The sequence below is a fragment of the Homo sapiens genome, chromosome 22, assembly GCF_000001405.40.
Source record: "Homo sapiens chromosome 22, GRCh38.p14 Primary Assembly".
In the NCBI taxonomy this organism is placed as follows: Eukaryota; Metazoa; Chordata; class Mammalia; order Primates; family Hominidae; genus Homo; species Homo sapiens.
Window position 1 is genome coordinate 35,624,271 of NC_000022.11, and position 561,962 is coordinate 36,186,232.

The 561,962-nt window shown below is 42.5% G+C and overlaps 4 protein-coding genes, 1 long non-coding RNA gene and 9 pseudogenes across 100 annotated transcripts, besides 26 other annotated features; 9 read left to right on the forward strand and 5 right to left on the reverse strand.

Moving 5' to 3' along the window:
- LOC284912 (uncharacterized) lies at positions 3,306-13,664 on the reverse strand. 6 transcript variants are annotated; one of them, XR_938216.2, is made up of 6 exons: positions 13,107-13,580; positions 12,836-12,938; positions 10,917-11,099; positions 10,685-10,811; positions 7,144-7,223; positions 3,306-3,389 (listed from the first exon to the last, which is right to left on the reverse strand). It is a non-coding gene; the product is annotated as an uncharacterized LOC284912 (long non-coding RNA). The 6 variants fall into 6 exon arrangements; XR_001755513.1 differs by lacking the exon at positions 10,917-11,099; XR_938218.2 differs by lacking the exons at positions 3,306-3,389; positions 7,144-7,223 and adding an exon at positions 9,636-9,711.
- Positions 9,888-10,017: an enhancer, noted in NCBI's record as "active region_18911". NCBI's record gives its function as "activates an Ori minimal core promoter by ATAC-STARR-seq in GM12878 lymphoblastoid cells {active_cell/tissue: GM12878}" and the evidence as "EXISTENCE:reporter gene assay evidence [ECO:0000049][PMID:35858748]".
- Positions 13,832-14,333: an enhancer, noted in NCBI's record as "H3K4me1 hESC enhancer chr22:36034149-36034650 (GRCh37/hg19 assembly coordinates)". NCBI's record gives its function as "activates a minimal SCP1, AML or CMV promoter by ChIP-STARR-seq in naive H9 embryonic stem cells {active_cell/tissue: H9 hESC(naive)}" and the evidence as "EXISTENCE:reporter gene assay evidence [ECO:0000049][PMID:30033119]".
- Positions 14,334-14,833: an enhancer, noted in NCBI's record as "H3K4me1 hESC enhancer chr22:36034651-36035150 (GRCh37/hg19 assembly coordinates)". NCBI's record gives its function as "activates a minimal SCP1, AML or CMV promoter by ChIP-STARR-seq in naive H9 embryonic stem cells {active_cell/tissue: H9 hESC(naive)}" and the evidence as "EXISTENCE:reporter gene assay evidence [ECO:0000049][PMID:30033119]".
- Positions 23,881-24,180: an enhancer, noted in NCBI's record as "active region_18912". NCBI's record gives its function as "activates an Ori minimal core promoter by ATAC-STARR-seq in GM12878 lymphoblastoid cells {active_cell/tissue: GM12878}" and the evidence as "EXISTENCE:reporter gene assay evidence [ECO:0000049][PMID:35858748]".
- Positions 24,176-44,134, forward strand: APOL6 (apolipoprotein L6). 2 transcript variants are annotated; one of them, XM_011530392.4, is made up of 4 exons: positions 24,176-24,353; positions 29,334-29,450; positions 32,109-32,205; positions 34,345-44,134. In XM_011530392.4, the coding sequence occupies exons 3-4, from the start codon at positions 32,156-32,158 to the stop codon at positions 35,324-35,326; spliced, it is 1,032 nt and encodes a 343-aa protein (XP_011528694.1). In that variant the 5' UTR covers positions 24,176-24,353; positions 29,334-29,450; positions 32,109-32,155; the 3' UTR covers positions 35,327-44,134. The 2 variants fall into 2 exon arrangements, with proteins under 2 accessions (XP_011528694.1, NP_085144.1); NM_030641.4 differs by lacking the exon at positions 29,334-29,450.
- Positions 36,579-36,688: an enhancer, noted in NCBI's record as "active region_18913". NCBI's record gives its function as "activates an Ori minimal core promoter by ATAC-STARR-seq in GM12878 lymphoblastoid cells {active_cell/tissue: GM12878}" and the evidence as "EXISTENCE:reporter gene assay evidence [ECO:0000049][PMID:35858748]".
- Positions 55,253-55,542: an enhancer, noted in NCBI's record as "active region_18914". NCBI's record gives its function as "activates an Ori minimal core promoter by ATAC-STARR-seq in GM12878 lymphoblastoid cells {active_cell/tissue: GM12878}" and the evidence as "EXISTENCE:reporter gene assay evidence [ECO:0000049][PMID:35858748]".
- On the forward strand, positions 79,495-79,904 carry MRPS16P3 (mitochondrial ribosomal protein S16 pseudogene 3; annotated as a pseudogene).
- On the forward strand, positions 84,154-105,213 carry APOL5 (apolipoprotein L5). Of its 3 annotated transcripts, XM_006724321.5 has the most exons (6): positions 84,154-84,662; positions 89,357-89,468; positions 96,212-96,335; positions 102,002-102,924; positions 104,453-104,634; positions 105,084-105,213. In XM_006724321.5, the coding sequence occupies exons 2-5, from the start codon at positions 89,438-89,440 to the stop codon at positions 104,626-104,628; spliced, it is 1,254 nt and encodes a 417-aa protein (XP_006724384.1). In that variant the 5' UTR covers positions 84,154-84,662; positions 89,357-89,437; the 3' UTR covers positions 104,629-104,634; positions 105,084-105,213. The 3 variants fall into 3 exon arrangements, with proteins under 3 accessions (XP_006724384.1, XP_016884434.1, NP_085145.1); XM_017028945.3 differs by lacking the exon at positions 96,212-96,335; NM_030642.1 differs by lacking the exons at positions 84,154-84,662; positions 89,357-89,468 and adding an exon at positions 93,602-93,656 and having other exon boundaries at positions 96,298-96,384; positions 101,941-102,924.
- RBFOX2 (RNA binding fox-1 homolog 2) lies at positions 114,466-404,554 on the reverse strand. Of its 57 annotated transcripts, none has more exons than XM_005261429.3 (15): positions 403,970-404,554; positions 314,577-314,627; positions 185,510-185,734; positions 157,330-157,473; positions 153,755-153,808; positions 143,987-144,079; positions 141,153-141,213; positions 137,145-137,198; positions 136,932-137,024; positions 135,618-135,750; positions 131,835-131,874; positions 126,156-126,187; positions 122,203-122,291; positions 121,653-121,725; positions 114,466-119,979 (listed from the first exon to the last, which is right to left on the reverse strand). In XM_005261429.3, exons 1-15 carry the CDS (start codon positions 404,153-404,155, stop codon positions 119,925-119,927), a joined length of 1,383 nt encoding a protein of 460 aa, XP_005261486.1. In that variant the 5' UTR covers positions 404,156-404,554; the 3' UTR covers positions 114,466-119,924. The 57 variants fall into 57 exon arrangements, with proteins under 57 accessions (XP_005261486.1, XP_006724249.1, XP_005261485.1 ...); XM_006724186.3 differs by having other exon boundaries at positions 135,618-135,762; XM_005261428.3 differs by having other exon boundaries at positions 157,330-157,476.
- On the reverse strand, positions 214,005-214,427 carry RPL41P3 (ribosomal protein L41 pseudogene 3; annotated as a pseudogene).
- Positions 258,628-259,129: an enhancer, noted in NCBI's record as "H3K27ac hESC enhancer chr22:36278945-36279446 (GRCh37/hg19 assembly coordinates)". NCBI's record gives its function as "activates a minimal SCP1, AML or CMV promoter by ChIP-STARR-seq in primed H9 embryonic stem cells {active_cell/tissue: H9 hESC(primed)}" and the evidence as "EXISTENCE:reporter gene assay evidence [ECO:0000049][PMID:30033119]".
- NDUFA9P1 (NADH:ubiquinone oxidoreductase subunit A9 pseudogene 1) lies at positions 272,862-274,147 on the reverse strand (annotated as a pseudogene).
- Positions 292,107-292,786: an enhancer, noted in NCBI's record as "H3K27ac-H3K4me1 hESC enhancer chr22:36312425-36313104 (GRCh37/hg19 assembly coordinates)". NCBI's record gives its function as "activates a minimal SCP1, AML or CMV promoter by ChIP-STARR-seq in primed H9 embryonic stem cells {active_cell/tissue: H9 hESC(primed)}" and the evidence as "EXISTENCE:reporter gene assay evidence [ECO:0000049][PMID:30033119]".
- Positions 404,720-404,789: a silencer, noted in NCBI's record as "silent region_13660". NCBI's record gives its function as "represses an Ori minimal core promoter by ATAC-STARR-seq in GM12878 lymphoblastoid cells {active_cell/tissue: GM12878}" and the evidence as "EXISTENCE:reporter gene assay evidence [ECO:0000049][PMID:35858748]".
- Positions 410,957-411,700: an enhancer, noted in NCBI's record as "NANOG-H3K4me1 hESC enhancer chr22:36431275-36432018 (GRCh37/hg19 assembly coordinates)". NCBI's record gives its function as "activates a minimal SCP1, AML or CMV promoter by ChIP-STARR-seq in naive H9 embryonic stem cells {active_cell/tissue: H9 hESC(naive)}" and the evidence as "EXISTENCE:reporter gene assay evidence [ECO:0000049][PMID:30033119]".
- Positions 427,756-428,955: an enhancer, noted in NCBI's record as "MED14-independent group 3 enhancer chr22:36448074-36449273 (GRCh37/hg19 assembly coordinates)". NCBI's record gives its function as "activates an origin of replication core promoter dependent on BRD2, BRD4, P300/CBP and CDK7 cofactors, and independent of MED14, by STARR-seq in HCT116 cells {active_cell/tissue: HCT116}" and the evidence as "EXISTENCE:reporter gene assay evidence [ECO:0000049][PMID:35650434]".
- Positions 461,130-461,856: an enhancer, noted in NCBI's record as "H3K27ac-H3K4me1 hESC enhancer chr22:36481448-36482174 (GRCh37/hg19 assembly coordinates)". NCBI's record gives its function as "activates a minimal SCP1, AML or CMV promoter by ChIP-STARR-seq in primed H9 embryonic stem cells {active_cell/tissue: H9 hESC(primed)}" and the evidence as "EXISTENCE:reporter gene assay evidence [ECO:0000049][PMID:30033119]".
- Positions 492,338-492,838: an enhancer, noted in NCBI's record as "H3K4me1 hESC enhancer chr22:36512656-36513156 (GRCh37/hg19 assembly coordinates)". NCBI's record gives its function as "activates a minimal SCP1, AML or CMV promoter by ChIP-STARR-seq in primed H9 embryonic stem cells {active_cell/tissue: H9 hESC(primed)}" and the evidence as "EXISTENCE:reporter gene assay evidence [ECO:0000049][PMID:30033119]".
- Positions 492,839-493,339: an enhancer, noted in NCBI's record as "H3K4me1 hESC enhancer chr22:36513157-36513657 (GRCh37/hg19 assembly coordinates)". NCBI's record gives its function as "activates a minimal SCP1, AML or CMV promoter by ChIP-STARR-seq in naive and primed H9 embryonic stem cells {active_cell/tissue: H9 hESC(naive and primed)}" and the evidence as "EXISTENCE:reporter gene assay evidence [ECO:0000049][PMID:30033119]".
- Positions 499,731-500,025: an enhancer, noted in NCBI's record as "tiled region #8708; K562 Activating DNase unmatched - State 5:Enh". NCBI's record gives its function as "activates a minimal TATA promoter and a strong SV40 promoter by Sharpr-MPRA in K562 cells {active_cell/tissue: K562}" and the evidence as "EXISTENCE:reporter gene assay evidence [ECO:0000049][PMID:27701403]".
- Positions 499,731-500,035: a biological region, named in NCBI's record as "Sharpr-MPRA regulatory region 8708".
- Positions 499,966-500,035: a silencer, noted in NCBI's record as "silent region_13661". NCBI's record gives its function as "represses an Ori minimal core promoter by ATAC-STARR-seq in GM12878 lymphoblastoid cells {active_cell/tissue: GM12878}" and the evidence as "EXISTENCE:reporter gene assay evidence [ECO:0000049][PMID:35858748]".
- Positions 507,706-508,206: an enhancer, noted in NCBI's record as "H3K4me1 hESC enhancer chr22:36528024-36528524 (GRCh37/hg19 assembly coordinates)". NCBI's record gives its function as "activates a minimal SCP1, AML or CMV promoter by ChIP-STARR-seq in naive H9 embryonic stem cells {active_cell/tissue: H9 hESC(naive)}" and the evidence as "EXISTENCE:reporter gene assay evidence [ECO:0000049][PMID:30033119]".
- Positions 509,933-511,132: an enhancer, noted in NCBI's record as "MED14-independent group 3 enhancer chr22:36530251-36531450 (GRCh37/hg19 assembly coordinates)". NCBI's record gives its function as "activates an origin of replication core promoter dependent on BRD2, BRD4, P300/CBP and CDK7 cofactors, and independent of MED14, by STARR-seq in HCT116 cells {active_cell/tissue: HCT116}" and the evidence as "EXISTENCE:reporter gene assay evidence [ECO:0000049][PMID:35650434]".
- APOL3 (apolipoprotein L3) lies at positions 516,053-541,907 on the reverse strand. Of its 32 annotated transcripts, none has more exons than XM_017028949.2 (6): positions 536,399-536,519; positions 525,501-525,694; positions 524,989-525,101; positions 524,776-524,872; positions 521,203-521,332; positions 516,059-517,788 (listed from the first exon to the last, which is right to left on the reverse strand). In XM_017028949.2, exons 4-6 carry the CDS (start codon positions 524,783-524,785, stop codon positions 516,930-516,932), a joined length of 999 nt encoding a protein of 332 aa, XP_016884438.1. In that variant the 5' UTR covers positions 524,786-524,872; positions 524,989-525,101; positions 525,501-525,694; positions 536,399-536,519; the 3' UTR covers positions 516,059-516,929. The 32 variants fall into 32 exon arrangements, with proteins under 32 accessions (NP_663615.1, XP_016884438.1, NP_001380530.1 ...); NM_001393601.1 differs by having other exon boundaries at positions 521,203-521,329; positions 536,399-536,485; NM_001393604.1 differs by lacking the exon at positions 525,501-525,694 and adding an exon at positions 529,015-529,153 and having other exon boundaries at positions 521,203-521,329; positions 536,399-536,485.
- Positions 516,683-517,184: an enhancer, noted in NCBI's record as "H3K4me1 hESC enhancer chr22:36537001-36537502 (GRCh37/hg19 assembly coordinates)". NCBI's record gives its function as "activates a minimal SCP1, AML or CMV promoter by ChIP-STARR-seq in naive H9 embryonic stem cells {active_cell/tissue: H9 hESC(naive)}" and the evidence as "EXISTENCE:reporter gene assay evidence [ECO:0000049][PMID:30033119]".
- Positions 517,185-517,684: an enhancer, noted in NCBI's record as "H3K4me1 hESC enhancer chr22:36537503-36538002 (GRCh37/hg19 assembly coordinates)". NCBI's record gives its function as "activates a minimal SCP1, AML or CMV promoter by ChIP-STARR-seq in naive H9 embryonic stem cells {active_cell/tissue: H9 hESC(naive)}" and the evidence as "EXISTENCE:reporter gene assay evidence [ECO:0000049][PMID:30033119]".
- Positions 532,387-532,506: an enhancer, noted in NCBI's record as "active region_18915". NCBI's record gives its function as "activates an Ori minimal core promoter by ATAC-STARR-seq in GM12878 lymphoblastoid cells {active_cell/tissue: GM12878}" and the evidence as "EXISTENCE:reporter gene assay evidence [ECO:0000049][PMID:35858748]".
- Positions 532,387-533,084: a biological region, named in NCBI's record as "H3K27ac-H3K4me1 hESC enhancer GRCh37_chr22:36552799-36553402".
- Positions 532,481-533,084: an enhancer, noted in NCBI's record as "H3K27ac-H3K4me1 hESC enhancer chr22:36552799-36553402 (GRCh37/hg19 assembly coordinates)". NCBI's record gives its function as "activates a minimal SCP1, AML or CMV promoter by ChIP-STARR-seq in primed H9 embryonic stem cells {active_cell/tissue: H9 hESC(primed)}" and the evidence as "EXISTENCE:reporter gene assay evidence [ECO:0000049][PMID:30033119]".
- Positions 537,404-537,977: an enhancer, noted in NCBI's record as "NANOG hESC enhancer chr22:36557722-36558295 (GRCh37/hg19 assembly coordinates)". NCBI's record gives its function as "activates a minimal SCP1, AML or CMV promoter by ChIP-STARR-seq in naive and primed H9 embryonic stem cells {active_cell/tissue: H9 hESC(naive and primed)}" and the evidence as "EXISTENCE:reporter gene assay evidence [ECO:0000049][PMID:30033119]".
- Positions 537,929-538,088: an enhancer, noted in NCBI's record as "active region_18916". NCBI's record gives its function as "activates an Ori minimal core promoter by ATAC-STARR-seq in GM12878 lymphoblastoid cells {active_cell/tissue: GM12878}" and the evidence as "EXISTENCE:reporter gene assay evidence [ECO:0000049][PMID:35858748]".
- On the forward strand, positions 548,152-548,509 carry MTCO1P20 (MT-CO1 pseudogene 20; annotated as a pseudogene).
- On the forward strand, positions 548,664-549,678 carry MTCO2P20 (MT-CO2 pseudogene 20; annotated as a pseudogene).
- MTATP6P20 (MT-ATP6 pseudogene 20) lies at positions 549,991-550,552 on the forward strand (annotated as a pseudogene).
- On the forward strand, positions 550,897-551,584 carry MTCO3P20 (MT-CO3 pseudogene 20; annotated as a pseudogene).
- On the forward strand, positions 551,587-552,256 carry MTCYBP34 (MT-CYB pseudogene 34; annotated as a pseudogene).
- On the forward strand, positions 554,286-554,488 carry MTND1P10 (MT-ND1 pseudogene 10; annotated as a pseudogene).

A 561,962-nucleotide genomic window follows, 5' to 3' on the forward strand; every position in this document is an offset into this window, starting at 1 on the left:
AAGATTTATGGACAGAAAAAGGAAAGTGACATACAGAAAACAGAAATGAGGTACAGAAACAGCTGGATTGGTTACAGGTTGGCATCTGGTTTATCTGAACATGGTTCGAACAGTTGGCTGCATTTGATTGGCCAAAATGCGGTGATTGGCACAGTGTAGGCTATAGTCTGTCTATACCTCCACTTGTTATAGTTCATGATGTACAGAAAAACTTTTAGGCCCAACTTAAAATATGTAAGGAGGCGGCTAGAGGTTAAACTTTTTTAACAACAGTAAGTGCTCAATAGTTGCTCACGGTGATATAAGGTATCCATGGTCCTTGCTCTCAAGGGACTCAAAGTCCAGTGGAGGAGATACCTCAGTGGGATCTGGAACGCAGCAGACATTTCAGCAAAGGCTTTGGAAGGGTGAGAAGGCAGTGCCTAGGCCTGGGAGGTGAAGGCCTTTGAGGGATCAATAGGAGTTTGTTCAGAGGTGATGGCTGGCCTGGATGTGAACGTATGAGGGAGCGTTCTGCAGAGTGTTCTAAGCAGAGGTACCAAACAGTGCTGCAAAAGCCTGCCAGAGACGTGTGGGGCAAGTGGGGCTGTGGGAGGTGACACCTACTGGGAAGAACTTTATGTGCCAGGCTCAGGTGATGCCTGAGCAGCGTTTTGAAGGATCAATAGGAGCTTGTTAGGAGCAAAGTGAGGAAGGGATATTCCAAGCACAAGGACCAAGACAAGGACTTGGGGGCTCAGAACGGATAGTCACGTTCCACAGCACTCATGCTCACCTGGTGTGTGCCAGGCTCCGTGCTGGGCTCTGGGGGGACTAAGGTGACACCGGCTGGCCTCCGAGCATTGAGAGGTGGTAGGAGGGAGGGATGTGTGACCTAATGTTGTCAGTACTTTCTGATAAGGGCAATAATCGAGGTCATTCAGCATAGGGCTAAAGGCTTTGGAATGAGACTCCTGGACTCGGCCCTACCATGCACTACTTTTGTGATCCATGAAAAGTATCATAACTTTCCAAGGTCTATGCTTTTGTTATCTATAAAGTGGAGATTTTGAAAAGAATAACCTATCTTAAATATCATTGTAAGGATTAAAAGAGGGAGCACCCAGCATGGTGCCTGATACATAGTAAGTGCTCAATAATTGCACACTGTGATATAAGGTAGAGAGAAATCATGGAGTAGGGAAACATTAATTCCACCAAGGAATTAACATGTAACTGAGAAGGTGATGTCCGAGCAAGGTTTTGAAGGATCAATGGGAGTTTGTTAGGAGCAAAGTGAGGAAAAGACATTCCAAGTACAAGGATCAAAACATTCAAGGACATAGAAGTTGGTGTGTTAGGACTAGGTTTGGTTGTTGGTAACAGAAAACTCAAAATAACATGGCTTCAGCAAGAGAGTATTAATTTCTCTTTCATATAGAAGTCTAGAGGCAGGGGATTCAGAGCTGACATGGCACACCACAGTCTCGGGGACCCAGCTTCAATCTACCTTAGTGCTCTGTCATGTTACACATATGGCCTTCACCTCCTCATCCAAGATGGCTGCTTGAGCTCCAGCCATCGTGCCCTCATTCCAACCAGCAGGAAGGAGAAAGGGGTGAAGAAGGTTGTGCCCCTATCTTAAAGAACACTTTCCAGAAGTTGTAATTAATACTTTATCTTGCTGCGCATCCAATGGCCGTACCTCACTGCAGAGGAGGCTGGGATATGTAGTCTTTATTTCTACATGGCCACATCACCAGATAAAAATTGGAGTTTCTACTACTTAGAAAGAAGTGGGGAAGGTATATTAGATGAAAATGAGCGATTTCTATCATAGGAGACATAAAATAGCATGCTATGCAGGACGCATAAATATTTTGGTGTTTCCGTGGTGGAAAAAGTGAAGGGGAGAGTGATGATTACAGAAATAAACAGAGGCCAGGCATGGACAGCCTTGGGAGCCACAGACGTGGGGGCGTGTCCCCAGGGAGAGCCACAGAAGGGTTTCCGAGCAAGGGAGAGCCATGGTCTGATTTGCTGTCCTAGAAACATCACACTAATTGCAGATGTGATTAACATAATGGAGGGGACACGTCTGGAGCCAGGAGGCATTTCTCCCTAACATTTTATTATAAAAATTTTCATACATGCAGCAAAGTGGGAAGAATCTCACACTGAAAACCACCTAAACTCTACCACTGGCATTTTACTAAATGAATTTAATCATGCTTCTCTCTCCCTCTACGCACCCATCCATTCTTCTTGTTTTGTGGCATTTTAAATTGCAGACATCTATCTGATTCCCTGCAGAAACTCCACAATACATGACATGAACAAGAGTTCAAAATTTCTTTGCATTTTCTGTTTTGCTGTAAGATGTAAAATTTACATTTAATTGCACATGTCTTAAATATACATTTGCTGAGATTTGACAACTACACTCACTTGTGTAGCTCAAACTGTATTAAGTTAGAGAACATTGTCATCACCCAAAGTTCCTGCACGCCCCTCCCCAGTCAATCCTGGCCCCCTCACCTGCCAGAGACAACCACTGTCCTGATTTTTTTTTTTTGAGGCGGAGTCTCAATCTGTCACCCAGGCTGGAGTACAGTGGTGTGATCTTGGCTCACTGCAACCTCTGCCTCCCGGGTTCAAGCAATTCTCCTACCTCAGCCTCCGGAGTAGCTGGGACTACAGACACATACCGCCACACCCAGGCTAATTTTTTATTTTTATTTTTAGTAGAGACGGGGTTTCGCCATGTTGGCCAGACTGGTCTCAAACTCCTGACCTCAGGTGATCCGCCTGCCTCGGCCTCCCAAAGTGCTGGGATTACAGGCATGAGCTACTGTACCTGACCTTACTTCTTTTAAAACCACAGATTGGTTTGGGGAAGGCAGACATTTGAAAGCCTGTTGGGGGGCCATGTACTGAGTGGGGTGGGGTTCGGAGCTGAAGGAGAGGCAGGGCAGAGGGAGACAGGATTTCCAGGGCTTCCCTGCAGGTTGAACTTGGAGGCTGGAGAGAGTCATTTAACCAGAGTGCCCGTCATCTGCTGCCAGGAGTTGAGTTTCTCGCTGAGTGACCGGGCAGATGGTGGCGCCATTTACTAAGGTGGGGTACCCAGGACGAGGACGGGCCGGGGGTGGGTGGAGACCAGTTTCCTTTGGGACACGTAGCATCGGGTGTTCAAGGGGCATGTGCCTGGCAGTTGTAGGGATACACAGCCATCCCCAGGGCAGCTCCTTTCTTCTGACCCCTGTGGAGGTGTGAGCTGTCCTCTGGTGAGGTGGTGCCAGGGAGCGGTCGCCAGGTTTGTCCACCTCCTTCTTGGCCAGCCGGCACCAGCGTGTATCGGGCTCCCTTCACCAGGAAGGGGAGGTGCTCTCCTCGGTCTACCCTGAAGGCTGCACAAGGGGCGTAGAGAGGGCATGGGTGTGGTTACTTCTGGGTGGCAGGACATGGGAAAGGAGACCTTACTCCTTAGGGGAAGCTGGGGAGCTCAGGCGCCCGTCTGGGCAGTCTCCAGGCCAGGTCCTCTCCTTCCTTGTTCCCTCCCCAGCATTCTGCAGCCACACACATTCTCTCTCCCCAGGCACCGCCCATCCCTGTCCCAACACCTCCCACCATTCCCTTGAAAAACAATCAAACCCCAGCTCCCCCAGGAAGGAGGCGTCAGAGTCAGCTCTGCTCCAGGGAGGGCCCCCCAGGGAGGGGGCAGGAGAAGCAGAGAGGGAAAATGAAACCACGGTCACCCTGGGCTGCAATTAGGTTTTCTCTGGTCTCTCTCAAATCAAACACAACCCACAGCAGAGCCATTTCTTCCTTAAAAGCCCATTTGTGGTTCATGCCTGTAATCCCAGCACTTTGGGAGGCCGAGGCGGGTGGATCACGAGGTCAGGAGATTGAAACCATCCTGGCTAACACAGTGAAAACCCATCTCTACTAAAAATACAAAAAAAAAAAAAAAAAAAATTAGCCGGGTGTGGTGGCGGGTGCCTGTAGTCTCAGCTACTTGGGAGGCTGAGGCAGGAGAATTGCTTGAACCTGGAAGGCGGAGGTTGCAGTGAGCCAAGATCACACCACTGCACTCCAGCCTGGGCAAGAAAGCAAGACTCTGTCTCAAAAAAAAAAAAAAAAAAAAAAAAAAGAAAGAAAAAAGAAAAAAAAAAGCCCATTTGGTCCTCAGGAGATATTGCTATTCTTCCCATTAGCGTGAGTTGGACTCATTTCTTGGGAATCAATGCCCCATCCTTATTCTGCTAACACAGGATTGGGTTCCCCTTCCAGAGTTGCATCACAAAACATCCTGAATTTATCTGGCAATTTGGAGAAGCCTCAGTTTACCCCATCGGGCTGAGGGTTACAGTCTAAGCTATAGGAAGTGCCAGCGTAGAGGAGGCAGCAGACGTCACCTGGGGAGGATGTGAGGGAGGAAGAGAAGGACCCTTGCGGGGGTCAGCAGCATTTCAGAATTGGGAAGAAGAAGAGGAGGTGGGGAAGAAAACTTCCTAGAGGGGACGACAGGGTCAGGCCTGCATTTGAAGGGTGGATGAGAAGAAAGCCTCATGGGAGATGAGGAGGACTACTAAGGGCTTCTTATGTACCAGGCTTGGGTGAGGGCAGAAATACAAATATGGCTGCCTACACTGGTGTGTTAGCATACTAGCTGCTGTAACAAACAGCCCCCAAATCTCATGATGTGTCCTTAGCCATGGCTCAAAAGATTTCGTTCTCATTTATCTCCCAGTCCAATGTAAGCTGAGAAGAGGGCTCTCCTGCACCCAGTGATTCAGGCACTCAGGCTCCCTCCCCAAGGACTTCCAAAACCCCCATCCCTCTGCATCCAGCAGGCAAACCGCTGGAGAAAGAAATGAGGGTGGGCTGGGCAAGGTGGCTCACGCCTGAAATCTCAGCACTTTGGGAGGCAGAGGTGGGTGGATCACTGGAAGCCAGGAGTTCGAGACCAACCTGGCCAACATGGTGAAATCCTGTCTCTACTACAAATACAAAAATAAGCCTGACATCATGGTGGGCGCCTGTAATCCCAGCTACTCGGGAGGCTGAGGCAGGAGAATCACCTGAACTCGGGAGGCGGAGGTTGCAGTGAGCCGAGGTCACGCCGCTGTACTCCAGCCTGGGCAACAAGAGTGAAACTCCATCTCCCAAAAAAAAAAAAAAAAAAAGGGTGGAGGATCTTGTAAGGGGTTTTAGGGGGTATGCCTGAAAGTGGTGCTCATTGCTTCTGCCCAAATTCCATCAGCCAGATCACAGCCACAGGCACCGCTTACTTGGAGGGAGTTGTGGGAATGAGGTCTCTCTGTGTGCCCAGGAGGAAATGAAACAGGGTTTGGTGACTGTACGGCATTGCCTGCCCAGTCATGGCCCAAGATAATAATAATAATCTAGTGGAAAGATGAGAAAGGGAAGCTGGGAATAAAATATTTATATAAAGAATGCACCCTAATATTCCACACAGCACATAATAGGTGCTCAATACTTTTTCAAGTGAGTGCTGTATCACCACTGATCAAATACACAGGCGCTGGGGCAGGTTCCAGGGGCTGGGGAGAGGGTTGATGGCACAATAGAGGCATGAAAGGTGGTAAGAGCAAAGTTAGAGAAGCAGGAATGCACGTGGAATGTTCAGAAAACCCAGAGAAGACCAGTTTGGCTGGGTCAGAAGTTTTGTGAAGAGGATGGGTCACGGAGGCAGTTGGAATGTAGGCTTGGAGGGCATGGGGAATGATTTTGAACTTGAAGAATGTTGGCGGCTCTCAGCAGGCCCTGAGGAGTGGCTGTGGTTGTGGGGTGGGGTGGGGGTTCCCAGGCATCCTGGATGAATCATCAGGGTCAGTTAAAATTAGTCACCACGACCCCGCAGGGGAAGCCAAAAGACAGTTGTGTGGCTTATGTGGTAGCTGGGATTTGCCTCGCTGGGGGATCTTTGGCCTTCTTAGTTTGGAGATGGGGGAGCAGAGGAGGGAGAGGAGAGGAGGAGGAAGAGGGGAGGAGGAGGAGGAAGAGGGGAGAAGGAGGAACAGGGGAGGAGGGAAGGAGGCGGAGGGGAAGGAGAAGAGGAGGGGGGGAGGAGGAGGAGGGGAGGAGGAGGGGAGGAGGAGGAGGAGGAGAAGGAGTCCCACTCCACCCTGCCCCCATGATGTGCGAGCACTAAGATGGCCTGGGACAGAACTGGATACGACACAGTTTGGGGAGCTCTTCTGAAGGCTAATAATGGTAAGTTCAAGTACACATAAATGTCTTTCTCTCTCAAGGAACAGTCCCAGGCTTAAAAGCCTTGTGGGGCTGCTCCACCAAGCAGCCCTGGTTCTTCCTGTGGCATTGCTCAGCCCCGACCCACACATCCACATTCCAGCCCCAGCCAGCAAGGAGGACTGGGAAGGGAGGGCACATCCCCTCCTAAGGGAAGGCCCACACTCAGCTCAGTCCTCACTGGCTGGAATGTGGTCACATGGTAAAGCCGGCTGCAAGGGAGGCTGGGAAGCCTCTTTAACTATGTGGCCATGGCACAGCTAAAACTTGGGGATCCTATCATTAAGGGAAGAAAGAGAGAAGGGAGACAGTGTATCTAAGCAGAGAAGCCTGAGCTTTTCCTGCTGGTTCCCCGTGGATTGAGGGTATCGTGCAGGGTCTGACATTCCCGGGTGCTCCGCTGAGGGGAGGTGGAGTTGTGGAGGTGGCTGGTGGTCCCTGGAAAACTGGGAATTGAGACAAAAGAGCTCTGAGCCCAAAGATTCAGCACGTAGACGCAAAAGGTCCTGGCCATGAACTTGACAGCACAAGACCACAGAAGGCCCGGTGGACCAGGTACACCTCAGCAGGCGTCCAGGTCCCCAGAACAAAACAGTCATCCTGGAGCAGAGAGCAGGGACCTGGGGACGCCCCAGCATCTGCACACCTGTCCAAGGGCCCATCTTCCCGCCTTTGCTCTCCTCCCATCTATCCAGCACCATGTTGGAGAGGAGTAGGTGTGGAGGTAGCCAAAGGAGGAAACTGAAATACTGAGTATATACCAGGAAGACTAAGATGCCATTGTTGGCTCATCTAAGTTGCCCCCTGACACGCTGCAGTGAGAGAAGCTTAAAAACAAGAGGCAGTGTCTTACAGTGGTCAAGGGTGTGGATTCCGGAGCTAGACTACCTGCATTTGAATCCTGGTTTCACTGCTTGCTGTGTGACCTTGAGAAAGTTACTTAATCCCTCCGTTCCTCCTTTCTCCATCTGTCAAATAGCAGTAATTAGAACCTGCCTCAGAGGGTGTTGTGAAATCTGAACTACTTATAATACTTAAAACTATACCTCGTACGGAGTAAGCACTCAATACACATGGGCTATTGGTCTCAATTATAGATAATAAAGAAAACACATTTTTAAAACATCTGCGTTGAAATGATTTAAAATTTTACCTGTTACATGATGAGTGAATAAGAGCTGTGAGGCCGGCGAGGGCAGGTACTGTATCTATCTTGCGTTGCCATTGCTCAGTTCAGGGCCAAGTTCATGACAATGCCAGCCTCACCACCACCACTTGGGGCGCCACACCCTAAGCACATACCACTGGCCTGTCTGGGTCCAGTAGCTTTGAGTCCTTTATAAGCAGTGGCTCATTTAGTCCTCATGACCATCTTAACTAGGAGGTACTTGGTAATAATTGCTGAATAAAGGAAATGCCTTCCACCCAGGACAGGTGAATAATGGATGGAAAAGTGCTTTGTAAACTGTAAAGCAGGCTACTTGTGAGGATGCAAACACTTAGGACCCCTTCCCCAAGGGCCTAGGATTCTGTTCTACTTTCGGCTTGGCTGTTACCTTGGGAGGAATGCACCCTGTGTTCTAGAATTTTCCCTCCACATGTCCCTCTTTCAAAATGTAGCTGTCTTGGTGTTCGAGACCAGCCTGGCCAACATGATGAAACCCTGTCTCTACTAAAAATATAAAAATTAGTTGGGGGTGGGCCAGTCACGGTGGCTCATACCGTTAATCCCAGCACTTTGGGAAGCCAAGGCGGGTGGATCACCTGAGGTCAGGAGTTCGAGACCAGCCCAGCCAACTAAAGTAGAGACAGCCCGTCTCTACTAAAAATACAAAAAATTAACTGGGCGTGGTGGCGGCACCTGTAGTCCCAGCCACTCAGGAGGGTGAGGCAGGAGAATCACTTGAACCCAGGAGACAGAGGTTGCAGTGAGCTGAGATGGCGCCATTGCACTCCAGGCTGGGTGACAAGAGTGAAATCCATCTCAAAAAAAAAAAAAAAAAAAAAAATTAGCCAGCCTTGGTGATGCACACCTGTAATCCCAGCACTTTGGGAGGCCGAGGTGGGCGGATCACCTGAGGTCAGGAGTTTGAGACCAGCCTGGCCAACATAATGAAACCCTGTCTCTACTAAAAATACAAAAATTAGCCAGGCGTGGTGGTGCCCACCTGTAGTCTCATCTACTCGGGAGGCTGAGGCAAGAGAATCGTGGAGGCGGAGGTTTCGGTGAGCTGAGATTGTGCCACTGCACTCTAGTCAGGACAACAGAGTGAGACTCGGTCTCAAAAAAAAAAAGTAACTGTCTTGTGTATCATTTTTCCTCACAGTTTGTCTTAGTAGTAACTGAGGGAAATTCACCCTTCTCCCGCCCCTGACCTGAGGAATTTTCTTTCAACAAAGGCCAGGAAAGGCTTGATATTCAGCCCCAGAGGAAGGACCCTTTACTCCTATTCTGCTGTAGACTGGACTCCCTGACACTCTGGCATTATGCCCTGTGGACTCATCTGCTTCCACCCTCCCCAGCTGTGCAAAGCCCATGCACTGAGGGCCTCCCCACGGGGCACCTTCTCCAAGGAGGCTCCCCAAGATCCCCAGCTCCAAGTAGACGTCTCCCTGCAGGCCCCATCCCCTTCTTCCTGGCAGGATACTAACTATGGCCCTTGTCATAGCTCTGTGGGAGGAAACACTGTCTTTATTCATTGATTGATGGATGCAGTAATTCATTCATGAATTCACTCAGCGATACCTATTGAGTACCTCTTCTGTATCAGGCATGACAGCCACAGTGCAAACATAGTGGCCAGCACATAGTAGGGGAACAAACACTGACTGAATTTCAGGTGCCAAAGCCAACATGTGGGGGAGATATTTGGAGACTAGGGGTCTCTTTCTACTCTGCTAATATACACACTGCCTGGGTGGGTGAAAGGCAGTGTTGCTTTTCAGTTTATAATGAAGGAAGGAAGGGAGAAATGAGAGGAGAGGGAGAGAGAGAGAGCGCATGTGTGTGTGTGGGGGGGTGCGTGTGTGCGTGTGTGTGCGTGCATGTGTCTGTGCATGTTTGTGTGCGTGTGTGCATGTGTAAGTGTGTGTGCGTGTGTCCATGTATGTGAGTGTGTGCGTGTGTCAGTGTGTGCGTGTGTCCATGTATGTGAGTGCGTGTGTCAGTGTGTGTGCGTGTGTGAGTGTGTGTGCGTGTGTAAGTGCGTGTGTGCGTGTGTGTTAGTGTGTGTGCATGTGTGCTTGTGTTCACACGTGTGTGCATGTGAGCCCGTGTGTGCAAGAGTGTGTGCGTGTGTGTGTGCGTATGTGTGAGAGTGTGTGTGTGTGCAGTGTGCCTGGACGTGCTTATGTAAGCATGTGCCTGGGATCATGGATGTGTCTCTCTAAGGGTGTGGCGCCCAGATCTTCAAGGATGTGGAGAATCACTCCGTTTGCTGAAGAAGGGAGTACTAGCTACGGGGAAGAAGACAAATACATACACAGCAGGGTGAAAACTTGAACAGGGTTCAGGGCAGGGAGTGGCTGAATCATAGGGTGCAGAGCGGTAAGAGATGGATGGTGATGCTAGACAGGTGGGCAGGATCCAGTTGTAGAAAGCTCTGACATCATGGCCAAATCCTAACCACCCTCTAAGCCCTGACACAAAGGACACGCCCTCCAGGAAGCCCTCTGTTGTTGTCTTTTGTTGTGTCTGTTTCACCAGCACCCTCCCCTTCTTCCCTATTAGGAACTTGCTGCATTTGGCTCGCCCTGCCTCTTGACCACAGTGACTTTGCTTCTGAACTGAAGTTCAGAGATGGACACATGGTCAAGCCAGACAAAGCCGAATCTTCCCTGAGACTTTTCTGATAGAGTTCTTGGAAGGACGTTGCCATGTAGCAAGGATGTGAGTTTGGGATTGCAGGTGGCCCCTGGCCTGAAGAACCAAATCAAACAGAGACAGGGGACAGCCAAGAGGTTCAGCAAGATGGAGCCCTGATGATTTTTTCTAAATCACAGGACCCAGCTCTACCTAAAGCCAACTGCACTCTGGACCTTCCTGCTAAATCATTCGTTCATTCAACAAATAGCTATTGAAGCCAGGCGCAGTGGCTCACACCTGCAATCCTAGCACTTTGGAACGGCGAGGTGGGTGGATCACTTGAGGTCAGGAGTTCGAGAGCAGCCTGGCCAACATGGTGAAACCCCGTCTCTACTAAAAATACAAAAATTAGCTGGAAATCGCTTAAACCCGGGAGGCAGAGGTTGCAGTGAGCCGAGATCATGCCATTGCACTCCAGCCTGGGCAACAGAGCGAGACTCCATCTCAAAAAGACAAACCAAAACAAATAGCTATTGAATGACTACTACATTCATCAGAAATCTCTGGAGAAACAGAACCAATAGGAGAGTTAGGTAGATCGATTTATTATAAGGAATGGCTCACGTGATTGTGGGCTGAGAAGTTCCATAGCCTGCCATTTGCAAGCTGGAGACCCAGGAAAGTCAGTGTTATAATTCAGCCAGAGTCTGAAGGTCTGAGTATCCTGGGAGTAGATGGGGTAAAGCCCAGTCTGAGGACAGAAGACAAATGTTCCAGCTCAGGCAGTGAGGCAGAGAGCAAATTCCCCTTCCTCCACCCTTTTGTGTGATTCAGGTCCTCAGTGATTGGATGATACCTGCTCACGTGGTGGAGACCATCTGCTTTACTCAGTCTACTAATGCAAATGCTAATCTCTTCCAGAAACCTCCTCACAGACACAGCCAGAAATAATGTCCAACAAAATATGTGGGCATCCCAAAGCCCAGTCAAGTTGACACATAAAGTTAAATACCACACCTACTGTGTGCAAGGCACAGTCCTAAATAGTAAAAATACAGCAGTTAAAAAAAAAGTCAAAGATCCAACCAAATGGAGCTTACACAATAGTACGAGGGGATGGATAGAAACACAATAAATAAGATAAATAATAAAAATAGAAAGCATGTTAGATGATAAATCCTATGGAGAAAAATAAAGCAATAAAGTAGAGAAGAAGCATAGAGAATGTTGAGCAGAGAGTGGGAGATTCTTTTTTTTGAGACAGAGTGAAACTCTGTCTCAAAAATGGAATCTCACTCTGTCGCCCAGGCGGGGGTGCAGTGGCATGATCTCGGCTCGCTGCAACCTCTGCATCCTGGGTTCAAGCAATTCTCCTGCCTCAGCCTCCTGATTAGCTAGGACTACAGGCATGCACCACCCCACCTAATTTTTGTATTTTTAGTAGAGATGGGGTTTTGCCATGTTCCCAGGCTGGTCTCAAACTCCTGGCCTCACGTAATCCACCTGCCTTGACCTCCCAAAGTGCTGGGATTACAGGCGTGAGCCCCCACACCCGGCCCTTACTTTTTATTTATTTATTGGAGACAGAATCTCACTCTGTCACCCAGGCTGAATTGTTCAGCAGCACAATCTCTGCTCACTGCAGCCTCAGCCTCCTGGGCTTCAGCAATTTTCCCACCCCAGCCTCCCAAGTAGCTGGGACCACAGGCACATGCCACCATGCCCAGCTAATTTTTGTATTTTTTATAGAGACAGGGTTTCACCATGTTGCCCAGGCTGATTTTTAATTCCTGTGTTCAAGTAATCCAGCTGCCTCAGACTTCTCAAAGCGCTAAGATTACAGGAGTGAGCCACTGCGTCTGGCTTAAAATGTACTTTAAAATTTAATTTAAATGTATTTGATAAAGATTTGATAAAGATTCAGTGAGATAAAGGAAATATTTGATAAAGATTCAAAGAGATAAAGGAGAGAACTACAGAAATACCTTGCGGGGTGGGGGGAAAGCATTTCAACAGAGGGAATAGCAAATATAAAGAAAGGCCCTGACGTAAAAGTATGTCTTACTTATTCAAGGTACAGTCACATTCCATGAGCCAAAAGTGATTTCTGTCACTTGCAATCAAAACATTCCTACCAGCCGGGCATGGTGGCTCATGCCTGTAATCCCAGCACTTTGAGAGGCTGAGGCCGGCAGATGTCCTGAGGTTGGGAGTTCGAGACCAGCCTGACCAACATGGAGAAACCTCATCGCTACTAAAAATACAAAATTAGCCAGGTGTGTGGCGCATGCCTGTAATCCCACCTACTCAGGAAGCTGAGGCAGGAGAATTGCTTGAACCCAGGAGGCAGAGGTTGCAGCGAGCCGAGATCGCACCATTGCACTCCAGCCTGGGCAACAAGAGCGAAACTCCATCTCAAAAAAACACAAAACAACAAAAACAACAAAAACATTCCTACTAATATAGTTTCCCTGATCACCCCTCAAGAAGCAGACCCTCTTCCCTCCCTCCCAGCTGCCTGCTATCTGTGCCCCTGGCCACATTTACTATCAGTGCTTCACACAGCTGCCTTTATTTCAAATCATTTGTTATTGAGAAACATCATTAAACACCTACTATGTGCAGCATGCATGCTCACAGCCTGACATCGATACTGTCTCCCATTTATGAGTGCCATCAGGAAAGTTCAGAAAGGCTCATTTTTCCCAGGGCCACAGTCCCAGCAAAGGGCAGAGTTGGGATGCAAACCCAGGCTTGTCCAAGCCCAAAACCCACATTTGCAGACTTGGCATCCCAGCTCCATCTCAAGTTGAAGACACTGGGCATATGTTCTGGAAGAATGTCAACTTCTCCTTTGGAACTCAGGTGCAATTCAAGCCTGTAAGGAAAGCAATGCTTTCAATAACAAAGCTTCGGCCAAACAGTACAGCAATCGCTTTACACACAGCAGCTCATTTCATTTCATAAAGCCCTTGTAAGGCAAGGTTTGCTATGTGCATTTTCAGGTGAAGAAACGGAGGCTCTGATGACCCTGCTGCAACCTCACCTGACTGGTCTGTGCGGCTCCTTGTTCCCACGGGTTCTTAATCCCCTCCTCTGAGTCCTGCAAAGCACTTTGCATGGGGCTAGGCTTTGCTCTCAGCAGCCCTTGCTCTCACCAGAGCACCCCCCGAGCTGAAATCCCTGAAGCCCAGAAGCCCCTCTGCAGAGCCAATGCAGTCCCTAGAAAAGATGCTGGCTCAGATGGAATCTTAACCCTGGCTCCCTGTCCCAGTGGGAGATCTGAGCTTCCTGGGGGTGGCCCTGTCAGAGCTGACATCCCACCCACCCTGCTCTGTCCCCTGCAGTTCCTGAGGGGCTCATCCTTCCCTATGTTTGAGTTTCCATCCTCCCACCCCACCCTAAGGCAGCCAGGCCACTCCCCGAGACTGGGAGCCCACTCCAGCCTGGGAAGCCTGGGTTTAGGTGCAGAAGGTGCGTCAAGCTGGAGCTGGAAATGCAGTGATCTTGTGCAGGCTTTGGCTTCTCCACTCACTTGTGAGCCTCAGGGTGGGGGCCAAGTTCAGTCTCTTAGTTGCTCCTCTACCCAACAGGAGGCTTCCTGACCTCATCAATGCTCTCAGAGACAGTGCATTAGTTTACCAGGGCCGCTGTAACAAACGACCACAGCTTCGTGACTTAGAACAATAGAGATTTATTCTCTCATAAGTGTGGTGGCCGAAAGCCTGAAATCAAGGTATAGCAGGGTTGGCCCTGCTGGAGGCTCTGAGACAGAATGTGCTCCATTCCTCCTTTAGTGTTTGGTGGCTGCTGACAATTCTTGGCTTGCAGCTGCGTCATTTCAGGCTCTGCCCCCATCTTCACATGGCCCTCCTCCCTGTGTGTCTCTGTGTGCTCTCCTTTTCTGTCTCTTTTAAGGACATTTTCATTGGATTTGTTCTTAAATCAGGGATGATTCCATCTCAAGATCCTTAATTACATCGGCAAAGACCCTGTTTCCAAGTAAACTCACATTCACAGGTGAAGGGGATTAGGACTTGGACATCACGTTTTGGGGTCACTCTTCAACCCACTGTAAATGGGAAAACGCAGGCTCAGAGCAGAATGGATTTGCTCAGGAGCCACGGTACATTTGGGCAGCCGAAGGACTGCCCTGCTCTCCCGACGCTGGACCAGTGCTCTGCCTCCAGCCCCGCACTGCCCCGGGTTTCCAAGACTCTCTGGGAATGTGTTCAGTGAAAAAAACATCTGGAGACTGTCTGTGCTCAAGAGTAACTGGGAATGTCATCATGGGAGGGAGTTTCCTTTCCCGGATGGCTCGGTGCCTGGGGCCCTGGCTGGCGTGCAGGCCTCACTCTGGTGAATAGGCCATGTCACACCCTGATCACAGAGTCGCTGCTCTCGTCCACTGCTCTGCAGAGGCCAGAGTCAGCCCCAGACGCAATGAGAATGGTGAGAGGACTGAGGTCCCCCTGCTCTCTGGGTCACTTTCTTCTCGGGAGATGCTTCCTGCTCTCTTTGGTGAGAACAAGAGAACACTGCACAAAATTTAAACTGATTAATTCTGACTCTAAATCCTTGGCTCTTAGAGACTTCACGGCAGTATGGTTAGGATTCTGGCCTCGGAACCCAGTCTGCCTGGGCTCAGGCCCCAGCTCCGACATTTGCTGAACATTTAGTCTTGGGCACAGTTTTCTTCTCCAAGCCTCACTCCTCTCATCGGTAAAACAGGACAATGGCAGACTGACCTTTTAGAGTTATTAAAAGGATTAACCAGCTGGGCACAGTGGCTCACACCTGTAATCCCAGCACTTTGGGAGGCTGAAGTGGGCAGATCACCTGAGGTTGGGAGTTCAAGACCAGCCTGACCAACATGGAGAAACGCCGTCTCTACTAAAAATACAAAATTAGCCAGGAGTGGTGGTGCATGCCTGTAATCCCAGCTACTGGGGAGGCTGAGGCCAGAGAATCGCTTGAACCCGGGAGGCGGAGGTTGCGGTGAGCCAAGATTGCACCATTGCACTCCAGCCTGGGCAATAAGAGCTAAACTCTGTCTCAAAAAATAAATAAATAAAATACATTTTTTAAAAAAATGATTAACCTGAGCACATATAGCAATGATCGCAGAGCCCATAGTAAGACCAGCAAAGATGGCTACTGCTATTGCACCATTCATTATGAGCCTGAGGTATAAATAAAGGCAAGCATCTCTGTAATCAAGTTCATAGGACTCCCAGCCCTCAGCTTATCCTTGCTAGAAGATTCTCTCTTCTCCCCAGCCATCACGCCAGCGCCATTCAGTCCCAGGGCTTTGCTTTTCTGTGCAAATCAGAATTCATGTCCACACCTTAGGGAATGACTACAGACCATGTCAATATTGGTTTGAAGAACTTCTAAGAGGTGGGGAGGGATAGCATTAGGAGATATACCTAATGTTAAATGATGAGTCAATGGGTGCAGCATACCAACATGGCACATGTATACATATGTAACAAACCTGCACATTGTGCACCTGTACCCTAAAACTTAAAGTATAATAATAATAAAAAAAAAAAGAACTTCTAAGAGAAAGAGGTGGAGAGATCAGCTCATCTGATGTCGTCATCTGCATTCAGTGCTGGTCCGCAATGGGAAACAAAAGAGGTATGTTCTTGCCCTAATAAAATAACCTAAGATTAGCCCATAACACCTATCGCCAAGGACAGATGCCTGTTAGGCCCCTTCTTGTCATGTGTGCTCCCCTCTCCATGGCGCTCTGAGCACAGGTCAGTGGTACAGATCTTTGGGGGACAAGCTGCTTGTAGGGGCTATAGGAGCCTTGTCCATCTCAGCATCGATGCAAGACTCCTGCTCTGGTCATCTACAGGGAAGGAGCGAGGGGACTTATTCCCTCTTTTTTTTTTGTCTTTTCTTTTTTTTTTTTTTTGGAGACGGAGTCTCACTCTGTCGCCCAGGCTGGAGTACAGTGGCACGATCTCAGCTCACTGCAACCTCCGCCTCTCGGGTTCAAGCAATTCTCCTGCCTCAGACTCCTGAGTAGCTGGGATTACAGGTGCCCACCACCACCCCCGGCTAATTTTTGTATTTTTAGTAGAGACGGGGTTTCGCGATGTCGGCCAGGCTGGTCTCGAACTCCTGACCTCAGGTGATCTGCCCTCCTTGGCCTCCCAAAGTGCTGGGATTACAGGTGTGACCCACCGCACCCAGCCGACTTCTTCCCCCTTAATTCAGAAGACTTCCTGGCCTCTCTGCAAATTTGCCTTGTCCTTAGACAGTAACCCTTGAGCTCTGCACAGCACAAGATAAGATAGGAATTTGAGTAGTTCTGTGTCAAGTCAAATACTTGCCTTCTTTCCCATGGGATTTTGGAATCTAAGCTTTAAGAATTTTAGAGACTTAAAGAAAAATAATCTTCACCTTAAATGCAGAAACGTGTGGGACCTCCTGGCAGCCCAGATGTGGCTGTCACCAGGCACTGCCTTGAGCCTAACCCTAACCAGCCCTTCTTCAGGGCCACAGTAGAGTATCCAGGCCCACAGTCAGAAGGAGCTGGCAGCATCCCAGGGCCATAGGGAGACCATCCTGACTGGATGCCAGGCAGCAACAACCAAATAAAACCCCATTTGCTTTGTGGCTTCTGCCCTGGTCCCACAACTTGCCAGTGCTTTCTGGCCCATTTGGCCTCTTCCCGGCTCCACACCTCCTCCATTGTCAGATGCTATGGTTTGCCCTCTTGCCCCAAAAACTGCTTCTCCTAAGGACTGGAGCTTGTGTTCTGTCCTACCTGCTTTGCTCATGGAGGACTGCTCAGTTTAGCTGCCAAGCCCCACCCCTCCACAGGCCCCCACCCTCTCTGGGATTCTGGTGCATGCGATTTTCTCCAACTCATTATATTTGAACCAGACCTACTATGAGCTGTGAAATTTAGGTCCCTCGGAGTCAACAAAGGTTCACTGTGCTAGGTGCTAACTGCCAAGGAGAAAAGATGTAGGTCCTGCTCTGATGTCACCTAGCAATGGGTAGAGAGGTGGGAGAGCTTAAGCTCATTGCCACTGAAGCTAAGTCCCTTAGATAAGGCAGGGGGCCAGGATGAGAGTGAGGGAAGACACTGAGAGCAACAGGAGGCAGCCAAAGGACCAGGCAGATGGGGCAGGTCCTTGGTGAAACCCTACCTTCAAGCCAAAACACAGCCTGAAGGCTGAAAGACCAGACTTCTGGTCCTGGATGAAACCCTCAACCCAGAGTGAGAACATCTGTTCCTGTTTGCCCACCCTTTCCCGATTGATTCTTTCTGAATAATGCTTTGTAGCAGTGGAATGTTGCCTTTTCTAATACTACCTACAGCCTGCCCCTCCCCCATTCTAAGCCTATAAAAGACCAGACTCAGCCACAGTGGAGGAACTTTCCTGCCTTTGGATAGGGGGGCCACCCACGTGTCACCTCTCCACTGAAAGCTGTTTCATCACTCAATAAAACTCCCCACCTTGCTCACTCTTCAATTGTCAGTGTATCCTCACTCTTCTTGGGTGCAGGACAAGAACTCGGGAACTGGTACACAAGCCAGACTCAACCACGGTGGGCCGACTGAGCAGGCCATCTCATGCAGCAGGTAGCATGGCCAAGAGAGGCCCAGGTGGGGCATTGCCGGCCAGAGGTCCCCGGCTTGCAAAGTGACCAAGAAAAAATCCTGTGTCAAAACCAATGTATATTTTTTGTGATTGGCCTTCTTGGGATGCAAGGGGCAGTCTGAAAAAACAATCCACAGGGCTGGGGAGCAAATAAGACTTGGATACAAAGCGACAGAGATGCAAAATACTCTTTGAATCATAGCATCTCAGCAAGAATCACAGAATGGTAGATTCTAAGGGTCATAGGATCACAGCCAAGAAAAGGACCTTGACTTATCCAGGGAGATCCCCTTGTTTTGCAGATGTGAAAATGGAGGCTTAGAGAGGGAGGGGCCCTGGTGTTTCAAGGGGAGCCTGCCCTGTCCCACACTCATTCCTGAAGGCTGAGGCTCCTCCTGCTGGAAGACACTCCCTTCTGGAGCATCATGAGGTCACAGGGGATCCCTGGCTAGCCAGCCAGAGCCCAGCTGCCCACACTTGCAGGGGAAACAGCATGTCCATAGCCACAGTGGGAGCAGAACTAGGTCTGCTGCTCCTCAGTGGCCTGGTGGACTTTCATCCCTGGCCACAGCAAGGCTTCCTGGAGCCACAGATTCAGATGGCCTGTGGACTTTCATCCTTGGCCACAGTGAGGCTTCCTGGAGCATGTCCAGCAGTTCCCTATGTACAGACACAAAGCCTCTGGGGGAGATAACACCATCTTCAGCCCAGCAAAGAGGGAGTCCCGATGGTCGTGGAGGGCAATTGCCAGAGGGGCCCATTCTCTGTGATGCATGTGGAGTGATGGGAAGCCCAAGCCTAGAGAGGTTATAGGAAATCCTAACATGGATTCTTCTAGCTGGAGCAGAGTGGCTGCTAAGCCAGGGTACTCAGGGCACCCAGAGGCTCCCACCTTGGAAGACCAGCTGCCAGGAACATGCCACTTCACAAAACGCTATCGGGGGTCTCTGGGCCACATCAGAGGTAGCCAGCCCTTTAATACCTGACACCCCCTCCCCCAGAGAGGGCATTCGCCAGCTGACTCCTACAGAAGAGCACCCCTTTTATTGGGTACCCTTTTTACCTCCCTCCAACCTCATGGCTCAGTGAGGACTTTCTGGATACTAGAATACTGCTTTTGTTATCGGAGAGGTAATGTAACCTGGACTGAGGGATCAGAGAACCAAATAACCCCAGCCACAGAGACCAGTGGGATATGGAACACAGGTTAACCTAGAGAGACCTTTCCAAAGAATTTTCTTACTGGATCTGGTGGGGAAAATGCTCTTGCATCTCCAATCCAGGAACTAGAAGGACATGAATTGTAATAGACTTGAAATTCTCTTCTTTCTGTTATGGAAAAAGCCCACCTGTAGTGGGACAGAATGAGGCTGGAAGAGAGAGAGAGAAAGAGAGAGAGAGACAGCGAGAGAGCTACAGTGGGGCTCCTGGTCCCTGAACCTGGAGCTGCCTGAAACCTTCTGGGTTTTCCTTTGATTCTGTGAACAGGTCAGTAGCTCTCGAGCATTCTATCTGTGACCCATTTCACAGTGCAATCCATAACACACACACACACACACACACACACGTAAGTGTGTGCATCATCACTATATGGACATAATTTCCATGAAACACTACTTATACCCTTATTATGTATGATATACTCTGATATTTTTTACTTTATCTCATTTCATTTTCTTTCTTTCTGTCTGTCTTTTTTTTTTTTTTTGAGATGGTCTGTCTCCCAGGCTGGAGTGCAGTGGCACAATCTCGATCACAGCTCACTGCAGGCTCAACCTCCTGGGCTCAAGTGATCCTCCCACCTCAGCACCCCCCATCCCCCATCCCCTCAACACACACACCAGTCTCTAGGACCATAGGCGCACCACCACACCCGGCTAATTTTTGCATTTTTTTGTGGAGACAAGGTTTCACCATGTTACCCAAACTGGTCTGACTCCTAGGCTCAGGCAATCCTCCAGCCTCAGCCTCCTAAAATGCTGGGATTACAGGCATGAGCCACCATGTCCAACCTCATTTCCCTTTATTATTTCTTGAGACCCACTAAGCTGATTTCATGACACTGTAAATTGTGACTTGCAGTATAAGAACAACCAAGCTGGATAAATGGCTTCCTTGTTTTTGCTTACACTGCTCCAAGATGATGTGTCACTTGCAACCTGCTAACCAAAATGCCAACTAACCTTGCCTCTTGCACAACCTGTACCTCCTGTTCCAGCCCCTGCCCACCTCCACCCCACCCCTGGCCAGGCTACCACAAGGAGAGCAGTTTGCAAACTCACTGATCATTCAGCCACAGAGCAGAGATGTGGACTTCTGTGATGTGTTTTAGTGCAAAGAACTGGAGGTAGACACATTTGGGTTCTACGCCTAACCCTAGTCATGTCAGACACTGTGATCTTGGATGAGGTCCTTGGACCCATGAACATCAGTCTTGGCAGCTATATATTGGGCTTGTGCTCCCTGCTTCATAGAAGGAGCATATGGATAAAATGCGATGATGAGTGAAATATTCCGAGCACGTGCTCCACATGTAACATTCTGCACATGGAAGTTCCCATCCCTCCAACCCAGGATGCCAGACATCTTCATTTTTAATCCAGGGTAGAAAGAAAGAGACATCCCCTCTCTCGCTCTCTCAGATCTCTCATGAAAGATGAATCCTTGGGGCTGGGCGCGGTGACTCATGCCTGTAATCCCAGCACTTTCGGAGGCCGAGGCGGGTGGATCACCTGAGGTCAGAAGTTCAAGACCAGCCTGGTCAACATGGTGAAACCCCGTCTCTACTAAATATACAAAAAAAATAGCCGGGGGTGGTGGTGGGCGCCTGTAATCCCAGCTACTCAGGAGGCTGAGGCAGGAGAATCGCTTGAACCAGGGAGGCGGATGTTGCACTGAGCCGATATCGTGCCATTGCACTCCAGCCTGGGCAACAAGAGTGAAACGTTGTCTCAAAAAAAAAAAAAAAAAAAAAAAGATGAGTCCTGTGTATACAAAAATGGTAATGATGGCCAGAGCACCTGGTGCGTGCATCAACCTTTACCATTGTCAAGATAACTCATTCCGCTGGGCATGATAGCTAACACCTATAATCCCAGAACTTTGGGAGGCCAAGGCGGGTGAATCACCTGAGGTCAGGAGTTCAAGACCAGCCTGGCCAACATGGCAAAACCCCATCTCTACTGAAAATACAAAAATTAGCCAGGCGTATTAGCACATGCCTGTAATCCCAGCTACTTGGAGACTGAGACAGGAGAATTGCTTGAACCTAGGAGGCAGAGGTTGCAGTGAGCCGAGATCGCACCACTGCACTCCAGCCTGGGCGACAGAGCGAGACTGTCTCAAAAAAACAAAACAAAACAAAAAACAAACGAACAAAAACCTTCCTCACAAGAACCCCGGGAAGGAGATGGGATGGAAGTGGGTGAGGGTTAGTTGCTGTACGCCAAGCAACAAGGGTGTGGCCATGCGAGGCCTGGCCCTTTTGGTGGTCCTGGGTTCAAGTTCAGTGCTCCACTCTCCCCTTGTAATGGCTGCTTCCCTGCTTCGCTCTGGCCTGGGCTCCCAGGATCCTGAAACTGCTTCCAGGCAAAGCAATGGAGGCCACGATAGAACTTTTGCTACATTTGGCAAATTGCAGTCTCAGGGCAGCATTTGCTCAAACTCTAGGCAACCTCCGCCTCCTAGGTTCAAACTCTCCCTAAATGCTGTAGCCAGAGAGAAGAAAAGAAATTTCTAGAATCCAAGAATTTCAGGGTCAAAGTGTGCTTCAAGGCCTTTCCCCCATCCCAGGACGGATGGTCCCTGCCTGTGCCAGGGGCCACTGGGCCGAGGCGTGATGAGCTCTCTGGGAGGCAGACAGCCTGAGCCCAGAGTGGGTTGGTTGTGGCTGCAACACAGAAAACCTGCAGCTCCTCAGAGAGGTGCCAAGGCAAACCAGAACCCAGGTGTCCAGGAGCCAGCAATGCCTGCTGGAAGGGTCACAAAGGACCCTCTTTGTGGGCCAGTGGAACCCCAGAGGGCCAGCACAAGCCCCTGCCCCCAGGTGCCATCTCCGAGGCATGCAAATTTCTTTCTTTTTTTTTTTTTTTTTTTTTGAGACAGGGTCTTGCTCTGTCACCCAGACTGGAGTGCAGTGGTGCAATCTCAGCTCACTGCAGCCTCAATGAGAGGCAAACTTTTCAGAAAACATAAAAAGCCCTGATAGAAAATTTGAACTTAAATTGCCTGAACATTCACCCCCAAATGAGAGACTTTACCCAAAGATGTGTGTGTGTGTGTGTGTGTGTGTGTGTTTGTTTGTTTGTTTTTTTGAGACAGAGTCTCGCTCTGTCGCCCAGGCTGGAGTGCAGTGGCACAATCTCGGCTCACTGCAACCTCCACCTCCCAGGTTCAAGCGATTCTCCTGCCTCAGCCTCCCGAGTAGCTGGGATTACAGGTGCCCGCCACCACACATAGCTAATTTTTGTATTTTTAGTAGAGACAGGGTTTCACCATGTTGGTCAGGCTGGCCTCAAACTCCTGACCTCAAGCGATCCACCTGCCTCAGCCTCCCAAAGTGCTGGCATTACAGGCGTGAGCCACCGCGCCCGGTCCGAGAGTGTGTTTTAAATCACAAGAGACTAAGGGGCCTTCAGGCAAGTTTGTTTCTTTTCAGCAGGTCTTGGGTCCCTTGAGGGAAGGGAAGTGGACTCTAGGAAATTAAGCGACTCCCTACTTTTGTTCATCTGAGCTATAGGGTGGATGTTTTCTGTCCCCTTACATAAGCAGCACTTCCTGCATTTGGCTACAGAACATTTTTCTCACATGGCATCTCTTGGGGCGATTGTTTCACAAGAGCCCTGGTGGTAAACACTGCCCCCATCCAATGGCCGGTCTGGCCCCTGAGACTCCCAGGACCGAGCAGTGACCACAACATCTGGGTCCGTTGCCAGGGAAAACAACAGGCAGGCCTGGGATGGCTCAGCGGCCCCAGCCAGGCAGCCAAGTCCTCCTCAAGGTCAGGCTGTGTTTAGCGTGTTCCCCAAGTGTGGGAGGCCAGGAGCAGGGGTGGGTTGTGGAATCCGGGATGCCACGGTTGGAAAGGCCCCTACAAGACCCAACTCAGCAGCCCTTAACCCCTCATTCCTGCTCGTAGGGCCCAGGGACAGGAGGTGGCCTCTATCACAGCAAAGCCAGGACTGGCTAGGTGGGCCGCACCTTCTGCAAAGCAACAGCCTCCAATGTGGTCTCAGCTAGGGGTGGTGACTGGGGACTTCTGGGCATATAAATACAAACAAACCACATGGCTTCTGATCACAATTTGACACAAATGCTAGAGAGACACAGATCTCAGCCCGTAACCTCACTGTGGGCTCATTCTTGTAGACACAGAGCCTAGGACTGGTTCTTAGCTGTGTAATCACAAACAACCCACAACTTCTAGAAGCCTGGGTTTCCTCTTCCTTAAAGTGGGAGACAGAGTATCACAATCCTATATCTCCAATCCTTGAGGCCAGATGCATGTCAGAGTTCCTGATTTGGGGGATTTTTAGAAAGGTAATGGGGTGCAGGTATCGTGTACTATGTAACCCACGCACCCGCAGCAGCCCTCCTCAGTCAAACATATTAATATTTCTGCAGTGACTGTAAATATTCAAATTAAGCAGGAGACATAAAAACCACAGGTGAATTCATGCCAGATCAGGTCAGGTTTTGCCACTAAATGAATAAATTATCATTTTTTTTTAAGTTTTCATTCTGAGGCCAGGTGCGGTGGCTCACGCCTGTAATCCCAGCACTTTGGGAGGCCTAGATGGATGGATCATTTGAGGTCAGCAGTTTGAGACCAGCCTGGCCAACATGGCAAAACCCCATCTCTACTAAAAATACAAAAATCAGCCGGGCGTGGTGGCAGGTGCCTGTAATCTCAGCTACTAGGGAGGCTGAGACAGGGGAATAGCTTGAACGTAGGAGGCGGAGGTTGCAGTGAGCCGAGATCGTGCCATTGCACTCCAGCCTGGGCAACAGAGCGAGACTTCATCTCAAAAAACAATAATAATAATAATAATAAAATAAAGTTTCCATTTTCAGAGGATTCTGCATTCAGAGTTATTAGCCCTTTAATGCTGTGCACCTCATAGGGTTGTTACCCACATCAGCGTCACGTAAGATGCTGTGGAGGAAAGCAGTTTCAGAACAATCAGTGATGACAGCTACTGTGAATCCACTATTCAACAGGCGCCCCATCGCTTGCTCATGGGCTCCTCACCATAGCTCTAAGCCACAGGAGCTATTTTCATACCCCATATAGGTCCATCCTATAACACAGCCAGGACAGAGACGAGAGACTCAGGCCTCCTGACTTGGATTCTGCTCTTTCACCTCCTTGTTCATCCAATTAGAGAAACTGGCAAAAAGGAAACTGAAAGTGACAGCTGGAGCCCATGATTTCCTGGAAGAGCCCTAGAGCTTTGCTTTTTCTCTCCTGCAGCACTTAACCGAAACCAGTTTTGCAATCAATTCCTGTTCAAAGGCCACCCTACTCTTCCTATCCGTCTTTCTCCAGCCCAGACACTCACAGCCCCCTGCCAGACCAGGGGACCTCGGAGAGGCAAGGACAGAGGTTCAGGATCTTCCTCTCCCTCGGGACCCAAGGCCACAAAGGAGAGCTCCGTGGAGAGAAGGTGAGACGGCGGGCAGAAGTCGGGGGAGGAGGGGGCTGCCGCTCTGGTCCCTGAAGGACAGAGCCCCCAAGGGGTTGGCTTTAGGCACCTGACTCAGGGAAAAGAGCTGCTGTGAAAGCAGCGGGGTTCAAATGCCAGCCAGAGCTTGAGGAGAGTCTGAGGATTAACTTCTCCTGTGTTAATCCTGGTAGGTTTCCCTCCCTTACAGCCATTTCAGGGTTAAATTGAAACATGCTAAAGCATGCGATGTGACTAGCCAAGTTGCATTTGTCCCTCCACTGCTGGGGATCCGAGGGCTTAGGCAGAGGGGACCTGGCCCTTAGAAAGCAGATGATTACATCAGCCACAGGCGTTTCCCTAGAAATTCAGTAGAGGAGTGGTTTAGGGGTGTCATCTCACAAGAAAAAAGGTGCTGGGTGAGTTGTCTAGAAACTGCAAAGCCAACCTACAGAGTTTTCTAGATTGTAGATTTATGTGAAGTTGTTTGGGGAAGAGGGTGAGGGAGTTTGTGATAAATATTAGGGCGACTAGGCCAGGCGCAGTGGCTCATGCCTGTAATCCCAGCATTTTGGGAGGCTAAGGCAAGCGGATTGCTTGAGCCCAAGAGTTTGAGACCAGCATGGGCAACATAGTGAGACCCCGTCTCTACAAAAAATCAAAAAATAGCTGGGCGTGATGGTGCACACCTGTAGTCCCAGCTACTTGGGAGGGTGCTGAGGTGGAAGGATCACTTGAACCCAGGAAGTCAAGAATGCAGTGAGCAGTGATCGCACCACTGCACTCCAGCCTGGGCAACAGAGTGAGACCCGGTCTCAAAAAAAAAAAAAAAAATCTAGGGAGGTTATCTTGAAGCTGTGTTTTCAAAGTAAGCAGATTTTTCTTACTTAGATTGTGTATCTGCAGAAGTTGGTTTTGTGGGGGAAGGCAGGTAAGGAAAGACTGTCATAAATATCCTGTAAGCTTTCAAATGAAAGTAAGTTCTCAAATCCTCTTCCAATAAACCTCTCACAAGCAAATCCTCTCGCAACCACCAAGAGCAGGTCAGAGGGGATGGAATGGGACCTGCTTAGATGAGTTTCCTGCTGTTACCTTTGCCCTGCATCCCATAGGACTAATGTAAAAAAATGAGAGAGGTATTGGCGGACGCTGGTAAAAAATGGGGTTCCAGACCAGAGTCTCTTACCCCCAGCAACCTTGTCATGTTCAACCAGGTGATCCCTGGTTGTGGGGGCTGTCCTCTGCATCGTAGGGTGCTTGGCAGCATCCCTGGCCTCTGCCCTCTACATACCAACAGCAGTACCCTCTCCAGCTGAGACCATCAAAAATGTTTCCAGATATTAGCAGTGTCCCTGAGGAGCAAACACGCCCTGTTTGGGACCAACTACTCCAGACTCTGCGTGGCTGGAATTGCACAGGCTTTCCTGCTTACTGTGTGACACTGGCCTCCCTATGTCTCAGTTTGCACCTCTGTAAAATGGGCATCATCTTAGCACCGATCTCACTGGGTCACTGTGTAAAGCAGGTAGATGTATGTCTGGTGAAAGTAAACTCTTAAAGGTGCCAAGCCCCCTAAACCAAACCTAGCTTCACATACCAAAGAGGGGAGAAGGTTTTTATCTTTGAAGCATTCATTCTTTTTCATAGACTACCCCAAAGAAATAACCAAACATGTAGACAGACGTCTATATAAGGATTTTAACCAAAAATTATAAATACAAAATTTTAAAATAACTGAAAACAACCCAAAGGTTCAACAGTGAGAGAGTTATTGAATGTGTAATGATACATTCGTAAAATGAAATGCGACATGGCTTCTATGTATCGCCTGGGGAACTACTAAGATACAATGTTAGGTGACAAGAATTCACACAAACTACATGAACAGCATGCATTTCCATATGGTGAGCGTAAGGTGGATTTTATAATTTATTTCTAAATTTTCAACCTTAAACTTGTATTCATGGCTATAAGTGAATGAATGAATGAATGGCTATAAATGAATGGCTATAAAAATTTGTGTCCTGGGCTGGGCATGGTGGCTCATGCCTGTAATCCCAGCACTTTGGGAGCCCGAGGTGGGTGGATCACCTGAGGTCAGGAGTTCAAGACCAGCCTGGCCAACCTTGTGAAACCCCATCTCTACTAAAAATACAAAAATTAGCCGGGTGTGTTAGTACGTGCCTGTAATCCCAGCTACTTGGTAGGCTGAAGCAGGAGAATCGCTTGAATCTGGGAGGTGGAGGTTGCAGTGAGCCAAGATCATGCCATTGTACTCCAGCCCGGGCAACAAGAGCAAAATTCAGTCTCAAAAAAAAAAAAAAATTTTTTTAAAAATAAAGAATTTGTGTCCCTTCAGAGTGTGTGAGGGAGGATGTTTTTTTCTAACTTTTTAGAAGTGGAAGGGAAGAGGATGAGAGAAGGGAGGATGAGCTGAGGGAGAAGCTATATCTAGGAAACAGCATTTCTGCCGTAAGCGCTGGACCAAGTACCAAATGTAGAGAAGAGATGCAAAGGAATGTATTGGCTTCCCTAGGGCTGCTGTCAGAAAGCACCACAAACCAGGTGGCTTCAAACAACAGACATTTAGTGTCTCACAGTTCTGGAGGCTGGAAGTCAAAAATCCCAGTGCCAGTAGGGCGCACTTCTGCTGCAGGCTCCAGGGAGACCATCTGTGCCTTTTGCAGCCTCGGTGGCTTCTGACAGCACGACTCTAATTTCTGCCTCTGTCTGCGTGCAGCCTTCTTTGCTGTGTCTCTCTCTGTCACCTCCTCTTCTTATAATGACATCAGTGATGGATTTCAGGGCCACCCTGAATCCAGGATAATTTCACCCGGAGAAATGTATACATGTGCCATGTTGGTGTGCTGCACCCATTAACTCATCATTTAACATTAGGTATAACTCCTAATGCTATCCCTCCCCACTCCCCCCACCCCACAACAGGCCCCGGTGTGTGACGTTCCCCTTCCTGTGTCCATGTGTTCTCATTGTTCAATTCCCACCTAGGAGTGAGAACATGCGGTGTTTGGTTTTTTGTCCTTGCGATAGTTTGCTGAGAATGATGGTTTCCAGCTTCATCCATGTCCCTACAAAGGACACGAACTCATCCTTTTTTATGGCTGCATAGTATTCCATGGTGTATATGTGCCACATTTTCTTAATCCAGTCTAGCATTGTTGGACATTTGGCTTGGTTCCAAGTCTTTGCTATTGTGAATAGTGCCGCAATAAACATATGTGTGCATGTGTTTTTATAGAAGCATGTTTTATAATCCTTTGAGTATATACCCAGTAATGGGATGGCTGGGTCAAATGGTATTTCTAGTTCTAGATCCCTGAGGAATCGCCACACTGACTTCCACAATGGTTGAGCTAGTTTACAGTCCAACCAACAGTGTAAAAGTGTTCCTATTTCTCCACATCCTCTCCAGCACCTGTTGTTTGCTGACTTTTTAATGATCGCCATTCTAACTGGTGTGAGATGGTATCTCATTGTGGTTTTGATTTGCATTTCTCTGATGGCCAGTGATGATGAGCATTTTTTCATGTGTCTTTTGGCTGCATAAATGTCTTGTTTTGAGAAGTGTCTGTTCATATCCTTCGCCCACTTTTTGATGGAGTTGTTTGTTTTTTTCTTGTAAATTTGTTTGAGTTCATGTAGATTCTGGATATTAGCCCTTTGTCAGATGAGTAGATTGCAAAAATTTTCTCCCATTCTGTAGGTTGCCTGTTCGCTCTGATGGTAGTTTCTTTTGCTGTGCAGAAACTCTTTAGTTTAATGAGATCCCTTTGTCAATTTTGGCTTTTGTTGCCGTTGCTTTTGGTGTTTTAGACATGAAGTCCTTGCCCATGCCTATGTCCTGAATGATATTGCCTAGGTTTTCTTCTAGGGTTTTTATGGTTTTAGGTCTAACATTTAAGTCTTTAATCCATCTTGAATTAATTTTTGTATAAGGTGTAAGGAAGGGATCCAGTTTCAGCTTTCTGCGTGTGGCTAGCCAGTTTTCCCAGCACCATTTATTAAACAGGGAATCATTTCCCCATTTCTTGTTTTTGTCAGGTTTGTCAAAGATCAGATAGTTGTAGATATGCGGCATTATTTCTGAGGGCTCTGTTCTGTTCCATTGGTCTATATCTCTGTTTTGGTACCAGTACCATGCTGTTTTGGTTACTGTAGCCTTGTAGTATAGTTTGAAGTCAGGTAGCGTGATGTCTCCAGCTTTGTTCTTTTGGCTTAGGATTGACTTGGCAATGTGGGCTCTTTTTTGGTTCCATATGAACTTTAAAGTAGTTTTTTCCAATTCTGTGAAGAAAGTCATTGGTAGCTTGATGGGGATGGCATTGAATCTATAAATTACCTTGGGCAGTATGGCCATTTTCATGATATTGATTCTTCCTACCCATGAGCATGGAATGTTCTTCCATTTGTTTGTATCCTCTTTTGTTTCATTGAGCAGTGGTTTGTAGTTCTCCTTGAAGAAGTCCTTCACATCCCTTGTAAGTTGGATTCCTAGGTATTTTATTCTCTTTGAAGCAATTGTGAATGGGAGTTCACTCATGATTTGGCTCTCTGTTTGTCTGTTATTGGTGTGTAAGAATGCTTGTGATTTTTGCACATTGATTTTGTATCCCGAGACTTTGCTGAAGTTGCCTATCAGCTTAAGGAGATTTTGGGCTGAGACAATGGGGTTTTCTAGATATACAATCATGTCATCTGCAAACAGGGACAATTTGACTTCCTCTTTTCCTAATTGAATGCCCTTTATTTCTTTCTCCTGCCTGATTGCCCTGGCAAGAACTTCCAACGCTATGTTGAATAGGAGTGGTGAGAGAGGGCATCCCTGTCTTGTGCCAGTTTTCAAAGGGAATGCTTCCAGTTTTTGCCCATTCAGTATGATATTGGCTGTGGGTTTGTCATAGATAGCTCTTATTATTTTGAGATACGTGGCAAGGACCTTCTTGCTGTGTTATCCCATGACAGAAGGCAGAAGGCAGAAGGGCAAGAGGGCGTGTGCGAGAGAGGTGAAGGAAGGAGGCTGAACTCTACTACTACCCTCAATACTCACACCAATTTACCTTCTTCTGGTCACCAAAATATGTGAGTTTTTTTCCCTACACCAAGCAATTCTCCACTTCTTTATGAGAACAAACTTGGCATCCTACAGTTTAACTCAATTCTGACACTATCTCCTTGGAGATACTATCAGATCCCCCAGGTTAAGGGCTCAGTCCCATAAGACTGCCCCTACTTCAGACACCAGTTGTAAGTGGTGGGTCCCCAGGTTGCCCACAACTTTTGTCCAACTTGGTGACACATGGAAGGTTTCCACAACTCCCTCCTCAGTTTCAATAATTTGCTAGAACAGCTTGCAAAACTCAGGGAAACACTTATTTACAATGACTAGTTTATTATAAAGGATCCAACTCAAGAATGGCCAGACGGAATTGATGCACAGGGCAAGATATGGGGGAAGAGACATGGAGTTCCCATGCCCTCTCTGGGCACACCACCCTCCAGGTACCTCCATGTGTTCACCAACCCAGAAGCTCTCTGAACCCTGTCCTTTTGGGTTTCTATGGAGGCTTCCTTACACAGGCATGATGGATTAAAGAAACTATGGGCCATTTGTGGTTAACTCAATCTCCCGTCTCTCTCCTCTCCTGGAACTCAAGGGGTAGGGCTGAATATTCCAACCCTCAAATCACATGGTTGTTTCCCCAGACAAGCAGCCCCCCATCCTTGGAGGCTTTCTAAAGTCACCTCATTAACATAAACTCGGGTGTGGCTAAAAGGGGTCGGTTATGGTTAAGAAAAGATGCTCTTTTCACCTTTACTGCTCTCATCGCTCAGGAAATTCCAAGGGTTTTAAGAGCCCTGTGCCAGAAATGGGGATAAGAACTCTCTCTCTCTCTCTCTCTATATATATATATATGTATATATACACACACACACATACACACACATATATATACACACGTATATGTAATTATATATCTATATATAATTATAAATCACAATATCACAACATATTATGTTCTTGGGAATACAATTTGTACAAAGGGGCCTTGTAAATTACTGCTTTGTTTGGTGAAAATGATCCTTTAATCATTACAGTCTATGTGGTCATAATTGTGAGAGAACAGAATAAGCTACCCCCAGATATGCCTCTTTGGCATAGGGATTATTGAGGCGAAGGCAATTAAGAAGCAGCAGATGCAGGAAGGTTCTCTGTCCTCTCTCTATTTGCCTAAAAGCAAGATCTAAATTTACAAAGGTCTTTCTATCAAGGAGAATAAAGGTTAACCACTGAGAACTTTAGACCCTTATAGGCCTGGAGATGGTACCAGAGGAAGCTGCGTAACAAAACTTACTGACTAGTTTCTTTCTATCCTTCATTTCCTATTTATTTGTCTACCCACAATTTGGTGGCCCTCAAGATGCAAAGTCTTTTTTCTTCATCTTGTCCCTTCTCTAAAATTGTATAGTTCTTTGTTGAAGGTGGCTATATAAGCAGGGAGTTCCAAGCCACTCCTTTGAGAATTATTTATTCCCTGGTGTCTCCTACATACACTTAAGAGGTACATATTAATCCACTCCTGTTTGTTTTTCTCTTATGAATCTGTCTTGGGTTACAAGGATCCTAGCTGAGAACTTAGAAGGGCAGAGGGAAAATTATTTTTTCCTCTCTTATAATATCCATCTAAGGAATCACTTACCCAGGTCAAGATGGAGAAAAGGAGATTTCCTTGTACTTCCTCCTCCCAGTCAATAATCGCACTACCCGAGAAGAAACCTCGATTCTGACTTCTACAACCAATTCATTTGCATATTATTGAGTTTCATATAAATGGAGCCATTTGTTTGATTTCTTTCACTCAATAATAATGTCTGTGAAATTATTCCATGTTGTTTGGGTATCAGTAGTTTTCAAAATTGTTATTGCTATGTAATATTTAACTATATAAAAAAACTATAATTTGTTTGTTTATTCTTCTGTTGATTGATGTATTTGAGTTGTTACCAGCCCTTGGCTATGTATGGGAGGAAAAGTAATTTTTTTCTCAACCCTCATAAGTTCTTAGCTGGAACAGACTCCTGTAACCCAAGACACATTAACGAGAGAAAACCAAGCAGAAGCGTATTAACATGTCTATTTCATATGGACATGGGAGAGATCCAGGGATTAAATAATTCTCAAAGAGGTAGCTTTGAATTCCAGCTTCAATACATCTCCAACAATGAACAGTACATTTTTAGAGAAGTAGCAAGACAATGGAAAAGGGTTTTGAGTCTCCAGCAGGAGCAACTTGTGGGAAAGTAAGTCAATGTCATCTTTGGTGATCAAACTTTATCCTTCTTGTTAGTGAGGAGACAAGGGACAGCTTTACCTTTGTCAATTTATGTCTTGCTTTTAGGCAAATAGAGGGAGGGTGGAGAACTTTTCTTGTACCCACTTCTTCTCAATTACATTTGGCTCAAAATAATCCTTATGCCAAAGTGGCATATTTTGGGATGGTGTATACTGCTACCCTCCAATATAGAGGTAAAAATGTATTGAACTGACTATTTCACTGTATGCATTTATTGTATGTAAGCTACACCTCAACATACAATTTTCAAATAATAGTTTGCAAATATTTAGTATGCTATGTGGTTGTTATTTTGATAGTACATAATCCAAAATCCCTCCACACCTGAATTTCATAAGGTTTCATCATATGTGCAGTAACGTTGTTTTTCTACATTCCTGACCAGAAAATCATTTGACTCCTGGGGACACAGATTTGCTGCCACAGAGGCTGATGGACAACCAGGCGGAGAGAGAAAGTGAGGCTGGTGTTGGTTTGCAAAGGTAATCCAAAGGGTGTAGTCCCCAGGGAGAGGGCTGATTCTGTTGAAATGCTGCAGGCATCCTCACGATAAGGAATACATGTGCTCTGATAGGATTAGCTGTTAAGTGGGCCTTATCTTACCGCTGGTCTCCATTATGCATATGAAAATCTGTTCCCCTAGGGAAAAAAATACTTCATGGAGCTAAAGTAAATATTTTGGAGAGCAAGTCAAGATTAAGTCAGGCGCATGGCTTTGGGCAATAGGACTCCAAAGACAAAAATTGCTCCACTCTGGGGCCTCATCTCTGCAACTGTCTTGAAGACAGGAACTCCATTTCTTCAGCTCATATATCACCAAGGAAGGAAGCCATTTGGTGTTAACAAATTAATGAATTTAAGCCCAGTTGTCTGTAAATCAGCAGACGTAGCACCACCGGCCCCCTGCACAATGTGTGCAAGTAACAAATATTTGCTGAGTGAATTAGACGAACTCTATGTGTAATATGTCATGGAACTGGACTGAAATGTTATCCAATGCCAGTAGACATCACCAGCTGATACAGGATTCACTGGAGCAGAGGTGTTCACATGTGAGACGCTTGGTTTAATTAAGAAACACATGAAGTCAAGCTTCTGTTAGTTATCAACCATGCTAAAACCAAAAACTTTACAGTTCATACACAGTGGCGTTGTTGATCTTTGCAGCTACATATCTATTTGCTGTTTCTTTTTGTCTAGCATACCTTGAGGAAACACAGAGATCAGGGTGGGCTAACCTATGGCATCTTTTATGTCTGGGGTTCTTTGTCAGGGCCACCCCGCTTGCCTTCATCCCACCCCTTCCCCATTGCAAGCCCTGGTGACCTTCTGCTCTGTTAACTGATTTACACCTGTGGATTAATAGATAATTGTGCCTAAATTTATTAATTCATTAACACTTAAAACATATGCTCGATGGTATATTTAGTTTCTAATCTTTCCCACTGAGGAATTGTGTGCGTGTGTGTGTGGAAAGAGAGATTTAAAGATAAATACATTTATGGACATACATATACTTCAATGAGGAGGCCCTGACATCAACTGACAGGTGAGAGGAAAGGCAGAAAGCACCAAGTTTAGGACTCAGAGCCCACCCAATGCTCCATCTTTACCTTGCATGTTCCTTTGGGAGTGTCCTCTTTTCTCTCTGGGCTTGAGGCCCCCCACTGAATCATAAAGGAGGTGGCCCAGATCCTCTCCAGGCCTCCCTCCAGCTCTGATGTTCTTCTTTGGGCCAGGGCATCTGTTATCACCAGGCCTCCTCGGCTCACCCTGAAGGAAATGCACAAATGGCACCTTGCATGAGAAAATGCCCCAAGCAGCAGGCTTTGCTCTCACCCTGATGCAGCTCTGCCTTGAAGGTCAAAGCCAACTGGCCTGGCAAAGATCCCTTCGTACTTCATCCTGTAAAATGTTGGAGGAAGAGGGGCCTAGGTCTCTTTGTCCCAAACTTCTTCCATGAAGGACTAATCCCATCTGCTTGAAGGGTCAAGTAAAGCTGACCAAGAGCAAGGAGAGCATTCAGGACATGAATAATAATTTATCTCAACTCTCAATGTGCAACTCCTGATAGAAGCAAAGACACACCCCAGAGTAACCAGATTCGAGGTCATTAGAGTGGAGGATGTATGATGCAATATGGCCCCCTCCACCCTCCTACTCACTTCTACACATCTGGGACGCTCATCCCCTGCCCACCACCTTGTCTTCTCTTTCTCCTACTTTTCCCAGAACTCTCCCGCCATTGTTCCCAAGTTCTTTATCTTGAGTGGGGTTTTAACATTTCCCCACTGCCCCTCCTCTGCAGCAGTGCTGTGCTTTCTCTGAACAAGGCTGAAAACATACCTCAGGACTTAATTTTCCTTCCCCATTCCTTGACCAAGGCTGGGGTGATTCACATTTGTCCTTCCACATGCCCCTCTTATGTGTTTCTTTTTTCCATGGAACCAGTAGTTTTCAGCGAAGGCTGAACTACTCTACAATGCTCTAGGACTTTTCAGGGGATTTTGTAGGGAGGTACAGGGAGGATTCGAAGCTGAGAGTGGCAAGAATATCCAAGAGCCACATGGGTTTTCCCATCTGGGAAGCTGAAGCAAAATCTTTATTTCATTTCTCCTCAGGGATGAGGATGACGCTCCTCTGTGTGAAGACGTGGAGCTACAAGACGGAGATCTGTCCCCCGAAGAAAAAATATTTTTGAGAGAATTTCCCAGATTGAAAGAAGATCTGAAAGGGAACATTGACAAGCTCCGTGCCCTCGCAGACGATATTGACAAAACCCACAAGAAATTCACCAAGGCTAACATGGTGGCCACCTCTACTGCTGTCATCTCTGGAGTGATGAGCCTCCTGGGTTTAGCCCTTGCCCCAGCAACAGGAGGAGGAAGCCTGCTGCTCTCCACCGCTGGTCAAGGTTTGGCAACAGCAGCTGGGGTCACCAGCATCGTGAGTGGTACGTTGGAACGCTCCAAAAATAAAGAAGCCCAAGCACGGGCGGAAGACATACTGCCCACCTACGACCAAGAGGACAGGGAGGATGAGGAAGAGAAGGCAGACTATGTCACAGCTGCTGGAAAGATTATCTATAATCTTAGAAACACCTTGAAGTATGCCAAGAAAAACGTCCGTGCATTTTGGAAACTCAGAGCCAACCCACGCTTGGCCAATGCTACCAAGCGTCTTCTGACCACTGGCCAAGTCTCCTCCCGGAGCCGCGTGCAGGTGCAAAAGGCCTTTGCGGGAACAACACTGGCGATGACCAAAAATGCTCGCGTGCTGGGAGGTGTGATGTCCGCCTTCTCCCTTGGCTATGACTTGGCCACTCTCTCAAAGGAATGGAAGCACCTGAAGGAAGGAGCAAGGACAAAGTTTGCGGAAGAGTTGAGAGCCAAGGCCTTGGAGCTGGAGAGGAAACTCACAGAACTCACCCAGCTCTACAAGAGCTTGCAGCAGAAAGTGAGGTCAAGGGCCAGAGGGGTGGGGAAGGATTTAACTGGGACCTGCGAAACCGAGGCTTACTGGAAGGAGTTAAGGGAGCATGTGTGGATGTGGCTGTGGCTGTGTGTGTGTCTGTGTGTCTGTGTGTATGTACAGTTTACATGAATGTTCCTCAGGACATGGCATACAATGGCCTTGGAGGTCCAAATAATATCAAGTACATCTTGGAGATGAGGGTGCCTGTCCTGGACAGACCTCGGCATGCCTTCTGTTTCTCCTTCAATGCTCCTTAAGGCCTATGTGCTGGGAAAAGGGTCTTCCCTGTTTGTTTGTTTGTTTGTTTGTTTGTTTGTTTTGAGACAGGGTCTCTGTTGCCCAGGCTGGAGTGCAGTGGCGTAATCTCGGCTCACTGCAACCTCTGCCTCCTGAGTGCAAGCAAGTCTCCTGCCTCAGCCTCCCAAGTAGCTGGGATTACAGGCACGCACCACCACGCCCAGCTAATTTTGGTATTTTTTTGTAGAGACAGGGTTTCACCATTTTGGCCAGGCTGGTCTCGAATTCCTGACCTCAAGTGATCCACCCACCTTGGCCTCCCAAAATGCTGGGATTACAAGCGTGAGCTACCCTGCCCAGCCGGGTCTTCCCAGTTTTAACAAAGAGGTCACAGAGCCACAGGCGGAGTTAGGAACTAAATTGTCTCCTCCTCCCAATTCATATGTTGAAGTCCTAAACCAAAATGTGGCTGTATTTAGAGATGGACCCTTTGGGAGGTAATTAGGGTTGACTGAGGCCATAGGGTGAGGTCCTAACCCGATGGAATTGACTTCTTTATAAGAGGAGGAGGAAATACAAGAGGGCCTCCCCACCCCTGCTGCACACCTACACTGAAGGAAGGCTATTTGCAGATGCAGCAAGAAGGCAGCCATCTGCAAGGCAGAAGAAGAGAGCCCTCACCAGGAACTGAATAAGTCAGTCAGTCTGGGACTTCCAGCCTCTAGAACTGTGAAACAATAAATTTCTGTGGTGTAAGCAACTCAATCTATAGTAGTTTGTTACTATTTTGTTATAGCAACCAAAGATGACTAAGCCAGACAGGTTATGTCACTCGCCAAGTGTCTTAGTCTGTTTGTGCTGCTATAACAAAATACCTTAGACTGGGTAATTTACAAACAACAGAGATGTATCCAGAGATCCACAGTTCTGGAGGCTGAGAAGTCTAAAATCAAGGCACCAGCAGATTCCACATCTCGTGAAGGCTCACTCTCTGCTTCACAGATGGCACTGTCTTGCTGTGTTCTCACATGGCAGAAGGGGCAAACAAGCCCCCCTGGGCCTCTTTTATAAAGGCACTAACTCTATGCCTAAAGGCAGGGCCCTCATGACTCTATCACCTACCAAAAGGCTCCACTTCTTTATACTATTGGAGGGGTAGAAGGAACTTCCTTTCTAGACCTTGAAGGTTTAAGAATTTGAATCTATAAAACAAGCTGACAATAGACAGATTAACAGGAGAAAAAGCATATACATTTTTTAATGTGGGCCAGATGGCAGAAGCTTAAATAACACCCCAAGCTACAGGAAGTGAGGCCTCTGATGGGGAGGTAGTGACACAGGCTGTGGGAGGGGGTAGGGGGAGGAAGTCTGTGGTGAGCAAAGTTTGCCTTATTACACTGATAAAGTGTAATTACACTAATAAAGCTGGATCACCTGAGGTTAGGAGTTTGAGAACAGCCTGGCCAACATGGCAAAACCCTGTCTCTACTATAAATACAAAAATTAGCCAGGTGTAGTGGCAGGGCACTTGTAATCCTATCTACTCGGGAGGCTGAGGCAGGAGAATCGCTTGAACCCAGGCTGTAAAGGTTGCAGTGAGCCAAGATCATGCCACTGCACTCCAGTCTGGGTGTCAGAATGAGACCCCATCTCAAAAAAAAAAAAAAAAAAAAAAAAGAAGAAGAATACAGTCATGTATCTCTTGGTGACAGGGACGCATTCTGATAAATGTGTCATTAGGCAATTGCATTGTAGTGTGATTATCACAGATTGTACTTATACAAAACTTAGATGGCATAGCCTACTGCATACCTAGGCTATATGGGAGAGCCTATTGCTCCCAGGCTACGCACCTGTACAGCATGTGACTACTGAATACTATAGGCAATTGCAGCACAATGGGAAATATTTGTGTATCTAAACATATGTAAACAGAGAAAAAGGAAAGTAAAAATATGGCATAAAAGATAAGAATTGGCTCTCCTGTACAGGGCACTTACTACGAATGGAGCTTGCAGGGCTGAGAGTTGCTCCAGATGAGTCAGTGAGTGGTGAATGAATGTGAAGGCCTAGGGCATTACTGTATACTACTGTAGGCTTTATAAACACAGCACACTTAGGGTACACAAAATGCATATTAAAACATTTTCTTCCTTCAGTATATTAGGCAATAGGAATTTTTCAAGTCCACTATAAATCTTATCAAACCATGGTTGTATATGCAGTTGACCGAAACATTGTTATTGGACACATAACTATAGTTGAAAGAATAAGCAAAAAGTCTATCTAGGTGTGCTGTCTTGAGCAACTTTTAATTATTCTCCTGTCCTGCAATATGAGTTAATCTTCTCTGATCGATGTAGATTCCAGGAAGGGGTGTCCAGGACAATTACCTTCCTTCTGGAGAAACTTCCCTTAATCAAATAAGAGAACTTCAAAGAAAATCCCTCCCTGTGCTTTGGAAGGGAAGGGAGGTGGGCAGCAGTGGGTCAGAGATAGACCTTTGTTCTCTTATTTCTGAGGCCCTTCAGTCTCCTTTATTCAAAGCACTCAGCATGCCAAAGCACCCTATTTTAGGGTATCTTTTTCTGAGCCCTAAACACTGTGTTGGGGATGTCAACTGTGACAGGAAAATATCTTGGGGCCCCAGAATCACTAAGGAAAACTCAAGCTTAGGGAAACTTCTTAGGGCAAACCCACCTCCCACTCTATTCAAAGTTATCTCTCTGCTCACTGAGATAGATACATATCTGATTGCCTCCTTTGGAAAGGCTAATCAGAAACTCAAAAGAATGCAACTGTTTGTGTCTCACCTATCTGTGACCTGGAAGCTCCCTCCCCACTGAACCAATGTTCTTCTTACATATATTGATTAATGTCTTATGTCTCCCTAAAATGTATAAAACCAAGGTATGCCCCAACCATCTTGGCCACATGTCATCAGGACTTCCTGAGTCTGTGTCACAGTGTGTCCTCAACCTTGGCAAAATAAACTTTCTAAATTAACTGAGACCTGTCTCGGATTTTCTGGGTTCACATTTTGGAAACCATGAATGGATTCTGGGTGGAGATGCCCCTGACCCTTGACAAATCTATCGGTGCTTGGTACCAGCATGAGCTAACTTTATGGCTCAAACCAATAGGACAATTTGCTGAGGTCTGAGAGGACTCCCTCCAGAAAATCCCTGATCTCTTAAAATTTGGTAGAGATCGGAAGTTTATTTTGCTGTACAACACCTCTTTTTTTGGAGTTTTACTTGCTCCCAACAAGGAAGGCAAGTTTTCCTGCTTTCATGATGATGGAAGGCAGGTGATGTTTTTATGGAGTTTCAGCTTTCTTCCAATGCACTTAGAGCACTCAGAAATTGTATAATTTGTGTGACCATTGTTAGTTTTGCTTAACTGTTTTGTTGTTTGTTTCTGTCTTAGTCAAATCTGAAGGGGAACCCTAAATTACGGGGTCAAGGACTCTGAAGTGGTAGGAAAACAGCCAGCTTAAAAAACTTTTTTTAAATTTTAATTACTATAGGGGCTTTATTTACATAACACAGCCAGCTTTTTGCTAGCCAGACCAAACTCAAAGAGCAATGGCTGTACTTCTGAAATAGCAACACTTTGTCCTAGCTGAGATTTGGTAATAAGATTTTTTTTTTAAGTTTTTAAAGAAGCTCAGTGGTTGAAAGTCTGCTTAACTGAAACAGTAACATCCATGATGTGTGTTTTGTGCATGTTTGTATTTGAAAGGCCTTCATGTTTTTGTTTCTTGTTTGTTTTTCTCTCCTAAGACCTTGTCTTTTTTTTGTAGCAAAAGTTTTTTTTTTTTTTTTCCTTTTACTTCTCAGTTGACTGAATTCTGTTTTCACCGGATTTTTTGACTAAAATAGCTATTGCAACAGAGGCTACTCTTGGGTTAAGGAAGAATGTAGTTTCGTTTTATGTTTAATATCGCTCAAAGAAAAATAAAAGCATCTCCCTCTAACACCACCAGACTTTTCCTCTCTGTACCTTATCATGTAAATTTTGCTATTTGATTTTCACCTGGGTTGTTTCCTTTAATGTGCAAAAATTTAAGGCTATTTAGCTGACAACTGCCTAGGGTTGTAAAACAGGTTATCAAGAATCTGAAAGTCTAAGATAGGAAAAAAAAGTGGGGGGGCATTATAAATCTATAAAATGTACTTCTATTGGCATGCCTAATACGTCTTTATATGTATGTATGTGTTGTGTACACGATGTTTTAGTGCTAAAAATATGTAAAAGAGCTCTACTTGGCTTAAAGAAAAATAAAAGTGCTTAAATCAGATACTAAAAAAGAAAAGGCTAGTCAAATGCTTTTTCAAATTTATGTAACTTAAGTAAAATCTTTAATAAATAAAGTAGCTTTAAAATTATTGGTAAAGTAGTATTAGAAATGTCTTAAGAATTGCCAGCATACATTTTTGTTTGCATTATATTAATCAAACAGTTTTATACTTATCCCTGCCAAATACCAGAAGGTGTCAAAATTTGGCATAGGGGTTATAAAACTATAAACCCAGCCCAAAACAGAATGATCTTTGCTTGTGTAATTTTTAATAAATAAGACATTGATATGGGTTTAATGAAAACAGCTGCATCTTGAATTTAGTAAGATTACCATAACTTCTAATCCTGTGGCTTTAGGCAGTTTAGTCCACAGACAATAAGGAGGTTTGTTTTGGGAAAGGACTGTTATTGTCATTGTTTCGAAGCTGAACTTAAACTAGGTTCCTCCCAAAGTTCATTCGGCCTATGCCCAGGAATGAACAAGGACAGCTTGGAAGTTAAGAGCAAGGTGGAGTCAGTTAGGTCAAATCGTTTTTCACTGTCTCAGTTGTAATTTTGCAATGGAAGTTTCATAACTTTAAATCATGACTATCACAGTTTTTATAAATAATCTAGGTAAACAATTAATAAAATAACTAGGTAAATGTAATGGGATAAATACTTATAGACCAACTGGACATAATTTAGAATATAAAGTCATATTAAATTAAATAATAGATAATTTATTATTTGGGTATTTTCCAATAAATATATCTTGTAGGAAAACATTGTTGCTTAAAAAAAAGTGTGTCCTTTTTTAAAAAAATGGTGAACAAGTTTTGTCTAATTCAAAGCTTATTAAAAGGTTATATATAAAACAAGGTAAAAGGAACCAGAAAAGAAAAAAAATGTAAATAAAGTTATAAAAATAAAGAATTTTTTCAAGGTTAAAAAGCTGAAAAAGAAATAATTTTATATAAGAAAGAATTTTATATGGTAAATTTAGTCCTAAAATAAAATAACTGGTTGTTTAACAAGGAGGGATGTTCAGGACAAACCAGAAAGTCCAAGCATGTCATGAACATTGGTGTAAGTCATGATAAGATTTTATATATATATATACACACACACACACACACCCCAAAAGCTTTTATATAATCAAGTTGTCATATTATTATTAAGTTTTGGTTTGCTTAGGGAAGAAAGAGCTAATTTTTAAAAAATCAAGGTTATTACATCCATGTATCTTCCTGTGTATGCTTTTAAAGTCCTTGTAACATTGAGTTACAGGGCTTTAACTCCTGTGTCTGAAAAATCACAAACACTGATGACAATCAAAGCCTCATCTTAAGGCCCCGTAGAAGATGCCAATCAAAATAAACTGCATTCCTGAGGCACTAGGCAAGAAATTAAAGCTATTCAACTCCTCAAGGCCCAGGGACTATTGCGGAAGAGGTGGGCGCGTAAGATTGTAAGGGCCGATTTTGAAAGATCCAGTAAGTTCAGTTTCTCTATGAACTAATCATTCAAGTCAAAGGCACACTGATGCAAAATCAGTATATGGACCCCTGTGTCTGATTAGCAAGGTTTTCTTGAAGCATTAACCAACTCCTTCATAAAGGTTATAAAAGGCTTATGGAAGTTATATTTTATAATCAAGATTAAATCTTATAGTTTGTTTACAAAATTTTGAAAATCAAATGTGATTGGCTTCAGGCTGTTTTTATTAGGGCTTCTTGTTTAGAAAGTTAAGTCACCTCTCTCAAAGAATGAAGGTTTTTGCTTTTTTTGAAATCCTTGAATTATCACTTGGATTAAATAAATGACTTTACGATGACCTGTAATTTTATTTTGTAATGTCAAGTGTTTTAAACCTTTTGTATTTGACAAGCTTTCCAAAATCAAATTATAAATTATGTATTTTTCTAACCTAATTAATCCTTTAAGATCTTAGTTTCCCTAAAGTCCTAAAATGACATAATTTGGCTTATTTGGTATAAAAATTATATAGGAAGCATTGTCAAATGTGAAATGGTGTTTGGTTTTCTTTGGGCTGTATTTGTATAAATATGTTATTGGTGTATGTTCCAAAATTATGTGAAACTCCTATAATTCTAATATAACTTAGTGTACATTATCAGTAATAATCATAATTGTTATATTAAAATTATTGTGTGCCACAGAGGTAAAAAATTTCCTTGTCAGTTTTGTCTTTTGACTATGGCTGCCTTAAAACTTTTTTCTTCCATGCACAATTGTTGTTTTGGTCCTCTTTTTTAAATATATTTTTATTATTATTTTTGAGATGGGGACTCACTCTGTTGCCCAGGCTGGAGTGCAGCGGCACGATCTTGGCTCACTGCAACTGCCACCTCCCAGGTTCAAGCGGTTCTCCTGCCTCAGCCTCCCGAGTAGCTGGGATTACAGGCATACACCACCATGCCCAGCTAATTTTTTTGTATTTTCAGTAGAGATGGGGTTTCACCATGTTGGCCAGGCTGGTCTTGAACTCCTGACCTCAGGTGATCAGCCCACCTTGGCCTCTCAAAGTGCTGAAATTACAGATGTGAGCCACACACCTGGCCTATTTTGGTCCTCTTTAGAAGGTGGTTTTATAATCAGCTGTAAAACTCCAACAGGTGCTCTTACATGCAGGTTTCTGATAACTTTGGAGATTGTGACATCAGAATAGAGGGAAAAGTTTCAGGACTCATGGAGAGCTAAAATGTTCATGAGTATCAAGCAGAACAGGAATTAACTGCATAGACTGAACCAATCTTTTTGACTTTTTGCTTAAAATGTTTGCTGATCCTTTGTTTTGTGTTTCAGTCTTAAAACTTTTCTTTTGAGCTATTGACAGCTTTTAACAATTTAGTATACTCCTATGACAAAATTTGGAGCATATTTGTTTCTCTCTACCTGATTTCTCCAGAATTCAGAAACTATTTGTAAGTATTCTTAACTTATGGTGATACAGTTATTTGCATAAGTGCAATAAGAATCTGTTCTAATTTGTAACAGGACACGATTGGAGAAATTGGTTGTTTTACTAAGACTTTGACTGGAATGGTGTGCTTTTCTTTAAGGAATCAAACTTGACTTATGGAACCAATAAAGTCCTTGGAAAAACTGGCCCCATATTTTGTGTACACAGTCTCCGTACAAGATTTCTGACCTGTAGTAAGTAAAGAATGTCACTTTCTGACAGGCACATAAGCCCCAGGTTTACCTCAGAACCTCAAGAGGAGAGGAAATTCACCCAATTTATAAGTATTTGATGGCACAAATCCATGGCTGGGCATGGCTTTAAGAAAGTCTTATCTGAGATTCCTCCTGTGGAACAAAGTTAATTGGTTCCAGAGATTCAAAGCCAGAGTTGCTGTCAGTTCATTGGTAGAGATGCCATCACTGGGCAAGTGTTCTGAAAACATCTTATCTGAATAACAGCAGTCCTGGAGAACATCTAGGGATCTAGCAAAGCGAGAGATACATGAAGGACATAAAAACGTTTTTAGAAAGTCCTTGGAAACAGTTCTCATTTCAGACATGTAAGCATGAGCTAGGATGAAAAGTGATTTCATCCTGGTATCTGCAATTTTCACATTCATTAGGTTTCAACATATAAACTTTCAGGGGACACAGACATTCAGACTATAGCACCAAGCTGTAGAAGCTACATAGTTGTAGACCAGGGTCAGCAACCCAAGAAGCCTGACTTCCAAGCTGTGCTTTTAACTTCCCCACCATGTTGCACCTAAAGCTTTGGAGTTTTCCTGTGATTAGTGTTTTTGGTGTTGTTTTATTTTTTTTCTTACAGGAACTCTTGCAAGAAGAAAGGACTATGAGTTCAACTTTAGAGGGAGCCATGGGGACTAAACAAAATTCTGAGGCCCCCTCAACCATCTAAATGGACTTCCTTCTGGGCCAGGACACTCGAAAATTAAACCTGAAAGACTGGTTCAGGCCATGATGGGAAGTGGGAGTCGAACATGCCTCATCATACCCTCCAGCATTAACATCAACACAGACCTTAAGGCTGATAAGAAGCATTTACAATCTATTCTCTCTGAAGTCTTCTACCTGGAGGCTTCATCTGCATGATAAAACTTTGGTCTCCACAACCTCTTACAACCCAGGCATTCCTTTCTATCGATAATTACTCTTTCAACCAATTGCCAATCAGAAAATTGTTATATCTACCTATAATCTAGAAGCCCCCACATCAAGTTGTTTTGCCTTTCTGGACAGGACCAATGTATATCTTAAATGTATTTGATTGATCTCTCATGTCTCCCTAAAATGTATAAAACCACGCTGTTCCCCGACCACCTGGAGCACATGTTCTCAGGGTCTCCTGAGGGCTGTGTCACAGGCCATGTTCACTTACATTTGGCTCAGAATAAATCTCTTCAAATATTTTACAGAGTTTAACTCTTTTTGTCAACACAAAGGTGGGCTTTTAACTACCCCAGGGGCCTCTGAATGGGGTTACAGGGGACCAGGGCAGGGCTGGCAAGGCTGGCAGAGGAGAAACCCAGAGACTTACCAAATGGGAGGTCCAAGTAGGTCCCTTAGACTTGGGAGGGACAAGTCTACCTAAGAGGGCACTAGCAGCCCTCACTAGTGAGTGTTGTAATGGTCCTCCTGCCCCCCATCTCCATCCTCATTCCTTCGCTGTAACTCAGTCTCTCTGCTGTTTCAGTTCCCCGTTTGTCAGAGGCGTTTGAACCAGAGCAACTCCATCTTGAATAGGGGCTGGGTAAAATAAGGCTGAGACCTCCTGGGCTGCATTCCCAGGAGGTTAAGGCGTTCTAAGCCACAGGATGAGATAGGAGGTCAGCAAAATACAGATAATAAAGACCTTACTGATAAAATAGGTTGCAATAAAGAAGCTGGCTAAAACCCACCAAAACTGAGATGACGATAAGAGTGACCTCTGTTTATCCTCACTGCTACACTACCATTAGAGCCATGACAGTTTACGATGCCATGGCAATGTCAAGAAGTCATCCTATATGGTCTCAAAAGGGGAGGCATGAATAATCCACCCCTTGTTTGGCATATAATCAAGAAATAACCATAAAAATGGGCAACCGGTAGCCCTCAGGGATGCTCTATGGAGTAGACATTCTTTTATTCCTCTACTTTCTTAATAAACTTGCTTTTGCTTTACGTACTTGCCCTGAATTCTTTCTTGTGCGAGATCCAAAAACCCTTTCTTGGGGTCTGGATTGGGACCCCTTTCCTGTAACATCTTTCTGGCAACCACAGAAGGGACTACAGTGCAGAAACCCTCAACCCAAAGGCTAACTTTGAGTAAGTGATAGGGTCCTGTAACATCTTTCTGGCAAACCCAAAAGGACAATACTGAAGAAACCTCCCAATGCAAAGGAAATAGACTACATCATTGATAGGCCGACCTTGGGCAAGTGGTGGGGTACCCAGGTAAAAGATGGGATTGGGTTAGAGGCCCAATTTAGGGAAGTTTGGGTCTCTGCTAAGACAGACTGGGTTAAAGGCCCCTCTTAATAAATGGCAAGGATGCTTGACCAAACTTGGTTTAGAGGGCCAACTTAGGAGGGTTAGAGTCCTTCCTAAGATTTAAGGGGTTAGAGGCCCCTCTCAGTAAAGTCCCTCATGGTTAAGAACGGGTTTGGCACTAAGGGATGTTAACTGCCATTCTCTTTGGATTAATCTGTGTTGCACTCTTTGCTGATGGCTATGGGTGACAGGATTAGGCATGTGATCCTGTGATCACGGGACATGAGGAGCTTTTTCTTCCCTAAAAGGGGAAACTTCAGAGCTGCTGGGCCTGCTGGAAAAGATCCCTTCTCAACTGACAAGTGACCGCCTGAACTTTTGATTCAGTGTCTGCTGCAATGGGCAGGTCTTTCTCTGGTCTCCCTGAGCGCCTTGCCTTCCCCACCCTGCCATAAGCAGTGCTTTTCTCCCTTCCCTTTCCTCTCTCTCTCTGTGCAAACTGGTCGAAGGAATGGTAAAAATCACTGTTTATCTCCTATAAACTTTTGATTAATGGGAGAAAGGATTCACGAGGCTAATCTTAAGCTGTAGTGAATCTGGCGTGTTTTGTGTGTCTTTCTATATTGTTCTGTCACCAAGAGGGGTACCTTAGGATAAAACATGGGCTTAGGACACCTGTAAGCCCATTTTCAGATGGCCCAGCAAACTGGAAAGTTACAAACTTTTCTGCAGGTCCCTGAAAAAAATTGAATGAGGTTTCCTTCTTGTCTTGTATGTCCTTGGGAACTTGACCTTATAACCATGTGGCTGTGCTTTCTTTTTTCACAATGGTGACCTGGATTCAGGGTCCAATTCCTGGCTTAGGGGATGAGTCCTTTATCTTCTGTCTGTCTGTGTATTTATATGGGTTGTGTGTGTGATGTTTATATATGAAGGAGGTTTGATTAATTTGGTTTAATAATAATAAGAGCTTAAATCAAATATTTTGTCAGAAAATTAAAAAGTATAATGCCTTTTATTTAGTTCGTGTAACTTTAACCTTTGGGAAACAAAGACAGTTTTGAAGATTATTGGTAACATAAAAATATTTTTAAAAATGTAAACATTTGGTCTAAATTATGCAGGTCAGATATTAGGTTTACTAAATATAGTAAGGTCATAAACTGCTTCTTTGGCTTTTAAAAATTGTTCAATTTATTTTGGAGTATTAGATTCTAGATAAGGCCTGGGACATGCGGCGTTAGCCATGCCCTCTAGTTATGTTGGAAATAGTCAGACCCTCTGGTAGCCTAGTCTCCACACCTGGTACCTAATTAATATCACTTACTAACCAGGTTTTTCACCAAAAGTAAAAGTTCTTAAGAGTTAACATTGTAACATGTAATTAAGACTACTAAAGAAACAGTTCCACAAGTAAGTCCTATAAGGAAAGTGAAATGTGTTTTTGGTTAAAAAAAAATTATAAGAAGTCACGGGAGTGTGAATTTTTTTTTTTTTTTTTTTTTTTGAGACGGAGTCTCACTCTGTTGCCCAGGCTGAAGTGCAGTGGTGCGATCTCGGCTCACTGCAAGCTCCATCTCCTGGGTTCATGCCATTCTCCTGCCTCAGCCTCCCGAGTAGCTGGGACTACAGGCGCCCGCCACCACGCCCAGCTAACTTTTTGTATTTTTTAGTAGAGACGGGGTTTCACCGTGTTAGCCAGGATGGTCTCGATCTCCTGACCTCGTGATCCACCTGCCTCGGCTTCCCAAAGTGCTGGGATTACAGGCATGAGCCATTGTGCCCGGCCATGAGTTTTCTTTACTTTGCCTAAAGGGTTAGAGGATTATTTTAAGTTAGATAGAATAAAGCTGAAGGTTTAAGCAAGTTGTGGAAGGTTTATTTAAAAAATTAATTGTAAGAGATTTTGTGTGTGAATATATTGGCTAAAGTTGAAAAGGCATTATTCAGTTTTTCCATAAATTAAACATTGGAATAAAAGCAAAACAGGTTTTTGTTAGAGCAAAAACCTGCTTATGACCTGCTTTTTAACAAACATTTGTAAAGGATTATAAAAGGTTTATGAGAATGTTACCTTATGGTCAAACATTAAAATTGGGTAGATATGTCTATAAGGTTTTATTAAGAATTGGGTTTGACATCAATAATACACTAATGCAACAGTGACATTTGGCTGATTTAGTATAAAAGTCATAGAGGAAGCATCATCAAATATGAAATGGTGTTTGGCTTTCTTTGGGCTGTATTTGTATAAATGTTACTGGTATGTGTTCCAAAATTATTTTTTTAAAAAACTCCTATAATTATGATATGACTTAGAGTATGTTATTAATAATTACAATTGTTATATAAAATCATTGTATGCCACAGAGGTAACCAAATTTCTTTGTTTATCATGTTTTTGACTGTGGTTGTCCTAAGATGTTTCGTCACCCACAAACAATTGTCTTGTTTTAACCCTCTTTAAAAGGTGGTTTATAATCAACTATAAAACTCTAACAAGTGTTCTTGAGTGCAGGGTTCTGATAACTTTGGAAATTGTGACATCAGAATAGAGGAAAAACTTTCAGAACTCTCATGGAGAGCTGAAATGTTCATAGTTATCAAACAGAACAGGAGTTAACTGCATGGAGTAAACCAGTAGAAGTTTGAAGGAATCTTTTGCTTTTTACTTTGCTTAAAATGTTTCTGATCCTTTGTTTTGTTTTTAGAGACAAGGAAATTTTTCTTTTGAGCTATTTATAGCTTTTAACAGTTGAGTAAAGTATACTCCTGTGAACAAAATTTGGAGCATATTTGTTTCTCTCTACCTGATTTCTCCAGAATTTGAAAACTAGTTGCTAGAATTCTTAACTTATGGCAGTATAGTTATTTGCATAAGTGCAATTAGAATCTGTTTTCTTTTGTAGCAGGGCACAATTGGAAAAACTGGTTATTTTACCAAGACTTTGACGGGAATAGTGTGCTTTCCTTTAAGGAATCAAACTTGACTTGTAGAGCCAATAAAATCCCTTGGGAAAACTGGCCTGATACCTTGCTTCCACAGTCCCTGTATAGGGTTTCTGACCTGTGGTAAGTAAAGAATGTCATTTTCTATCAGGCCCAGGGGTCCCAAGTTATCTTGGAACCTCAAGAGGAGAGGAATTTACTCAATTCATAGATATTTGAGGGTACAAACCCATGGCAAGGCTCGGCTCTAATAAAAGCCTTATCTAAAATTCCTTCTATGGAACAGAGTTCCATCAAAGCCAATTTACAAAGAGCTTATGTAAAAAATAATTATTCTTGCAGCACTTTAGACAAATAATTAGGCCAAGTATAAAAAGGCAAATTGATCTTGCCATAATTTGTCTTTAGTCAAAATGGGAAACTGGAGAGAGAAATACTATGTTTCAAAAACTATGGTACACTTGTTATTAAATTCTAGTCTCATCAGTTGTTTTTAAGTTTGTTTCTGCAATTTAGGCTAACCCTGCTTATTCCTGTAAACCAACCAGTGATCTCTGACTGCTGCTTAAAAGAAACAAGACAGATGGGTAATGTAAAATGTGAATCAATATTCTAATTCTGCCTATCAACCCTGTATCAGCTTGGCTCCAACAGTTGCCCAGTTCATGGAAAGCCTTCTAATTTAGTTTACTTGGAATAATTTTACTTATTTTGCTTTACAGTTGTGGAATATATTGCTATTGAAATCTTGTTGTGTAGGAATAAGGATATGCTTTCTCAATGTTTTCTTAAACACTTATTAATCTTCCAGATATCACCTCTTGTCGAAACTCAGAGTTAGGAATGGCCATTACTATGCTGATGCTTTCTGACTGAGCTCCTCTCTACCCTAATACAAAGGACTCTCACAGTTAGGTTAGGAATATCATCACCCCTATTCAGTATGAAGAAGTTACAGAAGGTGGATCTTAGTCCCTCCGCAACCCTTATGATTAAGGGTTCTCTTATAAAAGGGAGGAGGGAAATGTAAGAGGTGTTTAAACCAGAGCAACTCCATCTTGAACAGAGGCCGGGTAAAATAAGGCTGAGACCTCCTGGGTTGCATTCCCAGACAGTTAGGCATTCTAAGCCACAGGATGAGACAGGAGGTCAGTACAAGATACAGGTCATAAATACCTTGATGATAAAAGAGGTTGCAATAAAGAAGCTGGCTAAAACCCACCAAAACCGAGATGGCGATGAGAATGACCTCTGGTCGTCCTCACTGCTCCACTCTCATTAGAGCCATGACAGTTTACAGATGCCATGGCAATGTCAGGAAGTTACCCTCTATGGTCTAAAAAGGGGAGGCATGAATAATACACCCCTTGTTTAGCATATAATCAAGAAATAACCATAAAAATGGGCAACAAGCAGCCCTCAGGGTTGCTCTGTCTATGGGGTAGCCATTCTTTTTTTTTTTTTTCTGAGATGGAGTCTTGCTCTGTTGCCCAGGATGGAGTGCAGTGGCACCATCTTGGCTCACTGCAATCTCTGCCTCCCAGGTTCAAGTGATTCTCCTGCCTCAGCCTCCCTAGTAGCTGGGGTTATAGGCATGTGTCACCACACCCAGCTAATTTTTGTATTTTTAGTAGAGATGGGGTTTCACCATGTTGGCCAGGCTGCTCTCAAACTCCTGACCTATGATCCACCTGCCTCGGCCTCCCAAAGTGCTGGGATTACAGGCATGAGACACTGCGCCTGGCCCATTCTTTTATTCCTTTACTTTCTTAATAAACTTGCTTTCACTTTACTCTGCATACTTGCCCTGAGTCCTTTCTTGTGCAAGATCCAAGAACCCTCTCTTGAGGTCTGGATGGGGACCTGTTTCCAGTAACACGTTCACTCACCTGCATGCACAGTCAGTCCTCAGTAGGCCTGTATTGTTTTATGCCAGCTTCTATAGTAAGAGCCAATGATAAGACAGGAGGATTCCTGGGAGAAATGTATTTTGTGTTCTCTCTTCCATATCAACTCACCCTCTTGTTGCCTCTCTGTGTTCTCTTCCTCTCCAACCCTGGCAGTCATCCTGGGTGGGATCCTGGGTCTCCACAAAAAAGGATGTCACTGGAACCTGCTCAACCACATTCCAGTGGGAAGGAGAGAGCCCTTCTGCATGCCCCCAAGACTCAAATCCTTGAAGCTCCTTCAGGACTTCAGAACATGTAGGAGTTCTCCTGGCTGCCCAGCTCACCTATCTTAAAAATATATATTTTTTAATTTTATCTGATTTAGCTGCTATTTTGAAAGTAGTGCATAGACATTAAATACATTTTTTTTGAATTCAGGAAACTAAAACATAGGAAGAAATAATGCACTAATTAAAAGTGACAACTGTTGGTATTTTGGCATAGAAATTCCTTCCTGTGCTTTTCTTGCTTTGGGGGCTGAAATGCTGGCTTTAAGTCATTAGACTACCTGCTGGGGACCCTTTCTCAAGGCTGCATTACAAAATATGCATTATAACATATGTTTCTGCAACCCACTGAGTTTTCTTTCTAATTTCCAATTTTCTCATTTGCCTACAGATCTGTAACTTTTTGTCTTGCTGTTCTTACTGTAGTTGAAGAAATAGGCAAAAAGTCTATCTAGGTTGGTGTCTTGAGTGGCTTTTCATTGTTCTCCTCTCCTGCAATATGAGTTAATCTTCTCTAGTTGAGGTAGATTCCAGGGAGGGTGGTCCAAGACAATTGCATTCCTTCTGGACAGAATTTCCCTTAATTAAACAAGAAAACTTCAAAGAAAGCCCTTCTCTCTGCTTTGGAAGGGAAGGGGGCAGTGGCAGAAAGTCAGAGAGAGACCTTTGTAAACCAAAATAAAATTCAAAGCCCCCCCACCCCAACAACCATCTGAATGGACTTCTTCTTCCAGGTCGGAGCCCTCTAAATTTAACCTGAAAGACTGGTTCAGGTCATGACGGGAAGTGGGAGTTCGGAGATGCCTCAGTATGCCCTCCTCTCTTTTGGAATTCAGGAAAAGCCAACCAGCATTTCACATCAACACAGAACTTAAGCCTGCTATCTGGAGACTTCGTCTGCAAGATAAAGCTCTGGTCTCCAAAAACTTTTTTTTTTTTTTTCCAGAGACAGAGTCTCACACTATGCCTAGGCTGGAGTGCAATGGGGTGATCTCAGCTCACTGCAACCTCTGCCTCCCGGGTTCAAGCAATTCTCCCGCCTCAGCCTCCTGAGTAGCTGGGACCACAGGTACCCACTACCACACCCTGTTAATTTTTTTTGCATTTTTAGTAGAGATGGGGTTTCACTATGTTGGTCAGGCTGGTCTCAAACTCCTGACATTGTGATCCGCCCGCCTCAGCCTCCCAAAGTGCTGGGATTACAGGCCTGAGCCACTGGGCCTGGCCCTATTGTTAATAATTCTTTCAACCAATTGCCAATCAGAAAAATTTTTAAATCTACCTATAACCCTATAAACTGGAAACACCCACCTCCCCAACAAGTTGTCCCAATGTTGGAAGTAAACGCTCAGTGCCGCCAAGTGAAAATAGCACTCAGGCAAAAGTTTTCTCAGCAAGGCAATTTACTTCTATAGAAAGGTGCGTCTCGCAGATGGAGCAAAGGCAAGAGCACACTGGACAAGGGAGGGGAAGGGGGTCTTATTCCTAATGCAGCTAGTCCCTACTGCTGTGCCTTTCCCCTATTGGCTAGGGTTGGACCATACAGTCTAAGCTAATTCCAATTGGCTATTTTAAAGAGAGTGGGGGTAAGAGCCAGAGTGGTGGGGTGAGTGTTTTCAGCGGGAAGGATGGTTACAGAGCAGGTGACTAAGGATGACTAGGGACAGAGCAGGTGATAGAGGATAGGAGGGGATTGTTTACTGAAACTAGGGGCAAGGAGACATAAAGAATGAGGAAGTTAAACTTTAAAATAGAGAACAAAGAACAGGGGAGCTGAACATACTGATACATTGGTTTTTTGGAGAGGATCTCAGAACTCATTGTACTTAACAATTTTCTCCCTCTTGAATTTTAAAGGAAGTTAACAGGCTAAAACCTTTGAGGAGGAATTTATTATATCCTGCACCAGCTTTCCAGACTGGACCAATATATATCTTAAATATATTTGACTGATGTCTCATGTCTCCCTAAAATATATAAAACCAAGCTTCACCCTGACCACCTTGGGCATAAGTTCTCAGGATCTCCTGATGGCTATGTCATGGACCATGGTCACTCATATTTGGCCCAGAATAAATTTCTTCAAATATTTTACAGAGTTTGACTATTTTTGAGGCCTCTGCAGTATTTTCTACAGTTCAATGCTTTAGTTTACCACAGGTGTTTTTTTCCTTTTTTTTTTTTTTGAGACAGAGCCTTGCTCTGTCACCCAGGCTGGAGCGCAGTGCCAAAATCTTGGCTCACTGCAACATCCACCTCCCAGATTCAAGTGATCTCCTGTCTCAGCCTCCCGAGTAGCTGCGATTACAGACACCCCCCACCATGCCTGGCTAATTTTTGTATTTTTAGTAGAGATGGGGTTTCACCATGTTGGCCAGGCTGGTCTTGAACTCCTGACCACAAGTGATCCACCTGCCTTGGCCTCCCAAAGTGATGGGATTACAGGTGTGAGCCACTGCACCTGGCTGAGCCCTCCTGTTTTGTTCTTTTTCAATATTGTAATGGCTATTCAGAGTCCCTTAAGAGTCCATATAAATTCTAGGATGAATTTTTCTACTTCTGCGAAAAATGTTGTTGGGATTTTGTTAGAGCTTACAATGAATCTGTTGATCTCTTTGGGTAGTATTAACATCTAAACAATATTGTCTTCCAATCCATGAACACAGTATGTCTTTCCATTTATTGATGTCTTCTTTAGTTTCTTTCAGCAACATTTTGTAGTTTTCAGGATACAAGTCTTTCACCTCCTCGGTTAAGAGGCACTAACAATTTAAAGCTGGTTCTTGTCCACAGTAGTTCCCTACAGCAAATGTGAAACACAACTCATGTTGCAGTTTAAAGGTACCGAGTACAGCCCTGGCTGAGAAACTCTGTAAAAGGAGAAAAAAAAACTTCCCCAGCCCCAGCAACCAATACCTAAAAGATTTGTAAGCAGAAATTTTCATTCCTGTAATTTATTCATTCTCTCAGCTGCACCTGTTTGTTAAGGCCACAGGGGCTGTCATCAACTAAGAGCTATTCCGGTAAAGCAAACAAACAAACAAACAAAAAAACCCTGGCTCTATTTTCAGCAGCTACCCAGCTCTGTGGGTGCCAAGTCCATGACCCCGCATGACTTTTGTAACCCAAAGCCAAAGGCCGGAATTTAGGCTCAGGCAACACAATCTCTGGGTGTTATTTTGCCCCTTAAATTGCACTCTTTGTACAACGTTTCTGGCCCCATGCAATAACCCAGAAATAGACACAAGAATTAGGCAGATGGAGATAGAAATAGCGCCTTAATTACTGATGAAGCTGTTAGAGAATGAGGTTCCTTCTCTCCGAGCCATGTGGGCTTATGAATATTTCACCCCACCACTGGACAGATTATCCATCCCTGGAGCAGGAACCCTGGACAACTGTGTGCCTCTCCAACAGGGCTTGTCTCTCTGACACCTGCAGCTTGAAGGAGCAGAACTAAATACGTGCTCTCCTGTATGTAGGTAGATCCTAAGGAAAGTTGAGAAGAAAGGGCTAAGCTAGGCATGACTCCACTCCTTCAAAGATTAACAGATACATTTCACCCCCTCCCTGCAGGAGGCTGGGAGCTTTGCTCCCATAAAAGTTCCAGCACATAGAAACAAGAAAAAGCAAAATAAGTGTTTCCTCCTATATAAAGCAATTTAAAAGCTTAATTTACACCCATACATTTGCTCCTTACAAGCAAAGAATAAATTTCTTTCAAATGCTTCGGGATCATTTGTAAAAATATATCAAGCACTAATCTACAAAGAAAATCCCAATAAGATTTTTTTAAAGTAATTATAGAAGCTGCCTTCTATGACCATACTGCAATAGAGCTGTAACTTAACAATATAAGGATGATCAATTTTTTGCTCATTTTCTATTTTAAATTAGGTTTTAAAATATGAAGTGTGCAGTTTAATTAATGTTTACTTACTTATCCACCACATAACTACCACTTGATGAAGATACGGAATGTTTCCAGCACTCCAGACAGCTCCCTTTTATTCCCATCCGGTCCATATTCACTGTATATGCTTTCTATGGATGCTGCAATAAATTACCACAAATGTAGTGGCTTAAAACAATACACACTTATTGTCTCACAGTTCTGTAGGTGAGAAGTCTAGGTAAAGCTCAACTGGGTTCCCAATCTTATCTTGGCCTTTTTTTTTTTTTTTTTTTTGAGATGGGGGTCTCGCCACATTACCCAGGCTGGTCTCGAACTCCTGGGCTCAAGCAATCCCTCTGTCTTGGCCTCCCAAAGTGGTGGGATCACAGGAATGAGCCACCATGCCCAACCTTGTCTTAGCATCCAACTACCAAAGTCAAGGTGTTGGATGGCCTGGGCTATTGTCTGGATACTCCAGGGGAGAAACTGCTTCTAGGTGTCTTCATGTCATTGGTAGAACTGACTACTTCTCATGATTTCCAGAACAATGACTCAAGTCCTTGTCACACTTTGAGACTTCTGACTTCCTCTTCTGCCGCATCTCTCTACCTCCAGCCAGGGAATGTTCTCTGCTTCTAAGGGCCCGTATGATTAGATTAGTCCCATCCAGATAATCTCTGTCTTTTAATGTCAACTCATTAGTAACTTTAATTACATCTGCAATGTCCCTCTTGCCAGGTAACATAGCATATTTATAGTTTCTAGGGATTAAGATGGGACATTCTGGGAAACTGTTATTCTGCCTGCGATATCCACTCTTCTGATTTGTCACCATTGATTAGTTTTCCTTGTCCTTGACATTCATATACATAAAATCATACAGTACTCTTTTGTACTCAGAGATATATCTGTGAAATTCATCTGTGTGGTTATGTGTAGCTTTAGTTAATTATTTTTTACTGCAGTGAAATTCCGTTATATACCAAAATGCATTCTTCATTCTAATGATGAACATGCTTGAGGCTATTATAAATAAAGCTGTTATGTATATCCCTGTTAATGTGTGTGATATGGTTTGGCTCTGTGTCCCCACCCAAATCTCACCTTGAACTGTAATAATCCCCAATGTCGTGGGAGGGACCTGGTGGGAGGTAATTGACTCATAGGGGCAGTTTCCCCCATACCGTTCTTGTAGTAGTGAGTAAGTCTCACAAGATCTGATGGCTTTATAAATGGGAATTCCCCTGCACATGCTCTCTTGCCTGCTGCCATGTAAGAAGCCCCTTTGCTCTTTCTTCATCTTCCACCGTGATTGTGAGGCCTCCCCAGCCATGTGGAACTGCGAGTCCATTAAACCTCTTTCCTTTATAAATTACCTAGTCTCAGGTATGTCTTTATTAGCAGCATTAAAACAGATGAATACAGTATGTTTTGGTAGTTTTATACACTCACTTCTCTTGCACATATAGCAAGTAGTAGAATTACAGTTTGTAGAGTGTACATATTTTAGCTTTAATAAACACATCTGAAGTGATTGTATCTATTTTCATTCCCACCAGTAATGGTTAGAGTTCCAGTTGTTCCACATCCTCACCATCATTTGTATCGTCCCTAAAAAATTTTAGCCAGTTTGCTGAGCATGTAGTGATATCTTTGTGATTGTGATTTTAATGTATATTTCTTTGATGACATATGTTTGTTTGTTTGTTTTTGAGACGGAGTTTAGCTCTTGTCATCAAGGTTGGAGTGCAGTGGCACAATATCAGCTCGCTGCAACTTCCGCCTCCTGGGTTCAAGGATTCTCCTGCCTCAGCCTCCCTAGTAGCTGGGACTACAGGTGCATGCCACCACGCCTGGCTAGTTTTTTGTATTTTTAGTAGAGATGGGTTTTCACTGTGTTAGCCAGGATGGTTTCGATATCCTGACCTCGTGATCCGTCTACCTCAGCCTCCCAAAGTGCTGGGATTACAGGCGTGAGCCACAGTGCCCGGCCTCTTTGATGACATATGATACTGGTATCCATGTGCTTATTGGCCCCTTTAATCTCTTTTTTTGTGAGATGCCTGTCCAAGCCTTTTGCCCATTTTTATTCTGTTATTTTTCTTATTGATTGAAGAATTTATTTTTTTTTTACATTGAAGTCTTTTGTCAGATATATTTATCATAAATATCTTCTCTCAGGCTGTGGCTTGAGGCACTAACAATTTCAAGGTGGTCCCTAAACTGATAGTGTCTTACTGATATATACCCTCTTACTGGTATATGTATTTTTAAATTTTTGGTACAATATATATAATATGAAATTTACCATTTTAACCATTACAAAGTGTACAGTTCAGTGGCATTAAGTACATTCACATCGTTGTGCAACCATCCCTACCATCTATCTCCAGAACTTTTTTCATCTTGCAAAACTGAAACTCTCTACCTATTAAACAATAACGCCTCATTCCCCCTTCCCCTATACACTGGCAATCACCATTCTACTTTCTGTTCCTATGAATTTGATTACTCTAAATACCACATATGAGCAAAATTATGCAGTATTTTTTTTGTGACTGATTTCTCTCTCTCTCTTTTTTTTTTTTGAGACAGAGTCTCACCCTGTCGCCCAGGATGGAGTGCAGTGGCATGATCTTGGCTCACTGCAACCTCCGCCTCCTGGGTTCAAGCAATACTCCTCAGCCTCCTGAGTAGCTGGGATTACAGGTCCATGCCACCACACCCAGCTGATTTTTGTATTTTTAGTAGAGATGGGGTTTTGCCATGTTGGCCAGGCTGGTCTCAAACTCCTGACCTCAAGTGATCCACCCGCCTCAGCCTCCCAAAGTATGGGGATTACAGGCGTGACCCACTGCACCTGGCCTGGCTTATTTCACTTAGCATAACGTCTTCAAGGGTAATCCATGTTGTACCATGTGTCAAAATGTCCTTTCTTCTCAAGGCTAACTAATATTGGATATATATATTAGGTTGTTGCCAAGGTCATTATGGTTTTTGCAATTAAAAGTTAAAAATTAAACGAAAACTGCAATTACTTTTGCACCAATCTTTGTTGTACCACAGTTTGTTTATCTATTCATCCATTTGATGCAGGGTTTTTGCTCCTTAGTTCAGCTAAATCCAGGTTTTTGTCTCACGACCAAGAAAAATTAGGCATGCAGACACATTGAAGGGTGAGGTGGGCAGAATTTACTCAGTGAAAGGAAAGCTCTCAGCAAAGAGAGGGGCTCTGCAAGCAGATTTCCATTTCACAAATTGAATACCGGAGCCACTAGACACAAGCTGAAGAGGTCAGGATCCTCCCCTGCATAAAGTGTGAATTTCTGGTAGCTCCACCCCATTCCCCCAGGGCATGTGGGCCTCCAGTCTGCTGTGGGTATGCCCAGGCAAGCTCCCTGTGCAAGTTCCCTTATCTGCATAAAGTGTCTGGTGATTACATCTGGTGATTTCATCTGGTGTAACCTGGGGTGGGTCGGAGTTTCTCCAGGGACCCTTTCCTATCTGCCTCAGCATTTGGCCATCTCCTGCCTCTATCACATTTACACTTGGGTTGCTTCCTCCTTTTAGCTATTGTAAATAGTGTTGCTATAAACACGGGTGTACTCTTACTGGTATATTTTAATGTACAAAATTTCTTAGTGAAGTCCAAGTTATAAATGTTTTCTTCTATCTATCAGTTCTTTTAATGTTGTGTAGAATATTTGCATATCCCTAGATCGTGAACATATCCTCCTCTGATTTTTTCTGTAAGTTTTATTGTTTTATTTTAAGCTTTAAATCTGTCATAATCAGCAATTGATTTTTATGTGTGATGTGAGGAGGGAATCAAGATTCACTTTCTTTGGCTGGGCACAGTGGCTCATGCCTGTAATCCCAACAGTTTGGGAGGCTGAGGTGGGTGGATAACATGAGGCCAGGAGTTCAAGACCAGCCTGGCCAACATGGTGAAATTCCATCTCTATTAAAAATACAAAAATTAGCCAGTCATGGTGGTGCGTGTCTGTAATCCGAGCTACTCAGGTGGCTGAGGCATGAGAATCACTTGAACCTGGGAGGTGGAGGTTACAGTGAGCCAATATTATGCCACTGCACTCCAGCCTGGGAGACAGAGTGAGAACTTATCTCAAAAAAAAATTTCACTTTTTTCCCATATGAATATCTAATTGATCATCACCATTTGTGGCAAAGACCTTCCTTCTCCTACTGCATTGCAGGGTGCCTTTGTTGTAAATGAGGTGGTGGTACAAACACAAGGTTAAACAAATAGACCAACAGAACTTATACAGTTTGTTTCTGGATTCTCTGTTTTGTTCCATTGGTCTATTTGTCTGGCCTTGTGCAATACCATACTCTTAATTACTGTGGATTTACAATGAATCTTTTAGATCTTGTGATGTAAATTTTCCAACTTGTTCTTTATCAAGATTGCTTTTGTTACTCTAGGTCGTTTTTATTTCCATATAAATTTTAGAATCAAATCAACTTGTCAATTTCAATAAAAATATCTGCTAGTGTTTTATTGAATCTATAGATCAATTTGAAAATAATTGAATTCTTGACAAAACTGAATTTTTCAATTCATAGTATCTCTCCAATTATTTAGGTCTTTCACTTATTTTAACAATGCTTTGTAGTTTCAGTGTCATGAAAATTATTTCCTGGATATATTCTTAGGTATTTGATGTGTTCTAATATCATAAATTATTTATTTCATTTTATTATTGTTTGTCTCTTAGTATGAAGAAATACAATGCATTTCTGTATACTGACCTTGTATCCAGGGAGCCCACTAAATTTATTATAATCTAATGGCTTATCCGTAGATTATTTTAGATTTTCTACATGTACAATTACAGTTGAGCCTTGAACAACATGGGTTTGAACTGTATGGGTCCCCTTATATGCAGATTGGAGAAGGGATGAGAGAGAGCGAGAGAGAGAGAAGGAATGAGAGAGAGAGAGAAGTGATGAGAGAGAGAAGGAGAGAAAGAATGAGAGAGAGAGACAGGATGAGAGAGAGAGAGAAGGACAGAAGGAATGAGAGAGACAGGAGAGAAGGAGTGAGAGAGAGAAGGAATGAGAGAAAGAGAAGGAGAGAAGGAATGGGAGAGAAGGAATGAGAGAAAGAGAAGGAATGAGAGAGAGAGAAGGAGAGAAGGAATGACAGAGAGAAAGAGAGAAGGAATGAGAGAGAGAAAGAGAGAAGGAATGAGAGAGAGAAGGACAGAAAGATTGAGGGAGAGAGAAGTAGAGAAGGAATGAGAGAGAGAATGACAGAAAGATTGAGGGAGAGAGAAGTAGATAAGGAATGAGAGTGAGAAGGAGAGAAGGAATGAGAGAAAGAGAATGAATGAGAGAGAGAAGGAGAGAAGAAATGAGAGAGAAGGAGAGAAGGAATGACAGAAAGAGAGAGAAGGAACGAGAAAGAGGAGAAAAGGAATGAGAGAGAGAAGGAATGAGAGACAGAGAGACGGAGAGAAGGAATGACAGAGAGAAAGAGAGAGAAAGAATGAGAGACAGGAGAGAAGGAATGACAGGGAGAGAGAAGGAGAGGAGGAGAGAAACTGACATGGACTCTGGTGGACATTTGTAAAACATCACAGCCACCCAGCACTTGATCGGTAAACTCACTTTCCCAGCCACCAAGAAGCTGGAATGAAGACATAGGTGATCTGCCCTGGGATGGAATTGGAAGCTGACTTGGAGCTGGATGCAGTAACTGATGTGTCCTGATCCCCTTTTGAAAAGAGTATTTTTGTGTGTATGTGGGCTAAAAGGGGTTTATAAATATTATTTTCTGTTACTTTGTTTTGTTTATTTAAGTGTGTGTGTGTGTGTGTGTGTGTGTGTGTGTACTTGCTGATGTTGGGTAGTCAAAGGCTTTGTAGACTTTGGTGATTCTTTTTGCCCAGTAAACACTTTTCCTCCATTTGGGGGCGCTCCCTGCTCTATAGCTCTTGGTGGGATGTGGCAATAGCCTCTGACTACAGAAATCAGATACTCATTCCCAGCCTCTCTTGATGCAGAGATGCAGCCAAACAGATGTACCCATATTAGACTTCAAATCATGAGCTCCCTCCAGAATCTATTCTGGGGATAATGGCAGCAGTTACATCCTGTTTCCAGAGCCAACAGCATAAGAGGCTGTAGTCGTGTATCCAGCATTGGTCACGTTGGTGACAATGGTGCTGAAGTCAGAGCTGTCTGTGCCTACCAGTGCTTCCCACTAAACCACTTTTCAGTGTGATTTTGGGTGCTGTTCCTGAGGGTGTTTCTTCTGGACACAGATTGTATATAGGCCATTTTTCCTTCTCTCCTAGAGAGCTTCTGAGATACCTAATATTTGGTAATACATTGCTTTTCTGATTAAGCTAGTTTGGGTTCACTTTGTTAGCAGCTAGGAATGCTGACTGGTTCAGGAATGAATTAGGTCATAAAATGAAAAGTCCAGCAATGTCCCTGCTTCAGGTAAGGTTGGTTCTAGGTGCTCAACTATATACTAGGACTTTTTTTTTTTTTTGAGACAGAGTCTCACTCTGTTGCCCAGGCTGGAGTGCAATGGTTCAGTCTCAGCTCATTGCAACCTCCACCTCCCAGGTTCAAGTGATTCCTGCCTCAGCCTCCCAAGTAGCTGGGATTACAGGCAAGTGCCACCACACCCCACTAATTTTGTACTTTTAGTAGAGATGGGGTTTCACTATATTGGCCAGACAGGCCTTGAACTCCTGACCTCAAGCGATCCGCCCCCACCTTGGCCTCCCAAAGTGCTAGGATCACAGTCATGAGCCACCGTGCCTGGCCTAGGACTCCTGTCTCTCTCAGGTCTGCTTTCCTCCACGTGGGTTTCTTTCCCAGGAATGACCTTTGTACAACATGGAAAAGATGACCATCAGAGATCTAGATTTGCCTTGTCCTTTAACTAGCAGCCCCAGAGGGAAGGGCGTCCATCTTTCCTACCTATTTCTCCCACAGAAGTCCTGGGAATGGCTCTGCCCAAAGCACCAGCATGGCAGAGGTTCTGCAGTTAGTGTCTGAGAGCCTTAGTGTTTCAGCAATTTTTTTCACAGCTTCCCTAGGTCACAGAAATACTGAACAGTTCAATTACCAAGTGGCTAGGTCCAAATGGTTTGTGAACCTCTGCAATCCACTCATGGGATAGGCCGGCTGAGTCAGGCACCCACCTCTGCAAAGGAGGTGCACCCACACTTCCAGGAAGAAAATTATGATGGGCAAAGTATAAAAGATATCCACCATTCCTCTGTCCTGATGGAACAGCCTTGGCAGGCCTGTGTCTGGTAGATATAAACAGAGTGTGCGCGTGTGATAGGTAGCATATGATCAGCAGAAGAGCTGGCCTGGGTCTGGGGCTCTGTGGAGCGCATCTGGTTTATTTATAGGTTGCTCGTAACCCAACCTGGATCCTATTAAGTAACCTGTAAAAACAAGCCACACCACCGAACATGGAGGTCCAATGCCGATTCATGACCCTGAGAGCTCCATCCTGAGGGGGCGGGCCCGGAACGTGAGTACTGCATTTGGAATGAGGGATGCGGAACCGTGGGAAGGGACAAATCAGTTGCATTTATCTTTCCTTTTTTGCCCAAAAACCCAATAAACACACCTCTTCCTTGTTTAGTTCCTGTGCTCTGAGGGTGAATTGCAGCATGTCTAGAATGAAACTGAGCGGTTGTACTAAACTTGCTGCCTGGCACTGATGTTGCCCAAGGCAGGAAAGCCGGTGAATAGTGTCGCTTTGTAGGCAGGGGGGCAAGGAGGAGTTTGGCGTGGTTTGTACCAACTTGTCAGCATTGTTTATTGATAACAGTAAGACTGATTTTCTCCTGGTGAGACCCCCAGAGAGCTGTGCTGCAGAAGCTAGTTATGTAACAGGAATTTGTGTATGTGACCTGTGAAACATAAAAAACCCCAGCCGAGACTCTCTTTTGGGCCCCTTAGTTCTGTGGTGCTCTGTGCACCTGCCAAGGGTTCTGTATCTGAAAGAGGAAGTGCATTTTGCCATGACCATACAGTAGAGAGGACAATAGAAACCCAAACCGGCCCTGCCAGACCCCTTGCTGTGAGCTGGCCATAGCTGTGATGCACATCTTCTTCTTTTTTTTTTCTTTGGTCTCTGTTGCACAGTGGAGTCCAGTGGCATGATCATATCTCATTGACGCCTCCAACTCTTAGGTTTAAGCGTCCTCCCACCTCAGCCTCCTGGGTAGCTAGGACTACAGGGGTGTGCCACCACACCTAGTTTTTGTTTGTTTGTTTGTTTTGTTTTGTTTTGTTTTTCTTGAGACAGAGTCTTCCTCTGTCACCCAGGCTGGAGTGCAATGGCATGATCTCAGCTCACGGAAACCTCTGCCGCCTGGGTTCAAGCAATTCTCCTGCCTCAGCCTCCCAAGTAGCTGGGATTGCAGGTGTGCACCACCACACCCAGCTAATTTTTTGTATTCTTAGTAGAGATGGGGTTTCATCACGTATGCCAGGCTGGTCTCAAACTCCTGACCTCAGGTGATCCACCTGCCTCAGCCTCCTAAAGTGCTGGGATTACAGGCGTGAGCCACTGCACTCAGCCCAGGCCTAGTTAATTTTTAAATTTTTTGTAGCAATGGGAATCTCATTCTGTTGCTCAGGCTGGTCTCGAACTCCTGGTCTCAAGCAATCCTCCCACCTCAGCTCCCCAAAGTGCTGAGATTACAGGTATGCACCACCATGCCCTGCACACATCCTGACTTTAATGTTAGCTGTAGAGTGCTCCTTTCTCTTCAAGAATCTATAGATTTGTAAGCACTGTCATTTGGAGCCCTATAAATCATTAGCAATAAATCCTGTAACTGGCACTCTTAGTGCAGTCCCTAAGGTTAAAATGACTCGATTCTGTCTAATTGGGCTGAGAAGGACATAGATGTGTTAGTCTCTAGTTTCTCAAGCTAATCCACATGCCATTCTGCTGATAGAGGATTCGCATTCAAAATATCTATAGATATTGCCAGATTCTCATGTCTATCAGTAACGTGTGGACAGGCCTTTTGCACTACACTGTCATCAAAATTCGAGGTGCTCAATCATTTGCATTTTTGCCGTCTGAGAGGTGAAACATTTGATGTCATTGCCTGCACTTGTACTTGGCAAAATCAAGCATGCCAGGAAGGGAGTGTAGCTTGCCTATCTCCCTTGGTTTCCTGAGGAGGTTGCCAGAAGTGTAGTGCTCTCAGCAGCCCCTACGGAGTGAAGAATCCATTATTTCAGAGGAGATCAGAGCAAGCCAGAACTTGTGGTTTTACAATATTTTAGTTTGGGGTCAAGGGTTGATCGGCATTCAAGATTCATTCTTGGGCTGGGTGCAGTGGCTCACACCTGTAATCCCAGCACTTTGGGAGGCTGAGGGGGGTGGATCACTTGAGGTCAAGAGTTCAAGACCAGCCTGACCAACATGGTGAAACCCTATCTCTACCAAAAATATAAAAACATTAGCCGAGTGTGGTGGTGTGTGCCTGTAATCCCAAATACTTGGGAGGCTAAAGCAGGAGAATCACTTGAACCCGGGAGGCGGAGGTTGCAGTGAGCCAAGATCACGCCACTGCACTCCAACCTGAGTGACAGAGCGAGACTCCATCTCAAAAAAAAAAAAAAGATTCGTTCTTGTGACATATAAGGGAATGCTTCTATATCACAGGTACATCCCACCACATCCCACTACTTACTGCACCATCGCACCCACTTGAGGTTTCAGTGCAGCAAGCCTGACCATGCCCTACCACACCTCACACCTTTTCAGATCTGTGGTCCATTTTCTTTCTGTCTGCCTATACTTTTCTTGTTAATTTGTAGACACTCTTTACATATGATGCATATTAACCCACGGTCTGTCACATGTACTGCAAATATATTCTTCAGTCAGTCATTTGCCATTTTACTTTCCTTGTAGTTTTTTTTTTTTTCTATTCAGAGTTTTAAAATGTGACATAGACATTTTCCTTTAGGTACCTGGATTTCATGCCATGCTAAGAAAGGCCTTTATTCATCCAACATTATAAAAATGTCCTACATTTTCTTCTGGTATTTTATACTTTTATGTTTTATGTTATCAAATAAGAAAGGATGCTATTTGTTATATAGTATCATGTTATGTTTGTATAGCTATATGTTATTAATATAAGTGTTCCAGAAATTGTATGAAATTCCTAGAAATCTGATATATCCTGGTATAATGTTATCAGCTTTAATTCCAGTTATCTTAAAATGTCATATACCGCATGAATAACTAAATTTTCTTATGAAAATTCAGATGAACTCTCATGAGATCATTAACCATGGCCATTTTAATTTTTTTTTCATCCACCAAGCAGTTATCATTTACTCTGATGCTTTCCTGAAAGCACTTGCAAATCGCTATGACACAAAACTTCAAGAGATTCATAAAAAAAAGACTCAAGCACAGGTGTCTGATAACTTTTAAATCACACTGTTGAACCCATTAAACTGGGGTTGTTCTTAGCCTTACAGCCCTGTGAATGGGAGCTGGATGACTTCATAGAGACTTCAGAGAAATTGCTACAACAGTTTATACCTGGACAACCTTGGTGCCTGAGGCTGTGTTGGCCACACAGAAAGTTCACCAGAAACCTGATGATATCACCAGAGACATCCAAGCTGCAAGCCGGGAACACCCATCGGATTGAAACTGCCACACCAGAAGAAGAAAAAACAAATGCTATTTCTATATGAATACATCAGGAATAGATGCCCAAATCTGGGATCTTTAGAAATATAAAAGGCCAGGTCCAGGTGCTCCACCAGACGTGGGAAATACCGTCGACTGATCTAGTTAAATCAAGAGATTAAATCTCGGCTCTTGGGGACCCTAGTTTCAGGGTACTTTCCAAACTCTTGGCATTATCCTGTCATTAGTCCTACTGATAACATTTCCTATATGTTGCTTCTCTCAAGAGTCTTAAATGCTTGTGAGCAGCCACTGACTCATCACATGATCTCAGGAGGATGGAGGAACAAAAACTGCTTCAGTTGGAATTGTCAAAAAAAGAAAAAAGCCTACTGAAACTCTGCTTCACAGTCTTCAGACGGCCATGGAGACAAAGACATGTGGAAACCGAGTGTAGCGCTAAGCAGTGGGTCACACTCTGAGTCCGACTGAGAGAATGACCCAAATTGGGCAGTTGTTAAAAAGAAACAGGAAAATAGATGACCAGGTGTGGTGGCTCACACCCGTAATCCCAGCACTTTGGGAGGCCGAGGTAGGTGGATCACTTCGCCAACATGGTGAAACCCCCTCTCTACAAAAAGTACAAAAAAATTAGCCTTGTGTGGTGGTGTACGCCTGTAATCCCAGATACTCCGGAAGCTGAGGCATGAGAATCACTTGAACCCAAGAGGCAGAGGTTGCAGTGAGCTGAGATCGCGCCATTGCACTCCAGCCTGGAGTATAAGACCCTGTCGAAAGAAAGAACAAAGAAAGAAAGAGAAAGAAAGAAAGAGAGAGAGAGAGAGAGAAGGAAGGAAGGAAGGAAGGAAGGAAGGAAGGAAGGAAGGAAGGAAGGAAGGAAGGGAAAGAGGCCCTGAGCCGACTAGCTATGGCCATGTAACTGAAACAGAATTGATCCTGATTTCCCCTCAAATGCTGGTTCTAATCACAAATAAAAATTAAGCTTTTCTTCCTTGCCAACCTGAAAACATTAAGCCAACACAAATAAGCTTGTGCAGCTCTGTTTGCATGATAGAGATGAAGGAGCCTCCTCATTCATGCTTTGTAAGCTGCACTGTAACTGCTGGGCTACCTCTTAACCATGTTCATAAATTATTCTTTTGCATGCACATTCACCTTAAAAATTCTTAAATTTGATCTGATTTTATTTTTGACAAAGTATGATTTTGCTGTTGGCTCCTGAGAGTTGGCTTTGATGTGATAGTTATTGCTTATATTTCTAGCTTAATGGAAGCCTTTATTTGGATTTTGTTAAATGACGTTAAATATTTGTTCTGTAAAGGTTTATGGCTAGAAGGGGAGAGGAGGAGGGAAACGGAACTCTGGAGGAGAAGGGGAGGGAAGAGGGGCTTACGTGTCTAGTTGTGTCTCACAGGGTTTCTGGGTCAGAGAGCTCCCAAGGGTGGCAGCAGCTTGGGGGCCTTAGAATTTCAAGGCTCCAGCTCATCCATAGGTAACACTTGTCCTGTGAGGTTTCACAGGGCATGCAAAGCAGGCAGGCTCTAAATGGCTAACAGTCTAATTGTTGGGACTATTTTTAAAATAACTGGATGTGTACAAATTTGAGTTTGGCAGCAGTGGGCTTTTGAGCTAACAGATGTGAATCTGTAGGGAAGAAATAAAAAACCCCATGGGTCCATACGCCCAGGCCATTGTTGGCTCATTTATAGAACAGCAGCTTAGAGACAGCCCAGGTCCAAAGATTCTAATAAATTAAGGAGGTAAAGGCTCTCTCTTACTACATTGTGCACTGCATTGCAGACAGATGGGTCAAGTGTTTCAGGTGGGAGGAAGTGAAGGTGGAGCCACGTGGCCTACGGTAGCAATGAAGAGTTGATGGTGTGTAGTGGCGCTCATCTGTAGTTCCAACTACTGGGGAAGCTGAGGCAGGAGGATCGCTTGAGCCCAGTAATTTGAGGCTGCGGTGAGCCATGATATCATCACTACATTCTAGCCTGGAAACAGAGTGAGACCCCATCTCTTAAAAATAAAAACGAACTAATAACACAGGAGCAAGTGGTGCCTGAATGCTGAAGGTAGCAAAAGTTCCCATGGTGAGATTTCCTTCTGTGAAACCCCAGTGTACACTTCTTGCGATATTGGGAGTAATATCATCCTCTCCCATCATGGATATCAAGAACAATATTACAAAGGAGGTGTACACCCCCTGCGATATGGAGAGTAATAGTATGCTCTCCCCTTCGGGATATTAGGAACAATATCGCAGAAGGTGTGTACAACCCCTGCGGTATTGGGAGTCATATCATCCTCTCCCCCTGAATATAAGAAACAATACCACAGGAGGATGTACACCCCCTGCGATATTGGGAGTAATATCATCTTCTCCCCCTCGGGATATTCGGAACAATATCACAGTGGGTGTGTACACCCCCTGCGATATTGCCACTAGTATCATCCTCTCCCTGCCAGCATATAAGGAACAGTATCACAAGGGGGTGTACACCCCTGCGATATTGGGGATAATGTCTTCCTCTCCCCCGCTGGCTATTAGGAACAATGTCCCAGAAGGGGTGTACACCCCCTGCTATATTGGGAGTGATATCATCCTCTCCGTCCCTGGATATTAGGAACAATATCACTAGGGAGTGTACACCTCCTGCAATAGTGAGACTAATATCATCCTCTCACCCCCTGGATATTAGGAACAATATCACAGGGGTGGTGTACACCCCCTGCAAAATCAGAAGAAATATCATCCTCTCCAACTTTGGATGTTAGGGACAATATCATGGGGGGAGGTCTCCGCCCCCTGCGATATTGGGGGTCATATCATCCTCTCCCACCTAGGATATTAGGAACAAGATGACCGAAGGGATGTACACCCACTGCGATATTTTCAATAATGTCATCCTCTACCCCCTGGCTATTAGGAAGAACATCATAGAGCGGTGTACACTTTCTGTGATATCGGGAGTAATATCCTCTCCAGATATCAGGAAAAGTTATATTAATTATTAATATTAATATATATAATAAAAATTAATACTAATCATCGATAATAATTACAATGAAGGGAGTAAAAACTAATCCTGGTTAAAAAATTAATGATTAGTATTAATAATTAATAGTAATGTCACTATTAATAATGAAGTAATGATATCAGTAATTAATCTTAATTAAATCAATAAGTGATGTTGCTAATAAAATAACAATTAATATTAAGTTTAATAACCAATATTATTGATAAATGACATTCATATCAATAATTAATTTTAATTGTGCATGATGATATATTTAAAATATCAATTAATAATCTTATACTATTAATTAATATTAACATTGATAATTATTATTAAAATTGATAATTGATGTTTAATAATTGATAATATTATTACTCCTAATCCCGCAGGGGGTGTACACCTACCTGTGATAATGTTCCTAATATCCAGGGATGCAGAGCATGATTTTAGTTTTAATATCGCAGTGGGTGTACACTCACCCCGTGACATCGATCCTAATATACAGGGGGTAGAGTATGACATGACTGCCAACATAGCAATGAATGTACAGCCACCTGGTGATATTGCTCCTAATATTCACGGAAGAAGCGTATGATATTACTCCCAATATCGCAGGGAGTGTACACCTCTTCTGTGATATTGTTCCTAGCATCCCGAGGGGGAGAGGATGATAATAATTCCAGTAGCGCAGGCTGTGTTCACCCACCCTGTGAAATTGTTATTAATATCCTGGAAGGGAGAGGATGATATTATTCCCCATAGAGCGGGAGGTGTTCACCCACCCTGTGATATTGTTATTAATATCCTAGAAGGGAGAGGATGATATAGAGCAGGAGGTGCACACCCACCCTGGGATATTGTTCCTAATCTCCATGGAGGGGAGAGGCAGATATTACTCCCAATATGGCAGGGGCTGTATATCCACCCTGTGATATTGTTCTTAATATTCAAAGGCCGAGAGGTTGATATCACTCCCAATATCGCAGAAAGTGTACAGCCCCGTGTGATACTGTTCCTGATATCCAGAAGGGGAGAAGATGATATTAATCCCCATATCGCAGGAGGTGAACACCCACTCTGTGATATCTTTCCTAATATGCAGGGGGAGAGAGGATAATATTATTCCCAATATTGCAGAAGATGTACACGCCCCCTCCACCCGCCCGTGATACTGTCCTTCATGTCCTTCTCAGTCCAAGGCAGAGAAGATGATATCGCAGAAAGTGTACACCCCCCAGTGATATTGTTCCCATGATCCAGGAGGGAAGAAGATGATATTACTTTCCCATATCGCAGGGGGTGTACACGCCTCCAGTGATACCGTTCCTAATTTCCACGTGGGAGAGGATGATATTACTCCCAATATCGCAGGGGTTATAAACACTCCTTTGATATTGTTTCTAATATCCAGGGGGGAGAGGATGGTATTCCTCCCTATATTGCAGAGGGTGCACACCCGTCTTTGATATTGTTCGTGATTTCTAGAGGTGGAGATGATATTACTCACAAAATCGTAAACACGCTGTGTGTCCACCGTGGATCCTAATATCCAGGGAGGGATATTACTCCCCATATAGGGGGCGGGGGTGCACCCAGCCTGTCATATTGTTTCTTATGTCCGGGGAGGAGAGGATGATATTGCTACCAATATCGAAGAAGTGTACACGCCCCCTGTGATATGGTTCCTAATATCCGCGTTGGGAGAGGATGACATTACTCTCAATATCACAGGGGTTGTAAACCCCGCCTGTGATATTTTTCCTACTATCCAGAATAAGAGAGAATGATATTACTCCCAATAGTGCAGGCGATGTACCACCCCCCCCCATGTGATATTGTTCTCAAGAGCTAAAGGAAGAGAAGAGAATATTATTCTCTGTACTGCAGGGGGTGTACACCCACCTGTGATACTGTTCCTAATATCCAGGGAGGTAGAGCATGAGATTACCCCCAATATCGCCGTGGGTGTACACCCACTATGTGATATTGCTCCTAATATCCAGGGGGTAGAGTAGGACATTACTCCCAATATAACAGTGGGTGTACATCCACCCGGAGATATTCAGGGAAGCCGAAAATGATATTACTCCCAATACCGCAGAGAGTGTACAACCCTTCTGTGATATTGTTCCTAGTATCCGGAGGGGGAGAGGATGATATTACTTTCAATATCGCAGGCTGTGTACACCCATCCTGTGATATTGTCCCTAAAATGCAGGAAGGGAGAGGACCGCATTACTTTCCATAGAGTAGGAGGTGTACACCCACGCTGGGATTTTGTTCCTAATATCAAGGGGGAGACAGCGTAATATTACCCCAATATGGCAGGGGGTGTACATCCCCCCTGAGATATTGTTCTTGCCATTCAGAACAGGAGAGGATGACATTACTCCAGATATGGAAGAAAGTGTAAACCCCCGTGTGATATTGTTTCTAATATCTAGAAAGAAAGAAAAGGATATTAATCCCCATATCGCAGGAGGTGTACACCCACTCTGATATTTATCCAAATATGCAGAGGGGAAAGAGGATAATAATATTCCCAATATCGCAAGGGTTCTACAACCCCATGTGAGATGGTCCTTCATAATATTCCAAGGCAAAGGGGATGATATTACCACATATATCGCAGAAAACGTACACCGCCCAAGGATATTATTCCCATGATCCTGGAGGGAAGAGGATGATATTACTTTAAATATCACAGAAGGTGTACAAGCCGCCACTGATATTGTTTCTAATTTCAACGTGGAAGAGGAGGATGTGACACCCAATATTGCAGGGAGTAGAAACAGTCCTGTGATACTGTTCTTAATATTCAGGGAGGACGAGGACGATGTTACTCCCAATAGAGACGGATGTACAAGGTCTGTGCACCGATGGTGTACACTCGTCTGTGAAATAGATCATAATTTCCAGAGGCGGAGATGATATTACTCACGATATCGTAGACAGGCTGTGAGTCCACTAATGTGGACCGTAATAGCCAGGGCGGGAGGGGGGGTGGCTATTCCTCCCCGCATCGCGGTGGGTGCCTCAACCCCCTGCAATGGGGGTCCTAAGAGCAAGGGGGGGAGAGGGGCTGGCTGTTACTCCCCGCATCGCAGGAGGTGTGTACAACCCCTGCGATATTGAGAGTAATGTCATCCTCTCCCCCGGAATATAAGAAACAATATCACAGGAGGATGTACACCCCCTGCGATATTGGAAGTAGCATGATTTTCTCCCCCTCGGGATATTCGGAAAAATATCACAGTGGGTGTGTACAGCCCCTGCGACATTGCCGCTAGTATCTTCCTCTCCCTCCCAGGATATAAGGGACAAGGTCACCAGGGGGTGTACACCCACTGCGATATTGGCTGTAATATCTTCCCCTCCCCCTCTGCCCTTTAGGAAAAATGTCACAGAAGGGTTGTACACCCCCTGCTATATTGGGAGTGATATCATCCTCTCCGCCCGTGGATATTAGGAACAATATCCCTAGGGAGTGTACACCTCCTGCAATATTCAGACTAATATCATCCTCTCGCAGCCTGGATATTAAGATCAATATCACAGGGGTGGTGTGCACCCCCGGCGAAATTGGAAGAAATATCATGCTCTCCACCTTTGAATGTTAGGGACAGTATCACGGGGGAGGTCTCCGCCCCCTGTGATATTGGGAGTCATATCATCCGCTCCCACCCAGGATATTAGGAACGAGATGACCGAAGGGATGTATGCCCACTGCGATATTTTCAATAATGTCATCCTCTGCCCCCTGACTATTAGGAGTAACATCACAGAGGGGTGTACACTTTCTGCGATATTGGGAGTAATATTCTCTCCTCCACCGATATCGGGAACAGTTATATTAATTATTAATATTAATAAATATAATAGCAATTAATAGTAATCATCGATATTAATAATTACAGTAGAGACAGTAAAACAGTACGGATTAAAAATATTAACGATTACTATTAATAATTAATAGCAATATTATTAATAAAATAATGATATCAGTAATTAATGTTACTTCAATCAATCATAAGTGATGTTGGTAATAAAACAATAATTAATATTAAGATTAATAACTAATATTAAAAGTGACATTAATAATAATTAATTTTAATCATGCACAATCATATCTTGAAAATAATCAATGATTAATAATGTTATACTATTAATTAATATTACCATTGATAATTATTAATAAGACTGATGTTTAATAATTCATAATATTATTATTCCTAATACCGCAGGGGGTGTACGCCTACCTGTGATATTGTTCCTAATATCCAGGGACGGAGAGCATGATATTAGTTTTCATATCGCAGTAGGTGTACACTCACCCGGTGACACCGATCCTAATATCCAGCAGGTAGAGTATGACATGACTGCCAACATAGCAATGAATGTACAGCCACCCGGTGAGATATCTCCTAATATTCACGGAAGAAGCGTATGATATTACTCCCAATATCGCAGGGAGTGTACACCTCTTCTGTGATATTGTTCCTAGTATCCCGAGGGGGAGAGGATGATAATAATTCCAGTAGCGCAGGCTGTGTTCACGCACCCTGTGAAATTGTTATTAATATCCTCAAAGGGAGAGGATATTACTCCCCATAATAGATAGATATTACTCCCCATACTAGAGCAGGAGGTCACACCCTGTGATATTCTTCGTAACATTCAGAGGCCGAGAGGTTGATAATACTCCCAATATCGCAGGAAGGGTACACCCCCGTGTGAGATGGTGCTTAATAATATTCCAAGGCGGAGGGGGTGATATGACAACATATATGGCAGGAAGTGTACACCCCCCAGGGATATTGTTCCCATGATCCTGGAGGGAAGAGGATGATATTACTTTCCATATCACAGAAGGTGGACACGCCCCCACTGATATTGTTTCTAACTGCAACGTGGGACATGAGGATATGACACGCGATATCGCAGGGAGTAGAAACACCCCCGTGATACTGTTCTTAATATTCAGGGATGAAGAGGATGATATTACTCCCAATACAGACGGGTGTACACCCGTCAGTGAAACAGTTCATAATTTCCAGATGGGGAGATGATATTACTCACAATACCGTAAAAACGCTGTGAGTCCACCGCGGGTCCTAAAAACCAGGGGGGCGAGAGGGGCTGGCTCTTACTCCCCGCATCGCGGGGGGTGCCTGGATTTGAAGAACAATATCCCTGATGTTGGGAGGTGGAGTATATGACGAACAATATCACTGGGTGCGTGTACACCCCCTGCTATATTGGGTGTAGTATCATCCTCTCTTCCCTAGGATATTAAATACAATATCACAGGAGGGGTGTACATCCCCTGTGATATTGGGCATAATGTCATCGTCTCCCAACGTGGATATTGGGAATAATGTCACAGGGGGGTGTACACCTCCTTCCATATTGGGAGTAATATCATCCTCTCCCCTCAGGATTGTAGGCAAAATATCGAAGGGGTTTTACAACTCGTGCGATATGGGCAGTAATATCATCCTCTCCCCACCTAGATATTAGGAACTATGTCACAGGAGACTGTACACTTCTTGCGATATTGGGAGTAATATCATCCTCTCCCATCATGGATATTAAGAAGAATATTACAAGGGAGGTGTACACCCCCTGCGATATGGAGAGTAATAGTATGCTCTCCCTTTGGGATATTAGGAACAATATCACAGAAGGTGTGTACAACCCCTGTGGTATTGGGAGTCATATCATCCTCTCCCCCGACTATAAGAAAAAATACCACAGGAGGATGTACACCCCCTGCGATATTGGGAGTAATATCATTTTCTCCCCCTCGGGATATTCGGAACAATATCACAGTGGGTGTGTACACCCCCTGCGATATTGCCACTAGTATCATCGTCTCCCTGCCAGCATATAAGGAACAGTATCACAAGGGGGTGTACACCCCCTGCGATATTGGGGATAATATCTTCCTCTCCCCCGCTGGCTATTAGGAGCAATGTCCCAGAAGGGGTGTGCACCCCCTGCTCTATTGGGAGTGATATCATCCTCTCTGTCCCTGGATATTAGGAACAATATCACTAGGGAGTGTACACCTCCTGCAATAGTGAGACTAATATCATCCTCTTGCCCCCTGGATATTAGGAACAATATCACAGGGGTGGTGTACAACCCCTGCAAAATCAGAAGAACTATCATCCTCTCCAACTTTGGATGTTAGGGACAATATCACGGGGGAGGTCTGCGCCCCCTGCGATATTGGGGGTCATATCATCCTCTCCCACCCAGAATATTAGGAACAAGATGACCGAAGGGATGTACACCCACTGCGATATTTTCAATAATGTCATCCTCTACACCCTGGCTATTTGGAAGAACATCATAGAGGGGTGTACACTTTCTGCGATATTGGGAGTAATATCCTCTCCTCCCCGGATATCAGGAAAAATTATATTAATTATTAATATTAATATATATAATAAAAATTAATACTAATCGCCGATATTAATAATTACAATAAAGGGAGTAAAAACTAATGCTGGTTAAAAATATTAAAGATTGGTATTAATAATTAATAGTAATGTCACTATTAATAATGAAGTAATGATATCAGTAATTAATCTTAATTAAATCAATAAGTGATGTTGCTAATAAAATAATAATTAATATTGTTTAATAACCAATATTATTGATAAATGGCATTCATATCAATAATTAATTTTAATCGTGCATGATGACATATTTAAAATAATTATCAATAATTAATAATCTTATACTATTAATTAATATTAACATTGATAATTATTATTAAAATTGATAATTGATGTTTAATAATTGATAATATTATTACTCCTAATCCCTCAGGGGTGTACACCTACCTGTGATATTGTTCCTAGTATCCAGGGACGGAGAGCATGATTTCAGTTTTAATATCGCAGTGGGTGTACACTCACCCTGTGACATCGATCCTAATATACAGGGGGTAGAGTATGACATGACTGCCAACATAGCAATGAATGTACAGCCACCTGGTGATATTGCTCCAAATATTCACGGAAGAAGCGTATGATATTACTCCCAATATCGCAGGGAGTGTACACCTCTTCTGCGATATTTTTCCTAGCATCCCGAGGGGGAGAGGATGATAATAATTCCAGTAGCGCAGGCTGTGTTCACCCACCCTGTGATATTGTTAGTAATATCCTGGAAGGGAGAGGATGATATAGAGCAGGAGGTGCACACCCACCCTGGGATATTGTTCCTAATCTCCATGGAGGGGAGAGGCAGATATTACTCCCAATATGGCAGGGGCTGTATATCCACCCTGTGATATTGTTCTTAATATCCAAAGGCCGAGAGGTTGATATCACTCCCAATATCGCAGAAAGTGTACAGCCCCGTGTGATACTGTTCCTGATATCCAGAAGGGGAGAAGATGATATTAATCCCCATATCGCAGGAGGTGAACACCCACTCTGTGATATCCTTCCTAATATGCAGGGGGAGAGAGGATAATATTATTCCCAATATTGCAGAAGATGTACACGCCCCCCCCCCCACCCGCCCGTGATATTGTCCTTCATGTCCTTCTCAGTCCAAGGCAGGGAAGATGGTATCGCAGAAAGTGTACACCCCCAGTGATATTGTTCCCATGATCCAGGAGGGAAGAGGATGATATTACTTTCCCATATCGCAGGGGGTGTACATGCCCCCAGTGATACCGTTCCTAATTTCCACGTGGGAGAGGATGATATTACTCTCAATATCACAGGGGTTGTATACCCCGCCTGTGATATTTTTCCTACTATCCAGAATAAGAGAGAATGATATTACTCCCAATAGTGCAGGTGGTGTACCCCCCCACCTTCCACCATGTGATATTGTTCTCAAGAGCTAAAGAAAGAGAAGAGAATATTATTCTCTGTACTGCAGGTGGTGTACACCCACCTGTGATACTGTTCTTAATATCCAGGGAGGGAAGAGCATGAGATTACCCTCAATATCGCCGTGGGTGTACACCCACTATGTGATATTGCTCCTAATATCCAGGGGGTAGAGTAGGACATTACTCCCAATATAACAGTGGGTGTACATCCACCCGGAGATATTGCTCCTAATATTCAGGGAAGCCGAAAATGATGTTACTCCCAATACCGCAGAGAGTGTACAACCCTTCTGTGATACTGTTCCTAGTATCCGGAGGGGGAGAGGATGATATTACTTTCAATATCGCAGGCTGTGTACACCCATCCTGTGATATTGTCCCTAAAATGCAGGAAGGGAGAGGACCGCATTACTTTCCATAGAGTAGGAGGTGTACACCCACGCTGGGATTTTGTTCCTAATATCAAGGGGGAGACAGCGTAATATTACCCCAATATGGCAGGGGGTGTACATCCCCCCTGAGATATTGTTCTTGCCATTCAGAACAGGAGAGGATGACATTACTCCAGATATGGAAGAAAGTGTAAACCCCCGTGTGATATTGTTTCTAATATCCAGAAAGAAAGAAAAGGATATTAATCCCCATATCGCAGGAGGTGTACACCCACTCTGATATTTATCCAAATATGCAGAGGGGAAAGAGGATAATAATATTCCCAATATCGCAAGGGTTCTGCAACCCCATGTGAGATGGTCCTTCATAATATTCCAAGGCAAAGGGGATGATATTACCACATATATCGCAGAAAACGTACACCGCCCAAGGATATTATTCCCATGATCCTGGAGGGAAGAGGATGATATTACTTTAAATATCACAGAAGGTGTACAAGCCGCCACTGATATTGTTTCTAATTTCAACGTGGAAGAGGAGGATGTGACACCCAATATTGCAGGGAGTAGAAACAGTCCTGTGATACTGTTCTTAATATTCAGGGAGGACGAGGACGATGTTACTCCCAATAGAGACGGATGTACAAGGTCTGTGCACCGATGGTGTACACTCGTCTGTGAAATAGATCATAATTTCCAGAGGCGGAGATGATATTACTCACGATATCGTAGACAGGCTGTGAGTCCACTAATGTGGGCCGTAATAGCCAGGGCGGGAGGGGGGGTGGCTATTCCTCCCCGCATCGCGAGGGGCGGCCTCATCCCCCTGCGATGTGTACCGTAATAGCCAGGGGGGCAGGGGGTGGCTATTGCTCCCCATATCATCACCCCCCTGCGATGTATATCCATTATTAGCGGTCTTTTTCCCCGATATTCGGAACAATTTCATGGGGTTTGCCTACATAGCCTGAGATATGAAAACTGATATCATCCTCTGCACCTCCGGATATTAGGAACTATATCACACAATGGGTGTACACTTTTTGTGAGATTTGGGCTAATCTCTTCCTGTGTTTCCCTGAATATTCGGAGAAATATCACAGGGCGGATGTCCTTCCACTACTCTCTTGGGAGGAGCATCGTACTTTACCTACTGGAAATTGGGAGCAATATCGCAGATGGGCTGTCAAGCCACTGTCATATTTGAAATAATATCATGCTCTCCCCCACCAGTTATGAGGAACAATATCACAGGAGTGTATGTACCTTCTCCGGTATTGGGAGTAATATCATCATCTCTTCCTTCAGATGATAGGGACTATATCACAGGGTGGGTGTACACCCCGTGTATTTTTGGAAGCAATGTCATTCTCTGTTCTTCCAGATTTTAAGATTCATCTCACAGGCGGGGTGTACACCCCTTGTTATATCTGATGTAATCTCATCCTCTTTCAACCTGTATATTTAGAACAATATCCCATGGGGGCTGTACATCTCTTCAATATTGGTAGTAATACCATCTTCTCCTTTCCTGGATATAAGAAACAATATCACAGGAGGGGTGTACACCCCTTGCAATATTGGGAGTATTATCACCTCTCCCCATGTGGTTATTAAGGACAAAATCCCAGGGTGGCTGTACAGTTCCTACGTTATTGGGAGTAATATCATCCACTCACCCCCTGGATATCAGGAACCATATCACAGAAGAGGTGTACACCCCCTTCGATATTGTCAGCAATGTCATCCTCTTCCCACTTGGATATTAGGAACACTACCCCGGGGTTGGGGGCGGTGTACACCCACTGCAATATCGAAAGTAATATCAGCCTCTTTCCCGCTGGATATTAGGAACTGTATCACAGGTGTATGTGTGCACCTTCTGGGATATTGGGAGTAATATCAGCCTCTACCCCGCTGCATATTACAAACAATATATGGGGGGCAAGGCGGTTACACCCCCTGCGATATTGAGAGTCATATTATTCTCTTTTCCCTGTACATTAGGAACTATATCAGAGGGGTCTGTACACCTTCTGTGGTATTGGGATGAATGTTATCCTCTCCCCCACTGAATAGCAAAAACAATATCACAGAAGGGTGTACACCCCTTGCGATATAGCCAGTAATATCATCGTCTCTACTTTTGGATACTAGGAACAACATCACAGAGGGTGTGTACATCCCCTGCAATATTGGGCATAATGTTATCCTCTCTTCCCCTGGATATGAGGAACAATATCCCTGGTTGGGGTGGGGGGTGGAGTACATTACGAACAATATCACTGGGTGCGTGTACACCCCCTGCTATATTGGGTGTAGTATCATCCTCTCTTCCCTAGGATATTAAGAACAATATCACAGGAGGGGTGTACATCCCCTGTGATATTGGGCATAATGTCATCGTCTCCCAACGTGGATATTGGGAACAATGTCACAGGGGGGTGTACACCTCCTTCCATATCGGGAGTAATATCATCCTCTCCCCTCAGGATTGTAGGCAAAATATCGAAGGGGTTTTACAACTCGTGCGATATGGGCAGTAATATCATCCTCTCCCCACCTAGACATTAGGAACTATGTCACAGGCGACTGTACACTTCTTGCGATATTGGGAGTAATATCATCCTCTCCCATCATGGATATTAAGAAGAATATTACAAAGGAGGTGTACACCCCCTGCGATATGGAGAGTAATAGTATGCTCTCCCCTTCAGGATATTAGGAACAATATCGCAGGAGGTGTGTAGAACCCCTGCGATATTGGGAGTCATATCATCCTCTCCCCCTGAATATAAGAAACAATATCACAGGAGGATGTACACCCCCTGCGATATTGGGAGTAATATCATTTTCTCCCCCTCGGGATATTCGGAACAATATCACAGTGGGTGTGTATACCCCCTGCGATACTGCCACTAGTATCATCGTCTCCCTCCCAGCATATAAGGAACAGTATCACAAGGGGGTGTACACCCCTGCGATGTTAGGGGTAATATCTTTCTGAGAAAGGCTTAGAATTGGCAATAAAACTACAACCACGACCAAAATAATACTGATGCTATCTCAGAATTACCTTGCATTTTACCTGTGTTAACTTGTTTAGCCCTCCAACAAATTGCTGAGTTGTCCTCCCATTTTAAAGCTGAGCACGAATTAGTGGACCATCCCCTTCCAGAACTGAGGCTTTGTGGCTTGGGTCGCCAGTGGAGCAGCCCAGTGTCTGGCTGCAGCGAGCCTCTGCTTCGATGCTTGGCCCTGCCAAGGCGGTGGAGCCGGTCGGTGAAAATAGCTGCACACTGGCTGCCCAATGTCCACCTCACTCTTCTCCTCTGTGTATATCCTAGGCGTACCGTGGATTCACCTTCACCATCCTCTGAGCCCTGGGTGGCTGCACCAACTGGCCCTTCCACGGCACTGTGTCTGCTCACAGGTGTCCCAGGAACAGCCATTTCATAGAGCAGTTGGGCTCCTATGGTCCACTGCCCAACAGTCATTAAGAGCAACTCGTTCCCCTCAACCTGGAGAGGATCCGGCATTGGGTTGGCTGTGGGGCCCGCCTATGGAAAAGCTTCTCGGTCTTTCTGGCTTTTTTCCCCTGCATTCTATGCTGACCACAACTGCTGAGTGACTGCAAAGAAAACAGGCACATGAAGTTCTCTTAGCTTTTCAGAAAACAGATACAAAGGCTATAGGAACAGAAGTGAGTTCACTTCAGTGAGCAGAGCAGTGGGAACAAGACCAAGGGCTTCTCAAAATGCTTCTGCAGAGATCTTAATTTTGTTAGATTTAGAGGTCAATAAATGGAGTTTTCTGAGTCACTCGTGCTCTTCTGGCCTGGCCTGAGCAGGGCCCAGGGCAAGATTTACTTTTGTCTGACATAGAGCTGGGTCTTGGTACTAATGAGCTTTTTCAGACTTTGACTTGGGAAAGGCAGTGGCTATAAGCAGGATTGGACTTTTGGGTGGGGCCCTGGGTCTCTTGGACGAATTTACAATCTATTGCCTTCCAAGACTTTCTTCTTCAAAGCCCCAGTCAGACTGTTCATGGCCCATCCAAATCTTTCTATAACATTCATGGTCATCCCATAGCCCAAGGAGTTACTTGCTTATTGATTTTGTCATTGGAAACTGTATTGTTTTGCTTAACACATATCCTTAAATTTACAAAGGTAGATTTGTTATGAAAATTGCTTTGGGGCTGTCATAACCTACCTTTCAAGAATGAGAAACTTGGCGAGGTGCAGTGGCTCACACCTGTAAATCCAGCACCTTGGGAGGCCGAATTGAGAGGATTGCTTGAGCCCAGGAGTTTGAGATCAGCCTGGGCAGCATGGCACAAAACCCTGGCTCTACAAAAAAATACAAAAATTAGCTGAGGGTGGTGGCGCACGGCCGTGGTCCCAGCTACCCGGGAGGCTGAGGCAAGAGGATCACTTGAGTTTGGGAGGTTGAGGCTGCAGTGAACCAAGATCACACCACTGCACTCCAGCCTGGGTGATAGAGTGAGACCCTGTCTCAAAAAAAAAACCAGAAGCTGGAAGAAAACTAATATTGCAAAGCACTTACATAGATCCGAGGCCTTTTACATGCAAGGTTATTTGTGAGGATTATAAGGTATCATAAAGGCAGGTAGGGTTAGCTCCATTTTACAGATGGAGAAGCTGAGGCTTAGAGGTGAAAACTTGCCCAGCAATACAGGATTCAGACCCCAATAGGCCTACCTGGAAAGCCCTTCCCAACATATTATGCTGTTCATAGAGGGAAAAGATGAGCAAAGAATGGGGACTTTTCAAGAATTCACTTAGAATGTCAATGATAGAATCATGTGTGGGTATCTTGAGTTTGGCAATATAAATGACTAATTGTGCAGAAGCAAAATATCACATTTCCTGCTCCAGCAGAACTGCAGGATTCTCCAAACACAAGCGTGACTCACATGGTTGGAGTGCACACTCTGGATAATATAGATTTCAAATTCCGGCATATGATGAAGATATGAGAAATTTACTTATTTATTTATTTTGAGACAGGGTCTCGCTCTGTTACCCAGGCTGGGATGCAGTGACATGATCTTGGCTCACTGCAACCTCCACCTCCCGGGTTCAAGTGATCCTCCTGCCTCAGCCTCCCTAGTAACTGGGATTATAGGAGCCCACCACCACGTCTGGCTAATTTTTGTATTTTTAGTAGAGATGAGGTTTCACCATGTTGGCCAGGCTGGTCTCAAACTCCTGACCTCAGGTGATCCAACTATCTCGGCCTCCCAAAGTGTTGGGATTACAGGCGTGAGCCACCGCGCCCAGTCAGATAAGGGAAATTTATACAGGAGGTTATAAAGCCTTAACAATGTTCCAACATATTTTCTGGGTTTCCTGTTCTGAGAACAATTAGCAACCATCTCAAATTATGGGGTCACCAAAGCTCCCCAGTTTTGCTGCTGGTTGGCCTCTGGTTGCTTCGAGACTTTTTTTTTTTTTCCTGTCTCGCTCTGTCGCCCAAGCTGGAGTGCAGTGGTGTGATCTCAGCTCACTGCAAGATCTGCCTCCCAGGTTCACGCCATTCTCCTACCTCAGCCTCCCGAGCAGCTGGGACTACACGCGCCTGCCACCACGCCCAGCTAATTTTTTTTTTTTTTTTTTTTTTTTTTTCTGAGTGAGAGTCTTACTCACTTTGTTGCCCAGTCTGGAGTGCAGTGGTGTGATCTTGGCTCACTGAAACCTCCGCCTCCCAGGTTCAAGTGATTCTCCTGCCTCAGCCTCCTGATTAGCTAGGACTACAGGCGTGCACCACCATGCCCAGCTAATTTTTGTATTTTTGGTAGAAACGGGGTTTCGCCATGTTAGCCAGGCTGGTCTCTAACTCCTGATGTCAAGTGATCTGCCTGTCTCCGTCTCCCAAAGTGCTGGGATTACAGGCGTGACCCACCACACCCAGCCTCTTCAAGGAGACTTTGAAGCCTCTGGAGAGGACCTACAGGGCCCAGTTTGGACATGAGCATCTCCAGCCCAGGGAAGGGCTCAGTGAAGAAACCCCACTGAGCATGGGCCAGTCCCCCAAGGTGGTGCAGCTCTGTGGATTTCTCCTGGGCATCCCCTTTTCCCCTTTCAGACTCCTCCAGGTTGTTTGGCCTGGGAGCTGACGATGTGAGTGCATTTTTCATTGCAATGAGATCTTAGGGCTCTGCAAGACTTTGACAGAAGAGTCAGGCCTGTGAGTGCTGTCAGACCCTGGCCTGGAAGGTCTGGGGTCTCCCTGGTGTGCAGAGGGCAGGTCTTCACCACATGACGGCGCTTCACAGCCTGGGAAGGGCGTGTCTATCGTTGCGTTTTTAATTTGCATTTGCTTACTTATAAATTATATACTATCACACTCGTCTTTAAGCAAAGAAAAAAGAAAAAGAAATACAAATTACAGTCACACACTGCATAATGATGTTTTGGTCAAAGATGGGTAACCCATAAAATTATAACGGGTTTTTTTTGTTTTTTTTTTTTTTGAGATGGAGTCTCACTCTGTCACCCAAGCTGGAGTGCAGTGGTGCGATCTCAGCTCACTGCAACCTCTGCCTCCCAGGTTCAAGTGATTCTGGGCCTCAGTCTCCCAAGTAGCTGGGATTACAGACATGCGCTACCACGCCTGGCTAATTTTTGTATTTTAGTACAGATGGGGTTTCACCATGTTGGCCAGGTTTGTCTCAAACTCCTGACCTCAAGTGATCCGCTGGCCTTGACCTCCCAAAGTCCTGGGATTACAGGTGTAAGCCACGGTGCCCAGCCCATTTTAATCTTTTATATCATATTTTTACTGTCCCTTTTCTATATTTAGAGATGTTTAGATACACAAATACTTACCATTGTGTTACAGTTGCCTGCAATATTCAGTACAAGCACATGCTGTACAGACCTGTAGCCTAGGACCAATGGGCCATACCACGTAGCATAGGCATGGAGTAGGCCAGACCACCTAGGTTTGTGTAAATATACTCTATGATGTTTGTGAAATGATGAAATTGCCTAAGGATGCATTTCTTAGAATGTGTCCCCTTCGTTAGGTGAGGAATGACTGTACTAATGAGGTTGAGCATCTTTTTAAATATTAACTGGCCATTGGATATCTTCGTTTGTGAAGTACCTATTTCAAGTTTCTCATCCACTTTTCTATTGGACTATACATCTTCTTCTTACTAATTATAGGAATTCTTCACATTTGCTGGAAATGGACCTTTTGTGGATCAAGGGACTATTCAGTAACGAGAGTAAAGGAGGAGAGTGGAGAGTGGTGGGGGGCCTCTCATCAGGCCATAGAAACCACAGAAAAAGTCCTCGGCCTTAGCCTGAGAGCCATGGTGCCCTGGAGAAGGGTTTTTCTTACCATCTGACTATTCTGTTCTCTTCAAGACTGACAGCACTGGTGTCATTTGGGAGTTCGGTTAGAAATACAGAATTCCGGCTGGACACGGTGGCTCATGCCTATAATTCCAACACTTTGGGAGGCTGAGGCGGGCGGATCATTTGAGGTCAGGAGTTTGAGGCCAGCCTGACAAACATGGTGAAATCCTGTCTCTACTAAAAATACAAAAAAAAGTAGTCGGGCATGGTGGCACGCACCTGTAGTCCTAGCTACTTGGGAGGCTGAGGCAGGAGAATTGCTTGAACCCAGAAGACAGAGGTTGCAGTGAGCCGAGATCACACCACTGCACTCCAGCCTGGGAGACAGAGCAAGACTCCATCTCAAAAAGAAAAAAAAAAGAGAGAAATCGAGACCATCCTGGCTAACATGGTGAATCCCTGTCTCTACTGAAAATACAAAAATTAGCTGGGCATGGTGGCATGAGCCTGTAATCCCAGCTACTTGGGAGGCTGAGGCAGGAGAATCGCTTGAACCCGAGAGGTGGAGGTTGCAGTGAGCCGAGATCCCACCACTGCACTGCAGCCTGGGCAACAAGAGCAAAACTCTGTCTCAAAAAAAAGAAAAAAAAAAAAGAAAAAAGAAATACGGAATTCCAGGCCCTGTCCTGTCCAAGACCTCCTGAAACACAATCAGCAATTTGATAAGGTCTCCAGGGAATGATTTACACGGTAAAATCTGGGAAGTGCTGGTTTGTCAAGAACCTTCAGGATCACATCTGTGCTCTTCACAAACATCGCTTGGATTAAAAAGGGGGGAAGGGGCAGAGCCGTCCATGGTTACAGTTCTGTTCCAAGATAAATATACGCTTTCCTCTGCGCTGATTTTTTTCTGATGAGAAGACCAGAATATTTATGCAACTCCCTTGAGTAGTTATATATTTATAGGGGCAGGCAGTGGTCAACAGTGGCCCGAACCATTGGACTCCTTGCTCAAAACTGCCTCAGCTCATCTGCCTGAAATTCCAGTTACTGTCATGTTGTGGGGACCCATATAGGAACAAAACGTGGACTACTCGAGAGGTAGCTACCCTGCGCCCACAGACTGTGACAACGGAGGGTGACCCAGGTAAGTACTTCAATCGAATGAACTTTAATTTCCTTGGCTACACAATGCGAGTAACACAAATGCGCTTCCCTTACAATGCTATTTTGAGTGGTACATGAGAAAATGGATGTCAAGTCTTTTTTTCATTAAATGATATGTCAGTCAAAAGATGAGTGTGGATGGTGGTTACCATGGGTGGTGGACTTGAAATGACCTGTGTTCACTTCCTTTTACTTATCGAAGTGTCAACATTTGTTATCAAGAACATGCAAAACGTATGCATATGCAGGTTTTGAATAAAAAGCTAATGCGATATAATCTTTGTCAGTATCTAGATATATTCTAAAAAGCAAAGCTAAGATAGTATTATGAATCAAAATGTCTTTTCTTCTGTGCTCTGAAGAACTAATAGCATGCCAAAAAAATCATACTAAGGTATAAAACACACAAAATTTTCACACACACACACACACACACACACTTCTTCTGAGAGTTTCTATTTTCATGGCTATTGTAGGCGCCAGTCTGTTGTTTCTGTGCTGAATGTTCTAGAAAGTCTGAAGCCAACATACTTGGTCGCTCAAGAAATTCCTTTGTTTTATCTGAAATCTAGTAACTTCATTACATTTTCCCTGCTGCCACCATTCAGCAACCATTTTTCCTGGGACCTAGTGTGCTCTTTTATATCTAGAAATATTTCTTCAATTTTATCTTTAAATATTTGTTCTGTTTACATTTTCCAGTTTTCTTCTTTGGGGATTCCAAGGAGCATATGTTGGCATTAGCAAAATTCCTATTTATTCCATATGTTTTTGCTAAACTTTTTTCAGCACTTTATTTTCACTTCATCCCTGTCTTCTATATCTTTTTTTTTAATAGTGTCTGTTTTCTCTTGTATAAAATCCAATGAGCATTGATTTTTTTGTAATGACTTTATTTTTCTCTTCTCTTCTTTCCTAAGCTCCACCAGCTTCCATGTGCTTTCCTCCTGTTACCTTGCCATGTTTCCTCTGAGCCCTCACATCTCTGTTTTATGCTCTTGCATTGTAGGGGAAATTCCTTCACTAACTTTAACAAAATTAATTACAGAAGAATGATAGTTTCCATCAGCTTGCTGGCAGCATGTTTCTGGTGAGTGTTCTTTATCTGCTCTTTGTTTTTGTTGTTGTTGCTGTCTGCCTTTAGGTCTTTCTTTCTTTCTCTTTTTTTTTTTTTTTTTTTTTTTTTTTGAGACAGAGTCTTGCTCTGTTGCCCTGGCTGGAGTGCAGTGCTGTGATTATGGCTCACTGCAGCCTCAACATCCCAGGCTCTCAAACGATCCTCCTGCCTCAGTCTCCCAAGTAGCTGGACTACAGGTATGCACCACTACACCTGGCTAATTTTTTTTCTTTTTTATTCTTCTTTTTTTTTTGTAGAGACAGGGTCTCACTTTGTTGTCCAGGCTGGTCTTGAACTTCTGGGCTCAAGTGATCCTCCCGCCTTGGCCTCTTGAAGTGTTAGCATTACAGGTGTGAGCCACCTCACCCAACCCCTTTTTGTCTATATACTTAAATGCCTATAAATGTGTATATATATACATATATATGTACACACACACACATATATATATATTCGTTTTAATTGTAGTGAAATATATATAACCTGAAATTTTCTATTTCAAGCATTGTTAAGGGTACAGGTCAGTGGCATTAGGTATATTCACATTGTTGTGCAGCCATGGCCACCAACATCCACAGAACTCTTGTCCTCTTGCAAAACTGAAACTTTGCCCCAAGTAAACAATAACTCCTCATTCCCCTCCCCCAGCCCCTGGCAACCACGACTCTGCTCCCTAGCTTCATGAATTTGACTACCCTAAGAATCCCATATAAGGGGAATCCTACGGCGTGTGTCCTTTTGTGAGTGGCTTATTTCACCTAGCAGAATGTCTTTAAGGTTCATCCATGCTGTAGCATGGGTCAGAACTTCCTTCTGGCCAGGCGCAGTGGCTCACGCCTGTAATCCCAACACTTTGGGAGGCCAACGTGGATGGATTACCTGAGGTCAGAAGTTCAAGGCCAGACTGGCCAACGTGGTGAAACCCCATCTCTATTAAAAATAAAAAAATATTAGCCGGGCATGGTGGCACATGCCCGTAATCCCCAGCTACTTGGGAGGCTGAGGCAGGAGAATCGCTTGAAGCCGGGAGTGGGAGGTTGCAGTAAGCCAAGATCACGCCATTGGCACTCCAGCCTGGGCAACAAGAGTGAAACTCTGTCTCAAACAACAACAACAACAAAAAAAGCAAACAAACAAAAAAGACTTCCTTCTTTCTTGAGGAGGAATAATAGTTCATGATGTGTATATATCACCTTTTGGTCATCCATTCATCCATCAATGGACAGTTGGCTTGTTTCCACATTTTGGCTATTGTGAGTAATTCTGCTATAACCATTGTTATACAAATATCTCTTTGAGACCCTGCTTTCAATTCTCTTGGGTATATATATACCCAGAAGTGGAATTGCTGGATCATATGTTAGTTTTATTTTTAATTTTTTGAGGAACCACCCTGTTGTTTTACACAAGGTGAAAAACGTGTTGTTTTTTATGGACCAGCTATCTTACACAGCAGCTGCATTATTTTCCACTCCCACCGGCAATTCACAAGCATTCCAACTTGTCCACAATATATATTTCACCATGTTTTTCCTTCCTTCCTTCCTTCCTTCCTTCCTTCCTTCCTTCCTTCCTTCCCTCCCTCCCTCCCTCTCTTCCTCCCTTCCTTTCTTCCTTCCTTCCCTCACGGAGTTTTGCTCTTGTCGCCCAGGCTGGAGTGCAGTGGCATGATCTCAGCTCACTGCAACCTTTGTCTCCCAGGTTCAGGTGATTCCCCTGCCTCAGCCTCCCAAGTAGCTGGGATTACAGGTATGCACCACCACACCTGGTTAATTTTTGTATTTTAGTGGAGACGGGGTTTCGCCATGTTGGCCAGGCTGGTTTTGAACTCCTGACCTCAGGTGATCTACCTGCCTCAACCTCCTAAAGTGTTGGGATTACAGGTGTGAGCCACCGCGCCCAGCCTTCTGTTGTTGTTGTGTTTTGTTGTTGTTGTTGCTGTTTGTTTGTTTTTTGAGACAGGGTCTCACTCTGTCACCCAGGCTGGAGTGCAGTGGTGCTATCATGGCTCACTGCAGCTTCAACCTCCTGGGCTCAAGTGATCCTCCCATTTCAGCCTCCTCAGTAGCTGGGACACAGGCATGTGCATCATACCTGGCTAATTATTTTATTTTATTTTTGTGGAGACAGGGTCTCTCTATGTTGCCCAGCCTGATCTCAAACTCCTGGACTCAAATGATCCTCCTGCCCCAACCTCCCAAAGTGCTGGGATTACAGGCATGAGCCACCACACCCGGCTCATTTTTATTTTTCGGTAAGAGTCGTCTGCATAAGTGTGAAGTGGTATTTCATGTGGTTTTCAAAATAATTATTATTTTTTAATTTTTTGTGGAGACAGAGTCTCACTATTGTTGCCCAGGTTGGTCTTGAACTCCTAGCCTCAAGTGATCCTCCCACCTTAGCCTCCCAACATGTTGGGATTACAGGCATAAGCCACCGTACCTAACCTCGTTGTGGTTTTGATTTGCATTTTCCTAATGATTAGAGGTGTTGGGCATCTTTTCACATGCTTATTGGCACATATTGGGAGAAATATCTATTCACATCCTTTGTCCATTTTAAAAATTGGGGGTTTTTTGTTATTAATTTTTTTTGTGTAGACCTTGTGTTGATGGCTTTTCTTCTTTTCATGGACCAGCTATTTATGGAAAATTAAATAGAAAAAAGCCAGGGCTGTGTTCTAGGCTAGCAGAACTGTTCTTTATGACCTGGGCCTTCTACCTGAATTTCTAGTATATATTTCTCCCCAGCAATGGAATTGGCAGTTTTCAGATTGTTCACAAGGTGGAGTCTTTTCCCCTCTCTGCCTCAAAAACAAACTGCTTCCTACAAATATGGCTTGTCTCACTGTGTTTCCTCATTTAGTCCTATCGTCACTGCTTTGTGGAACCAATCCGGATTCACTGCCAACCTGTACACCTTAGTGGATTCACTGCCAACCTGTACACCTTAGTCTTACTATTTTGAACACAGCATTCTATTGTTGCACTTTGGGAACACCCATTGCCTTGAAGAGAGGCTTTTCTTTTCTCTGAAATTTGCAGTTATCAACATCTTCTCTCCTCTTCCTCCCAAAGCCCTGCTCATTCCCATTGCTTTTGGCATCCTTTTAATCTAGTTTATCTATTTTCCCTCGTCTCTAATAGATGGTATTTGCTTCATTTTCCTTGTTGCTTATGGGTAATTTTTGAAAGAAGAGAAATTGAGAATGTGATCCATTCATGTTCAAACCAGAAGTCTTTGCAAGCACTTCTGAGAGTTGCTGTACTATGATGGAGATAGCGAGAGGCTTGACAGCGAAAGAAACAGATGCTGGGGTCCCTCCCTGCACCCTCTCTCTGGGGTAGCTTCCTCTGAGTTATTCCTCAACCCCTCCACCTACCATTGGTGTTTCCCAGCTCCAGCCTCAGTGCTCTTCTCCCCTCTAAGCTCTCCATCCTCCGTGGATTTTATCTGTTTACGAATTCCCATCTCGGAGTCACCAGGCCTCAGCTCCGTATGGCGCCCCGCCACTCATCGCCTCTCTGAATGACTGTGGGGTCGGTTTTCTTCTTTAGGAGGGGAAGCTGCCTCTCTTCCGGCCTAGGATCCATTGTCATCTGCAGAGAGAGAAGTGCCAAGGGATCCTCAGAGATACCATGACTGCAGCACCAACCAAAATCCACCCAGGTAATCCTCTCCTGTTCAGTAAATTCTCTTGACCCCAGCTCACTGTCCCCACCTACAACGGGAGATGCTAGAGATTATGAAGTGACTTGAGGCACTGGATGTGGCTGATCCTGGGTCCGAAAGTGAAGGTGAGGAACTAAAGTCCCTTTCTTGCCCTATCTCCCATGAGATTCTGCTCACACTCCTCCTACAATTAGAGACCTCTCATCCTGGGTTCCTTAGCTGTGGTGACTGTATTTCATGAACCTCAGATCCAGATACATACTCAAGTCAGAATACAACATCTGTGTTGGCCGGGCGCGGTGGCTCAAGCCTGTAATCCCAGCACTTTGGGAGGTCAAGGCAGGTGGATCACTTGAGGTCAGGAGTTTAAGACCAGCTTGGCCAACATGGTGAAACCCCGTCTCTACTAAAAACACAAAAATTAGCCAGGCGTGGTGGTGCGCACCTGTAATCCCAGCTACTTGGAAGGCTAAGGCAGGAGAATCGCTTGAACCTGGGCGGCGGAGGTTGCAGTGAGCTGAGACCATGCCACTGCATTCCAGCCTGGATGACAGAGCAAGATTCTGTCTCAAAAAAATAAAAATAAATAAAAATCTGCGTTATCCCTCTGGGCCCTGCAACTCTTAATGGGTCCAGTTTTGTGGTCAGTCCAGGCACTGTTATCTGGTTGTGTGGTTGAGAATTCCAGAAGTGCCTAGATTTGTTTTTGGCCCAGCCATGCCTTCTCACTATGTGGCCCTCGAGGGAGATATTAGCATGAGGGACAATGGCAAACAGTAGTAGCAGAAAAGGACAATGCCTCGTTTTACCCTTCTGGCTTGGGGCTGACTCTCCAGAGCAGAGCTCTCTGGCAGAATGGACTGAACTACCTGGCTTAGGTCTACGTGAGCCTCTCCCTGCCTCTAAAACCAGACTCCAAGTTCAGGATCGCTGTGTCCTCCAGCAATGAATGCAGGGTGTCCGACTGAGAAGAGTTGAGAAAGCAAGATAAATGAACTGGGGCCAGTGGATCCCTTCTTCCGTGTTGAGAGAGGAGGCAGGAGAGAGGAGCAAGCTCCTTGCATCTGTGTGTGATCCCTGAGCACAGTGGCCACAGCCTCCACTGAAGGTGGCCTCCTGGGTGTCTTGTAATGGAAACCACTCAGAAGAGTCTAACGCCCTGTTTGGGAGACGTGAGTCAAAGCAGGGGGAGAAGGGTAGTTCTTTCTCGCTCTCAGTGTGATATTCTGAGCTTTCTCATGGAAGATGCATTTTTAAATTATCAGAAATTGATCGATTATGAAATATGATGATTCGTGAAACATCTGTGTACATAATCAAACACAAGATGATGTTGTTTGACCTCTCATCCTATGCATAAAGCACAAAAGTTGCATAGGAGATGAATTTAACTGGAAGGGAACTATGAGCCCATTTCATGGACAGACCCAGAACCTGTCCAGTGGTTCTCCCACTCCCGCTATATGATCATCCTCTGCCTTTGCTGGGTCTCAGCCCTGCTCACTCCCTTCTTGCCTCCTCCCCAAAATAAAGTCTAATAGAGTCATCTCCCAAGATCTATTCTAGCCCAGGACAGCAGGGAGAGCTGAGCAAGATTTTAAACATAAAAAACTTAGTGTCAGCTGGGCGTAGTGGCTCAGGACTTTAATCCCAGCACTTTGAGAGGCTGAGGTGGCCAGATGGATCACCTGAGGCCCAGGAGGTTGACAGCCTGGTCAACATGGTGAAACCCCGTCTCTACTAAGAATGCAAAAATTAGCTGGGCGTGGTGGTGCACACCTATAATCCCAGCTACTCGGGAGACTGAGGCAGGAGAATCGCTTGAACAAGGGAGGCAGAGGTTGCAAAGCCGAGATCGTGCCACTGCACTCCAGCCTGAGCCACAGAGCAAGACTGTGTATCAAAAATTAAATAAATATATACATACATACATAAAAAAACAAAACTTAGTGTCATGAATGATGAGGTCTTATTCTAAGTGTTGTTCTGTATCTGTCATTTACTGGGTATACACAGAGTAGGCAGGAAAGCGCAGATAACACACATCTCTGCCTTCAAGGTGAAGCTCCGGGCTGCCACAATAAACCACTCACTGCATCAGCTGAAACCTCTGCACTGTACCTATCTATGTAGAGCATAGGAAGAGAGCAAAGAAATAAAAAGCAGAATGCCTAAAATAATGGGACAAATCAAAGTTGAATAATTATAACAAAAAATAATTAATATGAATATGAATAACATTAAGAAAAGTATCAAATTGGGTCAAAATCAGATCTGAGTAATTTTCTACATCCAAGAGATAACCTGAAATAAATAGGACACAAAAGGCCAAAATAACAAGTTAGAAAAACTTACATAGAACCAACAAAAAAAGAAAACAATATTAACATTTAACAGTATTAATTTGTCAGATTTTGTCTTACCATGTACTTGGCAGCATTCCCTGCACCAAATGCATTACTGTACAAGTGGGAGATTTTATGATAAAATAATGAATAATAAATCTCATTACTAAAATCTTTTTATTCTATTGGCTTTTTGTTGTTGTTGAGACAGAGTCTCGCTCTGTCACCCAGGCTGAAGTGCAGTGGTGCAATCTCAGCTCACTGCAACCTCCGCCTCCCGGGTTCAAGAGATTCTCCTGCCTCAGCCTCCTGAGTAGCTGGGATTACAGGTGCCCACCACCACGCCTGGCTAATTTTTGTATTTTTAGTAGAGACTTGTTGGCCAGGCTGGTCTCGAACTCCTGATCTCAGGTGATCCACCTGCCTCAGCTTCCCAAAGTGCTGGGATTACAGGCGTGAGCCACCGTGCCTGGCTTCTATTGGCTTTTATTATAAAACTAACAAGTTACTTTGGTAACAAAGCTCAATAATATAGATGAGTGAAAAGTGCAAAAGTATTTTGTCACCCTAGCCCTAAATCTCCCTCCCTGAGCTAAGCCTGTTCACATTTGGTGTATCTCCTTCGAGAATATTCCCCTACTCCTACATCACATATATAGTACTTAAAAAAAATAAGAAAAGAATATAAAGAACATATTCTTCAACCTCTTTTCTTTTACTTAATATATCCTGGACCTCTTTCTAGGTCAGTTGTACATAGATTTGCCTCGTTCCTTTTCACATCCATAAACCTTTATTTTGTATTGCTCTATTTTCATGTAAACAGTCCCCGGCATGGATTTTTCAAATTGTTTCCATTTCTTTATACAACTTCAAATAACTGGATGAACATCCATACACGTTTGTCTGTTGTGTTGTGTTGTGCCGTTGTGTTGTGTCCGTGGTGGGTGTATTTCTAGAGGTGGGATGCTGAGTGTCAGGCACATGTACTTCTCATGTTAAGAGACATCCCAAGAAGGCCAGGTGCAGTGGCTCACACCTGTAATCCTAGCACTTTGGGAGGCCAAGGAGGGTGGATTGTTTGAGCTCAGGAGTTAGAGATTAGCCTGGGCAACATGGTGAATCTCCATCTCTACAAAAAAAAAAAAAATATATATATATATATATATTAGCTGGGTGTGGTGGTGCACACCTGTAGTCCCCGCCACTTGGGGGGCTAAGACAGGAGGATCACTTGAGCCCGGGAGGTTACTGCAGTGAGCCGAGATTGTGTCACTGCACTCCAGCCCAGGTGCCAAAATGAGACCATCTCCAAATGAAAGAAAAAAAAAAAAGAAAGATACCCTAAATCATCCTTCCAAAAGCCATAGCAGCTGAGCGCAGTGGCTCACGCCTGTAATCCCAGCATTTTGAGAGGCCAAGGCGGGCGGATCACCTGAGGTCAGGAGTTTGAGACCAGCCTGGCCATCATGGTGAAACCCTGTCTCTACTAAAAATACAAAAATTAGCCAGGCATGGTGGCAGGCACCTGTAATCCCAGCTACTCAGAAGGCTGAGGCAGAAGAGTCAGTTGAACCTGGGAAGTGGAGGTTGCAGTGACTGAGACTGCACCACTGCACTCCAGCCTGGGCAGCAGAGAGAAGCTCCATCGCAAAAAAAAAAAAAAAGAAAGAAAAGAAAAGAAAAAAAAATAGGTGAGGACTGGGAGAGACAGGTTTCAGGCATGGAGAAGGGAGTCATATTTATTAATCATATTATAAGCTTAAATTTTAAAAAATCTAAAGCATGCCATGTGGCAAACAAGGAAATTTGCAAGTTCCCGGTTCCAAGGTGTTACCTGGTAAGTTCTTTTAAGCTTTCAGAAAACAAGCAATTCTCACGTTGTACAAATTGTCCCAGAAATAGAAAAAATACGTTACACTATTTTTTATACCCACCATATGCTATTGCTGGGTGGAGATATAGCAGATCCTTGGTTTTAATGAGGGAGATATCATGAGACCCTCTCAATTGCTCAGGTTTGAAAATACTACATCAAATAACTTCCTTTGTAAAGTTTAACTAAAAATGTAAAGTTTAACTAAAAACATAAGCAGCTCTTTAAGCCCCTGCTTGAAGCAGTGTGGCAGCGGGGAAGGGGTCAATCACTGGTTCCATTTCTGGTTAAAGTAGAGGCAGCAGGCAGGACAAGGTGGCGACATTATCAAAGAACTCATCTGGATATCAAAACTGTTATGACCCCAAAGCACGGTTGGGCGCAGTGGCTCATGCCTGTAATCCCAACACTTTGGGAGGCCAACATGGGCAGATCACTTGAGGCCAGGAGTTCAAGACCAGCCTGGCCAACATGGTGAAACCCTGTCTCTATTAAAAATACAAAAAATTAGCCAGGCTGGTAGTGCACACCTGTAGTCCCGTTACTCGGGAGGGTGAGGCAGGAGAATTGCTTGAACTGGGAGATCGCGCCATTGCACTGCAGCCTGGACAACAGACAGAGACCCCGTCTCAAAAAAAAAAAAAAAAAAAAAAAAGACGCCAAAGTGCCATGATAAGGGAGTGTTTCTATAAACATGACAATACATCTTCTCTTAAGGAAATAGCATAGAGTCATCAAAAATAATAGTTATAACAACTGTATAGCAAGATGGAAAATACTTGTATAACATTACATTTTAAAAACAGGGCACGTGGCCAGGCACAGCGGCTCATGCCTGTAATCCCAGCACTTTGGGAGGCCAAGGCAGATGTATCACCTGAGGTTGGGAGTTTGAGACCAGCCTGGCCAACATGGTGAAACCCCCATCTCTACTACAAATAGAAAACTTATCCAGGCATGGTGGTGCGCACCTATAATTGCAACAACTCGGGAGGCTGAGACAGGAGAATCACTTGAACCCAGGAGGCGCAGGTTGCAGTGAGCCGAGATCGCACCACTGCATTCCAGCCTGGGTGACAGTGAGACCGTCTCAAAAATAATAATAATAATAAATAATAATAATAAATAAAAACAGGACACACCATTATAAGTATAAAAGCCATGCGAAAAATAATACGGATTTGAAAAATAACGGGAAGTAGAGAATGAAATCAATAGTTATGTTGCAGGAGAACTAGGGGTGATTTTTGTCAAATTATATTTTTTGTCAAATTTGACTATCTTTTTGTCAAATTATATTGAAAATACATTTAAAGTGATTTTTGAGCAACAAAAGAAGCTGCAATGTGAGAGAGAGTGTCTGAACAAGGTGGACTCTGCTGTGTTGCCTGCCTGGGTAAAACCAACCACCATCCCGCCCACGAGCCTTGTCATCAGGCAGGTGTCATTCAGCAGGGACTGGACTGTGCCTCTCTCAGGGCTATAGATGATAGGCACTGGACAGAATGAGCGTTCACTTGCTCCCAAGTTAAAAATGTTATCAATTAACATGGCCCCGATTGTCTTGGTGCCTATCATTGTGTTGTTGGATGATTCTCAGAAGACTTTTGTGACTTAACGAAATGGGAAAAGTTCCCTTATCCCCCTTGCACAGTATAAAACGGGGTGTGGCTCACTTCTTCGGTGCCCTGCGGCTCAAACCCCTAGGGGGAGCATGCGGACCGGCAGGTCTTGGGGAGCGTGGGCTCCGACCCCACAGCAGCCCCATCTAGGGTTGAGTGTTTGCAGCTCCCGAGCCCCAGTGAGCTTATCGGAAGGACAAAGCAGAGGGTCTAATTTCTGTACTCCAGGGTTCTAACCCTAGTATGCCAGAAAAATTGGATCACACGTGGGCTTGGAGAGTGAGTGCAAGGTTTTATCGAGTGTAGTTCTCAGCAGATGGATGGGGAGCCAGAAAGGGGATGGAGTGGGAAGGTGGTCTTCCCCTGGATTTGGGCCACTCAGCGGTTCTCCTCCAACTGCCTTTGGCTAAATTCCATGTCATTCAGCCGTGGATGACCTGTCAGCATCCGCCGGTGTATTCTTCTTCCTGTGTGTTCCTCTCGATGTCCAGCTACTTGTGTGTGTCTGCCTGTTAGGTGGGGATATGGCGGGCCAGAGTGGTCTTAGAAAATGCAGCATTTGGGAGCGAAAGCAGAAATGCTTGTCCTCACTTAGATCCATGGGCCCAGGCCCGAGGGTGGAACCCTCACCGGGGACCATGCCTTTATGTAAGCAGCACTTCCCTGCCTGCTCCCATATCATTAACGTATAACGTCAACATTTCAAAAGTGCTTTACCAATCTACTTTGCCACTAGAAGCCTAAGCGATTTCCAGTTTTATTGCATCCTAGTCAACCTTGGGCATTCCCATGGTTTGTTTGTTTAAAATCATTAGACAAAAATCATGTGACATTTCTGAGACATTAAGATTTTTGTTGTATTCTTTTTTTTTTCTAATTCTCCAATATTGTAATTAGACAGCCAACTTTCCCGGAGCACTGTTATGTCTTTTCGGGCTGAGATGACTCAAGAAGAAATGTCCCTGATCCTTGTCCATCTCCAGGCTTGGGAGAAGGTTGTAAAGAAATGTGGCTTCGAAAGGTAATCTACGGAGGTGAGGTCTGGGGGAAGTCCCCAGAACCTGAGTTCCGTGAGGGCAGAGAACAGGCTGTTATGCTTATGGCCACAATCCCAGCATCCAAAACAGTGTCTGTCACAGACCCAGCACTCAATGAGTATTTGGGTTTTGTTTTGTTTTGAGACAGAGTCTCTTCTCTGTTGCCCAGGTTGGAGTGCAGTGGCACGATCTCGGCTCACTGCAACCTCTGCCTCCCAGGTTCAAGTGATTCTCCTGCCTCAGCCTCACGAGTAGCTGGGATTACAGGCGCCCGCCACCACGCCCGGCTAATTTTTATATTTTTTGTAGAGATGGAGTTTCCCCATGTTGGCCAGGCTGGTCTTGAACTCCTGATCTCAAATGCTCCACCCGCCTCGGCCTCCCAATGTGCTGGGATTAGAGGTGTGAGCCACCGTGCCCAGCTGTCAATAAGTATTTGAATGAAGGAATAAAATCTGATTGTTAATATCCAGATCTGTAGCCACCTTCATAGGATGAAACATACAAATGGGTTCCAACCAAGTTGGCTGAAGTGTTGCTCATGTTGTCTCATGTGCAATTGGAGATATGCAAAAAAGATAAAATGTACACATCCGCATAAAAAATATCTTAGTAAAAAAAATGTAAAACCTTTGGTAAGGGCAGGCACGGTGGCTCACGCTTGAAATCCTAGCACTTTGGGAGGCCAAGGTGGGCGGATCGCTTGAGGTCAGGAGTTCAAGGACAGATTGGCCAACATGGTGAAACGTCATTTCCACTAAAAATACAGAAATTAGCTAGGTGTGGTGGAGCATGCCTGTAATCCCAGCTACATGGGAGGCTGAGGCAGGAGAATTGCTTGAACCCGGGAGGCGGAGGTTGCAGTGAGCCAAGATTGCACCACTACTGCACTCTAGCCTGGGCGACAGAGCAGGGCTTCATTTAAAAAAAAAAAATCCTTTGGTAATGGTAAGTACATTGGTATACTGATAGATGCCCAGACACATGGCTTAGAGGGCAATGGAATCCTAGAAGCAGAATTTGCTGGTTTTCTCCCAATCCAGGAATATTCCTTCCTGGGTCTGCCTTCACCCTTTCCCAACCCATGATAATGTCTGAGTCTTGCCTTGAGATCCAAGCTCCTGGGACTTCCCTTTCCGTTGCCTTGGCCTGGGCATTCAGACTCTCCCACAGAGCTCAGCTGCAGCAATAGACTCACAACAAACTCTGCTGCCTAACAGAGGTTGCACTTAACTCTTGCCAAAGTGTCCATAAGGTTCTCTAAAGTGGGTTGCAATGCTCCCGCAATTTATAGCAACCAAATGCCTAAAGATAAAATCTTCATGCGTCATGCAAATGGGTTGCCTGCGCTTTCAGACACAGGTACAGTTATTGACTTCTCTGTGTCCTTGGCCCAGCCTCCCTCTACTGTTCTCTCTCCCACCTCCACTGTCAAGATTTCCCCCCAGTGCTCCCGTTAAGTCTGAGAAAGCTCCCCAAAAAAGGCATTGACTTTTCAGGCACAGGCACAGCCATTTTTCTTATCCGTGTCCTTGACTTTGGCTACTGGCCAATGCATGCTGCATGGACTGGAGTTAACAGGGGCCCTTCCTATGTGCTTGTACAATGTTAACCTCTCCTCCTTTGGTAAAGGGAAAGGGATGATTTTTCCTATCTTGGGGAAAATCAGCCAGTGGTTGAGGCAGACTAGAGGCTTCAGGAAATGGAGTCTCCCTCTGTCGCCCAGGCTGGAGTGCAGTGGCGCGATCTCGGCTCACTGCAACCTCTGCCTCCCAGGTTCACGTGATTCTCCTGCCTCAGCCTTCCGAGTAGCTGGGACTACAGGTGCCCGCCACCACACCTGGATAATTTTTGTATTTTTAGTAGACAGGGTTTCACCACGTTGGCCAGGCTGGTCTCGAACTCCTGACCTCAAGTGATTTGGCTGCCTAGGCCTCCCAAAGTGCTGGGATTACAGGCATGAGCCACTGCGCCCGGCCCTAGGTTCTTACCCTAACTCCACCACTAACTCAATTGTAATCAGGGAATGTCCCTCCTTTTTGGAGCTGGTTTGCTTCTCTATAAATAAGGGACTGGGCTCATTGATGGCAAAAATGTGGCAGAATACTATTTATCTTCTGTGTTGTGCCTAGAGGGCACCCACTAGGTCACAGCAGCACTCTTTCCCAAAGAGCCTAGATGTGTCACCGTGATTCTCCCGTGCTTTAGACACCCTCACTAACAATAGCGGGGAGGTTATGCCTCTTTGCCATCTGTGTACAAGGCGATCTGGAAGGGCCTTCCAGCTCTAACATCTCATAGTTCTAAAACTTAGGTTGGAGAGGGGGCACTGAACTCCTAGGTTTACAGAGATGTTCACCTTAAGCCCTGATGAAGTCTTTTCTTAAAAGAGTGACTTGAAGATGAGGAAGGATGTCAGAAGGCCCCTCCCGCTTCCTCCAGGAGGGAGGAGGGAGGGACCCAGGGCTGGTCCACTTGAGGCTGCTGATGGCCTTGGCTAAGGAGCAGAGGATTCTAAGGCTGTTGTCAACAGTTCCTTTGAGGCCGTGGGGTTCCTTGGTCCAAGTACAGTTTGCCCACAGCCTTGCATCCTTTCCCATAGATCCTCTCTCACTATCCATCAAACCCAAGCCAAGTCTCTTGTAGATGCTCAATTAGGAGACAGGCCAGAACCAGCCTAAGGGATATACAAGTCAAACCCTGTTACGTGCTGTAGAAAGTCACACATACAGTCCATAGTTCAGCAATACACACGCTGGAAACCCCAAATTCCATAAGAAAATGGTACTTAAGAACAGTGATTCTCAAAGGTCTTGCAGAACTCTGAAGTTCCAGATACTGAGCCAAAATGATTCAACAGGAAAATTGAATGGTGATTCTTTTTTCGAACTACAGGAAAAGTTTGAGTGGAGAGGATTTTCCCAGTTGTGCCTTTTTTCCCTTTTCCTCACTTTTTCTTAAGATTTACAAGCTCCCCCCACTTGCCTGTTAACAAGCGGCCAGAGTAGATCTCACTATTTCTAAGTGTGACCACACTTTTGTTAAAAATCTACTTTGGGTTGGGCGTGATGGCTCATGCCAGTAATCCCAAAACTTTGGGAGGCCGAGGGGAGGTGAATCACTTGAGGTCAGGAGTTGGAGAGCAGCCTGGCCAACATGGCAAAACCCTGTCGCTACTAAAAACACAAAAATTAGCCCGACATGGTGGTGCATCATGCCCGGCTACTCGGGAGGCTGAGGCAGAAGAATGGCTTGAACTCTGGAGGCGGAGGTTGCAGTGAGCCGAGATCGCGCCACTGCACTCCAGCCCGGGCAATAGAGTGAGACTCCATCTCAAAACAAACAAAAAAATTCTACTTTGTTTTCAAAATATTCAACACTGTCCCACTGAATGACAGTGAGCCCTCTCCCGTGGAAGGGGGATTTGTGGTTGTCTTCTTGGAGATCCCCAAACTTTTGCTTTGGAAATGTAGACTCTTTTACTAATTTTTAAAAATTATCATACATGCATTTGACACAAAAGTTAAGAGGAACAAAAGGGCAAATAGTAAAAAGTAAGTGTCGCTAGGTGTGGTTGCATGCGCCTGTAGTCCCAGCTGCTGGAGAAGATGACTTGAACCCAGGAGTTCGAGGCCAGCCTGGGCAATATAGTGAAGCCCTGTCTCAAAAAAAAAAAAAAAAATGGGTCTCCTTAAATCCTGTTTCCCGATGTCCCAGGTTCCCTGCCCAGAAGCAACCACAATTTTCAAGCAACCACCTTTTTTTTTTTTTTAAAGAAAAAGAAAGAAGATCAAAGCATCTGCTCCATACACTCTTGGTACTGTTTTTTAATCAAATTGGTGACAACTTGTTATATATGTATACATTATAAATGTATGCATGTATGTATATCTTTATTAGGAAAAGACTTGGTGACCAAAGTCAGTAAAGCTTTTAAGTTACATTTTATTCATCACATCAGTATCCACATACATTTATTTTATTTTTATTTTATTTTATTTTTTTGAGACGGAGTTTCACTCTGTTGCCCAGGCTGGAGTGCTATGGCGCGATCTCGGCTCACTGCAACCTCCCCGCCTCCTAGGTTCAAGTGATTCTCCTGCCTCAGCCTCCTGAGTAGCTGGGACTACAGGCGCCCACTACCGTGCCTGGCTAATTTTTGTATGTTTAGTAGAGACGGGATTTCACCAAGTTGGTCAGGCTGGTCTTGACCTCCTGACCTCAGGTGACCCACCCGCCTCGGTGTCCCAAAGTGCTGAGATTACAGGCGTGAGCCACCGTGCCCGGCCTTGTATCCACATACATTTAGAAGAGAGCTGTTTGTGGATGAATGGAATAGTAAGCCATCAGCCTAGGCCTGCATAGGGGTAGTTTGAACTGTGCTCCTGCTAAAAACACACGGCCACCCCCACCCAGGGCTCCAGGCCAGAGTGGACCTTCTGTCTGTCTGTCTGTCTGCTGCCCACATTGTAATAGCCCAGTGGGTTCATTTTGCCCTCTGCCCAGATAGAGTTGATTTATCAAGACAGGGGAATTGCAATAAAGAGTTTAATTCATGCAGAGCCAGATGAATGGGAGACTGGAGTTTTATTATTACTCAAGTCGGTTTCTCCAAAAATTCGAGGACTGGGTTTTTTGTTTTGTTTTTTTGTTTTGTTTTTTTAGATGAACTCTTGCTCTGTCACCCAGGCCGGAGTGCAGTGGCGCTATTTCGGCTCACTGCAACCTCCACTTCCCTGGTTCAAGCGACTCTCCTGCCTCAGCTTCCCGAGTAGCTTGGACTACACCACACCCGGCTAACTTTTGTATTTTTAGTAGAGATGGGGTTTCACCATATTGGCCAGGCTGGTTTTGAACTCCTGACCCTGTGATCCGCTCGCCTGGGCCTCCCAAAATGCTGGGATTACAGGCGTGAGCCACCGCGCCTGGCCAGGACTGGTTTTTTTTTTTAAAGGATAATTTGGTGGGTAAGGGTCCAGGGAGTGAGGAGTACTGATCGCTGGGGTTGAAGCTGAAATCATAGGATGTCGAAGTCGCCCTCTTGCGCTGAGCGGGTTCCTGGGTAGAGGCCACAAGACCAGATGAGCCAGTTAATCAGTCTGGGTGGCGACAGCTGAGCCATTGAGTGCAGGGTCTGAAAAATATCTCGAGCACTCATGTTAGGTTTTACAATAGTGATGTTATCTCGAGGAGCAATTGGGGAGGTTTAGAATCTTGTGGCCTCTGGCTGAATAACACCTAAACTATAATTTCTAATCTTGTGGCCAGTTTTTTAGTCCTATAAAGGCAGTCTGGTCCCTAGGCAAGAAGGGGGTTTGTTTCTGGGAAAGGGCTGTTATCATCTTTGTTTCAAAGTTAAACTATAAACTAAGTTCTTCCCAAAGTTAGTTCAGCTTATGCCCAGAAGAATGAACGAGAACAGCTTGGAGGTTAGAAGCAAGATGAAGCCGGTTAGGTCAGACCCCTTTCACTGCTGTAATTTCCCCACTGTTAGAATTTTTGCAAAGGTGGTTTCGACATTGTACCTCGATTCTCAGGGCTCTGCCTCCTGCACACATTTTAGTGCTCAGATTGCCTAGATGTCTTTAGCCTCACTCGTGAACCTGTGCCAGAGTTGGAAAATTAACAATTTGATGTCAACTGTCCACAGTGATGAGGCTGGTATGCTGTCCTACTTTCTGTTTGAAGAGCTGATGCGATGTGACAAAGATTCCATGCCAGATGGAAATCTGTCAGAGGAGGAAAAATTGTTTCTCTCATATTTTCCTTTGCACAAGTTTGAGCTAGAACAGAACATCAAAGAACTTAACACCCTTGCGGACCAAGTTGACACCACTCACGAGTTGCTTACCAAGACCAGCCTGGTGGCCAGCTCTTCCGGGGCTGTTTCTGGGGTCATGAACATCCTGGGTTTGGCCCTAGCACCTGTGACAGCAGGAGGCAGTCTCATGCTCTCAGCAACTGGGACAGGGTTGGGGGCAGCAGCTGCCATCACCAACATAGTAACAAATGTCTTAGAAAATAGAAGCAATTCAGCAGCAAGAGACAAAGCCAGCCGACTGGGGCCTCTGACAACATCACATGAGGCTTTCGGAGGAATAAATTGGTCTGAAATCGAGGCTGCTGGCTTTTGTGTTAATAAGTGTGTAAAAGCTATCCAGGGCATCAAGGATCTTCATGCCTACCAGATGGCCAAATCCAACTCTGGCTTCATGGCTATGGTCAAGAATTTTGTGGCCAAGAGACACATCCCTTTCTGGACGGCTAGAGGGGTGCAGAGAGCCTTTGAGGGCACAACTCTGGCCATGACCAATGGTGCCTGGGTGATGGGTGCTGCTGGGGCTGGCTTCTTACTTATGAAAGACATGAGCAGCTTCCTGCAGAGCTGGAAGCACCTGGAGGATGGGGCAAGGACGGAGACAGCAGAGGAACTGAGAGCACTTGCTAAGAAGCTGGAGCAGGAGCTGGACCGGCTCACCCAGCACCACCGGCACCTGCCGCAGAAGGCGAGCCAGACCTGTTCCAGCTCCCGGGGCAGGGCTGTTCGAGGATCCCGTGTGGTTAAACCAGAAGGTAGGAAGGCAGCGAATAACACGGACGTGGTCTTGCTCTTCTAAAAGCTTACCATGAGGGTGGGGGGCGACGAATGCTAAACGGACACATCAGTGCATAACTACAGCTGCCCCTTCTGCAAAGAGAGGACTTGCCGCACACCCCTGACATTAACTAGGCGCCCTCTGTTCTTCCCAGAATTGCGTTCTGTTCTCTCAAAGCCCTGACCATAAATAACCATAAATTCTTGAAATCCCATATTTGTGTGTTTGTGGGGGTGCTCCCTGTCTGCCTCTCCTGTGGTCTGCAGGCTCTGGCAGGGAAGGATAATTTGGCGGATAGGGGTCCAGGGAGTGAGCAGTGCTGGTTGCTGGGACTGGAGATGACATCATAGGAAGTCGAAGTCGCCCTCTTGCGCTGAGCCGGTTCCTGGGTAGAGGCCACAAGATCAGATGAGCCAGTTTATCAGTCTGGGTGGCGACAGCTGAGCCATTGTGTCCCTCTTGTCCATACCAGTATCCCCAGCACCTAGCAGTGCTTGGCACATAGCCAGTGTGCCGGAAATACGTGTTGAATGACGTGAATGTGGCATTGCGTGATAAAAACGGCACTTCAAATGAGTTGGGAAAGGATTTTTATTTGAAAAGTAGTTTACATTTCTAGACTCTCCTATGTAGAGAAATTAAATTCCTAGATATAAAAACTGAAACAAGAAAACTGCTACCAAAAAATAAAGGAGAATTTCGAGATTCATCTTTAATAGAATGACGCGGTAGCAAGGTCACAACCTGAAACCCGGGAAAAGGACACATAAGTGTTTGCCGAAGATGTGAAGGCTCAAATGTTCATTCACTCATTGTCCATTCAACAGATTTTCATTAAGTGGGGCCTGTGATGGGCCGAGGACTTAGGAGGTGGCTCCAAATGTGTCTGCATGTTGGAATTATCTGGAAACTGCAAAAAATACTGATGAGTGGGTGGGTCCCACCCCCAGGGACTGGGCTTTATTTGGTCTGGGATATGACCTGGATTTTAGACCTTTTTTTTGTTTTTTATTTTTTATTTTTTGAGACGGAGTCTCGCTCTGTTGCCCAGGCTGGAGTGCAGTGGCGCCATCTTGGCTCACTGCAAGCTCCGCCTCCCGGGTTCACGCCATTCTCCTGCCTCAATCCCCCGAGTAGCTGGGACTACAGGCGCCCGCCACGACGCCTGGCTAATTTTTTGTATTTTTAGTAGAGACAGGGTTTCACCGTGTTAGCCAGGATGGTCTCGATCTCCTGACCTCGTGATCCACCCGCCTCAGCCTCCCAAAGGGCTGGGATTACAGGCGTGAGCAACCGCGCCCGGCCGACTTTAGACATTTTTAAAGATCTCCAGGTAATTCTGCGGTGCCGCCAAGTTTGGGACCCACTGCCCTGGGGCGGGAGGGGTTTTCTTCTTCTCAAAGCCAATAGAAATTTGCTCTCTGGGGACATATTTGAGCTTCTGAACGTCCAGGGGCAGATCTCTTTCTTGGAAGTTGTAAGACACAGGGACTCATGTTCCACAGGGTCTCGCTCACCTCTCCCCTGGCCTGTTGTGGAGCACCAGCCTAGGCTGGGCCCTGGCGTGGCACTGAGGACACCAAAGAGGACAGTCTCTGCCCCAAGGATGCTTGGCCACCAGCCAGCCCCACCAGCACCAGCAAGAAAGGGGAGACAGGCCCCGGGAAGACACCGACAATGAGAAGAGGTAAGTGGGACGCAAGGAAGCCAGGAGCTGTGGGAACCCCTGACAGTGAAGTAACCCCTCCTTGGGTGGGTGGGCTTCAGGGAAAGAGAGGGAGGGCCTAACGGGGACAGAGGTTGTTGCTACCTTTCCATCCGGCCACCTGCCACGCCACCTGGTGCCTTTGCCAGTCAGTGAGATCACTGAGCTCTCTCTGTACTTCCTGCCAGATGGGCCATTCGTTCATTCATGAAGTTAATCAATGCACAAATCTCAATTGGGCACACCTCTGTGCCGGGCATCATGCCAGACCTAGCAGTGAATAAGACAGAAAAGTACTAGGTGTGCAAAGTGAAGAATGACCTCGCCCAGCCCTGTAATATGTGGGAGCTCAAGTGAACCCACTGTGGGATCCCTAAGATGCTGCAGAAGTGAGTAAACTATTTCCTTTCTTTTTTTTTTTTATACCCTAGTTGGTCACCCTGTCACCACTGAACCTTGATTTAACAGAGGCAAAATGCAAGTCTTCCCTGAAGAATACTGGGGGTAGGGAAACTTCTAGTGGCAATGATAAAACCAGCAGCAATGATAATAGAAGGCAAACTTGCAATGGTCTGTGGTAACCCCTGGGGACTCCAGAAATACCTGGGGTGGAAGATAAATTTGCAAGAGACCAGGCTTTTTTGTGTGTACAGATGGAATTGGAGGCCAAGAAGACCTACGTGTTCATGTTAATTAAGACTGGAGCCGGGACACATTCCAAACTCATGGATTTTCCAAATTGTATGTAACTACATAGTACCTTTATAATGAAAATGAAAAAAGTTTTAAACTATCACCTGCCACTCCTCCCCCTCTTCCCTCCTGTCATCTGTCATGACTCTGCAAGTCAACACCTTTGCATGGAGACTGTTGCTCAAGCTAAGATCCATTCTCCATTTCCAGGGCCCTGCAATGACAAGTTAATGATTTGAGAAAAGCTGTTATTGAGAGAAAACTATCCCTTTACTGTAGCATAATTTATAATCATGAAAAATATGGAGCCATTAAAATGTTCTAACACTAGGGAACTGGTTACATACAAAATATTCATCCACTTGATAAAACACTACATAGCTGTCAGAAATGATGCTCACTCAATGACTGGGTTAACGTGGAAAATGTTGATTGTATTATTAGGTGGAAAAGAGCAAGGACTTTCTTACCTTTTACCTAAGGGGAAACACATCTCTCAAACTTGTGTGTAGGAAAACAAAACCCCTTAAAGGAATACAGCAAGGTCACAATGCAGCTGTTTATTTAGAGGTAAATTTGGTGATTCCTTCCCCTCTTCTTTCTGCCTTTCTGTGTTTTTCAAGTTTTCAGTTATGCACATTACAGTTTTATAAAATAGAAGGAATATAGATAATAAATATTTACATCAAATCTAAAATAAAATGTTTAAAAAGAGGACAAACTCAGCCGGGTGCGGAGGCTCACGTCTGTAATCCCAGCACTTTGGGAAGCCGAGGTGGGCAGATTACGAGATCAGGAGATTGAGACCAGCCTGGCCAACGTGGTGAAACTCCATCTCTACTAAAAAATACAAAAAATTAGCTGGGTGTGGTGGCGGGTGCCTGTAGTCCCAGCTACTCACGAGGCTGAGGCAGGAGAATCGCTTGAACCCAGGAGGTAGAGGTTGCAGTGAGCCGAGATCGTGCCACTGCACTCCAACCTGGCAACAGAGGGAGACTCCATCTCAAAAGAAAAAAAAAAAAGAGGTTGGGCGCGGTGGCTCACGCCTGTAATCCCAGCACTTTGGGAGGCCGAGGCAGGCAGATCACGAGGTCAGGAGATTGAGACCATCCTGGCTAACACGGTGGAACACTGTCTCTACTAAAAATACAAAAAATGAGCTGGGCGTCATGGCGGGCACCTGTAGTCCCAGCTACTCGGGAGGCTGAGGCAGGAGAATCGCTTGAACCCGGGAGGCAGAGGCTGCAGTGAGCTGAGGTCGCGCCACTGCAGTCCAGCCTGGGTGACAGAGCAAGGCTCTGTCTCGAAACAACAACAACAACCAAAAAGGACAACCTCATAGTCAGCGGGTCTTCATTTATTAATAGCTTTGTTAGTTGCTTGAGTGCATGCAGACTCCTTCTCATCACAGAACAAGGCAACAGTGGAAGAATGGGTGTTTCCACAGAAGACCACCCCATGGTTGTTAGCAATGGCTGGAAAGCGTAGGGAGCCTCCAGCCCATCTGTCCATCCACCCATCCATCCATCCAAAACCAAAAAGGCATTGTTCTAGGCACTGGGGAAAAGCAGTAAACAAAATGAATCCTGCCTTCACGAAGTTTTCATTCTCAAGGTGGAGGCAGGGGAACACGGAAAAGAAACACAGTAAATCAGTGTTACGGTGTATTATAAAGTAATGAGTGTTGGGGAGAAAAATAAGTTTGGGAAGGAGTTATACAGAATTGTTGGATGGGGCAGGAGCACAGTTTCAAATAGGATCATCGGGGCATGCCTCTCTGAGAGGCTGATCTTCCAGCAAAGACGTGAAGGAGGTGAGGGTGTCTGGGAGAAGAGCATTCCAGATGGAGGGAGCAGCAAGGGCAAACACCTGCTTGCGACGTTCAGGGGGCCGCAGGTGGGGCGCCGTGCCGGGAACAGAGGGAGGCGGGGGAATGGGAAGGGAGGGTAGGAGAGGAGGCTGGAGAGAGAGCTGGAGGCCAAAAGTGCAGGGTCTTAGAGCTACAGTAAGGATTTGGGCTTGTACTCTGAGTGAGGCGGGGACACATGGGGGATTTCAGGCAGTGGAGTTACCTAATGGCTTAGATTTTAGGAGGATCACTCTGGCTGCTGTGCTGAGAGGAGACCGCAAGACAAGGCGATGCCAGGGATATCTGTTAGCAAATGTTGGAAACAACCCTCTGGAGAGGGGATGGTGACCTGAACCAGTGTGGTGGCAACAGAGGTGGTGAGAAGTGGTCAGATTTTGGATCTGTTCTGAAGGGAGAGCCCACAGGATTTGTTCATGGACTGGACCTGTGGTGTGAGGGAAAGAAGAGCCAGGATAACGGGGGGTTGTGGCCTGAGCAACTGGCGGGATGGAGCTGTTGGCACCTGAAATGGACAGGTGGGAGCCGGAGTGGGGTGAGAGCAAGGTGCTCAGGATGGACGTGTCACGTTTGTGATGCCCAAAGACACATGCAAGGGGAGGTGCTGAGTAGGTGATGAGATCCATGCATCCGATTCAAGATGTGGGGTCTCCAACAACAAATTAGTCGGAGATACAAATTTGTAAATAGATGGTATGTAAAACCGTAAGAGTGGGTAAGATTATCAAAAGAGTGAACACAGGTCCGAGAAATATGTCGAAGGCCAGCCCCTGGGCACCCCAGCTTGAAGAGAATGTGGAGAGCGGGGGAACCCTCAAAGGAGACTGAGAAGGAAGCAGCCACTGAGGGAAGAGGGGCACCAGGAGTGGGTGTCCAGGAAACCAAGTGAGGAAAGCCTGAAAGTGCAGAAGTGATACACCAGACCAGTGCTGCGGACAGGTCAAGGACAGGAGAATCGATCTGATTTAGCAACATGAAGACCACTGATGGCCTCGATGAGAGCAGTTATGGTGAAGTGGCTGACGACAAAAAGCCTGAATGGAGAAGTTTTAAAAGAAGGCAGAAAGAGGCTGGGCGCGGTGGCTCACGCCTGTAATCCCAGCACTTTGGGAGGCCGAGCTGGGCGGATCATTTGAGGTCAGGAGTTCGAGACCAGCCTGGCCAACATGGTGAAACGCTGTTTCTACTAAAAATACAAAATTTAACCAGGTGTGGTGGCAGGCGCCTGTAATCCCAGCTACTTGGGAGGCTGAGGCGGGAGAATCCCTTGAACCCAAGAGGCGGAGGTTGCAGTGAGCCAAGATTGCGCCACTGCACTCCAGCCTGGGCCACAGAGCAAGACTCTGTCTCAAAAAAAAAAAAAAAAAAAGAAAGAAAAAAGAAAAAAAAGCAGAAAGTACAGTGTTTTGGAGGGGTTTTGCTGGAGGAAGAAGTGAGGTCAGAAAAGGGAAAAAAATTAAAGATGGAAGAAATACTAGCATGGTTCTGTGCTGATGGGGATGATCCAATAAGGAAGAGAGGGTGGAGGAAACTCCCGGGGAATGTCCCCCACCCTTTCAGCTCCCAGTGCCCGTGTTGGATGCAGCCTGCACTGGAACCCTGTCTCCAGACCTGACATCCTGGCGGTACCATCCCAGCTCCATCCCACTTCCCAAGCAGCCTCTGCAGCATGGTTTTTAGAGATACATGGCAACGTACCAATAAAATCTGATATATGACATTCTGTAGGTAAGTTCTCCTTTTCACACCAGGAGCTCAGCGTGGATGTGTTAAGAATACCCTCCTAGGGAAACTCCTGCTGTATCCCCGACCAGCCACAAGATTCATTTCAGGCAGGGCGCAGTGGCTCATGCCTATAATCCCAACACTTTGGGAGTCCGAGGCGGAAGGATCGCTTGAGCTCAGGAGTTGCCCAGCTGGTCTCAGACACGGTGAAAGCCCATCTCTTTTAAAAATACAAAAATTAGCCAGGTGTGGTGGTGCATGCCTGTGGTCCCAGCTACTCAGGAGGCTGAGGTAGGAGGATCGCTTGAGCCTAGGAGGTTCAGGCTGCAGTGAGCTGAGATTGCACCACTGCACTCCAGCCTGCCCAGAAACTCCTTGATCCCTGTTCCCCTCCCCGACAAAAAGGGAAGAAGAAATATTCACTGAAAGTTTGCTATGCATTAGGAACTCTGCTAAGTGTTTTCCCAACTTTACCAAATGACAGATGGCAAATAGTTTTGGAAAACTTAGCACTTTCTAGACACTGTGCTGAGTACTTTACACGTCCTGTCTTATCTCATCCTTGCAAAACACTGCTACAGTAGGAACATTTATTGACTGAAGTTTATAGACAAGGACTCTAGGGTGCAGAGCTGTTAAGTATTAATAAGTTGCTCAAGGTCATCCACCTAGCAGGTGGCAAATCTGAGTTAGAACCCTTCAACTCTTGGTTCCTTGCTCTTAACAATTAGCCTGCACTGCCTTGGTTATCCTGAGGTCGCACCACTAAAGCACGGAAGGGCTGAAATTCACACATGCCTGTGCTTGTAGGCCTAAGGGAGAAATTTGAAGTTTGAGCCTGAGCAAGTGTTGCCAATGCTGGCAACACTTACTCTTAAAATGATTTGGAGATTAATATTTTCCACACACACACATCAAAATTAATAGTTACATTCAGTCTGCACTTGGCAGGGATTTTTCACAAGCATTGATCCAAATTCTCCCAGATTTGTGTAAGGCAAGGGTCAGCAGTGCGTGGGCCAAACCAGGCCTACCACCTGTTTCTTAAAGTTTTATTGGAAGATTACCAGGTCCTCCACTGATTGTCTGCAGCTGCTTTTGTGCTACAGTGGCCAAGTTGAGAAGCTGTGACAGAGACCGAAAGGCCTGTGCAACCTAAAATATTTACCATCTGGTGACATTCAGAAACAGCGGGTTGACCCCTGGTCCAAAGCATTCAAGACAAGCAACTTTTGAGTATCTAGAATTCTGGCTTTCAAAATGAGAAATTGCTGTCTGTGAGCCGGGAAACCAATTTCCGAACCTAGAAGGAACCAGGGGGCGATGGTGTTTCTGTGAGAGCACTTTGCACACTTGCCTCCTTTCTGTCACAGGGCCAGGCAGCCCTCAAGCGAGTAAGGTGAAAGGTTGGAGGTAGGTTCAGTGCTGACCTCAAGAGAGGCCTGGCGCTGGGCAGTCTACCCTGTCCCTCCCCACAGAGCTCACTGCCTCACTTTCCACCTGGCCTCTTTCTCCTCCCGCAGACCAGTTCTCTCTGCACTACTCATCGGCTTACCCGTGGATCCAGGCTCAGAAAACATTCCACCTGTGTGAAACTGTGCAAGACCCACGGATCCAGGCTCAGAAAACTTGCCACCTGTGTGAAACTGTGCAAGACCCGTGGATCCAGGCTCAGAAAACATTCCACCTGTGTGAAACTGTGCAAGACCCACGGATCCAGGCTCAGAAAACTTGCCACCTGTGTGAAACTGTGCAAGACCCGTGGATCCAGGCTCAGAAAACATTCCACCTGTGTGAAACTGTGCAAGACCCACGGATCCAGGCTCAGAAAGCATTCCACCTGTGTGAAACTGTGCGAGACCCACGGATCCAGGCTCAGAAAGCATTCCACCTGTCTGAAACTGTGCGAGACCCACGGATCCAGGCTCAGAAAGCATTCCACCTGTCTGAAACTGTGCGAGACCCGCGGATCCAGGCTCAGAAAGCATTCCACCTGTGTGAAACTGTGCGAGACCCGCGGATCCAGGCTCAGAAAGCATTCCACCTGTGTGAAACTGTGCGAGACCCGCGGATCCAGGCTCAGAAAGCATTCCACCATGCCCAGCTAATTTTTGTATTTTTAGTAGAAACAGGGTTTCACTATGTTGGCCAGGCTGGTCTTGAACTCCTGACCTCAGGAGATCCACCCCCACCTCACCTCCCAAAGTGCTGGGATTACAGGCGTGAGCCACTGCGTCTGGCCAGCTTCTGTTATTTAAAAATTACTCAGTTTATGGTATTTTGTTATCAGCTCAAATGGACTAGACAGGAACATAGGTTTTGAGTAGAAAAAGGGTTTATTTCAAGCATATTGAATTTTAGAAGCCTGTGGGGCTGCAGCTGGACGTGAGTCTAGACTCTAGGAAAGCTTTATGAACTCCAGTTTGGATTTAAGAGTCATTAGCTTACAGGCAGAAATGGGTCTCAACAGTGATCTTTTCAGTGGAGTATGGGAAGAAGTTGGCCTACAACTGAGCCCTAGAGGAATAACAAGATTTAAAAGAGAGCTGGAGGAAGAGGAGCCTACAAGAGGCAGAGAGGCAGCCAGAGACAGGAGTGCAGTGCTGGCTCTGATTTCTGTGGGGTTTCCACAAGAGCAGCACTTAGAAACACTAGCAGTCAGAGGTTAAAGGCATACACTTGGGAGCAACTGCCTGGGTTTGGATCCTGGTTCTGCAACTTCCTACTTATGTGACTTTGAGAAAGTTAGTTAATCTCTCTATGCGTCCAGCTTCATCTTTTAACAGAGGAATAACAATACTGTCAGGTATAGGCTTTGATTTCTCCTTCCTTAGAAGCTGATGCATTAGCCTGTTATTGTTTCACGGATATTGGTGGAAGACACACGACTCGGTGAGAGGCAAAGGACTTTATTACTCACAGTGCAGCAGGCAGCATGAGCACCAGCATATGGAACAGTTCCATGAGCCCCCGAGTCCCACAGGCCTGGATAGATGTGGCGCAGGTAGTAGGTTTGCGCTGCAGCTGAGGAGCACTGAGCTTAGGGGATCCACCTCTTTTATAACAGGTAGTAAGCAAGCTTGCTGTTTGTCCTGAGGGGATACAAGTTTTCTTGCTGCAAACACAACCCCCAGAAATGGCCTGGGGAAGGGGCAATCCAGGTTTTGCATGCTTGTCAAACCCAGCAGGAAGGCAGGAGCAGGAGCTGCAGACAGAAGTGCCTCAGGGGGCACCCGCCTCACAGAGCTGCTGGGAAGATGAAAGGAGTGAAAATGGGCAAGTGCCACCAACAGCGCTCCACACTCATGTCCACTGTTGTTACTAGGGGTGGCAATGTGGAGGAAGGCAGGGCTGAAAAGTGCATCATTTACATCCAAAATGGAAAGCAGTAATTCAACAAATAGGTACTGAATGCTTACAATGCACCAGGCAAATGGAGATACAGCAGCCAACAGAACAAAGTCTTTGACCTCCAGGTGCCTGCATTTTAGTACAGAAAGACAGACACCAAATAAACTACCAGGGGAGCACATTGTACAGGGCCTTGTAGACCAAAATAAGGACTTGGAACTGGCTACGGGATGGGAAGCCAAAGAAGTTTGCACAAAAGCACGTCACAATCCGATTGAACAGGCTGTCGAGAGAACAAACTTCGGCGATGGAGAGCTGTCGGAGAAAAGGTGGAGGCAAGGAGACCAGTTTAGGAGATAAGACGAGGCCGGGCAAGGACGTGCCAGCTTGGAGTGGGTGGTGGTGGTGAGGTACTCGCTCACTTTGGCCTGTCACAGTCCAACACACAAGGGAAGCAGCCTTGGGAACACTCAGCAGTCAAGCAGGTGAACAGAGGAGCATCCGTTCACTGTCATCCTCAGGGGCTGCTTCCAGGTACTGGAGGTAGAAGGCAGGCAGCCACAGGGTGAAGATCAAGTAATTGGAGTCAGCCGGTAGAAACTTATTCCAGAAGTTTGCCACAAAAGAAACAACTTAGGGCCAGGTGTGGTGGCTCACACCTATAATTCTAGCACTTTGGGAGGCCGAGGCGGGTGAATCTTTGAGGTCAAGAGTTTGAGACCAGCCTGACCAACATGGTGAAACTCCGTCTCTACCAAAAATACAAAAATTAGCCAGGCTTGGTGGTGCATTCCTATAATCCCGGCTACTCACGAGGCTGACGAAAGAGAATTGCTTGAACCTGGGAGGCAGAGGTTGCAGTGAGTCGAGATAGCACCACTGCACTGCAGCCTGGGCAACAGAGTGAGACCCTGTCTCAAAAAAAAAAAAAAAAAAAAAAAAAAAAAAGAGTACAAGGAATAACTTGAGATTTTCCAATTTTTTTTTTAACTTAAGATCTAAGCACGCTTAAGTGCCAAAGGGACTATTGAGAGGAAGAGGCAAACCAGGCAAGGGAGGAAACTGAAGCAAAGCACCGAGCAGGTGGGAAAGGCTGGGATGCAGAGCACAGGTGTGGGGTTCACGGTGATGTGAAGAATGCCTCTAATAGAACGAGAGAGAAGGGGAAAGACACCCTGTGTGGAATTCAAGTAGGCTTGTAGATCTGGTAGGGAAACTTCATTCAGGGAGACTATGTCTGACAACCTCCATATTCTGTGAAATAGGAAGCATGATGATCTCATATGGTGAAGTGAAGGGAGTTAGAGATTTATGGATTATGGAGAATTTCAGAGATTTGGGAATTATTGGCTGAGAAACGAAACAAATGCAGCAAGGGATGGGTTTCAGCACAGGTAAGAAAGAAAAGAGGCCAGGTGTGCTGGCTCATGCCTGTAATGCCAGCACTTTGGGAGGCTGAGGTGGGAGGATCACTTGAGGCCAGGAGTTCGAGACCAGCCTGGGCAACACAGTGTAGCCCCATCTCTACAAAAAATGTTGCCGGGTGTGGTGGCGTGCACCTGTAGTTCCAGCTTCTCGGGAGGCTGAGGTGGGAGGATCACTTGAGCCCAGGAGTTTGAGGCTACAGTGAGCCTTGATCACACCACTGCACTCCAGCCTGGGCGACACAGTGAGACCCTGTCTCAAGGGGAAAAAAAGAAAAGAAACAGGGAGGAAAGGGCTAGGCAGGACATATTTTCTATGGCTGAACAAAAAGTGAAGGAGCCTGGGTGGCAGCCGGAGAGCCAGGGGCAGCAGGGACAGAGGAGGCAAGGCAGGGAAATAACACTTTGATAAGGTCAAGTGGGGCCACAGCCCCTGGCAAGGACAGTGTCTGTGGTACAGTAAAGGCAGCAGTTGAATCTAGGGGAGGGTGGACGGTGAAGAAGTGAAGCTGAAAGATTTCAGAAGCAGCTTTTGGACAGACTGGAGTTCACAGCTGGGGAAGCTGAGAGCAGCTGACACACGCTTACCTTCTGGCTTCTCATCACCATTTAGAACGTCTCACCTTAGAACGCCTGGCACTTTTCCTTCTTGTCCCCCCCGCCCCCCGCTTAAAAAGTCAAATCCAAGTGGTATCTTTGGAGCCTCAGGCAGAGGCAACAGGGAACGAGGATTAATACACACAGCCCAAAGAATGGTGTTTCTCTCTTTTATTTAAAAACAGTGCTTCATTACCATGTGCAAAGGCTGAGGCAGTGCTCCTCCTTCGCTTAGAGTTTATAAAAGCCAGCAACATGATCAATAATTTATACACATGGAGAGTAATACAAAAAAATAAGGAATAAAAGCTAAAGATCTAACTACTCCGACCTTCACAATTCCAGCTACTTGATAATAATAGGAGTAACCCAATGAATACTGTATGGTCTGAAAGCTACTATACAATATGATTCTTAACGAGAAGGGAAGGGAATTAGAGACTGTCACAAAGCCCTGGGATGCTTCTCTGGAGTTAGCAGGGAAACAGGACCCTGGGCAAGCAGCTCGGGTGTCCTAGGAAGTGATTCTGGGGGAGGACGGGAGGGGAGAGAGAAGGCTAGGTGGTCGATTACACAAGCATCCCATGTAATGCCCCCATGCCCCAAAGGTACCTGTTTTGCCATGGCAATGGGAGGGGCTGGAGGAACAGCATGTTGCATGTAGGGATGGTCCGGTCCCTGCCATGGGGAGTGGGGAGAAGAGGAGAGGTTCTGTGGCATTTTGAGCCTTGCAAAGATTTGGACTGAAAAGCTCAGAGACTCAGGTAGGTCAGCCTGTCAGGGACAAGTACACTCCACCGGCTCTCTTCTCGCTTTGCAGCCCTAGCTTACGCGTGTCAGCCCCAGGTTTGCTCCAGCTATTCACAAGCAGAATATAACACAAGAAAAACAATTCATATCCCTTAGGGAAAAAAGAGGATCAATTCATCACTCAATATATAATACAGCCAAAATGAGCTGCCAAAACAAGCACACACACAAATACTGTGAACAGAAAAATACAAGAAAATGACTAAGCTGGGAGTCTTGACGGGGTATGGACATTGCTTAAAGCACTTATCAGTCCCCAGAAAAACCAAACCAAAAACATTTTTTAAAAATTCAGAAACTCATGTACCCCCTGGGAAACTGGTGTTGGTAACAAAGGGCAGGGGGTGGGGAGAGAAAAGAGAATCACTGCTCCCTTTTTGCTCGCCAGTGTGAGTGGAGTCCTCAGGTCACCGGCATGTACACAAGTACCAGACAAGGAGGACCAAGTCCCTCTGCTGGTGGCCTCCTAAAAGGCAAGGCTTGAGTTTTGGCTGATGAGCAGTTCTCTCCGTTACCAATCCCTGCCAACCAGCACTACCATGGCTGAATTGATCTACCGTTTTCCTGAGTAAACTGTAACTGGCTACAGTTTCGGTAACATGGAAAAGAACTCAGCTACTACAGCCAACTGCAATACTTCAGGAACCCCCTCCATCCCTGGGCTCCTCACTCCTAGTGCATCTGATTGAGGAATCTGATAACTTGCTGCAGTCTGGTCTGTTAGCCTCATTTGCAAAGAAAGGTGCCAGGGACTCTATTACACTCACTAAACCAGAGGGCACACGCTGGCTTAGGACACCCAGAGCCTACTTGGAAAGGGCCCTGTTTCATGCTCTAGCTCTTGGATGGCTATTGCCTGGCTGATCAGTAAAGCAAGTATGAAGGAAGTACATAGGAAAAGGAAAGGGAGGGAAGAGGCTTTTGGACAGTAACATTTCCAAAAAAATATAGTGTTTTATGCAACAGAGAATCAAGTTTCACTGTGTATACTACAAATGGTCAAACATTTTCAAGAGCATGACAAAATAAAAACACACAAATTTACGTCTGATGTTCACCTTGCCCACTATTTTTTTTTCCTATCTTAAAACAGTGCAAACAGGTAACTTATGCTTTTAAAACACCACGACCCCTTCCCCACCCCCCAAAGTCCCTTTCCTCCTAGTATCTGGGGGAAAATCTGCAATTCTGCAAATGTTACTGCGCTAGAGGTTGCAAGCAGCGGAGAACTGGCTGAACTTGGCAAAAGGCAAGGACTGGTCAAAGCTTCCCCTTTCTCCTCCTTAAACATCTAAGTGCTTTCCAGTCTGTCCCTTGGTTGGCCTTGTTCTCCTGCCAGAGGGAAGGGGGTTCATCATGCCCTTCTTGCATATCCTTGGGGTTGCTTCCATCCCTGTTTGATGTCTCCCTCATGTCTGGAAGCTATATAACTAGTTACAGGATGGTAGTGATTAACCCACTTATCTGCTAGATCTCTAGTAAAGCATAATTCTAAGCTAAGAGCAGTTTAGCCCCTGAGGAGTCACACATTTGAGGAAAAGCTGCTATCGATGACTTCTATTGTCTAGATTTCCACTAGCTCCCCTCAGACTAAAAGTTGTGCCCCAGTCCACTTCTTTCTCAAAGAAAAAAAAATGTTGGCTCAATTCAGACTGTGGCTGTTGAAGGATGATGGTGATAGTAGGTTTTGTTAAACCTGAGAGCCTGACAAATGGTGAATCACAATGGCTGATCTGAGTTAATGGAAATTGAACTAGGTGACATGAGGAATTCTGGAAAATGCCTATGGGCAGCTCTCTGGGCTCTAAGAGGGACATGGAGATAAAGGTGTTCACTAGAGGCCTCCTTTAAGGAGCCCAGCTTCCAAGAGTACAGAAAGTCCAGGTCATGAACTATAGTAAAGCTGAAAAAGAATCATGCATGTACTGTGATTTAGCATCAGTAAGTTTTCTGGAATTATCAGCCAGCATCCTCTAACAAACTCACGAAATGCCAGACTCCTCTGACTCTCTTTTTTAATACAGTGAGAACCAGAGTCAGGAACAGACAAGCAGTGCTGCTTCGAGCAACCTGCCTCTGGTGAAGTTGACCGTACGGAGTCTCAAAGTTCAAAAGGTGACGGGGAGGTTGATACTGTGAAATCCAGATGCTTGCAAGAGCCCCAATTCTCAGTGTTGACACTGAAAACCAAAGACCCTTTCATAAAAAGCAGAACTCCATTTATTCTTTCTTAGAAAAGGGAGCTGGAGGAAGCGGTGTTAAACACCATCCCTGGAAATGCAGCAGAAACCACTGGAAAGCACAGAGCTTGCCTTTGGAGGCCTCAGCCAGAACCAGCTGAACTGAGATGCACTCAAGGTGCCTCAAGCTCAAGATTCTGCCTCTCTTAAAAGGTCTGTGGGAGCCGCCTTCTCTACCTTTCCCATTATCCTTACCTCTTTCTAGGAAAAAAGAAGAGAAAAACTCTTAAACTCATTCTCCTATTCTCCCCTGCTATGGATAAAACCATTTAGAATTTGGCCTAGTCTCCACTGAATACGTGGCTTGCCATCTTTTGGGAATGGCCCCTTTGTGATCATGACCCCAAACTTCTGTTTTTTTAGTCAGCTAAAGTTCTCCCTCAAAGCAAAAGCAAAAGCAAAATCCTCCCTGCCCCCATTCCCTAGAACTGTGAAAGCCCGCATCCCATTCCCCGCTCCTCTAACTAAAATATTTATATACATACAACAAAAATTGTCTTAACAGCAACAAACCAAACTTTGGCTTGGGGTGGGGGGACCCTTAAAAATGGCCAGTGGACTGGGCAGTTGGTGTCCCCTTATTCTCTGTCTTCCTCCCCAGAGTCAGTAATAATTGCATCGAGGCCTCTAGCTTCCTTGACATCGCCCCTAGTTTCAGGCACAGCCTCTCTCCCAGTTACGAGGCGAGACAGGATTCTGAAGGGGGAAAGGATATGTATTCTACACAACAGGTCAACGCCCTCTCAGATATATCACTCTGCTTACAAAGAATGCTTGATGCTGTCATAGGTCAGTCATTTTAATTCAGGGACATGAGTCAGTTATCAGTCAAGAACATGTGTGGAGGCAGGAGTTAAAAACAAACCCAAAACAAACCCATAACCAGAAGCTCCATGTCTCTGAATTACTCCCTTTAGCAGCTGTCCCTTGGGTGAAAGGTCACCCTAGTACCAATGTGACTAGACCAGGGAGCCAAAAAGACCGTGCTTTTCTATTTCCTAATGCCTTCATTTGGGAAATGCTGTAGGACACTTGCTTTTATCAGTTCTATCTAACAGCTAGAAGAGAAACACTCCCTCCTACCTTGATAACATAGAAAATTACAGCCAGATGGCAACGGCAGTGACTCACTGCGCGACTCTTTCTGGTGATATAGAAGACCCTTGCCATCGCAGACCCTCCTTCCAATATGGGAGGGCAGCAATCTCAGGGCCTCTGCATTTTATGTCCTGTAGTGTTAATGTGTACAAAGTGGTCCGGGTGCTCAGCGGGGTGTTTTTGGAGGACAGTGAGAAGCTCAGCGGGATAGCCACAGGCTCAAGACTGTGGATAGAGAAGTGACTCATAAAGGCTCTGGAAGATGAAAATTCCTATGGCTTTGGAGCAAGTACAAAGTGCCTCTGCCTGCCCTTCCATGTCCTCATCACCAAAACTTCCAGGGACTACTGACCTAGGACCTGGTACTCTATCTTTCCCCAGCAGATTCTTTATTCTATTTTTTAAACTTTGTACTTTCTGAGGCAAGAAAAAAGTAAGAAATACCAGATCTTCTAATATTCCTTTTCCCTTCCTCACCCTCTTTAATGGCTGTCAACAATTTGTACTTCTAATCCTCAAGACATCTGGGGGAAATCTGGTCACTGGCTTATTCACTTTTCTGTCCCTGGGTCCTAAATTCCTGAATCTTATGGACATGAGAGCAGGGTGTTAATAAAAGAATACATGAGCTAAGCTGTGGTTCAATTAAAGGAGAAGAAGCCTAGAAGGAATGCTAGGTTACAGGAACAAAAAGAAATGATCTTTTTCATACTCCAGAGTTCATTCTGAGATCGGTTTCCTAATGAGGTGTTTATTATCCACTGTCTGAGAGCACGTTTGGAAATATCAATACTATAATTCCAAAAACTATGCCAGCTGTCTCAGGCTGTGCGTGTAAGATGATTGTAAAAAGAACGGAGAAGACAGGAGGGAAGAGGAGAGGAAAGCGTCTTTTTAATTCTCCTGCTTTGTAAGCACAAATTCCTATCTATCAGCATGTGGATTCCAGCCACAGCCAACCAGAATTGCCTGTCAAAGACCAGAAACTCAGAAGACTAGAAGAATATCCTGTTGCAGAAAGATCTCTTCCACTTCTGCTTGTCCCCCAGTCATTCAGCACCAGATACACTTTGGTAATTCTGTCTGCTGATTTCTGATCAGATGCATTTATCGGCTCCTAATGTCTCTCCTTCCTCCTTGACTGCCTCTTCCGTGATTGATAGAATAAGCTAAGCACGGACATACAGACATGGAAATGCATTATTTTTTTTTTTTTTACCACAGTTTAAAAAAAAAAAGAAAAAAATGCACAATCTTTGGAACAAAAGAATTAAAGGCAGAAATTTAAAGGAAAAATACATATTCAAAGAACATAGTGAGGTATAAAAAAGTATTCTTTCTTTTTTTGTGTTTTTTTTTGTTTGTTTGTTTGTTTTTCCTCTTCATCTTGCTATAGAGTTCCTCTACTAGTAAATATTGCAATAGCCAGGCCTCATGAACTGGGGGGCTGTCCCATTTGCAGGGGTCTCACGTCACTTCAGTAGGGGGCAAATCGGCTGTAGCCACCTCGGTATAAACTCGCCTGCAGTAATTAAAGAGATAAAAATAATTAAAAGGTTGATGAGAGAAGCATTAACAGTGAAGAAAAATGTCCAGAGAGGGATCTAGAAACAGCCTGCTTCGAAGCCTCAAAGCAACTGATCAAGCATTGCCTTGTGCAGTGAAGTCAGGAAACCAACTTCTGCTTCTAAGGTGCTCAGACCAGAGCCCAACACATTTATTGCTGACCTGATATTCTCAAGGAGAGTATGACGACATTTTATTTCATTATTTACATGAATTAGCACAGAAGGGAAACAATACACAGTTGAAAACAAGTTCCGCAAAGAGTTTGATTTTTAAAAGCACAGGTTTTTGTTTACCTTGATACAGCCTTATAATCCTGGTGGAAAACAGATCACCAGTTTCTCCTTCTCACATATGACCCATCGGCAGTGCACGTTACTTCTGACACGATCCCTGCCATGTGTGGTCACAGCCCATGTTTGAGATGGTGCCACATCTAAACCTGAGCCAGTCTTTAATAAAGTCTGTTTCCTCTATCATCTACGAAGCACACCAACTAGGCTGTTTCTTGACATATTCACATTTACATATCTAGCTGGGGTTTTAACTAGGCTTTATTCCTTTATGTTTATCAAATGACTTTATCTAATGGCTTATCTCTTTCAATTAGAAGTTTCCCAGGAATGCATCTTTCTCAGGTCATTCTTTTAGCATAGGACTTATATCATTTTAGGACGAAATACAACCTCAGGCACTTCTACCACTGCCGTTATATTGTAATGCTCTACTTCATTTATAAACATATATTCCCTCAGGGCCCCCTATTACTTCCTTCCACAAATCTTCATCAGTAGAAATTTGGTGTGAGAAGTAGCTTTCTCATATTCCTTTAGGTCTTACATTTTACATTTCATTCTGTCTCCTTTTCAAACAACTCTACCCATGTCCAGAGGTAGTTGCCCAGTTGCATTTTGGATTAGAGAGAAAGCCCTGGCAGAGGTGTCACTGTGGAATGGCCTGTCTTTGTTGCAGCCTGTGAGTCCTAATCACTGAAACTGGAGGCATCCAAGCCAACACAATAATACTGCAGTGAGGTGGTTGGTCAGAAGAAATTATGCTAGTTCTATGGACTTCTTCGATACTTCTATCAACAACACCATATTTTGCCACAATTGTTATCAATAATCAATAATAAAATATCCTATAAAGCATTCACTTAGGAATTTCTAGTACTATCTACCAGAAGGCTTAGGAAGAGCAGAGACATCCTTTAGATTTGCATTTGAAACTTAAGTTTTTGAAAAGCTTACTGTGAATACTACAGCCTTATGCTCCATGCTCCTTTGCCAACACCTATCAATGAAACTATGCCACAGGTATGCACTCAACATTTGAACCAATAGAAAACATTCACCAGTTCCCCTATTTCTCTCGCAAATCATGCCACTACTCGGGGCATATTATCAATGATCATTCCTTTCTGCTGCCCTTAACTAGGCCATGTGGCTCACATTATAATAACACACAAATAAAGAGGGTGACATGAAACTTCCAGGTAGATCTATGTGGCTTTAATACCTTGATGGTGGATGAAAGGCTGAATTTACTACCTCCCTAGATCTTCTGTAGTCTACGGGTAAAAGAAGGAATGAAATGGTTTTATAAAGCAATGGTATATTATATACTTACCACAGCGCCAACTCCATAGCTAGCGGCAGGGGCAAGGGCATGGTAGGGGTCGGCTGTGTACACCCTGCCATAACTGGAAAGAAGAAACACAATCAGACAGATAAAGAAAAGTGTATGATCTAAAAAAATTAAAGGGATTACTGTGCTTTAAGACTTGTGAGTCACTTGGTCTTGGATTATCATAAGGAAACTGGAATTACAAGGAATAGGAAAAAACCTTTCTATTTCTACTCCCAAATGCAATAACTGAAAAAAATCTGAAGTACTTCCATAAAATGGAAAAGAAAGGAGTTGGAGATGAGGAAGAGAGGGACTGGAGTCAAAGTCAAAGAAGAGATGAGAACAAGAAAGAGGGAGTGGAGGACAGAGTCGGTGCCTTGTGCTTTAGGCATGACAGAGGCCATCAAGAGGTCTGCAGAAAGCCCAGGCTGGCAAGATGCCCGATGTGCTAAGAGCTGCTGTGGAAATGGTGAAGGGAGGAAAATGGGTGACATTTTGGGATGGAACAGCTCTCATGCATCCCAAAGCTCACCACTGTCTCTGTACATACCCGTCACTGTAAGCGGCTGCAGCGGCTGCAGCAGCGGTGGCTGCGGTTGCAGTAGCAGGCTGTGCATATCTGTAGGCTGCATATCCACCCTACAGGAGAGAAGAGAACTGACTTTACAGATACCTCTCCCCCCAGGTGTACAGAAAAACACACACCCGCCCACACACAGACGTACACACATGTAGACACAGGGACTGACACAAACATAGACACACACATGGGAAGAAAATGTTTCAAACTGCATCAGTCTGCATGTTATTATTCCTCCAATAAAAAATTAAGCCCTACGATATGCAAGGATTTGCTTTCCAATTTGTGATAGTATTAAAAGTAAAGTTTGGTAGTACCTGTTAAATACAAGGAATGAAGATATGATTTTGAATCTGTCTTACTTCACAGTCTTTGTTGGAACTTTCAAAAGCGAAAATATTTACAGCAAGTTGGGAGCACTCTGACAAGAAATATAAATTATAAAGTTAAAATATATGAAATCTGTATGTGTTGACTTCAGATTCTCTAACGTGTTCTTGGATTGATTCATTAATAAGAGACTACAGCATGTAACAGAAACCTCTGCTCCATCCGGCCTAGCATGTTTGCCAAGAAGCTAAGATAATCAGGTAATATTTAGAAGGAAAAACAATGTAGATCAGGGGTCAGCAAACTCTGGCCTGTGAGCCAATGCAGCTTGCCACCTGTTTTTGAAAGTACTTGTGACAGAGACCAATGTCCTACAAAGCCAAAAATATTTACCACTTGGCCCTTTACGGAAAGTTTGCCAACTCAGATCTACATTTCATACTTGAGCAAATCAATTACAAATTTCTGAGGATTCTTTGGCTGGATTCAAATAGATCAGGAACCCTGCTTCTAGCACTTAACTGCATTTTCCTTCCCTAAAAGGTTTTGAGATTCTTACATATTAATCTTACAGTAGACTCTGAGCTTTTCTTCCAATAGTCCAAATATCCTCTCAGTCCTAAAGAATTTCAAACCATCACATCCTTCTATTTCAACTCAGTTTAGATAACTCAAATATACAAAAGGTTTTCACTATCAGGGTGAATCATGCACTCTTTCAGAAAGCATTTCAAGAGACAATCACAACAACAAATGCTTGCCACATGAGACAGGATATTTTTAAAAGTGGCAAACTCTACTTTTTATTATTTATGAAATAGAATTCATCTATTTTACCTAAACGTAATTCAGATGCAAATTTTTATTATTGGCCTTTCACTATCAAAAACAACTATGTTCAACTGGCCCAACTGAACATCATTTCAGTAGTGAACAATAGCATAAACATTTTATTTCTGTGGATAAAATGTGCTCATTTCTCATGGATATCTGAAGGTTTCTGCCCTGTGCTTTCTACTTCCTATTTTTTCAAATGTTCGATTTTTCTAAATCTACAAAAGAAATTTCAAATTTACTTCTGTATCATTTCTTGGGATTGAGAACAACTATTTTCTAAGGGGACCCCTGTTCTTCTTAACCATCTTGCATGGCAAGTCCTAGCTTGCTTCTTTTATTTGTTACCCCTTATTTTAGAAATACCTATAATTTCTTATGAGCTTCTAAAGCCTTTTGCTTCTTCCTTATATAATTTATGCTTTCTCTAAATGAAGAAACTGCATTGTGAGGGAAATTTATTCCTGCTCTTCAAGTTTATGCTGCTTGAAGTCAGGGTAGTTTCAAATGTACTTAAAAAAATCCCTGACTGGCTTTCAGTGGTTATACATTATTCCTCCTTTGTTTTTCAAATGAGTGACTTAGAAAGTAAACATTTCCTTCTTAATTACGAATTCTTCCAGAGATATATGAAGACTCTAATTAATATTACCAAACACTGACAATGAAATGGTAATGAATGGGAACATGGCAGGAAGCACCCTTGGGGGCCGTTTCTGATCAACATGGTTCCTTGGAATTCTAGCCAGGATCTGGGCAAAGCTGTAAATCCTGGCCACAACATAATTAAACTAACTAAAGTATTTCTTTACCTTTTTTTTTTTTAAGCATTTGTTAAACAAAGCAAATGTTAATTACAGTTGGAATTTTAACACTAAAATGAACCCTAGTAATTTTTCATTATAACTAGAGATGGTTCCATTAGTTTAGAATTTGTTTGCTAGTGTAAAGTTACAGCAGGGCTATTTAGTAAAACTTCTTTGCAAACAAGGGTAATTCAGCATTTTACTCTTTAGTATTACTCCAACCATCAAAGTAACATTAAAAAAATTTTAAAGTTAAGGCAACAAAAGCAGTTAAAGCCCAATTCATGTTTACCTAGGTAAAAAAATTAAAAACTGAAGTCTTATGCCATACGGCAGAGGTATAAATTCTTGCAAAGGGATACTGAGGTTCAAAAGTACTCAACCAAGGGTAGGTTTCACACCTGACTCTCAGGAAGACTGAGTGAGGTACTGGAGGTACGATCTCTGAGTATTCTATCAAATCATGGCTTTAAGCTGTATTCTTAAAAAACAGGTTCTAAGTGAGGTTGCTGACAGAACCAATTTCCCCTCATTTTCCTAGGCCTACAGGAAGCCATAGGAACCTTGGTGGTTTAGGAGTAATGTTACTGCTAATCAAAACAATTCAAATGGATCAGACTATGGAAAAGAATCTTCCTTCCAATCCAGAAGGAGATGGAGAGAATCTATCTGTAGCGGTTTCCTTCTTTGATAAGTCAAGTCTGACTTTGAAGTTTAAACATGATGAAGTTCTCTGCTTTTCAAGTGGAAGAAAACAGAACAGGGTTGGCAAATACTTTACTGAAAACAAAAGGCTCAAGAATATCAGCACTAAGAAAAAACACATGAAGAGTTTTTTTTAAAGCAGATGACTTTAACATGATTATTCTCCTGATTACTTTATAATAATGGCATTACAGAGAAACCTTTAAAAGATGAACTATTTTAGGATAGATAGGCAATATCCTACTAAACTAACTTGGTAATTCACTAATGACTACTCCAAAAGTAGAAAAATTAATTGTGTATCATGGATGTATTCCTCTCTCTCTCTCTTACACACACACACGCACACACACACATACACTTACTCGAAAGTATTTTTGCTGCTTTATTCAACAAAACATATCACAAAATGTGAGAAAAAGAAAATTCAGATATATTTATTTCTATTCCAGATTTCAAAGTGCATAGAAATTTCAGGCTGAGAAACCGTTTTTTCAGCTTTCACTCTTACTAGCAAATCTAAAGGCTTTTATAAAACATGAGAACAAAGTGCAGTTTGAAACACCAAGGTTTTCATTACTGTTTCTTAAGTTTTTCAAAAAGAACAAGGGTGGGAAGGAGGTAGAAGAGACAGGGTTCAGGCGTGGGGAGGGATATGGCGCCACATTTATTAATCACATTAAAAACTAAGCATGCCAACATCTGGAGCTAAACAACCAGCAAAATCACCACGTTCAGACTCGTATTGGCTAACTCTATCTATCCCAGCATTCTCTTGGGACAGCGGTTTGCCCTAGGCTCTACCACAAGCTCGGTGAAGTACACAGCCTCAATTACTAGAGCGTGCAGCCACAACGACCTGGTATTACGGAAACAGTCAGTCACCACTTGAGTTAACATTCCATACCCTAACGACTGGCCCCTCCCCAGCCCAAAGAAATAGTCAATCTTGCCCACCCTAGCCCTGGCCCACACCACAATGTTAATAATTATAACAAGCAGTAACCCATCTGTTATATCAGAGAAGGGAACAGAGACTCCACTGAGAGATTTAGAGTGAGATGTTAACATTTCTTCAGCTGACTGCACAAACAAACAAACAAAAAAAGAGGAGAAATAATTCATTTGGAGATATGAAGTCATGAAATAGCTGATGTGTATTGCTTTTAACCATGCACTGATGCAAAACTGAAGCAACCATTAATAATAAAAATTAAAAAGGACATATGTATTTACACACAATCAGACCTGTTTGATCTGAAGCAGTTTGCAGATTCTATCTGTGTGTGATTTGAAATAAAACAAAAAATGGGGATTAGCATGGCCACAGCACACCCTAATGTAGGAGGGCACACACGGACGGCTTTTTGGAACTCTGATAGCTGGATAAATTTGGCTTGGCTAAGCTTGATTCAGATACACACATGCCCCTTTAAAAAGAATTATTCTTATTCCTTTGCAATTCATTCTGAATGATACCTGGTGTCCCCAGTGGGGCTGCCCAGTGCTTCATCGCTCCCCTATTCAACCTGCCTGACACTGGCAATATAATTCAGTCCTGACCCACAGCACTCACATGTATGCTCGCCCTCTGTCAACAACCGTATATTCTAATCCACAGCATTCTGCTAAAATATTTCCTGTGTTTAGGAATTTTACTTTTTCACATATCTGTAACCTATCTCTGACTTCAAGTTCCAGCTTCTTCAAAGGAAAATGCCTTTGAAAAGTTGGCTTTAAGATCCTTTCCAGTGTTTTCTGCAGTTGTTAAAGTCTCAGTTTTTCATGGCTCAATGTCATCTCCTAGGGCTTTTCTACTCTGCTCTGAGCCAATTTTATCATCAAATTAACTTTATGATGTTGCCACGTTGACCACATGATCTTTCGGCACAGTTCTGTAGCTGGGTTTTAAACTAGAGCAAAATACAATAGAATATAATCCCTCCTATATCTGACCTTTATCTGCATATTTATTAGTTTAATCTCACACTGGCAGACTTTTGCCTTGTCTTGATTTTAACCTAGCTTTTAATTTTATTATATTTTTGTTTTAGGTTTACATTAAAACAGGACTTTGGTGAGCATGTGATGTCAAGACACCTTCTTTCTACCCGGAAGACAATGACATTATGTGACACTGAGGAGGAGAGTGTGTATTTCAAGACCAGCAGACAAAATGAAAGCTTGTTACCTACATGTAGTGTATAGATCAATAGAGCAGAGGGTTGGGGGATGGCGGCAGGGGGTGGGTAAGGAATGGCAGGTGTGATGCTGAAAATCACTACAGCAGAGCAGAGATCTATTCCAACTAGCGTGGGTTTAATGCTGGGCCTCCAGGAATCACTTTATTTATCCTTGGATGAATCTAACTCCCTCTTTTTCCTCACCACCTCCCCACCCCTGCTAAGAACCATGGTTCTAGGAGATATTATAGAGTTCTTTTGTGGCAAAATGGCATCACTGATTAAATGTGAGTAACACACAAACTTACAATAATGGTGATACCGTCACTGCTTTTGATTGAGCTCTGTCTCCTTTGAAAAGTACTTATGAAAAAAATTTTAAAGTATTTAAATTTTATCTTATTATTGTTTAAAATTGGGGTTAAGGGAAAAAATTGCTATGATCAACCTGATGTCTTCCACCTATTATTTCTATGGTAGATGAGAGACGATTTTCAATAATCAAACCTTTCAAACATTATTATTCCACATCTCCCCAAATTAGTTCATTTCCAAAATCTTGCTGGGTAGCCACATAAATAAACTGGATTGTGAAAAGCCATCGACTATTTTCTTTCTCCTAGCATCCAGCTATCAGCAATCCTTCTAACAAGTATGCTATTATCCAAATGAACTCACTGATCTTCTTAGGTGAAAGGAGAAGAGGCCAAGGGAAATGCATGTCTCAATGTTTGAGTCCCATATGTCTAGATTTTTAAGGCAACTTCAAACTTATGTAGCAGCACAGTCCAATTACAACTGGTATCTCACTACAGGGCCCAATGTGGGATTCAGAAATCCTATTTGTACAGTTCTACTTCCTCTTTTTTCTCTTTTCTAAATTTATAGTAGTAAGAAAATGTCCCCAACTGCTAAGATCTAAATATAAAAAAACAGTTTAAATACCACAGGTACATGTGACTGACAGATTAAAAGAGGTGGCAGTGATGGGACAGTGCATATTACACACCTGGCTGGGATATGTGTCAAGAGGACAGGAGCACTTAATTTTAGAGGAAGTGCCATTATGTACGGAATGTGACTGTGGGCACTGCTGAGGTAGCAGGGCTTAGATCACACGCTCACAAGTCTTGATTGTCCAAAAAAGCCTCTGTTCCCATCTCTAACGTGGAGCTGGAATGGTTAGTATAATTCAATTTTTTCACTGCAATCCACAATCTGATTGATTGGCAGGTCACACTGGCACTCCTACCTGAGGTATTTTAGCGCTAATGATTGGTTCCTGTAAGACTATTCTATAACAGAACACAGGAAGAGCAGTTCAAAAAACACAGCTGTGGAAGGAAAACAATCATACAAAAAGCCCACTAAGGGGCCCACCAGCCTTTTCTTTCCTTTGGATGCAAGCATGCTTTTCACAGGAGGTGATTTAGGAGCAGTTTGTTAACCCATTTAAAAAGTGAATTAGGGCGAACTATGCCTTTTCTACTGGCCAAAAAAGAAGAGGGAGGGCTGGATACATAATCTAGCTGCCACACTCCCAAATCCTATCACGGTAGGTCTTTTTACAAACTAGGAACAGAATTGCTAGATCAGTTCTCCAGAGAGGAATGTGCCATAAAAGAAACAGAAAGTAAATGGCTAGCAGGAATCACTGTCTAAGAATGGGACTGTGAAAGGGATTACAAAAACCTTGCACAATTAATAGCCTAAATTCATTTAACTTAAGCATAACCAGCAATTTAAAATCTTTTCCCTTGTGTCTTCTCTTCAAGCTCCGATTCGGTGCACTTTTCATACTAAACTCTCTATTCCTTCTATTTCTAATATGCCTTTCGGAGGAAATAAGAACTAAATGTATGCTGACAGATTTCCACAGATGGGAAATGTATGGAGAGAAGCAGAACAAACTCAAGGCAAAAATGATAGTGTTTTGTTGTCTGTGTGTTTTTGAAGAAGTATCCTTTGCTCCCTCACATGTGGAATACAGAACACACAGTTTTAAAAGCAACAGTTGTATTAGGCCTAACTCAGTAGTTACCTCATAAAGTATTCTTGCTTTTCATGTAGGGGCATGGATATTATTTCAGCACTAGTGACCAACCTTTTTTTCTCTAAGTAACTCTGCTTTAAGATAAGAACTAAGAAATAATAACATTACTATTAATTACTTTCATTAACAAGGGGCCACTGGTCAAAAAAAATTATTTCAGCAAGATCACTGAATTACTTGTGTTTAGCTCAGCAAGGTAATCCAGTTAGTAGATTAAAAAAAAAAAACCAAGAGTATTTTATTAACAGGAACAGAAAAATCATCTGTCTCAATAAAATCTTACATTGTAAAGTAAGGAAGTAAGATAACTATTAAAAAATTGGGTTGGTTGACTTAACAAGTTTGAAGTAGACAAGTCTTTTTTTTTTTTTTTTTTTTTTTTTTTTTGAGACGAAGTCTAGCTCTGTCAGCCAGGCTGGAGTGCAGTGGTGCAATCTCGGCTCACTGCAACCTCTGCCTCCAGGGTTCAAGTGATTCTCCTGCCTTGGCCTCCCAAGTAGCTGAAACTACAAGCGTGTGCCACCACGCCTGGCTAATTTTTGTATTTTTAGTAGAGATGGGGTTTCGCCATCTTGGCCAGGCTGGTCTCGTACTCCTGACTTCAAGTGATCCCCCTGCCTCGGCCTCCCAAAGTGCTGCGATTACACACGTGAGCGATGATGCCTGGCCAAAGTAGGCAAGTCTTTTTTTTTTTTTGAGACGGAGTCTCACTCTGTCACCCAGGCTGGACTGTAGTGGCACGATCTCAGCTCACTGTAAGCTCTGCCTCCCAGGTTCATGCCATTCTCCTACATCAGCCTCCCGAGTAGCTGGGACTACAGGCGCCCGCCACCACGCCTGGCTAATTTTTTGTATTTTTAGTAGAGACAGGGTTTCACCATGTTAGCCAGGATGGTCTCCATCTCCTGACCTCATGATCTGCCCGCCTCGGCCTCCCAAAGTGCTGGGATTACAGGCCTGAGCCACTGTGCCCGGCCCAAAGTAGGCAAGTCTTAATAAGACATAAATAGGTTGTATTTAAGAAAAATAAATCCTCAAATAAGAAACACATTAGAGAAAAAAACTTGATTTAAGAAATAACTCAAATGGAAAATCTTGTTCTAATAGATCAGATTTCAAGAAAACAAGTTAAATAACAAAGATGAGTTTCATGAGAATATGGACACTAATGTATATGGGAGAATGTACATGCTAACATCATATGTAAGTCTGTGTATTTAGAAATATGTAATCTGGTGTAAAAGTAGGAGATTCCCCAGTTCTCAAGCTTCACTGTGAACATAGGAAAAAAGATATCTTTCATTACTTGTTGAAAATATTTTGAGGAAAGAGGTGGATTTTAATTAAAGTACAAAGAGAGGTAATGAAATATGGATTGGTTGGGTTTTATGCCTGACTATTAATAATTTATGTAGTTCTGGGTAAGTCTCTGAGAAATATATCTGTAAGTTAGGAGGTTGGACCAAATCATAGCTGAGGTTCCTTCAAGTAGTTATTAAATTAAGGCATACCTTACAGGCCTATGCTAAGTAGTACAGGTGAGTCACCTGTATTTCGAAGAACTGTATCATCCCATCTCTACTTCCTGCAAAACGCAAAACCTCTGAGTGCATTCTGAAAGTGCATTAACTTTTTTAGGTTGCTTGTGAATCTCTGGTAGACTGTGGAAACAGTTCACTAAAAAGGACCTCTTATTGATTTTGGAAAGTAAGGGTGGAGAAAGTATTTCTAGACAATTTTAACCTATCCCCACAGAATCATTTCATGCTGACAAGTTTTTCTTATAAAAATTTTCCCTTGATGACTTGAGCGACTAAATCAAGCTTGCATTCAGAAAAAGTCCATCTGGAGAGGTCATGATAAAAGACTTCAAAACTCAAAAACTTGTACTTTGTCAATTATATCACTTTGTCCACATTTTAAATAATATGTGACAAACCAATCATGGAACTTTAGTGATAGCTAGACAGTTTAAATAATGGAGTCCATATTACTATGGCTAGTAGAGTCAGCAAATCTATGATAGTCAAATAGCTGTAAGAAGAGTCTGGGTTGCTGATTATGCTACTCATTTCCTCCAATGGCTTTTAAGAACTAAATATCTGGCGTTTTCTCATTACTACACACTCTTTGCTGGCATCGGTTCCTTATTTGGCTATCACAAGGTCATGTTCTCTCAAAGTAGGTAAAATAGGAAAATGTACAGTTCAGAAAGCTTATTAACCTCTAAATCACAGCTCTAATGATCTAAAGAGGGATGTGAAATGAGAAGAAAAGCAGAAAAGGGAAAGAGCTGGTTTAAGGTTAAGCTAGTCCTGTTATTTATGTATGCAAATGACACGACAATAATAAAAGACTTTAAACCTGCTGATCATCTCACAAGTAAATTAATGATCCACAGAACATCTGTGGGTATAGGGAAGGGAAAAGAATATGTCCAGTAGACTGACCCTTGCAATGATCAGGAAACCCAAAGGCTTAGTTTTTGCACCCAGGGGCAAGCGCAGTGGCAGAGAAGCATGCTTGCATTCTTAAATATATAAATATATATATATATATATCCACAAGGAAAAAGAAAATAAAAATTAAATAAATTAAAAGGAAAAAAACCAAACCAAACCAAAGAAACAGAAAAAAAAAGGCTGGCTTGTCAGGGGATGGGGTCGAGAAGGCCCCAGTGTGTGTACTTACATAGAGGTCAGCACCGTAAAATCCGTCCTGGTAAACCACACTGCAGAAAATCCACACAAAAACAAAAACAAAAAAAACAAAAGAACAGAAACACATTCCGGTTATTGAGGACGGCAGCATGCACATGCGCTCTACACAGGCAGGTGATGTATGAATACATAACCTGGGCTTGGGGCCTCGGCAAGTTGGTGAGAAAATGTGAAAGTGCACACGAAGGTTACACAGCTCCAGGACATGCGAGGAGAGGGAAAGGTGTGCAAAACTAGAATGCGCAACCTGGATATTTGGTAATTAAAGTAGGATTCACACAATAAAAAGCACTCCTAGAAGAGCCTATTATATCTATCCAAAATCTGCTGGCTTGGAAATAACTTTTTGTATATGGAGTATTTTTAAAAATAAGCTTGCCCTAGGAGGAAGTTTCTTTTTAAAGAGCTTACAAAGTAGGGTAGGGGTGAAGAGGAGTTTAACATGAAAAACTGAACCCAAAGAATTCCACTAGGGCAGGGCCTGTATGCAAAGTATGTTTTTACATTACGTTTAAGTATTTTGTTTTCAGTATTGTAATAATATGTAAATGTTTTTCTGATATCCATACATCACCTGCTTTTTACCCTGCACATTAGACATGCGATAAGATTTGGCTGATCACACAAGCATGCAAAGTATTATTATTCAGCATTTTAAGAACCAATGCAACACCTCAGAAAAACAAGTCAATCAATTCTGACCAAAGTAAACAGAGAAATGTAATTAAAAAAAAAACACAACCAAAAATACCCACAATGCATTGCTTTCACAAGCAGAGATAATGAGCTAAAGGTTAAGGTGATTGGTCCAAGGTCCAAGAATTGAAAGGTGCAGTGGGGATCCCAGATAGTAACAATATAATCCAGAGTGGGAAGGAGTAACTGGAAGATTTTAAGGGTTCTTTTTTGACTATAAGAGTATTCATGGAATTCTGAAAAATACAATTGATAACTGAAGTTCTGGGCTTGACCAAAGATCACCCTGTCTTATTTAAAAGAATACATCTGAGAAGGTAGCTGGTTAAGAATAGAAGGGTTTATTTTCCTGTTTAGATAATGAATTTGTAGCAAACAGACAATGCATGACTTTAAAAAAAAAAAAAAAACAAAACCTAAGCAACACTATATTCTTAAGTATAGATTTCCAACCTTCTGAGGTACCTTTGTGCATACAGACTTATACAGACTTTCCCCAAAACATTATTTTGGGACCAAAGGACATGGAATAGCAGTAGAGATAAAAGATAAAACTTTCTTCTTCATCTCTGTGAAGTCAAGATCAGATTGTTTTAATTTAGATGATCTGTTTATTGGTTATTCAACTAAACAAGCTGGAAATTTTCACCACTACCTTCTCTGTTACAATAAACAAGCTGACAAGTAAAGTCATCAAATCATATTTTTAACTTGAATATGAAATAACTTATTTCTTATAGGTAGGTGGAATGTTTCTTAATTCTATTTCCAATGACATTTGGTTGTATTTACAGGATAGCATGGTCACATTTTGGAATGCCCCAAATATGCTATGCCCTTGTATCACACAAAAGGCAAATCAAACTCATCTCTGATGTTCATTTAGCTAAGTCCCATTCATTTTCATAGTCTCCAGTTGCAGTTAAAGTCTGATATTAGAAAGTAATCTGCCTCTCAGCTGCATTTTAAGGAAAAAAACAACTTGTTCAAAATGAGAAGGCTGATAAAATGGAAAGCACTGAGACCAAGTGGTGATTAATTAAACTTCAAAGATCTTAGTAAGGGGATATAGGCAAAGATTTACAAATAAGCCTTCTATAAAGAAGGGTTGGCATTAAAAACACGAATACATTTTACCCTAAGTCAAATAACTTATTGGGAATATTCATCTACGTTCTAGAAGAATCCCAATATTCCCTGTATCAAATGCCACAAGGAGGCTAGAAACGTAATGATTAATGATGAAATTAGTTTACTAAGCTGAAAAGCAATTCTAGGCCATTCCCATGAAATACTGGACTTATTCCTTGCCATCTTCCATGTAAACAGGTGGTTTAGTTAATAAAAAGAAAACATGGGAAATCAGTGTTCAATGTAATGCACAGAAATTGATATGATTAGACATAAAGATAAAATATCTTTGAGCAAATATATACCTGACACAGACTTGGTAGAGAATGGGTTCTCAAGTTTGGTCAATATACTGAAACGACTACATTGAACAGGACTAAATTCAACCACTTTATAAAGTAATTCAGCAATGTTACAAAATAAGGAAGTCCCATGTTTCTGGTGAGTAGTCTCTCTTTGCAAATATGACAGTAAATTCTCTTGGATTACAACGGAAGACATTTCACAAACAATTTTCCTAGTGTGTAAAACTTCCAAAAGGTTCCTTTTAATGTTTCATTTGAGTATTTCTTGATGAAATAATACTGCATATTCACTTCTTTAAAGAGATGTCAGAGGTTGAAGGTCAAAGGTCAAGTTGAGAGAAAAAAGGATTAAAATAAAAGTAAGTAATGGCATAAGATGGAGATGATGGAATGCATGTGATTTAAATGTCTACAAACTCCAAACAAAAGTTAATTTCTGAAGCAGTTCCCTTCCAGTGTCTTTTGGAGCCTGCCCACTTCAACATACCTTGTCTAATAAAAATGTTTTAACTCTGTGGAATGGAGAACTTCTAATGGTACATCCATTTGGTCTATGAATGAATGAATGAATGAATGCTAAATTAGTACACCTCAAGGCTAAGCCAATTTTGCTGTCAGAAAAGGACATACAAAGGAGGTTCCTTCCCTTTATATTTTAACTAAGTAGCAGCCAACAAGCTTCTCTGCTGCTACTTATTCCTCCGTAAGAATACAAAAAAAAATATGTCATATTGACATTATCTGGCAGAGAAAAGGTGAAGAGAAATGTCACATCTTTGATGAGGAAGTCCTTGGTACAACTGACTCATGAAAGACCACTCTATAAAAATTTGCATTTTAGGCTGACACTGAGAAACCCCTAAAAACAAAACCTGCCATCTTCACTCCTTTTCCCCATTCAGTAGCAAAGGATTTATTTGTTGCTATGGAATCATTCCACTGCATGAGACACCCTCCATAAAAAAATCAAACGGTGAAGGATGCTCAGCTACAGTCGCTGTTTTACCATCATTCAGAAGCCAACTGCAGTTTAATTCTTCCTACTTCTCCCTTTCTCCCTTGATTCAATTGGACTTGGTTCATCTTAGAATTAACCTCTTTTAATCCGTTTCCTACAAAGAAAGCAAATCCATTGTGGGTAACTAGCTCTGCTGCTCACCACCCAGGCAGTGAAACCAAAGGGGAGGACACATGTGACAGCCTCTGCCCCAACACGGGGTGGTGATAAGGAGGTGAACACAGCAGATGCAGGCTTGTACTACAATCTTGAGCTCCTCTTTTGGTTCTCTGCAGTAATGTTAATCCATATTCGTGCGCTTCTGAGTGAACTTCATGCCAACACACTGCTAGTAAACACAAGACGGTTCTGGCTACTGTCTTAAGCCATTACCATGAGGGCTTAAGGTGGCCAAAATGAAGACTTATAATGAATTGACAGTTTGTCACATTCTGATGATGGTATATTTTGTTTTTTGTCATCTAATCTGTTAATTTGCAAATATTCACTGAATGCCTACTCTGTGACACGGCAACATCCCAGAAGTTATGAAAGGGCCATGGTATTCTTTTTTGGTCCAACTGCTTATTTTAGAAACATACTGATTTTGGAATCTAACGCTTACCCTGGATAGGCGGGGATGGCTGTTGGAGGTACCGCTCGGACTGCACCATATACTGTCCGCCCTCTGCCCCTCAAATGGGCTCCTCTGAAAGCGGCTGCCGTGGTGGCTGCAGTAGGGTAAGGGAAGCCAGGAACTAAAGGGAGACCCAAAATATGACAGAAATTTCAACTTGCATTCAATAGAAGGTGCACAGTCACAACTTGCTATGAACCAATTATAGAAAAGATGGAAAGATACGAACCACACCTTTTTGGAAAAGGTGGCATGCATTCAATAAACGTTCTACCCTGGGTCTCTCAGTGGGGAAGAAATGGAAAGAGAGACCCAACATGCAAAAGCAAAAGATTCCATGCCTCATTCATCACAAATCTTGAGTGAGCTTCTCTGTTCCTTCTCAATTTCAGCTTTACAATGCAAGCTGCTGAGAAACAGGTCAAGAAGCTCTGAGAATGACTGCCATAATAAGAGACAGACTTTTAATTACTGTGGGCAGTCTAAATCAGATTGACACAAACTCTTCAACCGGTCAGTTATTAACCTTGCTTCCCAATGTTACTATGTCCACATAATAATTATTACTCAAAAGAACATTCTTTTTATATTTTTACATGGTACCAACCTCTAAGGCACATAATAGTCTTTAGACATTTCATTTCATTAGTCAATTTCATTCTTTTATTTAAAACATTTTAATCCACAAATGTAAGGTGAGGGAAACAACTCCTACCCTGTCCTTTAAAGAGGCAGACAATTTCTAGGGGCCTCATATCCTTTAAAGAGGCAGACAATTTCTAAGAGCCTATTTTAAGTGTGCTGTCCTCTGGAAAGCATGCAGAGACATTGATTCCATGTCCACTGAATCCTGTTTAATTATACCTCTTGCTGGAGTAAAATGGCTCAGGTCAAAATGACTTAGAGAGATCAAGAGAGCTGGGAATAATCAATAATACTGGAAGTACTTCTAAGTGATCCTCTGCTGGAGAACCTGTGGCTGACTCGCAGAGGAAATGTATAATATGCTCTACACATACTTGCTTCTTTTGTTTTCTTTATCGTCAAGTACAGACTAAAATATTCTTCATATGCCCTTACCCCCTCTACCTTTTCCAACTATTTCTGCTTTGTGCAATCTTAATATTTGGTCAGGAAAATTCTAGCACAGGTTAAGCAGGACAGGGCACTGGGATAGTATTTAATATCCCTCTCAAGAAATTTCCATTTCAGTTATGTACTGTACTAGGAAAAAAAAAAACAGTACATGATAGTTCACTCACAACAGTCAAAATCCATGCCAGGCCAACATAGGCTACTTACTGATTAAAGGAATGTAAGTGTTGATACCCCCTCTTCCTGATAGGGGCACTGCTGCATCATTGCCTAGGGACACATCTGCTTGAAAGCTGGATGCTGATTGGATTTTTAAAAAATTTAAAAATGCAAGAAGATTAAAAAGGAGTCACAAATTGAAAAACAGCAGATGCTATTACAATTAAATAGCACAAGTGGAAACATTTACTTAAATACTACCTGCATATAACTCCGGACCATATACAGCTCCAACTACTGGGCTTAATTTCCAACCTGAAACACACAAAATGGAAGGTAAGCATTTAAGACTGTTTGAGGAAAGGGATGATCAGTGCATGTCAAGTTGGCTTCAGCCATCTCTGGGGCTATTTTTGCCTATTATCAACTTCTCTTTGGAATTCCAGCTTGGGGTTTATATGAGAGAGTAACAGTAGTAGAACTAGGACACAGTGAAGAGATAATGAGGGGCTGGGGCTGGGGGGCTTGGCAGGTGTCATGATGTTGGGAGGAGGAAGATGGAGAGGGAATGAGAGGAGAAAAAATAAATAGAAATAAATCCTAGAGTTTGGTAAAGTGTTCTCACAGAATTACCCTGGATGACCTATCCTTCATTTAAAAAAAGAAGGCCGACTATATGTCACTCTGAACCATGCTGTGATGCATTTTCTCAACCCTGTTTATTACTCTAGTTGTTTTAATAAAGGTATCCATGGGCTGAACTCAAATTCAACCTAGATCTTTGACTCCATGTTTGGCTATACAATGCTGGTATTCCAGGTAAACTGAAATCCACTTTTACTCGGATTTACCATTGGGATTTTACTGGGGTTCACCAACTAAAAAAGGAAAGACATGAAATAGTAAAATTCAAGGTACATTCCCAACTTCAGTGCATGTTTTCTGAGGCTTTAATGTGTAATAATCACCTTTAAGTTAATCAGACTTCTTAGCTAAAGAACACCAGAATACTGTGGAACATTAGCTTAAATATTTATAAATATTAAGAGTTTCCAAATAACATTATGTTTAATGTCAACTTTATTTCTTCTTTCCCTTTTTTATATTTATAGGAATATGGCAAGTATTTTTTAAAAAGGAATAATATACGATTGCTCACTGCGAGTGAATAAAAGTAGAATTCCACATGAAAACTTTAATCAATATTAACTGAATTTTACATATAAGCAAAAATACTCTATATTATATATTTTCTGACTCATTTGTCTTTTTATATTAAGACCCTAGCATTGTGCCACACTATTCTATAAATATACGAATGAAAAGAAAAAGGCCAGAATTGGCCTCCTCTTTTTTTTTTTTTTTTTTTTTGAGACAGAGTCTTGCTCTGTCACCCAGGCTGGAGTGCAGTGGCGCAGTTTCGGCTCACCACAACCTCGGCTCCTGGGTTCAAGTGATTCTCATGCCTCAGCCTCCCAAGTAGCTGGGACTACAGGCACGTGCCACCATGCCTGGCTAGTTTTATACTTTTAGTAGAGATGGGGTTTCACCATGTTGGCCAGGCTGGTCTTGAACTCCTAACCTCAGGTGATCCACCCGCCTCAGCCTCCCAGAGTGCTGGGGATTACAGGCTTGAGCCACTGCGTCCAGCCACAATTGGCCTTTTCAAAAGAATTATTGAAATTACCAGATTTAAATGACTGTAAGCAAGACATTATTCAAGTGAAAACCTATTCACTCTGATTCAATCCAATCTCTTATTCATCATTTTATGTGCTCATAAAATGCAATGTCTCTTCAATATTCCACATAAAATTCTGGCAAAATCTAGGTTCAAATCCTACTTGAATTGTAAGAACACAAATATTCTGCAACATCAAATTACACAAATACTGTGCAACATTTCTGCACAAATTAAGAGATTCCAACCAACCTAAATGAGAATGCTGACTGAGAATTCATTAGGAGGAACCCAACAAATTCTTCTTAGGACCTTTAACACAATAGCAGAAGGTTTCTTGCCTACTAAACCTGAATATTAATTTAGAATAATATTTTAAAAAATAACCTTTTTCTTTCCTACCAATGCCACTATTGCCTGAGCATTCCCTTTAAATCCACATAATGGGCAGGCACCGTAGCTCAAGCCTGTAATCCCAGCACTTTGGGAGGCTGAGGCGGAGGGATCACCTGAGTCTAGGAGCTCGAGACCAGCCTGGCCAACATGGCAAAACCTCGTCTCTACTAAAAATACAAAAATTAGCCGGATGTGGTGGCACACACCTGTAATCCCAGCTACTCTGGAGGCTGAGGCACGAGTATCGCTTGAACCCGGGAAGTGGAGGTTGCAGTGAGCTGAGATCGCACCACTGTACTCCAGCCTAGGTGACAGAGAGACTCTGCCTCAAAACAAAAACAAAAATCAATATAATGGATGTATATTGACATGTTGTTAGTAATACTTTGAATATATTTAGTTTTAGAAAATTTACAATGTATTTTCACAGATGCCCTTTGACCTTCACAAAACCCAAAGAGGAAGGTAAAATAGATACCACATCTGCAATCTGAGGTCAATACTATACTTTTCTGGGTCTCATTTCCTAATAATAAGCTGGGAGGGTTGAGTTTCAATAATTTCTTAAAAAATCCTGGTGCCAAAAATCTGTGGTCTCAATTTATAAATATGAAAACAGAATTAGGTTAAAAAACTGGTCCACTGTCACGGAGTAAATAAAGAGTCAAACCTAGAAGGAGAACGTCTGTTTTCTGAATTCCAGTCAGAGGCTCTTTCTGTCACAATATTTCCCTTAGATGTAAAGAAAATTTGACATTCTTTGCCTCTCCTTTCTATTTTGTTTACTTTGAGTTTTTATCAAAATTGTAGAGACTTGTTTTTGTAAGAGCAGTGAAAAGAAAATAAGAGGTAAAGTGGGAGGCAGTGGTATCATACCGATAAAAGGAGTAAGGAAAAATGCAAATTATGCTGATAAATTTGTATCATCTATGTGAAAAGCTGGGCTAAATATATTTATTGAAGACTTTATGGGATATAGTCAATACGGATACATTTCTCCTTGATTTAAGACATTATTAGCACATACAGCCATACTCTAGCAGTGGGTTCAAACTTTTTAAAAAAACAGCAGAGCCAGGCATGGTGGCTCACGCCTGTAATCCCAGCACTTTGGGAGGCCACGGTGGGCGGATCACGAGGTCAGGAGGTTGAGACCATCCTGGCTAACACGGTGAAACCCCATCTCTACTAAAAATACAAAAAATTAGCCAGGTGTGGTGGCGGGCGCCTGTAGTCCCAGCTACTCGGGAGGCTGAGGGCAGGAGAATGGCGTGAACCTGGGAAGCAGAGCTTGCAGTGAGCCTTGATTGCGCCAGTGCACTCCAGCCTGGGTGACAAAGCGAGACTCCGTCTCAAAAAAAAAAAAAAAAAAACTCCAGCAGAAACTCCCCCCTTTATTCTAGATATTAGTAAAAGCTTATGCAGAACCCTAATTGCTCAGACTAAAGTACAGCTGAGACCTCAGAATTCAATCCATTTGGTTTCCTTTTTCTCTCCCAAACTGGCTCTGCAGAACAGTCTGCAAAACCACCACTGGGCTACAGATTAAATTTATATTCCATCTCATTCAGAGACCATGAGTCTAGATTAAATTTGGTAACTGATGTAACAAATTATTCATAGAAAATTTCCTTCTCAATGAGAAAAACTTATAAACCTTACTATATAATATGTAATCATGAAACAGAAAATGATACACACACAACCATACCCATGGCTGTTATCTCTAGGGCTAAGGAGAGCAACAGGTCCAGAATTATAAAAGTGATTAAAATATCCTCCTAATTTATTCCACTTATGCTCAGATGAATGAAAGTCAGAACTAAAAGTAAGAGTCAGTGGGCATCCAGGGGTATTACGGACAAGTCTAACATATTAGAAAGAGCTACAGCAGCTGAAAAAGAAGGTGCTCAGGTGGGATCCAATTTGGGTTAATAGGCAACTAGATAGCATGTTTGCACTGTGTAAAAGATGAACATTACTTAGAACATAACACCTTAATAACTAAAAACTTAGCTCAATTGTAATGACAAAGTTATTCTGTAAAAATAAAATACTCTCCCAGGTAAAGAGACTACTTCAACACAAATCAAACTGTCTTAAGACGGAAATAAAGACATTCTTAGAAGTTTATAAAAACTTCATATATTTACACAAGAATAAACACTCTTTCGAAGATTATAATTTCTTACCATTTGCATATGGTGTGACCATCTTCTTATTGGTCATTACACGTGCTGTAGCATTATTCACCTAAAAATAACAAGGAGAAAAAAGGGCAGGGAAGAAGTGGACCACATTAGGGAACATAAAGTTGCACATCCAATAACAGAGTATTTAGTTTAAAATGTAAATTTCTGAGAGCAGTGATTTAAATAATTAACACAGCAATATAAAATATTAATATATAGTATTTTAATTAAAGTTCTTATCAAATGAGGATAACAAGAGTAAAGTGAGTTTCTTGGTTTCCAAATATCAGTACTCCAAAGAAAATACATTTGCAAGATCTTTGGACATCTTTTTAACAGAGAAATCTCTGCACTAAGGAAAACACAGAAAAAAGTAAATAGGAAACTATATTAGCAATTCACTTTGAAGTCTGTTAATAAAACAGAGGCTTGCCACATGGGTTATGAAATAGATTGATGGAAAGGTGATAAAATAAATCTGATTTCACCTGTCCTAATGTTCAGCATTTTAAATATGTCTGTCAGAGATTTTTACTGTCTGAGGTAAGTAAACAAATATAGAAACCTAAGATTCCCCTGCTGACAGCCTTCAGGACCATTCTGAATTTTCTAGACTACATGGTCTATCAATTTAAGAACAAAGCTTTTAAGAAAGCCTTTAAAGTAGGCACTTAAAAGAATTGAGAAAATAAAGTGTTTATTTATTTTGTTTTATGGTACTCTCCACCCTCATTACAGAACTGCATATTTTAAAGCATTCTCAGTGCTAGAGTAAGTAGGTGTTACAAAGATGCTGCTGCTGAAGAAAAGATGAATGGAACTAAGATGTCAGCATACTGCAGCCCAGTGACAGAACCAGTCTCAAAGCTCTTGCAAGGAGGGTAAAGCTCCACCATAGAACTTGACTTATACTGTGTTGTCAGGTCATAAAACATGCCAATTGAAAAAAGAAGCATAAAATATAAATGTCTTATTTTTGCCTCTTCAAATTTACATTGTGTTCAATTTGTATGGTAATAAATTTTTGTTATGAAAAGACCAATTTTAGGTAGAATTAGAACTAAAAAAAAAACCTCTTCCTATGTCTTTTAAGATTTGTACAGTGATAATCCCCCATATGAGGAAAGAGCTTGAAACTCCATTTACTCTAGCTTCGCCCACCAAATAATATAAACGTTTCACATTTAAAAAGAAAGAATGGGATACAACAATGATGAGACTGAGAGCATGCAGTTAAAAAACACACACACACAAATAAAAGAAAGAAAAAACAATCAATTTTGGAAAGAGGGGAGAAACTGAAAAGCAAGGTTCTCACAGACAAGGATTAGAATGGAGCAAGAGCTGAAACCAGCTGCTGGAGCAGAAAGCAACCAAGCACTTAAAAGGAAAAATGGCCAGAACCAATCAGAAACCACCAGTCAGCAAAAGAGACCAACAGCTGCGTGTAACTGAAGGGATGGGAAAGGAAGAATAGGGAAAGGGACAGGAACAAGGATCCGGAAAAAGAGAGTAAGGTAGGGAAAAAGAAAAGAGAAAGTCAGGAAGGGTGTAACGGGCAAAGAAAGAACAGTCAGAGCTACAAACGGGGGTTTGGGAAACAGGAAAAGTAGGGAAGGATGTAGGGGCAGGAAGTGCATTAATAAAACCAGCCAAACTGGAGTTCAGTAACTCTGAGTAAGATGTGCAAGGGGAAAAAAATCACCATGAAGTCAGTAATCAAACAGCTCAGACCGCTACAAAACAATATGTACATCCAAAATCCAGGCGGCATTACTCAACAGCATTGAAAATAAAAGGGGGAAAGGAAAAGGAAGAGGAACAACAAGTCAAATCACATTTTGTAGTGTTAATGTGAGATGGCAGATGGACTTTTTCTTTCTTATTTAATTGTTTTGTAATTACATTTTTAAAAGCTTCTTCTCTAGTGCTTTTGTTCACTTACCGCCAACGGGCACCATCGCCAGCATTGTGTATAGTTACCATGGAAAGAGTGAGTCAAGTGAAGGGCCCTAAATGCTAAACCATTGGAAAGGAGGGGAAAAAAAGCAAAATATGCAGACATCTTACTCAAAATGGTGGCTTTTACATTTAATACTTTAAAAAATTGGGAAAGGGGAAAGGAGCCAGTTAACCTTCGATGTGTTATCAAAAAGGGCTGGTGAATACCAGGCGGTAGACTTGGTCATAATCACAGTACATTCGCCAGCCAGCCATCATACCCTCTGTTTAAGAATTTTATCCATAAAAATTTAGATACCAAAATTCTTGGTATTAGATATATTTAAAAACTACACGAGTTTTGGATTATTTCCTCCCTCCCCACAATCTCTAGAATCTTCTATTTCGTGCTTATCATGTGCACAAAGAGGCGAACTGGCCTCCCAAGAGAGAGGATATTGGCTGGCCCCTTGATTCATTATAGAACACAGTGTTATAAACTGGATAGTTTTTAGACAATTTAACATTAGTTTTGCTTAGGCCTGATCACAGGAATTCAGAGTATTGCAAACTGAAGCAAAGGAAAAAAATCAAGAGAGCAGAAAGATCAACATTTTGAAGGAAAAACATAAATGAAAAACAAACACACACACACGCACACACACACAGTCAAAATTAAAACCCCCAAACAACCAATAAATGAGGAGGGAGGCAGATAGAAGTGTTACTTTTATACATTTTAGTGCAAGAAGGTGAAGAAGACAGAGATACAAACACACATACATGTGCACACGCACACATAAGACAGGGTTCCAAATGTGAACTAAGTGAGGCAACACGAAAAAAGAGAAATAAAAATATAAACCAGAAATTGAATTATTAAAGACATGCACCTCGATTTTACGGCCCTCTACCACGGTGCCGTGTAATTTCTCCCTGGCCCTGTCTGCATCAGCACTATTCTCGAAAGTTACGAACCCGAATCCCTGCATGCAGCGGGAGAAGGGGGGAAAACATGCACATCGTTATATTGAAATACTGATCTCTTGGTAAATAGAGAAAAAATATCATAGTATGAAACTGACATCAGCAACAACTCAGCAATAATCTCCCAAAGTCACATTTTTGGTCCATGCATATTTGTAAAGGGAAATTAAATCCAATAAAAGAATAAAGAACTGTAATAATAATAATAATTAACAGCAATGTAACAATAATAAAATAAAACATAAAGCATATGAGGCCAGACCAAAATTAAGGTACAGAGTTACTCGGGTCAAACTATTCAACCAAAAATCTGAAGATTTTTTAATGCCCTACCTTTCTCTCTCAATTCATGTTATTAATTTAATATACATGCCCCTTTATGTAATACTAAAAAAGACTTAATTAAATTGACTCTCTGACATCCCAAATCTATTATTTTCCAGTAACTGCTACATGAAATCTGACATTCAGGTTCAACATTGCATAATGAGATTTTTTTTAAAGTAGGTCTAATCATTTTAGCCCCACGTTGCCTGTTGCTTTTATCACTATTAATTCCTTTGGGAACAGGATAACTTAGGGCATAGTCGGTGTACAATTTTCTATGTACTGGGTGTGGGAGAGGAGAGCATTCATGCTCTTCTAAGCAAATAAAAATATCACTAAGCAGTGGTCAATTATAACTTTTCTTCAATGCCCTTTTTAAATGACCAGATTGACACTTAGAGTAAAAATATGTTCAACTGAATTTCAGAAAACTGCTAACCCAAATTTGCCTAAATTATTCATTTATTGATGTTTATACCTGCTATTAAAGGTAGTAGTAACTTTCTATATATAGAGAAAAAAGGAACAGTCAACAGGCAATGGGAATGAGATCTACATTAGTGACATCAGTTGTACACTATTCAGTAGAAAAAGGATATCAGAAAACAGCAATGCAGCTGGTATAATGACTTAGGATTAATTTGTTTGTTCCTTGCAAGATACTATAAAAATGGAGTGGAGCTTTAACTCATTAAGTAGACAAATCAGGAGACCAGGGAGTTGACTACCTTCACTCCGATGTTCACGTACTACCAATTTTAACACCAGGAGCATTTACTATATACTTATATGACTTTCCTAAAACATCATATTCACTTCATTCTAGGTGCTCTGTCCTTATCGTTCTACTCTGCAGCTATAATTTTACAAATAATTTCCATGCTGCTTATATCTGCAAAGTGGTAAAGTCTTAGGATTTTCTACAAAGTCTTCATTTGCCAATAACTTCATTGTCCTGCTAGCGTTTTTTGAATATTCCACTGTAGGATAACCCAGAACCCTTTAATTTTAACTGAAGTTCTGCCTAGCTGCTTAATAACATGAGCACAATTCTCTCTATATAAAACATGTTCTTAACTGACACGGTAAACAATGCGCGTTGCTTAATAAAATTTTATAAAAGCAACTCCATTGTTTTGAAGGATCTGATAACTCAGCATTCTAAGTGATTATGTGGGTGGGTGGTGTTTTGGAGAATTCCAATGGATGATCTCTACCCACAATTTGGACATCACAAATACCCTTGAAAGCAAAATGCTAAGCTGATAGAGATTTTAAAACGTATGTTGCTTGGAATGAAATACTACTGGTAATTTCAGTTAATACTCTCCTAAAGAATGTGTAAGTTTGTTGAAAATATCAACAGGAACATATTTTTATAAATGAAATTTTGATATCAACATTTATAGCCACTTTGACACCACAAGGTATAAAAGGGCACATTAATAATTAGTTATACCATTTGTCATCTACACTAGCACCTGCTGAAGACAAGCTGCCAGTTCTCTAATCCTAGTGAGTCCTCCAATAGGAAAGTCAAACTTTTAAAGAAAGGTCACAGAGTGATGAGTTTTAATATCACACTTTAAGGGCATTTTGGCTGTATTTCAACTGGTCCTTACAGTCATATATTTTATGACTTAGGTTAAATTAATACATTGTAAATTAATAGTTGGATTACTATTAAGTTATATGAAAACTAAGACCTAGGTTTTTGATATTAGCATTATGACTATATCTACACACCCACATACAAATATACATACTAGTTTTTCTTCTTAAATATAACCATGAAGTAAAAAGAATAGACATATTGGTTTCATTTTGAAGGTAAAGAAACTGAGTCGAACTGAGATTAAGTACCCAAGGATATCCAGCTAATGGTGAGAAAATTCTAAGCCTTTTCAAATCTCAGTTCAGTATTCTATTTACTAAACTATATTAGTCCTAAAATCCTTCTATCTTTTTTCAAATCTAATTGCTAAGTATCTTCCATAACCTTCTTTTCTGAAATGTGTTGAAAGAACATTAGTGATACAATAACTGCATCCAAAAGAATGGAAGGTGGTATGATGAGCACTGCAATTTCACAGTCAGCAAATGTCAAAGTTTAACATTCATGTCTGCTTGGATAAGATTTTCTCAATAATGACTAACATTCTGGAACAAAATTTCACTTTCAAATGTTTTAAAAGTGTTTTATAAAGAAAGATGCTTATACACCAAAGGAAATGCGAATCAAGATACCAAAAACATAAAAATAAAGCAATCTTTATAAGCATCTTTTCCCTGGGGTGATAGGAGGAAGAAAGCCTTGTTGATGTTTTGGGACTCTTTAATATGAAACATAAAGGTAAGAAGATTTCTTTCTTTGCTTTGAAGATAAACAGACTTTGCAATAGGCCAAATAATGGCTTCCCAAAGTTGTCCACATCCTAATCCCCAGAGCCAGTGAATATGTTACCTTACACGGCAAAAGGGATTTTGCAGATGCGATTAAGTTAATGATCTTGAGATAGAGAGATTATCCTGGATTATCCAGTTGGGCCCAATGTAATACAGTGTTCCAACGTGGCCACTGTACTGTGCTTATAAGTGAAAAGCGGACACAGGAGAGTCCGAATCAGAGTAAAGCAGCCTGAGAAAGACTTGACTGGCCATTGCTGGCTCTGAAGACAGAAGGGAGCTATAGTCCAAGAAATGTGGGCAGCCTCTAGAAGATAGAAAAGGGGAGAAAACAGATGATCCCTTAGAGCCTCCTGAAGAACCCAACACGTTGATTTTAGCCTTGTGAGAGCCATTTTGGACTTCTGACCTCCAGAGCTGTAAGATAATAAATGTGTGGTTTTAAGCCACCCGACTTGTGGTAATCTGTTCAGAAGTCATAGGGAATTAATACATACCTCTTAGAATTAAAGTCCATGATTAGGAAAGTGAGAGGTATGACTAGAATTTTTGAAGTACTGTTCTTAAATACTTTTCTCTCATGTTTAAACTTTAAACAGGTGATTTTCCATCAACCCAAACATGCTTCCTTATCTATCACATTCACAATTTAGTTTCAGTAACATGAACTCAGATCTTAAAATATTTTTAGAATATACTATTTCTTCAATAAAATTTAGCATTTTAGAAAAGGTGCCAGAAACAGTGCTAAAGATGTTCACAGATTATCCAGGTTTAAAAGTTATCAGTAGAAAAGTCTGCTTACATGAACTCATGTTTTGTCACTTCACTCTTAGAAATTGAATTGACATTAAGTTGGTCATTCTGATCTCTTGCTTTGGAAAAAAAAGTCAGTAAAATTATGTCTAAATCTAAAGTATTTTCCTTAGAACAGCTTCCAAATGATCATACAACCTATCAAACACTGAACCAGTCTACACCGGTATAATATATGTAACAAATAGATTATATAATCTGTAACAAACAGATTTAATCTCAAATTCTGAACAAGAGGAAATATTTCAGCTATGTAAACAGATGGAGAATTTTTGTTATCTAAACTTCTATTCATAAAATCAGATTTTAAAAAAGTAAACTTTAATTTTTAATTAAAAAATGATTTTGACATGTTTGTCTACACTAGCACTGCAGACAGAAATATAATACAAACCACATATATAATTTAAAATTTTCTAATAACCACATTTAAAAAGTAGAAACAGGTGAGATTAATTTTAACAATGTATTTTATTTAACCCAATATAAACACATATTATTAACATTTCAATATGGTATTAATATTAAAACATTATTAGTGAGATGCTTAACATTCTTTTTTTGTGCTAATTCTGAAATCTGGTGTCCATTTTACCCTTACAGGCACACCTCCGTTTAAACTCTCCAAATTTCAAGTGCTAAATGTGACCACTGTGCTGGGCAATGCAGGTCTCTACACTTTATACTCCTCTAAGTTTGCAGTCCTCAGAGCCCTTCTATATTAAACATTTAAACACACCAGTGTTACATTAGTGATTTACCAGGTATCTTAGCTGACTTCTGGAAATTGAAGAATGGTGTATTTATTAGGTGTATGGTTGTAGTTAAAACTTCTACAAAGTGTGACAGCAATTTCACAGCCTGCCTTTACATCATCGAGGACATATAGGAGCCAAGTAACTGTCACCTTTTTAGTCTGGCCTCAGACTGCAATAAATAACTAGCAATAGAATGAACATTGTAAAAATATTATTAAAATTTGTATAATTTTTGAATTTTTCGATCTCAGAAGAATGAGAAAGAAAATTTACCATGTAACTTTTAAGGGAGAAATCAAAAGCAGACAGATCTCCTGGGTATGGCCAGAACACAGAAATTTAAAAATAAATAAAAAAAATATAAAACTAAAGCCCATAATGGTAACAAAAGAAAAAAAAAAAACAAACTAAGCCCTTCAGAAACACATGCACTGTTAATTCTGTTTTAAATATAATAAAAACCATTTCACTTTGACATTACCTATTAAGTTTTACTGAAAGTCAAAAGGCCTACTTACTGTGACTTCCAAAAAAGTATTTTGATAATATTTTGAAAGAAATAAATAATTTCCCTTTGCATGAAATTAAAAGCCATGATAATAGGGAAAACATTACAGCAAATTACTTGTGTCTAAGGAATGGGAATAGAAGTTTTATCTCCCCTAACTACAGCCTAAACTTAAGCCCAACCTAAACCTAGATCCCCATTATTCCAGAAATCTACCTGAGAGAAGTAATGAGAACACATTAAGTAAACATTTGCTAGAATAATTAGAATGTTCCTAGCATAAAGAAAAGATAAATATTTAAGGTGATGGCTATCCCAATTACTCTGATTTGATTATATGAATGTATCAGATTATCACATATACCCTGAAAATATGTACATCTAATATCTATCAATTTTTAAAAAAGAAAAAAAATTGCTAGAAATCTAAATAATTATTGCTGGGCTGTATAATATTTGTAGTCCTTTAGTAGACTTAATAATGAGCACTATCTGAAGAGCTGAACAACTTCAGCATATTCAATATTTTAATACATATCCATTCAATAGAGGATATACCAAAGTATTTTGGCAAAAACTTATAGAAAATGTAAATGTTACAATCTGTGTATTTCTTTATTTAATAAGCTTGATAATTATCACCAAAAATTGTTATGTGGTTGGATGATGGTGAGTAAGATGGTAGAAAGTCTGACCCACAATGGAATAACTTTTGAATAAAACAAGTTCTTAATCACTAAAAGTTTCTAGCAGAGAATGCAAGGTCAAGAATACAGGGGGCTGAACTAGGTGACCATTTTGGGTTATGTTTTAAGGTTCTATATGAGAAAATAAGACTAGAAGGATACATGAGAATATCACTAGTGCACATTTCTCTTTAATAAACTATGTATTTTTTTCTTTATACTTTTCATTAAGCATCATGTTTTCCTTTTCAAAGACTGCTTTTTTAAGATGTTACCCAAAGCATATATAAGGAGAGTAAATAGTTTATCATTCAAACTGGGACATTCTGAGAGAGAAAGGGGTCATTTATTAATAATTATGCTAAGATAACAGGTGTAAATTGAGGCTAGCCTGGATAAGCCAGGAAATATGGTCACTCTAGGCATTATCTTATTATTTGTGTTAATAATCTGTCATTACTGGTGAAATCTGGAGAATTAACAAAGCTACATAAACTCATATAATAATTTTCTAGGTTCTATATGAATAAATTAGTTAATTTTTTGGCAGGAATACCACTTTCCATCATATATCTTAATAGTACATTTTTAAAAGCCTAGTCTATCTCTGTTTCAGTTAATCAAAGAAACTTAGATACAGGTGATTCTATGTTTTTATAAAGGATTAGGGAGTAAAAAGACTAAAATTCACATGAAATAATTTAAATATATATGTATGCACGTGTGTGCACAAATATGATATATATTCATTCTATAATCTAAGTAAGCCAAATCTAGAATATGAAGGCAAAAGAAGGAAAAAAGGAAAAAACTAGTCAACAACTAAGAAAAAACTACTATAGAGTAATTCTACTTTAAAGGCAAGCTGGAAAAAGAAGAATACTGGCAGACAAGGAGGGCATGAGCATGGCAGTGGAACACCGTTTACTTATGTTTTCAAATGGGTATATCCTAAAACCCTGGGTGATGGTCTTATTATACAAAATAAGATATGGTATGGAGTTGCTTTTTGCTTTGGAACAATTTGATTAAACCCTGTTTTACATTAAGTATTGCTATCTTAGAGTTATTTTGTGACTAGTTTTTCCATTACTGCTCTAAAAAAATTCAATAAAGCTAATTTCTGTACAGAAAAGCACTCTGTTTAAAAGTTAGAGGAACTCTTAGCTAAACAATAGGACTATATAAAGCCTCCTTTTCTCTGGTTATTTTCAAAATACGCTGTAATTTTACAGTCAACCCCAAACATATAAAAGGATTAAGAAACTAAACTTAATTCACAAAACAAAAAGTGCTCATTAATTTCTCTTAGGTGGATCCCAGAGGAGGCATCCATGGGTTTGATTCCAAAATAAATCTCTATTAGGAGCCTCAGAACAGTTCCAAGGGCACCCATTCCAGCAAATAACTTTAGGTAGCAGTTAAGAAAGCTTCAAAGGACAAAAACAAGGTTTTGTATCAGTCCTTGAAGGCAGATTCAGGGCAATTCTGAATTCTATGCTTTGTTTTTAAAACATTTACCAATTAGTACACAGTCTGTGCACCCTTTAGCAGCCCAAAGAAAAATGGGGCAGTGAGGACACAGCATCAAGCTGACAGAAGCAGCCTATGCTTTTAGATTTCTCAAAGAGAAAGCTCATGTCATTACTTTCAAATGAGTTACATGAGAGAAGTAATTGGATCAGGTAAATTTAAAAAAATGTGGGGCCAGGATGCAGTGGCTCACACCTGTAATCCCAGCACTGTGGGAAGCCAAGGCAGGCAGATCACTTGAGACCAGGAGTTTGAGACCAGCCTGGCCAACATGGTGAAACTCTGTCTGTACTAAAAATACCAAAAATTAGCTAGGGGTGGTAGTGTGCGCCTGTTATCCCAGCTACTCGGGAAGCTGAGGCACAAGAATTGCTTGAACCCAGGAGGCGGAGGTTGCAGTGAGTCAAGACTGTGCCAATGCAACTTTAGCCTGGGCAACAGAGCGAGAATCTGCCTCAAAAAAAAAAAAAAAAAAAAGAAAAGAAAAGAAAAGAAAAAGAATTGGTAGCAGGCAAATCCTTAAAGTCAATGAAAGAAGCCTTAAGAAAGATCAATTTCCTTTGCTTCACAATAATTCAAACAAATTATTTTCTTGGTAAGGAGTAAGTCCTCAATGCCTGATGAAACTACATTGGCCTTCTAGTTGTTAGATTCTAGTTAAGAATATTTTAAGTACATACACTTAACAACTAAAAATATTTAAAACTACTTCAGATAGTAGTTTACAGAGTGGCCAAAAATCTCCACATATTTATTTTACATTCATGTGCTTCTTATCTCTAAACCACTGTCATTTTCCCACCTTGTAGCTAAAAAAGATCACATAAAATAAACACAAACAATGCAACAAAGGAACAGAAATCCATCGTGAGAAAAATTATAAGCATAAATAGTTTACTGGTTGCAGTCTGAATAGACTTCACTTTAAAAAATACTTACCAAGTGCTGGAGAAAGTTCTGTATAGGCATATTAATCATTTTTGTTTTAACTGAAAACTGGAAGCTTAGAGTATAATTACCCCTTTAATAGTTAACAAATAATTGTTATAGTCAGGATTAAACACTTTTAGTGTTGATACATTCTACAAAGGAAGGGAATAATAATAAGTAGCATTAGAACAGCACATACATTTTTAAGTGTACAGATGGGGACAGGAGGTATATAAACTCTGTTATCAATTCCCAAAGTATGGTGAATTTGGAGTATGAAATTGGAGAGGTAAATATTAGCTCATTTATTGGCTTTATTTAGCTTTCCCTCAAATTACATGTTTAAGAGATTTAACCATAGCCAAAAGCTATTTTCAAAGTTCAGCAGAGATGACCAAATGAAAATTAACTAAAAAATTGCTCTAACCTAACAAATGAAAGTAGCAACAGCAAGGTAAATATTTATAGGCTTGGCTATGGCTGATGGTTTCAGTAGGATGTATTTCATTTAATAAGCAGTGAGAAAACTCTCAAGTAACATGTGCAAATATTCAGTTCATCAAATACTTTTTTTTTTTTTCACAACACCACTGTAAGTCTTTGCCATTCCCTTGTTCTTAAAAACATTGCTGTTTCTTTTAATGCATGGAAATTCTAAATCATACAGATTGGGAATTTAAAATAGTAAATAGGGGAAATAATTTTTTTTTTTTTTTTGAGACAGTCTTGCTCTGTCACCCAGGCTGGAGTGCAGTGGCGCAATCTCGGCTCACTGTAACCTCTGCCTCCTGGGTTCAAGTGATTCTCCTGCCTCAGCCTCCCGAGTAGCTGGGATTACAGGCGTGTGCCACCAGGCCTGGCTAATTTTTGTATTTTTAGCAGAGACAGAGTTTCACCATGTTGGCCAGGCTGGTCTCGAACTCCTGACCTCAGGTGATCCGCCCGCCTCAGCCTCCCAAAGTGCTGGGATTACAGGCGTGAGCCACTGCGCCCAGCCTAATAGGGGAAATAAATTTTAATTAAAAATTTCAGTTCTTATATAGAACACATTTAGAGGAAAATACACACGTAAAAGTACACACTTACTACTTTCATTCTTATGCAAAAAAAACTAACTCACTGTATTTGTGATTTAGGTGACTCTACATCCTGAGGATTGCCTATGTGGGTAGAACTTAAGGAAATCAGTTCATACTGAATTCCTCAGTTATTGCTCACTCTGTTTAAGTCTTGTCACAATTTTCAAAAGAGACTGCAAGTTAACTGAATAATCAAAACATTAAATTTGTTCTAAGTATGCTGTTTTGAAGTTGGATTTTGGTTGAATTGTTCTGATAGAATTCAGAATAGAATTCTCATAGAATTTCACTTTATTTAGTCTTTGCACTTTTCCTTTAAACGGAGAAAGCTGAGGCCGAATTTAAGGCTCATAAAGCACTGTCATCTCCTACATCCTGTGTTCTTTACGTCCCACTCTTCCCTCAACCTTCTCTGCTTCTTACTTCATCACCCTTCCACCCCCATATAAGTATCAGAATAAAGTTTGGCCATGTGGTAGCTTATTTTTAGAGATAATCTAAACCAAGGTGGATAATTAGGATACTTTTATGCAGGCTTGAAAACAGCTTATGTTTTCTGAATACTTGCTATTTAAAATAACATAAAACTCAAAAAGAAATCAAGCACACTTGACACTGAAATGGAGCTTACCTTAGAGCCACGTTCATTAAAGATTATTTCTACATCTAGGATTTTGCCAAACTGCTGCAGAGATAAAAATAAAAACGTTTACTTATGGTCAGGTTTTTATCCACATATTTTGTTATCTTCTGAAATGGGAATAGTTTATTTTTCTTCTTCAGTAAACTACTTATTTAACTTCTATGTTTGTATTTGTTAGTAAGTTCCAATACCAGTTTCTGATTTTTCCTCGTCACTGAGCTGACAGTTTATCCACCTGTGTGTGTGGAAGCTGTTGTCCAAAGTTATTCACAGTGTTAGCCCATTAGATACTTCATGTGGACAAGAACCTGGAATTTTCCTAACTACATCTCTTAGTTTTTAGAACAGTCTCAGATTTAAAAAGCAAATCCTAGTAAGTAGAATAATATACTATAGAAGGCTGTTACCCTCCTTTTTTTTACACAAGCAAAGTATATTCACTATATAAAAAGCAGAAAATATAAACAAAAGGAAAAGGGAAAACAGAAAATAAAGATAATCTGCAATCCTATCATCGTAATGCTTTAGTACACAGCATTCCAGGCTTTCCCTCAGGCATGTAGAGATAAGTAACTATAGACATCAGATGCATTCTATAATTTGCTTTAAAAAAAAAAAAAGATGGAGTCTTGAACTGTCACCCAGGCTGGAGTCCAGTGGCACGATCTTGGCTCTCTGTAACCTCTGCCTCCTGGATTCAAGCTATTCTCCTGCCTCAGCCTCTTGAGTAGCTGTGATTACAGGTGCCTGCCACCACGTCCAGCTAATTTTTGTATTTTTAGTAGAGAGGGGGTTTCACCGTGTTGGCCAGGCTGGTCTCGAACTCCTGACTTCATGTGATCTGCCTGCCTCAGCCTGCCAAAGCATATATTGCTTTTATTTTTTAACTTAGCAATAGATTGTGAACAACTATCCGAATCAATATATAACTGTGTTACCACTTCTATAGGCTACATGCTATTCACCACTTTAATATTTCTACAATAACATCAAGAATATTTTAAATAACCACTCTCTTTGGTAATTCTTTAAACATTTTAACATTCAGAAAAGCAAACAAAAACTAAAGACACGAAGCCTAAACTCTACTGTTAGGTAGCTAAATAGCTGACTAGAGGGTTACACAAAACACAATGATTATTTAGGGGGAAAGTATATATAAAAAGAGACAAAACTGTTTTAATCAATGCTTGGATGAAATGAATTGAAGGTATATGCAGAAAATTTCCAGATATCTTTTTGGCTTATATTTCCCTCTGAGTATTGGAGTCATACCTGATTATCTACTTCACTTGGGTTTCAAACCAGACTTTGGGAAATGTGAAAAAAAACTGAAAAATGGAAAGAGCAAAACAGAAATCATGCTGTTCCATTGGACTGAATCACCTACTATCTTTATCAAAAAACTTGTATTAATAACCCAAGTTTTCTACAGTAAGACATCTTGGTTTGGTTTAATAGAAGAATCACGGAAAAAGGAAAATGTTTTATTTTAGATGGGAGGGCATTTATGCTTATCCTATAAAACTAAGATTTGTATGGTGCTTTGGAGTTTGTTTTGTTTTATATTTTCTAATGCATTCTTATAATATCCTTCTGGAGTAAGGATCACACTCCTTTTATGGTTAAGACGAATGAGGCTAAAAGAAGCTATTTGTCAAGTTTATGAAGCTAATGAAATGGAGCATGGATGCCTGCTCTTTACCAACGTTACTGTTCTTCTAAGTAACAGAGAGTCACAATGTGGAAGAAAATAAAGCAACTAGGTATCTCTGGTAAGGAAAAAATTATTTCTTTTGCACTTTATGCCTTATGAGAAGGGCATAATACATTTCAAGAAGTCACTAACTGGCCTAGGCAGATCTGCAATGGACACTATTTCTCTGACTCAAGAGAAAACACACTTCTGGCAGATGAGAATGTACTCCATTCTCACAGACCTCCAGAGACTAAGATTTTATATAAGCTCTAATAATTCAGTAGAGAACCTAATAACTCATGCTCCCGAGAAGTTTCTTCTGCGTAACCCAAGTCCTTTATGCTGCCCTTTATTTTCTGTTGCTCTCTTCTCAGAAAAAATGGAAAATATCTGGTTACCATTTTCTGTGTAAAAGCTCTTCAAATACTTCAAGAACATCATTAAATCTCAACTCTGGCCTTCTCTTTAGTGCGGAAAATACATCCAAGTAGTCAGCTATAAATGACAGAATTTTGCCCCAGTGTCTTGTCACCGTGAAGTGGCCACAACCAAGACTTAAAGAAGAGCATCTGCTTTTCTAATAAAGTACCAGGCAGCTATCCTAGTGGAATTTAAAAAAGAAAACAAACAAACAAAAAAAAAAAACAAAAAAACTATTGATTATCTCTGGGTTAAGAGTTTGGTCAAATTCAAAAAGCAATAACAAGCAGGCTCAGAAAAAATTAAGATCCTTAGCAGCCATTCACTAACTTCCCAACAACTCAAATCTTTGCAATTTAACTTTTTTTCATGATGGTGATTCAGGAGGAAATAAACAGTTGAAAGAATACATCAGAGGTAGCAAACCAATCCTCTACAATGATTTTAGATATTGGTCTTGACACTGTGCAGTATGAGCAACAACGTATTATAAAAACAAAACACTGAGGTACTGTTTTCACAAATGTTATTTCATTTAATTTATAACACTCTGAAAGGTAGACATTACTGTCTCTATGTTTATAAATATGATATTTAAATTCAAAAAGGTTACATGAATTCCAAAGTTCACATGCGAATAGAATTTGAACCCAGGCTCTTTGACTCCAAAATCTATACTCTTTCCACTTCAATAAGCCACCTCTAAACCTGTATTCTCTACATTGTGAATCTTTTTAGACATTACAAAGCTAAGTAGAGAGTGGCAATAACGCATCCCTGAACCTAGTTTCTTTGGTCTTGGAGTTGAGGGAGATAAGAGGAGAGGAAGGCAGTATTGAGCTGGACTTATATGGAAGGTAAAGAAAAAACAAAGAAGGCGACAGGATGAATAAGCAATGGTTCCCAAACTTATGTGCACATTAGTATCAGCTGGGGATTTTGTAAACATACCAAAGCCCAAGCCACACTCCAGGCCAATTAAATCACAACCCTAGAATGTCAGGCATAGGCATCAATATTTTTTAAGCTTCCCAGGTAATTTCCAGTGTGCAAACAAGTTTAGGAATCATTGCTCTAAAAGAATGTGCATGTTTGTTCTTGCAGATGAAACTAAGCATATTATTGGTATGTTTACTGAGTTTGGTAGGTGAGTAGGGTGACCATCCTGGTTTCAGCACTGAAAGTCTCACATCACAAGAAACCCCTCAGTCACAGCAAGCTGGGTCATATCGCCACCTTATGTGTGCAGCCACCTGCAAGACTATGTCTAGAGCAGACTGGATGACAGAAAAAGGCTTCTAAAGACTGATGAAAAGACTGATTTACCTCAGGTTCTTTCAATCTATTTGTAGTTTAATCCTAAAGTAATAATGACTAATAACACATCTGGGGGATTAAAATCTACTTTAATTGTAAAATCCATAAAAAGACTTCAGAGACTTACCCCAAACATCTGCCGGAGGTCAGGGTCCCGGAAGCGGAAAGGAATATTAGAGACATGCAGCCGTTTCGGGGTAGATTTACTCTCTGAATTTTCACTACTTTGTGTCTGTGACTGCTGGCCGTCTGTCTGTGCTCCACCTTCTGTCTGCTAAGCAAAGAAATAAAGAATGAAAAATATACACAATTACTTTAAAATAATTAAAGTTATCCCCCCACAGCAATCATCCCCAAACAGGGTATGTTTAAGCAAAAATCACAGTAGTCCCTTCAAAGACAAAAGCAACAACAACAGCAGCAACAACAAAACACAAAGATGCTATTAATGTTCTAAATGCTACCGTCTACAAACAAAATGTTGGTGTTTTGAGTATTTATAGTATGCTAACAAAATGGGAGCTAACGAACACGGAAGTACTAAGTGACTTGCCCAAGATCACATGGAGATACATTAGGATCTGAAGATACAAAAATAGTTCCTTCATTCTTAGACTCTTAGAACTTTCTATTTTTAAGATATTTCTATTTTGAAAATAGAGTCTGTTGTACTTAGTTATGGAGGTCACTTCATTTTTTGGTCTATGATCTCAGGCTCTCTCAAGGAAATGAAATAAGGAAATATTTTTATATTTCATTCCCTCTATTAGCTCTAGAGTTACTACTACTATGTTGCCAAAGTATTATAATGATATTATTTATGAAGAGGAAAGACCTAGCAACAACTGAAGAAGCTTCTTTTTTTTGGAGACAGAGTCTCGCTCTGTCGCCCAGGCTCGAGTGCAGTGGTGCAATCTCGGGTCACTGCAAGCTCCACTTCCCGGGTTCACGCCATTCTCCTGCCTCAGCCTCCCGAGTAGCTGGGACGATAGGTGCCTGCCACCACGCCCGTCTAATTTTTTGTATTTTTGGTAGAGACGGGGTTTCACCCTGTTAGCTAGGATGGTCTTGATCTCCTGACCTTGTGATCCGCCCGCCTTGGCCTTCCAAAGTGTTGGGATTACAGGCGTGAGCCACCGTGCCTGGCCAAGAAGCTTCTTACTCTGAAACAAATCTGTACTCTCCTCCCTAACTTATGCAATTCCAGCTAACTTTAGTACAGGGGAACCCAACCTTCTGCAGCCCAGAGCAAACTGCATTGAGAGAATCTAACTGTTGGAAAAGGCTTTAGAGACCCTGACTCATCTGCTAATTAGCATAAAAATGCAAGATTTGCACATACCCACAGTTAAAGAGTATAAATGAGTGTGGGTATGCATTTATTTATTTATTTATTTTTTAATTTTTTACTTTTTGCACTCATTTTAATGGGTTGTGCATGGTAACCCAATACGCTCACACATGCACACAAGAATCACATGCAGAAATCAAAGTTTCAAGACAGGACAGCTACTGTATGTGCCTGCACTCTGTTATTTTCTAGTTTGTTTTCCTTTTTCTTAACTACCATAACCCGGTAAATTGAATTTACAACCCACTAAGAGGTCACAGCCTGAGGACCGGAAAACAGTGAACTAAACAACCTCTTTGAGCACTCTGGTGCTTCCAGAAAACCACGTTTTTGCTGCAGCATCCTCAGCACCATTCCACAAGGAGGGAGGCAACTCATCCCATGTTCCCATGTTACACAGGAGGAGACAGAACAGGGAGCTCTCCGTGGGCCACCCCATTAAGCCAGTCGGAGCACCTGGACTCAGATCTCCCAAACTTCATCTGATTTCCACTCAATCACGCTGCCTTTCCACGTGGCTTTTAAAATCATTGCTAAGCCTTGTTTCCATGATGCCACACTCAAGTTTTAAGTGAAAATATATTACAAAATAAAAACTTTTTTTTGAAACTATACTGCTGCAGAAAAAGCACACGCCAAGAGTCTGCATTTTGGGTGTGGTGGGTGGGAAAAACCTACAACATGAGGTCTACAGGGTAGCTGCTTTTCAAAAGCGAGTTTGGGGGGGCACAGCGTGGAGGGGGTGACCACTAGAATGGTCATTGAACAGTCATTTGCTGTTCTCCAATCAGGAAACTCCAGCAGCTGCAGAGAACATCCGGAATCAGAAGTGAACACCTGAATAATGACCTTCCGGGCCATAAAGATGGTCTTCTGATGAGAAAGCCAGGGCCCCCAGACACCACGTGTCCTGCATGGAATCACTGATTGGCCAATAGCAGGGCCCACAAGGAAGCCTGGAACTTTCAAGGACGGCCCCACACTACTCTAAAAATGTTTCCACCACCAATACCCGCTTGAATGGGCCCATGCCTGTAAGGAAGGCACTATCAACTCACACCAATTCCAAAGGAAGAAATCCAGGCTCAGGGGCTTCCCAGTGAAGACAGGCACACCCCCCTGAAAACCACACCCTAGACTACAATGCATGGTCCTCTGCTGGACAGACCCCGTGGCCCGTCCTCAGGATGCCAGAACAGGCTGCTCAGTGACATGCGCTGAAGCGGGCAGGGACGGGCACTGGGAGATCCTGCCTGTGCAGAAAAAGTCCTCCCAGGAAGCAAACCACATTTCCAATCTGGTGAATCACGCTCAGTAAAATAAAATCCAGGCCAATCAGCTATGCCTTCAACTCAAAAGAATCTGAAGAGTACATAAGTTAGTTACACATTGTCACCAAAGCAGTTAGGGAGAGCTTCTGATATGCTGAAAACCAAGGGAAAGGGGATGGAGATGAACAAAAATGATCTCATTAGGCCAGAGGCAGGCGAAGTCACACCACTTCTGGAAAAGTGTAACAATAAGGCAAGAACTCAGGTTCCCACGGAGAGGCACATGGGCTGAGGGTGACTGGGTGCCTGCAGGCAAATTCCTTAACCTCCCTGCCCTCCTGGCACCTCATGCCCGACATAGCCTCTGGTATTGGGAGTGGTGCGGTATCAGACAGCTGCTCTCCTTCAGGCCAGCCTTTGCTGTCCACGCAGGGAGGCAGGCAGGCAGTCAGGCAGTCATTCAGGTAGAAGACTTTCTAAGGCTTCCACTGCCCAAGGGCTGCATGGGCATCCTTCAATGAAGACAGATGCTTGGTGGTCACTATCCCCATTCTTCTTCAATCTCATCCTCCTTGTGGTTTTAGAAGCCGCGGACCAAGTCCTGCAGGTTCTTGTCGAACATGCAGTCGATGATGCCCTTCACCATCTTGAGGGCCATGGTGGTGGCCCATGGGCTTTTGCCCCGGGAGGCCCGCAGCTGGTTGCCGTGAGAGGGCCCGGGGGCCGCGACCACCGCCGGCAGATTGCTGCGTTGCCGGCCGCTGCGGTGGGGCAGGCTCCTAGGCCAGGGCGGTGGCAGGGTTTGAGGACCGTGACAGAGGTGGCGACCCACTCCACAGAGGGCGCGATCCCACTCCAGGCCTCTTGCAAAGGGTGGACATGCATTTATTTATTTTTATTTTATTATTATTTTTTTCAATTGAGACAGTGTCTCACTCTGTCCCCCAGGCTGAAGTATAATAGCGAGATCAAAACTCACTGCAGCCTCAACCTCCTGGGTTCAAGTGATCCTCCCACCTCAGCCTCCCGAATGGCTGGCACTACAGGTACGCACCATCACACCCGGCTGAATATGCATTTTTAATCATGAATCTCTTTTGCAACATCCCAGCATGCATTTATCTAATTATTTTTTTCACTAAATCCTCAAAAAAGTTATGTTGAGAAAATTTTTGATAAGTATCTAACAGGTGTGACACATTCTAGGCATGCAATTTTGAAGTATTCATCTGGCAATCGAAGAGCCTTGTGTTTTTACTATTCCCTATGAAGTGCATGCCAAACCCGATGGCTTGCTGAGCTGATTAAACCAACATACTTTTAAAACAGGAGTGGAACTTGCTGTTCTTATTCTCTCAAATGAGATAGAAGTGAGTCCCCAACAGATTCTTCTAGGTGACAGGATGCATCCCCTCCCTTTGACTTTCAGGCTAAAAGAAGCTGTGAATCAGAGATACTTCTGGCTCAGAGATGTTGGCAACCATCTTGAAATGAAGTTTGAAACTTTAAAATATAAAGGATAATCAGGAATAAACTCCAAATGAATAACAGCTTTTCAAGTGTCAATTTAAGTGATGGCAGCTTTTTATCTCATTCCATTCAGGCCTTGCAGATGGCTTAAATGTGCAATGATTCATGTGATATAAAAATAGCAGAAAAGGGAAGAGCTATGAAGCAATGTTCTGTGAAAGTGTACGGTTTTCAATTATCAGTCTTGGCACAATGCAGACTAAGTAACACAAATCCCATTTAAAGATGAAACTCACTAAGTTACTAAAACAGCATCAAGCAAACCAACACGCAGTCAAAGCAACAAGCATCAATTACAACTAATGCTCATTCAAGCACCTTCAAACTTGCCTCTTAACATCTCACAGTTGGATCACATGAAACTTTATCTTCAATCAAACTTTAAAACCACCAGATCTGGTCTGCAAGATGACAATGTATCACTCTGAGGAAAGTTAAAAAGACTGATTCCACAAACTCCAAATTACACTTTTACATATAACTTTATATGTAGCCCATGTAATCTGTCACAGTGTATGTGAAGTGGCAGGATAAATGAAAACTAATGATTACTTCAAAGTATGTTGCCCAAGGTGCTTATCTGTAGCTCTTCATAGTTCTTTGCTTCTCTGAAGACACAATTTAAGATCAGAAGCAAGACTGGTTAATTTTGCAGCTTGTAGTGAACACCCGTCCCCCTTGTTTTTAAGTATGAAATCTTTAATTCTAAGTCGATCTGCCATGTAGAAAAAAGTGACCTATCATTTCCTAAATTCTCAAGACTTCTGATCTAATGCAATTTTTAAATTGAAGTTTAACATACATAGATAAAAATACATAAATTATAAGCATAGAGCTGAATATTCACAATGAAACGTACACCCATGTAACCACCAAATTAGATCAAGAAACAAGATACCAGAAGCACCCTGGGGGGCCCCCACCAGTCACGGTTCCCCTGGCAAAGGGTCACGAGGATCCTGACTTCTAACTCTAGGCCTCCCAAAGTGCTGGGATTACAGGCGTGAGCCACAGCGCCTGGCCTGGAGTGCATGTTCTTAGCCATTATATTGTACTTTACATATATTATTTTCTTTAACCCTCACAATAACTCTGTGAAACAGGTACTACCATTATCTCCAACTGACAGAGGAAGATGCTAAGTGCAGAGATGTTCAGTTAGTTGTCCAAGGTCACACAGTAAGCAGCAGACTAGGAATTCAAAACTAGGCAGCCCAATTTCATATGTGAAATCACTTCCTTTCTAGCACTGTACCCATCCTCTCTTCTTCTCATTAGAAACGAGAACCCATACGAACCCCACCCCTCTCTTACCTTCTTAGGACTCTCATCTCATGCAGCAAGAGTCTCCGGGAGTGGAGACAGGCATGGGTAAGAGACACGGAAGGCTACACTAGAGGTGACATGGGTTCTATACCTTTTTAAATTTTTTTGAGTAAGGGTCTCCCTCTGTCGCCCAGGCTGGAGTGCAGTGTGGCAATCTCAGCTCGCTGCAACCTCCACCTTCTGGGTTCAACTGATCCTCCTGCCTTAGCCTCCCAAATAGCTGGGACTACAGGTGCGAGCCACTACACATGACTAATTTTTATATTTTTTGTAGAAATGGGGTTTTGCCATGTTGCCAGGCTGGTTTGAACTCCTGAGCTCAAGCGATCTGCCTGCCTCAGCCTCCCAAAGTGCTAGAATTATAGGCATGAGCCACTGTGCCTGGCTAGGTTCTATACCTTGAGGAAAGAGAAATAGGTCAGGCTATGCAGAGAAAGGGAAAGGAAAGGGAGAGAAAAGAAAACCAGCAAAGGGATGCTGACATTTAATTAGGAAAAAAGCCAAAGAACTACTAAACTGATACAGGGACTTAAAAGTGGTTTTCTGTACAGAGTAGAAATAGGAATAGAAAATATTGGTCATACTATATTAACGTACTTAAATGAGATCTTATCTCACAACTGGGACATTCTCACTTTAAATTTATCCCAATACAGACTACTAATTGCTGAAATATATAAATCAGAGAGAAAAAGGGAAATAAAAGTTTTTAAGTCTTATCTTTGTGAAAAGTGGACAGTTAAAATTGATCTAAGAAAAATCTCAGTCTACAACAGCACTGGTCTGCATTATTTTCTCTTGCTAGCTGCTGAGCACCTTTACTGACCATATAAACAACTTTCCAAGGTTGTGGTTTTCCCTTTTGTGGTCATTATCCGACCTAACGTATCCACTGGGCAAGGCATAAAACAGAAGAGGCTGGATGGAGTCCGTTCACCGACAGTTTAGAGTGAGGACTAGCGGCAGTGCTGGCCTGATGCAATCATATGGCTAAAACCTATACATCTACCCTTCAAACAACTCATCTTCCCTGGTGCAGCTGAGCTAGCCATCAACACTGCACAGGAGGTCGGCACCAATTACACTTAATAGCAAACTAGAATTTTAAGTCTCAGAATCTCATCCTAGAAATGAGGACTACAAATGTTTTCTTTTTTTGATGACTTCAAATTTTTAAAATACTTCTAACTAGGAAATTGATTGATTTTTCTGACTCTTCTATGATACAATGGAAATATTTTAACTATACATTGTCAACAAATGTTCTGTCATAATCTAAAGGGAATTCTGAGTGACACAAGATTAAGTATAACTTTCCAAGTCTATCAGATTAAGATTAAACACATACGACTCTGATATAGATACTAAGGAATCTCTTAATGAATTCAGAAATATTTTGATTTATGGATTATCCACTTTCTTCAATATTTATTTTTCCTCTTCCCCCCCGTCCCCCAATAGAAGTCTTCATTTCTTATTTTCATCTCTTTGAGGCTAACAGAGAAAAAAAGCAAAATAGGAAATTCAGTTTAGCACAGTAAATTTTTTGAGAATCTGATTCATGGCTGAAAATATCTATTTAACCATCCCAGTTTAATGATAGTTTGGCTGGTCACAGAATTATAGGTTGGAAAAAAAAATCCCTTCAGAATTTTGAAGATAACTCTCAATTGTCTTCTAGCTTTTAGCCTTGCTGCTGAGAAATCTGAAGGCATGATTCCCATCTCCTTGTATGTGACTTTTTTCTTCTCTCTTGCAGCTTGTAGGACTATCCAAATACACCTGATGTTCTAAAACAGTGTCCATAGTTATATGCCTCAGTGTGGACTTGTTTCATTTTCACCTACTTTGTGGAGAATTCTGTGGTCTCTTTCAAGATGAAAATTAATGTCCTCAGTCCTGGAAGTTTTCTTGTGTTATCGGGTGATGATTCTCACGCTACACATTTTCTTTCGGGAAGCTGTATTATTGGATCTTCTGGACCGGTCCTCTAATTTTCACATCTCTTCTCTTGTATTTCCCATCTCTGCCTTTTTGCTCCATTTTTCTGGGATATAGGTCCTTAATCTCTTATCTGAAACCTTTGCGGCCAAATGCTTATCAGAATTTTTAGAATTTTAGAAAGTTAATATAGAATATAACCCATAATGTAATACCCACCCCTCATCCCACCCACATACAATGAGATCTGAGACAGTGATATTTCTTTAGCAAAATCTATAAAGGATAGAAATAGGTTGTGTTGTAAACTTATGAAAAATATAATTTTCAGAACTTTTGGGATTTTGGAATTGTGGATAAGAGACCGTAGGCCAGGTAGAGCGGCTCACACCTGTAATCCCAGCACTTTGGGAGGCTGAGGTGGGTGGATCACCTGAGGTCACGAGTTCAAGACCAGCCTGGCCAGCATGGTGAAACCCTGTTTCTACTAAAAATAGAAAAATTAGTTGGGCGTGGTGGTGCGCGCCTGTAATCCCAGCTACCTGGGAGGCTGAAGCAGGAGAATTGCTTGAACCCAGGAGGCAGAGGTTGCAATGAGCTGAGATCGCACCATTGCACTCTAGCCTAGGCCACAGAGCAAGACTCCATCTCAAAAAAAAAGAAAAAGATGTAGACCTTTATTTTTTCAGTTTCATCTTCAAGTCAGCCAGATAAAGTTTTTCATTTTGTTGCCATGTTTTTAATTTCAAGGACTCATTTTCCTTTTCTGAAACTCAACCCCCATCCCCCAAACTAGCATTTCATTCCTGTTAATACAATTTCTTCTCTCTCTGAGCATATAAATGTAATTGTGGGGGAAAGGTCCTACTCCCTGTAACGTGGTGGTGGTGGTTGTTGTTTTGGTTTCTTTTTGTTATCTATCTTCCAAGTTGTGGGCTTTCCTGGTACCTAGTAATCATTGGTTGTCTATTCAGGACTTAAGAGTTGAGGGGGTAGGTGGCAGGTAGCTAAAAAATTTGGGAAGTCTGAGTGGGTGGAGTGGAGGCTTGGGGGACTTTGTGATTCCTTCATTCTAAGTTGTTAGGTAAGCAATTTGTTCTTTAAGTCTTCTTGAGCAAGTCAGGTTCTTCAAAAAAGTCTTCCAATCTTCTAACTGATGTCACCAGTTTCTGAACTTTTGAAATTTTTGTGGTGTAAGTAAAATTAATCTCATGTATTCAAAACTGGATCTAATAGTAACTATTTAATAAAATCTTATAGTACTGTGTGTACATGTTTTAATCAAGGCAGCAAAATAGGGCAACATAGCCTATGCTTGTTTTGAGCTGACATGTATATTCTAGGAAACATTGCTTGCTTTCAAAATAACTTTTATATTTCAAGTGAAGAAGGGCCTACGTTATAGTCATTCTCCAATGCAAACACAAAAGGTTAAGGGAGAATAAGCAGATGAAGTAGGAAATGAGATGTGGTTATCATCTAATGGCAAGTCCATAAATACAAAATTTTTTCCTTTTTCTGTTCTTTAGAGCCTAGAAGTACCTCAGATATAAGGTGAGGATTATTAAAATATTTGTGATAAGGAGACATGGCAACTAACTACAGTATGGGATTCAGAATAGAGAAAAAGACATTACTGGAAAAAATGAAATTTAAAATAAGGCCTATATTTTACCTAATAGCACTATATCAGTATTCAGTATTTCTTATTGCCTAGTTTCAAACATTCTACTATAGCTATGTAAGATGCTAACATTAGGGGAACTGGGTGAAGGGTATGCAGAAATCTTCTGCATATTTTTGCAAATTTACTGTGAATCTAAAATAATTTCATAATTAAAAGTTTTGGCTGGGTGCAATGGCTCACACCCAGGCTGGCTTTAATTCCAGCACTCTAGGAGGCCCAGGAGTTCGAGACCAGCCTGAACAACCCTGGTGAAACCCTATCTCTACAAAAAATACAAAAATTAGCCAGGAATGATGGCGTAAGCCTGTACTCCCAGCTACTTGGGAGGCTGAGGTGGGAGGATCAATTGAGCATGAGAGGTCAAGGCTGCAGTGAGCTATGATCATATCACTGCACTCCTGCCTGGGCGACAAGGCAAGACCCTGTCTCAAAACAAAAAACAAACACACACACACACAAAAAAAGCAAGCAAGGAAACAAGCAAGCTAGAAAAAAAATTACAAGTTTTAAAAAAGAAAAAAGTAGGCCTGGCGCAGTGGCTCATGCCTGTAATCCTAGCACTTTGGGAGGCCGAGGTGGGTGGATTACCTGAGGTCAAGAGTTCGAGACCAGCCTGGCCAACATGGTGAAACCTCGTCTCCACTAAAAATACAAAAATTAGCCAGGCGTGGTGGCGGGTGCTTGTAATCCCAGCTACTTGGGAGACTGAGGCAGGAGAATCACTTGAACCCAGGAGATGGAGGTTGCAGTGAGCCGAGATCGCACCATTGCACTCCAGCCTGGGCAACAGAGCAAAAACTCTGTCTCAAAAAAAAAAAAAAGAAGAAAATATTTTAGGATGTCAGGTTCTAAACCCTTAAATATTAAAACACTAAAAATGTTTAACTGGTTTAATGATTATATACAGGCACGAGTGTAAACAAATATTTATGTTTTGTATTCAAAATGTGATTGGAACTCTTATGAAACTTAGAAAGAGACTGAAAGTACATTCATTTCAAATTATTGGTTTGATGAAGAAAAAAACCCACATTTAAATCTAACATTACTATTAATCCATTTCACAATTAGAAACAGTTTAACTTGTAACTCTCATTATTTTACATACAAAAAACCAATCATATAAAGCTTCATCTCCTACTGCACTCTCTCTGAAGACATTACAGTTTTAAGAACAAAAATATCAATCACTCCTGGTTGGGCTCCATTTATTTCGAATGGGAGGGGGTGGTGATCTTCAGATAAGGTATGTAAATGAATACTTTCCATAGACTCAAATAGGTAATTTTCACAGTATTATGAAGTCAACATTTAGTGTAAGGGACATAGTTCTGAAAAATGTGTCATTCAAGAATAAGCCTATCAAAGGTCAGTAGATATTTCTATTAACTGCTCAAAGTACATCTGCCATGTGAATTACCATGCAATTCAAATAGCTTTCAAATTAGGCAACTATTGCTGGGTGTGGAGGCTCACACCTGTAATCCCAGCACTTTAGGAGGCTGAGGCAGGTGGATCACTTGAGGTTAGGAGTTTGAGACCAGCCTGGCCAACATGGTGAAACTCTGTCTCTACTAAAAATACAAAAATTAGGTAGGCGTGGCAGTGGGCACCTGTAATCCCAGCTACTTGGGAAGCTTTGGCACGAGAATTGCTTGAACCGGGAGGTGGAGGTTGCAGTGAGCCGAGATTATGCCACTGCAGTCCAGCCTGGGTGACAGAATGAAACTCCGTCTCAAAAAAAAAAAAAAAAAAAGAAAAGAAAAGAAAAGAAAAGAAAAGAAAAGAAAAAGAAAAAGAAATTAGGCAACTATTAACAAAATTTTCATTTGCAGAGATTCACACTGAATCAAAATTTGCACAAAAGTGAAACATTATTAACTTTTTATATCAGATTTCAAATCTAAATGATTTAAATTTGAATAAAATAAGATTATGACATATTTAATATTCAACGAATTGAAATGGAAACATCATAGCCTACTAAGTATTTGATATTCATTTTCTCATCTAATCTTGCAAACAACCGTAGGCGGAAGGAACTATTATCATCATTTTTACAGATAAGGAAAATGAGCATTGGAGTTCTAATTCTCTCATGGTTACACATTCAGTCAACAGAAGGAGCTGAGAGCTGAACCAGCGCAACCTGATTTACAGGCTCACACTCCCTAAACACAATATAGCCTTTTTAAAAAAATAAAAACACTTTAAAATTTTCAGTTTTTCCTTACAATATTTTACAAAGTTGGCCAGGATACTTTTCATTATGCCATTGCATAGTATCTCAAAAAACAAGAACTACAATCCATGTTAGAACATCAACCAGATTTGTTAGCACTTAAAGTACTTTTGTTTTAATTTTCTTGGAGACAGGGTCTCCCAATGTTGCCCAGGCTGGTCTCAAACTCCTGGGCTCAAGAGATTTACAGGCCTAAGCTTCCCAGGTTGCTGGGATTACAGGTGCATGCCACCATGCCTAGCTAAGCATTTTGAAAATGTTTCTAATGGGGCCGGGTGCAATGGCTCACGCCTGTAATCCCAGCACTTTGGGAGGCCAAGGCGGGTGGATCACCTGAGGTCAGGAGTTCGAGACCAGCCTGGCCAACGTGGTGAAACCCCATCTCTACTAAAAATAGAAAGAAATTAGCCAGGTGTGGTGGCAGGCGCCTGTAATTCCAGCTACTTGGAGGCTGAGGCAGGAGAATCGCTTGAACCCGGGGGGCAGAGATTGCAGTGAGCTGAAACCACGCCATCACACTCTAGCATGGGCAACAAGAATGAAACTCTGTCTCAAAAATAAATAAATCAATGAATAAAAATGTTTACGATGGAGTTCCTGATGGGTTAAAACTTGGTGGAATTAGATCATATGCATTCCTTCTCACAGAGTACAAACGCAATAACATGATAAAATATTTTTCAAAAAAGTAAAATCTTAGCCCACATGCTTAGCTACTGAAAAATCAATGTACTTCATGGTGCTAAAATAATATATAAGACAATTATAATCAATTGAATATAAAATTATTTTATCAAATATCACCACCAAAACAATTTTTTAGACACAGAAAAGTGAATTTACATTTACTTAGAGCAACTCCCTATTTAAGAATAATTACTTTTAGATTTATTTTAAAGAGAAATGCTTAAACATTTCTTCTGTGCATTTGAACACTGTTATGACAAGCTGAATTCTGAGAGTCTAATCCTGTTTGGGCATTCAAATGTAAGCTAACTTTTTTTAATAAACGAGTAATTCCATTTCTTCTGAAAATATGTGATTCCATTTTCTCAGAGTGTCAAAGTGCCACAAAAAGGAATTATGAAAGGCATCATTTGTATATGTAACATGATCATGTACTGATTATCAGTGTCACGCTGTGAAACAAAAACCACAGCAAGTCATTTTTTTAAACAGGAGTAAGAATTGTATAAAATTATATGTAACATATAAATAGTGACATGCACACAGAATATCACCTCAATTTTTTAAAACTTTATACCTGAGTGATTATTTTAACGTTCATTTAGAATGAAAGAAATTTGTTAGTATGCTCAAGCTAGAGTCCTAGGTTAAAAGTTGAAGAGTAAGTAGAAGCTAAGATGGTTAAGACTCTCTATGGATGTCTTTTTTTTTTTAAATCACCATTTGCATGGAGAAGCAGGAAAAAAGCACTTGACTGACAGCAGACTTCCTAAGGCCCAGCTCTGTAACCAGCTAGCTGTAACTTGCTCAAATCACTTAACACCACTGACCTCAGCTGTAAAAGAAGATGCTTTTAAAAATGCTTTTTAGGCCGTGCGCGGTGGCTCACACCTGTAATCCCAGCACTTTGGGAGGCTGAGGCAGGTGGATCACAAGGTCAGGAGATCGGGACCATCCTGGCTAACATGGTGAAACCCAGTCTCTACTAAAAATACAAAAAATTAGCCAGGCGTGGTGGTGGGCACCTGTGGTCCCAGCTACTCAGGAGGCTGAGGCAAGAGAATGGCGTGAACCCGGGAGGCGGAACTTACAGTGAGCCGAGATCACGCCACTGCACTCCAGCCTGGGTAACAGAGTAAGACTCTGTCTCAAAAAAAAAAAAAAGTTTTTTAGCTTTAAACTTCATCAGTTCTGATCAGAGTTTACTCATTTTCAAGAGGTAGTATAAAGTATTTATGAAAAATGTAAACAGGTTAAAAAAATTGCCCCTAAATAATCCTTACTACTTCATCATCCTTGCCCTAAGCTGTGAGAGCAGTAAGGGGCAGCGGAGCACAGCATTAACGCGCCTAGCAATTTTTTAGTTTAGTTTCCCTTGGGCATTAGGAGTAAGTAGGTAAGTAAATAAACCAAGGCATGCAAAGAGAAGAAGCAACAGTCATGGAGTTAGCAATATTAACATGTGCTGAAAGGATGTCTTGAGTCTTATATGATCCAAAGGGCAATTTTCTCTATTCAAAAATACCCATGCATAATTCTAAATTTGGTTTTCTGTGGCAACTCTCACATTCTCAAACCAGGTGATAGCTTCCTTATGGATCCAGCTTGGAAACTGCCAAACTACTCATAGACATCAAAATTTTGGAGCTAAAGGACAGATGTAATTATTTTTAAGGGTAAATTGATACAGGATATATATATTTTATGTAGGCTCAATGTACCCTGCCTTTTATTACTTTGAGGGAAAAATAAGAGCCACTCTTGGAAAAGTGGATGGCTGAATGAATAAATTCCTCCGTAGTCCAAGACCTCTACATCTAGCCTGGAAACAGAACATGCTAATGACACCTACACTGTGGGCTGAAGGTAATATAGCCCAACAATACATAGTATGATAGACTGTGGCCCCCCTTCTTCCCATTATGTTCTAGAAATACTCATTTGGGCAAATGATCCCACTGTTAAGGGCTATACCTTCTTGGCTACGTTTTAGTGCATCACTAATCTGCAAGGCACCTTCAACTGTTATCAGATAAAGAAGTCAATGGGCAATACCAATTGATAATAGAGAAGTGAAAGAAAAATTGGCTTAAACTCCAGAGAAGGGGTGTGTAGAAAAGCAAAAAAAAAAAAAAAAAAAAAAAAAATCCTCTGAGCATAATGGTCAACAGGGGCTTTCCAGTGAGGAGGGTTATAAAATCTACAGCTGACTAATATAGTAATAAAGTGGGCCACTCAGCTATTTGCTCAAATCTCTACTTTCAACTCACCAACAAATATTTCAAAGGATGCTTAGCTCTTTAGAGTATAAAATTCCAAATTCTTTGGCCTTGAATTCAAAGTCCTCTATAATTTAGCTTTATCAGCCTCTCTTATTGAGCATTATTGCTTCAGAAGAGAGCCTTCTGTTCCAACTAAAGATACTGTAAGCAAAACATCATGCTGTACAACAGTATAAATACATACAATCTTGTCAACTTAAAAAAACTTCTTAATTTTTATTTTTTAATGTTTAGCAATGGGGTCTTGCCTTGTTACCCAGGCTAGTCTCTAACTCCTGGACTCAAGTGATCCTCCCACCTCAGCCTCCCTAAGTGCTGAGATTACAGGTATGATCCACTGTGCCTGGCCTACAAAGAAAAGAATCTTCTATTTACATCCCCACCTCCATGTGGGAAACCCTTTTAACTCTTAAACATGACTGAGGATTCAGAGAGCTTTTTGTTTCTTTAGGTAATATCCATTGTTATTTATGGCATTAGAAATTGAAGCTGATAAATTTTTAAAGTATTTAAAAATTAATTTTAAATAATAAGCCAATTATGTGTTAATGTAAATAACATATTTTAAAGAAAATTAACTACATTTTCCAAAACGTAATAAATTTACTTAGAAGACTGGCACTCCTTTTAATGTATGGATTTACTATTACAGTATGTTATTTTAACTTAAGTATACAAAGAAAAATCTGGCCTCACAGATAGCTAGAAAAGGGAAAAGTATTTCAATAGCCTTCTCAGAAAACTGTGGAGTCTTCTTTGATAATACATCAAAACTTGACAAGTGGTACTTTCTTAAAAGTTAACTGCAATGTCGAATCTGAAACCTTATCAGTGAACTTTTCATATGTTATTACACTAAAATCCACTGGACAATCATGCACTTTGCATGAATCTTTTACTCATGATTTTGTAACATTAAACCTCAGTCATTATTTGTAAAATATCGGCTTACTGAGTTACGGAGCTCTTTCAAATGTGAGGACATTGCATTATACAAGACCACATTTGTTACTATCATCACGGATCTCATCAGAAAAAATCTTTAAGTACTGAGAAACTGTCGAGCTCATAGTGGAGGACACAAATTTTTCAAAATTCTAATTTCTACCAGGAGAGCTTACATTTTACCAATGGAAAAAAATAGTGTCAGTTTCTTCCCTTGAAGTGGCAGGCCCACTTCATTTTCAAGAAAATGGTGTATAATGTAAATACTTTCTTTCTTTTTCTTAGTTTGATGTAATTAGAATCATTTACTTAGGAGACATAGCATGTTATTGAGTCTTTCACTTAAATATAAGGTTTTCCTAACTGGATAATTAGGAAAATAAAATACATTTATTTCCCCTTATACACTCTTCAAACATAATTTAGAGCTACCTTCTTTTAAATCAAAATATCAGTCCTTAAATAATTTTTTGAAATACATATATAGGGGCAATAACTACTTAATAGTAACAACAAAACTAATATATTTGAGTGCCAGATGCATAAAACTGAATATTATGGTTTGTCCATTAATTGTTCTTACAAGAAAAAAATGGTGCTCCATGAAAAAAGCAGCTAGTTCAGCTTGCAACTCAATCACACAGTACTTTTCCTTGAAACAATGAAAATATTTTGGTATGTAACACAAGTGCTTTATGAATACTTTTCACTTTGCCATGTAGAATATGAAAAATATCATATACTAATGTGGGAAATTAATAAAATTAATACTTTTTACTGCTTCATCAAGGACATTCTTAAGTGAACGTGATTTTTTTGTTTTCCTGTGAGTCTGTGACAGTGAAGAATATGATGGCTGCCAGCAGCACAGTTTGGTGCCACGGCCTTGATTCATGCTAAGGTGCTAGCAGTTTTACCCACCATTGCTTCTGTACTGACCGTCAAAGCAAATATAGTGAAAACAGCAAGAATGTATTGGTATTACTATGAAAATAATACCTTGCATTGACTTCATAGCTCCCTCGACCCAGACTCTGAAAAAATTTAGGGAACTGCCAGTGATCTGTGGACCACACAGGGAAAATTACTGCTGCAAAGGATTGTCCCTGCCTGCAATGTCCTCTACTTCACTGCAGGCTATGGGTTCACTGTTTAGGAGAAGTAGTACCTACCTTCTAAAAGCATCTCTTAATGAACCCGCTTCATTACTCTCTTTCTAGCACTTATCTGTACTTTGTTTTTCTTTTCTTGTTTTTTTGAGACTGAGTTTCCCTCTTGTTGCCCAGGCTGGAGTACAATGGCACGATTTTGACTCACTGCAACCTCTGCCTCCCGAGTTTAAGCGATTCTCCTGCCTCAGCCTCCCAAGTAGCTGGGATTACAGGCATGCACCACCACGCCTGGCTAATTTTGTATTTTTAGTAGAGGCAGGGTTTCACCATGTTGGTTAGGCTGGTCTTGAACTCCCAGCCTCAGGTGATCCACCTGCCTCGGCCTCCCAAAGTGCTGGGATTACAGGCATGAGCCACTGCACCAGGCCTGTACTGTTTTTCTACTGGAACTTCTATAGGTTCATTGAGGGCAGGGGCTTTATTTTACCTTTTTAAGAACACCTAGTGCCTAGCACAGTAATGTGCACATGACAAGTATATATAAAACAGTTGTTCAATATAATTTATGGGAAATAATGCAGGCTCTTGGGGCCAGATAACCTGTATTTAAATCCTCACACTGACATTTATTAGTTGTGTGATCTTGGACAAGTAATCTTGAATCTCTCTAAGCCTCAATTTCTTCATCTGTAAAAGAGGAGTAATAACGATACCTATTTCACATGGCGGCTATGGTAACTCAATGGAGTTAACACATAAAAAGTGCTTCAAACAATATCTGGTACAAAGTAGGCACTCAAATATATTAGTTTTGTTGTTACTATTAAGTAGTTATTGCCCCTATATATGTATTTCAAAAAATTATTTAAGGACTGATATTTTGATTTAAAAGAAGGTAGCTCTAAATTATGTTTGAAGAGTGTATAAGGGGAAATAAATGTATTTTATTTTCCTAATTATCCAGTTAGGAAAACCTTATATTTAAGTGAAAGACTCAATAACATGCTATGTCTCCTAAGTAAATGATTCTAATTACATCAAACTAAGAAAAAGAAAAGTATTTACATTATACGGAAGAATGTTGGAGAAATGAATTCTGTTACCTAAACTGATGTATTAACTCAGTATTTTTAATAGCGTATGTCTAACACCTTAGACCACCTATACGCCTTTAGAACAACTATAAGCCTTCCCCACCACTAGAAAGCACTTGCTAGTAAGTGTTTGTATCCATAATATACCAATAGAGGTGACAGAAACAGAGAGAGAATTATTTCCTACCCTTAAGAATAATACAATCCAACAGGTAGTTAGAATATGTACACAAATATAAACATCATATCTGAAGAGTATTCACTAAAGCTTGTCTACTTCAAATTCTTTGGTTATTTATACCCACTGCCATTTAGAAAAGTATCTAAAGATACAGGAACTGAGGTCCTTTTTTCTCTGCAGGCAGGCCCAGAGATGATCAAGTGTCTGCAGGCCCAGGTGGTAGACCCCTAACTGCTTACCTCTTTTGCTAATGCACAGTATGGGACCAACTGACTATCAAAATAAGCTCTCATCTTAAGAGCAGAAGCTTCTAGCCCAAGGTTAAAATCGATTTCTAAAACACATTTTAAAAATAAAAATTTCAGATTTTAATGCTCAGTTCTCATTTTTGTACAAGTTCTTTTCTTTTTGTTCTCTCCAACAATCTAAGACCATCCAACATAAGCGAAATATACTTAAATGGAGCTGTAGCTCACAGCAACAAACAGTACAAATAGGGACAACTGATCTTAAAAGACTTATGATGGTTAAAAATAATTACTTCGGCTGGATGTGGTGGCTCACTTCTGTAATCCCAGCACTCTGGGATGCTGAGGTGGGAGAATTGCTTGAGCCCAGTAGTTCCAGACCAGCCAGAGCAAGACACAGGGAGACCCTGTCTCTACAAATAATAAAAAAAAAATTAGCCGGGTGTGGGGGTACACGCCTGTAGTCCCAGCTACTCGTGGCGGCTGAGGCAGGAGGACCATCTGAGCCTGGGAGGCAGAGGCTGCAATGAGCTGAGACCATGCCACTGCACTCCAGCCTGGGTGACAGAGTGAGACCCTACCTCAAAGACCCCCTTCCCCCACCCCCCAAAAAAGGTAATTAGGTAACTATTTAAACAAGTAATTTCCAAAGCATTTCTTAATTTATTCTCACTACAACCCTGTACAGTCAGGTCAAGTATAAACTTCATTTGATAGATGAGGAAACTGAAATTGGAGGTAAAATGATTTATTCAAGACAATTATTACAATAAGGATGGCACAATCTTTGTGCTACCTCTTATCTTACTCATCCAACCAGCTGTCAAATCCTCTATATTCTACCTTCATAATGTCTCCTGAATTCATTCCCCCTCTACATAACCACTTAAGACTGTTTCCTAATCGTCTGCCTGCTCCTCTATTCACCCTGCATACGCTGTGACAGATCAATCTTCTCCGAGCACAATTCTGCTCACTTCATTTACTTGCTCAAAATCTTTAATAAAGTCCATATTTCTCAGCCTGGCATTCAAATACTCTTCCCAATTTATACTCAACTGACACTTATTCCACCTTATTTCCCACTAGTCTCTGCCAAACACCTAAAGCTTCAATCAAGTAGAAACCTATGCTTTTATCCCGAGGCATTTTGATCCTTCTCATCACTTCAACTTTGTATTGAGAACTGACGTTCTTAACTCTTCCCACTACCATCTATGCTTACTCGAATTCTAATTACCATTAATACAAGGCCCAGATCAATGCTGTATTCACCAAGACGCCTCAGCTTCTCTCTCCTCAGAACTGCCATAATACAATTGTACCTAGTTTTTTTTTTTTCCCCCAAGAAGCATTTACTGAGTTCTATTAAGTGTCAGGCACTGTGACAAGTCAGGGAATGCAAAGATGAAAAATGACTTTTTCTTTAAAAGTTTAAAACTTAGGAAGACAAAAGTCAATTTAAAAATCACAATTTATATGTTACATAAACAGCAGTCAGCTTACGGTTCTACTTGAGCCTAAATGAAGGACACACGAATTTGGCTTTGCCTAGAAAAGTCCAGGAAGGCTTTTCAGCAGAGATAAGACTTAAACTGAGTGGGAAAAGATACTAAGTGCTTGCTAAGAGGACTAGTGAATATACACAGTACACCATCTTCTTTCACTACGTTGAATATGGGGAGTCGGAGTGGTAGAACGAAGATTACGGACTTAGAATTCCCCATCTGTAAAAACTCTAATATATCCCAAAGGGATATTTTATAAACCATAATAAAATATTGTTTGTGAAAGCAATTTTTAAACTGAAAAGTGAGATACAAATTTGAGGTATCATTAATAAATCTGTAAATAACAACGCTTCCTGTCTAACTTTTAGATTTAATTGGCCACATGAATTACTAGACCATTGTTTTTAATTGATGAGTAATCAAACTGGATAGACCATTTTAAGAGACATATAGGCAGATAGTAAGTTTAATAAAATAACCTAAATATTGTCAAATCTAGGTTTTACAATGTATTGCTCAACTGTTCAAACTCTCTATATACAACACATACACACACACACACACACACTCTCTCTCTCTCTCTCTCTCCCTCCCCCCGCCAAAAGTAAATAAATGGCTTATGAGCAGTGAATTCACCCTCACATTTAAAATGTACACTTTTGGGCCAGGCAGAGTGACTCACACCTGCAATCCCAGCACTTTGGGAGGCTGAGGTGGGTGGATCACTTGAGGTCAGGAGTTCGAGACCAACCTGGCCAACATGGTGAAACCTCGTCTCTACTAAAAATACAGAAATTAGCTGGGCATAGTGGCAGACACCTGTAACCCTAGCTACTCGGGAGGCTAAGGCAGGAGAATCGCTTGAACCTGGGAGGCTGAGGTTGCAGTGAGCTGAGATCACGCCACTGCACTCCAGCCTGGGTGACACAGTGAGACTCGGTCTCAAAAATAAGATCAAATAAAATAAAATGTACACTTAAAAAAAAAGCATCTTTCAACCAGAGCATCCTAAAAATTTCTCATTTTATTGTTAACAGCTTCCTGAAATTATAGAACTTGTGCTATCTCTGTTCACAGGCACAAATCAAAGGATTTTCCATTTTCTCTTCATCTATTTTTGGCAGCGATAAACTTATACTCTATACATATGGGTTATCTCTTTAGGAACTCAAATTGGTTGACATACAAAATTTCATGGTGAACAGTTTCTGGTATAAATGAGGAATGCAAGTCTTAACTATATATATAATGTAAATATATGTATATTTACATTAAGGAACAGAACTTGCCCTTAATCACTGTCATTAGAAATATACAACTGGAGATCTGAAACAACTGAAAATGGTAGCAATAAAGGAAAAAAGAGAAACAGAAATGGGCAATGATGAGGAGATATGTAGTAAGTAATTTAAAAATGCCATGCAATGATTCAGGGAAGAGACTTCTGGCTATGATGGTATGAACAGGTCAGTGAACTGTTTCCTCAAAAGGAAATGACAGTAAGAAAGTTGGACAAAGTTGTCAAAAACAGCCATTTCAGGATTCTAGAAATCAATCAATGGCAGACAGACAATAAATAGATGTCCTGAGAAATTGCTTAAACTTAGGGGCAAGAGCATCCAGACACAAACTTAATGCCTTAAAACTTAGTTTTATCAGGTGAGGGCTGGGACCATAAAAACCAGCAATTTTCACTGCCAGAGAGGGCAGATCTGACTTGGGACAAGGGGGAGATTGAAGGAGTGGTAGAAAATCCATAGCTCTGACAGCTAAAAGGGGCCAACCTGGTGGGAACCTAACAGGGAGAAGACATTCTTCTAGCTTGAGGCTGTGGTCTGAAGAGGGTGCAGTGGAAGACCAGCTAGAAATCTGAAGGGGAGATCCTGGAAAGAAAAGAGTCACAAAAGGGCCAGATATGGTCTCCTCACATCCCTGGGTGGCTGTGAAACTACATGGATGAGGAAGGGAGACATAAGAGGTCTCAACAGAAAGAAAACCCAAGGCAGGCTTAAGAACTGGCTGAACTTTCCATGCACTTCCCAATCAACCTGGATCATCAGAGGGTGAAAGCTCAATAAGCTTCAGGTGTTTGAACACCACCTCTGCACTAGTCACAGGCTAACCATTAAGCTAGGAAGACACGGGTGCCTCCTAGCCAGGCTAAAAACAATAAAACAACAAATGAAAATCAATAAGCAGAAACACTAGTGGCCGTATACTGTGTGGGAGTCACATGTCATAGTTTAAGTATGGGCAAATTACTTAAAACACACACACACACACACACACACACACACACATGCCCATCACAGAAAAATAAATAACACCCCACAGTCACTACAATGCATTACTAAAATGTCCAATTTTCATTAAAAAATTACAAGCATGCAAAGAAACAGAAAAGTGACCCAGATTCAAGAAAATAAGCAGTAACTAGAAACAGACTAAGGCCCAGATGTTGGATTTAGCAGACAACGTTAAAGCAGTAAATACAAATATATTTTTAAAATTAAGGCTGGGCATGGTGTCTCACACCTGTAATCCCAGCATGTTAGGCAGCTGAGGCGAGAGAACTCCTTGAGCCCAGGAGTTCAAGACTAGCCTGGGTAACATAGCGAGACCCTGCCTCTACAAAAAAATACAAAAATTAGCTGGGTTTGGTTGCATGTGCCTGTAGTACCAGCTACTCAGGAGGCTGAGGCAGGAAGATCACTTGCGCCCAGCAGGTCAAGGCTGCAGTGAGCTGTGATTACACCTCTGCACTCCAGCCTGGGTGACAAAGTGAGACCCTATCTCAAAAAATAATAATAAAAATTAAAGAAAAATATGAGAAGAAATCTCAGTAGAAAAATGTAAATGGAAATTCCAGAGTTGAAAAGTATAATAACTGAAAGAAAAAAAATCACTAGATGGGCTCAACAGCAGATTTGGGATGGCAGAACAAAGAAGGAGTGAACTGAAAAAGAGACCACCAGAAATTATCCAATCTAAAGAACAGAAGGAAAAAAGATCCAAGAAAAATGAATAGAACTTCAGATTTTGTTTAGGTTCAGACTGAATTTTTTTAAGAAACAAAAACCCCTATGGGAGAACACCAAGTATTTTAATTTATGTGTTGGCTGGGCGCAGTGGCTCATGCCTGTAATCCCAGCACTTTGGGAGGCCGAGGCAGGCAGATCATGAGGTCAGGTGTTTGAGACCAGCCTGGCCAACATGGTGAAACCCCATCTCTACTAAAAATACAAAAATGAGCTGGGCATGGTGGTGCATGCCCATAATCCCAGCTACTTGGGAGGCTGAGGCAGGAGAATTGGTCGAACCTGGGAGGCAGAGGTTGTACTGAGCCGAGATTGCACCACTGCACTCCAGCCTGGGCAACAGAGCAAGACTTCATCTCGGGGGAAAAGAAAATTATGTGTAATCAGAGGCCCAGGAAGAGAGAAGAAAGGAAAAAAAAATTTGAAGAAATTATGGTGAAAAACATCCCAAATTTGATGAATATATATTTCAAAATCTCAAGAGAACCCAAGTATGATAAAAACAAAGAGATCCACTCCTAGACACATCATAGAGAAACGGCTCAAAGCCAAAGACAAACAGAAAATCTTGAAATCAGCAAGAGAAGAACAACTCATCACCTACAGGGGGACCAACACCAGGGTTAACAGCTGACTTCTCATCACAATCAGCTGACTCCCATGGGAGTGGTCCATGGGATGACATATTTAAAGGGCTGGGGGGTGGAGGAAGAAACTGTCAACCAAGAATCCTATAGCTAACAAAACTATCATTCAAAACTGAACACATAAAAAAACAACATTCCCAGATAAACAAAAACAGTATTTGTTTCCAGCAGGCCTAAAAAAAAATACTAAAAGAAGTCCTTTGGACTGAAAGGAAATGACACTGCATAATAACTTGGACCTATAGGAAGACATGAAGATCACTAAAAATAGTCAAAAAATAAAATAAAATGAATCCTGTCAAGAAACTGAAAAAAGCCACAGACTGGGAGAAAATACTTGGAAAAGACTTATCTGATAACGGACTGTTATCCAAAATATACAAAGAATTCTAAAATCTAATAATAAGAAAACAAACAACCTGATTAAAAAGTAAGACAAAGGCTGGGCGCGGTGGCTCACGCCTGTAATCCCAGCACTTTGGGAGGCCGAGGCGGGCGGATCACGAGGTCAGGAGATCGAGACCATCCTGGCTAACACAGTGAAACCCCGTCTCTACTAAAAAAAACACAAAAAATTAGCCGGGCGTGGTGGCGGGCACCTGTAGTCCCAGCTATGCGGGAGGCTGAGGCAGGAGAATGGCGTGAACCCGGGAGGCGGAGCTTGCAGTGAGCCGAGATCGCGCCACTGCACTCCAGCCTGGGCGACAGAGCGAGACTCCGTCTCAAAAAAAAAAAAAAAAAAAAAAAAGTAAGACAAAGACCTTACCAGATACCTCACCAAATAAGATATAAAGATAGCAAATAACCACATGGAAGGATATTCCATGTCATATGTCATCAGGGAAATGCAAACTAAAACAACAATGAGATACAACTACATATCTATTAGAATGGCCAAAATCCAGACACCAAATGCTGGCGAGGATGTGGAGCAGCAGGAACTCTCATTCATTGCTGGTGGAAATGCAAAACGGTAGAGCCACTCTGGAATGTAGTTTGGTGGTTTCTTATAAAATTAAACATACTCTTATCATATGATCCAGCAATCATGGCCCTTGGTATTTACCCCAAGAAGTTCAAAACTAAGTCCACAAAAAACCCTGCATATGAATGTTTACAGTAGCTTTATTCATAACTGCCAAAATCTGGAAGCAACCAAGATGCCCTTAAATTGGTCAATGGATAAACAAACTGTGGTACATACAGACCAATGGGTTATTATTCAGTGCTGAAAAAGAAATGAACTATTAGGACTTGAAAAGACACAGAGGAAACTTAAATGCATATTACTAAGTGAAAGAAGCCAATCAGAAAAAAGCTACATACTGTGGGATTACAACTACATGAAATCCTGAAAAAGGAAAAACTATGCAGATAGTTAAAAGATCAGTGGTTGCCAGGGGTTGGGTTGTGGGGAGGAGAGAGGGATAAACAAGCAGACCACAGAGGATTTTTAGGACAGTGAAATTACTTTTTGTGATGCTATAATGCTGGCTATATGCTATACATTTATCCAAACCCACAGAACGTACACCAGTAAGAGTAAACTCTAACAGACTTTAGGTGATAAAGATGTATCAATACAGGTTCATCAATGGTAACAGGTGTACCACTCTGGTGTGCAATGTTGTTAGTGGGGGAGGCCATGCATGTGTGGGAACAGAAAGTATATGGGATAAGTCTGTACTATCTTCTCAGTTTACTGTGAACCTAAAACTGCTCTAAAAAAGGAGATCTTAAAAAAAAAAACAACGTAAGATTGTTTAAAGTAATAATTATAATAGTGTATTGTTATATATCTAAAATATACAGGTATAATATGTATGACAATAGCACAAAGGCGCGTGGGGAATGAAGCTATATTAGACCTAAGCTGCTATATTTAACCAGAATAAGACACACATGCATGTGCACACACACAACCATTAGTAATAAGTTGTGATAAGTCAAAGATGTAATTCCTTGAGAAAGCACTAAGAAAATACAAGAAACACCAGCACAAACAAAAAATAACTAAAGAAAAAATATCACAAATGGATGTAAAAGGTACAAAAATTATTTAACAGGAATCAGTAAAGAAGGAACAAAGGAACAATAAAAGGCATGAGACAGTAAAATGACAGACATAAATCTACCTACATTAATAATTACATTAAGATGCAAATTGACCAAATGCTCCAATAAAAAGACAGAAATTTTCAGACTGGATGAAGAAGCAAGAAGCAGGATCTAGCTGTGCACTTTTTTCGGGGAGTGGGGGACGGAGTCTCACTCTGTGGGCCAGGCTGGAGTGCAGTGGCATGATCTCAGTTCACTGCAACCTCCGCCTCCCCAGTTCAAGCGATTCTCCTACCTCAGCCTCTGAGTAGCTGGGATTACAGGCGCACACCACCACGCCCGGCTAATTTTTGTATTTTTAGTAAGGACAGGGTTTCACCATGTTGGTCAGGCTGGTCTGAAACTCCTGACCTCAGATGATCCAGCTGCCTCGGCCTCCCAAAGTGTTGGGATTACAGGCGTGAGCCACCCCACCTGGCCCTTTCTTTTTTAAATTTTGTTAAATAAGAGATATACTTCAGATACAAAGCAGTTGAAACAAAATGACAGAAAAAAATATGTAAACAGTAACTATGAGAAGGCTGAAGTGATTACATTAATATCAGACAAATAGTTTTACTATTTCTTGGTTAACTATAAGCCAAGAAATAGTAAAAGAGACAAAGAGGGACATTTCATATTGATGAAAAAACCAATTGGTTAAGAATATTTTGTTGGAAAGACTGTCTAGTAAACCATAAAACAAGTCTCAATAAATTAAAAAAAATTGAGATCATGTGAAGCGCCAAAGAAATTAAATTATAAATCAATAAAAGAAAGAAATTTGGGGGAAATCCCCAAACATTTGGAAAGGAAACAACATACTCCTATGCAACCCAGGAGCAAAGAAGAAACCACAGGAAAAATTTTTAAAATGTCTCGAACGAAAAAAAAATAAAAACAATATAGATCATATTTTACGGTATGCAGCTAAAGGGAAACTTTCTGTGTTTACAGTTTTAAACACAAAAAGGAAGAAAATCTAAAATCAATCACCTAAGCTTGCAACTCAAGAGGCTGGCAAAATAAAGACCAAATCAAACCCAAAGCAAGTAGAAGAAAGAAATAATAACAGAGTGGAAACTAATGAAAAATAAAATAGAAAAACAACAAAAATCAATGAAAAAAAAAGTTGGTTTCCTGGAAAAATCTGCAAAATTAATAAACCTTAGCTAGACTGACCAATAAAAAAAGAGAGAAGACACAAATTGCCAAATCAAGAATATAAACAGGGATATCACCACAGACCCTACAAAAATTAAAACGATTATATGAAATTATGAATAACTTTATACCAACAAAATTGACAATTTATATGAAGCAAATTGCTAAAAAGACACAAATTACCCAAACTAACAAGAAACAGAGAATAAAAATGAAAAAAAAACCCTGATAATTAGTATAGAAATTTATTAATTAAAACACCTTGGAAAATCCTCACATATATTTTATTTCTTCTTTTTCACTTCTTTAATTGAAACAGTTATTCTGATAGGTCTGTGAGTTCATGATCATTAAAAAGTTATTTGGAAATGCAGTCAATACATCAGCCTGTACGTTTATGATTCTAGAACAAATGCTACTGAAAGTCTCGTTTGTTACCTATCAAGCCTAGACTCTTAAATTATCTATTGTAGCCAATTATTTCTGAAGTATAAAATTATGTGCTTATACATAACTAATAAACATCGAAAGTAGGAATTTCTTGGTGGTTCAATACTTGATGAAAGAAAATTGAAAGCATTTATGGGTTAAATCCATCCTTAGCAAGTGGCTTAAAGGCTGAGTAAAGCTCTCCTTTTCATAACCAGATATAGGAAAGAGAAAAAGAAATCTAACGACAGAGCTAGGTCTTTCTATGCAGACTGTAGAACATTTCTATCTTTAGAAATAGACCACACAAGGCTGGGCATGGTGGCTCATGCCTCTAATCCCAGCACTTTGGGAGACCATGGTAGGAGGATAGAGTGACAGGAGTTCAAAATAAGCTTGGACAACAACAAAAGGAGACCCTGTCTCTACAAAAAAAATTAAAAAATGAGCTGGGCGTGGGGTGTGTGCTTGTAGTCCCAGCTAGATGGGAGGCTGAGGCAGGAGGATCACTTGAGCCCAGGAGACTGAGGTTGCAGTGAGCTAGCTATGTTCATGCCACTGCACTCCAGCCTGGACAACAAAGCAAGAGACAATACAATTTCCCATATGTTGGTATGTATGAGATATATACCTATTATTAATTTATGACATTTCCTTTACTTTAGCAAGTTAGTAGTAAGAGGTGAAGTCAAAGAGGTAAGCTGGGGCTAGAGACTAGTAAACCAAGTACGGAGTTCAGATTATATTCTAATTGCATTAGGGAACTATTAAGAGTTAAGTAGGAAATCGGCATTTGCATTAAAAAAAAAAAAAAACCACCTTAGTCCTATGTGGAGGATAGATAAGTTAGGCAACAGTAATACCGGAAATAAGTGATGAGGTTTGGACTAGAGCAGTGATGATGATAAATTCTTTTAAATTTCCTAACAGCCTCTTCAGGTAGGTACTATTATCTTCATTTTAGAGTGAGCCAAGGGCAGAGAGATTAAATAACTGGTCCAAGGTCACACAGTTTAGTAGGGGCCATATTGAGATTCAAACACAAGCAATTTGGTGGAAGAGTAATAAGATGTAGAGAAGAAGACGAAGTAGTTTTAGAGTTATGGTTGTCAAGACTTGCTAATCAATTAGATGTACAGATGAAAGAAAGAAAGAAAGAATATTCCTAGGTTTTGCTTGAGTTTGGTAGTATAATTATGCAGAGAAAGGATATAAAATAAAAAGAAAAGGGGTTCCAGGACCTACATATGGAGTACTGCACCATTTAAAAGTTGAACAGAGAAGGAGGCAGGAGCAGAACACCCAGTGCTTGGCAGGAAAATTGGGAGAGCTCGAAAAGCCAAGAGACTAAGTATTTCTAGGAGGAGGGAGGACAATGTATACAATGCTGTTGAGAGAAGGTGTAAATGAGAACAGGTGTAAATGCTAAATTAATTCCGAGAGTCTTCTAATTGTATAATTAAGGCGACAATTTCTATATGATTGCCATGCATCCTTCCATTTTTCACCTCATGGTCCACGTACCGTAAGAGATCCATTTTGTGTGCTGGGTGAGTTGCTGCTCTGCTCCCCGTGGGCTTGCGTACTTCCGTAGAGTGTCAGGTTATGCTCACCGGTCTGGCCGGCATAGTCTTGAGTGTGTGGCACCCCATACTCTGTGGGAATTCCATTCTGCGGAGGTGGTGGAAATGGGATGGTAGTAAAAGGCTGAACCATTGCGTCAGGAGTTGTTGTCGGCTCCTGGTTACCCTAAAACAAACAACAAGAGAAAGAAAAAGTGACTTTGAATCCTTGTTACGTAACTATTTTTAAAGTGAGTATATGGAATTCTCTGAATATTCTCTCACTGCATAGGTAAAATGGAATGCTTATTGCTCCAGGATTGGAGAAAATATTATTACACATACACACATAGATATATGTATGTGGACAGACACACACACACACACACACACACACACACACACACTCACTTTTGTTAATGTGTAGTTACTAGACAGGCCCACAACCATATTTAAGTGGACTAGATGCCAAAGGGGCAAAAATCTTTCCTTTAAATTAAAAGTAGGTGGAGAGCCCACTTTGGACCACAAGCCACTACAGCCTATACCACAGAGAGAGACTCTGTCCCTAAAAAATACGAAAAACAAAAAAGAAAAATCAACTAGGAGAAAATATTAGCAAAAGGTAAGAGAGATGCTGGGTTATTATCACTAGTCCCAGAGTGGGTTAACCAAGTTGACAAGACAGACACACATGTACACACAAACACACACACATCCCAAGAGAAAAACAGGCAAACTGTGTATCTGAACAATTCATTGAAAATGAAATACAAACAACTAATAAAAATGCTCAACCTCACTAACTGTCACGAAAATTCACATTAACATCAAAGTAAGTCCAAGTCTTTAGTCATCAAATCAGCAAAAAAATTAAGCAGTTTTATTATGATATAACTGTCATATGATAAACAGCACTTATTTATTTACAGTATACAATTTGGTAAGTTTTGATATATGCACTTATATTCTCATGAAATCATCACCACAATCAAGATAGTCAACACATATATCCAAAACCCCCAAAAGTTTCCTTGTGCCCCAATAATAAACATATATTACTTTTGTAATAAAACCTATACAAATATATTGTTTTTAATACTAAAGAGAATGACAAAAAATATATCATCAATAAGGGGAAGCCAATATTCTGAAACACTGAATTACTGTGTTACTCTTAAGAGAATGGTAGTGACCTACCTTGAAACAAAAATTCATAACTCTCTTCCATTTAAAAGTTAAACAACTTCAAAATTCAGCTGTCTCCAATGTCCAAGAATCATTTCTACTTGGTAATAAAAACTGCTTTACACAATAGTGGTGAAAGAAAAAAGGCAGAGAATTGGGGGTGGGGGGCTGCCACAGTCTAGATAAAAAGTGATGAACTGATTACAGTTATCAGTGGGAAGGGGCAGAGTCATAGACTGAGTTGTGCTCAGTCTCCAACCCGTATGTTGAAGTTCTAACCCTCAGTACCTCAAAATGTCACTGTTTTTAAAGATAAGGTCTTTAAAAAGGTAATTAAAGTGATGTCATGAGGGTGGGCCTTAATCCAATTGGAGTGGTGTCCTTATAAGAAAAGGGAATGTGGATACAGACACATACAGAGGGAGGCCCATGTGAAGACACAGAGCATGACCATCTACAAGCCAACAAAAAAGACATCAGAAGAAACCAACCCTGCTGACACCCTGATCTTGCACTTCTAGCCTCCAGAATGGTAAGAAAATACATTGCTATATTGTTATGTAATACTTTCTTATGGCAGCCCTTGCAAACTGGTAAAGGCAGGAATGAAGATTCTGTAACAGAAATTAATAATAAAAATAAAAATAAATTGCTTTACATAAAAATTTTCCTGCTATTGGACATAATGGTTCATGCCCTTGTAATCCCAGCACTTTGGGAGGCTGAGATGGGAGGACTGCCTGCGGCTAGGAGTTCAAGATCAGCCTGGCCAACACAAAGAGACCCTGTCTCTAGAAAAACTTTAAAAAATTAGCTGGGCATGGTGGTATGTGTAGTCCCAGCTACTTGTGAGGCTGAGAAAGGAGGACTGCTTGAGCCCAGGAGCTGGAGGCTGCAGTGAGCCATGATTGCATCACCCTAGCCTGGGCAACAGAAAGACCACGTCTCTTAAGGGAAAAAAAAAAAAAAAAAAGGCTGGGTGTGGTGGCTCACTTCTGTAATCCCAGCACCTTGTGAGGCTGAGGCGGGCAGATCACTTGAGGTCAGGAGTTCAATACCAGCCTGGCCAACATGGTGAAACTCCATCCCTATTAAAAATACAAAAATTAGCCAAGCATGGTGCCAAATGCCTTTAATCTCAGATATCTTGGAAGCTGAGGCAGGAGAATCGCTTGAACTCAGGAGGAGGACATTGCAGTGAACTGACATCGCTGCCATTAAACTCTAGCCCGGGCAACAGAGTGAGTGAGACTCCATCTCAAAAGATAGAAAAAAAAAAAAACCCCTCTCTTTAGTTCTTAGAAAATATGTTATGAAAACTTTAAATTTTTTTGGAAAAAGTCTATCTTCGTCACCCATCACCATATAACTTCTTTACGTTATTTCTAGGTTAGGATAGTTTTTATGATGTCTTTATAGCTATTCTGGGCATCTGACGAGAGATATAAAATAGTTATCTCCCTTCCCCTTCAAATTATTCAATGCTCTATCTCTCTGTCTCTCTCTAGCCATATGAAACATACTGCTTCAGAAGCCCTCGCTGAATCTACTGGCCTGAAGACAGACATGAAAAAGAATTGAATTGGAATTCAGGTGGACTGGTGAATGAAACACAATAAGAGCACCAAAGGTCTTATGCCCACATCAGGCATAAATATAATCTCACAGGAATCCATAAGAAAGTTCTACTAAATAATTGGTAAAAGCTAAAAGATAGAGTTTTCAAGTTAGGATTAACAAGGCCAAGGCGACTTTCTCCTGCTCTGACACTGCTCCTTTCAGCCTCCTCGTTTTACTCCAGCCTCCATTCTCCACCCCAGCCTGCTGGGAATGAGACTCTGGCACACAAGTACACAGTATGAATTCTCTCACAGCGTTATTCTCAACAGGGCTGACTCAGATAACTGAATAAACACATCAATTAGCAGTGGGAGATGGGGAGAAAGGTAAAAACATTTCCTGCAATCCACTTGTAGCCTAGGCACTAGGCGTTTTACAGAAATGCAAGCCAGGCAGAGGCTCTGTTTTCCTAGAGGGGTTATGTACCTCCCTTAAGAGGTCAAGAAGAAATTCTTAGTGGATTATTTTGTTACTTACAGAAATTTCTTTTAAAATTTTTGTTAAAAATGTAACAACAATTGTTTATATATTAAGGGAATGAAATTGGGATAGGAGTGATTTAACATTTTCTCTCATATAGCATGCAATGTCTGAATATTTCCCCAAGTATACATTATTAAAAATGTCAAATGGTTTCAGATTTGTATTAAATTTCCAGGCCATATTCCAAAGTTCTATGCTCAGAAGAGAAGTACAACAGCCTTCAGCAAACTATGAGATAACAGTTCACATGAGTATTTCTAGGTATGAATTTACCTCTATACTTATATAAAAATGTTTTGTTTCTATTACCAGAGGCTAAGCTGCTTAAGTATATCTCATCTGAGAAAAGAAATTACTAGCTTTCTCTTTAGTCCACAAGGCTAGACAGAATAGCTCTTTTCCCTAACCTAGCAATTTATAAACTTTCTTCTGTTTCCAGTTAAAAGTAATTCCTTCCTTTCCTATATTCTTATAACATTTAGCTTGCATCCCCTATAAGACATTGAAATCTAAAGCCTCATACTTAGCAAACGTAAATATGTATTTTAACTCCCCTATTAGATTAAAAGGCTCATTATGATGGGTGGAGACAGTCCTGTACAATGTAGAATCCCACATCGTACATAATAAATATGAAGTGTTAAACATTTATGAAATAGAGGAAGACTGAGATAGAAAGTCAGGTGTGTGCACATTACAGCAAACTGCTTTGTTGGGCTAGAGAGCATAACAAGGGATAACACAGAGTGAAACAAGTGTTGGTATCTTGGGTTGATATCAAACTGGAGTGCAGGGATGGGAAAGTAGAAGTGGGGAAGCATTAGGAAAGCAAAGAATCAACATTTACATGCTTGTGCTTTATGCACTTAATTTCCTTCTGTCTTACAAACACAGGCTTTAAGAGTTGTTGACCAGCTGTGAGTGAAAATCAAATGTAACTATTAATTTCTGAGTTGAGAATGATGTCTTTCTCTTTTAAACCACAGATAGTAACAGAGGCGATACATATTATATACAGCCTTTTGGTGTACAATGTGAAATATGCTAAATGTTTTCATTCTGAATTCAAACATACAGTTGTCCCTTCATATCTGCAGGTAATTGGTTCCAGGAACCTCCCAGCCCCCGCCCACCACAGATGCCAAAATCCTTGGATACTCAAGCCCTTTATATAAAATGGCATAGTATTTGCATATAACCTACTTACACACATCCTCTTGTGTACTTTAAATCATCTCTATATTACTTATAATACCTAGTACAATGTAAATGTTATGTAAATAGTTGTTATGCTGTAGTGTTTAGAAAATAATGACAAGGCCCTGCATGGTGGCTCATGCCTGTAATTCCAGATCTTTGGGAGGCTGAGGAGGGAGGATCACTTGAGCCCAGGAGTTTGAGACCAACCTAGGCAACATAGTGGGATCCTGTCTCCACAAAAAATTTTTAAAAATTAGCTGGGCATGGTAGCATGTGCCTGTAGTCCCAGTTGCTCAGGAGGCTGAGACAAGAGGATCACTTGAGCTTGGGAGATAGAGGCTGTGGCGAGCTATGATTATGGCACTGCATTCCAGCCTGGGCGACAGAGTGGAACCCTGTCTCAAAAAAAAAAAAAAAAAAAAAAAAAAGAAAAGAAAAGAAAAAAGTGTCAAGAAAAAAGAGTCTGGTCAGGCCAGTGGCTCACAGCTGTAATCCTAATGCTTTGGGAGGCCAAGGAGGGAGGATCTCTTGAGCTCAGGAGTTTGAGACCAACCTGGGCAATGGGAGACCCTGTCTCCTAAAAAGAAACAATGTCTGTACATGTTTAGTACAGACACAGTCATCCAATTTCCCACCCTAATTTTTCAATCCGCAGCTACTTGAATCCACAGATGCAGAACCCGTGGCTATGGACAGACAACTATAGTATTACAGTCGTCAAACAGGAACCCATTCAACAGTCTATTGCCTTACCCACAGCAATCTCAGAGGTTCAATCATCACCTACCGACAGGTGACTTTCAGTGTTTTTTCTAGGTCCAACCATGTGCCTTCTCCCCAGTTTACATGGAATGTAGTAAAACAGAAGAAAGCATGAACCTAAAAGTCAGACTTGAGTTTAAATTCCAATTATACCACTTACCAGATGGGTTGTTTACTTCAGAGGTGGGTGTGAAAATTAATTGAGAGAGCAGGTGAAACTGTTTTGTTACTGATTCTTTAGCATATTTTCTGTTCCTACTGAATTATTCTGAATATTATTTAAAACCTATGCACAGTACTGTAAGAGAACACAGAAATGACCCAAAATATAATTGTCTTCATATTTCTAGGATAACTAAAGTCTATGTAATCTTTGAGAGAGAAGGGTGTATTTTTGTTTATATCTTCTCATTTATTCCTCAACTTCATTCTAATTTTCTCAGTTTGGTCACCTTGAGTCCCACTTATATACATAAACTGCTATTGTATTGCTTCTAATCAACAGGCTGCAAATCCTAAAAGCTTCTCAATTCCCATACCACATATATGGTCAGAATGGATCATGCACACAAACAGATCAATATTAATTTTATTCACACCATCATAAAAGAATCACTTCATTATTTTGGTAGAGCATATTCTCACCAGTTTATTACCACTGACAATGTCACTAATAGTTTTTCTAGTGCTATTTATAAATGGAAATTAATTTTCTAGGATTATAATACAAATAAAATGTTTTTACTTTTAAGTATTTTTACAAATTATATCATTTTGATCCCTTGGGATTTGCTTAGATGGGCTCAGATTTCAAACTCTATTTGCCTTTGTTTAAAAAAAAAGAGTACCTAGGCAAAGGCCTGTCATTCTCAGATCTGGTACTAAAAGCAGTGGCTTCTGCCCAGCTGTCTGTGACAAGAGGAAAATAACAGCTATATAACTGTTCTCTCAGAAAGATAAGAAGACAACACTGGATTTAAAATCATCTAGGATCCGTTTTTTTAAAAAAATTAACTCTGTAGAAGAACAGACCAGGAAAATCCAGATAAATAAATCAGATAAACACATACAAAGACAAAACAATGCTCATTTGCAAGACTTAAAGCAAAATTACTCTAGATTCTTAACTTACACAAATACTTAAATCCCAAATCTCCTTCCTTCAGTATCTAAAATATTCTCGTTTTTTGTTTTGTTTTGTTTTGTTTTTAAGTCTAAAGACAACCAAGCTATTGAACTGTTCTTAACTTTTTTTTTAAACTACCATAACCTAGAGGAGAGCTGTAGGGTAGAATTGTTTTGCTTTTCTCACCTCAAGAAAGTTTCACAATTTTGAGCACCCAGAGCAGACAAAAGTGTTAAGTGTCTAATAATCCTGAATACATTTCTGGTAAGTTAGGTAAAAGTAATACATTTTCTCTTTTACAATACATCTGAACTACACTCAGAGCCATAAGATGTTAGGCAACTTGTAGGTAAATGTGATGTTGAGAGGAAAAATCTATACAATGAAATCTCCATGTAGTCTCCAAATATTTACCTTCAGGTTGAATTCTAAGAGTTCGCTTTTCACTTGGTTGTCTGGAACTTACTGAATGGCCAAGATCCCAAGGAAGCTCATGGAAACAGATTCAATGATTATATAATAAGGATTACTGTAATAAAAACCAATCGCCATTGAAGTATTAGTTTAAGAAAAAAATGTCTAATTTCGGGTAAGGAGTTCAGACACACCCATTCCTGCTTCAGTCTCAACAGTAAGATGCAGTAAGAAACTACTTCCATACAACCCAGCTCCTCACACCTACCAACTCATCTTTTACCTTGTTCTTTGAAAGCAAAGATGACCATATTTTATTGCGTATAACACCCATTCAGGGAACATATTTAAAAATGCACATGTCAAGATCCTTTCCCCATAGATTAGGATTCAGTGGGTTGGAACAGGACCCTGGTACTTACTGGTGTAGATGGTTTGGGTCCCACATTCTGAGAAACACTGACTTAGAGGCTTTGGCTGGCAAAATGGGAGAGAATTATGGTTACAGCATGCCTCCAGGACATGTCCTGAAGCATCTACACCTTTAGAAGAACAGAGTCAGTTAAGAGATTAAAGAGGGCATAGAGGCTAGGCCCCATGGCTCCCAAGGTAATTCCAGCACCTTGGGAGGCTGAGGCATGCAGATCACATGAGGTCAGGAGTTCAAGACCAGCCTGGCCAACGTGGTGAAACTCCATCTCTACTAAAAATACAAAAACAGCCAGGTGTGATGGTGCACGTCTGTAATCCCAGCTACCTGGGAGGCTGAAGCACGAGAATCACTTGAACATCGGAGGCAGAGGTTGCAGTGAGCCAAGATCGCGCCACTGCACTCCAGCCTGGACAACAGAGTAAGACTTTGTCTCAAAATAAATAAATAAATAAATAAATAAATAAATAAAAAGAGAGCATAGATGATGAGAGGAAGGCAACAGTGGCTATAAATGTAAGTTTCCTAAAAGTAGAGGGTTACCTTCTTATATGGAACCTGCAGCTAAGAGAATAAACACTAGTTGTTTTCTAAAGTGCAAATCTACTGAAATGTAGGCCTCACAATGGATCCTTCTTTTAGCGTGGGTATAACTAAAGAATCAGGACCAAAAGATGAGTGTGCTGCAGTCATGTAAGGGGGCGTTGGAATTCAGGAACACGACCAGTACAATCTTGAGCTCTTATAAACAGACAATTAATAAAATAAATTTTTAAAAAACCAGGCAATACAATATAAATCCTTGCTTAGAATACCAATAAATGACACAAGCTGGTATATGTAAATTTAAGGGCAGTTACAGGCTTGGCCAACAAGAATATTGTAAACTTGCCTCCAAATCACTTGTCAACACACACACACACACACACACACACACACACACACCCCTCTTCTGAATTACTCAGAGGGAAAAGCCAGTCCGGTCTTTCCCTTGAGGCTGAGTTTTGAAATCTCACAGCAATGAATATTTAAACAGGAAAATAAATATTTCAGAACAAAGTCATTCAAACCTATAGTCTATTAGGTGAAAAGCAACAAACCCTGTAATAGTCTTAATATTTCCAACCTCTTAAAAGCTCTTTCCTCTATTTCTCCTTAAACAAGTATTTAGAACCTCAAACATTCATGAATCATGTCTTCCACTGGCAACAACAGACAGCAAGAACTACTCTGGTTCAGCTACCTGCTTCTTTGGAAATGGAAGGCCCTTACAATTAATAGTTAACTGTCTGTTCTATTCAATGTAAATATTCTATTCCAATGGATTTACACAATCCATGGAAAATTATTCTTTTTCTCAACCAAACTTTTCACTACAATCTAAATTAATTTATTATTTTGTCATCATGGACAATTAAGTTTGCATCTTCCATATGCTAAACTGGAATAGCCTTAAAAATAGGCCAGGTGGCATTGCTCACACCTGTAATCCCAGCACTTTGGAAGGCCGGGGTGGGAGGACTGCTTGAGGCCAGGAGTTCAAGACCAGCCTGGGCAACATAGCGAGACCCTATCTCTACAAAAAAAATTTTTTTAAATAGCCAGGTGTGGTGGCATGCACCTGTAGTACTACCTACTCAGGGGGCTGAGGTGAGAGGACCACTTGAGCCCAGGAGTTTGAGGATGCAGTGAGCCTAGATCACACCACTGTACTCCATCCTGAGCAACAGAGAGAGACCATGTCTCTAAGGAAAAAACAAAACAAAGAAATAGATGTCACTCAGGTTCCAAATAAAACACTGGCAAAGTAGTAGAGTGTCTTCTGAATTACAAAATATTTAATTATGCTTTATAAATTTTGTTGGGTATTCTGTTGTAGTCTACCTCTTTAAAATAGAAAATTCACATGATATACATATAGTAACAGAGAAAAATTTTCCCTATCCCTTTCCCAGAACAAAACACATTTTGTCTACAACCATGGTTACATGGTGGCTTATATATTCTTTAATCATTTAACAAGTAAAGTCCCTAAGTCAACCAGGGACTGAATCATAAACGTCTTCATCATAGCTTCCTCACCAAATGAAGTGATGATGAGCATATAGGAAGTGCCCTTTAGAAAATGCCTGGTAATTGAATTAACCAGGTAATTGAATACCTGCTTCTGCAGTATAAGTCTATAAAAAAAAGATAGGAACCATTCTCTCAATAGCTTTACCAACTCTGCCAGGGACCTTACCACAATATAAATAATCATTCTATTAAGATACATATAAGGCTATATGTGGGAGTCCACATTATGTACTATGGGAAATTAAAAGAAAAATGAGCCATTGCTCTCACCTAGGCTATCTAAATAACATTTTTTTTGGTTTTTAAAGAGTTCTGCTTTATTTTAACTTAACCTCAACCTAATGAACTCTCCAAGCACCTGCCAGAATGATCTTTCTAAAATAAAACCTAAATCTGATAGTTAATTTATCTTCTTCTTAAAATCCTAGACTGCCAATGTTTACAGTCTCAAGTCCAAATACCTTTGCATGGAAGTCATGCCCCTTGCACACTTCATCTATTCAGCTTCAACTCTTGCCATCAAATATTTATTGAGTATCTATCATTCATCAGATATTCTGTTCTAGCTGCTGATGAAACAACGATGATTAAAAAGACAAAGTCCCTGCCCTTATGGAGTTTACATTCTAGTAGGAAGAGACAAATAATAAATTGGCAAGTAAAACAATAAACAGATGGTATGCTACAGAGAAAAAATAAGAGGAGGGTATCGGGGTATTGGGCTGGAGAGACAGAGAATTTCTATTTTCTAAGGCTGGTCTAGCAAGGTAACACTGATCATAATTTTTTAGAAACTAAGGCAACAAGCTATACGTGTATCTGGATGGAAGAAGACTCCAGACAAAGGGAACACAAATGCAAAGTCCCACAGGCAAAAATACAAGCAGCTCATTCTAAGAACTAGGAACATGGAGGCCTTGGAGACCTATGTGATCAGACTGGAGTAAGCATGGAACAGAGTGGCAGGAGATGAAGCGAGAAAGGTAGCAGTGGGGAAAGAGGGACGTTGATAGAAATCCTGTAAAGCTTACAGCCACTGCAGGGAGGTTAGCTTTTACACTCCACTGAGAGTTCTGAGCAGAGAAGTGATGTGGTCAGAATTAGGTTTTAAATGTACCACTCGGCAAAGGCAAAGGCAGGGAGCCCTGTTGGGAGGCGACCCTGATAATTCAGCTGAGATGAAGAGGGTTTGGTGCAGGTGGTAATCTAATGTGTGTCGAATGCTGAAAACACCACGTACTGTTTCACCTTCCAGTTTCTTTGCACATAGTATTCTTTCTGCTTAGAAAGCTTTTCTCCTTTCTACTCATTGGGCTAATACATACACAATCTTTAATAGGTATTTGGGCATCTACTCCTCTCTAGAGGTTTCTAATTCACTCAAAAAGGGGGAAAATCATTCCTTCCTCCTACCCTCCCCAACCTAATACTTAACTCTATTATGGTACTTATATTCAATTACAATTATTTGCTTACATATGTATTGTCTTTACAGAACATGAACTCTTTGAAGGCAGGTAATTGTCCAGATCTAATTCATCTTTGTATCCCAGTGGCTGCCTTAAAATCTCTCAATAAGTATTTATTAAAGAAATAAAAGATGTTTCAACCCAGTAGAGTATATAAGCAAACACAAAGTTCTGTTATAACAAAAATGATATGGTGGTACAGGAAGTGACCAACACTCAGCATCAGGAAACAAAGGTGATATGAGGTAGGGAAGACAAGGAGATTCATTAGAAGGATACCACAAACTTTGAAGGGACTTACACTAAAGCTATGAACTACATACAATAGCCACAGCGAGATATAGACTGGGGGGCCTGAGCAATGACAATCCAAAGGCAGACTTGGCAGAACCTGGCAACGGGTATGAAGGAGAAGAAGACTACTAGATTTCAACCCCAGGGTACTGTAGGCTAACAAGGAGTGAGCAAGAAAGAGTGGGAAAGGAGAAAGGATCAATTCTAGCAGTCCAAGATGTTCCTGATATAAACTAATTAGATTCTATTTTTTCATATTTGAAGTTCATTCTGTTTTCTAAATGCATTCTAAAATATCTTTGATAGTTATTTCCAGAGTGTTTTTGGTAATTCATTTTTTCTTTTTAAATTTTATTTTTTATCTTTATCAAATTAACACATGCACATGATAGCAAATCAAATAGGTAAGAAGAGCTTATGATTAAAAGCAGCAGTAGCCTGGCCAGGCGTGTTGGCTCACACCTGTAATCCCAGCACTTTGGGAGGCCAAGGTGGGCGGATCACCTGAGGTCAGGAGTTCGAGACCAGCCTGGCCAACATGGCGAAACCCCGTCTCTACTAAAAATATTAGTGGGGTGTAGTGGAGGACACCTGCAATCCCAGCTACTTGGGAGGCTGAGGCAGGAGAACTGCTTGAACCTGGGAGGTGGAGGTGGACGTTGCAGTGAGCCGAGATTGCGCCACTGCACTCCAGCCTGGGGGACAGAGTGAGACTCCGTCTCCAAAAAAAAAAAAAAAAAAAAAAAAAAAAAGCAGTAGTATCCTATCCTTCACTCTGTCAGTCCTTTGAGGACTGACCTTCTTTTAATAGTTCCCTAAAAGGCAGAGGTTCCCAGGCCAGAGGCTGCCATTAGGGATTACTGACTGCTCTGACCACCCCCAAGCTTTGGCAACACATACTCAGTACACACCTGATCTACCCATAGGACTGTAGGACCTGGCCTCCTCTCCTGAGGCCGCTGAAGGAAGGGGTCAAGTGAGTTAACTGTTTGTATGGCAAACTTTGACCAAAAGGGGGAGGAGCAGGAAATGGGAGGAAACCATAAACACCTCTTCACACCTTCTTTGGATGGAAAGGACAGAGAAGCAATAGCTCTACACAACCTTCCTGAAGACTTCCAGTAAAACCAAGCAATCAGCAAGGCCTATTACAAAGAGAGGGCCAGCCTTTCTGCCTTGTCTCACTCTTCTTTCCCTCCTGCTTTCCTGAGATGGTACTCCCCAATAAAGTGTTAGTGGGTAAGGTTTTTGTTTCAGGTTGTTTTCTAGAGAACACTAGCTAAGAACAGAGTCTATGACTTGTGTCTTGTATTTTCCATTTTGGTGAATTAAACCTCTACTTTTTGGGAGCATCTCCAACTCTATTTGGCTATCCTTCTACTGTGTGCTTTCCATTGACAATAATGTTCTAAATCTCCTTTTGCATTCTCTAATTGTTTGCTCTTCATTATACCTAGTATTGGTTTTATAAATGAGTATTTATGAGTATTTTAGTTAGAAGATTCCTTTAAAGTTCTCTTCTGTTTCCTGCATTATCTTTTGCCCCTAGGTTCAGGTTTTCTTTTTGTTTTTTCTGGTCTCTTTCATGCTAAAAGTTCCTCTAAGACTTCTAATGATCCTCACGTACTGGTAACCCAGGTAAAAGGACTTGTTAGCTAGTATGAGTTTCCTCTGTGAATTTGCTTTCTGATTACATCTCTCTTTGGAATTAAAATTCTAATGGGAACTCAGTATAAGACAGAGAAGAGCATGTCACTGGCAGGCTTTGTGTTAGTGTAAGCCACTAGCAAAGTGCAGAATGCCCTCCCTCTCCATCCCCCTAAATATGAGACTAAAGGAAGAGGTGCCAATATCTAACACACACACAAAATTAAATTTCCCCAAACATTCTGATCAACTTCTTTGGAGACAAACACTGTTTTATGTTTTGTTTTTCCTTTGGGTTGTCTTTTTTTTTTTTTTTGAGAGTGAGTCTCACTCTGTCGCCCAGGCTGGAGTGCAGTGGCACAATCCTAGCTCACTGCAACTTCCACCTCCGGGTTCAAGTGATTCTCCTGCCTCAGCCTCCCAAGTAGCTGGGATTATAGGCACCTGCCACCACGCCTGGCTAATTTTTGCATTTTTAGTAGAGACAGGGTTTCACCATGTTGGCCAGGCTGGTCTCCACCTGACCTCAGGTGATCCGCCCGCCTCGGCCTCCCAAAGTGCTGAGATTACAGGCATGAGCCACCGCATCCGGCCTTGTTTTTCCTTTGTTAATGCTAGAGAAAGGGGATGGCATAGTACTTGCTGACTACTGCCACTGGGAAGGGGTTGGAAAGGGTTTGGCAATGCCAGGTAACTGAGTTATCCCCTAAATAAACACTGAATTCCTCTGTTTTCTGTCTCTTTCATTTTTGCTCAGAGAGCTCCCATGGGTTCCCCCTGGACAGACTGGCTTCCATAACACTAGCAAGCAGCCTCCTTGTATTCACCAACAGGCATCTGCTTATTCTTCATTTCATCCAACTATTGGTTCTCATTTGTTTTAGCTTTTCCAGAAATTTAATAACTCTCTTGTATATTAGTGCTACATTTCACCTTTTTCTATTTGCTATTGCTGATTTATTTTTTGTACTTCTATACTGTTATTTCAGGGGAGTCTTGTAAGAGATGTGAGGCAAATGAAAGCATCTATCTACCATCTTGACCCAGAAGTAATGATTTATTTTCTGCAAAACAAGATTTCAACCATAAATGAGTTCTGTTAATTCCAGTTTCCTGTATATATTTGAGAAACGTTAAATAACTATTAAACATTTATGTTTCTTTAAAAAACTTTTAAGAACTCGAAGATTTATTAAAAGAAAATTAGAGAAGATTAAAAGGAAAATAAGAAGTGTTTACTACAATTTTTAAAACTGCCTGTATACTTATGCTTTAATAAATTAGACACATTTAAATTACAGGAAGCAAAGCAACTCAGAGAAGGATCAAAACTAAATATGTGGCCGGATGCAGTGGCTCACGCCTGTAATCCCAGCACTGTGGAAGGCCGAGGCGGGTGGATCATGAGGTCAGGAGATCAAGACCAGCCTGGCCAACATGGTGAAACCCCATCTCTACTAAAGATACAAAAAATTAGCCAGGTGTGGTGGCGCACACCTGTAATCCCAGCTACTCGGGAGGCTGAGGCAGGAGATTCGCTTCAACTCAGGAGACGGAGGTCACAGTGAGCCGAGATCGCGCTATTGCACTCCAGACTGGGAGACAGGATGAGACGGACGAGACTCCATCTCAAAAAAAAAAACCCTAAATATGTGCTGTAAGTCACAGTCCTAATGCCATCTACAAACACACCCAGCACTATATGCTAAACATTATTTTAAATCCTTACAAACAGAAAAGATTTGCAAGGGTCTAACTACTCTCAGAAACAAAAGAAAACATCAAGTATTTACCAGTTAGAATGCCTAATTTTTCATCTCCCTCCTTCTTCATGAATGCAATAGTAGCCAAGATCAGAATGCAGTCTAAAGAGGAAAATAATTCCCGTTACCCCACTGATCTCTAGCAAATGGATCAATAAGGCAGGCCATGGACTCTGATCCTTCAATCAGGAATGGCAATGAAATGTAAACCAGTGATTACAACATTGAATCCTTTATCACAATGAGGCCAGCCTGGAGAAGAAATGGGAGTCCTATGTTAGAAGTAGTCATCAGAAATGCTATTATAAACAGACTGTTATTACTGAACAGGAAAACCTATCTCAACTTAAGAAAGGTGGCCTGCGGAAGACAGAACTAGGGATACCTGAAACCAGCTAACAAAAGAACCAAAAACAAGCCATCCATATTTTAATAGTTGTTTAGTAATGAAAATGTTTGTAGTTTTCACTCCACATTTCCTGTGAAAGTCAAGTCAATGCTAAACCAACAGGGCATACTTTAAAAAAGCATAAAAAGACATATCTATTTCTTCTCTTTACTTATAGTCTTCCTCACTTGAAACTTCATTATTATCATTATCAATTAAATCAACTACACTATCCAGCTTCATTCAAGAATAATTTTCTAGGCCTGGCACGGTGGCTCCCACCTGTAATCCCAGCACTTTGGGAGGCCGAGGCGGGTGGATCACATGAGGTCAGGAGTTCCAGACCAGCCTGGCCAATATGGCAAAACCCCGTCTCTACTAAAAATACAAAAATTAGCTGGGCATGGTGGCATGTGCCTGTAGTCCCACTTACTTGGGAGGCTGAGACAGTAGAATTGCTTGAACCCAGGAGGCGGAGGTTGCAGTGAGCCATGATGGCGCCACTGTACTCCAGCCTGGGAGTGCAGTTAATAAGATAAAATTTTGGGAAGCCAAAATGCATCAGATAGTCAAATTAATCAATTCTGTGCTTACCCCAGAGGAACCAAAGGCTCCAAGACAATTAGTAGACATTTCTCAAGGGTTTGGCCAAAGGTGGGTTACAGAGACTTGGTGGGGGAAGGCAGAGTTTATGTAAAGAAAAAGTTAACTAAATGTCTTCAGGCCTTCAAATAAATTTTGACTAAGTGAAAAAAAAAAAAAAAGAAAAAGTTTAATAGTAAGGTCTGTATTCTTTATATTATACTTAATGTAATACCTGTCATCAAAATGGGGGCAGGGCCAGAAATAGCATAAACTTTAGAAAGATAAACATGGGTTAAAATTTAGGCTCTGCAATGAATGTACTATTTGTGTGACCTTAGATGAGTAACTTAAGCTCTCAAGGCCTTCGGTTTTTCATCTGCAAAATGAAAATAAGGATCATTACCTAAAAGGGTACCTACAAGAATTAACTAAGATAGGCCGGGTGCAGTGGCTCACGCCTGTAATCCCAGCACTCTGGGAGGCCAAGGCGGGTGGATCACCTGAGGTCAGTAGTTCGAGACCAGCCTAACCAACATGGTGAAACCTCGCCTCTACTAATAATACAAAAATTAGCTGAGCGTGGTGGCAGGTGCCCGTAATCCCAGCTACCAAAGGAGGTTGAGGCAGGAGAATCACTTGAACCCGGGAGGTGGAGGTTGCAGTGAGCCACGATCTCACCATTGCACTCCAGCCTGGGCAAGACAGTGAGACTCCGCTTCAAAAAAAAAAAAAAAAAAAAAAGGAATTAACTAAGATCATATATAAAAAATTCTTTGCTTTTGGCAAAAAAAAAAAAAAGCCGGGTGCAGCGGCTCACGCCTATAATCCCAGCACTTTGGGAAGCTGAGGCAGATGGATCACTGAGGTCAGGAGTTCGAGACCAGCCTGACCAACATGGAGAAACCTCATCTCTAGTAAAAATAGAAAAAATTAGCTGGGCTTGGTGGCGCATGTCTGTAATCTCAGCTACTCGGGAGGCTGAAGCAGGAGAACTGCTTGAACCTGGGAGGCGGAGGTTGCAGTGAGCCGAGATCGCGCCATCGCAGTCCAGCCTGGGCAACAAGAGCGAAACTCCATCTCAAAAAAAAAAAAAAAAAAAAATAGAGATAATAATTACCACTATTATTGTGAAAGAATAAGAAAAAATAGAAAGCATACATAGTCCAAAATATAAATGCTAACAGCTGAGTTATAATCTTAAAGTTCTCCATGTTCTTTTTCATATGAACAGTCACATCAATACAAATATGAGGGGAAAAATCACATTCTTCTTCCTAAAGATTGCATATAAGAGATAGGCTAAGTAAAAGTAAACAAACCTCCCCCCCTGCATCTCCTGTTTTTCAAAAATGCCCCCTGGTTCCTCAGGAGGGAAAACTTTAAAGCATATATAGTAGCCTCTTTTATCCACAGGGCATATGCTCCAAGACTCTCAGTAGATTCCTAACACTGCAGATAGCACTGAACCCTCATATACTGTTTTTTTTCCTATACATATATAACTGTGAGAAAGTTTAACTTAACAAATCAGGCACAGTAAGAGATTAACAACAATACTAATAGTAACAGAACAATTATAACAATATAGTGTAATAAAAGTTACGTGAATGTGGCCTCCTTCTCGCTCTCTCTCAAAATACCATACCTTAGTATTTTCAGACTATGGTTGATCATGGGTAATTGAAACCATGAAAAGGGACACTGTGGATGGGGGGATTACTTTACTTAGATAAGCTTTTGGTCACAGTTGCTCTATGTTAGCGAACAACAGTCAGGTGACCATTTTAACTGAAATTAAGAAAGCTATAAACAATGCCATCTACTTATTTAGTTCTACAATGTGTTGCCATTGAAATCTGTAGATAATCTGATTATCATTTAAATAGCAATGACTCAAAGAGTCTAAATATTGCTTATTGAGGTTTTCTAAGGTTCCACCAAGTTTGCAGCAGTGGTCATCATTTTCACAGTCCGGAGTGCCCCTATCTTTTACACTGTTTAACACAGTGAAAAAATAGTACTTTGAATTTTCTCCCTCTTCTGCAAGATTTGCAAGGGCAGGTAATACATAGGAAAAAAGGATGCTTCTCCTTTTCCGCAAGACCACAAATCACACCAAACTATAAAAACATGGAAACTCTGTTTTTCCTGTGTTCTTGCTTAGGTATTTCTGCTAATGACTTTTTTCCCCCCATTAATTTTATCAGTCCTAGACTCTCTGAAACTATCCTACCACTAAACCTCACTCAATACTAAAGAATTTGATTCTAGTTTCAGATAATGTCTTGTATAACGCATATACATACACACACAAAGCAATGCCATAGCCATTCTCCTCACACCTTCCACTTCTGCCAAACTTCTCAAACTCTTTCCTCATATAAGCTTTTAACAACACTTTACTGACATCATTTTCATGTAATTTACTGTATCCCACTTTGTATTATAATTACTTACACATCTTACGCATTCTTCCTTAATACTCCTTGAAATGAACTGTTCAACTGATTTTCACTCATAAATTAAAAATATATTCAATGCAACACTGCTTAATTTTCATTTAAAAGTATGTGTTCACTCTTCTGCTTCCAATAAAGATGGAGTAACAAGAACCAGATTTAAGGCCAGGCGCAGTGGCTCACGCCTGTAATCCCAGCACTTTGGGAGGCCGAGGTGGGCAGATCACCTGAGGTCAGGAGTTCGACCTGGCCAACAAGGTGAAACCCCATCTCTACTAAAAATACAAAAATTAGCAGGGCATAATGGCACATGCCTGTAATCCCAGCTACTTGGGAGGCTGAGGCAGGAGAATTGCTTGAGCCTGGGAAACGGAGGTTGCAGTGAGCCAAGATTCTGCCACTGCACTCCAGCCTGGCCAACAGACTAAGAATCTGTCTCAAAAAAAAAAAAAAAAAAGAAACAGATTTTTCTTTTTACCTGAAACTACTAAAAAAACCACAAAATACATGAAACAACAGCACTCAAGACATTGTCTAGTAGGCAAGGAAGGACAGAGATTCCAGAGTCAGGAAACAAGCAAGTTGAGCTTTACAACTGCCCCAACTTATCACATGGATAAAGTTTCCAGGCTGCAGCAGAGAAGGAAGGACCCAGGCAGAACCTGGTGGGTTCCATGAATTGAGAAGATAGACCTAGAAGTCTGGAGAAGCCAAGACAGCACAGGGGACGGTACTGGAGAAAGTTGCAGAGAGAAAGAGAGCTCTAAAGATCTCAAGTACTCAGTTGAGTGATGACTGCCACATCTATGTGTGAAACTTCCAGAGGCTGGGGAAAGAACCACCTGAAAGAAATACAGGGAACAGTACTAGGAGCTCACACAGTGCCAAGAATAATCCTGTTCTTAACAGCCAGAGTGGAAAACCTAATGATGTAAGGAGCATCCATTAGAGTTTTAAAAAGAGTCTTGCCTCAGTGGCCAGGAAAAATTAACCAGAGACTAAACACAGCTCTAGTCCTGTCTAACAAAGCTTAAAAAACAAGACCTGAGGTCGGGCGTGGTGGCTCATGCCTGTAATCCCAGCACTTTGGGAGGCCGAGGCGGGCGGATCTTGAGGTCAGGAGATAGAGACCATCCTGGCTAACACAGCGAAACCCCATCTCTACTAAAAAGACAAAAAATTAGCCAGGCGTGGTGGTACGCACCTGTAATCCCAGCTACTCGGGAGGCTGAGGCAGGAGAATCGCTTGAACCCGGGAGGCAGAGGTTGCAGTGAGCCGAGATCGCGCCACTGCACTCCAGCCTGGGCGACAGAGCGAGACTCCATCTCAAAAAACAAACAACAAAACAAAACAAACAAACAACCCAAGACCCGAAAGGATCAAACTTTTTCTAAGAAACGCAGTTGTGCTGTAGATAAAGCTCAAGAATATTTATAGACATAAAAAATTATCTAGAACCCAACAAGATAAAATTCACAATGTATGGCATCCAGTCAAAAATTACCAGGCATGCAAAGAAGCAGGAAAACTACAACACATAATGCTGAGAAAAATAAATTAATCACAACTCACCCAGAACTAATACATATGTTAGAATTAGCAGATGAGGACATTAAAACATTTGTGTCTCATATGTTCAAGATAAAAAAGGAAAAAAATGAACATGCTAAGAGACATGAGAGGTGTGAAAAAGACCTACATAAAAATTCTAGAGACGAAAGCTATAATCTGAGATTTAAAAAACACATATACACCCACTGGATTGGATTAATGGCAGACTAGATGTTGCAGGGAAAAAAAGGTAAGTACATTTGATGTTACCATATAGAAAAGATCCAAAAAGAAACAGAGAGAGGGAGGGAAAAAGACCTAAAAGAATAGTGAGCCTTGAAAATGACATAGAATGGCTGGTTAGGATCTGCTATATATCTGCGATGACAAGTTTTCAAAAGTAGTATGTAAAGAATCTAACTCTTGGCCATCTTGAGTGGAAGGCAAAGCAGAGAGGAAGATGACTATGCTCAATATACCACATTTGGTATACTTGCCATGGGTTGCCAATCCCTAAGATTTCATTGTCACCTTCCACTTCTCTTTCTCTGTCGTGCCCTTTCCCCAGTTGCGGGAGTCATGCCCTTCGTCCTTCCTGCCTGACTCCCCAGGAGGCTAGAGCTCCTATGCCATTTACCGTCATACACCCAGGCTTCCACTTTCACTAAAACATCTACAATACAAGAGTTTCCTGTGTCCCTCAAATAGTTGTTTATTCCAAAATCCTCCCAATCTTCTAGCCATGTAAAGCATCTATTTCCCAAACTACATGTGTGCTAAGTATTAACTGATTTAAGTAATAAGCATTAGGTTACAAGTGACTACCCAATTTAACTCTCCCATTCAACATTTCAAAAGAGGACACTATCAATGAATTAGCAAGTTAAAAATCATTAATTAACTCAAAAGAAATATTTGCTGGATGCTGACACTGGTGATATAGTCCCAATCCTGAAAGAAACTATAGTCTGATGGAAAAACACAGAAATATACTCACAATTATAGTACCATATAAGCTAAACGAACAATGCATACAGAATGTTAATGAAGCACAGAGGGACAACTGTGTGAGACAGGAAGATTTCTGAAGTAGGTGAAGTCTAAGCTGAACCTTTAAAGACAAATTAATCATGTGGGAGAAAAATGCATCTGGCCCAAAGTAATAAATAATAGTCATGTATCACTTGATGACAGGGATATGTTCTGAGAAACGTGTCCTTAAGCAAGTGTCTTTGTGTGAACATCACACAGTGTACTTACACAAATTTAGATGGTATTGCCTACTACACACCTAGACTATATGGCATCGCCTATTGCTCCTAGGCTACAAACTTGTACAGCATGTGACTATACTGAATACTGTAGGCAAGCATAACACAAACCTAAGTATTTGTGTGTCTAAATATAGAAAAGGGACAGTAAAAATACAGTATTATAATCTTATGGAACCACTATTGTGTATGCAGTCTGTCGTTGACCCAAATGTTGTTATACAGTATATAACTACATGAAAAATGTTTTTAAAAAAATATGAAAATGTATATGAAAAGCAATAAGGTATAAAATACAGCATATGGAGGGAGAAAGGAAGTAAAGAAGGAGAAGAATCTTCATATTTTCTGGGGCTGGGGAAATAAGAGAGCAAATCAGGGGATTCATTCTATTATAAAAGGGATCCATCATGACCTGCTAGAACCACTCAAAACTGTCTCTCTGTCATGAAGCTATATGGGAAAACCTTACGTATGCTATAAAGGAAATTGCGAGGTCCTGTATCCCTCTGAGTCAGGGATCAGCAAACTATAGCTTGTGGTTCAAAGCCAGCCCTCCACCTACTTTTGCATAACCTGCAAGCTAAGCATGGTTTTACGTTTTTAAATAGTTAAGAGGCCAGGCACGGTGGCTTACGCCTGTAATCCCAGCACTTTGGGAGGCCGAGGTGGGCAGATCACAAGGTCAGGAGATCGAGACCATCCTGGCTAACATGGTGAAATCCTGTCTCTACTAAAATTACAAAAAATTAGCCAGGCATGGTGGCAGGCACCTGCCCTTGGGAGGCTGAGGCAGGAGAATGGCGTGAACCCAGGAGGCAGAGCTGGCAGTGATCCGAGATCGCACCACTGCACTCCAGCCTGGGTGATAGTGAGAGACTCTGTCTCAAAAAAAAAATAATAATAAATTAAAAATAAAGTTAAAAGAATCATATTTTGTGACACATACATATTACATGGAACTTAAATTTCAGTGTCCGTAAATAGTTTTACTGGAACACAGCTACAACCAACGATTCATTTACTTATCATCTATAGCTTCTTCAATGCTTCATCAGCACAGCCGGGTAGTTGTGACAGAAACAACATGGCTTGCAAAGCCAAAATTGTTTACTATCTGGCCCTTTACAGAAAAAGTTCGTGGATCTTTGCTCTCAGTTAAGAGTCTTTTCAAAACCCAATCTCCTTCACTTAAGTCCCAGTTTGTCTCTTCCAAACTTCTTATGAGGAATCATAATTAACATTAGGAAAAAAGAATACAGTTGTATCATTTGTGGACATAAAAGCATTCATTTATAATTTCATAAAATAATTATTGACTTCCATTACTCAGTGACAGTAACCTTTGAGGGATCAGGGCAAGACTCAGATACTAAAAGACAGGTAGATTCCTGCCAATCAGCTGAGGGCATGCTTTATAGTGGAGAGAAAAACAATATTCTATTTATTCTTTTTAGGAGTTCAAGGTAATATCCCTTCATTTTTGAAATTATAAATTGCCAACAACACTACATGTTCAATGAGCTATACAAACTGACTAAAGCCAGTTGTATGCGATGGCTCACGCCAGTAATCCCAGCACTTTGGGAGGTCGAGGCAGGTGTATCACCTGAGGTCAGGAGTTCAAGACCAGTCTGGCCAACATGGTGAAACCCTGTCTCTACCAAAAAGTACAAAAATTAACTGGGCATGGTGACGCACACCTGTAGTCCCAGCTACTTGGGAGGCTGAGGCAGGATAATCACTTGAACCCAGGAGGCGGAGGTTGCAGTGAGCCGAGATCACACCACTACATTCCAACCTGGGCGAAAGAGTGAGACCCTGTCTCAAAAACAACAAAAAAGAAACTGACTAAAGCCAAACATGTTATCATAAAACAAAACTTATAACAAAGATATGATACTTAATACTCATAACTGTAGAATGTTTAGCAAATGCTGGGAAGGAGGCAGGGGATGGAGAGAGGTTGGTTACTGGGTACAAAAACACAGAAGAAATAAGTTCTTGGCCAGGTGCAGTGGCTCGCACCTGTAATCCAAGCACTCTGGGATGCAGAGGCAGGCAGATCACTTGAGGTCAGAATTTCGAGAGCAGCCTGGCCAACATGGTGAAACCCTGTCTCTACTAAAATTACAAAATTAGCCAGGTGTGGTGGCATGCACCCGTAGTCCTACCTACTTGGGAGGCTGAGGCAGGAGAATCACTTGAACCCAGGAGGCGCAGATTGCAGTGAGCCAAGATCTGAGCCAAGACTGCACCACTGTACTCCAGCCTGGGCAACATAGTGAGATTCAGTCTCCAAAACAAAGAAGAAGAAGAAGTTCTAATATTCAACAGCACAGTGACTATAGTTAACAATAATTTATTGTGTATTTCAAAATAGCTAGAAGGGGAGATTTGAAATGTTCTCTATACAAAGAAATGATAAATATTTGAGGTCATGGGTATCCTAATTACTGATTTGATCATTACACATTATACGCATGTATCAAAATATCATATGTACCCCATAAATATGTATAATTATGCATCAATAAAACTTAAAAAGTAATCATAATTGATATTTTTACTTAGTGATTAGACATAAATGACAAATCATTCATATAAATTAATGCAACTAGTCCAGGACAGTCAGTAAACATTCTGGAAACCGTATGTTTTCATATCTATGAGGAGTAATTCAAGGAAGTAGGAAAAATAAGCAAGGCAACAGAAGATTAAAGGGAACGTTCAGCAGTATCTTCAAATATTTGGTTTTTATGTAGAAGACATGAAACCACTCAATGCAACTCCAGATGAGAAAATGAGAAGGAGTGAGAAGACAATCATGAAAACAGATTTCAGCTCATAAAGAAAACTTTTCTACTTATCATGGCCAACAATGGAACTATTTATCTTATGAGGTTCACAGAATAATGGAAGAGCATGCGAATTTGGGACTAAATAGATCTCCAGTTTGAAACCTATCTCTCTCTGTTTCCAGGCTGCCTGATCTTTAGAATCTCAAAGTCTCCTGCAAAAAATGGGAAAAACCTCACCTATCTCAAAGATGATTGACAAGTGATACATAATATGAATAATTATGTTTGTAAATGTGCTATGTATGTAAAATTGACTGGCACAAAGTAGGTATAAAAAAACAAAAACATTTTTATAATGGTCATTATTAGTGGTGGTTAAGAACAGAAATGCTGGAGCCAAACTCCTTGGGTTTCCTAATTTCTACAACATGGACATTAATAGTACTGCTGAGTAAGTATATAAGGCTGCTGAGTGGAATAAATGCTCTAAAATATGTAAAGCACTTAAGACAATGCTTAATGCACAGTATGTGCTCTGCATTATTATTTAGTATTATTAGATAATATTAATATTTTTATCATAGAATAATGTATACTTTATTACATATTATAAGAATGAAGTAATCTTATTCAACAATGAATTCCATTACTGCAAGTGTTTTATCAAAGTCTTAAGTCAGGGATGGAAATTTCAGAAATGAATCAGAGTCTCAACTAAATTAATTTATTCACACATTCAACAAATATTTACTGAATACCCAATACCTACAAGGGGCATTAGAGTACAGTGGTTAAGAATATCAATTTCTAAGCCAGTCTGTCTGGATATCATTCCCCACAACATCTCTTAGTAGCTGTCTGAACTTGGGCAAGTTACTTAACCGTCATATGCCTAGTTTCCTCTTTTGTACAATGGAGATAACACAGAGCTGCTGAGAGGATTCAATGAGTTAATGAGGGTAAAGTGCTTAGAACGGTATCTGATATTAATGCATCATAAGCATATATAAAGATTAGCTATTTTTATTATGACTATGTGCCAGGCACTGTTCTACACACTGGGAATACAACAGACTGCTGACGAGGATCCTGATCTCAGGGAGCTTCTGTTTGGGGTCGGGGAGGAGACAGACAACAAACAAACATATAACAATCAACGGTAAGAACTAAAATCAGTGACAAGTGAAGACAAAGCAGAATGAAGGTAGGAGTGATGAGGGAGTGCTGGTTTAGCTAGGAAAGTTAAGGGAGAGGTCGCCCTTGAGAAGAAATATTCAAGAGTAGAACAAACCATATGGGTACCAGTGGGAAGACATTTTGGGCAGGGAGAAAAGCAGAAGGGTCCTGAGCAGGAGGGTCTTAGGCATGTTAAGAGAACAGCAAAGAGGCCAGTGTCATTAGAATGAAATACAGAAAGAAAAGGATGGCAGGAGATGAGACTAGAGAGACAGCCAGGTTCCTGATCATGCAGGGTCACAGGATTTTATTCAGAGACTGAAGGGGAGCAACTGTAAGGTATAAGCACAGGAATGACAAAATCAGACTTGCATTTTAAATGATTCACTCTGGCAATGACCTCTAATGAATTAGTTTCCTGAATTTAATCATTCTAATAGTAATAGAGAAACATTTAAGAGTCTGGGGAATAGACACAATACATTGTGATGGCAGAATGCAGCATTTCTCACTGCCTAGAAGAGGTTGAACACTGGAGCCCACTAAGAAAGGTGCTACAATCAAAAGAGCAAAGTATTTACTGCAGGGGAGCCTTGTATTTGTGCCTGGCAAATTTCACATACAAAATGTTGGGAGGAAATGTTCAAAAAAGATTTGACAGTGGTTTGGAAATGTTGAAAAAAAAGAGTGAGGAATTATGACTTCGGAAGGGAACATGTGGGATACCAATAATGTCAGATCCCGGAGAGGAATGGTATACCAGAAGGAGACCAGGGTGGGTAAGGGGGGGCTGTATCACCTAGTATGACTGGTTCCCAGAAACTATCTGTCTACCATAAACAGATGTCCAAGAAACAACCCCTAGGTAAGGAATTACATGATGAAAAGTTCAAATTTGAGAGAGATAAAATTGTTTACATATGGCAATCTGTGTAGATCAGAGTTTGGAATTTCTCAGGGGAGAACAGAAAACTGGAGGAACAAAACCAGGAATTTGAGCTTATGCCTTATCACTGAGAGGAATGAGGAATGTCATTACTGTTCAATATGAAGATGTCTCCTGTAGCAATACAAATTTAAGTAATAGGTTGTCAAATATTAAGCTTACCTAGACTCAATTGCAAAGCTAAGGAGAAAGATAAAGGAAAAAATAGAGAAGGGGGCCAAAAAAGAAAGAGAAAAGTGTGTGTGATTAGGGGGTGACTAAGACGGAAAAAACAATTTAATGAGTCAAGATTGCTCGGATTTCATCATAGCTTCATTTATGAAATTCTGTTTATCTTTTCAAGAAAGCTAAGTAATTTTTAGAAAAGCAATACTTTTCAAGAGACAATCTTGGCCTCAGCGAAGAAATGATTATAACTGAAGATATGGAGCAATGTAGAAGAATTCAGAAAGAAACCAAATCTCTGGAAAAAGTGAGGCTTTTTTTTTTCATTGTAAAGGAACATAAATTCAGTCTCCAACCCACAATCCCCGCCTATCCTCCAACTCCCCAAATCCTGCAAAGCCCATAGAAAGTGGAAAGTGTGCCAAAACAAACAGTGTGGCTGCAGCTCCGTGGATGAAGGGTGGGATAAGGTTCGAGTGGCAAGGGAGCATGACTGGCAGGCAACCGAATGGAATCACTTTAAAGCAGTGCCACAAAATGGAGACTAAATGCTGAGAGGACCTCCAGAATTCAAAGAAAATGGGATATGCTTAGCAAAATCACAGAATAGATTCTCTACTCCAACTCCTTTCAAAAACCAGACAAACAAAAACAGGAAAAGAGAAAATGAAACAAAGCAAAACATACCTGCTCTCTTATCTGTCTTTAATTAAAGCATAAAATACCCTCCCTCTTCTCTTCTCCCAACCACCCAGGAACAGAAGAGCGAACTGGCAGCAGCTCAGGTGAAAGACTTCAGCCTTCCAGCTACAAAGAGGGGAGATAGCAGACAATGGAACTGGTGATTCATTACAAAAGAATACACTCCAGAGCGGCCTGCTGCCACATGGACTCACTGCACTATTTAAAGGAACAGCAACCCCCTTTCCAACCTCCCTTATTCCTAACACCTTCCCTCCTCTTGGTCCTGATGGAAAACAGATTTTGAAGAAAATGCCAGCAAAGCACTGAGCTGTCCAAGAAAGGGAGGGCTTTGTGTTCCACAGAAACTGGCAGTCTTATACCATAGTAGAGTACAAAAATTTTCTTTCACATCCATACTGTAAAATCTTTTCCTCTCTGCCTAGTACACTTTCCCTTTCAACAATAGATAGTATAACTGAATTTGAGTTTGGCTAAACATTTATTTTTTACTAATTAGTGTTGAAGTCATTTGCAATTTTGTTTTTCGAATTTTACACATAGTACAAGAATGATTTATCTTTCCTTCATATTCCATATTGCTATTTTCATAAATATGAGATGCAATAATCTGGTCTATATGCCCAAAAAATAAGAGATCTCAGTGAAATACTCCTACAACATACACATGAACAGCCGATAAAATTAACGTTTTAAGTATCACATAAGCATGTCTATCGGCTATATTAGAATTTTGTGATTAAATTGCCATTTGCTTTTTAGCAGAGCACTGATTACTTACTATAAATGACAGAGTAGTTTGATAATTAAAACAAAAACAGGCCCTATAAAAGTAGAGCATATGTAATAATAAAGCGCATACACTGTGCAAATACTGACAAGGATCTAATATGGTATGATGAAAAAGTCATTCACTGAAAGCCCTTTTCCAACAGCTGAGCAATGGAAACTGGGGACTACAGAGATGGTATCATCTGAAGATGCAAAGAACCTAAGTAGCAAAACAGTGAAAACACATCCATACATCGCTCTTACATTGTAATAAACCGTTTAACTTTGAAAACCCAGGCCTAACCACCAGTATAGACATTCTATATTGAGAAAGCTTATGTGACAGGTCATTATCAAATGTTGGGATTGGATGTCTGGCTCAAACACACACACACACACATGTGCACACACACACACACACGCAGGCACAACACAACACAACCACAGGACAAATGAAAGACTTGGCCCAGCTGGTTATTTCCTTTGATTGTTTTCCCCCTAGATTACTAACAACTATGTACATTACATTAACACAGAAAGTATATACAACAAAACAAATACGCTGGAATACTGAAAATTCACAAATTTGATATTCTATCCTTGCCAGTTGTATAATTTCAGGATGGGCAAAAACTCATAACTTTTCTTCAATATTTAGCACATCCTGATAAAACAGGTGATTTTATTATTAGAATTATTAAGCACCCCAGAATCTCTCTTTCCAGTTTCCATTTATTTCTTCTACTTCATTCCTAAACTTATGGCTTCTTTAAATACTAATTATTACGACCACAATATTAAGTGTGCATAAGCATGTGCACTCTAACTTAATGGTCACACACACTACACTTACCAGCTCCTCTAGAAACTAAGGGGAAATGTTCCAAGAGGCAATAGAAAACTCATCATAAAAATTTCCATTTTAGATCATTCTTTCACTAGTTTAAAAAATAAATAATGAAAAGTCAAGTCATTGAAAAGCCTTCAGTAATTGCTAAGCAAGAAGAGAGCTGTTACCCTCTAATATTGCCAGTTAATAAAAATTGAATGAGGGCTCTAAGGTTAAGCAAGTATCATCTCCCAAGCAAAAAGAGAATCCAGAAACAGGATTTATCTTTTATGTAAATTTTTTTTAAAAAATAAAGCAGTATTTCTTTTCTTTTTTTTTTTTTAATTCTTCAGCTAAAACAGCGGAAGAGGTGATTTATTATATGGTTGTTACACTCGGCCACAAATAAACACAGAAATAGTCCAGAATGTCACAGGTCCAGGGCAGAGGACCAACATGGGCATTTTGTTTATGAGCAAGGTGGGTCTCAGAGGTGATCGGCGATCAGAGGGCGATGAAGTTCTAGATCCATTGAGACAAGTTCTAGACAGTAGCATGCAGTCCCACAACTTGTACCAGCATCCCCAGCGTCTGGCATTCCATGTTTCTGCTCCTGTGGCCTCCACGGTGCAACAAGCTAGCGGTTTACTTGGACCTCTGCCTCATCTTTCTTCTTTTGCGCTTCAGCCTGCGCATTCGCTTCTTCCTCCACTTGGCTCTCATGGCACAGAGGTTTCCAAAAAAATGGCGCTAAGGCCGAGAGCATAAAGCAGTATTTCAAAAGAGGTAATTAGACTGATGATGAGGGGATAACACATGGAAGAGAAACATTTCAAAAGCTTCTCCGCTTTTCCAAAAGAGGAAGGAGTTTGTTGAAATTTTCTAAACTCAGATTTGGTGAAAAATTACTTTGAAAAGATATATTTGAAACTTCTTTCCTCTGGGTCCCAATGGGAAAATATCCCTACAGGTTTCCCTCCTTCCAAACAGCACTGCAGGGCATTATATAACTAAACAGGATTCCAGCTCCTAAAATGATGCCTCCATCCTGATAACTAGCTGGCTCTCTCGCCCTCCGGTGGTTACTGGGAGAGGAAGAGAAGAGAGAACACAAAAAAAGGGCAACCTCCTTAAAAGGAAAGCACTGTCCAGTGATGAAATTTCCACAGAGCATAGAAACCTGGAGTGAAACTGATCTTAAGTCTGAGACTAAAGGATTTGAATGTCCTACAGTGTAAATGATTTCTCATTGATAAATCAGAGCCTCATCATTTCCTCTTAACCTATACATAAAGGAAAAAGGGTAATGGAGCGTACAGAAGGATGCTAACAAGAAAAATTGCCTTGCCAGGGAGAACTGTGGAAGAGCATTCACCTTTCCATTTGTCAGGAATGACTTGCTAAAATGCAGATTAGATATTGCCTGGCATAACCAAAAAGAGGCAGGGAGAAAGAGGGGAAAAGGATGAGGAGAGAAAGGGGGATTGAGGGGGTTGGGGGAGAGAGTGAGTGGGAGTGGGAGAGAGAGAAGAGAAGAGAGAAAAACGAGAGGGGAGACAGAGGGAGGAGAGGTATCTTCCATTTCCTACTCTCTCTCCTTCAAATGTATTTTAAAGCCTGTGTGATTGTGATTTATACATTCAGATTCGTTCTCCTGTCAAGGAGGGCTCTACCTGCCTCTGTCACACCTGAATGCTCCTACTGAAAATTTTCTTTGCCAGTAACAAAGGCATGAAAATGAAACATTCTTTTCTAACCTTCATTTTTAATAAGCAGTTTAGAGTAACAGCAAAACTACAATTCCATAGCCAATCCTGAGAAACCAAAGTGAACAAGGAATCAGATTTCCCTATAACACAAATTCTTCTGAAATTCTTAAAAGGAATCCTGCTCCCCTCTTTTTGGCAGTCTACAAGAATCTCTTCCTACCTCTGCAGTCTTTCTCTCCCTCCCTCTTCTCAGAACCAAGACAAAGAGGTAGACAAATCCCCACAGGGTCTTTCCTGAGCTACAGCTGCACAGTACAGGAAACAGGAATCTGCTATGGAGTTGAGGGAGGGGGAAGAAAGGATACGGATACATAACACACACATAAACGGACTCAACAGACACAGACTTTTCAGCTGATAACAATAAATCTGGTCTGTTCTAAGAAGACAATAATGATTAAAACTCTTCTTACTATACTCCACCCTCAAACCTTTATTTAGATCCCAGAGAGGAGAAAAGAAACATGCCGAGGAAGCACAAATCTTACCTGAGTTACCATTTTCTTTTTCTCCATAAACCAAACGGATAGATGATAAACCTTTCAAAGCAGCCGTGCTGGGGCACACCTCCACAGCTTTCTTTTCCACCCCCCTCCCCCCCCAATCTAGCTATTTAAGGGTGGGTAATTGATCTCTCTTTATACCGTTTTCCTTCCTTTTTCTTTCTAATGTTTCTTCCTTTCTTTTCTCTTCCTCTCTGGCAGTCTCTCCCCCTCCTTCTTTCTCCAGCTCCCTCCCATATCTCAGGCAGATGGCTGAAGGAAGCCCCACCCCTGAATGCCTAAGGTAATTAATCAGAGTAGAGCCCCACCTCTTCCTCCTCCCCCCACCCCCTCCCAGCAGGCTGACATCTCCCAACTCCAGAAGCAGGCCTGCTGGAGAATGGCAGTTTGGTGTACGCTGTGCGCACGCGTGTGTGCGTGTGTGCGTGTGTGTGTGTGTGTGTGTGTGTGTAGGGGGGAGGAGGTAGGGAGGGGCAAGCGCCATGTGCTGGCATATTTTAAGGATGCGATGATGGAATTAATTATATAGCACTGGAAGCATTCATAGCAGCTTACTATAGTTCATACAGATTTAAGAGATTCCAGCCATGAATGTCAAATAAGAAATGAAACAAAATTATTTTTAATATTAATAAAACATTTTTACTGATGTACAGTTTATAGATGCAGTGGATTTAACAAGAAAGATGTGAAGAAGTGAAAAGCTATTACATGACCACTAACTGGAAGGTTTTTCAAGGAACAGGAATATGCAAGAACTTGCTTGTCCTGGAAGACCAAACCAGCCTAGTGAGAGCAAAGGACTAAAAGAGAGGACACAGGTAATGAGAGGTAATTTAAATGATTTTTTTCCTACTATAAAAAATACCTGGAGACTCTGAAAAAGGTGTCTACAAATATGACTGCTTAAGAAACTTAAGAGATACACAAAGGTGCATGCAAATTTGCTTAAGGCTTCCAGCTTCAATAAAATTTTGGTTAACTGAAAATTCACCTTTTGTTTTCTCCAGCCTTCTATGTTTCAGCCTTTATTGAAAAAGGTAAATCCTTTCTTATATATACCCTAGAAATTTGTGTCATTATTGTAAATAGTAATTGTTATAGAATGCTGTAGCTACAGGTTTAGGAGAATACTGACAATAAGAGTTTCTTTAAAGTTCTCTTATTAAAATAATATAATTAAAAAATGCATCAAAGATGTGGTTCAGTCCAGAAGTTGGTCTAATTCTGCCCTTTACTAGTGATCTTGGAAAAATCTTTAACCTCTGAATATAAACTTCATAATTTCCCTATTTTATATTATCACACATTCAAATAAAACAATTTATAAAATGATGAGTTTATCAGTTGTCTCATAAAATTAAGATTTTCTAATTTTTTACAGCATTCTAATAAATAGCTCATTCTGAAGGATTTATGAGATATTTTAGTTATGCTATGTATTTTTAGGATATACTTTCTAAAAGACTACCCAAAGGTTAAAAAGATTAATTCCAAAATTAAGCTTCCCATTTTTAATTTTTATCTATTTTTATTTTTTACAAGCCCACGGCTAACAACACGAGCTCTCCATTTAAAAAATAAACATCTACAGAAATCTAAATTCAAAATAACAAATCACACTGAGAATACATAGTTTTTTGCTGTCTCCATAAGGACTGTTTGGCAACATGCAGTACCAGGCTTTTAAAAATGTTCTGTATTGGCCAGGCGCAGTGTCTCATACCTGTAATCCCAGCACTTTGGGAGGTTAAGGCTGGTGGATTTCTTGGGCCCAGAAGCTCAAGACCAGCCAAGGCAACATGGCAAATCCCTATCTCTATTGTGAATTCAATTTTTAAAATTTTAAAATTAAAAAAATGTGTTGTATAACACCATTGGCTGGCACACTGCCAATACAACATCATTACACCCGCTCCTAAATTAATAATCATTTTAACAATTCTGAAAGGAACACAGGAAATACAGGACCATCTGTGGAACCTGGAGAAACTGATGTAACATAGTATATCAGGCTCTATTCTGTGCATTTTACAGATATCTGTATACTTGTGGCATAATCCATAGTAATAATTTTAAAAAGAATGAGATCTTCAAATATTAGGAAAAACGCTGAGTAAAGTAATATAGATAAGTACTAGGCCTGTTCTTATTTAACACTTTTTAGAAGTGACCTGGAACACAGAATATATAGTACTCTCTGAATTTGCAACTGAAAAGCCAATCAGAAGGAGATAAAAAGCAGTCAAATTTTCTAAAGACAAAGTGAGTAAGCAGAAAATGGGCAGGTGAGTTTCACTGGAAGCAAGAGCAACCCAGTGTATTTTTGGAAAAAATCTTGAATCATACTAATGGGATAACTGTGTTTTCAGTTCTAATAATTGAAATAAACCTCAGAATCACTGTGTATCATTCTCTGAATCCTCTGGTTTATTACACTATTCTTGACAAAAAGCCTGGGGCACTAAGAAGATAGCATCTCCCCCACAATGTCCCCCGCCCCCATCCTTAGAAAAGCAGCAGCTACCTTGACACTTAGGTGTGACTGCAGCCTCCATACATCATGGAAAGAGACAAGGCCCCAAGGAGTTTTTTTGTTTTGTTTTATTTTGTTTTTAAAGAAAAGGGCAAATGAGGGGTCCCCACATGCAAAAAGTCCAAGACTAGGATAAAGGTTTCCTCAGGCCAGGAATTCATGCTACTTTTCTACATTTAGAACCAATATTTTACAGTGCAAATAGGCTTAAAAATTTATTACAGGAAAGAATTGGTACAAGCTTAAAAAAAATGTTACAATGATTTTTATAAACTCACTGAATGACAGGCTCATAGTGAGGTCTGACTGGCACAATGATATTTTGAAGTGTGTCCCTGGTATTATAGAGGACAATTTGCTCCCTGGTGTCCAAGAGAGAGAAGAGCAATTGAGCAGCCTGGGTCTGACCCAGCAAAACTGGAGTCCCCTGGTGGCTGAATGTGCCCGGTAATGTACCAAGGAGAAAATCATTTTAGGACATTTCCTGTATGTGTGTTTGGGAGGAGAGAGACAGGCAGGGGCTGGGAAGCTTTGGAACAGGGTGGGCACGATGAGATGTCAGCTAATGAAGGAGGCCCTGCCTTCTCCATGGACAAATCCCCAGCTTTCAGGACAGTGTCTGGGACGTGGTAAGTACTCAAGAAATATTTATTAAATAAACAAATGAAGGAAAGAGGTACTTCTCCCTGTAGTCTCAACTCTTTGAGTGTTTCATCCAATCTCCAGAACCCCAGCTTCCTTTCCTCCATACTACTCAATTGAAATTTACCTTACTGAAGTCACTGAAGACCTCCAAATCATGGCCAAATTTAATGGACATTTTATGTCTTCTTTGATTTGTCTGTGGTATTTGGCATTCCCTCCTTTGGGAAACTCTCACTCTTAACTTAAAATGATACCAGTCTTTCTTAACTTTCCTCTTTCCCTGTTCACCCTCTTCTCCATCGTACTCTTCTTCCTCCTCTACCATCCTCTCAATTGTTGTTGTTACTTGCAAGGTGTCATCCTCAGATCTCTTTTTACTGCACACCAGAGGTTCTTAACCCAAAGTGCATGGTTCCTAACACAGGCACCCCAGTAGAAATTTTTCTTATATGCATTTCCACGCAGAGAGGATCTGTAGTATTTATCAGATTCTCAAAAGGGTCCAAACCTCAAAGAAGTTAACATTGCTGACCACACTTGCTCAAGGTGTTCCAACTCATTCTATCACTTCAGTTACCAAGAATTTACCCTGACGGCTCCCACATTTCTATTTTTGAGCACATACATCTCTTCTGAACACCATGTTTCTATTCTTTTTCCCTTGAATATGGCCGACTATATGGGTTATTCATCCTTCAAGGCTTACTTCAGAAATCCCCTACTCCAGAAAGCCTTTCCTGACCCTACTTGCTCCCACATCTGGTTTAGGTACCCTTATCTGTGAGCATACTTTACCTTAGCACCTAATCCATGGTACATAACGGTTGGAGTTACTGTTCTGCATAACTATGACTAGACTATGAGCAGTCTGAGGGTAGAAATCATGTTTTATACTATATCCCCAGTTCTTAACCCAGTATCTGAATACACAGTAAATGAATGTTTGTTGAAATCAAACAATAATGCCTTGATTTCTATTACTCTAGCCATTTATTTATTCACACATGGATACATCAGAATGAAGAGCACCTATGTAGTTATCAAAATATTATAAAAGCATTCTTTCTTCCAAGAGCGCACTTGGAGATATCTTCAAATTTATAAATTTACTTCACTTTTTTTTTTGAGGTGGAGTCTCGCTCTGTTGCCCAGGCTGGAGTGCAGTGGCACGATCTCAGCTCACTGCAACCTCCACCTCCCAGGTTCAAGCGATTCTCCTGTCTCAGCCTCCCAAGTAGCTGGGATTACAGGCACACACCACCATGCCCGGCAGTTTTTTTTTTTTTTTTTTGCATTTTTAGTAGAGATATGTTTCACCATGTTGGCCAGGCTGGTCTTGAACTCCTGACCTCAGGTGATCCAACCGTCTTGGCCTCCCAAAGTGCTGGGATTACAGGCGTGAGCCACCGCGCCTGGCCTTACTTCAGTTTTATTTTCAGTATCTTTCAGAAATCTGAAGCTGAAAGGAAGATGTACAAAAAGAGTGGGAGAAAGGCTTTATTTTCAATTTTATTAGAATAGTTCAGATTCTAGACAAAATAATACCCACTCATTTAAAAAAAATTTTTTTTAGGTGTTCTTGTCATACAGAAGTAACTCAGCTTCCCTACCTTCCACCCACATACCAGCACTGCTATAAAAGTGGATCTAAGAGTCCCTGTCTACAAGGCAGGGCTTGCTCCAACTTTCCCAGGCTGCCTCTGACACCCAAGTGAAAGGCAACATTAAAGGGAGAGCATTTCCTGCAATAATAAAAACTTGTTGGTATAAAGGCTCTTCACGGCACGCCCCCACACAATAACCCTAACTAAGTGTAAATAACAATTTACACCTAACAGATATTAAATACCTTTCCAGAAGCACCTCTAATACAATACCACTTTAATATCCTTTGCCCCAACATTCCCCTTAACATAAATGAAGTCAAATTACAGCTAACTCTATTATTTCCCTAACTTTATTTCTCTAGTTTAGGCAGAGTTCAGTCATATAGAACCCATTCACCATTCAAAAAAAAAAAAAAGTGAGTGTGAAATTTGAAATCAAATGCTTTAGATCTTATAGGCTTATAAAAAACAATCCTCATTTATTTCCTGTTCCCCAAAGTCAAACCTTTAGCACAAAACCACAAATAACATAAACTAAGACATCAGTGAGGCCAGGCAAATCAAAAAATTTAATTCACAAATTACTACATGTCTTTGGGTAACTTATTCATATCTTTAAGAAATCCCAAACCCCAGATAACTAGAGTCATACATACAACTGAAATTATGTGTACATTGTACACATCCCTGTGAGGGATTAAGGAAAAGGTTCTCAGACAAATATGAAAATGGATGGGATGTAAACAAATTTATCAATAACTGGGTTGTCAAGAAGATAATACATGATTAATCTGTGAAAATTGAAGACTGCTCTTTATCCAACGGCATGCCACGAATATGCCATGCCTCTATTATTAAGTTACAGGAAACTTTGTTGTCTTGTTCACCACTAATATCCCTGTGTCTGGCATAGTATCTGGCACACAGTAGGTACTCAAAAAACAGTTGGTACACAATAAACTAATTCAGAATGAGAAAATAAATTCAATTTATATAAATTATATAAACTTGCATGTTAATATAATTATATAAACTATATAAGTATAAACTATACTTGCATATGTTAATATAATTACATACACTATATAAGTATAAACTTGCATGTTAATATAATTACATAAACTATATAAGTATAAACTATACTTGCATATGTTAATATAATTACATACACTATAATTATAAACTTGCATATGTTAATATAATTACATAAACTATATAAGTATAAACTATATAAGTTAATATAATTATATAACTATGTAAGTATAAACTATATAAGTTAATATAATTACACAAACTATATAAGTATAAACTATATAAGTAAATAAATTTATATAGTTGTGTGTGTGTGTGTGTGTGTGTGTGTGTGTGTGTGTGTACTGCTTAACACCAAGGTCAACTTCCCATGAAGAAATGGAGAGCCTAATATACTCTACAGCATTTTGAGGACCTGAGCATACCTCAATATCAAAAGTGTCCTTTAGGCTGGGCATAGTGGCTCACGCCTGTAATTTGGGAGGCCGAGGAGGTGGATCACCCGAGGATGGGAGTTCAAGACCAGCCTGACCAACATGGTGAAACCCTGTCTCTATTAAAAATACAAAAAAAAAAAAATTAGCTGGGTGTGGTGATGCCCACCTGTAATCCCAGCTACTTGGGAGGCTGAGGCAGGAGAACTGCTTGAACCCGGGAGGCAGACGTTGCAGTGAGCCGAGATAACACCACTGCACTCCAGCCTGGGTGACAAGAAAGAAACTCTGTTTCAAAAGAAAAAGTGTCCTTTAGATAGGTAAATTTCTGTCTCTCAATTTTCTAGATGCCTAATATCCTTAAGCTGTCCTTGGCTACCCTAAACCCTCAAATCAGGAAATTTAGCTATACCTCCAATAATTTAAGACCCTGTTTCCTCTTCCTCCAACTGCCCCATTCACCACTTGGATGACAGGTTAAGTAAAAGTGCCTAAGGAAAACCTGTGATAAAAGACAATACCCTTAACTTGCAACAAGTTACATTTTAACCATCTGATCAGAGGCAGTAAATGTTTAATCTGAAAGACTGTCTATAAGAATAACTTCAGGAACAGTTTCTTAAATAGATTTGTCTGGGCAGGGAGACTACATTCATTGTCCCTTAAATCACAAGCAAGCCTGTATCTCCTTACTCTGCCTGATTTTAAACTAATTTGGCCAGACTAGGTTCTACGAAAATTATAACTAATAAAATAATCATTTTCAATGGCACACTCTTAAAATAGGCATGATTTAGCAATGAAAGGTCAAGTACCTAAAATATTTTCGAACTTTCTGTTGAAGAGAACTCACTTTGTTTCATTAACTCAAAACTAGCAATTCTAGAAATAACTTAATTAAAAATAGATGTAAAACCTTTCATTAAAAGAAATACTGTTCAATCATGTCCTCCATAACGTCCAACTGTATAATGCATTAGTATGAAACTGCAAGCATTATGCAATGGAAAGCTTGGATTTAACTAAGCAAAAGAATATATAAAAGAAGCTAAAAACATTTTATAACTGTAGTTAAGAGTTTGGGTAGTAACCAACCATCTACTACTCATTTATAAATGCACTGAAAAAAACTGTTACTTTAAAAAAGTAATAAATAAGATTGTAAAATAGCTTGGGATCCTTCAATTTAAAATTGTTTTTTTTTAATCCCATTAGCTTTCCTATGTGGCAGAATGGAGAGTAAACCCTTAAATTTTAATATCCCATTACCTCCATTTCTAAACGACGTTAATTTCAGATAGAATAAACCTACAAATGGAGTAAAGCCAGGAAAGTGTAGTTTCAAATACTGTGCACTACATTTATCAGTACTAAATACTAATAACCAAAAAAATTGGGGGTGGAAAATTCATCTTATTATGAATATTGATTAGAATTTTGCTGCAAAAGACTTTCATCAAACCATGTCATAATTTCTGAACAGGAACTCTTTAATCCACCCCAAAATTGGGAGGGGGAGATGGTCAATTTCCTTCCTCAAAAAATTCAATTACATACTGTAATTATTTTTTCATATATGTCTAATACTTCAATTCACTTGGGAAACATTTTTACTTTTTCAACTTTTTCCTCAAAGAATTTTACTTATGTTATAGTTACTATAATTCCCATACTTTGCTGGTTGTGGGTCAGAAATTTACTGTTCACAGATGTTTCTCATTGAAAGCACATTAATATTTACTTGTAAAAAGACCTGGTTCTAATCTAGTCTCATAACACTTCCAGCCTTAAGCTGTTACAAAGCCCAAGCTATTGTTTTATGTCAGTAGAGATACAGTTCATAGATAAGTGAAATCCACAAATATATCAAAACCTCATTATCGTAAATATAAAATACTCTTAATTTGAATAATCCAAAATAACAGAAACAGTTATATCATTAATATAAAACATATAATATAGACCTCTATTAGAATATAGTTAAAGAGAAACATAATCACAGCCACTGCCATATGATTGCAATATTGATAGCTTTAGACTTGAATGAAAGCTGTAAGTTTACTCCAGAGAGCTTACCCAACAGGCCCAATCCAAAATAGCTTGGGCCTTTAGGCCCAAAATACCTAATAAGATGTACTAGTTAGTCCATTATTTCTTTTAACTCTATGCATTCCGGTCCAACCTGCAACATAGGTGCTAATTATTAGAGAAATGGCTATTTGAAAGAAAAAAATAATTAAAGGAACATGAAAACAAACTAAAACAAACTGACAGACCAAGTAGTATCTTTAATTCAGAATTAATTGTATTAACTGTATTTATTTTCTTATTCTAGGTTTCCATCACAATATTTCAAAAAATCATGATAGCTCAGAGGTCATCTGGCCCAACTCCTTCATTTTATATACAACAAAACTAAAGTCAAGAAAAATTGAAGTTATTTGAGCATGAACATGGTGGTGGTTAACTCTATTGCTGGAACCAGAATCCAGGACTCCTAACTTCAATTTTTCTTACTATAAGATATTCAGAAATATGCTTGGCAATGACCTAACATTTTCTGATTCTAAATTTCAACAAGTTAACAAATAAGATGTTACTAATGTCATCACAAAATAGTCTAAAACGTTAGACTAAAAATAGTCTTAGTGGGGAAAGATGCCCTCTACTTTATATATTACCTTTCTGGAAAATACAACATTTGGAAACTGCCAACTGTGCCTCTCATCTGCTCAAAACAAAGCCTAAAGTTTATCATAATATGATGGGTTTTTTACATTACATTTATATTGTCCAGCCCACCTGGTTCAAAACACACACACACACATACACACACAAACACACACACACACACACACACACACACACACACAGACACACAGAATCTCTCCAAAGTTTCAGAACTTCTAGGGGTGAATGCCAACCACCTTTGTCTGGCCGCCAATACTATAAATTAAATCCTCTTATTACAGTAAATTAGCAAAAAGCACTGGGAAAGCTAGGCTCTGAATGGTACCGGGTCAAAAGACAGAAAGCCTTGTAGGCATTTCATTCCACCATAAAGCTTCACATAAATCAAACAGTATCTAGAAATTATAACCCTTAGCTTACCTGGACAACAGGATATTGATAATCCATACAATATACACCATACATAGCAAAAGGGAAAAAATCTTCAGATAAGGACAGTACAAAAAGTGTCTAAGTTTTTGCCTTGTTTGCGCTGGCTGTCCTGTCCAAAGGAACTAGGTAGCACCAAAAAAATCCTTCGCTGACCTCCAGTCTACGCAGATAGGTATGCTGGCTCAGCTGATGAAGTCGGAGCTTGGTTGAGACCAGGCCTCCACCCCAACAGGATTTGACAATACACAGAAGAGATGTTCAGAAAAAAGCAAAAAGCTTTGAGTTACTAGTTACAGACTGAAAACTACACTGGAGATTTGCTGTTACTGTTGGTTTTTAAATTGACAACTCAACCAGAAACTCAAGAGGCAGAGAATGACAGCCAGGGAAGGGAACACAGGCTCCTCACACTGGCACACAAACACGGTAGGAAGTCTAAGGTATCCAGGAGCCAAAATAATATATATGTTCCAGGCTTTAAGTGCGTCAGAGAATACTCCCAATCCAGGACACAGAAAGGCAGATGGGACTGGTATTACTACTCTATTCTTTCTTGGGCGGGGAGCATGTACCCGTGTGCACGCATGCGCATTCTCTGTCTCTCTCTCATACACACACACACACACACACACACACACACACACACACACACCCTTCTCACTGTCTCCGGCAGAGACAGGTGTTAGGATTAACAGTATAAAACCTTTCTGCCACGGAAAGGAATGGGAGAAAAAAGTCACACTGATACACGCAGTAAGGGGATCCCTTTCATGACACTGTATGTTTTTGTATCATTTAACACCTCCCTCGCTGTGCTTTAACAGAGGTTAGGACAGCTGGCAGGATCAGCACTAGAAAAGAAGAAAGTGGCCCCAACTCTGAGGCAACATGAGTCCACTGGAGGCCTCCAGATATGCAGGGTACACTTGCTCAGCTGTTCCAGTCAAACTTGGAAGGATTAACTCCGGCTGTCTGCAAAAAGGTGGGGGTGGAAAGGTCTTTTCAGAAAAGCCAGTTGCTTTTCTCCTTTTAGGGAGCTGCTATACCCACCCTGCCATTATATACAAATACACATGTGCACACATATTTCTATAACAGATATTAAAAGCAGTAACAAACATGGACAGGTGTTAGGTTTGTCTGACAAAGCACAATAGGTTCAAGAGTTGGCTTTCAGAGCCTAAATGGCCCATCAAAAATCAGAAAACTGCTAAGTAATCCTTAGAAAAAGGACACAGAGTGAGCAGAAAGTGAAAATTAATGTTTATTAAAAGACAAACCAGTTGTAACTATTGATCCTACGAAATCTTCTATTTGGAACAAGCATTCAAAATTTCAAAATGGTAAATAATTCTAAATAAGTTTCAGGGGCTATGACGTCCCTAATCGTGGAGAGCCAGTAATATTGTAACATGCTTTTGGATGATTAAACCATGAGGATTAAATGCAACTGTGAGGGCATCTGTGAGAATTTAAGTATTACCATGCCCTCCATGCCCCGCCCCCATCAGTGTAATTCTTCTCCTTTTACGGTCACTGTAATTTATTTTAGGATTGTTCAGAAGAAACAGATTTTTAAGAGTCAAAATGGCTATAGCATATTTTGATGGTATTCTTGGTTAAACATTTACCTGAACTCAGTTCTAACAGATTAGGAGGACCACTATACTCGATTATCTTCAATTTGCTGGTACTGATTCTATGTGCATTACACATGAAGAACAAGAATAAATCTATTCAGTATAATTAATAAAACATTTATTGAACATCTATTGCAGACAAAATATTGTACTAAGCCCTGGAGAAATGAACACAGTTCTGTTGTCAATGAATTCACAGTTTATGGGAGAAATAGATAAGGACACAGGCAAAGCCAAAAAGCAAAACAATGCTACAGCACAAAACTAAATATTGTAAGCAACTTCTCATACATGGAAAAACATTTTTTAAAAATTACTCTTGGCCGGGTGGTGTGGCTCACACCTGTAATCCCAACACTTTGGGAGGCTGAGGCAGGGGGATCACTTGAGGTCAGGAGTTCGAGACCAGCCTGGCTAACATGGCAAAACCCTGTCTCTATTAAAAATACAAAAATTAGCTGGGCGTGGTGGCATGCACCCTGTAATCCCAGCTACTTGGGAGGCTGAGGCAGGAGAATTGCTTGAACCCAGGAGGCGAAGGCTCACCACCGCAGCCGAGATCCCGCCACTGCACTCCAGCCTGGGCAACAGAGCAAAACTCCATCTCAAAAAAAAAAAAAAAAGTTGCTCTTAATACACAGTTTTATAGTCTCTCTCACCATTAGAACTATAAAACCCTACTTTGTCAATTCTTAACAGAGATTATCAAAGCCTCATAACATTTCAGATGTGCTTTGCCATACCTTAAGGGATTATAATATACAGTCAGCCCTCCTTATCCTTGGGTTACACATTTGTGAATTCAACCAACTGCAAACAAAATATTTGTGAAAAGCAATAAAAAAAACCCAATACTGTATAATAACAAAAATATAATACAAATTTTAAAGACAATAGTTATAATAATTATTTACATAGCATTTACATTGTTTTGGAAATTATAATTTAGAGATAATTTAAAGTCTACAAGAGGATGAACATAGGTTATATGCAAATACTACACCATTTTATATAAGAAACTTGAGCATCTGCCAATTTTGGTATCTGCAGGGGTGTGAGAGGGTGTATCCTGGTACCAATCTCCCACAGATATGAGAGGACTATATATTCTAACAGTCTCCTGTATAGGTATTAAAATGGTAATTAAGAAATAACAAAAGACTGGGTACAGCAGCATGTGCCTGTAGTCCCAGCTACTAGGGAGGATCATTTGGGCCAGGAGTTCAAGTCTAGCCTGGGCAACATAGTGACACCTTTCTTTTTAAAAAAAAAAAAAAAAAAAGAATGTTTCTGCAATAAAACCTTATGCTAAATTTCCTCTTCTAATCAAATCAAATAATTATTAATCCTTCTTCCTCCCTGTACACTTCTGTCATTTCATACATAGCAGTACAGCAGGATGGGCCACATATACACTTATAAGCTAGTATCTTAAATCACTATTAAATCTCCTAAGATTCTTCTTGATATGAAGACTGGAAAATGATGATATGTCTTATACATCATAAAAGGCTGTAATAATGAACTATGACTGACTAACTTAAACTTCAAGAGTTAACCCAGTTCAATATTTGGTGACTTAATTATAGAGGAAATTCCCAGATGCTGTTGTATTTAAGATGAAAGACTGTAATTCAAATCCTAAAACAACTGACATAATTTAAGCATGAAAGTGATCCCCAAATGTTATTGAAGGCCTAGTCAATTTCCAGAGAAAGATTTAAATTCTTCTAGACTATACATACAAGGTGAAAAGATACGACTGATGCATTATTAAATGAAAAAAATTGCCAGGCACAGTGGCTCATGCCTGTAATCCCAGCACTTTGGAAGGCCAAGGCGAGCGGATCACCTAAGGTCAGGAGTTTGAGACCAGCCTGGCCAACATGACGAAACTCCATCTCTACTAAAAATACAAAAATTAGCCGGGCGTGGTGGTGGGTGCCTGTAATCCCAGCTACTCAGGAGGCTCAGGTGGCAGAATCATCTAAACCTGGGAGGCTGAGGTTGCAGTGACCCGAGATCGTACCACTGCACTCCAGCCTGGGCAACAAAGTGAGCCTCTGTCTAAAAAAAAAAAAAAAAGAAAGAAAGAAAAATATTATGTTGTTTAATAATGTGTTATAGTTCTATATTTGTAAATGAAATTATATAGGGGTATGCATGCATGTATGAATCTATGTGTACATCAATCAATAAATTATGTATGTAATTAGACTTTGAAAAGCAGTGCTCCAAATAAAATGAAAAAACTAAAAAATTTATTGTGTAATTAGTTAAGCTTTTATTAAGTCACATATAAGTTAGACATGTATGTATATGTATACACATATACGTAATGTATTGGTTGACATACACACCAATATATGCCATATGTCCACACATTATATATACACATACCATTATATGCCATACATATACATATATATACACACGTGTGTGTGTGTGTGTGTGTGTGTGTGTGTGTGTGTGTGTGTGTGTAGCCATTAAGACAAAACTAGTACCTCCAGGCGGTGGAATGGGGTGGTGGCTGGTTTTCGCTTACTAATTTAGAGATAAATTTCCAATCGTTCATACACATTTAAATTAGCATTAACTGCTCCTATAATTTGTTAAAAGTTTAAAGGAACCAAAACAGATTTTACTTTCAATACAAGTACTTTAAAAATTATTAATATTCCCATGGTCTCTGATTTATATGACTAGGCCAGGCACGGTGGCTCACGCCTGTAATCTCAGCACTTTGGGAGGCCAAGGCAGGTGGATCACCTGAGGTCAGGTGTTCGAGACCAGCCTGACCAATGTGGTGAAACCCCTTCTCTGTTAAAAATACAAAAAATTAGCCAGGCATGGTGGTGCATGACTGTAATCCCAGCTACCTAGGAGGCTGAAGCTGGAGAACTGCTTGAATCTGGGAGGCGGAGGTTGCAGTGAGCCGAGACTGTGCCACTGCACTCCAGCCTGGGCAACGAAAGCAAAACTCTGTCTCTAATAATAATAATAATAATAATACGACCACATTTGCTTTACCTAACATAATGTGATAACTATAAACTCTCATTTAAGACTAGAGGATATAGGCTGGAAGCAGTGGCTCATGCCTATAATCCCAGCACTCTGGGAAGCTGAGTCAGGAGGATTGCTTGAGGCCTGGAGTTTGAGACCAGCCTGGTCAACATATTAAGACCCTGCCTATAGCCCCGCCCCAAAAAAATTAGCTGGGTATGGTGGCACACAGCATGTGCCTATACTCCCACCTACTTCGGAGGCTGAGGTGGGAGAATCACATAAACCCAGGAGGTCAAGGTTACAGTGAGTTATGATCATGCCACTGTACTCTAGCCTGGGCAACACAGCAAGACCCTGTCTCTTGAAAAAAAAAAAGACTAGAGGATATACACAATAAAGAATCTTAATCTTTAGATATATGATTAAGATATCTCACCTAGGTTCTGCTGAAACCATGCCCAGGTATAGCTTAAATCATCAGCTCTTCAGAAAAATGTCAAAATAATGTAATATTTGAATTATAACTCTTATACTTTATCTTGCCTTTTACCCATTTCTTTCTGTAAAATTTTTTTAATTGCTATAATTTGAAGACTAATAACTTAGTCAAACCAAAATTTGAAATAATACTGATGGAAAAAAAAAGGAGAATCTTTTACCTATAAGACAAAACACACTACAAAAAATCAAATTATAAACTTGAAAGGTTTCTCTCTCTTTTCTTGATATGGTCTTTCTTCAGAATAATGTAGCCTCAGTTATTAACAGAAAGAAATTCCATGCATGGATCAATAGCTCAACATCATTCTTTCAGTATTTTTCCCATTTATCAAAATGATTTTAAAAATAGAAACAAAAAATGAAAATATTTTCAACTCAGAAATTACTCCTGAGTCCCCTCCCTCATCAGAAAAGACTGGGTATTTCCTTAAAATTTTAAATAATATATTTACTCAAAAATTCTAGAAATAAAAAGACTAATTTTCCACAATAAACTCAAGAGTTATTGGCTGATGATGCCAATCTATTCCACTTTCAAGTTTACACTCTACAATATTATGGATGCTTTTATAGTATTAAAGTTCATGTGTCCTGATCAATAAAAAACATGAATTCAGAAAATAGTCCTTCATGTATATTTCCATACATCTCTTTAGCAAAGACATGCAATACCAATTCACTTTTTTTTTCTGAGACGGGGTCTCACTCTGTCACCCAGGTTGGAGTGCTATGGCACAATCTCAGCTCACTGCAACCTCTGCCTTCTAGGTTCAAGGATCCTCCCACTTCAACCTCCCAAGTAGATGGAACTACAGGCGCATGTCATGGCTCCTGGCTAATTTTTTCAACTTTTTTTGTAGACATGGAGCTTTGCCATGTTGCCCAGGCTGGTCTTCAACTCCTGAGTTCAGGCGATCCACCTGCCTCAGCCTCCCAAAGTGCTGGGATTATGGGTGTGAGCCAGCATGCCCAGCCCCAATTCATTTTTCAACATAAGTTTTAACACTTGGGTCGGGCACAGTGGGTCACACCTGTAATCCCAGCCCACTGGGAGGCTCAGGCAGGCGGACTGCCTAAGTCAAAGAGTTCAAGACCAGCCTGGGCAACATGGCAAAGCTCCATCTCTACCCAGGCCTGGTGGCACATGCCTGTAGTCCCAGGTACTCGGGAGGCTGAGGTGGGAAGACTGCTTAAGCCTAGGAGGTGGAGGTTGCAGTGAGCTGAGATTGTGCCACTGAACTCGAGCCTAGGAGACAGAGTGAGACTCTGTCTCAGGAAGAAAAAAAAAAAAAGTTTCAACACTTAGCACACTTAGAATGTCTGTTGAACAGAAATTTAATGATATCAGGGAGAAACAGACCTAGACTTAGAAACAGACCTAGTTATTCAAAATCTAGACCTAGAAATAGACCTCGTATTTAAGAGTGAGATATTTAGAAATTATCATGAGATTTGTAAGGTTTAAGTTTTGCTAAGGATAAGGTAAATCAGTCTCATGCCAGAGGACATGGTTGATGATGCTGTAGTGTTATCTGTACACCGACATACAACCCTTGGGATCTCAAGACTTAGCAAGCACTGGTTAAGTTCAGTCAATCAAATTAACCAGAAAATATTTAAGATTCTTTTCCTCCTCTCCTATTCTCTCATTCCTGTTTTCTTCTCTCTTTTTCTTTCCCTTCTGCCCATGCCACAATCCTGCCAAATGTTTAAGGATATTAGCTATGCCTCAGGGTAGAATGCTTTAGCAAAGATTGCCGAGATTTCTGCCTGAGGTATAAATTTGGTTTTAGTCACAGTATTCTTAGAAGGTTCCAAAGATTCTATATTACCCTGTGCACCAGGGTAAGACAGAACTTCAAAAAGAGATAGGTCAGTTCTAGAGGCCAGGAGGGGAAAAAAAAAAAAAAAGAGCAAAAGAGCTAGGGCTTGAGCTGGAAGGATGAGGATGGGACAGGGGGTGGAGGAGGAAGATATATATGCAGGCAAAATATGTCATTAGAAATATGCAACACTGGGCCAGGCACGGTGGCTCACACCTGTAATCCTAGCACTTTGGGAGGCTGAGGCGGGTGGATTGCCTGAACTCAGGAGTTTGAGACCAGCTTGGGCAACACGGTGAAACCCATCTCTACTAAAATACAAAAAATTAGCCAGGCGTGGCCACGTGCGCCTGTAATCCCAACTACTCGGGAGGTTGAGGCAGGAGAATTGCCTGAACCCGGGAGGCAGAGGTTGCAGTGAGCCGAGATTGCACCACTGCACTCCAGCATGGGTGACAGAGCGAGACTCCGTCTCCAAAAGGAAAAAAAGAGAAAGAAATATGCAAGACTGACTGACTAAGGGATTGTGTGACCAGTTTACTTGACTATGGGTAGGTGGTGGCAAATGACAAGAAAAGTAGGTAGGTTCACTATGGAAGGACTAGGACATCCTGCTACGTATTTCAGATCTGATCTTTAAAGATTGAGCAAGAGGAAAAGAGTGCTACATAAATAACGTTTTGTGAAAATGGCTCTGGTGGCTGCAGGTAAGAATGAAAAAGGGAACAACCTAAAGGTGGGGAAACCAATTAGCAGCTACCATTACAAGAGGTTACAGATGACTAATGCAAAAAATACATATTAGCAGTAGGAATAAAGAAGGTATAGATATATAAGAGATGACGAAGACAACATCCACAGTAATTGAAGACTGTCCACATGTAGGGTATAAGAGAAAGGTTCTAATTCTAGCTAACTAGCCAAATAAGAATAACACTGCTAATACAGACAAATCTGAAGCATAAACTGGTTTGAAGTAATGGTAGAGAAGGTATAACAGGTACTCGGGGTTGAAGGTACAGCTAGAGGAGAGGTCAGGGTTAGACACGAAGATCAAAGAGAAAAGGAGAAATAGCCATGGCCATAATGGGGTTGAGATTCCTCTCCCACACTGATGCAGTCTGTAACATTTATTATACATCAACCATGTACTCCAAAAAAAGAAAAGTAGAGACAAAAGAAAAATGGGAGGTGGAGGGGAGACACAGACAGATAGAAGGCAAAGGCTGAAAATAGAACCTTGAGGAATCCTTGCTTCAAGAAGGCAGAAATAGAAACAGAGGATAAAAAGATTAAGCATAATCGTGTACTATTCACAAAAGCCAGGAATACAGAGGACATCTGTTTCTTTTCTTCGATCTCACATCCTTTATACTAGGGAAGGTATTTCATAAATTGATATCAGAGGTGAATATATAACAATGCCAAGTAGAAATCTAGAAAGGTTAAAGAAAATGAGAATTTAGAAATAAATGACTGAATTTAGCAAACAAGAGTTAAAGAGTTTTCAGAGCACTGTTTTAGTAATATGAGTAAAAAGAATGGTAGCAAACCTGATAAACTCATGGTCAGAATGAAAAATAGACAAAATGCCTGCATATAAATTTTAACAAACTTTCTATTGGGATACTTGATTTCCAAGTGGCAATAAAGTACAAAACCAATTATTGATACATTCAACTACCCACAGTTGCCTCTATCAAGGAGAATTTTTACTTTATTTTGTTTGGTTTTGGCCTCTGTGCCTTTGATCATGTTTTCTTACCCATTTCAAAATGCCCAAATCTTAAAAATGCTACCTTAAATGCCATCTGCTCCACAAAGCTCTTCCTGATTACCTCCAACTAGAAGTGATTTCTCTTTCCTCTGAACTTATATGGCATTCTCTATTTGTTTTTAGACATACTTATTTTATTGATTAGATGAATTCTCTAAGGATAGAACCTGTCCATCCATCTTCCTATTTCTCACAAATAATTAAGCTAAAGGCCAGGCACGGTGGCTCAGGCCTGTAATCCCAGCACTTTAGGAAGTCGAGGTGGGTGGATCATTTGAAGTCAGGAGTTCAAGACCAGCCTGGCCAACACGGTGAAACCCCAACTCTACTAAAAATACAAAAAATAGCTGGGCGTGGTGGTGGGCACCTGTAATCCTGGCTACTCAGGAGGCTGAGACAGGAGAATCGCTTGAACCCGGGAGGCGGAGGTGGCAGTGAACCGAGATCGTGCCACTGCACTCCAGCCTGGGCAACAAGAGTGAGACTCTGTCTCAAAAAAAAAAAAAAAAAAAAGAATTAAGCTAAAACAGTTTATACAGTATATGCTCATCAGTATATGAAAAGAGAAGGTCTGCAATAAATTCAAACTACAAATCAGAGGTAACTGAATGAATCACCACATACAGACCATCCCTAATTTGTTAGTCAGTCAATATTCATTCAATCATGATATCTTCAACATTGCATGAAGGCCTACAAACAGCAAAAACTATTCAAGAGCTGAAAATACAGGGGAGAAAAAGTAGAAAATAATACACACCAAAATACCATTCGATAAATGCCACGCTTATTCCAATATGGCTTGGGAGAAAATAAAGCAGCAATTGCTACTATAGCCACCACCACCACCATCTAATTTCTCAGGGTGAAGAAAACCCAGAAATATTTCACAAGCAATTAATGCTTAAAATGTACTTTAAAAAAACTAGCGGGAGTTTTCTAGATGGATTAGGGTGGTGGTGGGAAGCTTTGAGGCAGTGGAACAACTTTTCAAGTGCATAAAACAGCATAGCATACATGAAGCCATACCTACAGAAAGGCAGGCAGGTCAGCATACCCAAAAAAAGTCAAAAGCCTATTTAAAAATATCCATGGAAGAGTTCTATTGATTCTAAGGTACTGAGAAAATTGTAAGGCTTTCTACACCAATGGAAATCTTTAAATTATACCTACCAGAAAATAGCAAATCATAGTTAAGTATGGAAACACTCCTTTGCATGACACATGGTACAGAAAGGAAGTATGGGTAATAACAGAGTAAACCATGGAATGGCTGATATGCATTTCTGTTTTGGAATGAGAGACATGGCATACAAACTGTGAGGCAAGGAATTAGCAGTTTTGTTAAAAGTGTCATTCATAAATCAGTAAATGGATAGGACAATAGTTATTCACTTTTTGTTTTTAAGTTAGAGGCAGGGTTTTCACCATGTTGGCCAGGCTGGTCTCACACTCCTGACCTCAAGTGATCTACCCACCTCAGCCTCCCAAAGTGCTGGCATTACAGGCATGAGCCACTGTGCCTAGCCATTAGTTATTCACTTTAAATTTACAAGACAATATATAAAGGTTAAGGGGCAAAATGTAAAACTTTCAGAGCAGGAAATAATTTTAAATATTCTAATACTGTTAGGGAAACATACCTAAAAATAATTTCACATACATTATCTTATACAACAAAACTTTTTTCTCTCCATAATAACTTTTATCTCAACTAACTCATAATACCTTTTTGGTGAACTACAAAAAATTGGTCATAATATTTCACAGCTCCTCCATCAAGAAGTGGAATTTGTTTCTTCCACCCCTTGAATTTGGTCTTAGCTTTGTGACTCACATTGGTCTTGGGGATATTAGCAAATATCACACAAGCAGAGGCTTGACAGGTGCCTGTTCACTGAGGCTTGCCCTCTCTTGCTACTCTCTGGAACCCCGACACTACTGTGTGAAGAAGTGTGAAGGACGAGAGCAAGTGGAATACAGATGAACTGCTCCAGCTGAGCCCCCAGATCAACTAACCTGCCAACTGCCAGACATGAGAGTGAGGTTATCCTAGACCACTGAGGCTCAGCAAATGCGGCCAAGACTAAAACAATCACCCAAACTCCTGACCCGCAGAACTCTGAGCAAATAAATGATTAACACTTTGTTAAGCTATTAAGTTGTGGGAAAGTTTGTTACACAGCAAAACCTAACTGACACAATTTCATTGCATAACATGAAGATGTAAACCTCAATACTGACACCAACACCACACTGTCTGCAGGCTTTAAATCAGGCTGTGTTAGTCCTGCAACTTTGTTTTCCTTCTTCAAAGTTGTTTTGGCTATTCTAGGTCTTTGGCATTTCCATATGAGTTTTAGAATCAGCTTGTCAATTTCTACAAATATCTGGCTAAGATTCTGATTGGGATATACACTGAATCTACAGATCACTTTGGGGAGAATTAACATCCGAGAGAATTGAGTCTTTCTGACTATCAACACAGTATATCTCTCCACTTCATTCCACTATTCAAATAAAGGGTTTTTAAAGATTATGACTATCTTTTCTCTAGGCCTGTACTGAAATCGAATGCTATACCTGATGTTTGTAACACTTATCATTTCTTCTGAAGTCTGCTAGATCCCATAATACTCACATCCCTATAAGACTGTATGATACTGGTGTCAAGAGAGAAAAATAGATCAGTGAAACAGAATAGAAAGTCCAGAAATAGATCCACAGGTGCAAACGGAATTCAGTAGAGAAAGAACAGTCTTTTCAACAAATGGTGCTGACACAACTGGATGAAAAGAAACGAGATTTATACTTCTTTCCAAATACAAAACAACTCAAAATGGACCACATACCTAAAAATGTAAAAGATAAAACTGTAAAACTTCTAGGAGAAAACTTCTGTGACCTTGGATTAGGCAAAGATTTCTAAGCTATAACATTAAAAACATAATCCATAAAAGAACAATAAATTGGACTTCATTTAAAACTTCTGCTTATCAAAAGACACTGTGAGGAGAATAAAAAGACAAGCCACAACTGAGAGAAAATGCTTGCAAAGTATACACCTGATAAAGGACTTGTATTCAGAATATACAAGAACTCTCAAAATTCAACCATAAGAAACAAAACAACCCACGTTTTTTAAAAAATGGGCAAAAAAAATGAACACCTGATTAAAAGAAGATGGTAAATGAGATAGTAAACAAGCGCATGAAAAGAAGCTCAGTATCATTATTCACTAGGAAATTAGAACCTATTAGTATGATATCACTACATACCTATTTAAAAGACTTCGACAATACCAAGCTTTGGCAAGGCTATGGAGGAACCGAAAGTCTCATATGCTGCTGGTGGAATGTAAAATGGTATAACCAATGTGGAAACAGTTTAGCAAGTTCTTATAAATTCAAACACACACCTACCATATGATCTATCTATTCTAACTATTTACCCAAGAGAAAAAAGAACATATAAAGAATATGAATATGAATACTCATAAAAAATCTATTTGTCTGGCCTAAAACTGGAAACAATCCAAATATCCATCAACAGATAAGTAATAGTGATAAACAAATTGTCATATATCCACAATTACTACTACTTAGAAATAAAAATTAATGAACCACCAGTATATACAGTAACATGGATGAATTTCAAAATAATTATGCTGAGCGAAAGAAGCCACGCAAAACAGTACTTATTGTATGAGTCCATTTTTATACAATACTAGAAATTGCCAACTAATCAATAGTGACAGAAAGCAGATAAGCGGTTGCTTGGAGATGTGCTGGGGAGGTAAGAGCATATTGGGAGCACTACAAAGGGGCATGAGAAAACTTACGGAGATGATTCATATGTTAATTATCTTGGTTGTGGTGATTTCACGGGTATATACATATGCCAAAACCTAACAAATTAATTTTATATAGGTGCAGTTCATTGTATATCAATTATACCTCCATCGAGTTGTTAAAAAATTAAAATAATGAATTCTTGTCCCACTTAATGCAATGAATTTTTGAAGGGTTAGTTATTTTCTTTGGAGGGGGGGGGGAATGATAAAAGGAGATGGGGGAAAGGCATCCGTCTTCCCTAAAACACTACAGAAAAGGTCTTCTGAAAAGGAAGACTGGTAGCAAATTCCTTCTGATCAGTCTAGATTAGCCCCCTGCTAGAGAACCCCTTTAGCACGTGCATACATCCTCCTCACTTTGCCAGACATATCATCGTTTCTGTCTCTCCCACTTCAGGAGGGCAGGTACTACATAGTCCACCTTCTTCCTTAAAGTATCCCTAATACCTAGCAGAGTACCTGGTTGTAGTACACAAGCAACATCACATGTGGGTAAGAGTTCAGGCCTCTGTTAAGCCAGGCTACTTGATTCGAATCTTAGCTCCATAACTTCTTAGCTGTGTAATTTGAGAAAAGTTATTTAACACCTCTCTGCCTCAAGTTCTTCGTCTGGAAAAAGAAGATAATAATAGTACCTATCTCATGGGGCTGCTGTGATGACTAAATCAGTTGATATATGAATAGGCCTGGCATATACTGATTATTAAATTATAGTTGATGTTATCGGCGTCATTGCTGTCGTCGTCATCATCATTATCTCTGATAATTGAAGGACATTTAAAAGAGATTGAGAATTATCTGAATTACGAAGCTAAATCTATATCTGAGGAATAAGTGGCCTCAACAGCAGGCAGAAAGCATATAAAGAACTAGGTAACTGTGTTAGGAGGAGAAAAGTCAGCTGGGGGGCAGGGGAGAGCACCTACCCATACCTAGCACAGGGCATTTACGTTATTTTTGTAACATATTGTTGTTATTTTGTAAATATTTGTAACATTTTACAAAATATGTTATTTTTGCAAATATTTGTTATTTTGTAACATATTTATGTTATTTTTGTAAATTTATGTTACATTTCTGTAACATAAATCAAGTGAGAAGACTACCCTTGACCAAGAAGGGAATATCAATAAATAAAGGAGGAGAGAAAATTGAAGTGATTTTTATGCCAAAGCAAATTTCCTTAAGCACAAAGCAGGCAACATGTTCTCTCTTTAACAGTACCGAAAAACAATAAGAAGCCATTCTCTTGCGTTCAAAATAAAAAGCTAATCCAAAAAGGCGGCCAGGGTGTCTTGAGCGTGTACCTGCCCCTCTTCTTGGATTGTGTTCACTATGCTCATGCCTTACAGATGAGCTGTCAGGAATCTGACAGCTGCACCTGACTCTCATACCTACTGGGGATAGAGACAGGGCTCTAAGAGCAGCAATGTAGCAGTTGTGGGAATCCTTGGGTTAGCACTAGCCCCTTGATCCATTCAGACCTGTAATCTCTTCTGACTTTGATTTAATGCAGCAATTACTGGTAATGTGGTTTGAAGGAGATAAATGCCCAGTGTAGCCAGCTGTCGTTTACCCTGCTCACGATGCAAGAATATTTTTAAATTAAAATTCCCTTTATGATAAAGGAGCTGCTTCACTGAATGTTTCTGTGCAGCTCTGATATGGAACTTCCCCCAAAGCGGATTAGAAATCGAAGTTGCCCCTCCTCACTTCGGGCAAAGCATGCATATATACAATTACTCCAACACCTAAAGTGAGTTCCTTAACCCTAAATTTCCCATTTATACAATTAGATCCTGGTAAAAACTTCTTCTGCTTCTCAGATCAGTGTCAGCATTACATGATTTTCATTAATAATGATTCATCTGTTTTTGCAAACATATTCTCTTAATTTCCTTTTAAATTAATATGCAAAGTAAACATTCATAATCATATATGCATAAAAGACCTTTTTACCTATTTCACTTGGAAAAAATAAAGTACAGCTGAACATAAAATATCAAAAAATAAAGCCAGTTTTATTTTAACTCATAATACAATGTTTTGCTACACTTTTTATATCTAGGAATCTGAGTAATTAAGTCATAAGTGAAATAAACATAGAAGGGTTCATAGTACCTACCAGGGTTTTTTCCCCATGACCTGAAACCACTATAATATAGCAATTTAAGGAATTTACATAAGTTACTCAGTCCAGGTCAAAACTGTATAATGTGGGCAAATCAGTTGAAAACAATGATGACAACCACCACCCAATAACTAGAGGGAACATAATCATGTGAGGCCCCAAAGGTGAACATTTGGTACAGGTTTACTGGTTGCTGAATCAATCAATAAAAGTTTTGATCTAATTCTCAAACTTCCCACCCCCAAAAGTAGAAATAAGAAAAATAATAACTTATACTTAGGATCTATTACTTTGATTGCTTGGAGAGGATGGTCACTGACAATTATCCTTTGAGAAATGAAAGAAACAGAGCACAAGGTCTGAATCAGTTATATTGTGCAAAGTAGAAACAGTGACTTAAGACCAAATGTGTATTTTCTTTTCCTAATGCACACAGCACCAGTTCAGGGCAAAGGTCAAAAGCTAAGAAATGACTTTTTGTTCCACTATTAGAAAGCAGTGTCTCCATTGCAATTAATTCATCCAATATTTTTTGACTAAGAGCTTCTAAACTGAAATAACATCCCACTTTCAGAAGAGTGCCATATGCCTTCTCAGGAAATCCAAGGCTAAGACTAGATTCCCTCTCAGGAGGCCCTGCCAAGACCTACTTTAATCTTAGGTTTAAGAATACAGAACTGATGTCATCCTTGCAATACTAATGCTACTCTGCAGAAGTATTCATGGGTCTTTGGCTCTCTTTGAGAAAACTGATCTTCTCTTTCATAGAAAGATAGATAACTTTGGAAAAATAACTGTATGAATATATACTACATACATGGATGGATGGATGGATGGATGTATATCTCGGCCCTTGGAAAAAAAGCCTGGCATGATTAATAAGATTAAAGAGGGATTTAGGATAAATAAGATGAAAGTTAGTATGATCCTTACAGGATTAAACCCTAAATCCTAGTATGAATCCAATGAGTTTTTAAGATCAACACCATATAACAGGATTAAATCAATAGCCACTTTTGTTTTATATTGAAAACAATCATAGTTGGTAACACCAGGCCTATAGCACCAATTCCTCAGTTAAACACTGAGGAGTTCAGGACTAAACAGGGGCTTTTCCTCTGACTAGGCTTGGTGACTGCCCTACCTACACAGGTCCAAAAACCCGTATCTTTAATTCCAGCGTTCAAAAAGCCTGGAAAACTAAGTTTCTTTCTTCACCATCCTTTTCCCCTCCCCCATCTTTATTATTATTTTTTTTTGATGGTGATAGAAGAGGGATTCACTTTGATAGAAGAGGGATTCACTTAGTGACAAATGTGACCTAAACTAGTGTGGATATAACAATATTATGGTGTGAATATTCAAAAACATTTAGCTGCAAATAGATGAGTATGATTACACAGTGTTGCCTCTTACCCAAATACTGGTGGTTAGCCTAATATAGGGTACATGTATTGCATATTCTTTCTAAAACCCAAAAGATTCCAAATGATAATACATATCTGGCTTCCAGAGTTTCAGATAAAGGACTGTTGTGTTGTTCTTTAGCTAAAAAAAAGGCAGCTATGCCATGAATAACAGCAAATCAAGGAAAAAAATTAAAATTGTTAACACAATAAGCAACAACATGCCAAATATTGGCTATCACACTGTAGCCAGTGTGTCTAAGATGGATATGCACTGGGGATAAATTAGAAGACACAGAGATCCAGCTGGAACTACATATGCTACAGATTGATAATTACATTTTAATAACTAGAAAAATAGTATATTTTAAGTAAAATTTCTCAAAAGGTTGGTTTAGGGGTAAGCTTTTAAAACCTGCCATCAATCAAAAGCAAACAATAACAAAAGACTTTTGGGGGTATACCAGAAAAGACAACGTGAAGGTTTATTCAAACTGCATAATTAAATATGTATTTCCTAAATACCTTTGTAGTCTTATGATTCTTAGAATTTTAATTCCTAAAATAAACACAGAAAGGCAATTTGGAACATAATATATACGCCATTTTTTTGAAAGTGCATACATTAATTTTCAAACTCATTTATATTTATTAATTTCAAACAATTTATCTTGGAATATTTATATTTATGCATTAATTTACACACATGCATCTCTTTGATAGACATACTATTATTTAATTAACATAAAACAAAACTACAGACTTCTGCTTCCAGGAAGATGGAATACACATACTTTTCCCTATCCCTCCCACTAAGTACAATTTAAAACCCTAGACATTTCATATATTAAACATAAGATGACTCCTCAAAGGTTGAAAGAAGCAAGAAAACTAGACAGGGTGGTGAGTTCCTTGGGTTTTCTTCTTGCCTCATGTAGCCCAGACTTGCAACTAAAGGACCCAGAAACACCAACAGGCACTGACAAAAAAAAGCCCCCAGTGAAAGGCTCCTCTCAGCCAAAGAACAAGAAAAGGGGTGGCCTAGCAAGACAGAAAACATGCAGGCTGCCTTAATCCAGCCAAATACCACTTCACTCCCACTCACGCCAGGAAAGGCCAAGTGAGGAGCCTTCACTTCTACCCTGGCCAGGCTCTAACCAGGAGTCTCAACATCCCCATCCAAGAAATATCACAGAATTAGAGAGCCCTTGGAGCCCTACAGAATGTGTAACAGTATCTACGTTCAATGTCTTGATTTCATAACTGCATTGTGGTTATGTAAGAAAACGCCTTTATTCTTAGAAAATAAATATGAAATTATCTAAGACTGAAGGGATTTTATATGCACACACATGCACACACACACACACTTAAAACGTACTTTCAAATGGTTCAGAAAAAAAGAGAATAGTACAGCAAATGTGGCAAAATGATAAAGAAAAGAACCTTTTAAGGTTAACAGATATATTCACTACCTTTCCTGTGATTGTGTCACAAGTAGTTTGCCTATGTCAAAATTCCATCAAATACCACACTTGAAACATTTGCATGAATCTACAATTATCTCAAAACAAAGTTTAATGAAAACAAAATCTACTTGGCACTGAAATCCAGAATAATATGAGTACATCTGCCAGCAGTTTTATATTTTGATGTCACCCAGAATGCCATAAAGTGATGACACCTAATGTTTGTAATGATTATATCATGTATTTCTTCCTTTGGAGTTACCAAATCATTGTATGGGCTTTACAATGTATTCTTTGCGTTTACTAGACACACAATTGCTCACACCATAGGACAAAATCAGTATGCAGAAACCACCTTGTAATAGCCTTTTTAATTTGTTATTCATGTTTCTTAAATATACTAACTAAATATTGTTGCTTTGGTAAGGGTTACCAGAACTTAAAGAGATGGGCCCTCTGTAAGTAAGTTTGATTAGCTTTTTAAAATTAGCATTCTTTGAAAACTATTTTATGAAGAAAAAATTAAGGGCTCCCATCTTCCATTTGACCATCAGTTCTACAATTTAAAATTTTTTTAAATTTTTTCTTTTTTACCTCCAGAGGAAGTTCCCTTGAATCCTCTTAGCCAAAAACAAAATATGACTATCAAACAAAAGACATAAACACTTTTAGATATGATTAATTGCCAACGTAATATCCAACACAGCATATCACACCACTTTTTAAAAACCAGTTCTGCCAGGCACAGTGGCTCACACTTGTAATCTCAGCACTTTGGGAGGCTGAGGTGGGAGGATCCCTTGAGCCTAGGAGTTCGAGACCAGCCTGGGCAACATGGCAAAACCCTAACTCTACTAAAAATACAAAAAATTAGCTGGGTGTGGTGGTGTGAGCCTGTAGTCCCAGCTACTCAGGCGACTGAGGCAGAGAAAAACCTGAGCCCAGAAAGTTGAGGCTGTAGTGAGCCACAATGGCACCACTGCACTCCAGCCTGAGCAATGGGACCTGGGTGACAGGAATGACATGCTGTCTCAAAAATAAATAAACAAATATAAAAACCAGTTTTTATATTACCTATATAAACTATTGGAACTTAAGAAAAATTAGGATAGAAATTTTGGCTTGAATCAAATAAGGACCAATACTAATATGTAGAACCTTCATAGAAAGTGTAGGTTAACACCATAGTGCTTGTTACTTCCCATTTTAAACAGCAAAAGTGAGAAAGGATCTATCACAGATACTTTTGGAATAATCTTTTTAAAATAAGATAATAGGCAGGCGTGGTGGCTGACACCTGTAATCCTACCAATCTGGGAGGCCAAGGTGGGAGGACTGCTTCAGCCCAGGAGTTCAAGACCAGCCTGGACAACATAGTCAGGCCCTGTCTCTATTTTAAAAAAAAAAAAATTAAAAACTAGCCAGGTGTGGTGGCACGTGCCAAGTTTCCACTAAGTATGGGCACTAGTTAATGTATTCTTAATATGGTTGAGCTTCACAAGGCCCATGATCTCCTGAAAACTGTGTTGCAAAATGTTGTAAATACGTACACTGTTCTGGGGACCTAGTCCAGAGATTTCATTAAATTCTCAAAGATGTTCGAGACTCAAAATAAAGATTAAGAAACAACAGGCCAGAAATTAACAAGGTCATGAGACAATTCCTTCTTTAAGGTATTGTTCCATTTAAACACACCTATCTTTCCTTGGCAAACAATCATTACTTCTAGTTTAGGTATTTCCCCCCAAGTCTACTTCCTAATGCTACCTCTTTTGAATGTTTTCCTTTGGTTAAAGGGCTTTACCTTTATTTCTAACCCTCAACTGCTTTCACAGAAACCTCAATCCCTTTTTCTACTAAGGGCTAGGCCAGAGATCCAATTCCTAGGCTACCCCACCCCACTGTGATTCTTTCAAGTCAGGAACCAACTGACAAGAAAACATTCCAGCTCCAACACATTCCAACTGTCTTACTAAAGGGGCTAGTCCACTAAGAAAGACTTCTGTGGGGTTTTGTTGTTTGTTGTGGTGCGATCTCGGCTCACTGCAACCTGCTTCCTGGGTTCAAGCGATTCTCTGCCTCAGCCTCCCTAGTAGCTGGGATTACAGGCACCCACCGCCACGCCTGGCTAATTTTTGTATTTTTAGTAAAGACAGGGTTTCACTTGTCCAGTCCAGGCTGGTCTGGAACTCCTGACCTCAAGTGATTTACCTGCCTCAGCCTCCCAAAATGCTGGGATTACAGGCATGAGCCACCACACCCAGCCAACGGCTGACCAAAAAAAAAAAAAAAAAAAAAAAAAAAAAAAAAAAATGTAGACAGGGTCTCAATATGTTGTCCAAGCTTGTCTGGAACTCCTGGCCTCAAGCCATCTTCCCACTTCAGCTTCTGAAAGTGCTGGGATTCTAGGCGTGAGCCTTTTGATGTTGTTTTTTCTTTAAACAGTTGTTTAAGCTAATCTGGTTCAAGTCCTCAGGAGAAAATCTTGGGTCAAGAATATATTGCCCCTTATGGTCATGTCCAAATTTTTCTCAAGTCATCCCTCATCTTTTAGTCTGAAGAAGCTCTAATGACATACTTCTACTGCAGACTTACCAAAGTGGAAATTCTTTTAGTCACTGTGAGAAAATGAGAGACTCTAAACCTGTGTTTTTAACCATTTTAAAAACCTTTATCATATTTACTTTTATCTTCTGAAACTTTCATCAACCCAGAATAGCACGTACAACCTACTTTCTGAAATGTTTATTATGAGTTAGAGGTTTAAATTTTTTTGAACTATACAGTCTCTTACTCTAACACTGAATTCTGATTTATACCTCCCTCTCATTTCTGATTGAGATCATGGCTCTAAACATACAGAATGTAAATATGGACTTTTGTGGCAAGGCCCTTTCAAAAGGTTCAAAATAGTAGTCTATATGCAAAAGAAAAAGTATAACAGAAAAGGGGTTTGCAGTCACTGCTGTGTCATTAGAGAAACAATAAAATTGGAACGCAGGAGGCCCAGGAGTTTCTATTTAAAAACAGTCATGGTTGGGCACGGTGGCTCATGCTTGCCATCCCAGCACTTTGGGAGGCTGAGGCAGGCAGATCATGAGGTCAGGAGTTTGAGACCAGCCTGGCCAACAGAGTGAAATCCCATCTCTACTAAAAATACAAAAATTAGCTGAGGAGGCTGAGGCAGGTGAATTGCTTGAACCCAGGAGGTGGAGGCTGCAGTGAGCCGAGATTGCACCACTGCACTCCAGCCTGGGTGACAGAGCTAGACTCCATCTCAAAACATAAATAAACAAACAAACAAATAAATAAAAAGTCATGTGATAATCAAAATACACAGAAGTATACTGAAAATATCTGGATCACATTATGAACATCAACTATATTGCAGGAATACTTGCAGACAATATAGATTTGGCTTGATTTATATAGAACATATGCTTTCTGGATAAGTGGCTGATAAAAGCAGGTCTCAATTTCCTGCCAAAACAGTGGGGTATATTATATTTTTAGGTTCTGACTCCCAGTCATTTGAACTTTCAGGATCTGTTTGGAGACAACAAGCAGCAGTCTAATGAACTATATTCGTTGGACTTTTTACTCAGGGATGAGTAAAAAATGTCATTTGGTCCACTAACCATTTGTCCATTGAGAAACATGACTACACATGACATGAAATTTAAAGAAAACAATTCACTGGGGCTCTCAATGTATTCTGGATTGCCTCTGTATTATTTTAAAATCTTTGCCACATTAGAATTAGCACCATATCCACACTCCCCTCATTTTTCTTGCTTCCATTTAGTTCTATACTTTTGAAACTGCCCACTTAAAAGGTTTACTCTTGTCCTTGCTTCTTCATGCCAGCTGGCTCCTACTCAGCAGTATCCTGGGTTGGTATGTTGGCTACCACCCTTGAAAGATATTCTAAAAGGTCACTATTTTCATTTATGCTAATTACCTGGGGAGAGACAGATGAATGGAAACGCAACTTTGACAGTGCATAAACATGTTTCCAAGACCTATGCTCTAAAATATTATATAATCGGGTTTTCCCAAGTAATGTGTACTCTATGGTTGGAGGAAAGGGGAACAAAAGAAATGTGAAGGTGAGAGAAGGGAATAGAGGAAACTAGGAAGCTCTGATGGTCCGAAGCAGAAGGAAAGGCATTCTGAAAAACAGTTCAGAGGAGCTTCAGACTGCATAACCTCAATATGCAACAATGGAAATACAGGGAAATGGTGAAGTCCTGGGTACAGAAATTATGAAACTAAAATAAAGGCTGTTCAAGGTAGAAACTGGGAAAAGACTTATTATGTGCTGCAGATGGAGGTCAAGATCCAAATGGTCAGGTCTTAAGAATATATCAGACTAGCTTAATCTGAGCTGTTCTTATTCAAGGGCTTTGGTGTAAGATGACAAGGCATGGTCTCACTTTTCCTAGCCACATGGAAAGGAATACCATCAAACTCAAAGCAAAAAAGGAATTGGGATCCAGTAAGCTCAAAAGAGGCACTGACAAAAAATGGCTGAGGGTTCAGAGTTGGCTCAGGTTCCAAGAGAAACTAGAGTGCCACCATGCACCAAGGCAAGAAGACCAGGTGAGTAGACTAGCCAATTTAATAAGGGTAATGTTTAACCCCTGGTACATGGGTAATGAGGTATCGAATTATTTGAAAAACCAGCTGACTACTGGCGAGGCAAGCTCCTTAACATAAGGTCAGATTAAACTCTCTAATTTAGAGCACAGAGATTCAAATTTGTAAAACCTCTGTATCCATAGCTGGGCAGGGCAAGGGTAGGCAAAGAATGACAATTTTAAGCAAGATGATGCTAGAGTTCAAATCAGTTCAGCATCTACCAAATCCTGACAAGTAAGTGCCCAGCACTGTACCAAGTGCTGCCTTTGAAGAGTTTACATAGCTAGAATGGCCTGTCCATTACTGGGGTTGCTCTTAGAATTCGACATGTTAATGACTGTAAAATGCTTGGTATTGAAACAGGAAAGGTTCTCTTGTTCCCCCTTGCTTCTTCAGTGCCCCGTTGCTCAAACCTCTAGGGGAGTATATAGACGGGCAGGCTGTGGGGCTCCGACCCCATGACAGTGTCTAGGGGTGAGAGTTTACAGCTCCTGAAGCCCCAGTGGGCATGTGTTATAGGGTGCTCTTTTAGTTTGCCGTCTATAGGCGACTTGTGTTAATCAGCTCAATCAGACCCTCTACCTTGTTGCAAGGACAGAGGGCTTTCTGTATCCCGGGTTCTTGCTTTGGTGTACCAGAAGAATTGGATCATACGTGGACTTGGACAATGAGTGCAAAGTTTTATTGAGTGGAAGGATTTTTCCACCAATGTGGGAGCCAGAAGGGAGATGGTTTAGCCCTAGAGTTCGGCTGCTCAGTGGCCTCGGCTCTCCTCCGACTGCCCCAGCCAAACTCCGCCTTGTCCCACCCGTCAATGGCCTGCCAGGGTGCTGACGTCTGTCGGTGTGCTCTTCTGCCGGCTTGCTCCCTTGACGTCCTCCCACCATCCAGCTGCTTGTATCTTCTTCAGCTGGTGTTCGTCTCTTGACATCTGGCTGCCTGTATGTCTGCCCGCTAGGGTCTCGGGTTTTTATAGGCCCAGGATGGGGGGCATGGCAGGCCAGGATGGTCTTGAAAAATGCAACACTTGGGCATGAAAGCTGGAGTGCCTCTACTCACCTAGGTCCATAGGAGTGGAGCCCTAGCCAGGGGTCACCTTTCTCTATCCAGCACTTCCCTGACCCCCTCCCGTAGCAGTATTAAGCCTGGCAAATAGTCGGCATTCAAAAATCAGTAGCTGATAATCAGCAACTTTATAATTATCACCACCATTATCTCAATACCCATTACCACACTGCAGAGATTAGAGAGTTTTAATTCTAAAAGAAACAGCTTTAAACTGCAAAATTTGTTACTGAATTGGTTGTTTCTTTTTTCTTTTTTTTGAGACACAGTCTTGCTGTCACCTAGTGCAGTGGCATGATCTCGGCTCACTGCAACCTTCGCCTCCCCAGTTCAAGCAATTCTCATGCCTTGGCCTCCCATGTATCTGGGATTACAGGTGTGTACCACCACGCCCAGCTGATTTTTGCATTTTTTGTAGAAACGGGGTCTCGTCATGTTGGCCAGGCTGGTCTCGAGCTCCTGACTTCAAGCAATCCACCCACCTCCCAAAGTGCTGAGATTACAGGCCACCACACCCGACCCTGAATGGGTTGTTTCTTAAGACTATGCCCAGCAGGCTAAGGATTTATACTAATGCTAGGGCAAGACTTCACCCCACTCATAGCGTAGTTCCTACAATAGTACTAGTGACAATGTTTCTGACAAACTTTCTCAATCAGTCATGCAAATATTAGTATCAACACAGTCTCCCATGCATGTCACCCCAATTTTTTACATCCTGTGAGTCAACTCTGTAGTTTGTTGTTGATATTCACAAAAGGAGAAAAGCCACTGCCACTGAGACTGCAGAACAACTAGATAAAAGTCTCACTTTGTTGCCTAGGTTGGAGTACAGTGGCAGGATCTTGGCTCACCGCAACTTCTGCCTCCCTGGTTGAAATGGTTATCATGCCTCAGTCTCTCATGTAGCTGGGATTACGGACAGGTGTCACCACGCCCAGCTAATTTTTTTTGTTATTTTTAGTAGAAGCAAGGTTTCTCCATATTACCCAGGTTGGTCTCGAACTCCTGGCCTCAAGTGCTCCACCCACCTCCCAGAGTGCTGGGATTACAAGAGTGAGCCATGGCGCCCGGCCATAACTACTTCCAAATGTCACAGATCAAAAGGGAGAAATTGGAAGGGATAGCACAAGGTCTTTCTTTCCCTGAAGAGTAAAAAATACACGACTGTCATCTCATCAATTCATACTTATTAACTGCCCATATGATGAATTAGATGCTTTAGTAAAGGCATACATGAAAAGCAGTATCACTAGTCTCCTCACAATTCTAAGAAATAATGCTGTGAGGAAACCTGCCTAGCGAAAGGCAGTAGACTACAGGAAAAGAAATCAAACACGCAACAAAGGTAAGGCATGTACAAGGCAATGTAAAAGGTACAAAGCAATTTACCTAGAGTAAGTTTAATTTAAAGGCTTTCAGTATGTTGAGCGGAAAAAAAAAATTCCGTCTACCTCCTAAACTTTTAAAGAGCTAATAAATCTAGTAAACTTACAAGTTGTCAAAAACATGTCCAATTCAGGAAAGGGGTGGATGGAGGCAGAAAACAACCTAAGACATAAAAAACATAAAGGAACAGAATGAAAGAAAAAGAAGGATGGTCAAAAACAGAAAGGAAATTTGACATAACAATCTTAAATATCTTAGGGAGGGAAGAAAATCTTAGGGAGAGAGGAAAATAAGGGAATGAAATGAACATGGAAGTAATAGTGATTAAGCTGGAATGCATCATAGCTATTAATGGGTTCAACATCTCTGTTTTACTGATAAATGAACTGTGGCCTAATGAGGTTAAGTAATTTCCTTGAGTTTGCACAGCTACATAGTAGCAAGTCTACCAAGGTGATTAACACACAGTAAATACTCAAATTATTTTATGAATTAAAAAGACAAGTGTTATGGACCAAGTGTTTGTGTCCCCCCAACTCCAAGTTCCTATGTTGAGGCCCTAACTCACCTCTTTGCACCCTGCCCACCCCTGTACCTGTATTAGGAGATGGAGCTTCTAAGGAAATAATTAATGTTAAGTAAGGTGGGGGTGATAGGGGAGTGGCACTGCTCCAATAGGATCATTGTCCTTAAAAGAGACACCAGAGAGCTTGCTCCCCTCCCCACTCCTGTCCCTATGCACAAAGAAGAGGTTGTGTGAGCACAAGACTAGATGGCAGTCACCTACAAGCCACAAGAGGAGGCTTCAGAATGAAATCTGCCTTGCTGGCTCCTTGGTCTTGGACTTCCAAGATCAATTTGCTGTTGGTTAAGCCACTCAGACTGTGGTAATTTGTGATAGCAGCCCTAGCAGACTAAGATAATGAGCATTAAAGTCTTCCGGCATTCAAAAGGAAAAGAAACAGAAAAGTAAAGGAAAGAGGGAGTGAGGTAATATTTATATTTTAGGTTTATTAAATAGTTAAACCTAAAATATATTACTTTTGTTTAATGGTGATTTGTACTCACTCACTCCCTCTTTACTTTTCTATTAGAGAATGAAAAGGGGGGCCACTGAGCCTCTGGCTAGGTTTAGTTTATGCAAAATTCCAGGTTACATTTCTAAAGCTTCCCTAAAGGTACCTACAGGTAGTAGAAACTCAAACTTTCATTCAATGAATGAGCGGTCAGAATCGATTCTGTACTTACAAAAGTAACATATCCTTTACCCACTCCCCAAACTATGCACCATCAACTGCGAATTAATAAATGCTCACAAGGGTGTGTGTGTGTGTGTGTGTGTGTGTGTGTGTGTGTGTGTGTGTGTGTGTGTGTGTGTGTCTTGTAGCCCATATGGTAAATATACAGACTACCCAGACTACCACACAAGAATCTGGACAAGTCCCGACTACCCTTTTCCAACCTGCCTATTCTCCTAGCGCCTCCTTATCCCCCTAGGAGTTTAGCCATCACATATTAAACTTTACATTTTATTGGGAAAACAAAGAAAACATTTTAACTAACAAATTTTAAGAAAGCTACATTTTGTTTTGTGAAATAGTAAAAAAATAAATAAATAAATAAAGCTTTATTGTCCAATTCTAATACAAATTTTGAAAGCTGTAGTTAAAATTTAGTTTACTTCTTAAGTCAAAGAGGTAAATCTTAAGAATTCAAAGGAAAATGAGAGTTACTGAAAAAATGCAAATCACCGATAAACAAAGGTAGAAATCTGATACTTTTAATTGTGTCTTATAGTGCTGTTCATTACCCAAATTGCTGGCAAATAGCATGGCCTTAATAACTGATGAATGAACGGGCTAAATATGTACTAGAAAAAGAAATGTGAACCCAGAACTTATAAATATGGTGGGGGGTACTTTTAAGTAGCATTTTTAAAATTTTTTTATTTTTTTTGAGATGGAGTCTTGCTCTGTCACCCAGGCTAGAGTGCAGTAGCACGATCTCGGCTCTCTGCAACCTCCACCTCCCAGGATCAAGGTATTCTCCTGCCTCAGCCTCCCAAGTAACTGAGATTACATTAAGTAGCATTTTAGTGGTCTTTATTTCTGAAATGTGCTCGGAAAAAAAGACTATACCGAGAAAAGGGAGCAAAAAGAGTACTGTTTTCCTTGTAACGTTTATTAATATATAATAGGCAGTACCACAGCTCATCTTACAGATGAAAGACCCTTAAAGCCTCAAAACAAAACTCCTTTAAACGGATGCCTAAATGGGTTCACTTCCTCTGCTCTGAAAAAGGGTATTGTAGTCATTCTATAATCTATCTAAAATTTACAAAATAAGTCATATTCTAAAAATGCATTTTTATTTCAGTTTTTTAGAACTCTGATCACATTCTCCCATTAAAAGAAACACACACACACACACACACACACACACACACACACACAGATTTATAAATGATGGCTGTGTTTCTAGACCAGATATCACAAGAACCTAGTAATCATGGGGAAAACGTTTGAGCACACTGTACCAGTAATGTACCTGAACTACTATCCATCTGAAATAAAAATAAACAAAAAACAAGATAGCTAAAATAGCAGAAAATTACAAATAATGCCAATGTAATTAAATAAGAGATACTTTTCCCCCAGATCACCTTGCACGTTGGTTGGTAGAAGACAAATTTAATCACTGACTAAGAAAGTAGAGACTTCTGTAGATTTAGAGGAAGGAGTAGGAGTACTTTCAAGGGTTTTAGTCACTGGTGCAACTTTTTAAAAAATAATTTCAATTTTATTTCAACACCTACTGCATTCCCATTTTCCCTGATACAAATGTAATTCTAGTCAATCAACCATAAATTAGGTAATTTTTTATTTGATAATGAAACAAAGACATGAAGATAAGGAAAAAGAAACAGCAAGATTTAGAACAGAATAGGGAAGCAAAAAGTAATGCTTAATAAGTACTTGCTAAAAGGACAGGAAGGGAGAAAGGAAGAGAAAAAAAAGAGGGGAAAATGTGGATATATAAAAGAATGCTATTAGTGTAAGTAAAGATTAAACAGTAGAAGAGAGAACTGGAGGTGAAGGGTAGAAAGGCAGACCTAACATACCCATGATATTTTTAAAGGAGAAAGAGACTTGGTGATAAGGAGGAGACCCTGAATCAGTTCTCAGTATTGCCACTCAGGAGTACAACAGACTCAGAACTGCTGGGATGGGTCTGAAACGGTAACAATCATAACTAACATATACTGAACATTTACTATGCACCAAGAACTGTTCTGAGAGCGTTACATGGCTCAAAACAACCCTCTGTGATAGATATTATGTTATTCTCATTTTACAGATGAGAAAGCATGGTAACTTATCCAATGTCATTCAGACAGAATGCATCAGAACCAGATTTGGACCCAGTTAATTTGGTTCCAAAGCTTGTGCCATTAAAGCACTACTGCCTCAATAGTACAAAGCACTGGTCCCTGCGATGTGAGAGAGAATAGCTGATGTCAGCTAGAGTTCTACCACTATAAATTCTATAGTTACTAAGTATTCCGTTACTGAAAAAAATCACAGGTAAAAAAACCTCTAGAATTTGACAAATATTTATTGAACACCATTCATTATTCTAGACACTGAAGATAATAGCAGCGAATACACCAGACAAAAAACTCTAAAAGAGGAGACAGGTGGGAAAAAAAGTTTTTATTTTACATACATATACATACTACTACTACTACTACTACACACACACACACACACACACACACACACACACACACACGGAGTTTGTTTTGTTTTTAAAGATACAGGGTCTCAAGCCAGGCGCAGTGGCTCACTCCTCTAATCCCAGCACTGTGGGAGGCCGAGGTTGGTGGATCCCCTAAGGTCAAGAGTTCAAGACCAGCCTGGCGAACACGGTGAAACCCTGTCTCTACTAAAAATACAAAAAATTAGCCGAGCATGGTGGTATGGACCTTTAAACCCAGCTACTCAGGAGGCTGAGGCTGGAGAATCACTTGAACCCAGGAGGCGATAGCTGCAGTGAGCCGAGATCATGTCATTGCACTCCAGCCTGGGTGACAAGAGTGAAACTCCATCTAAATAAATAATAAAATAAAATAAAGATACAGGGTCTCGCTCTGTCACCCAGGATGGAGTGCAGTCTGCACAATTAGAGCTCACTGCAGCTTTGACCTCCTGGGCTCAAGCAATCCTCTTGTCTCAACCTCCAAGTAGCCAGGACTACAGGTGCATGCCATCTCCCAAGCAGCTAGGACTACAGGTGTGTCCCACCAACCCTGGCTAATTTTTAAACTTGCTTTTGTAGAGATAGGGTACCACTATGTTGCCCATGCTGGTCTTGAACTCCTGGCCTCAAGGAGTTCCTCCCACCTTGGCCTCCCAAAGTCTTGGGATTATAGGGATAAACCACCATGCATGGCCTGTTTTTTTATTTTTTATTTATATTGTCACCCAGGCTGGAGTGCAGAGGCACGATCTCAGCTCACTGCAAGCTCCGCCTCCCAGGTTCACATCATTCTCCTGCCTCAGCCTCCAGAGTGGCTGGGACTACAGGCGCCCGCCACCACACCCGGCTAATTTTTTGTATTTTTAGTAGAGATGGGGTTTCACCATGTTAGCCAGGATGGTCTCAATCTCCTGACCTCGTGATCCACCCGCCTTGGCCTCCCAAAGTGCTGGGATTACAGGCATGAGCCACTGTGCCTGGCCGTATGGCCTGTTTTTATAATATTTAGAAGATAAATGCTATGAAAAATTTAAAGTAAAATGGCTTTCAAAAGGCCTTATTGAATAGGAAACATTTGAGCAAAAATTTGAAGGCCAGGAGGAAGACATGAGTATATCTGGAGAGAAGCATTACAGGCAGAAGAAACAAGTACAGTAAGCCCTCCATATTTGTGGGTTCTGCATCCCTGGATTCAACCAACCATGAATGGGAAATATTTGGGGCAGGAGAAATAATTCGTACTGGATATGTACAGTCTTTTTTTCCTTGTCACCGTAAATCGTGTTCCAGAAACAATATAACAGCTATTTACATAAAATTTACACTTCATTAGGTACTATAAACACTCCAGAGATTATTTAAAGTATACAGAAGAATATGTGTAGGTTATATGCAAATGCCACACTATTTTATATCAGGGACTTGAGCATCTGCGGATTTGGGTATCTTTAAGAGGCTCTGGAACCAACCCCCTCATGAATACCATGGAACAGCTGTACAAAGTGCCTGGCAAATTTGAGGAATGGCCAAAAGGCCTAAGTAGCTGTGAGAAATGAGAACAGGAGGAGATGAAAGTCAAACAAGTACCTAGGAGCAGGCTTGACTGGAGCCTTGTGGGGACTCTAGCTTTTCTTCTGAGCGAAACACATCAGTGGATTTTGTGCATGATCAGATTTATATTTTCAAAGGATTATGTCAGATGTTGTGATTAGAATAAATTCTTCAGTGTCAATAGTGGAGATAGCGAGACCAGGTAGCAGACTATTACAAAAACCTGGGCAAGAGAAGATGGAATACCGAACCAGGATAGAAGTGGCAGAGCTAGTAGGATGGGCACGGCAGCTCACGCCTATAATCCCAGCACTTTGAGAGGCCAAGGTCGGTGGATCACTTGAGGCCAGGAATTCGAGACCAGCATGGCCAACATGGCGAAACCCTGTCTCTACTAAAAATACAAAAATTAGCTAGGCATGGTGGCGCATACCTGTAATCCCAGCTACTCAGGTAGCCGACTCACAAGAATCGCTTGAACCTGAGAGGCGGAGGTTGCAGTGAGCCAGATCATGCCACGGCACTGCAGCCTGGGCGACAGAGCGAGACTGAGGAAAAAAAAAAAAGGAAGAAGAGCTAGTATGGATTGAATTTAGGTTATTTTTGAAAGGCAGAACCTAAAGGATTTGCTAATTAACAGGACCGCAGTGAGGGAGAAAGAGGAGTCCAGGATGACTAAGGTTTTTTTTAGCTCAAGTAACAGAAAGATGTCATTATCTGAGAAGAAGAAAACTGTGGGTTTAGCAAGTCTGAGGGCAGAGGAAGGCAAGTAAAGGCCAGGAGCTCAGCTTTGGACATGTCAAGTTTGAGGTAACTATTATATTACAGATGGAAATGTCAAGTAGGCAGTTAGATATGAGCTTCTAGAGAGAGTTCTAGCTAGAGGTATACATTTGAGAGCCAAGAACATACAGACAGAATTTAACACCCAGTGTATCATCAGAGTCCACTGGGCCCAACTTTTCTTTTCAAGCAGTTCAGTTCTACCTGTAAGAATTTATACTTTATGATTTTTCTTTCTTAGAGGTATTCCAAAAAGAAAACAGAAAAACGAAATTGTTACTTTAAAAATAAACTATTTTATCTTGTAATAATACATGTATTCCTTGGACCCTTTTATAAACCTAAGATTCACTGTGAAATTTTAGAAGATCTTTATTTTTCCTACATCTTGAAACATTCTGACTTTTCAGCAACTTTTACTTTTTAACTATTCCCAGCCATGGAAGGAAGGGAGGGAGGGAGGGAAGGAAGAAAGGAGGGATAGGCAAAAAGGACAAAAACCATGAGGTATTATAAAAGGGATTAAAAGATATAGACAGCATTCAAATGTGATTGATGGTTACTGTAGGGGTAATATCTAATTAGTTGCATGAAACTTTGACAGCTGGGCATGGTGGCTCACGCCTGTAATCCCAGCACTTTGGGAGGCTGAGGTGGGCGGATCACGAGGTCAGGAGATGGAGACCATCCTGGCTAACATGGTGAAACCCCGTCTCTACTAAAAATACAAAAATATTAGCTGGGCGTGGTGGCGGGCGCCTGTAGTCCAGCCACTCTGGAGGCTGAGGCAGGAGAATGGCGTGAACCTGGGAGGCGGAGCTTGCAGTGAGCCGACGATCGCGCCACTGCACTCCAGCTTGGCAACAGAGTGAGACTCCGTCTCGGGTGGCAGGGAGGAGGGGGAAGAACCTTTGGTCAGGCATGGTGGCTCACGCCTATAATCTCAGCACTTTGGGAGGCTGAGGTGGGAAGATCACTTGAGATCATGCATTCAAGACCAGCCTGTGGCAACACAGCCACAGACTTGTCTCTACAAAAAAATAAATAAAAATACAAAAATGGTGGCACACATCTGTAGTCCCACCCAGCTACTCGAGGGGCTAAGGAAGGAGGATAGCTTGAATCCAGGAGATTGAGACTGCACTGAGCTGTGATCGCACCACTGCACTCCAGCCTGGGCAACAGAATGAGACTCTGTCTCCAAAAAAAAAAAAAGGAAGAAATTTTTTTTTAATGTCTAATGCAGTTGTTTTTTCACTATCCCTTTATTCTTATTTCTTAATTATAAGAAAACTTAGGGCCGGGCACAGTGGCTCACACCTATAATCCCAGCACTTTGGGAGGCCGAGGCGGGTGGATCATGAGGTCAGGAGTTCGAGACCTGCCTGGCCAATATGGTGAAACCCTGTCTCTAATAAAAATATAAAAATTAGCCGGGTGTAGTGGCATGGACCTGTAGTCCCAGCTACTTGGGAGGCTGAGGCAGGAGAAATGCTTGAACCCGGGAGGCAGAGGTTGCAGTGAGCCAAGATCACGCCACTGCACTCCAGCCTGGACAACAGAGTGAGACCCTGTCTCAAAAGAAAAAAAGAAAAGAAAGAAAAGAAAAAAGAAAAAAAAAAGAAATGAAAAGAAAAGAAAACTTAATATATGTTAAAGGAAAAAAACATTTTACCCGGCTGGTAAAACTTTCCTGGTTAGCTGAGAACTAAAGCCATGAGAGTGGATGAAAGAGAATCAAAAAAAGAGGTGAAAGGACTTGGCTCAAAATATTACAACTTTAAAACTGAGTACAAACTTCCAAAGAGGTGGGAAGAAAATCAGGAAAGTATGATGTCCTGCAAGTCAAGTATCCAAGAAAGTGAATTAGAGAACGAAGTGATCAGTGATAGAATATTCTACAGATAGGTCAAGTAAGATGAGGGCTGAGACCAGACCACTAGATTTAGCAGCATGCAAGTTACTGGCAACTTGGACTAGAGCCCTTTCAGTGGTGTGGTTGCAATAAAAACCTGGCTGCGTGGGTTTAAGAGGAGAACTGATATAATCAGATATAATCAAATATAAACAACGCTACTGAGTTTTGCTTTAAAGGAAAAGAAATTCAGCAGTTGCTGGCAAAGTGAGGTCAAGAGTATTATTTTTAAATAAGTGGAAGAACAGCTTAACTGTATGCTGACGGGACTAATCCAATAAAGACAGAAAACTTGATGATCCCAGAGAGAGGGAAGAGAATTGCTGGATCCATGTCCTAAACAGACTAGCAGAGATAGGACCTAGTATACAACTGGAAGGTTCACCTTATATAGGAATGCAAATGCTTCATGAGTGAGGGGACAGTTTATTCATACTGATGAGAGAAAGTGGGTAAATACGGGGGTGGGAAATCCTCTCCTGATTGCTTCAGTTTTGCACATATCATCTGGTACTTATGACTTGTAAGCAAAAGCCAAAAGAAGCAATTTAACAACAGCATGGCATTCTGGGAGCCTAGATGGCAGAGTATTAGGGCTGCTTTCTCACTTGCCCTCTGGGTTTCTGTTCTCTAAAATCCTTGCAATCACTAAATGGCATAACTTTTTCTACAAAAGAAAGGCAGGAAATTGGGGGGCACAAAAGAGTCACTGATCCATACTGACTCTGAAATCTAGCAGGGCAAACACTGAAAGTTCCTTGATTAGGTCTCAACACTGGGAAAAGAATTCTCCATGACTTTTGCCTTCATCTCTAGGCTCCTGCTTCCAACCTCTGAGTCATCTTTCCCTTTTGATGAAAGGTGGCATGTGTTAGCTCCTGAGCACTTTCTCAGCCTGCTTCCTGCCAGCAGAATGCTAGGGGTGTCCGACAGCCTCTTTTCATTTTGTACTGTTTCTTTTCCTGTTCAGTCCTAGCTACAGTGGATTTCCTGCATATCTCACCACAATAGACAAAAGCTATACCCATAGATCTCTCCAAGAGGAACTCTTCTACCTCTACCTTGGGCTCCTGCTAAAAAGGCTAGAAGCCCTATTGTTTGACGGAGAGGCCTTGAGTGTGACTGAAGAGGATGCTAAGGCACTACCTTCTCAGGTCTTAACAGCAGGCTTTAAAGGCACAGTCTTGGCTTTATCTTTAGACCGCCATTCTCCCCGGAGTGGCTCTTGAATTGATCTTTGCCGTGTCTCAATTTCATCACCCTCTGCCAACCAGAAAGGCTGAGAATTTTCAAAATCATCAAGTTCTGGCTCCTTTTTTAACAGTGCTTCCCTCAATTTATTTATTTCCCCTCATACTTTAAGCAGCAAGAAGGAACCAGAGGGGATCTGCAATGTTTTGTTTAGAAGTTTACTTAGCTAGATCTCTCAGTTCATGAAACACACTTTCTGCTTTCCACAACTATAAATGATAGTGTTGCTAAACTTTCTACCACTACATAACAAGGATCCCCTTTCTTCCAGTTTCTTTCCTTTAAGACCTCGTGACAATCGCCTCAAAGTCCCATTTTTATAATGTGTTCAAGGTATTCTAATCTTATACTAACACTCTCCTTAAAAGTCCACTGCCCAGTTTCAAAGTCACTCCCAGTTTAGATTTTCACCAAAAAGCACCCCACTATTGGTACCAAAATCTGTAGTTATCTCTTTTTTTTTTTTTTTTTTTTTTTTTGTGATACAGGGTCTCGCTCTCTTGCTCAAGTTCTTGCTCTCAGCTCATTGCAGCTTACACCTCCCAGGCTCAGGTGATCCTCCCACCTCAGCCTCCCAAGTAGCTGGACTACAGGCACGCACCACCTTGCCCAGCTAATTTTTGTATTTTTAGTAGAGATGGGGTTTTGCTATGTTGCCCAGGCTGGTCTCAAACTCCTGGGCTCAAGCGATCCGCCTGCCTCGGCCTCACAATGTGCTGGGATTACAGATGTGAGCCACCACACCCGGCCTAGTTATCTATTTCTATGTAACAATTCATTTTCAATCACAGTAGCTTAAAACAGCATTTATTATCTCAGTTTATGTGGATCAGAAATCCAGCTGGGTAAGCTAAGTGCTTCTGGTTCAGGGACTCTCACAAGGCTGCAGTCAAGGTGTTGGCTGGGGCTGCAATCATTAAAGCTTGACTATCAAGGATCCACCACCAAACTCACTCACCTGGCTGCTGGCAGGTCACTAGCTGTTAGGCCTAGACATCACTGGCTCTTGGGCCTTCCCACAAGGCTACTTAACAGTGTAGGGGCTCTGAGAGAAAGGTAGAGAGGGCAAGCACCCAAGATAAAAGCCACAGTCTCTTTGTAACCAAATCTTAGAAGTGACATCTCATCAATTTTCCATATTCTATGCATTCAAAGTGAGTCACTAGGTCCAGCCTATAAGGGGAAGATAATACACAAGGGTATGAATATCAGGAGGTGGGGATCACTAGGGACCATCTTAGATGCTGCCTATCACAGACTAGCTGAATGTATTACAACATATTGGTTAAGAGTACTGACTCTGAAGCAAGACTGCGCATTTGAATCTTCCTTCCCCGTTGTAAGATGAAACAAGATAATAGTAATGAAAGCATCAGACCCAGTGCCTCCTATCATAGGAGGCACTTGGGAATTTGTTTTCTTATCTCTTCCAATCCCAACTGCCTTTAACAATCGAAAATTTCTCCAGTTTGAATATTATCTGCAAACATCCAATATTAGAGCAACTTGTTGAGCAACATGCAAAAATGGTTTTGATTTTCAATGAATCCAAGAAACTTATTTTTAATAACCTTAATTTAATAAAATTAAACACAAAAATAAAAATAAATATCTAAAATTACTTAAATATAGCAGAGGAGAACACAGACACAGCAACAACTGATCTTCCCAACACGTGCTCTGACCACCTACCCCTGCCCAGCCTTTGGCATCTACTGTACTGTTTAGTGAGACCTTCAGTCCCACCTTGCCAAAAAAACCATGATGTTTTTTACCTAACTGGCAATTTCAAGTACTGTACAAGAAGCAGAATAAATAAATCATTAAGAATATTTTATGTGAATGTCAATTTATCTAAGAAATAATACTTAACAATTCTACTGGGAAAAATCATGCCCATTTTACAGATGAGACACAAGAGCATAAAGATCATCTGTCTAATCATATGGCAGGCTAATGACTAGGCCAGGGACAGAAATGTAACTAGCGTATGATGAGAAACACAATGAAACCATAGTCAGTTTTCTGATTTTCATGGATACAAGAATCTTGCCAGTGATTAAAGTTCATCTCACACACTCAGGAAAAATAATTTGACAGTTATTTTAGGGAATGAAAGCTAGGTCGTTTCCCCGCATAAACAACATAAGCTTCTGACTCTTACCTCCCTCTTGATTTATTTAACCTCTGAATAGATGGTCTATATTTAAATAAGCAAGTAAAACACCGTACAAGTTAATACACAATGAAGACAGTACAGAGCCTATAGATTTGGGTTAAGTGAAACCCAAACCTAATTTTTTTTTTTTTTTTTTTTTTTTTTTTTTTGAGACAGAGTCTCACTCTGTTGCCCAGGCTGGAGTGCAGTGGCACGATCTGGGCTCACTGCAACCTCCACCTCCCGGGTCCACGCCATTCTCCTGCCTCAGCCTCCTGAGTAGCTGGAACTACAGGCACCCACCACCACATCCGGCTAATTTTTTGTATTTTTAGTAGAGACGGGGTTTCACCATGTTAGCCAGGATGGTCTCGATCTCCTGACCTCGTGATCCGCCCACCTCAGCCTCCCAAAGTGCTGGGATTACAGGCGTGAGCCACCGCGCCCGGCCCAAACACAATATTTTAGTTGAACACTTTGCTACCCAGACAGTTCATTATACCTAGAATATCCAATTAACTTTTCAACCAATATCTGTGGAATGTCTATTCTATGCTGGCCTTCAATTACAAGTAACATATGTTCTCTTATTTAATAATAGTGAAAGATGCTAAAAAAAAATGTGTGAAGAGGAGCACCAAGTTCTCACATTCAGAAAAACCTATTAATTCTAAACAGGAATGTAATGCTTTCAACTGGATTACAACTTTTAAAAGCAATATAGTCATGTGCTGCTTAATGCCAGGCACACATCCTGTGAAATGTGTTGTTAGGTGATTTCATAGTTGTGAGATCATCATAGAGTGTACTTACATAAACTCAGATGGCCTAGCCTACTACACACCTCGGCTATACGGTATGTACGACCTATTGCTCTTAGGCTACAAACATGTACAGCAGGTGACTACTGAATACTCTACTGTGGGTAATCGTAACACAATGGTATTTATGTACCTAAACACAGAGAAGGGACAGTAAAGATACAATTGTTATTTATACACTCTTATGAAACCACCGTAAGATTGAACTGCATTGACTGATGCCTTCAACTGCATTGACTGATGCATTGAACTGCACTGATGAATGATGCAGTTCATAGCTACCTGAAACGTCTTTATGTGGTACACGACTGTACAGTTTTCCAGAACCAAGAAGGAGAAAGGGGAGTTAGTGAAGTAAGACTACAACTCCTAAAATATATTTTTGTCGTTGTTGGGAAAAGGACCAGAGGAAATATATCTTGGGTGTTTAATCCTCCACCCTCCCTCTCCGTCTTGTCAATATGTGTGCTTTGACCACGCTGATTTTCTGCTCCTCCAAACGAACAATTTAAAATCTACTAAGTATTTACTTACTTGGTTCCAAATTTAGTCCTTAATTTATATATTTTACAACAACAAAATTCCATATTCTGATTTGAAACATGACCAGAAAGAGATAGTTGTTTAACATTAAATGTCATATTAAAACAAATAGTAAAGGCGGCTTTCCTAAATAACTGAAGCTTGCCATATTTTAGCATTCATGCGTAAGCCTTTCCTATCTACTTAAAATCTTTATTCTCATTGTCAAACCCTGACCTCAAGGCCCTTTTACCTCATACCTGAACAACTACAATGGTAACTGTTCTCTATGCCTTTTCTGATCCCATCTCCTGCACTTCCTTGCCCTCCCACGCCCTGGAGGTCATGGGCTATTCTCAGCAAACTCCTCTACACACTCACCTCTCTTCTGTGATATTCTCTTTACTCTTTTGATCTTAAGGAAACCAGACTGCCCCTGAGATTACTGTTGCTTCTACAGTAAACACTTTTTTCTTACTCATCACATACCTCAGCAGGGGCAAGCATCGGCCTTACTCCCCATTACCATATAGTGTTGGACCTTCCAGATATCCTCTTCCTTCCTTCCCAATACTGCTTCCAAACCACTTCTCTTCCCTCCAGGCAAACTGCACCTGTCCCCTGCTAAATAGGGCTCCCTGATTTCATCTCCATTGTTAGTCTTATCACTCTGATAACTTCAACAGCCACATAGATTCAACATTTTGGCCTTCTTTTTGAAGTCTTTAGCACCAACTGTATTTTTCCACCACCTCACCTAAAGCCATTCACCTAGCATCATATTCTAATACAATCATTACCTACAAAAATTTCAAGTATTCTATTATCACACCATCAAGCGTTTGCTTACAATAGTAGTTTGACCCCTGTGGCAATTCTCCAGCCTCCTTAAGATCTATAGTTTACAGGCTGATGTACCACTTTTTCACTATTACTCCTTCTTATGTTCTACCTCCCTCCTAAGCCAGTTTAGATCCTATGGCCTCATACTACACAGAGTCCTCTCCAAAAAATCTTAATTTCCTTGTCCTCTTTTCCCTTAGTCTAACTCATTTGGCAGCTCCAACTATGTACTTATTCCTCTCCTGCATTTAAATAACAGAAGATTGCTGGATAAAACTCACACAACTGACTCGCCACCACATACATCAAATTTATGATCACAAATCTTAGGCCTACTTCATCTCTGTAGTAAATTTACTCCCCATTTTTTTGAGATTACTATTTTATACCTTGCTTCACTCCTCAAATCTGCAATATAGTAGTCATGTATCACTTAACAACAGGAATGTGTTCTGAGAAATGCATCACTGAGCAATCTGATTGTGTGAGAACATCAAGGTTCCGTGTGCTTACACCAACCTAGATGGTCTAGTCTACTACATACCTAGGCTATACAATACAGCCCATTGCTCTAGGCTATTGTCTTAGTCCATTTAATGTTGCTATAAAGGAATACCTGAGGCTGTGTAATTGATAAAGAAAAGAGGTTTATTTGGCTCACAGTTCTGCAGGTTGTGCAAGAAGTGTGGCACTGGCACCTGCATCTGGTGAGGGTCTCTGGCTGCTTCCTTCCACTCATGGCAGAAAGGGAAGAGGGGTTGAAGTCAGCAATGACCTCCATATTGCTAAACTCAGGCTTCTGCCCTCATCATTCCACCAAAATAACCCTTGCTAAAGTCACCAATGACTTCCATATTGCTAAATCCAAGGACAGTTTTCAGTGTCTTGCCACAATCTCTTATCTTGATTTCCTAATGTCCTGGTTTTCCTCCTTAAGAATAAGGTCTTTAAAACCTAGTTCCCTGCTTCCTTTGAAAATCTTGGCCGGGCACACTGACTAAGTCCTGTAATCCCAGCACTCTGGGAGGCCAAGGTGGGCAGATCTCTTCAGGTCAGGAGTTCAAGACCAGCCTGGCCAACATGGTGAAACTCCATATCTATTAAAAATACAAAAATTAGCTCGGCGTGGTGTGGGTGCCTGTAATCCCAGCTACCTGGGAGGCTTGAGGCAGGAGAATCGCTTGAATGCAGGAGGCGAAGGGTGCAGTGAGCCAAGATCATGCCACTGTGCTCCAGGGTGGGTGACAAAGCAAGACTCCATCTCAAAAAGGAAAAGAAAAGAAAAGAAAATTCATTCTTCTCCAGGCATTAACTTCTCTTCTTGCTCTACATTCCTCCCTAGACCGTTATCATTTTAAGCCATTATGAGACCCGCTCGGGGCATGCAGGTTTCTCACAATAGAGGAAAGCCTCTGTCTTTCCTTCTGTTTCCAGACCTAGGTGGCCATGTAAGCAATATTTCCTCTTGAACATCTCAAAGTTACCCAAGTACTAAATCCAAAACCAAACCCATGATCCCTTTCATCTTCCCTCCTACAAAAACCTGGTCCTCTTCTAAATTATAACATCCTGTCAATTTTACCTTCTGAATCTCTCAATACAGTTCCGCTTCCCTCCAGCCCATTCTATCATGACCTTCCCTGTCACTCAGACTCTTACACAACAATCACCTAACTTCTCTCTGCACTTTTACTCTCCTCTAATCTATGTAGGTATCTTTTTAAAAAATCTAATTATAAACTTCACTTCACCCTACTCCCAATCCTACTTAGAATCTTTTAATGGCTTTTCACTGTCAAGTACGGTACCTATCACGGCATCTGACCTTAAATGTTATCTGAACTGAGCCATTGTCTACATTTTGTGATAATTCAATTTACTATTAAGTCTAGTTCTCTAATTGTGTAGAGCAATTAGAGTGGCAAAATAGTGATAAAAAGCACTAAATGACTAACGTGAAACCTGAATAAGGTGTTGTTATTAGCTTATTTTTGCCTCACACAAAAGAACTTCCAGAAACTTTCACAGATTATCTCTATAATCTCTTGGTCCCATTTTAAAGATTAGGAAACATGCTCAGAAAGATGATACACTGACAAATGGCACAACCAAGACCCGAAACTGTATCTTTTGACTCACAGTCTGTGACTTTCAAGTTTTATGATAAAGCCATCAGTTACTTGCTACTTCATTTCTAAAATGACTGATATGCATTTTTCTAAGATTATTCCATGAATGTTCCTAAGAATATATCTTTTTCGTAACCTGAAAAATCAAGGTATACACAGTTAAGTAATTGTCTCAAGTAACGAAGGGTGATGAAAACAGAATTCAGGTTTCCTTATTTTCATTTCTCTACTCTAGCCTTGTACCATGCTGAATGCTAGTACAGGTAGTGTCCCTCATCTGTGGGAAATATATTCCAAGACCCCCAAGTAGATGCCTGAAACTTTGGGTAGTACTGAATTCTATATATACTACGATTAAGTTTAATTTGTAAGTTAGGCACAGTAAGAGATTAATGATAACTAATAATAAAACTGAATAATTATATACTATAATAAAAGTTACACGAATGTGGTTTCTTTATCTCTCTCAAAATATAATACTTTTGAAGTGTGATTGACCTTGGGTAACTAGAGATACAGAAAGTGAAGCCATGGATAAGGGGGACTACTATACTGATAAACTGGAAACCACTGAACAAATACAAGACGAGGCTAATTGTGGTATAGCAAGTTTTAGGGATGGACAAACCACAGTTCAAATTCTAACTCTGACAATTGCAAACTGTGTGACTTTGCAAGTTACTGAAATATCTGCTTTCTCATCTGTAAAATGAAGATAATAGCTAACACTCAGGTGCACTGAGGAGTAAATGTTATCACTCAATAGACAGTTTAAAATAAAATAAAATGAAACAAAAAAAAATCAGGTTCTCCCAAAAGAAGCTAGCATAAAATGAAATAAGAGCCATAGTTTTTAAAAGATGAGATTGCGTTTCCAGGTCTGCCATTTACTGCTTGTCATATACTCTCTCATGGTTGCTTTCCTCACCTGTACAATAGGGATAATGATACTTAGTCCTTAGCAATGTTGTGAGGATGAAATAGCACATAAAAGGATTTCACTTATGTATGTTAATTGAATAGCATATAAAAATCATTATTATCTGTGTAGACAGATTCGAATAGCATTCAAAAATCATTATTACCTGTGCATACAGATTCTCTACCATGGTGTTATAAATTTGTTAAGGGCACACTATGTCTTCGCTCTGTTGCCCAGGCTGGAAAGCAGTGGCGTGATCTCGGCTCACTGCAACCTCCACCTCCCGGGTTCAAGCAATTCTTCTGCCTCAGCCTCCTGAGTAGCTGAGACTACAGGTGCGTGCCACCATGCCCAGCTAATTGTTTGTATTTTTAGTAGAGACGGTGTTTCACCATGTTAGCCAGAATGGTCTCGATCTCCTGACCTCATGATCCGCCATCCTCGGCCTTCCAAAGTGCTAGGATTACAGGCGTGAGCCACTAAGGCCGGCCAGGGCACACTATGTCTTTAATCTTTAATCATCTTTGTATTTGCAACAGCTGGCTCTACCCATTATGGGCATTCATTAAATGTTGGCTGAACTGATTTATTAAGAAGACAGAATTGAACTATGAAAAAACAACAGTTCAAAATAAAATCCAGAAGTTCATCCATATAGAGCATGAATAAGAGAGGGCCTGGTGCCTGTCCAGCTAAGACTGCACAGACAGGGAGAACATATCCTGTTTTCTGGTAATTTAAGTAAGTGGTCTATAATTATGTTTATTGGATATAAATTACATAATCATCAAACAAGTAAGTTGCCTCAGTACAGGAATCATATCTGTCTGTCTCTTTCCCTGTTTTTGATGATGGCGAGAGAGGGAAAATAAATGACATAATGAATGCTTAATAGTACTGTGCAACGCAAAAAAAAAAAAAAAGTTTACAACAAATAATGGGGATTTTTCTCCATCAGGAGGCAACCTTAACAAGGGCTCCCGAGCCACGAGTACTTAACATACAAACTAAGAGGAAAAATATTTCACAAAAAACTAGTTTGTGTTTATCAAAGTTCTCCCTAGATGAATTCAAAGATACCCTCAACGTGATACAGAAAACACTTCGGAGTGGTGAGTAGTCTGCCTATGCAAATGTTCAAAGCAAAAAGTTGGCTTGTACTAGTTATTTACTGAGCATCTATTGTGTGCCATTCACTATGTTAAGTATATTCATAGATTATCTCAAATCTTCACAACAATCCTGAGTGCCACTATTTTCCCTATATGACAAATGAAACTGAGGCTCAGAGAGGTTAAGTAACTTAACAGTCATACACTTGGAAATGGCAGGGGTGGGATTTAGACCTAGTGAGGTTTCTGAAACCCGTATTCTTTTCACCACCTCATGCTGCCAACTGACGCTACCAAATTCACTAAAAAAGAGGATGACTCAACAGGAAAGCGGGGAGAAAATCTGGCAAAGCAGCATAGAGAGCGCACAAGATAGCATTCTATCTCAGAGTTCTAGACACACAGGAGCAAATTAATGAGCTGCATCTAACTACACAAATGAAAATGCTTGGATAAGCTGTAACTTTTACTCTTCAATTCTACAGGTTCTAAAAATGCCCATCTGCACCAATTCAGAGGTACTGACAACTGAACATAGTCCAGTAATTTTTCTAGAATACTCAGAAAGAGTGCCTTTGACCCATTACTGGTACCAAACCAAGCATGCAAGGGAGGTGATACAGTATGTTTGACAGTTTTCTCTGATCACCTAGACCTAAACATCCTTGCAGAACTGGGCATTTTTCAGGCATATCTACTGTTACATAAAATTCACTTCATGGAATTTCAGAATCAGAAGAGGTTCAGTTCAATTATCTTACGCATGTGGAAACTGAGTCTCAGAATAGTTATATGACTGCCGAAAGTCACATGGCTTGGTACTGGCTAAACCTACACTAAAACTCTCATCTCCTATTCCTAGTCCACAGCAGCTCCTCTGTGCCTCCCACTGAATGCGTGACCACCAAGGCTTCCTTCTATGTATCTGGGCATTATTCGCTATAGCTCCTTCTGCACGTCCTCAATGAAGTAAACAAAGGCATTGGGCTAGATGACACAAATAATAAAAGAGATAGAGCTGACCTGCTTTTTGCCCTCTAGGCAGTGCTACCCAAGCCTTCAGGTGTCATGGCATACATAGGAAATATTTTTATAGCACAAAGTGGTAAACAAATTAGGGTGCACATGATCAAAGTGACCAGGGGACTCCCAAGCCCCAGCTGGCTGCTCCAAGGGTTGTGGGGTATAGTAATCTTGGCATATTTCTATCTCAATCTGGCATGTAGCATTGGTAGGGAAGCTCTGTTCCAGGGTTAATAAGTAAAAAAAAAAATTGAGATAAATACACAAGTAACTGTAACATAAGCACAAAGGAAATAACTAAGGAGACTGTCACTGTCTGCTTTCATCAAACATAAGTGAGTGAAAATGAGATTAATTCAACTTGCTTCCTTTCATAACTCCTCTTCCAAACAAATCAAAAGACAGAACAGCCCATCCTTCAGGTCAACAGGGCTGATCAATCCCACCCACAAGGCTGCAAAGAGCCTGCACAGATGACTAGTTTACAGGGAGGCGAAAACTACTTAATGCACATTAGTGTGTCAGAAAAGTTCTGAGCTCTTACAAATACTACAAAAAAAATCAATAGAGAAGAGAAAATAATATTTCAAGGTCATATTTAAACATGAAGGGAGAAGCACGAAAAGCAGCCCCTCCGAACATACACACATACATATACATCTTCTGTGAACAAGCTCCATCTCTGCAAACGCAGTTAACATTTGCTTTCTGATAATTTATAAATTTAGCCTGTGTTAGCCAAGTAGGTTCCTGCAATTCCAGACATCTGGGCTGAAGGGCAAAGGGCAAAGGGAAACTTTCAAAAAGCTGGTTAGTAGCCAAGAGCATCACATCTAGTAGGCTCCCTTAGCAACACACAACAGCTGTTTGCTCAAGAGACATACTGCCATCTTTGCAACGGACTGTAAGATGTTCTTGTCTTAACAACTAAAAATTGCAGGCGGCTTGGGGGAGCAGTTTCTCTATTATTTCCCCTGACATTTCTCTAAAAGTTATCACATTTCATAATTTACAAACTTCTCCAGTCCCAGAAAGTTTCTCTCCATCCCAAACTACAATGCTACTATTGACGGTAAATTACAGTAATAGAAGGTACTACATTCCTGGCAAATATAAAATGCTTTATAATGTCTCATTATTAATTACTATTCTAACTGCTATAGACTTGATTTCTAACTACGGGCAAGTCACTCTTTGTGGCTTAATTACTTTCCTCACACAATTTTAATAACAGTAGTGAGTGACCTATTTCACAAGACTATTGTGAAGGATAGTAAAAATTATTAGATAAAAGCTTATGAAAGCTTATTCCTAATTAATAATCATGCCGCCTATTGGCTCTCAATATCTAAAGACATGGCTTAACAAGGTCAGTACCCCCAAAACAAAACACAAGTCGATCCTGAGCCACCAGGAAGACTGCAGTTCCTGAAGCAACCAGCTCACAACTTCACCTGCCCCACTTGCCTTCTCCAAACCTACCAAGCCCAGGGGATGGTACTGCGCAGGGAGTTCAGCCCTTGCGCCTAAGTCTGACAAGATAAACAACATAGGGGGAGGAAAAAAAACAATGTCACAATCACCGCTAGGTTTTAAAAACCTAACACCTTGGAACAGAAGGGGATGTGGCAGTCTGTGCTCTGTGGGGAGGCCATTTGTGCAACAGCAGAACCTCGCAGCTTTCCACTCCTTATATGTGCAAGTGCAAACCCTCACCCACAGCACTCTGTACTCACCCAGAGGTACATCATGTCAGATCGGGCTGCTCAAACTCAGCGGTCAGTGGATCCTGGACTGCAAAAAGGCACTTCAGTGAACCACAGGAAAGAAGATGCCAAAACTGGGGGGCAAGAGTTTGAGGTGGGGAGAAACCCCCCAAAATCACTTGAGTTAAAAAATCCTAAAAAAAAAAAAAAGAAAAGACTGGTCTCCTCCCCCCTCCGCTCCAGCTGACTGTTCTGTTGTTCTCTCTCCTCCCTCTCACCCTCCCTCCGTCCCTCCCTCTCTCTCTCTCTCTTTCTCTCTCTCTCTCTGGGAGTTCCCAGCTCTGAGTATCTGAACTAGAGTGTACAGCACACTCTCTCTGTATTTGCCTTCAGGGAATCTCTCTCTGCAATTCTACTTCTAGAAACACAATCACCACTCACAAAGATTATTGCAAAAGACAGGGATGGGTGGGGTCAGTAATAAACCACCAGCACCAGTTTCTAGTGCTAGATATACATTAGTTTAAGATGAGTTCTTTAAACATGAATGAAGCAATCAAAAATCTCTGCCCTCTAAGATCAAGGCAAGTGAGCCAAGCTTTCCCTCTGCCCCAATTGTGGAGCCCCTTGCAGAAGCCAAGCACACACACAGAACCTGCTCAGAGCCCACATTCCTTTCTCACAATGTGTGCTTGACACCACTATTCTTTACGTCATTTCACCACTAATAATTCTTAATCTTGCAAGATTTCAAAACACAGGAAAACTTAAGATATAAAACTGAATAGGCTTTTCATCTTTTTTATTACTACTGCCCTAGTTCACATCAACATAGCCTGGCTTCTGAAGGAGTCAAGTGGATCATGAGCTCGTAGCATGGTACAGACACTTTACTCACCACGCAGACGGGCTAAGGTGCACGGCTTGGGTTTCAATTCTAGATCTACAAGTACTATCATTATGGCCTGGGGAAAGTTTCCAACCTGTCCAGGCTTCTGTTTCCTCTACCAAAAAATAGGTTTAATACTCCTTTCAGAGGTGTTGTAATGATATAACTACGTAAACTGTCTGCCATGTTCCTGGTGACCATGTTTTCTAATTTTAATTCAGTTCAAACATTTATTAAGTACTTCCTATATGCCAGGCGAGTTTTCATTCATTATGCCCAGTGGTGAACAAGTATTATCAAATCACCTGTCCTAATGGTTTTTATTCAGAAAATCACGTAATTATCCCCCATATTCTAATGCCAATGTCAATGCCCATACGTGTTCCTTGCTTCCCCGACCCCTTTCTCCATGTTCAAATCCAAAAGCAAACCCCAGCTGTGAGTGAGCTCTCCTTTCTCTGTGGGGACTGGTGTTTGTAACATGGCATTGACCACCTCTGTGGGCTACTTCTCCAAGTATTCCTATAGCAAACCACTTCTCCTCTGCACATCTTCCTCAGTGGAGACCTAACATCTCGTCTTGGCTCATCCATTTTTGGCCATGGAGTCTTTTGCATAGTACCTAGCACACAGTAGGTGCACAAAACATTCTCAAACGGTAACAGGTTTTGAGGAATATTCCACTCCTTCCCACTCATTAAAGAAAACACAAAACAAAATAAAAAGCAAACAAAAACCACCTTCCAGCTGCCTCAGGGTTTTGGCTCCCCCTCAGACATGCTGAAACAGCTCCTTCCTGCTTATAAAATCTCCAAGTAAGGTCTACAAGTCTCACATTCAAGGTAGGCCCCATGCAGGTACTTTCACTCTCCCTACCTAATATTCCCACTGTGCGTGCTCTGGGCTTAGTTACCTGCCATAGTGGGGTTTCTTCCTCTTAGGGTAGAAATAGAATCACTTTTCCTTTTCTTTCACACTGAACGCATGCTTTCCGCAGACGAACGTTTTCTCTCCTCCCACCTTAAACTCCCAGCTCATTTAAACTTGGAGAGGTGGGGCAGGTATTCTTCTTGGCCTCACCCAAACCTTTTCTTTTTCTCTACATAGAACCTCTCTGCTTCTTCTGAAGGCAAGATTACTACATTTCTAGTACAAAAGAGGAGAAAGAACTTCCAAGCCTGAAACTGAGATAGCCTGTTTTCTAAATAAAAGAAAAAAAGAAAAATAAATCTTGACTTTCCATAAAGTGTTACTTAGACTCTTTTACATGTCCATAATCAGTTTTTATACACAACTTTCCTCTCTAGTTACATGGCTCATGCCCTAAATCTTAAGTCACCAACACTCCCCATACCATACTGTAAATAACTATATTAAAATTACACTGATAAGAGATTCATTTTTTCAAATTCTTTGAAGAGTCTTTTATTACTCGACACTCATTCTTTTTTTTTCTTTTTAACCTCAAATGTTTTAATGGTGGGATCTTATTCACTGTGTACAGGATTCTCTAAAGAGACCACCTGGCTGGGTGCTCAAACCACACGGGCTGACCCAAAAGACACCAAAACCAAGAGTTGCTCGGGAGGCACTAAATGTTGACGGTCTTGGCCAGCTTCACATCCTCAATTTCAGCAGACAGCCAGCAGTAAGTGTGATGAAGCCGCAGCACCTCAATGGCCTTGAGTTCCAGTGGTGTTGCCTGAATACCAAGGTCTTCTAAGCTGGGCAGGTGAGACAAGGTCATGTCTGTGATGTGAATACGCTCCACTTTATCCCTTGTTGTCCAGGACTCAAATGGGCTTATTTCAAAGTCTCTTGCTACCCACTGATAGGCAAAAGGTGGCAAGGGGTACGGGAGGAAGTACCCCTTTGCTGTGAGCCACAGCAAAGATGTACTTCACCAGGTCAAAGAGGAGATATCGATTTGGCCCAACGAAAGCAAAGGTTTTCCCATTGGCATCAGGATCCTTAACTGCATTAACAATTCCTTTGGATACATCTACGACGTATACTGGTTGTTTAACTGCCTTCCAGCCCAAGGAAACAAGGGGTATAGCACCAAACCAACACATATTTGCAAAATAATTAAGGAATCTATCCTCTCTTCCAAAGATGTCCAACAGCTTTACGATAATGGCTTCTGGAAATGTGTCTCTCACTGCTTTCTCTCCAACAGCCTTCTTTCTCAAATATCTAGAAGAGCTTTTAATATTCACATTCAGATGTGCAACATGAATGAATTTTCCAACTTCAGCTTCCTTGGACACCTGAGCAATTGCTTGGGGAATCTTCACAAAAACATCCTCAAAATCAAAGTTTTTGGTTTCCCAGTCTCGTCCAACAAGATTTATGACCACATTGCTGTGTTCCACTACTCGTCAGATAGAATCTTTATCTCTCGCGTCCCATTCCAGAAACAGAAGCTAGCCCAGGTCTCCCATGGGACGAAGGTGCATGATGTCACATGTATCACACCGATAGGGTATGATCACCTGTGACCCCACGCGTCCAAGGTGGTTGACAACACATCGGCCCAGGAATCCTGTTGCTCCAAACCCAGTGGCCACAATCCCACTGACTTGAGGAACATTCACCTTTCCCATGAGGTATGAGGGCATGATGAAGCTGGCAATGGAGTGGGCTGTGACACACGGATGTGGCTATTGCAGTAATGGCAGAATGTGACATTGGCAGGGCCCAGACAACCCGGGATTGTGCAGCGGCCGCCATCTTCTCCCACAATCCTTTTTTTTTTTTTTTTTTTTTTCTGAGACAGGGTCTCACTCTGTAGCCCAGGCTGCAGTGCAGTGGCGTGATCTCGACTCATCGCAACCTCTGCCTCCCAGGCTCAAGCGATCCTCTCACCTCAGCCTCCAGAGTAGCTGGGACCACAGGCACACGCCACCACGCCTGGCTAATTTTTTTGTATTTTTGGTAGAAACGGGGTTTCACTATGTTGCCCAGGTTGGTCTTGAACTCCTGACCTCAAGCGATCCACCTGCCTGGGCCTCCCAAAGTGTGGGATTACAAGCATGAGCCACCATGACCACTGGCAGTCATTCATTCTTAACCAAGTATCAATAAAATAAATACAATGAAATTCTGGATCTTCATACTGTAATTTTATAGTGTTATCTTTTAATCAAGTTTAGGATAGGATAAAGATAAAAGGTTGGGCGTGGTGGCTCATGCCTGTCATCCCAGCACTTTGGGAGGCCGAGGCGGGCAGATCACCTGAGGTCAAGACCAGCCTGACCAACATGAGAAACCTTGTCTCTACTAAAAATACAAAAATTAGCTGGGCATGGTGGCGCATGCCTGTAATCCCAGCTACTCAGGAGGCTGAGGCAGGAGAATTGCTTGAACCCAGGAGGCAGAGGTTGCGGTGAGCCGAGGTCTAGCCATTGCACTCCAGCCTGAGCAACAAGAGCAAAATTCTGTCTCAAAAATAACATAACATAACATAACATAACATAACATAACATAACATAACATAACATAACAAACATAAAAAATAAAATAAAATAAAATATAAAAGACATACCCTGCAGCAAAGCAGGAGAAAAATACCAAGAAAAGAAACCCTCAAAATAAAGAAAAGTTTAAATATGTCACAAAAACTCTGCAAACTACCTCTGAAACTCCCATGGGTGGAACCACCATAAACTTCTTTGGAACCACAGGAAGGGCTTGTAAATTCCTATTATAAATGCATCTATTTCTTTTCTGATCATAATCTTTAAAATTAGGTGGTCAGTCTGGTCAGAAATAAAACTCTTCTGTATGTTACCTTTATGAAAACATACAAAAACCAAAAACCCACAGGGAAGCTAAGTTATCTTTTTTATTCATGCTCCTGCATGTTCACATTTTTCTACCTTTAAAACAAAACAAAAAAAAAAAAAGAAAGAAAGAAAAAAGGGGGAACAAAGTGGTAGGAGAAGAAAAAAATTTATTTCCAATTATCAAAGTCAAATAAGGAAAGCTATGCTTTATAGCTATATACAATTCACATTAAGAGACAAAAAGGTGTAAAAACTCCACACTATAAAGAGACTCTAAAAAGAATCACAGTCTTATACACAGAGATTAAGATGCACACATACTTCATTCTATCAGGAGAGCATGTTATCAGACTTTGTGACTGATAGCTTATCACCCTATCTGTTAGTTCAGAGGAGAGAATGTGTCCATTTGAGCACTAAAGAAAGTCTTCTGAGGAGGGCCCACAGAAGAAGTTTCTGGCATGCTTGCTTCTGAGAAAGAAAAATCAGATAATCTGGGACAGCAATATGGGTATTGCCAATAATTCTAACCTTGCTTCCTGAATTCCTACATCTCAAAAATGCTGGATTTTGCAATGTGAGTCTGGTGGGCAGAAAGGGTCTGGAGCCACATTTTAGATGCTCTGCCTCTGACTCCAATAATTCAAGAGGCTACTTGTTTTGTTTGTTTTTGAGATGGAGTCTCACTCTGTGGCCCAGGTTGGAGTGCAGTGGCATGATCTCGGCTCACTGCAACCTCCGCCTCCCGGGTTCAAGTGATTCTCCTGTCTCAACCTCCCAAGTGGCTGGGATTACAGGCGCCTGCCACCACACCCAGCTATTTTTGTATTTTTAGTAGAGACAAGGTTTCACCATGTTGGCCAGGCTGGCAGGCTACTTGTTTTATACGAGTTTCTCTGTGGTTGTAAGAGGATAGCGGGGGGAAGTAGGTATACCGGGGGAGCCAGCACAATTTCTCAAAAATGTACCTGAGAAATCAGGCACTAAAAATTCTTCAGAAGAAATCTGAGGCAACCCTCTATACATAGTTTATATTCCTATCACTTCCTGGACTGGTAGAGACAATACAGACTCACCAAAACAACACTGAGGTAGAGAAATGAGATGTATGAGTATTGTCTATGAAGCTGACTTAAAAAAAAAAAAAAAAGTCGAAAGAATGAGGCTCTTTTTCCCTCACTTCCTCTCAGCTTAAAATAGCAGGGATTCCCACAGGGCAATCTCTAACAGAATTCTGCTACTCAAATGTGACACATGGACCAGCAACAGCAGAATGAGCATCAACTGGAAACTCCTTAGATTTGAAGAATCTCAGGCCCCACCCTAGACTTACAAAATCAAAATCATATGATAACAAAAGCCCCAGGTAACTCTCAGGCACACCGAAATCTGAGAAGCTGGTCTAGACAGAGGCACTGGCCACATGCAGCAGTAGCGACTCATGGGAGAAGGCGTAGATATGGCTGCCACTTTCCAGTTAGGGGATGTAAACCACCCTGGAAGACAAAACAGTGAACATTCCTCTCCCACTTGCTGGTTTCAATGTAACACCACCAACCGCTACTATTTACTCAGAGCATATTATGTGCCACAACTTTGCATGCATTATCTCATTGCATCTTCACAATATCTCTGTAAGACAGGCCCTGTTATCTTTTTCACAGATCAAAGGAAATTGAGGCCCAAAGTGGTTACATAATATACTCATGGTCTCACAGCTAGTGAATAAAGAGCCAAAAGTTCAACGTTCGTTTTTAAGACTCCAAGATCATTTCCACTAAATCATACCTATTCACTGACAAAACTGAATCAAGACTGGAAAAAAAATCACTGAAAAACTTACCCTGGATATAAATAACCCTGCACTCTACCTCTGCCCATTACCAAGACTTTAAATAACAAATGAAGCCAGGTGTGGTGATGTGAGCCTGTAATCCTAGCTTCTCAGGAGGCTGAGGCAGGAGGGTTTGCTTGAGCTCAGGAGTTTGAGACCAGCCTGGGCAACATAGTAAAACTCTCATCTCAAGAAAAAAGTAAAAAACAACAACAAACGACAGAGATAGGGTTTGGGAGTTGGTGTACACATACTGTACTTGTGCACTGGCCAAAACACTGCTACTACTGATGTCATTCAGAGAATAGACCCAGAAACTTCTGTGAATGGTGGTTACCTTCTATGATGTCTAAACTAAGCTCTAGATGTATATATACATGGAGAAAGCGGTCCATCTCAAAGCTAGCCTCTTGGGAAAGGCAATTAAGTGATTTGTTAGAGCTCTTACTCCCAGTTATTAGGAAACCCAGAGCTACCACCCCTAAAACAGAAGACTGCATTATCTTGGCTGGGCGCGGTGACTCACACCTATAATCCCAGCAATTTGGGAGGCTGAGGCAGGCGGATCACTTGAGTTCAGGAGTTCAAGACCAGCCTGGCCAACATGGTGAAACCCCATCTCTGCTGAAAATACAAAAATTAGCCAGGTGTGGTGGTGCATCTGTAGTCTCAGCTACTCAGGAGGCTGAGGCAGGAGAATCGCTTGAACCCTAGAGGCAGAGGTTGCAGTCAGCTGAGAATGCACCACTGCACTCCAGCCTGGGCGACAGAGTGAGACTCTGTCTCAAAAAAAAAAGAGAAGAAAAGCTGCATCATCTTAAAAGACCCATCTTTCCTTATTACGTTTCAATTATACTCTCAAAGAACTTCCCTTACTTCTAACTAGCTTTCTCTGGTATCCCCTCCCTACAATTTTTGACGTCATGAAGTCCTCCCATCCCAACCACTTTTCCATTATCTACCCACTCCGGTTCTGCACCCTCTTTGTCCAATTTTGATGCCGTGTTCCATAATTACAATCTCTCCCTTGCAAATACCCTCAATCATTTGTCCTCTCCATCACTGCCACCTGACACAACTCCAATCCTGGTTAAATCCAATTGTCTGCCTTTTCTAGTGCCTATGCCCAATCAGCTGAATGTTGCTGAAGAAAAATCACATAACCAAGCTGACTGACTTCACTATATATTCATGATCACAAACCTCAAATGGACACTCAACGATGCCAAGCAATCCACCAAAGCTGCCCTTGAAAGCTTTCCTACTCCCCAAAATGACTATTTCTTGCTTCTCCTCAAACCTCCCTCATTCACTCTTCACTACCTACTCTCAGCTAATTTTCTTATTTTACTTTTTGTCTGTTTGTTTTGAGACAGGATCTCACTCTGTCGCCCAGGCTGGAGTGCAGTGGTGCGATCATGGCTCACTGCAGCCTTGACCTCCCGGGCTCAAACTATTCTCCCACCTCAGCCTCCCAAGTGGCTGGAACTACATGCACATGCCACCACGCCCAGCTAATTAAAAAAAAAAAAAAAAAATTTAGAGAAGGGGCGGGTCTCACTATGTTGCCCAGACTAGTCTTGAATTCCTGGGTTCAAGCAATCTTCCTGCCCCAGCCTCCCAAAATGCAGGGATTACAGCCATGAGCCACTACACACAACCTCTTAGCTAATTTTCTATGTCATTTTAAATGAGAAGCATTCAGACAGTATCTTCTTACCACTAAATCTAATGTTCTATAATAAGTAAATGATTAAATGAACCCTAATTTTTTTAAAGTTCTCCTTTGACCCCTCATCTCCCTCCAGCTACCTGCTATTTCCCTGCTCACCACTTCAGGGTAAATTATCTTGAAAAAGTTGTTGTCTATATCTGTCTCAATTTCTTCACTTCTCATTTTCTTCAATCTACTCAAAACAAAGTTTCCAAGCCCTCCACTCCATTAAATCAACTTATCAAGGTCTACTACTTCCACATTTATCTGACCTCTTAGCAGGATTCAACAAAGCTGACAATCTTCTTAAAACATTCTCTTCTTCTGGCTTCTGAGATACTACAATGCCATTTTTTTTGTTTTTTCATGCATCACTGGTTACTGTTTCAGTATCTTTTTATGGCTTCTCCCTCGACAGACCTCTAAAAGGCAAGTGTTCCTTGGGGTTCAATCCTGAGTCATCTTCTCTAAGTTGTCTCATCCATTCCCATCACTTCAAATACCATCAACATGTTAATAACTACCAAGTTACACCCCTAGCAGAGACCTCTCCCCATGCTCCAATATGACTACTTAGCTGTCACACAAGCATGTCAAACTCAACATGCCCAAAATTGGGTCCTTAATTCTCCACCATCACCACCCTTGAAGTCCCCTGGTACTACCTGACAATTATGAAAGCCAGAAACCCTTCCTTCACCCCTCATCCCTCACATCCAACCTACAGCAACTTCTGTGTGTGTGACTTCACTTGACCTCCACTGCCTTAAACCACCTTAACCCAAGCCACCATCATCTCTTTCCTGAATATCACACTAGTTTCCCCATTTCCATTGTTGCTCCCTTCCAAAACACCATCACACAGCAGCCAGAGAAACTCTGTAAAACAAACACCAGATCTTATCACTCTCCTACTTCCACGGCATCACATTACATTTTTCTTTCCAAACTCCTTATGATGGTCTTTAAGGTCCTATATGACCTGCTATGTGCCCACTTCTCCAACCTCACTTCATACCATATCTCCTCTCAATCACTATTCTAAAGACACTGATTTTGTGTCAATTCCTCTCCCCCATACCCCTTAATTCCCTCTTTCTGAAATCCCTCCTCGTTCCACCTTCATTCTTTGCAAGCCAGGCTCCTTCTTATCTTTTAGAACTCAGCTTAAATATCACTTCCTCAAATAAAACTCTCCAGACTCCTCTATCTAGTTGGAGGTCTTTCCCCACAAGCCCGTACTCTCTGTTACTGTGCCCTGTTTATGTTCTTCCTAGCAGTTACCAAAATCTTTAATTATTTATGCTTTTTTTGGTTACAGATTTCTCCATTAGAAAGTAATGTTTTGTGTATGTCAGATACAACTGAAATCTTCTACTATGAAACGCTTTATCCTTTGACTTTTTGTTAGGGAAGGTCAAAGTTATTTGCAGGAGTTTCTGGCACTCAGGCAACTGTCTAACCAAGTCCTATAAATAAAGTTAGAGTGCTACTAATTTCACCCTAGTTACCAAAAGGACTCACAGCTTTGCCACAGATACAAACCACAAATAAATGCTGGTAACAATGGCTTTAAAATGCTACACTGTGAAATAATCATAACGTCAATATGAAAAGGCAGTTCCAATTTAATCATTTACTTTAAGCTAATCTGATAATCTACATTCCAAATTGTCTCCCTTCCAAAACTATAAATTTATTCTTCTCAGCACAATAATAGCATCCCAGTTCAAGCTCTCCTCTAATCAAGCTTGCTGTATATAAGTTAGTTAACTAGAGTCTAGAACTACGTCGTCTAACACGCAGCCAGCTGTCATATGTGGTTATGTGAATTTAACTTAATTAAAATTAAAATTTCAGTTACTTAATACTAGCCACATGTCAAGTGCTCAAGAGCCACGTGAGGATAGTGGCTATCATAATGGATAGGGCAGACATAAAACATTTCTATCATCACAGAAAGGTCTATTAGACAGAGCTGTCCTAGAACACGGTAATAACCAGGAAGCAAAAAGGCCCTCTAGGTATCCAGAATTCCAAAACATTCATTCCAAAATTTTCATCGGCAGGAAAACTCCATCAGACCTTCTCTCTGAATCTATTTATTTTTATTTTAGGAATATTTCTGTCCTGGTTATCTGGCTAATTGTCCACCAAAAATTTACAAAGCAAATTAAGAAAAGGAACTGGGAAGCAGTGGGGAATAAGTACCAGAGGAAAAAGGAATATTATGTTAGAGGCAGCCAACATAGGAAACAAGAAAGATGAAGAGAAAAAAAATCTAAAAAGCAGGTAAAATAGATAGATGATATATGTCAAAATGGTGCCACTTAGTAAGGCAAAACCAGCAAAAGCTCCTGAAATATTACTCTTTTATATTCCTAAACAATACTGATGCTGATACCTGTGTTAAAACCATTTAAAAATGCCCACTATTTTACTGTTAAGAAGAAATAAATTTTATAGTTATACAACACAATTTAGAAGGATTTATTTCTGAAATGACTGAATCTTAAATACCTTGGTCTTTAAAGAAGGGAAAATCCTCTCAGCTGGTTAGGATACTCAGCCATGAAGAAGAGAAATATTCTGCACAAATTCAAGAGTTCAGTCCCTTGAATATGAATGAATGCGTTTACAGAGCAGGTATAGATATGTAAGTAAGACATGACTCTCCTGTTTAATGAATTATGGCTTATCCATACAGTGAAACACTGAACAGTATAGCCTTGGGGGAGGGGGATGAGGAAGCTCTTAAAATACCATTATGAAATACTCTAATAGAGTCATGCACTGCATAGCAATGTTTCAGTCAATGATGGAACACATATGTCATGGTGGTCCCGTAAGATGATAATGCCATGTTTTTACTGTGCCTTGTCCATGCTTAGATATGTTTAAATATGAAAATATTTGCCATTGTGTTACAATTGCCTACAGTAATCAGTAGAGTAACATGCTGTACTGGTTTGCAGCCTAAAGGCATTAGGCTGTACCATATATAATATATAGTCAGGTATATATCTAGGTTTGTGTAAGTACATTCTATGATGTTTTCACAATGAAGTCACCTAATGACACATTTCTCAAAAAGTATCCTTATCATTAAGCCATGCATACCGCATATGTCATTAAGTGGAAAAAAGAAAGGTTTAGCAATGGTTTTAAAACCAGTGGTTTTTTAAATGGGAGGAAAAGATCAAAGGAGGAATTATACACAAGAAGTAAAAAACACCCAGTGCCTGTAGGGGAAAGACACTGGGAACTCAAGACAGGAATGGGAGAGCAACTTTTCACGATATGACCATTTTCTACTTTTAAAATATTAACTTATGTAAATGTTATTTATTCAAAATACAATAATCATACATTTTATAAAAGTGAGTTCTCTATCCCTAAGAAATGTATAATCTAATGACTTACCCAGGCTTCAAAAAACAAAAGAAAAAAAATCACACTTTTTCCTTTACCAATGGTCAGATATTTAAATATTTCACACATACTTTATTCTTACTTAAAACCTCATTCTATGGCCTGGCACAGTGGCTCATGTCTGTAATCCCAGCACTTTCTGGGGCTGAGGCAGGCAGATCTCTTCAGGTCAGGAGGCCAGCCTGGCCAACAGAGTGAAACCCCATCTCTACTAAAAATACAAAAATTAGCCGGGCGTGGTGGCACACACCTGTTAGTCCAGCTACTTGGGTGGCTGAGTCACAAGAATTGCTTGAACCCAGGAAGTGGAGGCTGCAGTGAGCCAAGATCACGCCACTGCATCCCAGCCTGGCCAACAGAGCAAGACTCTGTCCCAAACAAACAAACAAACAAACAAAAAACCAAAAAACTTTCTATACCATTTGAATTTCCATTTCCAACAAACTAATCAATTTTGGAAAAAAACTCAAACTTGATCTTAAAATGGAAACTGCAGTGATCCTTACCATAATCTTGTATTATTTAGCTTTTAAAAAATCTTTGCATAAAAGTATATACATTTCAAGAAAAAAATCATCTTGTTGGAAAACATGGCAAAGACTGGTTGAAAATCTCCCAGGGAAGCCGCAGAATGGTCTTCTGTATCATGTGGGAGATAAGGCTGGGTCACTCTGATAGGCCCTGGAGCTGAGAATGTTAGTGGCTTCCCAATATCCTCTCTTCTCTTCTTCCTTAGTAACAAAACCCCAGTTTTCATTTTAGCATATTACTGTACACGCTTCCCCAGAAAAGGACTACATCTTCCATCCTCCACTACAGCTACATATGGCCCTAAGACTAATTCCGACTAATGAGATATAAGCAGAAATGTTACATGGAACTTCCTGGAAGTTTTCTTAGGTAGGGGAGGGGACACCCCTCTTTTCTTCCTCTCAAACTGCTTTGTGGAAAGGGGGAAATGATGGCTGAATCATCTAGGCCCATCCTACAGTCAGAGAAGTAAACAGCAGTAAGGATCTTAGATCCTTGGTAACCAGACAGCGCCATATTAGCCTGGACTGCCTAATTTCAGACTTCTTTTTCATGAAAGACAAATGAATCTCTCTCTTGTTAAGATTCTGTGTGGGGAAGAGGAGATTGTTATATGCAGCTGAACTTAATCCTAAATGTTTTCAATAATAAATTATTTACTTTAACTTACAAATCAAAACTCGATTTTTTTTTTTGAAACAGAGTGTCGCTCCGTCGCGCAGGCTGGAATGCAGTGGCGTGACTCCAGCTCACTGCAACCTTCACCTCCCGGATTCAAGAGATTCTTGTGCTCAGCCTCCCAAGTAGCTGGGATTACAGGTACCCACCACCATGCCCAGCTAATTTTTGTATTTTTAGTGGAGACGGGTTTTTGTCACATCGGCCAGACTGATCTCGAACTTCTGACCTTAAGAGATCTACCTGCCTCGACCTCCCAAAGTGCTGGAATTACAGGTGTGAGCCACTGTGCTCTACCCAAAATTCAATTTCACTTGAAACAACAGAAAGCTTTATGCACATCAACAGTGTGCACATTTGATGACCAAAACAGAGACTGTCAAAGAATCTTGAAATGTCTATTTCAAATGTTTAGGCCAAGAAGTCAACTGGTGTATCACTCTGATCTACTATCCATAACTATTCCACACCAAAATGATAGAAATAAAATTTTAACTTAACCATTCTTGAATTCGTATAATGAGAAACAGTCAAATATGGATACACTCAGTTTCTTCACCTGCAAAATGGAGTTAATAATGCCTACATTACAGGGATGTTGTCAAACCCAAATAGAGAACAAATGTTCTTCAACTTACAATGGGATTTTGTCCCTATAAACTCATCATAAGTTGAAAATATAGTAAGTCAAAAATGCATTTAACACACCTAACCTACCAAACATCATAGCTTAGCCTAGCCTATCTTAAACATGCTCAGAACACTTACATTAGGTTACAGTTGGGTAAAATCATTTAACACAATGCCTATTTTATAATAAAGTGTTGAATATCTCATGTAATTTACTGAATATTATAATAAAAGTGAAAAAATGGGTACTCAGATGGTTTCTACTGAATGAACATTGGTTTCTACTGAATGTGTATTGCTTTTGTACCATTGTAAAGTCAGAAAACTGTTAAGCAGAACCATTCTAAGTTGTGGATGGTTCAACATCTGTATGTTAGGCTATTATGTAAACAGAGCAATATATACTATTGTTATCATTACAATTACCACCACAATAGCCAATTGGTAAATATGAGTCACAAAATAAAAAATACTAGATGAAACCTATTAAATAGGCAGAAACTTAGGTTTGGGGCTCAAGGAATTCAGTGAACTTGCCAAGCCTCTTTCATCCAATTTCTCATCTATTTTTTTTTTTTTTTTGAGATGGAGTCTCGCTCTGTCACCCAGGCTGGAGTGCAGTGGCATGATCTCAGCTCACTGCAACCTCCACCTCCCAGGTTCACACCATTCTCCTGCCTCAGCCTCCCAAGTAGCTGGGACTACAGGCGCCCGCCACCACGCCTGGCTAATTTTTTGTATTTTTAGTATAGACAGGGTTTCACTGTGTTAGTCAGGATGGTCTCGATCTCCTGACCTCGTGATCTGCCCACCTCGGCCTCCCGAAGTGCTGGAATTACAGGAGTGAGCCACTGCGCCCAGCACATCTCGCTATCTTTCAGAAAATCATTGTTATCAGGTTTGGTGCAGTGGCTCATGCTTCTTGTTGCAGCTGCTCAAGAGGCCAAGGTGAGAGGATCGCTTGGGGCCAGGAATTTGAGACCAGCCTAAGCCACATAGCAAAACCCAGTCTCTTAAACATATATATATGAAAAAATATACATTACATCAGGAATTTCAGTTTCCTTCTTTAAAGTATGGGTGGAAAGAAGGGAGTTGAGAGGTTGTAAGGGGAGAAAAAGAACAACAGCAGTAAAAGGCTTAAAGTAATTAGGAAGTCAGATACACCTGAAATATGTAACCCTGTTTTAGCATTTTACAAGTTGTCAAAAGGTAATACAACAATTTTAAAAGTAACGCTAGCAATATTTTTCTTCATTCAAAAGAAAAATACTAAATACAAATATAGTTTCTACTTAGTATGCAACAATCTATCATGAAAAGTGCAATGTCTCCGAGCAATGTCTTCGAGAAATAAGGGTAACATGTGAGTCCCCCTGTTGGAGCGAAGTGGCACAATCTCGGCTCACTGCAACCTCCGCTTCCCGGATTCAAGCGATTCTCCTGCCTCAGCCTCCTGGGTAGCTGGGATTACAGGCACAAGCCACCATGCCCGGTTAATGTTTTTGTATTTTTAGTAGAGACAGGTTTCGCCATGTTGGCCAGGTTGGTCTCCAACTCCTGACCTTAGGTGATCCACCCACCTCGGCCTCCCAAAGTGCTGGGATTATAGGCGTGAGCCACTGTGCCGGGCCTTACTTTCTTTTTTAGGCAGAAAAAGAAGATAATTTTTAACCTGTACCCAAAGGCATAGACAATACAAATGTAATCTATTTTGATGATTGACAATCATAAATATTTACTTAATTTCAACAAAGTCATGATTTTTTGCTCTTTAAACAAAATATAACTGAATCTCTTTAACTTTTATACTTAAAATGATTTAACTTCTCCAAAATGTTTAAAGTTTGAAAAAAAGCCAATGAAGTCACTTCCTGAAGCCATTAATTCATCTTTTTAACACTACTTCTGGTGACTTTAATCCACACACACATTGTACGTGAGTCATACTGATGCTGTGTTATTCAATTCATTATATTTTGAAAAGTACTCTATGGTCAAATTAACTTTGAGAAACACGGTTTAAGCAATTTTATTGTTTGCCCAATTTGAATTTTCGCAGGCTTCTAACAGGATACTTAAATTAATAGATGCTTTTTTACAAATTTCACATATACTCATAGGAAGAAAACAAGCTATCCAGGGGTGTCAGAGATAGGTAGCTGACAGGCAGACAGATGCCAAGAATTTGCTCCACAATTTAAAGGGCTACAATCAGGATAACAGAAGTGTGAGAAACAGACTCAGACAGCTTAAGGGTTTTTGTTGCCCAGAAGGAATACCAATGGAAGGGATACCATTGTCCATTTCTATACCTTTCTGTTCTGAATAGCCATATCCAAGCAGCTTTACTGTGTGAGATTCCTGGAGAATTAGAAGTACTCCCACTTCCCTAGATGATTCATTTGTAATGCCAACTTATGTGTCTGAATGCATGCAAAGGAGGTTGAGGGTCTTCTGAACTAGCGGAAAAAAACTGAAATAACATTATTTTCTGAGAAGGTAATCTATTTTAATCCATACAAATCCATTTGGGCTTTACCATTCTATCCCATATATAAGCAATGGCTGCAGCATCAAAATGTTCCTTAAAATTAGTACATGCCAAACTCTATAAACTTATTTTCAGGCTATGACTTTACTTTTAATAACATAAATGAGTTCAGTGGGACTTATTTTAATTATTTCTGAAACGGTTTATTTTTAGTAAATATAATAGTCCCCCACATGGAAAGCTATAACCATGACAAAAATTTTCTAGGAGGAGATAAAACCCTATTTATAGACCTATCAGTTGCTCCTTGCTTAGGTTGTAACATAGTTTCCACTTTAAGCCTGATATGACCTCCCGGGACTTCTCTGGTCTCTAATAATGTCCCTTTCATCCTGAAGTTTCCCACATTTATCTTTATCTCCCCCAGGTACTTAAGTTAAGCTACTATGGGTTGGGGGAAGGGAGAAGGAAAGAATCTTCTTTGTAAAAGCCATCTCCTACAGAAGAGTTTTAGGTAATTTTCAGGAACTTAAAAAATGAAAGATAGTTCTTCACTTGGTGGGCTTTTTTGGGAGAGAACCTCATAAATATTCAACAATCATCAGGAATACTGCTACACAGTAATCAATGCATATGGGAAATGGAAATGGCAACAAGGCCTACTGGTGTCTTAATCGACCTCTGATTTATCTTAAAGTTTTGCATCTTTTAAAAATCCAACAAGAGTAAAGGTATTTTAATATACAGGATACCACATTCTCTAATCAGAGGAAAGCTAATCAAGGGAGCCAAAATATAAATAAATGTAAGAAATTTTTCCTAAAAATTGTGATCTCAGGGATTAAGTTGTTATTATTGGTGTTGTTTACATTAGCTGCTGGTATCGTTACACTCCTCACTTAAAATGCTAATTGGTGGAATCTCCCCTTCCCAATCTCTGCCTATGACTCCATCAACAATTTTAGAAGGTATAAGTACCTTATTCTAATCCAATGAGCCATTTTCAATTTCCTTTCACTAGCAGTGGCATGACCCATATCCCATCTCACCCCAGCCCTTCCCCACTCCATACTCTGGATAAAATTTTTAATGAACCCTGTTTTTACTGCTCCAGCAAATCCTAACCCCTTTCATCTCTAAACCTCAACAACATTTGCTGGTCTTGGTTCACTCATTTTTTTTTAATCTTAAATACATACTTCTTTTTTGTTAATTCCATGTTTGTAGGTCTTGTATCCTGAATGAGACTGCAAATTGTACTCAACGTAAAGGCCTAGTGGGCAATGACACATCTTATCTCAGCATCATCAGTTGGTCATGCCAACTGACTGGCATATAACAGGCACATAATAAACATTATGGAACTATTTGTTGAGGTGATCTGGATGGCAGAAACAGCATACTACGTATACTTCTCTTATATGAATCTCTCAGAGCACACCACTGGGAAAGCCCAACATAAAGTGTGGCAGAGCTAAATCACAAGCAACTCCTCAAGAGAGGAAGGGAGAAGAACATGAGCATTCATTAATACCAACCCATCTTTCATTAGATTCCCATCAACATTCTCAGGAGCTCAAACAGATGGTGTGAACACAGGATGTACCAAGTGATGGAGCAAGCAATAACATTTCCTCACCGCAAGAAAATTCTTCCACCTTTTCCATCTACCTATATATTACTTAACCTTTAAGGCCTACCTCTTCCTGTCCACCCAATTCACAGTGAAATCCCCTAAGCTCTCCAGTACCTGAGGATGAGTAGCTATTTAGCATTTTCACTTAAAACAAGGGATGGATCCAAACTTTAACAAAAATAATTCAAAATAAACACCAGTAAAAGTCACCTGATTGTAAAAGTTGGCAAACACCAGGAAATACTTCTTTTAATTTTTTTTCAGTTGTTAAACTTATCATATAAAATGTATTTCCCTTTTTAAAAGAAGATATATGGGTTTTCCGGGGTGATCTGAGCTGAGGCATGAGCATGAATGATCAAATAAAACTCTCAAGATCATATCCCAGAGGCAGCATGGCATTGAAGAAAGAACTGAGGTTTGAAAGTGAAACAGACCTACAATCAAATTGCCAAATCACCATTCATTAGCAGTGACCTTGAGCAAGTACTTTAACCCCTCTTAACCTGTTTTGTAATCAACAAATGCAGAATTAAGATGAAAATTAGAAATAATGTACATAAAACACCTAGGCCAGTGCCTTTCTTAATAAATTTCAATTGTTAATGGTTTTGTCTATTGTCATTTTTCTTAGCCCACAACAAATGACAGAAAATGATTTATTGGCAAATCTGACATTTTAGGGCTTCTACTGTAATTTTTTTTTAATTGGAAGTAACCAAAATATTAATAAGAACTCACCTTTAAAAAGCTATTTTCTCTGTGAATTTAAAAGTAAACCGTGGCCAGTTGCAGTGGCTGGTGCCTATAATCCCAGCACTTTGAGAGGCAGAGGAGGAAAGGAAGATTGCTTGAGCCCACGAGTTCAAGATCAGCCTGGGCAACATAGTGAGACTCTGTCTCTATTTTTAAAAAGTAAAAAAAGTAAGATCTGCAGGAAGAGAAACAGAAAGTGTTCTCTTGGGTAAGGTGTATCTATTAAATCAGATGGCTAGGATAATTTACAAGCAAAAAAATAAAGCTCTTTAAGGGAGCGCCTAACAGGATATATATATCCTGTTATTTCTATTGTGTGTGTGTGTGTGTGTGTGTGTGTGTATACATATATAATTATATCATTATAATATGTGTGTATATGTATGTGTGTGTGTGTATATATATATATAGATGGATAGAGATATACCGATATATATATGGTTTACTCCTACCTGGAATTTCTATGATATCTATAAATCTATATAGGTTTATAGATATAGATATCATAGAAATTCCAGGTGGGGATAAACCCAATATTGTAGTATCTATGTCATAGAAAGGCTATGGGTAAAGATAATTTTTTAACCTAATCAAAATTCTGCTCCTCCCTCAAACCAGGGATATTTACCTGATAATCACAAGCCAAAGGGAAAGAGAAAAGAAAATATCTGCCTGTCTAAGAAAAGGGGAATGAGGAAGGGGTGGGCAGAGCTGGCTATAAAGGACGGGAATTTCTTTATGGAGGAAGGAGAAAATTGAATGCTGTACCATCTTCTTTTGCTGCTTTCAGGTGATGGAGGAATCCCTAAGTCATTTACTTGCTCTAGTAGCGGGGCTGTGAAAGAGGAGACAGTAATGTTTGGTCCTCCTACAGGGCAGGATTAAAAGCTGTGAAGGAGTTAAAGAATATCAGAGTGAAAATGCTGGCAGGACTTCTAGGGCCTTTTTAGCCAGCCTAGTGGAATGGAAGAGTCTGGGCATTAGAGCCAGATGGGCCTTCCTTAAGTGACCTTGGGCAAGCTGGACAGCCTCTCTAGCCTACACTTTTCTCATCTGTAAAATTGGGTTAACAGCATTTGCCCTGCAGAGTCATAAGAATTTAATAAGGTAACAAATAAAAACAAACTGCTTCAGAATAGGCACTCAATACAGGTTAAATGCTTTTCCCCTAAACCTCAAGGCTAGCGATAAAACGCCACTGGAATATATAGTGATATACCATACATGCCCATTTTCTCCTTTTCCTCTCATTGTGCATAAAGAGAAGCAAGTCTAAAAAGAGAAAATAACTTTTCCAAGGTTGCAATACTAGTTACTGGCAGAATTGGGGCTAAAAGCCAGTTCCTTCAAGTTCAATGCAATGTACCTCGCCTCATTAGGAACAATCCCTTAGGGATGGGCTCTGAGAGTAGATGCCAACAAGAAAACAAGCTAACTGCAATGTCTGCCATTCCCTGTGATTCAGATACCTAAGAGTTAAACATTCAGTCTCAGCTACAGCTCCGGAGTTGGCTGACTCCTTAGGCACTGAAATCCATTCCTCTACGTGATTGGTTGGTTCCCAAAGGGGTGGGGAAGAGGAAAAGGGAGAAGAATGTCACCCGATCCCCGGGGGTAAACAACAGCAAAAGCATCTGCTCAGGTTTTCAACTAAATCTGTGAAATATTTCTGAACACTTGACCACCAAACTTGAAAAACTGTTAACTTCTGACCTTAATCAAAAAGGTTGTTCTGTAATGACCAGATCCTTAGTAATGCAATCTGGACAAACAAATGCAAAAAGACAGTTTAATATTTCTCTAGCACAAAATTAGTACCCAGTGCTCGTGTGCTCTAGGTGCTTGAAATCGACACTGCCACCAACCCTCCTCCCCCTTTGCCATTACAGAGAGAAACCAGCCTGCTTGCTTCCACCCTACCATTTTACTCGAACTCTGCCATTTCGGAAATATGACAGGACTACACAATCACATTCTCTCCTCTGAGCCACCTCCTTTAAGAGCAGCCCCATCCCCTTGTAACTTTCTGTAATTATGTTAGCACACATGTGCAGGGCAGAGAGAAGGGAGGGTTTGGGGAGAGAGAAACCCAATACCCTGCCAAATCCATTGGGAAGTCTGCCCAAGTTATTAATCCAGGACGGGGCCACTTAACTAAATTAGTTGAGGCAATGCCCTTCAATTGTAGCTAGATTCTTTCCCCAGGGGAGAATGCAGGAAGTGTCTGCCTCCTCAAAATCTTATTACCCCAAACAACTCTTTTTTTCTTCAGAAGTTTCTCTCTCCCATTTCAAAGCTATGTACAAAATACTTTTGTTTTATGCAGAGAATCAGAGAGGCAGCCGCTCTCCCTGAGTACACTACAGGGACTCCACACGACTGGTCAGTAAGGAGCTGCTGAAAAGTGCATTCCCTTTGTTCTTACAGCCACAATGAAATTTTAAAGTCCCAATTATGTAAACCAGGGTGAGGGATGAAGAGCTACAGTTAAACCAAAGAGAAAGCCTCCTGCAGAATGACTAAACCTGGAAGTCCTTTTACAGTCTCAACCAGTACATGAATCAGCTCTAGTTCACCTTAATACGGCACCAGAAACGAGGAGTAAGCCATACCCTCTCCCAGGCCCACCCTAAACAATCTGGAATTGCTGGACAGATCATCTCTCAGAAACTGTGTAGACTACAAATGACCCAAAACCACTCTACACTCACTCAAAGAGGAAAGATTCCTCAATACTGAGCACAAGCAAATCAGCTCCAGGAAGTTAAGTGGCAGAGGCTCCGTATGCCTCCTCTTTGTCTCTATTCTTTAATCCCAAAGCCAGATTTAATCTAAATCATGTTACTAATGCCCTGTGCTAACACAGATGTCTCATTTATAAATCCTAGGGAACATAAGTGACTTAGCTCTCTTTCACAGTAATGCTCAGCAAATTAACTACTCAAGGAGGTTCAGTATGGTTACTAAAAACATAGGCTTCGGTATCAAGCTAACCTAGATTTAAATGCCTGTTCTACCACTTTCCAGCTCTGTGACTTGCTCTTCTCTAAAGCCCAGTTTCTTCATTGGTAAAATATGGCTTCTACTGTCCACCTTATAGAGAGAATGGGTGTTTGCATGTTTGTTTGTTTGTTTGTGACAGGGTCTCACTCTGTTGCTCAGGCTGGAGTGTAGTGGCATGATCTTGGCTCACTACAACCTCTGCCTCCCGGATTCAAGCAATCCTCGTGCCTCAGCCTCCCAAGTAGTTGGGATTGCAGGCATGGGCCACCAAACCCGGCTAATATTTGTATTTTTAGTAGAGACAGGGTTTCGCCATGTTGTCCATGCTGGTCTTGAACGCCTAGCCTCATGTGATCTGCCTGCCTCGGCCTCCCAAAGGGCTGGGGTTACAGGCACAAGTCACCGTGCCCAGCCAGGAGAGTGGTTGTTAATAGTAATGAGGAGTGGGCCGGCCGTGGTAGCTCATGCCTGTAATCCCAACACTTTAAGAGGCTGACGCGGGCGGGTCACCTGAGATCAGAAGCTCGAGACCAGCCTGGCCATCATGATGAAACCGTCTCTACTAAAAATACAAAAATTAGCTGGGAATGGTGGCTCATGCCTGTAATCCCAGCTACTGGGGAAGCTGAGGCAGGAGGTTTTGCAGCAAGCCGAGATCACGCCACTGCACTCCAGCCTGGGAGACACAGAGAGACTCTATCTGAAAAATTTAAAAAAAAAAAAAAAGAGTAATGAAAAGTGGATGGTATGTGCATATGTGCATTAGCACAATACCTGATGCATAGCAAGCATTCAGTAAATAGTACCTGGTACTATAAATTATTATTAAGGACCATAAAACAACTTCTATAAAGGAATAACACGGCCATCTGACAACCTTATTAGCATTCCTGCATCTTACCCATCCCATCATGAATGGTAAACAGCATGAGAATGCCAAAATTTATTTAATGACTATATTGAGCAACTCCTAGGTGATGGGGGAAAAGAGTGAAGGATACAACTTCTCCCTAAAAAGGAGCTCATGTTGGTAGGGGAAGACACAACAAAAAAGAAGGGGAGGAAGAGAAAGTACTGAAAGGGGTCTCAGTATGGAACTACTACCCAGCTTAAGTGTTCCACTGTGAAGGGGCTGGGTTTAGATCTATCTCAGCCGTCAGGGTCATGTTGAATAGATCTGTTAGGGTCATGGGGCAGGAAAATGTCAGAAAGCAAGGCCCATTCTGGAATTCTATACACTAAGAATGAGGGGAGGGGACAGTGAAAATGCACAGTGAGAGAAGGATTTTTATCTTTTCTCTTCACATTATGCTAGGCAAAAATTATAGCAGGCATAGAGTTGACAACCATGATCAAACATTTTCAGGCAGGAACTACAAGATGACTGCTTGTTAGGTTAGTGTAGCAGCACATATTTATTTTTTAGCAAATAGACATGGGGCTCTCAAGGAATTATAATCACGTAGTCATGAAGATACTCACTGGACACAGTGCACTGCACGGGAGGCTGGGAGAAGGGGAGGCCAGAAGGGGCTGGGTTCTGTAAGTCAGTGGCGTGCAAACTCACAAACCAGTGCTCTTGCTCTTTCCTATAAATTTTCATCATCACAATCGCAATCTGTCAAACTCTCAAATACACCTTAAAGCCTGCACTGCTGATGGAGTACAGCAGGGCTTGGCCACTCCTTGGTCATGACAGTACATGTTCTTCAGGAAACAGCTCTGCACTGGGAAAAAAGCACTCCACTGAGAATGAAGGCTCAATATCACAGACTCAGCTTTGCCACTAGCAAGAGCTATAAGAAAATAAGACTATGGATTTGGTAAGTCATCTAACTTCTCTGGAACTCAGTTTCCCCAAATGTAAAACGGGGGTGATATGATTAAATGTAGCGCTGACATTCAATGGCTCAGGAACTGAGGGCCAAGCTGATGTCCTCTACCCAGAGTTCTTGTTTCAGTGTTAGGGCTGACATGCCAAAGGGCCAGGGTATCAAGACAAATGATTACAATTCACTCTCTAAACTAAACTGAAAGTTCTGGCAAAGTAGAAAGCCATCCACAACATTTCTGGTGTACAAATTAAAAAGACTTACATCCTGAGCCATACCACTCATTTTATGAAGGTATCTCTATTCCTTGGAGATTAAATCAAGAAAGTAATTAACAGGAATCAACAGAACAACAGTAAAGTCACCTGGCACCCAGAAGGGCACATTGTTTGCTTGCTAAAGGAGCCCTCCAAACTCTACAGCTGAGAAAGCATACAGGGGCCCTAGAGTCAGCATTCATTCCAAAAACACAGGAATGATGGTTGCTATTTCTGCTTAATAGATCAGGACCTCATAAATGGGTGTCATCTTCACTGGACGAATCATATAGTAAGAAATAATCTTACAAATGCCAGCACTCAACAAACTGGCAGCTCTTTAGAGAGGACTCTCTGGGGACCCAGAGCTGCAGTAACTGAGGGAAATGTATCCAGATTAGATCAGCAAAGGCCTCTCCAGTTCCCCATGAGGTATTGTAGGGGGCAATGGTGCTGGCCAACACACAAGATTTACACAATGAGCTCCCTGAATACTGCACGTGTTCGGGTCAAAAGAGCTGCCACTCTGCTACAAACAATTCATGAAGCAGCAGATGCCAACTGTCCTGTCACCTAGGCCTTTAGCTGCAATTCCTCAAGAAAGCCTGATAGCCTTGGTTTTCATAGTAGTCACCTATTCCTCCCATTTTAAATTAAGGAAAATAATCCTATTTATTGTCTCAGTCTCTTCACCTTTCTTTTCCCAACATAAAAACATGTTTTCCCACCATAAAAAAAAAATATTAAATAAGATGTGGTATATCCACATAATGAAGTATTATTTAGCAATTAAAAAATGAAGTACTGCTATAACATGGATTGTGCTAAGTGAAAACATTATGCTAAGTGAAAGAAGCCAGACACAAGGGACCACATATTCTATTGAGTCTATTTATATAAACTGTATACAGAATAGGCAAAATCTGTAGAAAAGTGGAGACCACTTGTTGCATAGGGCTGGGGAAGTAGTGGGCATAGAGGAATTAAGAAGTGATGATTGGCCAGGAGCAGTGGCTCACGCCTGTAATTCCAGCAGATTCAGAGGCTGAGGCGCGTGGATCACTTGAGGTCAGGAGTTCAAGGCCAGCCTGGCCAACATGGCGAAATGCCACCTCAACTAAAAATACGAAAATTAGGCAGGTGGCATGCGCCTGTAGTCCTAGCTACTTAGGTGGCTGAGGCAGGGGGATAGCTTGAACCTGGGAGGCGGAGGTTGCAGTGAGCCGAGATCATGCTACTGCACTCCAGCCTGGGCAACAGAGTGAGACTGTCTCAAAAAAAAAAAAAAGAAAAAGAAGTGATAACTACGGGGAATGGAGTTTCTTGTGGAATACTAAAAATGTCCTAAAACTGACTGTGGTGATGGTGATGGCTGAATGATTGTAAACATGCTAAAAGCCACACACTTTAAATGGGTGAACTGTACAGTATGTGAATTATATCTCAATAAAGCTGTTTTAAAGTGCCCTTGGAGAGTATATCACCTCCTTTGGGAAGGAAATTTTAATGAGGGAACTTTGATTCTTCTAGCCATCCCTTGTTTCCAAATGCCTGCCTGCTCCTTCCTATCAATGATTCACTTTGCTATTCCCATCCTCTGCTCACTGCACTATCTAGCTCAGGTTTACACCTTTCCTACGAAAACGACTGGGCTATTAGTTTTGTTTTGTTCTTCAAGTCCACCTCCACTCTAGTGGACTTTAGTGTCCTTTCTTACACACCTAGTCTCCTTCTGTCCCAGCTCACATAGTAAAACAATACATATACACAGAATAGTGGCTAAACACCTGCCACACCATGAAAAAAAGAATGAGGATAAACGACAGCATAAAAGCACAGGTTTGGGAGTTTTAACTAATTTGGTTCCAATCAAAGCATTTGGCCAAGTTACTTTAAATGTCACTGTCAGTTTCCACTGCTGTAAAATGGGGAAAACTAATGTATCTAATTGCATGTGGTTATTATAAAAATTAAATGATTAATATGATGCCTGGTCATGAAGGTCCTCAATAAATAATAACTGCTATTTATGGAAGTCTTATGCCCAGTTTTTCTCATGCTGTCATTCGGCAGCTCAGCCTCTATGTCAAAAAGCCAACAATAAAAGCAGGCTGTTGGTGCCATCAAATTGTTCACCATCAGTATTCCTATTTGTTCTAACCCATCTAACTCACAGATCCCAGTCTATTCCTGATACTTTGGCTTTTTTACTTCAATTTGTTTTCTTATTTCTGGGCTCACTTTAACCTCAAACATGTTTAGTATTGCCTTTCCAGTTCCATGTCCCCTTCTCAACCAAAATCTGCTTACTGCCTTAATTTTATACTTTAAGCCACTCTGGACAAATTGTTTACCCATAGTACCAAAGCACTCAGTATCCTATTCTTCCTAAAAGCATATCATGAAATCAAAACAAGACGGACTTTAGCAAGAATTATGATAAAAAAGCTTACAACCTTACAAGGGACTACTTGGCAGCCATGAAATGATGCAGCAGACATAGCTAATGGCATGAAACGATGTTTATAATAAAGTAGGCCTGAGCTGGAGGCATTTTACAAAAGTTTACACAATATGATTGACATCTGGTAAGGAATTTTAAAATGTGTATATATGCAAACAGAGTTACGCTGAAACAAGATAATCAACAACAAAACGTTAAGATAAAGTTAAATATATTAAGGCAGATTTTATTCTATTCTTTTGATCTGCTGTATATTCTAAATTTTCTTCAATGAATGCAAATTACTTTTGTTTTAAAAAAATATTTTAAGGACTTTTAAAAAAGAATTAATTTAAAGATTGCAACGCCTCTTAGCATTTTCTTACCAGCCACTATAGTATGGCTCAGGAGTCAGAAAAACCAGGGTTCAAATCCCTATTCTACCACTTATTCTATGTACGACTTTGGCAAATCACTTAATGCTTTTAAGGCTTGCTGTTCTCATGTGGAAAATGAAGAGGAAACTCCTAGCCAAGTACTTGGCACATAGTCTTCCATAAATACCAGTGCCCTTAACTCTTCCACTCCTTTACCCTATGACAGTGGTTCTCAAGTTGAGTGTGTATAAGAATTACCAAAGCATGTTAAAACAGATTACTGGACCCCATCCTCAGAGTTTCTGATTCAGTAAGTCTGGGGAAGAGGCAGAGACCATGAATAAAGGTAAGTTCCCAGGTGATGCTGATGCGGCTGGATTTGAAGCCACACTTTGAGGATACTGCTCTAGGCAATAAGACTTACAAAGTCTTCTTACAACATGTTATACAGGTATGAAGTGCTCTTTCACATCAAAAGTATTTCAGGAATACATGCTCACTGGATACTGAATTAAATTAGAAGCTAATACTGCACATCCACCCAAAAGGCCAACCTTACAACATGGGATAATTCACCCCAGCACATTGAGGGAATTGGTCTTCCACTTAAAGCAGTCAGCAAATAACAATTATTAACACTGCATTTAGAATATTCTGGTTCCAGCATGGGAGAAAACATGAGAATGCAGACACAGATCAGACAAATGAAGAGATGGACAAGAGAATCCACTGCAAGAAGTTCTGTGCCTGTCTGGTAAATTCATCTGGGGCAGAGGGGCAGATTCTGTTGTGTCACAGAACACTTGCTTTGCTCTGGGTGCCCTCTGTTGACAAAAACTGACATAGCCACTTCCTTCCCTCCCTTTTCTCCTCCCACCCTAGGGCCAAGAGTCCCACTAGTGTGACTCAGACTTGAGGCAAGGTTTCCAGTTAGAAAATTTTCCTAAGCCCATATGTAGGCAAGACAGACCTTTCCTTCCTCCAGCTTTCCTAAGTCCCCTTCTCTGTGTGCTTGTATCTGCAGCTTATCTCCAAACAGGTTAATTGTTTCAGGACCATGGAACAAAAAGTGAACAGCATTTAGCATAATGATATGTGAAATTTAAATCACAATTGCATTTCATTTTAGAAATGGCTAGTATTCACACAGAGGGAATAAACTGAGTTTGTAAATAGTGTCAAATACAATGTGAAACTCTGTTGGTATTAAGAATACTGATAAGGCCGGGCATGGTGGCTCATGCCTGTAATCCCAGCACTTTGGGAGGCCATCGCGGGCAGATCACGAGGTCAGGAGTTCGAGGCCAGCCTGACCAACATAGTGAAACCCCATCTCTACTAAAAATACAAAAATTAGCCGGGCATGGTGGCTAATTTTCCAGCTAGTCAGAAGGCTGAGGCAGAAGAATTGCTTGAACCTGGGAGGCAGAGGTTGCAGTCAGCCAAGATTGCGCCACTGCACTCCAGACTGGGTGACAGAGCTAGACTCCATTTCAAAAAAAAAAAAAACTAGACATGTCTAAATCAGGACTTTGGTCTATGGGCTACTTGTTTTTGTAGAACCCACACACAGACTACCAGCTAAGATAGCTTTTACATCTTGTAATGATTGAAAGAAAAAATCAAAAGAAAAATGACATTTCATGACATATAAAAATTATATGAAATTAAAATTTCGGTACCCACAAATAAAGTTTTACTAGAATAGAGCCACAATCTTTTGTTTACTATAATCTAAGCCTGCTTCCCTGCTACCGTGCCAGAGTTCCTGAGTAGCTCTAACAGAGACCATATGGCCCAGATGCTCTCAGATGCTTTACAGAAAGTTTGCCCCCTCCTGTTTTAAACTATTGATAAATGTGACACCTGAACCTTCAGTCAGGTATGAAGTGCTGGGTTTGAAGTCCTATGGCTCTGTCTTAGCAATGACTTCCCCCAACATTTAGTGTGAGTCCTGCACGTGGTGAGGGGTCAGCCTACACTGCCTAACACACTCCCCTTGCATCCACAGAAGCTGAAGGTACTGTGATAGATTTCTGGCATGTTTTTTGGCTAATACTTATCAGCAATCCTATAAAAGCATCCCATCTTACAAATGAGGAAGTAAGCCTAAGGGAAGTTAAGTATCAGTCCAAACTGGAATTTGAACTCAGGTCTGTCTGACACCAGAGTTCTTTGATCATTCCTCACTGGTTTTCAAACTGTCTTCCAGTCAGCAGAGCCTTATGGGGGAAAGGGCTCCAGGCCTTTCATATCTTTTTTTTCTTTTTTCTTTTTCCTTTTATTTCCCCAACTTCTTACACTTCCATATTGTTTTAGAGATAGGGTCTTTTGTCGCCCAGGCTGGAGTGCACTGGCACAGTCAGCTCACTGAAGCCTCGAACTCCTAGGTTCAGGCCATCCTCTTGCCTCAGCCTCTAGAGTAGCTGAGACTACAGGTGCACACCACCACATCTGGCTAACTTCCAAATCTTTTCTAGGAGGACCATTCCATTTGCCTTTTTAATAAATTGTGGCCAAGGAATTGGTTTTTTTTAAAAAGCCAATTTTATGCCACTTATTACCACCCTTGGCAAATCTCTCAGGAAACTGCAAATCTTGATTTCCTCATCTGCCAATGGAGATTAAAACCCTTCCCCCCCACCCAAATAATAAAGACTCACTGGGGTCTTACCAAAGATCAAATGAGAATGGGTATGAAAGCAATACCCATTACAGGTATTACAGCAATACCTGTAAACTATACAGGACTATAGATACATAACACATAACTATCACCCCTTAGTAAATAGGGAAGCAAGTGGGAAGCAAGTGGGGAACATAATGTTTGCTGCTGAGCAAAGAAAAATTAAGCATGCAAGTAAAATGCAAAAAAAAAAAAATTCAAATAAAAGTAAATAAATGCCCAGTGCAAATATCAACCCTGGAATTTAACACATTTATTTTAAAACCCAGATTCACTCATTAACAACTACATAGCCTTGGACAATGACTTAATCCCTTTGAGCCTTGGTTTCCTCACCTGCAAATGGGATTTAAAAACTACTTGCTTTATACAGTGCCTGCACATAGTCAGTATTCCACCTGTTAGCCCTCTTTTCATTAGGACACCCCCTGTCCCATGCCGAGACGTGTGTTACTCTGAAATTAAGATAATGTATGGGTTCCCTGTACCAATAATAGAATACCAGAATTAAAGAGCTAAAAGTATCTTTATCTTAAACGATCCTGTGATCCACACGACACCACAAAGCTTGTGAGAGCACAGGCTAAAGACACACTAAGGGAACAAAGATCCTAATGTAGTAATAGGAGATACATGGGAAAAGTTCTACTAATTCAATAAGTATATTTATTGAGTGTCTTAAGAGCCTTCTATGGCTCCATAAAATGACAGATTTACATTTAATATCCACTTGACCAAACCCATTAAACTTGTAAGAGGCACTCTCTTGCTGAACATCAGATATCTAGCTTCTTAAGTATTAATTTTTCATATCGCTCTGGCAAGGCAAAGGCAATAAAAACCTAGTGAAAGTCTGACCACAGTTTTGCTTTTTCCCCCACTTTGTCCATAAGAGAAAATCCAAATGGAGTAGTCTCTGTATTTCAACAAGCTGAAGTTGAGTTTATTTAATTTATCCCGTTACCACACTTTACCAAATTCATATTGGGCACATACTTTGTGCAAAGTATTCAAGAAAACTAAGAAGCATGAGAGAACTCTTGTTCTTACAGAATTCTGTGTGTTGGTCAAACCTTTTCACCATAATGCAATAGGCAGTGATAAAGTACTATTACAAAGTAGGAGGCTGGGCTGGGCATGGTGGCTCACGCCTGTAATCCCAGCACTCTGGGAAGCCGAGGTGGGCGGATCACTTGAGGTCAGGAGTTCAAGACCAACTCGAACTGGCCAACATGGTGAAACCCCATCTCTACTAAAATAAATATATATATATATAAAAGTTAGCCAGACGTGGTGGCGCATACTTGTAATCTCAGCTACTCGGGAGGCTGAGACAGGAGAATCACTTGAACTCAGGAGGCAGAGGTTGCAGTGAGCCGAGATCCAGCCGCTACAATCCAGCCTGGGCAACAGAGCAAGACTTTATCTCAAAAAATAAAAATAAAAAATAAAAAAATTTAAAAAAAAAGTAGAAGGCCGGGTGCAGTGGCTCACACCTGTAATCCCAACACTTTGGGAGCCTGAGGCAAGAGGATTGCTTGAGCTCAGGAATTCAAAACCAGCCTGGGCAACATAGCAAGACGCTGTCTTTACTAAAAATAAAACATTAAAAAATTAGCTAGGCGTGGTAGCACATGCATGCCTGTAGTTCCAGCTACTTGGGAGGCTGAGGTGGGAGGATCACTTACTTGAGCCCAGGAGTTCGAGGCTCCGCCACTGCACTCCAGCCTGAGGGACAGAGAGAGATCCTGTCTCCAAAAAAAACACAAAAAGCAAAGTAGAAAGCATGTGCCCTGGGACACTGAGTCAGCTCGCAAATAAATGCACTAGCCAAAACCTCAAGGAGAAGGTAGCATTTGAAGTGAGATTTAAAGGACGACCTGTATTTAAACATGGGACATGGGAAATAGTGTAAGTAAAGGAATTAGAATTCAAACCCACATTTAATTCCAAAGCTACGCTACCCCACCCCACAGTGTGGCTTGAACAGAGTACCTTACACAAAACAGAAGGAAAAAGACTGAGGCCATATCACAGAAGGCTTAGGATATCACACTAAAGAATATTCAGCAGATAAAAGCTAAGCAGAGTAATGAGACTCCAGTGAGATCAGAGCTGTTTAAATGCATGATTACATAGTACTTGCTGAGAGTATTTTCTGGTGGTACCAAAGTTTCTAACACAAGATCTTAAGTTACCTGTTGTATTCCCCTGTCTCTCTAATCAACCCTAGATGAGATCAGTATAATAGTATGCAGCTAATGCTATTAAGAAAATTAAAATATTTAATCTGTAACTGAAACCCGTAACTATATTGTCCACCAACTATGAGGCCTTTTGTCTTACCTTATACTTAATTAGTTGGTTTCATTCTAAATCATCTGCCAGTGACTGTCTGTTGAAGAACAAAGCACTGAATAAATATGTCAAGCTTCTTAAATGTAACTCACAAAATGGTAGCCAGAATTGATTATAAAAGACCATCGATTGCTTGGTAGTACTAACCGCTACAGCAAGAATATCCCTACTAACTACTTAGCTGCCCTAACCAAGTCTAGTCAGATGAATTTCTCGATTTTGAAAATTGCTAATGGAAATTCTATAATTTTCCTTTGTAAATGGCCCTATCTTTAGTCAGATAATTCTTTTTGATGGTCACATTAAACCTCTCATTACAATACAAATCAATTGCCTATATACAAAATAACAGGTCAATCTATTGAAAAGTCAATCAGTGAAATTATGATCCATCCATTAACAAAATATTTAAGCAACTGGGTCATGAGTGGACTAACAATCACAGCTCAACAATCCCAGCAACCCTAAACTAAGCAAAAAGAGGCAAAGCTAGGGGGAAAAGTCAAACTGCGGCATAAAAGGCAAGATGTGACAAACCAGGTACAGAAGAGCGATGAGAATAAAAGCCAGCCATATTTTTAATACTTCTGGCATCATTCATCTATCCACAGATCCACAGTAGCCCTGAAGGATTTAGGAGGTGAGAGAACGCTCAAAGTATGACACTCCCAGGACCCACAAAAACCAAACCCATTACCACCAAAGAGTCCTTAAAGCAAAAAGAAGAAACTTGGGCCCAGAGATGAGAAGATGAGAAGAGACTTTCTGGGTTACCTGGAAAGCCAAAGGCAGAGTTTAGTGCAACCTATTTTCACAACATCAGGCAATAAGTCACTCTTGACCTAGGACATTTTTAAGACTTTAATCCTTTCAAACATCCTATGGTATCCTCACATTCACAGAAAGCTGAGTCTTGAGAGAAGTTAAGTGATTTCCTCCTAGTCCTCGCAGTATTTCCCAAACTCTCTTGGATCCAAACTTTATGGAAATGTTCATACAGACATGTTAAACGATTTGAAACAATCAGAGGCAATAAGGAAAAATTTCATAAGGGAGATTAAGTTGTGAACAAGGATCTTAATGGATACTTAGGATTCTGCTGGTAAAGGAGAAACATTTCAAACGAAAGGCATTAGGAAGAAATAAATGCCCAAGATAGATATTTGAAGGACAGTGAAGAGACATATATAAAGCAGAAGAAAGGCCGGGCACAGTGGCTCACGCCTATAATCCCAGCCCTTTGGGAGGCCAAGTCAGGTGGATCACCTGAGGTTGGGAGTTCGAGACCAGCCTGACCAAAATGGAGAAATCCTGTCTCTACTAAAAATACAAAATTAGCTGGGTGTGGTGGCACATGCCTGTAATCCCAGCTACTCAGGAGGCTGAGGCAGGAGAATTGCTTGAACCTGGGAGGTGGAGGTTGCGGTGAGCCAAGATCGCACCATTGCACTCCAGCCGGGGCAACAAGAGTGAAACTCCGTCTCAAAAAAAAAAAAAAAAAAAAAAGCAGAAGAAATATGTTACTAGGGTAGTAATGAGAAACAGAGCTGGAAAAATGGGAAGCAAATTGTAGCGAGCCTTGAATGTCTGGCTCAGTTTTTACAAAATTCTGCTCAAGTTATAAAGTCCCAAAAATGACTCCCTCTTATACGCATGCTGCCAAGACCCAAGAGTCAGGTAAATAAACTTACACAGATTTCATTTCCTTCACAAAGACCTCTTTTTCTTGGAGATGTCCAACAGCTAGATTCCTGAGCTAGAAATTTCAAATCTACAGATAATTCATTTCAAATAGTGAATAAGAATCAAAAGGAAAATGAGAAAATAGACTTAAATCAGAATGTGAGAACTAATCATTCCCTTGTAAAGCTTCCTTATGGCCTCTTTTCCATAAAATAAATGAGAAAAATGACTTACTAGCCCTATTTACATGCCAAGAAATTTACATATGTTATCTCTAATACTGTAACAACCTTTCATAATAGGAATTATTCCTATTTCACAGATGAAGAAATTGAGGCTCAGAGAACAAAAACTTGCCTAAAGTCATTTAGCCTGCAACAGCAGGATTGATATTTAAACCTAAAGCCAAGGAGGGTGTGTGCATATGTGTGTGTGTCTGTGTCTGTTGGGGGGGCAGGGGTGTCTGTCTGTCTGTCTGCAGAGAAATTGCCACAAAACAGCTTTATATAGAAGCTACAGTTTAAAAAAATAAAAGCCAATGAACCTAGCTGATCCTCACTCTGCCATATACCTTAGGACATGCAGAAAGCAGCACAATTTCTCTTCATCACATGAAGAGCTTTCCTGCCCAAACATGCTTGCCACCAAGCATCGGGAGAAGGCTGTAGCCAAGCACGAAGCCACTACAAACCTGCAAATCTTCTTTGAAGGAACCACCAGGCCTCAGCAGAGAGGCAAATGCCTGTTTTCATAGTTGCTTTCATAAAATAGTTATTCAGAATTTATGCAAACTTAGCAAATATGGATGAAAACAATTCTGTTTTCTTTTATTGGAGAAGGACGAAGATACATATTACAAAACCTCATAACTGAGAACAAATATTTGCAAATTGTAAATCTGACAAAGAACTTGTACCCAGAATATATAAAGACTTCTTACAACTCAATAAGAAGAAAAACCAAATAAAAAGTGGGCAAAAGACCTGAATAGACATCTCACCAAAGCAAACATAAGTGGCTGATAAGCACATGAAAAGGTACCTACTTAATTATTAGGGAAATGCAAATTAAACCACAATGAGCTATTACCATACACTCATTATAACAAAAAGTTAGATAAAACCAAGCCACTTTGGAAAACAGTCTGTGGTTTCTTTAAAAGTTATGCATGAGGCCACGTTGTCTCAAGCTGGTAATACCAGCTACTCAGGGAGGCTGAGACAGGAGGATCACTTGAGGCAGGAGTTCAAAGCTAAATTGAACTATGATTGCACCACCACACTCCAGCATTGGCGACCTCATTTCTCTTTTATTATGATTATTATTATTTTATTTTATTTATTTTATTTTTGTATTTCTAGTAGAGATGGGGTTTAACTGGGTTAACCAGGCTGGTCTCAAACTCCTGACCTCAAGTGATCCACCCACCTCAGCCTCCCAAAGTGCTGGGATTACAGGCATGAGCCACCACACTGGCTTATTTCTCTTAAAAAGAAGAAATTATACATGAGTTTACCATTGCCTCAGTAATTCCACTCCTAGAAATCTACCCAAGAGAAATTAAAGTATGTCAACACACAGATTTGCAGGTAATTCTTCATATCAGCACTATTCATAATAGCCAAGTTGGAAACAATACAAATATCTACCAACTGGTAAACAAATAAACAAAAGGTGATACATCACTATAATGAAATATTATTTAGCAAAAAAAAATAAAAAATGACACAGTGATACATACTACAACCTGGATGAACCTCAAAAACATTATACTAATTGTAAGAAATCTCATGCCAAAGACTACATATATCATATAATTCCATTTATATAAAATGTCCAAAAGCGACCATTTTTTTTGTTTTTTTTGAGACATGGTCTCGCTGTGTTGCCCACGCTGGTCTTGAACTCCTGGGCTCAAAGGATCCTCCTGCCTCGGCCTCCCAAAGTACTGGTATACAGGCATGAGCTACCGTGTCCAGCACAAAAGAGGCAATTTTATAAAGTCAGAAAGCAGAGCAGTGGTTGGCTGGGGGAGAGAGGGAGGACTGGAGAGGGAGCAGGGAATGACTGCAAAAGAATTTGAAAGAATTTGGGGAATGAGGGAAATGTACTAAAGCTGGACTGTGACACAACTCTATACGTTTACTAAATATCACTGAACAAGTCACTTACATTGAGTAAATTTTAGGTATAGAAATGACATCTTAATAGAACTTTTTTTTTTTTTTTTTTTTTTGAGACGGAGTCTCACTCTGTCGCCCAGGCTCGAGTGCAGTGGCATAATCTCAGCTCACTGCAACCTCCGCCTCCTGGGTTCAAGCGATTCTCGTGCCTCAGCTCCCAAGTAGCTGGGATTACAGGCACCCGCCACCATGCCCCACTAATTTTTGTATTTTTAGTAGAGATAGGGTTTCCCCATGTTGGCCAGGCTGGTTTCGAGCTCCAGACCTCAGGTGATTCCCCCGCCGCAGTCTCCCAAAGTGCTGGGATTACAGGCGTGAGCCACTGCGCTGGCCATAGAGCTTTTTAAAAAGCAACAGCCAAATACATATTTATATTTATTTTCTCTACATAGTAACTCCAAGGGAAACAAATATGTAAGACAGGCAAAGTAATAATATTTTGTTTGGATATAAAATAAATAGTCATAATAATTATTATATATTCACAAATCAATAAATATTGATTTGACCCAAAAAATGGCTTTATTAGAAGGAAAGAGGTCTATAAAACTGCTAATTTCTGGGCAGGCGCAGTGGCTCATACCTGTAATCCCAGCACTTTGGGAGGCTGAAGCAGGCGGATCACTTGAGGTCAGGAGTTCGAGATCAGCCTGGCCAACACAGAGGAACCCCATCTCTACTAAAAATATAAAAAGTAGTCGGGTTTGGTGGTGTGCGCCTGTAATGCCAGCTACAGGGGAGGATGAGGCACAAGAATCACTTGTACCCAGGAGGCGGAGGTTGCAGTAAGCCAAGATGACACACCTGCACTCCTGCCTGGGCAACACAACAAGACCTTGTCTCAAAAAATAAAAATAAAATAAAATAAAATTGCTAATTTCTCATCTTCAACAGTAGGAAGCCAAAGAATAGTGCCAAAATTTGGACAAATCATGAAACAGCAGAATAAGCATATTACTTAGCATGGCAGTGAGCAGCAGAAGAAATAAAACAGTCTTTCCTGGAGTGAAAAGATTTTTAACTGTTTGAAGAATGAAATGATCTAAAATGTAATAGTAAAGCTGATTACATGGATTGAGAAAAGTGCTACAAGAACACTAGACACTACAGCATATACCAGACCTTCATCCACTAGAGGGTGTAAGGACAACACCACAGAAGGACCTAAACTATTGATGGGTGACCTGAGGTCAGATGTTGGACAGAAGCAACAGTTTGAAAAAGCTTTGCACAAAGGCTGAAAGTGGGGTTCTAGACAACCTAACAGGGGGGAAAAAAAGCAATTTCACACTTCCTGTAATTTAAGAGCAAAGCAAAAGCATGTTTAGTTAAAAAAAAAAAAAAAAAGAGGATCAGAAAGAAAATTATTATAGATTGCGAGATACAGAAGGGGTAACGTTTTACTTCTGAACCATTTTAATTCAGTCTCCAGCTGGGGGGCCTTAGAGCTTGGGTGGAGAGATGGAAAGTAGGGGAGTGACTGCTAAAAGGTATGGGGTTTCTTGTGTCCCGGCATGGAAGCTTACGGCTGTAATCCCAGCACTTTGGGAGGTTGAGGCGGGTGGAACGCATGAACTCAGGAGTTCAAGACCAACCTGGGCAACATGGTGAAACCCCATCTCTACCAAAAATACAAAAACTAGCTGGGCATGGAGGTGCACACCTGCGGTCCCAGCTACTCAGGAGGCTGAGGTAGGAGGACCACTTGAGCCTGGGAGGTGGAGGTTGCAATGAGCAGAGATCATGCCACTGCACTCCAGCCTAGGTGACAAAGTGAGACTCCATCTCAAAAAAATAAAGGCATGAGGTTTCTTTAAGGTTGCATTTTTAAGGAATGTAAGTATTAGAACAATGTTTTTCAAACAGGTTGCAATCCATTAGTGGGTCCAGGAAAAATCCAGCAGAAATCAATTTTGGTCAATCGTTAGTCACAATCGACAATTTTTTGAAGGGGACAGAAAATATCACAGTACTTAGAACATGGTTAAGATAGGCAGCATTTGGTAAGACTAATTCTAAGTTATAGTCAACATATATGTATGTGTGTATACTGGGTCATGACATAAAAGCAACTGCCTCCTTGGGGTCAGTCTTTTTTTAAGCTCAAAAGCACTAAGCTAGAACCTGAACACACTTACCATGTCCTCCATTCCACCAACTATCCCCGAGGGAAGAAAAGTAGTCATCATTTCTTCAATCAAGCCAAATGAGCACTACAGAAGATATATTTGCTGTTGTCCACAGCTCCCAATAAAAAAAAAGCCTTGAAAGTTCATTGCAAAAATTTGACTAAAATAAAGTTCATTTTCTACCCATGAAAAAACTGGTTAGAAAAAAGAAAAAAAAAATCTTGAGGAAAGAAAATACTTGTTAAGAAAAGAAACCCTTAGGTCATTTTAAATTTACCCTCTTATTAAAAGTAAGGCTGCCACTCTGAATTTAAATCTATAATTGTCTATGTTATATTTGTCAACTTAAGCATCTCCTTTGATGTTCCCACTTGTTTCTGCTAATCAATGGGACATTGTGTCTTTCAACAGAATTTTAGAAAATTGAAGAAAAAAATATAGTTTTGAGAAGTCATTGACAAGCATTTTAAACATCAAAGAATGGGCCCCGCGTGGTGGTTCACATCTGTAATTCCAGCACTTTGGGAGGCTGAGGTGAGCAGATCACCTGAGGTCAGAAGTTTGAGATCAGCCTGGCCAACATGGCAAAACACTGTCTCTACTAAAAATACAAAAATTAGCCAGGCTTAGTGTCGCATGTCTGTAATCCCAGCTACTCAGGAGGCTGAGGCAGAAGAATCACTTGAACCCGGGAGGCAAATGTTGCAGTGAGCCAAGATTGCGCCACTTCATTCCAGCCTGGGCAACAGAGTCTCAAAAAAATTGACAACATGACATTTTTCTTTGTATTTAAAATATGAAAAGATAAAATTTAGATCATAAGTTATTTTAACAAACAAGATAGAAAACTTGACAGAAATAAGTTACTCAAGAACTTTCAAGTCATATGAAGACTTCATGCTCCCACATTCTCCAAAGATTCCAGAATATCTTATCTTGTCACACCAGCAAAAGAACACTTATATTCAGAGAGACACTGACAGACAAATACAAAAGGGAAATACAAGACATGGAGGCTGAAAATCGGGGTTCAAGTCCAATTCTTTACTTACTACCTATATAACTAAGACTGGGAGATTCATTTGACAGTCTCTGTGCTTTGGTATTCTTTTATCTATAAAATTGGGATAATAAAGCCCAAGCCACCTAGCTGAACTATTGTGAAGATCAAAAGTGGATATACACAGGAGGGTTTTGTAAACTGTAAAGCAGTTAGCAGATATTAGTTGGGTTTTTTGTGTACCACAAATATATACATTTGTATTCATCAATTAATAAACAAAATAGTACACTACAGCTTAAATAATTTTTAATGATGAAATAATGAAAGCTTTCAACACTTAGTTTTGCAAGTATCCCACTGCTGAACATCCCTTACTTGGTTAGGCCACCCCAATGAAGCAAAACAAATTATCTCTAGTTTGTGTGTATCTGTTCTAATCCTCTTCCCTACCCATCCCCCAAACCGAGTTGACTCTAAAACAATAGAACAAAATTTAGTCAAGTAACCACTAAGGAGATACAAAATTGATGAAACAAAAGTAAGTCTTCCCTGTGGTTGATTAAAGTATAAGCCTCTTTTAATCAATTAACTTGTTAAATTAACTAATGTTCTCCAGTTCCCAAGTCTAATAAAGGGACGCTTTTAACAGTCTTAAACCACCTAAAACTAGTAAACAACTCTCTCCTATTTGCCCCCAAGCCCTTTCTTCTCCCAGTAGCTGAGTTGTATGCTTACCAAAAATCACTTGTGTTTATTCACCTGCCAGTTTATAGAAGTCGTAAGTTCTTATAATTATATAATTAAATGTTATATATATATATATATATATATATATACACACATCAATGAAATAAATTAGAAAATTTCCTTGAAAATAACTAATGTGAATGCTTTGTGAAAAATAAGTCAAGACACTGAAAACTTAGGCTCAAATTAGATGTGGGCAGGATAACTGTAAAAGACCGGGCAAGAAGGGAAAACCATACAAATCTAGATAGACAGTTTCACCCAAATTGCTCTGAATGTCATCAAGACCGTGTTCCTCTTTAAAAAAAAAAACAAATTAGAACTCACAGATGATGCTCTGGGAGCACAGTTTATGCAAAAAATTCAAGTAGTATTTCAATCACATCTATATATAAGGATCTTGACCTCATATCAGGAAACTAAAGAGTAAGCATATATTTGTTTAAATTAAAAATGCTCTATATTAAAATAAAAGTTTAAAATATTTCCCCACTTCAACCAATTGTTTAGATTAACCCACGGCCTACTAGTTCTGATCACTTTGGTTAAGAAAACACTGACTGTATTTCTTCAATTAGAGAAGGATGGCCATACATCCCAGTTTACCTGGGACTGTTTGAAACTAATTATTGGCATCACTTTTTATTCTCAAAAGTGCCCCAACTTGAATGCTAAAGTTTATATGGTCACCTTATTTATAACAGACATAAAGTTGTTGCACCAAAAGCGAGCGAGGGGCCAGCCTTAGGAGCCTTAGGACCCCCATCACTTTCTAGGAAACCCCTAAGAGCCATCCCATATAAATAATCTTCGCAAAAACAGTAAGGCTGCTGTGCAGAACAAGGCCCTCTTCTAATCAGATTGCTGCTCTTAAGCTCTTCTTATATAAAAACCCTAGAGCTGATGCACATAAGTATTCTCCCACTTTAAAAATACTGCAAATCCATAAAACATTCTAGCCTTAATCAAGGCCTGGGAACACGCCTAAGCACATGCACAAATCACAAACAGTCAACTAGGAATCTAAACCACTACATTGTATCATCAATCTAAAATCCTGCCTGGGTTTATTTATTCATTTATTTTTGAGACAGGGTCTTGTTCTGTCACCCAGGCTGGAGCGCAGTGGCACAATCATAGCTCACCACAGCCTCAATCTCCCAGGTTCCAGCAATCCTCCCACCTCAGCCTCCCGAGTAGCTGGGACTACAGGCACACACCACTACACCCGGCTGATTTTTTTTATTTTTAGTAGAGACAAGGTCTTGCTATGTTGCCCAGGCTGGTCTCCAACTCCTGAGCTCAAACAATCCTCCTGCCTTGGCCTCCCAAAGTGCTGGGATTATAGATGTAAGCCACTGCACTTGGTCCTGCATGGCCTTAGATAAAATTTCTCACTTTTCTGAACTAGTTTTCACTTATGTAAAACTGGAACAATGTTTGTCTCCTCCACTTCCATAGAGAAACCACATTAGAAAGTATAGTGAAATGCTCAGAGTGCTTTATAAAAGCAATGGATTGTCATCCCATAAAGCTTCTTAATAGATCAAGAAAGAAGGCTGAGGTGACCTTGCATAAACATGCAAGAGGTGGCGGGTGGTTTTCCCTGCTCCTTTCCTTCAGGTGTTTAACTCCAATGTGCTATTGGGACTGTATATAACATGACAAAAGAATCACTAAAAAAGTGAAATGCTGGTGGTACACTTGGTGCTAACAAACTTAGTAGTAATAATCTTTAATCAGGAGTCACAGACTTCTACATCTGTGGTTGAGCTTGAAGAAGTCTACGAAGCCCCCACATGGTAAATAAAATAATGTAAATGAGTGAATGGGCACATTCACACGTGACCACATTTTCCTATGGTCAATCAATAATTCTCCAGTACAGAGAAAAGGACCCTCAGACAGAAGGGGAAATTTCAGCTCTTATTTAGCTACTTACTTGAATTGTTGCCTTGGATAAGTCACTTTACCTCTGTGTGCTTCAATTTCCTCATCTTTCCAGAGGGAATATTTGCCTCATCTACTTCAAAAGGGGTGTTTGGGAGAATAAGATGAGAAAATACAATGAAAGTGGTCCAAAACAATCAAAAGAGTTATCTCTTTTTAAATCACCATTCAGCCACTGATAAGAATCTTGTCTGCAGATGGTTCTCATCTATTTAGGAAGGAACAGTGAAAGAATAAGGAAAGCAAACAGGCCGGGTGTGGTGGCACACACCTGTGGTCCCAGCTACTCAGGAGGCTGAGGTGGGAGAATCACTTGCACCCCAGGGGTCAAGGCTGCAGTGAGCCATGTTCATGCCACTGCACTCCAGTATGGGTGACAGAGCAAGACCCTGTCTCAAAAACCAAACCAAACCAACAACAACAAAAAAAAAAAAAAAAAAAAGGGAAAGCAAACAAAAGCACAATTAAAATTCACCTTCACCCCATTCCCCAGTTCCTCGATTTGCTGAGCCAAAACCATGCTGAGGAGACGTAAAGATCACAAGTTCCATTTCCGCCAGCTCAGACTGTTCAGCGACCAGTGTTTCACGCTGATAAATGCCTCCCAAATCTCAAAACGCAAAGTGAGAGTTCACAAGGTTAGGCGCATTAATTAGCAGTACTCATTTGGATTCTGTATTCATCAAATACAACAAGCAGCTATTCAATATTTGCCTATTTGCACACTCTAAGATCTCTAATTCAAAGATCCAACCAGAGTACAAATTAAAGCCCAAGAAAATAAACTAAAATAAACCTGTCACCATCAGAATGTGCCTCAAAGTAAATCAGCAGCTTTAAACCATGGCAAAGGGTCTGTAACAGGCCTGCAGCAGAGACAGCATGAGTAATGAATGTGCAGGTTACAGAAGTGGGCCCCTACTGCAAAAGAAAGAAAAAGTAGGTACAATCAAAGAGACTACTTTTTTAGGCTTTAATAAATTCCTATTAACTCCTTTTGCTTAGCTCCTTATTGATCTATAATCCCCACAAGAAGAATACAGTACCCTTTCAGTCTTCTAAACTCAGTAAGTCTATTTCCATACTTTACATCAATTAGCTTTACCTTCCTAAATCCACAATAAGCAACATTTTATAAATAATAAAGTAACTGCATTAGTTTGCAAGACTAGATTAAGAGACTAACCACGACCCCTTTATTACATGTCCTAAGTGAAAAGTACAGGATGAAACAGAAACTGTCACTGCTTTTAAAGCAGCCCATAGGACTGTAGTTCTCAACCGCACTACACAGCAGAATCACCTTTGGGATTTTTAAACATTTGAATGGGTAAGCCCAATCTTACACTTACCCAATCAGAAACTCCGTGGGGTGGATCTCCAGGTATGAGAATGTTTTTCTGATATATGACTAAGATATAAAAGTACTATCAAAGGCATAAGTTTCCCAGCTTAGAGAAGCTCTAGGACAGACACAAACCAGAATGAAAAACAAATAAATCTTTACATTCTCTTTAGATTTAGGGTAAATGGCCCTATCTTTTACCAAAAGCTTCCATCTTCAATATCAACAGTGATGAACTCAGTAGGGGATGAACACAGAGCTAACAACACTTCTTCTCCCGATGCCTTATCTGGGGCCACTCTGATATCAACTCAGCACCAAAAGTGCAAGAATTGGACAAATACTCTCAAATCTGAAAGGCCTGCAAATAGGTGACTATTGATTATCAACCATCCTAGTTTTTGTTTTTTTGTAGTTGTTGTTTTTGTTTGTTTTATGTTTTGTTTTTGAGACAAAGTCTCGCTCTATCACTCAGGCTGGAATGCAATGGTGTAGTCTCAGCTCACTGCAACCTCTACCTCCCCAGTTCAAGCAATTCTCCTGCCTCAGCCTCCCGAGTAGCCAGGACTACAACTGCATACCATCACACCCAGCTAATTTTTGTATTTTTAGTAGAGCCGGGGTTTCACTATGTTGGCCAGGCTGGTCTCAAACTCCTGACCTCATGATCCACCCACCTTGGCCTCCCAAAGTACTGGGATTACAGGCATGAGCCACCGCACCCAGCCGACCATCCTAGTTTTTAAGATCCACTTCAGGAGCTCTGATGAGATTCAATGAACTTCTGGAAAGGACACTATGAACTCTTTCGTTTAGCACTGTAACTCATATCTCCTGGACAAGTATAACAATGGTAGCTTTTTTTGACAACCCTGTAAGGAATAATGGCATTCCAAGATATTTCTAGGAGCTACCCTTTCAAATCTCCTGAAGAACGTCAATATCCCCAAACATCAAAGATACAAATTTCTTTCAGAGGCGAGGTGATTTAAGCCACACCATTTCTCTAAGAGGAAGCCTTACCTGTTCTTCTATCCTAACTCTGTTTCAACGTCATGGGCTCAAGTATTCAAACAACAAAAAGATAGGGAAGGCATTTTACACACTTGCCTAAACCATACTGAGGGTGTCTCGTAGGAAGCAATTCTGCTCTGACCCATAATAGGGCCTGGGCTTTTCCAGTCATCCTCCCATCTAACAAAGAAAGGTGGCAGAAACTTTGCTTTCTCAGGCAAGCTTTCCCTGATTAAAACCATAAGGCTGAATTCCCCCAGGGAGGAGAATGGAATTTTCTTGCTACAGATCATTACAAGGACTCAAAAACTCTGTGCAGGCAGGGGCTAACTGGCAGGTAATAAAGAGACAAGTCCAGCATTCAGAATTATAAGGCATCAAGAAAACCAGGTCAAAAAATTATTATGTAGCCTGGAGAAGAAAATACAAAACCAATCATGACTGTGCTTGAGTGATTATTTTCTCTTCTAATATCCACAATTTTAATAACATAATACTTATAGAATTTAAAAATATGCTTAATTTACATCTGTAAAAGTAAATTCACTGCTGAAACAAGCCACATTTCCTTTCAAAGTAAGTAATTTCAGGAAATGCTCTCTATCATAGCAACCCTTTGATGAAACACACCACACACATACATCATCTGAGTTACAAACAGCAGATACCAACCTGGCTGTCCCGCGCTGGGAATCCATGATAACCTGGAGTCAGAGGCTCGTTCTATGAGAAAGACAAGAAAAATATCAAACCATGAGATGAAAGAAAATGTTAGGCATAATCAAAATCATCCAAACTGATCAAATATAAATTCCTGCCCTGGTTCCTAAAATGTTCCATTAACTGTATTCCACCCTACCTAAGTGTATATATCTCCTCGTTAAGCCTCTACACTGGCAAAAACAAAAAACAGTATTTGCTTAGGAGCACTATTCATAAAAACTATTTCTTCCTTATGCAGCTAAATCTGTTTCCTTTCCAGTATATCTTAGGCAGGGTGCTACTGCGACTGGGGTCAGAGTTAATTCCTAACTTCATCATACACTGTGGGACTTCAGCATCCCCAGCCCCAACTCACACTAAGCCGTTAGCACCCCTAAACACTAGGATAACCAAAAACTTGTTGGTTTATTTCCAAATGTCCCCTGGATGGAAAGGGGACAAGTACCAACCCTGCTGAGAACTGCCTCTTAACCCAGAAAAGTTTTAGGTCTTCGTCTCTATCAGCCTGTTTCCCCTCAGTTTTTACTTTTTTATTTATTTATTTTTTGTTTTATCCCCTCAGTTCTTTGAAATCTGGATGAAATCTGACCTCTGTTCAAGACTTCCTCTACTACTCTATATCATCCTATGGACTCAAGTGACTCCTCCTAATATTTAATATTTACTTAGCTTACTTGTGCAGCTTACTTTTTATGTTACTTATGATTCTAATTAACCTTATTTTTTAAAGGTATATCATGTTGAGTATCTGTCTCATTTTCACTTTAAACCACTAAGTCAAGATCCTTGAGGGCAAGGATGATAGCTAATAAAAGCCATGCAAACCCTAATTTAGTATAAGGTCATATAACATGAACACTCATTTCCAGCTTACTTGACCCATTCAATCATTCAGTTAATATATACTAATATTAATATTTTCCAAGCACTGTTAGTCGACTGATGGAGTAAAAAAAGATGAATTAAAAATAAGGCCCTTGCTTTCAAGGGAACTTTTAAATGAGGGAAGATGCACGTGCACACGAAGGAGTAAATGAGAACATACATTGCTTTTGTAATTTTCAAAGTGCTCAACATTGCTACTTAGATATTCATCCTCTTCTTCCATTCACTGTACTTTCATTCCTACTAGCAGAACAGCGTAAAAGAAATTTTCATTGATAGGACTTTTGAATATAACAATAGAGTAAACTTTCCACTAATTGGTAGGTTGACTATATTCAGATATTTGATAGTCAAAAGCATGGAAGTCTGAAGACAACTTAAGCTTACTGCAGAGACCCTGTGTCTTGTTCATCATGGTTTCCCTGAGATCTAGCACAGTATCTAACACATGTAGACACCCAAAAGAATGTGTAATAAATAAATGGAGCTAAATAACCAGAAAATGTGTAGGAATTCAGACAGTTCTGCAAAAGAGATGTGCAAATGGCCAGTAAGTACATGAAGAGATGCTCAACATCATAAGTCATTATGCAAATCAAAACCACATTGAGATAAAACTCACACTCATCAGAATGGTTATAAACAAAATGCCAGACAACAATAAGTATTGTCAAAGACATGGAGAAATCAGAATTCTTCTACACTGCGGGTGGGAATGTAAAATGGTATAGCTGCTCTGGAAACAGTTGGATAGTCCTTCTATTAAACATAGAGTTATATGACCCAGCAATTCCACACCTGGGTATGTAACTAAGAAAACTGAAAACATATGTCCACACAAAATAATATACATGAATGTTCATAGCAGCATTATTTCATAATAACCAAACAGCAGAAAAAAACCAAAATGTCCGTCGATTGATGAATGGATAAATGAAGTATGGTACATCCATAGTGGAATATTATTCAGTAATTTTAAAAATAAAGTACAGATACAACACAGATGAATACTGAAAACACCATGCTTGAAAACAGACACAAAAGGCCACAAATTATATAATTTGATTTGTATGAAATATCAAGAATAGGCAGATTATTCATAGAGGCAGAATATAAATTAGTGGTTCCAGGGACTAGCGGGAAGAAATGAGCAGTGACTGCTAACGGCTACCAGGTTTATCTGGAGGGAGATGACAATGTTCTGGAGTTAGATTTTAGTGATGGATGCACACATCCATTATTATATTAAAAACCACTGAAACACTAAAAGCACTTCATAAATGCGAGATTTATGGTCTGTGAATTATATCTCATTAAATCTGTTATTTAAAAATAATAATAGTTATAGGCAATGTTGGCTATTTTTCATACTGATTTTTATAGGGGAGACATGCAGTTTAGATTTTAACAAAAGAACAAGGCTCTTTCCGAAATGCACAAGTGCCTTTTGTTTGTTCTGGATTCTATAAATTTACTTCCACACACCATTCTCTACAAATTTTAACAATGATGATGATAACCCCCCAGTTATTAAGCACCTAATCAGTACAGTTCCAGGATGGTGGAAAAGAGGAAGAGATAGAGGCAAAAAGAATGAGATAATATAGCAGTATACAAAAATATATTTCCTATCACTGGGGAAACTAACTGAAAGAAGGTAAGTAACTGGCCCAATAACACATAGATATTGAATGGGAAATTCAAACTGCCAACCTGTGTCTGCTGGACTACAAACCCCTGTTCTTTCCATTTTTCCAGGTTCTCATCCCTACTAATGATTCCATATTATTCCCTTACAATAAACATTTCATGATTGTCTGAGAAGGGGATTATCTGATTAAGAAAGTAATCAAAAACCCCAAAAGCATATTAACAGAAATTCATCACTCCCAGAGGACATCCCACATATGAACCATATTCCATAAAATCCTGGAGTTCAACAATGAAAAAAATATAAGGAAAAGATCACATTCGTATAAGCCAGTATTGTCAAAAACTTCAATAGAAAAGTTGGTCATAACAGGTTGCACAGAGATGTGTCAGAGGAAATGGATTTACTCCTCCACCTGCCTTAGCACTCTTCTTTATTTCCTACCTCTCAGATAAGGCTATTTGGAACTCTCAAGCCCTCCCTGTATATATCTGTCTCTTACAAATGCATTAATTTTGCGTGATTTTGAATTTTACAGGCATGGATCCTATTGCAGGTATTCTTCAGTAATTTGGCATTTTTGCTCAATACTATGTAAGATTCACCTCCACTAGGGCACATAACTGTATTTTACTATGATTGCCATTTAGTATTCTCTTATAAACTATAAACATGTCAAATAAATTACTTATCTGTCCTATTTTCCTGTTAATGGATAATTGAATTGTTTCCACTTAATGGTTTTTGTGCTCACACCATGCTGCCTACGAACATTCTTTTAGATTTGAGATACCATGTTTTACATATGAGATTAGCAAAAATGAAAACACCATGAATAGGCAAAAAGATGAGTCAATAGATACTCTCACACCTAATAGTAGGAATATAAGTATATTGGGATGCTGTTATGGAAAGTAATTTGGCAGTACTATCAAAATATTGAATGCATATACCTTCCTGTAACTTCACATCTCTATCTAGACAAAGAAGCATGTGCGAAGATTTTCAAAACAGTGTTGTTTGCCTTAGTGAAAAACTAGGAAAAAAAACCTCAGTTTCCATTAATAATAAGGTAATAGTGTTATCAATTATTGCAAAATTTCAACATCCCACCTGCAAGGTTTTTAAAATAAGGTAAAATCTTTATAAATGACCTCAGGTCATATTAAATGACAGCAGAACAGAACACTCAAGCAGAAATGGCTAGCTACACAGAAGGCTCAGGCAGGAGGATCACTCAAGCCCTGGAGTTTGAGATAGCCTGGGCAGCACAGCGACATCCCATCTCTTAAAAAAAAAAAAAAAGGTAACTAAATGCATCGAAAATATAAAGAAGGATATATAACAAACTTCTAATAGTGGTTACCTCTAGGGAGAAGAATAAGATTTGTGGAAGGTTGAAAGGACATGTTTTACCCAAATTTTACATTGTGTAAAATTCACATATGACTTAGAATAAAGCTGTTGTCAGTGTTTCTTACTGCTTTATAACTTATAAAACCAACTATATATCTCACTTAGTCCTCACAATGCATAAAACAAGTTTTATAAATGTCATTTTACAGATGACAAAACTGAATTTCAGACACTTTAAGTGATTTGCTCATAATCAAATAACTAATGACAGTGGCTGAGATGCCTCCAGACTTAGGTCTTGATTCTATACCCAATACTTCTACTACTTCATGACAACTATTAGGCTGGTGCAAAATTAAAGTAATGGTAAAAACCGCAACTATTTTGTGCCAGTCGAATAGTGGGAAAGATTTGCCTCGTCTGGTCAGAGATGATTATGATTATCTAATGATATGCAAGTCTGAGTTTTTAATCAGCATAAAAACAATAACTGGCATTTAAAGCAGAGATGAAATTACAAGAAAAGCTACTGGAACAGACAAGATGGAAATCAGATGTGTTAGAAGTCCAAAAAGAAAAGGTTTTAGTAGCGATATGTCTATAAGCAAGCATTATTGGCCTATTAAGAATGAAAGAAACGGACTCTGTCTTGGCACAGAGACTGCTCAAAAATAAAAAGAAATACATAAGAAATAAAATACCAACCGTAAGAATCTTTATTAACTAAGAGGTCAGCAATTAAAACCGTTTAGAAGCTTCTGGTTAGTGGACATGTGACAATGCAACAGAAAAATCCTTAAGTAACTATCAAAAAAACCCCAACTGCTGGCCAGGCGCGGTGGCTCACGCCTGTAATCCCAGCACTTTGCGAGGCTGAGGTGGGTGGATCACGAGATCAGGAGATTGAGACCATCGTGGCTAACACAGTGAAATCCCATCTCTACTAAAAATACAAAATACAAAAAATTAGCTGGGCATGGTGGTGGACACCTGTAGTCCCAGCTACTCGGGAGGCTGAGGCAGGAGAATGGCATGAACCCGGGAGGCAGAGCTTGCAGTGAGCCGAGATCGCGCCACTGCACTCCAGCCTGGGCGACAGAGCGAGACTCCGTCTCAAAAAAAACCCAACTGCCAATGGACTGTGAATGTACAGTGGATACAGACAGAAGTGATACACAGCAAGAAAAATAGCATCTGACTTTTATATTCTTCTTTGGCTGCTTAGATGCTCCTATATGTACCTACATCTGTAAAATCTCTTTAAGCAGAAGAATCCTTCACTTATTCAGTAAGAGTGGATTGAACAACTGCTTTGAGAAACATAGTGCTGGTATTCTTGCCCTTGAGGAGCTGAGAGTCATAATAATTACAAGACAGTGCGACTGATACCATAACTAAAATCTATTAAAAATAACTACAGGACTTCAGAAGATCTTTTTAAAAGTGTGTGGGGGGATGGAGGTGAGTGATAACTTCAAACCTATTAGGACAAGACCTCCAGTACTATGTTGAATTGATACATGCTGAAAAGACAGTGATTTTTAAAGCCGTTTTTCTAAATGCTTTTCTGGAAATTATCAATATCATTTCTGAATGATTAGTCAATATATTTTCCCAGAAAGAATACTGGCAAAATTACAAGAAAATACTGGTGAAATTACCCAGAATATAGCACATAGAGGAGAAAAAAGGTACTATTTTTTGTAGCATTTTAAAAATACAGTTAAGAGAGGTACAAAGAAAACTTAACAATACTGAAGCTCCAAAGCTCTGCTTTCCATACAGTTATACTTGTGATATAATATACTAGCCATAAATCCTAAGCATTGACCAATAAAACAATAACCAAAGTGAAGTTGCCCGAGAAGCTTAAGAAAGACATCATGCTGCCAATCAAAGTATTTCTTCCTGGCTTCTATCATTGCTGAGAGTTGGCTATGAGCAGAGTGCAGAAAACTGGAAATACACAACAAAGTTAAACCAAGCAATGAAAAAAACAAATCTGGCCAGCCGCGGCGGCTCACGGCTGTAATCCCGGCACTTTGGGAGGGTGAGGTGGGAGGATCATTTGAGGTCAGGGATTCGAGACTAGCCTGGCCAACACAGTGAAACCCCATCTATACCAAAAAATACAAAAATTAGCCAGTCTCAAGAAAAACAACAACGACAACAAAAAAACAAATCCACAAAACCATCCCACTGCCTTTCTTCTGTGTCTAACAAAATGAAAGGGGAAGAATAATGAAAATGGAACAAAAAGAATTCTTACCACTCTGCAGTTTGGAGAGAAGAAAGCGAGATAAAGCAAAGGAAGATACAAAATGAAGCTGTCTTCTACAAATAACTTGGGTAATGGGTACGAGCTCAGATTTTTCATTGACTTACTCCCCAGTCGAAAATGAATTTCACATCACCTTGCATGTATCTAATAACAGAAGGAAACAGACCACACTGACTAAAAAAAAGCAAATCAAGTTGCTCAGGATGTTTCACTATGTTATTCGCAGCAAGTTAATTGTTTTTCAAGTATTGAGCCTATTTTTGAATTGGGACATAAAAGGAATGCCACAGGAACAGAAGATGTAAAATCCCATATGCTATTACATGCAAAAACTAATCCCAGCAACAAATCTCTCTGGCTTGAGAAAAAAATATATACCTTTTTTTTGAGGGTCTCACACTGTCGCCCAGGCTGGACTGGAGTGCAGTGGCATGAACATGGCTCATTGCAGCCTCGACCTCGCAGACCCAAGCGATCCTCCTATCCCAGCCTCCTGAGTAGCTGGGACTACAGGCATGTGCCACTACACCCGGCTAATTTTGTTTTATCTTTTGTAGGGACAAGGTCTCACTCTGTTGCACAGACTGGTCTCAAACTCCTGGCCTCAAGTCCTGCCTCGGCCTCCCAAAGTGCTGGGATTACGGGAATAAGCCACTGTGCCTGGCCTCAAGAAGAGAAATTGCTAAGTGACCACAGGGCGTCATTCTGCTTCCAAACCATAAGAGTTCAAAATACCTAGAGATAAGATGAAGACTTATAAGTGATACGAATCTGATAGTATCTAACAACATGGTCCCAACATGAGGTCCAACTGTTAACTAGTAAACTAAGCTTTCGCTGCAAAAAAACTCATTCTACCTCCCTATCAAGACAATCAATGACAGTTATTTGTTACATTCACTACTCCCTCCACATTTACCGCTCCCCCCTTTTTTTTAAATTAAAAATCAGCTGGTATAAGCAGTATGTTTCATGGTAAAATCTGATACAGGATTTACTGGGTTCTTGAAGATTATCTTTGAAACACACCAAAATTTCTTCAATAGTGGTCGCAGGTGTCTAAGAAATAACCAATCAAACCCCTTTTCTTTACAGGTGAGGAAGCTGAGACTTAGAGAAGTGCCTTGCCCACAGTCACTCAAACTAGGTAGGTATGAAAGAGAACCCAGAATTTACAACTCCTGACTCTCAAATCATATAAACTATTCACTTCAGACTCTACTAGTTATATTACAGATATATGTAACTCCTTTCATCATGCAATAGAAAGGTTGGACGGAACCTTGGGAGTTGAAGATACAGATTCAAATTCTGGCTGGGTCACTTTCTAACTATGTGACTAGTCAAAATCCTTAATATCTCTGACTCTAAATTTTCTCAACTGTGTAATAGATAATATCTACCACATAAAGTTGTGACATCCAATGAGATAATCAGGTGACGCTTATCTGGCACAATATTTAACATATAGGAGAAGCTCAAAAAGAATTCCTTCCCAACCCCCACGTCTATTTATTGCAAAATTATATAGTCTATGGGAATAAATCCTACAAAGTAGCACATTTCCAAATAACCAACCTTTAATTTCCTTAGCTTCCTCTACATCAGCTATTTAGGAATATGTGCTAAATGGCCATTCTGCCTCACTGTAAGGTGTTCAAAACCTAGTGATATTATAAACTGTTTCTAGTATTCAAGAACAGAATGAATGAGAATACCTCTAAAGTGACCAAAGAAACTCTGCCTTTTGTGACATACACAGTCAAGGCCACATGACAATACTTTGGTCAACAACTGATTGCATAAACAATGGTAGTCCCATGAGATTATAACGAAGCTGGTCAAGCACAGTGGCTCACATCTGTAATCCCAGCACTCTGGGAGGCCGAGGAGGGAGGATCACCTGAGGTCAGGAGTTCGAGACCAGCCTGGCCAACATGGCGAAACCCCATCTCTACTAAAAATACAAAATTAGCCGGGTGTGGTGGTGAGCACCTGTAATCCCAACTACTTGGGAGGCTGAGGGCACAAGAATCGCTTGAACCCAGGAAGCAGAGGCTGCAGTGAGCTGAGATCGTGCCACTGCACTCCAGCCTGGGCGACAGAGCAAAACTCTTCCCTGCCACAAAAAAAAAAGATTATAATGAAGCTGAAAAACTCCTATCACAGTGACATCATAACTGTCATGGCACAAAACATTACTTATGTGTTTGTGTGATGCTGGTGTAAACAAGCCTACTGTGCTGCCAGTCATATAAAAGTCTAGCGCATACAACAATGTACAGTTCACAGTGCTTGATGATAATAAATGGTTATTTTACTGGTTCATGTATTTACTATATCATACTTTTTTTCATTAGAGTGTGCTCCTTCTACTTATGTAAAAAAAAAAGTTACCTCAGGGAGGTCCTTCCTGAGGTCTTCCAGCACACGGCATTGTTATCATAGAAAATGACAGCTCCATGTGTGTTACTGGCCATTACCACCTTCCAGTGGGAAGGATGTGGAGGTGGAAAGCATACTGATGATTTTGTCCCCGTGGAGGCCTAAGCTAATGTGTGTGTTTGTGTCTTAGCTTTCAACAAAAAAAAGTTTAAAAAGTAAAAAAAAAAAAAAAAAAAAAAAAAAAAATTAAAAATCTTAAAAAAACCTTATAGAATAAGAATACAAATAAAATATTTTTGTACAGCTATACAATGTGTTTATATTTTAAGCTAAGTGTTATTACAAAAGAATCAAAAAGTTAAAAAAATTTTAAAGTTTATAAAGTAAAAAAGTTACAGTAAGCTAAGGCAAATTTGTTGTTAAAGAAAAATAATTTTGTAAAAATTTAGCGTAGCCTAAGTGTACAGTGTTGATAAAGTCAACAGTAGTGTACAGTAATGCCCGAAGCCTTCACATCCACTCACACTCACTCACTGACTCATCCACAGCAACTTCCAATTCTCCAGGCTGCATTCACAAGTGCCCTATACCTGTGTATCATTTTTATCTTTTATACTGTATTTTTGCTGTACATGTTTAGATAAATTAGATACATTAGATACATGTTTCCATGTTTAGATACATTGTGTTACAACTGCCTAAAGTATTCAGTATAGTCACATGCTGTACAGATGTGCAGCCTCGGAACAAAAGGCCGTATCACACAGCCCAGGTATGACAACGTATGCTTCATACAGCCAGATAGTCCACTCTGCTGTCATCAATTCCTGTTTGGCTAACACCCTCAGTTCTTTCAATTTTCTTTACAAATCCACTTTGTTCTTGCATTTTAAAAAAATAAAATAAAATTCAATCATGACAAAATTATATTTTGAAGTACATAAATAATAAATAAAATTCTGGCCAGGCACAGTGACTCACTCCTGTAATCTCAGCACTTTGGGAAGCCAGGGTGGGAAGAGGTCGAGACCAGCCTGGGCCAACATAAGGAGACCCTGGGTCTATAAGAAATAATAAAAATTAGCCAGGTGTGGTGGTGCACACCTGTGGTCCCAGCTACCTGACAGGCTGAAATGGGAGGATGGCTTGAGTCCAGGAGGTGGAAGCTGCAGTGAGCTGAGATTGTACCACAGCATTCTAGCCTGGGCAACAGAGTGAGACTGTCTCAAAAAAAAATTTTTTTTAATTAAAATTTTAAAAATAAAGTTCCCCGTTAATCTATCTTTTCTAGTACTGAGGTTCAAGATCATACTATAAATATTCTTTGCAGTTTCCTTTCATCTTTTTTTAAAACTGTGGTTAAATATACATAAAGTTACCATTTTAGCCATTTTTCAGTATACACTTCTATAGCATTAAGTATATTTATATTGTTGTGCAACCACCTCCATCCATCTCCAGAACTTTCTGATCTTCCCCAACTGAAATGCTGCACCCAATAAACACTAACTCCCCATTCCTGTCTCCCTCCGTCCACTGCCAACCAGCATTCTACTTTGTCTCCATCAATGTGACTACTTTAAGTACCTCACGTGAATAGTCAAACAATATTTATTTGCGCCGTGACATAATCTCAGCTCACTGCACTTATCTCACTTACCATATCTTTGTGGTTCATCCATATTGTAGCACGTGTCAGAATTTCCTTCTAAGTCCAAATAATAATATTGTGTTAAAATTATATAAAACACAATTTTATGTGCATATCACTGTATTGTAGCCTACAATATGTGGTACGTAAAAATCACATTTTGTCCATCCATTCATCTGTCAATGGACACTTGGGTTGCCTCCACCTTTTAACTATTGTGAATAAAGCTGCTATGAATATGGGTGTACAGATATCTATTCAAGTCCCTGCTTTCAATGCTTTTGGGTAAATATTCAGAAGCAGAACTGCTGGATCACTGGTAATTCTTTGGTGTTTGCACAGTGACAATATTTAACTTTTTAAGGGACTGCCATACTGTTTTCCACAGCACTGAACCATTTTAAATTTCCACCGGCAAAGCACAAGAGTTTCAATCTCTCCGTATTCTTACTTACACTTGTTATTGTGTGTGTATTTTCATCCTAATGAGTGTGAAGTGTTATCTCATTGTTTTGATTTATATTTCCTTTACAACTTAGTGATGTTGAGCATCTTTTCATGTCCTTTTCATCTTTTCATGTGCTTATTGACCATTTGTATACCTTCTTTGGAGAAATGTGTATTCAAGTCCCCTGCCCATTTTATAATTGGGCCATTTGCTTTTTTGTTGTTGAGTTGTAAAAGTTCTTTATATATTTTGGATATTAATCCCTTATCAGATATATTTTTGCAAATACTTTCTTCCATTAGTTGGTTGCCTTTTCACTCTGTTAATAGCGTCCTTTGATGCATAAAAGTTTTTAATTTTGATAAAGTCTAATTTATCTGTTTTTTCTTTTGTTGCCTGTGATTTTGGTGTCATGTCTAAGAATCCACTGCCAATTCCAAGGTCACGAGGATTTACTCTAAGTTTTCTTCTAAGAGTTTTATAGTTTTAGCTCTTATGTTTAGGTCTTTGATCCATTTTGAGTTAATTTTGGTATTGATGTAAGGTCCAACTTCATTTTTTTTTTTTTTTTTTGCATGTGTCTTACTTATTTTTGAGGTTCCTTAGATCTCTCTCCATTTGCCATCTTCTTCCTGTTTTCTGAGGATTTAGAATTAAACATCCATTCCATCTATATACTGGTTATCAATTAATTGATTATCAGCTCCAAATTTACCTTTTTTGCCGGCTGTGTGAAAATGAACCTGGGCCCTTTAAATACTTTTCCTTTGCAAAGCATGCATGATGTCAAGCTTTACCCATAGAGGACACAGGAGATACACTGTAGGAGGAAAGCATTTCGCTTCCAGGTCCCATTGTGCTTGCCTAGCAGGTTCTTACAGGATAAGCAGTTTCCCTCCATCCTAGCTCCTACAATGGACAGCAGCCAGCAGCTAGTAGCTTCCCTCAGTAAACCTTTTCATGTTGTCATATGGCAGCAAAGTGCCTCTGGTGAGACAACTCCTTGTGAAGAGCTTTCCCAAGTATCCTAGAGGGTAGTTTTTGGCAACTTCAAAAGGACAGATTTCCAGCAAGTTCTGCTGGTATAAGTCCATAGGGACTTACTTCTCTGCCATTCTGAGAGTCAAAGTCATGCCTTCTCCACCAAAGCCCCTCAGATTTCAGTCTCTCGGCCAGGAAGTGTTTGGTGGTATTGAGGGAGACGGCTCTTTGGGTATGATATCTCGGTCCCGGGGTAGCTGCTTAGCTGCTATTATACTAATTCTATTTTGTCACACATCAATCATATTATTATATTTCTTATTATAGATACAGCAGATCTATATCTGCTGTTATTTAGAGTTTTCTTCCTAGGAGTCAATTTCTCATTATTTCAGTCTCCTCTTATGGTAAAGAATTCTTTTTTTTTTTTTTTTTGGAGATAGAGTCTCACTCTGTTGCCCAGGCTGGAGTGCAGTGGTACAATCACAGCTCACTGCAAGTTCCACCTCCCGGGTTCATGCCATTCTCCTGCCTCAGCCTCCCAGGTAGCTGGGATTACAGGCGCGTGCCACCACGCCCAGCTAAATTTTTTGTATTTTTAGTAGAGACGGGGTTTCACCGTGTTAGCCAGGATGGTCTCAATCTCCTGACCTCGTGTTCCGCCTGCCTTGGCCTCCCAAAGTGCTGGGATTACCGCACCCGGCCCTTTTTTTTTTTTTTTTTTTTTTTGAGACGGAGTTTTGCTCGTTGCCCAGGCTGGAGTGCAGTGGCGTGATCTTGGCTCACTGCAACCTCCACCTTCCGGGTTCAAGCGATTCTCCTGCCTCAGCCTCCTGAGTAGCTGGGATTACAGGCATGTGCCACCACACCCGGCTAATTCTGTATTTTTAGTAGAGACGGGGTTTCTCTATGTTGGTCAGGCTGGTTTTGAACTCCCAACCACAGGTGATCCGCCTGCCTTGGCCTCCCAAAGTGCTGGGATTACAGGCATAAGCCACTGCGCCTGGAGGTAAATAATTCTTTATATTAAATGCCCTGTCCAAAGTACTGTGTAGTCTCTCTCTCCTGGCTGGACCTGGACTGATACAAGTGAGCTGAAAAAAAATGCTGACAGCTACTTACTATATATAAGACAGACATTATGCCTAGTGTTTTATAAACATTATCACTTTTAATTCTCACTAAAACCCTGTGATATATCACTTTATAGTAAGGAAACTGAGGCTCAGAAAAACTATACAATTTTTCCCCCATATTACAAATCCAGGTCTGTCTTACATTAAAGTCCCTGCTGGCTTTCTACTATGGTGTTTATTTTTCTTCACAGACCTAAGAACATATTTTTTAAAGAAACTGAACATCTATGTGAAAAAGAATTAACGTAGCAGGTCTGACTGCTAAGGTTGGCCTTAGCTAGTATCTGAGAACTGAAGATTTCACAAGGGTTCTATCCCCAGAACTGATCAGAGTGGCTCTTATCTGTTAATGCCTGCTTTCCTTTCGGGAGTCTGGAATTTTGATTTGTGCTAGGGTTAGGGTGCTTATGTGAACAGCCCCCTTCACCATCCCCAGCCAAAAAATCTCAGCACTAAGTCTGTAACAAGCTTCCCTGGTAGACAACACTGTTACAACTTACTGCTGGAGGAATCAAGCAAGTCCTGTGACTCCACTTGGAAAGGACTTTTGGAAGCTTGAGTCAGGTTTCCTCTGGACTTCACCGCATGCACCTTTTTTCTTTGCTGACATTGCTTTATAGCCTTTTACTAGTATAAAGCATAGCTATAAGTATGACTACATCTGAGTTCCATAAGTCCTAGATAATTCACTGGACCTAGGGTAGTCTTGGAGACCCCCCAAAAAAACCTATAATACACCAAGTACTTTGTTAAATGCTGAGGACACAAAGATGAATAAGGCCTTTGCCCTCAAGGAACTTTAGTCTATTTAAATTTCCATTCCTTCATTCCTCTGATCATCACTTCTTAGTCTGTTCACTACTTGAAACAGATTAGATTCATTTCCCTGAGCTAAATTTCATTTAGTGCTGAAGTGATGCTAAATAAATATTTAATAAGTCCATCAGCAAAATCTGAGATACAGAGCTCTAATAGACTCAAAGGCTACACATACTTCCTCTTTACTTTCCCTGTCTTATTGTGTTCTTCATTAAAAATAAATTGACAAATACTTGTACTTTGCTGGTGGGAATGTAAAATGGAGCAGCTGCTGTGGAAAAGAGATTGGCAGTTCTTCAAAAAGTTAAATATAGAGCTACCATATGACCCAGCAATTCCACTCCTAGGTATATACCCAAAGAACTGGAAAACAGGTACTCAAAACCAATACTTGTACACAGATGTTCATGGCAACACTACTCACAATAGCCAAAGGATGGGCTGGGTGCAGTGGCTCACACCTGTAATCCCAGAATTTTGGGAGGCTGTGGCGGGCGGATCACGAGGTCAGGAGATTGAGACCATCCTGGCTAACACGGTGAAATCCCATCTCTACTAAAAATACAAAAAATTAGCTGGGCCTGGTGGCGGGTGCCTGTAGTTCCAGCTGCTTGGGAGGCTGAGGCAGGAGAATGGCATGAACTTGGGAGGCAGAGCTTGCAGTGAGCAGAGATCACACCACTGCGCTCCAGCCTGGGCGACAGAGTGGGACTCCATCTCAAAAAAAAAAAAAAAAAAAAAAAAGCCAAAGGATGGAAACCCAAACGTCCATTAAGGGATAAACAGATAAACAAATTGTGCTATATACACACAAAGGAATATCATTCAGTTATAAAAAGGAAAGAAGTACTGATATATGCTACAACATGGATAAACAATGAAAACACACAGTACTAAGTGAAAGAAGCCAGACATAAAAGGCCATATATTATATGACTCCATTTATATAAAATCTCCAGAACAGGTAAATTCATCAAAAGAGAAAGCAGATTGGTGGTTGCCAGCAGGGAAGGGGAAAGACAGGATGATTGCTTAATGGATACGGGTGATGTATCCATTGAGGGTGATGTAAAAATGTAAGCTACATGGAGATAGTGGTTGTACAGCACTGTGAACGTATTAAATGCCACCAAATTGTTCACTTTTTTAAAAGTTTAATTTTATGTTATATGAATTTAACCTCCATTAACATTTTTTTTAAAAGCAATGCAGTATACACCACAGTACAAATGAAGAAACTTCCTGTTGTTATTTGAATAAGTACTTACAGCTTGAGATAAAATCATCAGTGACTACAATAAATATAGACACAAAAAAGTGCTGTATCTCAATATATACTCTGGAAAACTGAAGATTCAAAGTGGTTCTAAGCAACAATACAGATACTGATGCAGTAGAGCATATACACATTTTTTCCCAAAAAGATAAAATGTTTCTAAATTACATAAATAAATATTTTAAGTAGATATTTGCCTATTTCCCTAAACGCTTAATAGGTTAGCCCTTCCTTTCAATGGAAAAACAGCATTAAGGCCTTATATTCATGGTTTCCTCATATTCAGGCATATATAACACACAATATATATGTTTTTTTATGTCTGGAAGGATATATCCCAAAATGTTTATAGTGGTCATATGTCTTGGTGTTAAATTTGGATTTATGAGTGATATATGTCTTTGTGGGGGGAGGAGGTTTCTTATCTGTATTTTCTAACTGTTCAACAAATGAACATGTATTATTTGTACTTAACTAGAAAAAAATGGAGATAATAACAACACCTACCTCAGGGAAGCTGTGAAGATTAAACGAAACAATATACATAAAGCTCTTAACACAGAATTCAGCATAAGTACACAACAACTGTCAAGCAGTATGGATGGTATTGTTTCTGTTTTTGCAAATACTCCTCAGGATTCAGGATGTATGCCTTATTATCTATGGCGAAAGCACTCATCTTAATCCAGGCCTGGATCACTTCAAGCTTAAATTACTCTAATAGTCTCTTGGCTGGTCCAGCTAAGAGCTAGCCTCCATCCACCCCTGCCCAGCTTTCTTACCAGGGCCAGGGTTAACTACCTAAAACACCACTCATACCACTTCCATAGTAATGGCCCTCCATTGCTTACATGATTAGGTTCCAAATATCCCAAGCCTTGCCCCACTTGGTTATTCTCTTTTTCTTCTCATTTACTCCTTCAGCAAACATTTACTGAGGGACGTTTATGTGTCTGCAACTTGGTAGGAATGCAAAGGAAAATAAGCTAGGGATTCTTTTCTCAAAAGAACTCACAGTCTAGTAAGGGAAAGAGGCATGTAAACAAATACAATATGAACCATGTAATAAAATGTAAATGTATGGCCCAGAGAGAACCAGTGTACATGGTTGATAATCAAGTGAGAAAGGCATAAAGAAATTACAAAGAGGAGACTCACAGTAGGTAAGACTTGAATGGGGTTTGGAGGATGACCACAAATAGCTAATTTCCAGATAGAAACTTTACTCAATTTACTTCACACCTTGGCACGTTCTCAAACATCAACTCAAGCAAAATTCAGCAAAATCCCACCTCCCTTCACAATGTAATCCTCTAACTCTAGCCCACGCTCTTTCAATTTGTGGGTCAAGATCCATTCATGACTTAAAGAACCAATTTAAGAGGTTTCAACCACTACTGAAATGAAAGATTAGAGAACTAGAGCTGCAATTCTCAAACTTTTTTGATTTCAGAATACCTTAACACTTTAAAAAATTACCAAAGACTCCAAAGAGCTTTTGCTTCTGTGGTTATAACTACTGCGATTTTCCTATGAGAAACTAAAACTGAGTACTTTTAAAAATATGTTAATTCCTTTAAAAGTATCAATAATAAACCAACCATTATATTAGCCTAAAAAATATTTTATGAAAATGGTTTAGTTTGTAAACTAAACCAGTGAGAAGAGTATCATTATTTTACATTTCTACAAATATTTTTAACATCCAACTTAATAGAACAGTGGTCCCCAATCTTTTTGGCACAGGGACTGGTTTCATGGGAGATAATTTTTCCATGGGGGGTGGGGTAGGGTGGGGATAGTTTCAAGATGAAACTGTTCCACCTCAAGTCATCAGGCATTCGATGGAACAGGCAACCTAGATCCCTCGCACGCGCAGTTCACAGTAGGGTATGCACTCTTATGAGAATCTAATGCCGCCACTGATCTGATAGGATGTGGTGCTCAGGCAGTAGTGCTTGCTGCTCACCTCCTGCCGTGTGGCCTGGTTCCTAACAGGCCACAAGCCAGTACCAGACTGTGGCCTGGGGATTGGAGATGGAATGGAGGATGGCTGGATTCTCATACCTGCTTCTGCATTCAATCTGTTTCAATATTATTCTGAAGTATAAGAAAGAAATTTGGCATTCCATGGATATGTATCTGGAAGAGGCAAGGTATTTTAATAGCCTTTTCGCCTATCTCTAGATATTCTTCTTTAATACTGTACCAAAGGTTAGTTGCAATGTGGCATGTGAAACCTTATCAATGAATTTTTTCATACTGTTAATATAAAAATTCATTGATCTTGTACTTGGAATAGATTTTTTTTGCCTATGCATGATTTTGTAACATTATGTGTTGTTCATTTATAAAATACAAGTTCACTAAGTTATAAAGATCTTCCAACTGTTGACACATCTCATTATATAACATCAAAAAATTCACATTCACTAATATCACCACCAATCTCATCTGAAAAGTCTTTTAAGGTTCAGAGCTGTCAAGCTCATAGGCCAGGATACAAGTTTTCCAAAACTCTAGTTTTTGCTTGAAAGTTCAAATTTTATCACTGGCCACAAATATCAGTTTTCCTTAAAATGACAGGCTTGCTTCATTTTTTTTTTTTTAATTAAGACAGGGTCCTGCTCTGTTGCCCAGCCTGGAGTGCAATGGTACAATCTCAGCTCACAGCAACCTCCACCTCCTGGGTTCAAGCAATTTTCCCACCTCAGCCTCCCAGGTAGCTGGGACTACAGGCACATGCCAGCACACCCGGCTAATTTTTGTATTTTTAGTAGAGACGGGGTTTCACCATGTTGGCCAGGATGGTCTCGATCTCCTGACCTCATGATCCCCCGCCTCAGCCTCCCAAAGTGCTGGGATTACAGGTGTGAGCCACTGCGCCTGGCCACCTCATTCATTTTTAATAAAACGTCCGAATACCATAGTCTATCAGTTGTTCTTTCAAATAAAAATGGCATCCCATGAAAAAAGTTCAGCTGGCAACTCAATCACAGAAGCAGTTTTCCTTTAGATAACTGTCATACTTAGTATGCAGCAGAAGTGCTTTATTTGTATTACCCATTTTGCCAAAGAGATTATTTAAAAGATTCATAACCGAGGATGGAGAATTAGTAATAGTAATAATTTTTACTACTTCAGCAGGAACACTGAAGTGAAACTGTCTTTCTCCCCTTCTTTAACTGTTAAGTGTTTGGTGGTGAAGAACATAACTACTCAGTCGTCATTACATTCTTTGGTACAGGCAGTTTGTGGCATAATAAGCCCATGTCCTAGTTTTGGCCTGTCACAGTAGCATGTGTAGTGAGGTATGGGGGAAAGTACAGTTATTAGAATCACACTGATCTACGTCTCTGGTAACCAACTAGCTCTATGGCTGTGGAAAGCTAATTCATCTCTCAGCCTCAAATTCTTCCATCTTTAAATGAGAATACTACCTACCTCATAGGATTGTTACAAGGATTGAGGTAATACATGCAATATCTTACACAGTGCCTGTTCCTTAATGGGGTGGCCCTGTTAACAATAATAATAAGAAGAAACAGTATCTTAGTTGTATGTAACACTTCACCACATACCAACACACAGGCAGTTCTGACTAGTACAGGACCACAGATTATGAGGGGACCCATAGGGATCATCTAATTCTAATTCAGCTACTTTACTTGCACCCTCCTTACCTTGCAACCATATTCACATAGCACAGACTGACCTTACAGATAAGAAAACCAATGTACCACAAGGTTTTAAATGTCTTTCTCAAGGTTACAGAGCTAGTCTAAGAAGCAGAAATTGGTGTCAAGCACATCCTCCTACTCATAACAATTCTGTTAGATAGATAACATTATTCTCTTTTGATTGATAATGGAAACTCAGGTTCATTCCCTTGAGTTTCAAGTGACATGTCCAAGGTCACAAAAACAGGCCTGGAACCCAAGTCCTCTCATTTGTAGTTCTTCCAACCGTAACTTAGAAATCTGTCTAAATACATGATTCACTCTGTGCAATCATTGATAATTATCTACATCTGGATCTGAATGGAATAACAGACTAACAGACACAATTATGTGAATACTCATTATGACTAAATATGCCAATTGATAACCACCAACAAATCAGTTTGTGTTGTGATATTTCAATTTAAACTGGTGTTTCACTAAACTGAAGACTTCACAAGCTTTGGCATTTAAAAAAACAAAAGATACCTCTTAATTAGCCTCAGAGTATAAAAGAAATACATTTCAAAGGATCATTCTGCAACATTCAAAAAAGTCCCTTTAAGACAGGCTGAGTTGACTATCACAGTCTAAATTTAAATTAACAATTCTACCCCAAAAAAAGTCATTATAGACAAAATAATAAATTTTATTTTAATTGATAGACATTATTTCAATTGAGTTTTATAACAGTCTCTTCACTCACATTGCTATTGAACATGATGTTAAACCAGCTCTGGTGTTTATTAGAGGAACAACTTAGGACAAGTTACTCACCTTTCTGGGCCTCAATTTTATTTTCTGGTCTATAAAATATATGTGATCATGTCTACACCTTGCAAGGATGTTAAGTTTAGGCACAAGGTATACAAAGCACCTGAAAGTATACCTACCCCATAGAGAAAAACTATTATTGTAACAATTTTTATTATATGCTTTGAGTTCACAATCCTGCCTATCCCTAAGTCCATTAAGATCTGGGTAAAACTGGACTTTTCTATTTCCTCCTGCTGCTGTTGCTTCCAATGCCCTACTGGCTACAACTGCCAACTCTCTGACCTAGACTCTCTGCCACCTACTACTAGTGTCCTCAGAGCAAGTCCCTGAACTTCCTTTTATTGTATTAATTCCCTGGTCAGAAAGAAGATAATGCTCATTACTTACCAATTCAGTGATCTTCTGATAATTACCACGTTAATTCTTGCTTGGAACCAATCTAAAAGACTTCAAACAACTTCAAACCTACCGAGGATTTTTTTTCTTGATGCCAAGTTTTAAAAACCAGGAATTACATTTTTTTAAACAAATGGTCAACTATTAAGAATTCATAAAAGAGCTGCCTGTCATATCTCGTTATACTTTGATTCCTGTATCAACTCAATTACTCAAATCCTTTAGTTCTTCATCTTCTAGCCCTCTTAGATAATAGTCTCCATTAAGTAAAAGGCATTTTGCAGAAACAGATAGAGAAAACTATATATATATATATATTGTGTAAAGCTTAGTTTTCTGCAAGTACAATTAAATACTCAAGATAGCTGGGAGAAGGGCAAGAAGAGCCCACAGAGATGAGATGGTACTGAGACTCCACTGGTGGCCCTTTCTAAGGGACTAGAACTACACTACAGATTTATCAATGAAAGGTTGAAGGCAAGGGAAAAGGAAAAGCCAGTGACATATGCAGGCACTGCAATGCGCTAGATAATTGATATACATTATTTCTGGGTATTATTTCCATTATCAGGTGAGGAGAGTCAGACTCAGAGAGATTAAGTGACTGGATCCAGGCCAAATAGCTAGTAAACAGTAGAGCCAGAGCCATAATTATAACTGTTCTTTCTGTTACATGTTACGCAGCAGTTTAGTCCAGAAAAGCATTTACCCCTAGGCCAAGAAATAGGGAAGGTAAGTGTATGATTATCTATACACTGGTTTAGCCACACTGTTTCCCTTCCAGCAATGGGAAAAATGGAGAGATAATTCATCTTTAACCTGCGGTTATCACCCAATTATTCCCATTGGTAGAAGAAAAGCAGTGCTTCTCAAATGTTAGCATGCAGACAGGTCACTAGGTATCTTGTTAAAATGTAGATTCTGATTCAGTAGGTCTACAGTGGCGTCTGAGATTTCTGCATCTACCAGGAAATGAAGCTTCTAGTGCTGGGGCCATACTGTAAACAGATTATACTCAATAGTTCCCAATCTTGACCGATCATTTGAATCACCTGGGAATAATCTAAAAACTACAGATTTCCCTCCTTGATTCAGTAGTGTCTGGAATGAGGTCCAGGTTGACTTCAATACAGTCATCCCTTGATGTCCATGGGGGACTGTTTTGAGGACCCCTCTCAGACACCAAAATCCACAGATGCTCAAGTCCCTGATGTATAATAGCACAGTATTTACATATAACCTATGTATATCCTCCCAGAGATTTTAAATCATCTCCAGATCACTTATAATACCTAATACAGTGTAAATGCTACGTAGTTATTTAGTATTTTTATTTGTATTATTTTTATTGTTGCATTGTTATTTTTTTTCTGAATTATTTTCAATCCGTGGTTGGTTGAATGCACAGATGTGGACCCCACAGATACAATACGCCAACTGTACAGAACAGGGACTACTGAGCTATACTATCTCCAGGCACATTCTACCTCAGAATTCTGTAATTCAAAGAAATATATAATTATTACCGACAATAATCACAGCAAGCACTGACTGAGAACACACCAAATGTCTAAGAGCTTTATATATTAGCTTACTTAGTCCTCAAACCACACTGTGAGGTTGGTACTCACAGCACTATCATTCCCATTTTACACATGAGGAAGCCAACGCACCAAGAGACTAACTTGTCCAAGGTCAGTGAGTGAACTGCAGAACAGGGGTTCAGACTTGAACCAACCCGATTTCAAAGAGTCTGTGCCCTCAGACACACCATCTAAAGCTGCTTCCCACATTACCCAATGGTAATGTCACTGATTTTAACAGACACACTTGAACAAATAAATCCAAATGGGTCACCTCAGAAGATGTCGCCCTGGGAAGGCTATGTTCTTATTCCTCAGATGCTACCATCATTCAAAACACGGCCACTGCTAAACTAAACATTTAAAGAGCCCTTGATCTGAAAATGAAAATGCCTTCAGAGCCTAAACCCATGACTTTAAGTATCTTCAAATGGGGTAAAAGCTCACCATTTGAGCACAGATTTGACTTTTTGACAACACCACAAAATCACGAAGAGCCAATTCGAAGAAACCTAGTGTCTTTCAAAAACCTAGGTAGGTATTTTTTTAAATAAAAAAATTCAGTGTTAGGTATTGAAAACGTTTTCCTCATCACTCATCTCTAAAGCCGATTCCGAATGAGAGTTCCTCAGGTTTTGCGCAATGGTTGTATCACCAACCAAGGTGACTATTTTGAAGGGCAATATTCATTTGGATGCACAGGTTCTGTTATATTTGTTTAAAAAAAAAAAGCAGCCTCTTAGTCATACCAAAAGAAACACATTTGCCCTTCACTATCAGCACAAACATGCATATGTTCAGAACAACTGTCTTGAAGCATGCAGTTTTCCTTTCTGCTGAAAAAGCAACTGCTTTGATATTCTTTTCAGATTATTTTTAAGTGTGTTTTATTTATATACACCCATCCATATAAAAAAAATACCATCAGCAGGCATTAATGAAGCATTTAACTGCATGCAGCACCATAAAAGGTATTGTACAAAGGCAACTATATACTAAAATATGCACACAAATACCCTCACATACAAGGGATAAAGGCACACACAAATACTTCAGGGATACAACTATAAAAAGATATTACATTGCTACATCTAGATGAGCTCCTTTGTTAAATAAATGTCTTCTTTCAACAAAGAAAATACTCTGCAAATTCAGAATGGTTTCCAGATTTTTTTTTAAATCAGGCATTAATGCAGCTCAGCACAATTCCACACGACCGACCTCTCTGCTTGAACTGGACTCCCCACACCTTACTGAAGCCACAATTCCCCTGCACAAACTCCCACTCCACCACCCCCCACACACCCAACTCCCCACCAACCTCACAGGGGTTCCTGGGCTGGTCCATGGAATCTGATGACATCACTCTCTCTTCCTTCCTGGAATTCTAAACCCTGCTGCTCTCCCCTTGCACACAGCTACCATCTCCATGGTAACCTCACCTCCTCCTGCTTCCCTATTGGCTTCATGGAGCAGGATACACAAAAAGGTTTTCCGTTCTCCCCACACCACCCGCCCCAAAAAGACGATGCTTTCAACAGGAACCTGAGCTAAATTTAGCTACTTGGGATTCAGAGTCCTATGACTAAGAAAACACAGAGAAATGTCCTCCTTCCAACATTGTACCCTCCTCTCAACCCCACCCAAAAGTGGCTGCTTCACCTCCTCCTCTCTGGTCCCCAACCCAAAAGCAAGTAGTGATATCTGCTGAGCATTAAAAACAACCAAGCCACCTGCCTCACATATAAGATTGGCAGAGAGAAAATTCTCACATTCACCTCCTCCCAACAGGAGAATTTTTAAAAAGAGAACAAAAAACTATGCAAAAAAACAGTTGGGTCATTTCAGCTGAACATCACAGTGTTCCGCTGTTTCCTTCCATCCTAAGCCAAGGATTGGGAACTCCACGCCTCAAGGCAGAAAAGTCTTTAACCTCTTAGAAGATGGAATTCTCCTGCTATTTCCTTGATATGATTTCCTCCATCATAGGAAGAATAAATGGGGAGGAGAATTAGGTAAAAAGACTGCACACTTCAGTGATCAAACACACTAAGCCTGGAAGCACAAATCCTGGGTCCAACTTTCCATCCAAGGGACTGACCCACTATGTAAACTTAACAAATTCTCACATACCTCATCTAAAAAGCAGCTCCCACACAGGGATATTATAAGAATTACTGACAAAATTAATGTAAATTAGTTTGGGTCCCTGTGTCAAAGGGACTGAATCAAGAGTAAGTTGGCATTATTATTAGTAAAATTCCTGTGGATATTAACAGATGTTAACAATCCCCAGAGGAAGAACATAAACTTTTAGAAAATTATCCTTTCATAATCATAGATATACCATAAAATATACATAACTTCTTGAACCACAGGCAGTTCCTACAAAGGTTTCTACTTCTGGTAAAAATCCAGCTCTACTCACCTCATACACCAGCCAATTTGTGACTAGTATTTTCTTTGCTTAATCCAAACTCTAATTTTGAAATTGTTACTCCTCACTCTCCCTAAATAATGACTAAATATGGACCAGGGCTTCATTCTCTGGCTCAGATGCCCACTTTGCATTCTAGAGAAGTAATTCCTTCTCAGAGCCATATTTGATAGCTGAGCACTGAATCAACGCAGTGGCTATGTCCTATGTGACTCTGAAGGACAAAGTATCAATTGTGACCAAGTAATAAGGGCTCCAAGCAGGTCAGAGCCTTGTAGTAGGAAAGGGAGAAAAGGAATGAAAAAAATAAGGCACACACAGGAAAATTGTATTTTCAGTTTGCAAAGCAGAGACTCAACTCCAGGGCACCAACTCTCCAGCAAAAAAAAAAAAAAAAAAAAAAAAAAAAGACAGGAAAGAAGAATAATTTAGTATAATAACAGTCATCTACCCCACAGAAAACTTAAACAATTTAGAACAATTAGAGAAGTCAAAAGAGTCAAGATGCCTCTAGTTAACACACAGGCATCTAGAAAAAGCTTTATAACTGTTGTGGAAAACAGCAAAGGATGAAGCACATGCTAACAACTGAAACCCACATTGCAGTGCGGGGTGGGGGACAATATGATTAGCCCATCTCTGAGATATTTGTTTTCTTATTTCGCTCCTTGTTGACCTTAACAAGCCATTCCTTGTGTGAAAGCATTCCTATGGACACCATGGTTCCACTGGCTAAGTATTAAGTATGATAAGCACTAATAATTAATTAGTATTAAAAGCACTAATAATTATTAAGTATAATAAGCACAGTCACCTTATTCTACAAGAGGGAGACTAAAGCAGTTTCTGAGAGTGCCCATCAACTCAATTACTAAACTTGACTTATTATGAAGAAATCTATCAGCAATGGCCTAGACTAAGTGGAAAGTTGCAAAACAAAGCTCCATTTATCTACTCTTTGACTCAAACGTACATTAAGAGCACTTATTACGTTCCAAGAGTTTTATATGTGTCATCGCTATTTCAAAAAAATAAAAACACCAACACTAGTATATATTCTTTTTGTTGTTGTTGTTGTTGTTTTTGCAATGGAGTCTCACTCTGTCGCCCAGGCTGGAGTGCGGTCGTGCCATCTCAGCTCACTGCAACCTCTGCCTCCCGGATTCAAGCAATTCTCCTGCCTCAGCCTCCTGAGTAGCTGGGATTACAGGCAAGCGCCACCGGGCCTGGGTAATTTTTGTATTTTTAGTACAGATGGGGTTACACCATATTGGCCAGGCTGGTCTCGAACTCCTGACCTCAGTCGATTTCCACACCTCGGCCTTCCAAAGTGCTGGGATTACAGGTGTGAGCCACTATGCCCTGCCTAGTATACATTCTTACTCCACTTTGCAAACACAGAAACAGAGTTCCAGTGATGTCAAGGTGACCATGGTTATATACTCATTATTTCATTTTTTTTAAAAAGCCAGGATTCTAACCCAGATCTGTTTGGATTCCAAAGCCTGTGCATTTTTCCACTTAGCTTCCTATTTTCAGATAGTGAGGGTTGGAAAAAAACATCTAGAAATCATTTTACATCTGTGTTCTCTTATGCCATCGATAAAATATAGGACACTTGACATCAAGGTCAAAGTCATACTTTTTATGTATTACTAACAGTATTAAACTCTAAGTAGGCACTCAATACTTATTAATTTATTATTCTAATCCTATTATTCTAAACTTCTGGACAAACGGCAATGATTCTACTCAGATCTTTTTAAATTAAAATTGGCTTGAGAAATTACATGCTGAAATGAAATGACAAAACTTCAGATAACATTCTGGAATTAATTTCATAATATTTGAGATGAAAAAAATTATCACTGTCATAATGCCTACACTGGCCCAGTTATAATGTCATAATACCTACACAGTCTATTTGTTGGTTTTAATCCACAAACCCTAATGCAGTCAGGATCTATACATTAGATTTATGATTTCTACATTCCACATATAGAACCAGAGCATTTCTTCAGGGATTCCACTAAAATTAAATCAGCTGATTAGAGGACCATGCTAAAGAGGCCAAGGTCACGTGTCTGCTACCCATGTGAACCAGTTAGCATCATTCTCTCCTACAGCCACAACATACACCCTGTTGTAAACATATATCCTTTTTTACTCGGAAATTAAGGCAAACAATCACCTTTTCTGGAAAAAAAATGTATCTACTGATGTCAAATATTATAATCAGATTTTATTCTTTAGAAAATAGTTATTGTCTTTCAAATAATATTTTCAATCATCCATTCTTTCTTCCAATACTTACTGAATACTTACCACACACCAGTCGATAATCTCAAAAGGCTGGCCCCAAAGAACAAATAAATAGAGCTATGCGTGGTATTCAATATAGCCAAGGTGTATATAGGTATGGTGACAGCACACAGAAGGAAAGGCTACTTTTAGAAGATGCCATGGAGAATGAGCAGGAGTTCATTTAAGTAAATGAGGAAGGTAAGAGCATTCCATGGAGGGAGAACAAAGATTTACAAAGGGATGGTCATAAGACAACATAACAAACTTGAACTTTGAAGAATTTTACTAAGGCCAGGTTCAGAATTGAGAGATATGACCAGCTAAGAGAAGGCAAGGCAACATCTTTTAGATTTTCTACCTAACCCAAATTAGGTTTTCCTAAAATGCCTTACTTTGAGTTAGATTTCCACAGAGTAAAAGGGGGGAAAAAAATTAATATTATGGAGATTTGTTCTCCTCATAGTCTCCATGATAAGAATAATGGCCAAAATGAGGTACATCCTTCTGAAAATGAAGCTGTTAGTGGCTGAGACCCTCAATGAAGAGGTTCTTTTGTCTGCAGAGCAAAATCCAAATCTGCTGCCTTATTAGGTAGAATGAAAATGTCCTTCTTATTCTTGGAGAATTAGTTTAAAAAGTGGTCAATGAAGCTTATTCATCAATTCTACTTTCCTGTGGCTGTTTGAAACAGCATGTTGAATATCTGACAAGCAAATTTACATTAACTTTAAAAAGCACCTTCATCCCCACATAACACCCCAACACATAAACACAAAAATGTATGTGCACACTCACATCCTACAAGCTCGACAGGAAAAGGATCAGTATGTGTATGAAGGGAAAGCTATCTATCAGCTGTAGCAATCACAGAACGCAAGTAGAAGAAAGTAAACTTTCTACCAAAGCGATTACATATACAGAAATAGGCAAAAAACCTAAGTGCATAACTCAATGAATTTTCACAAAGTGACCATCCCCCCGCCCCCTGCCATGTAACTAACACCTAGGCCAAGAAATAGGACATTACCAGCACTACAGAAGCCCATCCTGTGCCTTTGCAAAGTCACTCCCACCAGCCCACAATGACTTTATTTAACACCATAAATTCACTCTGCCTGTTTTGAAGTTTGTATTAATGGAATTGCACATTATGCATTCTTTTGTGTTGGCTTCTTTCACTCCACATTATATCTGTAAAACTGATCCATCTGTTGAGTGTATTCCATCTTATAAATATATCATAATTTACTGAAAAATATTTCAGTAATGTTGAAAGGCCTCTGTGCCATTTCCAGCTTGAGGCTATTCCTAAAAATCCTTGCACATGTCTTTCAGTGCACACATGTATACATTTCGGTTGGGTATGCCTAGGAGTGGAATGACTGGTTATAGGGTACACTTACGTTGAGCTTTGGTAGATACTACCAACTGCCAGTTTTCCAAAGTTGTACCAATTTACATTCCTACCACCAGTACATGAGGGTTCCAGATGCTGAACGTCCTCACTAATGCTTGGTAATGTCTGCCTTTTTCATTTTAGTCATTCTGGAGGTAGTGTGATAATATCTCATCGTGGTTATTTGCTTTAGCCTGATGATTAACGATCCTGACCATTTTTTGGAACATTTGGAGATCATCTTTTGTGAAGTAACTACTCAAATATTTTGCCCATTTTGCTACTGGGTTGTTCAAAAGATTCATTAAAAGAACTTCTTTTATATATGGGTTTGTAGTTGTTATTTAGATATTCTAGAGACTAGCCAGATCCCTATACTACAAATACTTTCTCCTACTTTGTAGTTTGCCTTTTTACTTTCTTTTATATACATATAATTTTTCCCCCTCCAAAAGACAGGGTCTTGCTCTGTTGCCCAGGCTGGAGTGTAGTGGTGCAATCATAGCTCACTGCAGCCTTGAACTCCTAAGCTCAAGCAATCCTCCTTCCTCAGACTCTGGAGTAGTTGGAACAATAGGCACATGGCATTATGCGCAGTCAACTTTAAAAAAAAAAAAAATTGTAGAGATGAGGTCTTACTATGTTGTTGCCCAGGCTGATCTTTAACTCCTGGTCTAAAGCAATCCTCCTGCCTCAGCCTCCCTCCCAAGTAGCTAAGAATACAGGTGTGCACCACCACATCTAGCTTTACTTTCTTAATGGCGTCTTTTAATGAACAGATAATTCCTAAGTTTGATGTAGTCAAATCATCATTTTTTCCTTTATAGTCAGCATTTATATCCAGTTCAAGTAAAGAATATCATGAAAACATTCTTCTTTGTTTTCTTTTAGAAACTTTCATAAAGTAGCATTTAAAATGTGAATTTTCCTATAATCCTAGCACTTCAGGAGGCTGTGCCACCGCACTCTAGCCTGGGCAACAGAGCGAGACCTTGTCTCAAAATAAAAAATTAAAAAAAAAAAATACCCTACCAAAAAAAAAAAAGGACAATGATGTTTTCTTCCACCTAATAGGTCAAACAACTCAATCTATGAATTAAGCAAGATTACATTAAATTAAACTCATCAAGCTTTTATCAAGTGCCTCGTATGCACCCAGGGCTGTGTTAGGTGCTACAAGAGATGAAAATGGTAAGAGATGTTTCCTAACCTAAGTGAATACTAACCTTAGCTAATAATTGCATGACACTCAAATATCAATTGTGTTGAGTGTTTAAATAAAACTGAGAATTTTGACATTGGAGCCCAAAAATAATAAATAACCCTCCACCATCCTCAGCTATCCAAGCTGATTTCAACAAAGAACAGGAGGACAAAGGCATTTCCTTATTAGTGCTACTGTTTCCAGTACACACATCTAAAATCCGTACCATTTACCACTTTTCTTAAGAGTACAAGAAAGAACTTAAAAATGTAAGTTATAAGTCCAGCATCTTCCAGTCCAACTACTTAAAAGAAACAGCAGAATCCAGAAATAATACAATTTTTCCCAGAATAAAAAAAATCTAGGTCATTCTAGCTAGAGAACAGTGGGGCAGGAAAGGAAAAACATGTATATGTATACACATATGCTTTCACACACCCACACAACCCGAAACTTTTTCTTAAGTGTTTTCCAATTTTCTTGTCCACAATTTCTTATCCCTTTCTTCCTGATCTTAGAGAAAAAGGTTACCAAAAAAAAAGCCAAAAGCCAAACTTAAAAAAGAGTCCCAGTGGGTTAGAGATCAAATATATCTATGGCCTCTTTTTATGAAAGATAAATTTAGGGAAGGTCAATCCAGGATGAAAAGTTGAAAGGGTTAGTTAAGGGAAGGGATAGTCATTCAACCAATTTAGATGAGCAACAAGTTTTTAAAGTAAACAGAGTCATCGAGTTTGCTTTATTCTCCTATTCTATCATAAGCCTCAAAATAGAATTATGCGCCTCTCTTAAACACACAGAACGGGAGGGAAAAGAAGCAGTCTGATAATTTTACAGGTCAAGGTAAACCAGATGCTTCACAGACTGGGCTTCCAGGTCTTAAGCACATTTTCTGAAATAAAGCAAGACTCTGTCAGTAAGCTTAAGAGAAGATCTTGAGCTAAGGTAGTAAACAAGAAGAAAAGAAGCTTATGGAATTAAAACTCTTTTATCAGGAAAATGTTCAAAGTCACTCCTCTGATGCAAAACAACAGACAAAGGTTTGACCTGAGGATTAAATTCTTCAACAGGAACCATAATTTCCCATGGCATTCATTCATTCAACAAACTTTCATAAAATGTACACCTACTATGGTCCCATAGTGCTAGGCACCATGAATACAGGTGTGGAAAACAGACATAGTCCTTCCTCTCATGAAGCTCAGTCGAATTGGAGAAAAAGACATTATAACAAGTAAATAAATAAAGACATTGTAGGGAGTCTTCACAGTGATCCCAACTGAAGATATCTTGTTGCTTCACCCCATCAATTCCTACGATTTTCCTCCAAGGTCTACTACTGTCTCCACCGGCAATCTATCCCTACATTCTGAACACTGTCTCTGCTCAAGCAAATCAACAAGATTTCAAGGTACGGCCTGAATTCAGTACTGCAAATGGGTGCCTCTTGCACACAGCACTTAAGAGTACTTGACAAGTGCACATCCCAAAGACAGCAGAGAGCAGTAAAGTGAAGTGGGGTCTCAAGAGCCCCTCATACACTCTCCTTGCACACTGCCCTAGAAGATAAAAAGAGGTACCTGCCTGCCTCTAGATCAGAACTTCTGCCTTTCTGCCATTTCAAAAGTAGCTTTTGTACAACTGCATAAGAATCTACAATTACCCCCAATAAAAATTTCCATTAATTAAAAAAAAAAGCAGCTTTTATGGCCGGGCACAGTGGCTCACGCCTGTAATCCCAGCACTTTGGGAGGCCAAGGCAGGTGGATCACTTGAGGTCAGGAGTTTGAGACCAGCCTGGCAACATGGTAAAACCCTGTCTCTACTAAAAACACAAAAATTCGTCAGGCATGGTGACTTGCGCCTCTGTAGTCTCAACTACTTGGGAGGCTGAGGCACAAGAATCACTTGAACTCAGGAGGTCGAGGTTGCAGTGAGCCGAGATCGCACCACTGCACTCCAGCCTGGGCAACAGAGGGAAACTTTGTCTCAAAAAAATAAAAGCAGCTTTTAGAGCCTTGAGGTCTCTCCATAAACATGACAAAATGGTTTGCCTCCTTCCTCTCTCCAGCATCGGCTCTTTATATATCAGAGGCAGGAAGTTAGTATGCTTAAAATGGGACAAGGATGACAATAAAAATAAGTTTAAAGTGATTTTTTAAAAATCTTTTTAACTACCACATTACCCTTAGAAAGGAGTTTCTTTCTGAGAAGGGTTTGGAATTTATATATAACTCAGAATGTGGAAGAATATGTATCACCTTTAGGCCCAGAACACAATGGGTTGAGGCTGTCTCTGAAACAAAGCTAGCTGTGTGACACTGTGCATGTGCAGTTTTCTCACCCGCAAATGGACTTGAGGCCATTTATCCTAGAGTTCTGATAAATTGTAGGAGATAACATGAGTCTGGTACCTGGCAAATAAGAGCCACTCGAAAAACAAACAACATCTTAGCTACCTTCTCTTCTTTACACCTAGTCAAATGGGGGATTTTAAAAAATCACAGTGAGAAAGATCCTACTGGTGAATTGAGAACATAATTCTCCGTCGGTTGCAATGCTATATTGCTAAGACTCACTCAAGAAGGGTGACCATGTAACTTGTCTTATGCTATCCCAATTCCAAATACCCTGACACATTATTCCTATAGCATCAAAAATATCCCAAAAAAATCAAATATTTCAGCATCCAAACTCTATCTCCCAGACATCCTCGCTACCTAGAAACAGCACTAAAATTTTTCATCAGAGGATATATTGTACATTTAGCTCAAGAAAAAATGTGGCTGGGCATAGTGACTTATGCCTGAAATCTCAGCACTTTGGGAGGCTGAGGCAGGAGGACTGCTCAAGGTCAGGAGCTCAAGACCAGCCTGGGCAATACAGTGAGACCCATCTCAAAAAAAAAAAAAACACACACACTCTTCAATTAACCAGGCATGCTGGCATGTACCTGTAGTCCCAGCTACTTTGGAGACTGAGGTAGGAGGATTGCTTGAGCCCAGGAGCTCGGGACTGCAGTGAGCCATGATTGCACCACTGTACTCCAGCCTGGGCAACACAACAGAGTGAGACCCTATCTAAAAAAACAAGAAGAAGAAATGTGATCATGGTGCTTACGAGAGGACAAAAGGGACACAAAGTATGAAGAGGTCAAAACAAAGCAATGCTGCTAAGGCCTTTATGCCAACACAGTATATTTTTACATAGTCTATCCTAATAAGCTCACATTTACGCAACAACATCAGTACAACAGCTGAGTGGATTAGAATAAAATTGCAAAGACCTAAATGGACCCCTGGGATGGCAGAGTTTCTGTAATCATCAGCTAGACCCAAAAAACTAACAGTCAATACCAGGCATACCCTCAGTCTAACCAGGCAACCAAAATAGAAGCAAAATAGAAAATCAAGTATATATATAAAATATATCCCTGGTGGAATCAGGAGGGCACAAAAGAACAATTCATAGTGCCTGCAGCTGAGTGTCACCAAAAAAATCCTCTTTTAAGCTGTGCAGAGTGCCTGATATACTGCAGTAGGTGGGAAAACGGCCAAATTCAAGCCCACGTCAGAGCACACCAGGTATGCTCCCCTGGCAACAATACTACATGGGATGTGGGTGCAAAACACCTTCCTACTTCCTTTAAGTTTAAAGTCACTGTCACACTCACCCTTTGGCACACAGCTACACAGGGCCAGTGATACTCAGTTTACAATGTAAATAAACCATCCCCATGCAATGTTATATTTTGAACCATTCAGACAAGTGTGCAGGATTCAAAAAAATGAAAAATAAAGAGTGGCTTGTTTTTCCAAGTCTCATTCACATTCTCATGTTCCCAATCCCCATTTCTAGCAAATGCCTCCCAGGTCCAGAAAAAAATTCCTTTCCTAAATATTCACCATCTGCGTTTAATTTGGCCATTCCTTCCTCCCTCTCTTCTCTGCTCCCAACCCACAAGAAACATATACATATGTTTATGTTTATATATACATATCTCCCCTCCTTTTAACATTCCCTGAAAACAAATATAGAAAAGATTAGAAAGGAAAAGAGACTAGGAGAGGGAGGTAAACAGGGCAGGCAAAGGGAGCAGTTCACAGAATGAGGCACAAAGACAACATGAGACGGTTGCTCTTGAGCTCCAGCAGTAAGGGCTGTTTCTGATTAGGTGCATACAATTGCAGAGCTGCACAGGAAGTGCTGAGGGGGCCTTCTTGGTCAGCCCCATCCCAAACACACTGAAAACCTTTGTACTGTAGCAGGCCCATCTGGAATCAGTTAGGACCAAGCTCCTAGCAGCCTTTCCTTTTTTCTTTTTCTCCCTAAAAAAAAAAAAAAAAAAAAAAAAAACACTCTCTAAAACCACTTAGCTCAGTTTTCCTGCCTGCAACCTTCTCATCCCTTCCTTCCAGATCATCCCTTCCTTCCAAATCACCCTTCGGAACATATTTCTCCCACTGCCCTTCTGGGGTCACCACTAACAAGATGAGTCATATAAGAACATAAAGCATTCAGAGAGCTAGCATCCTCCCTAGAGCCCAGAAACCCCCCAAACAGTATAGTCTTCATGCAACTAAAATCCCTTTTTAGATCATTTTGGGGTTTTTTAAATGCTATTTTTAGAAATTTGAAGTGGCCTGCTTTTTTTAAGCATTTAAATGAAGCACCTCCTTTAGGGAACTGTTTTCATGTGTTCTATCTTCTAAATCATGCAAAAAGTAGGAAAAAAAGAAACTCTGGCATAGTTCTCCTAGCATTCAAAAGGAAAAATATGTTTCCATTCACAATCCTAAGTCAAACCGCTTATATTCGTTTCTGTAAAATTGATTTTTACTAATGCTTCCTCAAAAAAAAAAAAAATGGGACTTACCCGGTACTGTGGTAAATGTCTAGCACTAAGGAGACCTGGACAATAGTCTTGATGGCCACTAAGTAGCCATATGGCTTGGAATAAATTATTTATCCTTCCTAGGTCTCTATTTTTTCACCAGTAATATGGGGCAAGGCAGATTCTTTCCAGCACCACAACTTCCTCAAATCCCACACACCTAATAAAACATAAGAGTACACACAAAACTGGCCTCCGGTTTCACCTAGGAATCATCACTTTAAAGAAATGTTATTACCTACCAAAGACTGTACAGAAAGGAGTTGTGTGGGGGTGGAGAGAATGGACAGAGGCTCTCAGTTGGCACCCTCTTCTATGAGCCATATTCCCTGTCCTCCTAGTGCTTAGAGACATCACAACCAAGACAGGCCATTAAAATGTCTAAGGAAAGTACAAGCCTAGCCATCTGGGCCCAGCAAACTCACCAAAGAAGTACAGCACCAAGACCTGCAGAATTAAATTCACTACTAAGCTACTGAAATGTAACTTGTCCTTTGTGCTCAGTTTTAAAGCATCTTATTTTAATTGATCTCAATAAATATTTACCAAATCGATCAAGAAGGCCAGAGTCAAATACAAAAAAAGAACAGAAACTGCCCTATCCTCAAGAAGTTTATAATCTACAGGCAACAGAGAGAGATGTTCAAAGACAATGTTAGTCCAATACTTGATAATGATGAGGTAATTATAAAGTACTGTGAGAGTCCTCTAACTGATGCTTCCTCCATGAGCCTTCTTTGACAGTCTACACCTTTTTAGAGCTCTTTCTCTTATTTTCTTCCGTTAAACTGTTCTAATAAATCTGAAGATTATATTTCACAATGAAATTTAAAGGCTGGCGCTATAAACTGTCTAAACTTACAGGAGTCAGTAACTGTTTAACAATTAGTTTATATCCATAGAGGGGGGACAGACCAACATAAACCATCTCCCAAGCCACACTGGTGACAACCAGAGCAGGAACACTGAAAACTCCCTCAATAGGAGCGCCACCTTTATACCTATGGCAATTAGGAACCAATTCTTGACCTCAGGCTGGTTTCTGGGATTAAGAACCAGTCCAGCAAGTAAAAGGTTTGAGATTAGATTAGAACTGTCTGTTGTCAGCCCCTCAGACACAACCAGAATGGCAGGAATTGCTGTGAACCACATACAAAGTTTTTGCCAGGAAGTACACACAGTATCTGCTCTTATCTGGAGCCAATGTGATCAATGTTTTCCTCTCAACTAAAAATGGTCTAGTTCTTAAAGGGCCTGTTTTACCATTTCACATCCAGAAGAAGAGAAAATTACTCCTATATGGGCTGAGGCCTTAATCTCATATATTAAGTAACCTGAAGGATGAGTGGGTTCCTTTTCCTTGGCCACGGCATAGGGGACCGACCACCTTGTGGGCAGGCTCCCTAAAAATGTATTCTCTTAGTGTGTTAAACTTCCCCTCTCTACGCTGGCAAGACTTCAAACACATTCGGAGAGAAATTAAGACTACATGAGGTGGGGTTCCCGAAACAGCAGGGTCACATTTCCTCCTGGAACGTGGAAAGCTGAACTGTAGGAGGTGCCTATAAGAGATCTGGCCCACTCCTGAAACATTAATACACTTCAAATTAGGCACAGAGAACTTGGCAGCTCGGCTGACTCCCAAACCAGCTCTAAACAAAACTGGACTGGTCAGGATTCTTCGTGGCAAACAGCAGTAGAAGGAGCCAATCAAAACTCTTGGCCCTGCCAAAGAATTGCCGCCTTTTCCTTAAAGGGAAAACACTTCAAGGGGAGTGTGTCTGTATTTCTAAGGAGAGAAAAGGAGTTTTTAGATTTTCTGAACTCCTACATCCAGTTGCTTTATTTCTGTAAATTCTTTTTCCTACATTCGTTCTCGTCTATTAACACCAGAATTGCCACTGGGTGTAATTAAAAAACAGGCTAGGCCAGGCACAGTGGCTCACGCCTGTTATCCCAGCACTTTGTTTGGGAGGCCGAGGCGGGCAGATCACGAGGTCAGGAGTTGAATACCAGCCTGACCAATGTGGTGAAATCCTGTCTCTACTAAAAATACAAAAATTAGCCAGGTGTGGTGGCACACATCTGTAATCCCAGCTACTCAGGAGGCTGAGGCGGGAGAATCACTTGAACCCAGGAGGCAGAGGTTGTGGTGAGCCGAGATCGCACCACTGCACTCCAACCTGGGTGACAGAGCGAGACTCCGTATCAAAAACAAAAACAACAACAACAACAAAAACAGGCTAGAGCTCTACAGAAAGACGCCACAATCCTAACACTACTTTCAACCAAAGGAGGCAGGGCATCCCCCCTCATCTTATTGCCCTCATCTTACTGCTACCACTTAAGGGCAAAGTCCTCCCAAAGATTCCTCCCCTGCAGCCTCATCTTTTCCCTACTGCCTCTTCCCTTTTCTCTGACCTTCTCTCCCCAGCCATTCAAAACTCAGCAGAAATACTAAAGTAAATTTCATCCTGATCAGTCTCTCGAAAGCACAGAGGCAACGTAGTAGACGGGGCTTCTCAAACTGTGAGGAGCAACCTTTTCTGTTAACTTTCCAATCCATCAGGGAATCATACTTTTGTAAAGTGTAGTAAAATGAATTATTAGAAAAACGAAATTTTAAAAAACAAGAAATATAAAATACAAGCCCCAGTTTTTTATTGTTAGACTTAACACTCATAAAAGTATTCTGTCAAATTGCTATAGAAGTTCTAAGTGCATACAATCAATTTCTGCACCTATCTTGTATGAATTGGTAATAAACAGCAAACTAGTATCAGTCTACAAATGACACTTTAATTAGCACTGGTAAAAGGAAAGGAGAAAAAGCTTTGTTCACCACACAATCCTAGGGATTAACACAGCTCACTTACTAGTCATATGACCTTAAGCATATCATTTAATTTTTCTGAATCCTAATTTCTGCATTGATAAAATAGGAACATAATGTCACCAAAAATATTCTGCAAAGTTAAGGAAAGATTAAGAAAATGTAATGCCAAGAAGCCTAACACAGTGCCTGATTTAGATTAGGAATCCAATGAAATAACTATTACTATCAGGTTTTCTAGGTATTTCCTTTTATCATTCTCTTTCAATTCAAAGGCAATTCTAATCCCAGTAAATCCTAACCTTGGGAGTCAGTATTTTCAAAGCTAATTGTAACAAGCAAAATTCAGATCTATGATCTTTTATTGTCTTTAGTATCTTTTCCCTTTTGATGTCAGGAACAGAAAAAAAAAAAATCAAATTTTCATGTTGTGCCAAAAATGAGTTCCCACTTGATCACTAGTGTTTTCTGTTTGACCCAACATATATTCCAATTTGATTTCTGGTCAAACTATTACCAGCTCAATCACTAATTCTGCTGTCATTCCAGACTTGTTACTGTTATTTTACTTAATACTGAGGAGATACAAGAAGAATATTTATAAATTATGTGAAGGATATAAAGAATAACAAAAACATATGCCATTAGAATTCTAGTTTTTCCTCCACCTCCTGCTCCCACCCCCAAATGTATTTTCCTACATGGGCTGAGCCCCTCCTTCACTACTGTCCTTAAAGATCTGAATTTAAGTCCTAACTCTGCCACTTCATGACGCATATAATCTTCAATAAATCGCATCCCCTCTCTTAAGGCTATCTCCTACCTATCAAATGAAAAGGCTGAACAACATGGTTACTAACGTTGTTTTCAGCTCCCTGTTTGATTTCAGCTAGGTTCAACACTTTTCATGTTAAATCCCCCTGACTCCTTATCTTTCTATTTTACACAATTCTAGTAGCCATTATCCCACCCCTGAATTTGCTATACCAAATCCTCCAACCAAAAACTCTGACCACCACCACCACCACCCCCCCCTCTTAATTCTTCCCTCAGTCCTTCCTTCCTGTTCTCAACAAGTACCTCCAGTCACTGAGGAGAGATAATTACACTTGATCCTCCAAGATCTCCACCTCCCTCAACATCTAGATCCATCCTTTCACAAATATTTCCCTTGTGTATTCACAGCACAAGGGCTAAAAAGGAAAGCCCCCAAGAATTCAATCCAACATTTTTATATATGAAACAAGCCACATTTATAATATAAAAGTAATAACAGAATGAATGAAAATATTTACAAATGTGTATCGGAAAAAGGATTTGCTACATATATAAAGAATTTCAAAATGAACTCAGTAAGAAAACGAACCACCCGGCCAGGAACAGTGGCTCACATCTATAATCCCAGCACTTTGGGAGGCCAAGGCGGGTGGAACACCTGAGGTCAGGAGTTCAAGGCCAGCCTGGCCAACATGGCGAAACCTCGCCTCTACTAAAAATACAAAAAATTAGCTGGCCACAGTGGCGTGTGCCTGTAATCCCAGCTACTTGGGAGGCTGAGGCAGGAGAATCTCTTGAACCCAGGAGGCGGAGGTTGCAGGGAGCCAAGATCGCGTCACTGCACTCCAGCCTGGGCGACAGACCGAGACTCCGTCTCAAAAAAAAAAAAAAAAGAAAAAGAAAAGCAAATGAACCACTCATTTTAAAAAAATGTGCAAAACATTTAAACAGACCCATCATCAAAGAGATATGACTGACAAATATGCAAATGAAAGATGCTAAACATCATTAATATTTAGGAAAATACAAATTGAAGCCACGAAGAGATATCCATTATATACCTATCAGAAGGACTCTCATTTTTTAAAAAAACAACGGACAATACCAAATAGTGGAAAGAATGTAGATATATTCATTGCTGACAGGAATCCAAAGTGGTACAGCCACTTTGGGAAACAGTTTGGCAGTTTCTCATACACTTAAACACTTCATATACACTTATATGACCCTGCAGCATTCCCAACCTTAGGTATTTACCCAAGAGAAATGAAGCTACTCAACAGCAAAAAAGGAATGCATTACTAATACCTAAAACAGTACAGACGAATCTCAAAAGAATTACACTAAGTGAAAGAAGCCATACTCAAAAAGCTACATAATACATGATTCCATTTATATAACATTTTAGAAATGGCAAAATCATAGGAACAGAAATCTGATCAGTGATGCCAGTGGCTGCGGATGCGAAGAGAGAACTAACTGTGAAAGAGCCTGAAGAAACTTTCTACGGTAATGGACGCATTTTATATCTTGATTGTGGTAGTGGTTACATGTCTATATTACATTTGTCAAAATTCATAGAAATGTAGCCTTAAAAGAATGAATTTTACTGCATGTAAATTATACCTGAATGAACTATATATATATATATATATATATATATATATATATATATACATGCACACACACACATATACATATGTGTATACGTATAAAATCCCCCTCAAAAAAAAAAAAAGCCCTGTCCCCCTTCCGTCACAGAGGAGTTAGCACAGCAGCCAAGGACACAGGTAGGTGAGCAGCTGAGGAATCAAGGATGCACAGGACAGCAGGCCCAGAGGCCAAAGATAAGAGTGGTTGGGGGTCAGGGGGCACTGGAAGACTACAGGTAAAGCTGGGAAACTCTAGGGAGATTAGGAAGCCACAAGGAAGAATGGGCCAAAGGAGCCCATTGACTGAGGATTCCAGAACATGAGGAGTAGGGTACAGAGGTGGTGGAGTCAGCCATCGCGGTTGGAAAACTGGCTACACTGAGCAAATAAGTAAACATATTGGGGATAAGGGGAGCCAAGTTTTTCCCTACTGGAGAATATATTTACAAATATGGAAAGAGGTTGGCTGCATTTAATGGAGTTATCAGTGTGAATTCATGATTTTATAATATAAAATGCATTGTTTTATAATTTAAAATATGTAACACACACACAAACATCATGCATGTATATATACGTATATAGCACAAAGAGATATGGAAATATAGATGTATATGTGGTATATATGTGTTTATGTACATATGTATGTACACATACACACAATTTCTAGCTGTTTGCTGAGACAGCCTAGAGGCAAGGACACTCTAGTAGCAATATGCATACCCACCACCCAGATGTTGGTTTCTAATTACTATCCTCCATTTAAAAGAACCAGAGCTTCTTGGAAATGGCTGATTCCAAGGCTTTGGTAGGAAAAGTACAAAATAAACTTGGAAAACCTTCTTGTGGCAGAAAATAAGGAAATGTCCCATGAATGATGGGGACAGGTCAAAAGGACAAAGAAACCAGCATAAAGCAGGTCCCACTGGCTAAACTTTCAAGCTCCCTCAAGCTTGAGGAGTATAATTATAGAAATGGACTACAGCCCACTGAATAAAATAGTAATCCATGAGTCCATTTGATAGAAATAAACAAATGAAAAAGGGAAAGTCTTTGTAACAGAATGACATCTAACAAATACAGGCAGACACAGAAATAGAGGACTAGCATTTGACAGAATAAAACTGGTTGGTTCAGGAAAGAGTAGTCAATAGCGCTAAGGAGGTTAGGTATATATCTGTTGAGGAACAGGATAGTAGTATAATTTCAGAATACCTTTCCACAAGACAATAATCAATTACAAAAGGAAAAATGATGAATCTGATGTGGAGAAACCTGGCAGACATCAGCTTAACCAGCTGTTCAAGGTTAACAATATTACTGACAGTGGGATGCGGGGGACAGCATTTGCCTCCAGATATGATGCAATGAGAAGAGCATAGCATCATTGCAGTGGTATTCCTGCCGAAAATGATATTACTGCTGTCATGAAGAAACAGATGGACCCAGATCTAGACTCTTCAAAATGTCAAGGACATGAAAGAAAGGTAAAGACTGAGAAACTGTTCCAGGCTGAAGAGGTCTGAGGCGACATGCAACTAAATGCAACGCATATTCCTAGACAAGATACCGGACCAAAAAGGAAAAAGACATTGCTGGGACAGCTGGCAAAATGTTAACGAAGTCTGTGGATGGATGGTCGCGTTGTACTAATATTGATTTCCTGATTTGGAGATCTCTGCCAGTTATATAGGAAAGTCCTATTTCGGGGAATACACATTGAAGTGTTTGGGAGTGAAGGAATATCACATCTGCAGCTTGCTCTCAAAAAAAGCTCAGAAAAGGCACAATGAAAAAGGGTATGTATGTACACAAACCCCACACACAAACACACAGAGTGAGCAATGAAGCAGATGCAGTGAAATATTAACAACTGGGGAATCCGAGTGAAGAAAATCCAGGAGTTTGGGGTGTTTTGTGGGTTGTTAGCTGCTCTGGTAACTTTTCTGTAATGTGAAATTATTTCAAAATAAAGAATCAATGGAGAAAAAATAATAGCCACTAACAGGAATTTAAGAGTACAATGTCTTTGATTCTCACAACGAAAGCTGATCCTAAAGCTCAGAAAGGTTAAAACGTGGTTCAACAAGTGTCAGTGCCATACTAACTCAGTCTGTCAAACTCTGGAGCCTTTAATCTACTACACCATGCTACCTCATTCGACAAATAGGTAACCATCACGTAACGAAGTATGTGCCAATATCTTTACTTATCATTGAGGATGGAAAATCAATCAGACCATCCCTGCCCTCAAGGAATTCAGGCTAACAGAGATAGCCTTTACTTATAAACTAGTAAAGGGTTACTGGCGCTATGGTTTGCCTTTACTTGTACAGGGAATGTTGGGCCTTTACTCCACCACAAATTCATTATGACCTATTAAAAGATAACATTTGAGATGTATAAAAAAAATAGACCAAAGGCCACAACGGAATATACTTAGGTCATGTAGGTAAAAGATCCTATGTGATCAACACACACACATCTCTCCAAGGCTTGAACACCCATAAATAGGAAAAAGAATGGGGGGAATCTATATGAGTATATTTGGGGATCTCCAACTATTCCTTCCCTTAGGTTTTCATCCTCAGAGATGTTCCATGTTTTGTTTAAAGAGATCATTTTCTAAGAAGTAGTGGTTGTGGTGAGATTAGAACTATTTGGCCCAATTACTAAACTGGATAATTGCCAAAAGTTCTACCCTGGTTTTCTAATGGTTTTCTACTCAAAGCAAAGGAGTAACTCTTGTGTATGAAAGAGAACAGAAGTTAAATATCTACCAAAGCACAAAGCATCAGGTTTACTTTCAAAGCCAAATTTATCCCCAAAGTAACCAGGCTTTACCATCAATTAGGTGAAAATTAAGCGGTTTTCTTCTGGTTATAAATCAATTGGGGCGGGGGTGGGGGGTGCTATGTCTCTTGGTATTGCCCTGAGTTTTGCAAGCAGCTTGCATACAGACCATACACCATTTACAAGACAAAAAAGAGGAAGACCCAATAGTAAATATGACAATCTCTGCCCTCAGAGAACTTACAGTTTAGCAGGTGGGACAGACAAATTAAAAGAAAGGACATCTTCCAGACTGGAATGGGATCGGGCTCAGGAAAGGCTTCCTTGAAAACAAAATACCATTTGGCTGAGATCTAAGGAGCAACCTGACTTTGCACGCTTATGTATTTATGTTATGTGTTTTACTTTATGGAGAATTTTCTGAGTAGAGAGGTAAAAAGAGATACAAGAAAAATGGTAAAAAAGCACAGAGGAGAAAAAGATAGCAAGTGATTCCATTCTGTTGGGACATAAATACTAAGAAAGAAGCCTTTGAAAGGCTTTTAGTAGTGGAATAATAAATTTTTAATCACCAAAACAACGTTATGGTAGTAATTATTATCTTCATTTTACTAATGAAAAAACTGAGGCTTGAGAAAAGTTAGGTAGATTGAGCAAGGTCCCACAACAAAAAATATGCAGAGCAACTGTAAAGCCCATCCTCTTTCTGTTCTATTTCCCTCAGAGTTATACACAGAATGTAGCCAGTTCCTTGGATTTCACAGACAAATCACCTTTTCCCTAGATACTCAGCCCTTGGTATTTAATGCTTTCAAAAATCCAAACATTCAGCCAGGCGTGGTGGCTCACACCAGTAATCCCAGCACTTTGGGAGGAAAGGTGGGCAGATCACTTGAGGCCAGGAGTTCGAGACCAGCCTGGCCAACATGGTAAATCCTTATCTCTACTAAAAATACAAAAATTAGCCAGGTGTGGTGGTGCCCGCCTGTGGTCACAGCTACTCAGGAGGCTGAGGCATAAGAATCCCTTGAACCTAGGAGTCTGAGATTGCAGTAAGCCAAGATCATGCCACTGCACTTCAGCCTGGGTGACAGAGCAAGACTCCATTTCAAAAAAAAAAAAAAAATTAGAATTAAAAATTTAAAAATATAAGCATTCACCAAAGTTAATTTTAGCTTCATTTGGAGGTCAATCCCTTAGGAAAATTGAATATAACCATTTTTATGGTTTTACTGGTTTTCACCAATGTGAATTTGCACACACAAAATTAGTCATTTTCCCCTTATGTTTGAGGCCCCAAAAGATCAAGGCAGCAGTAAGAAGACAGCCCACACAGAATTCACTGTATACCCTGTAACGCACAACACATCAGCATCTATTTTATCCAGCAGCAGGAAGACTTATAAGTCAGGACCCCACAATTATCCCTGTAGAGAGGCACACCAAAGGGAATGTAGGCATAACAGCTACAATAATGGTAACACAAATAGCCATCTGTACTTACAGCCAATCATGCCAAGGGCTTTTAAACACCCACATCCCTACTGCCTCCCTCTCTCTCCATGCAGGTGGGCAAATTCCTTTCCATTCTTCTCCAACCCACATAATTCCAGGGGAATAGATAATCTGATGCTAGGAGCAAGAAGCAAAGAAAGCTGCTATACTTTTGAACACAAAAGACCGAAAAGGAAGAGTCCTAATTCCCCCACCCTGTGTTCTACCCATTAAACCAGTATTTCTCTATTCTTTCTACTGTTTAAAACACAGAAGGATAGCTCCTGTTACATCCCCCAGGTCCCTTTCCCTGACTTCCACCGGTCCCAGCTAGTTTAGACCCTCCTCCCCCCATCTCCCCATTTACTCAATTCTCTTAATGCACTTACCACATTATAGGTCTTGTTGGTACCAGTCTCCCTACTACACTGGGAGCCCCTGAGGTCATGGACTGTCTCTCTCTCTCTGCCTCCCTCCACATCCTCAACAGCCAGCATGGTACAGGGCATACGGGCGCTAAATAAACATTTGCTGGGGTGATTACAAGAACTGCAGAATGAACAGGGAAGTGGGTAGGAGAAAAGGAAATGGTTGGACGGTAATTTGAGGTCTGAGGGTCCAGGATATCTGAATAGAAACCATGCTACAGTCCCTACAATGGAACATGTTGAGTGCAACAGTTATATAAGAAAAATCATTCTTTAATAGTCTCTGATAGAGTGTTTTAGAACAAAAGCTGTTTTAACTCTAACAAGCTAAGGGTATCGTTTAAAAAAAAAAAAAACCACTAATCCTATTTATTAGTGTTATGTCCCAAAAGCAAAACAGCAACAAGAGAGTGTGGCCTACAAAACTACCACAGCCCTACCATTGAGCTCCAGCTCCCAAACACAAATAGCTTTTCAGGACTCCTCTTTCTTTGACAGCTGTTTCACCCACCCTCTCCCCTTAGCCTCTTCCCTTCCTCCCCTACAAGGCAGCAAAGCAAACAATGACTGCACTACAAAATCCAAGAATCATCAGAAAAACAAATCTCCCCAGTTCTCCTAAGTTTATCCTGAGGGCTGCTGGCAAGATAAGCAATTTTTTCCTCATTATGGTAGACTTCACCTGGGTGATGAATGTAGCTATCAACTTTTCAACAAGGTGCTGGAAATAGTAGATCTCAAAACCATACCTTAGTAGTGCACCTGCCCAATCTGCCCTCAGCTCTGCAACCAGGAGGCTTTTACCAGCTCTACTTTAGCTCTAATCCACCAGCTACTACCCGCCCCCTACCAGGGGCATCTGCTCTTGAACCTTCCTTATTAACTATAGTTGTCAAAATCAAACAGAACCTGATAGAAAAGTAAGACAGGAAAGGGATATAGTAAGTTTCTAAGATTGTCTCAGTTTAGACCCCTTGGCCATTTTTTTACCTGGATTTTTTTTTCTATTGAAGAAAACTATAATAATTACTTTTAGGAGATGCTGATTCTTATTAGATTTTACTTTGAATCACTGTGGTAAGATGTTAGAGCTAAAAGCAATCTCAGAAATAACATCATATCACCACATTTTGCAAATGGAGAATGACCCAGAGATGTTAATAACTGCTTAACTACGGCTACACAAAAAAATTTCCTAGATCATCAAATCCTGGATGGCAAGACCTGTATCTAATTTGTCTCCAGTGTCCAACAGTGTTCGGCACTTGATAAATGGTTGGTTAACTGAACTAAATGAACACAACTAATTAGTGGGAATCTAGAACTATGACCCATGACCATTTTACTTCAAGTACAATGTTTTCTCATTACATGTGACTAGAAAGCTAGAGTCGATGAATAATTTGGAATCCAAGCTCTCTTCCTCCTCAACGACCAGGCACACTCTGTTTATCTCTGACACCATCTGTAAGATTTCCAATCTCTGTATGTTCAACTGCTCTAAAAATCATACATTTCTAAACTGATTCCCTAAAATAGCTCTCCTCTTCCACTCAGATAATTTTTTTAATAATTCTCTTCAATTACCTAATCTTCTTAATGACTGACCTCTTGGGGATCCCTCCTTATACCTCAACAACTTACAACAAGCTTCAAAAATCTGTCTCCTTCCCTTGTTTGTGTCCCCCTAGGCCAATGGTTCTCAACCTTACTGCATACTAGCATCATCTGAAGATGTTTAAAAAAACAAACCTGATTCCTGGGTCCTGCCCCCAGAGTTCCTGATTTAATTGGTCTGGGTAGGGTATGGCCTAAGCACTGAAATGTTTAAAAGCTTCCCAGGTGATTCTAACGCACAGTTGGCTAATATTGAGAACCTCTGCCCTATGCCCTCAGAAACTCACCACTTAGTCCATTATATACTCTAAAAATAACTACATACTGCCAGTTGTTCTGGACTTGCAAAATATTAGACTGCTTTGCACAAGGCAGAGTGTGTTGCTAGACTGAAGGCACATTGGAACCATACCCTTGTTTCACATCTGTTATATAATAAAACTGTGGTAAATATGTTGGTAAAGGTCTATAAATCATTAATGATAATGAATGCCCAGCATCTGGCTAAAAGACTTACAGAGGGGAAAAAGCTATACTGAAGTTGGCTCAGAAACACATTTAGTTTCTCAATTTTTTTTTAACCAAAGATCTAGAGTCCTTCAAATCCAGATGGTCTTTCTGTATCAAAAATAGCTTTTTGTGGCACATGAACAAACCCAGCCCGAAAGAAGCACAAGAATATACTATGTATTTTCATGTCTCCATGACTCTGCTCACCCCAGTATCTATGTCTGGAACACCCTTACCCAGTCTGCATAGAAAATTCCTATTCATCTTTCAAAGCTGAGTTCAAATGCCTCCTTTAGTCATTCATTCAACAAATACCGAGAATTCACTAAGTGACAGGCAATGGAGATACAACATTAAATGAGACACAGTCACTGGCTTCACAGTGCTTACACTCAAGTACTTGGGAAGACAGCCAGTAAACAAGGAGACAAATTTTTAAAATTCCAGATGATGCGAAGAAAAGATGACAACATAATGTGACACAGTAATGGTGGATGGTGGCTGTTCCAAAGTAGACTCATTTGGTCCCTCAAGACCAAATCAAGAAAGGAGACTTTATCACATTCCTTTTCACACTCTCAGAATTGACTCTTGCTACAGACACAATGAATATTTTGAATGAACAACAAAAAAAGAGTAAGAAAGGCAAAAGTAAAATACTAGTAGAAATAATCGTAATCAACTAAAAGTCAAGAGACACAAACCCTAAGTTGTTCCAACTACCTACTAGGTTTTCAGCAAATCTCTTCCTCTCTTCTGTAAAATGGGTAGACTGGATTAGACCGGGATTGTAACACTCACCAGAGGTAAAGAGTGAAGTGCACAGGTAGAGACTGTGCAATACTGAAGCAAACGGGTCATTCCAAAAGAGAACAGCCACTATTTAGCTCCTGCAGATTGTCAGATGTAGGAATGTGGGCCCCGTGCTGCCAAGTGAAGCCACAAATCTGGGTTTCATGTGAGCTTTCCCAATGTTTAAATGTTAAATCCAAAGGCCTTTAAAATACTGTGTTATCCAAACAAAATCCCATGTGTGGGAGCCACACCAAAGGCCTATAGTTTGCAACCTCTTGACTAGATAATCTTTAAGTCCTCCCTAATTCTAACAGTCTATGGCTCTAAATGAAATATCTTCTCAAAGAAAAACAGTTAAAGAGGAGACAACGGGGTCAAAGAATAGAAAGAGAAAAGGACAGTCTCCTTCACAAGTGTTCCAATCAGATCACAGAAGGTGGGAGGATCACTGGAGCCCAGAAGTTCAAGGCCAGCCTGGGCAACAAAGCAGGAAAGACTCCATCTCTAGATAGATAGATAGATAGATGGATAGATAGATAGATAGATAGATAGATAGATAGATAGATAGATAGATAGATAGAGTCTTCCTCATAATTCCTCAGGCAGCAAACCCTTGTTGCTCAGAAAGAAAATGCAAAATGCAGCCTGGATAATGAAAAGACCAATTCTAACCTCTCCCTCAGATTATAAAAGCAGCCAGTCCGCTATATTTTTAGTAATCTTGGGCTGAACTGTTGTGCTTCTGCCCACACGAGCTTAATAAATACCACTATTATAGGCAATCAGGTATGCTTAAATAGAGGCACAACCCATGTGCACACACAGACACAGACACCCCACATAGCACAAAGCAAGGAAATCAATTATGCTGAAGACTGGCAAGATGCCCCAAAGACACAGCAGGAATTTGATATGAACAGCAGGATGAGGAAGGAGAATGAATAATTCAGACTCCCTGATTCACTTAACAAAGTCCTGTCAAGCACAAACTGAGACCCATGGTTTGTGGGCTGAGCTCCCTGGGCTAAAAGGCAACACAAGCTCACTGTCTGAATGGAAAGCTCACTGTGCCTGCTGTGGAGGTGGGAGAAGGAAGAAATGAAAAACGTGCACCTCAAAAAGAAGTCAAGTTATTTTTCTGAGAGCCAGTTCATCATAAAAGACCAAACTTGAAAGCAGACAATGTTTTCATACTGTCCTTAGCAAAGGAAAAAGAACATGCATATTTTATTTATGCCCACCCCCTTTAAGAAGGCCTCCACTGGATTAACAAGCCCAAAGTAAATGAGATAATGGAAAAGGCAAAAGAAAGAAGTATCAGCCAGAATAGCTAAATGTATAGACGTATTCCCAATCCTTACCCTTTCACCCCAGTGTTTAAGAAAGTTATCAACATTAACTATCTTCAAGCTAGCAATGATGACTGTGGACTTATGGACTATTCATCAACTGCTTCACCTAAGTTCCTCATGATTTTTAGACACCAGCCAATTCTGAAAACAGATCCAGATCTATACCAAGCATTACTCAGTCACCATAAACTCTTACTTCACTGGAAAATAGAGTTTTGTATAAAGATCTCTTTTTTTTTTTTTTAAGACTGTTACATAAATGACCTAGGGAAGAAAAAGAAAGGTAAACAGTCCAAACTGTTTTCATGTATCTTTATGATAGGTTTGGTGTTTTATCTTCCATTTTTGTTTTTTAGTGACAAGAATAAAATATTTGTAATCATACAGCATTTAAATCTCTCAAAGCCACAATACTCGCTGATGCAAATATTTCAGTCTTACATTTGTAAAATATTACTTGTAAACAACATACCAAGAATGCATTAACTTCTGAATGCCACAATACTAAAATTGTGTTTGTAGAAAAACCAAGGGATAAGAACAAATTTAGGCTGTTCTTTACAATTCCTTCAGAATTCCTTCTAAAAACAGTGACCAAGTTCTAAATATTATACTATTCTGAGTTGCAGAAAACAGATTTCAGAAAGCAATTACTACCACAAACAAATGCACTTAGCATGAGCTCATACATTTAAAAACCATTTTAAAAATTAATCTGATTCCTCAAAGTTATCAAAAGCAACTAACAACTTTTCAAAATTCAAATGGCTGAACAGGAGATGTTTCAGTCCTAAAAGCAAAAAATAAATAGCACTAAAATTGAATAGTAATTAAATAACCTGCTCCTTCTACTGATAATAAGCAAATTTTCCTATTTACATCAGGTCAGCCTCTAGGGAATTAATCTGTCAGCCTGTCATAAAGAAGCGTGTGATACAACAGCAGTGACTCAAACCAGAGAACCCATGAGAGGAGGCAGCAATCACACCAGATGGAACTTTCTGCTCACATTCTATGTCACAGATCAGGATCTAAGGGTTCATAAGGCAAGCTCCCAATGGTCACAGATGGGGGCCCCCAACTGCCAAATGCTTACTGACTGGTGCATCTAAAAATGAGATAATACAAAGTCTGATATGCCTTTTCTTTTGTCAAAGAACAATAAAGCCACTGTTGATCAACTTTAGCAAGTTGGAAAATGGATGACAAACTTCCCGGAAGAAGAATAAAACTTATTCTGTAAATTATTTGGTGAGGTTGGGGCAACAGTATTTTTCTTAAAGCTCCCCAGAGGATGCTAACAGGCAGCCAAGATTAAGAAACACTGGTCTAATTAAGCCTTGAAACAAACTAACTAGAGCTACTTAACCAGTGAAAGCCAGAGGTAAAACCCTAAAGGGGGGCCACCTTGGCCTTTGAACATGACTTTGTTTGAAATGATTATCTCTAGCAAAAGAACCGCACAGCGATCATTCACCCTGCAAATCTAGGATCTATATTCCATACAGATAAGGTTCTTTCAGTTCTAAAATCCTATAATCCATACAACCATTAAATGGCAATAAATACTAAGCTTACTATAAATCACGTACTGTGCTACATACTGGGAATTTAAAAAGAAAAAATAAAGATTAAAACAGAGTCCCTACCCTCGAAGAGCTTACAGTTTGGCAGGAGCTCAAAGGAAATAGGCTCTTATAATACAGTGAAATAAATCCTAAATAGGGAAAAGTACAAGGTGCTATGAAAGCAGTCAAGAGAGTTCCTAACCCTATCTTAGAAATTCAGTAAAAGATTCCCAAAGGTTTATTAAGACCAATAAACCGAGATCTCAAAGGTAAGGGTTAGTGCCATAAAGGGTAGAAGGAGACATGTTATAGAGGGAATGAAGTGAAGCTGCATGGTATATGCATGAGCGGGTCAAGGGGTGGGAGATGAGGTAGGAGCCAGATCACCAAAGTCTTTTAGTGGGACTAAAGGACAGTGAGATGATCAGAGTTGTTTCAGAAGGATCACTCTGAAAAAAATTACTGCAACGCAATGATGTGGGATGGGAGGGACGAAATTAAAGACAGAAGGACCATTTAAGAGGCTATAACAGTAGCTTCAGCAGCTGGGTAAATGGTGGCACTGGTTGCTGAGTTACACAAGGACAGAATTTTGCAGAAATTCCAGATAAGGGCTGGGCATAGTGGCTCATGCCTGTAATCCCAGCATCTTGGGAGACCGAGGCGGGCAGATCACCTGACGTTATGAGTTCAAGACCAGCCTTGCCAACATGGCAAAACTCCATCTCTTCTTAAAAAGAGCAGATAAGGAGGAATCAGTTTTAGATGTTGTGTTTGCAGTTAACTATGGGGTATCCAAGCACAGATGCACACTGAGCAGGTGGATACAGACATCCTAAGTGCAGGAAAGAGATCTAGGCTACAGACAGCAATTTGGAAGTTGTCAGCATATAGATGATAAATAAAGCCTTAGCAATAGATGAGCTTGCCCAAGGAGAAATATATATAACTTAAAAGAATTAAAAAGAAAAAGACCTAGAATAGAATCATTTCAAGCACCAATTTTTAAGTGGTGGGCTGAGGAAGGGATAACAAAAATGCACTGGCAGACAGAGGGAGAAATTCTAAAAAGCATGGTACAAGAGAAGCCAGGGGAAGAGCGGCATTCCAAGGACAAAGATGACACAAAGGAATATTCATTGGATGTAGTCGCAAGGGGGTTAATGGTGATTTTGGAGAAAAGAGTTTCAATGTTGTGGTTAAAGAGAAAACCAGAACTGCAATGGGCTCAAAGGGCACAGACAACTATTTTAAGAAGGTGGCTTGTAGAAGGGAGGAGAGTGAAAAGCAGATGGAGGGTAAAGATAACTAAATGTGCTAGATTTTATTTATTTATTTTGTTTAAAGTTGATGAAAAAAAGATATAGAAGGGCAGATTTAAAATCTTGGGAAAAATCCAAGTAGAACTCACTACAGAAAGGACGAAAAGTGGCACTCAAATTTGGTGGCACGAAGGTAAAGGAGCTCCAATCTGAGGGTTTCTATAAATTAAGAGGCAAGATTAAGTGAAGGGAAGCAAAAGGAAAGGAAATGTAGGACAATGAGGGATGTTTAAACAGCCACTGTGGCAAATCCCCAAGAGGTCACTTAAAAACAGAAATACTGGCCATGTGCGGTGGCTCACACCTACAATCCCAGCAGTTTGGGAGGCCAAGGTGGATGGATCACTGGAGGTCAGGAGTTCGAGACCAGCCTGGCCAACATGGTGAAACCCCAACTCTACTAAAAATACAAAAAATCAGCTGGGCATGGTAGCACACACCTGTAATTCCAGCTACTCAGGAGGCTGAGGCAGAAGAATCGCTTCAACTCAGGAGGCAGAGGTTGCAGTGAGCAGAGATCGTGCCACTGCACTCCAGCCTGGTGACAGAGTGAGACTCTGTCTAAAAACAAAAACAAAAACAAAAAACACACACAGAAATACTACCAGGCAGGAGTCAAGGGTCTAGGAAAGGTTGGATATTAGGAAGGCAGAGAGCTGTACTGAGTTTTGCCAGGTAGGAAAAATACAATGAAAAATGAAAATAAAGAGAGGATATTGGCCAAAGAGCTGTTTAAGAGAAGGACGACAAAGTCGAAACAAGACAGGGAAGGGAGCAAAGACAGGGGAGTTAACAAAAAGGGAGAGAATACAGAGAGGGCCAATGCACTGGCTTTCTCAATGACATTGGAGAAAAGAGGCAGTGGGGGTAATTAAATGAGAGAACTGAAGAGTCTTAATGAGAAAATGAGACGCTTGTCTTTAAATTTTCAGAAATTAAGCAGTTCTAAATTGACTAACCCCAAAATGTGGCCTTAGAATAGTTGGTGAAAGAGAAGAAAGGCAATGAAACAGATTAATTAGAGAACCAGACATAAGACTAGCTAAGGTGCTGGATCAGTCTTCCACACAGACACTGGAGTCTCTTAAGACAATAGCAATACTTAAGGTAAGAAGAAAGCCCACAATCCAAGAGCTACAAGTTTTTGTTCATTTTTTAAATGAGGGAGGGACAAAACAATAAATGACAGTACTGCATAAGGGAAAAGGTTAGACTAGCCAGATTACACGAGCTTTTAAGGAACAGGGAATTTCACCCAAGGGTATAGGATTTTATGTAAGCATTGGAGAGGGGAGAGAGAGAACAACAGAATACTAATCTCTGTAATACAGGAGAACAAGGAACACCGAAACACCCACTAAGCCAAGCATGGTGTTGCACACCTGTAGTCCCAGCTGCTTGGGAGGCTGAGGCAGGGGGATCACTTGAGCTTGGGAGTTTGAGACCAGCCTGGGCAACACAGAGAGACCCCATCTCTAAATTTTAAAAATTACAAAAACAAAAAACAAAAAACCCACCCACTAGAAGGGAGATAGAGGATGTAAAGTCCTGAGAAAGAAAACAAATTTAGTTAAGAGAAAGGAGTAAAAATAACATGCAGTTAAGAGGCTGAAGATGAAGGAAGTTTGCTCACTGTGCAACAGGAAAAAATGGGACAGTCTATGAGGAGCCACCGGAAGATCGGAATGGAAGAGAAAAAGTATAAAGTCAGTTAGGCCTGACAACAGAGGAATATACAGATGGCCACAAGTATTTACATTCTGGATGCTGACCAAGGAGTGCAGAGTTGAAAGAATGGTCTGTTTGGGTATTGCAAGGTTTCTTTAAAAGATAAAAAAAATTAGTCCAAAGAATTCCTTAACAGAAAATTGGAGGGAGGCAGGAGGACTTGGGCCTTTGGACAGGAGTCAGCATCAGCCAGGTTTAAGTGAGCTTTTAGGAGTCACAGTCAGAAGAGCAGAGGAGAACAGGGTAATCCAAATACCATGTCACCTACCAAACATTGAAAACAATGGCAGCTCTGGTCACTGGAGAGAGGAAGAACCCTGAGATTCTGCAAGGAAGAAACCACGGCCTAAAATATCTATTTTGCCAAAGCAAACAAGAAAACTCTCTGAATGAAGTTACTTATGATGTGGACCGACTCAGGCTGACAAGAACGGGCACCAGATTCAGGTTTCTGGCACCTCCGATAATGACTGATGAACTAATAAAAATGAGGCCTCAAGATTCAAGAACTTGGATACCTCTAATCAAAAATAAAAATTAACAAATCAAACAATTACTTTTTTACACACCTAATATATGTAACCACTCCTGTGGCTAAGTGCTTTACTTGCAATATCTCATTAGTTCTCACAACTCTGTGAGGTAGAAACTATTATTAACATTTTACAGATGAAGGAACTGAGCCTCAGAGAAATTGAGAAACTTGCCTAAGGTAATAAATCTATTAAACAGCAAAGTCAATAGGACTCTAAACCCCAAACTCTTAACCACTGAGCTCCACTTGACTCTTACCTTGCCACACCAGCGGATGTTGCCAATATGCTTAAGATATATCCTCTGAAATATACAACTCAAAGTATCATTACTAGCAGAGGGAACGCAAAGAAATAAAAGGCATGGTCCTCAAGAAAATTAACTCTGCTTAGAGAGACAACAGATAACCACACACACACATACACATACACACACACACAAGTAACAATTCGAAACTATGTTTAAGTATTCAACTAATGACAAAGATGACAAGGATACAGAAGATAACAGAATGTAGATTCAAGAGTTCTTTAAGTCTCTGTCCAAGGCAACAAACTAACAATCCATTCATCTAGCCCGGCAGACTTCTCAAACTTAAGAGATAATTTTAAATTCCTTAGGAAATACCTGATTAAAGCTTACTAAAACACCAGAAAAAAAATGAAATCAAATGGTTTTAACTGAATACTTATTCTCTTGATTCTTGAACCCTCTCATAACCCAACCACTTCCCATTATGATACCTAGTTTCCTTATAAAAAAGCTCCATTTTGACCCAAAGCAGATGGAAATTTACCTTTACTGATTATGTCTCCTGGGTCATTTATCCAATACGTCTTGCCTCTTGCTTCAGTATAAACTTCAGAAGTTCGAAGCTAAGCCAAAAACAAAACAGCTACAAGATGAAGGTTAGTAAGGATGAACCCACTCCTGGAAACATCTATGTCTCTGCCTTACAACTCTGAATTCCCTCACATCTTCCACTCAGCCTCGTATGTAAATGAACTCCCCTCCCTTTCCCTACTTGGAGGCAGAAAACAGGATACCTTGCTTTACTTTCAAACTTCTCAGAGGTAGGATGAGATACAGAATGGTTATTAAGTGCTCTGAATCTCAAGCAAAACATAACATACAAAAACATAATACAATACTGGTTTTAACATATTTACCATGTAATGTCCAAACAGCTTTATTCCACTACTAAGAATCAACTAAGGAACACATAAGACAGAAAGGACATAAACAGATGCATATACAAGTGTTAAAAGCCCAAGCAAAGCTAAATTCACCTTTGCGCCTCAAAAGGACCATTTTGATTACAGGTCAGAGTTTGCATCATCAAAATGAATCGAATTGTTCCAAGTAATACTGAAATAGCAGCTGAGGGTAAAATGAACTTTAGCCACTGGACTCTGACCATCATCAGAGGCAGTTATTAAAACACAGGTATGTTAACAGGGGAAAATAGCAGAAAATAAAGGTGGATGTAATGGTTTTAAAATATGCTCACAAAGTATTTGATACTACTCCATTCAAAAGGTAGGTCCTGCTTTTCCTCCCCTTAAGAGGAGCTAGACTTGCTTCTAACAGCATAAAGCAAAAATTTAAGTAGATCCTCCTGCCTCAGTCAAGCCTTCAGATAAATGCAGCCCAGTCAAAAGCTTGACTGAAACCTCATGAGAGATCCTGGGACAGAACTACACAGCTAAGTTGTCTCAAATTTCTGACCTACAGAAACTATGAGATAATAAGTGTTTGTTGTTTGAAGCCAGTAAGTGTAGGGCTAATTTGTTACACAGCGAGAAATAACTAATAGGGAGGGTATGTTGTAGTGCACTGTGTTATGAATCCCAAACTGCCATTATGGGAGGTCGAGGCAGATAGATCACTTAAGGTCAGGAGTTTAAGACCAGCCTGGCCAACATGGTAAAACCCCTTCTCTACTAAAAATACAAAATTTAGCCAGGTGCTGTGGCAGGCACCCGTAATCCCAGTTACTCAGGAGGCTGAGGCAGGAGAATCACCTGAACCCAGGAGGCAAAGGTTGCAGGGAGCCAAGATTGCGCCACTGCACTCCAGCCTGGGAGACAGAACGAGACTGTCTCGAAAAACAAAAAAACAAACAAAAAAATCATTAAAGGTCCCTCCAAAGTTCTGAAAACAAGGACTACCAGAAAGAAGCACACCAGTATTGTAGTAACTTCCCCTTCTAGTTTGAGCAAGCTAATAGGAATATAATGAGAGCCAGAAATATATGCCATTATGTAATTTAAAATTTTGTAGTAGCCATATTAAAAATGGTAAAAAAAAAAAGGTGAAACTAATTTTAAGAATATATTTTATTGAATCCAACACAGTTAAAATATTAGCATTTCAACATGTTGATTTTAAAACATACTCAATATTTTAAAAATCTCAACATAGTATCTTACATTCTTTTTTGTACTAATTCTTCTAAATCTAGTGTATAGTATTTTACATTGAGTGCATCCTTTTATTTATTCATTTTATTTATTTATTTATTTATTTATTTATTTATTTTTTGAGATAGGGTCTCACTGTGTCACTCAGGCCAGAGTACAGCAGCACGATCATCGCTCACTGTAGCCTTGACTTTCCAGGCTCAAATGATCCTCCCACCTCAGCTTCCCAAGTAGCTGGGACCACAAGCCTGTGTCACCATACCCAGTTAATTTTTTAATTTTTTGTAGAAATGGGGTCTCTCTATGTTGCCCAAGCTGGTCTCAAACTCTTGGGTTCAAGTGATCCTCCCACTTCGGCCTCCCAAAGTGCTGGAATTACAAGCGTGAGGTACCATGCCTAGCTTTTTTATTTTTTATTATAATTTCATATAAGAACAGAGATGCGGGTCTCACTTTGTTGCCCAAGCGATCCTCCCACCTCAGCCTCTCAAAGTGCTGGGATTACAGGCATGAGCCACTGCACCCGGCCTGAGAGTGCAGCTCTATAGCCACATGTGGCTACCGTATTACCATATTACACAGCAAGTCTAGAGGATTTCTTCTACAGCCTGTTACCCCTTCAGAAACATGAGTGTAGAGCCCAGGGAGGCAAAAGTAAAGAATGTTTTAGATAACTAAAGGATCCTTTTTATTGTCTTTACTGAGATATCTCATTTGAGCAGGTCCCAAGCTGGGAAAGGACAGCCTTCATGAAAGAAAAGAAAGAGGGAAAGGACAGTGCTTACTGTTAGAAAGAGGAACAACTACTTTGAAGAACTGAAAAGAAACTAATACTTCCTACAAAACATCAAAACCAATCATCAGAGTATAGAGAACATCATCTACCTTTTTACGTGATATTCCCCTCAGCATTCAGTCACCCATTCATCTCATACACAGGCTACATCCATTTGAAATGGAAAGATGCAGTTTGTTCCGAATAAGAAGGTTTGGAAGGAAATAAATGGGGAAAAACACTGAGTGAAAGAACATTTGCCTTTCTCCAAACACAAAAACCTTCCCCATTTAACACATTTGCCTCCTCTCCGCCGGCAATGTTATCTCCTAGGATCATAGCTTTCAAGAATAAACCAAACCCAGAGCCTGCCGGGAGACAGTGATCCAACTGATACGGTTTGGCTCTGTGTCCCCCACAAAATCTCATCTCAAATTGTAATCCCCACGTGTCAGAGGAGGGGCCTGGTGGGAGGTAACTGAATCATGGGGACAGACATCCCCCTTGATGTTCTCAGGATGAGTGAGTTCTCGAGTGATCGTTTAAAAGCATGTGGCACCTCCCCCTTCACACTCTCTCTCTCTCCTGCTCCACCATGGTTAAGATGTGCTTGCTTCCCCTTCTGCCATGATTGTAAGTTTCCTGAGGCCTCCCAGTCATGCCTCCTGTTAAGGCTTTGGAACTGTGAGTCAATTAAATCTCTTTTCTTCATAAATTACCCAGTCTCAGGTAGTTCTTTACAGCAGTGTGAGAACGGACTAATACACCAACAAGAAAATCTCTTCCAGTGCAACCAAGTCACCCTTTTCCTCCTCCTCCTCCTGCTTCTTGAGGAGCTAGATTCAGACGATTATGGAAAAAAGCCCAGCTGTGTGAGTCACTGCAGCCATCCCAAGGGGCCTGGGCAAAATCCAGAGGACAGCTGGAAACAGCTGTTGTGAGATCAACTGCAACTAGGAGGGAAGGAGGAAAAAGAGGATGAATTCATAGTTTATTACACATGATCCCATTCTGGCCTCAGCAAAGCTTGTTTTTATTTTCTCTCCCAAATGAAAAGTTTCTTCTCCCTTCTTACTAAAGATTCTTCTTCTAACAAAGAAAATAATAATTGATTCACCAATAAAAACCTCCTGAGATCATTATCCAATCTACTATGGGGGATACCATTCCCCTCACCCATATGTCTCCCACGGTACAGGATAAACAAGAATCCAACAGGTGAGGAAAGAATTATCTTAAAAAAAATATCTGTAAGGCTGGGCACGGTGGCTTATATCTGTAATCCCAGCACTTTGAGAGGCCAAGGTGGTTGGGTCACTTGAAGCCAGGAGTTCAAGACCAGCCTGGCCAACATGGCGAAACCCCATCTCTATTAAAATCAGCCAGGCATGGTGGCAAGTGCCTGTAATCCCAGCTACTCAGGAGGCTGAGGCATGAGAATCACCTGAGCCTGGTAGGTGGAGGTTGCAGTGAGCTGAGATTGTGCCACTACACTCCAGCCTAGGCAACAGAGCAAGAGCAAGACTCTGTCTCAAAAAAAAAAAAAAGAAAAAAAAAAGCTGTAAAGGCAACTGTAAAGGCAAGACACCTTTGACTTGAATAAAGCTCTTAAAAAGAGAAAAAAAAGTCACCAGGAAATATGAGGCTGCTGAGATCTAGCAGAGAAATAGCCCCAAGGAAAGAGAGGTTGCTCTATGGTTCCTTACACGATAATATTATAAATGCTTTGTTGATTAAGGAAGAAATGTCAGAAGAGTGTTTATTTGCACAGCTAGAGGGCAACCAGCCTTAGGATGTCTAATCCCCTTTCCTATCAGCCAAAAAGATGTAGATCTCCACACATCAATCCTGAGGTCCTGAAGAAAATGGTGACTGACACCACAAGTCCAGATACTGTGGTAAAATGAAGAGCAGGTACCTTTCCTAAGAAAGAACTTCTCAGAGTTTGATAGGTAAGGGAAGAATAGGGATTTACTGGCATTTGATACAAACTAATATTGATTTAATGGGCTCTGATAATATGAGACTTAGGAAACTAATAAGCATTCTCCTCTACCTGGTCTTAACACACCCAGACATCCACCCTTCAAAATCCCTGGGCTTACAGCTCAAATGGTTTTGATCAACACATATTCCTCAGTGGTCAGTCTTGGATTCTACAGTTCTTTCAGACATTCACACAATAGAAGCGGTCATACCTTAAAATTTACCAGCCAAACCATACATGAGAATAGAAGAACTGCTGCCTTCAGAAGTCTAGAGATATATTTAAAAGCCAACAAAATCTCCTCTAACTCTCTCAGCTGCCCACCTGCCATCAATAACACTGTTCCTAAAGTAAGGTACAAAGGTTCAAAATCCCTCTATGCATTCTCTGCTCCCTAGTGTGGCCCTGTCACTACAGAACTTCAATTATTTCTTCCACAAATATTTTTAAATACTGTATTTACATTCCATCTCATTTCAATATATATAAGACCTCTTGCAACTAATTGCCAAAGAGAGCCACAGGAGATCCTGTAAATAGTGGAAGGAACTGAGATGCGGAGGGAGTATAGAGGAAAGTCTGAGTCAGCTCCCAAGGCCAAAGGAACACTTCCCTTGGCCTCCCAGGCTTAACATTAAAATAACTGTCGGATGCAGTGGCTCACACCTATAATCCTAGCACTTTGGGAGGTTGAGGCAGGAAGATCGCTAGAGCCCAGGAGTTTGAATCAGCCTGGGCAACACAGTGCCTAGGCTATAGTGCCTCATGGCTACAAAAAATAAATAAAAAATTACCCAGACATGGTGGCACACCTGTAGTCCCAGCCACTTAGGAGGCTTAGGTGGGAGGACTGCTTGAGCCTGAGAAGTCAAGGCTGCAGTGAGCCGTGACCGAACCACCACACTCCAGACTGGGTGACAGAGTGCGACCCTGTCTCAAAAAAATAAAATAATGACATCTTTGTTAAAAAGATGTAAAAGTCAGAAAAAGTTTTTCAGTTGCCTTAGCTAACATTTTGCATCTCCCTCTTTTTCTCCTTTATGCTTCTCCTTTCCAAGTGTACAGCAAATCTAGAATTTTATACTAAATTCTGATACAATTTTATATTATATATAGTTTTATCTTTCCCACCAATACAATAGCAAGGTATGACCCTATACCATATTTTACACCATCAACTTACCTTATTTAATTTTGGCTGAGTTTGTATATCATCTAACCAACTCAATCAAAAGCCCTTACAGACCATCTCCTAGATCTTACATTTCCTGCACACACTACCTCACATAGAGAACATCCAATGATACTTCTTAATTAGGTTTTTTTTTTGAGACGGAGTTTCGCTCTTGTCGCCCAAGGTGGGATGCAATGGTGCGATCTCAGCTCACCGCAACCTCTGCCTCCCGTGTTCAAGCAATTCTCCTGCCTCAGCCTCCCGAGTAGCTGGGATTACAGGCATGCACCACCACGTCCAGCTAATTTTTGTATTTTTGGTAGAGACGGGGTTTCACCACGTTGACCAGACTGGTCTCGAACTCCTGACCTCAGGTGATCCACCCGCCTTAGCCTCCCAAAGTGCTGAGATTACAAGCATGAGCCACCGCGCCTGGCCAATTAGGTTATATTTCATATAAAATGAGTGCAAGAGTGAGATGGAGTGATTCAATCTAAAATGCACAAAGTGAGAAAGCAATCAAGGTGAGCCACCCTCCAGAAGACAGGAAGAAAAAAAGCATTTGATCAAATCTTATGAGATGACATCTGGAGCCTCTGCACCTCGTCACAACAGCCAAGTCTATCAGTAACATAGCTAAGTCGCCACAGCCACTTGTACTTTCATCCCCTTCTCCTTCAGTATTTCTGATGACCACAATAACTTCCTTTCCAATTAGCCACAGTGGCAGCCACTGCCATGATAATCAACAATGATTTTAATAAGTCTAGGCGTCTGTTTTCAAGGGCAACATGAGGAAGCCAACAGATGAGAATGTCCCAGGCCAGCTCTGGAGTATCCATGAGGTTGAAAGGGTAAAAAGGGGTCTGTGAAAGGAGATGAACATGAGCTAAAAGGTCAGAATGTATTCAACTCAAATGTGCTCATGGTAGTAACCATGGGATTTTTTTACTTTTTTTTCTCCAACCAAGACAACAAGAAAAAATTAATAATAATTATGGTCTAATGGCAACGTACAAAATGAATCTTAAAAAATAAGTGATGACCTGTAATCCCAGCACTTTGGGAGGCCAAGGCAGGAGGACTGCTTGAGGCCGAGAGTTCAAGACCAGCCTGGGTAACATGGCAAGTCCCTGTCTCTACAAAAAAAAAAAAAAAAAAAAATTTAGAACTAGCCAGGCATAGTGGCATACCTGTTGTCATAGCTACTCAGGAGGCTGAAGTGGGAGGATCGCTGGGGCCCAAGAGTTGGAGGTTAAAATGAACTGTGATAACACCACTGCAATACAGCCTGGCAACAGAGCAAGACTCTGTCTCTAAAAAAACATAAAAATAAGTGATGAAAATAATTGACCATTATACTTTAGAGGGACTTCTCATATAAGAATTTTGGTTAGGAGATGAAAGATATGTAGACTAAAAGCTACAAAACGTTGATCAAAGAAATTGAAAACATAAACAGAAAGATAGCCCATGTTCATGGGGGAAAAAAGAGGATTTTGGTTAAGCACACACACTGTTGCATAGGTACTACTGTCCATGCTTAGCAGACAGAGGCAGACAGGGAAGAAGTTACAAATCCTAGCTCGAGGTTTCACAGACGACATGTATCCAAAGACAGAAACTAGATTTCTTGAAGGCATAATTTACAGGGGGAACTTTTGTCTTAGACATGAAATATAAAACATACAGGAATGCATCATTAGCTTTACATATTTAACATCCAAATCAAGAAATATAAAAGTTATATATATATATATATATATATTTTTTTTTTTTGAGATGGAGTCTCACTCTTGTTGCCCTGGCTGGAGTACAGTGGCACGATCTCAGCTCACTGTTACCTCCGCCTCCCAGGTTCAAGTGATTCTCCTGCCTCAGCCTCCCGAATAGCTAGGATTACGGACACCCGCCACTACACCTGGCTAATTTTTGTATTTTCAGTAGAGACAGGGTTTCGCCATGTTGGCCAGGCTGGTCTCAAACTCCTGATCTCAGGTGATCCACCAACCTCGGCCTCCTAAAGTGCTGGAATTACAAGCATGAGCCACCGTGCCTGGCCCAAAAGTTGTATTTCTTATAACAATGCTAAAACACACTATGTTTAAACATAAAGTTTCAGAGCTCAGAGGGATTGCTAGACAATAGATCAATAGCAATTCCAACACACACTGTATCCAAGGAGTTCAAGGCACTTGGCTTTAAATACTACATATGTGCAACATGAATAAGACTTTGAAGCTTTAACTTTTGCACTTCATGATTGGTGCTAATTAACAGCCTTTGTATTACACTTGACTTTATTCTAAGAAAAAGAAAAAAATGGAAGGAAATCAGGGAGGGATGGAATGAAGAAAGAAAAAAAAAGAGAGACGAAGGGTGGGAAGGTGAATGAACAAGGTACCCGGGAATGTTTTTTTATCTCCTGTGATAGGAAAAAAGCATTCCACCGGAGTTCTCAGTATCTACCTCCCATCTGTTTTCCTTCGTTTTTCCTCTATCCTCTCGGGGCTCTTTTTTGTTTGTTCATTTGTTCACAGTCCTGATTCTTTCTGCTTTTGCCTGCCTCTTGACATCTTTCCCTTAACCTGTCTCCAACTCCCTATCTCCACATAACACAAAAGTTAAATCCTACTCAAAAGCAAAGAAGAAATTTTAGAAATGAAAGTTCTTTACACTGTTACAGATCATCTTGATCTAACCCTTTCAGTTTAGGAAACTGAGGTTCTGACAGATTATATGATTTGCACAAAGTCACAAAACTAATAAATGATAGCATCAAAACTAAACCCAAGGTTTTCCCATTAAAGTACTAAAGGAAAGCACAGAAAGCTATTTTTAAACAGAGTAAAGAAGGTCCTTCTCAGAAAGAAGATCCAAGAGTTTTAAAATAAACACTTTATATATTTAATTACATTCAAATGTTTTTCTCTGGCCCCAAAACATACACACACACACACACACACACACACACACACACACACACACACACACACTATATGTATATACATGTACACATACATGTATACACCACAAACAAATCCAAAAGACAAGTGACAAGCTGAATGGGAAACTGCAACATGAATGACAAACACTACTTTCATTAATTTATAAAAAGTTCCTACATATCAATAAGAAAAAAACAATTCTTTTGAACCTGAGTTTATGACAAAAGAAATATAAATGATTTGTAGAAATGTTTTTTTAAAAGATTCCCTTAAACTAAAAATATACAAATTAGGCCAGGCACAGGGGCTCATGCCTGTAATCCTAGTACTTTGAGAAGTTGAGGTGGGGGATCACTTAAGGCCAGGAGCTTGAGACCAGCCTGGGCAACATAGCAAGACCCTGTTTCTACAAAAAATAATTTAAAAATTAGCCAGGCATAGTAGTGCATGCCTTAGTCCTAGCTACTCAGGAGGTCCATGCAGGAGGATGGCTTGAGTCCAGGAATTCAAGGTTACAGTAAGTTATTACCATACCACTGCATTCCAGCCTGGACGACAGGGCAAGATCCTGTCTTAAGAAAAGAAAAACAGGCCGGGCCAGACGTGGTGGCTCACGCCTGTAATCCCAGCACTTTGAGAGGCCAAGGCGGGCGGATCACTTGAGGTCAAGAGTTCGAGACCAGCCTGGCCAACATGGTGAAACCCCGTCTCTACTAAAAATACAAAAATTAGCCAGGCGTGGTGGCAGGCGCCTATAATCCCAGCTACTTGGGAGGCTGAGGCAGGAGAATTGCTTGAACCTGGGAGGCGGAGGCTGCAGTGAGCCGAGATTGTGCCACTGCACTCCAGCCTGGATGACAAGAGTGAGACTCTGCCTCAAAAACAGAAGAAAAAAGAAAACAACAACAACAACAACAAACAAATTAAAAAGCCAAGATACCATTTTTCACTTCGGCTTGTGAAAAATGAAAGTACGGTAACATAATAGAAAAATGTCCCTCTGATACTCAGCAATACCTATGAAAAGTTAAAATGTGCAGACCCTTAGAAACACAATTCCACTTCTCAGAATCCGTCTTCTTGTGCTTATCTTATGCACACAGCAACATACATACAAGCAGCATTGTTTCAAATAGCAAAAGACTGGAAACGACCTAAATGTCGAGCAATAGGACATGTTTAAACAAATCATGATTTTAAAAAAAACAAACAAAAAAACTTACCGTGGGATACTATGTGGTCATTTAAAAGAATTAGATTGATTGGCAAAACAAACGAAATGTTCTCTAAGGTGTTTTGTTCAGTGAAAAATAATGAAGATTCCTTTGGTATACAAACGGGGTATATATCTATAAACATTTATGTGCACAGAAGTTCTCCAGAACATAAAAGAAACTACTAATGCTTCTATCACACCAATACTCCAGAAAGAACTTCAGGACTCTTCTAGTTCTTGAGACGGAGTCTCACTCTGTCACCCAAGCTCAAGTGCAATGGCACGATCTCAGCTCACAGCAACCTCTGCCTCCCAGGTTCAAGTGATCCCCCTGCTTCAGCTTCCTGAGTAGCTGGGACTACAGGCATGTGCCACTACACCCAGCTAATTTTTTTGTATGTTTGTACAGATGGGGGTTTCGCCATGTGGGCCAGGCTGGTCTCAAACTTCTGACCTCAGATGATCCCCCCACCTTGGCCTCCCAAAGTGCTGGGATTATAGGCATGAGCCACCACGCCCAGCCCGGACTCTTCCAGTTCTAAGCAGCTCCTACCTTAGTAAGTTTTTCCAATCGCTAACTTGCAATTACTTTCTTCAAAAGACCTTCCTTTCTTCAAAAGACACTCCTTGAACTCTTATCCCCTATACAATGAAGATCTCTGTTCCTTCTCAAACTTCAACTTTGTCTTCTGACCAGCTTATCAACTGGGCCTGCTGGTAACCCCTTCTCTGTTCCTACAAGTTGGAATTTTCCTTCACCCTTTTCTTCTTTCACATCCTGATATTAACTCATTCTTCCCATAAACATACTTTGCAGCCTTCCAAAGCCTGAAGGCCATTACTAGGCGTTGGCATTCTTTTTGCTCCTCATTCATTCTTTTATTGATTCATTTCATTCATTATTCAGCAAACATTTATTGAGTGACAACTGTGTACCATGTATTGTAATAATTCAAAAAGAAAAACCAAACACCTGGTCCCTATCTTAAGAAACTTGCAGCCTAGGACAAATTTTCAAAATTAAACTTCTTAGCGTGGCATAAAAAAGGGGGAAAAAATTAGATGTAGGGAAGCAACCTTCAAATGTCCAGCTACACATACCAAGCTGACAGTACTGGGTACCTCTAGGAAAAGAACAGATATTGGAGGTGGTGGTCAAAGTGGTCACTGGCCTTATACGTTTGAGTTTTTGGCTTTTTGGTAAGAATATACTTGCATATTAATTAATTCACAGTTAAAAATAAACTTTAATCAGAACAAGGATAACTAAGGGGGAAAAAACAAAAATAAACTTTAAGAAAGAGGTGACATCTAATTAATTTGATACTCCTAATGACTATCTAGCATGGTGCCTTGGCACATAAATGGAGCTCCATAAATGGTCACTAAGTGGAAGAATAAATGGATGTGCAGAGTTCTACAAAGCAGAGTAGAAGGGGAGAGAAACAGTCACATTCAACAACTGTTGCCTTTACTCAACAACTGTTCTTTTAAAGTTAATGCAGGGTTCTCAACCTCAGCATTACTGACATTTTGGGCCAGATAATTCTTCATTGTGGGAGACTCTCTTGTGCACTTTAGGATGTTAAAGTAACATCTCTGGCTTCCAACCCCTAGATGCCAGTAAGACCTCCACAATTATAAAACTCAAAAATGTCTCCAGACGTTGCCAATGTCAACTGAGGGGACAAAATCACCCCCAGTTGAGAGTCACTGAGTTAACCCACTTATACATCATTCTTTCCACTTCCCCAACCTCCATGACTTTCTCCCAATTTGCCCAGAGTTTCAATGCTTAGGCCTAGATCGTTTCAACATTCAAGTTGACAACACTTTCAAAACTGAGACTCCAAGTTCTTCAACCTACTTATTTCCAGGGGGCACTACCTACACCAAACTCATCCATTGGATCCTTACACATCATTGCTACCCAAAACTCTTCTAACGTCAAGATCTCAAACTCGTAGGAAAAGCTCCTGCTGTCCTTTGTTTTCTCCCACGCCCTTATTCTACCTGAACCCATTCATCTCAGTTTATTGACACTTGGCACTAGGTAACGTGCACTCAGCTACACTCATGGGCTTCCAAGTACTGTCTGATAGTTAAGAAACAGCTGGGCGAGGTGGTTCACGCCTATAACCCCAGCACTTTGGGAGGCCGAGGTGGGTAGATCACCTGAGGTCAGGAGTTTGAGATCAGCCTGGCCAACACAGTGAAACCCCATCTCTACTAAAAACATAAAAATTGGCCAGGCATGGTGGCAAGTGCCTGTAATCCCAGCTACTTGGGAGGCTGAGGCAGGAGAATCATTTGAACCCAGGTGGTGGAGGTTGCAGTGAGCCAAGATCACACCATTGTACTCCAGCCTGGGCGACAAGAGTGAAACTCTGTCTCAAAAAAAAAAAAGTTAAACCATCAGGACCAACTCAATCCCAGCTGGCACTTACTGAGACTGAGCAACCCTTTCATCCCACTTCTTGATGAATCCTTATTACATAGGAACAGCAGCTACTTCTAAAACTTCTCACTCTCCTCGAAGTGTCAACACCACCACCTCTGCCTGCAGACTCCCATTCTCTGAGGAAAGGTTGAGTTCCTCTAACATAAGCTCATTCAACTTCCCTTCTCATAACCTCATACACATTAGATGCTCAATAAATACGTGTTAAATTTAGGAAGAAAACGCATCCTGGCTTAATACTGGCTGTATTCAAAAGAATGATGTTTACGGGGAAAAACAGCTCTCTCTGAATTTTACTCTAATTCAAGATTTTATTCTACAATACTAAGCAACCTTAAGGAAAGTCAACATGCCTCCCTAGTTTCTCAAGGCTACCACCACCAATCAGTGGCATACACTGCTGCTGCAAAGGAATCCTCTGGATAATCGTGAAAGCACACTAAGAGTCTAGAAGGAAGCATAAAATATAAACTCCAATGATAAATGACCATACTGCAAAAACGTGCTGCCCATAAATGTGAACGATTCTTAATTCTGCAATTCAGTGAGATGCAAAGAAGTGTCTAAACAAAATGACAGAACACTGACGGCAATGCCACATGCTAAATACCCATCACTTGGCACTTTGTGAGGACTGACAAATATTCTGAGGGCAAAAATTGCTCTGCAACAGAAGATAAAAGCTTTAAATAATTAATTGGCATAGGCAATTGTATAACAGCTTCAGAATGAAGTGTCCCATTTTCACCTAACCCTAGTGCCTTCCACAGGTACTAGTTCGTCGTCAGAAGAGATAGGCAGCACATGTGTTCCACTGAAAAAATCTCTAGGTCCCCACTGAATCTAAGGCATACCACTTTCACCAGCTTTTGTCTCATGTGGTCATTACAGAATAAGAGGTTTGGCAAAAGCTTTAGCAAAGTAGAGCCAATCGTTTCTCATAACGTGTTCTAAACTTTTTTCTTGACCTTTAGCTTATGGTAGCTTAGACAAGTATCTTAAAAGCATTTCTAGTCAGCCATTTTTGGTAACTTGTGAGCAAAATTATTTTTAGCTGAAAAAGTTTATTTCAATCCCTCTCTCATAACTCAGAAGCATCTGACCAGGTTTAGTTCAAGCTTTCCAGAATAATTTGTCTTTGAGTGGATTCAAAGCATAAAACATTTCAGCTACAAAAGAGAAATTCTCTCCTTAATTAACAGAACGAGCAATCAAAATGTGCAAATATATAGGGTATGTGAATAAAATATCACCTGCCTACCTACTGCCAGCCCTGGTATACTGTAGAAATTAAGCACTTAAATGTTGATAAAAATTTTTGAAAGCCTCTAATGGACAAAACAACATTGTTACAGCATTCCATGCTATGAAGAGCAAAATGCATGCCTGCATGGTAGAAAGTGCTTCATGTAAATTCAAATATAATCAAACAGAACATAAGATTCAAGTTGTGTCCATGCGGCACTCAACCTGTGGTTCCAAATAGAGGGAAAGTTTCTTGAAGGATGCAGACAGATGAGAAAAAGAAAATAAGATAGTCTGCTGGAAGTCAGTACAACTACATATGTACAACATAACCAAATACAGATTTTCTTTGTTCTTTTTTGCTTTCTCTTTTTTTCCTTAATGAACAAAGACTATATTCCTCCATCTACCCTTATAAGGATATGTTTCTGAAGTGGTAGGAGAATCTAATCACCAGTGCCCAGCCAGCTTGGTGAACAATGGTCCTACATGATTGCAAGAGAACAGCAGTGTGCGGATGAACTAACTACCAACGACACTTTGGGCAAATCCCTTGCTCGCATGCCCTCCACCCCAACCTCACTGACTCACTTGCAGTTCCTCTCATACCTTGCCCTTGTACATACTGTTTCTTTTGTCTAGAATGACCTGCCCTGCTTATCCACTCAATACGCAGCAACAGCTTCTGCAGAATGTTCTCCAAATGCCCATCCCACCCCAGCCAGATAAGAATCCCTCAATTCCTCCATTATGCTCCCATAGAAGCACTACTCATCCTGGCTTGGTACAGACACTCCTCTATCCACCACCAAGTTAGGTTCTGTAATGAAAGGCTGCTCCTAAGTCCATTTGTTCATAAAATTCCAAGGTGAAAAAAATCCAAGTAACCCATGGGTGCATGTCTAGCTAGGGGACATTTCTTAAGAACAAGGGAGAGGCTTATGGTAGTGATTCTCACTCATTTTGCTTCTTCTCAATCCACTTTATGATTTGCACTTGACCCTTTATAATTGTATTGTTGAATGATTCATCTTGTATACACATTCACCATTTCTAATGTACTTTCCATTTTTAATCATCTCTTATCTACCCCTCCATATCAGCACTTTCAGTAAATAAAAAATGTAAGAAAACATAGCTAATATACAAACATATAAATATATATAATATAAATACATAATAAGTAAATATAAGTACTGGAATATCCTACATAGAATAAACAATGTCATACACAAAATCAAAATGACAAAATGACCATGCGCCACCACACAAGTACTATTTTTTATTTGTGGTAAGCAGAATTGGCATACTTTTTCTCCAACACACAACTTGACTCATTTCTATGAAAATTAGCAAGTTTAAGGACCATAAACCCTATGTTTACACAGTACCTATCCCTGTGTAATTTTAATACATTATTTTATTTTTAAAACAAGTAATACATGCATGTAATACAAAATTCAAAAGGAACAAAAGGTATACAATTAACAAATTTTGTTGGTATGATTTTTTTATATACAATAAAAATTAAGTCTTTACCTATACCCTTATTCCTCTGTCTCTCAATGCTCCTCCGAGGAGGCAACCGCTGGGGAGTCTTGTGTTTCCTGGCAGAGTCTATGCACACACGGATACTTTTTTACTTTATACAAATAACAGCAAACTATACACTCTTCTGTACTTTGATTTTCACAATTGATATATTTAAAGAGTGTTCTATGTTCATACAGAGCTGCCTAATTAATGGCTACATGATATTCCACTGTATGAATGTACCTTTTTTTTTCTCATCAAGAATGTACCTTATTTTATTTAGCAGATTTCCTGTCAACGAGCATTTTTGTTTCTTCAACCTTCTGCTACTTCAAATAATGCTATAATGTATATTCTTATACGCAGATGCAAGAGCATCTGTAGGATAAATTCCTGGAAGTGGAACTGTTGAGTCAAAGAATACGTGCATTTTACATTTTAATAGACATTGATAAATACTTCTTCATGGAAGTTATGTGACTTTTCACCACCACAGCAATATGAGTTCCTATTTCTTTACTCACACCCTTATCAAACCATTGTGTTATCAAATTTTTATTCTAATTTTATAGTTGTTCCATAAACCTTCCCCAAAACTCAAGTTTTATAAGAACATTCCATTAACTCTGTAACTAACCCCAGCATCTAGCAATGTTTAACATGTGGTAAACATTCAAATTTTGTTCAATCAAATTTTGTCTCCAAGCAAAAGAAGGGGGAGGGCTGTTACACAATAAGAGAGGATTACATTAAATATAAATAACCAAAGTGTTTAAAATGTTAGCACTTTTTCCCTTTTAGAGAAAAAGGAAGAGAGATTAGGAAGAAAGGATGGATGAATGGATTGATTCTGATCTAAAATGGTTTCTCCTAGAGGTTTAACAAAAAATAGGGGCCAAGAGCAGTGGCTCATGCTTGTAATCCCAGCACTTTGGGAGCCCGAAGTAGGTGGATCACTTGAGGCCAGGAGTTTAAGACCAGCCTGGCCAACACAGTGAAACCCCACCTCTACTAAAAACAGAAAAAATTAACTGGGCGTGGTGGCACACAACTGCAATCCCAGCTACTCGGGAGGCTGAGGCATAAGAATCACTTGAACCTGGGAGGGGGAGGTTGCAGTGAGATTGCACCACTGCACTCCAGCCTGGGCCACAGAATGAGACACTGTCTCAAAGAAAAAAGAAAAAAAAAGGAAAGATTCATACCTGTCTGAAATAGTTAAGTATTGTCCTACCTTAAAGTAAAATATACAATCTATCTTCAAAACACCAAGAAAGCTGAAGGGCCTCCCAAAGGAAAGAAGGAAGATTCCTTCTCTGAAACTGCCATAGGATACTGAAACTTCTCACATCAATATTCTTTCTACACAGCTTCAAAAAAAACTGACTCTCGTCATATATTTTACAGTCACACAGTTAATATCTCATGCATTTGCTTCTGTATGGTACCCAGCATAGTTAATACTAGAAGTCTTTCAGTGAACACAATAAATACTGAACTCTGCAGCCCTCCAGTCATCATGTGTTTGCCATGGTCTCTGGCGCCCGTGCTTTGTGCTATAACAACCACCATAACAACAGATAACACAAAAAACTGTAATGACTCATTTAGTACAAGCCTCATTTATTATCTCCATTTTACAAATAAAAAACTGAAGCACAGAGGGGCTAAGTAACTTGCCTAAAGGACACACAGCTAAGTAAGATTAGAGACAGAATTTCTGGTACCAGAAAGGGCCTTCCTTTTTTTTGAGACAGGGTTTCGCTCTGTTGCCCAGCCTGGAGTACAGTGGTGCAATCATGGCTCACTGCAGCATCTGCCTCCTGGGCTCAAGAGGTCCTCCCACCTCAGCCTACCGAGTAGCTGGGACTACAGGCACACACCACCATGCCCATCTAAGTTTCGTTTTTTTTGTTTTTTGTTTTTTTGTAAAGGCGGGGTTTCACCATGTTGCCCAGGCTAGTCTCAAATTCCTGGGCTCAAGTGACCCACCCGCCTTGGCCTCCCAAAGTGCTGGGATTACAGGCATGAGCCACTGTGCCCAGACAGAAAGGGCCCTCTTAACCAAATATTTTAATACAGTGTGATAACTGCTCAGACAGAGGTATTCACAGAGTATCTATTACCACAGAGCCACCTGCCACTACACTTTCACATATATTCTGTGACTATTTCCATCCAAGCAGTGTATTAAAATTATCTATGTACATATCCTCTGCAAATTTAAGTCACTGCGCAACTGAGTTTTAGGTTACCAGGTGGAATAAGAAAATACCATTTCCACTCCTCGGGTTGGCACTTCACCTTTCCTATGCTGGTACTTCTTCCGCTCCTGTGTGCCACCATTTCCTAAAACCCATCTCTTCTAAGGTAAAATCTACATCTTAGTGTGTGCTGCTGCCCTAGAGATGCTGGCCAGACCTCTAAATTGCCTGGGTACCTTCTCGGAGTCCTGAAACACTACTGAGACCCACATCATTCCTGCTGGGTAGAATGCAGGCAGTATAGTTCCCACCTATCAGCAGCCACCAGCCCAGATCGATGGCTCTTATCAGGGACATGGAGTAACCTGAGCCCCTGCCAACCCATCTCTCGACTGCTAGGACAGGCGCTTTCTGCTATCAGGTTGCACAAATGCCTGGAAACTTTACACCGGGTGTGAAGGAAAAAGCAACAGGGGAAACAACACAGCATCTGGTGCCCTGCCGGCTTCCATTCACTACTTGGGAAAGGAACACCTTCCTCTGTGACTCGGGCCACAGAGACTGCGCGGGCCTAATTCACCTACTGCAGAGCCTTGGGACCACAAAGACTGCACGGTGAGATTAGAACTGAGTAGAGGTCGACATTCACCTAGAGAGTGAGACACAACCCCACTGGCCTCATTCTCATTCTCTAAACAGCTAGAATACTACCTCTTCTATAATATTCTCACGGAGAAAAAGGGCTATTGCAAAAGCCAACTCCGAAAGGCACATTTTATTTCATATCTTTAAATGTGGAAGTCTATAAAGATTAACTGTGCTAGAGTCAAGCCTAAGTTTGATATCATTAACTCCACATCTGAATCAGAATCCAATTACTGTTCAGTACACACACACACACACACACACACACACACACACACACACACACACGTGTGTTTATATTCTCTATTTGTTGAGCCAAATCTACTTACTTCCCATCAAGTCTCAGTTACGGAGAGGCCATACCCTAGGGAAGAAGAGCATTCACTCAATCCTGGGGCTTTCCACAGACAGAGGGGTTAAGGGTAGCCAGTGGCAATTATGGCTGCTGAGATGGAACACCTATTAGAAACTAAACCTTCCTTTCTCACAATTCAACACAAAACTTAGTTCACTGAACAGCATCCTGACAGCAGTGACACTCAATCAGGATAAACCTAGGCATCTGGGAAACATCTGGTATACAAGATGTCATCATGAATAAAACTCACACTGCAGTTAGATTCCATGTGCAATGACTCATGGCAGATCCTGAGTATAATTACTAACTCAATGACATATACGATAGCTGACCCACAATGTGCCCCACCAGTGCAAAAAAGACCAGGGGCAGCTGACTGGGGCACATGGAGAGACGAGGATACCTATCTTTCACTCAGACATCTCTAAAAGGTAGCAACATCAGGTATCTGCAGGGTATTCACGTGAAAAAACAAGAGATGTAGATTAGGTCTCCAATCCTGGGATTTCATGATTCCATTAAAACACAGAATCATATTATTTGAGGTCCTGTACTAATCAGTCATCTTTACAAGGGACATTTGGACATGGTTCTCTCAGTAGACCAGAATCTTAAGTCCAGAAAGCTAATAAATAGAAAAAAATATATATACATATATAAACTGATACGAAATAATTTCCAAATAGAAAAGCAAAGCAAAGTGCAGAATAGTACGCATACTGTCAATGGAGTTTTTAAAAGAAATATTACGTAGGCACTGTCTCTAGAAGGACACCCAGATAACTAACAATACTAGTTACTTCCAAAAAGATAAAATAGGCAGCTAGGAGAGGGAGAGATTTTTGACTCTTCTACATTTTGCATATTTTGAATCATTAACCATGTGAATATATATGCATTAAGAAAATGTAAAAGGAAGAAGAAAATACTCCATACAAGAAACTGTCAGAAAAAAATCACACCAAGAAATAAAAAGACTAAGAAATGAAAGATTCTACTGAGCCTTAAAGACAAAGTCTGAGTTTATTGTTTGTTGTCACATTCTCTCTCTGAGCCTGAGATACACTGTCTATAAAAATGAGTATACTGACTATTTTCCATGACTAAAGCAGAGGGCTGGTACAGATAATTTCTAGATGCCTTCAGCTCTGATGATTTTATACTACCCACCATTATCAATCCACTGATTGATCTGTTGTTGATCTAAATTAGAGATGGAATAACTTTGAGATGAAAAAAAGCCAAAAAACAACGACAAACTATCATGCATACCACAACTGTCATCCCAGTTCTACATGAATCAGCTGTCAGGTAACAGGTAAAATGTTTTCAATATTAAATATACGGCATGCCAAACCAATGAAATTCCTTTTGCTCCATTCCTCATCAGTCATACCCTTTCAGTCTTAAGGGCCATGAAAAGGCACTGGATAAAGAGCCACAAGATCTGGGTAAAAGCATCAGCTTTGCCACTTCCTAGTCATGAGGCTTAGAGAGGTATATTTTCAGCTGAAACATGGGAAGAATCATCACCTATCTTTCAGGGTTGTTGAAGAGAATAAATAAGGGCCTGCACGAAAGCATTTTATAAACTGTAAAACATAACACGGAAGCTGGGTGCAGCTGCTTGGAAGGCTGAGGTGGCAGAATCGCTTGAGGAGTTCAAGGCTGCAGTGAGCTATGATCCCACCACTGCACTCCAGCCTGAGTGATGCACTCCAGCCTGAGTGACTAAGAATATCTCTTAAAAATAATAATAACATAAATGTAATTGTTGAGTATTACGAGCAATTTTAGTCACCATGCTTCAAATCTGGAGGGTGACTATAGAAAAAGCAACACAAATTATTAAGATTTAAAAAAATAGATTGTATAAGGGCTAATATATCTTTTTCAACAAACATTTATCAGTTCTTTTTTTTGTTTGTTTTTTTGAGACAGAGTCTCACTCTGTCACCCGGGCTGGAGTGCAGTGGCATGATCTCGGCTCACTGCAACCTCCGCCTCCCAAATTCAAGCGATTCTCCTACCTCAACCACCCAAGTAGCTGGGATTACAGGTGTCTGCCACTACGCCCAGCAAATTTTTTTTATTTTTAGTAGAGATGGGGTTTCAACCTGTTGGCCAGGCTGATCTCAAACTCCTGACCTCGTGATTCGCCCGCCTCGGCTTCCCAAAATGCTGGGATTACAGGTGTGAGCCACTGAGCCCGGACTACTCAGTTCTTATTATATTATATCCTGGGCACAAGGCTACAAAAGTTAACAGATTTTTCCTTAGCTGGGCATGGTGGCACATGCCTATGGTCTCACCTACTTGGGAGGCTGAAGCAGAGGACTGCTTGAGCCCAGGAGTTCAAGGTTGCAGTGAGCTATGATTTCGCCACTGCACTCCAGCCTGGGTGACAGAGTGAGACCCTCTAAAAGAAAAAGATTGTTCCTGCCTTTAAGAAAGAATTCAAAAAGCACTTGGGGACAAGAATAAGAAAATAGGACTGAGTAATAATAATAAAAATGGCTATTACATAATAGAATACCTACTACGTGTCAGGCCCTGAACTAAGCACATTACATACAGTATCGCTTTTTAATTCTTACACTAATCCTATAACACATTTTACAAAGAAAGCTGAGGCTTAGATAAGTTAAGTCACTTAACCAAGATCCCACAGCTGTGAAGTGGAAATGCTGGTACACCACCTAAGGTTTGTCTGTCTGCAAGGCCATTCTATTTTTTTATAATCTCAGAGTGGTAAAACCTTCACTAAGCATCACACAAACACACACACACACACACACACAGAGAGAGAGAGAGAGAGAGAGACCACTAATGAAAACTTTAATAGACCTTTTTACATTTGAAAAAGTAGCCTCTGATATAGGAAATGGAGAAAAGCAAGGAGCAAAAAATACAGAGAGTATGCTAATATTTGTGTCAAAAAGAAAGGAGGGGGGATAACAGACAAATTAGTAACAGTGGTTACTTGTTTGGTAAAGGGGATAGGGACACATAGGAAGCAGAAATGAAAAGGAGACATTTCATTACATATGTATTTATGAATTTAGAGTTAGGAATTAACTTACCGGTAGGGAATCTGGGCGTAAATCCTGGTTTGGAAAACGCTACACAATAGTTCAGCATCACAACGTCTGCTTATGAAAAGTGTAGTGTGATAGGTTTTTTTTTTAATGTGTTTAATTCTAATGTCCAAAGTTATTTAACTTTTTTTGGTGGGGGGCTGGGGCATGGGCAGGATGATACCTATTATCATTTCTTTTTTTTTTTTTTATTGAGACAGAGTCTCACTCTGTCGCCCAGGCTGGAGTGCAGTGGCGCAATCGCGGCTCACTGCAAGCTCCGCCTCCTGGGTTCACGCCATTCTCCTGCCTCAGCCTCTCCGAGTAGCTGGGACTACAGGCACCCGCCACCACGCCCAGCTAATTTTTTGTATTTTTAGTAGAGACGGGGTTTCACCGTGGTCTCGATCTCCTGACCTCGTGATCCGCCCGCCTCAGCCTCCCAAAGTGCTGGGATTACAAGCGTGAGCCACCGCGCCCGGCCACCTGTTATCATTTCTTAAAGAGCAATCAATACAATACAGCTTGGGATACTAGAATTAAATAATTTCCTAACTTAAAACAGAATGCTGAATGAGTCAAAATTTTTAGGTTTCTTTAAGCTCGGGGATACCAAAGTATTTACTACTTGCTTCTAACACTGCAAAAAATAACCCATAGTAAAGCTAAAATCCAAAAGGGGTAAATGATACCTACACCAAACTCAAGAAAGTCAAATAAGGGATTCTTAAAATAAGCTTCTCATTATTGAAAAAAAGCAAAGCCTACAGAGTAACACTTATTTCACACCACTCCTAGAGAAAGAAACGCAGAGTAAGCATAAAAGAAAATTGCGCATGCACACACAGATACAGGTTATCTATTAATCATAGCATTTTTATACAGCTGACAAAAATCACTAGAAGTCCCTGATAAGCGCCTCTCTGAAGGGCTACTACATGCACTTAACACACTTTAATGCTTACGTATGAAGGTAGGAAATGCCAAAGTTAACCAACTGATCTCCAACACTGTAAAACACAGCCAGCTCAGAGCTAAAATGCTGCTGCAAAAAGATCTATTCAGTATCATGACAAGCAGCTAAAGACTTTTAACAAAGCAGAGGGACAGAAGATGTCTATAATGAGTAATGAACAGCACCTGGGAATGGAGAGGCGCTAGCTAACAGAAAAATTAGTTTCTAAACCCAAATACAGACCTTTTGAGTATGACCAGCATTACCTCAAAGTCTTGGATGATATCAAAATTTGCCAATTTATTATCAGCTTAATAAGAGTCATGTATGAAACTATGACTTCTAGTTCAAATATAACACAAAACATAGTAAAATCTTATGTAAGTATGTAACTAATGCAGACATATATGAAACGGACTGCTTAAGCAATAGCTGAATAGCAGTACTCTGCATTCTTTTAAACAAGGTGTGCATAGCATAAGACCAGGGTCAGACTTTCAGGACAAGTACTACCAACTCCCTGTAAGCTTTGCCAAAGGGGAAACTTCCTGAAGTTCCAACAAAGTCTTCAAACCCACTGTGCCAGCCACTAACAGTAACCATGTTCCTGGAAGCTTGTATATGAGAAGCAAACCAATGAGTTAAGCTTTGTGGATGTTGGGAGCCACCACAAAACATCTTTCAATTTTGCCAGTTTTCACTTTGAAATCACACAATCCTATCTTATCCCCTAGAAACTAAGAAACAGCAGGTGAAAGCTGTCAAAGCCACATATTCAGACTAATTAGGGGACAAGCCAGTCTGATTAGGGGATAGCGACCTCATTTGCAGATGCTTTTGCAGATGAAGGAGAAGCTGAATATGGAGAAATTTAATCGGGGCAGGGGGCTAAAAAAAGATCTACAATTCCTGCCTTTTACCCGAAATTATTACTTACCCTCCCAAGAATTTTTGTGGACCACTGAACTGAAGAAGGAAAAGAAAGAAAAAGGGAGAAAACAAACTTTAGGCTGTAAGTGTGACTGTATAAAAATCCCTGAGAGGATGAATTATGAAACTAAACTCCATGCAACAGGGCTAACTATGTAGCTGCTTTTCCACTTGCCTAATGGCCCAAGACAAATAGAGCAGGGCCATCCAGGAGTCCCAACAACTTCCAGGAAAATGGAACCAACGTCCTCCTGTCTCAGAACAAGCCACATACCCCCTGAAAGTAACCCCTAAGTGAAATCCATATAGATCTGCTTTGAAAATCACTCTGGCTGGCAACAATTAAGGCCCACTCCTTCAAACAATTCCAATTTGTATGGGAAAAAGCTTCTTAAAAGAAAAAAAAAAGCAATTGAAAGAAATTTCTATGAGCCTCTGCCCAAAAGTATTCCAACTCAAGCAACTGCTGCAGGCCACATTCAGACACCCCCAGTCTCCCCAGGCCCTGTCTGTAGTTCCTCTAGTTTTACTCACATAGCTTCTGCCTCCACCCCAATCCCCAGAGCTAGGAGAGTCCCACGGCCACACCACCCATCCCTCATGATAAATCATGCTTTGCTTGTGGTATTTCCAGTTAGAATCTGACAAAAATCAATGCAGCCAGAAAAAAAAAATACATCAACAATATGCCTCCTCAAAAACCACATGCCTGGAATAAAATATCCAATACCCAGTGCAAAATCTCTCTTCTTCAACAACGGAGAAACCAAGGAACCAGCCTATACATGGGAAAAATCCCACACACCAAGGTGTTACCTGGGGACCTAAGTCCCTAAGAAAACCCACGTCTTATGGCTGAACACACCCATGTGGAAGTCTAAACCTCAAAGGCTGTTTTCCACCCTTGGGAAAACAGGTTTTTAAGCAGTTATTCCATCACCATCATTTGACAATTCAAGAATGTCATCTACTTCATAAGTGGTATTTATCATGTGTCCTGTGCCTTGAATTTTTGGCAGAAATTTCTAGATGCCACGTAAGTGCAGGACATGTCAGAAGGAAGTGATATATTACAGGCTGCTCTCTCTCATTCCCTTCTCAGAATTCTCTTTATTCATTTAGAATAGAAAAGGCCAGAGGCACTATGAAGTACAATCATTTGCAGCTAAAGAGGTCCCTACTAAACTGGCTGGAACAGGCAAGGATTATACAGGACCCCAAACCAGAAGCTGAAAGTGAAGTCGGAGGGGAGAACAACAGCCAGAGAGAATTCTTATAAAATACTTCTATGAATCTATCGCCAAGGCTGAGATTTAAAGGAACACTATCAGACTTCCTTATTTTCAAACATATCCAATATGAGTGATGTGAAAAATACCATGTATTGTGAAGTGTCTCCGCTTGGTATTTTCCCCAGATCCATAAAAACATGTTACAGTGCCGGGCACGTGGCTCATGCCTGTAATCCCAGCACTTTGCAAGCCGAGGCGGGTGGATCATGATGTCAGGAGTTCGAGACCAGCCTGGCCAACATGGTGAAACCCTGTCTCTACTAAAAATACAAAAATTAGCTAGGCTTGGTGGTGGGTGCCTGTAAATCCCAGCTACTCGGGAGGCTGAGGTAGGAGAATTGTTTGAACCCGGGAGGCGGAGGTTGCAGTGAGCCGAGATCATGCCATGGCACTCCAGCCTGGGCAAGAAGAGCAAAAACTCGGTCTCAAAAAAAATAAAAAATAAAAAATAAAGCTATAGTATCCGATGAAATTCACTGGTTGAGAAGAGAAAGGTTAAGGTCCCTAGCTGATCAAATAGTTCTCACCCCAAATGGTGGTAATACATGCGAACTGCTACACTCCAGAATCCTGCAGCAGCACTGTAAAAAGGTAAATCAACAGCCTGCTCCAGCGAACTGGAACAGGTTGGCTCTAATTGCCTCTCTCACTTGTGTGGTTCCTCTTTTCTCCTTAACCACACTATCACAAAGGAGCTTTTTACATATACACACGTGCACTCAATTAATATCTGAACACAGGAAACTAAATATCAGGTTGCTATGCCTACCCAACACATTCTGCAGTTAAATTCTACCCCAGCTTCTGTTTTCAGAGACCCCTCTCTCACCTTTAACCCTGATATCAATGAAAAGATCAGGTTAACATTCACATATCACACAACATGCAGTCTTCACAGGGGATAGAAAGCAGACCAAGGGCCAGACCCCCCAGGGAAAATCTGGATAAACAATTAAAGCCATCTGCAGGCCCCAACTGAGAAGCAGGAAGACAAAGTTCAATTTAACAAAAATGGACAGTTTCTTGACTACTTGGGCCCAGGCATGGTGCTTAATCCTACAGATTCCTAAGGATCTCACAGTCTGGGTAAGCGTGGTGGGGCAGACATTCAATCAAGTATTAATCTAAAAAGTCCTTTAACAGAGCTATAGACATGATGTCTTGGAAGACAGCAGGAGTGTGGGAGACATGGGAATAGTCACAAAAGGCATCCAGGAGGAATCAATATCCAAACTCATTATTAAAGATTGAGCCTTACAAATGTGGGGGTAGAAGAGATGAAGCAGGAACTTTGGGTAGAAGGGAAAGGAACAAAAGCACAGAGGTATTCATTAGCTGGGTGGCACCACATGCTAAGAAAACTATAAGCCACTGGACATGGACTTGGAGGTGGAATGTGGAAAGAGACGGAGCTTGAAAGTTACGCAGAAGTCAGGCCAAACAAGAGAACAGACAATCCTGAGAAAAAACACAAGCTCTCAAAAGATTTTAAGCGTGGAGTAACAAATTGACTCTTTTGTTTTATTTTTGAGACAGAGTCTCACTCTGTCATCCAGGCTGAAGTGCAGTGGCTCGATCTCTCCTCATTGCAACCTCCACCTCCTGGGTTCAAACAATTCTCCTGCCTCAGCCTCCCAAGTAGCTGGGATTACAGGCATGCGCCACCACGCCCAGCTAATTTTTGTATTTTTAGTAGAAACAGGGTTTCATCATGTTGGCCAGGCTGGTCTCGAACTTCTGACCTCAAGTCATCTGCCCGCCTCAGCCTCCCAAAGTGCTGGGATTACAGGCATGAGCCACCGCACCTGGCCAGATTGGCTCTTTTAGATAGATCACTGTGTTAGCAGTCTGGAGAGCGGGTTTGAAGAGACTGAAAAGGGACCACAAGAGACAACACAAAGGCATCCCAGCTCAATTTCCATAGACAAAATGAGAACAAAAAGTGCCACTTTTGAACCAACATACGTAACAAAACTTATAAAATTTGAAACACGACATTTTTACTGTTCCTGCCTTCCATGTACCACTAAAACAGCCAGTGAATCTGTCACCCACCCTCCCAACAGAGATCCCACGGGTTCTAAGAAATCCACATCCCCCCTGCAGACACTGTGATACTGCAGCAGTCCTTTCACTCCTTAGCAAAGAATTGTCTCCCCTTCCTCTGACAAGAGAGACCACAATGACCCAGTTCATTCCACTCCTCCACCCTGGATAATGAGCAAATGAGGTTTCCCCTTTAACACACTGCTCATCTCTAGTAGTTCCCAACTCTGGCACTTAATCAATCAGAAGCACATTAACCACTCCATGCAGATTAAACAGTAAGCAGGAAGTTAGTGAGTGCTGTATAGCAGGATATAAGGAAAGCAAGAAATAAACATGTAGTGCTGGGTTCCTTGATAGGCACCTTAAAGAATCTCAGTTCTCATTACAGTGGTTTATAAGAGTATACATTAATTCTCCCAGTTCACAGATGTGTGAGCAGGAGCTCAGAGATGTTGAATAGCTCATTCATTTGGTAAATGGAGAAGCCAGGATTCAAATCCCAAAATGAGAAGCTCTAAATGGTGTTTATTTACTACACCATATTTCAAGTATATATGGATAACAAATATGATTACATATTAAGGTTAGTAATAAAAATATCTCCCCTTTAAAAACAGAGAAGGGACTCATGGATAGGAAGAATCAATATCATGAAAATGGCCATACTGCCCAAGGTAAACTATAGATTCAATGCCATCCCCATCAAGCTACCAATGACTTTCTTCACAGAATTGGAAAAAACTACTTTGAAGTTCATATAGAACCAAAAAAGAGCCCACATTGCCAAGACAATCCTAAGCCAAAAGAACAAAGCTGGGGGCATCACGCTACCTGACTTCAAATTATACTACAAGGCTATAGTAACCAAAACAGCATGGTACTGGTACCAAGACAGAGATATAGACCAATGGAACAGAACAGAGCCCTCAGAAATAATACCACACATCTACAACCACCTGATCTTTGACAAACCTGACAAAAAACAAGAAATGGGGAAAGGATTCCCTATCTAATAAACGGTGCTGGGAAAACTGGCTAGCCATATGCAGAAAGCTGAAACTGGATCCCTTCCTTACACCTTATACAAAAATTAATTCAAGACGGATTAAAGATTTAAATGTTAGACCTAAAAGCATAAAAACCCTAGAAGAAAACCTAGGCAATACCATTCAGGACATAGGCATGGGCAAGGACTTCATGACTAAAACACCAAAAGCAATGGCAACAAAAGCCAAAATTGACAAATGGGATCTAATTAAACTAAAGAGCTTCTGCACAGCAAAAGAAACCACCATCAGAGTGAACAGGCAACCTACAGAATGGGAGAAAATTTTTACAATCTACCTATCTGACAAAGGGCTAATATCCAGAATCTACAATGAACTCAAACAAATTTACAAGAAAAAATCAAACAATCCCACCAAAAAGTGGGCAAAGGATATGAACAGACACTTCTCAAAAGAAATTTACGCAGCCAACAGACACATGAAAAAATGCTCATCATCACTGGTCATCAGAGAAATGCAAATCAAAACCACAATGAGATACCATCTCACAACAGTTAGAATGGCGATCATTAAAAAGTCAGGAAACAACAGGTGCTGGAGAGGATGTGGAGAAATAGGAACACTTTTACACTGTTGGTGGGACTGTAAACTAGTTCAACCATTGTGGAAGACAGTGTGGCGATTCCTCAAGGATCTAGAATTAGAAATACCATTTGACGCAGCCATCCCATTACTGGGTATATATCCAAAGGATTATAAATCATGCTGCTATAAAGACACATGCACACGTATGTTTACTGCAGCACTATTCACAATAGCAAAGACTTGGAACCAACCCAAATGCCCATCAATGATAAATTGGATTAAGAAAATGTGGCACATATACACCATGGAATACCATGCAGCCCTAAAAAAGGATGAGTTCACGTCCTTTGTAGGAACATGGATGAAGCTGGAAACCATCATTCTGAGCAAACTATCACAAGGACAGAAAACCAAACACTGCATGTTCTCACTCATAGGTGAGAATTAAACAATGAGAACACTTGGACACAGGGTGGGGAACATCACACAATGGGGCCTGTCCTGGGGTGGGGGGAGGGGGGAGGGATAACATTAGGAAATACACCTGATGTAAATGACGAGTTAATGGGTGCAGCCACACCAACATGGCACATGTATACATACATAACAAACCCGCACGTTGTGCACACGTACCCTAGAACTTGAAGTATAATAAAAATAAAAAATAAAAATAAAATAAAAACAGAGAAGGGACATATATCCTACGGTCTCAGATTAAGGGATCACTCACAAAAGTGACAAACGATCACAACTGGAATCTCCAAATGCTACTAAAAAAAAAAAGGTCACTTCTGAGCATTAGTGACCAAAAAATGTTCAGACTCAAATAATCAAAGCAATCTGGCTATCCTCCAGAGAAATATCTCAAATCCTCCACACACTTTCCCCTCAGAGTCCCTAAGACAATGTTTGAAAAAACTCATGGCTGACTGCTCATTCTCTTGAGTAAATGACTTCCCAAACTACTTTGCCCACCCAAATTACAGAAATGCGTCCAGGATTCACATGGCAGTTCTGATCCGATTTGTCCCAATCCTGGCTCAAGCAGCTTTGCTACTTTCCTAACTAGATCAGCATCAGCCAATGGGTTTATTCAAGCTGATCTGTGATGGATTAGATAATGAAACCTTAGCCATGTAAGCTGCCTGCTTGTATTGGGGTTGTAGAGGAGAATAAGAAGAAACTCAATACTCCTAGGGGCCACCTAAAACACCAAATGTACTCACCATCCCTCACTCCATCTGTCTGCTCATGCTCCAATTACTGCCATTTCCTTCCAATCATGTCTGTGGTTCTTCCCTCCTGCCTTTGAAGGAAGTGCACATTTGCCCCAGAATAAAGATGTTTACTATGCTTTACAAATGTATATCAACAAAAATTCAAAGAAATCTGCTTACTAAAATGACTGTCTTTTTCTACAAATTATTAAAGCCTGACATCAAACTGAAGGCCTGAGAGATGTTAAACTAGAGATTCACTAGCAACATTCTTGTTTATACAAAGTAGCATAACTCAATTTCTTTCTCAGCAGTCCTGTAAACTTGAGGCCTGTCTGCACCAGTCTGCTTTACAGCAAAATGAAAGTTAAATTTCTAGTTAGCTTCTGTTGTGTTCACATGTCAGCGTGATAGTGAAAAAAAAATGACAGAGTAGCTAGAAAATGGGAGGGAGTTGGGAGACAAACTCAACTCAAGCTAATCTCTTGAGTCACCCTGAAGAATAATTCTACTTTGAAATCAGATCTGACTTTCTCCTTCTCAAATACATTTCCAGTTTTACATCTGCAGACTTCCTTGTAAGACATGGGGAAAAAAGCAACAAGTTTTACATGACTGTTCCTCAGTTTCTCCATCTACAATATTTACCACTCTGGTAGTGTTACAGGCTTAATGTCTGTGTCCCTCTAAATTTCGTATGTTGAAGCCCTAACCCCAGTGTAATGGTATTTGGAGGTAGGACCTCTAGAATTAGCTTCAGATTGGGTCATGAGGGTGGGAACTACATGATAAATGAGTGCCCTTATAAGAAGAGGAAGAGACCACTGACTCTCTCTCCCCCAGGGCACAGACAAAGGAAAGGCCATGTGAACACACAGCAAGAAGACAGCTATCCACAAGCCAGAAGGTGGGCCCTCACCAGACATGAAATCTGCTGGCACCTTCATCTTGGACTTCCCAGCCTCCAAAACTGTGAGAAATAAATGTCTGTTGTTTAAGCCACCCAGTCTATGGTATTTTGCTGTGGCAGCCCAAGGACACTGGGACAGGGAGAGATGAAAAATTCAGTAATTTCAGTGAAATATTGTTCATGAAATTACTTGCAAGAAAAAAAAAACACAATATTTTTATAACTCTTCTTGAATGGTAGCACCATGCTTAGTTTCAGCACCAAATACCAAATGAGGGCACAAAGAGACATCCACCTATGAGGAAATAAGCCCATAAATAAGCAAATGGGAAGATAAACTACTTCAATAAACACAGCATCTACAAAGCAACTTCAGGCTATCTGGAACCCCTTCCCTGAAACCTGAAAGAAAGTCATCTTACTACTAGAATCAGCTGCTAATAGGAATAACTGCTGAACCCACTTGGCTAAACTGGATTTATGACTCTATGGTGAGAAGCGGTTACTTGGCCATATAATAATTATACCATATCAACATTTCACTGACACAAAGAATTCTGCTGAAAGCTATAAGTAATAAGGTACATCTTACCTTATACAGCAGCTAAACTCTTAGAAAACTGCACAAAAATAAAATTTTTATGAATCAAATTGTTCACTAGAAAAGCTGACCAAAAGAATTCATTCCCCACTACATTGTATAGAGCGTAAATTTCATACATATTAAACTTAAAGTGAAATGAACCTCTAATAGCCCTATATTTAACTCATTTAACTTCCCACAAACTTTGAGTACAGTATTTCCAAGTACTCTCTTTAACTACATTTCTCAAACTGTACATCAGCTTTCCAGTTGAGTTTGTCACTTCCCTCCTACTCTCTGGTTCACGTTTCTCTATTTCTGTACTCTTTCCAGGGCTGCACTGACTCCTCTTCCACCTACATCAAGTTTCTGTATACTGCCTTTGAAAGCACCGACCCTTCCTCTCTTTCTCCTAGGGTTCCTTCTGAGCCTAAGGATTATAACAAAAGCATCACAGACTCTCTGGCGTTTCCTAAACTCCATTTTGGTAAGTGATGATTTACTCCAAAAGCTTAGTGGTACAACTTAACAAGATTCAACTTTGGAATCTAACGCTTAGCACTACAGCTCCATTTAGTAAGCAGCCTTGGGAATGACCCCAGTAAATGAACTTATTCTATAAAAAGCGGTTAATCCTTTGACATTCAAAGTGCCTGGAAAATTCTGTGATGATACCCTCACTCTGGAATTTCACAATTTTTCTTAATCCTTAACTATCTGTAAAAGGTAAATTTCAATTTCAATTTAACAGGCATTGAGCACTTACCAAGTACCCAAAACTGTTAGGTATTACGAAGGATAAATACAAAGGAAATATAGTTCCTATCTTTTAGAAGCTTACAATCTTAGCAGTGAAACAAGAATAATAAAACAATTAAGGGACAATAAAAGATGACACACAATTAAGCATCAATATACCAAGAGGCAAGAGTAGGATCGGAATGGTGTGAACTAAGCTGTCAGGGAAGGCTTCACAAAAGGAGTTAGAAAACGTGTTAAGAAAACAGGCCAGGTGCAGTGGCTCATGCCTGTAATCTCAGCACTTTGGGAGGCCAACGCAGGCGATCACCTGAGGTCAGGAGTTCGAGACCAGCCTGGCCAACATGGTGAAACCTCATCTCTACTATAAATACAAAAATTAGCGGGGTGTGGTGGCACATGCCTGTAATCCCAGCTACTCAGGAGGCTGAGGCATAAGAATTGCTTGAACCCAGGAGGCAGAGGTTGCAGTGAGCTGAGATCAAGCCACTGCACTCCAGCCTGGGCAACAGTGAGACTCCATCTCAAAAAAAAAGAAAAAAAAGACGTGTACTTTAAGACAAACCCACATACCCAAAACACTGGCTACGATAAGATTTTTTTTATTTTTTTGAGACAGATTTTCGCTCTTGTTGCCCAGCCTGGAGTGCAATGGCGCAACCTCAGCTAACTGCAACCTCCGCCTCCCGAGTTCAAGTGATTCTCCTGCCTCAGCCTCCCTAGTAGCTGGGATTACAGGCGCCTGCCACCACGCCTGGCTAATTTTTTGTATTTTTAGTAGAGACGGGTTTCACTATGTTGGCCAGGCTGGTCTCGAACTCCTGATCTCAGGCGATCCACCCGCCTCAGTCTCCCAAAGTGCTGGGATTACAGGCGTGAGCCACTGCGCCCGGCTAAGATTTTTAAAGTGTGTATTTACATAGGGCCTATAGATATTTCTAAACCACTGATACCATCTCCTAAGACTACCTGCCCTTGCTCTCTCTGCTCCAGCTATTAATACATTGGTCTCCTGTTTCCAAACAAACCAAGCAGTCTTTCTCAATGCCTGTGCACCCTCACCTCCTCTACCTGAACCCTCTTTCCGAAAGCATCTGAATGGCCCATTACCTCACTTCACTCATAGGCCATCTATCTTAAAGCCCTTCCGTAACCATCTTCATTCTCTCCCTTTCCATCTCTCCCTTTCCCTGCTTTTTCTTTTTAGCCCTTATCACCACACAATTATAGTTGTTGATTTATTAGATGTCTCTTTCCATTCAATATTAGTTCCATGACAGCAAGGGTTTTTTGTTGTTGTTGTTCACTATTATATCTCTTAGGGTTAAAACAGTGCCTGGGATGTAGCAGCTGCTTAATAAATGTTAGTTCAATGAATAAACATTAAGTATATTCATGTAATACTCTCACACTTCTTTAAAAATGCACGCTTCTTTAAAAAAAACTTTTCGCCCATTTGTCTCCCCACATAGATTGCATGCACCTTAAGGACAGTGAACTGGACTTATAACTTTTAGAAGGTAACTTAGAACTTGGCCGGGTGCGGTGCCTCACACCTGTAATCCCAGCACTTTGGGAGGCCGAGGTGGGTGGATTACAAGGGAAATCATCTTGTACACATACTTTATTTTACAACTAAGGAAAACAGAGGCCCCAAAATGAAAGATTTCTGCAGAACCATTCAGCTAGTTGAAGGCAGGGCCTAAATCAATGATTTGAATACCTGTATGACATAGGGGAATGGACCTACAACAATGGGAATGTATAGAAGGCCGGGTGTGGTGGCTCACACCTGTAATCCCAACATTTTGGGAGGCTGAGGTGGGTGAATCACCTGAGGTCAGGAGTTCGAGACCAGCCTGGCCAACCTGGTGAAACCCCCTCTCTACTAAAAATAAGAAAAATTAGCTGGGCATGGTGGCAGACGCCTGTAATCCCATCTACTCAGGAAGCTGAGGCAGGAGAATCCCTTGAACCCAGAGGTGGAGGTGGAGGTGGAGGTTGCAGTGAGCCGAGATCGTGCCATTGCACTCCAGCCTGGGCAAAAAAAAAAAAAAGAGAATGTATAGAAAGAAAATAAAATACAAGAAGTGAAAAAAGGATTCTCGGAGGGATAACTCTCAGCTGCCAATTTGTACCCCCAAGGACCTAACCACTCTTTCCTCTGCACACCCCTGCGAAGTCCCTACACACTGCTCCATTTCCAAATATCACTATCTTTAGCCAGTTTGAAGGCAACCAACAGATAATAGGCCCCAGGAGTAAATGAGGGAAAGGGACGGGGGTCTCACTATTAACTAGGATTGACAGAAATGATAAATGAATACATACACACACACACACACACACACACACACACACCAAGTAGAACCTGCTCACCAGCACCTACATCCAGTCTTCCCTCCTTATCATCCAATATTAGCTCACCTCACCTGAAGTCTCCCACATTCCTGTCTTTTTTGCCATGGCCCTGAGCTTTTACTTCTCACAATCCCTCTGCCTGACAGAGTTCTAATGGAAAATAAAAGCAGGCAAACAAAACAAAAGAATTCAAAAATAAACACCAAGAGGGTCACTTTACCTAAATCAACAGAAGTAACAGGGTAAACTCTGCAAAGGAGACCAAGAAGCATACAACAAACATGCTAGGCTTAAGTACAGCTCTGTCCCTAACACAGGAAGTCAGGCAGAGGCTTGAAAAGCAGGGAGCAGAGCACAGGAAGTCTTTTAGCACTGCAGAGATTTCCAAGAGTGGTGTAATGGAGACAGCACAGGAATAGGAATTAGAAGACCAGGCTTCTAGTTCTAGTTTTACTATTAGCTAACTGGGTGGCCTTACCCAAGTCACCATCTTCTCTGGACTTCTGATTCCCCATCTATAAAATAAGGTGGTTAAAACAAGCTGGGACTTGAATCTCCTCCAAAAAAAACAAAGATGAAAACTATTGACTCTCCTCCACCAAAAAGTGCACATCACCTACTATGAGTAAGAATCTTCCAAGTCTTCCCAGGTTAAGAACCCCTGGAAAAGATGATGTCTAGTCCTCCTAGCATCCCTCTAACATCCTATGACTCCGAGAGAATTAGGCACAAGTCTGCACAACTGTTGGTAGGTGAGACTCATCATGTCATAGCAGTATTTTCTGGGCAAAGACCAAATCGTAAAACCTCCAAAGGTTTCAAGGTCTTCTTCAAAACTATGAAGTCAGCTGACATCAATACCTTTCCCATTCCCTACCCAAATTAACCACGTTTATCTTTCAATCCAGAATTGAGAATCCAGTCTTCTAATAGCCCTATAAAAAAATTTTTTTTATAGCCCGGGACATTAAAGAGCTATTTTGTGTCCTGGTGATGTAGAATGCAATTGGCAAAGAACAGGAGGGACATGTCTAGTGTCTCCCTTCAGACTCATTAGTATGCTCCACAAAGTAAATGAGACTGAGCACCACCGTGTCCCCATAACATTACCAAACTCCTTGTACTTCTCACACTCTGTGTGATTTAACCCACAATCTCAGCCACATCCCCTCGGGGCTCTCTCGAGGAGTTTTCTTTTCACTCCTCTCATTGAAATGCCACTTCTCTTCCCCATCCCAGCGTGTGCCCAGGGCTGCCAAAAGGTACTCCCTCTTCTCGGGAGGTTTCCCACCAGATCTCCTTTTCCTCGACTCAGTCCAGAGAAGCCAGGATTTCCCGGCTTCCACTCCACCCCAAGGCACTAAGGAAGGATTTGAAAAAATGGAATCCATCTCAACCTTGTTCGATTTCCCCCCAAAACCTATCCACTCGTCGTGCCTCCTGGCCCCTCAGGAATCAGGACCCTCTCGGGCACACCAGGTTCAGTCCTGCAACCTTCGTTCCTAGCCCGAGCTCGCCCCACCTTCCAACCAGGCCCCGAATGGCCCCCCATCCCACCTCCAACCCAGGACTCCCGGAGGCCCTCCCTCTCTCCAAGCCGGGGAGCCCGGTGTCGACCCTCACGCCCACCCCCGCAATAACTGGGCGCCCCGTCCCGCGCGGTCACCTGCATCCCGCCGCCACCGTCGGCCGCCGCCTCCTCAGTGCGCGGCCGCTTGCTCAGGCCGGGATCGGCTCCGTCTCCTCCCGCTCCGGGCACCGGCAGCTCCAGCTCCGACTCCCGCTTCATGCCCCGGGCGGCGGCGCCGGGCCCGAGCTGAGGCGGCTGATGCGGCTGGGCGCCCTCCGCCATCCGCCCGCGCCCCCCTCGCCTCCGGGAGCCGGGCGACCCGCGACAGGCCACCTCCCCCTGGGCCTCGGCCCCGACTGTCGCGACAGGCGGGCGCGCGCCTGCCCCCGCCCCCGCGTGCGTGCGTGCGTGCGCGCGAGCGGACTCCGCGCCCCTCCGCGCCTCGCGGCCGCCGCTCCTTGCCTGACCGCTTGCTCCCCGCCCGCCCGCCCGCCGGGTTGTCGGCGCGGGGCCACTGGCGGGTCGTGATGAGCACTCGCTCGCGCCCCCGCACGCACACGCGAAACCCGGCCCGGCCCGCCGCGCCGCCCCGCCTCTCGCACTCCCGGAGCTCGCCCACCGGCCGCGCTGGCTCACACTCTCCCTCACAGCACGCCGGCCGAGGGAGGAAGGGGGCGGTCCGGGCTCCCGAGGCGTGGGGAGGGCTGTTTATTTTGGGGGGAGGAGGGGCGCGAGGCAGGAACGAGCTGACTGGCCGGGATCCTCCGACCCGCCACTGTGGCAGCACCGGGAAGGCGGGGAGAGAGAAAGAGGGAGGGAGGGAGGGACCGGGATGTAGAACTCCAGCCCGCGCGGGAGGCTACGGCGAGGGGGGCGGTGGCGGCCCGCGGGGGGGGCGGGGCCAGGCCCCCTCGGCAATCTCCGTAGTCTCCTCGCTGGCTGCCCGAGGGAGGCCGGGAAGCGATCGGGGAAGCTCGGGAATCTCCGGCACGGGCCTGGGATTGTCCTGGAGGCACAGCGCGGCTGGAGTGCGGGGCAGCGCGGGGGGGGCGGGGTCTGTCTCCTTTCTGGGCGGGGCCGTATCCTGGAGCAGGCGGGGCTTGAGAGACCCGAAGGCCAGGGAGTGGCTCCTGCTTGCGGTACTAGTTGTACAGAGTTAAGTCCTGAGTTTACTCGCCTGAGCACCTTGGTTCCCGGAGAGGGAATGGGCACTCTGTGAGAGGCAGGCTATTTGCCTGCTTCCCCTCCCGCAGAAGAAAAAATGTCTCAAATTGGAAGGTCGAGGAATGAAGCCACCCCTCTATGGTTCACCCCAGTTCTGAGAGCTTTTACTCTAATATAACTCACATTCCTAATGAAGTTAGTAATAATACCCGATGTTTGTAAGAGCTTTAGAGTTTGCACAATGCATCCACAGACCCGTTTCAAACTGGTGATATAAGTAGATACCATGATCTCCATTTCATTGATGATGAAACTGAACCTTAGTTAAATCCTGCAGCAAAAAAGTGGCAGATCCGGAATTCAGAACACGAGAACATATTCTCTTTCTTCGTACCTTGCTGCCTGAGGAGCACTTTATGACTTACCAACTTCGTGGAGATAGAGATATCTGTGCAATAGATTCTCTCCCCTACCAGACTGTGAGGACAAGGACTGCAGTGACTTCCTCTGAGTTCCATATCGTGCCCTGTACGTTATAGAAATAAAAGGATATTGCGTGAATAACCTGGATTCTAATCTTGGCTTTGCTAACTAGCTTAAACAAGTTACTTCATCTCTTTGGACCTCAGCTCCATCATTTGTAAAATGAGATGGTTTGGATCAGTGGCTTTCAACCAAGGAGAAATTTTGCCATTCCACCACCTCCACTCCCACATTTGTCAGTGACTGAAGGCATTTTTTTTTTTTTTTTTTTTTTTTTTTTTGAGACAGAGTCTCGCTCTGTCGCCCAGGCTTAAGTGCAGTGGCGCGATCTCGGCTGACTGCAACCTCTGCCTCCTGGGTTCAAGCGATTCTCCTGCCTCAGCCTCCCCAGTAGCTGGGACTACAGGTGTGCGCCACCAACTAATTTTTGTATTTTTAGTAGAGATGGGGTTTCACCATGTTGGCCAGGCTGGTCTCGAACTCCTGACTTCAGGTGATCCGCCTGCCTCGGCCTCCCAAAGTGCTGAGATTACAGGAGTTAGCTGCCGCGCCTGGCCGACTGAAGGCATTTTTGATTGTTACAGTGGGGAGGTGCTGCTGGCATCTAGTGTGTAGAAGCCAGGAATGTTGCTTGACATCCTATCATGCACAGGACGGTCCCCCCAGGAGAGTTATCCAACCCCAAATGTCAATAGTGCGGAGGTTGAGAAACGCTGGGTTAGATGATTTCCAAGGTCATTTCCAACCAGTGTGTGATTTGGCCTTTGAACCTGGGTTTAACCTGGCTGGGGCTGGAACAGTACAACAGTAAAGATCCCTGCTTCAGAGTCAGACCAACCCAGATGAGAACGCAGGCTTCCCACCTCCTGCCCACGTAATCTGGGACCAGTGGTGACTAAGAACTTCCATATAAAAGGTGTTTGGGGATTGCAGACTGGTTGGAAGGGAAGTCGGGAGGACTTGCCTTGAAGGTGAGTTGTTGTATTGAGCATATTGTTTGTATTACTTAGGCTGTGTTATAAATCAGTAAAAATAGCAGAGTTTTAGCTCTGCCACCTGCAAGTCATGATGCCTTGTGACAGCTACTTACCCCCTCTGTGTCTCAGTTTCTTCATCTGCAAATTAGGATAACAATAATACCTTCCTGAAAAGATTATTGTAAGAATTTAATGTTATCACGTTTAGAACTTTGAACGGAATGATTTAGGATAAGCGCTCCATAAGTGTTACAGCTAACACTTATAGCTAACTAATAATAGCTTATTAGTAGTACCATTATCACTTTATTCACTTTTTTTTTTTCAGATGGAGTCTCGCTCTGTCACCCAGACTGGAGTGCAGTGGTGTGATCTCGGCTCACTGCAACCTCCACCTCCTGGGTTCAAGCAATTCTTGTGCCTCAACTTCCCAAGGAGCTGTGATTACAGGCGCCCACCACCACGCCCGGCTAATTTTTTGTATTTTTAGTAGAGACAGGGTTTCACCATGTTGGCCAGGCTGGTCTCGAACTCCTGACCTCAAGTGATTCCCCCCCTTTGGCCTCCCGAAGTACTGGGATTACAGGCATGAACCACCAGGCCTGACCTTTATTCACATTTTAAATGAGAGTGAAAAAACATTCATTGTCAAGATCAAAGAATATCATTATCATTATTATTGGGTTTTTTTTAATTATGTAAGGTGACTTGAGTGGGGCTGCTAGAGATTCACATGCGGCAAGCAAAGCACCCCAGTAACCCCTTGGTGCAACCACTATGCTGGGCAAATTACTTTGTTTCACTAAGCCTTCCATTCCTCATTTGTAGGATAACAATAATAGTCACAGTGTTGTTCTAAGGATTAAATGGGACAAAAGTAAACACTTAGCACAGTGCCTAACATAGTAACTGCTTAATAGGTGGTAATTATTCATCAACTAATTTGGTTAGTGATACAGTAAGCTTAACCAGGGGCCTTGGAAAGAGAAGCCTTAAACAACTTCTTCTTCTTCTTCTTCTTTCTTCTTTCTTCTTTCTTCTTTCTTCTTTCTTCTTTCTTCTTCTTTCTTCTTCTTCTTCTTCTTTTTTTTGAGACAGGATCTCACTGTCTCCCAGGCTGGAGTGCAGTGGCCCAATCTCAGCTCACTGCAACCCCCGCCTCCCAGATTCAAGCGATTCTCCTGCCTCAGCCTGCCAAGTAGCTGGGATTAGAGTCACGCACCACCATGCCCAGCTAACTTTGTGTATTTTTAGCAGAGACAGGGTTTCACCATGTTGGTCAGGCTGGTCTCAAACTCTTGGCCTCAACTGATCCTCCCGCCTCAGCCTCCCAAAGTGCTGGGATTACAGGCGTGAGCCACCACGCCCAGCCCTGACACATCTCTTAGTATTATTATTTGGACCACCAAGGTGGAAGTCCAAGTGCCTACAAGCTTGTTCTTGTGCTGAATTAGCCCCAACCTAAGTCAGCGGTTTCCACTTGGCAGTACCCCACAACCTGATCCTGTTCAACCAAGCAGTATGGCTTTGAGGGATAACCAGGATATTTCCTGGTGGCCTATGAAACAACAGCGGGTTTTGTCTTTTTTTTTTTTTTCTTTAACCTAGGGACATCAGCAGTTGGTCTTCTGAAATTTTTACTTATTGAACTGGTAGCATAAGAATTCTCCCTTCCCAACTGGGCATGGTGGCTCACACCTGTAATCCCAGCACTTTAGGAGGCCGAAGCGGGCAGATCACTTGAGGTCAGGAGTTCAAGACCAGACTGGGCAAAATGGTGAAACCCCATTTCTACTAAAAATACAAAAAATTTAGCCAGGTGTGGTGACAGCTGCCTGTAATCCCAGCTACTCAAGAGGCTGAGCCAGTAGAATTGCTTGAATCTGGAAGGCAGAGGTTGCAGTGAGCCGATATCGCGCCACTGCATTCCAGCCTGGGCTACAGAGTGAGACTCTCTCTCCAAAAAAAGAGAATTCTCCCTTCCCTGCTTGCCTTGCCAAACTACTGAAATCTTAATGATGTTAGATCTTCCTGGGCTGTCCCCTGACCCAGCAAGAAATGAGATTTGAGATCGGGGCTGCCAGTGACTCAAATTTTTGTTATTCAGGTAACGCTCAAGTCCCTTAGAAACAGAGCAATGCAGTATAGAAATGTCTGAATGACCAGGCAGAACAAAGAAAAATTGGACCCTGCCCTGGAAACAAGCATTATGTATTTAAGGAGAAAGAGGAGAGTTAAACGCCTACAAATCATAGAAGAGGCAAAATGCATCCATGGCAGCACAAAGACCAGATCATTTCTTTTCTTTTTTTTTTCTTTTTTTTTTTTTTTTGAGACAGAGTCTTGCTCCGTTGCGCAGGCTGGAGTGCAGTGGTGCAATCTTGGCTGACTGCAAGCTCCGCCTCTCGGGTTCACGCCGTTCTCCTGCCTCAGCCTCCCGAGTAGCTGGGACTACAGGCGTCTACCACCACACCCGGCTAATTTTTTGTATTTTTAGTAGAGACAGGGTTTCACCATGTTAGCCAGGATGGTCTTGATCTCCTGACCTCATGATCCGCCCGCCTCGGCCTCCCCAAATGCTGGGATTACAGGCGTGAGCCACCGTGCCCGGCCGATCATTTCTTTTATATACATCTGCAGCCATTTGTTTAGAAGCAGGTAGTTAGGAAACATTACAGAGGAAGAGGACATTAAATATTTTCGGTCACTGGCTCATGCCTGTAATCCCAGCACTTTGGGAGGCCGAGGCAGGCAGATCACCTGAGCTCAGGAGTTCGAGACCAGCCTGGCCAACATGGCAAAACCCCGTCTCTACTAAAAAATACAAAAATTAGCTGGGTGTGGTGCCGTGCACTTGTAATCCCAGTTACTCAGGAGGCTGAGGCAGGAGAATAGCTTGAACTCAGGAGGACAGAGGTTGCAGTGAGCTGAGATCATGCCACTGTACTCCAGACTGGGTGACAGAGTGAGACTCTGTCTAAAAAATAAATAAATAAAAATATTTTCCTAGAAAGAATTTTTAGCTGCAGAAACTGTTGCAGTTCTAACATTTATTCACTTATTCATTCAACAAATTATGGGCAAGTGTCTGGAATACCAAGATGACAAAAAAAAAATTATTCTTAGTCCCAAAGAGCTCACAATCTAGGGAGGAAGAGATGAACAAATCCAAAGACAATTGCAATGCATTATGATAAGGGAGTCATCTCTCACAGTGGCCAAGAACATAGACTCTGATGTCAAACTGACATGGGTCTGAGTCTGACTTTGCCATATATCTTACCTTGGACAAGACCTTAGCATCTCTGAGGCCTGGTTTCTTCATTTATGTGACAGGCACTGGTAGTTACCAACCCAATATCCATTCTCCTCTTACTCCATCCTAGCAGAACCCCAATTTTGTTCAGGACAGAAATCTGCTTAGCAATTAAAAAAAAAAAAAAATTCTCTGGTTCCCTGAAAGCTAAGGGTGGCCACGTAACACCATCCTAGCCAGCGAGATGTGGGTGGAAGATAGCATTCCTTCCTAGTTAATAAGACAAAACCGCTGGGCATGGTGGGTCACGCCTGTAATCCCAGCACTTTGGGAGGCTGAGGCGGGTGGATTACCAGAGGTCAGGAGTTCGAGACCAGCCTGACCATGGTGAAACCCTGTCTCTACTAAATACAAAAAATTATCCAGGCGTGGTGCTGTATGCCTGTAATCCCAGCTACTTGGGAGGTTGAGGCAGGAAAATCGCTTGAACCCGGGAGACAAAGGTTGCAGCGAGCTGAGATTGTGCCACTGCATTCCAGCCTGGGCAACAAGAGGGAAACTCTGTCTCAAAAAAAAAAAAAAAAAAGACAAAGCCACAAGAAGAAAAGAAGAAAAGGCTCTTTGCCCTTTGTCCTTTGCCCTTCACCCTTTCTCCTGCCTGGAACACACACCGGAAAAACAGCAGACATCTTGTCTTCAAAATAGCAGAAGCCACATGCTAAGAATAGTACTGCAGGGAAGGGTGGCTCATGTCTGTAATCCCAGCACTTTGGGAGGCCAAGGCAGGCAGATCACTTGAGGTCAGGAGTTCGAGACCAGCCTGGTCAACATGGCGAAACCCCATCTCTACTAAAAATACAAAAATTAGCCAGGCGTGTTGGTGCAACGTGGTCCCAGCTACTTGGGAGGCTGAGGCATGAGGAGCGCTTGAACCCAGGAGGCAGAGGTTGCAGAAAGCTGACATCACACCGCTGCACTCCAGCCTGGGTGACAGAGCAAGACTCTGTCTCAAAAAAAAAAAAAAAGAATAGTATTGTAGATCCACCATACCAGCCCGAGCCTGTCTATGCTAATTTATTGTTATTTGAGAAAAATAAGTCCTCATTTGGTTAAGCCACTGCGGACAGGTTTCAACATGTGGCCAAACTCAACTCCTAACTGATATGATCTATAAACCAAACACAATAATAGTACCTCCCCTGACATTCTTTTGACCACTAAATAATGCATGTAAAACACTTAGCATGACACCTGGTTCACAAACACACTCAATAAATGTTAATTTAGACCCTTTTACTACGCTATTGCATCTACTATCTTTATTAATATGATTATTATATATGCCAAAAGCAATAGGGGTATTACAGAAAGATGTAACTCCGTCTGCCTGGGGGAGAGAGAACAAGTTTCACCCAGAGTGTTACATTTGACCTGGCTCTTTCAAAATGAGGAGGAATTTCCCAGGGAATGGTTTCTGATAAAAGGTAGTAAATTCTTGTGTGCCCTTTCCATGGGCTTAGAAGAGTTTGGCACTGCCCACTGGGTTGCTACCAGGAGAAAACTCAGCACAGGGCTTGGAGTCAAAGGACCAGGACTGGAGTCAGCTGCGGTCTTCAATAGAACAAAGACTGGGAGAGTTAAGTGGGCTGTCCATCTGTGAAAAGCGAGCCAGAGTACCTAGCCACAGGGCTATTGCGAGGTCTTTAGGAGATAAGAGATCTTGGGAAAGATCTATTCAAATGCCAGTTGCAGCTAACCCAGTAGTCTGGTTACCTACAAGCTGGTGGTGTAAAATCTCTTTGCGTTCTTTGAGAACATGATCACTTTCCTAATTCCTGTTTTTTGTTTCTGTGTTCCTAGCACCTAGCACTGAGCTTGACATAAAACTTGGCTATTCCAAGACTCCTGAAGATATTAAAAAACACAACTGCAGACCTAAGATTTTCCCTAGAAAAACAGATAAAGACCCGGAGCAGATAATCTTAAAATACTGTCTTAACCAGGCAGTCCTCTGAATAAAGACAGGGTCTAAGTCCTTCCCCAAAATTGATCACCTCTCTAATCAGAGCGAAGAGAGGAGATATAAATAGAAGAGACCATTTTCTACTCCAAAGCTTTCTTTTCAAAAAAAAAAAAAAAAATTCAGAGAATACCCTTGATAATTCATGGGCCAGAGGAAGTGGAAGCAGCTCCTGCCATGTGCCTGGCTGATCTGGGAGAAGATACAGAGTCTAATGAGAAACTGAATTCAGCAAAAAAGGAACGAGTGATGTTTAAGCCTCATTAGGGCTATAGAACCAGCGTTCTGACAAAAAAATACTCGCTATTGACTTTGACCTCACTTCCCTACCTCCCTCTGTTCGTGGGATTATTGAACCAGGGTTTTTCCTATAGGCCAGAACCTTGCCAGCCCTTTTGCCCTTCACATAATGTGTTTGTCTGGTTTCTATTTCTGTAGTTTGATGAAGGATGATAGCAGGGTATTGAATTGTTGTTTTTCATTTAGTGCAGTCGCCGCCCTCACCCTGCCCACCACCCCCCACCCTGCTCTCAAGTCATTTTCATTGTCTGTTTTTTGCCTTGAGGTTTTTATTGCTTCTTCAGAGTGGAAGAAGGCTTTGTTTTATTTTGTTTTCCAGGCGCTGGTATACATAACCTCATGGATCCATCCTTCCTGCAAAAATTATGGTGTTTCTAAATCGGCAACAATTTCCTTTCACTGGGGAAAGGCAGGGAAGGGTCAGATATTTGCTGAGCCCATAACAACTACCAGGTGCAAAACTAAGTGGGGTTTTTTTGGTTTTGTTTTTTGGATTTTTTTTTTTCGTTTAATCCTCACAACCGACCAGAGAAGCAGGTAGTATTACATCTTATTTTACCGATGAGAAAACTGAGACCCAGAGAGGTGAAACGACCAGCTCAAGGTTACACAAGATGGTTAGTGACAAAGAAACTCTTGTCCCCCCACTCCATGTCCACTGCCTTCCAGTGCTTCACCCTGTGCCTTTCAGAACTTTTTAGGGTGTTTTACTTTGGGCAGATACAAATCTCATAGGGAAGAGGGGACAAAAAAGTCTAACATTTTTTTCTCTGAACCTGAAGTTAATAACTTCTTCATCCTGCTTTCCACTGGGAGCATAAGCTTCTGAATTTTTGTTTTGTTGAGGCATGGGGTCTTCATTGTCTTCCTTGTCCCTGCTGGCACCTGCTCAGGTATCTTCCTCTGGGTCCCTGTCCTGCTGTCAGTATCGATCCGCACTGGGCTCCACCCAGCTGACCTATCTGATCCTTGTTGTTGAGGCACTGAGATTGCCTCTGTCAAGGACATGGGGAAACCTTGGGTTTTCCCACTGTTCTGGGGGCCTTGGGACGCTCCAAGAGGCTGTCTCCAGCCCCTGCAATGTAGACACAGAGGAGGCATCCTTACTCCTTGGACATCGCGCTGGGAGGGGAAACACTGCAAAAGCCACCGCCTCCAGGGCCTGTAAAGAGAAGCCAGGCTCAGGTCTTTGCTCCTTCCAGATGCCACAGTGACCCCTGGGCTCCGTTTCTCCCTCTTTCCTCCCTGAGGCTCCATCTGTAAAGAGGCAAGCGAGGAGGATCCTCCAGAGACCCATACAAGACTCTGGTTCGCCTCCCCTCTCTCCTCAGCCCCTGCTGCCTTTGCCTCTCCCAGGTGGGGCTGCCAAACCTATCCTGGCTGATTCTGCTTCGTTTGAACCTCTGGATTTTGTAGGACATAGACTTCATGTCCAGAATCATGTAGGTTTCAAACTTTTGGAGTACAAAAGATGAGGCTTTTGAAACACAGAGACTTTTCTCTCCAGCCACACATTTCAAAACATATTTTGAAATTCAAAAGCTGAGTTCAGACTCTTCTTCTCTTTGCATTTCCACTATAATAGTTTTATTCCTGAGGGCGAGAACAGCAGAAGATACCTGGGAGAGTGAGGGAGGAAGAACATATGTTAATATTTTTCAGCAATGACAATGTCTGCACTACGTCCTTCTGCTGTGAATTCAGGGAGATAGTTCCAGCCTCCCCGGGAGTCAGGATGGGGATATATGATAACATTCTGGCCAGGGGAAGATGGGTAAAAGTGACAGGGGCCACTTCTAAGCTTGGCCCCAAAAACATCCCTGCCAATCCTCTAGCCCTCTCTTTTCCTTCCACAGCAGCTGCAGAGACCATGAGCTGAAGACAGAAGCATCACAAGAGGAAAGGAGCCTGGATCCCTGAGTCATCGACTGGAGGAGAACTGCATAAGAAGCTGCCCCAGGCCTGGCACGGTGGCTCATGCCTGTAATCCCAGCACTTTGGGAGGCTGAGGCGGGCAGATCACCTGAGGTCAGGAGTTCAAGACCAGCCTGGCAAACATGGTGAAACCCTGTCTCTACTAAAAATAGAAAAATTAGCTGGGTGTGGTGGGCACTCGTAATCCCAGCTACTTGGGAGGCTGAGGCAGGAGAATTACTTGAACCTGGGAGGTGGAGGTTGCAGTGAGCCGAGATCACGCCACTGCACTCCAGCCTGGGTGACAGAGCAAGACTCTGTCAAAAAAAAAAAAAGGAAGCCGCCCCAGCTGCATCAGACTGTGATATGAGAGAGAAATAAGCCTTAATTTTGTTAAGCCGCTGAGGTTTGGTTTTCGCTTGTTGTTGTTGTTTTTGTTTTTATAGCAGCTTGTGTTCTTTATGCTGACTAATATAATATCTAAATATTGTTCTGCCTCATAATCAATATATTTAAAAAGCCAGAGATGAGGAATCAAAAGCCTGACTGCTTTGATTAAAATCTATGAAGTTGAAGGTGCATAACATGCATGCCAATTTTAAGATAATATTAAATATTATCTTTGGGCCAGGTGCAGTGGCTCACGCCTGTAATCCCAGCACTTTGGGAGGCCAAGGCGGGAGGATCACTTGAGGCCAGGAGTTAAAGATCGGCCTGGGCAAACATAGTGAGACCTCCACCTCTACAAAAATAAAAATAATTAGCCAGGTGTGGTGATGAACACCTGTGGTCCCAGCTACTCAAGAGGCTGAGGTGGAAGGATTGCATGAGCCCAGGAGGTTAACGTTGAGGCTACAGTGAGCCATGTTCAGGCCATGGCACTCCAGCCTGGGCAACAGAGCAAGACATCATCTCCAAAATAAATAAATAAATAAATAAATATTATTTTTGGACAACAGTCAAAGCTTGATATTGAAGGAGAGTGATGGGAAAGAAAACAAGAATGACACCTCAATTCTTTTCTTTCAATCAGCCTGGAATAATAATTGACATATTGCGACACTCAATAAGCAATAATTGAATGAATGAAAAACCTGTTAACCAACACAATCTCGTAAAACTCAGGCCATTTGCTATTTTAGGTCTTATGGGGAAGAGCAACGGAGGTAGAGAGAAAAAAGTAGGAAATATAGAATGGCAAGGTGGAAATCATTTTCCAGAAGGCATGCCCCTTTGCCCATTCCCACTTTTGTCACTTAAAATGGTGCTTATCAGTTACTGATATTCTGTAGCCTGCTTGAATTTCTGTAGCAAATTTCTGTAGCCAGCTTGAATTTCTCCACAGAAAATGGATTTTTATTTTCTATTGCATTGTCAGGCTGCAAATTTTCCAAACTTTTATGTTGTGCTTCCTCTTGAAAGCTTTGCCACTTAGAAATTTATTCCACCAGATACCCTAACTCATCTCTCTCAAGTTCAAAGATTCACAGATCTCTAGGGCAGGGGCAAAATGCCACCAGTCTCTCTGCATAGCAAGAGTGACCTTTACTCCAGTTCCCAACAAGTTCCTCATCTCCATCTGAGACCACCTTAGCCTGGACTTTATTGTCCATATCATTATCAGCATTTTGGTCAAAGCCATTCAACAAGTCTCTAGGAAGTTCCAAACCTTCCCACATCTTTCTGTCTTCTGAGCCCACCAAGTCTCTAGGAAGTTCCAAATGTTCCCACACTTTCCTGTCTTATTCTGAGCCCTCCGAACTGTTCCAACTCTGCCTGTTACCCAATTCCAAAGTTGCTTCCACATTTTCAGGTTTATTTATAGCAGCACCCCACAGTCTAAGGTACCAATTTACTGTATGAGTTCGTTCTCACACTGCTATGTAGAAATACCTGAGACTGGGTAATTTGTAGAGGAAACAGTTCTAATTGACTCGCAGTTTAGCACGGCTGGGGAGACCTCAGGAAACTTACAGTCATGATGGAAGGGGAAGCAAACGTGTTCTTCTTCACATGGCACCATGAAGGAGAAGTGCAGAATGAAGGAGAGAAAAGCCACTTATAAAACCGTCAGATCACTGGGCGTGGTGGCTCATGCCTGTAATCTGAGTTTGCTGCCCTTGATGTTCAGTTGGGAGGGAGGCTAGACATGTTAATACGTAAGGATGTGGCTGGTGCACGATACTAAAAATACAAAAATTAGCCGGGAATGATGGTGTGTGCCTGTAGTTCCAGCTACTTGGGAGGCTGAGACAGGAGAATTGCTTGAATCCAGGAGGCGGAGGTTGCACTGAGCCGATATCATGCCACTGCACTCCAGCCTGGGTGACAGAGCGAGACTGTCTCAAAAAGAAAAAAAAAAAAAATTAGCTGGGTGCCGTGGCAGGTGCCTAAAATCCCAGCTACTCAGGAGGCTGAGGTGGGAGAATCACTTGACCCTGGGAGGCGGAGGTTGCAGTGAGCCAAGATCACAACACTGCACTCCAGCCTGGGCAACAGAATGAGACTCCATCTCAAAAAAAACTCACGAGATTCACCATCACAAGAACAGGATGGGGAAACTGCCCTCATGATTCAATTACCTCTTACCAGGTCCCTCCCACAACACTTGGGGATTATGGGAACTACAATTCAAGATGAGATTTGGGTGCGGACACAGCCAAACCATTTCAATCGCTAAGACTGGAATCACGCAGAAAGGTTTTTGGGGTTTGAAGGAGCTCAATAAATAACACCTCTCTTCCCCATCAAGTCAGGAACCAATTTAGGACAGACACAGGAGACAGAGAGAGGAAATCAAAATGTTTGATTTATTACCAATAAACACTAGGTTTGAGTATGCAGCTGAACTGGGCGTGCAGCCTAGGTTGTGCTATGAATGGATGTGCTGTGTTGGAAGAATGTGCTATGAGCCTTGACTCTTGCATTAGATAGACTCAACGACCGTTGGCATAGCTGGAAAACCAGAAGCTACCGCTTGACAAAAAGCAAACCAGAAATCTCCTTCTCAGTGGTGAGGCAAATTTAAGGAAAAGGGCAGGAAGGAGTTGAGCCAAGCCATTTCCAGAAATCACTCCATCTGTCAGCTTTGGCTAAGATATGCAGCACGAACAAACAGCCCCAAATGGTCAGTGACTTACAACCAGAAAGAACAAGAACAGGCCAGGCGCGGTGGCTCATGCCTGTAATCCAGCACTTTGGGAAGCTGAGGGGTGTGGATCACTTGAGGTCAGGAGTTTGAGACCAGCCTGGCCAACCTGGTGTAACCCCATCTCTACTAAAAATACCAAAAAATTAGCTGAGGCCGGGTGCAGTGGCTCATGCCTATAATCCCGGCACTTTGGGAGGCCAAGGCCAGTGGATCACCTGAGGCCAGGAGCGCGAGACCAGCCTGACCAACATGGTGAAACCACATCTTTACTTAAAATACAAAAATTAGTCTGTAATTCCAGCCACTCCTGAGGCTGAGGCAGGAGAATCAGTTGAACACAAAGGCGGAGGTTGTGGTGAGCCAAGATCACGCCATTGCACTCCAGCCTGCACAACAAGAGCAAAACTCTGTCTTAAATAAATAAATAAATAAATAAATTAGCTGGGTGTTGTGGCGTGCTCCTATAATCCCAGTTACTCAAGAGGCTGAGGTGGGAGAATAGCTTGAACTCAGGAGGTGGAGGTTGCAGTGAGCCAAGATTGCGCCATTGCACTCCAGCCTGGGCAACAGAGTGAGACTCTATCTCAAATAAAATAAAAAAGAACAAAGGTTCTTGTTCACCCACCCATTGTGGGTTGGCTGTATGTTGTCTTCACTCTGGGACCCAGGCTAATGGCCACTGCTAGGCTGGTCTGTGTCAGAGGGAAGAGAGGGAGACACTGTAGAAGATACAAGGGCCACACTGGTATTCCGCTCTCATTCTGTTGGCCAAAGCAAGTGACCTGGCCAAACCTGCCTTCAATGGGGCGGGGATATTTCATCCTCCAAAGGGAAGGGCAAGGAATATTTTTGAATAATAACCCACTCTACTACACCCCTCCTGGAGATAAGACAAAGACATGGGATTTCGTTTTCCCAATCTGTACCCAAAGGCCAAAGGAGAAGCAACAGATGCTGTTGCCACACGCACACCCCCTTGGCCTACTGTGGATGTTCCCTGCGGGTTCTGCTGACGGTTCCCACACATCCCACATACATCATCTGCTTCCCAACTTCAATGCCTGCCAGGTTGCTGCCTCTGGCTGTAGGGCATGTTGGGCCTATGAGCAGGACAAGCCCAGAATGCTGGAGAGCTAACCCTCCCCACCACCTGCCAGGAGCAGACCTTACCCAAGGAGGGGAAGAAGTCGTGTATACATTCCTCAGCTTCCTCACCTGTTGGTAAGACAATTTTTTTTTTGAGTTGGAGTCTCGCTCTGTTGCCCAGGCTGGAGTGCAGTGGTGCGATCTTGGCTCACAGCAACCTCCATCTCCTGTGTTCAAGCGATTCTCCTGCTTCAGCCTCCTGAGTAGGTGGGACTATAGGCATGCGCCAGTGCCACCACACCTGGCTATTTTTTTTTTTTTTTTTAGAAGAGACAGGGTTTTGCCACTTTGGTCAGGCTGGTCTTGAACTCCTGACCTCAGATGATCCTCCCGCCTCGGCCTCCCAAAGTGCTCACAGGTGTGAGCCACCGCACCTGGCGGTAGGATAATTTTAAGAGACACAGTCTCTCGGAGGACACAGTGGGAGTGAGCGCTGTTTGTCCACAATGGTAACTTGCCTATTAATGTCCATTTTCCTCTCTTTTTTTCCTCCTCTATCTTCGTTGCCCACTGCCTCACTGAGCAACCTGAGATCACCTCCCAAATAAACCAATGCACCCAAATCCCTGGGTCAAGCTCTGTTTCGAAGGAACTCACCTAAAACAGGAATGGAAGTTTCTCCTCTCAAAGTCCTATTTCCTGAGCAATAGAAAAAAAAAAAAACCTGTGGTGTGTATACACAATGGAATACTATTCTGCCTTTAAAAAAGAAGGAAATCCTGTCATTCGCAACATGAGTGAGCATTACACTAAATAAAATAAGCCAGGCACAGGAAGACAAGCACCGCCTGATCTCGCTTTATGTGGAATCTAAAAAAGTTGAATTCAGAGAAGCAGAGAGGAGAATGGTGGTTTCCAGAGCTGGTCGGGGAGAAGGGAATGGCAGTTGCTGGTCAAAGGGTAGAAAGTTTCTGTTAGACAGGAGGAATAAGTTCTGAAGATGTATTGCACAACATGGTGACTATAGTTATACTAACGTTTTATTTGTTTGTTTGTTTTGTTTTTGAGATGGAGTCTCGCTCTGTCGCCCAGGCTGGAGTGCAGTGGCATGATCTCGGCTCACTGCAATCTCTGCCTCCTGGGTTCAAGCGATTCTCCTGCCTCAGCCTCCCAAGTAGCTGGGAGGTACCCAAGGCGCCCACCACCACACCCAGCTAATTTTTCTATTTTTAGTGGAGACGGGGTTTCACCATGTTGGCCAGGCTGGTCTCGAACTCCCGACCTCCGGTGATCCACCCGCCTCGGCCTCCCAAAGTGCTGGGATTACAGGCGTGAGCCACCATGCCCGTCCACTAATGTATTATATACTTGGAGAGTAGATTTTAAATGTTCTCACCACAAAAAATGGTAGGTATATGAGATTATGGATATATAATGTGTTTGATTTAATTATTCCACAATGTATACATATATGAAAACATCACACTGTACACCATAAATATATACAAAAATTGACAAAGTTTAGTCAGTTTTTTAAAAATAAATATTTTTTTAAAGACCTATTTCCTTTTTTTAGAAAACTTTTGGGCCAAGCGCGGTGGCTCACGCCTGTAATCCCAGCACTTTGGGAGGCTGAGGCAGGCGGATCATGAGGTCAGGAGATCGAGACCATCCTGGCTAACACGGTGACACCCCGTCTCTGCTAAAAATAAAAAAAAAAATTAAAAAAATTAGCCAGGCATGGTGGCAGGCGCCTATAGTCCCAGCTACTCGGGAGGTGGAGGCAGGAGAATGGGTGTAAACTCGGGAGGCAGAGCTCGAAGTGAGCGGAGACCGTACCACTGCACTCCAGCCTGGATGACAGAGTGAGACTCTGTCTCAAAAAAAAAAACAAAAAAAAACTTTTAAGTTCAGGGGTACATGTGCAGGTTTGTTATATATTAAACTTGTGTCATAGGGGTTTGTTGTACACAGTCTTTCATCACCCAGGTATTAAGCCTAGTACCCATTAGTTATTTTTCCTGATCCTCTCCCTCCTCCCACTCTCCACCCTCTGATAGGCCTCAGTGTCTGTTGTTTCCCTCTATGTGCCCATGTGTTCTCATCATTTAGCTCCAACTTATAAATGAAAACGTGGTATTTGGTTTTCTGTCCCTGTGTTAGTTTGCTAAGGATGATGGTCCCTAGTTCCATCCATGTTCCTGCAAAGGACATGATCTCACTCTTTTTTATGGCTGCGTACTCTTCCACGGTGTATGTGTGCCAGATTTTCTTTATCCAGTCTACCACTGATGGGCATTTAGGTTGATTCCATGTTTTTGCTATTGTGAATAGTGCTGCAATGGACATACACATCCATGTATCTTTATGATAGATTGGTCTATATTTCTCTGGGTATATATCCAGTAATGGGATTACAGGGTTGAATGGTATTTCTGTTTTTAGGTCTTTGAGGAATCACCACATTGGTTTCCGCAGTGGCTAAATGAATTTACACTTCCACAGTGTATAAGTATTCCTTTTTCTCCGCAGCCTCGCCAGCATCTGTTATTTTTTGACTTTTTAATATTAGCCATTCTGCCTGGTGTGAGATGGTATCTCATTGCGGGTTTGATTTGCATTTCTCTAATGATCAGTGATGTTGAGTTTTTTTCATATGCTTGCTGGCTACATGTATGTCTTCTTCCTTTTCTTCTTCTATTTTTTTTTTTGAGATGGAGTTTTGCTCTCGTCGCCCAGGCTGGAGTGCAGTGGCCCAGTCTCAGCTCACTGCAATCTCTGCCTTCCAGGTTCAAGTGATTCTCCTGTCTCAGCCTCCCAAGTAGCTGGGATTACAGGCGCTCGTCACCACGCCTGGCTAATTTTAGTATTTTTAGTAGAGATGGGGTTTCACCATGTTGGCCAGGCTGGTCTCAAACTCCTAGCCTCAAGCAATCTGCCCCCTTGGCCTCCCAAAGGGCTGGGAGTACAGGTTTGAGCCACTGCTTCTGGCCCAAGTATGTCTTCTTTTGAAAAGTGTCTGTTTATATCCCTTTGCCTATTTTTTAATGGGGTTGTTTTTTTCTTGTAAATTTGTTTAAGTACTTTATAGATGCTGCATACCAGACCTTTGTCAGATGGATAGATTGCAAAAATTTTCTCTCAATCTGTAGGTTGTATGTTGACTCTGTTGAGCAATTCTTCTTTTTTTTTTTTTTTGAGACGGAGTCTCGCTCTGTCGCCCAGGCCGGACTGCGGACTGCAGTGGCACAATCTCGGCTCACTGCAAGCTCCGCTTCCCGGGTTCACGCCATTCTCCTGCCTCAGCCTCCCCAGTAGCTGGGACTACAGGCGCCCGCCACCGCGCCCGGCTAATTTTTTGTATTTTTAGTAGAGACGGGGTTTCACCTTGTTAGCCAGGATGGTCTCGATCTCCTGACCTCATGATCCACCCGCCTCGGCCTCCCAAAGTGCTGGGATTACAGGCGTGAGCCACCGCGCCCGGCCGAGCAATTCTTCTTCTGCCTACTCAGCCTTACAGCACAAAACAGACAATGTGAGTGCCAGTTACTCTTAAACAATAACATTGATATCTCTGGCCACTGAACCTCTGACACCCAGTGCTGGCTCCCCACATGCTTATGGAGAGGCTTCTGGCTTCTTGTCAACATCTTGACTTTGTGGCCATTACAGCTGGGGTCAGCCAGTCTCCACCTTGGATGTCTCAGGAGCCCTTTCTTTCCAGCCTGTAATTTAGAATTTCTCAACTGTCCCTTCGTATCCATCAGCATGCTTCATGCATAGTTCATTCACATTCAACAAATGCTGAGTGGATCCTGATTGGCAGAAATGTTCCAGGGACTGGGAATGTGACCCATGAAGATGACAGACCAGAACCCTAGTCTCCTAAAATGTATATTCTGGTGAGGAGAGAGAAAAAATGAGCAACAAAAATGTTAGATGAGCCAGGCGTGATGGTTCATGCCTGGAATCTCAGCACTTTGGAAGGCTGAAGCAGAGGATTCGCTTACCCAGGAATTCGAGACCAGCCTGGGCAACATAGTGAAACCCCATCTCTACAAAAAATACAAAATAGCCAAGCATGGTGGTGTGTGCCTGTAGTCGCAGCCACTCAGGAGGCTAAGGAGGGAGGATTGCTTGAGCCCAGGAAGGTCGAGGCTGCACTGAGCCATGTTCGCACCACTGCACTCCAGCCTGGGTGACAAAGCGAGACCCTGTCTCAAAAAATAAAAACAAAAATAAAAATAAAATAATTGGCTGGGCGCGATGGTTCACATCTGTAATCTCAGAACTTTGGGAGGCCAAGGTGGGCAGATCATTTGAGGTCAGAAGTTCAAGACCAGTCTAGCCAACATGGTGAAACCCCATTTCTAATAAAAATACAAAAATTAGCTGGGTGTGGTGGCCCACACCTATAATCCCAGCTACTCAGTCCCGAAGCAGGAGAATCACTTGAATCCGGGAGATGGAGGTTGCAGTGAGTCAGGATTGCACCACTGTACTCCAGCCTGGGTGACAGAGTGAGACTCCGTCTCAAAAAAAAAAAAAAAAAAAATAGACCAGGCGCGGTGGCTCACACCTGTAATCTCAGCACTTTGGGAGGCCGAGGCAGGGAGCCTCCTTCGAATCACCTGAGGTCGGGAATTCGAAACCAGCCTGACCAACATGGAGAGACCCCATCTCTACTAAAAATACAAAATTAACCGGGCATGGTGGCACATGCCTGTAATCCCAGCTACTCGGGAGGTTGAGGCAGGAGAATCACTTGAACCTGGGAGGCGGAGGTTACAGTGAGCCGAGATCACGCCATTGCACTCCAGCCTGGGCAACAAGAGTGAAACTCTGTCTCAAATAAATAAATAAATAATAAAATAAAATAATAATTTTTTAAAAAGACCCTACTTTGGCACTGTAGCATGCCTTACAGGCATTGCACTGGAATTCTACATTCTATTTTTGCTCTCTGCCTCCCTCCCAGACTGGGGGCTCTGTGGAGGCTGGAATCTCTCTCCCTCATTCTCTCCATCCCCATCCCACCACCCCCACTTTAGGAATGGAATGTTTGGAACACACAGTAAGTGTGTCAAGAAACACAGAGTGAAGGACTCCTTCAAGGCCCATGTGATACATCACCTTACTCTGTGAAATCTTTCCTGATGCCCGCTATCCCCACCCTCCTCATGCCTCCTTAGCACTTTGCAACAGTTCCAGTGAAGCACTGAACACATCCGTACTTTTTTTTTTTTTTTGAGACGGAGTCTTGCTCTGTCGCCTAAGCTGGAGTGCAATGGTGCAATCTTGGCCCACTGCAACCTCCACCTCCTGGGTTCAAGCGATTCTCCCTGCCTCAGCCTCTAGAGTAGCTGGGATTACAGGAACCTGCCACCATGTCCAGCTAATATTTGTATTTTCAGTAGACAGGGGGTTTCACCATGTTGATGTTGGCTAGGCTGGTCTTGAACTTCTGACCTCAGGTGATATGCCCTCCTTGGCCTCCCAAAGTGCTGGGATTACAGGCATGAGCCACCGCACCAGCCACATCCTTACTTATTAACATGTCTAGCCTCCCTTCCAAGTGAACATCAAGGGCGGCAAACTCAGATACCTACAAGGGCCAGGCAGGGTAAGTGCCTGATTGTGGCAAGTGGAGGCAACTAGGGGCAGTAGCAAACCAATTTTCATGTAATGCTGGAAATTTGAATTTTTATGAGAAATCTCCAGATATTTCAATGTTGGCAATTAATTATTTTGAAAAACTAAATGAGTACTCGCTTGTAGAGATCTCTTTGTTGTTCTTGTTGTTTGTTGTTGTTGTTGTTTTGAGACGGAGTCTTGCTCCGTCGCCCAGGCTGGAATGCATGGCACGATCTCTGCTCACTGCAAGCTCCACCTCCTGGGTTCACGACGTTCTCCTGCCTCAGCCTCCCTAGTAGCTGGGAGTACGGGTGCCTGCCACCACACCCGGCTAATTTTTTTTGTATTTTTAGTAGAGACAGGGTTTCACCGTGTTAGCCAGGATGGTCTCGATCTCCTGACCTCGTGATCCGCCCGCCTCGGCCTCCCAAAGTGCTGGGATTACAGGCGTGAGCCACCATGCCCGGGCCTGAGATCTCTTTTTAGTCAAAATGATATTCTCAGGATCTTACACAGCAAAGAACAAATGATGATTGCTCAAGAATATTGGTTGAAGGTGGGGCACGGTGGCTCACGCCTGTAATCCCAGCCCTTTGGGAGGCCAAGGGAGGTGGATCACCTGAGGTCAGGAGTTCGAGACCAGCACGGTCAACATGGGGAAACCCTGTCTCTACTAAAAATACAAAAATTAGCCAGGACTGGTGGCATGTGCCTATAATCCCAGCTACTTGGGAGGCTGAGGCAGGAGAATCGCTTGAACACAGGAGGCGGAGGTTTCACTGAGCTGAGATCATACCACTGCACTCCAGCCTGGGCAACAGAGGGAGACTCCGTCTAAAAAATAATAATAATAAAAAGATATTTGTTGAATGAATGAATAAACCAAACAAATGGGAATGAATCAGATCAGCTCTTCTCGCTGGAGTCCGTCTATGACTTCATCATTTGGCTTAGCCAAGATTGGATTCCAGATGAAATGGAAGGTGGGCTTAGTTTTCTTTTTTACATCAGGTGATGAGTTTTTTTACTTTTTTTTTTTTTTTTTTTTTTTATTGCCTCACTACCTGGAATGTCTCCGGTGGCCCTGGGGCTTTCTGGGAAGGAGATCAAATGTCTCTGAAACAGGCTCATTTCCACAGGTGGCTCAGCTGGGTTCATACACTAATCAGATGGAAGACTCATGACTAAGCGCTTAGACTCCAGATAAGTTGCACAGACATTAATAGAACTGTAGAATGGTAACAGTGGAAACACTCTCAGCTGTCACTTGTGGACTAGACTCTACTTGTGCGACCCCAATTAGCAGAGGAGGAAACTGATTGGGAAAGTGACCTACCCAAGGACACATTCTGGGGAGGTCATCTCTCTTCCATCCACTGCTTTCTTTGGCTCTGCTCAGATGGGAGCCATACGTGTTCATCTTTCACCATTTCCAAGACAGCGACTAGTCTTGAAAGGAATGCCCGAGTACGTTATCAGCCTCCAGACTGGTTGACAGCGTGGGCTGGCTATAGACTCTTCTTGGACTAACACCAGGACTGCTACCCTGAAAGGGCTTCTCTAGAAACAGAGAATTGGGTTGAATACAAATATTCTACTACCAGAATCCCAGTGAGGAAATCTGAGGCATGTGAGTCAAGAGGAGGGATTGACTCTGTCCTATTTTTGTATCGCCAATAGCACCTAGCAAAAGGCTTTCAGTGTAACAGACACTAAGTATGTGTGTGTTGAGCAGTGCCCACTATGTGCTGGGTATTGTCCTAAACAATGTTTCTCAGTGTTATCTGGGTGTCCCTGGGGATCCCTAAGACCCTTTCAGGGGATCCTCAAGGTAAAAAGAAAAAAAGCCGATTGTTATTTACCTTTTTCACTCTAATTCTCTCCTGAGTGCACAATGAAGCTTTCCAGAGGTGACATGATGTTCAGCAGCTTATAGAACGTGTGCCTGGCCAGGTGCGGGGGCTCACACCTGTAATTCCAGCACTTTGGGAGGCCAAGGCAGGCAGATCACCTGAGGTCAGGAGTTCGAGACCAGCATGGCCAACATGGTGAAACCCCGTCTCTACTAAAATTACAAAAATTAGCCAGGCATGGTGGCGTGGGCCTGTAGTCCCAGCTACTCCAGAGGCTGAGGCAGGGGAATTGTTTGAACCCAGCGGGCAGAGGTTGCAGTAAGCTCAGATCGCCCCAGTGCACTCCAACCTGGGCAACAGAGTGAGATGCTGGCTCAAAAAAAAAAAAAAAAAAAAAAAAAAAAAGAACGTGTGCTTGTCATTCTGTTTTTTGAAATTTTCTCTGTTTTAATTTCAAATATGGTAAATATCAACAGATATAACCCATTATAACAAGTTATTTGAAGTCTTCAATAATATTTAACATCAAAATTTTTGAACCAAAAATGTTGAGATCCACTATTCTAGAGGATAGAAGAAGCTAATAAGAACTATTAAAAAAAAAATAGAGCAGAGTAAGAGGAATTGAAAGGGCCTGGGATGGGTGTGAGTGATGGGGGACGGGTAGCTACCAGCATTAAACAGAGTGATAGGAGAAATAAACCTATAAATCAAATATCTGGCTGGGCATGGTGGCTCACACCTGTAATCCCAGTACTTTGGGAGGCCGTGGCAGGCGGATCACCTGAGGTCAGGAATTCAAGACCAGCCTGGCCAACATGGTGAAACCCTGTCTCTACTAAAAATTCAAAAATTAGCTGGGCGTGGTGGTGGGTGCCTGTAATCCCAGCTACTCAGGAGGCTGAGGCAGGAGAATTGCTTGAACCCAGGAGGCAGAGGTTGCAGTGAGCCAAGATAGTGCCATTGCACTCCAGCCTGGACAACAAGAGTGAAACTCATTCTCAAAAAAAAAAAAAAAAAAAAAAAAAATCTGATCTCTGAGTTGTCACTTAAAATCCCCTAATTTTTCCTAGATTTAAAGGTTTTTATTGTGAATTGAATCATAAATATATAAGAATTGATAGGCCAGGAAGTCAAGACCAGCCTGGGCAACAAAGCAAGACCCCATCTCTATAAATTAAAGCATAAAAATAAATAAATAAGAAATAAAAGGGGTGCAGTGGCTCATGCCTGTAATCCCAGTATTTGGGGGAGGGTGAGGCAGGAGGACTGCTTGAGATCAGGAGTTCAAGAACAGCTTGGACAACATAAGGAAACCCTGTCTCTCTCTCTCTCTCTTTTTTTTTTTTTGTTTGAGACAGAGTCTCGCTCTGTCACCCAGGCTGGAGTGCAGTGGCACAGTCTCCCTTCATTGTAACCTCTGCCTCCAGGGCTCAAGCGATTCTCCTGCCTCAGCCTCCCAAAGACCCTATCTCCATACAAAAATTAAAAAAAAATTAAAATAAAAATATTTCTAGCACTTAAAAATTCTACCATAGGCCCTCCAAGATAACATCACTTTCTAGTCCTACAAGGGTAACCTCTATTCAGATTTTAAAAATTAGTTCATTGGCTGGGGTGCGGTGGCTCATGCCTGTAGTCCCAGCACTTTTTGAGGCCAAGGCAGGCAGATCACCTGAGGTCAGGAGTAGAAGACCAGCCTGGCCAACATTGTGAAACCTCGTCTCTATTAAACATACAAAAATTAGTGGGCATGATGGTGGGTGCCTATAATCCCAGCTACTCGGGAGGCTGAGGCACGAGAATCGTGTAAATCCGGGAGGCGGAGATTGCAGTGAGCCGAGATCGTGCCGTTGCACTCCAGCCTGGGCAACAAGAGCGAAACTCCGTTTCAAACAAACAAACAAACAAACAAAAAATACAAAAATTATCCAGGTGTGGTGGTGGGTGCCTGTAGTCCCAGCTACTTGGGAGGCTGAGGCAGGAGAGTTGCATGAACCTGTGAGGCAGAGGTTGCAGTGAGCCAAGATCATGCCACTGCACTCCAGCCTGGGTGACAGAGCAAGACTGTCTCAAAAAAAAAAAGAAAAAATTTATTTATATTTTTGTAGAGAAAGGGTCTCACTATATTGCCCAGGCTGGTCTTGAACTCCTGGCCTCAAGTGATCCTCCAGTCTCAGCCTCCCAGAGTGCTGGGATTACAGGTGTGAGTCACTGAACCAGGGCTCTATTCTGATTTTTTAGTTAAACATTCCCTTGCACTCCTGTGCAGTTTTACTATCTATGTGTATCCATATCTTGTTTGGTTTTGGAAAACGAAGAAGCAAGCTCAAAACATGGTAAGTAAAAGGCAATATTGCTACTACTAGGTAAGGTTTCCTAGGAGAAAATGGGCCGAAAGTGTGGATCCACGGTCTGGCTCCAGCTGTCTGCAAGAGGGGCTTCCAGGGAAGTCCGTGGATATGGGGGCCTCTGAAAGAGCTGTAGGGTGAGCTGTGAACTGCAGTCTGGCAGAAAAACATTCAAGGAGAGGAGCCTGCTCCATTTTTTGGTTTGTTTGTTTGTTTCGCTTCTCCGCTCATTGGTCTATCTTCAGGTCTCTGGAGCGGGCCAAAGCTGAACACTAACACCAAGCTGAAACGCCTGCAGGGAGAATAGAAACTCTTCTAGCACCTGGTCAAGGCAAGTCAGCCCTAGACAACAGTTAAAACTCCACGTCTCTCAGCATTTTCTTCCTTGAACTCAAGCTAGGATCTTGGTGGTAACACCCAAACATGTCTGCCTATCTGCTGAGTCACAGGACTTCCTGGGGACTGGTTGGACTGGTTGCCCTCCCTCCACACTGTCTGGGGTATGACTGTCACTCTCTCATGTAGTAGACCTCTGGCTTACTGAACCCACATCTTCTCATTCCCTAATCTGTACTCTTTGTTTCAATGGAGCTTCTCCTCCTGTAGCTTGCCAAGAAAGCCTGCGTGGGAAAGTATTTTGAGATCTTAGATGTTTGGAAATTTTTATGTCTAAACATTTCAAATATTCATACCTGGTTAATACCTGCACTGATAATAGAATTTTACATTACAGATTACAGATCGTTTTCATTCCAACCTTTGACAGCATTGGGTCATCGTCTAGCCCTCAGTGTTGCTATGGGAATACTGAAGCTATTCTGATTCTGTGTTTCCCTCTCTGGAAGCTTATAGAATCTTCCTTTTTCCTCTCAGGATTCTGAAATTTCACAGCAACGTACCTTAACTTGGGTCTATTTTCATCCATCTTGCTCAGCACTTGTGAGGGTTCTTCAGTGTAGAAATATGCATTCTGCAAAATTTCTTGAGTTGATCATTAATGATTTCCTCCCCATTCTCTCTGTTCTCTTCTAGAACCCCTGTTATTCTGATGTTGGATCTCCCAGACTGGATTCCCTTCCTTTCTCTTCCCTTCCCTTCTCTTCTCTTCTCTTCCCTTCCCTTCCCTTCCCTTCTCCCTTCCCTTCCCCCTTGCCTTCCCTTCCCTTCCCTTCTCCCTTCCCCCTTCCCTTCCCTGCTTCTCCCTTCCCATCCCTTCTCCCTTCCCTTCCCATCTCTTCTCCCTTCTCCCTTCCCATCCCTTCTCCCTTCCCTTCTCCCTTCTCCCTTCCCATCCCTTCTCCCTTCCTTTCTCCCTTCCCTTCTCCCTTCCTTTCCCTTCCCATCCCTTCTGCCTTCCCTTCTCCCTTTTCCCTTCCTGTCCCTTCTCCCTTCCCTTCTCCCTTCCCTTCTCCTTTCCCTTCTCCCTTCCCTTCTCCCTTCCCCCTTCCCTCCTCCCTTCCCTTCTCCCTTCCCCCTTCCCTCCTCCCTTCCCTTCTCCCTTCCCTTCCCTTTCCTTCCCTTCCTTGACCTGCCCTTCCCTGCCCTTCCCTCCCCTCCACCTTTTATTTTCATTTATTTTCTTTTCTTTTCAGAGACAGGATCTCACTATGTTGCCCAGGCTAGTCTTGAACTCCTCCACTCAAGTCATCCTCCCACCTTGGCCTCCCAAGGTGTTGGGATTATAGGTGTGAGCCACCGCACCTGCCTTCTTTCCTATTTTCAGTCTCTTTGTCTTTGTTGCTCTAATTTCTCTTCTTTCTTTTGTTTTTTTGCTCTGTCACCCAGGCTGGAGTGCAGTGGTGAGATCATCTCCCTGCAGCCCCGAACTCCCGGGCTCAAGCGATCCTCCTATCTCAGTTTCCCAAGTAGCCAGGACTGCAGGTACATGCCACCATGCTTGGCTAACTTAAAATTATTATTATTTTTTTAGAGACAGGGCTTTTTTTTTTTCTGTTTTGTTTGTTTTTGGTTTTTGTTTGTTTGTTTTTTGACACGGAGTCTCGCTCTGTCACCCAGGCTGGAGTGCAGTGGCGTGATCTCAGCTCACTGCAAGCTCCACCTCCCAGGTTCACGCCATTCTCCTGCCTCAGCCTCCCTAGTAGCTGGGACTACAGGCGCCCGCCACCATGCCTGGCTAGTTTTTTTGTATTTTTAGTAGAGACGCGGTTTCACCATGTTAGCCAGGATGGTCTCTATCTGCTGATCTGCCTGCCTCAGCCTCCCAAAGTGATGGAATTACAGGTGTGAGCCACTGCGCCTGGCCAGAGAGAGGGCTTTTTTTATGTTGCCCAAGTTGGTCTTGAACTCCTGAGCTCAAGTGACCCTCTTGCCTCGGCCTCCCATAGTGCTGGGATTACAGGTATGAGCCACCGCACCCGGCCCTTGCTCTAATTTCTTCAGTGGTTCCTCAACTTGATCTTCCAACCCTTTTATTGATTTTTTAAAGCGTCAACAATCCTATCTTTAATTTCTAAAGCTCTTTCTAAATCTTTGAATGTTACCAAACGGAACCCTGTTTTTGTTTCAGTTGTGGGATGCAATAATCTTTTATCTCTCTAAAGACAAAATGATTTTTTTTTTTAACTCCATGCATGGTGTTTGGTGTCTGTTTCTTTTTTGTTTTTTGAGACAGAGTTTCACTGTTACCCAGACTGGAGTGCAGTGGTGCAATCTCAGCTCACTGCAACCTCCACCTCCCGGGTTCAAGCGATTCTCCTGCTGCAGCCTCCCAAGTAGCTGGGATTACAGGCACACACCACCAAGCCTGGCTAATTTTTGTATGTTTAGTAGAGATAGAGGTTTCACCATGTTGGCCAAGCTGGTCTCGAACTCCTGACCTCAGGTGATCTACCCGCCTCAGCCTCCCAAAGTGCTGGAATTACAGGCGTGAGACACCATACCAGATCCATGGTGTCTGTTTCTTCCTGGTTGCTTTGATCCTGTCTGGTCCTGTCTGTTTTGGTTTCTCTCTTCCATGTTCAAGGTTTTTCTTCAATGTGAGGTATTTCTTAGCTCTCTTCTCAATAAAAAGCTACAAAGTTAATTGGGAGCTTGAGCACCAGGCACCATCCACTCAAACTTTGCAGCAGGGTGGTCTGGGTGGCTATTTGCTGGGAAACCCAATCCAGTGTTCTTGTTTTCTCTTTAAGCTAGTCATCTTCCGGTCCTCTGCCTGGGGGGTAAGGGTTTGGTTGTCAGGGTCCCAGGAAACAAGCAGAGTGGCAGGCCTGGAAGGGTATGCGTATGGTGTTGCCACGTTCAACATTAAGATACATTTGACTCCTTTATCCCTGGCTTTTCTGAGCAGTACTCATGTCCTCAATGTGCCTGGCATCCCCCGATTCAGAGCAGCTTTGTTTTACCCTCTCCTGAGAATAATCTTCCAGACTTCCGCTGTGGGGGCGCGGGGGTGTGAGGTGGGAGGGGATCTAGGGGTCTAAGAGCTTCCTAAATAACTTCCCCCACCAGTCTTTCTTATTTTAGCACCACCATCACCCCCTTCACTCGCAGAGGGACCTGGCGCTGCCAGCTCTCTGTCTTTGGCAGAGTCTGTCCTGTCAATCGCATCCATGCTCAGCCTTCCCACGGCTGCCTGGGACTCATTTGTCAGGCTTTCCCAGGCCTGACAACCAGTGACCCCCCGTCCCTCCCCTCTTGTGGCCGTGCTTTCCCATCCTGCTTTTCTCAACATTGTGGGTTTATGTCTCTTTTTAAAAAAGTATTCCTCTTCCAGAAGTTTCAGTGAGGTTTCAGGAGGGAGCAAAATTAGACGCATATGTGCAATCTGTCGTTGTAACCTGAACTCTACCCTGCAATTCTGAAATCCGATCTGCTCCTTAAAATTTGGTGTGGGACTTCTCCATAGAGTTATGGGAATTCATAAGCTCAACGTGTGCCACTACAGACTTTGCTTCATGCGACCACATACCAGGCACTCTGCTGGAATCTGGGATACAGACGTGTTTAGGGCATGGTACCCTCCTAACAGATATCAGCTAAGCAGAAGAGGCGGACATACTCAAGGAAACATAATACAAGCCCACAATCCCTCACCCAAATCCTTGGGAGTCATATAGGTTTTAGATTTCAGGATTTATTAGATTTTAGAAAGGTAATATGGGCCATGATTCTCATGGTACTCCAGTGGGGCCTGCAGCAACACCTCAGTATCAAACACAATATTGCTGCAGTGAAATGTATGGATATTCACACTAAATAAGATTTTTTTTTTAAAGATGATAAATAACCTCACATCCATTCAGGACAAGTTTAAGAACTGAGTACGTTAATAAATAAGGTCCAGTTTTCAGTTTGGGGATGTCTGAGTTGTTGATAAGGTCCTGTGAACCAGAATGTCTTAGTCTCTCTGGCTGCTATCACACAATTCCTTAGACTGCATAATTTATAAGTAATAGAAACTCATTTCTCATAGTTCTGTAGTCTGGGAAGTCCAAGCTCAAGGCACTGGCAGATTCGGTGTCTGCTAAGGGCTTGTTCTGTGCTCCGTAGATGGTACCTTGTGGCTACATCCTCACGTGGGGGAAGGGGAAGACAGCTCTCTTGAATTAAAAAAAAGAAAAAATTAAGTTTAAAAATTTTTTATTAAATTATTTTTTTTTTAAGAGACAGGGTCTCATTATGTTGCCCAGGCTGGTCTCAAACTCCTGAGCTCAAGTGATCCTCCCCACTTAGCCTCCCAAACTGTTAGGATTACAGGCGTGAGCCACTGCACCCAGGCTTGAACCTTTTTTATAAGGTTACTAATCCCATTCATGAGAGCTCTGACCTTATGACTTAATCACCTCCTAAAGGCCCCACCTCTTCTTACCATCACACTGGTGACTAAGTCTCAATATATGCATTTTGGGGGAATACATTCAGACCACAGAACTCTATAATGTATTAAGTTTTATAAATGAAAGTTGTACAAAATAGTGTAAGTGTATACTGAAGGGAAAGGGGAGGCTTCACAGGGGAAATGATATTTGAACTAGACCTTGATGACTGAATAGGAGCTCACCAGAAGGGAAGGGGGCTTCTGGGCAGGGTGAGCAGCTCAAGCAAAGGCCCAGTGTATTAGTCCATTTTCATGCTGCTGATAAAGACATACTGGAGACTGGGCAATTTACAAAAGAAAGAGGTTTAATGACTTACAGTTCTGGTTGGCTGGGGAAGCCTCACAATCATGGTGGAAGGCAAGGAGGAGCAAGTCACGTCTTACATGAGTGGCAGCAGGCAAAAAAAGAGCTTATGCAGAGAAACTCCTGTTTTTTAAAACAATCAGATCTCGTAAGACCCATTCACTATCACAAGAACAGCACAGGAAAGACCCACTCCCATGATTCAATCATCTTCCACTGGGTTCCTCCCACAACACATGGGAATTATGGGAGCTACAAGATGAGATTTGGGTGGGGACACAGATCCAAATCATATCACCCAGAGGTTGGAAGCATGAAAGAATGCCACTTCTTGGCTGGAAGCAGTGCCTCATTCCTATAATCCCAGCACTTTGGGAGGCCAAGGTGGGTGGATCACCTGAGGTCAGGAGTTTGAGACTAACCTGGCCAACATGGTGAAACCCCTTCTCTACTAAAAATACAAAAATTAGCTGGGTGTGGTGGCTCATGCCTGTAATCACAGCTACTCGGGAGGCTGAGGCAGGAGAATCACTTGAACCCAGGAGGCAGAGGTTGCAGTGAGCCGAGATCATGCCATTGCACTCCAGCCTGGGTGACAAGAACAAAACTCCATCTCAAAAAAAAAAAAAAAAAAAGAATATCACTTCTTGAGCAACTAGGCAGCTTGGTTTTGGTTCTAGAGCCAGGTCTCTTTCTCTGCAGAATGAGTCTATTCTTCCCAGCTGAAGCATGGGCTTGATTAGAGATGGAATGGTATGAGAGACGGGGCTGGAGAGGTTGGCAGGGGCAGGTCATGGAGAGCTATCTGGGCCACACCAAGAAGTTTGGTGCCTGTAGGGCATCATTTCTCAAAGTGTGGTCTCCAAATCCTCTCAAGAAGTCCAAGAGGTCAAAATCATTTTTGTAACAATGCTAACATAAGATTTGCTCTTTTTATTTTGTTGACTTTTTTTTTTTTTGACACCAAGTCTCACTCTGTCACCCAGGCTGGAGTGCAGTGGCGCGGATTCTCTTGCCTCAGGCTCCCAAGTAGCTGGGATTATAGGCTTGCACCACCACACCCAGCTAATTTTTTTTTTTTTTTTTTTTTTTTGTATTTTTAGAAGAGACAGGGTTTCACCATGTTAGCCAGGATGGTCTCCATCTCCTGACCTCATGATCTGCCCGCCTCGGCCTCCCAAAGTGCTGGGATTACAGGTGTGAGCCAACACACCCTGCCTGACATTTTGAATGATGGTGCAAGAGCAATATTGAGTGGGGCCGGGTGCGGTGGCTCATACTTGTAATCCCAACACTTTGGGAGGCCAAGGTGGGTGGGTCACTTGAGATTAGGAGTTTGAGACCAACCTGGCCAACATAATGAAACCTCGTCTCTACTAAAAATACAAAAATTAGCCGGGTGTGGTGGCATGTGCCTGTAATTTCAGTGACTCAGGGGGCTGAGGCAGGAGAATCACTTGAACCTGGGAGGTGGAGATTTCAGAGAGCCGAGATTTCACCACTGCACAAGACTCTGTCTCGCAAACAAACAAACAAAAAACCCACAAAATAACATGGTCAGAGGGATACACTAGTTGACTTCTTGGCCTAAACTTCCTACCTAGACATTTCAAGATTCTTTGACAGTCTCTGTTTTAGGCATCAAATGTGCACACTGTAGACGTGCAAAAAGCTTTCTGTTGTTTCAAATGAAATTGAGTTTTGGGTGGGCTCGGTGGCTCACATGCCAGCACTTTGGGAGGCCAAGGCAGGTAGATCCCTTGAGGTCAGGGTTCGAGACCAGCCTGGCCAATATGGCAAAACCCTGTCTCCATTAAAAATACAAAAATTAGCCGCATGTGGCGGTGGATGCCTGTAATCCCAGCTACTTGGGAGGCTGAGGCATAAGAATCACTTGAGCCTGGGAGGCAGAAGTTGCAGTCAGCTGAGATTATGCCTCTGAGATTGTGCCACTGCACTCCAGTCTGGGTGATAGAGTGAGACTCCGTCTCAAAAAAAAAAAAAAAAAAAGTTTGTTTTATCTAAGAAGAATATCCTCAATGAAACAGTAAAATTATCATTTTTATTAAGTCTTCACCCTTCAGCACGACTTTCTATTATTCTGTGTGATGGAATGGGAAGTATGTATAAAACAATTCTTTTGCATACCAAAGTACTGTGGTTATCTCTAGGAAAGGCACTTGTGTAATTGTTTGAGTTGCAGGTGAAACTAGCCATTCTTTATGGAATGCCATATTTTAGTTGAAAGAACAACTGCCAAAGAAAAAAATTATGACTCTTCGGATTTTAGTATTTGGCAGATATTTTCTTAAAAATGAATGCAGCGATGTTTATAGCAGCACAATTTGCAATTGCAAAAATGTGGAACCAGACAAATGCCCACCAATCAATGAGTGAATAAAGAAACTGTGGGGGGTGTGTGTGTGTGTGTGTGTATATATATGTATATATATATACATGTGTACCTGTATATGTGTGTGTATATATATACACACATATATATACACACGTACATATATATACATATATATACACACGTACATATATACATATATACACACGTACATATATACATATATATACACACGTACATATATATACATATATACACACACGTACATATATATACATATATATACACACACACACACACACACATATATGATGGGATATCACTCAGCCATAATAAGAAATGAATTAATGGCATTCACAGCAACCTGGATGAGATTGGGGACTATTATTCTTTTTTTTTTTTTTTTTGAGATGGAGTTTTGCTCTGTCGCCCAGGCTGGAGTGCAGTGGCACGATCTCTGCTCACTGCAAGCTCCGCCTCCTGGGTTCACGCCATTCTCCTGCCTCAGCCTCCCGAGTAGCTGGGACTACAGGCGCCCACCACCATGCCTGGCTAATTTTTTGTATTTTTAGTGGAGACGGGGTTTCGCCGTGTTAGCCAGGATGGTCTCGATCTGCTGAACTCGTGATCCGCCCGTCTCGGCCTCCCAAAGTGCTGGGACTACAGGCATGAGCCACCGCGCCCAGCTGGAGACTATTATTCTAAGTGAGGTAACTCAGGAATGGAAAATCAAACATCGTATATTCTCACTCATAAGTGGGAGCTAAGCTATGAGGATGCAAAGGCATAAGAATGATACAATGGACTTTGAAGACTCGGAGGGTAAGGGTGGGAAGGGGGTGAAGAATAAAAGACTACAAATTGGATTTAGTGTATACTGTTTGGGTGATGGGTGCACCAAAATCTCACAAATCACCACTAAAGAACTTATTCATGTAACAGATACACCTGTTCCCTCCAAAACCTATGGAAATAAAAAATGTTTTTAAAAAAAAGTTATTTGAGAAAGATTAAAAAACTCCTAACTACTGAAAAACAAAATGAATGCAGTGAGATGGTCACTTCAAGGAAAGCAACTGACAGTATTTGTTGTCAATGATAACACTTGAGCTTTTGAGCAAAAACTTAAATGTCGGAAATTTTACACCATGGCTTTGACAGCGTCCCAGTACTAAAATAATTTTCTGATAAAATCAGTGGTAATATCACTGGTAACATTAACTAATGAGATTTTTCAACTAATGAGATTTCTCAACATTCAACAGTGTAATGAAATATATCACTGTTTGGAAGCTGTGCTTAAGTTAGTGAATCAATATCTTCCACAGGATCAATGCTTGATACTGTCAAATCATACATGGATGAAATATCTATTAAAAATGCAAGATAGCACGCCTGTAATCCCAGCACTTTGGGAGGCCGAGGTGGGTGGATCACGAGGTCAGGAGATCGAGACCATCCTGGCTAACACGGTGAAACCCCGTCTCCACTAAAAATACAAAAAAATTAGCTGGGCTAGGTGGCGGGTGCCTGTAGTCTCAGCTAATCGGGAGTCTGAGGCAGGAGAATGGCATGAACCTGGGAGGCGGAGCTTGCAGTGAGCCGAGATTGCACCACTGCACTCCAGACTGGGCGACAGAGCAAGACTCCATCTCAAAAAAAAAAAAAAAAAAAAAAAGCAAGCTAGATCAATGGATTTCAATGTAACAGAGTAAGAAAAGTCTATGTATATTGAAGCCGTATCCCACATTGCAACTAACCTTTACGAAACTATCACTTGAGCTATCACAAGTTGAGTTTTGGTGTAGTATTAAAGAAGACAATTATCTGAAAGGCCATAAAAATAGCCCTCATTTTCCCCCAAGTACATATTTATGTGAGGGCCAATCTTCTCATAAACTTCAACCAAAACAATAAATTGCAACAGATTGACTGCAGAAGCAAAGATGAGAATTGAGATGTTTTCTATTTAAGCCAAACAACAAAAAGACTTGCAAAGCTGTAAAACAATGCCATGTTGCTCACCAATTATTTTTGTCTTGGAAGATTTAGCTATTTTTCGCAAAAATATTTACATGTAATGAGCTTACTATTTTATTTTATTTATTTATTTATTTTGAGATGGAGTCTTGCTCTGTTGCCCAGGCTGGAATGCAGTGTCACAATCTCTGCTCACTGCAACCTTTGCCTCCCGGGTTCAAGCAATTCTCCTGCTTCAGCCTCTCAAGTAGCTGGAACTACAGGTGCCTGCCACTATGCCTGGCTAATTTTTGTATTTTTAGTAGAGACAAAGTTTCACCCTGTTGGCCAGGCTGGTCTTGAACTCCTGACCTCAAGTGATCCGCCAGGCTTGGGCTCCCAAAGTACTGGGATTGCAGGCGTGAATCACTATGCCTGGCCTATTTTTAAATAAATAAATAAATATTTTGAAATATTCTCACTTTCAATTTCTAATCTGGTAAATGTTGATAGATATAACCTACATGAACAAAAGCTCTTTGGAGTCGTCAATAACTTTTTTCTTTTTTTTTTTTTTGAGATGGAGTTTCACTCTTATTGCCTAGGCTGGAGTGCAAATGGCATGATCTTGGTTCACTGCAACCTCCATCTCCCAGGTTCAAGTGATTCTCCTGCCTCAGCCTCCCATGTTGCTGGGATTACAGGCATGCACCACCACACCTGGCTAATTTTGCATTTTTTTAGTAGAGACAGGGTTTCACCATGTTGGTCAGGCTGGTCTCAAACTCCTGACCTCAAGTGATCCACCTGCCTCAGCCGCCCAAAGTGCTGGGATTACAGGCTTGAGCCACCGCACCTGGCTCTTCATTAACTTTTATAACTGTAAAGGGGTCCTGAGACCAAAAAGTTTGAAAACCATTGCTAAAATGAGCTACAACGAAAGAAAAGTCAGCGTCAGATTTGAACAAGAGGGGAGATTTTATACTAGAAAGATCCTTCTAAAGGCAGTGTGGAAGCAAGGCCAGAGTGGAACCAGGTTGCGCGCAGGTGCCCCAGTCAGGGAGTGAGACATAAGAATGGAAGGGGACTGGATGCAGTGGCTCATGCCTATAATCCCAACACTTCGGGAGGACAAGGAAGGAGGATTGCTTGAGCTCAGAGAAGTTCAAGAGCAGGCTGGGCATCATGGCAAAATCTCATCTCTACAAAAATTACAAAAGTTAGCCTGACATGGTGGCATACGCCTGTAGTCCAAGCTAATTGGGAGGCTGAGCTGGGAGGATCGCTTAAGCCTGGGAGGTCAAGGCTGCAGTGAGCCAAAATCACGCCACTGTACTCCAGCCTGGGTGATAGAGCAAGATCCTGTCTCCAGAAGAAAAAAAAAAAAGGCAATGGGATTGGGAATAGGAGAGGAGAGTATTTTTGCAAGGAACATTCTATAAGTAGAAATGACAGGACATGTTGGCTATCTGCCCACACTCACCCACCCATTGCTCCTCCCCATAGCAGTATCACTTTCATCTAAATTCCTTATAGTCTTGGCTGTCCTCTCTAATGGGCTTCAAGCTTAATGTGTCCCAAAATGGATTCTTGATTTCTCTCAATCTAAACTTATTCCTAGAGTCTTCCTCATCTAACAAATAAATACATATATAGCAACTCCATTCTTCCAGTTGCTTAGGCCAAAAACAATGAAGGCATTAAATCCAGCAGCAAATCCTGTTAGCCCCATCTTTTTTCTTTCTTTCTTTCTTTTTTGAGACGGAGTCTCGCTCTGTTGCTCAGGCTGGAGTGCAATGGCATGATCTCGGCTCAGTGCAACTCTCCCTCCCCGGTTCAAGCAATTCTCCTGCGTCAGCCTCCTGGGTAGCTGGGACTACAGGCATGTGCCACCACACCCGGCTAATTTTTGTGTTTTTATTAGAGATGGGGTTTTGCCGTGTTGGCCAGGCTGCTCTCGAACTTCTGAACTCAAGGGATCCACCAACCTCGGCCTTTCAAAGTGCTGGGATTAAAGGCATGAGCCACCATGCCTGGCCACCTCCATCTTTAAAATGTTCCCATAATCCAACCACTTCTCACCATCCTTGACTACCTCTCTGACCTCATCTACCACCCTCTCCCTTGCTCCCTCTCCTCCAGTCATGCTGTCCTTGATTATGCTAAGCACTCTCCTACCTCAGGGCCATTGCACTGGCTGTTCCCCCTGCCTGGATTGCTCTTCCTTCCGGATATCAACAGTGATTACTCTCCTACTTGCTTCAGATCTTTGCTCAACCGTCTCTTTATCAGAGAGGGCTTCCCTGAACCCATGTACACATTTCCTATTTGCATCTCTCTTTATCCTGCTTTACTCTTCTGGTTAGCCCTCATCACAACCTGATGTGTTACAGATTTATTTTCATTTGTTTGTATATTTTATGTTCCCCTCCAGTAGCATGTAAGCTCTATAAGAATAGAGACGCTTAGTTTGTATTCCTCAATACCTAGAATGAGCCCTAGCCCAGAGCAGATACTCAACATTTATTTTGAACCAATGGATGAATAATTTGACATTTACATACGTTTTTGTTTGAAAAAAGTTGAATACCACTAATCTTTGGACAAGACGATGGGAGCCTGACATAATCCCTGATGGCACCTGATACAATAGTTAACATGTACTGCCTTAGGTGTTTTTTAAGGTATTCTCTTATTCTTTCTCTTTCTAGCAACCTAGGACGCAGATGCCATTATCCCCATTTTACAGAAGAGGAAATTGAGGTAAAGAGAGATTACATAACTTGCCCAAGATCACACACTAGTTAGCATCAGAGCAAGAGTTTGCACCAAAGCAGCTTGGCCCTATAGTCCACATTCTCTCTCTTTTTTTTTTTTTTGGAGATGGAGTTTCGCTCTTGTCGCCCAGGCTGGAGTGCAATGGCTTGATCTTGGCTCACTACAACCTCAGTCTCCCAGGTTCAAGCGATTCTCCTGCCTCAGCCTCCCGAGTAGCTGGGATTACGGGCGTGTGCCACCACATCTGGCTGATTTTGTATTATTAGTAGAGACGGGGTTTTGCCATGTTAGCCAGGCTGGTCTCGAACTCCTCAGGTGATCCACCCACCCTGGCCTCCCAAAGTGCTGGGATTACAGGTGTGAGCCACCATACCTGGCCTAGTCCACATTCTTAAACACTCTGCCATGATACTTGGATCTGGAAGTACTCTAAACATCTAGTATAAAGGGGTTGGACCGTGATCTCTAAGATGCTTCCAGTTCTATGGGTCTGTGAGCTTGAGATTCTACTACTTAGAATATTCATTGATTATTGACTTAATTAGTTAGCTAATTCATTTCTTCAACACATATTTATTAGCTATTCACTACATGCTAGGTTCTGTGCTAGGCACTTCCCATATATTTTCTTTAATCCTGAGAAGTAGGAATTATGATGCTTATCTTACAGATGAGGAATCTGAGGCTTATAGAACTTAAGAATTTATCCAGGGTCCAGTTATTAGCAGGAACAAGATTCGAGTCCCTGTCTCAGGTCTGCTTTTTTCCAAAACTCAAGCTCCTTCCCTGACCCTCGCCTGCTTCTCTTCCAGCTTGCGGGGAGCTTTTGGGGCCCTACGTGCGTGAAGTTCCAATGAACCCACGGAGAGGCCTGTAGGGGCAGGGGACAGGGGGTGCCTCTTCACCTCTGAGGCAGGATTTCAGAGTCTGAGAGCACCAGTTTGGTCCAGAAACCCTGGCTGGGACGTTAGTAAAGGGGCAAGAATTCACAAACCCTCACGAGGTGTCACTTTTTGTCCTGATCCTCTCCTTTCCCTCCAGCCTGCTGTGGCCAGCGTCAACCACTGCGACATATAACATGCCACATCACCAGACAGGCCAGGCTGGGATCCCAGATAATTTGACAGCAGGGGATTTTCACCATCGGACTGCTTTCCAGTCAGGCAGCACTGAGGCTAATTAAAGCTCCCTCTGGGGCATCAGGGAGAAGGGAGGAGACAGGCACGACCAAATCTAAAGACATACTCGTCCGGGAATCAAGCGAGGGAGGCGGAGGTAGAAGCCTGGCTCGGAGGAGCTCACAGCGGGTCCTGCAGGCAGAACGCGGTCACGTGACTGATGTCCCTCCGGCTGGCAGCTAGCAATACCCCGGATTGCAAACTCTCGAGGTCTCCGCCCATTTCATGGCAGGAAATCAGCGTTTTCCAAGAACGCCCAGTGGCGCGGGCACGGGCCTGAGTCCCGCCGCCCACTGCTCTCGAGAGGCCGGAGCAGCAGCTCCGTGGCGCCCCCTGGAGGCCGCCCCTGCTGGCGCCGTCCCCCGGGTGTCAATAGGCCATGGCGCGCCTCCCTCTCGGTTGAGAGCTGTGGGAGCCCAGGACGTGCCTATTAAAGGTATCTTTTGAAGTGAGAGGGACAAGAAAACGCCTTCTCTTTATGTGACTCTCTGTTCCCCAGCAAAGTTGCCAGGGTCCCCAACAATCGTAGTTTCTCCTTCACGGGAGGTTCCCCTGACGTCCTCTAGAGGGCGCGCGCGCACGGCCAGGGCGATTTCGGGGTCCGCAGCCCACGTGCTGCGCGGTCTCTTCTCCAGGCCACCCCGCTTGTCTAGCTATGCGCTGGGGGCAGGGAAAGATCTCCCTGTAAGATCTCCCTTACATGTGGACATCTGAGAGCTGAGATCTCGATGACCCCGGAAGACCCTTACACCCGGAGTGGAGCGGAAGCAGGATGAGAGAATATTGACTGAGCCCTGCCAGCCACTGTTCTAAGCACTTTTTCCCTGTTCCTGCCGATTTGCTCCTCACAACAACCATAGGAAGTGGAGACTATGATTATCCCCGTTGCACAGTAAGGAAACTGAGGCAAAAGGCGGTTAGGTAACTTGGCGATGTCTCCCGGCTAGGGATAGCAGAATGGGATAGAAACGCAGGCCACGCGGTCTGGAGCGGTGGCTCACGCCTTTAATCCCAGTACTTAGGGAGGCCGAGGCGGGCGGGTTACCTGGGGTCAGGAGTTCGAGACCAGCCTGGCCAACATGGTGAAACCCTATCTCTACTAAAAATACAAAAATTAGTCGGGGTGGGCACCTGTAATCCCAGCTACTCGAGGCTGAGGCAAAAGAATCGCTTGAACCCAGGAGGCAGAGGTGGCAGTGAGCCGAGATCACCCCACTGCACTTCAGCCTGGGTGGCAGAACAAGACTCTGTCTCAAAAAAAAAAAAAAGAATAAAAAAAAGAAAGGCAGGCCACCCGGTGGTGGTCCCTGTGCTCCTCCCCACCCACCCCCGCACTGTGCTGGGCGGTGAGGAGGCGGCTGGCCCAGGAGGTGGGGGTGTGGAGTGGGGCACATCAGAGATTTCAAATTGACCAAGGTCTGTTTTGTGTCAGTTTGTCAGTTTTATGTGTCAGCTTGGCTAAACTATGGTCTCCTGTTATTTGATCAAACACTAATCTATTTTTTCTTTTAGTTTAAAAAATAATAATTAAATGAAAAAATCCTGGCTAATGTTTTTTTTTTTGTAGAGACAGGGTTTTGCCTTGTTGCCCAGGCTGGCCTCTGACCCTTGGGCTCAAGTGATCTGCCACCATGCCTAGCCTCAAACACTAATCTAGATGTTGCTTGAAGGCATTTTGTAGATGTGATTTGTCTATAATTAGTTTACTTCAAGTAAGGGAGATTATCCCAGATAATCTGGGTGAGTCTGAAAGACTTTATGGGTAGAACTGAGGTGCCCTTGAAGAGGAAGAAATTCTGCCAGCCAATAGCAATTTCAGCTTGTGCTGAAGAGTTCCAGCCTTCCTAACAACCAGCCCTACAAATTTCGGACTTGCCTAGCCAGCCCTGTGTGTATAAACCAATTCCTTGCAATAATCACACCTACACCCTCACCCCACCCCCCTCCCCAAATACATGTATATATGGAGAGAGAGGGAGAGAGAATATAAAATCATACATATATCATATATCTCCTATTTGTTCTGTGTCTTTAATTTCTCTAGTTGACCCCTGACTGATGCAATGACCCAAGAGCAGGCAGATGCCCGGGGGGCGTTTATGATACCTCTCCTAGGACTTGGCTCAATCTGAGTCCCTCAACGGCCATCTGCAACCCTGAGGAGGGTAGGAAAATCCCAAATTGACTGAGATTACATTTCCATCATCAACAGCAATGGAGAATCAATAAAGAAATTTAGTTCAGATATTGAAAAATGAAGAGGGCTGGGTGCAGTGGCTCACGCCTGTAATCCCAGCACTTTGGGAGGCCGAGGCGGGTGGATCACCTGAGGTCGGGAGTTCGAGACCGGCCTGGCCAACATGGTGAAAACTCATCTTTACTAAAAATACAAAAATTAGTTCTGGTGGGTGCCTGTAATCCCAGCTACTCGGGAGGCTGAGGCAGGAGAATTGTTTGAACCCATTAGGCAGAGGTGGCAGTGAGCCGAGATCACCCCATTGCACTTCAGCCTGGGTGACAGAACAAGACTCCGTCTCAAGGAAAAGAAAAAAAAAAGAAGAAAGTCACAGTTTTTGCACTATCAAGTTTATGTGCTAAGATTCATACCTCATTTTAACAGCCTACATCTACTTCTGCGTGGACCAGAAGGACAGAGCCACAATAACACTGACCAAACCATAGTAATAGCACAATCGTTGCTACAAAACATTTGCAAATAATCAGATAATATATCTGATTAGGGCCTTGTATCCAGAATATATAAAGAGCTCTTATTGCAACAACAAGTAGAAAACAGATCAATTTAAAAATGGGCAAAGGTAGGCCAGGCACAGTGGCTCACACCTATAATCCCAGCACTTAGGGAGGCCGAGGCGGGTGGATCACCTGAGGTCAGGAGTTTGAGACCAGCCTGGCCAACATGGCGAAACTCCGTCTCTACTAAAAGTACAAAATTGAGCCGGACGTGGTGGTGAGAGTCTGTAATCCCAGCTACTTGGGAGGCTGAGGCAGGAGAATCGCTTGAACCCAGGAGATGGAGGTTGCAGTGAGCTGAGATCTCGCCATTGCACTCCAGCCTGGGCGACAAGAGTGAGACTCTGTCTCAAAATAAAAAATAAAATAAAATAGGCAAAGGACTTGAATATCCAAAGAAGATAAACAAATGGCCAATAAGCAAACAATACTTTCAAGCACAAAAGATGCTCGACATAATTAGTCATCAAGGAAAAGGCAAATCAGAACCACACGGGACTCACTTCACATCCACCAGGATGACTATAGTCCTTACAGTAAGAGAATAGCAGATGGCAGGTATTGTGCTTTACTTGTATTAAGTAACTTAATCCTCACAGTAGCCTCGTGAAGGAGGGATGGCTATTAGCTCATTTACAAAAGAGGAACTGAGGCCTGGAAAGGTGAAATGATTGCCCCAGTGTTCCACGGCTGGTCAGTGGGTGTCAGAATTTAAGACCTGGGCTGTCTGCTTCCAAAGCTGTGCTATCCAGCTTTAATGACTGTGCTATACTGGTCTCTAGCAAAATTATTGAAAATTTCCCTCTCAGACCCACCATTTACCTTTATTGCTCCCAGAGACCCTCACATGTGCTCCTTAGCTACCAAAAACAGACTTCTTCTTTCTCCTGGCATTTGTCCCATGTCCTTTGGTCAGTCCAGAACTCACTAGGAGGCTCCCAGACGCTGTGTCCGTGTTTCTCCTCCAGACCGACGATGCTGCCTGTGTCACTGCCTCAGGGCCATGTCACTGCTGCTGCCCCACTGGACTCCCACGGTCCTAGCCACCAGCCACTCCCCTCCTTCTTCCTGGCTAGCAAGGTTTACTGACTACCATAGAGGCGGAAAATGCCAGATGCTCGGTTTCCCAGGTTCCCTTTACAGTTACAGGTGACCATGTGACCGTGTTCTGGTCAATGACATATAAGGAGAGTCTTCTGAGAAAGATTTTCTCTCCTGGCCAGAATAGAGAGAGAGGGTGAGGTAGATGGAAAGAGCGGGAAGCTGGGCGCAGTGGTTCACACCTGTAATCCCAACACTTTGGGAGGCCAAGGCAGGTGGATCACCTGAGGTCAGGAGTTCGAGACCAGCCTGGCCACATGATGAAACCTTGTCTCTACTAAAAATACAAAAATTAGCTGGGTGTGGTGGTGTGGGCCTGTAATCCCAGCTATTTGGGAGGCTGAGGCACGTGAATCACTTGAACCCAGGAGGCGGAGATTGCAGTGTGCTGATCATGCCACTGCACTCCAGCCTGGGCAACAGAGTGAGACTCCGCCTCAAAACACACACACACACACACACACACACACACACACACACACACACACAAAACAGTGGGAGAGAGAGTAAGAGTGAGGGAGGGAGCAAGAAAGCTAGAGTGAGGAAAGTTAACTTTTCTTGTTGTTCTGACTACTCCTTTTCTTCCTGGCTTTGGAGACAATTGTATAAGAATGTAATGGCGGCTGAGCGTGGTGACTCACACCTGTAATCCCAGCACTTTCGGAGGCCGAGGTGGGTGGATCACTAGGTCAGGAGATCGAGACCATCCTGGCTAACATGGTGAAACCCCGTCTCTACTAAAAATACAAAAAAATTTAGCTGGGTGTGGTGGCGGGCGCCTGTAGTCCCAGTTACTCGGGAGGCTGAGGTGGGAAAATGGCGTGAATCCGTGAGGTGGAGGTTGCAGTGAGCCGACATCGTGCCACTGCACTTCAGCCTGGGCGACAGAGCGAGACTCTGTCTCAGAAAAAAAAAAAAAAAAAAAAAAGAATGTAATGGCTTGCCTGGGCATGGTGGCTCACGCCTGTATTTCCAGAACTTTGGGAGGCCAAGGCAGGTGGATCACTTGAAGTCAGGAGTTCACGACCAGCCTGGTCAACATGACAAAACCCTGTTCCTACTAAAAATACAAAAATTAGCTGGGTGTGGTGGCGGGCACTTGTAGTCCTAGCTACTCAGGAGGCTGAGGCAGGAGAATTGCTTGAGCCTGGGAGGCAGAGGTTGCAGTGAGCCAAGGTGACGCCACTGTACTCCAGCCTGGATGACAGAGTGAGACTCTGTCTCAAAAAAATTTAAAAAAGAATGTGATGGCTGGAACTGTGGCAGCCATACTGCAACTATGAGGTGACAAGTCTGAAGATGAAAGGTATCATACTCTGCATGGCAGAATGAAAGGATGGAAGAACATGGGTTCTTCATGATTAGTAGAGCAGCTAAGGCTTAGCAATGGAACTGCCTACTTCCAGCTTTCTTGTTAAATGAGGTAACTATTTTTATTGTTTAGACAGCTTAGCAATTTGACAGTCTGTTATTTGTAGCTGAAGGCATCTTTGTTTTATTATCATTATTTTTTGAGACAGAGTCTCACTCTGTCACCCAGGTTGGAGTGCAGTGGCATGATGGCTCACTACAAGCTCCATCTCCTGGGTTTCAAACAATTCTGGTGCCTCAGCCTCCAACGTAGCGGGAATTACAGGCATGCGCCACCACACCCGGCTGATTTTTGTAATTTTAGTAGAGATGGGGTTTTGCCATGTTGGCCAGGCTGGTCTCAAACTCCTGGCCTCAAGTGATTCATCTGCCTTGGCCTCCCAAAGTGCTGGAATTACAGATGTGAGTCACTATGCCGGCCGTTTAAAGTTTTTTTCTTTTTAGAGACAGGGTCTTGCTCTGTGGCCCAGGCATGAACATAGCTCAATTCAGTCTCAAACTCCTGGGCTCAAGTGATCCTCCTGCCTCAGTCTCCCAAGTAGCTAGGACTACCTATGCACACCACCCAGCTGACTAATTTTTATTTTTTTATTTTTGTACAGATGGGGGTCTTGCTCTGTTGCTCAGGCTGGTCTGAAACTCCTGGCCTGAAGCAATCCTGCCTTTACCTCCCAAAGTGTGGGGATTACAGGCGTGGAGCCACCATGCCCAGTCATGAAAGCATTTTTGCCTGATACCCTGCCACACTGGAGCTGGAAAAAACACCTCCTCCCAAAGAAGTTTAAAACTTTATTGGCCATGAAAAGAGCTGAGGCCCTATAGAAGAGTGGAAAAGTATGAGTTTGTGTTCCAGTCTTACCCTCCACAACTTAATAGCCACCTGCCTTTGAACAAGAGCTTAACTTCTCTGAGCCTCCGTTTACTCATCTGACCACTGCCTGGCACATTGGCCTACATGTATAATAGGGATAATAATTTTTTTTTTTTTTTGAGAAAAAGTCTTGTTCTGTTGCCCAGGCTGGAGTGCAGAAGCATGATCTCGGCTCACTGCAACCTCTGACTCCTGGGTTCAAGCAATTCTCTTGTCTCAGCCTCCCAAGTAGCTGGGATTACAGGCATGTTCCACCATGCTCGTTTGATTTTTGTATTTTTAGTAGAGACACGTTTCACCATGTTAGCCAGGCTGGTCTCGAACTGCTGACCTCAGGGGATCCACCCGCCTCGTCATCCCAAAGTGCTGGGATTACAGGCATGAGCCACCACATCTGGCCTATAAATTTGTTTTTAGAAGGAGGGTTTGGGGGAAATTTTTTAAAATAAAAGCTTCTAGCAAGCCTCCTACACCATCCCAATCAATCTCTGTGCTTTTTTTAAAAAAAAAAAAAAAAAAAAGGAGGCCAGGTGCAGTGGCTCACACCTGTAATCCCAGCATTTTGGGAGGCTGAAGTGGACAGATCACTTGACCCCCGGAGTTTGAGACCAGCCTGGGCAACATGGTGAAACCCTGTCTCTACAACAAAAATACAAAAATTAGCCGGGTGTGGTGGTGCACACCTGTGGTCCCAGCTACTAGGGAGGCTGAGGTGGGTGGATCACCTGAGCCTGGGGAGGTCAAGGCTCCAGTGAGCTGTGATCGCGTCACCGTGCTCCAGCCTGGATGACAGAGTGAGATTCTGTTTAAGAAAAAAAAAAAAAAAAGTGGGGGGGTGGGGAAGAAAAATAAAGAAAACAAGAGGCCAGGCATGGTGGCCCATGCCTGTAATCCCAGCATTTTGGAAGGCCGAGGTGGGCAGATCACGAGGTCAGGAGATTGAGACCATCCTGGCCAACATGGTGAAACCCTGTCTCTACTAAAAATACAAAAAAAGAGCCAGGCATGGTGGCAGGCGCCTGTAGTCCCAGCTACTTAGCATGCTGAGGCAGGAGAATCGCTTGAACCTGGGAGGCAGAGGTTGTAGTGAGCCCAGATCGTGCCACTGCATTCCAGCCTGGGTGAGAGAGCGAGACACCATCTCAAAAAAAAAAAAAAAAAATTAAGAAAATCAGAAGCCCTGCTGTCTGTCTGTACCCAAGCCCTTCCACCAAGAGAGCTAGTCTAGGTGTGAGATCTCACACTGTCTTTGTAGCCATCTAAAAACAATAATAATAACAAACTGGACAGTATACAATAATAAATAGATAAAAAAGGGCAGAGGAGTTGAATATCCAAAGAAGATAAACAGGCCAGGCACAATGGCTCTTGCCTGTAATTCTAGTACTTTGGGAGTCCGAGGCAGGTGGATCACTTGAGGTCAGGTGTTCAAGACCAGCCTGGCCAACATGGTGAGACCCCATCTCTACTAAAAATACAAAAACTAGCTGGGCGTGGTGACATGTACCTGTAGTCCCAGCTACTTGGGAGGCTGAGGCAGGAGAATCATTTGAAACCCAGGAGGTGGAGGTTGCAGTGAGCCAAGATCACGCCATTGCACTCCAGCCTGAGCGACAGAGCAAGACTCTGTCTCAAAAAACAAAGAAACAAACAAAGGAACAAAAAACAACAGAAAAACAAAAACAAAGAAGACAAACAAATGGCCAATAAGCATATGAAAAGATGCTCAATATACTTAGTCATTAAGGAAATGCAAATCAAAACCACAATGAGATATCACTTCCCATCCACTAGGATGGCTATAATCCAAAAACCAGAAAATAACCAGTACTGGTGAGATGTGGAGAAGTTGAAACCCTTGCATATTACTGAATGGAATGATAAATGGGAGTTACTATGGAAAACAGTAACTGCTTTGGGCCTGGTGCAATGGCTCATGTCAGTAATCCTAGCACTTTGGGAGGCCGAGGTAGAAGGATCACTTGAGGCCAGCCTGGGCAACATGATGAAACCCTACCTCTACAAAAAAAAAAGTGTGTGTATATATATAAAAGTATATAATATATAAAAGTATATATATATAAAAGTATATATATATAAAAGTATATATATAAAAGTATATATATATAAGTATATATATAAAAGTATATATATATAAAAGTGTATATATATAAGTATATATATAAAAGTGTATATATATAAGTATATATATAAAAGTGTATATATATAAGTATATATATATAAAAGTGTATATATATAAAAGTATATATATATAAAAGTGTATATATATAAAAGTGTATATATATATATATATATATATATGTGTGTATATATATATTAGCTGGGTGTAGTGGCATGTGCCTTTAGTCCCAGCTACTCAGGAGGCTGAGGTGGGAGAATTACTTGAGCCCAGGAGGTTGAGTCTGCAGTGAGCCATGATCATGTCACTGCATTCTAGCCTGGGCAACAGAGAGAGATCCTGTCTCAAAAAATAAATTAATTAAATTAAACAATAAAGGAATGGGCTGGGTGTGGTGGCTCACACCTGCAATCCCAGCACTTTGGGAGGCGGACGCGGGTGGATCACCTGAGGTCAGGCGTTCAAGACCAGCCTGGCCAACATGGTGAAAACCCGTCTCTACTAAAAATACAACACATTAGCCAGGCGTTGTGGCAGGCGCTTGTAATCCCAGCTACCTGGGAGGCTGAGGCAGGAGAATCACTTGAACCCAGGAGGCGGAGGTTGCAGTGAGCTGAAATCGTGCCATTGCACTCTAGCCTGGACAACAAGAGTGAAACCCCGTCTCAAAAAAAAAAAAAAAGGAATGATGTACTGATACAGGCTACAATGTAGATGAATTCTGAAAACATGTTCAGTGAAAGAACTCAGACACAAAATGTCACTTATTAAATGATTCCCTTTATATGTAATATCCAGAATAGGTAAATCTATATAGAGAGAATGCAGATCAGTGGTTGTTAGGGACTAAGGAGAGGGGGGAACGGGGGAGTGACCGCTCAATGGATATGGGGTCTATTTTGGGGGTGATGAAAACGTTTTGAAACCAGATAGATATTATGCTTGCATAAATAACATTGTGAATGAAAAAATACCACTGAATAGCGCATTTTTTAAAAAATTTTGAGACAAGGTCTCTGGCATGAGGTGGAGAATGCTACGAGTTTTTTGATATCATTTTATGTTAGAGCACAAATTGCACTCTGCCATCCAGCTGGGAGTGCAGTGGCGCAATCTCAGCTCACTGCAACCTCCACTCCCCCGGTTCAAGTGATCCTCCTGCTTCAGCCTCCTCAGTAGCTGGGACTACAGGTGTGTGCCACCACGCCTGGCTAAGTTTTGTATTTTTAGTAGAGATGGGGTCTCACCATGTTGGCCAGGCTGGTTTCGAACTCCTGGCCTCAAACGATCCACCCACCTTGGCCTCCCAAAGTGCTGGGATTACAGACATGAGCCACTGTGCCCCGTCTGAACAGTACATTTTGAAATGGCTAATTTTATGTTTGTGAAATTTGTCTCAATAAAAATAGAAACATACATCATGAGAGGTCATTCATGTACATCCAGTCATATTGCTTTTTTTATCTGATTTAGTGTTGTCTTCATGTCAGTCACCCTCTCCCTAGGAACTTGGTACAAGATCCTGGGCCTGGGGCTAGGGTAGAAGGCAATTTGACAGCATTCCCCAGGGCTGCCTGCAGTTCCCCCCGCCCCTCCGATCCCCCAGCAAGTGAGGAAAACTGCCCCTCCAGGAAAGCTCTTCCACCTGGTACCTGCCGAGGAGAATTACAGCATTCATTAATCAGGGCTCTTTGTGGCAAGGAACAGAAGTACCTACGGGCTGATTAAGCAGAAAAGGATGTTAGCTCACAGAATTTTGTTTCTTTTTTGAAACAGGGTCTCACTCTGTCTTCCAGGCTGGAGTGCAAAGGTGTGAGCAGGGCCAAGCAATTCTCCCACCTCAGCCTCCCGAGAAGCTGGGACTAGAGGCGTGCACCATCATACCTGGCTAGTTTTTTTTTATTTTCAGTAGAGATGGGATCTTGCTGTGTTGCCCAGGCTGGTCTCAACCTCCCGGGCTCAAGTGATCCTCCTGCCTTGGCCTCCCAACGTGCTGAGATTACAAGGGTGAGCCATTGTGCCCAGCTCACAGAATTTTTGAGGGGCTGGAGGACCTGGTTGTAGGCAAAGCTTCCAGGATCAATTCCCCCCAGATAGCCACAGAAACAGCTGTTAAGCAAGATCCCACCACTGCTGCGGGATAAGCAAAATGCTACCACTGCCGCTGCTCCTGTGAGACATTTCTGCACCCAGGATTTCACTCTAAAGCTGAGCATCCTGCCGCCACTCTCACCACACAGAGCCTCCTTCTTGAGTTCACACTTCCTTTTCCTCGTTTTGGTGGGACTTGCCTGCTTGGTGGGACTGGATCACATGTCAGTGCCCGAGCTTCAAGGAAGCCTGGGAAGCCAACATTTCTGGATTTCACCATGGGGAGATGGGGCCCACAGGGCCGGACATTTCTCAAATATAGGAAGGGGTTGAAAATGTGGTGGGTGACATGGTTTGGCTGTGTCCCCACCCAAATCTCATCTTGAATTCTCACGTATTATGAGAGGGACCTGGTGGGAGGTAATTGAATCATGGGGTCAAGTCTTTCCCGTGCTGTTCTCGTGATCTGATCGTGAATAAGTCTCATGAGATCTGACAGTTTTATAAAGAGGAGTTCCCCTGCACAAGCTCTCTCTCTCTTTGCCTGCTGCTATCCACGTAAAATGTGACTTGCTCCTCCTTGCCTTCTGCCATGATTGTGAGGCCTCCCCAGCCCTGTGGAACTGTAAGTCCATCAAACCTCTTTGTTTTTTTTGGTAAATTGCCCAGTCTCGGTTATGTCTTATTTATTTATTTATTTATTTGTTTCTTTGTTTGTTTGTTTATTTTTGAGACACAGTCTCACTCTGTCGCCAGGCTGGAGTGCAGTGGCATGATCTTGGCTCACTTCAACCTCTACCTCCCAGGTTCAAGCAATTCTCCTGCCTCAACTTCCCGAGTAGCTGGGATTACAGGCACGTGCCACCACAGCTGGCTAATTTTTGCATTTTCAGTAGAGACCGGGGTTTCGCCATGTTGGCCAGGCTGGTCTTGAACTCCTGATCTCAAGTGATCCACCCACCTCAGCCTCCCAATCGGGTATGTCTTTATCAGCAGTGTGAAAACAGACTAATACAGTGGGTGTACAGAAAATACATGATAGAGAGACAGCATTTATTATTCCTCACTTGTTGGAAGGACCCTACGCAACCCTAGCTCATTTGACAATGTCCCTCTCATTATATACCTTGGGCCTTTTGCATATAGAGACAGCCCTGGTTTTTGACTGTCCAGAACCTTTATATCTGCCCCTCCCCAAAACAGAGAGGCCTCATACATCTGTCAGTAATAAAGCCAACCCTCTCGTATTTACTGGGTAGATAAGTAACTGAGACTGAAACGCCACTGTATTCCATTTCCCTGACCACAGTGATTGATTCAGAGGGAAGCCTATGACAAAAACAGCGCCAGTCAGAATGTTCCCTGGCATTGATACAATGACTCGGGGGAAAGAGCAACTCTCTTTTGCCCTGGGGTTGTTAAACTGGAAGGAAGAAACTATTTGCAGTGGGAGAAAATTAGGTCAGCCTAGAGTGAAGCAGAGATGAGAGATGGTGAGAAAGCCAGGAAAATATGGTTTCATCTTTTGGATCTAGCTAAGCCTGAAGTCATTACATCTCTCGTTTTTAATCACACGAGCCAATAAATTCCTTTGAAAGCTTCAGTGAGTTGGAGTTGGATTTCTCTCACAACCGAGTAATCGTGATCAACCACCCTCTCCCTAATGGGAAATTTACTATGGGCCACTTTTCTATCCATTGTCTCATTTGACAGTAGATTTGAAAGTTAGGAGGGAGAGGCTAGGCGCGGTGGCTCATGCCTGTAATCCCAGCACTTTGGGAGGCTGAGGCAGGCAGATCATGAGGTCAGGAGTTAGAGACCAGCCTGGCCAACATAGTGAAACCCTGTCTCTACTAAAAGTACAAAAAATTAGCTGGGCGTGGTGGCGGGCACCTGTAATCCCAGCTACTCAGGAGGCTGAGGCAGGAAAATTGCTTGAACCCAGGATGTGGAGATTGCAGTGAGCCGAGATCGCACCATTGCACTCCAGCTTGGGCGATAGGAGTGAGACTCCATCTCAAAAAAAAAAAAAAAAGAAAAAAGAAGTTAGGAGGGAGCATTAACAATAAAAGAACTATGACTGGACACAGTGGCTCATGCCTGTAATCCCAGCACTTTGGGAGGCCAAGGTGGGTGGATCACTTGAGGTCAGGAGTTTGAGACCAGCCTGGCCAACATTGTGAAACCTTGTCTCTACTAAAAATACAAAAATTATCCGGGTGTGGTGGTGCGTTCCTGTAATTCCAGCTACTTGGGAGGCTGAGGCACGAGAATCACTGCCAGGAGGTGGAGGTTGCAGTAAGCCAAGATCCAGCCAATGCACTTCAGCCTGGGCGACAGAGCAAGACTCTGTCTCAAAAAAACAAAACAAAACAAAACAAAAATGAGCATTATTATCCTTACAGATAATAATTTGAGCTAAGAGAGATTAATTGACTAGCCCAAGGGCATACAGCTAGTTGTGGTCTGGCTTGAATTTGAACACAGTTCTGCCTACCTTCAAATTTAGCACTCGTCCTAAAATTCTATAGTCAATTCTTATTTTCAGAAGTAATTTTTCTCCTCATAATTTTCCCTAATTCTTTGGTCCTCCAAGGCCTTTCAAGCCAGTTCCCAGCTCCTGATAATAGTGAATACCTGAAACAGCTAGCTTATTATTCTCCCGTGGGTGTTTTAATTTTCAAAATGTGGAAAGACCAAGGCATGAAGCTTTGAAGGAGAAATTTCATCCACTGGCTGTGGACATGAGGAACTTGGAGTTCCTGGGATCTCAACCCCAGTACCTACACTTATGGGAAACCATCACCCTCTCGGGAAGGCTTCCCTTGTCTAGAAACTTTTTTTGAGGAAATCCAAGAATGTCTTAATAGTAGAGGATGCAGTATGAACACGCCTTTGGAACTCTATCTGACTCACAGGATCCCACAATTTTAGTACAGCCTCTTCCAAGCTGAACCTCTCACCAAACCAGGTTAGGAATTGCGGGTTAGTTATTTGGAAGGAAAGGTGGTAGAGAAGGACCAGGGGAATTAATATTCATTGAACATATGACAGCGATGGCAAATAGAGTTTCTCTGCATCATGCATTGATAAGCACACAGAGTTAGCATCCATGCTCAATTGGTAATGTCTGCCCTTGGTGCAGGACAGCATCCAAGCTCACCTGGTAATGTCTGCCCTGGGTGCAGGAGGGGGCCTGGCAGGATGGTTGCCAGCTCTCCATCTTCTCTGGCTATGAGCCAGGCACTTTACACCATTAACCCCAAGTTCTCACAATAACCTCTGAGGTGGGAGTTTCTTTTCTTATTTTCTGGAGGAGGAAACTGAGGTTTAAAGAGGATGTTACTTGCCCCTTGTAAAAGGTACTAGGTGGACAAGTCTTTAATTTAAAAATAAATAAATAAGCAACATATCACTGCCACAAAAGCAGCAATATTGCTACAATTTACTGAGGGCTTTCTACATGCAAGACACTATTTTTTTGTTGTTTTGTTTTTTTTTTGAGATGGAGTCTCACTCTGTCACCAGGCTGGAGTGCAGTGGCGCGATCTTGGCTCACCGCTTCCCAGATTCAAGGGATTCTCCTGCCTCAGCCTCCCGAGTAGCTGGGACTACAGGCGTGTGCCACCATGCCCAACTAATTTTTGTATTTTTAGTAGAGACGGGGTTTCACCATGTTAGCTAGGATGGTCTCGATCTCTTGACCTCGTGATCCGCCCGCCTCGGCCTCCCAAAGTGCTGGGATTACAGTCATGAGCCACCGCGCCCAGCCTTTTTTAAAAAAATTTTATTTTACTTTAAGTTCTGGGATACATGTGCAGAACCTGCAGGTTTGTTACAGAGGTAAACACATGTGTCATGGTGGTTTGCTGCACCTGTCAACCCGTCACCTAGGCATTAAGCCCCACACACATTTGCTATTTTTCCTGATGCTCTCCCTTCCCTCACCCCACCGACAGGCCCTGGTGTGTATTGTTCCCTGCCCTGTGTCCATGTGTTTTTATTGCTCTGCTCCCACTTATGAGTGAGAACATGCGGTGTTTGGTTTTCTGTTCCTGTGTTAGTTTGCTGAGGATGATGGCTTCCAGCTTCATCCATGTCCCTGCAAAGGACATGATCTCATTCCTTTTTATGGCTTCATAGTATTCCATGTTGTATACGTAGCACATTTTCTTTACCCAGTCTACCACTGATGGGCATTTAGGTTGATTTCATGTCTTTGCTATTGTGAATAGTGCTGCAATAAACATATGTGTGCATATATCTTTATAACAGAATGATTTATATCCCTTTAGGTATATACCCAGTAATGAGATTGCTGGGTCAGGTGGAATTTCTGGTTCTAGATCCTTGAGGAATCACCACACTGTCTTCCACAATAGTTGAGAAATAATGTACATTCCCACCAACAGTGTAAAAGCATTTCTATTTCTCCACAGCCTTGCCAGCATCTGTTGTTTCTTGACTTTCTAATAATCACCATTCTCATTGGTGTGAGATGGTGTCTCACTGTGGTTTTGATTTGCATTTCTCTAATGATCAGTGATATTCAGCTTTTCTTCTTTTCTTTCTTTCTGTTTTTTTTTTTTTTTTAAATGGAGTCTTGCTCTTGTTACCCAGGCTGGAGTGCAATGGGGAGATTTCGGCTCACTGCAACCTCTGCCTCCTGGGTTCAAGTGATTCTCCTGCCTCAGTCTCCCGAATAGTTGGGATTACGGGTGCCTGCCACCATGCCCAAGCTAATTTTTTGTAGTTTTAGTAGAGACAGTGTTTCACCATGTTGACCAGGCTGGTCTCAAACTCCTGACCTCAGGTGATCCACCCGCCTCAGCCTCCCAAACTGCTGGGATTACAGGCATGAGCCACCGTGCCTGGCCCCACTTTTTTTCATGTTTCTTGGCCGCATAAATAAGACCCTGTATTAAGCCTGTTGTATGTATTATCTCCATTCATTTCCCAGAAGCTTGGTGAAGTAATTTACCATTTTACAGACCACGCGGAAACAGAAGAGCCAAGTGTCGTGTTCAATGTCACTGGTGCATCAGAAGCAGAGCTGGGGTGAAAGCCAGATGCAGCCAGCTCTAGGGCCTGGACTTCTGTTCCTTCCCACTGGTTTGTTTTCATCCTGAGTCATTGCTTGGTAGGGGAGGATTCTGAGAAAGCAATGAGGTAAACTATGGCAATACTGACTTACGCACTTCACATAAATCCCTTTGTGAGGAACATGTCATGGGGCTCCACACATTGGGCTATGAAGAGCGGGGTTGGCCTGTCCCTTTGTGGCAGCGGCCCCTCTTAGGCCTCTTCAGCACTCTGTCCCTGGGGGCCAGCCCATCCAGCCCTGGCCTTTCCTTCTCCTCTGGGTGAGTCAGAACTCTTTTTATTTTATTTTATTTTTTTTTTTTGAGATGGAGTCTTGCTCTGTCACCCAGGCTGGAATGCAGTGGCACCATCTCAGCTCACTGCAACCTCCATCTCCTGGGTTCAAGCAATTCTTCTGCCTCAGCCTCCCAAATAGCCGGGATTACAGGCACGTGCCACCATGCCCAGATAATTTTTTGTATTTTTAGTAGAGAAGGGGTTTCACCATGTTGGCCAGGTGGGTCTTGAACTCCTGACCTCAAGTGATCCGCCCACCTTGGCCTCCCAAAGTGCTGGGATTACAGGTGTGAGCCACTGCACCCAGCCTGAGTCAGAACTTTGTACATGAGAAGGAAGTCTTGGGAGAAATCCACAGTTGTTTTGTATCCAGAACGTGAGGCAGCTTGGTGCTGTGATGAGAGTGTTCCTTGCCACTGCTCCTGGTTGAGCCACCTTGAGCCAATGTAGGTTTCTTCATCTGAAAAGTGAGAGGGATGGCCTAAGTGACTTCTAAGTGACTGAGCTGCTCTAAATGTGTGTGAGATGCCCGTGTCTGTGGTCAGTCTCTGTAGTCTTTCTCAGACCTTGCTTCATTCTCATCCTCTTTCTCTCAGCTAATCAGTTGTTCCAGTATCTTACTATAAAAATTTTCTTTTTTTTTTGAGAGAGTCTTGGTCTGTTGCTCAGGCTGGAGTGCAATGGTGCGATCTTGGCTCACAACAACATCCGCCTCCCAGGTCCAAGCGATTTGCCTGTCTCAGCCTCCCGAGTAGCTGGGATTACAGGCACCCACCACCATGCCTGGCTAATTTTTGTGTTTTTAGTAGAGATGGGGTTTTGCCATGTTGGTCAGGCCGGTCTCGAACTCTTGACCTCAGGTGATCTGCCCACATCGGCCTCCCAAAGTGCTGGGATTACAGGTGTGAGCCACCATGCCCATCCTAAAAATTTTCTTTTCTTTTCTTTTTTTTGAGATGGAGTTTCGCTCCTGTCGCCCAGGCTGGAGTGCAATGGCACGGTCTCGGCTCACTGTAGCCTCTGCCTCCTGGGTTCAAGTGATTCTCCTGCCTCAGCCTGCCGAGTAGCTGGGATTACAGGCATGCGCCACCACACCTAGCTAATTTTGTATTTTTAGTAGAGACGGGGTTTCTCCATGTTGGTCAGGCTGGCCTCAAACTCCCGACCTCAGGTGATCCGCCTGCCTTGGCCTCCCAAAGTGCTGGGATTACAGGCATGAGCCACCGAGACTGGCCAAAAATTTTCAAACAAGCAGCAAAGTTGAATGAATGTCCCAGGAAGCACGCACATGCCCCCCCGTCCAGCTAGATTCCATCTGGCTTTCTCTCAGCTTGTTGCCCTGGTAGTCACTAAGGCAGAAAGGCCCCAAACATATTTCCCCTTGAGGACAGTCAGGGTGGAATTCAGTCAGAACGCACCTTCTCCCTCCCACAGCTCACATCCCTCATGCATGCCCCATGCCCTAATGCCTTTCTTTCTTTCTTTTTGTTTTTTAAACAGAGTCTCGCTCTGTCGCCCAGGCTGGAGTGCAGTGGCGTGATCTCAGCTCACTGCAACCTCCACCTCCCGGGTTCAAGTGATTCTCCTGCCTCAGTCTCCCGAATAGCTGGGATTACAGGTGCGTGCCACCACACCCAGCTAATTTTTTGTATTTTCAGTAAAGACAGGGTTTCACCATGTTGGCCAAGTTGGTTTTGAATTCCTGACCTCAGGTGATCCACCCGCCTTGGCCTTCCAAAGTGCTGTGATTACAGGCGTGAGCCGCTGCACCTGGCCGCCCTGATGTCTTTCTCTCTGTCTGTAGCCATCTCTCCAGCCATACGCATGCCCATCCCCTGCTGCGATGACCCTGGGCCAGACCTGCGATGCCCTGATCACAAGATATCAGGGGAAGGTGGCTTGTTGGAGTTGGGTGGTCCAGGGCACTCAAGTATCTCAAGAGGCCACTCTGTAGCAGGCACCATTATTTGTGTAACATTTTTTCTCTCGGAGACACGCAAGTCATACCTGGTTGTTGTAGAAACTTTGAAAATTGTAGAAAAACCTAATGAACAATTGGAAATCATCCATGAGCACTGCCAAGACAGCAGTAGCTAGGATTTATTGAGTACTTACTATACATTGGATATTGTGCTTGTTACATGATTTCCCCAGCAACCACACTCAGTAGGTAGATAATTATCATTATAATCTCCAATTTGGGCCGGACTCGGTAGCTCACGCCTGTAATCCCAACACTTTGGGAGGCCGAGGTGGGTGGATCACCTGAGGTCGGCAGTTCGAGACCAGCCTGACCAACATGGAGAAACCCCGTCTCTACTAAACACACAAAATTTGCCGGGCATGGTGGCGCATGCCTGTCATCCCAGCTACTCGGGAGGCTGAGGTAGGAGAATCGCTTGAACCCGGGAGGCAGAGGTTGCGGTGAACAGAGATCGCACCATTGCACTCCAGCCTGGGCAACAAGAGCGAAACTCCATCTCAAAAAATAAATAAATAAATAAAATAATCTCCAATTTGCAGTTGAGGAAATGAAGGCCTGGAGAAGTTAGGTGATTTCTCACGTCCACACAGCTGGGAAGGGGTGGAGCCAGGCTTCACACCCACCTGGTTCTAGCGGATGCCTTTAGTCACCATTCACCACTTCCCTGATGCCTGTCACACATGTTTTAGATATTTTCTGTGCAGTAACTTTTTTTTTTAGCTGGAGTTTCGCTCTTGTTGCCCCCAGGCTGGAGTGCAGTGGTGCAATCTTGGCTCACTGCAACCTCCGCTCACTTCAACCTCCGCTCACTTCAAGTGATTTTCCTGCCTCAGCCTCCCAAGTAGCTGAGATTACAAGCATGAGCCAGCTCGCTTGGCTAATTTTTGTATTTTTAGTAGAGATGGGGTTTCACCATGTTGGTGAGGCTGGTCTCGAACTCCTGACCTCAAGTGATCCTCTTGGCTTGGCCTCCCAAAGTGCTGGGATTACAGGCGTGAGCCACCACACCCTGCCAGCAATTATGTTATTTTATAACAACCTACTTCTTTCACTTACCCATTTCTGGGACCAGGTGGGGTGGTTCATGCCTACAATCCCAGCACTTTGGGAGGCCAAGGCGGGTGGATCGCTGGAGCCCAGGAGTTCAAGACCAGTCCGGGCAACATGGCGAGACCTTAATCAATCAATCAATCAATAGCAGGGCATGGTGGTGTGTACCTGTAGTCTACCTATAGTCTACCCAGGAGGCTGAGGTGGGAGGATGGCTTGAGCCTGGGGAGGTGGAGGCAATATTTAACCATTTCTATTTGCATGTTAATCTCCCCAAATAACCCTATGAAATAGTTATTATTATTTACATTTACAGGTGAGAAAACTGAAGGCTACAGAATTAAAAGACACGAAAACAAAGCTCAAAGAGTGAAATGACTTGCCCAAGGGCATGGGAAGCAGTGAGGGTGGGTTCAAAGGTCAGAAAAAGCTGACGCCCCACCCCCTCCACCCCTGCCTTTCATTCTCGAGGTGGAGGCCATCGTGTGCATAGGGTAGAGGAAGGCAATAACAAATAATTTTCTTCAGCCTTCCCTAAATTAGATCCCGTGTAGCTGGCAACTGAGGCCTGGCCTGCTTGCTTTCTCCTCCTCTCTGGAAGCCAGGGCTACTTTGTATAGGGTCTGCATGAAGCTGTCCCCTTCCAGCAGGGACACCTGCCTGTCTTGAGATGGGGAGTGGTCACTTCCCAGCAGAGACCCTGTGCTCAGCCCGTGGAGGATAAGAGGGTGCAGGGAAGGAATTCCAGAGCTCTCCAGGCCTGGGGAAGCGCACGGCTGGACACCCCTGCTTGCCCATGACCTTGTACAAATCCTTCCTTTCTCTGAGTTTCAATTTTCTTTCTTTTCTTTTCTTTTCTTTTTTTTTTTTTTGAGATGGAGTCTCGCTCTGTCGCCAGGCTGGAGCGCAGTGGCGATCTTGGCTCACTGCAACCTCCGACTCCCAGGTTCAAGCGATTCTCATGCCTCAGCCTCCTGAGTAGCTGGGATTACAGGCACGTGCCACCACGTACAGCTAATTTTTGTATTTTTAGTAGAAACAGGGTTTCACCGTGTTGGCCAGGATGGTCTCAATCTCCTGACTTCATGATCCGCCTGCCTTGGCCTCCCAAAGTGCTGGGATTACAGGCGTGAGCTATGGCGCCCGGCCAGAGTTTCAGTTTTCTGAACTGACTCCACGGCTGTTCTGCGGTTGGCCCCAGTCCCTGCTGCTCCCCAGAACTCCTCTGTTTCCCCAACAGGGTTGGGTGTGTGGTACCAAGCAAAGGGCACCGTGCCCGTGGAGCCAGGATGTACAGCAGCCCCAGCAACATCTCCAGGTCTAGGGCAAACAGTGTGTGTCTGAGAAGAGGGAAGACATCAACTGGTGAGAGTCCCAGTGACCATGACCTCTTTCCCTTCTCTTACCAGTCTCCAAAACACAACAAAGGAAGGGTGCATGAATTTGTAGCTAACATTTAGTGGACAGGTGGCAGGCGCAGCCCGAGGTAATTTCCATCTATTTACTCATTTAACCCTATCAATAACCTTATGAGGCAGGTACTATTGTGCCCACTTGACAGGTGAGGAAACTGAGGCTCAGGGAGGTGAAGTCACACAGCTAGGGGGTAGCGGTGCTGGCATCCAAACCCAAGCGTGTGGCCACAGGGCTCAAATGCTTAACCACTGACCCATACTGCCTCTCAGATCCCAGGGTGATGGTGCAGGCCGCCTCACCTTACGGAATCTGAGTCTGAGGCCCAGGGAGGGAGGGCAACTCACAGCCACACGGGGAATGAGAATGGAGCCTGGTCTTCAGGCCCTGGAGCTTCTGGGTCAGATACCAGCCAACCTTATTACCCCTCCCCAGGGAATGTGACCACGCCTCCCCAGGGAATGTGACCACGCCCATTGGCTTTCTTCTTCCCCTTGACTCAGGAAGTGAGGGGAAGGGAGGTGCCCATGTTCTGTGGGAATGTTTTTGTTTGTTTGTTTGTTTGTTTTTGTTTTTGTTTTTGAGACGGAGTCTTGCTCTGTCACCCAGGCTGGAGTGCAGTGGCGCGATCTCGGCTCACTGCAACCTCCGCCTCCCAGGTTCAAGCAATTCTCCTGCCTCAGCCTCCTGAGTAGCTGGAATTACAGGTGCCCGCCACCACGCCCAGCTAATTTTTTGTATTTTTAGAAGAGACGGGGTTTCACCATGTTGAGCAGGCTGGTCTCAAACTCCTGACCTCATGATCTGCCCGCCTTGTCCTCTCAAAGTGCTGGGATTACAGATGTGAGCCACCGTGCCCGGCCGGGAATCATTTAAGGTTGAACCCGGAGACCTTCCGCTAGCATCAGACATGTGTACAGTATCTCCCTAGCCTGTGGCGGCAAGCAAACATCCCTCCCTCTTCCAGCTGTCTGTATGCTGTATCTGCCATGTAACAGGCAAGAGGCAGGTTGTTCTTGGGGGATCCCAAGTCTTGGTGAAGGGCGGGTGTTCTAATACATTAGATAACCCAATCATGCAGATTCCCTTGGTAACCAATGTACACACAGGAATGAGTAAGAATTATCTATCACAGCAAGGCAGGGTGGCTCACACCTGTAATCCCAGCAATCTGGGAGGCCGAGGCGGGTGGATCACCTGAGATCAGGATTTCAAGATCAGCCTGGCCAACATGATGCAACCCCGTCACTACTAAAAAAATACAAAAAATTAGCTGGGCATAGTGGCAAGCGCTGTAATCCCAGCTACTTGGGAGGCTGAGGTAGGAGAATCACTTGAACCCAGGAGGCAGAAGTTGCAGTGAGCCGAGATCGTGCCATTGCACTCCAGCCTGGGCAACAAGAGTGAAACTCCGTCTCAGAAAAAAAAATAATAATAATTATCTATCACAGCCATGGCTGGGAACCACAGTGTTGAACTGGCTTCTGTGGTTTAACAAAATTATAAGATCTTTGACATTTTAAAATATGATTTTGAGGCCGGGCACGGTGGCTCACGTCTGTAATCCTAACACTTTGGGAGATGGAGGTGGGCAGATCACCTGAGGTCAGGAGTTTGAGACCAGCTTGGCCAACATGTTGAAACCCTGTCTCTACTAAAAAGGAAAAAATTAGCTGGGCATGGTGGTGGGTGCCTGTAATCCCAGCTACTTGGGAGGCTGAGGCAAGAGAATCGCTTGAACCTCAGAGGCTGAGGTTGCAGTGAGCAGAGATCACGTCATTGCACTCCAGCCTGGCCATTGCATTCCAGCCTGGGCAACAAGAGTGAAACTCTGTCTCAAAAAAAAAAAAGATAATTAACTAAATTATAGGATCCTTTAGTAGTAGTAGTAATAATTGGTAAAATAACATTATTTGCTATATAGTGCCATAAAGAACTACGTGCCAGGCACTGTTCTAAGGGTTCCTAAGTCATTATAATCCTTACAGTGACTCTACAAGGAAGGCATTCATTATTTTCATTTCACAGAGGAAATGGAAGAACAGAGAGGTGAAGTAACTTGCCGAAAATCACACAGCTGGGATGTGACAGAGCCTGTAAACCAACCGGAGTAGTCTGGCTCCAAAGTCAGGGCTCTTCACTACCAGGTGATCCTGTCTCCTCTTACATCATCCAGTTTCACTCTGTCACCCAGGCTGGAGTGCAGCGACATGATCTCGGCTCACTGCAACCTCTGCTTTTGGGTTCAAGCAATTCTCCCACCTTAGCCTCCCAAGTAGCTGGGACTACAGGCATGTGCCACCACACCCAGCTAATTTTTGTACTTTTAGTAGAGATGGGTTTTCACCATGTCGGCCAGGCTGGTCTGGAAATCCTGACCTCAAGTGATCCGCCCACCTCAGCCTCCCAAAGTTCTGGGATTACAGGCTTGAGCCACTGTGTCCAGCCTCATCCTTTATTATTCGGTCTTGCCTGACATTTACGTGCACTTTCCTAAATTCTATCTAATTTGATTATCAACATTTGGGAGGTAGACATGCTGAGAACAATGAATTAGTTTCCTCTTGTTGCGTCACTTTCAGTGTTATTTTGTGAGCTGCTCAGTCAGGTGTGGCCACAAGAGAGGCTCAGGAAGAGTTTATTATACTCACAAGCCTGGACATGGGAGGCATGGCACGCTGGCCAGGGCCACCTGAGGAGGCACCACTGTAGGCCCGGCCACAGGAGCAGGAGTGAGGAGAGAGCTTAGGACACAGCCTTGATTGGCTTTTCCGAGGAAAGGGGTGGACAAGGTAACAGTTTAGAATTGGCTGATTTAAATAATTTTTCTTTTTTTTTTTTTTGAGACAAAGTCTTTGTCACTCAGGTTGGAGTGCAGTGGCATAATCACTGCTCACTGTAGCCTCAACATCCTGGGCTCAAGCGGTCCTCCCACCTCAGCCTCCCAAGTAGCTGGGACTACAGGCACACACCACCAGCTAATTTATTTATTTATTTATTTATTTATTTATTTATTTATTTATTTTTCTTTTGTAGAGATGGGGTTTCGCCAATTTGCCCAGGCTGGCCTCAAACGCCTGAGCTCAAGCAATCCACCCACCTTGGCCTCTCAAAGTGCTAGGATTACAGGCGTGAGCCACCACGCCTGGCCTTTTTTTTTCTTTTTCTTTTTTTAAGTAGAGATGGGGTTCTCACTATGTTGCCCAGGCTGGTCTCGAATTCCTAGGCCCAAACGATCCACCCACCTTGGCCTCCCAAAGTGCTGGGATTACAGGTGTGAGCCACTGCACCCAACCTCATTTGAATACTCTTGATTCCTGGTACCTGTCTCTGGAAAGATTACAGCAGAGGACTATTGCCTCCCGGGTGTAAGGCCAGATAGGGAGGGTGTGGCTGTGGGTTGATTTGCACACCAAAGGCCTTCTCGAAGGCTGAGCTCTTTTCCTTCCTTCTTTCTTTCTCTTTCTTTCTTTCTTTTTATTATACTTTCAGTTCTGGGGTACATGTGCAGAACGTGCAGTTTTGTTACATAGGTATACACATGCCATGGTGGTTTGCTGCACCCATCAACCCGTCATCTACATTAGATATTTCTCCTTATGCTATCCCTCCCCTAGCCTCCAACCCCGGCTGAGCTCTTTTGTATCTGTTAAGAATTGGCTAACCCCATTTTCACGATATTGATTCTTCCTACCCATGAGCATGAAATGTTCTTCCATTTGTTTGTATCCTCTTTTATTTCCTTGAGCAGTGGTTTGTAGTTCTCCTTGAAGAGGTCCTTCACATCCCTTGTAAGTTGGATTCCCAGGTATTTTATTCTCTTTGAAGCAATTGTGAATGAGAGTTCACTCATGATTTGGCTCTCTGTTTGTCTGTTGTTGGTGTATAAGAATGCTTGTGATTTTTGTACATTGATTTTGTATCCTGAGACTTTGCTGAAGTTGCTTATCAGCTTAAGGAGATTTTGGGCTGAGACAATGGGGTTTTCTAGATATACAATCATGTCATCTGCAAACAGGGACAATTTGACTTCCTCTCTTCCTAATTGAATACCCTTTATTTCCTTCTCCTGCCTAATTGCCCTAGCCAGAACTTCCAACACTATGTTGAATAGGAGTGGTAAGAGAGGGCATCCCTGTCTTGTGCCAGTTTTCAAAGGGAATGCTTCCAGTTTTTGCCCATTCAGTATGATATTGGCTGTGGGTTTGTCATAGATAGCTCTTATTATTTTGAAATACGTCCCATCAATACCTAATTTATTGAGAGTCTTTAGCATGAAGGGTTGTTGAATTTTGTCAAAGGCCTTTTCTGCATCTATTGAGATAATCATGTGGTTTTTGTCTTTGGTTCTGTTTATATGCTGGATTACATTTATTGATTTGCGTATATTGAACCAGCCTTGCGTCCCAGGGATGAAGCCCACTTGATCATGGTGGATAAGCTTTTTGATGTGCTGCTGGAACAGGCAACCTACAAAATGGGAGAAAATTTTCACAACCTACTCATCTGACAAAGGGCTAATATCCAGAATCTACAATGAACTCAAACAAATTTACAAGAAAAAAACAAACAACCCCATCAAAAAGTGGGCGAAGGACATGAACAGACACTTCTCAAAAGAAGACATTTATGCAGCCAAAAAACACATGAAAAAATGCTCACCATCACTGGCCATCAGAGAAATGCAAATCAAAACCACAATGAGATACCATCTCACACCAGTTAGAATGGCAACCATTAAAAAGTAAGGAAACAACAGGTGCTGGAGAGGATGTGGAGAAATAGGAACACTTTTACACTGTTGGTGGGACTGTAAACTAGTTCAACCATTGTGGAAGTCAGTGTGGCGATTCCTCAGGGATCTAGAACTAGAAATACCATTTGACCCAGCCATCCCATTACTGGGTATATACCCAAAGGACTATAAATCATGCTGCTATAAAGACACATGCACACGTATGTTTATTGCGGCATTATTCACAATAGCAAAGACTTGGAACCAACCCAAATGTCCAACAATGATAGACTGGATTAAGAAAATGTGGGACATACACACCATGGAATACTATGCAGCCATAAAAAATGACGAGTTCATGTCCTTTGTAGGGACATGGATAAAATTGGAAATCATCATTCTCAGTAAACTATTGCAAGAACAAAAAACCAAACACCACATATTCTCACTCATAGGTGGGAATTGAACAATGAGAACACATGGACACAGGAAGGGGAACATCACACTCTGGGGACTATTGTGGGGTGGGGGGAGGGGGGAGGGATAGCACTGGGAGATAAACCTAATGCTAGATGACGAGTTAGTGGGTGCAGCGCACCAGCATGGCACATGTATACATATGTAACTAACCTGCACATTGTGCACATGTACCCTAAAACTTAAAGTATGATAATAATAAATTTTAAAAAAATTTATTTTGAAAAAAAAAAAAAAAAAAAAAAAGAATTGGCTAACCCCAGGAGAGGCAGTCACTCCCCAGCCAGGAAGGTTTCTGGATGCCAAAACATCATAAGACACAGAAAATAAAAAATATAGGGCTGGGCGCAGTGGCTCATGCCTATAATCCCAGCACTTTGGGAGGGCGAGGCGGGCAGATCACCTGAGGTCAGGAGTTGGAGACCAGCCTGGCTAACATGGTGAAACCCCGTCTCTACTAAAAATACAAAAATTATCCGGGCGTGGTGGCGGGCGCCTGTAGTCCCAGCTACTTAGGAGGCTGAGGCAGGAGAAACTCTTAAACCCAGGAGGCAGAGGTTGCAGTGAACTGAGATCACGCCACTGCACTTAAGCCTGGGCAACAGAGTGAGACTGTCTCAAAAAAAAAAAAAAGAAAGAAAAGAAAAAATATAAACTATACACATCACAAATTGCCCCCAAAACAACCAACAACAAACGTTGATCATCTCACAGTTTCTGTGGGACAGGAACCTGGGTGCAGATTGCAGGGTCCTCCAGCCCAGGGTGTCTCCCAGGGCAGCAATCATGAGGTTGCCTGGGACCACAGCCCCCTCAAAATCCATCTGAGCAGGATTCACTGTCAGGCTCACTCGAGTGGCAGGACTGAGTTGTTCCAGGGCTTTTGGCCTAAGGGCTTCGGTTCCCTGCCATCTGAGCCTTTCCACAAAGCAGCTCACACTATACAGCTGGCTTTCTCAAAGGGAGCGAGTGGGAGCAAGGGAGACGGCACCAGCAAGACAGAGTCACAGTCTCTTTTTATTTTAATTAATTTTTTTAATTTTTTTTTTTTTAGACAGTCTCCCTCTGTTGCCCAGGCTGGAGTGCAGTGGCACGATCTTGGCCCACTGTAACCTCTGCCTCCCAGGTTCAAGTGATTCTCCTGCCTCAGCCTCCCGAGTAGCTGGGATTACAGGCACCCGCCACAACGCCGGGATAATTTTTCTATTTTTAGTAGAGACGGGGTTTCACCATGTTGGCCAGACTGGTCTCCAACTCCTGACCTCAGGCGATCGCCTGCTTCGGCCTCCCAAAGTGCTGGGATTACAGGCGTGAGCCACCACGACCAGCCTATTAATTTTTTTTTTAATAGTGGCCAAATATATATAACACAAAATTTATTGTTTTAACCATTTTAAAGTGTACCATGAAAATGTACACCATTGTACATACACATTCACAGTGGCGGCACTGGGCATATTCAGAATGTTGCACAATCATAATTTCTATGCATTTCCAGAACTTCATCATGATCCCAAAAAGAAACTCTGTACCCATTAAACAATACCTCCCCATTCCCCCTTCTCCTCAGTCCCTGCTGGCCACTATTCTACTTTCTGTCTCCATGAATTTGACTACTCCAAGTATCTCATATGAGTGGAACCCTTCAATATTTGTCTCTTTGACTGGCTTATTTAGCTTCACATAAGGTCCTCAGGGTTTGTCCATATTGTAGCATATGTAAGAATTTACTTCTTTTTTTTTTTTTTTTTTTTATTTGACAGGGTGTTGCTCTGTCTGTCACCCAGACTGAAGTGCGGCAGTGCGATCTCTGCTCATTGCAGCCTGGACCTCCTGGGCTCCAGTCATCCTCCCACCTCAGCCTCCTGAGTAGCTGGGACTAGTCATCCTCCCACCTCAGCCTCCAGAGTAGCCAGGACTACAGGCATGTGCCACCTCGCCCAGCTAATTTTTGTAGAGAGGGGGTTTCACTGTGTTGGCTAGGCTGGTCTCCAACTCGTGACCTCAAGCGATCCATCCACGTCAGCCTTTCTTTCTTTTTTTTTTTTTTGAGACAGAGTCTTGCTCTGTCACCCAGGCTGGAGTGCAGTGAGTGGCGCAGTCTCGGCTCACTGCAAGCTCCACCTCCCGGGTTCACGCCATTCTCCTGCCTCAGCCTCTCCGAGTAGCTGGGACTACAGGCGCCCGCCACCACGCTCGGCTAATTTTTTTGTATTTTTAGTAGAGACGGGGTTTCACCATGGTTTCGATCTCCTGACCTCGTGATCCGCCCGCCTCGGCCTCCCAAAGTGCTGGGATTACAAGCATGAGCCACCGCGCCCGGCCTCACGTCAGCCTTTCAAAGTGCTGGGATTACAGGCCTGAGCCACTGTGCCCAGCCAGAATTTACTTCCTTTTTCTTTTTTTTTGAGACAGAGTTTTGCTCTTTCACCCAGGCTGGAGTGAATTGCCGTGATCTCGGCTAACTGCAACCTCTGCCTCCCAGGTTCAAGTGATTCGCCTGCCTCAGCCTCCTGAGTAGCTGGGATTACAGGCATGCACCACCACGCCCAGCTAATTTTTGTATTTTTTGCAGAGAGAGGGTTTCACCATGTTGGCCAGGCTGGTCTTGAACTCCTGACCTCAGGTAATCCACCAGCCTCGGCCTCCCAAAGTGCTGGGATTACAGGCATGAGCCACCGTGCCCTGCCAATTTACTTCCTTTTTAAGTCTAAACGATATTCCATTGTATGGATAGACCACATGTTTTTTAATCTATTCATCTGCGAGTGGACATTTGGCTTGTTTCCACCTTCTGGCTATTGTGAACAATGCTGCTATGAACATTGTGGCACAAATATCTGTCTGAGTCCCTGCTTTCAGCTCTTTTGGGTATATACCCAGAAGTGGAATTGGTAGATCATATGATAATTATATATTTATTCTTAATGGCTGGATGCGGTGGCTCACACCTGTAATCCTAGCACTTTGGGAGGCCAAGGTGGTTGGGTCAGGAGTTCGAGGCCAGCCTAGCCAACATGATGAAACTCCGTTTCTACTAAAAATACAAAAATTAGCTGGGCATGGTGGTGCACACCTGTAATCCCAGCTACTTGGGAGGCTGAGGCATGAGAATCGCTTGAACCCAGGAGGTGGAGGTTGCAGTGAGCTGAGATTGCACCCTTGCACTCCAGCCTGGGCAACAAGAGTGAGACTCTGTGTCAGAAAGCAAAACAAAATAAAAACAAAAATACAAAAAAAGAATGAGGTAATCTGTGTCTAGTGATAAGGAAGGGCCAGCAAGAATGTCAGACATATGTCAATATGTGGTAGATATATTGTTAAGGAAAACAAAGTGGGTTACAGAACAATATATTTTTGTAAAATAAAGCCGTATTTGTGTATATATAGATGTACTTATTCTATCTCTATTTAAGTCTCTATCTGTATCTGTATCCAGCTCTAGTATGTATCTATCTCTATCCATCCATTCCTCCATCTTTGTAGAAGGATAAGATAGTAGACATTGCTTATCCAGAAACATATATTTCCACTTTATTTATTTATTTATTTATTTATTTTGAGACGGAGTCTCACTCTGTTGCCCAGGCTGGAGTGCAGTGGCACGATCTCGGCTCACTGCAAGCCCTGCCTCCCGGGTTCACGCCATTCTCCTGCCTCAGCCTCCTGAGTAGCTGGGACGACAGGCTCCTGCCACCAGGCCTGGCTAATTTTTTGTATTTTTAGTAGAGACAGGGTTTCACCGTGTTAGCCAGGATGGTCTCCATCTCCTGACCTCGTGATCTGCCCTCCTCGGCCTCCCAAAGTGCTGGGATTACAGGCGTGAGCCACCGCGCCCAGCCATATTTCCACTTCTTCCGGAAACAGAACCCAGATCTTTTTTGGGGAACTATTTCTTCCCCACATTGTGTCCCCATGGTTTGGGTGGGACTCTGTTGGTCCCATTGCCCCAGGGCTGGAACATGGGTCTCAGGCCTGGCTAACAAGAGCACCAAGTTTTCTGAGCCACAGAGATTGGTTCTGGACAACCAAAGAGTGTCCAATCACAAGTCAGGCCTGAGTGGGTGTTACAGAGAAGGGCCTGTCTCCCTCCCGGAGCTCTGACTGCGAGCGCAGTTCCTCGATGATTGCGAAGTAATTAGAGTTGCTTCTTCCAACCGTGGTGCCTTCATGGGGCTGCAGATCAGCTTCTGACCTTGGATCTCTGGGATTTCAGGGTTCCAGACACAGAAGTGAGCAACCCTGCACCCCTCCAGTGAGGCCCACTGCCGCTTATGTTCACCAGAGCGGGGATCATTGCTTGAAACCAAAACACCATAATAGACACTCTCACTGATGAGAGAGAGCTGGGAGATTTTTAAGTTATATCTCTATGTTATTTATAATTCTTAATGAGTATATACTGCAGTTACAATTAAAAAATATGTTGTTAGCTGGGTGGGGTGGCTCACGCTTATAATCTCAGCACTTTGGGCAGCTGAGGTGGGCGAATCACCTGAGGTCAGGAGTTCGAGACCAGCTGGGCAAAAATGGTGAAACCCTGTCTCTACTAAAAATACAAAATTAGCTGGGCATGGTGGCATGCACCTGTAGTCCCAGCTACTCGGGAGGCTGAGGCAGGAGAATCGCTTGAAACTGGGAGGTGGTTGCAGTGAGCCGAGATCAAGCCACTGGGAGACAGAGACTTTGTTAAAAAAAGAAAATATATATGTATATATCTTTGTAAAGGCATTGGACTGGGAATGTCTTCTTTGCTTTATATAACCCTTTCATTTCCCATATTCCTGGCTTCCTTTAAATGGGTCTCTTTTGTTATAAGTTATGTAAAGTAAGTCAAGATAAACTATACATTTTTCTTTACTTTTTTTTCTTTTCGAGAGGAGTTTCACTCTTGTCACCCGGGCTGGAGTGCAATGGCACAATCTCGGCTCACCGCAACGTCCACCTCCCTTGTTCAAACGTTTCTCCTGCCTCAGCCTCCCAAGTAGCTGGGCTTACAGGCACCTGCCACCATGCTAGGCTAATTTTTTTTTGTATTTTTAGTAGAGACAGGGTTTCGCCATGCTGGGCAGGCTGGTCTTGAACTCCTGACCTCAGGTGATCCGCCCCCACCCCCCGCCCTCAGCCTCTCAAAGTGCTGGGATTACAGGCATGAGCCACTGTGCCCAGCTAACTATACATTGTTCTAACAGCTTTATTGAGATAGAATTCACATACCATAAAATTTGTCCTTTTAAAGTGTATAGTTTTGCGGCTTTCAGTATAGTAACAGAACCGTGCAAACATCACCACTGTCTAACTCCAGAGCATTTTTATGACTCCCAGAAGAAATCCAGTGCTTATTAGCAGAAGCAGTCATTCTCTATTTCCTTCTCCCTCAGCCCCTGGCCATCACTAATCTGCTTTCTGTCTCTACAAATTTGCCTATTCTGGACATCCCATATAAATAGAATCATACAATATGTAATCTTTTGTGACTGGCTTCTTTCAACCAGCACACTGTTTTTAAGATTCATCTGTGTTGCAGCATTTATCAGTATTTTATTCCGTGTGTGTGCGCGTGTGTAATTTTTAACTTTTTATTCTGATAATATATGCATAAGGTAAGAATTACGGCCAGGTGCAGTGGCTCATGCCTGTAATCCCAACGCTTTGGGAGGCCGAGGTGGGTAGATCACTTGAGGTCAGGAGTTTGAGACCAGCCTGGCCAATGTGATGAAACCCCATCTGTACTAAAAAATACAAAAATTAGCCAGCACTTGCCTGTAATCCCAGCTACTCAGAAGGCTGAAGCAGGAGGATTGCTTGAACAGAGGAGGCAGAGGTTGCAGTGAGCCGAGATCGTGCCACTGCACTCCAGCCTGAGCAAGACTCTGTCTCAAAAAAAAAAAAAAAAAAAGAATTACTATTTTTTGGCATGGGGGGGGATATTGTGAGAAGTTACTATTTTTAAGTGTCCAGTTCAATGACAGCACCATCTCCAGAACTTTTTCATCATTCCATTCTGGAACACTATGCTCATTAAACAATAATTCCCCAGTCCTCCCTCCCTCAACCCCTGGTAACCCCTATTCCACTTTCTTTTCTTCTTTCCTTTTATTTATTTATTTTTTGAGACAAAGTCTTGCCTTGTTGCCCAGGCTGGAGTGCAGTGGCGTGATCTCAGCTCACTACAACCTCCACCTCCCAGGTTCAAGCAACTCTCCTGTCTCAGCCTCCTGAGTAGCTGGGATTATAGGCACCTGCCCCCACGCCGGCTAATTTTTGTGTTTTTAGTAGAGACAGGGTTTCACCATGTTGATCAGGTGGGTCTCGAATTCCTGACCTCAAGCCCTCCACCTGCCTCGAACTCCCAAAGTCCTTGGATTACAGGCTTTCCACCTGCCTCGGCAGCCACTGCACCCAGCCCACTACTCTGCTTTCTGTCTCTAGGTATTTGGCTATTCCAGTATACCGCATGTAAGTAGAATCATACAACAAATATTGTGTATGTTTCCTTTTCTATCTGTTTCTTTCACTTAGCATGATGCCTTCAGGGTTCATCCGTGATAATATATCATGTATCAGAATTTCATTCCTTTTGTAGGTTGAATAATATTCTATTGTATAGATATAAACATTTTGATTATCCATTTATCAATTGGCGGGCATTTGGGTTGTTTCCACTTCTTTGGCTATTACAAATAATGGTGCTTTCAAAATTCAAGTTCAAGTTTTTGTGTGGATATATGGTTTGATTTCTCACTAGTTTATACCTGGGCATGAAATGGCTAAGTCATATGGTAACTCTATTCAACATTTGGAGGAACTGCCAAACTCCTTTCTAAAATGGATGTATCATTTTGCATTCACACCAACAATGTAAGAAGATTACAATGTCTCCACATCCTTGCCAATATTGTCTTTTTTTTTTTTCTAATGGGTGTGAAGTATTACCTCATTTCAGTTTGGATGTACATTTCCCTAGTGACTAATGACGTGGAGCACCTTTCCATGTGTTTATTGTCCATTTACTAGCATACTATTTTTAATTCCCTTTGTGTGTGTGTGTGGGTGTGTGTGTGTGTGCGTGCACGCAATATTTAAGATCCTTTTCACCGGGCGTGGTAGCTCACTCCTGTAATCCCAGCATTTTGAGAGACCGAGGTGGGCGGATCACCTGAGGTCGGGAGGTCAAGACCAGCCTGACCAACGTGGAGAAACTCCGTCTCTACTAAAAATACAAAATTAGCCGGGTGTGGTGACGCATGTCTGTAATCCTAGCTACTCTGGGGGCTGAGGCAGGAGAATCACTTGAACCCGGGAGGCGGAGGTTGCGGTGAGCTGAGATCGCACCATTGCACTCCATCCTGGGCAACAAGAGTGAAACTCCATCTCAAATATAATATATGTATCCTTTTTATTTTCTTTTCATTCTTTTCTTTTTTTTTAAGACCGAGTCTTGCTCTGTCACCCAGGCCAGAGTGCAGTGGCATCATCTCGGCTCACTGCAAACTCCGCCTTCCAGGTTCAAGTGATTCTCCTGCCTCAGCCTCTGGAGTAGCTGGGCCCACACGCGCCCACCACCACGCCCGGCTAATTTTGTATTTTTAGTAGAGACGGGATTTCTCCATGTTGGCCAGGCTGGTCTTGAACTGCTGACCTCAGGTGATCCTCCTGCCTCAGCCTCCCAAAGTGCTGGGATTATAGACATGAGCCTCTGTGCCCAGCCTGCCTTTTTTTTTTTTTTTTTTTTTTTTGAGATAGGATCTCACTATGTCACCCAGGCTGGAGTGCAGTGGCATGATCTCCGGCTTACTGCAACCTCCTGGGCTCAAGCAATCCTCCCACCTCAGCCTCCAGACTAGCTGGGACCACAGCTGTGCACCATCAAACCTGGCTAATTTTTTGTATTTTTTTGTAACAACAGGGTTTTGCCATGTTGCCCAGGCTGGTCTGGAATTCCTGGCTCAAGTGATCTGCCTGTCTTAGTTTCCCAAAGTGCTGGGATTACAGGTGTGAGCCATTGTGCCAGCCAAGATCACTTTTTAATGGTTGCTTCGAGGATTATAATTAACATCTTAATGTAAAGCTATCTAGTTGAGATAAGTACTAACTTAATTTTAATAGTATATATAAATGTTTGTTCCACTGTGGTTGTTTTTTATCTCTTCCTTTGTGTTGGTATTATACAAATTACATTTTTATGTATTGTAAGACTATCAATACAGTTTTATAATTATTGTTTTAGGAAAATGTCTTTTAAGTCAGATAATAGGAGAAAAGAATTACAAACAAAAGACCTATGTACTGTCTTTCTTCTGTATTTACCTATGTAGTTACTTGTACTAGTTTTCTTAGTTTCTTCAAGTGAATTGTGTCTTGTGTTTCTGTTTTGAGTCCTTTTATTTCAGCACCAAGGACTTCCTTTAATATTTCTTTTTTTTGAGACGGAGTCTTGCTCTGTCTCCCAGGCTGGAGTTCAGTCGTATGATCTCAGCTCACTGCCAACTCCACCTCCTGGGTTCAAGCGATTCTCCTGTCTCAGCCTCTCAAGTAGCTGGGATTACAGGCATGCGCTACCACACCCGGCTAATTTTTGTATTTTTAGTAGAGAGAGATTTCTCCATGTAGATCATACTGGTCTCGAACTCCCGACCTCAGGTGATCTGCCTGCCTCGGCCTCCCAAAGTGCCGGGATCACAGGCATGAGCCACCACGCCCGGCCCCTTGTTTTCTTTAGTTCTTTGAATGTTTTTATAATATCTGATTTAAAACTGACAGTGACTCTAACATCTGGGCTTCTTCAGGAAGCCTCTTGTCCTTCCAGGTATGAGCTATACTTTCTTATTTGTTCATGCATTTTTGTTGGAAACGGGACATTTAATATAATATAATGGGACAACACTGGAAACCAGATTGCCCCCTTCCTAAGCTTTGTTGTTATTGTGATTGCTGTCTGTTGTTGTTGTTGCTGTTTGTTTAGTGGCTTCCCGGGACGAATTCTGTAAGATCTGTATTCTTTGTGATATACGGCCCCTGAAGTTTCTGCTAGGTAGTTAACCTAGCTACTAGACGTGGTCAGCTAATGATTACATAGATTTCCTTAAATGCTACAAGCCAGTAAGTCTCCTATCATTTGTTGAAGGGCTGTCTATTGTGTATGGAGGGTGTGACTTCAATGTTCCAGCAGGCACTCTAGAACTCTGCCTTAGCAGGCTGGGCACGTCCAGCTGTACATTTTTAATACATTAAACCACTTAGCTGTCATTGACTTAATTTCCTTTCAAGGAAATGGGTAATGCAAACGTGGCTTGAAGGCAGGACCTCTGTCTTATTATCTCTGTATTAACAGGGTCTAGGATAGTGGCTGGTACAAAAAAAATCATTAAAAGTTCCGATGAATAACTACAGATCTTATGTTTGAATTGTGCTTTGCAATTTATAAAGTGCTTTCTCATGATTTTATTCCACAGAGTGTAATTTAATTCAGCAACCTTTCCTGTCCATTAACTACATGCCAGTCACTGTGTCGAATGTCAAGGATAGAAAGATAAATAAGAAAAAGGCTTGCTCTGGAAGGTATTTTCAGTCTACTTGGCGGCACGAGATGCATGCATTAACAAGACAAATAATAGTATGGATATAAGTTCCATGCGAGAGGGCACCATATCGGCCTTGGACCACATTATACTGCAGAGTCTACAAGAATATCTGATACCTAGAAGATGTCTGTGGGTTATTAAACAGGAACACAAATTATTTTACACTCTTTCTTTTGAGAGGTAGGGTCTATTTTCCTTCCCTTTAGATTGGATGGTGATCTGGTTTGGCTGTGTCCCCTCCAAATCTCATCTTGAATTGTGGTTCCCATAATCCCCTTGTGGGAAGGACCCAGTGGGAGGTAATTGAATCATGGGGGTGGGTTTTTCTCATGCTGTTCTCATGACAGTGAATAAGTCTCATGAGATCTGGTGGTTTTATAAAGGGCAGTTCCCCTGCTGCACATGCTGTCTTGCCTGCTGCCATGTAAGATGTGCCTTTGCTCCTCCTTCGCCTTCTGCCATGATTGTGAGGCCTCTGCAGCTATGTGGAACTGTGAGGCCATTAAACCTCTTTTTTTTTTTTTTTGAGATGGAATCTCGCTCTGTCGCCGAGGCTGGAGTGCAGTGGAGTGATCTCAGCTCACTGCAACCTCTGCCTCCCAGGTTCAAGCAATTCTCCTGCCTCAGCCTCCCAAGTGGCTGGGACTACAGGTGTGTGCCACCACACCCAGCTAATTTTTTAGAGACAGTGTTTCACCGTGTTAGCCAGGATGGTCTTGATCTCCTGACCTTGTGATCCGCCTGCCTTGACCTCCCAAAGTGCTGGGATTACAGTCGTGAGCCACCGTGCCCAGCCTAAACTTCTTTTTCTTTATAAATTACCCAGTCTTGAGTATGTCTTTTTTTTTTTTTTTTTTTTTGAGACAGAGTCTCGCTCTGTCTCCCAGTCTGGAGTACAGTGGCATGATCTTGGCTCACTGCAACCTCCGCCTGCTGGGTTCAAGAGATCCTCCTGCCTCAGCCTCCCGAGTAGCTGGGATTACAGGCACCCACCACCATGCCTGGCTACTTTTTTGTATTTTTAGTAGAGATGGGGTTTCACCATGTTGGCCAGGCTGGTCTGGAACTCCTGACCTCAGGTGATCCATCCACTTTGCCCTCCCAAAGTGCAGGGATTATAGGTGTGAGCCACCATCCGGGGCCAAGTATGTCTTTATTAGCAGTGTCAGAATGAACTAATACGGATGGGCCTTGTGACTGCTTTGGTTACTGGAATACAGCATAAGTGATGCTGTATTGGTTTCAAGGTTCAAGTCTTAAGAGACCATCTGTTTCCATTTTTGGTTTCTTGGAACATTCAATCTTGAAACTAAGCTTCCTTGCCAGAAGGAAACTCAAGTATCTTTGAGGAGAAGTCCACATGGAGAGGAACTGAGGTGCCTAGTAGATAGTCCCAGCCAACAGCGTACCTCAACTCACCAGTCATGTGAGTAAACCATCCTAAAAGTGGGTATTCCGGTCCCAGTTAGGCCACCCCAGCTGACACTGCACAGAGCAGAGATGTGCTGCCCCGTGGAGCCCTGACAAAATTGTAATTTCAGAAATAAAATAAATGGCTATTATTATTTCAAGCCACTGAGTTTTAGGGTGGAGTTTAAAACAGCACTAGATGGTCACAACCATGTTGAATAAATATTTGTTGACTGCCTATGATTGTTGGTAATCTGTGCTTTTTGGAGGGATGGGGTAACACACATTATCCCATTTAATCTTCTCAACAATTCTGTTGATGAACCAACTTGCCCAAGATCATACAGCTAGTAAGTGGTAGAGGTGGGATTAGAACTCAGATCTTTCTGATGTCAGAACTAGATTTCCATCTCTATTTTCACTATGCCATGTCACCTGTCCCTAAAGAACTAGAATCCTGAGTAGCTGGGATTATAGGCATGTGCCACCATGCCCAGCTAATTTTTGTGTTTTTGGTAGAGACGGGGTTTCCCATGTTGGCCAGGCTGGTCTCGAACTCCTGACCTCAGGTGATCCGCCCATCTCAACCTCCCAAAGTACCGGGATTACAGACATGAGCCACTGCGCCTGGCCAACATCGCCTCTCAGCTGGGAGGTCATCTGGGCTGCATATGGCCTCTCCATATATCTCTTCACATGGGTGAATTTGGGCTTCTTCGGAGCATGGTGGCTCTGTGAGTGTCCCAAGAGAGCAAGGTGGAAATACATGGCATTTTTATAACCCAGAAGTCAGAAACCTCAGAAGTCACAGTTTTTCTTCTGCCATGAGGCAGTCATGAATAACTTCCCTGGCTCAAGCAGAGAAGAAGACATAGATTAAATGGTAGATATTGTGGTAGCCATTATTGGTAAATATGACCTGCTACAATGCATCTCATCGACACATTCTAAGAAAATACAAACCTCACATCCAGATCTTTCCTGTGGGTTCTTGCTAGAATGTCAGGGTGGGCAGTTGTGATGGGGGTTAAATTTGTAACACTCAGCAACACTTCTTTAAGTTATCTTTCTTGGGGGTTGGATGGACATGGTTGGCTGAGCACATGCTTTTACTACTACTTTCATTTCCAGTCCCTAGCAATGACAGAAAAGAAATATTTAAAAATATAGACTCATAATAGGGCTGGAACACTGAAGGTGTTCATGGACCATTAATGTTGAAGAATCTCGGAAGGACAGAAAGCCTCAATTTGTTGAAGAATCAATTTGTTAGAGTAAAAAAAAAAAAAAAAAAAAAAAGCCCAAAACATGTGCAGAAGGGGGCAGCTGTGAATAACAGGAATTTTTCTGGGAGTTTCCCAACTTAGAGAAACAATGAAACTGAGGAGCAAGATGAGGCTTTGAAGTTTTCATGAGGGTGGTTGAGAACTGGCATTGAGACCAAGACAGGTTGACCCTTTCCTTTATCCATTATTTTGCCAAGCAGGAAGCAGCAATGGCAATTGGCCCCAGACCAGAGCAGTGTGTCTTGGACTTGGGTGGGAAAAGCAACATACAGGAAAATATGGGACAGCGTCCTAGGCAGCTGGTGGAACCCAGGAATAATGGAAGGCCCCCTCATCCCAAAAGACAGCTTCTATACTGTATTCCCACACTTTTTCTTTTCATCATCACTGGCCCCAGTCATGCAACAAACTTCCCTCAAGTCAATAAAAGCAAAACCATTAAAGAAAAGCTCCAAGCTCTATAGAAACTGCACTAGCATTTAAGGAAATGGAAAGGAGTTTGATAGAAGTTGTTCAGTGTGCCCAGGAAGACAAGATCATACAGGATCCATGAAATAAGACGTAATAGGCCGGGCGCGATGGCTCACGCCCGTAATCCCAGCACTTTGGGAGGCCGAGGCAGGCAGACTGTCTGAACTCAGGAGTTCGAGACCAGCCTGGGCAACATGGTGAAACCTGTCTCTACTAAAAATGCAAAAAATTCGCCGGGCGTGGCAGAGTGCATCTGTAGTCCCAGCTACTCAGGAGGCTGAGGCGGGACAGTTGCTTGAACTCGGGAGGTAGTGGTTGCAGTGAGCCGAGATCACACCACTGCACTCCAGCCTGAGCCACAGAATGAGACTCCGCCTTCAAAAAAAAAAAAAAAGAAAGAAAAAGAAATAAGACGTACCCTGCCCATGTACCCTTACTGTTTCCATTTTGGTTCACGGTGACCTGATTCCAATTGCCAGTACCTGCATTTCTTTCCCTGAGGTATTCCCCCCTCCTTGTCCTCTTGTCATCTATGCCAATTAGTGTGGCATGCCTAAAGTGATGAGGAATTAGCACCCTCTATCCTGGAAGCAGCCCCTCCACCAATTACCAGTGGGATCTGGTATAAATACCCCAGTTCCCTGACCCCTTGGGCGGAACGACTCTGAGACGTCGGTTCTACACTGGCTTCCAGAGTTCCCAGCATGATTAACCACGGAGAATGACTTGACAACACATCCTTCACTGGCTGCCTTCCCTTCTCCATCTTACTTCCTTACTCCCCTACCGGCGGCTCTTGGTATCATCTCCCAAATGCCCTCAACTCCCACTTGTATTCATACTGTTTTTAGGGGTTTGCTTATTGGAGAACCCAAGCTAAGCCAAACGGTCATCTATGCAAGTAAGAGTCAGCTGTGAAAAAGAAAGCAGGCAATGGACTGAAAAACATAATGAACGCAGATGGAGAAAGAGTTAGCAAGATGCGGAAAATACGAAAGAAAAGTTAAGTGACGTGGATGATAGATCCAGAGATTTCAATATCTGTCTAAAAGAACAGAAATAGTTCAAAGAAAGGAGTAATCCAAGAAGTAATAGAAGAAAACCTCCCCAAGCTGAAGAAAAACACACATCTTCAGACTGAACGGGCTATGAATGAAGAACATATTTTTCATATACATGTCATTCACCACACCCAGCTAATTTTGTGTATTTTTAGTAGGGACGGGGTTTCACTATGTTGGCCAGGATGGTCTCCATCTCTTGACCTTGTGATCCGTCCGCCTAGGCCTCCCAAAGTGCTGGGATTATAGGCATGAGTCACCACACCCAGCCTGCTCTTGCTGTTAACTGTACTGCCTTTCTGAGGCATCACGTCTCACCTCTGGTCAACCAGTAAAAGCCCAGGGATAGAAAATGAGTAGGACATATTTAGAGGACAGCATGGAGAAGAGCAGAGAAGAACTGGAGAATTAGGATTGGAGCTGATGAAAGTTATGAACACCAAAGGTAAGAGAAAGTCTTCAAGGTTTTTGAAGGTAAAAAGCAGATCACCTACAAAAAATGAATTTTCATAGGGCCAAAAATTGCATTAGCTACACTGAATGCTAAAAAACAATGAAAAAAATCTTTTATTTGTTAGGAAAATATTTGGAACGTAAAATTCTATGCCTCACCAAAAATCATTTATGAGGGGGGAAGATGAAGACATTTCTAGACATGTGAGGGCCTAGATCCAGAGTCCCTTTCAATCAAAAAGAAAAGTGAATTCAAGAGCAAGGCTTCTAGTACAAAAAGCAGGGATCCAAGCCCTGACCCTCCCCCAGGATTCTGCTTAACTCCTATCTCCGTGTGCTGGTGTCCATCACAGGGTCCCACAGAGGCTGCCCTGGTGAATTCTTCTTTTTCCTGTTCTGCCAATTTGACATTTAATCACACACCACCTGGAGAGATCACTTTACTGTTACAGCAAAGCATCTCCCTTTTGCATTGCAGCTTCTCTATTCGTGTATCTGCATTGCCTTCCTGCCTAGATTACAAACATTCAATCACAAGGACGCTATCATACATCATCAATAAATATTCACTGAGCTTTAAAGAAATCAATCTCTCATTTCCCATAGCATACATCCCTGCTGCTGCCATGTTCTTTTTTGCCATCTGAATCGCTCTCAACGCCTTCCCAAAGCTCAACCTGCCACTTTTCTCCTCTCCTTCGCCCCCTTTCCCTCTTCCCAGGTCTGTTTTTCCCTGCTCTCACCCCTCAGCTCTTTCCCATGCCACAGATGTTGAGCTCTGTGGCTTTTCCAGCTGCTCCCTTGTGCTCCTTCTCCTGATCACTATAATCAAAACCAAGAGCCAAGAAGGTGGAGGGTTCATCAAGAGCCCACCATGAGCCAGGCAGTGTTCTAAGCCAATCATGTAGATTAATGAATTTGCTTCTCACAGCTGCCCTATGGGAGCAGAACAATTATACCTCTCATTTTTCAGATGGGGAAACCAAGGCACAGAGAGGGGAAGTAACTTGCTCAAGGGCTTATGGCAGATGAGAGGCTCTGACCTGAACAGTCTTGCTCTTGCTTTTTTTTTTTTTTTTTTTTTTTTTTTGAGACAGAGTCTTGCTCTGTTGCCAGGCTGGAGTGCAGTGGCACAATCTCGGTTCACTGCAACCTCCGCCTCCGGGTTCAAGCAATTCTCCTGCCTCAGCCCCCCGAGTAGATCGAACTACAGGCACGCACCGCCATGCCCAGCTAATTTTTTGTATTTTTAGTAGAGACGGGGTTTCACCATGTTGGCCAGGATGGTCTGCATCTCTTGATCTTGTGATCCGCCCACCTCGGCCTCCCGAAGTGCCGGGATTACAGGCGTGAGCCACCGCACCCGGCCTGCTCTTGCTTTTAACTGTACTGCCTTTCTGAGTCATCATATCTTGCCTCTGGTCAACAAGTAAAAATCCAGAGATAGAAAACGAGTAGGACATACTTAGAGGACACGTGGAGAAGAACAGAGAAGAATTGGAGAATTAGGATTGGAGCTAATGGCAGACAACAAGTGAAAACTAGTTTGAAAATTGGGGTACACACAGAGCAGGAATATGAGACATGTAACATAGTTGTGAAGTTTACAAAGCATGTCTGCACGTTCATTTTACATTTCGGTTGGCCCTGACAGCAATACTTTGAGAGAGGATTGAAGGGAATCATTGTCTTTCACATTTTACATATGAGAAGTCTGATGCTCAGAGAGGTTAAGTGACTTGCTTGAGGCCACACAGCCAAGAAATGGCAGAGCAGGCACTTGAACATGGAAACTCCCTGACTCCAGGCATGAATAACTAGCACATCAGGTTCTAAGTGGAGGTACAAAATGCCAGTCAGTGTTTAAGAAATATTTGTGTGTGTTTTGTTTTTTTTTGTGTGTGTGTGTGTTTGTTTTTTTTTTTTTCTGAGACAGAGACTTACTCTCTCACCCAGGCTGAAGTGCAATGGTGCGATGCCTCACTGCAACCTCCGCCTTCTGGATGCAAGTGATTCTCCTGCCTCAGCCTCCAGGGTAGCTGGGATTATAGGCGCCTGCCACCATACCCAGCTAATTTTTGTATTTTTAGTAGAGACGCGATTTCACCATGTTGGCTAGGCTGGTCTCGAACACCTGACCTCAAGTCATCTGCCTGCTTCAGCCTCCCAAAGGTGCTGGGATTACAGGCATGAGCCACCGCTCGTGGCCCAAGCAATATTTGTTAACCAATTCTCTGCAGTGACAAAACATCCTGTTTCTATTAATATACATATAGAGACCAATGGTATTCTTGGCTAGCGTTTACAGGGGAAGGATTTCCTCCCCCACCCAATCAAGCCCAAGCACTACTGCCCATGCAGTGCCCACCCCCCTCCAAACCATGCAGGTTTGGGATGAGACTGGGCGAGAGAGGAACGAGAGAGGGAAGGAGCAGGAAAGCAAGACAGGAGACTGGAGAATGCACTTCCCATGACACAAGGGTGCCTCCCATTCCATTTCATGAGATACTTTTTTTTTTTTTTTTGAGATGGAGACTCGCTCTGTCACTCAGGTTGGAGTGCAGTGGCATAATCTCAGCTCACTGCCACCTCCACCTCCCGGGTTCAAGTGATTTTCCTGCCTCAGCTTCCTGAGTAGCTGGGATTACAGGCACCCACCACCATGCCCGGCTAATTTTTATATTTTTAGTAGAGATGGGTTTTTGCCATGTTGGCCAGGCTGGTCTTGAACTCCTTACCTCAGGTGATCTGCACACCTCAGCCTTCCAAAGTGCTGGGATTACAGGAGTGAGCCACCGCGCCCGGCTTCATGAGATACTTTTGAGATGCTGTGCATCTTTATTTTTTATTTTTTATTTTTTTTTGAGATGGAGTCTCACTCTGTTACCCAGGCTGGAGTGCAGTGGTGCAGTCTCAGCTCACTGCAACCTCTGCCTCCCAGGTTAAAGCGATTCTCCTGCCTTAGTCTCCCGAGTAGCTGGGACTACAGGTGCATGCCACCACGCCGGCAAATTTTTTGTATTTTTAGTAGAGACAGGGTTTCACCATGTTAGCCAGGATGGTCTTGATCTCATGACCTCATGATCTGCCTGCCTCAGCCTCCCAAAGTGCTGGGATTACAGGCGTGAGCCACCATGCTCAGCCGAGATGCTGTACATCTTTAAGTTACCTAATAGGTAGGGTAGGCAGGGAGGGGAGGAGGGGGCGCTGTGGTAGAGACCAAGGCAAGGGCCCCCTGACGTCTCGGCTCACAGTGCAAGAGGCTTGTATTTTCAGGCATGTTGCTGCAAAAACACATGGTGGCCCATGTAGCCCCAACAGCCAGAAAGCAAGTACCCAGATGACACTTCAGCCTTTTACTCCCCTCTCGGGTGTGGGGCAAAGACCTTGTAAAGCAGCAGTCCCCAACGTTTTTGGCACCAGGGACCAGTTTTGTGGAAGTCAATTTTCCATGGACCGGAGATGGGGGGATGGTTTCAGGATGATTTAAGCACGTTACATTTATTGGAGACTTTATTTCTATTATTATTACATTGTAATACATCATGAAATAATTATACAACTCACCATAAAGTAGAATCAGTGGGAGCCCTGAGCTGGTTTTCCTGCAACTAGAGGGTCCCATCTGGGAGTGATGGGAGACAGTGACAGATCATCAGGCACTAGATTCTCATAAGGAGCCCACAACCTAGATCCCTCTCATGCTCAGTTCACAGTAGGGTTTGTGCTCCTAGGAGAATCTAATGCTGCCGCTGATCTAACCGGAGCTGGAGCTCAAGCAGTCATGTGAGTGATGGGGAGCGGCTGTCAATACAGAAGAAGCTTCACTTGCTCGCTTGCCCACTGCTCGTGTCCTCCTGTGCAGCCTGGTTCTTTTTTTTTTTTTTTTTTTTTTTTGAGATGGAGTCTCGCTCTGTCGCCCAGGCTGGAGTGCAGTGGAGTGATCTCGGCTCACTGCAAGCTCCACCTCCTGGGTTCACACCATTCACCTGTCTCAGCCTCCCGAGTAGCTGGGACTACAGGTGCCTGCCACCACGCCTGGCTAATTTTTTTTGTATTTTTAGTAGAGATGGGGTTTCACCGTGTTAGCCAGGATGGTCTTGATCTCCTGACCTCATGATCCGCCCGCCTCGGCCTCCCAAAGTGTTGGGATTACAGGCGTGAGCCACCGCGCCTGGCCGCAGCCTGGTTCTTAACAGGCCTCAGACTAGAACTGGTCCATGGACTGGGGGTGATGGATCCCTGCTCTACAGGACAGTCACAGAGAGGACCAGTCCCCTGGGGGCCAAGTGGCCACCACAGCTGCCCACTTCCCTGCCCCACGTCCCTTCTGATCATTCTGAAAGGTTCCTTCAGCCAGTGTTTTCTTTTTATTTTTGAGATGGAGTCTCACTCTGTCACTCAGGCTGGAGTGCAATAGCGCGATCTTGGCTCACTGCAACCTCTGCCTCCTGGTTGCAAGCAATTCTCCTGCCTCAGCCTCCCGAGTAGCTGGGACTACAGGCACGAGCCACCACACCCGGCTGATTTTTGTATTTTTAGTAGAGATGGGGTTTCACCATATTGGTCAGGCTGGTCTTGAACTCCTGACTTCGTGATCTTCCTGCCTCAACCTCCCAAAGTGTTGGGATTACAGGCGTGAGCCACCACACCCGGCCTCAGTCAGTGTTTTCTGAGTATCCAGTTCTCACCTGGCCCTGGGGAAGCAAAGAGGAATATGGCTTTGTCTTCATTCTTTGACAAAAGGGCCAGACATGCAATCCATACCTCCAGTCCAGGCAAAGACAGGAAGGGAGGAAGCAGGGACTCACAGGGTCCTGTCGTCGGGGCACAGGGAGGGATGTGGTGCTATGGGACAGAATCGTGGCTCCCTAGCTATGTGACCCTTGGCACATGATTGGACTTCTTTAGGTCTCCCTTGTTAGTAACTGGGGAGCTTTAATAAGAGTCATTGTGCAGGGTGGCTGGGAGGGCAGGGCAGCTGTTTACTAGCCCGTGGCGGCAGGGAGCAGAAGCTTGGGACGAGGAGCCTGGGACTGCGACGGGCAGAGACGGGGGTTGGGACCCTGGAGGAGGAAGGGGGGAAGGGTTAAATGAACAGAAGGCCACCCTCTCTTATTCCTCCCCCAGTGGCTGGGGGCCAGAGAAAAGAGATTTGGACAGGAGGGAGGGAGGACAGGCCCAGCGGGAGGCAGATTGGGGTCGGGGCCACGTGTGTTGGCCGGCAGCCTGTGGACCTTCTTTGGGTCCAAACTGCCCTCCCACCTCTGCCCAGGCAGGCAGCTTCCTGCCAGGCTGGGAAATTGCTTTGGCCTGGAATTTTCTGCTTGGGGGTGTGTTTTTGGAGCCAGGTTCGCTGTTAGGAATCTCCAGTTACCAACATTCCTGAAACAGACCCAAAGGAGGCCGACCCCAGTTTTGCAGACTCCGGTGGGAAGTGGGAGGCAGAGGCGGGGCTGGAGGTGATGGCTGTGCTAGACACCTCTAACCAGCTCTGGGGTCGCCAAGCCAGGGCCACTGTCTTTCTTCTCACTGGGCATGCTTTGAAGACAACCTTTTTTTTTTTTTTGAGACGAAATCTAGCTGTGTCACCCAGTCTGGAGTGCAGTGGTACCATCCTGTCTCACTGCAGCCTCTGCCTCCCAGGTTCAAACGATTCTCCTGCCTCAGCCTCCTGAGTAGCTGGGATTACAGGCACGTGCCACCATGGCTAATTTTTTGTATTTTTAGTAGAGATGGGGTTTCACTGTGTTAGCCAGGATGGTCTCAATCTCCTGACCTCGTGATCTGCCCGCCTTGGCCTGCCAAAGTGCTGGGATTACAGGCATGAGCCACCGCGCCCGGTCTAATTTTTGTATTTTTAGTAGAGATGGGGTTTCACCATATTGGCCAGGCTGGTCTTGAACTCCTGACCTCAAATGATCTGCCCGCCTGGGCCTCCCAAAGTGTTAAGATTACATGTGTGAGCCACCTTGCCCGGCTGGAAGACAACTTTGATAAAAGGAGCTTATAGGTGAATACTCAGCCCAGAAGTGTGCCTGAACCCTGGAATGCCAGAGCTGGGAGGGACCTCAGAGGGCATCTGCCCTGCCCGGGGATTTCAAACTTTTCCCAAAGTCAGCACTCGTCCGCGTGTGAGAGTCCACACACAGACTGGTCTCACCATTGTATTCCACTGCCGGATAGAGAGAGCCAGCCACCTGCCACCATCCCCCAGCAAGCTGGCTGGGGGTCTGAAGGGCTTCCCATGATTGACACTTCACCTTTGGGGAGTTTGCTAGACACATGGCAATGCCATCCTGTAGAATAGGACAGATTATCTTCCCCATTTTCCCAATGAAGAAATAAAAGGTCAGAGAGGCAGAGAGACCCCAATAAGGTCAACTTTACTGGTCTACAATTTACTAGTCAACAAGGTCTAGTTTATACAACAAGTCCTAGTGTACTGGGACCCAGGTCATTTGTCCCAGGGACTGTGCTCATCCCACTGACTCAGCGAGTCTCTTCGAGGATTCTCGGCGTGCTCTAGCCTTATAGATTTTGCTGCCTTTTCAAAGCAGCTCAAATCCCAGCGGGCTCCTGAGAATGTCACTTCTGTGCTGCAGGTGCAGGTGTCTGTGTCTTCCCTTGGATTTCAGCTACCTATGTCTCAGCTGTGCCCAAGTAGATTGATTTGGGTTAAAACTGTGAATTGATGTAAACTTTCATGATGTGAAGTAAACAGTGCAGGCACCGTGACTGCAGATCTAGGTTTGAGTCCCGTCTTTGACTTTTGGTACTAAGTGACCTTTGTTAGGTCAATTGAAAAAATATATATTTTCTGTCAAGAAATAAAAATCTAAAGTGTATAAAATGGGCCGGGCATGGTGGCTCATGCCTGTAATCCCAGCACTTTGGGAGGCCGAGGCGGGTGGATCACCTGAGGTCAGGAGTTCGAGACCAGCCTGACCAATATGGTGAAACCCCGTCTCTGCTAAAAATACAAAAATTAGCCGGGTGTGGTGGTGTGCACCTGTAATCTCAGCTACTTGGGAGGCTAAGGCAGGAGAATCACTTGAACCCGGGAGGCGGAGGTTGCAGTGAACCGAGATTGTGCCATTGTACTCTAGCTTGGGCAACAAGAGCGAAACTCCATCTCAAAAAATAAATAAATAAAATAAAGTGTATAAAATGAAAAATAAATGGTGGTGTGAGCCTGTAATCCCAGCTACTTGGGAGGCTGAGGCAGGAGAATCACTAGAACCTGGGAGGCAGAGGTTGCAGTGAGCTGAGATTGCGCCATTGCACCCCAGTCTGGGTGACAGAGACTCCATCTAAAAAAAATTAAAAAAAAAAATTCCCCTCCTTCCTAGTCCCCCAGCTTCCCTTTCCAGAGGCAATGACTTATCAATTTATTGTGTCTTCCACAGACACCCAGTGAATATGCAGGTGTTTTGTGCCCATTTGTAAGATGAAGGATAACCGTCCTATAAGAAGTGAGACCCCCGGGGAACATCCAGGCTTCATGGTAACTCCTCGGGTCTGTGTTCTGCTGCCCCTCTTCTCCTCTGTGTCCTGAGCTGGCTGGGAGGGTAGGTGTGAGTCTGCAGAGAGGCCACCAACAATTGTCCCCTCCCTGGTTAAGCACGCTGCTCCTCCCATCACAAGGCAGAGTCTACCCCCCTCCCTTTCAATCAGGACAGTCATGTGATTGATCTGAACAACTGAATGCGGCAAAAATGCCAATTCTAAGCCTACTCCTTAAGAGATCTGGCAGTTTCCACTTCTGCCCACTTAGGACTTAGCTGCCTGAACTAAGAAGGTCCAGGCCATCCTGATGGAGAGAGAGGTCATTTGGAGAATGGAGAGAGAGCCCCAGAGGATGAGACACCATCCTATGGAGGAGTGAGGCCCCCAACCCAGACAGCCAGCACTACTGTCCCAGACATGCCTAGAGACACCTTCTCCTACTGTCCAGCCCGGCCCAGCCCAGGTCAGCCTCTAGCTGAATGCAGCTGCATGAATGACACTAGCTGAGCCCTGCTCCAATTCCTACCAACAAAATCATGAGAAAATATAAACCATTGTTTAAGCCATTAAGTTTTGGAATGGTTGGTTATGCAGTGTTGGTTAGCTGATACACTTTTTTTTTTTTTTTTGAGACAGAGTCTTGCTCTATTGCCCAGGCTGGAGTGCAGTGGCACTATCTCAGCTGACTGCAACGCCTCCTGGGTTCAAGCTATTTTCATACCTCAGCCTCCCAAGTAGCTGGGATTACAGGTGTGTGCCACCATGCCCAGCTAATTTTCGTTTTTTAAGTAGAGACAGGGTTCCACCATGTTGGCTAGGCTGGTCTCAAACTCCTGACCTCAAGTGATCCTCCTGCCTTGGCCTCCGAAAGTGCTGGGATTACAGGCGTGAGCCACCAAACCCGGCCTGATACACAATTGTCTATGGGAGAAGCACAGTGAATGCACTCTGATTTAGCAATCTTATTCTCTTGAATGGTTTGTGCTTTTTATGTCTTAGGAAACCTTCCTTGGTCCCAAGATATTCTATAGAGACTTTATTTTGTACTTTTCTTCTAAAAGTCTTTTCTTTTTTTTTTTTTTTTGAGACAGAGTCTCACTCCGTTGCCCAGGCTGGAGTGCAGTGGCACGATCTTGGCTCACTGCAACCTCCGCCTCCTCGGTTCAAGCGATTCTCCTGCCTCAGCCTCCAGAGTAGCTGGGACTACAGGCATGCGCCACCACGCCTGGCTAATTATTGTATTTTTAGTAGAGACGGGGTTTCACCATATTGGCCAGGCTAGTCTTGAACTCCTGAGCTCAAGTGATCTGCCCATCTCGGCCTCCCAAAGTGCAGGGATTACAGGCGTGAGCCACCACGCCCAGCCTCTAAAAGTCTTAACGTTTTGCCTTTCACATTTACATCTGGAATTGATTTTGTTATGCGGTGAGGAAAGAATCTTTTTATTTTTCTCTTTGGGGACTCACCCCCCACTCCATTTGCAGGCCTGTTGGGAGGTAGGCTCATCTTAGAGGAACAGACCCTGGGCAGGCTGTGACACAGGGCTCCAGCAACAAGCCGCAGAAGCGGAACTCATAACATGTGGCATTGGCATTCCCTACCATTACTGATTCAATGCCATTCCACGGTGGCCCTGGGTCATGGACCAGCTCATGTTGGGCTAATGTCCCAACACACACAAAGATGGTAGGTTTGACTAAGCAAGAGGCAGTCCTTAGGTGAGGTTGCAGGGAGAGGGAAGAGGGCTTGGTGAAGAATAGAAGACCCATGAAGAAGGGGTGTGGTCTTGGTGACCACGTGATCCCATAGTATTCCCATAGACACTCAAGACAGCTGGTAAATTGAGCTGCTCCCCAGAGGAGGCCAACAGACAGGCTGGACAATGACTGGGGTCTGAGCAGAGACCCCGTCTCCCTTCTGCTGCACCTGCTGCAGCTTAACATTGACTAGACTACCAGGCTCAGCCTCAGCAAGGCCCCCACCTGGCTCTGGGCCTGGTGACCAGGGAAGGTGGGAAGAGAGGGGGCTCATCACTTCCTACAGAAGGAAGCTCAGACTTCCAATTTCGTGTGGCATAAGAGCATGGGCTCTGGGCAACACTGCCTGGATTAGTATTCAGCTCGGGCCCTACTCGTGGTATAACTGGGAGTCACTAATTTTATCTCTGGGCTTCACTATAAATGGGATCCTAATGGCAGTCTACCCAAGCAGGGTATTGTGAGGCCTAGAGATGATGAGGCAAACAGTTGGTTCTCAATACAAGAAAGAAATTTATCATTTGCATGTAGCTGCATAGCTGATAAGCCCATGACAGTTTTCCCATAACCTGTTTTCATGGCCTTATTTTCCGCAACTCTGTCTATTTCAGCTACGTGGAACCACTCCTGTGTACTGTGACAGTCTAATGTTGGGATCTGGTTAAATATATTATGGCCCATCCAGGCGCGGTGGCTCACGCCTGTAACCCCAGCACTTTGAGAGGCCAAGACAGGCGAATCACCCTGAGGTCAGGAGTTCGAGACCAGCTTGGCCAAGATGGTGAAACCCCGTCTCTACTAAAAATACAAAAATTAGCTGAGTGTGGTGGTGCATGCCTGTAATCCCAGCTACTCGGGAGGCTGAGGCAGGAGAATTGCTTTGAAACCGGGAGGTGGAGGTTGCATTGAGCCAAGATTGCACCACTGCACTCCAACTTGGGCGACAGACAGAGAGAGACTCGGTCTCAAAAAAAAAAAAAAAAAAAGTTATGGCCCATCCACAGGATGCAATATCATATAGCCATTTAAAAGAATGGGCTACATCTGAACCAGATGGAAGAAAAGATGCCCGGATATGTTATTAATGGGATGAGGCAACGTGTAGAACCTGTGTAAAATAGGATTTTTTTTCTGAGATGGAGTCTTGCTCTGTCACCCAGGCTGGAGTGCATTGGTGCCATCTCTCCTCACTGCAACCTCTGCCTCCTGGGTTCAAGCGATTCTCCTGCCTCAGCCTCCCAAGTAGCTGGGATTATAGGAGCCCGCCACCACATCTGGCTAGTTTTTGTATTTTTAGTAGAGACGAGGTTTCACCATGTTGGCCAGGCTGGTCTTGAACTCCTGATCTCAGGTGATCCACCCACCTCGGCCTCCCAAAGTGCTGGGATTACAGGTGTGAGCCACCACGCCTGGCCAAGTAGGATGCTTTTATGCCATATTTAAAAGAATCCACAGGGAGCTGTTAATGCTGATACTTTTGGGGAAAGGGCTCAGTGGAGCAGCTAAGCTTTTGCTTTTCTTTTTGTTCCTTTCTGTGGAATTGGCATTGCCTACCAACACTGATTCAGTGTCATTCCACGGTGGCCCTGGGGCATGGTGTTTTTTTTCATGGATCAGCTCTGCCTGACACCACCATGCAGCAGGCTGTACTGTGAGCCTCATTTTGCAGGTGAGAGAAGCAAGGCACAGAGAGGTTACGTAACTTGCTTAAAGACATGTGACAAGTAAGAGGTGGAGCTGGGATTCAAACTCAGGCAGTGGAGGTCTGGAGTCCCTATTTTTAGCTACTACATGACACTGTCTCCCAATATATTATTTTTATCTATTTAAAAATTCAAAGCAGTTTTCTGTGTTATAGACTATTTTTTACTTCTTCACATGCTTAAAAACAAACAAACAAAAAAAAATAAAACAGAGGCCAGGCACGGTGGCTCACGCCTGTAATCCCAGCACTTTGGAAGGCCGAGGAAGGTGGATTACCTGAGGTCAGGAGTTCGAGACCAGCCTGGCCAACATGGTGAAACCCTGTCTTTACTAAAAATACAAAAAATAGCCAAGTGTGGTGGCATGCGCCTGTAGTCCCAGCTACTCGGGAGGCTGAAGCAGGAGAATCGCTTGAACCTGGGAGACAGAGTTTGCAGTGAGCTGAGATTGTGTCATTGTACTCCAGCCTGGGCGACAGAGAGACTTCATCTCAAAAAAACAAAACAAAACAAAACAAAACAAAAAAAAACAGGAACAATGCATAGCCCATGATGAATTGTTTTATTATCTGTGACTCTTATTGTTCATTGGTTGCTTCTGTCCCTCTCTGACCACAGCCTGATGGGAGGCACAGGCGAGGGAAGAACGTGGCTTTGGGAGCAGGGGGACCCTCATTCTCATCCCAGCTCTGCACGAACTGCGGCATGACCTTGGCCAGGCCCCTTCCCTTCCTTGGCCTCAGCCTCCATCTGTAGAGCTGGGCCAATGCCGGAGCCAATGACCTCTGCGGGCCCTCCTGCACAAGGATTCTCTCCCTCTTTCTGATCTATTTTTGCCTGACGCCTCTCCCAGGGGCCTGTGGGCCTGAGCTAATTTTCCTGGCTGGCCCCAGTCCAGGCAGCTCAGGTGGAGAGCGCCAAGCTAATGAGGCCAAGGTCATGGTCCAGTTAGCATCTCTCGGAGGAACCGTGGCTTTTCAGCCAGACTGTAGCTCCCTGACCAGTCACTGCGCTCAGGTAGAGGCGGGCCCTAGAGGAGAGGACAATAGCAAAGCTGGATCCTGCAAGTCAGCATTTCCAGTAGGAGCTGCTCAGGGCCCAGGGCCCAGATACCCTTTGTGACTGCAGGGCAGCATGTCCAGGCTCACATCAACATACCAGGATGATTCAAGGAGTGTGTACGTTGGGGGTTAGGGAGAGGACCAGGTGGATCACCAAGTGCCTGCAAGTACCCCCACACCTGTCAAGTCAGGAAGATGAGAACCAATTCTACCTTTAAATCTAAAGCAGATTGGGAGGCCGAGGCAGGAGGATCACCTGAGGTCAGGAGTTTGAGACCAGCGTGACCAACATGGTGAAACCCCATCTCTACTAAAAATATAAAAATTAGCCAGGCATGGTGGCGGGCGCCACCTCCCAGCTACTCAGGAGGCTGTGGCGTGAGAATCGCTTGAACCTGGGAGGCGAAGGTTGCATTGAGCCAAGATCATGCCATTGCACTCCAGCCTGGGGGATAGAGCGAGACTCTGTCTCAAAAAACAAAACAAAACAAAACAAACAATCTATATCTATATCTATATCTATCTATCTATCTATCTATCTATCTATCTATCTATCTATCTATATAAAGCAGACAGCATGTCCACATTCTCTCAAGGTGACCCCCTCTTTCTAACATCAGAACTTTCCTTTTTTCTACATGAGGCATTTCCACCACTTTTAAATCAGATGTAAGACAGAGTAAGCCTTCCTCTTTTACCTGCCACGAGGGCCAGGGGTTGTCTGTTCCTTCTCTACTACATCCCCGGCACCTAGACCCATGCCTGGCGTACCTACACTAGGAGCTCAGTCAATATTGTTGAGCGAATCAAATCACCACTGTTCCAGAATGAGGCTGCAGACTGCCTTTGAACGGACACAGTATTGCCAGTGGGTTTGACTCAGTTTTGTTCAAATATTTCAATTTCTTTTTTTGGTTTGTTTTTCTGAGGGAGTCTCACTCTGTTGCCCAGGCTGGCGTGCAGTAGCGTGATCTCGGTCGGCTCACTGCAACCTCCACCTCCTGGGTTCAGGCGATTCTCCTGCCTCAGCCTCCCAAGTAGCTGGGGCTACAAGCATGCGCCACCACACCTGGCTAATATTTTTGTATTTTTAGTAGATACAGGGTTTCACCATGTTGGTCAGGCTGGTCTCAAACTACTGACCTCAAATGATCCACCTGCCTCAGTCTCCGAAAGTGCTGGGATCACAGGCGTGAGTCACCGTGCCTGGCCTCAGATGCTTCTATTTCAACGAGTCTGGTGAAGCTTGTTATTTAGAGAGTAATATGTGAATGCTCTAGAAAAAGCAATTCTCCTGTCTCAGCCTCCCAAGTAGCTGGCACTACAGGTGCCCACCACCATGCCTGGTTAAGTTTTTGATTTTTACTAGAGACAAGGTTTTACCATGTTGGCCAGGCTGGTCTCGAACTCCTGACTTCAAGTGATCTACCCTCCTTGGCCTCCCAAAGTGCTGGGATTAGAGGAATGAGCCACCACACTTGGCCAAATTATTCCTTTTACAATCTGCTACAACCCCCTGATTTGAACATTTTGCAAATTTGAATGTTCTCATTAGGTTTTCGATTCAGTTCAGTGAATGTTTATTATTAAGTATTGTTATTATATTATTATTCATTATTGTTATTATTTAATAAGAATAATTGAGTTCTTACCATAAGCCAGACTTTGGGTTAAACACATAACATGTAGATTTAGTTAATTTTCATGACAAATCTATAAGATGGGCACTACTGCTATCCTACTTTACAGATGAGAAAACTGAGGCAGACAGAGGTTAAGTAAATTGCTCAACCCCACATGAATAGTAAGTTCTGGAGCCAGGAGTCAAACTTCAGAGCCTACACTCCTAATCACAGCTAATGTTGCTCTTCAGGACGTACTTTACATGCAAGTACAGTAACTGTCTACAAGGCACTGGTGATTAAAAAATGAACAAAGCCTTTAACAGGTGAATGGTTAAGCAGACTGTGGCACATCCACATCATGGAACACAATTCAGCAACAGCACGGAATGAACACTATTGATGCACACAGTAACCTGAATGACTCTCCAGAGAATTATGCCAACTGCGAAAAGGCAATCCGCAAGAGTTACGTACTCTATGATGCCATTTACTTATTTATTTTGAGACCTAGTCTCGCTCTGTCACCCAAGCTGGAGTGCAGTGGCATGATCTCGGCTCACTGTAACCTCCGCCTCCTGGGTGCAAGCGATTTTCCTGCCTCAGCTTTCCAAGTAGCTGGGACTACAGGCGTGCACCACCACGCCCAGCTAATTTTTGTATTTTTAGTAGAGACAGGGTTTTACCATGTTGGCCGGGCTGGTCTCGAACTTCTGACCTCAAATGATCCGCCCTCCTTGGCCTCCCAAAGTGCTGGGATTACAGGCGTGAGCCACCGTGCCTGGAAAATTATTTATTTTTAAGATTTGTTAAGTGTAGTCATGAGAAGCGGGAAAGAGTAGAACAAGGAGTTTTATCTGCTGTGACTGAACAATCAATTGAGATAACGCGGCACCTTCGGATCAGCTGATTCCATTTATCTAACATTCTTAAATGGACCCACTTATAGACATGAAGAATAGATTAGCAATTGCCAAGGCTAAAGTAGGGATCAGGGTGGGAGAGAAGTGGGTGAGGCTATAAAAGGACAACAAGAGGGATTCTTGTGGTGATAGAAATATTCTATATCTTGATTATATCAATGCCAATATCCTGGTTGTGATATTGAAGAGGCTAAAGCTGCATTTGGTACAATAAAATACAATTAGCAGCCTATAACCCCAAAGGAGAAAACTGGCCAGTTGTGTATTAAATCTTTGTGTGTTTGCATATGTGACATTTAAATGCTTAATTTATATGCCAACATTTAGCATTTTTCCAAGATGTTACTATTAACGGAAACTGAGTAAAGGGTACATGGGATCTCTCTGGATTACTTTGTACAAATGCAAATAAAAATGTTAATTTAAAAAAACAGAATGAGGCCAGGTACGGTGGTTCATGCCTGTAATCCCAGAGCTTTGGGAGACCAAGGTGGGAGGATCGATTGAGGCCAGGAGTTCAAGACCAGCCTGGCCAACCAGCAAGACCCCATCTCTACAAAAAATTAAAAAATTCAGCTGGGCATGGTGGCGTATGCCTGTAGTCCTAGCTACTGCAGAGGCTGAGGCAGGAAAATCACTTGAGACTGAGAGGTCGAGGCTGCAGTGAGCAATGATGGTGCCACTATACTCTAGCCTGGGCAACAGGGCAAGAGAATGAGGCAGACAGGAGCCCAGCCTGGCAGGAAAGGGAGGTTGTATTAGTCAGGGTTCTCCAGAGAGACAGAGCTAATAGGATAGATGTATATATGCAGGGGAGTTTATTAAGGAGTATTGACTCACACGAACACAAGGTGAAGTCCCACAACAGGCTGTTTTCAAGCTGATTAGCAAAGAAGCCAGCCAGAGTCTCAAAACCTCAAAAGTAGGGAAGCTGACAGCGCAGCTTTTAGTCTGTGGCCGGAGGCCTGAGAGCCCCTGGCAAACCACTGGTGTAAGTCCAAGAGTCCAAAAGCTGAAGAACTTGGAGTCTGATGTTCAAGGGCAGGAAGCATCCAGCACGGGAGAAAGACCATGGAAGGGAGTGAAGGCTGGAAGACTCAGCAAGTCTAGTCCTTCCAAGTTCTTCTGCCTGCTTAATTCTAGCCGTGTTGGCAGCTGATTAGATGGTGCCCACCCAGATTGAGGGTGCGTCTGCCTCTCCCAGGCCACTGATTCAAATGTTAATCTCCTTTGGCCACACCCTCACAGACACACCCAGGAACAATACTTTGCATCCTTCAATCCAATCAAGTTGACACTCAATATTAACTATCACAGAGGGCTTCCAATGCAGTGACAGTTGACATGAGTCCTCAAGGTTAGTTTGCAGGTCACAAGGGAGAGAAGGACAGGAGGCCTGAGGCAGGCAGGACAGCATGTGATAGTGGGCTGTTTGGGTCTTCCTTCCCCAAAGTCATCCTGGGATGGTGAGATCTCCGGCCATTCATTCCATTGCACAGAGGCATTCATGCAGGCTACCTCCCAACTTGTTCATAAAAATGTTAAGTGATGGACAAAATAATGTCTTTACATTTTTCTTAAACGTTTGGTTCCTGCTGCTGCTTATCTGGTAGAGAGGCTCATCAGAGGAGAAAATGAAGGAAGATTCCCTTGTCAAACATCACAACAGAGAGCAAGCATCTTTGTTCAGCCTGTCAGGATCATCTTTCACATTCAATTTAGAAAAATGGCAGATGTTAATGTTTTTCCTGTTAAGAGATAATTTCTTTTTAAAATGTTTGTTTTTTTTTTCCCCTTACTATGCCTAGTCCTGCTTTTTATATGATAACAGCCTAGGAGTGGAAAGAATGAGAGTTTGGGTGACAGAGATCCTTACATTTGAATCTCAATTCCACTTAGAGGCTATGGTCATGACTTAGAGGCTATATTAAGACCACTTAGAGGCTATGGTCATGACCTTGAGTCCGTTTCCCTGAGTTTCACTGCCTCAGACTAATCATACCGAATAGGCCAGTATTGCCAAATCCCAGTGCTAGGATGGGGATTAATGAGAAAACATTTGCCAAAAAACCTAGTATACCTTGTGTAATACCTGACACGTAGTAGGTGCTCAATAAGTGATACTCATTGATTTATTTTTTTATTTTATTTATTTTATTTTTTTGAGACCGAGTCTTACTCTGTCACCCAGGCTAGAGTGCAGAGGCGTGATTTCGACTTACTGCAACCTCTACCTCCTGGGTTCAAATGATTCTCCTGCCTGGGCCTCCCGAGTAGCTGGGATAACAGGCGTGTGCCACCACACCTGGCTAATTTTTATATTTTTAGTAAAGACAGGGTTTCACCATGTTGGCCAGGCTGGTCTTGAACTCCTGACCTCAGGTGATCCGCCTGCCTCAGCCTCCCAAAGTGCTGAGATTACAGTTGTGAGCCACCACGCCTGGTCAATAAGTGATACTCATTGTTAATAACAATTCTAGTTCATCTAAGGATTTAAAGCTGTGTACCTTTCATAGTGTTCTACAAACAGCTTCCTGATTTCCAGCAGCTTTGCTTATATCAGCCAGGATAGTCTAGGTTATGCTGCAGTAAAAAACAAGCCCCTAGGCTGGGCACGGTGGCTCACGCCTGTAATCCCAGCACTTTGGGAGGCCGAGGCGGGCGGATCACCTGAGGTCAGGAGTTTGAGACCAGCCTGACCAACGTGGTGAACCCCTGTCTCTATTAAAAATTCAAAATTAGCCGGGCATGGTGGTGCATGCCTGTAGTCCTAGCTAGTTGGGAGGCTGAGGCAGGAGAATCGCTTGAACCTGGGAGGTGGAGCTTGCAGTGAGCCAAGATCGCGCCATTGCACTCCAGCCTGGGCTACTAGAGCGAAACTCTGTCTCAAAAAACAAAACAAAACTAAACAAAACAAAAAAACAAACCAAACAAACAAACAAAAACCACCAAAAAGCAAGCCCCCGATCTCAGTGGTTCACAACAGCAAAGGCTACTTCTTGCTCACGCTACATGTCCATCATGGGGCAGGTGCCTCTCTGCTCCGGTTGTCTTCCCTCCTGGACTCAGTATCATGGAGCAACCACTTTCTGGAAGATTGCTGGTTGCCACAGTAGAGGAAAAGGGTCTTATATCAGCATTCATTGCTGTGGCTTAGAAATGACACATATTATTTCCATTCAAAACTCTTTTGTCCAGAACTGGTTACATATTCCCACCCAACCATAAGGAGACCAGGAAGAATAATCCCACTGTGCATCTGGAAAGGGGAAAAGCCAGACAAATGTGGCCAACAGCCCCAGTGACTACCACCACAGTGCTTTTGAAAACCACTGCCCAGAGCCAGAAGGATGGAGGATCAGCATGGCGGTAGGAGGAAGGGAGAAGCCAGAGGGGAATGAGGAGGAGCCGGGGTGCCTGGTATGGAGGGCCATCCATCCTTGGTCAATGTGCAGGGCTGGGGCCAGAGGAAGGCTGGGCGCCTTTCTCATCTGGACCCAGACCCAGACAGACCCCGGGGCCATTCCGTTCTGCAGGCAAACAAGCCAGTCCCGCTAGAATGTGGCAGTCACAGGCTTTCAACATGGAAGGTGGAGCTGCCTGGACGCTGTGTTTTTTTTCTGTTTGTTTTTTTGAGACGGAGTCTTGCTCTGTCACCCAGGCTGGAGTGCAGTGGCATGATCTGGGCTGATTGCGCCTCGGCAAAATCTCGGCTGACTTGCCTCCCGGGTTCAAGCGATTCTCCTGCTTCAGCCTCCCGAGTAGTTGAGATTACAGGCGCGCACCACCACGCCCGGCTAATTTCTGTATTTTTAGTACAGACGGGGTTTCATCATGTTGGCCACGCTGGTCCTGACCTCAAGCGATCCGCCCGCCCAGGCCTCCCAAAGTGCTGGGATTACAGGAATAAGCCACCGCGCCCGGCCAGACGCTGTGTTTTCCTGGCACTCCACTTCATGAGCAAAACTGTCACAGAGTAGTATTTCCCTGGCTCCACCCCTCCGGCGCTGCTGGATTCCTGAACCTATTCACTTCTTCTGAAGTGCTCTCAACTTGGCCTCCCTGGCTCCTTCCTGGTGCAGACATTTACTCTTCCTGCTCCGGCTTTGTGCCTCTGTAAAACTGCTGACGTCACCAGCAGCGGCTCCGACCGCCTGTCCTCCAAGGTCCCGGGCTGCGGCTGCGCAGCGCCGACAGCACGATGCGTGTGCCGACAGCGCCACCTCCTGGCTCTGCCGAGGCTGTTGGCAACACGCAGGGCTCGCAGTGCGCCCGCTTTTCTACTGCAGCCCTCAAAATTCAGCACGAGGCTTGGCTAGGGGAGCTTGAGTGGCTGACACTGTGGTCTGGTTAGTTTCCATTCTGACCCATGCTAGCCGTCTTTCAGATTCTAGAACTCAGTTCTTCTCCGGACCTCCCTCCCAGCCACAAGTCTTTGAATATGCGGCCTGCAGCTGGGCTCCCCTCATCCCCGCTCTTCTCCCCAACCTTCTTCATCATCCCTTGGCCGATCTTGAAGACTTAGCGGAGGCAGGGCGCAATGGCTTACGCCTGTAATCCCAGCACTTAGGGAGGCCGAGGCGGGAGCATCACTTGAGGTCAGGAGTTTGAGACCAGTCTGGCCAACATGGTGGAACTTTGTCTCTACTAAAAATACAAAAATTAGCTGGGCGTGGTGGCGGGCACCTGTACTCCCAGCTACTGGGGAGGTTGAGGTAGGAGAATCGCTTGTACCCGGGAGGCAGAGGTTGCTGTGAGCCAGGATTGAGCCACTGCACTCCAGCCTGGGCAACAGAGCGAGATCCTGTCTCAAAGGAAAAAAAAAGTCTTAGCTGAAACGTCACTTCCTCGACTCCTCAAATTTAGTCAAGCCCCCGTGCTATGAGATCTCTCCCCTTCTTGCTGGACGGGTTGGCAATGCTGGAGGATCTTGAAAGAGGAACACTCATGGGTCAAGAGCATTTCCTAACAGCGAACAGAGGTTTCAGAATCCTCATGAGCATCGGTGTCTCCTTGCTGGGACGCTGCTCACACACTTTGTGATCCTCAGAGGTGAGATGCAGGCCTATTAAACACGCTGGCCTTGGTGAGAAAGCCTCTGTGGGTTTCCTGTTTATCCCAATAAGCTGATTCAGGAAAGGAGACATCTCCTTCCTTCTCTGTTTGCCATGGAGGACTCACACCTTTCTTGTCCCCAGGACAGTGGACATCTGTTTGCCAATGCAGACCTCGTGCTCACTGGAGGCTGGAGAAGGCACGCTCAAGAAACGTTCAAGGCATGACAGCTACCCAGAAGGCCTCTAGTGCCCCAAGAGCTGCTCATCAGCCCCATTTTCTTCCTAATATTATTTAAAAATTTAAAGAAATTCAGTGAAAGTGTAAGCATACAGGCATAGGTAGTAGGTAAACTAGAATTCACTCTTGCTGGGGGAATACCACCCAGGGTTTGAAAAGATACAGAAGGCAAAAGAAACTGCATTTAGTATAATAAAATACAATTAGGCAGAGCACGGTGGCTCATGCCTGTAATTCCAGCACTTTGGGAGGCCGAGGAAGGCGGATTACCTGAGCTCTGGAGTTTGAGACCAGCCTGGGCAACATGGTGAAACCCCGTCTCTACAAACATACAACAATTAGTGAGTCTTGGTGGTACATGCCAGTCATCCCAGTTATTTGCTGGGCTGGGCTGGGATGGGAGGACTGTTTGGGCTCAGGAGGTCAAGGCTGCAATGAGCTGTGTTCACGCCACTGCACTCCAGCCTGGGTGACAAAGCAAGACCATGTCTAGAAAAAATAAAAAAATTAGCAGCCTATAATTCCAAAGCAGAAAACCAGCTGGCTGGCTATGCACTAAATCTGACCAGCCATTGTGTGTAAGGCGTGTGTGTGCAAATGTGTGTTTGCATGTATATCGTTTAAATAGTTACTTTATTTACCAACATTTACATTTAAGGAAATTTCACATCAAATAATCTATAATTCTAGAATCTTCTTAAACATGAGGTGGGCAACATGAGACCCCCACTTCTATCAGTATCCATCCTGACTGGACCCAAGTGGACAGCTTGAGTTTCCAGTTCAATCCAGTTCCTGCCTGGCCTCTGCTGGCCTCTGGGTTTGCAATCCCAACTCCCTACCACCGCCACTACTGCTGAGAGCATCCCCTCTACAGTACTCAGAACCTCACTGGCTGCCTGCAACCCTGGGGGATCAGCAGAAGAGACTCTAAGCCCATCTATCAGGTAAAAAACCTGAGGCCCAGAGAGGGAAAGTGACTTACCTAGGGACACACAGCTCTTAGTAAACAGAGTGGAGGCCAACTCCACTCCAACTCAGTCTCATTCCCACTCTGAGATTTAAGAAAAAAAAATGTGATTTTAAAAATCCCAAAGTTGTTTCCTTCCTCCCTCCCTCCCTCCCTTCCTCCCTCTCCCTCCTTTCCTTCCTCCCTCTCCCTCCTTTCCTTCCTTCCTCTCCCTCCTTTCCTCCCTTCCTCTCCCTCCTTTCCTCCCTTCCTCTCCCTCCTTTCATTCCTTCCTCTCCCTCCTTTTCTTCCTTCCTCTCCCTCCTTTTCTTCCTTCCTCTCCCTCCTTTTCTTCCTTCCTCTCCCTCCTTTTCTTCCTTCCTCTCCCTCCTTTTCTTCCTTCCTCTCCCTCCTTTTCTTCCTTCCTCTCCCTCCTTTTCTTCCTTCCTCTCCCTCCTTTCCTCCCTTCCTCTCCCTCCTTTTCTTCCTTCCTCTCCCTCCTTTTCTTCCTTCCTCTCCCTCCTTTCCTTCCTTCCTCTCCCTCCTTTCCTTCCTTCCTCTCCCTCCTTTCCTTCCTTCCTTCCTCCCTCCCTCCCTCCCTCTCTCCCTCCATTCCCCTTCCTTCCCTCCCTCCCTTGCCCTCCCTCCCTCCCTTCTTTCCTTCCTTCCTTTGTTTCTTCCTTCCTTCTTCCCTTCCTCCCTCTCTCTCCTTCCTTCCTCTCTTTCTCTCTCTCTCTCTCTCTTTCTTTTTCCCCCTCTCTCTCTTTCTTTCTTTCTTTTGACAGGGTCTCAGTCCTCACTCTGTCACCAAGGCTAGAGAACAGCAGTGTGATCATGGCTCACTGTAGCTTCTACCTCCTCGGGTTGAAGGGAGCCTCCCACCTCAGCTTCCCCAGTAGCTGGAACCACAGTCACGAGCCACAATGCCTGGCTAATTTTTTGTATTTTTTGTAGAGATGGGGTTTCACGTTGTTGCCCAGGCTGGTCTCAAACTCCTGGGCTCAAGCAGTCCTCTTGCCTTGGCCTCCGGAAGTGCTGGGATTACAGCCATGAGCCACCGCGCCCGGCCAATCGCAAAGTTTCTAAAGTAGGAAATGGGATTCTATTCCATCCCCAACTAATTGTCCCCAACCACTGGTAGCAGCCTGGCTTGTCTCTGCTTCGACAAACACAGAGGTCTAAGCTCACACTCTCAAAGTTACACTCACATGTCTACAGTTTGGCTTTCTCTCTTTTACTTTTTTTAAAATTTATTTTCTATTTGTTTTCCCCATGACATAGCTCCAGGAGATCCTGAGAACATGTCCCCTACAGTTTGGCTTTTAATCTTATGATTGCAAAGCTGGGATCATGCTGCAAACACCACTCTGCAACGTATCCTTCCCACCAACCCAGCGCCCACACAACCCCCTCAGTGTGGGCCATCTTTCCCTTTCAGGACACACAGCACAGTCCCTTTCTTCCCTCATCACCTCACAGGCCTGAACAGAGGGCCAGAGAGGTGGAGTCCTGCAATTTACCTGCTCAGTCTCCCATCACAGGACCCTGGACAAGTCACTCCTCTCTCAGAGCCTCAGTTTCCCTGCAGGAAAGAGGAGGTGCTCAGAGACAAGGTGGATGAAACAATTTCTGGGCTTCTTGTATCTCAAAAGAAATCCTCTTCCTGTGGCCGGGCGCGGTGGCTCTTGCCTTTAATCCCAGCACTTTGGGAGGCTGAGGCAGGCGGATCACCTGAGGTCAGGAGATCCCCGTCAGGAGATCCATGACCATCATGGAGAAACCCCGTCTCTACTAAAAATACAAAATTAGCTGGGCATGGTGGTGCATGCCTGTAATCCCAGCTACTCAGGAGGCTGAGGCAGGAGAATCGCTTGAACCTGGCAAGCGGAGGTTGTGGTGAGCCGAGATCGCGCCATTGCACTCCAGCCTAGGCAACAAGAGCAAAACTCTGTCTCAAAAAAAAAAAAAAAAATCCTCTTCCCCTGTCAGGCCTTAGTAGCAGCATCCTAGGGGTAGCCTAGACGGGGGCAGATTCCTGGGGGTGGTTCTAACCCACATCACATTAATGATGCCACCCAAGTCCATTCCCATGGCACCAGGTCACTGGGACAAAGGGCCAGGTCTCCAGTCTTCCATGTCTGACCTCTACCTCCTTTGCTTCCTCCAAAGTGCCCAGAGAAATGCACGTGGCCCACGGCTGCTGCCTTCTGAGGTCACCTGGCCATACCCCAAGTAGTCTGGGAACCCATGCTGAGCCTGGAGAATCTTCACTCTCCCACCTCTCCCTCCATTCCTCAGGGGAACAAGGACTCCAAAAGAGCCGTCGGATAAACCTGGGTTTGGATCCAGGCTTTCTACCTTGGACAAGTTACCTAAACCTCCTGCATCTCGGTTTCTTCTTCGTCAAATGGGGACAATACTTCTTTCTTTAAAGGCTTTACTTTGAGGATGAGGTGAGAGGGAAGCCATCCTCCTCCGTACCCCACAAGGATCACAGGCCAGTGAGATCCAGCTATTATCACCTCTGGTGATGCTGGTCGCCAACAACCCAAGGACCCCTGTTACTGAGCTCTAACCAGACCCTCCCTCTAGTATCCAACACATACTCTCAAGGGAAACAGAAATCACACAGAAGAGGCCAGGCAGGCGCAGTGGCTCACGCCTGTAATCTTAGCATTTTGGGAGGCAGAGGCGGGTGGATCACCTGAGGTCAGGAGTTTGAGACCAGCCTGGCCAACATGGTGAAACCCTGTCTCTACTAAAAGCACAAAATTAGCCGGGCGTGGTGGCACACACTTGTAATCCCAGCTACTCAGGAGGCTGAGGCAGGAGAATCGCTTGAACCCGGGAGGCAAAGGTTGCAGTGAGCCAAGATCGTGCCACTGCACTCAAGCCTGGGCAACAAGAGCGAAACTCTGTCTCAAAAAAAAAAAAAAAAGAAAGAAATCACATAGAGGAAATAAATTGGCTGGTTCTATTCTCAACCTCAGCTCCGCTGCTCCACTGGCTAACTCAGAGGACAGCCCGAGTCCAGCCATGACCCACTGTCCAGCCTCCTTTCCTGCAGGGAACCAGCTTGGGTTTCCAGGACGACACACTGGCCCGAAGTCTTACTCCCAGTCGCCACTGCACTCCTGCCTGGGCAACAACAGTGAAACTCCATCTCAAAAAAAAAAAAAAAAAAAAGAATGATACAACGGACTCTGGGAACTCACGGGGAAGGTTGGAAAGGCCAGGTATGCGGGATGGTATTGGCAAGGACACATATAGAGACACAGAGAAGGAGCATCGTAGGGGGTATGGGGAAGCTATGCACATTTCAAAGTATTAGTAGAGCACAAGGAAGAGGCTGGGACAGGGGGAGGATGAACTTGGAGAAGCCATGACTGGAAGCCTGTGTCCCATGGCATTGTCATCTGTGTGTGTGCCCCATCTTGACTTTGAGCTCCACACAGGACAGGACTCTGACTCATCTTTGTTATAGATCTCAGTGAGTGCAAGGCACGAAGAAGAAGGGGTGTCAATGAGTGCTTCATAAATGAATGATTGGATGAATGAATGAATCATCTGTTTCTCCACTTCCATTCTGTGGTCTCCGGCCAACATTCCCTCCCATTTACCTCTCATTAAACTCTTTTTGCAGCAGCACTTTCTCTTAGTTCTTCCTGTCATTTGCTAGACTTCAGCTTTGTGATCTTTGGGTCAGACACCATGATGAGAGATGCAGATCGCAACTGAGCGTCATTTAAATATTCAGAAGAGCTGAGGCTCCGCAGGCTGAATTCTGAATATGCAGATAATTCAGAAAACACTGGAGCAATAGACTTGTTGAATTCAAACTCGAGGTGGAGCAGACGAGGGTACAGCTCGGCTTAGGTGACCCATCGTCCCCATCAGCTGCTCCTTCCCAAAGCTACGGCTCCCTCGGCCTTTGAGCTTTCAAGCCTCAGCCTCGTGTGTTGCTTCAGTGGCAGCTGGAACATTCCTCCCTGCAGCCTGCTCCTCAGACGCTTATCTCACCCCATAGGGCCCTGCTCCATCTCAGTCTTGGATGGGGTTAGCAGTGTTTTCTGGATCAAAGTAGCTTCTTTCCTTGTGCTGTATTTAAACTTTGTGGCGTAGGCATCAGTTTCCCTAATGCCTCTGTTATCCATCTTGCAGGTCTACAGTATTGAGAGACAGAAAGTCAAGAAGTTCTGGACCTGCCAGGAATTCCCACTGTGGAAACAAATCCACCCTCCTTACTTCCTGGAGAGGGGCAATTCCTTCAGGAAGGTCTTCCATGAGCCTTACATCAGACTTTGTCCTGAACTCCACCCACAGCTCCCCTGTCTGAGCGTGTCCCATTTTCTCTGGACCTCTTTCATCTCCAGTCCCAGACCAGCATCCTCCTGCATGTGCTTCTGAAAGTACAGGCCACTCCTGCATCCCTTCTATACCTGGGTCGCCAGGAAACTCACGGATCCACTTTTGACGCAGTCTGTTCTGCTCTCCCTTCTCAAATCTGCCCAGATCTCAGCTGTCCCCCATGGTCCTTATCAAACTCCCATCTACAGCCTCTAGAAAGTGACTTCTGATCATTTCCTCTATCGTGGCCCTGAATGGCAGTCACATGTACCCTTCATCTGTTTGGCTCTTGCCCCCTGCCAGACCCAGCAGCAATTCCATGCCCCTGTCTTTCTGGATCTCAGCTCGAGAGGAGTTTGAGGTGCGTGGCTTGATTTTCGCCCATCATTCTGTCCTGTCTGGCTTGCATGCCTTACCTTTTCTTCACAGGAAATCCCATCATTCAATCCACATGTTGCTTTTCCATGTACCAATATTAGATTTTCCTAGTGATTCTTTTCTGATAGTAAGTCCCAAATCTGTCTTTTAGCCAATCTTATCCCTCCCTGATCCTCTGAGAAACCAGACTCCTAGATACGGACCTTTCAAATGCTTCTTTGCTTCTGGGCTTTTAATAATCCCCCTGAGATTATTCACCAGCTAAAGGATGGTGGGGACAGAACAGCACTTGACTGATAAAGGCCCCCATCCTCCTGGTCTGTCACTCTCACATCCCACCGTTCCCTGGGGTACCCCCTGGAGGCCAGCACACGACCTCTCCAGATCCCTGTTGACACCACTTGTTGGGGAAAGGCAGCTCGAGCATCCCATGGACATCCGTCTGAAAGGTTGGCCCCAATCTGGTTCCTTCCTTGATGGAGGACGACATTAAAAGAAGACAAAGGAGAGAATTTGGGGTGACTGATCTATTGCTGCTTAGGCCAAGTCTAACCATTGAAAGTCTCCAAATCTCACACCTAAGGGTCCCTAGCTCTTGTAGAACACCACAGAGATTTTCCAGTTCAAGGTTTTGGTCTATCACACGATGGGAGAAAGCTGGCAAGAAGAAAACAAGCTGTGGGAATCAACAATTGTTTTACTCACCAAAGATTAGGAAGCCTGAATAACAACATCACCTCTTTTGAGTACAGCCTCACATAGAACTGAACTGAATAGAAATCATCTCATTTTACAATCATCAGACATCTGTCTTTGCCCCAGTCCTGGCTGCTGCACCCTCACTACGAGCCCTGGATTGCCACGTCGTCCCTTGGTTCCCAAATCCTAGCCCGTGGATATACATTTCTTATCCTAAGAGTCACCCTACTATGTGAGGGTTCTGGGAGCAGCTTTGTTCCTGGGAATCTGCAGGCACCTTCCTGCCTTCCTGCTGTGGTCGCCAGGCACAAGGAAAGAAAGAAGGGTCTCGCTTATTACAGTAGGGAAAACATGCGATGAATTCTCTTCTAACCCTGGTGCAGAAATTCTCCTAATGAGTCCTGGGGTGAAACGCAGGCCTGGAAGCGAGGTGAGGCTCCTCCCCACCAGCATCTAAAAAGCCGGCTCCCTGGAGCCACAGGATTTTTCCAATCAGCCATGGGACCAGGGCAGCCCACCAGCCTCCCCAGCTGCCAGACGCTGGTAGAGAGACCTGAGACAGAGGGCAGGTGAATGGAGCGGGAGAGGAGGAGAGAAGGGACACCAGATGGGGTCTGAGGAAGAAAGAAGGAAGAAAAAAAGATACCTTGATGGGGAAGGGGAAAGCCTTAATCTGCTTCTCAATCGCGAAGTAGGTCTGCTTCTCAATCATGCAGTAGGGAGTGAAAAGCACAGGTGGGGCTTTTGAGGCTCAGGCACTCCACCCACCAGGACAATGCGGACCCCATGACTGCAGAGCCTAGGCTCTGCAGGGAGCAGCTAGGGAGACACTAGTAAGGGAGGTGGGCAGGGGGCAGAGGCCCCTTTCCCCCACTGCTCCCACGGGGATGAGGAGGGGGCTTCCGAAAAGGCCCAGGTTAGGGGGCCTGCCTGCTCAGCTCACATCCCCCTGGTGTGACAGTGCCTTCTTTACTCTGTCCTCTAGCCCCCGGGACCCATCTGAGTCTCTCCCCTGGAAATTGGAGGACCTGAAAGAAAACCCTTGGAGGCAGCAGGCAGTGGAGCTGAGGCCTTGAGTGTAGCTCGTTCCCTACCGCTGAGAGCCCTGAGGCTTTCTGGGTCCCTGGTCTTCCCTAAGCCTGTTTTTAAAAAATGTGCACGCACGCCCACCCACCCAAGGATTTCTTTAATTCTGTGAGCTTTCTCTCTGGATCATTCAAATATATGCCTCCACTCTTGAGGTAGCGGGAAGATTTTTTAAGATTTTTCATTTGTTTTTGTTTTTGCATTTGCTTTTGTCTTGGTTTTGCTTTGCTATGTTCTACTTGCATCCAAAGGGTCCTACCTAATAGAAAAATTGGCACCAAAGGGTTGGTTGCAGACCACAAAGCCTCAGGATAATTGGTACAGGTAGAATCATGTTTTGTGTTGAGAGGTGGACAGAGCAATAGTGAACCCTTCTCACCCCCCTCATTCTGGGGAGCACCTGCTCTCAGCTTGTGGAAAGGGGACAAGGAATGCTGGGACATGAAGCAGGACCACTCACTTTGGACAAAGGCCTTTGACATTTCTCCTGAAGGCGTCCAATAAATTGTGGCTGTTGATATTTTTGGCTGACTCTCCTATGAAAAACAAATTCAGAAACCGTTTCTATAGGTTTCTGGTTACATGATGAATTTCATCCTCACTAGATCTTCTAAGCGCACATGAGGGCCCTGATGGGGACAGAGTGGTGTGCTAGTACCTCTCCTGCTGTAACAAAGCCCTACAGACACAGTGACTTGAACCAACACAAAGTTGTTCTCTTCCAGTAGAGTTCTAAAATCAAGGCATGGGTAGAGCTGCATTCCTTGGGGAGGCTCTGGGAGAAGCAATTCCCTTACCTTTTCCAGCTTTTAGAGGCACCTGCTGTCCTCAGCTCCTGGCTTCTCCCTTCGTCTTCAAGCCAGCCTTGTAGCATCCTCTGATCTCTCTCAGTTTCTCTCCCCTTCTATCATCTCATCTCCTTTTCTCCCTCTCACCCTACTGTCTCCGCCTTATAAGGACCCTTGTGGATACCTTGGGCCCACCCAGATAATCGCAGATAACCTCTCATCTCCAGATCCTTGACTGGATCACACCTGTGAGGTCCCTTTTATGATGGAAGGTGACATAATCACAAGTCCTATGATTAGGACACCCACATCTGTCAGGGGCTGTTATTTAGCCTAACACAAGATGTATTCAGAAAATTGCAATAGGGATACCTGAGGGGAATTGAAGGATCCCAACTCCAAGCCGCATCTAAGGATGCTTCCGAGGTGCAGCTCCCGCTGGAGGACTCTGCTCCATCTCTCTTCCTGTCTGCCGCTGCCTGCCTCTCTGTTTCTAGACAGCCAGTGTTCAAGTCAGTATGGCCTTGAGAGTGAACTGCAGAATGGAAAGGAGTGAGATGCTGCAGCAGGAGAAAGAGCTCGCTGTCAAAGCTCCGAAGAGCTGAAGACCATTTATTTGCATGGTGGGGTCTGACGGAGGTCGGCAAGGAAGAGGAATCATCATTTGGTTTCCTTGCCATGGTCATCCTCAGCTGGCACGGTTTGCTCCAGCAGCAGGCTGGGATTCCAGCTGTGCCCAGTGTTAGCCATGCCACCCTCAACTAAATGCTGATCACTTCTTTGTGACATAAAAAGCCAGAAATTAGTTGGCATGATGAAGAAGAAGGAGGACTCAAAGTGTGTAGGAGGCTGAAATGCTAGATTTGATTTCTCAAGCACTTCCTGCCCACGCTGTTTCCTGCCAGGGCCCAAAAGATTTCCCGCTCCTTTAACGAGAAGAGTCAATGGATAACCAGGAACTCTCTATAATAGGGGAGGGGCTGGGACTCTGGTCTCTTTAGGGTGGGAGAAATTCCAAGAGGCCGACTGTAGGGGAGGCAGGTAACTGCCAGAAGAAAAGAGAGTGCGGGCGCCAGGTCACGCACCAGGAGGGCGCATGATCATGGCTCAAGGGACATTTGATAGGAACAAGGTTCCAAAATAGAGCTGGAAGACAGTCCACTGACTTTACAAAACCCCCAATCTGGTGAGTGGATACCTGTCACAGGTCATCAGGCTGGATAGTCCCTGCTTGTCACCCAATTCTTAGGCCTGGGTCAGAGGGGGAGATTATAGGGCACAAGTAATTAGTGAATATCTATATTCGTTTACCTTTGATTAAGTCCATCAGGGTCCCACCCTCACCTGGTCATCATTTTTCAAATTCCTGGGTGGATAACTGGAAAGAATACTCTTGGAAGCTTCAGATTGTTCACCCAGACCCACGGACGGGGACTATTTCAGTGACATACGCCAGTGGAGGCCATTGGTTTTACATACCTGCCTAAATATTTTACTCAAAGTCAACACCAACTTCATGGAGGAGTTACAGAGGCAGTTACAGAGATTTCTGCCATCATCAAGATTTAAAGGGAGCAGAAGCAGTGATTCCTGTGACTCACCTGTTCACCTCTCCAGTGTGGCCAGTCGTCAACAGGGAAACAACTGTTTGTTTTCCAACCGCAGAACAAAGTAGGAAGCTCATCAATGGAAGTTGCCATTCCTAAGTTGTTCTTGTTAATGAAGCAAATAAACACAGCCTGCAGCTCTCAGTCTGTATCAATCAGGCTTCTTGGTCGAGCAGAGGTACCAACTCTGTTTTCTTAGGGCAGAAAACAACATGAAATTCACTGGAATGATACCAGAAGAACCCCACGTGTGTAGGAGGCTGGAAATTGGCTTGGAAGATAAATAGAAGCCAAGACAGTGAGACGGTATCGAAGGCTGCGAGCACAAGAGCCCTGCTTTGTGAGGAGTGACACGGCCACAGCGCTGCCCCGCCACCTGCGGACGTCATCTCTGCTGGTGCAGGACTCGGTCGTCCCCGTCTCTATTCCCCTCCCGGGCAGTCCTGCTGCTCTCACTGAGAATGGATTCTAAGCACCCTGGGCTTTGCCTCACTTGCTCCAGATTCAGGATCCCATGTGGAAGCAGCCAATTAGCCAGCCTAGGTCTTGTCCAGAAGCCCTGGATGCCAGGGTGGGGGTGGACAGAGAGTCATCTATTCTCTTGGGCATTACATAGAAGGTGGGACCAGTCTTTCTCTATGACTCCACATGCTGGGAAACCCCACAAAACTAGGAAGAGGCGAATAGATGCCAATCAGCTCCCTCCCAGGAAACTGGGAGTTCATTCCACCCAGAGGCCTAAAATGTTGACATGCCGTCTTTGAGTGTAGAGGGAAGGAAGCTAACTCCAATTCGCAAAATGACTAAATAGAGATAAATGACTGACAGCTCAGAAAAGACCATGAGGGCTGAATTCAGGTGCTTACACAGAGTCATGAGTACTCAGCATCTCTCAAATTGTGCTGTGCTTTCCGCCTGGCCCACCTGCTCCCCCCAGGTCTGGCCTGCTGTGGAACGCCTCTCAAGGACGGTTCCTGAAGAGCAATGGAGCACACCTCACAGTCCAGGCTGCCTGGAAGGAGCTGCATCCTCGGACCAGGATCTGCATTGTTTCCTGGGTAACAACTAAGGAATTAGCTGGAATTTCAACATTTTAGAAGGAATAAATCTGGAGGCTTGGTGACAAAGATTTTTAGGGAAGAGGAACATACATAGAGCTTTCAGAACAACGGTAGAACTAAAAAAAAATCTGTCCCATGTGAATGCTCATTGGAAGATGTCCACCATCAAAAAAGACTCTTTTTTTTTTTTTTTTGAGACTGGGTCTCACTGTATCGCCCAGGCTGGAGTGCAGTGGTGCAATCTCGGCTCACTGCAACCTCTGCCTCCCAGGTTCAAGCAATTCTCGTGCCTCAGCCTCCAAAGTAGCTGGGATTACAGGCACCCGTCACCATGTCTGGTGGCTAGTTTTTGTATTTCTAGTAGAAATAGGGTTTCACCATGTTGACCAGGCTGGTCTCCAACTCCTGACTTCAACTGATCCACTCGCCTTGGTCTCCCAATGTGCTGGGATTACAGGCGTGAGTCACCATGCCTGGCTCAGAGGCTGTTAATAAACAAGGGAAGAAGTCACTCTTTAAGGCTCAAATCTCCTCTGTTCCCCAGGCAGCCTGACATTTTCAGAATGGGCTCATTAACCAACTTGCCTAATGTGGAGCTCTATGTAACCACACAACACGGACCCCACTCATCAAGGCTGACCACTTGGCACCCAGTGAATCTCAACCCCGGAAATGACAGCCTTAGGTCCCATGGAAATGGCCCAAAGGGGACTCAGCTCCATATCAGAGGCTGGGAGCTGCCCTTAGGATGTGATATGTTTTGAATCCATACCCAGAATTTTCCCCATTTCCTGTAATAGCCAGAATTCATGGAGCTGGGCAGTCAGAGGTTAAGATGAGGGTGATAGCTCTATGGTTACCCACAATAAACCACTTTCAAAAATTTTGTTTATGATACATACTCCTAACTCACAGACTTTTAGGTCTGGAAGTTTCAGTATCTAAGGTTGACAAAAGTTGTTTCAGCAGAAACCATAGCTGGCTTCTCATGCTCCCTGATGTAGGGATAGCAATGACGTCACTGGGTTGGATATAATCATGCATCATGTTCCTCCAGGGAAGCTCATGTTGTTATTACACAGCAGGACAGGAGGAATTGAGGGATCCCCTAGGATTGCTCCTTGTAATACTCTAAAGTGTTAGAGTATTAGTGTAAATGTGAATAGGAAATTTCACCAACTTACTGAGGCCAGACCATCAAGGAGCTTAGACACCACGAGAATGACTTTGCCCATAAGTAAGAGGAACATTGAGTGGAACAATTCAAGACTTCTGATGGTGGCAGCAATGGTCAGTAGTGGCTGTAGCCTTGACCGTACCTCTTTATTTTCTACAAATATACACACACAAAAATTCTGAGACAGAAGCTGCCAATGGACCAAAAGAAAAATTGATCGTGTGCTGAGGCCCTCCTCCTGTGACATAACTTCAGCATGCAGAAGGTGGAGATGCTGTGTGTGGCTCTCACTGGGGAAGAGGCAAGTGCATTTGCCTTTTTCCTTGGGATGGCTGGGTTCATAGCAGATAAGGAGAGTTCTTTTTGTTTGTATGAGAAGAAGAGTGTGTGTGCAGTAGCAAGCGATTGACTGTATACAATGAGCACAAATTCAGGTGGCTGTTTGGCCAGAGGCTTCCCATTAGGGTTTGTGTCTCTGTTACCCATCCCCATTCCTGATACCATAGCCTCACTGATTAGTTCAAGAAGAGTCACTAACCCAAGCTATTCTGTCTACTGAGTATGTGAAACTTTAATCAGAGACACTAGGAATCAAAGTGTGTGGAGCTAAGCCAGGTGCAGGCAGAGCCCTGAAAGGGCAAACCATATATTCCTGATGTTGGTAATGGTCTGCTCCTGTCCTTCCAAATTCTGTAGATTTTGTTCTTCCTTCCATCCTCTGACCTGCTCTAGTTTTCATCCAATGAATCTTCTATTTTGTTTAAGACAGATAGTTTCTGTTTCTGTTGCTTGCAATTGAAAAATTTTTAAACAATACTAGCAGTACAGTGGAATTGCATCAAATGCAGGTAGCCTGATGGCATTTCAACTCTAAGTGTCAGGGCAAATGCTGGCTGGATCACTGAAGAAGTAAATTACTCAGTGCCAGAAACATTCAAAGCTTAAGTGAAATGTATGAAAAGAATGGGAATTATCCAGGAATTGATGAACAATTGACAGACAAATGAAACACAATGTTCTGGCGTTAGGCAAGTCGGTGGCCGTTGCTCTGTTGACTTCTTCAGGAAGAAATAGATGAATCAACTGAAGGTCAGGGAAGCCTTGGCTGATGGAGAGTTACAGGGACTGAGGCAAGTGTTCTGCAGGATGCTACATAAAAAAGGACTAAGTAGGCCCTGGGTGCACTTTACGAGTGACTTAGGAGAGGTTCTGGGGTGATTTTGTGCATTCTGTATCTCTTGCCCCTGCTCTGGGCTCCAGCTGAGGCGCCCAGCAGTTCTATATTCTATGCATGGAAATACAGATAATTAATGTCCACTGGGGCAAGGCCATGGGGGACAGGAGCAGTGGTTACAGGCCTCCCTCTCTCCTCCCTGTAGAGGAACATTCTGAAGACGCTCCTTGAAGACTCCTCAGGAGGTCTCCAGTCGCCCACATGGGTGACCCTATCAAGAATTTCTCCCGGCATCAGCCTTCTGTCCTTCTCTGTGTCACTCCTCCCAGTACCCCAGTCCTGCTCCTAGAATCACTTCCCAAACAAATCCTCTGCCTGGGAGCCTTGCCTAGGGCTCTCCCTTCAGGGGAACTCAGGCCACAGCAGCCTACATTAGACAGCATGAAGGCTCTGGGCTTTTGTGCTAAGAGTAATAGGAAGCCATTGAAGACATGGAAGCATGGGCTTGAAGAAATCTATGTTCTTACGGGGCAAATTGGCCCAGTGTGGAGGATGGGCAGGGATAGTGGCAAGGGCTGTATAACAGGGAAGACCATTCTGGAAGCTTTTGCAGGAGTCTGGGTGAAATGAGAGGGCTGACTGGATGAGGGTGTTTGCAGACTGGATGAGGGTGTTTGCAGACTGGATGAGGGTGTTTGCTGTCTGGCTATCTCTCTCTGTTCCTCTATTTCTCATGGACTTTCTCTCAACCTACACACAGGCCCCTCTGATTTTAGTCAGCCTTGTGTGACCCATGTCATTCGTGGGCCCTGGCTGCTAGATGGGGACCATGCCTGCACTTGGGCCAAGCCAGATGTCTACAAGCTTTCCCTGAGTGCCTCACAGGCCACTGGGCACTGGGGTCGCCCAGAAATGACCGACCAGAAGAACAAGCAGAAGGGGCCATGGAGGCCTAGCTCCCTGAGTCCCTGGAAGAAGGATCATGAGGAAGTGAAGTCAGGCACCGAGAGCCCAGGGGAGCCCATCCATCAGCACCACAAAGGCACAGGCATAGATCAGTGTTGCTTGAACCCAGATCTCCAGAACACAAGAGGAGAGAGCCAGGTGGACCTGAGATATCATCTTGTCCAGCCCCTCTTTCCCAGCTGATGAGGAAACTGAGGCTCAGAGAGGCGGGGTCTCTTGACTGCAGGCTGGTTCATCTCCTCAATGCACCACAAAGTTCCTTGATTGGTTCCTGGCATCTGGTTTTGCTTTTCTCTTCCTTGTTTTTTTTTGGGGGGGGGACGCGGGGGATGGAGTCTCGCTCTGTCTCCCAGACTGGAGTGCATTGGCGCCATCTCGGCTCACTGCAACCTCCTCCTCTTGAGTTCAAGCAATCCGCCTGCCTCAGCCTCCTTAGTAGCTAAGATTACAGGCACCCACCACCATGCCCAGCTAATTTTTGTATTTTTAGTAGAGAAGGGGTTTCACTGTGTTGTCCTGGCTGGTCTCCAACTACTGACCTCAGGTGATCCACCCGCCTCGGCCTCCCAAAGTGCCAGGATTACAGGCCTGAGCCACCGTGCCCAGCCTCCTTTTATTTTTCTTCACAAATCAATGACTTTTCCAATACAGAATTTGGAGTTTCATTGGAATGTCATCGTTCCCTCAGTGTATCCTGGCCCCAAGCAGGGCTGACATTTGTCAAGTCCTCCTGCTGTCTGCTGACATCATCACCATCACCTTTACCACTGTTCAGACAAAAACTTCAGACAGGAACTTGCTCCCAAAGCGAGAAAGGAGCCAGGAGACCAAGGAATGACTCGAATAAGTCCAGCTTGGTGAGTAGGTGAGTTTATTAGGACTTACACACAGGGCACTCAGCAGGATGGCTCTAGAGATCCGGCCTCCCCCAGTCTCTAAACTGCTTTTCAGTTAATTTTCTGTCTCTTTGCCTGCTGTATATGAGTAATGAGACTGTTTTTCTTGGTAGGTTCTCGCATACTCTCCAGGATGTTTGGGTTTTTAGAGACACCTGGTCCTCAGCTGGGGACAATGGCCATGGCTCATTACCTGGCCTTCAGGGTTCAAGCAGGGGACATATACCCCTAAATAACCTAAAGGGGATCCATCACACTACAACCACCACCTCCACCGCCATCATCAAGAAGCCACTGGCTGACTGAGATACACTTCCAGGAGGACAAGACAGAGTGGATGCTGGAAAGACAGGGCAGGGGACCATCACCAGGGAAAGACTTCATTCTTGGAAGGACATCGAACCGGGGGCAGGTCGGTAGTGGAGCCGCTGTTTCTTCTGCTGTATCCAAAAGTTCTAACTCTTCGGCTTTCTGCATTTTCAGCTCTTTCTTTTCCTGGCCTTCTCATTGCTGGTTCCTGCACACCTCCCCTCTATTCCTCCCCCCAATATATTCGTTAGTCTAAAGGAAATTTCTTCTTCCTATTCCCCACACTCTCCAGTCCCCTCTCCTCCCTTATTCCAGGCTCCAGCATTCCTGCCTTCTCCTTGGTGCACTTGCCATCTGCATTAACCCCTCCCCTGCTGTGCTCAGCTACAGAAATGCCAAAGTCACTAACACTCAGCTCCATAAACTTTACCTTGCCCTCTTTATCCCCCTAATAAAATGCCTGCATTTTGTCGTGGCCTGTGTATGGCTCACCTCCCCTGCTGGCTGCACTGGTCTGGGGTCAGTGGGTATGGCATGGATTCAGACGCTGATAGATCTGAGTGAGCTCCATTAGATTCTCCTCCAGCTCCTGAGCCTGCCGCCTCAGCTCCTCAGCAGATGCAGACTTTGCCCCCTCATGCAAGTGCTTTGACTCGTATACAAGGTTGACCACATCCAGTGCAAGGAAGATGCCTGAAGTGGTCGCACTCAGGATCCGGGCTCCTCTGCTCACTGCCCGGGTGGTGCCTGCAATCGTTCTCTCTGCTTGACCACCACTTCCAGCTGAGATTCGCCAGGTGGTCACAGGGAGTCGGGCCCTGGCTCTGGCTTGCCTGATGGCACGGATTTCACTCCCAATGGTTTGTGTGGCTTCGTAATAATTATTAAGAAGGGAAAGTAAGTTGGGTGTGATGTCACGCATAACTTCCTTAAATACCTTCAATCGGTCAATGCTGGTTGCAGTCAGCCTGCTGGCTTCAGCTTCTGCTGATGATGTGTATGAGTGCTCCACGATGCTGGTGGTGATCCCAGTCACAGCAGACGCTGCTCCCAGCCCTACCCCAGCTGCAGTAAGGGCCAGACTCGTCCCTGCTGTAAATGGTGCCAAAACAAGACCAGCAAGGGACATGATGCCAGAGGCAGCGCCAGTGGAGCTGGACACCACATTGGAGATGGTGCAGCCTCTGTGGACCTCTTCAATACCATTTGCAAGGGCACGAAGCTTTTCTATGGACTCCTGGATCTTCCTCTTGACTTGGGGAAACTCTTTCAAAAACCATTCCCTAAACTGCTCATCTTTCTGCTGCACATATTCGTCCTCAATAGCTGCATATGTTCTAAGCTTCTTCAGAGCTTCGTAGAGAGCATCTGCCTCATCCCTGTACCAATAAAGGACAGATGATTAAGAAAGGCAGCTTACTTATCTGTAAAATCAGCTCAATAAGATCTGTTCTACATAAATCACAGAGCTATTACTATGAGTCAAATGGAAATAAAGCTTTAAATTTTAAATGGAAAAATTTAAAATAATTTTTCCAAGGTTAAACATGTTTTGTATATCATAGATATGCCACAGTACTTATTCTGTATGGGAATAAAAAACTTAAAGTCATCTTCAGATGCTCTTTAGTGGTAGGTATTCGATAAAGATGGCTCCTCAAGCAAGAGAGGTCAACATCATCCCTCCAATAGTGTGTGGAGAGGGGAAATTTTGTAGATGAACAAAGAGAAGTGGGTTCGGAGCAAAAAGACCTTCATTCAGAGGATCATAGAACAGTGAAGGATTAACTTTATTAGAAGAGAGGTCGTTCTTTTGTCTTTGGGCCCTGGGAAGGGATCTCTGGGGCCCTGGAATGTCCTGCCTGGTAGGAACATCTTTGTTTCCCTGGTGGTTTGGCTACAGCACAGTATAGCAATGTTATGGGTGATGGGTTTTGGGGCTATTACGTATCTTTTCTGCCTTCCAAAGGAACTGGGAACTAAGGGTGTTAGACCTCAGGGAGGGGCTGGGGACTCCATGTCAGCCATCAGGACAGCTTGTGATCCAGCCCCAGAAAGAGCTCTGTACATTGAGGCATAGGTTGAGAAAGACTTTCTCCTTGGCCAAACTCCAGTCAGGCTGCTCTGAGCCTTTTCTCCTCTAGGCGCTGACCTTCCATGCCCATCCCGTGCTTGCTGGGCCTGTACTGCCCCAGTTCAGCAAGAATCCCCCAAGGCAGTTAGGGAGGGTCCTCCCCACTTGCTGTCTGAGCATTCTTGCTGTCTGATCACGGTCTTCACCCGCTCCTTACCTGCCTTTAGTTGAGCAGCTTGTTAGGCCAGTTTAGCAGAAACCCCCCATTCTGGTGTCTCCAGTCAGAACTGGTCCATCTCCCACTCCTCACCCTGGTGTTGGCTGTGACTCCCCCTCTGTCTTTACTATATTGGGAGCTGGGCTCAGTCTCCCTCCCCTGTAACACAATCCTGAATAAAGGCTTCCTGATCTAATGTGATTCACAGGAATTTTTCCTTAACTGGGTGAGCTTCTCTGGTTGGCAACACCCCATGTGTTTTGTCCCACATTCACACAGGAGAACACAGCGTCCTGAGGACAACGAAGCTTCACACCTGAAACCCTCCCAGACTCTGCCCTGTGTGTCTCTTCCTTAGGCTGATTTTAATCTGTGTTCTTTCCCTGTGATAAACCACAATCGTGCAATAACAGTTATCAGTGAGTTACGTAAGTCTTTGTAGTGAATTATCAAACCTGAGTGGGGGCTTAAGAAACACCTTCAAATCTGCAACTGGTGTCAGAAGGAAGGGTGCCTTCAGACATTGCATTTTGACTAACTCTGAGTCCTTAAGCTATCAAATAAAACCTCAGACTGGAAGAGATCACCTTGCCTGGCATGTTCTCTCTTCCAATGCCACATGCCCTTTGATCTTCTGACTGAAGGCCACTGGGTCCAGCCACTGCCCCCTTTGACTGAAAAGTGAAAGGCCTGGCTATTAGTCCTGGCTGCACATGAACTCTCAAGCCACTTGACGGCCTCCTGACCTGGCACCTCCAAGCTTCAGGGTCTCACTGTCACATGTCACCAGCCAAACTAATGCCTTAGCAGGTGACAGCTTCACCTGTGTGCATGCCAATGCCATGTGCAATTTCATGGAACCTCTTATGGACTCATGAGACTTTGAAAATCATCTCTATAAATCACTAATGCTGAAAAGACCTGCATTTGGACAAGATGATAGAGAAAGTGTTTTTCTCTTTGGTTGGGGACTTGTGAGTCTCCTGAGAACCCTTCAAATTACCCAGTTGGCAGACACTTGTTCCAACTCTCCAAGCTGGCCCGAAGAAACACTTCCTCTACTCTATGTAGAACAGAAGAGGGTCCCAAATGGCAGTTCAGAATGCCCCAGTTCCCAGGCATGCTGTCAGGGAAACAGTCACCCATGGCCCACTATGCCCATCAGTGATGGGATCAAATCAGGGAGGGAAGAAATATCCCTCTCCCACTCACTGGTCCTCTGCAAGTCCATGGCCACGTTACCTTTCATGCCCTCAGTGCCTCCCTCTTCTCACCCTACTCCCAGCCTTGGTGCCCGAGCCTTCCTGCTGCTCCTCCAACCCAGGCCCACCCCTGCCCCATCCTGACCCCTGGCTCTGCCCCTGAAACGTCTCTCTGGGTCTTTGGATGGCATCATGCTACTTGGTTCCCCACCTCTGACCTGCTGTTCATTCTCAGGCTTTAACCACACGCCCATCTGATTGAACTACTATTAGCATTGGAGAGATGGCAGGTCCCAGTCTCCAAGACATAAAACAACAGCCCCAGAGCTGTGCAGGGACAGAGCCAAGATCCACCCCCAGCTCTGTCCAACTCCATTCCAGCCTCTCTGTGTTCTGTGTCAGCAGGAGGATCCTGCTGTGTTTGTGCAGTTCCTCAGAGGTGGAAGAAAAGGGCCCCGGACAGCATCTCCAGGAACACACATTGATCAGGTCAAGATTTTTCTGGCTTTTTTCAAAGAAAGTCCTGCTGGGCATCCAACTCTAAGAAAAACACTTGGTCGGGCGCAGCGGCTCATGCCTGTAATCCCAGCACCTTGGGAGGCCGAGGCGGGAGGATCACGAGGTCAGGAGATCAAGACCATCCTGGCTAACACGATGAAACCCCGTCTGTACTAAAAATACAAAAAAAAATAGCCGGATGCGGTGGCCGGAGCCTGTAGTCCCAGCTACTTGGGAGGCTGGGGCAGGAGAATGGCGTGAAACCGGGAGGCGGAGGTTGCGGTGGGCCGAGATCATGCCACTGCACTCCAGCCTGGGGGACAAGCAAGACTCTGTCTCAAAAAAAAAAAAAAAAGAAAAAAAAAGAAAAAAAAAGAAAAACACTTTTGGTCCTGGTCTCTCCCCAGCAATCTTTTTAAAAGGTAACATTAACGGAGCACCTACCATGTGTCAGTCATTATGCTAAATACTTTACATGCATTAGCTTATTTTTCTCACAATAAAGCTCAATGGATGAAGAAAGGAAGGCAGAAAGTAGTCAAGTAGCTTGCAAAGCTCCCATCACCAGTAGATGGCAGAACTGACCCTGCCCTTGTGGGCTTCCTCTCCCCTCAGCCTGAGGTCACTCACTGCCAGCGAAGGACTTGGAGGAAATATTCCTCCTGGACTGCTGAGAGGGACATTCTCAAGTTCAGCAGAGGGGGCTGCCTGGAGGAGGTGTGCCTGCCAGAGAAAACTAGCCCAGGGGAGATCAGGATGGCATAGCCGGGGCGCCCCATGGAGGTAACCCCACGGAGGTTACCTGGGCAATTCAGCCGCAGTCACGAATCTCTTCCAGGCTTCATTGTTAGTCAGCAGGATTTGCAGATGCACTGGGCTGACTCTCTCCCGGAAGTATTTGGTGGCCTCTTCAGTAAAGCGTTTCTTTTCTACTTGGAAACAAAAAGCATAAGATTGGAAGAAAGTGTGCTACAGCCTAAATGGCATTGAGAATAAGGTGGTTCGAGGTTAATCCTCCTCAACCAGCTGTCACATGGGGTATTTTTGATGGAGGCATCAGTGCTATAGACTGAGTTGTGTGCCCTCCAAATTCATATACTGAGACCCTAAACCCCAGTAACTATATTTGGAGATTGAGCCTTTAAGGAAGTCATTAATTTAAAGAGAGTCGTAAGGGTAGGGCCCTAATCCTACAGGACTGGTGTCTAGTTAAAAGAAAAAAAAGAGGCAGAAGATCTCTCTCTCTCTCCTCACCCCACCCCGCCCTCGCTGTCTCTCTTGCCTTCCAGCCCTCTCTCCCTGTCTCTCTTTCTCTCTCTCTCTCTCTCTCTCACACACTCACACACACACACACACACACACATACACCCCCCACACTGGGAAGGCCATGTGAGGACACAGCCCTGAGGCAGCCTCTGTAAGCCAGGAGCAGAGCCCTCCCCAGACATCAACCCTGCTGGCACCTTCACCTTGGAATTTTTGCCTCCAGAACTGTGAGAAAATACATCAGTTGTTGGAGCCACCCAGCCTGTGGCGTTTTACTAAGGCATCCTGAGAAGAGTGATTCACCAGGGAAGTGCCATGGTGCTTTGTGGAGGAACCGATCTATTTCAGCTGAGAATCACCAGAAAGTGAGCTTTCCACCATGCTTTCTCCCCATGTACGGGAAATATTCCAGTGATCGCTTCCTTCTGCCATGTGCCTATTGTCAAACGCTTTACACCAGTGTCTTCAAAATCTGAGTTTCGACCCATCAGTGGGTTATGAAAATAGTTCATTTTGTCAAGAGCAGCATTTTAAAAAGAAAAGAGCATTGAAAATATCAGAGTGTATTGAACACAGCAAGAGTGAGTATTCTTTTGTAAGATATTTGAAATATATATAATATATATATACATAAGGGTGTATATATATATACCCTTATGTAAATTCCTGGGATATAGATGTGTTTAGGATGGCAGCATTTTCAATCTGTGTCAATATGACACAGGGTGCATATGCTGTATCACTGACCACTCCCACACTGGTCAACGCTACAAATGTTTCAACCTTGTAATCAAAGGTACAAATGTTTCAACAGAGAAACCAATGAATATTCACCTTAAATGGGATACATAATATTATCAGTACAAAGCATCTTAGTACACAGCAGGATTACTGCCCAGATGAGTTGCCCCAAAAATGTGTGGTTTGCAGGGATTTGGGAATTATGGAACTGCAGAGAAGGGACTGGGAAGCAGTATGGATTTATGTATGCACTGGGACATGAGGTAAAATCGTTTCCTGCCGTGGACACACTTGCGAGGCCTCATTCTCATTTCACAGAAGGAGAAATTGAGACCCAGACAGCGAAAGACACCACCCAACCCAGCAAGCAGGAAGCTCAGGATTTGACTCAAGGCCAGCGTTCCCTTGCCATTACTTTGAAGACTCCATATATTTTGAAAATGCCTGTGGTTCCTGCATTCTCCACTGTAGTATACCTGTGGGATTTTAAACATTTTATTGAAAAAGAATATTTCAACCCTACACCATTGAATAAACTACCATGCACAGAGGATTCCTCCTGCTGCTCATGGGCGCTCTCAGATGGGCAGTGGAGGGGGTTCTTTAGGCGGGCAGGGGAGCAAGACCCTCAGCACTGATCCCTGTGGCCCTTCTGTGTTACCTCTGTCCTCTGCAGGCTGGTCTCAGGGGACATGGCTCCCCACTATCACCTCTGAACCCAGCTGGCCGCGTTATTAAACCACAGATCATCTTGTTTCGGAGAGAGAGTTTCTTCCTTGAGCCTCCCAGCCAAGCCCTTCTGAAGGATTCCGGGGTTGGCTGGTAGGTCCCGGCTTCTAATCTTCCCTGCCCTCTCCTCATCTTGGACAGGACTCAGCAGAGCCCAGTTTGCTGTCCAGGGCGGCTCCTGAGCAGATGTGACTTGGTTGCCAAGGCAACTCAGTGAGGGGAGAAAACAGGCCTTAGGGAAATGAACACAGTGCTGACTTGGGTGAGGGGTATTTTGCTTTTATTTTTTCCTCCTTCACTGAAAGGATGAAGGAAACCAGGGTTGGATGGAGGGAACCTCCAGCACTAGATCTGTGTATTTATTGCTGGGGTGGGAGTACCAGGGTGTTAAAGCAAACTTAAAATGAACACCTGGGCAAACAAAAGCAAACAGGCCTTCAGAAAGGCTGTAACCCCCCTTAAACTGCCAACTATGGGGAACTTAACTGGAGTCGTTTCAGATGGGTGCTTACGTTAGGCACAAACAAAACTTAACTTCGGCCAGTCATGAGCAGCCAGCTGACAGACGGGTACACGACTAGGAATTTTCCAACAAGGTAAACCAAAAAACATAATTTGACAACTGCAACAAATCAAATAATGTCCTTATTCCACTTCCATATTCACCCTATAAATACCTGCCTCTGACACTTTTCCATCATAACATGAAATGTCTTTCATTTTGATGTTTCCCACTTCATGACTTGCTTCTTCCTCAAATAAAGTCTTCAAAATTCGATTGGACCTCAGATTTTTCTTTGACAAGGGGTATTTGAGATCATGGGAATGAGGCCCTGCCTGAGGCAGTCATCCCTGGTAAGCAGGTGCTTGTGATGGGCCGTGCAGGGCAGGCGCCCTGGGGGACAAAAAGGGGCTTCCACCTGGAATCAACAGTGGCAGGTAAAGGGGATGGGAACCAACTCTTAGGGAGGCCCTACTGTGTGGCAGGCACTGGCTGGGCCAGGTACCCATGTACTATTTGATCCTCATGACCACATGGGGAAATATTATACTCGCATTCCAGGTGAGGGGAGGTAAGAAGCTCCAGGTGACACAGAGAAGACGTGGCAAAGGCCAGAATGGGGCTCAGTTCAGTGGGACGCTGAGTCACTCTTTTCACAGGGCCACTCAGAGCAGAGGGGCTGGTGCAGGGCAAGAGCTGGAGGGAGGGGACTGGCCTGTGCTGGAAACACCCCAGGGTCAGCTGGGAGCAGAGCGGGAGGTCAGAGGTCGGGACTGCTGGTCAACCTCCTCTCTCAGCCCTCCGCACCTCCTGGACCCTGCTCTCCCCCTACTCCCCGACCCTGCTGTTTCCACTTCCCCAAGGCTGTGGTGCCCCACTTGAGTCGTTTGCTAGGTGCCAGGGCAGGGAGGAAGTGGGCACCTGGGCCATGCTCCCCTGAGGAGAGGTCAGGACATAGATGCCCCCACAGACCCTTGGGTCGGGGGACTCCATGTGGCCTCTTTTGGGGCTCAGGGAAGACTCATCGGCCTGCTTGACCATCCGGGTTCCTCTGGGGCTCACTGAGTTGTGGAAACGCCACCCTCCATTCTAGGTGCGAGTAGGAACCAGCCAGGGAAGAGGAAGAAGCAAGCCTACCTGAGTCCATGGTGCCAGCAGCCAGGTCACTGAGAGACTTTCCATGGAGCTCTCCAGTCACTGACCTGACTGGAAGGGTTCGTTTTTTTTCTTAACCCTTGAGGAGGAGAAAGCAAATTGTGGGACTGAATGTGAGCCACCTGTGGACAGAGGGAGGTTGGAGGGGCTGGATCTCTGCAATCCCTTTGCGTGTCAGCAAATGCCAAGACCAACCTAGCCCGGTGTTTTTTAATCTCCTGGGCCCCAGCCAGCTGGTATTTAGAGAAATTCTACTTGCTCCAGCTCCCTCTGCCCTCACTCTCACACCAAGGCAGGGTCCTTTTGTCCTGTAGGGGTATGAAGAGAAGATAATCAGAGGAAGGGATGGACATCTGATAATCACAGAAACTACAGAGTCTATACACCGAAATAGAGATGGGAAGGAACGTTCTGACAATGACCTGGGCCTGGCAACATGTGTGATAACTAATTGATAATAGCCAGTGTGTACTGGGTGTCTGTGATCTGCAGGGCTCCTCATATGTGCCTCATTCGATGATCACACACAGGCCAGGAGATGGGTGCAACCGTGGCTCCCATTTTGAAACAGAAGAAACCTCAAATGTTAAGCAACCTTGCCATGTTTTCACAATAGGGGTAGAGCCAGGACTTCTGATTCAAATCCCATGTCTTCCATGACTGGGCTCCACTCCCTTAAATATATAAAAATATTGACTCATGCATACATGCTTATTGTAAATGACTCCTCATTCCAAATCTGTGTCTTGCACTCTATGCCCAAGTGTCTGTCTTGGTGAATTCACTGGTGCTGTGCTGGACACCCTTTGTCCCCCTTGCTTCTGCCTGTATGTCCTGGCTGCAAGTGATGCTTCTGCTTCAACTTCCCAAGTAGTTGTCCCTACAGGTACATACCACCACGCTAGGCACATTAAAAAAAAATTTTTTTTAGAAATGTGGATCTTGCTTTGTTGCCCAGAGCTGGTCTCCAACTCCTGGTTTCAAGCAATCCTCCTGCCTGAGCCCCCCAAAGTCCTGCGATTGCAGGCATCAGCCACTACAACCAGCCTAAATAAATGCTGATCTTTATACAGAGAAACACTCTTCACATTCTGCTTGTGATGATCTTGCCTTGGGAAATGAGAAAAAAGAAAGCAAATGTTGATTATGTTTAGGCATTGTTCTAAGAAGGTAGAAGAACATTTATTGACTATCCCTTCAAGATCTGACTACAGTGTTAGTCAAGGCACTTATAGGTATAATAACAGTCAATGAGAAATAGGGGTGAACATTTGTGGACTCGACTTTGCACCACTAATTGCTCTAAGATGTTATAAATAATAACTCACAGTCCTCTTCCAAGAGCCTATTAAGTGGGTACCATTTGTATTTCCATTTTCAGATAAGAAAACTGAAACAGATGTTCAGCGACTTGCCCAATCTCAGAAATCTACTAAGGTGTAAAGACTGGGTTCCCACCCAACCAGACGGACTCAAGAACACACACACTGCCTCTGCACCCTCTGCTGCCAATGAAAATGTGAATGGACCAGTTGTGGTGGCTCACGCCTTAATCCCAGCAATTTGGGAGACCGAGGCAGGTGGATCACGAGGTCAGGAGATCAAGACCATGCTGGCCAACATAGTGAAACCCTGTCTCTACTAAAAATGCACACACACACACACACACAAATTAGCTGGGCGTGGTGGCGTGTGCCTGTAATCCCAGTTACCCGGGAGGCTGAGGCAGGAGAATCGCTTGAACCCAGGAGGCAGAAGTTGCAGTGAGCCGAGATTGGGTCACTGCACTCCACCCTGGTGACAGACTGGGACTCTGTCTCAAAAAATATATACATATGAAAATTTGAATGAGGAAAACAGGAGATCAGAGACTTCAACAGATATTTGGAAGACAGAACTGGCTGAAGAAGTGACAACTGAATAGAGAGGGGTAAAGGGATCTGCAATCCACAGCAACACCAAGAGCACATTCAGCCAAGAATTGCCTGCTAAGCAGAGCCTCAGAGAGGGGAGAAGTTCACCAGCCCCACGACCCATACAGGATTCACAGTAGCCGTGAGTCTACACCAATGGAAAAAATTAGAGACTTCATAACTGCATCTAAAGGCCCCAGAAATAATATCTTTGTATCCTGATGCCAAGGAGTTCTCATTTCATCACTCTACAGGGAAGACTGCCAGTGGACCTGCCCCTTTCTTTAATATGAATAGATCTAGGATCAGATAAAGCAGAAAGACAAAAAATGGGGAAAAGGTCAAGATAACAAGTAAAAAATGAGTCCAGAAGAAATGGATGATTGCGAAAATAGAAAATAATTTTTAAAAACTCAAACCCATGTCCTCAGGGACATAAAAATGTTTTATTCATAAATGAGAACATTATGTACTGAAAAGGAACAAAGATGATGGAACAAAAAAGACTTCTTGAGAATTAAAAGGTGATTGAGAAAATAAACAACTCTAGGACAAGATTCAAAAAGATAGGCAAGGAAGCTTTCCAGAAAATCAACTAAAAGGATGACAGAAAAAGAAAAAAACAAAAACAAAAACAGAGCTAGATATAGAATAAGAAAGTTACCATACATAATAATTACATAGAAAGCTACTTGAGTCTGAGCATGGTGGCTCATGCCTATAACCCCATACTTTGGGAGGGTAAGCAGGAGAATTCTTTGAGTCCAGGAGTTCTAGACCAGTATGGGCCACATAGTGACACCCCATCATTACAAAGAATACAAAAATGAACCAGGTGTGGTGATGCATGCCTCTAGTCCCAACTACTCTGGAAGCTGACTGGGGAGAATCTCTTGAGCCCAAGAGGTCACAGAGCAAGACCCTGTCTCTGTTAAAAGAAAAACAAGTAAATAACAGAAAAGAAAGTTACTTGAGAATGAGCTGTGGAGGCTGAGAGGAGGAAGAATGTGAGTGTGTGTGTGTGTGTGCACGCACACTCATGGAGAGGGGATAAGGAAAACCAAGAGAGAAAAAGACGTGAAAGAGAAAAATCAACCCAGGGAGAAGGAAATGCAAGGATCACAGCTGGGCATGCAGCAGGCCTAGAAAGCAACCAGTCCAGGATAGAATAAGAAGGAAAGGGCTCTGTAGGGAAAGGGGACTCGATAGAACATTGCATATAATTCACAGTTTGAGAAAAACTGAGGAAATCATGAAGGCAAACAGTACAAGAGGGGGAAAAAACAAAGGCAATTAGAAACATCAGGAAAAACTAAAGCCGTGCAGCAAAACATGTGCAACCATATTGTACAACTCAGCTCAACAGTAAGCAAGATTTAAAGCGTCACCAAAATGTAAACACTTGGTTAACTTTTAACTTTTAGAACAAAACAGAACATTTACATATGAGAACTAAATCTACTTGTTACCAGTCAGTATAATTAATGTTCCATGGTAAAGGTGGGAGGTGAAACACTGAAGGAAGGAGGGGGAGGATTAATATGGCCATTTTGTAAAGTGAAGAGTCAAGAAATACTGGCTACAGTTAAGGGCATAAGAAATAAAGTTAAATAAACTCACGTTTAGTTCTCACAACAACCATCCTACGTAGGCACTGTTATCATCTTAATAGTTCTGAGGGGAAAACTAAAGCTTGGAGAAGTTAAGTAATTCACCTGGAGCCCCTAGCTAGTGACAGCCAGAAGCCAAACTCAAGTGCCCAATCTCCAGAGCATGCACTCTCACTCTATTTCATCTGCTAGCATAAGAATATTATGTAAAGAAAATGATTTACTCCCTAAAGAAAAGCTGGCTAGGCACACTGGTTCACATCTGTAATCCCAGCACTTTAGGAAGCTGAGGTGGGTGGATCACCTGAGGTTGGGAGTTCGAGAGCAGCCTGACCAACATGGAGCAACTCTGTCTCTACTAAAAAAATGAAAAAATTAGCCGGGCATGGTGGTGCATGCCTGTTATCTCAGCTACTCAGGAGGCTGAGGCAGGAGAATCGCTTGAACCCAGGAGGTGGAGTTTGTGGTGAGCCAAGATAGCTACATTGCACTCCAGCCTGGGCAACAAGAGTGAAATTCTGTCTCAGAAAATAAAAAAAGGAAAATCTGAACATCAAAATTAGCTGCTTTTAATTGGGAAGGGAGTGAGTGGAGCCCTCTTTATTAAATGATTTGTCTGAACCGTATACACTTATTAATTGATTTTTTTAAATTTTAACAAAACAGAAGTTACTTTATAGTAGTTAGTAACTGCTAACCTCAATAATGGTTTGGATTGTGGTGCCACCACCTTAAAGTTGATGGAGAAGTGTGAGCAAGTGCCAAAGAGAAATACACCTGCCTCCTGATGGGAGAAATGTCAGCTTCAGAGAAACCTCGGTGGCTGGGGTAACCAAGCTGCTAAGAAAAGTACGGATGTTGTCATTTTATGTTAAACTGTTAATATTAACAGCATAATCAGAGTGAACTCCTATCTTGAATCAGTATAATTTCCAGTGGCACCTTGCCACTCAACATACGGGCTTCTTTTCCACCCAAAGGAACCAAGACGTCTTGTGGGGAACCAAATTCCCCAGACTGTGATATGTGTTACCCCAGAAAGCAAGGACGCTTCCAAAGATGTTCAGAGCAGTGTTCAAAGGGATGCCCACTGGTCAGTCCCAACCGCTGTGAACCCGGAAAATCTGAGACTGGTGTCAGTTAATTTAGAAAGTTTATTTTGCCAAGGTTGAGGACGTATGCCTGTGACACAGCCTCAGGAAGTCCTGATGACATGTGCCCAAGGTGGTTGGGGTGTAGCTTGATTTTATACACTTAGGGAGCATGAGACATCAATTAAGTACACTTGAGAAATACATCGGTTTGGTCTAGAAAGGCGGGACAACTCAAAGTGGGCGTTTCCAGGCTACAGGTAAATTGAAACGTTTTCTGGTTGACAATTGGTTGAGTTTGTCTAAAGACCGGAGATCAATAGGAAGGAATGTTTGAGTTGTGATAAGAGGTTGTGGAGACCAAAGTTTTATCCTGCAGATGAAGCTTTCAGCTAGCAGGCTTCACAGAGAAACAGGCTGTAAAATGTTTCTTATTAGACTGAAAGCCTGTGTTGATATTAATGCCAGAGAGGCATAATGAAGCATGTCTGACCCCCATTTCCCTTCATGGCCTGAACCAGTCTTTCAGGTTAAATTTTAAGAGCCCTGGCTGAGGAGGAAGTCCTTTAAATGAGGGGGAGGCTTAGAATCTTACTTTTGGTTTATACCGCTTATATTCAACAGTAATAATTGATTGTGATTATTATGATCATGTTTACTTGGTCCAAGATGAATCTGTGAAAGGCCTTGGGTTGATACTAACATTCAAGTGAGAACATTTGAGAAAAGTATACAGAAAAGGCTAAAACAGGGTACTTGAAATGCAAAGACTTATCGTAACAGAGAATGTTTAATTGTTAATTGGTTTTAACAAGAAGAGCATCTTAATATAAATGGATATTTTTCCTTCTATTTATTTATGTTCCTGTTCGTAAGTGTTGAGAATGAAGGAAGAGCTGCCACAGACATTTGGAAGCTGGCGTGGACTCCCAGAAGGGCTGTGTTATTCTCCTATGGACAGAAATAATGTCACAGAATAGTAACCACACACAGGGTGACTCTGAGATTGTGAGCAAATGAGACAGAGCAATTAGACTTCATAATACTGTCTAAGTATAGACAGAAACTGAGTCTCTGCTCCACCCACAAAATACCAAACACTCCCTCTCCTGGCTAAATAGAATGCCTGTTTTTTCTACACCAAGTCAACTCTAACCTCTTCCTGGTCTCCCTCTCTCTAGATGAGATTTGCTGAGATACCCACTGGTAGACTTGCCCCCCACTTTCTGCAACACCCAATCCAGAGTGGGCTCCATTTCATAGGCCCTCCTGCCAATCACCCAGCCAGAACCCAGATATTCTAACAGGTTCCTTCTCGCACCCCTTATGGAGGTGCCGATGGACCTCCACCTGTGTCCCCCTCACTGAGAAGAATGAACTCAACTGGTTCAACCACCTACAGGAGTGATCTGGCAGCCCCAGCCTGGAAACATTGACTCTAGAGACTTCCATGGTTTCTGTAGTGAGGAGGCAACAACAAGCCCAGGCAGCTGTGAGGTGGCCCTGTCAGGCCCCTCAAAGGTAGGGGTTGGCTCCAAGCAGGCCCCTATCTCTTTCTTCTTTACTGTGGCTTCGGCTGCATCTGTTTCAGCTGGCTCCCAGGCACATCCATTCCAGCCGCTGGTCTTTGCTCCCAGACTTTATGTTAACAACGCAGTGGTTCCCGGGACCCCCTGATGCGTTTTCATCCTCAAGGTCATGTGTAGAAGCATCCTCATCGAAAGCCTCTCACCTCCCTCTTCCTATTTCCTGCCTCTGTCTTAGGGATCTTGCATCCAGGTGTCTATTGTCTGGGGCCCCCATGCAACCATGGTGACAGTGAGGCCAATAGAGGCACTAGGGGAGTGTGCTGAGGGGTTTCTGGGTGCTTCTTGCTGTAAGGGATAAGGGTGATAGAAGGAGGGCTCCCCTTCCCCTTCTTCCTGCTTTGTTCAGTGTGTGACCCCCTAGGCCAGGGCAGCTGTCTCAACATCATGAGCCATAAGGACCAGGAGCCAGCACAGAGCAGAGGAGCAGGAGGGCAGAGAGAGCTGGGGCCTCAGACCACACCTGACACCTCTGATGAGCTACACCCAGGGTCTCGTCCTCCTTAGGCGTTGTTGGCCTGGCTCGGAATCTTGTCTGGGGCATCCGCTGAGGGTTGAAGCTGGATACTGCCCCTCGAGCTGAACTAGGACACAGCATGTCCTCCCTGGGCAAGCCTGCAGTTTGGTCAATTCCCGGAAAGGGACTTTAGTTCCTGGAGGAGGCCCAGACAGGGAGCCCTCCCTCCTGCCTCAGCTCTGAGCCAAGCTCTCCAGATGCAGAGGACAGAGACTCTCAGCAAAGCAGCTCCCTGCAAGTGGCTGTGGGGCCTCCTCCTTAGGCAGAGAGAGAGGGAGAGAGGGGTGAAGACACCGTGCTCCTCCTGAGGAATCTTTATTTTTATTTTCAATATTTTTTTTTTTTGCTCTGTTACCCAGGCTGGAACGCAGTGGCACCACCATAACTCACTGTAGTGTTGACGTTCTAGGATCAATCGATCCTCCTGCCTCATCCTTCTGAGTAGTGGGAACTACAAGTGCATCACTATGTCAGTCAATCTTTTTATTTTCATTTTTGCAGAGATGGGGTCGTGCTATGCTGCCCAGGCTTGTCCTGAACTCCTGGGTTCGAGGGATCCTCCTGCATTAGCCTTCGTGCATTAGCACGGGAATTACAGCCCTGAGCCACAATACCTAGGTCTCCTGAGGAATCTTTAATGACCTGCCAGGGTCAAGTTCAACCCCTTAACTGGGCACACGGGCTCCTACTTTCCTCACTGCTCCCTGCCCACACAGTCACCTTGGGTCCAGGTACACACTGACGCCCTGCTTCCCTGCCTCCCAGAGCCCATCTACTCCCCCCACTCCCATTCCCAGCCTCAGGCCTTTGCTCAGGCTGCTCCCTCCCCTTGGAATGCCTCCCCCACCTTCCCCACCATGTGCAAGTCACCCATCCTCAGAGGCTCAGCCAAAGCTGCCTGGACCCTGCAGCGTCCCCCAGCCCTCCCCAGGCTCCCTGAGCACTCTGCTTTCCGGGGGCAGCTCTACCTCTGTGTGGCTCTTTGGGCCTCTGTCTCCCCGTTAAACTCTGAGCATCCGGCAGGGACCCTGCGGTGTTCCCAGCTGCATCCCCTATGACTGACCTGGGTGGCCTCTGCCCTCCGTGGCACAGCCTGGCTGAAATCCGAGGTGTGGGAGGCAGCACTTGGACTAAAAGCAACCAGCCTCTGGACAACATGGCCCAGCTTCAGTTTCACTTTCAGTTGAGGGATTGAATGTTTTTCCTTGCTATCTAGATGCTCATCTCTTTTTGGGGAAGAACAAATAAGACCATGACTCTGATTTCATGTACTTTTGGTGGCTCTATCAGGTTTCTGAGTTTCCATTTATTTTCTCCCGTGTCCTCCCCAGTCTTATTACTTTTGTACGAGGAGAAAGAAAAAAGAAATTTCTAAAAACACGCGAGCCAGCTAACCTCTGAATCATAGCCATGGTTTCCAAGCCTCCCCTCCCCCACGGCAATGGCCCAGGCCTGCATCTGGGCCCAGCTCCCTCCGGGTCCATGACACTCTTATGCAGCAACCAACTACTGCCAGGGACTTTTACGGGAAAGAGGTCATTTCCTTCCTGCACTTGTTGTGCCTTAGAATACACACAAAAAAGTCTTGTTCTTCTTTGTCTGTAGTAGGTACCCATGAAATAGGTCCTACATTTAAAAGAAGAAGAAACAAATTCTTCTCCAAAAATAAGTAAATCAATCCCAAAGGGATCTAAGTGTACCCCAGAAAGAAAAAATTAAAACTATACTAGAAGAAATGTTAAAAACAATGTTGAGTTGGGAAGACCTTTCGAATCAAAACTCAATTCCCAGAAGACTTAAAGGGAAAATTGAATAGAGTTTTACCTCTTACAAATTAAAAATTAGAAAGAACATCATTCAAGAGCCAGAATAAAATGAAAGAATAGGAAGCACGGTTTGCAATACTTAAAGCAAAGGTAACTGTCCACAATCCACAAGAAATGCTCAAATCAACATGAAAAGACTGAAATCAAGTTTCTAAAAATATAGCCAGGTGCGGTGGCTCATACCTGTAATCCCAGCACTTTGGCAGGCCAAGGCGGGTGGATCACCTGAGGTCAGGAGTTCGAGACCAGCCTGACCAATATGGTGAAACTCTGACTCTACTAAAAATATCAAAATTTGCCAGGTGTGGAGGCACGCGCCTGTAGTCCTAGCTACTTGGGAGGCTGAGACAGGAGAATTGCTTGAACCCCGGAGGTGGAGGTTGCAGTGAGCTGAGATTGCGCCACTGCACTTCAGCCTGGGCAACAAAGCCAGACTCCATCTCATAAATAAATAAATAAATAAATAAAATTTAAAAATGGGTAAAAGATAGGATCTGAAGAAATAGAAATTAACGTTAACCATATGAAAAGGCACTCAAGCTCACTTTTGAACCATATATGTAAGTGATCACAGAGACATACGTTTTTGAAACATTAGATAAGCCAAACCTAAAGTGACTAATAATGTCCACTGTTAGGGAGGTAAAGGTGGCACAAGCCCCTTCACTGTTGATGGAGTGTGAAAGGTTCTGGTGTCCTGGAGGATCGTCAGCGATACTCAGCACACTTTACAAAGTGCCCCCACGTCATGGCACAGCACCCACTCCTAGGTCTCAGCCTCCAGGGAGCAGAGGGCAAGTGTGCAGGGACAGGGGCTTTAGAGGGTGCCATGCAGCGTTGTTTCTATCACCAAAAAGGGAGAAATCACTAAATCTCCTGCCATAGGGAGTAGGCGGGTCCCTAACACTATGCCCATTAAGACTAAGGAATGCGCCTGGCACGGTGGCTCATGCCTGTAATCCCAGCACTTTGGGTGGCGGAGGTGGGTGGATCACAAGGTCAGGAGATCGAGAACATCCTGGCTAACATGGTGAAACCCCGTCTCTACTAAAAATACTAAAAATTAGCCGGGCGTGGTGGCACGCCTCTGTAGTCCCAGCTACTCAGGAGGGTGAGCTGGAGAATCACTTGAACCCAGGAGGCGGAGGGTGCAGTGAGCCGATGGTGCTACTTGCACTCCAGCCTGGGCGACAGAGCAAGACTCCGTCAGAAAAAAAAGACTAATGAATGCGATGCCTCCCTTAAAGAAATGAGGAGGAAAAGAAGCTGCACAGAATCAAAGACCCTTCGAGGCCACGACACAGAGGTGAGAAACACAGGGCTCCATGAAGTGAAATCTGAATAGCAGGTGTGAGTGTGCGTGTGTGTGTGTGTGTGTGTGTGTGAATTTGTGAGTGTGTGTGTGGCATATGCAAGGTTTGCCTTTTATTTGGTTGCCAGCATGTCAAATGTAATTGCACCTGAGTTTATAGCAAATGTTCCGTCATCTGAGCTCTGAGGAGCCAGGCCCACCCTCTCACCTGCTGGGCATCACCTGGATCTGAGAAGCCCATGCAGGCCTCCAGCTCTCCCCACTTTCCTGCAGCCCCTGCAGGCATCTGGGCTGCAATGTCAACTTTCCCCTGACTCGCACTGCCCCGCCTCCCACCTCACCCCAGATGGGGTCAGCAGCCTGCTGGGGGTCAGCAGGGTAGGGCATCCTAACCCCCTAAGGCAGGTGAAAAACCCTGAGGCTCAGAGAGGGGAAGTGACTTCCCCAGTGTCACACACCTCTTGGAGGGCAGGGGGAAGGTCAACACCTGACCTCCTGACTCTGACATTGAAGCAAGAAAGTATAATGTTAATAATCCAAAATCTTCCAGGTTTGTTTCTGCTTCTACAAACACAGAGGGCTAAGCTCACGCTCCCACAGTTATGCTCACGCTTCCACAGTTTGACTTTTAATCTCATGATTGTCAAGCTGGGATCATGTGGCAGACACCATTCTGCAACATGCCGTTCTCACTGCCCCTGTCTGGGCCATCTTTCCCACTAGGGAACAGCACAGCTTCTTTCTTCTCTATCACCCAGAGGCCTGAAAAGGAACCAGGTGAGTGTCAGGGACATGGAGTCCTGTGATCTACCTGCTCAACTTCCTGACATGGGACCCTCAGCGAGTCACTCATCTCCCATGGCCTCAGTTTACCCACAGGGCCTGGCTCAAGTAGGTGCTCAGAGTCAGGGTGGGTGAAACAACCTCTGGGTTCCTTGTTATCTCTTTTCGCTCTCTCTCTCTTTTTTTTTTTTGAGACAGAGTCTCACTCTGTCAGGAGTGCACTCAGGCTGGAGTGACTGGTGCGATCTCGACTCACTGCAACCTTCATCACCTGGGTTCAAGTGATTCTCATGCCTCAGCCTCCCAAGTAGCTGGGATTACTGGCTTGTGCCACCACGCCCAGCTAATTTTTTGTATTTTTAGTAGAGGCAGGGTTTCTCCATATTGGCCAGGCAGGTCTCGAACTCCTAACCTCAAGTGATCTACCCGTCTCGGCCTCTCAAAGTGCTGGGATTACAGGCATGAGCCACCGCGCCCAGCCAGGTTCCTTGTATCTCAAAGGAAATCCTCTGTCCCCATCGGGCCTCAGCAGCAGCACCCTGGGGCCAGCCTCAGGGTGGCCAGGCCACAAGAAGGACAGGCCAGGCTCTGGATCACCTCCTGTCCTCCACCTTCTCTGGTTCCTCCAAATATTCTAAAGGAATGGACAGTCCCAACATCTGCCTTCCTTCTGGGGTCACCGGGCCATGTCTCACGCAGGCTGGAACTAGAGCTGAGCCCTAGGAAGCTTTGTGAACCCAGCTGAGCTGATTCTGCCTCTGTCTCTACTGTTTGGGGGCCCAGAGAGAGGGAGGGAGAAGTCCAGCTAAAACCTGGGTGCAAATTCAGGCTCTGCCATGGACCGAGATGTGACCTCAGTCAGTTACCTAACCTCTCTGAGCTCATCTACAAAAGGTGAATGACCCTTCTCTTATAGAGCTGCTGTGAGGATGGGGAGATGGGGAAGGTCAGACCACCCCTAACTTACCAAGGAAGCTTCTCTTGAAAGAGTGTGAGCAAGATCCAGCTGTTCTGAGCTGTGTGGATCCCACCTCCAGCCGTGCATCTGCATAATAACCAGACACGTTCTCCAGGCTCTGAGATATACCCTGGAACCCAAAAGGGAAAGTGAAAGTCACAACTTGGCAGCAGCTCCTGATCAAACATGCAAAACAGGATGCTTCCCAGCCCCACCCTTGGCCCAGTCCCATCCTTGGTCCAGCAGCACCCTTGGTCCCACCCTCCTGCTGATCCAAGAGCAGCCCCAGACGTCCTTCTTGGCCAACCCACCTGCCTCCCATACTTAGGGTTGGGGGTTTGCTGTGTCTTCAGGAAGAAAGACCTACCACTGAAAGACTATGAGACCCTCCAGATTACTCCCCACCCCCAATAACACCACACTCCCCAGATGCCCACCTCACTCCCTCCATGCCATCAGCATTACCACAGTCCATCACACATGCCGGGTGGACGCTTATTGCATATTGATTGTATTGCTGTTGGGGTTATTTTGTTGTTTTGTTTTGTTTTGTTTTTGAGATGGGGTCTGGCTCTGTCACCCAGGCTGGAGTGCGGTGGCACAATAATAGCTCACTGTAGCCTCAAATTCCAGGGTTCAAATGAACCTCCTGAGTAGCTGGGACTACAAGCATGAGCCACTCGGCCTGGCTACTTTTAAAAAATGATTTTGAAGGGGTGAAATCTTACTATTTTTACCAGGTTGGTTTCAAACTCTGGCCTCAAATGATCCTCCTGCCTCAGCATGAGCCACCGTTCCAGACCTGCTCTTGTCGAACGCCATACCTGTGTGGCTTCTGGACACTTCCTTATGTGGGTTCTTCTGCCAGGAGCACCTGCTACCTTCACCTGGAAAAGTCACGCTCCTCTATCAGAATGCAAATCTAGCATTTCCTCCCCTGAGAAGCCCCCTAGCATCCTCTTCAGCAGAGCCCACTGCCCCATGTTCCACTCCTGTGGCACTTTTGTTAGGCTGTTGTAATTGGCCACAGTCCCAGGTTGACTGAACAAAGTGGGGGGCGGATGTGGGAGTAAAAGACAAAGACAAAAGAGTATATTAGGAAGAAGGGGTCAGGGGGTTCCTTGCTTCTAGTGAACAAGGGCTCTGAGCTTTTCAAGCTCTCTGAGTTTATTAGGTAAAAGAGATGACGAGAAAAAGGTGGGGGGGTGATTGTCAGGTAATTGTCAGTCAGCCGTTTGGTTCACAGCAGGCTTGCAAGACTGCATCCTTCAAATAATAGGTGCTAGATATCCCAACAGATAACTTCAAGGAGCCCAGCACCAGGGAGTGATGGCCCTCAGGAAACCTTCTGGCGGCGGGTGCAGTGTGAGTTTACCCACATCCCGCATTCATGATAAACAGTTTGCTGTTTGATCATATAGCCTCCAGTGAAATGCTGAGTTGGTCACAATCCCTTTGGCCTTTTCAGCTCCCAACAGGCAGTTAAGTAGACATTAGCAGCTGGGAGGAGAAAAGAGAGCAGAAAGCCTGTCACTGCAACAGCTCCTGGCCCACCTAAGTTCAGCCCCAGAGCCATTCTAAGACCCCCCTAACTGATGAAGTTGGTGGTATAGTTTGTGGCCAGCACATCCTGAAGAAAGAGAAACTAGGGCACAGGTGGAAATTCCCTAAAGGGGCACATGCCCAGTAACATGAAACTGTGCCCTCAGGTCACCCCAAGTTCATTATACCATCATTATAATAAAATGTGGTTTTATTATACAAAAGCCCCAGAGTGGGCTTTTCTGTGAAAATTATGGGTAAAAACATGCATTGCCTAATTTTAGTTATATAACCATAAACTGCCAATCAGATGACATCGTCCTTTACTCAGACACAGCCCCAACCTCAACTTCTCTCCACAAACCGCACAGAAGCACCTTAAACTCTATATAGAGGGGCTGACTTCACTTCACAGAAATTAGCCCACTGTCCCTCTGAGAGTGTCTAACTGTGCTTCAATACACTTTGCTTTGAGCTTGCATTTTGGAGTTAGCCTGCAATTGTTTGCTCACTCTCAGAAGAACTGAGATTACTGGTCCAGAACTCCAGCTCTGTTAATCTCCTCAGTTAAAGGATCCATCCCAGCGCAGAATTCCTGGTAATATCTTAGTGCTGTGACCTGGATGATTTACGTTCAGCATGGCTTTTAATATGTGCTTGATTTTAGCTTGGGGAACTGAAACATATTTTGCTAAAATGCTTCCTTTCGCTTTGGGTCAAGATGTTTGTGCTATGTTTCGCTGCTTGGCTAAGAGAAGTTGCAATGAGTGTTGTATTTGCTGCATTAGAGAGGGGGTATATCCCCCAACATGCCACCAATAACTTTTAGAGAAGGGCTTAGAGAAATCTTCTCTGGATTTAGGTTTAATTAGCTGTTTAACGTGATTAAACAACTTCATTAGGTTGTAGTGGCCATTGAAGCCCAGAGCTTGTTAACAGCCCAGGGAAGCTTTGAGAGGCAAAATGGTTTCTTATGCTCTGGCCACAGAGCCAGGAATCACCCTCAACTCCCTTTAGACTGGGCATTTTGGCTGGATGCAATTTTTAAAATTACTGATTAAGAGAGCCGATTGGGATTCAGATCATGGGATAGCTTGGATAAATGCTAAGTTTAGAGGTTTACAGCCGGGAACGAAGGGTAGGCCCATAGTGGGTCATAACCTTTGGAGAACTCCCCAAATCGTCCTCGCCCACCCTTTTGGGCACTCACCCCACCCGAGGCCCCCTCCCTGCCACACTGCCATAGGCAGCAGCACAGCTTCTGAAGATCGTTTTGCAATTTTTTTTCCTTTTTCTTTTGAACAGAGCTTCATTTCTTTTCTTTCTTTCTAACCACTTTTATTCAGAATCTAGGGGACAAATGTTTTCAGCAAGGCTGTAGTACCCACTGTAGGAAGGGGTCTCCATGCTGGGCACAGCCATGGTCCACACATAGGTACAACTTGAGAGACACACAGACTGCCCCAGGGGAGGCGGAGCCTCCATCTAAAGAGCAGGGGACACTCTCTCCTGGTAATGGTCAAGGATATTGGGATGTCGAGACTACCTTGATCTCAGTGCTGTGTATTCTGGATTGCCAGCTGCATCCACACTCCTATGTAAAACCACAGAGGGCTGCCCAAACTGATGATGTCTCCACAGACAAATACACTTGTGAGACTTTAGTGGACCTCAAGCCTCTCTTTAAAAGACTGCCAAAAAATAAGTAATGCCCACTGACTTTCCCTAGTGCCTTTTTTTAAATATTAGCTTTAAGTTGGATTGTTATAGTTATTCTCATATATTTGCAGTTCAATTGCCTCCTCCTGAATGGGTGAAATAATTTTTTATGCTAAAATAGCTGTTTTAAATGCAGTAACCAATATTTTTGCTTTTTAAACTAGATTAACCCTTGCAATCATTTCTCCTAATGTTTTTTTCCAACACCCATATTTAGCTACCATCAAAGAAGTTTTAAAACCTTGTTTAAACACAACATCAACGGACTGCACAACATCACAGAAACTGTTGAATCTGTGTTTACACCTTCCCTAGCAGAGGTCTATCAGCCATTTCCATTCCTGCTTCTGAGTGGAATCAATCAGAAACATTTCCAGCCCCCACTTCTGTTAACCGACCAGAATAAGCTGTCAATCCTAGGGTCGAGCCCACAGTCAATTGCATACTCCTTAAAAGTCTATACCAACAAACCTGTTACAACCTCCGAGGACCTGTCGTCTATCTGTAATACTATCTGACTAAGCACTCCTTTGTCTTCTATCTTCATTGAGGATGAGGCCATTACTTGGATTTTTTCCTAATATTTCCAAGGCTTGCAATCACACTTGTACCCTATTTTCCACCCAATTATGTGTCAGCTTAGTCACTGACAACAAAAAATGCAAACATACCTGATATTCTAATTCTTCTTTGTGTTTTATTCATTTCCCAAGCCCCCCAACAGAACCACTATGTGGAAAGAAGCCAGCTATTCTGGATCTACCCTTTTCCCCAGACCCACACCAGAATATCATTTTAAACATAACAACTTCTGGTTTCAGTCTCACAACTTCGGGCAAAATCATTGCAAAAAACTGCAGCTCCCCATAATTTCACAATATTGGTTGGGATCCCATCACTCCTTCCTCTAATTGGGCTTTTGATTCCTCTTTCATTCTGTCAAGTACTGCCTGTGTTCCCCCATTACATGAACTAGCCTTGACTTCCACTTCTGAGGGTATTAAAGCAGACTTACACAGCATGGAAAAACCCTACTTTAGTATCACTGTTGATATTTGTCTTAACATGACAAATCACATTTTTGTATAGAAACAAGGCATATCTCTGCTTGTCTGCTAATTAAACGGGGATTTGGCCCTAGTTTACATCATCCCCAAACTCACTCTTATCGATAGCATTCCCCTCCCTATACACGCTCAATCTGGTAAAACTGAAAGAGGAGTTTTAACAGCACTGACTATAATTGGCGTTCTGGCTGGTATTGGCACGGGAACTGGAGGACCTCCTTAACTCCATTTTTACTGCCCAGAAACTCTTCTTAAAAATTACTCAACAAATTATTAATCTAACTAACCAGGTCAATACCCTTTCAGAACAAATTGCTTCATTAGCAAGCATAGTCTTATGAAATTGATGAGCTTTTAATTTGCTCACAGCCAATCAAGGGGGAGCTTGTGCAACACTTGATAAACATTGCTGTTTTCATCAACCAATCAGGTAAAGTGCAAACCAACTTAAAAAAATTACAGACAGGGCCAACAAGTTAATGGAAAACAGAGTTTCAGGAGGCTTTGACTGGTGGAAATTTAACAACTGGTCCTGGTTTTCCTGGTTAGCCCCCTTTCTTGGTCCTAAAACAGCTTTATACAACTTATAGCTTTCAAACGATGCTCATTTGATTTACAAGGTTGTTTTGTTTCTTCCCACCTAGAATCCATAAAACTCCAAATGATTCTACACAAGGTTACCGCGAGGTCTCAACCATGTCTGATATCTACGTGGGCCCCTTGGATGGCCACCACTTTTCTCTGCCCAACCTACCAGCTACAAGAGAGCAAAAAAGAGAACCCAATTATTACCACTGCCTCTTGTCAGCAGGAAGTAGCCAGATTAATTGTCACCGATCTACCCAAAAATTTGGCTTTTTTTCTCTAAAGGGGGAAATATTAGGTAGTTAAATAGACATTAGCAGCTAGGAGTGGGTAAGAAAAGAGAGTAGAAAGGCTGACAGTGAAACAGCCCCTGGCCCACCTAAGTTTAGCCCCAGAACCGTCCTAATGCCATCCTAATGGATGGAGTTTTTGGTAAAGTCTGTGGCCAGCACATCCCAAAGAAAGAGAAAGTAAGGCACAGGTGGAAGTCTCCTAAAGGGGCACATGCCCAGTAACACAAAAACATGCCCTCAGGTCACCCCAAGTTCATTATACCATCATTATAATAAAATTTACATGTGGTTGTACCCTCCTTTCCCCAGAGTGGGCTTTTCTGTATAAATGATGGGTAAAACCATGCCAGTTTAATTTTAGTTATATAACCATAAACTGCCAATCAAATGACATCATCCTGTTACTCAGACACAACCCAAACCTTGACTCCTCCCCACAAACCCCATAAAAGCACCTTAAACCCTGTAAAGAGGGGCTTATTTCACTTCGCAGAAATCATTCCGCTCTCCCTCTGAGAGTATATTACTGTGCTTCAATACACTTTGCCTTGAGCTTGCATTTTGGTGTTAGTCTGCAATTCTTCGCTCACTATCAGAGGAACTGAGATTGCTGGTCCAGAGCTCCAGCTCTGTTAATCCCCACCTCTGTTAAGAATCCATCCCAGTGCAGGATTATTGGTAACACTTAGAGGGAAGGGGCCTAAGCCCACTGCTCAGCCACAGTCCCGTGGCTAAGAAGGCGTGCTGTCGGATTGCTGGCGGACTTTTCTGCTTTACCCCAGGCAGAAGGGTTTTGAGAGGGGCTGAACCCTGACCAACATGACCCTTTCACTGGGAACTGTTTCATCCTGGGCAAATGTCCCTGCAGCCTCGTGGCCACCACCCCATACACCTGCCAGATTTTCAGGGAGGAACAGGAGGGTGATTACACAAGAACTGTACGATACACTTTGAAATATACCCACTTCTCTATTTAATTGGAATTTGATAACCATCTCTTAAATGGGCCAGGAGTATGATCTGAGTTTACAGGTGAGGAAACTGAGGCAAGGCATGAGGCTGTGGCTTTCAACCAGCAACTCGGGGAGGAGCCAAGATTTGTAAACCAAGATGCGTCTGAGACAGATCTCAATCCGTTTAGTGGTTTATTTTGTCATGGTTGAGGATGCCCACAGGAAAAAAAAAAGAGACACAAGTCACAGTCGGATCTGTGGCCCACAAGTTTTCAAAAGAGGGTTTTAAGGGCTTCAATATTTCAAAGGTAAAGAGTGGGAAGGAGGAGGAGGGATGAAAAAAAAAGACAGGACAGGTAGTGAGAAGAGTTGTCACATTCTTGTGAGGCTTTGATTAGCACTTCCTGAATCTATGTGCTGCATGTAAAAGGCATGGATAGAAGAACAGTAATTATGCATTCATCTCATGCTCAGTAAATGTGTATTTTACAGAAGATAAAAATAAACAGGCAGGGCTTGGTGGCTCATGCCTGTAATCCCAGCACTTTGGGAGGCCTAGGCACTTGGATCACCTGGAGTCAGGAGGTCGTGACCAACCTGGCCAACATGGCAAAACCTCGGGTCTACTAAAAATACAAAAAGTAGCTGGGCATGGTGGTGCACGCCTGTAGTTTCAGCTACTCAGGAGGCTGAGGCAGGAGAATCGCTTGAATCCAGGAGGTGGAGGTTGCAGTGAGCCGGGATCATGCCACTGCAATCCAGCCTGGGCTAGAGAGGGAGACTCCATCTCAAAACAAAACAAAACAACAACAATAAAATGAACATAGATTAGAGGAAGCAGTCACATATGCATTTGTGTTGAAGTGAGCAGCAGGGTAATTTCTAGTCTTGGTTTTGTCATGTACCTGTCAAGGTAAGTTACTAATTTGCATTGTCATGGTAAAATTCCACAGGCTCTGTTTTAAGGGAAAAGATGTTGGGGCTCACAAGGAATTTTCTTGTGGGAAATCCATGAGGAAGACCACCTGGGGAATATGTTGCCTTCTGTCTTGGCAGATACCTGTTTAGGGACAAAAAGAAGGGCAGTTTTTTGACTGATTCAATTTCCCTGCTTAACGGTTTTCTTTGGCATAGAGAGTTTGGGGCCCTGATATTTTATTTTCCTTTGACATTATCTCTCCCTTTTACAAAATCTTTTTGAGAAAGCATTGGAGATGCAAATGAGTCTCTGGTCATGAGTTTCATCTGATTCCTGTCAGATGAAGTTGTCTAGTTTCAGTCTGTAGGGTGTTCAGGGAAGCACGGTTTTAATTTCTGGTGATTCCGAGTGAGAAAAATGAGAGAAAGAAGACAAGAATGATGCTTCTTTTGAGACTTGCAGCCAAGAAAGAATTCACGAGCCAGCCTAGATGAATTTTGGACAAATAATAAAACTGGAATACAATGGACAAAGCTAGAATCTAATAACAGGTATTCTACAGTTTCTTTTAAAACATATTTTTTTTTCTCTTCAGTCCTCTAATTCTACCAAAGACAAATCATGGTAGGACTAATTTATTTGAAAAATAAGTTGTAGTCTTATGATACTTGGCCTGATTACTTTCATAAAGTGCAGTAAGAACAATGATTTACCATATGGGTTCTTCTTAAGAAATTGGATTTGCTGGAACATCTTCTTTTTCATAAGGAATCTCAGATTACACCTTTTAAAGCCTTGAGTTCAGCCAAGTATTTATCTGTGCCTGCAGGTTTCTGTATGAATTGGGTGAGTTCCTCTCTTCTTGAGATTCCAAGATAACTTGGGGGTTCCTAGGCCTGTCAGAAAGTATTATTTTCCTTACTTACCCCACATCCCACATCAGGAACCCTGCATAGTTAAAGAATGAGGCCAATTTTTTGATGGGGCTTTCATTGGCTCTATAAGTCAACCTCTATTCCTCAAAGCTGCCTGCTCATATGTGAAAATATGCCATGCCAGTCAAAGCCTTGATAAAATAACTAGTGTCTCCAATGGTGTCCTATTGCAAAGGAAAACAGATTGTTACTGAACTTATGCAAATAATTCTATTGCCATAAATTAAGAAAACTCACAAATAGTTTCCAAATTCTGGAGAAATCAAATAGAGAGAAAGAAATGTGCTTTAACTTTTGCTCACAAGAGTGTATTTCATTCAACTGTCAAAAGCTGTACATAGCTCACAAGATATCAACGTTTCCTTGACTCTGAAGAAGAAAAAAAAAAGAATCAGCCATGTTTCAAACACAAAGTCATCTAAAAAATTATTTCAGTCCTCTATTAGATCAGTCCTAAGATAGAAAAAAAATCAAAAATGTTATTTTGGAGACTTGCCGCCAGGAAAGATTTCAGGATCCATTCTAGATAAATTTTGGACAAATAACAAAACTGGAAAAACAATGCACAAGGCCCTAATCTAGTAACAGGTGTTCTATAACTCGTTCCACCTGATATTGGGTTAGCAATCCTCATGAACATAACAACTTTTTAATTAGAGTCCTGGATTTTTTTTCTCTAGTCCAATGGCATAGCCTGTAGCTGACCATAAACTGGTATTGAGAAGAATTAAAGTAAAACAGTAACTGTGGATAGCAAAAGTATTAGAGCAGCCTTGGCAAACACAAAATTGACAAGGAAATTTGGTTATTTCTGTGACACACAACAACTTACCGTAAAAATGATTATTATTACTAATAACATATATTGCTGTGTGCGGTGGCTCAAACTTGTAATCCCAGCACTTTGCGAGGCTGAGGTGGGCGGATCACTTGAGGCCAACAGTTTGAAACCAGCTGACCAACATGGCAAAATCCCATCTCTACTAAAAATACAAAAAGCAGCTTGGTGTGGTGGTGCACACCTGTAGTCCCAGCTACTCGGGAGGCTGAGGCATGAGAATTGCTTGAACCTAAAAGGTGGCGGTTGCAGTGAGCCAAGATTGTGCCATTGCACTCCAGCCTGGGTGACTGAGTGAGACTCTGTCTCAAAACAAACAAACAAACAAAACAAAAACACCATAGAGGAAGCTATAACAGAATTATAGGCATCTCATACAATTTTGGAACACATTTATTTATATATAACTCAAAGAAAGTTACAACACCATTTTACATCTGTCCTGCTAGACCCGTGCTAGACACTTGCAAGCTCGGAGAGCACAGTCTTGGAGAGAGTAAAGAAAAGACTTGGAGAGAGCAGATGAGACATAAGCTTTATTCAGGGAACTTACATACAAGGAGTCCAGGAGCAGCAGGCTGGACAGAAAGCCCCTCACATTTGTAAAAAGCATGCAGTTTATATAGTATCCTTCCCACAGCAACCTCCACTTAGCCACCTCCACCCGGCAACCTCCACTTAGCCCAAAACAAAGGGCCTTGGTTCCCTCCAGGACCTGCTTCCCAAGGACTGGGCCAGGTTACAGGTGTTCTTCATAGGTATAGTGTAAACATCTGGATTGGCCATTCCTGGGGTCCATAGTTTAGAACAATGAACAAACATTCACCAAGGAACATAGGGCCATTCTCAGGGGATGCTTGAATTATTGCTGTCTGACAGGACATGCCCACTAGGCACTCCACTCCAGTATAGCCTTCAGTGGCCCTCTCGTACCAAGTAAGATGAATATGTCTCTTCAAGACTTCAGGGGACCTAATATCTAAAAAATTAATGAGGTCAAAACACTGGATTTGAAATTTGATTTTAGAAAGTTTGTCAAATACCAAAGGTTGAAAACACTTGATATCACAAAATAGGATTACGCTCACTATAAAGTAAGTCATTCGTGTGGCCAAAGAGATAACTTAAATATTTCAAAAACATAGAAATGTTTACACCTTGAGAGAGAGAAGACTCAGTTTCCCACACAATAACACCTCATAAAGACAGCATGGGCCGGGCATGGCAGCTCATGACTGTAATCCCAGCACTATGGGAGGCCAAGGCAAGCGGATCACCTGAGGTCAGGAGTTCGAGACTGGCCTGGCCAACATGGCGAAACCCCGTCTCTACTTAAAATACAAAAATTAGCCAGACGCGGTGGTGGGCACCTGTAATCCCAGCTATTCGGGAGGCTGAGGCAGGGAGAATTGCTGGAACCCGGGAGGCAGAGGTCGCAGTGAGCCGAGATCACGCCATTGCGCTCCAGCCTGAGCAACAGAGTGAGACTCCACCGCAAAAAAATAAATAAACAGCATGAGGCCAGTGGAATCTGTTTCTCTCCCTACCAGCTTTTTTGTAGTTTATTCAAAAAGCAAACAGACGTCTTTTATTATCTTGTAATATTACATGAAAATCTTGTTCAAAGCAGCAAGCCCAAATTTACCTTTGCTTAACACTAAAGTTAATTTTAATATCTTAGAAACAAATCTGTCAAATTTTAATTAGTTACATCTTAAGGTAAAATATTTTATAAATATTTTATAACCTTTTCAATTTCTATTAAAAAGCAGATCAATGCTCCAAGAAAGCCCTGTTATTCTCATACAGTGGCTCAGATTCTGACCTTTCATCAGTGTGGTATTTATATTAATTTTCAATTTATAGGAAAAGTAAATAATCCCCATTACAATTTTGCCACCTTGATCACAAACAAATTCTTTTTACAAGAATAATCTTCCACACACCTTCTATAATTGGCTGAAAACTTTGGTTTGGTCCTGTTTTTCATTTAACTTGAAATAATCCTTAAAAACTTCTAAACTAGATAACATTATTATTATTATTATTATTATTTTTTTTTGAGACAGAGTCTCGCTCTGTCGCCCAGGCTGGAGTGCAGTGGCACGATCTCGGCTCACTGCAACCTCCGCTTCCCAGGTTCAAGTGATTCTCCTGCCTTAGCCTCCTGAGTAGCTGGGACTACAGGGGCGTGCCACCACACCCGGCTAATTTTTTGTATTTTTAGTAGAGACGTGGTTTCACCGTGTCTACTAAAGATGGTCTCCATCTCCTGACCTCGTGATCCACCCACCTTGGCCTCCCAAAGTTCTTGGATGACAGGCGTGAGCTAGCACGCCCGGCTAATTACGTTTAACAAAACCCACATTCCTGTGCCTCTTATAACGTTTTTACCAAAAACACATCCTACCTTTTGTCACAGGTATAACTGACTGGGACCAATATTGTGGACAGTAAAATAATTTACCCAAGACAGTCATGGGTAAAGAAAGACAGATTTATTAGAGAAAGTACAAAGACACATTGCAAAAGTGCAATGGTCAGCACAGCAAAGAAGGGACGTCTGCAAAGTGTCAGGGGCTGAAGGGAAGTTTCATAGGGTTGTACTGGAGGCTACCTGTGGAATGAGGTGCAGCTGGGGCTACATGCGGAGTGAGGTATTTGGGAACAGGATGTCATGCTAGTTGGTTGTCTGTGATCAGCTGTCTCTCAGAACAATTGTTCTCCCCCACCTGGGGCCCCTTCCTCGTTGTTGCTTACTTATCTTATTAGGACTCCACACAAATTACTCCTTATCAGATTTTAGCCAGGACAAACAGCTGATATTTCTGGCTTTTTAACTTTTATACAAAAGATAACCTCCTGAGTGAAACCAATAACGCTTAACTAAGGTCATTACTGAACCATGGATGCATGGATTCCCCCTGTTCTCAGGCTACACACTAGACAGAAAGTGAGCTAAGCTATTTTCACTGTATTCTTATCTTTGCAGGTGTAAACTCAACCTTTTCCCCACGGCACTTCCTTGGGTTATTCTGAAAGCCTCTGCAGTACTCTGATTATCCCGATGTATATACTACATGAAACACTGTCTGGTTTATTAGTTCATTTATCTCACTAACAGCAATCATACTAATACGTTTTTATGACCTGAGAAGCCTTTGCTTCAAAAGAAGAAGTTTTAGTAGTTGAAGTATCAACTACAAATCTCAAATGACTCTACGGTTGCCCACCACCATACCACACATTTGAAGAACCAGCTTACGTAAAATCCTTGACGAGAAAGGAAGGAATCAAACCTCCTAAAACTGGTTCCAAACGAGCTTCATAATCACTCTGACTTTCTCAATTAAAATGTATTAGTAAAAATAATTACATAACTTTGTCAAAGTTAACTTGTAGGTTAAAATTATTTATCTCTTTATGGCATATCCATTTAAACTAGGCTTCCAAGATGCTATGTCACCTATCATAGAAGGAAGAACTCCTTCATTTTCATGACCACACCCATGTGGTCATTTTCTTTTCTCTGTTTTTTTTTTTTTTTTTTTTTTTTTGAGACAGAGTTTCACTCTTGACTCTTGTTGCCCAGGTTGGAGAGCAATGGCACGATCTTGGCTCAACACAACCTCCGCCTACCGGCTTCAAGCGATTCTCCTACTTCAGCCTCCCACGCAGCTGGGATTACAGGCATGTGCCACCACGCCCGGCTGATTTTGTATTTTTATTAGAGACAGGATTTTTCCATGTTGATCAGGCTGGTCTTGAACTCCCGACCTTAGGTGATCCGCCCGCCTCGGCCTCCCAAAGTGCTGGGATTACAGGCGTGAGCCACCACCGTGCCTGGCCGTGATCATTTCCTTAATTCGTTCATTAGTACTTTATATTACTTCCCTGATACTAACAAATTAACTTGCACAAGACTATAGATGCCCAAGAAGTGGAGACAATATGAACTATGTTGCTTGCTAGTATCTTAATTTTAATTGTTCTCCCATCATTATGTGTTCTAATACATAATAGATGAAATTAATAATCTCTCCCTTTCTGTCAAAACTATAGGGCATCAATGATATTGAAGCTACAAATATACAGATTATGAAGACCTAAGTTTTGACTCCTACATAATTCCCACAACAGACTTAAAATCAAGAGAGCTGTGGTTACTTGAAGTTGACAGTTGAGTAGTTCTCCCTATAGAAATATTAATTCATATGTTAATTTCATCAGAAGATGTCCTATATTTGTGAGCCATACCATCACATCAATAGGCCTAAAAATCGTTACAATCCCAGGGCATTTAAACCAAGCAACCTTAACATCTATACGACCAGACCTTTACTACAGACAATGCCCAGAAATCTGCAGATCCAACCATGGCTTTATACCCATTGTTCTTGAACTAGTCCCCCTAAAGCACTTCGAAAATTGGTCAGCCTCTGTATCATAATATCACTGTGAAGCTAATTAGCATTAACCTTTTATGTTAAAGACCGAGAGCCAGGATTTCTCCACATTAAAATGTCCCAACTAAACACATCTACATTATTTACTATGGTTTTATGTATAATCATATCACTCTTTATCTTATTTCAATTAAAATTCTCAAAATTTATCTCCCCAATAAGCTCAACACTAAAATTCTTTGAATCACAGAAACTTGAAATTCCTTGAGAAATGAAATGAATGGAAATGTATTTGCCTTTCATTGCCCTAACAGTAATACGAAGACCCGTAGTTATAATCTCCTATTTCCAAGTATTTTATTTCTATCATCTAGTCACCTGATTAACAACTGGCTAATCTCCATTCAACAGCGACTAATTCAACTCATATTAAAACAAATGATAATAATACATAATACCAATGGATGAAGCTGATCCCTTATACTAATTTCATGTATTCTGTTTATTGGCTCAACTAATTTACTAGGAGGCTTCCCACTCACACCAACTACTCAACTCTCAATAAATTTAGGTATAGCTATTCCAGTATGAGCAGGAGCAGTAATTACTGGTTTTTGTCACAAAACAAAAGCATCCCTTGCTTATTTCCTACCACAAGGAATGCCTATTTAACTTCTCTCTTTTCTAGTCATCGTCAAAACCATTAGCCTTTTCATTCAACCAATAGCCTTACCCATATGATTGACAGCCAATATTACAACTGTAAATGTAAATTATACATTTAACTGGAGGTGCCATCTTAGTATCAACATCTATTAGCCTACCCACAGCCTCAGTCCCATTTATTACCTTGATTTTACTAGCCGTTCTTGAATTTGCCATGGTTTTAATCCAAGCATATGTTTTTACAATTTTTTTTTGAGACAGAGTCTAGCTCTATCACTCATGCTGAAATGTAGTGACATGATCTTGGCTTACTACAGCCTCCAACTCCTGGGCTCAAGCAGTCCTCCAGCCTAGCCTCTGGAGTAGCTGGGACTACAGTTTCATGTCACCATGTCTGACTATTTTTTTATTTTTTATTTTTTGGTTAGATGGGGTTTTATCAATGTGCCCAGGCTGGTCTCAAACTCTTAGGTTCAAGCAATCTACCTGCCTTGGCCTCCCAAAGTGGGATTATAGGTGTGAGACACCATACTCAGTGGTTTTTACACTTCTAGTGAGCCTCTACTCACATGATAGTACTTTACGACCTACAAAACCCAAGCATATAATAGAGTAAGCTTCAGCCCTTGGCCATTCACAGGGGCGCTCATAACTACTGTAACACTTGTTGAAAGGCACTCATTACAACATCTGTCTTAGCCATATGATTCCACTCGAACTCAATTACTCTATTAACCCTAGGCCTAGTAACTAATACATTAACAATGTATCAATCATAATGAGACAATATCAGAGAAGGCACATTCCATGGCCACCACTTGTCAATTGTCCGAAAGGGCCTTAGATATGGAATAATTTTATTTATCCCATCAGAAGTAGTTTTCTCTGCTGGATTCTTCTGAGCATTCAAGCCTGGTCCCAATCCCAGAACTCGGAGGCTGCTGACCTCCAACAGGTATTTACCTCCTTAACCCCTTCGAAGTGCCCCTACTCAACATATCCATTCTCTCAGCTTTGGGAGTATCAATTACCTGAGCCCATCATAGTTTGAAAGAAGAAAACCAAAAACACATACTCCAAACCTTATCCATTACGATTGCCCTGGATATTTACTTTACACTCTTCCAAGCCTCAGAATGCTTCCAGGCACCTTTCACCACCTCTCATGGCATATATGGCTCAACATTCTCTATCGCTACAGACTTCCATGGACTTCACGTCATCAATGGCTCAACCTTCCTAACCATCTGCCTTGTGCATCAACGAAAATTTCACTCATCAGACTCTTGCCAAATTCCATTGCACATCTGCTCTACAATCAAAGACACCTTGGATCTAATTCTCCTTCTAATATTACTACTCATATCAGTACTGTTCTCAACTGACCTATTAGGAGACTCAGACAATTACACTCCAGCAAATCTCCTCAACACACCACCCGACATTAAACCAGAATGGTGCCTTTCATTTGCCTATGCAATTCTACATTAAACCAGAAGGGTGTCTTCTATTTGCCTATGCAATTCCACATTAAACCACAGTAGTGTATTTCATTTGCCAATGCAATTCCACATGAAACCAGAATGGCAACTTTCATTTGCCTATGTAATTCCACATTAAACCAGAATGGTACTTTTCATTTGCCTATGCAATTCTACACTCCATTCCTAATGAACTAGGAGGCATGCTGGCCCTTGTCTTCTCCATTCTTATCCTAGCTGTTGTTCCAACACTTCACATATCTAAACAACAAGGCATAATATTCTGACCATTAAGTCAATGTCTGTTCTGAATTCTAGTAGCAGACCTTCTTACACTTACATGAATCGGGGGCCAACCTGTTGAACACCTCTTTATTATTATGAGCCAAGCAGCATCCATTGTGTACTTTTCCCTTATCCTTCTTTTTATACCAATTACTAGCCTAATCGAAAACGAGCTACTCAAATGAAGAAGTCCTTGTAGTATCATTAAGTGACTCTGGTCTGTAAACCAAAAATGGAGGACCCGGCTCCTTGGGACCATTTCCAGGAAGAAGCTTCTTGCTCCACAACCAGCACCCAAAGCTGAAATTCTACTTAAACTATTCCCTGATTTTTGTACTTGAAGTGCAATACATTTATTTTAACTGCTATGTCAGATTGGAAAATCCACATAAATTACTGTTGCAACTATGTACATCATGCATTCCTGCTTGACCCCATGAATTAACATGCTAGTACTAGATGTGCCTGATCGTATATTGTATATTTATGTATCGTACCTTAAATCTTCACCTCCATGAATATTTAGCAGGAGTAATAATGTCACAGCAACCTGTCATACATTCATCAAACATTCTGCAGAAAGCGATTAACATACATATATATCATCCAGTATAATAATCCCTTAATATTGCATAGGACATTCAGTTATTTATGAATCATAGCACATTCAAGTCAAATCATTTCTCAGCAACACGCTTATCACCTCCTAAAAACATTCTTAACTAACAAGCTTTGAGAAATCAGCAGCCTGCTTGGAAAGTTCTATCCTTCTTACTCCCGGCCCATGACACTTGGGGGTAATTAGACTGCAACTATACCTGGCATCTGGTTCTTCCTTCAGGGCCATGGAGACTAAGATCGTCCACTTGTTCCTCTTAAATAAGACACCTCAATGATTTAGTGACAATCACCTCATGGTCACTTGCAGAAGTACTGACATGTATTTGGTAGTTTTTAAATTGGGAGATGCTATGACTCAGCATGGTGGGAGCCTGAACCCAGCCAACTCCATTGTAGCTGGAGTTTAATGGAATATTACGAGTCAACACTTACAACCACAAGGTGCTAATTTATTCATGCTTGACAGATATCATGAAAAGAAAATGCACGTTCAAGCTCACCCTTTCTCCAAACATGTATCTGATTTACTCCTCAAACTCCCCTGCCCCCTTTTCCCTGGACTAACCTAATTATGCCAAAAAAAATTGTTTGTTCTTGCCAAGCCCAAAAACAAGATATGTATAACATCAATGACAGCCAGGGCTCACACTCCAAATCAAATTGTAATCTCAACTACAATTACATTTTAGCCAAACTTTCAATTAAACCTATTTCAAAAACACATGATTGTAAAATAAAAACCAGGCTATCTAGGCTAAAAATCCCACTTTTTATTTCTAAAGTTACTAAATATTGCCCTAATAACTAGCATAGTACTTCAACCCTTCATTTTGTAACAGAGAGAAAATTGTCTAGATCCGAATTAATGTAGCTTATGATATTAAAACAAGGCACTGAAAATGCCTAGGTTAGTTCATGTAACTCCATAAACACAAAGGCATAGTTCTGGTCTTTTTATTGGGTTTTAATAAGATTACACATGTAAGCATCTGGATTCCAGTGAAAACGCCCTCCAGATCATCTAATTTCAAAAGGAGCAGGTACTAAGTGCACAGCCCTACATCATAACACCTTGCTCAACCACGACCCCACGGGAAACAGCAGTGATAAAAAAAAAAAAAAGCAATAAATGAAAGTTTGACTAAGCTATACTAAACTATTAGGGTTGGTAAATTTCATGCCAGCTACCGGAGTCATACAATTAACCCAAACTCACAAAAACAAGCATTCAGCGTGTTTAAGGCAATTCTCATAATAAAGCTAAACTTTAAACCGAGCCATGAAAAGCTCAAGCTAAAATAAAAAGAAACTACAACAATGATTTTAGTATCCTGAGAACATGATAGCTAAGGCCCAAACTGGGACTAAATCTCTCACTGTGCTTAGCCATAAACTTAAATAATTTAATAAACAGAATTATTTACCAGAGCACTATAAGCAATAGCTTAAGCCTCAAAGGACATGGCGATGCTTTACAGCTCTCGAGAGGGGCCTGTTCTATATTCAATAAGCTCCGATATACCTCAGCATCTCTTGGTAACTCAGCCTGTATACTGCTTAAACAATCTCACAGGAAGTCACCCCATCTATTAATTATTCTTTTATCAGTCCCCTTGATAAGTGGGTCATCCACTTTATCATCTCTTATTCTTGCACAATAATCTGCATGATTGATTTTACCATCATGACCCCTGTCCATAATGTAATTCATCTCAACACTAGCAGAAACTAACCGAGCCCCATTTGACCAGCAGAATGTGATTTAGAGCTAGTCTCAGGCTTCAGTATAGTTATTTATTTAATTTTTTTTTTGAGACAAAGTCTCACTCTGTCACCCAGGCTGGAGTGCAATGGTGCGATCTCGGCTTACTGCAACCTCTGCCTCTGGGCTCAAGCGATTCTCGAGCCTCAGCCTCCTGAGTAGCTGGGATTACAGGTGCACACCACCATCCTAGCTGATTTTTGTATTTTTAATGGAGATGGGGTTTCTCCATGTTGACTGGGCTGGCTCTGGAACTCCTGACCTCATGTGATCCACCTGCATCGACCTCCCAAACTGCTGAGATTACAGGAGTGAGCCATTGCGCCCGGCCCGGCTTCAATGTTGAATATGCTGCAGGTTCATTGGTTGTTTCTTCATAGCAGAATATACTAACATTATTATAATAAATGTCCTAACTACTATTATTTTTCCAGGAGTACTACATGATGTCTTTATAGCAAAAATCTATACAATTAATTCCATTACCAAACTCTCCTACTGAGAACCCTGTTTCTGTGAATCAGGGCATCAGACCTATGAGTTTGATATGATCAACTTATGCATCTTCCCGTGAAAAAACTTTCTATTCCTTACTCTAGCCCTATGCATACAGAATGTTTAAATATCTGTCCTAATATCTAGTATTCAGCCACAAACATGGGAAATATGTCTGATAAGAGAGTTACTTTGACAGAGTAAATTACAGAGGTTTAAATCTTCCTATTTCTAGAATTACAGGAATTGAAACTAGTCCTAAGAAGTCAAAATTCTCCATGCTATCTGATACACCATGTCCTATAGTAATAGCAGCTAATAAGTAAGGGCAGCTTACCCTATGGTAATGGCAGCTAAATAAGTTATCAGGCCCATACCCAAAATATGCTGGTTTATACCCTTCCTGTACTAATCAGTTCTCTAATCTTCCTCACTATCCTATTCACTATTTTTATAGAAACTGTAATTATAGTAATCGCCTTACACTGTCTCTTAATCTGAAAGGATTAGAAATAAATATGCTAGTCATAATCCCCATAAAAGGCCAAACCCAGGCCGGGAATGGTGGCTCACACCTATAATCTCAACACTTTGGGTGGCTGAGGTGGGTGGACTGCTTAAGGCCAGGAGGTCGAGACCAGCCTCGGCAACATTCATAGGGAGTGAGGCCATGCTTGGTAGTGAGTGACTCATTCAAAGTTTTCATGGTTTCAGGGAGATTCTTAGTCTAGGACCCCCAAGAGCCATCCTGGGACAGTGCTCATATGTGGGTCTTTAGCAGGGCACTCTTCCACTGAGGTCTGCCCCAGTGGGTTACATGAGCTGTGGAACCTCCAGTCTATGGATTGTTCTGATGCCCAGTGCTGGAAATCATGGCCCATGAAAGGGGGCCCTGACCTCTATCTGTCCTTTTAGCCATGCCATTCGTGACACTAAGAGCGGTGAGACGCTTCATGGTCTCCAGTTGGGTGGCACGTTTTACACTGAAGGCCTGTAGTAGCCTCATTGTTGTATCCACACAGGTTAAGTCATACCGTTTCCCTCCGCTCTGGGGCGGGGGGGCCAATAAAATCGACTCGCCAGTCCCGCACAGGTTGTATGGCTCGATGTATGTGACCCGGTGTGGAGGGAACCTTTCTAGTCGCAGCCATGAACAGGTCCCGGGGTTCTGAACAGCTGCTAGATTATCTGCACAGTGGGCAGGGAAGCCTACAGTCTTTGCTTTGGCCCACCTCATGGCTGCCCCCTGGTGGTCGCTCTTATAAGGTAGCCACATGGCAGCCTCCCACAATGGGCTCCAGCAAACCATGGGAACATGCTTAAGGGCGCCTGCCTCCTGATTTCCAGGAGACAGCTTAGGACTATGTGCATCAACATGGTACACCATAAGATGCACATCATTCTTTTGTCACCTGACGTGGATATTCTGCCACATGGACAGGCCCTCAAAGGGGCCTGCCCCAAACCTCCCAACTGTAAGCAGCCCATTGACTGCTTTGTCGTTACCCCCATTCTATCCATATGGTGTCAGTATCCATTTGCACCGTCAGCACTGACCGTAAGTGTTAGGTGCTCTTGCTAGTTCCATGTGTTTGCCTGGCAGATATCGTAAGGGTCGCCTCATATATGGTAGTTGGCATGGTAGGTGGATCTATTGCCATGTCCGCTCTTTCAAGCACGTCCTGTAGTACTTGACTTAAAGGACTAGTGGACAGGGCATCCCTTTGTTGCAGAGAGGCATGGCATTTCTGTAGGATGTGTGGTTGTGCCACCCCGGGAGGCGGGCTTGGCTAGGAGACCTTCCATTCACCCTTGTATAAGGTAGGCAGTCTTTACTGGGACAGTCTGCTTTCTGGCGATGGCCTCTGCTCGTTGCAATGTCCTATACATGGCCAATAGCTGCTGCTCCAGCACTGTAAAGTGAGATTCTGCTCCCTTCCACAGTTGAGACTGAAACCCTACAGGTACCATTCCTGTGGGTTGCATTTGCGACAAACTCCAACTCAGGTCAGTGGCGTCTCTAGTGACTTCCAGTACAAGAGGGTGCTGTGGTCATGAGGCTCCTGTTGCTTGAGCTTGTTTCACCCATATTTTGTTTTGTCAGAAGCCTCTTGCTCCATATCTGTCCAGTCCCATTTGTTTCACCTTTCTTTATTAGAGTGTATAATGGGCAAAGGGATTGTGCCAAATGAGGAATGAATATCCTCCAGTAGCCCAGTAAACCTAGGAAAACCTGCAGTTGCTTTACTGTCTGAGGAACAGCATGGATGCGGGCTTGATGGTCCCCTGGGGCCCATCGGAGTCTCTTCCCAGGAAATTGGAGGACCTGAAGGAAAACCCTTAGAGGCAGCAGGCAGTGGAGCTGAGGCCTGAAGAGGAGCTGGTTTCCCACTGCTGACACCCCTGAGGCTTTCCGGATCCCTGGTCTTCCCTAAACCTGGCTTTAAAATTGCCTGTGTGTGTGTGTGTGTGTGTGTGTGTGTGTGTGTGTCTGTCCATACATGTGTGTGTGCACACCCATAGATTTCTTTATTTATTTAATTCTGTGAGCTTTCTCTCTGGATTCTTCCAATACATGTCTCTACTGCAGAGTTAGCCAGAGGATTTTAAAAAGCTTTCGCTTCACTTTTGTTCTTGCATTTGCTTTTGACTTTGTTTTGCTTTGCGCTCTCCTTGCTTCAAAAAAAAAATGTTAACTGATACAAACATTGTCCCAAAGAGTTGGTTGCAGATCACAGGCCCTCAGATGATTGGCATATTTGGAATAAGTTTTCAGGCTGAGAGGAGGGCAGAGCAACAGTGAGCCACCCCCAACCCCAGCATTCCGGGGAGCACCTGCTGTCATCTTGTGGAAAGGGGCAAGGAACGCTGGGACCTGAAGCAGGATAGGTCACTTCAGACAAATGCCTGGCTTTGACATTTTTCCTGAAGGCGTCTGATAAATTGTGGCTGTTGATATTTTTGGCTGACTTTCCTATGAAAAGCAAATTCTGTAGGTTTCTGGTTACATGATAAATTTCGTCCTCGCCAGATCTTCTAAGCGCACATGAGGGCCCTGATAGGGAGAGAGTGGTGTGTTAGCTCCTCCCCTGCTGTAACAAAGCACCACAGACACAGTGGCTCAAACCAACACGAAGTTCTTCTGGAGCTCAGAAGTCCTAAAATCAAGGTGTGGGCAGAGCTGCGTTCCTTCTGGAGGCTCTGGAAGAAGAAGCCATTCCATTGCCTCTTCCAGCTCTTGGAGGAAACTGCTGGCCTTGGCTCCTGTCTCCTTCCTTCCTCTTCAAAGTCAGCCTTGTAGCATCCTCCGATCTCTCCCAGTCTCTCTCCCCTTCTATCATCTCATCTCCTTTTCTCCCTCTCACCCTACTGTCTCTGCCTTAGAAGGACCCTTGTGGTTACATTGGACCCACTTAAAGAATCCCAAATAATCTCCCATCTCCAGATCCTTATCTGGACGATAACTGCAAGGTCCCTTTTATGATGGAAGGTGATATAATCGCAAGTCCCAGGGTTAGGACATGCACATCTGTAGGGGGCTGTTATTCAGCCTAAAACAAGTTGCATCAAGAAAATTACGATGGGGATATCAAGGAGTTTGAAGAATCCCAACTCGTAGCCATGTCTAAGGGCTTTTCTGAGGTACAGGCCCCGCTAGAGGAAGCTGCTCCAACTCTGTTCCTGTCTGCTCCTGCCCCACTCTCTGTTTCTAGACAGCCTGCGTTCAAGTCATTGTGGCCCAAGACTGAACTGCAGAATGGAAAGGAGTGAGGCGCTGCAGCAGAAGGAGCTCGCTGTCAAAGCTCCAAAGAGCCGGAGACCATTTGCAGGGTGGGGTCTGAGGGAGGTTGGCAAGGAAAGGGGAGCATCATGTGGATTCCTTTCCATAGTTGTCATGAGCTAACACACTTCGCCCCAACAGCTGGCTTAGATTCTAATTGTGCCCAGGACTGGCCATGCAACCCTTGAGTAAATGCTGGCCACCTCTCTATGACACCAAAAGGCCAGAAATTACCTGGCATGATAAAGAAGAAGGAGTCAAGTGTATAGGAGACCGGAGGGTTAGACTGGATTTCTCAGGCGCTTTCTGCCCTGACTGTGTGCTGCCAGGGCCCAGGAGATTCCCCTTTCCTTTGATGAGAAGAATCAGTGGATATTCTCTAGAGCTCTCTAGAATGGGGGAGGGGCTAGGACCCTGGTCTCTTTAGGGTGGGAGAAATTCCAAGAGGCAAACCCTAGGGTGAGGCAGGTGGTGGCCAGAAGAAAAGAGTGTGGACACCAGGTCAAGAAGCAGGGAGGGCGCATGATCTGGGCTCAGGGACGTTCCACATGCAGAATCCAGCAACAGAGCTGGTGGACAGTCTACTGACTTCGCAAAACCCCCAGTCTGGTGAGCAGGCACCTGTCACAGGTCATCATGCTGGATGGCCCCTGCTTGTCACTCAATTCTCAGGCCTGACTCATAGCACAGACCCAGAGCCCTTGAAGGAAAGGGAGGCCAGGAGTCTGCAAAAGGCCCCGTCATTTCCCATAAGTGCAGCCTGTGAGCGTTCCTCCTACCTGTTCTCCCTGGACCTGGAGCGTCCCCTCAGATCACAGGGGACGGCTTAAAGGAAACCCATCCCCAGGACTGTTGGATCCCATCCAGACTGACACCAATTCCTGGGACCCATAATGACCCAGAGTGCCACTGTGGTGTTCCAGTCAGAGGGGGGGTTACAGGGAACAAGTAATGAATGAATATCTGATTTCAGTTTACTTTTCAATAAGTCTATCACCTGGTTATTATTTTTTAAATTCCTGGGTGGATAACTGGAATGCATATTCTTGGAAGCTTCAGATTGTTCACGTAGACCCACGGATGATGACTATTTCAGTGACAGACGCCGGTGGAAGCCGTTGGTTTTACATACCTGCCTAAATATTTTAATCAGAGTCAACAGCAAATTCATGGAGGAGTTAGAGAGATTGCTGCCATCATCAAGGTTTAAAGGGAGCAGAAGCAGTGATTCCTGTGACTCACCTGTTCACCTCTTCAATGCAGCCAGTCGTCAGCAGGGAAACAACTGTTTGTCTTCCAACAGCAGAACAAAGCAGGAAGCTCATCAGTAGAAGCTGCCATTCCTAAGGTGTTCTTGTTAATGAAGCAAATAAACACAGCCTGCAGCTCTCAGTCTCTATCAATCAGGCTTCTTGGTCAAGCAGAGGTACCATCTCTGGTTTTTAAGGGCAGAAAACAACATGAAATTCACTGGAATCATATCAGAAGAGCCCCACCTGCAGAGGAGGCTGGAGTTTGGCTTGGAAGATAAAAAGAAGCCAAGACAGTGACACGGTATCAAGGCTGCGAGCACAAGAGCCCTGCTTTGTGAGGAGTGACACGGCCACAGCGCTGCCCCGCCACCTGCGGACATCATCTCTGCAGGTGCAGGACTCGGTCGCCCTCTTCTCTATTCTCCTCCTGGGCAGTCCTGCTGCTCTCACTGAGAATGGGTTCTAAGCACCCTGGGCTTTGCCTCACTTGCTCCAGTTTCAGAATCCCATGTGGAAGCAGCCAATTAGCCAGCCTAGCTCTTGGACAGGAGCCCTGGATGCCAGAGTGGGGGTAGGGAGTGGGAGAATCTACTTGCCTTAGAATCACAGAGGGAAATGGGCCCAGCCTCTCTCTATGACTACACATGCTGGCAAACGCCCAAAGTAGGAAGAGGAAAATAGATGCGGAAGAGTTCCCTGCTGTGAAACAAGTTTGTTCCATCTCTTGGTTCTAAATATTGACATCTTTGATTGTACAAGGCAGACCCCTAACTCTAATTTGTGAAAACTAAATAGAGATACATAACTCACAGACCATGAGGGCTGAATGCAGGTGCTTACACTGAGTTATGAGTACTCAACATCTCTCAAATTCTGCTGTGCTTTCCTCCTGGCCCACCTGCTCCCACCAGGCCTGGCCTGCTGTGGAACACCTCTCAGGGATGGTTCCTGAAGAGCAGTGGAGCACACCTCACAGTCCAGGCTGCCTGGAAGGAGAGGTGTCCTCGGGAAGGATCTGCCTTGTTTGCTGGGTAACAGTTGAGGATTTGGCTGTAAGTTCAGCATTTTAGAAGGAATACGTCTGGAGGCTTGGTGACAAAGATATTTAGGGAAGAGGTATACAGATAAAGATTTTAGAATGAGCCCAGAGCAAAAAAAAGAAAGAGAAAAAAACTACCCCTGTCCCATGTGAATACTGACTAGAAAGTCTCCACTCTCAAGAGACTCATATACAGGGAAGAAGTCACTTTTGTGGCTGCAAGTCTCCTCTGTTCCCAGGGCGGCCCGGTATTTTCAGAATGGGCTCCATAACCAGGTGCGTGATGTGGAGCTCGGTGTAACCACGCAACACGGATCCCTCCTCAAGGCTGAGCACTTGGCATCGTCCAGTGAATCTCAACCCCGGAAGTCACAGCCTTAGAGAGCATGGAAATGGCCCGAAGGGGACTCAGTTCCATGTCAGAGGCTGGGAACTGCCTTTAGGATGTGCTATGTTTTGAATTCATACCCAAAATTTACCTCATTTCCTGTGATAGCCAGAATTTATGGAGCTGGACAGTAAGAGGTTAAGATGAGGGTGATAGCTCTATGGTTACAAACAATAAGTCACTTTCAAAAATCTTGTTTACAATACCCCTAACTCAGAGACTTTTAAGTCTAGAAGTTTCAGTATCTAAGGTGGGAATGCCTCCTGCAAGGCTGACAAAAGTGGTTTCAGAGGTGCCCATAGCTGGCTTCTCATGCTCCCTGATGTAGGGATAGCAATGACGTCACTGGGTTAGATATAATCATGGATCATGATCATCCAGGGAAGCTCATGTTGTTACTACACAGCAGGACATGAGGAATCGAGGGATCCCCTAGGATTGCTCCTTGTAATACTCTAACAAGTTGTAAAGGTGAATAGGAAATTTCACCACCTTACTGAGGCCAGACCATCAAGGAGCTTAGACCCCACAAGAATGACTTCGCC

Coding starts and splice junctions, on each gene's coding strand:
- APOL3 (NM_145640.2), bottom strand. CDS start 536,621: ATGGGACTGGGCCAAGGGTGGGGCTGGGAAGCATCCTGTTTTGCATGT. Junction 521,330..536,398: donor TTTCAAGAGAAGCTTCCTTG/GTAAGTTAGGGG, acceptor GTTTCCAAGTAG/AAAAGAAACGCTTTACTGAA. Junction 517,789..521,202: donor ACTGCGGCTGAATTGCCCAG/GTAACCTCCGTG, acceptor TTATTGGTACAG/GGATGAGGCAGATGCTCTCT.
- APOL6 (XM_011530392.4), top strand. CDS start 32,156: ATGGACAACCAGGCGGAGAGAGAAAGTGAGGCTGGTGTTGGTTTGCAA. Junction 32,206..34,344: donor GCTGGTGTTGGTTTGCAAAG/GTAATCCAAAGG, acceptor ATTTCTCCTCAG/GGATGAGGATGACGCTCCTC.
- RBFOX2 (XM_006724185.3), bottom strand. CDS start 404,155: ATGGCGGAGGGCGCCCAGCCGCATCAGCCGCCTCAGCTCGGGCCCGGC. Junction 137,025..137,144: donor TGGTCCGGAGTTATATGCAG/GTAGTATTTAAG, acceptor AAATCCAATCAG/CATCCAGCTTTCAAGCAGAT. Junction 131,875..135,617: donor GCCATCCCCGCCTATCCAGG/GTAAGCGTTAGA, acceptor GATTTTCTGCAG/TGTGGTTTACCAGGACGGAT.
- APOL5 (NM_030642.1), top strand. CDS start 93,602: ATGCCATGTGGCAAACAAGGAAATTTGCAAGTTCCCGGTTCCAAGGTG. Junction 93,657..96,297: donor CGGTTCCAAGGTGTTACCTG/GTAAGTTCTTTT, acceptor GTCCATCTCCAG/GCTTGGGAGAAGGTTGTAAA. Junction 96,385..101,940: donor GTCCCCAGAACCTGAGTTCC/GTGAGGGCAGAG, acceptor AGATGTCTTTAG/CCTCACTCGTGAACCTGTGC.